This window comes from Ochotona princeps, chromosome 26 (genome assembly GCF_030435755.1).
Source record: "Ochotona princeps isolate mOchPri1 chromosome 26, mOchPri1.hap1, whole genome shotgun sequence".
Taxonomy (NCBI): Eukaryota; Metazoa; Chordata; class Mammalia; order Lagomorpha; family Ochotonidae; genus Ochotona; species Ochotona princeps.
Window position 1 is genome coordinate 8,360,087 of NC_080857.1, and position 458,974 is coordinate 8,819,060.

At 46.1% G+C, this 458,974-nt stretch overlaps 6 protein-coding genes across 10 annotated transcripts; 2 read left to right on the plus strand and 4 right to left on the minus strand.

The window, feature by feature from the left end:
• Positions 1–16,088: 16,088 nt before the first annotated feature.
• On the plus strand, positions 16,089–49,617 carry NRDE2 (NRDE-2, necessary for RNA interference, domain containing). Of its 2 annotated transcripts, none has more exons than XM_004584564.2 (14): positions 16,089–16,245; positions 23,947–24,055; positions 26,131–26,355; positions 29,036–29,185; positions 31,701–32,151; positions 32,882–33,287; positions 34,722–34,855; positions 38,479–38,599; positions 41,129–41,304; positions 43,280–43,666; positions 44,279–45,213; positions 46,407–46,545; positions 48,990–49,061; positions 49,343–49,617. In XM_004584564.2, exons 1-14 carry the CDS (start codon positions 16,182–16,184, stop codon positions 49,466–49,468), a joined length of 3,495 nt encoding a protein of 1,164 aa, XP_004584621.2. In that variant the 5' UTR covers positions 16,089–16,181; the 3' UTR covers positions 49,469–49,617. The 2 variants fall into 2 exon arrangements, with proteins under 2 accessions (XP_004584621.2, XP_058511172.1); XM_058655189.1 differs by lacking the exon at positions 16,089–16,245 and adding an exon at positions 19,701–19,882.
• A 247-nt stretch (positions 49,618–49,864) lies between these two features.
• PSMC1 (proteasome 26S subunit, ATPase 1) lies at positions 49,865–62,179 on the minus strand. Its single transcript, XM_012926734.2, has 11 exons — positions 62,087–62,179; positions 59,700–59,753; positions 56,783–56,879; positions 55,451–55,575; positions 55,116–55,301; positions 54,730–54,858; positions 53,639–53,735; positions 52,159–52,348; positions 51,269–51,420; positions 50,743–50,897; positions 49,865–50,017 (listed from the first exon to the last, which is right to left on the minus strand). The coding sequence occupies exons 1-11, from the start codon at positions 62,087–62,089 to the stop codon at positions 49,883–49,885; spliced, it is 1,323 nt and encodes a 440-aa protein (XP_012782188.1). The 5' UTR covers positions 62,090–62,179; the 3' UTR covers positions 49,865–49,882.
• An 8,500-nt stretch (positions 62,180–70,679) lies between these two features.
• Positions 70,680–126,321, minus strand: KCNK13 (potassium two pore domain channel subfamily K member 13). Its single transcript, XM_004584343.2, has 2 exons — positions 125,947–126,321; positions 70,680–72,114 (listed from the first exon to the last, which is right to left on the minus strand). Exons 1-2 carry the CDS (start codon positions 126,278–126,280, stop codon positions 71,222–71,224), a joined length of 1,227 nt encoding a protein of 408 aa, XP_004584400.2. The 5' UTR covers positions 126,281–126,321; the 3' UTR covers positions 70,680–71,221.
• Positions 126,322–126,361: 40 nt separating this feature from the next.
• On the minus strand, positions 126,362–130,539 carry LOC131478068 (uncharacterized). Its single transcript, XM_058655650.1, has 3 exons — positions 130,527–130,539; positions 127,397–127,845; positions 126,362–127,000 (listed from the first exon to the last, which is right to left on the minus strand). Exons 1-3 carry the CDS (start codon positions 130,537–130,539, stop codon positions 126,779–126,781), a joined length of 684 nt encoding a protein of 227 aa, XP_058511633.1. The 3' UTR covers positions 126,362–126,778.
• Positions 130,540–132,274: 1,735 nt separating this feature from the next.
• TDP1 (tyrosyl-DNA phosphodiesterase 1) lies at positions 132,275–197,301 on the minus strand. The gene is made up of 15 exons (XM_004584345.3): positions 196,753–197,301; positions 195,913–195,956; positions 194,748–194,803; positions 192,233–192,329; positions 184,433–184,467; positions 182,448–182,540; positions 177,198–177,365; positions 176,714–176,792; positions 172,981–173,166; positions 169,745–169,793; positions 167,257–167,323; positions 165,883–165,990; positions 143,402–143,504; positions 134,527–134,635; positions 132,275–133,129 (listed from the first exon to the last, which is right to left on the minus strand). Exons 1-15 carry the CDS (start codon positions 197,294–197,296, stop codon positions 133,056–133,058), a joined length of 1,812 nt encoding a protein of 603 aa, XP_004584402.2. The 5' UTR covers positions 197,297–197,301; the 3' UTR covers positions 132,275–133,055.
• Positions 197,302–202,613: 5,312 nt separating this feature from the next.
• Positions 202,614–361,560, plus strand: EFCAB11 (EF-hand calcium binding domain 11). 4 transcript variants are annotated; one of them, XM_058655214.1, is made up of 7 exons: positions 202,614–202,876; positions 203,378–203,473; positions 206,859–206,904; positions 217,233–217,334; positions 218,604–218,694; positions 325,869–325,997; positions 361,545–361,560. In XM_058655214.1, exons 1-6 carry the CDS (start codon positions 202,802–202,804, stop codon positions 325,948–325,950), a joined length of 492 nt encoding a protein of 163 aa, XP_058511197.1. In that variant the 5' UTR covers positions 202,614–202,801; the 3' UTR covers positions 325,951–325,997; positions 361,545–361,560. The 4 variants fall into 4 exon arrangements, with proteins under 4 accessions (XP_058511197.1, XP_004584403.2, XP_058511198.1 ...); XM_004584346.3 differs by lacking the exon at positions 361,545–361,560 and having other exon boundaries at positions 325,869–326,397; XM_058655215.1 differs by lacking the exons at positions 325,869–325,997; positions 361,545–361,560 and adding an exon at positions 231,065–231,256.
• Positions 361,561–458,974: the final 97,414 nt, after the last annotated feature.

Sequence of the window (458,974 nt, forward strand, 5' to 3'; positions counted from 1 at the left end):
ACCCATATGGGATCCCGGGGCTTTCAAGGCGAGGACTTTAGCTGCTAGGCCACAAAAGGCTTCTCTCCATCACCCTCAATCAGCTAAACAACTTCTTTATTCTGCCCCTGCCTTCCAGGGGCCTGCACAACACCACACCCCAATTTGAGAAACACATTTTCTAGGCCCTGGAAGTTTGGACCCAAATCAGTGAGCAAATGCCGTAGGAGTTCCTCTCCCTTTTCCCTCTGCTGCGGTAGCAACAACAGGGCCTGTCTCCACTTGGTGGAGCCATGAGACAGCAACAGCCCCAATCCTTGGATACTCCCGCTTGGCACTTCCCCAGAGCACTTGTGGACCAACGGAGATTTTGCAGGAGAGATACATAAGCTTAATGTCTCCCCTTTGGGCCTGCAGCAGAGCCCAGCCATTCTGGATCACACAGCCTGCCTTCCATGTGACCCAGGAGCCAGCTTCTCACCCTGGCACTGCTGGTGATTCTGGTGCAGTGGCCTGCTCCCTATAGTTGGTGACCTGTTGCCAGATAGTTTTCTGAGGACAGTACAGGTGTCATAGGTATCTTAGAAACTGTCTCGGTATCTGGAAAGTTAAGTCTGCCCCAAAGGAGGTTTGACTGGCAAATGGTGTGTCCTTTACTCAGGAATGTTAGGGATGTAAACCCTTCAAAGAAACAAAATCTTTCATGTGTTGGTCACAGATTGCAGAACATTTGTGGTGGCTGGGTTCAAGTTCCAACTTTGGCTCCTGACTTGGGCTTCCTTCTAAGGAAGACCTTGGGAGGCAACAGAGGTGGCTCAGGTAGCCATATTCCTGCCATCCGTGTTGGAGAACTGACTCCCAACCAGGTACAGCTGTTACAAGTGTGGGGAGTGAACAACAAGTCAGCTTCACATGGCTCAGTACCGAGTGCCTCATGTACACTGTCTCCCCATCTCTGCCTTATAGGTGAGGGGCACAGGTTGGCAGTGGCAAAGTGATTTGAGTCAGTTCTCTCTCTCTCTCTCTCTCTCTCTCTCTCTCTCTGTTTTCAGACTTGTACTTACATAGTCTCAATTTGCAAACTACTCTGATATTTTAAGATTGGTGGCCCAAGGTTGAGGGTGACTTCATTTCCCCTGTAGGAATGACTCACAAAGGTGTTGGGAATGCTAAGGATCATGTAAGTTTAAACACTAGAAAGTCCCCAGAAGCCTCCTACCAGCTATCAGTGAAGCTTTCTCCAGGCTTAGGGGGCCAGCCCTCCAGCACACTTTCCATTTTCCTAACAGGAAGAAAAGATTTTTGATATGTGTCACAATTCCTTCCACAAGGGTCTCTGAGTTTGTGCATCAGCAAACCAAATTGATGGCACAGCTTACTTGTAGCGACATTGCTGCACAAGTTCTAGGCATTGATCATGTCCAGAAGTCTAAGGTCTACTGCCCAAACCAAGGGTCTTTCTGGGTCATTCTCTCTTCTTAACAACTCAGTGTCCTCATCTGCTTAAAAGCAGATCGAGGGTTGGGAGTTTGGCCTCATGGTTAAGATGCAGGTTAGGATGTCCACATTCACCATCAGAATTCGTCTGCTGACTCCAGCTACTAACTCCAGCATCTCATCCTTGCAGATACTGGGAGGCAGCAAGTGATGGCTCAAGTACTTAAGTCCTGTCATCCATAGGAGAAACCTGGATTGAGTTCCTTCCTCCTGGCGTTTGCTGTGCCCAGTCCCGGGCTGGTTCTGACTGCTGTTGGCGTTTTGGAAATTAACCAGCAGATGGGAACTCTGTATGTCTTTCTACCTCTCAAAACAAAAACACGTGGGGCTGGTGCAGTGGCATTGCAGGCTAATTCATATGCTGTGTTGGCATTCCATATGAGTGCCAGTTCATGTCCCAGCTGTTCTACTTCTGGTCCAGCTCTGTATTTATGACCTAGTAAAGCAGCAGAGGATGGCCCATGGTCTTGGGCCCCTGCACTCACATGGGAGACATGAAAGAAGTTCCTGGCGTTGGATCAGCTCAGCTCCAGCTGTTGCAGCCATTTTGAGAGTGAACTAAAATGGTGGCAGAACAGGTGGCAGGTGGCTTGCCAGGCCACGTGGGCAGGCAGCGTTTTTTGATAGTTCCTGGCTGTCAAGGGTGGGGAACCTTTTTCCTGCCAAGGATCATTTGAATATAACACTATTCACAGGCCATCCAAAATTACCGACTTAAACATTAGCCTGCTCTAGATAGATATGTTGAGTTTTGAGTTGGCAGGGCCTTACTGAGCCTGGGGCCAGATGTTCTTTACCTGCCAGTAGACTCTTGTCTCCAGGCAAGAAAGAATTCAAGGAAGGAAGAAACACGAATAAAGGTGATCAGGGAAACAAGATTCATTCAAAGCAAAATTACATACTTAGGGGCCATGCAAGATGATATAGCAAGTTAATCCTCCACTTATGTCACTGGCATCCTCTATGATTACTGGTTTGACTCCAACTGCTCCATTTTCAATTCAGTTCGCTGCTAATACCTGGAAAGGCAGCAGAGAATTTCCCAAGACCTTGGTCCCCTGTACCCATGTGGGAAACTTGGAAAAAGTTCCTGGCTGGGTCTAATGTGATAGCCTAGTGGCTGACATCCTTGCCTTGAATATGCCAGAATCCCATATGGGTGTCAGTTCTAATCCTGGCAGCTCCACTTCCCTTCCAGCTCTCTGCATGTGGCCTGGGAAAGCTGTCGAGGACGGCCCAAAGCCTTGGGACCCTGCACCCACGTGGGAGAGCCAGAAGGGGGTCCTGGCTCATAGCTTCAGATCGGCGCAGCTCCGGCCATTCCGGTCATTTTGGGAATGAATCAGTGGACAGAAGATTTTCCTCTCTATTTCCTCCTCTGTGTATATCTGACTTTCCAATAAAATAAATCTTTAAAAAAATTAAAAGAAGAAGCTCCTGGCTCCCAGTTTTGGACTGGCACAGCTCTGGCCATTGTGGCCATTTGAGAAGTGAATCAGTGGATGGATGATCTGTTTCTGTGTCTCTGCCTCTCTCTGTAACTCTAAGTTTAAGCAAAATAAATTCTTTCTTACTACTAATAAAAGCACACCCTCAAGGAACGAGTGTATGTAAGCTGAAGAGAGAATGTGCTGTAATCAACAAGGTTCAAGTCTTTCTTTAGGATCTGGAGGCATAGCAGGTGGTGTGTGTGGGGGCTTATTACAATATTCAAAAGGGGTGGAGTTTGGAATGGGACTTAAGTACTGCCCATGTCTGTGCTCTTTTTGGAAATTTCCAAAATGTCATAGCATAATGGCTGTGGCCATTTCTGTGGTTATTTCTGGTTGGCACTGCCTGTAACTTGCAGCATTCTGACACTGAGGTTTTTCCACTAAACAAAGGGAAGGGAGATTTAGGCAGTGTGTGGAAGATTTGGATGGTGCAGCATGGGCTGTCCCACATGGTCCCACCAGATGTGTCAGGTGAGGCAGGGTAGCTCCCCTTGGCTCCTACCTCCAGAGAAACAGCTGTGACCCACTCAAAGCCAGACTGGGCACTTGAGGAGGTGGGACTGCCTGTTACCCTGGTCTGAGCATTCCACGCTGTGTGTGTACATATTGAAGTGTCATTCTGTAGCCCATCAACATGTGCAATTATAGGTCACTTTTAAAAACTAGCAGATGGCCTGTGAGTGTGGGAATGTGCAAGCAACCACAAAAGCCTCAGCAAGAAAAACCATAGACCCACAGACTGCAACTTTAAATGGAAACGTGAAAAACAACTGATACATTTATTAAATAATAGCAGACTGAAAGGGTCAAATGTTGAGGAGCATTCAAAAGAGGTTATTGCAAAAAAAAAAAAAAAAAGATCTACCTTATACAGCGATTGGTGATCCTAGGTCTCTTGCATTTACTCTGTCCTTATGATGTTCCCGTCACACCTTGGTGGTGCACAGGGAGGGCTTACTATGGGATGCCATGACTGGGAAACTGATTTTCCCTTGCTATTGCTAAGAAGGTTGGTTGGCGGATGTCATTTAATGCCAACACTCAGAGCAGCTGAACATTCTAGAGTAGTTCTGTGTAAGCCAGCAAGATATCCCCAAGCGTGATTTGCTCAGGTGCGACAAAGAAGCATAGAAGGAAAACTCCCGTGTAGAAAGCTAGCCCCTTGCACGTTGTGAGGAGTCAGGGTGGAAGGAATTTACCTCGGGTGAAAGTCCGCTGAACACATTATGCTGACTGGAAATTACTTGTTTCCAAAGCCCTGCCGAAGTCAATAATTCTAATAGCGTGGCTTAGGGAGCAGTTGCCTACATGCACTGGAAAGTATTGACATCTGGTGTGGGGGGGGGGTGGGGCGCTGGGAGGATTCTGAGTAAATGGGGTCTCTTCTGCAGGAGTAATTACTCCTAAACCAGTCGGCTCAGCCCAATGCCTATGCACCTGTGCATTCGTTGTTGATGAATTGGTGCAAATGACCAAACCAGTGAGGAAGGCTGGGAAAGGGTGGGGGAGATTTCACTGCAGAGCAAGGGGAGCTACCCAGAGTTATGCAAAGATGCAGGTCCAAGTTTTGGCCACTGGCTGCATCATAAAACCTCCACACCTTGAGGCTTCCTCTGCCTTCTCTGTCAGTTCTCACTAAACTTGCATTGGAGACTAAGCCCACAATTGGATCACAGTGGAGAGACATCAAAGCAGCCTTCTTTGGCTACTTTGTGTATTTGAAAGGTAGAGTTACAGGGACAGAGAGATTCTGAATGTCTATGGTGTACTGCTTGAATGGCTGCAATGGTTGGACTGAGCCAGGTTGAAGCCAAGAGCCAGGAACTTCCTGTGGGTGCAGGTGTATTAGCAGATGTATTAGCAGGGAACTAGATTCAATGGGGAGCAGCTGCGGATGCGGTGCGATAGCCTAGTAGCTTACTTGGGGAGTGAACCAGGGGACAGAAGAACTTTGTGTCTCCTTTTCTCTGTATATCTGCCTTCCCAATACAAATAAATAAGTGAAAGAAATAAAGAAAGAAAAAGAGAGAGAAAGAAAGGGAGAAAAGAGAAAAGAAAGAGAAAGGAAGGAAGGAAGCAAGCAAGCAAGCAAGCTGGGAACCAGTGTTCATCTGGGATGCTGGCCCCAAAGTAGCCCACTTTCAAAGCACAAGAATGACAAAAGTTTGGCAAGGGTGAAAAATCAACTTACCTATGGGGAAAGCTCTAGTTTACTGGGACAATGACTTCCCAACCACAGTCCAAAGCATCAGCGTACTCCTGAAAGTACATGACTCGCATTTCCTACTTTGGTACCCAGGGTCCTGGCTCATCTGAAACCCTTGAGGCTAGGTGCCCTCTGCAGTAGAGTTGTATTGAGACATTACAGGTGCTAGTTAGAAAAGGACCAGGAACTTGGACAATTCCTACAGCTTCCAGAAGCAAGGCTAGAGGGCAGTTGGAAAGGCACCCATGAGAACTAGAGCTAAGAGCATGTTTGTAACAAGATGTGAGGAAAGGAGAGGATAAGAGGTTCACATTGACTCTAAATAGGCCAAGAGATGTGACAGGTGGGCTCCCCAGGAGGAGGGCAGGCCACAAGGAAAAGTCCTGGCTGCCTCTGGGGGCAGTTGTCTCCTGCAAAATGAGAGCAGCAATGATCTGTGGTCACCCAGGGCGCTTCCAATTTAAAATCCTCTTCTGGGCCCAGTATGATAGCCTAGTGGTTAAATTCTTACTTTGCAAGCACCAGGATCCCATATGAGCACAGGTTTATGTCCTAGCTGCTCCATTTCCCATCCAGCTCCCTGCCTGTGGCCTGGAAAGAAGCACTGGAGGACGGCCCAAAGTCTTGGGATGCTGCACCCGCGTGGGAGACTCAAAAGAAACTCCTCCTGGCTTTGGATGGGCTCAACTCCAGCCATTGCAGCTACTTGGGGAGTGAACGAGCAGATGGAAGATCTTTCTGTCTTTCCTTCTCTCTGGAAATCTGCCTTTCCAATAAAAAAAAAGTAAATCTTTAAAAAAGAAAATCCTCCCCTAGCTTTGGGGAATAGTTGGATTGGGTCGTTTGCATGCTGCAGAATGCTGCGCGGGGACCCCTGTTGGAATAAGGGTTTGGAGGAGGTCTCCAGGGATCTCTTTTTGGAGCTTTTGGGAGCTGAATTGGAAGGTTTTTACACAGACTGTGTATGGCAAGCTAACGGTCATGGCTGAACCTCTGGACTTACTGCAGATTAGCGAGAAGGAGCTTGAGTCTGTGCTAGATGGCTGCCTGGAGCCTTCCCGGGCCTTAGGGATTGCAAAATCGACTGCGAGCACATTTGCTGGAACCTTCTCTCACTGAGCATTATGGGCATGAAGAACCAACTGTCTGCTGGGACACCTGCTTCCTGGTGGGTCTTCCAATTCAGGAGCAGCTGGTTTGGCAGTTCAGAATCACCACATAAATAAATAAGAGGAATAGAATGGTCATGTAGCCGTGCATGGGCCCTGCTGTGTGTGCTCTGTTCAGCCCTAATTATTAATTCAACATCTATTTTCTTTCTTTCCACTTTAGGTTTACTTTGTAATCATTTCTGTGAAAAATGTCAACAGAGAGATGTGTATGTAACGTACCCCTGTGCAAGAGGTCACCTGACTCGTTGCATTGCTGCCCGCAGCTTAGTGACCACAAAGCTTTCCTAAATAGCAATTTTTGATGTAAGGACTAGGGCAGTGACTCATCAAATGGTGACCACAAGAAACTCAGTGAATGAAGACTTGAGGTTGACTGTACCTGCCAGTGGACACTAGGAGGGCTGCGTCAGCCTTGGATTGGTGAAATCGACAGCATTTCAGAACTATCCAGACCACCTGGGCAGAACCTTAGGAACATGCGTATGTTGGGACCCTGGGTTGCTATCAGGTGGCTGTTCCCATCCATGGGTACTGGGACATTTGGAAAATCCTGTGTGGCTTGCCCTTTACTTCTCCCCTTCCCCCAGAAACAAGAATAGTGAATTTGGAAAAAATGAGTTCACCCACTTTTCCCAAAGCCTCAATCCTTCCCACCCGATCAACCATGTAGTCGTTGCAAAAATAAAATAATTATCTAAAAAAGAAAAATTAAAATTAACTAGAACACTCCAAATAAATCTTTGAAAAAAAAAATAATAAAAAGGGACCCGGCACAATAGCGTAGTGGTAAAAGTCCTTGCCTTGCACGGGCCAGGATCCCATGTGGGCGCCGGTTCTAATCCCGGCAGCCCCGCTTCCCATCCAGCTTCCTGCTTGTGACCTAGGAAAGCAGTTGATGATGGCCCAAAGCCTTGGGACCCTGCGTGCACATGGAAGACCAAGAAAAACTCTTGGCTCCTGGCTTTGGATCGGCTCAGCTCCAGCCATTGTGGCCATTTGAGGAGTGAACCAGCAGATGAAGGATCTTTCTGTCTCTCCTCCTCTCTGTAAATCTGATCTCTTTCCAATAAAAATAAATAACAAAATCTTAGTTGAAGTAAGATCATAGGCATTAGTATAGTATAGCCATTAAATCACTGCTTGAAATTCCTGCCCTCCCGTATCAGAATGCCTGGTTCAAATCCCGGCTTCTCTACTTCTGATCTGGCTTCTTGCTCATGTATACACTGTAAGGCACCTGTGAAGGTTTAATTCCTTGGGTCCCTGCCACCCGTAGGAGAAACCCAAATTGGGTTCCTGGCTTTTGGCTTGAGGCTAGCTCAGCCCTGGCTCTTAGAAGCCTTTGGGGGAACTGCCAGGTGAGGCCTCCTCGAACCTTTTCCTGCTCAGCCTCACCCACTTGGCTCTTTGATGGCAGGTTTCATTGGCTGCCTGGAGTATCATGTTCTAGCTGGGGCACCTCTCCTGGCAATGACCTGAGGTTTCCAGGGGATTGAAAAGTCCCCTGGGGGGATGTCATCTTTGTGTGAAGTGCTCTCAAACCATCTCAGAGCAGAGCTAGGAACCAGAGAGTGCTTAATAAACAGTGGAAGAAATCAAAGGCATAGCCCTTTAGGTGCATTTGACGCAAAGCATGACAGCCACCCCTGGCAGCTGTGAAAGCTTGCAGGACGATGTCTCCGTTAGTGCTGTCAGAAGCCCAGTGGCGTGGAGCCCAGGGTGGCCTGTCACATGTACTGAAGTGGTCTTTCATTTTCAGTATATAATCCCACTTGCAGAAACATCTCCCCAGCACTGCTCATCTGATTACTCAAGATGTCATCCACAACTTAGAAAATTTTACAGTAATTGAAAAAAGTAACACCCACGACAGCGAAGAAATCACCAAGTTCATTAACACACAGCCCCAAATGCCAATTAGAAAGCTATGTAACATAACATTACATGACAGTGTGAGAAAGGGAAAGTGGGGATTACTTTTAATTTTTAATGCACTTTTGGCTGCTCAGGAGATATTAAACATTAACATAATTTAATATGTATGCTGGCATTTATTGAACGACTGATTTGTGAGCACAATAAGCGACATGTATTTTTTTTAAACACTAAACATTCAGTAATGGTAATTAACTTGAAGTTCAAGGAGGAAGCTGTTAATAGCAGCATATTCTACAGAATCCCCCATAGATTATGCAACCCATATGCTGAGAAGTTGCCTTCCAGTGTTTGCCAGTCGGCTAGACATTTGAGACTAACGAGAAAATCAGGAGATGAATTTCCCACTGTTGACCCCCGCCTTGCCATCTCTTTTGCTTTGGCCAGTCAAGCTGCATGGTGCAGCTTCTGTCTACGGTGGAGACATCGCCAGTGATGCAGGTGGCCAGAACTCCACAGGTGGAATTGCTTCACCTGGATGACCCCACCTGGTGGCTTTCATTCCTGAGGTTTTTGAATTTGAATGCCTTAATTTGAATATTGGTGATTTTTTTTCAATACTTGTTTATTAGCAGAGAGGAAGGGAGATCTGTGACTGCAGCTTGCTCTCCTGGGACCTGGACTTCACAGTCTGTCTCCCTCGACCGTCTGGTTTCTCCTTTGCTGTCTAGTGAGCTCCTCCTCCTTTGTCAAGACCTGAGCAAGTAGGTCCGTCTCTTGGAGATGTAGAAGGGCCAAGTTCATCCTGCCCTCCAAGTTCAGCGTCCCAGTGCTGCTGGTAGTCCTGTGTTTATGGATATGTGTTCAATTAAAAGCTGCAGGAGGCCGTGGTTAGGGACTAAGCTCTTGTACCAGGTCCCCACAGACCAAACTAAAAATCAAAATGCTGAAGTTTCACGTCAGCAAACAAAAACTGAGGAACCTTCCGAGAAACCAGGAGAGAGAGAACAGACCCATTTCCCTTGACATGATAATAAGGTTCCCTTTGTTTTAAGCTTTTTGGAAAAGCTAACCTAAAGTAACCTGATGTTAATCAGTCTGTTGTTTTTCTATTGTTCTGTCTCCCTGTTCCCCTCTTACAGGGAGAGTCATCTTGACATGACTGATGGAATTATTTGTTTCTGCTTTCTTAAGCCCTTTTCTGTCCACACAACTGAATTCTAGGCCCCAGCTCGTTAGAACACTTAGCACTATCATATGAAATGAAGTGTTGCCCTATACCAGAATGACAGAGCCAACTGACGTCTCTGCATTTGCTGTCTTTTGACACATATGACTTTTGCACTTGACTCTTCGGGATGGCTGGTTGGAATCCATGTGTGTGACATTGGCATGTGGTGTCTGACCTAGGCTGAATCAGTGTGTCTTGGGGATTTGCTTTTACTCTTGGTAGTTGTGTTGTCTTTCTTTCTTTTTAGATTTATTTAGTTTTATTGGAAAGGCTGATCAGGTTTACGGAAAGAAGAGACAGAAAGATCATTCCTCTGCTGATTCACTCCCTAAATGGCTGCAATGGCCAGAGCTGAGCTGATCTGAAGCCAGGAGCTCCTTCTGGGTGTCCCATGCAGGTTCAGGGTCCCAAAGGTTTGGGCCACCCTCTACTGCTTTCCCAGCCCAGAAGCTGTCATCCCAATGAAAGCTGCACCTTCAGATGACTTGGGAAGCAGTGCTAGTTAACGAGCGAGCTGCCCAAGAAGACGCAGGTCACCTTTGAAACCTTCCCCCTTGGGCCCGGCAGCGTGGCCTAGCACAGTGGCCTAGCGGCTAAAGTCCTTGCCTTGAAAGCCCCGGGATCCCATATGGACGCCGGTTCTAATCCTGGCAGCTCCACTTCCCATCCAGCTCCCTGCTTGTGGCCTGGGAAAGTAGTTGAGGACGGCCCAGTGCATTAGGACACTGCACCCGTGTGGGAGACCCAGAAGAGGTTCCAGGTTCCCGGCTTCGGATCAGCACGCACCGGCCCGTTGTGGCTCACTTGGAGAGTGAATCATCGGACGGAAGATCTTCCCTTCTGTCTCTCCTCCTCTGTGTATATCTGGCTGTAATAAAAATGAATAAATCTTTAAAAAAAAATAATGAAACCTTTCCCCACTTCCATCCCAGGCTTAGCCTTGAGCACAAAGGGCTCCTTTTGTTACCAGCCAGTGCCCAGGAACTCGCATCTTTTCTTGGACTCATTCCCACCTTGAGACCCTGAACCTTCCAAAGCACTCAGTGTTCTCTCAGGTTGTTTTTCAGGTTTTTAGTTATGGTCTGCGGACGGAGGCAGCCACCAGCCACCCTGAACCGGTCCAGACCCTGCACAGGTGTGAGTGAGCGTGCAGGGCAGTGTCCTTCCCTTTGTTTTACTGCTGAGATCTCTGCCCCAGGAGGTGGGTAGGCCTCATTCCTGTACCATGAAACCTATGTTGGTGAATGTTTCGGAACTTACATCTGCAAGAACTTGTGCCCACCTCTGCGTAGAACAAGAACTTCCCCATTTGTATGTTCATTTCCCCTAAAAGAAAAGGTGCTCATCCCCTTCCACTGCTTTGGAAATGATTCTCCTGATTTGCAGCAAATTAAGTTGGCAATAAATGATGACTCCTTCTGGAATTTTCTTTTTTAAATGTTTATTTTTCACCTGCTTGAAAGGCAGAGTGATAGAAAGTGGAGGGGAGAGAGAGAGAGAGGGAAAAAGTGTCTCCCACCCACTGGTTCACTCCCAAAGAGTGAGTGGGCCAGGCTGAAGCCGAGAGCCAAAAGCTTCATCTCTCTTGCCTTTCAATGAATACATAAATAAAAATGAATCTTAAAAAAATATTAAGGGGCTGGCACCATGGCTGAATAGGCAAATCCTTCATCCTGTGGCGTCAGTGTCCCGTATGGGTGCTAGTTCATGTCCTGAATGTTCCACTTCCAATCCAGCTCTCTGATTATTCCTGGAAAACATAGAGGACAGCCCAAAGCCATGGGACCCGGCATCAATCTGGGAGACCCAGAAGAAGCTCCTGGCTCCTGGTTTCAGATCAGCTCAGCTCTGGCTGTTGCGGCCATTTGGGGAGTTATCCAGTGGATGGAAGACCTTCCCCATCTTTCCTTCTCTCTGTAAGTCTACATTTCAGATGAAAATAAATCTTTAAAAATAAAAAAAGATTTTTTTTTTAAGTCAGAGTTACAAAGATAGAGAGAGAGAGAGGTTTCCCATCTACTGGCTCCCCAAATGACCAGAGGAGTGGGTCCTGCATCAGGCCAAAGACAGGAGCTCAGAGCCTCTCCTGGATCTCCCACGCAGTAGCAGGGACCAGAGCACTTGGGCCATCCTCTGCTTCTTCTGCAGGCCCTTAACAGGGAGCAGGACCAGAAGTGCAGCAGCTGGGGCAGGAACCAGCCCCCATGTGGGATGCCAGCATTGCAGGTGGTGGCATTATCCATGATGCCATTATGTTGGCCCTGACTTATATTTCATTTTCTAATTTTCTTAAAAAAGGCTCTCTGCCTACTTCAGTTCTCAAAGGGATGGACTATTCCATTTAAGCATGTCCTCAGTTCATTGAAAAACACATCAACCATGGAACAAACCTTTGGCAGGAGAGACTTTTTCTCTCTGTCTCTCTCTCTCTCTCTGTTTATTTTTATTTGAAAGACAGACATTAAAGAGAGAAGGGACAAAGATCTTTCATTTAGGGGTTCACTCTCCAAATGAGCGCAATAGCTGGAGGTGCCTTAACCAGAAGCCAGGAGTCAGGAGTTGCTTCCAGGTCTCCTATGTGGATTCAAGGTCCCAAGGCTTTAGCCATTCTCTGCTGCTTTCCCAGACCACAAGCAGGAAACTGGGTGGGAAGTGGAGCAGCTAGGACACCAATCAGTGTCCTTGTGGGATCCTGGCATTTGCAAGGGGAGGGTTAGCTCATTGAACCTGAATTTTAAATTTCAAACTGTGTCCACATATTGGCGTATCAATCAGTGGACGACCTCATCGAGCGAAACTGGCAGCGATTCATAACCGGAGAACTATTAACACCACTCGAGCACATATCTCAGAGCATGCCCCACATCCGGGACTCGGGGAGGGCGGGAAACCGGGTGGGGCTTCCCCCTCGATATCCCCCTTTACCTCAGATACAAGATGGAAACAATGGGGACATAATAGTATTACCCACTTCCCTATCCCCCTGAACCTTTTTTTTTTCTTTTTCTTTCTTTAACTGTAATTAACTATGTAAAGATTGTCAACAACACAATAAAATAGAAGAAAAAAAAAAAAAAAAAAAAAAAACGGGATTATTAGATGCTTGTCAGGAGGCTTCTTTTTTTTTTAAAAGATTTATTTATTTTAATTGGAATGTCAGATACACATAGAGGAGGAGAGACAGAGAGGAAGATCCTCCATCCGATGATTCACTCCCCAAGAGACCGCAACGGGCCGGTGCTGAGCCAATCTGAAGCCAGGAGCCAGAAACCTCTTTCCAGGTCTCCCACACGGGTGCAGGGTCCCAAGGCTTTGGGCCGTCCTTGACTGCTGGATGGGAATGGAGCTGCCGGGATTAGAACCGATGCCCATATGGGATCCCGGTGGTTCAGGGAGAGGACTTTCCCACCGCTAGGCCACTGCGCCGGGCCCAAATATTGGGATATTCCTAATGCAATCTTGTCCTCTCTTTCTCCACACACACTAAGCACAAAACAGAAAGTAGACTGAGTCAGAAAATTGCCTGAGGCTCATGCTGGTATCTTGGGTTTTCCCAGGACCCATTTCCTTTGTTCTGCTTCACAGGGGCATCCCAGAAAATTCCTCCAGGTTGAAGGAGTGGTAGACTCTCTTCTCCACTTTGCCAGAAATAGTAATAAGGGCAGAGTCTTTTCCCTCTTCAGATGAAAGTTGCTTAATTTTAAATGTTAGGTGCAGACCAGTTTAAAAGCTTCACTCATTATTCAGACTAACTGGGACATCCGCAGGCCCCGAGATGGTGTCACTGGCAGTGCAGATGGCCTCTTATGCCTTCATTCACTCATTCATTCTGTTATTTAGAACTCTTGATTACAAATGACAGAAAGGCAACCTAAATTAATTTACAGAAAAGGAAAATGTGTTGTAGTCCTGTGGGGTTGTGTCCTAGAACCCAGGACTGAGAACAAGGCTGAACTCCAGGAACAAGTTGGCGTTGAGTTCCAGAACTTCTGGAACCCTCCCCTAAACTCACATCTAGTGTTAAAACTAAACTCTTGTGTTGTGGTTTAGGTTTGAGCCAAATGTTTAATTCCTAGGTTTTTGCCTCTTACTTAAAAAGCATTTTAAGCACAGGCACCAACATGACGTAAAAAAGTAATAAGGTTTATTCAGAGACTATGGAACACAGACACAGGTGTGTCATGTTCAGGGAGAGTGAGCCAGGAAGTGAAAGGCTAAGGGAGTGAGACTGCTGCCTCTGATCTTGGAGTCCGTCCGTGGGAAGGAAGAGAACAAGTGGGTATGTGAGAAGCCAAGAGCCCGAGCGATGAGGCATGTGGCAAAGCACAAGTCCATCCACCCCAGCATGCACCTCAAGGGGCTTGGGAGGGAAGTGGTTATACAACCATCTCCCCAGCCACCGCCCCTCAGGTTCCAGGTAATGACACTTGAGTGGTCATTCGACTCACAAATGGGCAGAAAGGATCGCATAGGCCGGGGAGCTGTGGCTTTCAAACTCCTGACCCTGAACTAGCTGCCAGCACTGTATCATTTGGACAGCATTTTTGATGCTAGATACTACCAGGTCCCAGTCTACTGATCCTTCTGTAGGCTTAATGTTTCCTTGTCATGGCTCCCCTTTCTCTCCTTCTTTGTAAATCTGTCTTTCAAATGAAAATAAGTCTTAAGTCTATATAGTTAAAATGTGTCTTTTCTTTTTAAATACATTTATTCATTTTTTTCCCCACCCACCTGAAGGATAGAGGGAGAGAGAGGTCTTAATTTCTCTGGTTCATTCTCCAAATGCTGCTGACACTCAGGGCTGAGCCAGGAGGAAGCCAGGGACCAGAACCTCTGCCCTCCTCTGCCCTGTGTGTGGCAGGAACCAAGCATTTGGGCCATTGCCTGCTGCCCCTGAGCACACACACATTAGCATTGAGCTGGACCAAAAGCACAGGTGCTTGAACTGAAACTAGCACTCTGACATGGGATGCAGGTGTAAAGGCAAGGACCTAGCCTTGGTGCCTCAATGCTGCCCCTAAAAAATATATGTAAAAAACTTATTTGGGTCTGTGTTGAGCAGGTTATGCTTCTGCCTACAGCAACAGCATCCCAGCATGGATGCCAGTTCAAGTCCCAGCTGCTCCATTGCTGATCCAGCTCCCTGCTTCTGACCTGGGAAGACAGCAGAGGGTGGCCCAAGTCCTTGTTACCCTACTTTCATATGAAAGACCCAGAAGAAGCTCCTGGCTACTGGCTTCAGATCAGCTCGGCTCCTGCCAGTGCAGCCATTTTGGGGGAGTGAGCCAGTGGGTGGAAAACTTCTCTGTCTTTCCTCTCTGTTGTATGTAAGTCTGCCTTTCAAATGAAAATAAATAAATCTTTAATATGTATATTTACTTATTTGCTTGTGAAGGAACTAGAGGAAGAGAGAGAGAGAGAGGGCACTCTTGTGTGCTGTCTCATGCCCCAAATGTCCACAGTGCCTGGGTGTGAGCCAAGCCCAGTTCCTGAGCCATCACCTGCTGCCTCCCGCATATGTATCAGTTAAGGAGCTGAGACTGGGGGCAGAGATGGGCACTCCAATATGGATGTGCTCATCCCAAGCGATGTCGTAGCTGAGCCAAAGCCTGCCCATCAATCCCTCATTTAAAAGGTTAGCATTCGATTTATTCATAAGTACCATTTATTGTTAAGCTTAAAAAAAAAAATCAGTTTGCAACCTCCGTGCCTTTAATGCTAACAGAGTTAACAAGAAGCACCTAACAGCACAGTGGGGTAAGCTACGAGCTGAAGCAGTCACACCGCATGTGGGCGCTGGGGTGAGTCTCGCTGCTCCTCTTCCCCTGCAGCCCCTTGCTAAGACGCCTGGGAAAGCAGCAGAAGGTGGCCCAAGTACTTGGGACACTAAGGTGGAGTTCCTGGCTGACTTAACCCAGTTTCCGCCGCTGCAGCCATGTGTAGAGTGAGCCAGCGGATGGAAAATCAGTCAGTCTGTATCTCTCTCTTCCTTTCAAATTACATCTTAAACACAAAGAATCACAGTGGGCTGTTGGTTTGACTTCGGTTTGCGTTTGTCTTGTACTCTCACTGTCACTGAATTTCTCAGAGAAACTTGGTGATTGGCGTTCTGTAATTTTCTGCATTCTGATTTTGGCTGACTGCTGCCATGGGGCATGGCAATGGCACGTTGTTCAGCTCCTGTATTTCTGGTAGAAGGCTTTGCCCAGGTTTCGCTTACAGACAAGCAGAGGTGTGCTCTGAAAGAGACCTTGGGACCCCCTAAGGTCTCGCAGGCTCCCGTCTCTCTGGGGTGTCTGAGCCGCTAACCCGTTTGGTGTAGGTCTCTTGCGTGGCTTGAAGTTGAACTTGCTGTTACAACAAACACAATCGCTGGCCTGAAATGTCAAGAAAGCCACCCTTCCAGGCCCGGCCCCTCCGCGGACCCCGCCCCGCCCCGCGGCCCCGCCCCCGTGGGCCCCGCCCAGGCACGTCCCGCTGCCCTGCCCCGACCCCGCCCTTCCGCAGGTCCGGCCCCGCCCCTCCTCAGGTCCGGTGCAACCGCGGGCCCCGCCCCGGCCCCGCCCCCTCGCGGGCTCCGCCCCGGCCCCGGCCCAAGCTCTCCGCCCCCCCATAGGGCCCTGGCCAATCACGTTTCCCAGCATGCACCGCGACGGCGGAGCCTTCAAACCGGCGTTTGGTTGCCGCCGCCATTTCTGAATCGGGGGACTGCTGTGCCAGCTGGAGCGATGGCGCTGTTCCCGGCGTTTGCGGGCGTGAGGGAGGCCGCCGAGGGTGGGAGCGCCAGGAAAGGTAAGAACGCAGGATCTCGGTGGGCTCGAGAGACCGTTTCACGGGCCCGGGTTTGGGCTTGTCCGGACATTGTATCCCAGAGTTCTCCGCGGCGCAGCACAGCCTTCTGGGAGGGGCCGCAGGTTTCAGGGTTCCGGGTTGCAGGCCGGAGGGTCTCTGTTGGGGTGCAGGTAGCGCAGCGGGTGGTAGAAGGGTGAGGAGGACGGGGGAGAGGCCTGGGAGCCGGGACCAGGTGGTCCCGGAGTGGTGGAGGCCTGAGGCGCTCTGTCTTTAAAGGGGAGACGCCTGTCAGCTCCCGATGGACATGTCGTGACGACCGCGGGTACTTGAGCAAGTCTGGAGAGGCTTGTTTCGGGGCAGAAGGAGATCCGTGCCTGCCCGTGGGGGTCTTCACAAAGGCCGTGGGTAGGGCTTATCGCTGCACAGGTTTCCAAGGTTTTTTTTTTTTAGTCTCCCAGATACTTGTCGTCTTAGTTGTCTGTGAAGTTTTTGCAAGTGCTCTCCCTCTAATTTATCCCTTTCCTGTTGCGCTTCTGAACTCCTTATCCTGTCTCCTGGTCGAGCCTCGAGCAGCGCTGTAGGGCTCCAGGTGGAGGTGTTCCTGACAGCCCAGGAGCGCTGCTGGTAAAACTGAAGCCACTTGGGGACAGCTGACGTAGAGAGCCCAGCTGGCCTTTATTCTAGACTTGCACGGTCCTCAGAACCAGAGCCGGGTCAGGGAGTTCAGGAGCCGAGACCTGCAGGTGGAAGGGCCGTGGGAAGTGGTCCTAATGGGCCAGGGTCCCTGCTTCCTTCAAGCTGGCTCTGCCAGTTCTTGAAGTGCAGCAGCCATGTCTGATGGAGGCTCAGCTGTCAGGCCCCAAAGATGCATGCTGTACCGGTCGGCTTTCCGTGAATGGACGCCCCCTACCTGGGTGGTGTTGGACCTGGGAGGGTGCAAGTTCCAGAGGCGTCCTCAGGCCTCAGTTCGACCTAAGCTGCGTCAGTGTGCTCTCCTAGTTCTTAGACTCGCCTGTTGGTGACACTTCTAGCCCTGAATAATTTCCTTCGAGAGAGCATGGTGTGGCTTTCCTTGCCTGGATTCATTGTTGCATGCTTAGTTAAAATGTAGTAGGTGTTCAGTAAATATTTGTAGGTGAACAGGCCAATAGTTGGCCTTTTTTTTTTTTTTTAATTGGAAAGGCAGATTTACAGAGGGAAGAGAGAGAAAGGTTTTCAATCTACCAGGCAGGTGCAGGGTCCCAAGGCTTTGGGCCGTCCTTTGCTGCTTTCCCTGGGCAGCAGGGAGCTGGATGGGAAGTGGAGCAGCCAGGACATGAACCGGCGCCCATATGGGATCCTGGTGCGTTCAAGGCGAGGACTTTAGGGACTTTAGCTGCTAGGCCACCGCGCCGGGCCCAGTTTATTTTATTTTTTAATGGAAAGGCAGATTTACAGAGAGAAGGAGAGTCGGATCCTGCATCTGTGGGTTCACTCCTCACGTAGCCACTCCTCACTAGCCAGAGCTGAACTGATCCAAAGCCTGGAGCCAGGAGCCAGGAGCCAGGAGCTTCTTCTAGGTTTCCCATGCAGGTTCATGATGCCAAGGCTTTGTACCATTCTCTAATGTTTTCCCAGGCCATGAGCAGGGAGCTGGATGCGAAATAGATCATCTGGGACTCGAACCGGTGTCCATAAGGGATCCCAGTGCTTATGAGGGAGGATTAGCCATTTAAGCCGTCACAACGGGCCCCCTTGTTCTTAAATGCCTACCATTCTGTCTCTACCCTCAGTCTAGACATCACTCTGACAGAAGAGTACTGAATCTGGCTGTTTTTATGTATTTCTCTATTTTTGTTAGTGCCCAGAACTCCATTGTATGGATGTCACATACTTTATTTAGCCATTGGTCTCCTACCAAGGACATTTGGACCATTTCCACTCTTGTGCTATTGTAAATAGAAACATTGTGCTTTCTTCTCACACTGTAACATGTTCCTGAAAAGTGTAAGATAGTGTTAGTGTTGGTGGGTGCAGAGTTTGGACTCAGGAGAGGTTAAACTCCTGGACAGGAAGTCAGGGAACAGGCGGAGGGAGCGAGGGGCTCTGCTCTGCACTGTTGGAGCTGGGCCAAGGCTGAAGGGGCAGCACCTTGGGGAAGGAGTCTGTGCAGGGCTACTGGTTCAGCACTGAAAGCTTGTCCTTGACTTGTGGGCTCAATGGACAGGCACACCGTGCACCTGTTATGGCCAAAGCAGCAGCCCCCAGGCTGTGAGCTCCTCAGTGCTGGAATGTTTTACTTTACTCTGTTTTTTTTTTTTAAGTTGAAAAAATTTTATTTATTTGAAAGAATTAAATAGGGAAATACAGAGGTAGAGAGGTCTGCCATCTGCTGGTTCACTCCCCAAACGGCTGCAACGGCTGCTGGGCCTGGACCAGTCCAAAGCCAGAACTTCCTCCTGGTCTCCCATGTGGGTGCAGGGCTTGAGCACTTGGCGCATCCTCCACTGCCTCCCAGGTGCGTTAGCAGGGAGCTGGATCAGAAGTGAAGCAGTTGGAACACCAACAGGCGCCTGTCTGGAGTGCTGGCACTGCAGGTGACAGCTTCATGTGCTGTGCCATGGCACAGGCTTGCTGGAACTTTTTTCCTTTTTTCTTGTTCAGAATGTTTATTAGGATTGTGTACCTAGAAGAGTGTTACTTGGGAATCAGATGTTTGGACAGGGTTGGGATGGAAGATGGCCTATCAGCTGTTAGTGATAACATGAAGCAGGTGACTTAGCTATATTTGGGGTTGAAAATTTAACCTGACCCTGACCCTGCTTGCTCTTCTCTGTACATCAGAAAATGGCACCACTCTTCAACTGATCCAGTGCCTGGGCACGTGCCCTGCCTCCTGGGCCTGCTCTGAGCCCTAACGCGCAGCTCTGAGGTTCTTTAGTTTCTGCTCCAGACCCACCCTGATACTACAGCAGCCTCCTGAACTCCCCATTTTTATGCCTATCTTTTTTTTTTTTTTGAGATTTTTTTTTTATTGAAAAGTCAGATTTATAAAGAGGAGAGACAAGGAGAAAGATCTTCCGTCTGCTGGGCTCACTCACCAAGTGCTCTGCAATGGCCGTAGCTGAGCCGATCAGAAGCTAGGAGCCTACTCCAGGTCTCCCATGGGTACAGGGTAGCAAGGCTTTGAGTCGTCCTCTGCTGTTTTCCCAGGCCACAAGCAGGGAGCTGGAAGGGAAGTGGAGCAGCTGGGACACGAATTGGTGCCAATATGGGATCCCAGTGCAAGCAAGACTTCAGCCACTAGGCTACTGCACTGGGCCCTGTTCCTACCTTCATTTCTTGAAGCCTCACCACAACATAGCAACAGTTTTTTTTTTGTAAGTTTTTTTTTTTTTTTTTTTTGGAAAGGCTGATATACAGAGAGAAGATCTTCTGTCTGCTGGTTCACTCCCCAAATGGCCACAAAGGCTGGATGGAACTGAGCTGATACGAAGCCAGGAGTCAGGAGCCTCCTCCCAGTATCCCATGTGGGTGCAGGGTCCCAATGCGTTCGCCATCCTCCAGTGTTTTTCCAGGCTACAAATAGGGAGCTGGACGGGAAGTGGAGCAGCCAGGGTATGAACTGGCACATTAATGGGATCCTGGTGCTTGCAAGGTGAGGATGCAGCCACTAGGCTATCACACCAGGCCCCACAGCAACAGTTTTAAGGGTGTGGGGGGAAGGGGAAGGGTGACATTGTGGACTAGCTGCTAAAGCCTCCACCTGCAGCACCAGGATGCCCTAGGGGTGCCAGTTTGTGTTCTGGCTGGTTCACCTGCTTCGGCTCCCCGATAGTGAGCCTAGGAAGGCAGCAAAGCATGACCCAGGGGCTTGTGCTGTAGCACTCACGTGGCAGACAAGGCCCAAGTTCTCGGCTTCCGCCTGGCCGAGCTCTGGCGTTGCAGTAGTTTGGGGAGTGAATCTGTGGGTGGAAGATCTCTCTCCTTCTGTCTGCCTCTTTCTCTAATCTTTTGAATAAAGAAGACTAACAATTTGTGTGCCACTCACTGGGCTACATGCTTTTTGAATTGTAATTCACTGGGTCTTTGTCACAGTTGAATGATGTTAGGGTTCTGTTATTTGCCTTTTTCTTGAAGAGGACAGGGAGGTGCGGAGCACGGAAGGTGTTTACTCAGGCTCAAGTGATTGGATCTTAAGTCATAGAGCCATGAGTGGTCTGGTTTCAAAGTCCGTGAAAACTTTTCTTTATTACTGATGTTTTGAACGTGGTGTCTGATGTTGTTCTTGTTCAGAACTCTTGGACCAACCATCCTTTGTTTTCAGGGCAAGCCTCAAGTCTCTGAGCAGTTTTGTTTTTTTTTAAGATTTATTTATTTTTATTTGAAAGGCAGATTTCCTGAGAGAAGGAGACAGATCTGCCATCTGCTGGTTCACTCCCCAAGTGGCCATGTGGGTGCAGGGTGCCAAGGCTTTGGGCCGTCCTCGACTGCTCTCCTGGGCCACAGGCAGGGAGCTGGATGGGAAGTGAGTCTGCTGGGACACAAACCAGCACCCATAAGGGAGTCCCAGTGCTAGCAAGGTGAGGATTTAGCCAGCAGGCTACTTGCTGGGTCCTGAGCAGTGGTTTTTTTTGTTTGTTTGTTTTTTTTTTTTTTTTTTTTTTTAAGATTTTATTATTGTTGGAAAGCCGGATATACAGAGAGGAGGAGAGACAGAGAGGAAGATCTTCCATCCGATGTTTCACTCCCCAAGTGAGCCGCAACGGGCCGGTGCGCGCCAATCCGATGCCGGGAACCTGGAACCTCTTCCGGGTCTCCCACGCGGATGCAGGGTCCCAATGCATTGGGCCGTCCTCGACTGCTTTCCCAGGCCACAAGCAGGGAGCTGGATGGGAAGTGGAGCTGCGGGGATTAGAACCGGCGCCCACATGGGATCCCGGGGCTTTCAAGGCGAGGACTTTAGCCGCTAAACCACGCCGCCGGGCCCGTGAGCAGTGTTTTTAAGGCTCCATCTCTCCAGCTTCGTTTGACCCCACTGCCCCTCAGCCACCATCGCCTGGTTTCCCCAGAGCGTCAGCCTTCCCCGTTGGGACTTTGGAGTAGGTCGTTCCCTCTGCTTGTGCTCATCTTAGCAGCACTTGCTGGCCTCCACGTCCTTACATTTTAGGTGAGTTGTTCTCCCCACAGCCTTGTTTGAGTTAGGGAACCCAGTCCCGGTTCACTGTGCTGTGGGTTTGTTCTTTAGCTTGTTGCTGCCATATTGTGTACAGCAGTGTCTCAGCTCTGTAGCATGAGGCTGCGTCTGTCTGGTTCTCATGTGTTCCCGGCACCTAGAACAGGACCTGTCACTTTCTGGAAAGATACAGAAGCGGAGAAAAAGTGTTTTGTTCGGAGTTGGACAACTAATTTGAACTCAGGTTCTTCTGGCAACAGGGTTTTTGTTAGAACCATTCTGTGTTATTTCAGTGAAGCTGTTGGAATGCTTAGCTTTCCAGACCCAGGAAGGCTGGACTTCACTCACTGTGTTAAATGTGGTTGTCAGCTATTTCTGCTGGGGATTTTCACAAATGAATTTGTGTTCTCAGATTCTTTGTCAGAAAATAGGGCTTTGATCAAGATAAGAGGTTGCCTTATTTTTAAAGGAACAAATATTTTCTCTAATGCTAATGTTAATTTACTTACACAGTTGTACCTGGGAATGTTTTTTTTTTTTTAAGATTTATTCATTTTATTACAAAGTCAGATATACAGAGAGGAGGAGAGACAGAGAGGACGATCTTCTGTCCGATGATTCACTCCCCAAGTGAGCCGCAACGGGCTGGTGCTCACCGATCTGAAGCCGGGAACCTGGAACCTCTTCCGGGTCTCCCACATGGGTGCAGTGTCCCAATGCATTGGGCCGTCCTCGACTGCTTTCCCAGGCCACAAGCAGGGAGCTGGATGGAAAGTGGAGCTGCTGGGATTAGAACCGGCGCCCGTATGGGATCCCGGGGCTTTCAAGTCCATATAGGACTTTAGCCGCTAGGCCATGCCGCCGGGCCCCCTGGGAATGTTTTAAAATAGCGGAGAGGCACTCACCTCTGAGTCCCTTTAAACCAGTCATCAGTGACATTTTATCACCGCAGAATGGGAGGCAGTAAATTTGCATAGTTTACTCAGGTGTAACTTGGAATTTATTTTTAACAGGTAAGGCTATTCATAGAAATTCTTTCCTGTATTCAGGGTAGAACTGAAGTGCTGTCTAGTGAGGGAGAGGGAGAGTTATATGGTGATTTCACTGTGTTTTGTTCTGTTGTTTCTTGGAAAGATTTTACCTGCTGGTGCTGGAGTGATGGCTCAGTTGGCCAACCCTCAACCTACATGGGCACCAGTTCATGTCTCAGCTATTCCACTTCCCATCAGGCTCTCTGCTTAGAGCCTGGGAAAGCAGTAGAGGATAGCTCAAATCCTTGGGTTCCTGCAATCACGTGGGAGACCCATAGGAAGCTCCTGACTCCCATGGGCTCAGCTCCAGCCATTATGGCCATCTGGGGAGTGAACCAGCAGATGGAAGATCTTTTGTCTCCCTCCCTTTTTCCCTCGGTGTAAATCTGCCTTTCCCATAAGAATAAATAGGTTAAAAGATTTTACCTGCTGCGGCTATGCCAGGTACGCGCTTTCCTTGCGTGGTGGTCGTGAGGTGACTTCTCTGCCGATGCTTGCATCTGTCCTCCTCTTCCAGAGGTGTGTGGGGGTGGGGGCAGAGTGCAGGGCTCCAGGGGAGTGCCAGCTGTGGCCTGCTTGCTGGCTCACAGGAACCAGAGGTCTGTCGGGGTCAGGTCCTCTCTTAAACCCTAGGCATGCCCTGTCTTGGTGGCCTGCTTTGTAGTGTGCTGCATTCTGCTCACTGCTGGCACAGTTGTCTCTGGTTTCTGTCAATCACGGTACATTTTCTAAGGATGAAGTAACTTTTGAAAAGGACTTTGCAATCTAATTAATGAAGCATCTTTAATCTCAGACAACTCGAACCCAGTGCTCCTGGTTGTGGCTAACCCACTGGGCCCTGGGATGATGTTTCAAAGATAGTTATCTTATGTCATAGCGAGTTTTTATGCGTGCTTTGATGTTTTTCACTTTTAGGGGTTGTTTCAATCAGAGTCGAAGTCCTTAGAACAGAACAGAGTGTTTTGATGCGCTTGTGCTCATGAGACTGTGCAAGGGGTCAGTGTGAAGCCTTGTTGCCTTTCAGGCCACACTTGTAACGATGACTTCTGCTTAAGCTGCAAGATGAGTTCACTCTTAAATGTTTTAGAGTGTGTTAAAACAGGCCATGCCCTGTGAAATGCAGGTGTCGTGGATTGCACTGGGCTTCTGAGGCTGTTTGAGTATCTGCTGGGGCGATGCTAGTGTCGCATGGCGGAACACCTGGTTTAGAACCTGACGTTGGCTTCCAACTCCAGCTTCTTGGTGAAGCAGAAGCCGTGGTGGTGGCTAAAGTAACTGGGTTCCTGCCACCCACATTGGGTAGATGGATTAAGTTTGCCACTGTGGCCTGGCACCAGCCCAGCCCTGGCCGTTGTGGCTGTGAGCCAGCAGGTGGGAGTGCGCTAGTGCATGCACTCGCTCGCAGGTCTGATAGTGACCTTGAATTAGGACGTCACTTTGTAAGATGGACGGATTTCTTGCTCTAGAGATCACATTGAGGCAATTCATTGATCTTTTATCCCTTTGCATGTGCAGAATTAGACTGGCTGAGCAACCCAAGCTTTTGTGTTGAAAGCCTGACATCGCTGACGCACCAGACTGAGAAGCCGGCAGCTGTGGTTGGCAGCGGGGTCCCACTGACAAGGTAACTTTCTTTTTTCTTTTTTTTTTTAATGGAGAACCCCCCAAAATTGATTGGAGTCCTGGGGTGAGAGGCTAGTGCAGTTATAATGTGGATAATTTTTTTTTAAGATTTATGTATTTTTATTACAAAGTCAGATATGCAGGGAGGAGGAGAGATAGAGAGGAAAATCTTCCGTCCGATGAATCGCTCCCCAAGTGAGCACAATGGCTGGTGCTGTGCCGATCCGGAGCCAGGACCCAGGAGCCAGGAACTTCCTCCAGGTCCCCACATGGGTGCAGGATCCCAAAGCATTGGGCTGTCCTCAACTGCTTTCCCAGGCCACAAGCAGGGAGCTGGATGGGAAGTGGAGCTGCTGGGATTAGAACTGGCGCCCATATGGGATCTCGGTGCGTTCAAGGCAAGGACTTTAGCCACTAGGCCACGGTGCCAGGCCCAAGGTAACTTTCTCACCTGGGTTTTGGTCTTTGTCCGTTCCCTCTCTGCAGCTTGGCTAAGATGAGGCTCTGCTGTAGTGGAGCTCGTCAGCTCGCCATCTGACTTGCAGAGTGATCCTGGGGCCCTTCCCCTTGACCCCCCTTGTACCCATCACTCATGGCTCCCTTTGCATTGCCCTGGTGAGGACCTGCCACAGTTAGTGCCTGTACAGGAGCTGGGAGGGAGCTGGATCACTGTGCTGTTAAATGCCTTGGCTGACCTCACTGGTGGCCCGTAGGATATTTATTGTGGTTCGGGTATTTCTCTAGTTGACATTTTTAACTTTCCCGTAGAAATAAGAGGAGCTTATAAGTATGGGATGAAATTATGTTTTCATCAGGGTAAGCAGAATATATCCAGCTGTGAAAGGTTTTATTGAAGATCATGGAATTAAAAAATGTACTGCCTCACAAATAGAGACTAGATATGCTGTGGTTATGTTACTCTAGTGAAATCCTACAAAACCCCGTCCTCGGCATGTGTGTGGAGCCTTTGGAAATGGAGACTAGTTGATGCCCAAGAGGCTGTTTGCAGGAGGTTTAGTGAGGGGGAAAGAGTTCATTGCTGACTTCCAAGACAAGGACCATAACCAAGCCTTTGCTTTGCAGTAAGGACGTGTTAACATGATACATGACAAAGGACATGTTAACATGATACATGACACAGAGCATAAATCTTTTATGAGGTTGCTATAAAAATACTGTGTTTGAGGGGCCAGTATTGTGGTACACTAGGTTAAGCCATCATCTGCGACATGGCACCAGCATCCCATGTGAGCATCGTTTGAATCCCAGCTGGTCCACTTCCAATCCAGCTCCATTACTTATGGGCCTGGGACAGCCGTGGATCCTTGTAGCCATATGGGAGGCCCAGATGGGATTCCACGCTGTTGGCTTTGGCCTGGCCCGGCCCCTGCTCTTCTGTTCATTTGGGGGAGTGAATCAGCAGAGGAAAGATTTCCCCCACCCCACCCCACCCCATAACTCTACCTTTCAAATAAATTGATTTTTTAATAGTTGTTTCTAAAAATACTATATTTGATAAAGTAAATAGCAAGTTGCTTTCACTTAAAGATGAAGATCTGTTGAAAGTTCATGAAAGTGTGTTGTTGATTTCAGGAATACATGTAGGTTTTGTGTATTTATTTGGAAGGCAGAGTCACAGGGCTGGCTGGGCCCAGGGCCAGGAGTGCCTTCTGGGTCTCGGCTGCAGAGGCCTGAGGCCGTGGGCCATCTGCTTTCCTAGGCGCATTACCAGGGAGCTGGAGTGAAAGCAGGAGACCTGGATTCCAATGGGCACTCTGATGGGAAATGTGGGCCCTAATGCTTGCCTAGAACTTAGGTTTTAGTTCTGTTTTTACGGACTTCTGAATTATCCTCATTTACATGCAAAATGTGTATTTAGAAACTACTAAACTTAGAATTTCTTCATTTGTTTTTGTCTAGATCTAATTGTTAAGTCTTTATTTAAATCGTAATTCAGGTAGATGCTGTATCAAATAGGCAAACAGTATTTTTGGAGTTCCTTATTGCCTGTTTACTGATTTGCATATTATTTTCCCAGTGTCTCTTGAAAATTCTAAAGCCAGTTTTCCCAAATAGGGATTCTCTGAAATCAGAGAGTACCGATGAGCGTGGCAGCGATCAAAAGCCCACACAAGCGAGTAGAAAGAAGAGGAAGGAGAGAAGGAAGAAAAGGAAGCATGGGCATGGCGAGAAGCCCAAGAGGAAGCACGGGCGGTCGGGCAGCAGCGGGTCGGCCTCGGGCTCGGATTCCGAGCAGGACGGGTCCTCCCGAGGCAGCAGGAGGGGCTCTGGGAAGCCCAGGTAGGGTGCACTCTCGGGGGCTGCGGCTCCTGAGATCCCGGGGTGTGCCCTTGGTTGTGGCCCCACGTTAGGCACCGAGCCACAAGGGAGCTGTACCTCCAGAGGAACTTAAGAAAAGGAAAAGTAGTATAAAAAAAAAAAGCCATGGACGTGACCTCGAGTAATGTTGACTAAACAGAATAGTAGTTATATTGGCGTCTGATTGAGAGCAAGAGTCTGGGGGGTGGGGTGGTTCTTCAAAGGAGGGAGCCGGGCTTGCTGATGTGTGGCGGGGTCAGGGCCTTACCCGCTTCAAGGCTTCCACCTGTGACGACCGCTGGCTTTCGCTTGGTCAAGGTAAGACAAACGCCTTGTTTCCCCTCCAGGGACTCCTTGCTGGGGAGTTGCTGGGCACTTGCCTCCATCCTTGGTTTAGGAGCGCCGTGCTGAAGGTGTAAAACAGCTCCTGACCGCAGTCTTGGGCTCCTTCTCCTGGTGGGCTGCGTCTCCCCAACATTTCACTCTGCCCTGCTGAGCGTGCTGAGGCTGTTAGAGTGGTCACAGCCTAGGTGCCAGCCGGCTTCTCCCTCTGCCTGCTGAGCGTGCTGAGGCTGTTAGAGTGGTCACAGCCTAGGTGCCAGCCAGGTTCTCCCTCTGCCTGCTGTCGATCCCCTCCATGGGCAGTGCCTTGCTTACCAGTCAGCTGAGCGATATGTGCTGAATTCCCTGAGTTACTGATAATTTAACATATTGTTTATTAGTAGTTTACAAGAGTAAACTTAAGTGCATTTTCAGGGAAAACTTTACAAAAAAAAAAAAGCACGTTGTTGAGATGTTTGTAACTCTTCTGAGATTGTTTCCTTTGTCCTGTGTGTGGTGGTCTTCTGGGATCCGCAGTGGGCAGTGGGATGCAGGCCTCTGTGGCTCCGGGAAGCCTGGAGTTCGTACCCGTGCATCCCGTGGGTGTTGTCCTGCAACCCAAGGTTCCCCTTAGGAAGGAGTGAGGGAGTGAGGGTGGTTGTGAATTGGCCAGAATCGTGCCTTGTGGCGCCAGCACTCAGCCGGCCTGCTGCAGAGACATCCTGTGGGTTCAGCGGAAGCATGATTATAAATCATCTTTTTAGTGAGACTTCAGAAGATACAATTAAAATAGCTTGAAAACTCACCTTCTAGTGACTTATCCTTTTCTGTAGCTGAGGACGAGGATTTTAAAAGATGTCCCCAAACCACACAGGAAGTGCGATTAGAACTTGAAGCCAATTCCTACCAGCTGGTGTTTCACCCGCAGAGTGAGAAGCCTCCTGCTGGTTTATGATGCAGATAGCACGTTTCAGCCTGGTGGTTCACTGAAGTTCGTTCTTGTCCTTTTCTTCTTGTTACCTTTTCCGGGAAGGGGCAGGAAGGGGGTTGCTTCTCCAGCCAGGGCCTGTGGTATCAGTTAGCTGAGAGGCTTCCGTGTTGTCAGGGCAAGTGGGTGCAGCAGGAGGGCACGACCAGGTGACGGCTCCGCCAGAGGCGAGGCAGCTGTACCTTTCCTGGCCTGAGTGTGTGTGCACCTTGGGTGGAGCAGACTTTGGTCGCACAAACCTAGTGTGTTCTGCTTGCTGATCTCTGCTCCGGGAGGGAGGGTTCAGGGTTTGCTGACTCCACACAGGTGCTCTGCAGCTGCCCTTCTTTGGTTTTCCTTCTCAGTTGCCTTTCCAGTTCTTTCCAGAATGCATTATTGTGTTTCTGGGCAACTCTCCCTCCTGCCTTTCATGGGCCATTTTGGTTCTTGTAGACAGAAAACCCCTCATGTTTGTTGTGGGGTAAGTGTGTTGAAATTATGGTGTTTTAACATGAAGCTCTTTACTGCTTTGTGTTCCTGCAATGCCACTGCCCTATATTTGCTGCCAAGAATGATTTAGAAGCTTCGGGAATCTTTCTTTGAATCTGGGCAGAGCTAAGAAGCAAGGGTTGAACAACAGCAATGGGTGTTGAGATAGTCTGGGTGGCTTCTTGCAGCAGCAGTGTTGGAAAATGAATTTCTTTAGAGGAAGAGAGATGGAGGTGCCAGCAAACCCTCCCTGCCTCACGTGACTCCCAGCGAGGCGGTTCTGCATGTGTGAGTGGGCTGGATCTCAACCTGCAGTGGACTCACAGGACTGTTCCCTTCCTGCAGGCTGTCAGGATGTGGGCACGACGCCACACACAGAGGCTGAACCAGTCGGGACAGTGGCCGTTTGGTGTTTGGAGCTGGAGTACAGTGCACACTTTGGGATGGGTTGGGTGGAGGGAAGACAGCATCCTCCCCAACACACCTGAGCATTGCTGGTTTTCCTCTGAAGGTGGGCCACTCCCTCCACTTAGGTTTTTGCTGTGCCCCTGGGCACAAGTGTTTCCTGCAGAAACCCTTGGCATATAGATCTGTTTGACCGTCAAGTTAGAATCATTTGAATGAATATTAAAAAAAAAAAAAAAATCCCGTGACCTTAGGTTTATTTCTGGGAAAAGGGGACTCGTTGGTGAAGTGTCATTTTGTGGTGAGCGCCTGTTTTGGAGAGCTTTCCCTCTCGATGGCAGGTGTACATTTCTGTGGACTAGGGAGTTCACTGCGTGTGCGGTGGGAATGTTTAGCCTGCGTGTATCTGAATATGCCAGATATGTCACAGAGTTCTGAAGTGCCTCTCCCTTTCCCTTCGTCCCCCTCCTGCATCCATAGCCCAGGAAGTGACGCTGCTGCTGACCCTGGACTTCGCCTTGTTTGGCTTGAGGATGTTCAGGCTCTGACTGGAGAGACCTTCAGGACAGACAAGAAGCCTGATCCTGCCAACTGGGAGTACAAGTCGCTCTACCGAGGCGACATAGCAAGGTAGCCATTGTGTTTTCCCTGGTTGTCGCTGGTGGGAAGTGACATGTTCCTTTATGGTGGTCTGGCTGGGTTCTGCTGGGTGTTAGGGATGACCACGTGTGGAGACACAGACTTCATCTCACACTTGATCTTAGCTAAAAAAGGCCAGGAAGCGATGAGGTTCCATCTCAGGTCCTGAAGAGAGAGCTTCGGCCTGAGGCCAGTGGAGCCTCTGCCTACTCCTGGTGCTTGGCTTTCAGTGCCTGACATGGTACAGTGTTTGTTGACTGAGTGAATCCAAGAATACCTTGTGATTAATTTTGGTGGGAGTGTCCAAAAATCACTTGGTCTAATCTGTGTGGTGTTTTACAAAGTAACGAGTGATGGGACCTTTTATTTATCTGCATTCCATGTGTGTCCTTAAAAAGACTTAACTGCTAATGATTTTTTTTTTTAAGTTTACAGCACACACCACAATATAATGATAAAATAGGTGAGGGTATTTACTTCAGTAATGTGTTTGAACTTTCTGATCCATCAATCAAAAATAAAAATACATGAGGGGCAGTTATTTGACATAGTGGTTAAGATGCTTGGAATGCCCACATACCATATTACAGTGTGGTGGTAGTGTGCTGGCTGCACTCCCATCCCAGCCTCCTGCTGTGGGTACCTTGGGAGGCCGTGTGTCCAGCCTCCTCCTGTGGGTGCCTTGCGAGGCTGCGTGTGATGACTGAGTGGCTGGGTGTATGCCATCCACCTTGGAGGCTTGGGTTGAGTTCCTGTGCAGCCTGCCCCCCTGCCCTGGCCGTCATGGGTGTTTGGGGAGTGAGCCAGTGCCTGGGGAGTTCTCTCAGTTGCTCTCTTAGACACTCTGTGTGTCCCCCAGCTTTCTACCTTTGAGCTAACTGAGTTTTAAAATAACTCATTGAAGAATAATGCTTGCACTTACTCACTCCTTTAGATATTGAGTACTAGGCAAGAAACTAGTGAACCTGAAGACAGCTGCTCGCAGTCCCTGTTCCCAGGTAGTCTTCAGGTCTTGAAAGCACCGAGTCATGGAATGGGAGGCCAAAGAAGACTTTTTTTTTTAAGATTTATTTTTATTGGGAAGGCAGACTTACAGAGAGAAGGAGAGACAGGAAGATCTTGCATCTATTGGTTCACTGCCCAAATGACCGCGACAACCAGAGTTGAGCTGATCCGAATCCTGCCATGGCCCTCAATGAAGTTTGCACCAGGGCAGGCTTTTCTCACACACACACACGTTACTGCTCTCTCCACTCCTGTCTAGCCTCACACCCAGCTCTTCCCAGGATGCCTCATCATTATCAGATTCCATTGCTCAAGTCAAAACCTTAACTGAACTCCAGATAGATACGGCTGTCAAGTTTCAGCTTGCAACAAAGCTGGTTTTTCTCTCCTTAATTAACACCATTTCAGTAGTCCTAACTCATTAATATCACTAAAAAGGTACAGGATCAGGGCTGGTGCCCAAGGACAGTGGAGCAGCCGGGAGGCTGTGGCTGCTGGCGTGAAGGGAGGCAGGGTTTTCTGGGAGCTGACAAGATGGAGGCAGCATTCCTCAGCCTCTTCTCACCCCAGCATTTTATTCTAGAACTTGTAAATATACAGCAGAAACCGGGACAGTTTTGTGTGAACACTCAGTACCCACCCTGTGTTCCACCATTGACGTGTTATTGAACTGACTTTATCACATAGCGTGCATCTGTTTTCCCTGACACATTTGGAAGTGAACTGTAGACAGCTGCCCCACGAGTCCCTGTGTCGCAGGATCTCTGCATCCTCCCTTAGAAACAGTGTGGCACTAGGGAGGGTGACCTCAGCCTTGCCTGTCGCGGACAGCTGTGCCGGTCAGACGACACGATGCGTGTACTGGCAGTGGCACCTTAGTTGTAGACCTCCAGAAGAGTTTCTGTGACGTCCTGGAGACTGGCTTGGTTTTCAGTTCATGAGATGTTAGGAGTGGAATGCTAGAGGAAGAAGTGAATCCAGGCAGCTACTCCTCGTGTGGGTCTGAATAGACCGGTGTGAAGGGAAGGCAGATTCGTCTGCCTGCAGTTAGCTCACTTTCACATTAAGGTTTGGGTCTAGGAAGAGTCAAGATGGCGGAATGGGGGAGGTAGAGTAACTGAAATGGAGACTAACATCAGATACTGCATTGTGAGGATACAGTGCAGTATGCATCTCTACTTCCAGGCTAAAGATGGACCCCCAATGAAACTGTTTACTGTATGACAATAGGATGACGGGCTCTGCCATTGTCCATGCCCATAATAATGGACATATGACTGTGTATGAAGAACTATACTTAGAAATGATATAGGGAAACTCAGTGGGGAAGAGGGGGAATATGGGAAGGGATAAGGGAAATCCCAGGAGCCTATGGAACTGTATCATAAAATGATAATAATGATAATAAATAAAAGATTTAAAAAAAGGTTTGGGTCTAATGAGCTTTTGCACATCATGAGGCATGTGCCTGCATTCTGAGTAACTCTTTTTCTAACACAAGGTACAAGAGGAAAGGAGACTCCTGCCTTGGCATCAACCCAAAGAAGCAGTGTATATCTTGGGAAGGGGCTTCCACAGAAAAGAAGCGTTCCCACAAACAGGTTGAGCGCTATTTCACAAAGAAAAATGTGGGCTTGATGAACTTGGACGGTGTCGCCATTACCAGTAAGACTCTACCCCCCTCCACTGAGCCCGACTTGTTTATCCCGGTGAAGGACGCGGGTGACGTGGCTCCTCCTGTTGCAAGCTGGCTGAATCCTCTGGGGATTTATGATCAGTCAACCACGCAGTGGTTACACGGACAGGGTCCCTCAGAGCCAGAGTCGAAGCAGCCCGACTCACAGGCGGACAGAGAGAGCTCTGCTCTCAAGGCCAAGGTTGAGGAGTTCAACAGGAAAATTCGGGAGAACCCCCGGGATATTCAGCTGTGGATGGCTTTTGTTGCTTTCCAGGTGAGTGTGGACATCCTGGTTCCTGTCTCTCAGGGTGCCATTCCTGCTTTGGGACAGCACCTCTCGAGCTGAGGAACCCTGGCCCTGGGCAGAGATGATTAGGGTACAGCCCTGAGCTTGCTCACAGTCCCATGAAGAAACCTCTTGTAAGGACTGAACTTAACCTGGGTAGTCAGTGATACTGTGTATGATTGGGAACAGACTGAGCGAGTGGCTCACCACTTGGAGGGAGGAGGGGGCTGCTAGGAGCAGGAGACATTGGAACAGAATCTAGGGAGAGGACCAGACGCACCAGGCAGGGAGGAGGGCTGCTCAGGAGGTGGCCTGGGTGGAGCTGGGCACCCCCTTCCTGCAGTACCCCACCGAGTTGTCCTCGACCCTCCTGTGGAGCCATACACAGCACTAATTACCCTACCTTTGTCATTTTGTTGGTAAGGTTGGCCCTTCAGGAAAGCTTTCCGAAGATTATATGCCAATTATTGATACATAAATCCAGGTTTAAAATATCAGCAAGTAGGTGGGCAAATAGGTGAAGGAGGCACAGGATCAAATAAGCCGGGTGACATGGGCACCTTGGGAACCAGCCTTTCACTTGTTAAGTGGTTATGGAGAAGGTCTGAGTTGGTTCATTTGAGGGGTGGAAGAGCCATTGGGGCTGTGCGTAAGTCTGTGAAGGCGTTGTTGAATAAGAATCCGCGGTTGCATTGACACCACGTTTTTGCTTATTGAGGATGAGGTAATCAGGAGTCCCGGCCTGTATGCCATCGAGGAAGGCGAGCAGGAGAAGCGGAGAAAGTCCCTGAAGCTGCTCCTGGAGAAGAAGCTGGCTGTCCTGGAGCGGGCCATCGAGAGCAACCCGAGCAGTGTGGAGCTCAAGCTGGCAAAGCTGCAGCTCTGTGCCGAGTTCTGGGAGCCCCCTGCTCTGGTCAAAGAGTGGCAGAAGCTCATCTTCTTACACCCCAATAACGCAGCCCTTTGGCAGAAGTACCTTCTGTTTTGCCAGAGCCAGTTCAGCACCTTTTCGGTGTCGAAGATTCACAGTCTTTATGGAAAGTGCCTGAGTACTTTGTCTGCCGTGAAGGACGGCAGTGTCTTGTCTCACCCGGCGTTGCCTGGCACGGAAGAGGCCATGTTCGGTAAGGAGATGACCAGATCCTGTGTCCTGGGGGATGTTCTTTTGACTCCATTGAAAGTGAAAACTTATTTGTGGTGCATGTTTGCAAAATCTCAATCAGCTGGTGTAACTGATTTTTAAAAAGAAGCACTATAACCTTGATGCTGATGGATTGCCTCCCTTTCCCCAGCTCCCCTGGTGTGTAGGGGCCATCAGAGCCAGTATGGTGAGGGGAATTCACTGACAACACATTCCGGTTTTCCTTTTTGACCAAGAAACTACAGTCAAACCTCTCGCCGCATTGGCTATTGATGGCATCCTCTGCTGACACTGCTGTGCGTGTGTCACTCAGTTCCAGAGTGTCAGATGGGAATGTACTCACTAGAGTCCCACTTGACTGGAGCCATCATTGCATAGGTACACATTATTGATGTAATCTATTAACACATGTGGCTGTCTCAAAGGAACCTAGAATAACATTTTGTGCATCTGCTGGTTCACTTTCCAAATGGCCACAGTGGCTACAGCTGAGCTGGCCTGAGAGCATGAGCCAGGAGCTTTTTCCAGATCTCCCATGTGTGTACCCGGTCCCAAAGCTTTGGGCCATTCTCTACTGTTATCCGAGGGCGTAAGCAGGGAGCTGGATTAGAAGTAGAGCAGCTGGGACACAAACTAATGCCCACATGAACACCAGGAGGTGTTTAGTTCAGTTATTGCACTGGGCCCGGTGCTGTTTATCATTTTTTTAATGTTTTTGTTAGAGTCCTCTCTGCTGGTTCATTCCTGAAATGCTTGAGATAGCTGGGGCTGAACCAAGGCTAAAGCCAGGAGCAGGGAACTGGATCCACACGCCCCACTGGGTGTCAGGATCCCAGTTCCTTGAGCCACCGGCACTGCCTCCCCGGATCTGCATTGGTAGGAAGCTGGAGCCCGGAGTGGAGCCAGGACTTGAACCCTGGCATTCTTACGTGAGCTATGGGCATCTTAACCACAGATTAACGTCCACTCCATCTTCATGCTATTTAGTAAATGGAATTGTGCTGCAAGAAGATGAACCCAGAGTCGCACACCCAGAACCTGTCAATGGAGCTGGTGTGTGATGTCGTCTGGTGATGCACTGAGTGAGAGCTTTGTTCCCTGGTGGAAATCTATGATGTCATTGAATTTCTGTAACTTTGTTGGAAATAGTGGGCTTTGAGAATGTGATAGCCGGCGTTCTGACCATTCCTTGACCAGTTGTATTTTCTCTGTGTGATTTGTTTGTATCTCTGATGGTTTCAGACCTTCAATACTTCTGCTTGTGACCCCTTTGACCTCAGGACATGTATGCATCGCAGCTTTGAAGACAGAGCAGTCACATCAGGCCAGAGATGTTGCTGTGCCGTTGTGTGCGTGAGCAGTTGGGGTCTCTGGCCGTGGGACCAACCGCACTCTTCCTGTGTTCTCTTGGTTACAGCACTCTTTGTTCAGCAGTGCCACTTCCTGCGGCAGGCTGGCCACTCGGAGAAGGCCACCTCTTTGTTTCAGGCCATGATCGACTTCACCTTCTTCAAACCTGACAGTGTGCGAGACGTGCCCACCAAAGTGCAGGTACCATGTCTGCTTACACGATACCTGCCTCTCTCATTCCCTCTCGTTGTCTGTCAACATTTTTAGAATCACATACCATTTTCCAGTACTGAGGATGATTTCTCAGAGGTACTCCAATGATCCAAGGAAAGTTACATAGTGAAAGTACTGAGATCTGGATTAGGTAAAAGGAGATTCATCCTCCCTTCATAAATGTAGGCTCGCTGAGGTCTCTTGCATTCTTACTTTGACTGTAGTTTAAATGCTAGCTGCTGCTAATAGGATGACAGTTGTGACGCTTCACTGACTGAGTTTATTTGGAAGGCACAAAGAAAAGGAGAGCTTCCACCTGCTGGTTCATCCCCAGATCTGGGAATAGCCAAGCCTGGGTCAGGCTGAAGCCAGGAGCCGAGAGTGGCATCTGGGTCTCTGTGGGTGGCAGGGGCCTAAGTCCTTGGGCCATCTTCTGCTTTCTTCAAGCACACGAGCAGGGAGCCAGATTGGAAGCGGAACAGCTGGGACTTGAGCCAGCACTCTGATACAATATGCCAGCAGCGCGGCGTGACTTAACCTGCTGTGACCTTTTTCTAAAAGATGTATTGGTATTACTTTTTAATTTGAAAGGCTGATTTACAGAGAGAAGGATAGACACAGAGAGATCTCCCGTCATCATGGTCACATGATGGCCAGAGCGGAGCTGATCCAGAGCCAGGAACCAGGAGCATCTTTCTGGTCTCCCACAGGGTTGCAGCGGCCCAAGGACTTGAACCATCCTCCACTGTTTTCCAAGTCCATAAACAGGGAGCTGGATTGAAAGGAGAGCAGCCAGGACTGTAACTGGCACCCATATGTGATGCCAGTGCTGCAGGCTGAGGAATAGCCTGTTGAACCCCACTATGCCAGCCCCTGTTGTGACATTTTAAACTACAGGTTACTATGTTGGGCCTGTGTCATTTCTCCCAGTTGACCCTTCCGTTACTGAAGAGTGTTGCTGGAGTTGGAAATGAATTATGTATAGGTGCACTGTCAGTGCCCGTCTCAGTGGAGAGAGTTAGTCTTTTAGATAAGCCAACATTGCTCATTGTAGGACTGTGCACATTAGAAACCTGTCCCTGCTCTTTTCCACTGAAGAAATCTCAGCTTCTAACTTTGCAAAGTTCTGCTGGAAGACGACGTGTGTGAAGCGTGGCAAATCTGGCAAGATGCGGCTGAGCTCTTCTTTCTGTGGAATTTTCACGAGTTGTCAGCTCATGATTTATTATGATGTGCCTCTAGACAAAGTTGTGTCAGAAAATTGTATCTGTTAATGTTGATTTAATTGATTATTAGTAAGTCAGATCAAGTAATTTAAAGACATGTGGTGATGTGGGTTAAAGAGGCTCTCTGTGATCCTGGCACCCCTGACGGGCGTTGGTTTGAGTCCTGGCTGTTCCACTTCTAAACAGGTTTCCTGCTAATGTGCCTGGGAAAGCAGTGGAGGATGGCCAGGTCCCTTAGCCCTCGCATCCTCACAGGAGGCCCAGATAAAGCTTCTGGCTTTGGCCTGGCCAAGGACATTTTGGCCTTTTGGAGAGCGAATCAGAGTATGTAGATCTTTCTCCCTCTCTGCAATTCTGCTTTACAAATAAGTAAAATAGATTTTTTGAAAGGTGTGCTTTGATATTTTAAAAATATAATGTGCTGTGGAAGCGATACTCAGCTGAGTGAGGAGCAGCGTGCCTCAGGATCCAGGTGCCACATAACCCACCCCTTTCCTGAGACATGCTCTCTGGTTGCGAGGACACTGCCTGCAACTTGGCACATGGAAGACCACAGCTCTAAAGGTCCCCGAGCCGTGATCCTTGGTCCGCTATTCACCTGACGAGTGCGGACACTTGCTCCTTACAGAGCAGAGTTCCTGTCGCTTTAATAGCTGAGTGGCATTGCTGTTATAAGCTTAGTAGCGCAGCATCAATAACAGCCTGATACTGCTGGTCTGTACTTTTGTAGAATAAACCAGTTGGTTATAAGCACTTAGCACATGATTAAACAAAAATGGAGTTCTCTTTCTTGAGGGCGTTCGTTTTCTTCCATCACTCTTCCGAGAGCCAGATGTAGGAGGAGTGGCTGTGGTCTGTCCAGGACCCCTTCCTGAGGCCTCCACCTGCACCTGCAGTCAGACCCACCATGCTGGACATTCACACCCTACCCTGTAGGTGGCGCTCTCCTCGGAGCAGGTGATTCCTAGACTTGGGCTGGAATTACTTGTGCTTCATAGTCTATGGTGCAGCTGTTGGAACCTGCTTATTTTCTTCCGAAGATTTCTTACAGTCTTGGGTGGAGTGGGCCATTGGCTCATGTTGGGAGTCCTGCTGTCAGTTGGTGACATGATCCTGTCCTTGTTCACTGCTCTGCCTGTGTTCTCTCCTGTGGGCAGTTGGGGATTGCCGGCAAATGGCCACCACATGCTGCAGACCCCGTGTCCAAGCAAATGAAGGAGGAGCTTGCTGGGCAGCCTTGAAAATACAGAGCATTGGGCCCGGCGGCGTGGCCTAGCGGCTAAAGTCCTCGCCTTGAAAGCCCCGGGATCCCATATGGGCGCCGGTTCTAATCCCGGCAGCTCCACTTCCCATCCAGCTCCCTGCTTGTGGCCTGGGAAAGCAGTCGAGGACAACCCAAAGCTTTGGGACACTGCACCCGCGTGGGAGACCCAGAGGAGGTTCCTGGTTCCCGGCATCAGATCGGCACGCACCGGCCTTTGTGGTCACTTGGGGAGTGAAACATCGGATGGAAGATCTTCCTCTCTGTCTCTCCTCCTCTCTGTATATCTGGCTTTCCAATAACAATAAAATCTTAAAAAAAAAAAAAAAAGAAAAAGAAAATACAGAGCATTGTACTCACTGGGTATCTCCCTTTTAGAACTGCATGGAGCTCTGGGCTATTTGCTAGGAAGGCAGTGACCTGATAGGCGGGCCCAGTGAGCTTCCATCCTCTTTCTGTCATCAATGTGTGGAAGCCACCGGACTGCAGTCACTGGTCAGGGGCCTCAGGGACCAGGGCGGCAGGCAGTGCTGCCATCTCTGGGTAGATGGCCTGACAGGATTAAAACTAGGCAACCGCTGCCCCTCTCCTCCCACCACCCCCCTTCAGGTTTGCTCGTTTGAAAGAGTTCACTCCTCAGATAGCCACAGTGGCTGGAGCTGAGCAAGACGTAAGCCAGGAAGCTGGATCAGAAGTGGAGCAGCTGGGACACACAAAGTGCCACCCACCTGGGATGCCTTTGTTGCAGGCAGCAGCTTAGGCCACAAGGCTACCCCAGGAGCTCTCCTTCCTCCCCAGCTGCAGACACTTCTTGCTGCTCCATGGCTGGTTGTGTAATCTCTCGGCAGCATCGGGTCCATCGTGGTGACCATGTTGTGTCAGGCTCAGTAGGTCCAGCCCACACTTGTGTGTGAATGCCGTCATGCAGGGAGGGTGATTTTCTTGGCGTTGCCCACCCCACCAGATGTTTTTTTGTTTTGGGGGGTGTCATGGATCTGTTTTGAAGACTCACGGCTGACATTTCAGGAGCCTTCAGCCCCACATATGCCCACCAGCACTGATTGCCCAGTGACAGACGGTTTTGTACAAGGTAGGCCTAACTGCTGCTTTCTGCACTTGAACAGGTGGAATTCTTCGAGCCGTTCTGGGATAGCGGCGAGCCCCGAGCTGGGGAGAAGGGAGCCCGGGGCTGGAGGGCGTGGATGCACCAGCAGGAGCGCGGTGGCTGGGTGGTCATCAGCCCAGGTGAGGCACTCTCCGTGAAGGTGGATGTGGCTTTCTCTTGTGGGATTTGTTTTTACTGCTTCCTGATGGTTTGTAAACTGCTAGTGGCTTAAGAACTTTGTGCAAACCACAAAATGTCAACTGGGAGAATCGGCGGCCGTGTCCCTCCCCGCAGTACTCTGCCTCTGGGGATTGGGGTCTCTAGAGAAGTCATTTTTCGCAAGGATGGAAACATGCAGCCTTCAGACTGTAAACCATGAAATCATTTGGTATGACCCTGTGAATGCAGCTGCAGGCAGGACTCAAAATCCAGGGAACCCATAGCAGGCTCTTTTAAAAAAATTTTTATGATCTTTACGTACTTAATTGGGGTGCAAAGGGTCAAGTACTGCAGGAAAGTGGGTAAGAACATTGTTTCCACATTCTAGTCTTTCATTCCTGTATCTGGAGGAAGAGGGGAGATAAAGGGAGAAGCTACACCTCCCGACCATCCCAGGGTCCCCGATGTGGGCATTCTCTGAGGGCACTGCTCAAGTGGTTTTGATAGTCCAACAGTTCTGAATTACTGCCAGTCTCACCACTGCTAGCACGATGAATTCTCTCCAGAGTCCACTGGCTGACATAGTCCACCTTAGTGTCTCCATTTGCCCAGTTACTGCCAACACTTGCCTGGGGTAGTTGATATTTGTTCTGTCCTCCATCCTCTGTTATGGTACCAGGTGTCCTCTGCAAGCTCCAATGTTCGTGTTGTATCCTCCATGTGCAACTGGCTGTGCTGTCCACTGTTTTGTCTAAGGCACTGAGGAAGCCCAGCTCTGACTAATGCACTCCACGGTTGGGCCATGGACCCTGCAATTCCATGGTTGGAGTTCTGAGTCCAGTGGTTCAATTGGGGGATCCCCCAAAGAAACCTTACCTGAGGTGATCCCAGACCTGATTTTTGTGTGTGCTTGCCAGTACGTGGTCCAGCACAGTCTCACCCCAATCAGCTTGCAATTGCTGGGTCAGTTCTGTCTCCAGTCTGTCCTCTACACAAACCCATGGGTGTAGTAATTATAAGTGCATGTTTAATTTTATATGGGCCCTGTTATGTATCTCACTGGTTTGTTGCTTAATATTACACTTTACAGATGACTCAGCCTGCATTCTGCAAAGTATATCCCGATGTGACTTTTTTTAAAAAGGTTCATTTTATTTATTTGAAAGGCAAAGCTAAAGAGAGAGAAGGATGGAGAGAGGGGAGAGGAACAGAGGAAGGAGAGGGAGAGAGAGGGAATTTGTGTCTGCCGGCTCAGTGCCCTGGGTCAGGCCAGAGCCAGGGGCCTACACTTCAGGTCTCCTGCATGAGTGGCACAGGCCCAGGGACTTGGGCCCTCTAACCCCGTTTCCACCCCTGCACAGTAGCAGGGGTCTGGATCAGAAACAGAGCAGCCAGGATTTGAGCCACTGCTCATAAAGGATGTTGGCATCTTAATGCGCTTAGTGCTATAGGGCCAGCCTCTTATTTTTAAATTTGTTAATGATTCATTTTATTTATTTTAAAGTTAGAGGGAGGGATAATTTTTGTTGGTTTTTTTTTAAATTTTTTTTTTTAAAGATTTATTTTATTTTTATTACAAAGTCAGATATACTGAGAGGGGGAGAGACAGAGAGGAAGTGGAGCTGCCGGGATTAGAACCAGTGGCCATATGGGATCAAGGTGAGGACCTTAGCCACTAGGCCACGCTGCTGAGCCCTGTTGTTGTTTTTTTTAATGAGTTCTAGTGAACAATTAACTGTAAGGCCACTAGCTAAAAATTCTGATGTTTTAAGAAAATCTTGGGCCAGTGTTGTGGTGTTGCAGGCTAAATGTCTGCTTGTGGTGGGGCATCCCATGTGGGTGCCAGTTCTTGTTCTGGCTGCTCCACTTCTGATCCAGCTCCCTGCTAATGTGCCTGGGAAAACAGCCGAGGTAGCACCCATGTGGGAGACTCAGATCAAATTCCTAGCACTGGACCCCGCTCTGGTGGTCGTGGCCATCAGGGAGGCAGACCAGTGGGGGTAGATCTGTATGTCTTGTCTCTTTGTAACTTTGTTTTTCAAAGCAGTCTTAGATATCTTCCCCATGCTGAGCTCTTCAGTGTCATTTAGCATTCTGAATGTTTTGGTACTTCTAGCCATATATGATTATTTAAAATAAAATTTTACAAAGTTCAGCTCCTTTATTAATTAAATTTAAAGTACCCAAAAGGTCAGCTGATGGCCGTGCCACTGTAGAAAAACCTCGCAGTGCAGTGGGGGCTGTCTAATTTCATTTCTATCATAATTCTGTGATAGCACTACAAGCTGTCTGATGGCATCTGCTTATCTGCCTGTTCCTCCTGGGACCCCAACTCGTTGGAGGAGAGTCCCTTAGTGCCAGCCAGTGCCCTGGAATGCTGTGGTTTAGACTCGGTTGGCCCTCCAGCTGCCCGCGCAGTTCTTGGCCCAGCAGGCAGATTGGGTAGCGAAGGTGGGTTTTGTTTTGTTTTTTTGCCCCTTAGGTGAACTAGAAGTTTCCTTCTTGTCTAGATGAGGATGATGATGAACCAGAAGAGGATGACCAGGAGATACGAGATAAGACTCTGCCCAGGTGGCAGATCTGGCTTGCTGCTGAGCGCACCCGAGAGCAGAGGCATTGGCAGCCCTGGCACCCTGATAAGACCAAGAAGCAAACGGAGGAAGACTGTGAGGACCCTGAGAGGCAGGCACGTATGCAGACTCATGGTCTGAGTGAGGGGGCTCCCCAAACTTGTGTGGGCTTGGGAAAGGCCAACCTGCTTGAGTTCATGTCCACAGGGAGTCTGATGGGCCCTGCTGAGGAGCCTGCCAGCACTGGCCGTGACAGTCGCTGACCACCAGGGGGCGCGCAGTCGCCTGCTGGAGAGCACTGGGCAGGCTGTGAATTTTTAACCTGGAAACCTGTGGGCTCAGGTTCTGAAAACAGGAATCATTGTCCCAGATCTTCCACTGTGTCGGCTTTCCCACTCCCTACTCTGGCTCTGGAAAGACGTGACTCTAAATTTGACTCCAGAAGACTCGGGACAGGATGTGGAGTCCGTTTTGGAACAGTCAGACTTGGCCTGATATGCGGAAGGGTAGCTGGTGTTCATGAAACACCTGTTGAAAAAACAGACAAAAACGAAACAAAACTTGTTGTGTGCCAGGCCTGGAGCCCGTGGCCCGAGCGGTCTGCTGGTTGTTCCGCGATCCTGTGTTTAGTGGCCAGCAACTCTGGAGTTTCTGTGTTCATGTGAAGGACGAAGTGATATTTTGTTACCTTGAACGGATACAATTTCACAAGACAGGGACAGTTCCAGAGCACATGACATGTTATACGTAGGACACATAGGAATCCAGAGGCTTTTGAAATCTTTTTTAAAGATTTAGTGATTTTTACTGAAAAGCCAGATTTATGGAGAAGAGAGAGAGAAAGATCTGAATCCGCTGGCTCACCTCCCAAACAGCCCAGCAGCAGGAGCTGAGTCCGGAGCCAGGACCTTCCTGCAGGTCTCCCCTGCGGGTGCAGGGTCCAGGGCTCTGGACCGTCCTCCTTTGCTTTCCCAGGCCACAAGCAGGAACTAGGTAAGAAGTGGAGCAGCTGGGACATGAGCCAGTGCCATCTGAGATGCTGGCAGGTGGAGGATTAGCCAGTTGAGCCACCACACTGGCCTCACATCTCCAGGCTTTTGTAGCAGCAGGCTGTGTGCAGGTAGGGAGCTTCGGTGCCTGCGGTGGTGCTGGGAACAGTGCTTGTCCCGGTGACATTCTTGTGCGATCCGGGAGCATCTATATAACATGTGAGCAAGGGTGAAGCCCCATGGGAGGAGTTGGGATGGGACAGCGGGGCTGCACGGAGCCCACAGAGAAGAGTGGGACCTGAAAGCGGGCTGTGTGGCAGGAAGAGGGCGACTTCAGGGAAACCCCGCACAGTGAAGCATCTCCGTGGGAGTCCCCTTTGCTAGCTGAAGCTGAGGGTTTAAGGAAAAGTGGGATCTCAGTGGTGTGGGGGATTTCACGGAGTTCCTAGGCATCCTCAGGGAGCTGGTCTCTGGAGCCAGCTGCCGCCGTGGGGAGTTGTGGTCATTGGTCAGATCCAAGGCAGAGGTGGAGAACCTGCAGGTCACTGAGTTCAGTCCAGGCAGTCCATTCTTCATTCTCATGTTCTTTGCTGAGCGCCAGGAAGGCCACTGTGCTAGGCAATGCCTGGAGACCCAGGGTGGTCTCCCCGGCCTCACGGTAGAGCTGGGAACGTCTGCCAGCTGCTCTTAGGGGAGGTCTGTTGCTGCTGTGGCTGGCTGACTTCCCTCGCGCCTGCTTCCCTGCTTGAGCCCATCTCTCATTTCCTGAAACCATCTTGTACCCAAAAGCTGTCAATTATGGCATTCTCATCTTCCCTTCCATAGTTGTAGTGGTTCAGAGCAAGCTCAGAGGGGGACGGGTGCTTTGGGGAGCGATCCAGCGAGGCCCAGAGGGCTGTTGGCTTAGCATGCTGCAGCCGTGCCTCTGCCACAGCGCGCCCCGGGGCAGAGCCACGTCCCCTCTGGCTTTTTCTTGGATTTTGCAGACAACTTAATTTCTGCTGATCTAAAACACCATGACATTGAGTTATTAACACCCGCACATTGAACTGCAAGCTTTGCTTGGCTCAGTGGGTCACTCGGCGTTTCCGCTTCCTGGCAGGTGTTGTTTGATGATATTGGACAGTCCCTGATCAGACTTTGCAGTCCCGATCTTCAGTTCCGGCTCATCGAGGCCTTTCTCCAGTTCCTGGGCGTACCCTCTGGCTTCGTGCCTCCTGCCTCCTGCCTTTACCTGGCTATGGATGAGAACAGCATCTTTGACCATGGACTTCATGATGCAAAGCCCTTGACGTTCCTCAGCTCTCCGTTTTCCGGCGTCAGCTGTGTTGGCCACATGGACCCGCTGGGTGGCCGTCGATGGACCCGTGGTCACAGTCGTGACGGGGAGGACTTTATCCGCAACATCTTCCACCTCGTGCTGCCCTTGTTTTCAGGCAAGGAGAAGTCTGAGCTGTGTAGCTCCTGGCTGCAGTACGAGACTGCCAAGGTAACCCAGCAGCTCCCTCTGCAGCGGCCTGTGGGTGTCTGTCAGGGAGGTCAGAGAGCTCTCCCTGTCTGCTTTAGGCCCCTGGGACGACCCAGGCAGCAAGGTGGGGCTGGTCCAGCTCCTCAGGGACTCTGGGCTAAGTTGTGTTGAGTCTGGTGTTAACAGATGCCTGTGATTATCTGAGCAGTTAGTGTTAAGCCTAAACAGGGTTAGAGGATTTAGGGGCTTATTAGCATAGATAAAATAAGCTACTTGTCTCTCACTGTCTGGGCTGGAAATTGTTCTGTTGTGCCCTCTGCTGGTCACCATTGGTATTGACTCTTAGATGCCCGATACTGCCAAGCTTTGCTTAAACACACAGGTCTGATAACATGGTCACCACGTGTGTTCAGAGAGCATTGTTTATGGAGATTTCAGATGGAAACCCTGGGGTGTCGGCCTGGGTGCCCCGTGGAAGTCCTCATTTCTTTCCTTGCTCAGAGCATCAGTTCAAACACACGAGGAGGAAATGCCGTTGCCTTTTCGGCTGCCAGGGCTTTCTGGGTAGCATAGGGGCTTGCTTCACAGCTACCCCAGCCTTGGAGGCATTGTTTTTTTTTCTTTGGCTTACAGGTCATTTGGTGCCTGCACACCAAAAATAAGAAGAGATTGAAATCACAGGGAAGGAACTGCAAAAAACTAGCCAAGAATCTACTTAAGGAGCCAGAGAACCGCAACAACTTTTGCCTCTGGAAGCAGTACGCACATCTGGAGTGGCTGCTTGGCAACACGGAGGATGCCAGAAAAGTTTTTGATACAGCCCTGAGCCTGGTGGGAAGCAGAGAGCTGAGGAACCATGAACTCTGCGAGCTTAGTCTGCTGTACGCCCAACTGGAGGTGGAGGCAGAGCTCTCGGCTGAGTCGCGCGGGTCCGCCGCGGCCCGGGCTGTGCACGTGCTAACCCGCCTGACTGAGAGCAGTCCCTACAGCCCCTACGGCGGGCAGGTCTTGGCCGTGCACATCCTGAAGGCTCGGAAGGCTTACGCGCATGCTCTGGAGGACAGTCTGGGGGAGGTGTGTGCCTCCACTCCAGCTGCTGCCGCTTCCTTCGCCTGCCTCGTCAGCGTGGCCAGATGCTTTATGCTCTTCCAGTACCTGACTGTAGGGATCGAGGCTGCTGTGCGGATCTATGAGCAGGTGCTTGTCAAACTGAAGGGCTCTGTGTTTCCAGAAGGCTCTGGCCTGGAGGACAGGGCGGGCCTCCCGGGACCGAGCAGAGTTCTTGAAGCCGTCACGCTGATGCACACGGGTCTGCTGCGATTCCACATGCGAGTCAGTGTGTACCCCCTGGCGCCCCTGCGAGAGGCCCTCGTGGAGGCCCTCACGCTGTATCCCGGCAACGAGGTGCTTTGGAGGTCATTCGTGCAGATTCAGAATAAGTCCCACAGCGCCAGCAAGACCAGAAGATTCTTTGCTGCCATCACCAGGTCGGCCAAGCCCTTGGAGCCTTGGCTGTTCGCAATTGAAGCTGAGCAAATGAGGCGGAAGCTGGTGGAGACTGTGCATAGGTAATCACAGACCGTCCCGCAAACCTGCCTGGAACCCCCCGAGCGCCTCCCAAGGTCTTAGGACCACAGCTGTGGAGGCACGGGGCCTGGACCCGCGGTGCTCTGGGTATTGGAAGATGGAGATGTGTACAAGGTAGCAGCATCTCTCGTTAGGTGGCTGTCTGCCTGGGCTGCACCCTCAGGACTCCTGGGGGAACATGTGTGTGCCGGGGAATGGCCCCGAGCACCCAAGAGGCTGCCGTGAGCGCTACCTGGTGAGGAGCATGGGCCCTGGGTGTCGGTGCTCTGGAGTCCAGGGCTAGCCCTTCCACCTGCTGCTCAGCAACCTTGGGCAGGTCCCCTCACTTCTCTCCCAGGTTCCTCTTCTGTCGTTGAGCGACACAGGGAGAGTTCATAGTGCTTCTGACCGCTGCCTGTCATTGCTGGTGACAGTGGCATGGTTCAATGCCCGCTTATTTTCATCTACTTGGAAGGCAGTGACAGATGATTTCCATCCACTGAGTCCCCAAATGCCTGCCAATAGCCAGGCCTGAACCTTGGTGCCTAACACATGCATAGCAGGGGCCCAGGCACTGGAGCCATCAGCAGCTGTGTCCCAGGATGCCTTGGCAGGAAGCTGGCGCTGCAGTGCCCTTCCAAGGCGGGCATCTGAAATGGCAGCTTCCCCAGTGCTGCGGGGTAACGCTGCCTGCACTTAACCCAGTGGTGGTTATCCGTGAGTTAGAGTCTCAGGAGCCTGCAAGCTTAGGCTTCATGATTCTCCCTGGAATCTTTGCTGTGGCTTTACCCCGACCTTATAAATGAGACAGAAATGCCTTGTTAGCAGTGTTTCATTTGATGGGCTTTTTTCTTCCCTCCATGTGAGTCTTCATCCGCCTTAAATTTCCTTCCTGTAAAGTAGAATTAGGTCCTGTGAATTAAAGGGTAGGTGTCTTTAGAAAACTGGGAGGCAAAGTGTGTGTGTGAGAGAGAAAGCGAGCGAGAGCTATTTAGTCGGGCGGGTCATGGGATAGCGGCCTTCACGTGGCCACGGAGCAGACCTGTCACACCTGCCCCTGCTGCGCTCCTGCGGGGCAGGACGTGCCCTGGTGCTGTCTGCTGCAGCAACTGCTGCTTGCTGTTCCAGAAGCATCTCTGGCTGCTGTGCTGCCGCAGGGGTGTTGTGCTTCTGTGACGCAAACCTTGTCTTACAGGGTGGATGGCAGGGAGGTCCATGCCACGATTCCCGAAACGGGCCTGACACACCGGCTCACTGCCCTGTTCGAGAACGCACTGCGGCGGGACGATGGCAGCCAGTGTCCCCTGCTGTGGAGGATGTATTTGAGTTTTTTGGTAAGCAAATATTTAGTGCTCACTTCGGCAGCACATGTACTTAAATTGGTAAGCAAATATTTATACTATATTTTTGTGCTGAGCCCTGCTTGTTTCTTCATGCATGGGAAGGTGTGGGTGTTCAATAAGAATGCTGGGAAGGGCCTCATTTTAACTGTTAGCCCTTACAGGACCCTGGGGGACTTAAGTCAGATCTCCGAGGTCTTGGAATGGGCCCGTGATCTGCGTGTTTACTCCAGACACTTGCTGGAAGAAAACTCAACAGTAATTTTTGGGCTCTTTTCTGAAACAGAACTTAATGTGTGTTCATTAAGTCAGTGATTTGGCAAATAAGCTAAGAAGCCTGGTATGAAAGAGACAAAATGTTTTGCCATTTCACTTTAAAGAATTTCTGGGTTCTTATGAAAAAAAACAATTGCAATTGAGCCTGGAATGTAAGAAGACATTTCCAAGGCAGCGTTGTGTACTTAGAAGCCCGCGCGTAAACCAAGCTTTGTGGTCTGAATTGCCTTGGCTTTGAGTCGGGTACCTGGCAGTGTAGTGGACCCCACTTACTGTGATACATCCATTGCCAAGAAGTGTACTGTTTAGTTTTAGAGAATTTTAAAAGTAAGATTTATTCACTTATTTGAAATGCAGTGAGGCAGAGATAACTTTCATCCATTGCTTCACTTCCCAGTAGCCACATGGCAGGAGTCTGGAACGCCCTGAGGCCTCCCCCACAGGCAACCGGCGTGACATGGGCCACCCCTGGGGCTTTTGTTAGGGAACTGCATTCCAAGTTGAGCAGCTAGGAGTTGAAGTGGCACACACGTGGGGTGGTAGTGTTGGAGGGGTTTCAGCTTACGCTGCTGTGCCTCAGCACCACCCCGGTGTTTTCGGAACAGTCGTGTGGGCCTCTTGCGTGTTTAGGGTGGCTCTGTCACGTGTGGGTGACCTTTAGTGCGTAGCAACTTGTCAGGAACCAACAGTGGCGGCTGTTGTGTACAAGTCTAATGTATGTATCTCATATTTCTCTAAGATAAATTCTCACGAGCCTTTCCATTTGAAATGACAATGCTAGGATGTAAAAAGATGAAGAGACCCTCAAAGACTGAATGGTAGATCAAGACCTTGGTAGTGGAGCAGCGGAAATCAAGCCAGAGTTTAGAACTTCAGTACTTCTGTTTAAACTTAAGGACATGTGATACTGTGAGGAAATGGAGAATGTGGTTGGATTAGCGATGGAGTGTTGTCATCACTTGTCTAACTCTTGTGTATTGGTCTAAAAACTAAACATTACAGCTGTGCAGTGCTGCTTGCTAGGCATTCTTTTCAAAAAATTAAGGCAGATTTACTGAGAGAAGGAGATAGAAAGATTGATCTGCTGGTTCACTCCCCAAGTGGCCACAGCGGCCACAGCTGAGCTGATCTGAAGCCAGGAGCGTGTGAGCCGTGAGCAGTTGAACAGCCAGGGAGGCCATCCTGGCAGGTGGCTCTGTTGTCTAGGTTTCTGGAGGCACTGGGGTCCCCTGCCCGTGTCTCAGCAGAGCGCCCACAGAACTGGTGCGGTGGGAGTAGCATGTCAGACCTCAGCGACCTGAGGCCCCAGGCAGCTCCCTGGAGGGCTTGGCAGAGGGCCCTGACCGCCTCTCCTGCGTCAGCCTGGGGAGTGGAGAGTAAGGGCTCTTAAAGACTAAGCCCTACTGGGCCCAGCGGCGTGGCCTAGTGGCTAAAGCCCTCACCGGGATCCCACATGGGCACCGGTTCTAGTCCCGACAGCTCCACTTCCCATCCAGCTCCCTGCTTGTGGCCTGGGAAAGCAGTCGAGGACGGCCCATAAGCTTTGGGACCCTGCACCCACGTGGGAGACCTGGAGGAGGTTCCTGGTTCCCGGCTTCGGACCAGCATAGTACCGGCCTTTGTGGTCACTTGGGGAGTGAATCATTGGACAGAAGATCTTCCTCTCTGTCTCTCCTCCTCTCTCTGTCTCCTCCTCTCTGACTTTGTAATAAAAATAATAGTTTGGGGTGGGGGGAGAGAATCCCAGTACCTATGAAACTGTGTCACGTAATACAATGTAATTAATAATTATCAAAAAAATTAAAAAAAATAAATTGACCTTGCAGAATTGGTTAAGAAAACAAAATAAATCTTAAAGACAGAAGCCCTGCTGAGCTGAGGCCTTTTGGGAGGTCATGGCCAAGTGGTAAAGCACATGTGGGTTTTTACTGCACCGAAACAGCCCTGTGTTTTCATTCTGCTTCTCTGTGAGCTTCCTGAGGCCCTCTGTGGGGGGGGAGCCTCGCCCCAGGACACACAGCCTTGCTCCCAGCCCCTGAGGCTGCAGTGTGGTGGCCTGGAGGAGGGGAGGAAACCACAACGGGGTGTCCGGGAACCGCAGTATCTGCTGTCACCTCCCTGTGTTTCTGCTACTTACTGTGTATCTTTGTTCCTCACCCCAGGTTTCCTTGGGAAATAAAGACCGAAGCAAAGGTGTGTTCTACAAAGCGCTTCAGAAGTGCCCGTGGGCCAAGGTGAGTGGCAGACCGTGGCATTGTCAGATACCCCTGGCCTGCCTGCCAGGCCTCAGTATAGCCGCTGTCAGTGCCGTGGGGGCCCTCAGCTGCTGTGGCCCTGCGTCCTGCCTTGCTGGGCGCCGCAGAGCCCACTGTACAGCTGGGTGTGTGAGCATAGGAATTGTGAGGGTGTCTTCCCCAAGAGCCCAGGGCAGGCTCAGCAGGTGCCTGCTCCCTTCCCAGGCTCTCCTGTTGCCTGTCTGGAGTGGCCACTGGCTGACATGGCCTGTCTCTACTAGGCCCTGTACCTGGACGCTGTGGAGTACTTCCCCGATGCCCTGCAGGAGGTGCTGGACCTCATGACGGAGAAGGAGCTGCGTGTGCGCCTGCCGCTGGAAGAACTCGAGCTCCTGCTGGAGGGTTAGGACCTGGGCAGGGCGGGGGCCAGGTGCTGGGTGCCTGGGTCGGGGCCTCACGTTTCGGAAGGCTGGGGTTTACATATCATATATGTGACACTGTATTTATATGTATGAAAAACCAGGCCTATGGCCATTAAATCTGTCCTGCATGAGAAGGTGTAGTGTGTTCCTTCTACTTGTCCCAGCCCTTCTGTCCCAAGTCCCCCGGAAGCTAGGCTCACCTCTCAGTGCTGGTCAGACTCCGCAGAGCGTGAGCTGTATGGGAAAGAGCACACTTTATTGGGCAGCACAGCGAGCGAGCAAAGGACCCTCACACTCGAAGACACACAGGGTGTCTAATAGGAACCAGCTGGGGCCCGGCTTCCCGGGCGGCCCTGTCTGTACCTCCCTTAGAGGCGGGACGAGGGCGGCTGCGGGGCACTAGAGATACAGCCCCTCGGGCGTGCCTTCCTGCTTCTTATAGAGGACGTTCTCCTTGGATTTCTTGAAGTCTTCATTCGTGACTTTCATCCTGCGTTCCCGCAGGGCCATCAGCCCAGCTTCCGTGCAGATGGCCTGTTGGTACAACAGCAGCTTCAGAAGGCCGAAGCCCTTTACTCTAACAAGCCATTCAAATAAGGTGTACATGTTTCTAATTAAGCCACCTTAGAATCTTTGGAAAATAAGCCAGGAGTAAATACAACGAAGGGAATGAAATCAAAGCCGTGGCTCCCCTCATTTCTCAAAAGGGCATGCTGTTCTTAGGAAATGGGAAATGACAGCCCGAAACTTAAGGCAACGATTTACTTCAAAAAGTTCATGAAAATGCAGATTATGCAAAAATGATTTGAGAGTTTTTCTAACCACAATAGACATTCTCAATTCCATGTCCTAAGAACTTTTTGAAACAATCCTTGTATGGCCATTTCATTCAACCCTAAGAACGTGTGTATCCCCAGTAAAGTCACACACTCAGCTCTCCTGGCAGCAGGCTGGGGGCCATGCCTTCTGAGTTCCAGTGACGCTGTCGGGCTCTGCTGGAGTGCTGCTCCCTGGAAGCACTGTCCTACCCGTGATAAAAGCAGGCGGTGCGGGACTAGCAGTGTCAGTAGTGCTGCTTCCCAGCCTGGGCCCGCAGCAGGCACTCTGCCCGACCTGGGCCCAGATAGCTGAGCCGGCCATCCTGGGCTGGATGGACATTGCCTCATCTCTGTGGTTATCAGGAATGTCCTCCAATAAAAAGCCATCGATTTTGGGATGTGATGCAAACCTGTGTGGCCACCTGCCCGTCCGGCCCTCACCTTGATGTCTGCTCCGGAGAGGTCATCTTTCGCCATGATCAAGTCGTCCAGGGTGACGTCATCAGCTAGCGTCATCCTGCTCGTGTGAATCTGGAAGATGCGCTTCTTGGTCTTCTCGTCAGGCAGGGGGAACTCGATCTTCCTGTCGATGCGGCCTGTGGGCACAGTGGCTCGTCAGCGTGGCCGGGCGGCGAGTGTCCAACACTTCTCACCTTCATCTCTCAAAGTTCCTCAATTATGTATTCCATGAAAAAAGAGCACTTAACCTTACAGAAGACCAAACTAACTTTTTCTAGTGCTACCAGGATGTAAATAAAATCACTTTTTTGGTCTTCTATGGAAAAGTTGCAACTTCTTTGGCCTGAAAGAGGGAGACGAATTCAGAGGGGAGGGCTGCACTGCACAACGCTCCCAGGAACCTGTTTTTGGTCAACTGCAGCATTTGCCTAATACATGTCCTTCCAGACCCCTCTCCTCTGCCCTCCCAGCACTTTAAAACACTGCACAAAATACAAGCAAATGTCACCTGGTCTGATAAGTGCTGGATCCAAAGTTTCTATTCGGTTTGTGGCCATAATCACCTTCACGTCTCCTCTCGAGTCAAACCCATCCAGCTGGTTGAGCAGCTCCAGCATTGTGCGCTGGATTTCTCTCTCCCCACCAGAATTTGAGTCGTATCTTTGGAAAGAAGGGAAGGAATGAAAAGCCAAGCGACCTGCTATAGCGTGAGCACAGCCAAGAGCCCATCACGACAGAGTCCCTCAACATTCTTAGGCCTCATGTGACATCCTCGTTTCTACGGAACCTCCATGGCTTGCACCCCCCATCCCACGGGGCCTTGGCAAGGACTCTGCCTGTCGCCCCGTGGGGCCTTGGCAAGGACTCTGCTTGTCACCCTGCGGGGCCTTGGCAAGGACTCTACCTGTCAAGAGGGCGCGGGGAAGGACCGGTCCTCCCTACTCTGCTGCCACTACAGGGTCATCACGCTGGCGGCACGACAGCTCTGAGCAGCCACCTCAGCCAGGGCCTGCCTTGTCTCTTGCACTTAACTGTCTCCAGAGCTGTGGGAAATTTCTGTTCCTACAAGTCTTTGCTATTTTCTTAGAGCAGCACAAATAAACTAGGGTTAGTGGAAACTAAATTAGAGATCACATTTCTTTGCAGCAGTTTCTGTACTTGAAATGGCACCACTTACTCTGTCTCCACGCTTGGTGTCTGGTCCCACATCCCGACTGGGCATGTGGTCCAGGCTCAGAGCATGCATTCAAGACCCAGGTCATGTCCACTTCTTCGCAGCCCCAGGCAGGTGGCACTTAGGGATCCCAAGGAGGCCACTATGAGAGCTGCGGCCAGAGGAAAGGCCACACGTGCTACGTGATTTGCCTTTAAACACAAAGCTGGCAGAAGAAAACCCACCTTTTTGTCCCAATAGCATCAATTTCATCAATAAATACGATGGATGGTGCGTGTTCTTCAGCAACACGAAACAGCTCCCGCACGAGTTTGGGCCCGTCGCCGAGGTACTTCTGGATAAGTTCAGAGCCGACCACTCTCAAGAAAGTAGCTGAGGTTTGGTTTGCCACTGCTTTTGCCAACAGGGTTTTACCTATTTGGAAAACAAAGACAAAAATAAATCAAGTGACCTGTTACCTGGAAAATTATCATTCCTGCCGTGTGGTTAGCACTCATGGCTGGACCCCAGAGATGGAAGGTTTGTTGCCACTGATGTGTCTGGATAGCTAAAAGACAATTTAGAAAAATCTTTTTAAGTTCATCATGATAATGCAAAAAAATCCAAACAACACTTTTTACTTGGCTGTAAGCCTACACTCAGAGGTTCCCACTGAAGAACGGTAAACTGGGGGCTGTTTCATGGTACAGTGGGTAAAGCTGCTGCCCCAGATGCTGGCATCCCATGGGCTCCATCCTGCCTGCTTCACTGGGAAAGCACTGGTACGCAGCCCAAGTGTCGGCCCCTGCAGCCCCAAAGCAGCTCCCAGCGTCAGCCGTGCACAGCCGTGGCTGTGGTCATCTGGGGAGCGAACCAGCATATGGAAGATCCATCTTTTCATAGTTCTTTTGAGTATGAACTGTGGCTTACCTTTAGGGAGACTTCCTACCTATTCGAACTACTCCAGTGAGGGCCTCTTCACAGTTGTATATAATGAGCTAGCCAGTCCCTGGATAACCAGAACCTCACTCCCACAAAACTAAGGGTGGAGACCCCTAGAGACTCCTGAGGCAGAGGAGCGCTGGGAAAATCCGGAAGGCTCGGCCCACCTGGTGGCAAGCCCTTCTGGGGAGAGGCAGTGTCCTCGACCTCATGGGAGGTCTCGCGTGTTTCCAGTACTGCTTTGGTCCCTGCTCCTCAGACCCAGACAAGAGCTGGCAGAGAGCACCCACTTCGAGAACTGTAGGACTGGCAGACCTTGGCCTCTGGCGGTAAGAATGTGGGCAGTGGCAGGGCAGGTGCCATGGGGCAGAACTGTCCACCACGAGCCTGAAGAAGAGGTGGTTGGCTAGGGACTGGCAGGAAGAACCTACACAATGACAGGAACAATGGCAGAGACGTTCCCTGAACCAAGTGCATGAATGCACTCCAAAAATGTAGAGCGAAAAACAAAGGCTTAATACAAACTTTCTGCAAACTTTCAAGCACCCCATATATATTTCTATGTTAATTTAGCCAGTATGCTCAGGATCATTTGGGCCAGGAAAAAGAACACCATGGAATAGTCTCTGAGCTGCAGCTCTGCCTGCTGCCAGGCTCGGCCACACTTGAGATGAATACATGAGCTTCGGGATGGACTCGGACATCAGGGTTTTTATTATCACTAGTTAGTGCTACTATTCCAGACAGGACACCTGCAAAAGGAGCAGCAAACCCAGGGCATACCTGTGCCAGGTGGACCGTAGAGAATGACCCCCTTGGGGGGCTTGATTCCCATCTCTTCATAATATTCTGGATGGGTCAGCGGAAGCTCCACAGATTCCTAAGAAAACAGTCAGGTAAAAATGCCTTACAATCACTGGTATTAACAGAGTATCTTGCTTCCAATAAAGAGAAGTAAAAATAAATTTAAAAGGGCCTGGTGCGGTAGCCTAGCAGCTTAAGTCCTCTCCTTGCACACGCCAGGATCCATATGGGAGCCAGTTCTAATCCCAGCAGCCCTGCTTCCCATCCAACTCCCTACTTGTGGCCTGGGAAAGCAGTCGAGGACGACTGAAGGTTGGCACCCTGCACCCACGTGGGAGACCCAGAAGAGGGACTGTTTGGGCTCCTGTTTTAGATTGGCTCAGCTCTGGCCATTGTGGCCACTTGGGGAGTGAATCAATGGACAGAAGATCTTCCTCTCTGTCTCTTCCTCTCTGTATATCTGACTTTCCAATTAAAATAAATAAATCTTTATATATATTATATTATATGATGCAATAGTATCAAAAATAAATAAGTAAAGCTGGTGCAGCGCTGAGGGGCAGCCGCCATCCTGGCTCAGCTCCCAGCCCTGCCCTCATCTCACCTGCGCGGCTTCCCTTCTTGCCCGGGGCCGGCCAGCCTTGAGCAAGGGACTCCACAGCCAAAGTTCCCTCTTCTCAGGTAAATGATGCGAGATTTCCGCTGCTCCCACCCAGGGACATTGCCCAGCTGAGAGGGTCCCAGTGCAGCGGAGTGCTGGCTCGCACGGAGGCGGAGACCCGGCCCACGGCCTTCCCAGGTGCCCCCGCCCGTGCCCGCAAGGGCCGCAGACCCAGGCGGCAGGAGGAGCGGTGCAGCCAGTGCGCTGACACTGGCCTGTGATGAGCGGCTCTGCACAGCTCCCGCAGAGACGGGCCTAGGGACCCCACGCGAACAGCACTGCCCTGCTGCGGGGACTGTCAGTCAATCTGTTGTCGGACAGAGCAATGAACAAACGTGCCAGATCCCCGGTTCCCTGGGAAGGACAGCAGAGAACAAGGCTAAAAACCGAGCCCGGCCTGCACACCCACCTTAATTTCCTGGATCTGGTTGTCCAGCCCCCCAATGTCGGCGTAGGTCTCCTGAGGGGCCTTTTCCACCTTCATCACCGTGACCAGGGGATCTGTGTCATCCATCAGCACTCCTATCACAGCGTGCACCTAACACAACAGCACGTGTTACCACGGCAACACGGGGTCCAACGCAGGGCCTCCACGGGACAGGTGTTACCATGGCAACACGGGTCCAACGCAGGGCCTCCACGGGACAGGTACTACCACAGCACCACAGGGTTCAATGCAGTGCCTCCACGGGACAGGTGTTGCCACAGCAACACGGGGTCCAACACAATGCCTCCGTCGGACAGGCGGACAGGTCAGCGGGGAGGTGGCAGCCTCCTGGGAGGCCGCCGGCTCACCTTGTGGTTGAGCAGGACGGAGCAGCCGGGTTCCAGCAGGTCCTTGTCCACAAAGGACAGGATGCTGACGTAGTGCTCCGAGCCCACGGATGTTGACACAATAGCGTGGTTGTCATCGATGATTTCCTCTAAGGTTCCTACTGACATCGGGGTCCCTCTCAGGTCATCCACCTTAGACCTTTCCTCCTGGGTAAGAAAACACACAGAACAGCCAAACTGTGATCTTCAAAGTCAAGAAAAATCTACCCCGTAGGTGGATGCTTGAAAAAGAAGCCTCAGCAGATTCAACTGAAGTTTTACTCGTAAAACTCAAACTAGAGCGCCCTTCAACTTACCTCCTGCTTTTCTTCTAACGGCTTCATCTGCTCCTGATTTCTGATGAATTCTTCCTCCATGAGTAGATAGTCTTTAATTCTCTCTAGCTTCAATAATTTTAGCCGGCACTGAGTGTGAGGTGTCACTGTAATTACAAACTTTCATTACACTTGGCTTGAAGTCTGTGATTAACGGGAAAAAAAATCAAGCTCTTAAAAATCAGCTCCTTTTGGTTAGTTTCTGAAAAGTTCAAACCCTGGTAATCGTCCAAGAAACTAGGCACCTGAGTGGAAGGGAAGTGAGGTCAGGAACAGGCCGGTCCGGGGCCTAGCAGCCAGCGCGCAGGACCTGACCACAGCCTGGCTGATGAAGGGAAACTGAGATGATCAGGTACGTAACAAAAACGATCCTGCATCTGTGAGATGCTGAAGCATCAGGGATTTTAACTGTCCCATAAATGGCAGGTATTTTCTGCACTTCCTTTGTTTCAGTTTTGTTTTGAATTTCAGGTAACAGGGAATTTGTCACAAAGAAGCCTGTGAACCACTTTTAAGGGTTTCTGGGTTTCCTGACTTGAGTTTATTCTGCCCTAAGGTTGAACCGAGTTCTGAATTTCCATTCTCTCTCTCACACACACACCCCTAGAGGAACTGCCTATTTAGAGGAGTAATGGGATTCCCTAAGGAGAGACACTCTTTCAGATCCCTCTATTTCTACGTGCCAAATAAAATAAATCATAAGAACAAATGTGACTTCCATGCTAACTCAGCAGATTGTCACATGCAAGCAATGGGCAAGGAGAGACTTCCTCTGGACAGAAAATGAGCATTTTATACACTAATTCCCATGAACCGAAATGGCACCTTTACCATCTGACTCCATTTTTTCAAAAATTTTTTTTAGTTTTAGTGCAACAACTGTGGTTGGTCCGCCTCATGAGTCCACATGCACAGTGGGACCCACGGACACAGCCACCGCTCCAGGGTGCACATGAGCAGGAAGGCACTGAAAGGTTCAGAGCGTGGGCATGGTGCGCGTGCCCACACACAGCATGGCATCTCGGGCAGGATGCACGCTGAGGAGTCTCAGGCTCAGCCGACGGAGCTAGCCACGTCCTGCGGTTCATAATTCAAAGCCCTCCTACTAACACAGTAGGGATGCTGCTATGTATACTTCTAAAATAAAGCAGAATCTTCTATGTCCTAGCCAGAGGAATGTCCTTATGAGTCAGGTAGGATGGGGCTGGGATCGCAGGGCCAGGGCGTCCCTGCCCCGTCTCCCGTCTCTGAAGAGGCTCTAGGCCGCGCACACATGCGCCCCGTGGAGCGGGCCGGAGGGCATCGCTCTGTTACCCAGTGGCAGCTTGCTGGCAGCATCTGGTCCCTTTGTTTTCTTCTTCTTTTTCCCCACTCTGGTTGGCACAGGCGGTTCATATTTCTTTTTCTTGTCCTTGAGTGTTAACATATCAGGGAAAACATCACAAAGAAATCATATTAAAACACAACGTATTCTGACCACCACACCACCATCTATTTCCTCGTAATCTTTTAAGGATCCTATTTAAAAACTGTTCTTGGGCCAATGCTGTGGCACAGTGGGTAAAGCTGCCGCTTGCAGTGCCAGCTTCTCATACTGGCACCTTGCTAATGTGCTTGGGAAAGCAGCTGAAGATGGCCTGCACCCACGTGGGAAACCCGCAGGCAGCTCTGGGCTCCTAGCTTTGGCCTGTCCCACCCCTTGCCATTTTGCCATCTGGCGAGTCAATGTGACTGTAAGATCTCTCTAACCCTGCCTCAAGCAAACACTCTGATGTTAAAATGGGCAAATGACTTGGGCAGACAGTTCTCACAGGCTGAATATGAGTAGCCAACAAGTACATGAAAAAACGTTCAACACTAATCATGAGGGAAAGGCAAGTCAAAGCAGCAGGAGTGATCACCCTGGCACGGTGGCCGCTCGGACAGTGAAGGCAGCCCAGACGTGGAGCAGGCGGCCGCCTGCTGGAAGGGCTGTCAGTGCAGCTGTGTGGAAGCAGACCCCTCACTGCTAGGTGTGTAACCCAAGGCTCTGAGACCAGCCTGCCATGTCACGGAGGCAGCTGCACTCAGTTATTCACAACAGACAAGACACGGCACGCAGGTGCCCACCATGGACAGATCAAGACAATGTGGCACATCCACACTCTGGAATGTCACTGTCATCAAATGCATCCTGTCGTTTGCAGAACTGACTTGAGACCTTCATGCTCTCATTTACATGAGGAGGCTAAGCAGGCTCACCTGACCTCACAGAAGCACTGATTCCAACAGCGGTTACCAGAACTGAGGAAGGGTGGGGACTAGGGAGTGCAGACGACAGCTAACTGGCACAGGCGGGCAGGAGGGCAACAGGAATAACAACAAAAAGTGTATCTGAAAAATACTCCCTCCGCTGGCTCACTCCTTCCACGCCCATTGCAGCTGGAAAGAGGCAAAGGCAGGAGTCCGGAAGTCTCCCTGCTGCCCCCAGCTGCCCTCCCCGCCATCCCAAGGGAGGGCTTGACAGCTGCTCCCACTGTCTGCTCAAGGAGCAACCTGTCATGTTCTGTGCTACCACCAACAGCTGTTAACTGTCAATTTCAGAACTGCCAGAAAACACCGTTTCCTAAACAACAACAAAGGTCTGAGGCGATGGATCTGTCCGTTACCCTGCTGTGTTGTTACACCACATCCCGTAATTATCTACAACTACTGTTTTCAAGAGCTGTGCCTGCAATTTCATCTGTAAATTTGAAAAAAAACAAATAGTTTCTTGAAAGGATGGAATGGGAGGGAGAGGCAGACCGATCTTTCACCTGCTGGCTGATGAATGGGCCGGCCACGGCCAAGAGCTCAGAACCGGACGTGGCGGCCGTGTCCCGACACCTGGACCACCAACCAGGACTCTACCACAGGATGCTGGAGTTGTAAGCACTGCACGCAGTGCCGGTCCCTACTGATAGTTCTCTTTGTCCGAAAGGCAGAGAAAGAGATCTTCCACTTGCTAGCTTACTTTCCAAATGCCTGCAACAGACAGGGCTGCTCCCGGCCAAGGACAGTGGCCCCAAGCTCAGGTGGTCAGTGCGGGCAGAGGGACCTGAGTATTGAGTTCTGCTGTCACTGATGCCTCCAGCGTGCCCTGTCAGGAACAGGCTGCAATCAGAAGTGGAGCTGGGTTTCTAACCCAGGGACTCCAATACGGGATGTGACCTCTTAGCCACCACTCCAGACACCCACCCCATCCTGGTAATTTTAAATACAATGTTATTGGCACTGGCATGGTGGTCTAACAGGCTAATCTTCAGCCTGCAGTGTTGGCGCCTATATGAGTGTTAGTTTGTGTCCTGGCAGGTCTACTTCTGATCTAGCTCCCTGCTTACGACCTGGGAAAACAGCACAGGATGGCTCAAGCTCTTCGGCCCCCACATCCACGTGGGAAACCAAAGGAGGCTCCGGGCTTTGGATCAGCTCAGCGGTGGCCACTGTGGCCATTTAGGGAGTGAGCCAGTGGAAGGAAGATCTCTCTCCTTCCCCTTGTAAGTCTACCTTTCAAAAACAAAAACAAACCAAACCACATAAATGTTATCACAATGAGGGAACAGAGTGTGCTGGTCTAGGCCTCTGCCTGACGCCCCGGCATCCCATATGGGCGCTGGTTCAAGTTCCGGCTGCTCCACTTCTGACCCAGCTGCTTGCTTATGGCCTGGGAGAGCAGTGGAGGATGGCCCAAGTCCCTGGGCCCCTGTGCCCAAGTGGGAGACCTGAAGGAAGCTCCCGACTTTCGATCGGCTCAGCTCCAGCTTTTGTGGCCATTTGGGGAGTGAACCAACAGATGGAAGATCTGTCCTCTCCCTGTAACCATGCCTTTCAAATAAAAATCTAAAAAACTTCTAAAAAGCACATTATTTTAAGTAGCTAATCTTTTTACAGTATACATACATCAATGACAGAATACTCCAGTAAGGTATAGAGAGGTCAAGTGAATTATGTTACAAGTTTCTGAAGCAATTCTTCACATCTCAGGATATTAAATGCTAAACTGAATTATGGGCAATTTAATAGTCTATAAGGTTACTGCTCTTACACATCCAAAATCATGAACAGTGTGTGTCTGCAGGCAGGCTGGTTAAACAACTACTGAACTCTGCCTTGTTAATATTCACAAATCCCCCGGCCCTGAACCGCTGGCCGGGACCTGGGAGCTGCCCCAGTTTCCCGATGACGCGTACACGGCGGGCTGCTGGTCACTTACCTTGTCGTCCTTCTTGCCTCCTCCAGGCCCATGGCCACCACTCTGACTTTGACCCTGACAGGAAAAAATATCACAGGTAAAAATTCAAACTATGATCGCTGCAAAGCAGCATCCTCCCTGCTGGCTTGCCATTCTACATGACACGCCTGCTTGCTTTCTATGTTGCTAAACACAAGATGTAGCAAGGGGCCATAAGCATTTAGTACGGCAGAACTTTCTGTTGCCCGAAAGGTTCTGTAGCCAGAGGCCTGACTGCCACTGACCAGCAGGCACAGTTCCCAGGCCAAGGTGCCCAATTAGCCCTCCTCCGGGGGAAGGCGTGGCGCTAAACGAGCTTACACCCGATCACAGAGACCCAGACCGCTGCTTTCAACAGCAACTTGCCTCCCATCTGCCAAGCCTCGAAATCCAGTGAGCTCGCTGACTTCTGGTGCCGATAAGTGAAGCTTAGCCAGGCTCTGAGATTTTTGGTTAAAACAGTTACGAGACAAACCCAAACAGAGAGAGAAAGTCTGAGATGCGGCGGCCTTTTAAACATGCTTAATAATGAATTTACAGACGAAAGAGGTCACCCATCTCCCACCAATCAGCTCCACGAAGGTACCTCTTAATAGTTTCAAAGCCAGTGGGTACCACAGTTCCCCATCAGGTACTACTGAATGCATTCCCTGCTACAGCCAACATTTTTTTTTTTTTAAAGATTTATTCATTTTATTACAGCCAGATATACAGAGAGGAGGAGAGACAGAGAGGAAGATCTTCCATCCGACGATTCACTCCCCAAGTGAGCCGCAACGGGCCGGTGCTGTGCCGATCCGAAGCCGGGAACCAGGAACCTCTTCCGGGTCTCCCACGCGGGTGCAGTGTCCCAATGCATTGGGCCGTCCTCGACTGCTTTCCCAGGCCACAAGCAGGGAGCTGGATGGGAAGTGGAGCTGCCGGGATTAGAACCGGCGCCCATATGGGATCCCGGGGCTTTCAAGGCGAGGACTTTAGCCGCTAGGCCACGCCGCCGGGCCCACAGCCAACATTTCTAAAAACGCTACACTCAGAACTGGTTACACCGAAACAGACCCTCCAAGCTGCCATGCCCCGGCTGTGCAGCCAACACGGTGGGCACTGCACATGTGCCCACCTCTGCCCCCATTTTCCTTGTGTAGTGCATTAATTCCACACTCCTCCAGGGCGGGTTAGTGAGCCACCTGACAGATCAAGCTGAAGATCCAGGCCTGCCTCCCAGCTGGGACACTGGTGGGCTGCGTGACCCAGGTGAGTCAGGTCACCTCAGGCGAGCCCGTGTCTGACTGCAGGACAAGGCAGGTAATACTCTACTTATTCTAAGACAGGGCCGGGTGAGACTTTTAATGGTCGGCGCGGTTGACACACCGCCCGGGGAACAAGCCGAACCCCCGTGGCCCAGTGCTGTCAGCTCTGCGCTCCACCCGCTTCCTCGGGGTCACCCTCTCTTAATTGGGCAGTGGAGAATCCTGGTCTGTCCTGGTTATTCCAATTACCAATCAATTCAAGTTTACCTTCTACGACAAACAGCTGTCCCTGAATTCGCCTGAAAGGTTTCACAGGCTTCCTAGCGCTGTAGGGTTATGGTCCAAACCCCTCGGCTGGGCTAGCCCTCCCACATGGCCCTGTTTGCAGGTGTGTCTCCTTTCGTAAGCTCTGGCCAGCCTGTCCCAGAGGCGGCCGTTCTCCTCCGTGGGCATCTCCGGGGTCACCGCTGTTCAGCTTGAGGACCACGGAGGGACAGGCCGGGGCGCTGGCCAGCACCCTCGGAGGGAGGAGGGCTGCTCCAATCCCCCCAAGCGCTGGGGGATGGTCACTACCAGGAACCAAGGTCCGGGGCGCCCAACTGACCACCTGCGGTCACCAGCCAGGAGTCCCGCTGAGGCTCTGGGGACACCCAGCCCGGGGCACACCCACAGAACATCAGGCCGGCAGCCCCGCCAGACACCCCCAAGCCCCTCTCCCTTGTTCCGGGGTTCCCTCGCGGTCCGCCTGGGTCACCCCCTCAAGACCAGGCCTCGGTGGACAGGCGCCCCTCGCCTTGCCCTGCACGGCAGTCACGGGGCCGTGGCCCTCGGTCCGCTCACCCTCTGCACCACCAGGGCCGGGGACAGGGATGGGGGACGAGCCCCGGGAGAGGGGAACGAGCCCAGGGGTCGGCGCTGACCGTCCACGCCACCGCCAAGGCCCACGGGCGCCGTCCCTCCGGGCTGCCCGGCTGAGCAGCGTCCGACCCTTGGCGCCGAACCGCGGCTCCGGCGCCTGGGGACCCTCGCCCACCGAGCTGGACGTGGCAGGGCAGGAGCAGGGTCGAGGGCAGCCTTCCCGGCCCACCGGCCGCCCGCCCCTCGAAGCCCTGAGTCACTCACCATCTTGACTCTGCAGCTCAACCACCGCTGCCGGAAGCGTCTCTGCCCCTACGGCCCGTCGGAAGCGGAAGTTACGAGACACGCTACGGAAGCCGAGGGGGATCGTTTGCCGCGCAGATCAAATGGCGTATAAAGGGATGGGGCGGGCGGAGTTTTTTTTTATTTTAATCCTAGCAGAACCTTATCACTGTTTTACCTGGAAAATAAGGGGGGAGGGGCGGCTTTTTGGAGAGCTGTAATGAGGCTCCTGCATGGTCAAGAAGCTAGGACAGTTGTGAAAGTAGCAAGTATTTAAATGAGGCAGAAAGTAGCACCAGACAGAGAACCGCGTGGCCGCGAGGACCGGCTTCCCTCTTTCTTCAGTTTTATCTACATTTTCTCTATTTCCCGAGTTCCCTGAGAGAGGAGGGCCCGGGGACTGATGGGGGTGAGGGCTGGGGAGGAGCTAGATGGATATTCTGACAGTATCTTTAGTTTGCTCATTTGCCTGACCTCAAGACCCTGTTGACCCCGTGTGCTCGTGAAAGTGTCGAGGTGCACACGCCTGTCCACTTTGTCCCCCCTCGCGTGTGGATGCGGTCACCCACCCCCGAAGGACGCCGTGTCCCTAGCAGACCCTCTATGGGATGGGGGTCCCGCGTGACTGCACCGTGCTGGGATGCAGCATCCTAGTGTGCGAGCGTGCTGTCGGCACATCACCGAAGGATGTGCTCCTCAGAACACCCATCATGAAGTGAGCCTGAATGTCTTCCAGGGAACCACAGCTGAACCCAGCCCCCTCACCCAGGACCTGCTCTCCCTAAGGCTCCCCTCGCAGACCCCAGCCAGCCGCCTCCCCGACCCGTCACCCTCCTGCAGACACAGTCCCCATACCACCGCTGCATCCCTCCCAGCCTTAGACCCCTTAACCTGGCAGCCCCGGATTCTACCGGAAACACCTGCTAAGTGCTCACTGTCTCCAGGAGAGATGCAGGCACACCCAAGGAGGACGAAGGCGGGTGGGCTAGCCAGCGCAAAGGCCCCAGGGGCGAGCTGGGGGTTGGGGGGCTGGAGACACCAAGCAGTGAAGAGACTTGTGCTCTGTGAAATAAGATACCCTTAAAAATTTCAACTAGGCGTGGGGCAGGCACCATAGCCTAGTGACTAAAGTCCTGGCCTTGCATGTGCCAACATCCTGTGTGGGCACTGGTTTGTATCCGGGTTGCCCCACTTCCCTTCCAGCTCCCTGCTTGTGGCATGGGAAAGCAGTCGAAGACAGCCCAAAGCCTTGGGAGCCTGCACCCATGTGGGAGACCCAGAAGAGGCTCCTGGTTCCTGGCTCCTGGCTGAGATTGTCTTGGCTGCAGCTGCTGTGGCCAATTGGGGAGTGAACCTACATGCAGAACATCTTTATGCATATCTGCCTCTCCAATAAAAAATAAATGAATCTTAACAATTAAAAGCAATGGTGAAGAGAAGAACCGGTTTGGTTTCAGACTCCCTGGGCCAGAATCTGGACTCCGGCCCCTACTGGCTGGCTTGGTTTCCTCTCACAGCTACAAGCAGGGTCCATACGGCTGGGCAGCGGGCCCAGCAGTTAAAACACGGGTTGGGAGCCAGCCTCCAGCTCTCAACTACAGCTTCCTCTTAAGGTGGACCCCGGGAGGAAGCAGGCGATGTTGGAGTGCTGGGTTCCCTCCTCCCATGTTGGAGACCTGGTTCTGATTCAGACCGTCCCCCACCCCCATCCCCACTCCAGGCTTTGCTGGCGTTTAGCGAGTGACTCTGTGGAAGGGAGTTATCTCTGTTTCTCTCTGCTGCCTCCCCGTTGAAGGCTCCTGTAATGACACCGGCCCACCCAGACTGTCTAGAAGTGGCCCCCTAGGCTGCCTGATGCACATCTGTAGTCTCCCCTGTGACCTCGGGGGAAGAGGGCGTCAGGCTGCTAGTATTTCAACAGGCAACCCACCTCCTCCTCTGAACCCCAGTTTCCTCTTATGTACAAAAGTATCCCAAATGCAAATAACATAAGGAATACACACACACACACACACACACACACACACACACTCAAATCTGTCATGATAGCTTTATATCTGACATCACCCATTTACAAATGACACTCTTGTTTTACGATTGAAATGCTTGCTTCTCTTCTCCCCTTGATTTCAGTATTTCCATCCCACCTGCCAGGTCTACGCATCCTTATGTCACACATTTTTTAATGCTTGAATTCAGTTTATTGATCACCTTCTTACACAGTTCTACACATATTCTATAAAGGTCAGGATTTTAAGGTATTTCCTGCACCTCGAGCTGTTACCAGTTATGAAGAGCACACACTGCTCCACAGAGCTGGGCTGTATCGCTGTGTGTGATCGACTTGTTCTCAAGCACTGAGAAGAACGTTTACTGGAGACACATTCTGTAACGAATGGTGGGCACCTGCTCCCTCCCCTCACCCACGTGTGGATGAGCGTGACATTGGCCTTCTGCGCCACTTCTGTGGCTGCTTGTTCCTATTTCAGATGTTGGAGTAAGAAGGCTGGCCCACATAATGGGAAAGGAAAGGATGCCGAAATGAAAATGTTACTCAGTCATCCAAGTCCTTCTGTGTCCTAAGCACATATGTCACTGAGTGAGGGCTCTGCAGCTCTGTTATTCACGACAACATGAGTGACGGCTGCCGTGCACCTGAAGAAGGAAACTCGCCACGTGTGAGACCATTCACTCGCCTGCCTGGGAGCACTGCCGGGCACCCCACCGTATCTGTCACCCCTTCACTCACAGTCTACATTTGGGATATTTTAAAATCATAATTTCAATCATACCTTCAAAAATAACCATTGTTTTCAGAAGACAAACTTTCATTTAACCTCATTCAAATAGATTTCTGTCAAAATCATGGCATTGCAGAGTTCTAGGATGTTCTATTCTGCTCAATTTCATCTCGTTGAACCAAATCAGATTGATTTCTTATGAGAAAAAAAAGCCACCTAACTTCATTTTTCAATTACATAAACTGCTTAGCTTGTAATTAATAAGAGATATTTTTTATGTGTGACTGAAAAACATTGTGGAATGCATTTTGCAAGACAAATGACCAAAAACAGTTAAAATTAAATCATGCATCCATTTTACAAATTATAAAACAAGATAAATTAATATTTGCTTTTCTTTATCTAATTTGCAATGATGTAATATAATCAGTAAAAACATGAGTTAGCCATAAATCAACAACTTTAAAAAAGTACAGTATTGGGCCCAGCATGGTGGCCTAGCAGCTAAAGTCTTCACCTTGAACATGCCGGGATCCCATATGGGCGCCGGTTCCAATTCTGGCAGCTCTACTTCCCATCCAGTTCCCTGCTTGTGGCCTGGAAAAGTAGTCGAGGATGGCCCAAAGCTTTGGGACCCTGCACCCGCGTGGGAGACCTGGAGGGGGTCCCTGGCTCCTGGCTCTGGATCGGCTCAGCTCCAGCTATTGCAGCCATTTGGGGAGTGAACCATCGGATGGAAGATCTTCCTCTCTGTCTCTCCTCTCTGTATATCTGACTTTGCAATAAAAAAAAAATAAATGTTTAAAAATGTGCAGTATTCTTGGACAAATATATGTATATGTGCATTTTTGAATTCTACTTTTTGGTCTTTATGGACAATTTGGAATCAAGAGTAAGAAAAAATCAAAAAGAAAAAAAAGAAAAAATCAAACAGTTACATTAATTTTTCAAGACCAAAGGCTTAAATGCTGTGGAAGAACAGAAATACATAGGCTAGTTTAACTTTTCTGACACATAAATTTCCAAAATAGGAAATAAAAAATAAAACATATTGAAAGAGAAAATGAGGGGGCTGGCAGTGTGGCACACCTAAGCCACTACCTGCATCTCATATAGGTACCAGTTCTAGTCCCAGCTGCTCCACTCTTGATCCAACTCCCTAATAATGGTCTAGAGAGGCAGCGAAGGACGGCCCAAGTACTTGGACCTCTGCTCACATGTGGGAGAGCTGGAAGAAGCTCCTGGCTGTGGCCTCAGTCTTACTTACCTGGGCTGTTGTAGCCACCTGGAGAGTGAACTGGCAGATGGAAGATTTCTCTCTCTCTCTCTCTCTCTTTCCCCTTCTCTATGCAATTCTGACTTTCTAATACATAAGTAAATCCTAGGGTCAGTATGATGGCTCAACTGGCTAATCCTCATCCTAGAAACAATGGCATCCCATATAGGTGTTGGTTCATGTCCTGGCTGCACCACTTCTGATCCAGCTTCCTGCTTGTGGCCTGGAAAAGCCATGTAAGATTGACCAAGTTCTTGGGCCCCAATACCCACAAGGGAGACCTGGAGGAGGCTCCTGGCTCTTGGCTTTGGATGAATGGCCCAGCTCTGGCTGTTGTGCCACTTGGGGAGTGAACCAGCAGGTAGAAGATGTCCTGTGTCCTATCAGGCTGTGATGTGAGCGTGTGCCTCATAGCGGAGCATCGCCATGGAGCAGAGGTGAGAGATACCGACACTGGAAACAGCTTTTTCAAAAAGCATGTCAACACCAGTGTTCCCCCCGCCCGCCACCGCCTCTTCTCACTACTCACCCTGGGACCAAACTCAGGTGAGCAGAGCGGAAGCAATGATGGTTGTTGACCCTCTTTTGTGCATCACCACCACATCCCCTAGGGCTGCCCAAAGTTGAAAGGTGCTTCAGGACAAACCCAGGGATGAGCCATAACTCAATGAGGCAAAACCCGTGGGTTAAACCCTAACTTGATTTCCTTGCAATTCAGGATGTACTGTTCTTTTTAAAAAAATTATTTATTTATGATTTTAAAGGTAAGGTTACAGAGAGAGTAGGAGAGACACATATAGGAGCATCTTCCACCTGCTTTTGGTTACTGTCCGTGTGTGTCCTTTGCTTAGGAAGGAAAGAAGGGCCTAGATGGATGCTTGTGGTACTCATTCATGGGCGTGTGACAGGTGCATGCACTCTGGACACAGACCAGCAGAGGGCGCCTCAGAACCACGTATAGCACAATCGCAGCGGCCAGCCCTGGGGCCGGGGCGCTGTCACTGGCTCCTCCCAGGCTGGCCACTCTTTCCCTTGCTTCCTTTGGTCGAGAAACCTGGTTTGGGGATTCTTCCCTGTTCAAACTCTGGCCCGCAGGCCTGGCTTCTGGGATGTCCTGGCTGCCACCTGTTCCCTCTCTCTGTTCACTTCCACCTGGCTGGAAGATCCCACCTCCTCCAGTCCCCTACGCAACACCCAGAGACTGGTCCTGCCTGCAGGCTCTGGAGCCAGACCCTGCCCTCCCCTCTGCACCTTGCTCCTCCCCTCCCTGCTCCCTCATCTTCTTCTTCACGTCTGTCCTGGGCTATTGGGTCCCAAGATTAATTATGACTAGATGCATTTCCAAGTGCCTAGATGCTGCTGCTGGTGGTTTTGGAACATCCTTAAACCACCTGTTGGTGGGTAACACAGCATCTGTGTCAGCTCCAGTGAGGGTGGGACTGTCTGAGCACTGTTCACAAAGTCTCTATGCTTTTAACGTTTAGCATTGAGATAATTTTAGACCTACATAAAGTTGTAAAAATAGGATGGAGAGTTCCATTTCCGCTTTATCCAACTTTGCCTCATGCTAACATCTTACATAACCATGGAACGCTTATCAAAACTCACTTTAACCTTGTCACAATTCTATTAGCTACTTCATAAAATTTATTGGATCTCATTCCAGTTTTCACATTTTCCCTTTTTGTGCTCCCAGATCCCAACCCAACATCCCATGTAGCATTAAGTTGTTGTGCTTCCTTGAGGTTCGCCAACTCATAACAGCTCATTGACCTTTGTCTTTCATGACTTTTGAAGAGCATCGGTCAGTTATTTGATAGACTCTCAGCTGGGGTTGGTGTGACACTTTCTTATAATTAGACTGAAACAGTGTTATTGTAAGGGACATCGATACATGGTGTCTCTCTCAATGGCTTATATCAGGAGGCAACAGATGTTTTAGCCAGTACTAAGGGTGATGCTAGCTTGGGTCACTTGGTTGATATCTTTTCTGTCATGATTTTCCTCTGCAAAGCTACTGGTTTGAAAGGCAGAATCACACAGAAAAAAAAGAGATCTCCCATCCAGCATTTCACTTCCTAAATAGTCTCATCGTGGCCTGGCCGGGTGAGGCCAGGCCAAAGCTAGCAGCCAGGAACTCCATCTGGGCCTTCCCATGTGGAGGAGGGATCCAAGTATTTGGGGCATCTTCTTCTACTTTCCCAAGAGCTTCAGCAGGGAGCTGGATGGGAAGTAGGACAGCCAGGATTGAACTAGCACTCCGATATAGGACACCATATTGGAAGTGGTGCCTGAGCTACCGTGCCATAATGGTGGGCCCTTTGCTTAAACTTTTATGTCACTAATTTTAACATACATGAGTGAATCTTACCTGGAGTAATTCTTACTTCAGTGTTGCATGCGTATACAGACACACATGCACACACGTGTTTACTCTAAGAATATCGTATTCAAACTGCAGAAAACAAAAGACAATGAGAAAGTCTTGAAGATAACTAGAGTAGAGAAAAAATACAGAAAAATCATAGCACAAGCATCTGAACTGTGGTGTGGCATCTTGAGAGCGCTGCATTTTCTCTGTAAAAATCCGATCAATCCTGTAACCATCCAAGGTATCTTTCACACATGGAGTAACAGGTGTTCTCAGATAAGCAAAAACCAAGAGAAGATGTTTCCAGGAAACATGAATGGCAAGAAATGTGGAGGAAACCTCCCAACATGTTCAAAACAATGGAAAGAAAGGAAAAACCCTTCCACACAGATGAATTTCAGTTAATAATGACCAAGAAGGGGCTGGAGCTGTGGTGTGGCAGAATAAGCCTCAACTACGGTTCTTGTACCCCATCTGGGTTTTCTGGTTTGCGTCCTGACTGTTCCACTTCCCATCCAGCTCCCTGCTTGTGGCCTGAGAAAGCAGTGAAGAATGGCCAAAGCCTTGGGACCCTGCACCAGCGTGGGAGACCCTGAAGAAGCTCCTGGCTCCTGGCTTCGGATCGGCGCAGCTTCCACTATTGCAACCTTTTGGAGAGTGAATTAGTAGAGGTTAAATCTTTCAAATAAATCAATCAGGAAAAGGGAGAAGTAGCATTTGACACTATAGTCAATAACAATTGACTTACTCTTGAGCTGTCAGCTTGAATCCCAGTTAATTCCCATGTAAACCAGAATCACACTGTCTCCCTTTACTTTCAAAAAGATCAAAGGCAGTTTGGAGACAAGTGTCCCGCCTGCTTCATACTGTGGTTATTACATTTATGAATGTGTGAGCCTTAAAAAAAATCACACCATGCTGGCAAGATTCAAGCTACTGGTGCAACTTATCCGGGATATTTTACTATGCCCACCGGCTCAGTCGCCTCAGCTCACATTGACATGCAAAGACCCACAGGAACAGTGATAAAGGCCTTAGGATTGCTCTGGGATAAAACCATCACCAAGTGTGATTCCATTTAATAAGTAAGAGCAGTCATGGAATTACAGCGGGCAACAGTTGGGGAGCAGGAACAAATGTCGCAAGTTGCACCTAGGTCTTCCTCTCTCATCCCACCCAGCCTGTGGGCCATCAGCACGCACAGCCTGGCTCGTCTCTAGGGCCCCCGAGGCCTCCTCTGATCTTTCTATACCTTTGCGAGGGGGCCGACTCTGGTGTTTCCACACCAGGGAGGCAGTGGACTGGGCACAGAGAAATGGACAGACTTTTCCAGACTGTCCCGCCCTGGAACTCTCTGGATGGGGATTCAGACCAAGGTTTTGGTGCTAAAAACTGTCGTCCATTATTGGTCTGAACACGGAGATTGTGCTGTGGCTTTTTAACTTTTCTGCTGCTGCCTGCTCAGCGTGGCAGTGTCACCAGGCATAGGATTGGAGCTCCAGGTGCCTTAGCAGGGCTGTCTCTTGGGATCCTCTCCAAAAGGGCTGGACACATCACTTGATCTTTAATCCCAGCTCTCAGTCCACACCACATACTGCTGTCATACCCTCTGGAGGCACTCTATTGCATATATGAGGAAGGTCAACAGCCTTAGCTTCCAGCTCAGATGGCTTGACTGCCCTACACATCAATAGAACTGGCCCCATCACAGCCCTGGGATGCAACTGAGCTACAGAACTGAGCTGGATCAGCCAAGACAAGCCCAAGGCCATGACCTGGCCTAGAGTGCTTCTCCTGCCAGGCCTCCAAGTGACGCTCACACCCCGAAGGACTGCTTCCTGTTGCCTTTTTCTCCGAGTGCAGCCAATGTCAGTTTAATAACGGGCTTTCCCTCCGTTGTCTACAATGAGTACTTGTCAAATCTTAGTTAATAAAAACAATGATTTATTAAATTTCCAGTACTGATAAATAGTCACTACCATTGCAACCACCTCAAGCCCTGGTACAAATGAACTGGTGAAAGCAAACTGCAAGCTGTGCCCATCAGCGACCAAGTGCCCCGACTCCCTCTCCTGGACCTGGCACCACTACCTCGCAACGTCTGAAAGATCTGAGGCTGGATTTAGTTTTCTTTCCACACTGAGGCCTCACAGCCACCCTCGCCTAGGTCTTAACAGAGGAAAAAGGGTGAGACAACAGAAGCAAGAATCTAGAACAGGTTTGCCTCTATGAGTAGGACCACTGACAAATCTGTCCAGTGCCAAGAACGTTCCCATGCCCCCAATTTTGAGAGGGTGGGGTGAGGCAGGGAATTCAGGTATTTAGAGTTCCAGGGGAAAATGAGAGTCTTTAGGCTTTCAATTCCAGACGGAGAACAGAGAAATCAAATAAATGCTACCTCCAGCCAGCAGCTGAGCCTCCAGAGGAAGCAAGAAGAGAAACAATGTCACATCTTATGTGGCTTTTGTGACCATCTTGAAAAGACTGAATTTAGACCTCAAGAATAAAGATAAGGAGAAGGCATTGAGGCATCAGGTTCCCATGGCCCTGGCAGGTGGCTGCTGCTGCCTGGGCCAAAGTCAGATTTGTATAGTGAGGCTGGAGGAGGCTGAGGAACCACTCCCTGATGGACAGAGCAGAGGCACGTGATTGAGTCTGTTATTTCGATGATTGTTCTTCCCCTTCCATTTCTCCCCTAGGCCTCCAAAGTCAGAGACCTTGTTGTATTTCTACCTGTCCCCACTTGTCTCTGCCAACCTGTTGTTCATGATTGCTAGGGCTCCCACCCCCCCTGAGAATTCATTTTCCCTGGGCTGCATGCTGGCCTGGTGTGGATAGCCATTGGCTGCTTCGGACAGCTGGTTCTGGAGTGCAGCCACTGACACCTTGTTGGCTGCCAAGAAGTCCTTCATTGAGATTATCTCCCCCGAGAGTCGCCGCCCATCTGTGTCACTCTCCATCACCCCGTCAGTGTCAATGGAGGTGTTGCAGCGATTCTGCGTGTTGCCCGGCATCACTACGTTCCTCCGTGACCGTAAGAGTCTTCTTTGGCACTGCTGGAAGCACCTGCCATCCAGTTTTCGCAGAATCCAGTTCACAGACTGTTTGATGAGGATGGAGATGACATTGAATAAGGAGTAGATGCAGCAGACACCCAACAGGATGAAGACAAAGTTGGCGAAGCGGTAGAGTCCTTGGCTATCATATTGGGCATTCTGGCTGCTCACCAGATCCCCAAAGCCGATGGTGCTGAAAGCTACAAAGCAGAAGTAGAGCGAGTCGAAGTAGCTCCAGCCCTCCATGGGGGTGTACAGAGCCGATGCACAGCAGGAAAGGAGCACAGAGGCTGTGCACAGGATCAGCATGACATAGTACACGGAGGGCTTCCAGCCAGCCATGCTGTCCACCTTACATTTGCCTGGGTCCTTTAGGCTGTCCTGGGGCAGGGTCCCTTGCCTCCGCAGCTGCCGCTGGTAGCAGGACTTCATGATGTAGGCAATGACAGTGATCAGGCGCTCCAGGAACAGGTTGAAGAACAAGATGGTGCTGGCACATCCAATGAGGCCATAAAAAATGAGAAAGATTTTCCCGCCTACTGTTGCTGGTGTTGTCATCCCAAACCCTGCGGGGGACAAAAATTGGAGGAGAGTGAGAGAAATCTTTAATGCAAATGGGGGTCCCAGTCTTGGCTTTGGTGGTTGGCAATAAGCCTAAAGAATCAATTCCATATCATTCAGTCCTCATGAGAGAATTCTCTCCTGAGCACACTCAGTATTGCAGGGAGCACGGAGCAGAGCTACTGACAGCTCACGTGGTGCTATTGAGCAACGCAGCAAGTGGTACCTCTTCCTAGGGTGGATTCAGCTGTAAAGTGTGACTTGGTGATGAAAATGTGGGCCGAATCTAGCCTGCCCTCTCCTCGATATTCTACACAGTGCACAACTGCAGCAATCAGGCTTGTTCAGAGAGATAAGCAAAGGCTCACGCACAGGGAAGGATAAGATGTATTTATCCGAATTCACTTCTTCTACCATCCTTGTTGAGTTGGCGAGAGATCTGCTGAAAAGTCAGACCTGGTCCCTGCCTTCCTGAAGTTCAGTGAGATGATTATACTTGGTATAAGGGTTGTGCAGGAGGAAGTACAGGGTTCTACAGGGAGTGCTAAGAAGGGAAGGCAGCCTAGACTAGGATTCTTTGATTACTTGGGGATACACAAAAGCCAAAGAGACGTCGGGCAGGTAGGGAAAGGGCTCAGGTGAGCAGCCATGACGGGGTTGCTGCAGCAGACACCAGTATCCGCAGACATCTGCCTCAGAAGTTCTCATCTTTTAGACAAATTCCTCTGGGAGATACTGAATGTTATCGTTTGAGAAAACATACGATGCCTCTCGGCTCTGTCTCTGACTCAGTCGTTTCTACCTTGCTCACTCTCCCGCCCGTGCACATGAGCATCCTGCCGCACACCAACACTGCAGGACTCTGACATCAGCAGGAAGATCAGCGACAGAGGAGGCAGTAGTGACACACGGGATCCTTCTCACCACGGCACAGTGGTGGGCAGCTCGTGGCCCCTGGAGAGACATGGGCTCCTTCCAAACAAATGAGTCAGGAAACATGAAGAACATGAAGCGCCAATAGGGCCTGGCTCCCTCTGAGTACAAACACCAGTAACAAGTGAACACTGGGCACGCCTCCCTGGATTGAGTCTCTTACCCAAACCAAACCCCTTCCTGGAGATCACAGAGACTTACTCCTTGTCCTCTTCTCTGATTATGCCCACCCGCCCTGTACCAGTACTTGTCTCTGCTGGCACAGCTCAGCCAGGGGCTGCCTCTCAGTCCTCTGCATCAATAGGGAATGAATCATACTTGGAGAAGTGAGGGCTTCCGACCTCCTGGGTTCCTCAGCTTTAGCCAAGAGGCCACCTTTCCAAACACCCAGGGGTGTGCACTGTGTGACCATTTAGTTTTCCACTCACAGCATTCAAGTTGCACTTGAGTAGGGAATTCACATCCTGTAACCCATAGATGAGAGGAAGATATTGGCTTTCACATGAGTTAGCTGGGCTTGAATGCAACAGGTGTGCTGATCTGATTTTTTTTTAAGATTTATTTATTTTTTATTACAAAGTCAGATATACAGAGAGGAGGAGAGGCAGAGAGGAAGATCTTCCGTCCGATGATTCACTCCCCAAGTGAGCCGCAACGGTCGGTCGGTGCTATGCCGATCTGAAGCCGGGAACCAGGAACCTCTTCCGGGTCTCCCACGCGGGTGCAGGGTCCCAAAGCTTTGGGCCGTCCTCGACTGCTTTCCCAGGCCACAAGCAGGGAGCTGGATGGGAAGTGGAGCAGCTGGGATTAGAACCGGCGCCCATATGGGATTCCGGCGCATTCAAGGCGAGGACTTTAGCCGCTAGGCTACGCCGCCGGGCCCATAGTGTGTGTGTGTGTCTTTTAATAAATGATGCAATTAAATCAGCCCAGGAAACCTGAAACCCCAGGTACTGCCATCTCCTTTTATTTCTTCTTCTTCTTCTTTTTTCATCTCCCTTTGTTTCATAAGCACACAAACTAAACTCCTGGTCTTAGGCAGTGCTTTTCAACCAGCTACTGGTTAAACCTGAAGCTGACTGACTTCTGTTCGAACCCTGAGGCTGGGAGCAGCTGAGTTGCTCAAAGCCCTGAGCACACGAGATTGGCTTAGAAGCCAGTGGAGCTTGTAGTCTATTTTGGTCTCATTCCCTTAATCCATGTTAGACCTGTGTGCATGGGACTGTTACCTTGGGGGCAGACTCTGGAGCCAAACCAGGCTCACTGTTGCCTGGGTGCTTGGTAGGGAGCTGGCAGGAACTGCACGGTCCCAGTCAACCCACCACATGGAGCCCCTCACTGAGACCATGGGGAGAAGAGGGAGAGAAAAGGAGGTAGATGTGGGGGCAGAGAGTGCAAGCAAGCTGCACACTCCCAGTCTTTTATGCATTCTTTGTCAAGACTCAGTCAAGGTAGCAAATGTTAGAAGCTTTGTGTTACAATGTTTTCCAGAGAGGAGGACAAAAATACAGCAGAAACTCTCTTTCAGGTTTCAGCAACCTGCCACATCTTGGCAAAGTGTTTCTCCTTTTTCACCATACCCTTCTTTGCTAGAGTATCTTATTTATTTTAAAAGATTTATTTATTTTTCCTGAAAGATAGATTTACAGAGAGAAGGAGAGACACAGAGAGAGAGATCTTCCATCTGCTGGTTCACTCCCTAAACAGTCACAACGGTGGGAGCTGAGCATATCCAAAGCCAGGAGCTTCTTCCAGGTCTCCCACATGGGTAGAGTGTCCCAAGGCTTTGACCCATCCTCCACTGCTTCCCCAGACCACAAGCAGGGAGCTGGATGGGAAGCAGAGCAGACGGGACACAAACCAGTGCCCATACTGGATGCCAGCACTTGAAGGCGGAGGATAAGTCAATTAAGCCAATGTACTGGCCTCTGCTAGAACACTAATTCATTAACATCACATGATGCCCAGTCCACGCTGATGTCTCACAGACCCTCTGCATGGAGTGGACCCCTCACAAGGTGTGCCCGTCGAGGGAGTCTCTGTCTCTGCTGTCTCATTAACAATCTACTCTCCCACTGTTGGTCCAAAAACACCTTGCAGACTTCAATCCAATTATTTTTTCTAGAAATAATTGAGGATGGGGAAAAACATGTAGGAGAGTCCCATTCAATGCAAGGGCAACTCTGAAAAGCTGCGTGGGGACATCAAGATGGGAGAAGCTGTGTGGAAAGCAGTGGGGACCAAGCCATGTGGCAGATGCCTTAAAAATACCCACATTTGGTGTTGTTTTTTCCCCCTCTGAAAGACATCCTCCAAATGATGAGAAGTGTGACTAATCCTACACAAGCATGCTCATCATGCCTTCACTTCTAATCATGACAATCCTTAGCAACCTAAATGTCAGATAATAGGGAAATGACTAAATAAAGTGGTCATAAAAATTGTATATCCAAAGAGTTCTCAACCACAGAACAAAATGTTAAGTGCTAAAAAGGCAGAGCTGGAGGGTGGTCTGCAGGATGCTCAAGCCTGGCATGCTTGTTAAATATTTGTTGGATGAAGGAATAAACTTTATAATATATATATATATATATATATATATGTATGTATGTACATGCTGTAGTTAATGCTTTTGGCAGCCAGTGAAAGAAAACCATAAATAGAAGCGGCTTGAACATGAAGAGGATATTTTATCCCAGGGAACAGGAAGTTTAGAGAACAGGCAGCTTTAGTTATGGTTAATTTGGTGGCTTTGAACCTGATATAAACCAAGAGCCACTCACCTCCGGTTTGGTTGTGCCAGCTTGTTAGCTAACTCCCCGCATGCCCACAGCAGGCTCCCAGGGACTGGGGCCAGAAAATGTTGATTTCATACTTTGTGGATGAGAGAGCAAGAAACTGCTATCTTTTAGTACACTTTCCAAATGCTCATATTGGGGTGCTCACTTCGGCAGCACGTATAGCAAATGCTCATGTTGTGGTGAGAAGTCTGGAACTCTACCCATGCCCCCATGCGGTGGCAGCAACCCAGTTAGTTGAGCCACTGTGGCTGCCCCCTGGGGTTTGCTGTAGCAGGAAGCTGGAATTGGGAACTGCCACCCGGACTCAAATTCAGACACCCCGATATTGGATGTGGACATCTATTTTTAAGAACATTTATTTAAGTTGAAAGAGTTATATATAGAGAGGGGGAGACAGAGAGAAGTCTTTGATCCTCTGGTTCACTCCCCAAATGGCTGCAATAGCTGGAGCTGAGCTAAACCAAAGCCAGGAGCCAGGATCTTCCTCCAGGGCTCTCATGTGGGTGGGGGGTCTAAACGACTTGGGCCATCCTTCACTGTTTTCCCAAACCATAAGCAAAGAGCTGGATTGGGTAATGAGCAGACAGGACTTGAACTGATGTCCATATGGGATGCTGGCACTGCAACTGGAGGAGTAGCCTGCTACGGCACCATGCCAACTCTGGACATGAACATGTTAACTGCTACAGATTTTTTTTTTATCATTGATCCTGGGTAACATCTTCTCAGCCTTGACACTGCTTTGAAGGGGGGTAGTATGGCAGGTGCATTTACGGTGTCATAGGCACAAGGACCGCAAATGTCATACAGTCTCTGTGGCCAACCTTTCATCTTGTCCAGCAAGTTCCTCTGAGAATTATCTGCAACAATTTTGACTCCAGTCAATACACTCTATGGTGTCAACTCTATTTACAGTGATTAGCAGTCACTGCACGAGAATGATTTCCAAATAGACCCTCCACCGATGCAGCTTCTAGGTCCAAACCAGAAGGTATCTTACACCAACACACATTTGTCTGTTTCTAGTGAATTTTCTTTTCTAGTTTTACAGTAAGTGATCACTCAGATAGTACACCACCACCTGGAAACACTCACGTGAACACCTGTCAGGATTTAAATTTGACAAACCAGAGTCTGAGCTCTCTCCAAGGAAGGCACAGTGGCACAGGGCTGACACGCTCTGCAGGGAACGAACCATTTCCATTCACAACAAGTCAACTATGCAGGTACACCTATATATCTAAGCTGGAGATTCAAATCCTTTTCCAAGTCCTTCAAAAAAACTTTTTGAGTGCCTGTTTCCCCAGCACTAGATCAACTGGGCTTTGCAAGATAAAATTATGCCAAGAAGCAGAACACAGGCATTGTGTATGTGCTGTATTTTCCTGATACACATTGACCAACCAATCCCAGAGTAGGCACTCAGTGTAGCAGTGAACATGCCCTCACCCCACATGGGGGTGCCAGGTTCAATCACTTCCAGTGGGCACCTGCCAATGCAGACCCTGGAAGGCAGCCGTGATGGCTCAAGTAGAGCTTCCTGCCACCCACATGGGGCACTTGGCTTGCATTCTCATTTCTTAGCTCCAGGTCCAGGCTCACCCCAGCTGCTGCAAACATTCGTAGAGTGAGTCAGAGGATGGGAGCTCATTTGGTCAGCCTGTCTATTGCTTGTCTCTCTGCTCTTCTAATATAAATAAGCAGGCCCTATGGATTATTAGAATTGAGCTCAGAAACAGTTCTTTCTTAACCAATCCCACCAGAAAGTTCCTGGGAAGAAACAAGGGGATTTGAGGTCAGCTTTCCCCAGCATCTTCTTCGTCATCAAGGTCAACATGCTGTGTGTGTAACATATCAGGTTCAGTGAGCACAGCCTGGGTTTTGCAGAGCAGAGCTGTCCAGAGTGGGGGGTGGCACAACAGGGCATCATGTCCATCCATGAGAGGAGTCAGTTGTCTCCTCTCTCACCTCAATGGAAATGAGGGGAGGTGCAGGTGCCACGATGGGACGAGGGAACGGATACTGACTGGATGGTCACAGGGGTACAACCACGTCTGTGTACCTTAGGTTCAATATTTAGAACACTGGACTCTGCCACTCCAGAAAAAGAAAACACAGCATGATGCTGGAAATTCACACACACACACACACACACACACACACACACACTTGGGAGTGTCAAGAGGAGAGGAGTATTTCTTAAAGAAGACAGGTACTTTAGGACCCATGTGTCAGGTCTAGGTTAGACAGGAAAGGCATATGATGAGGGCCTTGAAGGCCAAATCCATTTGTTTTGCGTTGTTTCTGTTTCTGTCTTACTGGTGGAGGGCATCACTTTTTTCCCCCTGACTAGACACTAACTACCTTGTTCCTTCTATGTACCATTGATCCATTATGAAAAATATTAAATACTCCTCTACTTTACACCCCCTCATCAATCAAAAGCAGTCACTCAAACAGATGTTCATCTAGACCCCATGTTTATCGTTCACAGCACCTAAAGGTGGGAACAAGCCACGCCCATCCCATGTGTAAATAGTCTCACAGACGGATTCAGTCCTGACATGGAAATTTGAAAACACGCTCTGTGAGAGCGGCTGGACACACAGGGGCGCTGGGGCTGGATTCCACGTGCACCTAGCACACAGAAGAGGTAGCCTCCTGGGGGACAGAGAGGGGCTGGGGAGGGGCTGGGAGTGGTTATCGCTGCATGCGTGGAGGAGTGTTGTCTGGGATGCTGAGAAATTAGTGGAAGTGTTGGGATATACAGTGCTGAGAATGCGCTCTAAGCCAGAGGATTGTGACCTTACAGTAAAATGGCTGAAATGCTGGGTTTTCTGTTGGTGTTTATCTTACTACAATTAAAAAAAAAAAAAAAAACAATTCGCGCCTGGCGCGGTGGCCTAGCTGTTAAAGTCCTTGCCTTGAATGCCCCGGGATCCCATATGGGCACCGGTTCTAATCCTGGCAGCTCCACTTCCCATCCAGCTCCCTGCTTGTGGCCTGGGAAAGCAGTCAAGTATGGCCCAAAGCCTTGGAACCTGCACCTGTGTGGGAGACCTGGTGGAAGTTCCTGGCTCCTGGCTTCAGATCGGCGTAGCAACGGCCGTTGCGCTCACTTGGGGAGTGAATCATCGGACAGAAGATCTTCCTCTCTGTCTCTCCTCCTCTATACATATACATATCTGACTTTGTAAATAAAAAATAAATCTTTAAAAATAAAAAATAAAATAAAATAAACAATCCTCAGATTTGGAGTTTGACAAATTACCCCAAAGGAGAGTGGGGCGGAGGAGAGATCCCCTCCCTGTCATCTGCCAACGCTGAGGATCAGAGTGACGGGAACCGCGCAGCACTCACTGGCAGAAACTGCCCTTTTCTCCAAAGGTCTGCTTTGAAAAGAAGTCCATAATGTGTGCACTGTGTTCCTGGTGGAAGAGTTCAGTTTGGCCAGGATGTCATTTCTTGAGTCTCTAACTAGAAGGCAACCCCAAACAAAATCCAGAGATTGTCTCTGGAACTTAGCCAAATGATTCTAAAACTCATCAGGAAAATTGCACATGAAATAAGCAAGGATGGTTTTGAAAATCGTCAGGGAAAGGAGGAGGATGGAGAGAAAGCTCTTCCTATGTGTTAAATAAACAAAACGGAAACTGTTCCCATTCTGGGTGCTAGCCCTAGCGTAGGGCTCACTGGATCAGTGGAACAAAATGCAAATACAGGAGTAACCGAGTGGAAGAATTGACCTCTGATAGAAACCACATTCCAAGCAAAGAATGGAAATAGTTGAAAGATGTGCCCAGGAGCCCCCACGTGTGGCAAACTTGTGCAGAACTAAACACACACACACGAAGACCAGTCGTTTCAGGAAATGGCAGTAAGGCCAGTGTCAGCATGCTGGTTGTGATGGTGGGTAGAGTTCCACCAAATGTCACTATTGAAGGGGCAGCTCCACCTGCCTGCCTGTGTCCTCCTCCCAGCTCCACTTGCAGCTCATGCCCTGCTAACGAGAACCCTGGGAGGCAACAAGTGATGGCTCACAGCTAAGGGGCCCCGTCACCCTGTGGGAGACCTGGATTGAGTTCCAGGCTCCTGAATTCAGCCTGGTCCAGCCCTATTTGTTGCAGATGTTTATGGAGTGAATGAGTTCTCTCTCTCTCTCTCCCCACACACACCTTGATTAAGAACACTAGGTCTGGAGTCCAGTTCTCTGGATATGATTATTTCAGCCTCCACCACTTACACAAGGGCATCCACAGATGGGAAGAGATATGAGGGAATTTGAACCTGAGCAGGTTGGATAATTAGGTTAATGATCACATGTTAATTACATTAACTCCTCTGTGCCTCAGTTGCTTCATCTATCAAATGAGACAGTAACAGAGCCAGCCTCGTAGGACTTCTGTGAGGGCTGAATGATCCAGGAGGGTGTGGAAGGTGCCTCAGCCTCCCGAGGTAGGCCTTCTGGGAACGGAGGGTGCTGACAACGGCCGTGCCAAGTGCACAGCTTGTTAAGTTTGAGTGTCTTGGGAACTGCACTTCCCACGGTGCACCTTGGAGGATTTCTTGCTCAGTCACACCCTTGCCCTCCTGCTTGTTTGTATCTGACGGAGCCACTTACACCAGTGACGGATAGGACTGCTCTGCAGGGACCAACTTGCCTACTGCACGGGCTGTACTCATGGCCTGGGGACTGGGAAGGAGTGGCTCCTAGAAAGAGAGGCGGTGTAGCCCTGGGTTATGGACCCCACTTCTGACTTCTCAGCAAGGAGTGGTGGGGTGGGTGGAGAGGGGATGAGGGAGCAGTGGGTGGGGCGGGGATGAGGGAGCAGTGGGTGGAGAGGGGATGAGGGAGCAGGGTGGAGTGGGGATGAGGGAGCAGTGGGTGGAGAGGGGATGAGGGAGCAGTGGGTGGAGAGGGGATGAGGGAGCAGTGGGTGGAGAGGGGATGAGGGAGCAGTGGGTGGAGAGGGGATGAGGGAACAGTGGGTGGAGCGGGGATGAGGGAGCAGTGGGTGGAGTGGGGATGAGGGAGCAGTGGGTGGAGCGGGGATGAGGGAGCAGTGGGTGGAGCGGGGATGAGGGAACAGTGGGTGGAGTGGGGATGAGGGAACAGTGGGTGGAGTGGGGATGAGGGAGCAGTGGGTGGAGAGGGGATGAGGGAGCAGTGGCTGTGCTGGGTGAGAGCCCCCAGAATGCCACGACGATGCACACTGGTCAGGGGTCTGGCAATTATGGAACCCCTAGGGCCCAGCGCGATAGTGTAGTGGTTAAAGTCCTTGTCCTGCACACTCCGGGATACCAGCGGCCCTGCTTCCCATCCAACTCCCTGTTTGTGGCTTGGGAGAGCAGTCAAAGATGGCGCAAGGCTTTGGGATCCTGCACCCATGTGGGAGACCTAGAAGAAGCTCCTGGCTTCGGATTGGCTCAGCTCCAGCCATTGCGGCCGCTTGGGGAGTGAACCATCAGACAGAAGATCTTCCTCTGTCTCTCCTCCTCTCTCTATATATGTATCTTACTTTGCAATAAAAATACATAAATCTTTCTAAAAAAAGAATGATCGCTACTTTAAAAATTACTAATAATTCTGAAGAATATTAAAAAAAAAAAAAAAGGAAAAGCCAACCACTGCATGGCTGCGGCAGCTCGATGTCTCCTTGGTGTTCCCCCACCTCTTCTGGGCTGTGAATGTCAAGTAGACCCAGCTGAGAATCTGGCCAGTCAGCTCCCCGGTCTTCTCCAAAACCTGCATCACCTGGAATTAAAGCAACTCATTGGAGAAAATAGTAACACGGTGAGCCTGCTTTATGTATGTCTAGAGAACTCTGGTTGGGGCCATAGAAAACTCTTCATAGCAGTCATTCTATATTTGCATGGGATTTTTTTTTTCACTTGTTCTCTTTCAGAATTGTTGAATTTTCTTTACCATGAGCACTTATTATCACTCGTATAAACAAAAAATAACAAGAAAGCAATTTTTGAGAGTCCAAAATAGCACGGAATAAAAATCTGTAAAGAAAAAAAGTCAAGAGTGGTTTTGAATGTCAGGATTTTTATACATCACAGTTAACCACCTGTTATAGATGCCAGGAAGCTGGGAAATGACCCCTAATGGCCCAGGTCAGAGAGGCTGCCCTAGGCCAAGGAGTGGCTAGAATATCTAACTCCGCAGCGGACGGGGATGGCAACTGCGTGAGGCAGAACAGGTCCTGTGTCCACGCTGACAGCTCAACCGTTTGCCAGACTCCGGGTGGAACCACCCTGTCATTAGACAGAGTTCCGGGCTTCTTAACAGCACAGTTGTGTAGCTCATTACTACCCAGATACACCACTGAGCGCGAAAATGAATTCTGACGCTGGCAGTTCTAATGTGATCACACACAGCTGGGAGTCAATTACATGGTTCACGTTTTTTTACAAGTCGCTTTATCCCCTCCATTTTGAGCAAGAGCCGCATCACCAATAGTCTTCCGCTCACTGTGCCCAATGTGTCATTTCTAAACAAGAGGAGGAGTGGTGGCCACAGGGCAGAAAAACTAAAAAAGAAGGCAGCTGCTAGTTCAGGGCCAACCGCATCTCCAAGCAGGAAACAAGCACAGCGCAGCAGCTGGGGTCCCCGGCGCGACCAGGAGAGAGGGAGCAAGGCGGCCAGGGCAGGGAGAGTCTGGCCACCTTTCTTGTGTGTTGGTTATGGTTCTCTCTAAATGAGCACAAACATAAAGCTAGAAAAAGTAATCAGCTAGCTGCGCGTCCTGTGGGTAAGCCCTCTAAGCTGTGCTTTCTGGGTCTAGCTTACATTTGCAACCCTATTTTGGTTTTGCTTTTCACTTTTGCCACCCCTTTCAGCCAGAGAAAGGCACTTTGTAGACGCTAATGAAATTCCCCTGGAATTTGAAAAACCTAACTGGGGTGGGGTGGCCCTTCACCATTCCCCAACGGACTGGGCCAGTGGATACAGTCTGTTCAGCCTGGATGAGCGAGGGGAATGGAGCACCCCTCTTTCTCTCCAGGCTCTCCCCTCTCCATGTGTCCACCTTGGAGACGCATTCTATGTCCATTGCAGCCGGCCACTGAGGACAAGGCACTGAGCAGCCCTCATCCCCAGAGCTCAGTGCTCTTGGTGACCTTTGAGTAAGGAACCAGCTTAACACACCGAGCCATGGGCTGCGTCCGTGACAGTGACTGCCCTGGGGGCTGACGGTGTTATTCTCAGTAAAACCTTGAGTAGTTCAGGTTTAGCTAAAATTTTAAGAAATCCTCCTACTCCAAGTTAATTAGCTTTTATCCCTGCTCCAGGTGTCAGCCTGTTAGGCCCTCTGTTGAGGCCCCTCTCACTTGGCTTTGGGATTTATTTGCCCACTGTCTCAGATGTCCAGCCCCCAGAAGCCCTACTTTAATCAGCAGCCACCTGCTCCCAGTGGCCTGTTCCCCTTTGGAAGTGGCCAGGGCGGGATAAGGGGAGACCTCCACAGTAGATTAGGGAATGAGGGGACAGCAGGCTGGAGGCATGAAGCTTGCACACCAAAGGGTATTCTGCCATTGTTGTGCCAGTTCGTCCGTTCTCAGCCACATCCTGGTCACTCTCCATGACTCACAGATCACCCTGCCTCCTGGGTCACCTCCTTTGCTTTCTGGAGCCATCTGTTTGGCAGTGCACAGCACGGCTGCTATGCCTTTGACCCGCCAGGCCGTGGCAGAGTGTCTTGCGGATGGCATGAGAGGATGGCAGCTGGCCTGAGATGTGCTGTGGTGCTTCTAGCCCCTGCTTCAGGCACTTTGAAGAATTTCTTCTTCTTTAAATATGTATTTGTTTTTATTGCAAAGTTAGATATACAGAGAGGAAGATCTTCTGTCCTTTGACTCACTCCCCAAACGGCCTCAACTGCTGGAGCTGTGCCAATCCAAAGCCAGGAACCCACAGCCTCTTCCGGGTCTCCCATACAGGTGCAGAGTCCCAAGACTTTGGGCCATCCTTGACTGCTTTCCCAGGCCACAGCAGGGAACTGGATGGGAAGCAGGGCTGCCAGGATTAGAACTGGCTTCCATGTGGGATCCTGGCACATTCAAGGTGAGGACTTTAGTCACTAGGCTACTGCGTACCGGGCCCAATAATTTCTTCTTTTTATACCTTATACCCCAGCCCTGGCTCAGCTCTAGTTCTTACTCAGGCTGCCTGCCGCATGCGCATGCCCATAGGAGGAGGCAGCAGTGCCTGCTTGCCCGAAAGCTTCTTTTACACCCCACAGACAATGCCAGGTCCTTACAAGCAGTCAGAAATAAAACCTGAAGGGAGGACTTTTGCCCTCATGTCAAACAGCTTGCTGGTTGGGATGGCCACATCTCATATCAAGGTGCCTGGGTTCAAGTCCCAGCTCCACTCCTGATTCTAACTTTTCTTTATTATTATTTTAAAAGATTTATGTATTTTACTTAAAAGCCAGAGTTACAGAGGAGGCCAGGGGAGATATAGAGAGCTCTTCTATCTGCTGGTTCACTTCCAAAATGGTTCAGGAGTTTCATCTGGGTCTCCCACATGGGTGCAGGGCCAAAGGCTTTGGGCCTCCTTTGCTGATCTCCCAGGCCACAAGCAGGGGGCTGGATCAGAAGTGGAGCAGTCAGGACATGAACTAGTGCCCATATGGGATGCAAGAGCTGCAGATGGAGGATTAACTGACTATGCCACCATGATGGTCCCTCTAGCTTTGATGCATATCCAGGGAGGCAGCAGATAATGGCTCAAGTACTTGGGTCCCTGTCACCTGTGGGACCCCCAAATTGAGTTCATGGTTCCTGGCTTCAGCCTGGCCCTGCCTCACTTATTGCAGGCAGGTGGGAGGATAACTTAGTGGACAGCAGCTCTCTTTGTCTCTCTGCCTCTCAAATAAATAGTAAACACTGGGAGACAAATTAAAACATGGAGTGAAAATTTTCTTTTTCTAGAAGCAGCTACAGTACAACTTAAAGCTGAAAATCATGCCAAATGCCCCTGACCTGTGCGCTCAAGCCCAGAGCCTGCTCAGGCCCAGCCTTGCTGGTGGAGGTCACATCCTCCTGCAACATTACAGGTCAGCTTCTTCCTTGTGCCCGTCTGGGGCTCCACAAAAGTCACCTCCCTGTGTGGGAGGAAGACCTCTCAAGGCCTGCCGGCTGGGGGCAGTAGCCGCCAAACACCCAGCAATGGAACCTCAATATCATGACATTTTGGAAATCTGGAATAGGCATTCTGAGCACCCTGCATTAGCCCTGAAGCCTTGCACCATGTCAGGGAACCCCGGCACCTCCCTTCCCTTGGCTCTGCCGGGGGTGAGGGGACAGCCTCTGACCTCTTGCCAGGGCAGCTAAAGGAGGCCCAAGGAGCACATTTCCACTTTCCTTTGCCAATAAGTCGTCAAGGGTAGTTTTCCTTCATGCAACCCACTCCACTCTTTGTTTTTTTCAAATGAGTCCCAAGGCGGAGGCGAGGGGATTCAGGGCAGGTCTCTGTTTTTATTACAAAGACCTAGGAGTGGGTGTGGAGGCGTGACCCCATCTCCCAGAGGAGGCAGCAGGCTGGGTTCCCCGGTGACTTGCAGGTGGGGCGGAGTAAGCTGCAGATGCCCTAGCTAGCCTCAGGGAGTGGGACCATACCCACCTCCAAGGGGCTAGCTCACGTGCCCCAGGGGCAGCCCCAACAGCTGGGAAAGTGAAAGCTGCTTCCTGTGGCTTGCTTCTCACACAGTTTGTGCATAATCACACTTAGTACCTGGAACCCAGGGTAACATACACTCGCTGTAGGGCAATCAGCAAAGGCAGAAAAGCAGAGGAAGAGGAATGCCCATAATCCCAGGGCCCACAAAGGGGGCTGAAGTTCAGGTTCACCATCAGCAGCAGGGGAGACAAGACAAAAGCACGTGGGGCCTTCCACACTTCCATGATAAGTGCATGTTATGCGAACACGAAGCATGGGTTTCAGGGGCCTCTTTTTTTTTCACCAAAATAAGCTTATTTTAAAATTTCATTCTTCCACATGCTCACAGGAGGATTAAGCAAGAGTATCATGTAGATTGCATTAGCAGCTGATAACAGTTGTCCTTGTGTATGTATACATGTGTGTTTACAAACATCACTTCATAAACTTTGGATTTTTCTTAAGGACAAATTTTTCTTAAAATTCCTTACCCATGTCCAATTTTAGTTGGCCTCTGATGAATCGACTAAGTTGGCCTCTGATAATCAACTATGTTCTGTAAACTATGAAGGAAGGAGAGATGGGTGGTTAAACATTAAGAGGAGTTCAGAAGTGTTACAGGGAAATGATGCTGAACCCCTGCTGCTCTCGGACATAAACTTGCATGTTTTTCTAGAGGCACTAACATGTTTTTCTCCAATCACACCCACTCACTCTTCCCTACCCACTCAGCTTATCAAACACGTGGGCTTGATAAGACAGCTGCCTGGGGTGAAGGCTCAATTGCAATCACAGAAAAGAAAGCAGGCCCCTTGACCTGCGTCTGGAGACCGAGGCCTCGGAGGCCTCATCAGCGTGAAGAGCCCATCAGCCAAGCTCATCAGACCCGATGCTGTACGGAAACAACCCACAAAGGGGTCACTGCCCACGCGAGTCTCCTTTGATGCTGGTGTTCTGTGGGAAGACACAGCCTGTGGCTCCTGATGTCAGTCACAGCAGGAGGACTTAACACACCCACGTGGTGCCTGTCACAGGCAAGACACTGGGGATATGGGTCTAGGGTGGGAAGAACCCAATCTCACTTTTCTGGAATTATCCATGCTGACACTGGGAGTTGAGCAGGTAACTCAACCCCCACTGTTCAAAGGGAACTGTTTAGGAGAGCAGGCTCCCCAGGTGAGGGACTGTGAAGGCTGCCTGGAGAGCAGAGTTGAGCTGCAAAGGCCAAGTGGAGCAGTAGAGGCCTCCCAGGCAGACAAAAGGGAGACAGAAACCTGGGTGTACAGATTCTGAACTCAACGTGCCTGCTTAGAAGCTCCCATGCTTGCTAGTTCTGTCACTTGAACAAATTCCTTAACTTTCTTCTGCACCCTTTCTTTTTGTCTTAAAAGCAGCTTTTTGGAGATAATAATTTGCACATCGTGTGATTTGGTTATTTAGAGGCACAATTCAATACTGTTTAGGATATTCTAGGAGATAGACAGCTGTCTCCACAGAAGACATTTCTATCACTCCCGAAGGAAGTCCCCTCTCACCCGGCTCACATACGACAGCCACATGACACTTACGGAGTGCCTGTCCCAATCTCTTTTCTGTTGCTATAACAGAATACTTGAGATTGGCTAAATCAGGAAGAAAAGAGCTACATCTTGTTCTAGAGGTGGGAGGCTGGGAGGTTCCACACTGGTGACAGCATTTGGAGAAAGCCTCCTGCTGCTTCGGTCCACGGTAGAAAGTGGACCAGCCAGTTAGGTATAAGGGAAAGAGACCAGGACACAAGGAGCAGGCTTGCTTTCCAACACTCTGCACTCAGGGTCACTAACTCTGTCCCACGTGGGTAAGAACTCACCCACTCCTGTGAGAGGAAATTAATCCCTTCACGGGGGATGGGGAGGGTCATTCACGACCCAAGTGCCTGTTAATGGTCCCCCCCCCCCCCCCCCCCCCCGTGTCCACACCATCATACTGGGGATAAAGCATAGCAGAGCCCTCCCAGGAGCTGGGAGCTTTTCCTTGGCAAACCCCAAGGAGTCCCGCCAGGGAAACAGGAGGGATTCTAATGCAAACATGAGGAAATGGAGATTCAGGAAAGACTAAGCCACACTCAGTTCTCACAGCAGAGCTGGGGAAAGCTGACACATGCTCCGCCATGCTCCAGTCTGCAGTCCTGGGAGTGAAGCACTTGTGCCACTTCCCACACACAACAACCTGCTTCCCATCTTTACTTCATGTTCTGGCACGTGATACCTCCATCCATGATCAGTGTCTCAGCCTGCTTTGTGCTGCTCTGATGGAACGTCAAAGGCAAGACGATATTTCCAGAATTGAGTCATTTTTTACTGTTCCGTGAAAGGGAAGTACAAGGCCAAGAGGCTCCAGCTGGCGAGGGACTTTGTGCTAGGTTATCCCATGGCAAAAGACAGAAGGGCAAGAAAACTACCAGGGGGCCAAACCTGCTTCTCTAAAAACTCATTCTTGTGGGATGACACAGCTCTAACAGTCCCACTTCTCAGCCCTGTGACATTGGGACTTAGGTTTCCAACACATGACCTTTGACAGAGGAGAGAAAGACACATTAAAACCACCGCAATCGCTGGAGCTGTCACACTCTTGGGAAACGTCAGTCACATCTCCTTTGAGTTTGTATTTTCTCAAAATGAAGCAGGTGCTGACTGAGCAACGATCTGCACTCTGATGAAAGAACAGACAAAGATAACTCTGCTGACGGCTTCAGCTACCTCGCTACAGGCATCCCAGTTGGTTATGGTGACTTGAAATGAACCTAGGTGACTGCACCAGCAGGCACCCTTCCTGATTCTGGCAAAAACAAGTTCTGTTAAATTTATAGGGATTATATTTGTGGCTTACTTTTCCTTAAAAAAATCTTTAGTCAATTTTTCTGCTTACTAATCTCCAGAAGACATGTCCAAGCCACGTAAAGTTTCCATCTTTACATCAAGGATGTAAAGCATCCTTGTCTAGCATGCAAGACCTTCTTTTCCATTCTATTTCAGTCACACAGGAGATGAATAATACCCGGGTTGGTGACAATGTGGTTGCCTATCATCCTGAGAAAATAAATGATTACAACTACACAGGCGATAATGGCCACTGTCTTATAACGCGGAACAGTGCACAATGTAACCTAGTCATCCCAGTCCTCGAGGGTGACCCGGGCAATGTTTTCCCAAGTGGGTTCCCAGCCAGCAGCAGCTGGAAACATCAAAAAATGCAGCTCTGGGACAGGGCCCAGCACTCTGCATTCTCTCCAGGGAGCCGGGGTGCAGGTCCACATCATGGCAGCCTACTGCACTCGTTCATTATACCATGGAGACCTCCACCCACAACACTAAACACGGGGTTGACTGTAATGGACCCTCACTAAACACAGTGTTCGACTGTTATAGACCCAACCTGGAAAAAAAACCACCCAGCTCAGGAAATCCAATAAGGAAATTGTCCAATAGTCACACAATCCCAAACTATCTGAGAGCAAGACAAAAGAACTCTGGCCACACACAGCATAGATGAATCTTAGGAACCTCATACTGGGGCTAAGAGGAAAGTTACTGTTGACTATGTTCTGTATGATGCTTCTTTTGTCAACTTCAAAGCCCAAAATGGAAGAATATGTTCCTCAGGGCTACATTCTTGTGTGTTAAGAGTACACATTTCCAAAGGCCAGAGAGGGCCAGGATAACCACACAGTGCTGTTTCTTCATTTCTGATACAATCCCTCATTTGGGTCATTCCCCCACTGGACATGTGCAAGCCCACCAGCACTGCACAGCATCAAGTCCACCATGGTAATGGGCAGAAAGGCAGAGTGGAGTCCAGGAGAGGAGTTGATCTGGGGGACTCAGGCTTGGTTAAGGAAATCCTGAAGCAGCTAGGTGTTGCTAGTATTTCAGAGTCTCTTAAAAACCCCAGCTGAATCCTACCTAGGGCTGAAAGTAAATTGCTGTTTGGAAAATTGTACATTTTCCCCTGAAGCAGCAATCAATCTTCATTGGAAAACAAGATACTTCCAAAGTCCAACCATGAGATACGTGGTTCCCATTGGTCTTGGCTGGACTAGAGGGTTAGGTGTCTGCTTTCAGCTCCAGGGGCGGACAATGTCACTCTGCTATGTAGTACTCATGTGGAAAGCTCTTCTGAGTGCTCACTCCTGCCACGGGCCAGAGTTGGACTAACACAGCTCCCTGCTGGAACCGGGTCGGCATTCTACTTTGGACAACTACTGATGCTCCAGCTGCTTTCTGTGATGGAGCCTATTTTTTTCTCCTATGCCCCCCAAATGAACTTAGAATGGTTACAGAACGTACTCTGGCAAATGAAGCATGTTCTTCGGACAATAAATAGCTTTGGTATACAGGATGAGTGGATTGCCTGTTACAGGTTAGCAGAGAAACCATTGTGCAAGCCAAATGAAAGATGCCGAGTGCTTTTGCTTTTAAACCACCTGCAGGACCAAGGGCCCCTTCCCTAGGCAGGACTGCTCTGGGGGCTGGCCGGATCCTAGGGCCTGTATTGCCTCCAGAAAATGCAGGCAGAGGCCTACTACTTGGTAGAACAGATCTCTTCCATAGAAGAAACACTGATAAGGCACATATGATTGTGCTTATTTTAAAAAATAAGCTGTAATGATAACTTTGGAGTCACAGCAAATTCACAGGAAGAGCACAAGGAGTTCCCATATCAGACCTTGCACCACTCTCCCTACTATTCATCTGTTATTATTAAATTCCACACTTTGTTACTTTCCCTTGTTTCCTCTACTGTCCTTTGACCCATCCACGGCACATCCCATGGTCAAGCCTTCTCTATGACTGTGATACTTCTCCAGGCTTTTCTTGCTCATGAGGACCTTAACACTCTTGGAGTGCACTGCTTAGGGATTTTGGGGAGACTTCTCTGTTTTCATGAATAGACTAGAGTTGGGCTTTTGGGAGGAAGACCAGAGACGAGGTGCTAATCTCCTCAAGCCATATTAAAGGTGCACTTATCAGCACGATGTCACTGATTTTGCTAGAACTCTGGTCACCTGGCTGAGGAAGGGTTTGTAGGTGTCTTCTCCGTAAAAGGTACCCTGACCCCTACCTGTCCCCCCACACGGTAGTACACCCTGTGAGAAGTCACCCCCTCATTGTTCATTGCTGGTTTATGAAAGGAGGTTAAGCAGGGAGCCAGGATTCCTCCTCCCCGAGCGTTGAACATCTATGTCCTGGTAACAGTTACATGTTGACATGTAATCCCCAATGTGTTGTTATGACAAGGCGGGGCTGTGGTGGCTGATGAGATCTTGGGCTCAGAGCCCCGGTGAATGGGATTAGTGGGAGTCTCTTTCCCCCTTGTTTGCTCTTACACCATATGTGCACATAGGGACTCAGGCCTTTACCAGACATCTGCAGGACCAGTGCCTTGGTCTTGAACTTCCTGGATTCCAGAGCTGTGAGGAATAAGGCACTGATGCTAAATCTCCAGGGTTTGCATTAGCCACCCGATTCTTCAGGGGAGATTTGTTCGAGCCCCGTTTATTGATTAAATCAATTGCGAGCATCAAGATGGGATCAAAGCTATTTGACTTTTCATGTGCATTATTTCCCAATACAATTTGAAGTTGTTATTCAAATTATCCCAGTTCTGCTACTAGGGACTTCTTCAGTTGGCTTGGACAACTGTCCCTTAGACAAAACTACAGAATTGTGGGGTTCTAAAGTGCTTCCTCACTTCATCAGGTCATGGCACAGTGGGTTAAGCTGCAACTCATGCTGCTGTCATCTTGCATGAACACTTGCTCCAGCCCCAGCTGCTCTGCTTCCCACCCAGCATCTGGAAAAGCAGTGGATGTTGGCTCAAGTACTTAGACCTGAAGACAAGAGGGAGTTCCTTGTTCTTTTATCAAAGGCAGTGCTGGGGGTTGTGTTTGGCCTAGGAATAAGCCACTGGTTGGGACTCCTACATCCCATACTGAGATGCCTGAGTCCTGGCTCTGTTCTCAATCCTAGCTTTCTTGGAGACAGCAGGTGATGGCTCAAATACCTGTGTGCCTGTCACCCATCCAGGAGACCTGATAGGGTTCCTGGCTCCTGACTCTAGCCTGGCCCAACTCTGCATGTTATAGGGGTTTGAGGAGTGAACCGGCAGGTGGAGGCACTCTTTTTGTCTCTCCCTTTCTTTCTCTTACAAAATAATTTAAATCTACATTGTGTAGCAGTGGCAGGTGGAGAACACATATCATGCTTCAAACTGCCATCTTCTGTCACACTTCTCTAACCTCTGCTGGGAAGGAGCCTGTGCTGTTAACACCTGGTGGGATTCACCTGAGGCCATCTGGATTCTGCAGGATAATCGTTCTAGGTTCAAGTTCTGGTGAATGAGCCAGAGGGAGTGTGGGTATTATTCACCCTATCAGCCCAGCACAGTGTCCAGTAGATCCTTGGCATTCAATTAGTAACTAAGCAATGAATTAAACAAGCAGAAGAATCTTGTAAGCTGAGTGCCCATGAATGAAGACACGCGATTCAGTTGCTACTTTCCTAAAATGCCTATTAGGAGAAACTTCATGGTTAAAAAAAAAAATCATCATTTGCTGGGCAGAAGGCGTGATAGTTCAGGATAATGAAAGTCTTATCAGGCCCGTCTGTAGTTTTTGGTTAAAAAAAGGTTCTTGGTTATGGAGCATGTTAGAATCACCAAGGAGGTTGGAAAAATGTCTGTCAAGGCCCTCCACTGACCAATTACATTAGAATTTCTGGGTCACTGCAATTTGGTACAAGTCCAAGGTGACTTGCAAGTGCCACTAGGGATAAGCAGCATTGGCTTCTAATTGGCCAGATTTCACAACTGAAAATTTGCAACTTAAAAAAAAATTTTTTGATGATGTCTAATTGATCAGGGTGGGAAGGATCAAGGGTCACGGGAAAGTGAATTGGACCACTGATTCCAAAATTTCTTTTTCTTCCTCCTGAGTCTGGGAGGAAGGGCGGAAATAAGGGGAGAAGCCGCACCCAGTCTCCCAGCAGCCTCAGTACACGCGCTTGGGGAACAGCCATCCAGTATCATCCCAGGGTCCCCAGTGTGGAGCATGCTCTGAGGATTCTGTCCAAGTGGTTTCCATAGTTCTGAAATGCTGTTGATCTTGCTGATCCAAGGATGAGGAAATCCTTCCAAGGTTGGTTGGCTGAGATAGTCCACCTTTAGAGTCTTCATTTGCCCAGATATTTGCTGTCAACACTTGGCTGGGAAAGTCATCCAATTTTTCTGCCCTTTTCCTCTGCTATGACCAGATGTCTTCTGCAGGCCCACATGGGCTGCCATTTCCTCCATGTGTATCTGGGCATGCCGTCCACTGCTCCATCTGACCCACTGAGGAGGCCTAGTTCTGACACATGCACTGTATGGTCAGTCCACCAATCCTGTAATTTTCCCCATGGTTGGAGTTCTGAGTCCAGTGGTTCAGTTGGAGAGCTCCCCAAAGATACCTTGTCTGAGGTGATCCCAGACTTGACTCTTGTGTGTGCTTGCCAGTACAGGGTCTGGCTCAGTCCGTCACTCTCAACAACCTACATACACACTGGTAATTGCAATTGCTGGGTCACTTCTGCCTCCAGCCCCATCTCTTATGTTAACCAATAAATACTGTGGTCCAGATCAACCCAGCCCACTACACATCTGGCCCTCATGTACACCAATGGGAACTGCAGTTTAGTCAGAGTGACCCCCAATAACCCCCGCCAGACCCACCTCAGCCCTGGTTCCTGTGCTTGTCAGTATGCGCAACAGATTGTTCCAGTTTGTCCCACATCCCATTTAACTAACTCAACCCAACCAACCCCACTATCCAGCTCACACTCATGCCAGCAGGTGCCCCCGCCTATCTAGCCAGACCTACCACCAGCCTTGGTTTTTATGCTCACCTATGGGATTGTAGCCCAACAGGAGAGGTGTCCACAGCTACCCTACTGGGTTCACTCACACTCCCAGATCTTGCACTCTCCAGGTGGCTCTTCAGTCTATCTTGACAGGATTTGCTTCCAGTCCCAGCACTTGCTAGCTGATACTGCAGCAAAGTCCAACCAGTCTGCACCTACTCTGGCTCATGCATGCACCAATGGGTACCATCAGTTAGCCTAGCCTGGCTCTCCCCCAACCCAGTTTACATGCAGATCAACAGATGTTCCCCTGCCCACCCTGGTCTGTCCTTAGTTCTGGTTCTCATGCTCACTAGTGAGAGCAGTAGCCCAGCAGGGTAGCCCTCACTGCCCCCTATCATGCTCATACCACGCCCCCTTAGTCTCCCATGTTGAGGTGAATTCTACAGTCCAGTCTGGCATGGCCTGCCTCACCTCAACGTTGATTAACGGGTGCTGTGACATGGTTAGGCTCAGTCTGCACCTAATTCAAGTTCATATTAGTCGGTGCTGCACCTACCCCAGGCCATCCAGCCCCTAGTCCTAGCTGTAATGTGAACTGGCTGCTGTTGCGGCCCAGCCTGTCCTGATTTTTCCATCCACTGGTTCAGTCCCAAACAGTCACAATGGCCAGAGCTAAGCTGATCCAAAGCTGGGAGCCAGGAGTTTCCTCCTGATTCCCCACATGGGGACAGAATCCCAACAAATTGGGCCATCTGTAGCTGCTTTCCCAGGTCATAAGCAGAGAGCTGGATCAGAAATGTAGCAGCCAGGACACAAACCAGTGTCCATATGGGATGCTGGCACCACCAGGTGGAGGATTAGCCTGTTGAACAATGACACTGGCACCAAATTTGCAACTTTTTTTGATTCTGTTACCTTCTGTCATGGGCTGGACAGTATTCCCTCCCAATTCACGTGTTTAAGTTCAACTTCTCTCCCCAGGATCTGCAAACATGGATATATTTGGAGATGGGGACTTTAATCAAATGACTGAGTTAAAGGGCCAGGTGAGGGAGCTTGAATCCAACACGACTTGTGTCCTTATTAGAAGAGATGGAAATGTATTCAGGCACAGAGGGAGACCATGTGGGATACAGCAGGCAGGTGGCCACACACAAGCCAAGGAGCAAGACCTCTGCTGGAGCCAGCCCTGCCGACACCCAGACTTTGGGCCTCCACAAAGGAAAGCAAGGGCGTATCTGTGGTTCAAGCCACCCAGATTGTGTCACAACCACCCTGGCACTCAGCTTCAGATGAAAAGTGCCCCAACCTCATGAGACCCCCGAGGTGGGATGAAGACCCTGCGTGGAGGGAGATCTGCGGAGAGCTTCCACACTCGGCCCGATTCCCATGCAGAGGGGAGAGCTCCACTGGGCACGGGCTAAACGCACAAAGCCGCACAGCAAATCCACGAGGCCTTATGAGTCTCTAAGTTCAGCTGCAGGTATTTTAAAAACCAGTTCTAACATCAAATCTCTAAGATGCAGCTTCTCCCTCATCACTGTTTCTGTAGAGAGCACACATCAGATTCATCATGGGAAGGAATAAGATCGAGTTCACATGAAGCAATCCACAGTGAGCAACCGAATTATTCTGCTGAGACACGTAGCTACCCCCATACAACGCACACAGATGACCCCCCCCGGCACTCTGGGGGACTCGGCTCTGGCACAGTCAGGTCCCTGCCCTGATGGCTTTCCGGGTGTGGGGTAAGGCACATCCTAAGGAAGTCACAGTGCTTAACACGAGGTAAAGGCCACGCTGCCAAGTGCTGCCTCAGCAACTTCCCTCCCATCCCCTCAAACAAAACAGTCTCTTAATTAACGTAACAGAAACTTGTCAATGAAAGTCAATATTTACCTAGACCTGTAGTTCTGATAAGGCCCATGGGTAACTCCTGCATGCCGCACGAGGTTCTGCATGGCAGTCCCTGTGCTATCATGAGCCAGAAGCTTCGCATCCATTGGTTGCCACCCTCAGTCACATGTGGCTCTTTAAGTCCTATTGGCATGGGTTCCTGGGTCATCCTAAAGTCAGTCCATTTCTGGCCATGACCAAGACCACCATTGTCCCCCTCCACAACTGCTAGACCTTGAAAGCCCATAGTAACAGAACCTCCCAGAACTTGGTGCACTCATACAGTCCCTTTGATAAAACAAGATTCCGCCCCCTCCCCTCCAGTTTACTTGCAATTAGGAGATGCCAGATAATTGAAAGTGGAGACCTGGCACCTTCTGGATTACTTGTGCCCTCCTCTGATGCCATCCCCTACAAAGATGGGATTCAGGGAGGGCACAGCTTCCAGTGTGTGTGTGTGTGTGTGTGATAATTTGTTACAGTGGTAATGGGAAGCTAGTATGATGTCCTATCTGCTGACAACACAAATATATCCTCTCTGTAAGGAAAGAATTGGAAAGCACAGGAGAGCTGCTGATCAGAAGGGGCAGATGCCAGCTGGCCAGAAGGAAGAGGTGCTGAGGTCTACCTTACCCCATGGTGACGACAGCCACTCATAAGGGAGATCGGATCAGCACATGACCCAGCAAATCTACTGTGAGATATTGTGTACTCCATGCTACAAAACGGGTGCTCAAGAGAACCCCTGCATGTTCACGGTAGCACTCCTTCTAACCACTCAAAGGGGGAACATCCAAATGCCCACCCACCACTGACCATGCTGTGCTGTGGAAAGCAGCAAAGGAAGCGAATACAAGGCCACACAGGATAGTGTCTAAGTCCTTCTGAAAGAACCATCTAGAAACAAAATCCAGATGGGCAGGTGCCAGGGGTGAGCGGAGCTACGAGCTGGGAGGACCAGGGTTCCCTTGGGGTGATAAGCAGGCTTTGGAAGGAGCTAGAGTACTTGCACAGTGCTGTGGATGTGCCAAGCATCGCTCGATGGTGGACCCTCCAATGGTTCATCTGTGTGTGTATAGCATTACAAGATTTAAACTCTTTTTTTTTTAATTGGAAAATCAGATTTACAGAGAGAGAAGGATAGACAGAGAGAAGCAGAGACAGAGAAAGATCCTCTATCTTCTGGTTCACTCCCCAAGTGGATGCAATGGTAAGAGCTGAGCCGATCCAAAGCCAGGAGCCAGGAGCCAAGAGCTTATTCCAGGTCTTCCATGTGGGTGCAGGGTCCCGAGACTTTGGGCCATCCTCCACTGCTTTCCCAGACCACAAACAAGGAGGTGGAAGGTTAGTGGAGCAGCTGGAACAGGAACCAACACCCATATGGGATCCAGGCACACAGAAGGCAAGGACTTTAGCCACTAGACTAACATTCCTGGCCCTGCAAGACTTAAAAATATTCTCCACAGTAGAAGAAATGCTCCCAGGCTGGAGTCTCCCTGAGCTTGAGGCTCCTAGGTCGTGACACAGACCTAGGGGGCTGCAGCATCACCAGGCCTGGCTGTGCGGGGCTCAGGATGTGGGGGACAGGGGCACCCACCCAGGCCTGCAGCACATGCTGCAATAAACTGTCCAAATCCACCCGGGCTTGGTTCCTTTGCAGCAAAACCTATGTAGTGCAGGGAGCCGTTCTAGCGGAGACCTGCTGCTTAGGGGCTTCTGTTGCTGTCCCCTGGTGTACATTGGCCTACAGCCAGGTGCCACTTCTTTCCAAGGGTGCCCTGTGTCACAGCAACAAGTGCATGGTAAAAAAAAAATCTGAGTCACATCCTGGGCTCCCTTCTGCCCCCAAATGCCAAGGAATATTTGTGAAAAAGCAAGCTGTTGGGCCTTTGGTGACTTGGTGACATTTATTCTGAAAGAAAACTGATTCAAAAGCAGGTTCCAGAACACTCCAAGGGGCTTTCGACAGGGAAGAGGAGCGAGGGTTCCTCCAAGTACGCCCGTTTGGATATGAGCAGTGGCTGCATGGATACCAGACCTGAGGAGAAGAGGGCAAAAGGTAAACACAACACTTCAGCAGGTAAACACTGAAGACCTGTAAGGTGCCCAGCTTATGTGTCTTGGAGGGAAGCAAAAGAGGTGGAGTTCCAGGCTTTAACCTGGCCAAGTCCTGGCTGTTTGTTGTGGCCATGTGGGGAGTGAACCAGCACAGGAAACAGCTCTCTTTCTCTCTTGCTTGCTTTCTATTGCTCTGCATTTCAAGAAATAAACTTTAAAAAGTTTTTTTCTCGAGCCCGGCACCGTGGCCTAGTGGCTAAAGTCCTCGCCTTGAATGCGCCAGGATCCCATATGGGCACTGGTTCTAATCCAAGCAGCCCCACTTCCCATCCAGCTCCCTGCTTGTGGCCTGGGAAAGCAGTCAAGGACGGCCCAAAGCCTTGGGACCCCGCACCCGTGTGGGAGACCTGGAAAAGCTCCTGGCTCCTGGCTTCAGATAGGTGCAGCTCTGGCCATTGTGGCCACTTGGGGAGTGAATCATCAGATCAAGTTCTTCCTCTCTGTCTCTCCATATCTCTCTATATATCTGATTTTGCAATAAAAATTAAAAAATCTTAAAGTTTTTTCAACAGGATTTCTTTTCCAACAACAAAAAACTTATTAAAATATATGATTCATTAATTGCTTTTTGTCTCTAGGTATGCTGGCCAATCATATATTGATCATCTGAATTTTCTTGAGTGATTACATTGTTATCAAAATCATTTTCCCTGGATCAGTTTTGGCATATCTAGAATTTTGCCCCCCAAAATCATTTTGATGTTTCTGTTCAGGTTTTAAACATTAATCTATGTGCCCCTTTTCTCTTTCTGTTGCTTTTACTTTTGTGGTTTTTTTTTTTAACTGTTCCCAGTCCAACTGTTGCAATTTCCCAACTGACAGAGCTTCTTTCATTTCTCAGTTGAGATACATTTTATCAGGAATGGTATTAACTGTTGCCAGTTTAATTCTGCACCAATTGTTTCTACCAGTGGCCTCTGCAATGGCTTGTCTAAGGGATGGCTAATCCATTTCTGATTCAGTTAAGCCATGGCGGAATGGAATATTTGCTCTCAGAGTTTCCCAGATGCTGTGTGATCCAGGATTATGCTATGGCATTGCTCCTCTGCTGCCTCCAATTGCTTGTGCTCACTTCATATGGCATACATTGATACAGAAAGAACAAATGCTGGGTCAAATGAGTCAAGTGACCGTCTTCATTTTAAAATAAACAAACACTTCAGGTGTTTTTAATGCCTGCAGGTCAGCTGCATGCCCTTGGAGTACAGGTCAATGGCAACCTTGGCGTTGCACAAGATTGCAGCCCGCTCTGCACCCAATGTGTGCAGATGACCAATGGGGTAGGAAGAGCAAAGTGGAGCCAGCAAAGCGATGTCAGGCCACAGAATGGGCACACACAGGCTCCAGAAACATAGCTCAGGCAAACAAGTAACTATACATGTGAGAGGTCTTCAAATGTGCATGAAAATTCATGCTATGATGACTCTATGAATGGATTTCAAGAACTTTCTTACACCAAATACAAACTTCTCATTTAGGTCTATGGTCCCCCCAACTTCTTGTGGTACCCTCATTCTCCGCAGTGGCCAAGTGCTTGTGCAGAGGGAAGGGGCTGAGTGCCACTTGGGGCTTCCGCATCCAGAGACAGGTACTGGATGTGCCCCAACAATTTTTTCTAAGGAAGGGCAGTTCAGTATCTTTGCATATTGTCTCAGGACTAGAAAAGGGAAGATATCGCTGTGTTTTCCACAGGCTCCTCCTCATCCCCAGATCTGTATAAATAAAGCCAACAGAAAGGGCACAGCTGGGAGAATACAAGGCCCCTGGGCTAGAGTAGCAAATAGCAATTCCTCCAACTCTTTCCCTGGGCTAATCGGCCACATCTAGCAAAGCCACCATCAAGAGCTTGCGCTCACACTCTCTCTCTGCAGGTGAAAGGTAACATACTCATGCATTTGGAAGAAAAGGAATAAATGCACGAAAGGCTTGAGTATTACTATAACCATCACCCAGGTAAGAACAAAGGCTTCCAGCACCTTGGATGAGCAGTGGATTGTTTCATCCTGCTAGACATCCCAGGACAGTTTGCAGCACACAGCCTGAGATGGGCTCAGAGAAGCAGAGTTTTGGTTCTGTGAGTTCTTCAAGATCCAGAAACACCTAGACACACCCCTGAGGCTTCCCAGCTTTGGTAGTGAGAAAGCAACACGCAGATAGGTACATGCTGAGATGCAGGTGCAGCGAGTTCCTCATGAGGGGGTCCAGAGATATACCCTTGGACCTGTGTAGCTTTGATCTGGCAGCAGCAGATTATTCTCAGAGATGCTCCTTTAGATAAACACATCCTGAACTCACGGATATTTAATGCTGGAAGTACTGTGTAGATCCCAAAGTGTGGTACCAGGCTGGCAGTAGCAACATCACCTGGATTGCAAAATCTTGGGTCCTCCTCCCACCCCCAATCCTCAGAGCTTCTATGTCATCTATGTCATCTGCACGTTCATTAACCAAAGTTGGAGCAGCACACCCTGGGGTTTATTCAAAAGCGTTCTCATTGCCCCATGGGCAGTCAGGAATTTGTGACTGACATGGAATTTGGTATTGAGTAGGCAGCACACTACAGAATTACCCTGCAGGCTATGTGGTTTCTACATGTCTCGTTGGGCATTCGCGAATATGGAAAACCTGCCTGCACTTAGTGGAGCCTGGAATCTGATCCTTGTTTTACAGATGGACAATTTTTGCACAATTACTAAAATTTCCAGGAATGTAACTGCCGTGTCAATGGAGGGAAGAGTCAGAATTTGCCGTCAACTTTCCATATCCTTAATATAGTCACAGATTCAACCAATTATGGTTGGGAAATATTTTAAAATAGGTAGTGGGCAGGTATGGTAGAGCAGTGGGTTAAACTGCTGTTTGGGATATCCATATCCCACACGGGAGTGTCTGGGGTGGAGCCTTGGCTCTGCTTTCTGATTCAGCTCCAGCTAACGCATCTGGGAAAGAACCCACAGTGGCTCACGGGCCTGGGCTCCTGACGTCCACATGGGAGACCTGACTGCAGCCCCTTGCTCCTGGTTTTAGCTTAGCCCACCGCTGGCTGTTGCAGCCGTTTGAGGAATAAATTAGTGGATGGAAGATCTCTCTCTTTTTTCTGCCTCTCTGCCTCCCTCCCTCCCTCCCTGGCTCTGAACATGTGCAGACATCTTTCCTTGTCATTATTACCTAGAGGACACAATGTAGCCACTCCTTACACAGTGTTAACCTTGAAGTATAAATAATCCAGGGGTGACTTAGAGGGTATAGGAGCTTGTGCACTGTTACATGGAAACACTGTGTCATTTTATGCAAGGGACTCGAGCATCCTTGGATTTTTGCATCCATGGGAGGACTTGGAACTGACCCTCCTCACATACTAATGGATGTCTACATTTTATTTGGAGCATAAGAAAGACTTGTTCTGGGCCCAGCGCCATGGCCTAACGAGTAGGGTCCTCACCTTGAACGCACTGGGATCCAATATGAGCACCAGTTCTTATCCCGGCGGCTCCACTTCCCATCCAGCTCCCTGCTTGTGGCCTGGGAAAGCAGTCGAGGACAGTCCAAGGTCTTGGGACCCCGCACCTTCGTGGGAGACCTGGAAGCGGTTCCTGGCTCCTGGCTTTGGATCGGCGCAGCACCGGCCATTGTGGCCGCTTGGGGAGTGAATCATCGGACGGAAGATCTTCCTCTCTGTCTCTCCTCCTCTATGTATATCTGACTTTCCAAATAATCTTTAAAAAAAAAAAAAAAAAGAAAGACTTGTTCTTAAGAGCAGGTAATTTCAGCCACAGGCAGTAATGCAGTAATGTGTACAACAGTGCCTGTGTGCTACTCCATCTGTGGGTTTAGGCACCTAATATGTCCTTCATGATAGCTGTGCATTAGAATACTAAATTTTACTAAAAAACACTTTCTACTGTGTTTTCTTTATATTACAATTAGGGCAATCTGTTGCCCTTTTCCCATTATTTGTATAGATGGTTGGTCTATAAAATTCATTTTAAGACAGTAATTGAGTATTTCCTGTATAAAATTTCATTACAGGGTCAACAGAAACACTTGATATCAAGGGGAGGTTGTACAGTACGACAGGAGCTGAGAATCACTTGGATTCCAAATCCAAGCTCTGAAGACCCAGGAGTGCAGTGCCCAAGGGCTCAGGAGAGTAATCAGCAGTCCCCGAGTCCAGCCCTCTTAGCCCCTATTCCTGCCAAGACCTAGAAAAGACGTGTGGCATTACACAGCATCACACAATCAGCCCCAAATCTTACTTGACTGTTGATTAGTATTATTTCTTCACGTATCTCACTGGAGACACATACATCCAAGATGACAAAACAAAGGACCCTTGTTTCTGGATATCTTTGGGCATAAATGGCTTCTTGGAGGAAGCAGCCAGAAGACATTGTCGCCCTTTACCCCTACAGAAATAGGATGTAGGATTTCAAGAGGAGGGGTCTGAGACCATCCAGGCCTGCTGAGGTCTTGGCCACACCTTCAGGTGGGCAGCACCAGCCTTGCCCACCCATTTCCTAACTAATTAAGAGACCAACAGTGGGGAACATCTTACCTGTGGGTTCACCGCCCAACAAGGAGGGGGTCAGGGAATGCTTAAAATTCCAAGACCCTTCCTCAAACTTTTGGTGGCTCTCTCTCCCTCCCCTTTAGACAGGCACCCTGCCTCCCGGCTTTCTCTCTGGAGGTGCTTTCCCCTTCCTCTCCCTTCCCTGCTCACCTGGTCCCTTCGCAAATAAACTTTTCTGTCTGCAATAACATAACATAACATAACATAACATAACATAACATAACATAACATAACATAACATAACATAACATAAAATGCTGCTTGGCCCTGTCCATTCAGAGTGTGATTTAAGAGCAGCCAAGAGAAGCCCTAGGATAACTTGGTTGAATCTGGAAGATAAGATATTGGTAAAAAGGCCTGGGATTCTAACCTAGTTGTACACTGCCGCCCGGGGCTGCAGGGCACATGCATTAGCTTTGTCTACACAGACTGTTCTCACCAATGAGCTAAGAGTATCTGTTGCTCAGCCATCAGTTCAGTTGTCTTTTGCTTTCTTACGACCATGAACATTACGGGACCCCTCTGGCCTCTATATCCGCACTTTCAGGGAAGGGCTTCTGAGAGGACCAGGCAGATGGGTGGCTGAAGGACTGTGATTTGGTGTCATACAGAGCTGAGAGGACAGGGTCTTCAGCAGGAAGGAGCTGGAGTGAAGGAGACCATGGTGAATGAGGGGAGTGGCATGCTGAATGCCTTGGATGTGCAAACAGATTCAAACTCAAAACCAAGCATGCAAATAATAAAGTAGGTTGGATGGCAGGTGGCCCCCAAGTTCAAGGCAATATTTTGCCAGGAAGGTGGCTCCCACTCTTATTGCCAAACCTGGGTAAGGCACAGCCCACCCTGGCTGCAGCATCACCTTCTATGAAGGGGGTCCAGGAGAGGAGCAGGAATGGCAGCTCATCCTCATGAGGCATTCTGGCAGGACTCCTGAAGTGATCATATAAAGGCTTGGAAGAAATTTGGAAAAGACAAAATTATCAAGCAAATCACAAGAGTCCCCAAACATGGTTAGGCATGTTTTGACAAGGACAATGTGTCTTGTCACCATCTGGTTGCTTGCTGTGCTGAAACAGATAAACACCTTCAGAGAACTTGTGTTTTTCAAAGATCTTTCCAGAAACTCATGGTGGCTTGCATAATGATGGATGTACAGTTATAAAAAGATGATGTGTGCCATTGCTTTAAGGGAGAAAAGGGTTGAGAAAGAGACAGAGCGAGTCCAGGAATGACTTGATTCCAGACACCCAAAAAGAAAGTAAGGCGTATCCAACTGACATGCAAGGAAGGTTGCCCAAGGCTTTAAGTTGAGGTGACCTTCCAGGCTGGAGGACTGTCTTGGCCACCAGGCATCTCACTGCCTGGAAAAGTCTTCCTCTGCCCTTGTAAGTTTCAATGTTCATGTCCATGAAAGAAGATGCTTCATTCAAGGGAAATGCTGACTATATGATTGTCACTGCTTCCAGTTCTATCTCACAGCTACCTATCTCTCCAAGAGAGTCGCTGTGCACCTGCAGAACCACAGGAGTCCTTGGCCACAGTGTGTGTGGGGGGGTGCACCCTGAACATGACACACTGGCCTCTTGTCTAAGTGCTGCTTTTGCTCTTTGGGGATAAGGCCCTGTTCCAGGATAAGGCATCAAGGGAGTAGACAGGCTGGTACTTCTGAGATTTCAGAAAATCAGAATCTCCTGTTCACTTGTATTGGGAGAGATTTGAGAGAGAGAGAAGAGCATCTAAAACGTGTTGAGTATCCCTACCAAGCATCCACGATTCTGAGTGCCATGCCTCTTCCAACCAGCCTGCTCCTTGGGACAACCCTGTAACCTCTGTGCAACAGGTGGGGATACTGACGCATGGGGGAGTGAAGCACCTTGCAAGTGGTCATTCCATCTACTAGGGAACCTCAAAAAATTCATGAAAAATGGAACTAAAAGATATACACATTCTGGTGCAAAACACTGAAATCCATGTAGCTTTTTTTAGAACACATACTTTGCAGGAAGTTTTTGAAGGCCTCGCCAATGCATAGATTTCAAAATATTTTTGGACTCAAATAGGGTTATCTTTTCATTCCGTTTCTCATGTACTTTTGGAAGCATGCTCAGCTACGGCACACGTTGTTCAGCTATAAAGAATATGGAGGCACTCATTTAAGCCAAGCATCTAATGCATAGATGTAAAGTCTAATGCTGAGATGCTCTTTCGGAGACCATTCAAAGTCATTTTGCCATTTCAGGGGCCCCATCAGAGCTATGGGAACAATCAGGAACGACCTGTTCTCCTTCGCTCCATCCACCCCTTCTCGTCTGGAGGCTGTCAAGCCTGCACCTTTCACTGGAGAAGCAATTCGCTCTCTGGTCAAGAGAAAGAGGCTTACGGCTTTGGAGCTCACCAGCACCTGCCAGAGAGTGGCTTAGGACTGTCAACTCATCCCACAGAACCAATTTCCAGGTTAGATTTCATGAGGGCCAGCACTGCTGAGGTTTAACAACTGGCCAATGACAAAATAGGTCATAAAAATGCAGCCACTGCCTCTGCTATGGAATGTCTTGGGTGGAAAAGTAGACTTACATGCCGGCCTCAGGGCCCCCATAAGAAGCACTTTCAAGGTTTGCTTAGTCAGTTTGGTCGATGTGAAAGGCACAGAAAGACACACACATACATACACACACACACACACACACACACACACACACACACACAGTACTCCCATCTACTGCTAGGTCACCCCCTCATGCCTGCAATAGCTGAGGCTGGACCTGACACAAGGGAGGTGTCTGGGAACCCATTCAGGCTGCCCATGGTTGTTCCTTTGGGTGGCAGGAACCGCTTTCCTGGAGCCATCATGGCTGGGTCCCCACAGGCAGGAAGTTGGAGTCAGGAGCCAGAACCAGAAATTAAACCCGGGTACATAAGGTGGGTCAGGACTGTCTTAACTGCTAGGCTGCATGCGTGCCTCCATTTTTACCATGGCCCCAACTGTCCAGGCGCACATTACTGATGCTATGAATTCTAATGTGACATTGAAGAAAGTTGATTCTGGCCCTTAGATAAATACATCCTAACATAGAAAATCCAAGTTCATTCTACTGAGTAGCCAAGGGAGGGCCAGGGAAACCTGAGCCTCAGGTAATGGGCCACCAGAACAGTGGTGAGAGAAGATTCCAGTACACCCTGGAACTGTCCCCCAGGGAAGGAAATGCACATTATGTAGCTATGCCATGGCCAGACAGGCACAATGGTGGGGCTATCTTACACGCATGCCCTGCTGGAAGGGAAAACTGAGTTAATTTGGCAAAAGAAAGGGTGGGATTCTGGAGCTTTCTCCCTCAATCAGATGTTCCTAGCCCTTCTGAGTAATTCTGTGAGTGTCTCTTACTGGCCAGTTAGCGCCACGTGGTCAGTTCTAGCTCCAGCCCTGCTGCCTCGTTCATGGCACTTAGTATTGGTGGTGACTCTCACCCTGAGTCCTACACACCTGTCCCAACACTCAGCAAGCTCTCCCAAACTGTCTCAAACAAGACCAACTGTTGAGTCAGAAACATCTCCCTGCTAACACACTGTGTAGATAAGACCAAAAATCTTGGAGCCCAACTAGTAGACATCATCATGTTCTTGGCATGAGCCATATACTCGAGCTTTAGGAAAAGGGGACCATGAATGAGAAACGGGCATCAGAATTTTGTTTGCAACGTTGGTTATATATTCCATCTGTATAGAAATACTGGCTATATACTCCATCTGTATAAAATACAGATGGAGAAATACTCCATCTGTATAGCTCAAGCATTTGGGTCCCTGCCCACTCACGTAGCAGACTCAGAGTTTGAGGCTCCTGACTTGTGTCTGGCCTAGCCTCAACTGTGGCAGGCATTTGGAGAATAAAGAACCAGGCAACCTGGAGGAGGGACCCCTGGTCTCCAGGTGCGTCCTGTGCTAAGGCCAGAGCCGTCAGCACTTACTGTGGTTGGGCACACTGCAGCAACCTTCAGATTCAGACTCAGCTTTGTCCGAAGGCATGAGAACTGAGCAACTCCAGGGCTTCTTGCGTGTGTGTGCCATTTCAGTAAATATAAATGACAATGAACTTCCATAAGACGTACCATGTGCTACCTGAAGTTATGTGTTACTCTCAATGTACCAGGGGAGCTGCATTCATACTTCAAAGTCCCTGAGGGGCCCACAGCTCGTCTAGGCACAGGAGAGGTACAGCCAGAAGGTGCAGAGGGCTGGAGAGAGATGAGAGCCACCGCCCAGGCCGCCCTTTGTGTGCTTCGGCTCTGGGATACAGGGAGAGGCTAGATCTGGGGATGAATTCTCCTTGCCAACAGAAGTTAGTGTGAGTGGGTTGCAATGGCTGCCTTTCATGGATCCCTCTTCAACTTCTGCCCTTCAGGATGTAGTGGATTGTTTTCAACCGCAGTGGACGTTGCAAACACCTGCCCTTGGTCTTTCTGTTTACTGTTACTGCTTCTATGTTCAAATAAGCATGCATTACAAAGCTTTTCTTCTCTTTTTAGATTATTTACATTAATTTAAAAGGCAGATTTAAGAAAGAAGGATAGCAAGGTCTTCCATCCACTGGTTCATTTCCCAATTGGCCATAACAGCAGAGCAAAGATGATCTGAAGCCAGGAGCCAGGAGCTTCTTCTGGGCCTCTCACACAGGTACCAGGGTCCAGGGATTTGGACATTTTTCCATTGCTTTCCCAGTCCACAAGCAGAAAGCTGGATTGGAAGTGGAGCGGCTGGGACACAAACCGGCACCATATGGGATGTCAGTACCACAGAGTGGAGGATTAGCCTGCTGAGCCATGACACTGGCTCAAGCCCCTCTCTTAATTGGAGGAAGGATCTGAATGCATGTGGGTGGGTCAGCAGTGGGTTTCTATCTTGCTTCCAGCCAGTGGGAGAGAGATTTGCAGAGGAGCCATTGCAAATGTTTTGCTCAGACAATAGTTCATACTAGAGTGTTACAGGAGAGGAATCAGAGGCTTCCCACATGCAGAAAAGACAGGAGTGGGCACTTACCCTAGCAACTAAGATGCTCATGTCAAATGGGAACACCTGGGTTCAGTCCCTGGCTGTGACTCCTGACTACAGCTTCCTGCTCATGTGCACCCCAGGAGGCAGAGCAGGTGATTTCAAATTTCCTGCCACCTCTGCGGGAGACCAAGACTGAGTTCCCAGTGGACGCTTCAGCCGGGCCCTGCTCAATGTGGAAATTTAGGGGTGTGAACCAGCTGATGAGAGCCAACTCTCTGTCTCTCAAGTATATAAATAGAAATAAAACATAACAATAAGGAAAAGAAAATGATACCTCATAAGATCAGTTTATGCTACATGTATGTGCTGAAATATCTTATAAAATAGACATGTATTATATGTTAATAAAATAAAATAAAGGAAATATTTTGCTCAGTTGAAATTCACAGAAAGTCTTAGAGCTGGGGCACTATTTTTTTTTAAGATTCAGTTATTTTTATTTGAAGGACGGAATTACAGAGGGAAAGAGAGATTTTCCATCTGCTAGTTCATTCCTCAAGTGGCTGCAACAGCTGGAGCTGAGTTGATCTGAAGTCAGGAGCTAGGAGCTTCTATTGGGTCTCCCATGTGGGTGCAGAGTCCCAAGGCTTTGGGCCATCCTTTGCTGCTTTCCCAGGCAGAGCAGCCAGGACATGAATCAGTGTTTATATGGGATGCTAGCGTTTCCAGGTGGAGGTTTAGCCTGTTGAGCCATGCACCTGCCCCTGTTGCGGGTGTTCGGTGCAGCAGTCAACAAGCCTCTTGGGAGTCCTGCATCCCCCGTCAAAGTGCCTAGGTTTGAGTCCTGGCTATGCTACCAAATTCTCTTCCTGCTCATTTGCACCCTGGGAGGCAGCAGGTGATGGCTTAAGTGTTTAGGTTTCTGCCACCCATGGGGGGTGGGGTGGAGATCGAGTTCCGGCTCCTGACTCTAGCCTGGTCCAGCCCTAGCTGTTGCAAGTGTTTGGGGAGTGAGCCAGTGGATGGCAGATCTCTCTTTCCCTTTCAAATAAATCCACACAAAAAAAATTAAAAACAAATGTAACTTCCATGGAGCGGGCATTTGACTAACTTTTCAGATACCCATGTTCCCTGTCAGAGTGCCTGGGTTCATCTCCTGGCTTTGGCTCCTGGCTCCAGGTTCCTGCCAATGCAAGCTGTGAGGGGTGATGGCGATAACTCAGGCAGTTGGATTCCTGCCATTGACATGGAAAACCTGGTTAGTGGTCTGCGGGAAGCCGTGCAGTTGGGTCGCATGGCATGGGTCTGTGATGAGCACTGCTCTTTGGTTAGCAAGGCTACGATGAGTTTCTGGCTCCGTGGCAAGGCCCAGCAGAATGTCTCTGGTCACCTCATTGCTGCCTCACCTCACTGTCTGGACACTCAGTCACCTCTCTGATGTTTCATAGAATTCTCCTGAGGGTGTTGTTGTTTTTCTGCAAACGTGAAATGATTCCTGTTACTGGTATAACACCTCAGACTGATCAATCATGTTATGATAAAAACATCTTTAGCAACGTAAGGCAATGACACACAACCAAAAGCATACAATAGTATAATTGAGCCCACAATCTCTCCAAACATCCTGTTATGTGCCCACCTTTGTCTTGAAGCTTGCCCTAATATAAGTAATGTTTCCTTATGAAATGGCTTGATAATATCTTGGAACAGATGGCAATCATGGAGGTACAAAAAGTTTGTTTACCATGCGCCTCGAACTGCTACAACACATGAAATGACGCATTTTGGTTTCTCACCATGGAAAGCAGAAAGTATATGGGGCATCTTCTAAAGGGAGACAAATGTGAACCCCCCTAAATAGCTTAAAACTTTTACCTTATATTGCCTCTTATATTTAGGGAAAGAAAACAGTTTATAAAGATAAAAGGAAGTTTCCTGTAAAGGCCCCCTGTAGAATGGCTGAGCTGCCTTGATCCCTTTCACTGCCCTTTAACAAAAGAACAAAAAACAATTAAATCAGCACTAAGCACAAAAAGCAATTGAATCAGTACTAGGTGAAGGTGATGGTAATTAATGTATGATTGATTATAAGATTTAATAAATAATCTGATATATGCCTTTATAAATTCCTTTCATGTATGAGCTTTTCTTTTGATTCTGTACTCTTGATATTTTAAGTATTATTAGTTGGTTTGTTTAGTGAAAATTGATTTTGGATATAAGTAAACCACTTGTCACTATGTAACTGCATGTGCTGCCAACTGTGGAGTTCCTGGCTTCAGCCTGGTCACTGCAGGTTTGAATGAATAACAGCTTACTGAAAATATTTTCTCTGAAGTAAAATACTTTTTTTAGGATTGATTCTGTAATCATTCTTTTATAATGAAGTAAAAATGAAAGAATTGGATGTTGTGCAAAAGCTTGTGATGATTTATGTATCAATAAAAAAGGCAACTTTTCTGAGTTCTCCATTATGAGCATCATGCCGTAATGGTCCACATCTTGTCTCTCTTCTCGCCGATCCACGCTTCCTTTGCAAGCTCTCGAGTCAGCCGAGGCTGGTCTCGGTAGTGGTCTTGATTCCTTGCTTTGGCTCCAGCCTGGCCGTGGCCACATGGGAGCACATGGGAGCTCCATCTCAAACATAATCAACTACAGGTCGTTAAGCAGCCACCTGCAATGCTGGCATTCCACGTGGGTGCTAGTTGGATACTGGTCATTCCACTTCCTATCCAGCTCCCTGCTAATGCACCTGGCAAAGCAATGGAGGATAACCCACGTCCTAGGACTCCTGTGTCCACATGGGAAACATAGAAGAAGTTCCTGGCTCCTGGTTTTGGACTGGCCCAGCTCTGGACATTGTAACCACTTGGGAAGTGAAGGAGCAGATGGAAGATCTCTCTCTGGCTGTTTGCAATAGCCAGAATTGGTTCAGACTGTAGCCAGGAGCTTCTTAAGGGTCTCCCACATGAATGCAGGGCCCAAATACTTGGTTCATCCACTGCTGTGTTTCCCAGTCACTAGCAGGGAGCTGGATCACAAGTGGAGCAGCCAGGAATCAAACTGACTCCCATACAGAACGCTGGCACTGCAGGCAGCGGTTTTACCCACTATGTTACAATGCTGCTCCATACTGTAGTTCCTAACGCATGTACTTCAGCTTCTCTGTCTGACCCTCCCTTCTATCCTACCAATGCCAGTAGCTCCAACTCTTACCCCCTAGTCACATTTGCAATCCTACCCTCCTTCCTAAGTCACTCCCCACCAAGAAACAAAGTTATTCAGATATCTGATAAGATGCGTGGCTCCCTCACTGCTTATAAATAATGAGGCATTTGCCATGGAATCACTCTGGTGTGTCACGGGTGTTTGACATTATTGGTTTCACAGAAGTCTTTCCCTCCAGACATTTTGAGTATTATCCAAAAGCAACATGGACCATATCCAACCAGACCGCAGGGGCACTGTTTGTCTCTGCTGTGTCAGCTACCTACTGTACGGACTTGATATATCTTTAATTACTCACTGTACCAAGCTTCCTCTGAACTTAACACATCCCATCATTTCCGGTTAGCAGGTCTTTAATTCCCCATAGGAAAACTTTAGCTTGACACACAGTTCATGTTTTTTCTGGCCGTTTCTCACTCATTCAATATCCTAAGCAGAAAAGCTCTTTTGCTGACTGATTTGGGATGACCAGGAGGAAATCAAGAAGAATAGGATGAAATCTCCATGTACACTGCTAGGATAGACTCGAGAGCCCCACAATTAAACCAGGAGCTATGTAATAATCAGCATCCGACAGGAACCCTGCTCTGCAGCTCTGTCTCAAGTTTCTGGTAAAAAGTAGGTGTGAGATTGCATGGCTCTTAGACCCAAACCAGGGGACAGAAAAGAAGCCCCAGGGATGAGTGGCAGGTGTCCTTCAGCCTGTAGGGAGCTGGGACCAGGTGAGTCCGCAACCCTAGCTCCTCTCCAGTGAACGGTGGGTGGGTAGGAAGTGAGTCCAGTTCAGCTGGATTTTCTATTCTCCCAAGAGAGAGTAGAAATCCAGATTTGTACTGGGAAATCACACTTTTAAAACTCAACTGGCTTGGTGCGCTTTACATTGCTGCCACCAAAAATTATAGACTGGGTAGTTTGCCAAGGGGCAGGATTGATTTCTCATGGTTCTGGAGATGGGAAAGTCCGAGAGCGTGCCACTGGTTTCTGCCAAGGGCACAGCAAGATGCTATGCCATCACTGGCAGAAGACAGCAGACAGGTGGGCATATGTGATTAAGGGCAAGTCCACATGGGCACAGAAAAGCTCACTTTCATCACAAAGCCACTTTGCCCACGCTGAACAACCCTCCTCTGCAATCATAGCGCAGACACATTCATGAGGTGGAGCCTTCCACAAGCCTTCTCTCAACAGCACATTGTTGGCATTTCATCTCCACCATGAGTTTTTGGGGCAACTTCCCACCATGGCAAGAGGGAATTCAAATGCTCTGAAACACGCGGTGGTTCTGGCTGCCCATGCAGATCTTGCCCTGGCCTTGTGCTTTGCGTCTCTCAGATTCAGCCACGGTGGAAATATCTGCATCATCTAAACAGCTTGAAGCTATGAATTAGAACTTCTGCTTTTCTTTCTGAGTGGACATTAGACGTTTAGACATTGAGATGTTGATCAACTCATCGCCACCTGCAGGCCAAATAAAACCTTTCTCCTTCAGCCCAAAGCTGTGAGATACAACTTCTCATTTAAACATTAAAGAAAGAATTAGGGGTCAATAACCACGAAGGATACTATCTTATGGAAGAACTGTCGATGAACCTATTCCAAGGTTAATGTTGATGAAGGGAGAAAAGGCTGTTAGGTGGAGGGCATGTGGTGGGCTAGGAGGTGGGGGATGCCATTCCCTGCTAAGAACGACCCCCAGCGGAAGGGGAGGGAGTGCTGCCCCAAGTCTCTCGGCTGTGGAAGAGAGCTCTATAAATAGACATTTCCAAATGCTTGCTTCTTCCCCAATTTACACTCTGGGTGATGACCCTCAAGATGTCGCAACAGCCGGAAACGGTTGAATCACCAGGAAAAAAATGAGATTTTTGCAGAAATGAGGCAACAGAAGCATCTCAAGTTTATTTTCAAGCAGCTAACACATGGATGCATGCTCCCCAGAAACCCACACGGAGTGGTGACAGCAGCAGATGCAGCTTTCCTTTGCCTCCTGAGTCTCAGTCAGCAAGCCCCAAGTCCGGTTCTAAGTTTCTGTTTACTGTGCCAAGGAGTCTTTGGTCATATGGTGGGGAAGATTATGGGTCCTTTCTTAGAAGGTGGTGTTTTTTTTAAATGAATGAAAAAATATGCATCGGTTCACAAAAGCAGTTGTACCTACATAACCATGAAGCTTTGAAATAAACGCGTATTGATACATGTGCTTTGCTGTGAAGTCATTTCAAGATCAAGTTTGCTGGCTGCTGTGATAATGCAGTCCTGTCATGACTGCAGTGAAAGGGAAATAAGTCCTTGGTTTCCAATAGTGACCAACTACAGAGCTGCTCCTCCCACTGTTGAGTTGTCATTGACATTCGTTATTGAAGGAGCTGCTAGAGAGGAGTCCATCAGAGCTGGCTGGAAGTCAGTCAACACAAAAATGGAATTATTTTCCATGCCAATGTAGGTGCCTTGAATTCTCTGCACCTGGGCCTGCATGAAATGCTCTTGTGGTGAAGTAGAGCTTGTCATTAAGACTCCCTAAAATTGGGCCCGGCATGGTGGCCTAGCGGCTAAAGTCCTTGCCTTGAATGCGCCGGGATCCCATATGGACACCAGTTCTAATCCCAGCTGCTCCACTTCCCATTCAGCTCCCTGCTTGTGGCCTGGGAAAGCAGTCAAGGACGGCCCAAAGCTTTGGGACCCTGCACCTGCGTGGGAGACCTGGAAGAGGTTCCTGGCTCCCGGCTTTGGATCAGCGCAGCACCGGCCATTGCGGCTCACTTGAGGAGTGAATCATCGGACAGAAGATCTTCCTCTCTGTCTCTCCTCCTCTCTGTATATCTGACTTTATAATAAAAAAAAGACTCTGTAAAGTCTAACTGAACCAATGCACTTGAGGTTTGGCATGGGATGAAGGCAGAGAGAGAGAAAGAAATAGAGAGATATCTTCTATCTGCTGATTTTCTCCCTACATACCTGCAAAAGCCAGGTATGGGCCTGACTGAAGCTGGGAGCTTGGAACTCAGTCTGAGTCTCCCACATGAATGCCAGGGCTGCAAGCATTTGTGTCATCTGCTGTATCCACACATGAACATTAGCAGAAAGTTGCATTGGAAGTGGAGTAGGTAGGATTTAAATTCAGAGTTCCAGTATGTCACGTGACTATCCCAAGTATCACTGCAACCCCTGCCCTAAATGCTCACCTCATGTGCTAAGAATTATTTAAAAAACAGCTTCTGTGTCCTATAACGAGAGGAACATTCAGGCTGTTGAGTGTCACACCAAGGTTTTATATCCTCGGGCAACCTCAGAAAGATACAAGTAATTAATGAACACTTTCCAGCTCATTCTATAGTGTTATAGTATTACTCTGAAAGTAAAACAACACAAAGACATCACAAGAAAAAAAAAACAGGCGAATATTTCCTTTGAATACAGATATGAAAATTCTCAACAAAATACTGGCATAGTGAACGCAGCAACATGGAGCATACATACATGCATATATCATGATGAAGGCGGATTTTTACCAGGAATCTGAGATTGGTAAGATATCTAAAAGTCAATTAATTAATACAATATACTACATTTATAGTAGAAAGATTAAAAGTACATGACCATCTCAACAGATGCATAACAAGAATCTGGCACAAATCCAACACCCCTTTAAGACAAAAGTACTCAATAAAGCAGAACAGAAAGGAAACTGCTCTACCTGAAAAAGGTCATGTATAAAACAAATTTCACCTTCAATGGAGAAGGACTGAACCGTTCCCCCTAGGATCAGGAGTAAGGTAAGAATTTCCACTTGGGCCACTTCCATTCAACACTATACTGAAGGTTCTAACCATGCAACAAATAAAAGAAGTAAAAGAAACCTAGGTTGCAAAGCAAGAATTCAATCTCTGTTCAGACACCATGTTCCCATATAAGAAAACCCTAAATAATCTGCTGTAAAAATTATTACAGCTAGTGTTGTAGCAAGGTCATAGGATACAAGATCAATATAAAAAAATGAATTCCATTTGCATGTACTTGTAACAAACAATCCAAAGGAAAAATTTTTAAATTTCATTTACAATAGCACCTTAAAAATTTGAGTACATCAGAAATGTAGCAACCGAAGTGCACACCTTTAAACTCTGAAAACTTCAAAACATAAGTAGTGATGAAAGGATCAAAATGAATGGCTAACATCCCATGGTCACAGATGGAAACTTACTACTGTTCATGTGGTGTGATGGCTTCAGGGTGTGTTTCCTTCCACCCCCGAGAAAGTTCAGGTGTTGCCAACTTATCCCCAATGCCACAGCATTGAGAGGCAGGCCTTAGGGCATGACGAGGTCACAAGGGCTCTGCTCTCGTGAGTAGGTTAATGCCAGGATCACAGGAGTGGGCTCCGGATGACAAGATGAGTCTGGCCCTTCCCTCTCCATCACGCTCTCCTGCCCCTCTGCCCCCTACCATACAACGACGCAGAAAGAGGCTCTTGCAAAGCACAGTGCTGTCTCCTGGGCTTGCCAGCACTGGGAGCTGTCCCAAGCAGTCTGCTCTTTGTGCACGGCCCAGTCACAGGTGTTCCATTAGGCGGCGCAAACCAAAGACATGGCAACACTCCCAGCCTGATCTTTACAGAAACTGACATGTTCATCTTAAAATTGACATGGAAGCTCAAGGGACTCAGAATGGAAAAAGAAAGAACTATGTTGGAGGATCATTACTTCCAGATTTTCAGATTTACTGCTAAGCCACAGTGATCAAGGTATGGCATAGATCATTGAGATCAATGGAAGAGAAGTGACGGTCCAGAATCAACCCTCCTGTTTATGGTCAGCTGGCTTTTTTACAAGGATGTGGAAATACTTCAATGGAGGAAGAACATTCTTTACAACAAATGATGCTGGAGCACCGCTTATCTACATGCAAGAGAATTCAGCTAGACCCATATCCCACACCCTGTACAAAACCGATCTCAAAGTGGATTGGCAACTTAAATGTAAGAAAGAGGAAAACATGGGTATAAATCTTCATGACCTTGGCTTAATGGATTTTTATGCAATGATACTAAAATCATAAGCAACAATTATTAAGAAAACACCCGGTATACTGGACTTCAGCAAAATTAAAACTTTGGTGCTTCAAAGGATGCCAACTAAAAGCTAATGTGTAGAAGAAATATATGTGTGCAAATTACAGGTATGCTAAAGTAATGATGAAAAACCTAACTGAACAATGGGAAGGGATATGAATAGCCATGTATATCAAGATGATATATAAATATTACACACATATAAATATCACAAATAAATAAACAAGACGGTCAACGTCACTTTTCACCAGAGACTGAAACCAAAGCCACACTGAGACAACACGTCCTCTGGCATCAAAAAGACACATAACGAAACTGTCGGTGAGAATGTGGAGAAACTGGAGGCTTTGCACATTGTTGACGGGAAGGTAAAATGGCACAGCTACTCCGGGACATGGTTGGTTCTTCCAAAAGTGAAGAGTGGAGTTACTATATGACCCAGCCATGCCTAAGTATAGAGAAGTGAAACATGTACTAGTTTCACTAGTTCTAGCACACTAGTGAAAACTAGTACATTAACTCAACATTGTATAGCATTATTCAGAAAAACTAAAATGCTTACCAGCTAAGTGGCAGGTAAAATATTGTATATCAATATACCAACTATATTGATTGGCAATAAAAACAAATAGGGGTGGGCATTTGGCCCCAGGTCACTTAGGGATGCTGGGTTTAATGCACGGCCCTGGTGCTCCGTTTCCTTTTTCTGCCAATGCTGAACCCACGCAGCAGCAGGTGCTAGCTCAAGAAATTCAGTTCCCGGATCCAGGCCCTGGCTTCAGTCAGGCCCAGTCCTGTCATCTGTCTCTTACATAAATTTTTTAAAATTTATTAAAAAAAATAAGTGAAACAGAACATGTCACACCATGGAATGCTTGAAAACATGCTATGCAGGTCCGGCGCAGTAGCATTGTGGCTAAGGTCCTCACCCTGTGTGTACTGGGATCCCATATGGGCACTGGTTTGTGTCCCAGCGGCCCCACTTCCCATCCAGCTCCCTGCTTATTGTCTGGGAAAGCAGTTGGGGATGGCCCAAAGCCTTGGGACCCTGCACCCGTGTGAGAGACCAAGAAGAAGCTCCTGGCTCCTGGCTTCGGATTGGCTCAGCTCCGGCCGTTACAGCCACTTAGGGAGTGAATCACTGGAGAAAAGATCTTCCTCTCTGTCTCTCCTTCTCTGTATATCTGACTTTCCAATAAGAAAATACATAAATTTAAAAAAAAATACCATGCTATGCAAAAGGAGTCAGGCACAAAAGGCCAAAGAATGTTTGATCCCATTTGTATCATTCCATTCCCATGAAATGTCTAGAACATGCAAATCCACAGACAGAAGGTAGACTGGTGATTGCCTAAGGCTGGAGGGGATGGGGCGCATGTCAAAGTTTATGCATTCCTTTTTTTATTTCATTTTTTTGGTATGATGAAATGTTTTAAGGTTGAAAAATTCTGTGAATAAGCAACCACTGAATTTATATAATTCATTATTTTTTTACTCATTAAAGTCAGAGAGAAGATCCATCCACTAATTCAACCCCCAAGTGCTGCAACAGTGAAGGCCTCCTAGCTGGGAATGACCACGTGGGTAGGATGAGGTGACAAGGTTCTGGTCACAGTGCAAGGCTAAGTGTCCATACTTCCCAGTTCTTCTCACGGATGCCAAGTCTCACTCGGACTCTGCTCCCCAGCTGTGGCCTGCTGCCTGGTCAATCCATCTCCTAGCCCGGGCTGGCTCTGCTAGGCCTCTCATCCTGGTCACAGGCTATGACTGGCAGGTCTACGTCTCCAGGTGGGACACGGGACAGGTCTAAGATGTGTGGATGCTCCATGTCTCCACTAATCTCCCTTGGTCTGGCTTTTCCCATCTCTCCTCATAGTCAAGCTTACAAAAGCTTTAAAACAGCCATCTTGGAAAATAACACTAACAATGAGTTAAAGAATAGAGTTGATGAAAAATGATAGGAAAAATATACTAGTCAGCATGAGGGTTTGAATGCATATTTAAAGCACTATGTGAAAGTCTTTCTACACACACAGACACAAACTTATGTCAACAAAAAGTTAGCCAAGTAGCATAACTATTGTAGAGATTACACACATAAACCTTATAAGGGTACTTCCAAAGTTAGTAGAAATGGATTAAAAATAATTTTGATACAATCTGCATAATTTTTTCACACTAGGCATACCCATGTACTTTCTGAATGCCTCCCGCACACAGGGACTTCACAACAGTTGGAGGCATTCCCTTGGCCTTTGAGGCAGTGCCCAGGATGCCACAGAGAACCCTAGGGGCCCCTGGGAGCCCAGTTTGAAAACCAATGCACTGTGATCTTTATCAGCTGCTTACTACAAGGGAAGACGAACAACACAGATGATCCTAGTGCCAATACCAAGAGCTATCAGGTTAAACTCAGCAAGTAACTTGGAGGATCCAATCTGTCTTATCTGGGGATGACAGCCCTGTGGACAAGCAGCCGGAGTTGCCATGGCAATGTGCAGATGATTCGGCTGCGACAGATGTTGAGAAGTTCCGGCAGATAGGCAGATTCAACCCAAACCTTGCACCTGTGGCAGTGTAACTACTGTGTGCCACAAACCACTCCTGAGTCTGCAAGCCAGACCATCTCTGTCCCACTGTACTACCCCTAGTCACAGCTGAGAAAAAGGGGCCATCCTCTCTTTACCCGGAAACTCTCTTCTCATCAGGGATTCCAGAAGGAAGGGAAAGAAGTGGTGGCCCAATGTGTGAACCGACTCCAAGACACTTCCTCGGTGACTGCAGCAGACACGTGCAAGCGCCCTGAGCCTCCATCCGAGGAGCCTCAGATTCAGAATCCCAACCCTTTGCCCTTTGCGCACTGCTGACTGCAATCTATGCTGCTTTTGTAACTTCTGCTTTTCCTGTGATCTCCTGGGTCTAGCATCCTGCTTATGACATGTCATGATGACAGAGCATTCCTCAAGCAAACACCCCCGGTGTGCCTTTTAGATAAGACTTGCTCATTCAAAGTGTGTCCCCATAACCATTGCCTCTATGCAAATAAGGTCGTGAAAGATTAATAGTGACCAATAGTATGTTTCAGAGATAAGGCTTTTTGTAAATGAGGTTGTGAAAAACTGTAATTCTGATTGGCTGGTTAACTGTATAAAAACCCTACAATTATCTGCCTCTGGAACCCTAGCTAGCTCAAATAAACGGCCCTTGTGCGTTTGTTTTGACGTTCGACACCTGGTGATTCATTTGGGGAGCTCTGGACAGCTAAGCATGGTGGCTCGCTGTACCCGGAGCCACGTCGGCTCACGACGACCAAGGCCCTTTGTTTTTTTTTTTTTTTTTTTAAAGATTTATTCATTTTATTACAGCCAGATATACACAGAGGAGGAGAGACAGAGAGGAAGATCTTCCACCTGATGATTCACTCCCCAAGTGAGCCGCAACGGGCCAGTGCGCGCCGATCCGATGCCGGGAACCAGGAACCTCCTCCGGGTCTCCCACATGGGTGCAGTGTCCCAATGCATTGGGCCGTCCTCAACTGCTTTCCCAAGCCACAAGCAGGGAGCTGGATGGGAAGTGGAGCTGCCGGGATTAGAACCGGCGGCCATATGGGATCCCGGGGCTTTCAAGGCGAGGACTTTAGCCGCTAGGCCACGCCGCCGGGCCCGACCAAGGCCCTTTGTAACGCTGCCTCGTGGGCCAGAGCCTTAGCTGCGATGCTGCAACAGTAACTGCCGCTGTCCCAGTGCTGGTCCAGGCACAACACATCACTGTCTGCAACTGCAGAACGCAGCAGGTCCCTACTCAAAGGGGTTGTCATCAGACACAGGGATATGTATGTGTCTCACCCACGGTGAACACTCAGCAAGTTTCATCACAAATTTTATTATACAATAATTTTTAAAATATATAACCCCAAATGCAACTAAGGATAAATATTCGACATTAATAAAAAATACATGGAATTCTTGAAGCAAGAAAAAAAGAGTAGCATCCTCTATAAATACAAGCATGGATTTCTCAAGCAATAGGACGAGGTGAATGTGTGTCAGCCCAGGGCAGGTGTCTAGCCCAGTAGTTAAGTTACATGCCATAGCAGAGTGTCCAGGATGCACTAACCTGGGCAGACACTCTGCTTCTGGTCCAGATTCCTGCTGATGAGCCTTCCGGAAGGCAGCCAACGTGGTTCAAGTACTGGGCTCACTCTCTCCCACATGGGAGAAACTTGGCTTGAGTTGTGGGCTCCGAGCTTCGGCCTGGCCCAGCCCTGTCTACTTCAGGTATTTGGGGAGTGAATTCTTCAATCAAAGATACTTCTCTCCCTCTTCCTTTCCAATGGAAACAAATTTCTATAAATTAATTAGCATATGTAATTCCTGGAATGCTGGTTAGTGGAGGGTATGGATTTTATCTTGTGATATAACTATAATTAAAGATTCAAGTAGAAATATATTAAACAAACACAGCATCTTAAGAGTGAAAAATCTGACTTCCTCATGACATTTTCAAGGCGAATCTCAAGAGAGGTGGCCTCTCACCCCACCTGCATAGGATGCAAGCTCTTAGTCTCCAATCCATTTCCTTATTGCTCACAACCATGCAATGTTTCTAAAATGCACCTGCTATTGTTCATAGGAAAAAATACATTAGAATGTCTTTAAAACTACTGTTATGCTTGGAGTAGAGTAGCTGGAAAAATATTGAGTGAAAAAAATTCACTCTTATGAGATTTGGGTGGGAAAAGATTTTTCTAAGTACAAAGACAATGGAAGGAAGCTCAAGGAAATATGAAACTGTGAAAAATGAAAAAACACATCTCTGGCTGATGTTTTACATAATGTGTTAAGCTGCCACGTGCTAACTATAGCACTGGTACCCCACATCACAGGGCTGGTTCAGGTCCTAGCTGCTCTGTGTCCAGCCCAGCCTGCTGCCCATGCCATTGAGAAAGCAACAGCAGAAAGCCTAAGTGCTTGGGCCCCTCTGCCCACCTCGGAAATGAGGCTGGAGCTCCAGACCCCGGGCTTAGCCCAGACCCCAGCCTCTTGAACCATGCAGGAAATGAATCAGTGGAACAGGTTCTGTCTCTACCCCTCTTTCTATTGTCATGCCTTTCAAACAAATAAATCTTAAAAAAGAAAGACAGAAAAATATTTCTCTGTCTAAACAATAAATACAGACACTGAGCAGCAAACAAAGAATAGAAAGCACGACACTAATGTTTCACCTTTAGGCCAAAGGTTGACAGCCTCAAATAGAAGACTAAGCACACTTACACACTAACACAGCATCTCCCTGCTCACAGCAGAAAAACAAGGCAGAACTAGCTAGCTGATTCAGAGAAGATGAATTCAAGCACTCTCAATATGTATTTAGAATAATCAACTCTAGTATAAACCAAAGTAATTTTAACTCTAATGACAGTCATTGTTCCCTAATTACAATAATACCCTCGTGGTGCTAAGGAAAGTAATGAGATGCAAAATATGATGTATTTTAGTCACTTGAAGACACATCTCTTCTCATTGTGGGGTGTGTGTGTGTTTCAGAGATGGAAGCCAGAGAGGGGGTGGGGAGGGGAGGGAAAGAGAAGGAGGGAAAGAAGTGGGGAAGAGAGAGAGATTAGATAGATAGAGAGAGAGAGAGAGAGAGAGAGGTCTCACATGCTTGTTCATCTCCAGATGCCCACAGTGGTCAGGGAAGCATCGCGTGGGAACTGGGAACCCCGTCTGGGCCTCCTACTTGGGTAGGAGGAACCAATTACGGGAAGCATACTATAGCTTCCCAGTGTCTGTGAGAGCAGAGTGCTGGAGCCAGGAGCCAGCACTGGCTAGCAAGACCACACCTTAACTGCTAGGCCCAATCCCCACCTCCTCTCACCCCAACACGCTGATAATCTGAGGTTGGGATGCACCTCACAACTGCTAGCATAGCCGACTCGAACAGGCAGCTCTTTATTTTTATAATGGTACCTAAAATGTATTCTATATAATACAGTGTAATAGTGATACATCTTAGACTTAATAAAAGAATATTTTAGCTTCAATACAGCATCAGGCAGAGCAAATTAACAGCTATTCTTGTTGGATGGTGTAATTAAGGTGACTCCTAGTTTTTACATTTCACTGTACATTTCTAGCCTTCTTTAAAAAAATTATTTTTAGTGGAAAATTAGATATACAGAGAGGAAGCTCTTCTGTTGGATGATTCACTCCCTAAGCTGCTGCAAGGCCAGAGCTAAGGTGATCCGAAGCCAGGAACCAGTAGCCTCTTTTGGGTCTCCACGCGGGTGCAGGTCCCAAGGCTTTGGGCTGTCCTCGACTGCTTTCCCAGGCCATAAGCAAGGAACTGGATGGGAGTGGAGCAGCTGGTACATGAACCTGTGCCCATATAGGATCCCAGAGTGGAGAGGTGAAGGATTGTGCCAGCTCCCTCCCTAATATTTTAAATGCCCCAGGGCTCATTGCTGGGGAAGGTTAGACGTGCATGGTTTGGGGACACCAGCACCAAGCTGCAGCTCTGCTGGACTCATGGCAGGATCGCGATCCCTTGACCCCTTGAAACAGGGGACTCGAGTGAGTGAAAGCGACTCTTTCACAGGGGACTCTTGCTGGTGCTCAGCCCTCTGGTCATCTCTCCACCCTCCTGGGTAATGTGGAAGGACATGGTCATGCAGAGGAGCCCCAGAAAACAGCACCCTGGAGCAGCAAGGCAAGCCTGGGAGGCTGCTGGAGCAGCAAGGCAAGCCTGGGAGGCTGCTGGAGCACATGCTGGACTCCTGGGGAGGAAGAAGCCAACGGTAAACAAAACAAACACACAAACAAACCTGGCATTGAAGCTGCCACTTATGCTAGCCACATCCCATAGGGGAGTGCAGTTCAGGACCTGGCCACTCCACTTCTGGTCCAGCTCCTGCAAAGGCAGTGGAAGACAGCCCAAGTCCTTGGGTCCCCTCACTATCCCGGGTTTCTGAATGAAGTTCCTGGCTTCTGGCTTCAACCTGGTTTAGCCCCACACACTGTGGCTACTTGAGGAGTAAATCAGAATCTGTGGATGGAAGACTCTCTCTCTCTCTCTCTCTCTCTCTCTCTCTCACTCTCACACACACACACACACACACACACACACGAAGTCTTTCAAACAAATAAAATAAGTTTTTATTTTTTAAAGTTGTCTCTTTGGCCTGGTGCAGTAGCCTAGTGGCTAAATCCTTGTCTTGCATGTGCTGGGATCCCATAGGGGTGCCAGTTCTAATTCTTGCTGCTCTACTTCCCTCTGAGCTCCCTGCGGCCTGGGAAAGCAGTGGAGGACGGTCCAAAGCCTTGGGACCCTGCACCCACATGGGAGACCCAAAAGAGGCTTCTGCCTCCTGGCTTTGGGTTGGTTCAGCTCTGGCCATTGTGGCCATTTGGGGAGTGAGCCAGTGGACAAAAGATATTTCTCTGTATTTCCTTCTCTTTGTATGTCTGCCTTTCCAATAAAAATAAATAAATCTTTTAAAAAGCTGCCTGTTCCAGGTACCCCTGTCAGTGCAGTCACACAGTGTTCGCTGTGTCTGGCGTGTTGGGTTAAGTACAAGTATTGTTAGGGCTCATGCTTGTTGTAGCATAGATCCATGTCTCACTCCTTTTCGTGATGGAGTATCGGCCCACTGTGTGGATACAAGTTTGTTTATCCATGCATGTGTGGATGGACACTTTGCTTGTTGCCGCTTTTGGCTGTATAAATATCACTGCTGTAAACACTAGCATAGAAATATGCTGGAGTTCTTCCGTTCAGGTTTTTGGGCTATACCTGTAGGAGTGGAATGCTGGGTCATATTGCTATTCTATGTTTAACCTTCTGAGAAATGGCTTTCCACTCCGTTTTGACTTTTAAATCAAATCAAGGATTTCAATGAGACACCTGTTGCACGGAATTCCCCGTTCACATTCCAGACAACGTTCTCTCATGCAACGGCTCCTGCCATAATTATGGGGAAATGCTTCAGAGACTCAGGCCCTGGGAAGCGGCCTGGGCTTCCTGTTCTGGGAGAGCAGGTGCTCTAGCATGGGGCATGAATCCAGCTGGCATGAAGCTTGCCCTCACAGCTGAAGCCCTGGTATTCTGCCTACATCCATATGGTCTCTTTCGTGAGCAGTCTAAGAACAATTGCCCGAGCCTGCGTCTGTGTCAGTAGGCTGACCACAAAAACTACAGCCCAGCATACCCAGGAATCGGCGCCCCACACAGCTTTTCACCAGGCATGACAGGTGGGGGTGTGTAAATACCTCCACTGAGTTAGGAGTTCTGTGCCGGGCTGTTGCTCTGAGAGCAGCCACAGGCTGTGACGTCACTCCTCTGCCTGTCCTGTGTGGACATCCCATCCTCACCACCCTGTACTCCTTGTGCCTCCCAGGAAACTTTCTGTGCTCAGCTTCTTGGCCCTTTGTCAGCTTCTCGGGAACCCAAGCTCCAGTTGCACTTGCAGGCTTTATTTTTGTTCTTGTTTCCCTGGTTCAGTTCTCTTTCTTAGGTTCAGTGACTCTTACTGTGTGCTTTCTTGCCTGCTACCTCAAAGCCTTCGCAGGACAGGATAAAGCCTGGGGGGAATTCATTTTGGAGAAAATGCTATCACGTACTACTATAAAAACATGAGGTACAAAGAGCTGATAGAATTTCATTCTAACTTTCAGAGAACTTGTATGTGTATGCACAGAGAGAGAGGGTAGCAAGAAACGCACCAGGAAGCTAGTCACAGTTAATTTGGGTGACATCAATTTAGGTGGTATAATTTTTTCTTCTTCATTTTATAAAGTACATGAAGCTATAGCTGTCGCCTCCATTAGTGGGTTTAATTCTACCTGCCTTACGGAGTTGTGTTGACTAAAGCGAAGTTTCAATTTCAGGCAGTAAGAAGCTGCCTCTCAGACCCTTCTCCAAGTCCCCCACAGCTGTGGGTTCAGGCCATCAAAACAGCACACTGATTTCTCCCTGGATCCTCAGCTGGTGTGGCACTATCATGGCCCGTCCACTGATGGGCAGTCCATTCCCTCGGGCTGGCATGGGGCTGGTGAGCCAGGGCATTTAGCACTAAGCACTTGGGGTCCTGCCTGTGTGTTCCTGGTGGTACTGGCCCGTGCTGCCCCACCTCCTACTCGCCAGCTGCAGCCGGGTCTTCTCGATTGCCCCTGGAAGTCTGAATTGACTGATCCGGTCTGAGCCTGATGTGTGCTCTCCATGGTGCTCCTTCTCTGGGCAGAACACCTGTTACCACCACCATGTGTGGGCGCCCTGGGCACCTACCACACTGGCAGGCTTGGGGCACTCACGTCCAGTGCAGTTGCCACCAGGAGCCCCATCATTGCTCCTGAGGACCTGGCCACTCGCTGTGAGGCAACTGGGCAACAGCCGCTGCCTTTCTCTGCCTGGCCTTTCAAAGCCTTCTCCTGCCAAGCTCGCCTCTCTTCTCAGCAGGCTTAAGTATCCTCACCAAACCCATTATCCTTGCATTATGCTTCAAGACTGATGGGTCTTTAAGGGGTGTAGTACAAAGACACCCATCCCACTCCCCCAACGCCTTTTGCTGGAAAGTAAAGACCTAACAGAACAAAGCCACACCACACCTTTGCTCAAACTCTCCTCTCCCAAGTGCCTCCAGGCCAGCTCTAGTACCTCCCTCTGGCAGTTAAGGCCCCCTGCACTCCCTCCGGCAGTCCACGTGTCTAGCCCTCCCTCTACCGCTGGGACGGAATCAGCCAGCTCACAGCTGCTGAATGCCAATTCTTGCCTGTTCCAGAGGCAACGCACTTCATCCTTAAATCCAAAGCACGCTGAACCCTCACTGGCCGTGTTTTCCCCAGCTCTTCCTACCGGAAATACTTCCCACCTTGCAGTACTGCCAAGCTGGTACTCTGACTTGCCCTCTACAAATCTGAAGTCAAGGATGGAGTCCTTTGAAAATCGGGCTTTGGGGCTGGGCCTTACGGTGCAAGGGGTTAAGCGCCTACCTGGGATGCAGGACCCAGGCCTGCTTTTGATCCAGCTAGCTCCCTGCTAAGGCATCTCGGGAGGCAGCGGTCACAGTTCCAGGCAGCTTGGCTTGGGCCCTGCCCAGAGTTGGCTGTTGCCAGCATCTGGGGGAGTGAATCAGCAGGTGGGAGAGCTCTCTCTCACTCTGTGTGCCCCCTCTCAAAGAAACAAACATTAAAAAAAATCGGGCTTTTCATTGACTAGCAGCTGGTGCACAGCATAAAGTCGATAAATGTCCATCTAGTCCTGTCCCTGTTTGTAAGTGTTCGCTGAAGAGTCCCGCGTGCTAATTCCACTCTGGCAGCCTGGGGAAAGGCCCAAGGCTGCATGTCTTTGTACTTTGAAAAAACCTTCATGGGGGGGCGGGGCAGAAAAGGAGGGAGAAGAGAAAGCAGACGGATTCCTTCCCCAGTTACTCCCCAAGTGCTTTTGGTGGAGCCAGAAACTCCGCGTGCAGAAACTCGATTACCTGAGCCATTATCTGCTGCCTCCCAGGGTCTACCTGGACAGGAAGCTGGGGCCAGAGTCAGACAGGAACCCGGGCGCTCCGAGGTGCAGTGCAGGCCAGCTCTCTGGCCGAGCCTGCGTTGGCCAGCAGCTCTCGGCTAAGGCGAATGCCAAAGCGCTGAGGAGCCGGGAGGCAGCCTCAGCACCTGTTGATCCCGAGCCGCGCTGGTAAACCACTCACCTATGGTGGACACCACCGTACCCACGAAGTAGAAGGCGCCGGTGAAGTCCCAGCGCGGGCGCACGTGGTCCACGCGGATGCCGGCCCGGGTGGCCTCCTCATAGTGGCGGAGAAAGCCGCGCAACTCGTCACGGCTCAGGTTGTGGCCACGGCTGAAGTTGGCCAGGCGCTCCTCCCAGCGCTGCTTGGCCTGGCGCTCGTGCGCCCGCTCCAGCGCCGAGAAGACGGCTGCGCCGCCCAGCAGGTAGAGCGCGATGAGCGCCGCGAGCAGCAGGAAGCGCGCGTTGTCCTCATTCAAGTGGCCCAGGCCGCAGCTGCAAGCGCGGCCGGCCATGGCCCGGCCCCCGGGGACAGTGTCGCGCCGGACGGCCGTGGGTGCCGTGACTCACGCCCCGGGGAGGCAGCGCCTTCAGGCGCTCAGCCCGCTCCGGGGCACCGGGCGGCCGGTTCGCCCATGACTACCACGCGCTGCCCTCGGCCGTGCGGCTCCCCCGAGCACAGCTTCGGCCGCTGCAACCGAGCCAGCTCTCCCACGTCCGTCCTGAGTCCTGGTTTCGAATCCTCTTTATCTTTGCCACTGCCCCCTCCCGCCCTGGAGTCCTTGACGCCCTAAAGCGGCGGGACCGGCTCAGAGTCGCTTCTGCTTGGCCAGCGGATGCGACGCCGGTTTCCACCCCGTTCCGTTGGGGAGGGGGCGTGGCGCGGCTTCAGGGCCGGCTCCGGCTGAATGGGATCTCCCCCCAGTTCCAGGCCAGGCTTTTCTGGGGGTCGGCGGGTAAACGCTGCGCCGATGAGTGCCCCCCGCTGACCATTGCTTCTCAGCCGCTGACGGCTAGGACGCGTGATCTGCAGGGTGGCCGGGACAGGGAAGACCCCTCTGGGTTCTAGTCGTGATGTCCTCCCGCTGGCCTCTAGAATTGCCGACCCGGCTACAGGAGCTTAGCGGCTGGAACTGGTCCAGGCGACGGGACTGCCGAACTGTGTGGAGCGGGGGCCGCGCATTCGGACCTCCTTCCTGGCCCCCACGTTGCTCGGCATCCGGCTGGCGGAGGAGCTGGAGAAAGATCAGAAAGGGAGGTTGAAACGAGGGCGTGAAGAAAGTTGGAGGCCTCTCCCCCAGGCAGGCGACCTTGGCCTCCAAGTCCTCCGTGGGGGTGTCGTCTGTCCCCGAGGCTCGGCCTGGCCCCGACGGAGTGCGCCCTGGGTAGCCGGCTCAGCGCAGCAAGAGGCATCCAAGGACTGAACTCGGGGTGGAGGCCGGGTGCAGCCCACCGTGCCCTCCACCCCTCTCCGGAGACTTCCATCTCTCCCGCAAGGGTGTTCAGCGCAGTGTGCCCTCCGCTTTCACCCCGACACTCCCGCGGTGAGCTCACCAACAAACCGGGGAGCCCCTCCCCGAGACCCCGCCTTGCAGGGGCTCCAGCACCGCGGGCCGGCGCTCAGCCCTCACCTTCCCGGGAACACCGTCTCCGGGCCGCTCCGCTGGGACTGTCCCCCGGGTCCCTCGCCGCTGCTGCACTGCCCTCGCGACCGGCGCGGGAGGCAGAGATCCACGCCGAGCTCTGCCTTGGTAGGCAGGCGCGCACCGACGCTGCAACAGGTGGAGCTGCGCCGCGGCCGGCGCCGGCGACTCCACCCCACCGCCCGCCTCCAGCGCCCGGAGGGCCACCTCCCGCTCCGGCCTCAGCCTGCTGGGCCCCGGCCAGCCAACCTTGGGGTTGCAGCGCTCGCCCCTGGGGCGCGCCTTCACAGGAGGCCTGCGCGGGCCGGTCGGGGTCCAGGAGAGGGCGCTCCGCCCCCTTGGGACACTTGTCTCCCACCCGAGAACAGATGGAAGCCCCGGGCGTCCCGGAACAGGGTAGGATTTCCCTGGGTGTAGAGGTTCCTCGGCGCCCCACCCTCAGGATCACCTACGAGCACCACCCGCAGAGGCGCAAAGGTTCGCAAAATGGAATGGTGTTGAATCAAGTCCCGCACTGAGGGCGCGAAGAAGCCCCACCGCCTCTTCCTCCTTGCTACTATTTCACTATTTCTTGGAGCCTGTTGTGGGGTAGCAGACACAGGGACGGGTCTACTCACCCCAGGTGAGTACTGCCGTTCTCCTTGTGTCCGTTTTATCAGAACAACTTTCAAATAAAAGTTGTGTCAATTTAATGGTGACCGCTCACCTACCCACCACCCCCACTGCAATCAGCCTGATTGCTTGCACCTGCTTGCCTGTGTGGGTCCTTCTGCCTTCAGCACATCTAATTAGGAACCAAAACTGTTGTAGGTGTTAGTACACTTACGCCCTGCCGCCAGCGCTCTTGCCTGCCTCTCATTACTTAGATTTCGATATATTTTTTTAAAGATTTATTTATTCTGGGCCCGGCGTGGTAGCCTAGTGGCTAAAGTCCTCGCCTTGAAAGCCCCGGGATCCAATATGGGCGCCTGCTTCCCATCCAGTTGCCTGCTTGTGGCCTGGGAAAGCAGTCGAGGACAGTCCAAAGCCTTGGGACCCTGCACCTGCAAGGGAGACCCAGAAGAGGCTCCTGGGGTCGACTCAGCTCTGGCCGCAACGGCCGCTTGGGGAGTGAATCATCGGGGGAAGATCTTCCTGTCTCTCTTCCTCTCTGTGTAACTGACTTTGCAATAAAAAGCATTTTTTTTTTAAGATGTGTTTATTCTTATTGGAAAGTCAGATTTACAGAGAGATCTTCCATCCACTGGTGTACTCCCCAGGTGGCCATAACAGCTGGGTGGCTGGTTTGGGCTATCCTCTACTACTTTCCCAGTCCACAATCAGGGAGCTGGATGAGAAGTGGAGCAGTGGGGACACAAACCTGTGCCCACACGGGATTTTGATGCTTCCGAGGTAAGGATTTAGCCACCGAGCCATCACGCCAGACCCAGGACAAAGGATTTCAAAGGAGTCCCATCTTCTCTTATAGTAAAGCCACATGATGAAGTGAGGAAATACTTTAGAACCCCACAATTCTGTAGGTTCCAAGGCTTTTGGTCATCCTCCACTGCTTTCCCAGGCCACAACAGGGAGCTGGATGGAAAATGGAGCAGCCAGGATATGAACCAGCGGTGCCCATATGGTATCCTGGCACATGCAAGGCGAGGACTTCAGTCACTAGGCTACTGCACCAGGCCCTATATTTCAATATTTTTATTGCAATATTTTCTTCTTTTGAGGTATGGATTTCAGGCAATAAAATGTACATTCTTTTTTTTTTTAAAGATTTATTTATTTTTATTACAAAGTCAGATATACAGAGAGGAGGAGAGATAGAGAGGAAGATCTTCCGTCCAATGATTCACTCCCCAAGTGAGTGCAACGGCCGGTGCTGTACCGATCTGGAGCCAGGAGCCAGGAACCTCTCCCAGGTCTCCCACACAGGTGCAGGGTCCCAAGGCTTTGGGCTGTCCTCAACTGCTTTCCCAGTGTCCATATGGGATCCTGGCGCGTTCAAGGCAAGGACTTTAGCACTAGGCCACGCCGCCGGGCCCTAAAATGTATATTCTTCAATGAATCCTTCAAGGACTCCTGACGAAAGCCTATGCCTCTGAGTGCCAAACCCTGCCTATCCAGCTGCCAATCACATAGACCCGCAGGCGGAAGTCCTGTTGCCTCTCCCAGGAAGTTCCCGCCCACATTTTGCCAGTGGGGACCCATGTTGTGATTTTTTTTTTCTAACTTTGGCCTTCATTACATTTAGTCTTACTTCTGTGTCGTGATGCAGCTAGGGTCTCTTATGTTGATATTTAGCCCTGCTTAGGATTGCGTCTGTGCCTTAGTGACTTCTTCCTATTGCAGGATTTTCACGGTTTGGTTACTGTCATTTGCTTACTGATTCTAGCTGGAGGAAGCAGGGTTTCTAGGAGCTTGTGGCTATCCAGAGTGAACGCGTCAGGAATCCTCTAGGGCAACTGTGTGCAGGCAGCATGCAGAATGCTTTCAAAAAGTTCATGAAAGATACAGCCCTCCCATGTTTCTGGCACACAGGAGTGGGGTTTCTGGGCTCTAGGGTGGATGTGGATTTAGTTTTCTTAGAAACTGCTGGACATTGTTCCCAAGTGGTTGTATGAACCAAGCAGGCACAGCAGGTGTCCGTGCCCCATGCCCTTGTGAGCATTCGGCAATCTCATTTATAGTGGTGACCTCCTGGACCTCTAATGTGGCCATTTGCAGAAACCCCTGTTAGATCTCTTGCTGAAGTATTTTTGCCCATTAAAAACCTTGTTTCTCAATTATTACAGGGATTCTTTATACCAGTTCTTCAGAAAATTCATGAAGGGGCTGGTATCATAGCACAGTGGGTGAGGTCACTGCCTAAAACTGGCATCATGTATGAGTGGCGGTTCCAGCCCTGGCTGCTCCACTTCTGACCCATTTCCTTGAAGATGCCCCAAGTGCTTAGGCCACTGCCATCCAACTAAGAGACCAGATGGTGTTCCAGGCTCCTGGTGTTCTCCTGGCGCAGCCCTCCCATTGTGGCCATTTGGGGAGCGAAGCAGCAGATGGAACATTCTCTCTCTCTCTCTGTATTTTTCCCTTTCTGTCTGTAACTAAGTGCATGGAAAATAAACCTTACCTTTTAACTCCATTTGTTCCACATCTTTTGAAGCCCCTGATTTATTCAGGCCATTAGTCCTCTCTCACATTCAAGGTGACTTCCAAAAGCTTTTGGAAACCTGAATTCAAAAATATGCAAAATCTTTTTGAATTCATGCACACAGGGAGTTTTCAAAGAGTTCATGGAAGATACATATTCTGAAAGAACTGCATGAATGCAGTAAAGTCATCTCATGCACACTTTGGGGATGTTTGTTCTGGCTTGTCCACTTATTTTCTTAAATGTTTTTTGATAGATGTAGGTTTTTTTGTTTTTAAGATTTATTTTATTTTTATTACAAAGTCAGATATACTGAGAGGAGGAGAGACAGAGAGGAAGTGGAGCTGCCAGGATTAGAACCAGCGGCCATATGGGATCACACTGCCGAGCCCGATAGATGTAGGTTTTAAATCTTGGTGAAATCCAAAGATCAGTCTTTTATATTCAGATTGCACAAATTTTCTGTCTCTTGCTCCCCCAGGAATGCATGGTTTGACCTTTCATTTGGATCTGTAGTCTATTTTATTTCTGTATGGTGTGAAGTAAAAGGTTGATTTTGTCAATAAAGCTATTCACTTTTTCCAGTGCTATGTGTTGAAACCAAAATCATGCATGAATTCCTATATTTTGTTCATTATCTATTTTCCCACTCTTCTATGCTAACACCACAGGATTTCAGTGACTTGCAGTTTTATAGTGGATCTTAAAGTCAGAAAGAGTCTTCTAATTTTGCTCTTCATTTTCAAGATTTTTTTTGGATCATAAAACCATTCCATTTCCGTAAGAAATCATAGAATCGGCATATTAGTTTCATCAGAGTCAACCTTGTGGGGTCTCAACAGGGATTGAGTTAAGCCTGTTTGGGGCAAGAACTGGCATCCTTCATGAGCAAGGTGTCTGTCTTGCGTCTCCATTATTTTAGTCTTTGTAGCAAGCTTTTGTGAGGAGATCTTGCTCATCTTACGTAAATTCATGCTAAGGTATTCTAGGTTCTTTTGCTATTATTGTAACTGAATTCCAATTGCTGTTGTAGTTACAAACACAAGTGAGTTTTGCAGGTTGGCTGGTAGCCTGCAGCTTTCCGCAGTGCAGCGTGTTCTGTGGAGTCCCTCAGGAGAGCCTGGGAACATGATCATGTCTCCAGTGCAATGGGGTTCCTCCTTCCTGGCTGCTCTGTTACTCTAGTCTTACTGCTGTGGTCTGGGCTCAGTTCATTACTGAAGAGAAAGGCTGGCCCTGCCTTCCCATATTAGGATCTGGAATCACTATACAAGGCCTGGACAGGTGACTCGAGCTGGCCAATCAGGTGTGTGCTGAGTTGTCCTCTGGGAAGAAGGGCAGATGGCAGGCAGGGTTGCCTTCTCTCTATTCACGTGTCCTAAAGATGATGGTGGTGGTGGGTCGGCCCAGAGGCCTTCATAATCAGTAAAGCTGGGGTTGCAGAGACATGCACCACCATCTTGCGGCAGGCTGTGGTTCAAGCAGATCTGCCTGTGACCTAGAAACTCGTGCAGTTCCAAAGCAGTCGCTGGTTTCGGCCGGGAATTTTGTAAAGTACATAAACCGACTGTTCCAAGACTTGGGATACCTTGGCTCCCTTGGTCTCCCACTACTGCCCGAGGAGTCTTCATGTTCTCTCACCCAGCACTCCATCTCCTGGACTGCCTCTGCAGTCCCTGTCTCTCTCCAGCACCCTGCATGGTGCCTCCTCTCCCCGTGTCCGGCCTGATTCCTCTTGCCTTAGGCTTCGGATGCAGCAAGGCCACAGAATTGGTGGGTTCCAGTCCGGGAACTGAACAGAACCTGCAGAACAGCGCAGTTCTCAAGCCTCTGACACTGTCACTTGAAAGGAGCCTGCTCCATTGGCAATGAAGTCTGGCCTCTGTAACTCATGGGCTCAGGCCTGCTTGCTAACATCAGGGTCGGTGGGAGCGTCTGGGCTGCTGGCTGCTCTGTCAGGCCAGCTGTGATTTGCGGCTGGAGTGGGAGAGAGTTCACAGTCACTTGTCACGTACCTAGCGCCTGCTCCCGGCAGGAGCTGGGGAGCATCTGCCAGACTATGGTGGCCCGTGCAGGTGTGCATCCAGATCCGTAGGAGATCCTCTTAGGAAAGGGAAGAGGGTGGGGCTGACAACACCCACAATCCTTCACATGCCCCCTCTGCCAAGGGCCAGGTGAGCAGAGGGAGCCTTTCAAGATAGGGGAGGAAGAACACAAGACAAAGGGAAACCACGTGGCCAGGGCCATTGCGGGTCCCACGTCGCTGCAAGGACAACTTTAATAACGTCTCCATGTATGTGTTTAATACTGTGAATTTTACTGGGCTTCTTTTCAAAGCATATAAAAGTAATTTACAAAGAAACAATTTTTTCCTTCTTAGCTTGTTGATAAAGACTATTAAATATACATCCACGTACACAAGAGTGACCTTTGCATAAAGTCTTGCATGGTGGAGCAGCCAGAGCAAAGGCAAATGCTTGGTAATGGAGTTTCAGTGCTCGGGGAAGCTCAGGAGGGCACCCACATGTTCCCATGGGTATCTGGAGCTTTGACATAAGGGATGTTCCAAATCCACGGCCGATCTGGGGGAGGAAGCACAGTACACAGACAGCATTTACTTGAACTGGGTCACGGAAGAACCATCAGAGGGACAGAAGGATGTATGTGTTCCATTCTCCCAACTGTGAAAAAAGTTAGGGGGATCTCATGGAAGAAACAGAAGATGCAAAGTAATCTTCTAGCCCTTCTTTTAAATTTTCTAGCTCATCTTTTAAATTTTTAAAAAGATTATTTATTTATTTATTATTTGAAAGACAGAATGAGAGAGAGAGAGAGAGAGAGAGAGAGAGAGAGAGAGAGAGAGAGAGAGAGAGATGACTGCTTCCAAAGGAGTGGTGACATCTGAATCACTGATATTCTTTCTCTATGCTACTGGGGCAGTGAGGAAGAGAGGATTTTCCACAGAAGATTTCTAAGAAACTGCTTGGACAAATATTGGAAGGCAATCTACTTGCTAGCCAAATAAAAGAGTTATCATTTCACAGTCCAAGACATAATCCAGTTGTAAACCTATGCTTTTTCTTGGGAAGGGACAGGACTTTGAAAAGTAAAAAAAAAAAAAAAAAAAAAAACCAAAAAACCACCATATTTTGAGAGGCTCAGGCACAGCATGTACACGTATGTTCCTACCTGCTGGCTCACCTCCCCAAAGCCCACATGGTAGGACCTCAGCCAGGCCAAAGCCAAGTTCTGGGATCTTAGCCCTTGTTTCCTATGTGGGTGGCAGGGACTTAACCACTGCAGCACTCACTGCTGTCTCCCCGGCTCTGCCTTAGCAGGAAGCTGGAACGGAGTAGAGTCAGGACGCGAACCTAGGCACAACTGGATAAGCAATGTGGGCATTCCAACTGACGGCTTAAACTGCTCTGCTTGGAACATCTTTAAGCCTCTTCTATTCTGGTTTTTATAGTTCTATGAAAATTAGGAGCAGGAAGAGAGTTGCAGTTGAGGTCAGGTTCTGGGCTTGGGCTTGGATTACAAGGCTAAGGGCTGCGAGGTAAAGCATAGAGCAGTCATGGGCAAAGAAAGAAATGAGCTATCCAGTGCCATGGAGTAGGGTGCAAACCTTGTGCACCGCCGCAGCTAGGTCTGAGGGTTAGGTGGGGTGGTCCCAGATGCCCTCAAGTTCTGATTTGGCACCTTCCTAGTGTAGCAGGAGTGTGCATGAACAGGACTCTACAGAACATGTCTGATTATAAAAGAATGCCATGTGAAACTGAACATCGTACGAACACAAACGATTCCAGAGTTACAAAGTCACCTTTCAGAGGTGGGTATGGCCCAGGGCCAGCACAGCAGGAGAGACCAGAGGAACCTCGGCAGGCAGGTCAGCACAGCCCGGGAAGTGTGGCTCCAAACAGGGAGAGGCACCTCTGAGCTTCCAGAGGTTTCCATAAGCTAGGATCCCTCTTGGTCTCACCTTTACTTCCATACAGTTCAGGGGGCAGATCATACGGAACAGGGAAGGGAGCCGTCAGCTCCTGGTGGCTGGAGAAGAATTTCCGTTTCACGTTGAAGCTGTCCAGGCCCTGTTGACACACAGAGTGCATTTACGACTGCAACCACTTTCTGAGAAAACAAGCACCCAACAAACAACCACCAGCATCCTCGAAGGCCTTCGTGGTGTCCCTAATACCATTCTGACCACTCAGAGATGCTGTCCATGTTCATGAGCAAATACACTTACAAGCCCCTCCAAGTTACCTGCTTTCCTAACAATTTGAGAGGTTTAATATTCTGGAATTCAACTATGGCAAAGTTTGTGGAAGTTTAATAACGGATATAAAGCAACGATCTGGGGTGTCACAGCTCATTTCTACCAGGCGTTGCGTATTGTCTGCAGGGACTTTGTAGAGCTCACTGCATAAAAATACCTCTACTTGCTTCCACTATTGCTATAGAAACGGGCTCCCTGCTCTGGAGTAAGAAGTAAAAGTTGTTTTCATGGATAATGAAATTGTTCCAATATAACGTGATGGGAATATAAACTGAAAATGAAAGACCCATTAAGATGCCTAGCTTATCCCAAGAATTCAAGAACAAGGTGTTAATTTTAGACCTCAATCAGGGTAGAAGCTAAGGCTCTCTCTCCAGCAATGTTTAGCACATCAGTACGCTCCACTCCCCACCCCATGCCTGCCTGCATCAGTCACTTCCACCTCCCTCTCAGACTATCCTGACAGCCTGCCGTTTGTCTGTCTGTCTGGGATTCCTCCTGTCTACCCATCCAAACACACACGCATCCTCCATATTCTAAAATCCTACAGCTCCAACAGAGCTTGTGTCCTGGGGGTCTACATGCAGGGGGACAGAGGTCCTAGGTCTCCATGACTGTGGCTCAGGAAGTGGGGGATGGGGAGTGGTCACAGGCACAGCACAGGGTGCCATGAATGAAGTAGTCCTGACCAAGGCCTCAGGCAAGCCGAGTCCTGCATCTGCTGTTACCCATTGAGTGGTGGAGACAGCCCATGCTCTGACTTACTCAACACGTTTTGGTTTGCGTCTTTTCTTGGTCATGCATGGGGACATATGGCTGATGGGGAGATCGTAACAAATACATCTTTAACAGTGAGACAATTACAACTGGTGGTCAGTGTTGCAAAAAATGGTCCAGGAGTGCTGGCAGGGGATGGGGGCCTCAGACTGCACCAAAGGCACCACTGGAGGAAAACATCCTTAAAATAGGTGAGAGTGGAGTTGGTCAGGCAGGAGCAGAAAGAACTGTGTTCCAGGCTGAGAGAACAACATCCGTTGAAGACTCAGAGGTGGCAAAGAGCTTGGCATGCTTCAGAGCAGCTGATGGCCGGCCGACAGTGGGGTGCTTGTCTGCAGTGCCTGCGGCCTACCACATGTGTGTTTCTAACTTCAGTACTGAGCACAAATCGAGGCCAGGTTCTGGGCGCGTGGCAGGAGCTCCAGGAAGAAGGAGCTCCAGGAAACAAATGGCAGCACCTCCCCTGCTTACTTCACAGAAGAGGCAAGTGTAATGAAGCCCAGGCAAAGACTTCAGGAAGTCCTGAGATGGGTATGAGCAGTCCAGGGAAACACAGGTGATGCCTGGTGCATATTTCCTGTGATAGAGCACAATGGCTTAGTGGCTTAAATCCTCACGCTGAAACCCTTGGAATCCCATAAGTGGCTGCTCCACTTCCCATCTAGCTCCCTGCTTATGGCCTGAGAAAGCAGTAGAGGATAGCCCCAAGCCTTGGGACTGTGCATGCATGGGAGACGCAGAAGAAGCTCCTGGTTTCTGGCTTTGGATCAGCTCAGTTCTGGCTGTTGTGGCCACTTGGGGTGTGAATCAGCAGATGGAAGATGTTTTTTTCCTCTCTGTAAATCTGCCTTCCAATAAAAATAAATAAATCTTAAAACCATTTTTGTGGGGTTCTGCAAATGTAATAGAATTCTAGTCAACAGAGAGATAATTGAGAACATTAGTGGAGGAACCAGCTTCCTGTGGGTGGGCAGAGCTGGCACACTGGGCACAGCAAGTGTGAAGATGCAGAGGCTGGGCAGGGACATGCAGACAAAGCTTGAGCCAGACTGGCATGGTGTGTCCCTGGGGCATGGCTTGGTGCCCCGGCCATCAGGACTTGGGGGTGCTGAAAAGGCCTCATCTTGCTACGGTTTTTATGTCTCTTAGAAAAAATAAACCCTGAACATGTGGCCAAGACCTCAGACTCAGCTCTGCCTGAAGCTCCGGGCTCACCGCCATGTTCACCTTGTCACTCTCTTTTGGAAAGGAGCGTGGCTCTCACTTCAACAGACAGTGAGGAGCTGCAGAATGGATGGGGGCCGAGAAACCAAGAGCTGCTGCACCACGAACGGGAAGGGGGTCAGAGGGTGGTGTCGGGTCCAGCAAGGACGCAGCCTATTATCACTGAGGTTCAGACACACAGGGAGGGCAACTCGGGATGAGAATGCAGTCAGTGACCATGAAAGACCAAGATGTGAAGGAAAAGAAAGCTCAGGGACAGGGAAGGAAGGGCACAGGGACACCGAGGCCTCTAGCAGGCTATGAGCTGGGTGACAGAAAGGACCCACATGGCCTGCTTATTCCCCACGCTCCACTGGGGACCCTCCTCATGCCTGAGCTCCGATGCATTCTGGAGCTGAGGAAGCCCTTTGTACCCTCTTGCTGTGTGGCTGCAGGTAAGCTTCTGCAGCCTTCTTGGACCTGGTTTCCTCATCCTTTAAATATGACCATAGCACCTAACCCTAAGGCTGTTGTGAGGACATACAAGTTGTTCAGAATAACCACTGGTCCATGCCAAGGACCCCAGCAAGCGAACTCGGAGAACCAAGTGCACTGAGCGAGTTCTGTCTAGCAGAGGAGGCAAATCCACAGGTTCAGTCACTTTTAATAACTTGTGGTTATTAAAAGTGGCAAGCAGGCAGATGTATGGCACAGCACTTAACATGGCAGTTTGAGACACCCCAAACTGAACTGGAGTGCCTGCGTTCAAGGCCAAGGTGAGAGGCCTGGATTGTATCCTCCCCCCCCAAAAAAAAAAAAAAAGGGAAAGAAATAGGGTGTCAAGGCCAGAGCTCTCTTTCTGATTCCTGGTCCAATGTTCCTCCCGCTAAGCAAACAGGCTCGAAGTCATGCCATGAACCATGATAAAGGGAGAATGGCTTGAGAATTTAAAGAGTATCAAGGCAGGCAGAGATAGGATGAACCAAATTCTAGAAACCTTATCATTGGGACATTTTTAAAAATAAAAAGGCTAGAGGTTGGAACTGATGCCAATTTTATTATTAAATACTTTTATGAGGACTGAGGCAAAAAAAAAAAAAAAAAAAGAAAGAAACCCAAGTACTTCCACTTTCCTAGCTTCTAGCTTAATTTTGTTTTTTTCTTCCCCTGCTGTTCATATCACGAGTGGCAAAGGGTCTTTGTGCTGGAGACCCAGGTCTGACACTACAGGTTCTGGCCCAGCATGTCACTCTGTGAGCCATTCACATCTGACGGGGACCAGAGTGCCTTTTCCCTGAATGTCATTTCTGATCCAAATTCTAGGGAATTATGGATGAGAAAAAGTACTACTTTTCCCTTCAATCTGGATGTCAAATAATTTGAGGCTGTCTTCTAATTATCATTATTTATATATCACCATGGTATCACTTGGCAATTTACCCAACAGAGGAAGGCACCCACCAGGCACCTACTCCTCCCAGAGAATTCCGACAATAGGGTTATCAAACACCAGGTGAGAGGGTAGGCGTGCAGTGCTCACCAGAAATTGCTGGCTTGGCCCTTGATCAGCTCTGCGGTAGCAGCTTAGCTCCATCACGGAGACGAGGGGACACACGCCAGCGTTAGAGATGCTTCTTCTTTGGTTGCATCTCTGATCAGCAGCCTCAAGTGTGAAATAAACACCCAAAGAACAAGATTTCAAGAAACATTTGCACACACAGAGACCTCAGGGTGGGCGGCACTGCTATTGATCTGTGAAATCATTCCCTCTCTCCTGAGGTGGGACTTTCCAGAGATAACACACCCCCAGCAATAGGACTACAGGGGGACACGAGACAGCCGATACATCATTAGACCTTGAAATCATGTTTCTGATTTATTAGACACCTAGCATGCACCACACATCACAAAGTGTACACAAAGTCAAATCTATCTTGATATCAACCTCCAAAGCTCTTGAAAGTATCTCTAATCAAAGGGAAAGCTACTGGGGTGGGTGTTTGGCATTGGAGTCAACCTGATGCTTGCGATACCCCCATCCCATGCTGGAGTGTCTGGTTGCAGTCCAGGCTACCCCATTTCCAATCCCATTTCCTGCTAAGGCACAATTCTGAGAGGCAACAGATGATGGCTCAAGGACCTGAGCTCCTGCCACCCACGTGAGACACAGGACAGAGCTCGGGCTCCCTGCTTCTACTTGGCCTAGCCCTGCTTGTTGTGGGCATTTGGGGAATAAACCAGCAGATGGGAGCTCTCTGGCTTTCAAATAAAATGTAAATTAAAAAAAAGTTATAAAAGGAAAGCTCTAAGTGGCAGGTTGATCTTAGGCTGATCTTAAAGGGTTTATAGACCCATCCAAATAAAATACACAGAAAATAAAAAAATGGAAACAGTAATTACCAGGAACTTTTAACTTGCAGATCAACCACAAATGTCATCTCTGTTATGAACGGGCCATGCTGGCTCACCAGTCACTATAGCTTGGAGGTACAGAAGTGTCACGTCACAGAGCCACTTGGAGGCTGAGTGCCAGGTCCTACCTACTTAGGGCGATGAGAAAGCAGAGACCCACAGGGTTCCTGGGAGGTGACGGACACCAGGCCATGCCCAAGCATTCGCAACACTGGTTTCCAGTCAGCACTCAGAACACAGCGATCGACATGGCCTAATGGTGAAGGACAAAAACAGCAACTCCAGGTGCTGATAACTCAGAAATGTGGGCAGTGTGGACAGGGAGCTCTGCCTGGGAGGTGTAGATGGGGGCTAATCCAGAGAAACTCGATCCCGGGTGATGCCCAACCAGAGGGACACCAGCAAAATGCTACACAGTGAGCTGGCCTGCAAATGCCTAAGTATGGACATTCCAGGGCATGAGCAGCTGGTCCTAAGAGGGAAACCTGAAAAACAGACAAACAAACAAACAAACAAACAAACAAACAAAAAACCACAGACAGCCAGACAGCGCTCTTGCCAGTAAGCATCTCTGTGATTCTAACACAGAAGTTTTTAAGACACTGGTTCACGGCTATCGAGGACTGGCATTTTTAAGTACTGCAATAGATTAATGGTGGGGAGGGGAAGGGAGAGATTTCTTCGCAGCAAGATAGCGGCAGGTGAGCTAGTTCAAGGTGCAGGTTGTTACAACATGACCTGCAGACATAGTTAAACACCTACTGCAAGCACCATACAAGGAGGAAAATCACAGCTCTGCAGCCACTGTGGTGCACACGGCTCCTCCTCCAGCAGCCCAGGCCCGTGCAGGCCTGGTCTAGGAGGGTAAAGGAAGCAACACCCACCAGCAGGCATTTCCTACGAGCTCTGGGTGTGAGAACTTTCCCTCCTTCTTCAGGAGATGCATGAGTCACCGACTCCAACAGCGGGACATGAGAGCAACCCCAAGTTTCAGAAGGTTGTGAGAAGCAGAGGAGGTCCCTTTCAAAGAGCTCCCCACCCTCTTGTGGCCCGGGCCCCCACCCAGCCCATTCCAGACTCGGTGACGGTTCTTCCCCACACACAGTGTGCGTCATCATCTCTGCCAGGGGGCCTAGCTTCTGAGACTTGCTTGCCAAGACCCAGGTGAACCTCACCTCCTCACCTTTCCCAAATGCCCTGGCCAGTTCTGTGCTCCCTCCTTTCAGAGCCCTTGTAATCTGAACATCCAAATCAGTGTAAAAATCTGGGTCAGCTTCCTCAACTTGGCAGGACCTCCCTGAGCCCATGCCACCCTTCACTCTCTTCCCAGAACATGCCAGGATCCACAGGGTGCTTGGGAAGCTGCAGGGACACCGAGAAGGTCACCCCCAGGCTGTGGGACAATAGTTATGAACCCAAGATATGTGTGACGCAGAATCCACTGCCTTACTGTGCATGGCCTCCTAGCCTGTTCTGGGGCTCGCAGCACCTCAGCAACATGACAGACTGCTTGCTGGCACTGACTGGTGGGCTGCTCTTAAAGTCACACCCACTGGTGTCACTTCTGGGAAGTCCACGTGGAGCTCTAGTTCTCGTCCAGTGGCTTCATGGCATGCCACACAACACAGACCAAGTCAACACATCAAAGCCATGATGAGAGTTTTGCAGACTGTTTGACAGACACGCACCTGCTGTTACTCGTGGGTGGACTCCTGGGGCTGGCAACCTCTCAGCAGCCTCCTGTGGCTGTTAACAGGTCTGCTGTTGCAGCAGAAGACCAGGTGACAGAAGTTAGCTTGAGGAGTTTCCAGCAAGGCAGATTGGCCAGCACCTGGGCTGCCACCCAGAGGCAAGGCTGCTGCTGAGGCCTCCAGACCTGGCCAGGCCCCACCCTCCCACGGCACTCCTGTTCAACAACTCCTGAAGCATGACATGCCCCCAGCAACCTTTCAATAACCTGTCTCTGTCCATGGATTCGGTCGAACTGAGACCAGAACAACACTGAAGTCTGCTTCAGCTTCTGGGCTCTGCCCACTCAGGCTCGTACCCACTATCCACTGCAAATGCACTGCCCATCTGACTCTTTGGACACCTTGCCCAGCTTGACTTTAGACTCCTTGGGAGGACAAAGTCAGAACACGGCTGTGTTCTGCTGTGCCAAACGTCAAGTACCTTGTCCACCTCACAGACAGTTGGACTGAACAGGGATAAGGCTGGTGACGCAACAGCAGCAGTGTGCGGGTCCTTGCCGGAGTTAGCAAAGAACTCTGCACCCCAAATGCTTGCAGGAGCTGAGCCCTGAAATGCCAGGCTGTTGGGGAGCCTGTTGCCTTTTAGGCAGTCTGCTAGTTGCACGGGCACCTGGGTTAGGGCCTGCCTGCTGGCACAGCACAGGCGGGGGTAGACTCCATTTTTGATATTCCTGTCTGATGGTCTTTCTGAATATAGGAATCCCTATCTCACTTGAACGCACCGCCGGGAGTCTCTTTCTTTCCCAGAGTACTGAAATGAGAATCTAAGACAAAATCAGTTTGAGCATTTTGAACGACCATCCCCAGTCTTTTTCTCAACACAGAGTAGCTGAAGGAAAAATAAGTGGCTCAGAGGACAGAGGGCCTGGAAGAGCAGGGTGTCTCTTCTGCTACCTTCTTAGCCACCATGCATGACGTCAGGACACCGCTTCCCACAGCAGCAGCCACAGCAGCCCAAGAAAGCAGGGGCATGGGGAAAGACCAGCGGGTCAGACCCCTTGGGCTGTGCAAGGTCACCCTTGTCTATGGGACAGGCTAACAGCGCAGTGGGAGCGCAGTCTTTACTGTCAGCGGCACAGGGTTCTGCTAGCTTTCCTCTGTAGAAGGAAACAAAATGTGCTGGAATCTTAGGGCACGTTGTTCAAACAGCCACACCCAGGGTTCTGCAGTGAGAGCCTCGAAGATGGAGAGGAGAAAAGGGGAGGTGAAGGAAAGGCAGGATACAGCTGGACCTGTGCATGGTAGGAGGGCTGTGGGGCAGCCTGAGGCGGGCAGCTTTAGGGCTGACCCTCGTTGTGGCAAGTGTCTCAAGTCTGATGAAAAATATCCAGTACCCCAAGCAAAAGTTTCTGGTCAGGATCTGGTGCAGTAAACTAGTAGCTGAGGTCCTCATCTTGCATGCGCCGGGATCTTATATGAGTGTTGGTTTGTGTCGTGGCTGCTCCACTTCCCATTCAGCTCCCTGCTGTGGCCTGGGAAAGTATGGCCGAAAGCCTTAGGACCCTACACCCGCGTGGGAGACCTGGAAGAAATTCCTGACTCCTGGCTTTGGATCAACTCAGTTCTAGCCATTGAGGCCAGTTGGAGAGTGAATCAGTGGACGTAAAATCTTTCTCTGTCTCTCCACCTCTCCTCTCTGTATATCTGCCTTTCCAATAAAAATAAAGCTTAAAAAAAACCTTCTGGTCCAACAGACATGTGCAATGAGTGTTTACTGTAAATTCAAATACAGCACAGAATAAGATAAAGGGAAAAAACAGGAACCAGCTCACAGTGCAGGCAGTTCCAACTGCTCCACCTGTACATGCGTGTCTAGAGTGAGTGCCAGGAAATGGCGGGGTGATCTTGGGGCTGGTCCCCACCCACATCCAGCCACTTCTTGAGATGCCACGTATCTGCAGACAAGCAGGTTATGCTCAACGTGAGAGAGGCAGGATCTTCCAACATGGTGCCTTGGCAGGGGACTCACTGGATAGGGCACACGTGTCCCTGGTGACTCCCTGAACTCTAGATGACATGAGCATCCGAACCTCCCTGTATCCAAATCCTACACTCCCCTCAGGGCCTCTGCCCAGGCTCTTGGCCTCCCAGCTGCATCTGCTCATTGGCTCAGACTGAGGTGTCTTGGGTTGGGCTAGGCTGCTCCTTCGGTGACCTGTCATTCAGTCCCCTGTGCCATGAGAAAGCTTCATACCACGCATCACCAGATCCACTTAAGCACTGCCATAATGCCCTGTGCGCAGCACCACCAGCCATGGGTGGCCCTGTGCCCTGAGGCCAGGGGTCTGGCTACATCCAGGAGGAGCCAGTCGGTGCAGCCAGGGGTGAAGAGCTCAGCTCTGGGTTGGGCTCAATTCTGCTTCTGGACAGGTGCCTGCGACAATGCAGCCTGTTTCTCACATGAGCAAAGAGGGTAGCAGGGAGTACGAACTTACAAAGGCGGTGGGGAGGAAGAGAACTCCGAGCTCGTAGGAGCGGATCATCAGCTGCGTGCCGTTCTTCTCCAGAGCGCCCCAGGCGGCCTTGGATAGGTTGGCGCTGTGGAGACAGGACACAGAGGGCTGGCTCAGGGAGGAGGCGCTGGGAGGGCCACACTCTCACAGCAGCAGGAGTTCCAGTCAGAGCCGATACAGGTGCAGTCATGGCGGAGTGCAGCAGGATTCAGAAGGGCGTATCTGTCCTGCCACGCAGCCATGCTCAAGCTCAGTACGTACCCAGTCGCTGATCCAGGACAGCTTCGCCCACACTGTGTTTCCCCGAGGCGGCTATTATCATGACTATCCTGCCTCTGTTACTTCCTCCGGTCCAAAGTCCCTTTTCCTTTTCATGACTTTAGTGTAGCTAGAAATTCTGGTTTTGTTGTACATAAAAGTAGCATTTAATGAAAAACCATGTCAGTGTTACTTTAAGTTTGTATCTTGTATCTTAAGTTTCATAGTTCTTTTTTTTTCATAAGTTTTTAATGTAAAGAAAATAGCTGTAAGGACATGTGACTGATATTTGTATCTAGAAAGAAATGGTGTGTCTAGAATCAGGCACTGCATGGACAAGAAGGCGCGGATATACTCAAAAGATCCTAAGAGGAACCAGCATTGTGGCAGAGTGGGTTAAGCTATTGCCCATAGTGCTAACATTCTGTATAGGTGTCTGTTTGAGAGTCCTGACTGTTTCACTTCCAATCCAGCTTCCTGTTATGGCACCTGGGAAAAGCAGCAAAGGCTGGCCCAAGTGCTCATCTGAAAAGGCACTCACAGGGCCTCAGTGGCTTCGGAAATGAGGCACGGGTGCCACTGCTGAGATGGGCCACATGTAAACTGCAGGGCACGTGAACTGATTCTGGGAAAAATGTTCTCTTTTTTTTTTTTAAATATTTTCTTTATTTTTAATTGGAAAGTCAGCTATAGAGAGGAAAATCTTCCATCTGATGATTGACTCCCCATGTGGCCGCAGTGGCTATAGTTAAGCCAATCTGAAGCCAGGAGCCTGGAGCCTCTTCCAGGTCTCCCATGCAGGTGCAGGGTCCCAAGGCTTTGGGCCGTCCTCGACTGCTTTCCAGACCACAAGCAGGGAGCTGGAAGGGAAATGAGGCTACCGGGACACAAAGCGGCACTCATATGGGATCCCGGTGCACACAAGACGAGGGCTTTAGCCACTAGGCTGCTGTGACAGCCCAAATGTTCTTTTTTTTTTTTTTTAAAAAAGATTTATTTATTTTATTACAAAGTCAGATATACAGAGAGGAGGAGAGACAGAGAGGAAGATCTTCCGTCCGATGATTCACCCCCCAAGTGAGCCGCAACGGGCCGATGCGCGCCGATCCGAAGCTGGGAACCTGGAACCTCTTCCGGGTCTCCCACGCGGGTGCAGGGTCCCAAGGCTTTGGGCTGTCCTCGACTGCTTTCCCAGGCCACAAGCAGGGAGCTGGATGGGAAGTGGAGCTGCCGGGATTAGAACCGGCGCCCATATGGGATCCCGGCGCTTTCAAGGTGAGGACTTTAGCTGCTAGGCCACACTGCCGGGCCCCCAAATGTTCTTTTTTAAAAGTCCAAGCAGCAACTTACTTTCATATCTCTCATTTGTTAGTAAAACAAAGAAAAGCGGAGAAAAAAACCAAACGCTGAAAATCAAAAACCACCACCAAACACAAAAGAGCCAGGCAGTGAGTGTGAGGTGGAGGCGACTTTCTGCATCTCAAGTGATCACCTCTGGGCAGCTCCCCTGTGGCTCCACGTCGTGTGCCACAGGTCAGAGGCACCTTCCAGGAGGCTTCTCATCCTGCTGCCCTGCTGTGTCTTCTCTGCATTCCAAGACTCGGAGGCAGACTCTACAGTGAAGCCTACGGGAAAGCACGAGGAGCCCCTGTCAGGTGGTGGCCTCCAATCCCTCCCATGCTTTCGGCTTCCAGCAGAAGTCCAGGCATCCAGAACCTCAGCTCTAGCAGGAGAAATGAGAGGCAGAGTCCTGGTGGGCTGTGCAGGTGGTAACTCAATAAGCCTTGAAATGTCACCTTGAGTGCTTGGTTTTATACTGAGTAATCCTCTGAGTCATAGGTGCCTGGGCAGCCAGGAAGACTGGGGGCACATTTCCAAACACTAACCCTGCCTGCGGCATGGATGAGAACATACCAGGGTGAGAGCAGAAACCCCAGCACCTTCCACAAGCCATGGAATACTGCAGGGCAGCTTGCAAAGCTAAGCCTGTTCCCATTACCCCACGGGACTTCTAGTTCCTGCGGACCCCACTCAGGATCCACCGTCCTGTACGTCCCAGCTTCTGTGGAGGGTTCCTTTCTGCCATACTGTTCCCTGGGCTCTTGTTCTTCCACTCTCTCCTGTCTCCGTCTAGACTGGGCTGCTATCTGTCCCCACAGCTCGTGCTGTGGCTTACGTGCGACTGCTGTCAGATGTTGAAGGCTTCTACATCTCTAAGGAGGCGATGTGTCTAACTGACCTTGGATTATCTGACACAGGAAGCGACTGCACAAGACGGAGACTTAAACGGGATGGGACTTGACGTCCTGTGCTCTGAGCCCCCACCGGAAACTTGGGCCAAGCCACTCACAAAGTAAAACTGCATTAATAGGGGTGTGTCAGCTGGGGCCTAATCACCAGCCAATGAAACACAAGTATGGGCTGATACAGTTTATATATGTGTATTTATGTATCTGTGGCAGCTGGTTAGTCTTGGCAGAGCTGATGTCTCAGCCTCAGCGCTGCACACGAAGTCCATAGGACAGAGGATAGATATGACCTGGAGAGCAGCTAGCTGGAACCACGAGCTGAAGCTGCAGCCCCTGAGGACACAAGCCTGCGTCAGTTTCTGCTGCCTCTGGCACTGAGGTGTTGCAGAAGCCAGGGGCCCTCCTCACAGAGCTAACCAGACAAATCTAGGGAGGTCCAGGGCTTATCGGAGCTGGAGGGTACAACTCAGGGAAGCAGCATACAGTGGCCATGGGTATGAGAAACAGAGAGAGAGAGAGAACATGAGCGAGCATTTCTGCTTGTCAAATATCCTAATTGAAAATAGGGAAGAAACGGAATTCTGGAAAACGAAGTCCAGCCTAGCCACACTGACCCATTACCACATGTTATGGACTAAGTGTTGGGTCCCCCGTGAATCCCCATGTTGAAATCCTGGCCTTCAGTGGGACAGTACCAGACGCAGGGCCTCTAGAAGGTAATGACGTCCTGTGGGTGGGGCTCCTGTAAATGAGGCTTGTGCTCTTGCTGTCCCCAGGAGACCGTGACGAGTTGGCAGCCTCTGCAGCCTTGACAGACGGCCTGCAGCGGCAGTTGGAACTGTAGCCTCTAGTGCTACCAGAACGAGTTTCTGTGGCTTCTGCGTGCCTCCCGGACTGTGGCCCTTGGCGCCACAGCCTGGCCTGACATACAACACGTGGCTGCTCACTGATGAGGCTGATCCCCTGCACGATAGCAGCGATCTGTCCCACTATGGACATTCTTCACAGTAAACTTCGTGTTTAGTAAACAATGATAAAGCAACCCCTAAAAGAAATCTCAGGAGAACTTGGAGTGACATGTAACAGACATGAAAGAGAAAGAAAAGAAAGCAAAGGCTGGCAGAAGGGCCCCGGACCCAGTTTGGCAGTGGAGGTTTTGGTCCTGGCCTCTCAACTCTGGATTCCCAAACCACATTGCTTTGTTTGGGCTTCAGGTTCCCGCCTCTAGAATGACAGTTCTTAGCTCAGGAGAACAAAGCTGTAAGATAAGGGGCAGCCATGCTCACACAGGCCACATCTGTCTATGTCCTCTACCCTCAAACAGAAGGTTTCCGGTTTCTCCACGGATCTTCTGTCCAAGGACAGTTGATGGAAACGTTTGTGATGGTATACTTGGAAAGTGGCTGCACAGAGAGGAGAGGGGGCTGCCCAGACAGTCTCTGGACTACATCCTGTTGCACGTGTTTTCCCAAGTCTCAATCTTGGTAATAGTAGCAGGTGCCAGTGCCAGTGTTGGCTTGGGTAGTGTTAGGGCGGCAGACTGGGCTGGCTTCGAGGTTTTTGTTAGAAGCTGTATGAATCTCAAGAGATGACTGCTGTTACAGGAACATGTGTCTATTGAGAAAACATCTCATCATCATTTAGAGTCTGGACAGTAGTTGCACAGTGGCGGCTGACAGGTCCAGATTCTGGCCATTGCATTTCTAGATGACTGGGGCAGGTGGCACAGAAGGTTCACAGTGGGTTCTGCAGCGAATGTAGAGGGCCGACACCCCTAGCCACTGCTGGTCTAAGCCCCTGTCCTAAAATCACACAGCTGCACACAGGCCACCGATGAACACAGAAATAAGCTGCCTTTGGTTTTGCATTTATTGAGGGTTTTCTTGCAATGCCCTTGGACTGTTTCTTCTGACAAATAGTAACGTTTCCACACATGGTAGGGAAAAGATATTCTTGTTGCAAAAGAATCTAGTTGTTTGTATGCTTGTGTAAGAATTAATTTGCGGGGCCCAGCGGCGTGGCCTAGCGGCTAAAGTCCTCGCCTTGAACGCGCCGGGATCCCATATGGGCGCCAGTTCTAATCCCAGCAGCTCTACTTCCCATCCAGCTCCCTGCTTGTGGCCTGGGAAAGCAGTCAAGGACGGCCCAAAGCTTTGGGAACCTGCACCCGCGTGGGAGACCCGGAAGAGGTTCCAGGTTCCCGGCTTCGGATCGGCGCGCACCGGCCCGTTGCGGCTCACTTGGGGAGTGAATCATTGGACGGAAGATCTTCCTCTCTGTCTCTCCTCCTCTCTGTATATCTGACTTTGTAATAAAATAAATAAATCTTTAAAAAAAATTTAAAAAAGAATTAATTTGCGAATAAGTAAATCTTTTTTAAAAATAAAGGGCAGAAATAAGGGCAGTTTTGGACAGCAAATCGGAGAACTCAGTGCCAATAAGAGGGTTTCAATTAAGTAATTACAGAGGAAATAAGCTCGAGCTGTTTCAAAGTTCAGGCTATCAGAGAAAAGAGGAAACAAAGCTATCACTAAGCTTGTCATCACAATTCAAAACGGACTTAAAATGATAATGATAATGTGGCAAGTCTACAATCTGACCCATTCCTTACATGTAAGCTAAAAAACAATCATAAATGGGTCAGAGATCTACATGTAAACAGTAAAACTGTATAAGAATTAGAAGCACTGATGAACTTCCTTATAACAGAGAGAAAATTTGTCCTAGTGGTTCAAAGTCCAGACTCAGTGAGGTAAACATGAAGAAAACAGAGAAAAGATAAGTTGAGAAAAGAGCATTTAAAATTTCCATCACAAAGTGACAACCACAAAGGTCTTCAGGGAAAACATACATGATGAAGAAAACTTATGGGCTTCAAAAATCCATCCACCAAAATAAACTTCACTTTGATTTTTCCACAAACTTTTTGTAGTGTGCTTGTGTATGAAATATATTGAACTAGTAAAATTTGAAGTGCTGCTAAAACTGCAAAGAAAATGATCACCAAGTGCAGAATTGGGTGACAGATGCATTTTCACATCCAATTCTCACAAGATCTGCAGATGGGGGGTCCATCACTTTAGGTCCTGAAACCTAAAGTCCCACTGCAGGAGCTCCCAGGGCAGGCCTGGTGCCCACATCCTGCGTGTTGGCCTTATCCTGCCTTGGCTGGACTCCCTGCTGCACACCCAGGGTGGACAGGGCAGCCCAAAAATCACGCCCCTAGCACTGCCAGCCCTGGTACCGTGCCTGACCCCATGGGTTCCAGGCCTGGATGTACCCTTAAATGAGAGGTGAGGCTGGGAACTTCTCTGGTCCATTCTTCACCTTTCCAGAATGTCTCAAAATTTTATCCACTGACTAGCAGCTTGTTCCTTATGGAGGATTCTGAGTACAGGTAAGCAAGGCAAACATTCTCAGTCTATCATTCACATCTGCTGCTCGTCATTATTTTACAGCTAGTCCCTTTCTTCCCCATGGCACACCAGGGCTATGTCATCTGCTTCTCAGACACCATCACTGCAGTCCCCTAACATCACCAACTCCGATGCTAGGAACCTCACCCATGGTCAGTCAGATCTGCTTTAAATAGGTTTAAACTGAGTGGTTGTTCTATGCATGCTTGTCTAAACAGAGGCCTCTGGAACTTGGAAGGGTATGTACTGGACAGTCCATTTTTTTTAATGTGTCAGACTAATACACTATTCTTAAGTAAGAATTAGTAGCAGTGTCTACACTTCTTAATTTTTTTTTTGTCCCCTAAAACATAGTTTTCCAAAGACTTCTAGCTGCTTAGGCACTAGCATTACAATCTGAAAAGCAACATGCTCGGAGTGAGAATACCTGAGGTGGCCTGAGGCTGGCCTTGCCCTCCGCATTTCTGCAGAGGTGCTGTCCACACCCTGGCTTCCTTCCCTCTCCTCTCTCTTTCTGTCCCCATTCCGCTCTCAACTCAAATAATAATCACACCCACCAAGACTGTCTCTTTATAGAACGTACTCCTCTTGGCCAGTGGTTCTCAATTAGGGATGAATTTTTCTCTGAGTGACATTTGGCAATGTCTGGAGATATTTCTAGTGGTTAGAAGTGGAGATGGTCAACTTCTAGATACAGGCCAGGGACGCTGTCAGACAGCCAACAACGCAAGGAACAGTGCCCTAAGAAGGAGCTGTCCAGCCCCACATGGCAATAGGGCCATGGCTGACAAAGCCTTGTGTTGTCCGTCTTTTCCAGCCCCTCTTTCTTGGCTTTTCTGGTTCTCTCCTAGCTCTCAGATGCAGCTTCTCTTTCAGCTGCTGCCCTCCCCAACCTGAATCCTATAGGTTTATGCTCTACCCCTGGCTGAGTCTATCATTCTCTCCTTTGGGACTTTTCCACTGAAGAACCACAACTGTTACTTGATAAGGCTGTGTCCTGGTTGCCTCTGGTTTTGATCCATGACCAAATATCCAAATTGGCACCCCCAATCACAAGTTGGATCTCTCCATCTGTATGTTCCAATTGTACCCCAAACCTGACACTCTAAAAACCAGAATGTATTCATGGGCTTTCTCCTCTGAAAACCAGCTCTCCCCTGAATTCTCTTCTGTCTACAGCATCGTTCGGTCAGCATCAAAACCTCAGACACTTTGGACTTGTTTATGGCATAGGCAACTGTGTACAGTCTGTTATCCATGCTGTTCACCCATGTAACGGCCTCTGTTTCCAGGGAGATCCCACTCATTTGGGCCTTTTCTACCCTAGAACCAGTAAGGTTTGCCTGTCTCAGGTTCCTCATTCTGCACCTTCCTCTCATGGTTCTTAGAAAGCATCAATGTGATCATCCTCCTTGAGCACAGGGTAAACACCACATCTGACCAAACCCCCTCCTGACTTCTCCTGCAGCGACTTACTATCTGTTTACTCACTGTCTTGTTTACCACTGCCTCCACAGCTCTGCAAACATCACTTCCTTGTCCAGGACGCCTTCTACACCATATCTTTGGCTGGCTGAGCTGTCCTCCATGGCCTTCAGGAAGCTGGCTTCGGCTATTCCAGCCCCTGTGCTCCCAGCACAGGAGCCTTGCAGGTGTTAGGGAGGCAAGAAAGGAGGCTAATATACAATGGTTTAGAAGATACAACTTATTAAAACCATTTTGTTCACTGTGATTAGAGAATTTGTTTAAAATCAAAGCTTAAAGTCAGATTATGGACAACTACAAAACGCAGGCACAGTAAGGTAGTGAGTGAGTGCAGGATTTGAACTTAAATGCATTTTGATCTCAATTAGTGCTGATCTTCAGGTTCCTAGCCTATGAGTAAATATGGTAATAAACTTGACTCATCAAATGAGTATGAGGCTTAAGCCCAATGTGTAAGGTTCTTGGCACACAAATAATGTTTAATGAAAGTTGTTTATTGCCATTACCAACACACTGCTAAATTTAAAGGAAGGCAAGTGGTGTGCCATATCAGAGTACTAATTCCAGCCCCGACGATTCTGCTTTTGATCTGGCCGGCTCTCTGCTAATGCACCTGAAGACAGCAGAAGACGGCCCAGGCGCCCATGTGGGACACAACAAGACAGCTTCTGGCTTTTGGCTTTGCCATGGAGCAGAACTGGGTGTTGTGACCATTTGGAGAGTGAACCAGTGAATGGAAAGATCTCTCTCTCTTGATTATTCTTTCAAATAACCAAATAAATACCTTTCGCAAATAGAAAAAAATTTATGGAAGATTTTAGTCCTTCTCTGCTGTGACTCACTGACAGAATTCTCTGGAAGGTAGATAGATTAGGCCTCCTAGTCCTACAAAATTTTCGAGGTAGGTGAATCTAAAATTACTTTCCAGATTGCAATACAGATTTCATAATTCTTACAAGTCCCCAAGGCAGAAATACAGTGAGCCTCTATTTTATTCAGTAAGTGAATTCAAAGGGATTTCCTGGCAATAAATATAAAGACTTGAAAAGAGCAACAGATTTAGAGGATTTTGAGTTTTGGTTTTTGCTGGGTCTGCTGCCTTGTGGTATATACTCTGGTCTCCAATTTCTTCACTTACACAGATTTAACACCATCTGCTCATTGTATTGAGTTATAATGAGAAATGAAATGAAACAGTCTAGGTAAAAGTGCTTAATAAATTGTAAAGCGCATCATAAGATAAGGTTATTGAAAATGTTGAAAAATTTCATTTGAAAAGGAGAAGGAAGGCAAAAGAGGGAAAGAAAAAGCAAGAATGAGGAAGGGGTAAAGGGAGGAGAAAGGGAAAGACGGGGAGGCGGGGGGTGTGGAGGGAGAAAGATCCCCTATTTGCTGGCTCCCTCCACTACTGGGACGAAGAGAGGCCAAAGCCAGACACATTGAAAGCAACTCAACTGAGGCCTCCTACACGAGGGGCAGGGCCCCAGTTACCTGCTGCTGCTTACCCAGTTACACCTGCTGCTTTCCAGGGTGTACAGTTACCAGGAATCGGGCAGTGGAAACAAGTCAGGACCCAAACCCAAGAACTCTGCTAAGAGACGGGCATTCCAAGTGGTGTCTTAATAGTGCCGCCAAATGCCTATTCCAAGTATTACACTTTTAGAGAATTAAGCAATATTAGAATGGGCCCAGAGAAATGATTTTCATAACGGTTAAATTTTTATTTAACTTGAAGAATGCTTTGTTCAAAGAAATCATGTAAAGCAAACTAAAGACTGGAGACTTATGGGTGCCGGTTATAGATCGGGCTGTTCTACTTCCGATCCAGGGCCTTCTCATATGCCTGGGAAATCAGGGCGAAGACAGGGGGCCTGGCTCAGCAGAAGCAGCTGACAGTGTGTGCAGTGAGGAGGTTAGACTGGGCACGTTTTGCTTTAGGAAGCTGGGCTGCAGTGAAGATTCTGATCCATGTGTTCTCCCTAGAGCCTTACATAGCGGTGCTAGCCCCAAAGCAGAGGGACAAGAGGGATACACTGACTGCAGTGTGAGCTCCCCAGGAGAGGCAACACACCAGCCTTATTCACCAACCATAACCAAATGCTAGGCCAGAAACACACCAGACTACTGGGGCTTGCCTCTCAGCTTTCCTGCTTGCCAACAGGGTCACTGGGAGTACGCTGCTCAAGCTCTCTACACTTGAGCTTTCCAATCTCTACAAGGGAGGATGACATGGCTTAGTATAATGAAGGACTTGACCAGCACACAGTAAACACCATACCACAATCTGCTATTATTCACTGGCGTGGGGGTGGTGTCTTTAGAGGCAAGTCCCTGGTGGGAGACATTCCAACAGCACCTCCTCCCCAGCCTCAGGGGCACCGCATGACCAGTGCTGCTGAGCAGCCAAGGGTCTGGGGGCCCAGCTCGGTGCTCCTAGGCCTTTCCTCATCAGGGATGATGTTTCATGAGAATTACTAAGGCTGGTGGTAAAGGGCATGCTGGTACCAGAAAGCAAGACAGCAAGGGAGGAGCTATGACCTTGAATTATCTGGAACACCAAGGAAATCTGTAGATTTTTCAGAATGACAACTATTATTTGTAACAAAGCACATGAGGCATACCAAGAAATCTCAGTATCCTGGAGCCACAGCAGTGCCAGGCAACCAAGCCTACCCTGTCACATCTGTGTGTGTGTGTGTGTGTGTGAGAGAGAGAGAGAGAGAGAGAGAGAGAGAGAGAGAGAGAGAGAGTGAGAGAGAGAGAGAGAGAGAAAGAGATCCAATTTAGTGTTCACCCAAAAAACTCAGACAAAGGATGTTTTGAAAAAAGTAAAAGATGGTTACAAAGTGAAAGGCGCAGACATTAAAGAAGTGCTGTACAGGCACACAGAAAAGCGGAGGACGGAATGGCTTTTATGCTTCTCCAAAAAGGCCATGGCGATTCTGTAGTTGAGCACTTGTCTCGTTTTCTCCTGGAGTGGCAGCACCAACATTTCTGCTCATCCCCGACAATCCCGCACTGCTCCTAGTTGCTAGGCAACTATAACAGCACTCCAGCACACGTCAGCATCCGCCTTGCTTCCTGCCCTCCCACGAGGCACAGCCTTCCTAACTGCTCTCCTCCCGTCAGCCAGTTAAATCAGGGCACAATCTTTTTAGCCAAGGTTGCTTCTGAAGCTCATCTTGCCTGTGGTAAAATTTAAATGCTGTTATTTGTCAACATGGCCCAATAATTTCTAGAACAACAGGTTGCCCATCAAAAATGGGATGATTTTGTTGTTGCATCAAGATAAATGGGAGGAAAAATCTTATTAAATCCAAAAATAGCCCTCCATAAAAGCCAGCAGTCAGACATAGGAGAAAACTGCCAGCCGATGTAATATTATACAAGTGCAAGCTAAACTGCTAGTTTCAAGTTTCCTTTGGATGGGTGCATCTGCTTAGCTGTACTTGTCTTGAGTAAATGCAGTAATTTGGAACCAGTTTTAAACCTAACATATACAGGGTTTAGGCAGAGATGTACATATATATGGACAAGTCTTTAGGCTACATATTACACAAGAATGTGCTACATGTGCAACACAGGTAAAGGTTTGTAGGCTGTTTGCTTAAATCCCAAGGTCTAACAAGTGGACCACAAAAAAATCAAGCAGTAACTCTTCAGATATCACTGATAGATTGGATCTTCCACTATCTTCTGAGCATTCTATACGTGAATAGAAGCACAGATTGTAAAGGTCTATGTGGCAAGGAAATCCCAAATTAGGCCTTGGCTCTTTGGCCCCTTTCTCAGATTATCTGCTCCACACTTTGCTGCTTGACGCACCTGCAGATCCTGCATCTGAAAATTCTGATGGGTAGGGCTAGTGCACTAGCTCAACAACCAGGTCCTCCACCTGCAGCACTGGCAGGCCATTTGAGTGTCAGTTCTAGTCGTGGCTGTTCCACCTCTGCTCCAGCTCCCTGCTATAGCATGGGAACGCAGTGAAGGAAGACCCAAGTCCTTGGGCCCCTGTGTCCACAGGGAGATGTGGAAAAAGCACCTGGCTCCCAGCTTCAGACTCACTCAGCTCCACCCATTGTGCAATTTGGGGAATGAAACAGCAGATGGAAGATGGCTCTCTCTCTCTCTCTGTAAATCTGCCTTTGAATTAATAAATAAATAAATCTAAAAAAAAAAAAAAAAAAAAAAAAAAGAAAAGAAAAAGAGAGAAGAAAAGGCCAAGGGGGCTAAAAGCTGTTTGACTCACACACCCAGTGGCAGTGGTTACAAGCTGGGGAGCATGGCAGTGGAGGACAGGGAAGACACATGGAACTTCCTTTATATCCCTTTTTAATATTGTGCTTCTATAAAAAAACACGTAAAAAATTATGGAAAGTGGAATTAGAAAGATAAAAGCTTATTTTGGTGTCAAAAACCTTGAAATCCATGCTGCAGTTATTTCTATGAAGCATATTTTGCTGTGACCATTTCCAAGTAACCTTTGTATTACCTATTTCAAGAAAATAAAAATTTCACATCAGAGCTCTAAATCAAGTATTCATTGGCCTCCAACACGTGTCAGAGGCCAAGGACACAAACAGGCCCACAAAGAAACTACAGGGAAGGTGTGAAAAAGGATCAAGCAATGGGACTGGCTCCGTGGCATAGTAGGCTAATCTGCTTATGGTGCTGGCACCCCCTTTGGACGCTGGTTTGTGTCCCAGCTGCTTCATTTCTGATCTAGCTTCTGCTTATAGTCTGGGAAGGCAGTGGAGGATGGCTCAAGTGCTGGGGTCCCTGAATTCTTGTGGGGGACCTGGAAGAAGTTCTGAGCTCCTGGCTTTTGGCTTCAGATAGGCTCAGCTCTGGCTGTTCCAGCCATTTGGGGAATGAGCGAGTGGTTGGAGGAGCTCTCTCTCTCTCTCCTTTTCTCTGTATAACTGTCTTTCAAATAAAAATCTTTCTTTCTCCCCCCAAACGATCAAGCAAAAAGTGTCCTGGAAACACAGAGGAAAAAAAAATCAATCATGTTTTCTAAGCTAGAAAAATTTCACTCCAATGGGAACACCTGCCATAGATCTTGAGGGAGAAGTGTAATTGTTCTAGAGGGAAACTGACAATCTGAGAGGCAGACTAGAAAGGAAGAGTGGTCAGGCTGAGGGGAACTCCTTACTTTTTCAAAGTCTTCCCGGCCTCTACCCCCAGCCCAGCACCAGGATGACAGCCTGGCAGGTGACACCAACTCTGAGCAATCACTAAGTCTGTGAGTGCTCCGGTGGGAGGCAAAGCCTGGTGATCACCAGCTCATTTTATCGCTGAGTAGAACAAAAACTCCAAATGCACAGAGTCCATTAAACACAAACTTCATCGAAAATGGGTTCAGGGCCAATTTTACAATGCTCAGTGATGTGGTAACTATGGCAACTATATAGTAAAACATGACCTGGGATCTGTGACAAGCGATTTCAGGCAGGGCCTCAATCCCAGCGTATAATGAAGGAGAGGAGATGAGAATGGTGGTGTATTTTTGTTGAAAGGAGTAAGTAAAATGGAAGATGAAAACTATTAAAGGCTGCCTCTTTCTAAGATTCCAATCCATGACCTTTAGTAGTCAGTTTTTACACTGATACAATGTCAGTGGATGAAAACAGTCTCCTTGATTAGGAAGTCGTATGTCTGTCACTCATGAGGGGTAGGGAACAAGGGTAACCAGGTATTATGCACATACCATAGCAACTGAATAAGGCATAGCCCTAAGGTGACAAGCTGTTTTAGATTCAGAGATCTCATCTTTCAGGAGTCCATTCATCTTGTGAGACCTTATCTCCAACAACACTGCACACCCTAGAGACATGGCTCTCTGAAGGGGTTGTGTGGTGGGGTCATTTCTCCACTCTCACGGTTTCCTCTTCTGGCCTCACCTAAGTGTAGAACTTCCTGCTTACACTTGTCCTTGGAGTACAAGAGGCAGGTTTTTTTTTTTTTTTTTTTAAAGATTTATTTTATTTTTTTATTACAAAGTCAGATATACTGAGAGGAGGAGAGATAGAGAGGAAGTGGAGCTGCCGGGATTAGAACCAGCGGCCATATGGGATCAAGGCGAGGGCCTTAGCCATTAGGCCACGCTGCCGAGCCCCAAGAGGCAGTTTTTAAAGGATATATTCAAGAATAGTTTTATCTATCTGTGAGAATTAAACCTCAGTTTTGCAAACAGTGAGCAGCTATTTCAAGCCAAGGTTGGGGAATTCAATGGTTGAAACAAACTGAGTCATAAACACCCATAGCAGCAGTAGAATAAAGCTGGAGGACGGCCCTGAAGCTCCGGTGCTCAGGCCCGGCACAATCCCCTGAGCAGTGAATCTCATAGAACCAGCCGCAAGCAGCTGACTTCAAATTAACCAAAAGGGAAATGATTGTGGAAGGGCCTGGATCCTTGCTGAGGGGACTCTCCTGACGGACTGAAGCAGCACACAAAGATGCAAGTGCTATGGGCACCCTGGGGCTGCCAGGGACAGACAGGAAGCAAGTGGGCACCTCGGGCCCACTGCCACAGTAAGTCCCACTGTGCCAGCCACCATAAACAGTGCCCTGAGCAGAGGAGCCAGCTCACTGTGCACAGACTTTTGGTCCAGAGAAACCACGGGATGGTAAAGCTGTGGCCTCTGCAGCCCCTTAGTTAGCAGCAATGTGTGACACAGAAAGCCAAGCAACAAAGTATCCAAAATCAAAGGCCATCTGTTAGGAAACCACATTTATCTGTTAAACGTGCCACATCAACTTACTCTGAAGGGGATCTTGCAAAGATATGAGCAATGGCAATAGTTTTGGTCAAGGTTTCAAAAGAACAGTAATTTCTTGGATATGCAGATATAGATTATTAAAACAAAAAGTACCTTGTTAAGTTACAGTCAGAACTCATAGGTTGATAGCTTTTGATATATTTCCCTTCCTGATTGAAATCCAAGTCTTAAAACTTAACATTTCTGCAATTTTGCTGATGCAGTATTAGATTTGTCTGACATGGCTCTTTCATTTGGATTAGAACACCTGAGGCTCAATACAACCCCACCTCCCTGCTTCAGAGGTGGGAAAAGATGTGAAATGAAGGGACAGTACCACTCACATACAAGTTGTTCACAAAGCTCTGCAGTTATTGGCAAGGATAACGAGAACATCCCCTGGAACCACCTAAGGAGTATTTAAAAACACACAGGACATCCTCCTCAACCCCACTTTTTTAACTTTCACTGAGCTAGCAGTTAACACATGAAGGCCAGGTTACCAAATATCCTAGAACACATGAGATGATCTTGCGCAATTATTTTGAACAAAATGCAAATGTTGAGAAACACACAGAGGATAAACTAAAAAAGTCAGCTCTATCAGAACCATGCCTTGGTCTAGACCGTCTCATGGAACAGGCATCTAAAAAACACCACCAGCACCGGGCACTTGGCATAGTGGTTGACCGGGCCACATCCCATATCAGAGTTGCATTCAGCACCCCAGAAGGCAGCAGGTGATGGCTCAAGCACTTGGGTCCCTGCTACCTACATGGGAGACATGGATTGAATCCTAAGCTCCTGACAACATCAAGCTACAGCCAGCATTTGAGGAATGGAGCTATGCTTCTCTCTTTCAAATGAATGAAAATACATACATAAAACATTTTATTATTCCAATTCATTTAGAATGTAAAATTCATAGATACAGGCAGACTGCTTTCCATAAAGCCATGACAAATAAAGCCTCAGAAAGCCTGGCAGACCTCACAGGCTTCAAGGCAAGGGTAAGTGAGCCACTAAAGCAGGTGAAGGCAGCCCAGCCACCTGCTCCCTGTGGTAGTGCTTTGCTGCTCAGTAAGCACGCTATACACTTGTGCCCCTGCCACCCCAGCACTCTCTCCCTCTGCTCTGTGAGCACAGGGCTCCCCTTCCTCCTTTGCCTCTTCCGGGTGTCTGTTGAAGTCACTGTATCAGCAATGCCCTCCTTGGGACTCCTGGAGAATGAGTGGCCTCCAGCCTGACCTGGGTGCTCGAGGCCCTGCTGCATGGTGTCTGCGGGTGTGGACACTGGAGCCCAGTCTGCCTGCCTTCTCCAGCAACCTGTGTCCCCACTCTGTGCTTGAGTTTCTCCACCTGGAAAGAGGACTGAGGACTGACACAAACACTGTGATACCGTTGTGAGGAACCTGGGAGGTATTATACCAAAAACGTGCTTAGACTGTGCTGAATCGACACTGAGCTCTCAATATTTACAAACAACAGCCAGAACCAACTTCAAAATGAAACTTTCATTGAACTTTTTTCACAGTAAAACCTGACCTAATTCAGTGGGTGGCAAGAGGTGGGCCTAAGAGTCCTTAAGGTTATTTGTTGTCTTTGCTTCTAAAATGTCTGTTTTATGACAGAGAGCTGGGGACGCTGACAGAGTATACACATTGTCTTACCTTTCTAACATGTCCCAAGGACACACACACAAAGGAACTGTACCAAAAGCATCACTTTACTTCGCTTTTCCTCGGTAAGATTTTTTTTTTTTTTTGCCATTTGCCATTATCTCAATAGACTTGTTCCTTTGGGTGTGCAACAGAACAAAGTCAACAGTTGTATTTCATGATCACGTATTCCCAGCATGTAGAAAAGTGCTGGCTACATAGATAGCAGGTGTTCAACACACACAAGTTGAATTCATGGTTAAACATGATGCCTACAACAGAAGGCATACAACTTTGTATGTCGAGTCTGGACTGTCATGTCATGGTGACCAGTAGTTCTTCAACCTGAGAGGGCTGACTTGTACCCAACTTCTCCACTGAGTAAACATGAAAAGCCCACCTAGCACATATCCCATATATCCCATATCCCCTATAGGTTCCTTGGTGCCCAGGAATCAATAGGCAATATCCTCCCCTTGAAGAGTCACAAAGGTTTATGATGCCTACAATCAGTGCAAAGAACACCCAATATATTTCATGGACACCAGACTTCAGACAAGCAGATCCACTTGAAGTGTCTGTCACAAATCAATCTGCTCCCACATTAGCGATCCTCTGGCCTAAACTAGGTCCATTTCATGACCTCCACGCTGTGCTGATGTCTGTGATCGATCCATGGCTCCCTAGCAGTCATGCCCCAACTAAAGAATCAGCCCTTAGGGTCCTTCCCGTTCAGTTCCCACAAAGTCTATGTAGTGCTCTCACTGCCACCCTGTCAACCTTCCCTGATCTCCTCATGAACAAATCCGCATGGAGTACCTCTGACATGCCAGGAACCCAGCCAGGCCCTGGGGGCTGCTAAATAAGACACATGAGGCTTGACCTCATGGAATCAGACCAGTGACCATGCTGAACAGGAAAGCCAGGGTGCCACAGAAACCACGGGGACACAGGAGGCAAGAAAGGCTCTCAGAGGAAGGGATGTTGAAAAGGAGAACTAGAAAGGCCGGAAGTGAAGGTGTTACTGGGAGGAGTGTCCATGTATGCTGAACAGCTGGAGAAACACCACTCCTGCAATTAGCGTATAGTGAACTGTCTGGTCAATCTCTCAGCCCAGCACGAAGTACACAGGAGCAGGAACCTCATCTTGGTTCTCACTCTAGCCCTGTAGTACCATGGTGGGTGATACTTCTCAGCAGTGTAACTGCTGGAGCTTTCTGAAGCCTGCAGCCTCAATGCTCACCTCGAGGAGCGGACACCAGTACCTCTCGAGGTCATCTGGTGATGACTGAGGAGATAATGCAGACAAGCACTGCTGCCACATGGTAGCTGCCTGAGGAGAAGGGCGATTCTCTCTGCAGAGCAGGAAGGACAATTTTCTCCTATATGTTGGCAAGGGCCTGACATTATGACAGAGCTCCCCTGGGTGACCAAGAATCAGAACCAAAGCACCAGTCCAAAGGACTGATGGCAGATCCTGATATAATGAGCTCCTGTAGGTGCATACTCTGAATTTCCAGGTTGGGCTCCACTGGAAGGAATTACTACCCTACACTTTTTAGAGAGGTTGTCTCATATGCTTTCAACAGAATGCCTAATTTATTGTTGAGTACCATCGCCCAGAAATCATTGGTAATATTCAGAATTAAGCTTCTGTAAGCAGGCTCAAGAGGTGTCATTCACTGAGCATCTTCCACTGCTTGGTGTTTAAGAGCTCTGTACCACTTCTCTAAAACCTCTCGCCAAAACTTACAGTGTGACACTCACATGCTACTTTCATACATATGGAAACTGGGACTTGGGTCCACCTAACCCAAACCCACGCTCTTCCCGCCATTCAACCGCCTTCCCTTGAGAGGGCCTTCTGGGGTCCACTCTGTTGCTGCAGCCTGAGTCTCCCAGCTCCTCTCCATGAGCACGGCCGCATGTGCACACTCTTACTCCTCTCAGAGATCCTTCTCCATCCTGCAGCCTGAACTGTCTTCAAAGGCACCACTCAGTCACCATACACCACGTCCTGAGCTTCTCAGGGTACTCCCAGGGCCCCTGAGTAGACTGGAATCTGTGTCCTATTTAATTCTGGATTCAATGCTCTTCAAAAAAAATTGTGGAAAATGGGATTAGATGATCTATATAGAGGCTGGTTATTGTGGCATAGTGAGCAAAGCCACCTCCCGAGAGGCCAGCATCTCTCAGGGGCACCAGCTTGTGTTCCAGCTGCTCTACTTCTGATCCAGCTCCCTACTAATGTGTCTGGAAAGGCAGCAGAAGGCTCAAGTGACTGCATCTGTGCACCCACATGGGCGTTGTGGAGAAGTCCCTAACTTTGGTCTGGCTCATCACTGGCATTAGTGGCCACCTAAGGAGAGAACCAGCGGATAGAAGCTCTCTCCCTTCCTCTAACTCTGACATTCAAATAACTAATCTCTCTTTTAAATATTTATTTATTTTTATTACAAAGTCAGATATACAGAGAGGAGACGAGATAGAGAGGAAGATCTTCCATCCGATGATTCACTCCCCAAGTGACCGCAATGGCCAGTGCTGTGCCTATCCGGAGCCAGGAGCCAGGAGCCAGGAACCTCCTCCAGGTCTCCCACATGGGTGCAGGATCCCAAAGCATTGGGCCATCCTCCACTGCTTTCCCAGGCCACAAGCAGGGAGCTGGATGGGAAGTGGAGCTGCCAGGATTAGAACTGGCGTCTATATGGGATCCTGCCATGTTCAAGGCGAGGACTTTAGCCGCTAGGCCACACTGCCGGGCCCTCTCTCTTTTTTAAAGATACATTTATTTTAGTGAATTCTGAAATCCATGTATAACTTTTTAAAAAAGGTTTACATTTATTGGAAAAGCAGATTTAGAGACACGAAGAAACATAAGCATCTTCCATCTGCTGGTTCACTCCCCAAGAGATTGCAATGGCCGGAACTGAGCCAATCTGATGAGATTGGGTATGTTCAGGTTGGTATGACCATAGACAACTGAGCCAATCTGAAGTCAGGAGCTTCTTCAGGTCTCCCATTGTGAGTGCGGGGTCTCAAGGTTTTGGACCATCATCCACTGGAATAACTGGGGCATGAACCAGTGCCCACAGCAATCCCAGCACTTACAAGGGGAGGATTTAGCAAATTCAGCCACTGGGCCAAGCCCATAGTTTTTTATGATAGGCCCTTTCCCGGAACTTTGTGAAGGCCTGTTATAAAACTTGCATCCTGGCCTCATGAGACTTTCTTGAATGAAGAGATGCTAGCATTGTTTTGTCATGCTGTGCCCTGCTGCCCAGTACAGATAAATACTGGTACTAACAGGTGAAGACTCTGGCAATGAAAGCTTTGCAACTCGACTGTGAAAACATGTGGTGCTTAGTTTTAGAAAAGCTGCCCTGTGGGCATCTGAGCCTTCTTTACCTATACAGAGTCACTCAACTTGCCCCTGAAAATCCATGTGCTCAGCCAACTCTGTGGCCTCTGTCCACACCAGTTCCCTTGCTCGAGCCTGCTTCCAAACCCCTGGCTAACCCTCAGGCGCATGTCTCAGGCCACCCTGAAACATCACTTCCTTCCTTAGCCTCAGCTGAGCTCTCACTGAGCTGTCTCTGCCCCAAATGGGCTAGAACTTTCTAACAAAGCTTATGATCGTCACACAGGTATGGAATCACAGGGATGGAATCACACGTGTCGAAGGACTCACACCCCCTTCCTGCTCCCAGGGATGAGCACAGGCTGTTCCTGAACTGAACAATAAAAACTTTAGAAAATGACTACTCACAGGGCTGCTTTCATCTTAACCCTGTCAGTGACTTTGAAGCAGCATCAGGATGTGCTTTCTGGGAAGCACATTCACCTTTCTGTTGCACTTTGAGGGGAAGCAAACCTCTCAGAAACCTGAAATTCAACTATCCCCTTAAAGTGAGAGCCTCCCAGAATGTACTGCAGAGCCTACCCACTCTCCAGGTTATGGGCCTCTCCAGGGATTCTGGACTTCTGCACAGCTGTGGGAGCCAGTTCCCCCACACCTATGGCCCTCCCTCTCCTTTGCACATATTCAGTCTTACACAGAGTGACTTTTTTCTATAGGTACACACACCCCGTTTGCTGCTTCTCCAGAGAACCCAGAATCTTCCCTGTGTCTCAGACACGACATTTCCATTTGTGTTTTAGAAGCCAGGCCTTTTGAACAGCCTCTGCTCTTTGTCCCGGTTCCCAGCACCAGGTTTTCCATCTCCAACAAACCCAAAGACTCAGATACCATTCACATCTGGAGAAGCATCTTTCCAACAGCAGGAGAAACACAAACCCTACTTTCGGCTACTCCCTCTGTGGGGACAAAACTCACGCTGCGTGGACATGAATGTTTTACTTCACCTCCATGTTTTTCAGCTTTCCCAGCAGGAAAAAATAAGGAGGCCACACAAAGGCACTTGCTTATCAAAAAACTGATATTTCTTTTCCTGCCTTTTGAGGAAAATCAGAAAGCAAAGGGAACAGTTAAGAGAATTATAACCAAAGCTGGCACTGCACTCTCCAAATTCAATGCAATTTTTATGTAAAGTGCAGGATATTAGTAAGAGACTTGACCAGCATTGCAAAAAAAGGAAAAAAACGGGTTGAATCTTATGACTCAACTTTGGTACACTGATTGAGGAAAATGATGCACCATTTAAGTTACTGAAAACAACATAACAACTGGGTCTTTAAACGAAGCGGTCCTTGGGCTAGAGGAGACTCTGCTTTGAGAAAATGTTTCCAATCACAGCGTTTTAGACTTGCAGTCAGGTTATTTTCTCCAGTGCTCTCAATTTGCCACCAGAGTATACAGTTAACGAGGACAATATGCAGACCACTGCAGGGCAGATCAGTATTAAAGGCCCGTTTTTAAAACGTACAACACAGTCCCTTGCCTTTACTAAACAGTCAGGTGAGTGGCCACTGCGATGCAGTCTCTCTCAACACCCAGGCCCCTCAGGTTCTTACTAGCTTTATAGAAACCTGCACAGCATTCAGACCTAACTGTCAACATTTTCACTTGGGAATATTTTAATAACTTAGCTTTATCAAGCTTATTGGGTGAGAGGATTAGCAATGTCCTCACGTTCCCCGCTCCATGCAGTTCTGGGCACTAGTTGAGCAAACAGCGGCCCCTTGGGCCGTACACACTTGGACCCCCTTGCCCTACACTGCCGATTCAGCTGAGGACTTCCCCACCAGGGACTGTCGTTTGTGTCTTCCTACTTAGGAGATCTACCTCTTCAGAAACAGAGCGTTCCTCTGTGTAAAGGTGCATGGCAGAGAAAAGCAGGCTGTACAGTCGCAGAGGGGAAGCTGAACAGGGCGAGCCCAGCTGCCACGCACCAGGGCCTGAGCCACTCCAGCCACGGAGCTGCAGCATCTCACCCATCTCTAGCCCCTTGCCCCCACCAAGCAGGAGCAGCCAGCTCCTAAGGGCAGCCACCAGGCCCCCCCTTTTAATAGAATGTTTACCATAAATCTACCGCCTGCAGCTCCACTGTTAGTCAGTGACAGGACAGTGGCATTGGGACTCTTGTGGCCAGGACCCCAAAGAGTGTTTTTCAATGAATTGTGCTGCCAGGAAGCCACTCTTGCATCTGACCCACACCCCACCCTCGTTCTCAGCCAGGGTGAAACGTCTAGCTGCTGCTCACCACAAACCAGGAAAGCACTTGGTTTTCAGTTCTAAGTGGCTCTTCTGTTTAAGAATTTGTTCATGGGAACTGCCTCATTCTTACAGAAATACTTCTACTCTGAAATACTGTAATTAGTCACTGTTGACACCAATTACATTACTGAATCATAAAGAGTGAGTTCAGACTCGCGTCAGGAACCACAGTTCTATTTTCGTAAGGCACAGTTCATCTTCCTTTTATAAAAGCAGATGTAAAAATATCAATGGGTAAGGATTTTATCAGGGCAGAGGAAACATTCTAAAATCAGATGACAGTGTGGTACACATACTTTAAACTGTAAATTTCAAGTTGGTCAATTCTAATGTGTGTGAATTATATTTTAATAAATATAAAAAAAACATAAGAGATATGATTGGGCCCAGTGTGATGGCTCCATGGCTAAATCCTCTCTTGCAAATGTTCCTCACTTCAGATCGGCTCAGCTCCGCCCACTGCAGCCTTTTGGGGTGTGAACCAGTGGATGGCAGATCTTTCACTCTGTCTTTCCTTCTCTCTGTAAATCTGATCTTTCCAATAAAAACAAAAATAAAATCTTAAAGAGATTTGATTGCCTATTTTAATTACCTAAATAGGAAGAACTAAAGGAAAAACTACTAATTTTTAACATTTCATTTCTTCTATATTACCCCAAATGTCTGTTAATGATCTCTCACTGAAATATCGAATTAACTGAAGAGCAAACTTCAACCCTTACAAACATGTAATCCTTACAAATAAATTCAAGTGATGGTCCCACTAACTACAGAGGGATTAGCCATGGGCCTACTTTAAATACAGTGTGCACATGTGCACGTGTGTGTACACACACACACACGCTAAATAAATGACAATCAATGCACAAATAATTCTTGGTAACCCAATCAATATCCAGAGCAGGGATTACAAACACATTTTGAAAATCTCTCCCCTCAGGAGCATGAGGACTGTTTACCTTGTGACAAGGAACCACGCAATTCTGCAGAAGTCTGGAGAGGGCCTCATGTAGGTCTTAATATGCGGCATGGCGTTGCTGCGGCCAGACGTCTCGGCGGACCATTTGCTAGGGACAGGGCAGAGGAGGTCATTAGTAAGACAAGTCAGTCCTGATCCCAATACTTGGACACTACATGATCGGACAGATGGTGAGTACCCAGCTCTGTGACCTGACAGGCTAGTAAACTCTGTTCAGACAATGGGACAAATGCAAATGCATTTTAGAGTGCAAGCATGAAGAAAACTGACCACTACCCACACAAAATCCACAATACCCTTAGAGCATACAGCCTTCCTCTTTGTCACAGGCACGCACACATGTGCATGTATGTTATTTCTGTTGGGCTTTAACCCCTAGCTGGACTGTGAGTTCCTAAAAGGCTCAGCAGAGTCTAGGCCAAAATGCAAGCCAGGCAAATAGAAAACAGTGGGTCAGGAACCAATGTTGAAATGCAAGGGGAAAAAATCTAGCAATGTTTACACCAAATGCTGATAATTGTTGTATGTAAGTTTTGGTTCCAAGTTTCCAACATTGTGGAACTAAGGTTCCATGGGAATGAATGGCCTGTAGCACATGGCAATGATTCTTTCTTAGGACCCTTTACCATCACAATGCAAGAAGAGCAGGGCCATGGCCAAATTGAGTAAGTCAGCAGCAAGGCACAGAAAGGAACTCAACACAGAGAAATATTATCAAGAAGCATCAGAGGTGCCAGAACGACCTGCTGAATTATGACTGCCTTCTCCGGGAATGTGATCCTGCTTTAATGTCCGGCGAAGTAGACTGATGAACACCTGTGGGAGTAGCCATGGAGCTGAGCCTGGCCTAGACCAATTAGGATGCCCAGTGCTGTCGCTGGGGAAGAAGCGGATGTTTCTTTCACTAATCCAGCTCACCAACCACTCCCTAAACTCATGCCATTGTGGCTACTGTCCTGGGCCACCCGCTGAGTGGCCTCTGCCCCAGGCAAGCTGGAGGCACAGGTCATGCGGTGCTACAGACACAAGGATTCTGCTTGATGTTTTGGAAAAATGAGCTAAAATGCTGCTTCTGTAAATGATAACGCACCCAGCGTGATCTTTTATTTATCTTTTCTCTGAATGCCAATGTTTAAATAGAAACCTTACCAAGACAAATTTAACTCCCTGGTATTAAAAACCTATTCCAAGAACATTTCAAAACCTTGTTTTACATTATTTCTATCACTAGCATATGCAGACCAAAGAATATAGCTATATTACATAAAGTTCTTAAAAAAATCCTACCAGACTGACATAAATAACATTCGTATTACTAAAGAAGCAACAGCAGCATTCTGAACCAATTACTTACTGAAAATAGGAATGCAGCCAGTTCTGTTTCTCGGCTGTCTGGATGCTATAGGGAAGAGAGCCCCCAGCTTTTAAAAGAAAAACAAAACAAAACAATAAAGAATGAAGAAATGCAATTTGAAACTTTCTCACCTGGAAGAAAATCTGTAATCAACAACATGCTAGAAGAGAAAATAAACAAAATACTACTGCCATTATTTCATCTTATGGAATGGTTTTCTGAAAAAAAGGTCTATATTTGCATTTGGTGTGTACTTTTAATGGGGTCTCTCTTTTCTCAGCAGTGATAAACATTTAACAACAGATGTTTCCTATTCAATAACAACAGTAATAATAAAAAGCAAAACTTGATCACGTGGCAGTGGTAATTTACCAGCTGTAGCAGAATACACTGGAAATATCGAAGAGATCCTGGGGACCTGGGGAGAGGGTTGTGGCTCACAATAACCCCCAGAGGCACAAGGAGGATCCCAGGAGGGGGCCTGTGTCCACCAGGACCACAACCTTTGTGGGGACAGCTCAGGATGCCGGCTCAGTTGTCTGCTTCACCTGCACACACTGTTGTACCCAATAGACTCTCACTTAGTGGAACAGATTCTTAGAGAATGAAAGGATTGAAAACTAAATTAAAATGTTCAGTGAATAGTTCAGTTTTAGAAAAAGGAATTCTAAAAGCCTTGTTCTTGCAAAGAGAATAAAGACACAAGTGGAAATACAAATTAGAAGCCAATTTCTGTTCATCTTTAAAAGGAAGAAAATTCCCATTGTAGATTCATCAGTGATTTTTCCAGACATGTTCTGGAACGTCTCCACAGTAATCTACACCCAGAGGCGGCTTTCACCAACTCCAGTATATCAAATGAAGCATGTCCTATCTCCTCCCACAAAAGACTATAAACATTCTGTTTTAGAACCGGTTATAAAATAGCTTTATTGGTAAATGCCATGAGTTTCCCTTTCAAGGGTACACTTGAATGGATCTAGCCTATTAGAGGTACAGGAAGAAGATAAAAGAAAAAGTACCAGAGTCTGAGTAAAACAATTTTATATTTATTAAAAGGCAGCAAATGAGCTAATATTTTCAAACACGACTGAGATCTTTCTGGCAGGGCCACATGGAGTTTGGTAAGTAGTAAGTGAACTAAATTAATCTAAGGCCATTTGGCTTTCAGGTGACGTCAGCTCACACTGCTCTCTCCAGAGGTACATAACCATTTGGGCTTTTAGTTAATTCATCCTGACTGCACAATCTAGGGTGCTGCGGAATTCCAGACACAAGTTTAGTGCTTAGTACTGCCATGAAGGAAATGGAGGGCAGGGTTGACAAATGTCTGCGAAACCCCAGTATCTGCAGATGATGGCCTGGACACGGGGGATCCAAGGACTAGCTGGACCAAAGGAAATACTATGTGTAAGTTCTGGAACTTAAATGGATAGGGTGCTTTGGAATGTTCATGGTAAAATGGAACTAATAGGTCAATTAGGGGCCTGGCACAGTGGCCTAGTACTTGAGGTCTTCGCCCTGCATGTGCCAGGATCCCAATGGCGCTGATTTATCTGGCTCCCTGTTTCTGGTCTGGGAAGGCAGTTGAGGACAGCTCAAAGCCTTGAGGCCCTGCACCCATGTGGGAGACCCAGAGGAGGCTCCTGGCTCCGAATTGGCTCAGGTCTAGCCATTGAAGCCACTTGGGGAGTGAATCATCAGACGGATCTTCCTCTCTCTCTTCCTCTCTGCAGATCTGGTTTTCCAACAAAAATAAAAATAAGCTTTTTTTTTTTTTTTTTTTTTTTTTTTTTTAAAGAAAAGGTCAATATAGGGGCTGGCATTGTGGCACAGTGGGTTAAGCCCATGCCCATGAATTGCCAGCATCCCATGAGTGCTGGTTCAATTCCTGGCTGTCTCATTTTCGATCCAGCTCTCTTAGTGCACCTGGGAAAGCAGTGGAAAATGGCACAGGCAGGCAGACTCAGTGCTACTCAGCTGGAGTCCCAGGCTGCTGTGCCATTGGGGAGTGAATGTAGGAATAGAAAATCTTTCTCTCTGTCTCTCTCTCACCTTCTTTCAAATAAATAAATAAATCTTTTTTTTTTTTAAGGTAAGGCAATTTTTCACTTCATATATAGGGTATCAGCAATTTAAATGTGAAAGAACCTCATGGTATCTCAGACTCAGGCAGGGAGGATGTCGGCAGAGATGAGACAAAGGTAGTTAGAAATGCTCTGAAGAGGTGTGGAACAGCAGGGAGAATCAACGGTATCTGGACAACCAGGTTGCTGCTTACCCGATTAGTGACAGTAAGAGAACTACGCACAGGGTGAGGTGCTGTGAGGATTATGTACAGCCTCAGACTGCCTGTCCAAAACACGGCAGAGATCACAGCATCAGAGGACCTTCTGCAAATTTCTAATCAATACCAGTAAAAAATCTGCCAGGGCATTTACGGCACACACACACAGAACACAAATGAGACAGTCTCCCTGACAATTACCAGGGTATCCTTCTAAGCTGGTCCGCACGTTTTCCACAGAAGGATAGATCTAAAAATAAAAAGGGGGAAAAGTAAAGTTGGAGTGTATCAAACTGAAGGAATGATAGCAGCTTTTAAGAAACTCTTGGTCAAGGATGTTTGTGTTGGGTTGGGCATGTGGCCCGATGGCCAGCACGCAGCGCACATGCAGAAGTGGTGCCTGTGTCCCACTGCAGGGCTGGGGCTTCCTGCCTGGCCCTGGTTCCCGGTTAGCTTCATGCTAACAGCACCCTCAGAGGGAGCAGGGCAGACTCGATGTGGGGGACCTGGGATGTGCTCCTGGTTCCTAACTCAGGCCCCAAGCCTCTGTGGGAATTTGTAGACTGAGCCTTTGTCTGGTTCTTGAGTAAATAATAACAATCTAAAAAAAAATTGATATTTGGTTTAGAAACTTGGAAAATAAGCCTTGGGGTCAGCACTGTTGTATAACAGTAGACTAAGCCTGCCATGCTGGAATCCCAAAGGGATGCCAATTCATGTCCTGGCTGCCTCACTTCTGATCCAGCTCCCAGCATATGGCATGGGAAGGCACTGAAGACGGCTCTAGTTCTTGGGCCCCTGAACCTGCATGGAGGACCTGGAATAAGCTCCTGTCTTCTGGCTATGGACTGGCTCACACTCTGGCCATGGGGAGGGAACCAGTGATGGAAGACCTGTCTCTCTGTCCTTCCTTCTGTCTGTAAAATTGGCCTTTCAAATAAAAATAATAAATCTTTTAAAAAAAAGGGACAGATTGAACTAAATTTGGAATAAACAAATAAATGAATCTTAAAAAAAAATAACCCAGCCTTAAATTTCTAAACATTCCCATCTTATTGAAGAAACTTAACTTCTAGTAATTAAACCACAGGAAGGTGCCAGCTGCAGGCACCTGCCCAGGTTATAGTATACCTAGGCAAGTGTTACACCACTGGCAGAAAAGCAGCCAACAGCTCGTGGGCATTACGGGCCTGGTTAATGCCAAATTTGTATTAACCATACCAGTGTGCCAGAAGAGTTGCCTACTCTTTTTTTTTTTTTTTAAAGATATTTGAGGGGAAAATGCCAGCACATCAGCAAAATGTTCTAGGGACCCATACCCGAGGTATGTGGGGCCAGGGTTGTGGGCAGGACCCCAGAGTGGCAAGATACACCACCGGATCTGCGTGCTTGCATGCACTGGGAGCTGTGGATAGATCAGGGGAGGGGTCTGGGATGTGTGGGAGCAAGGACTGCTGAGGCAGAACGTGAAGGAGTGACTTCTGGGGGACTTCCACCAACATGGCTGCTGCACATGCAGGTACATGAGGGGGCTGAGACCAGGTAGGCTGGAGGAGGGAAACCAGAGTAACTTTCAGGACCAGACCAACACACCCACCCATGTGGCAGTCCTGAACTGGGCTTGTTGGTATCAACTACCTTCCATCAGGGCACATGAAAGATAAGGTTGGGGGTTCTGCCTGTCAGGGCTCGACCACAGTATCCACCAGTGTGTCTCAGGATGAGGGTAGATCATGTCAGGCTGGGCCATGACACTAGCCAGTGGGCTAGAGAGCCAAGACTGGGAACAGATTCTGTAAGGGATTTGTGGACTCACTCCTGTGGGACTATCATTCTAGTTGGTTTGCTTGAGGGCTGGGAGTGATGATGGGTTGAGCTAGGCATGACCGTGGAACACTAACGCTCATGGGTACTGGGGTTGGAAACAGGCCAGGCAGGTCCAGGCTGTAGCACTTGCAGTTGCACCCAAAAATTGGGTATGGGGTGGACTGGTCTGCAACATCCACCAGTACACAAAAAGGCTGACACTGGGAGGCAGACTGTGCCAGGTAAGGGCCTAGTATCTGCCGGCATGCATGAGATCTGAGTCTGGGAGTTCCCTGGTGGGGGAACTTGCGGAACTCCCCTGGTGTGCTATAGCTCCCACTGGTGAGCATGTGAGTTGGCTGGGTGTTGGTCAGGCTGGGCAGGACTTCTTCACTTGTTGGCAGGTGTGTAGGTTGGCTCTGTGGGGGCACACTGGGCAGGGCTAGGCCAAAATTTAGGAACTGGCATGCACAGGAACCAGGATGGAAGTGTGGGCCATGCTGGGCTAGGCTAGGCCAGGTTATCACACTTGCCAGTTTGTATGAAAGCCAGGGATGGGGCAGGCTGGGCAGGGAGGGCTAGCCTGCAGCAATCACTAGTGAAAGGTGGGATTGGGGGTGGGCCAGGCCAGGTCAGGCTGTAGCATCCATGGCAAAGGCCAAGATGGGTGATGGGTTATGCTGGTGAAGAAAACCATCAGCATGCCCAAGATCTGTGGCTGAGAGCAAGCTTGGTAGAGCAGCTAAGCAGATGCCCTGGTTGGACTATGAATTGCACTAGTGAGTGCCAGAGCCAGAATGGGGGCAGCAAACTGGGCTGGTCATGGCTGAAGCATCCTTGGCATGAGCGTGAACTAGGTCTGCAGTATGCTGGGCTAGGCTAGGCTCCAGGACCCACTGGTGCTCACAAGAACCAGAGTGGGTGTAGGATAGGTTGGACTAGGTCTTGGCACCCACTGAACCACATGAGAGCTGGGACTGGGGTGAGTTAGGCAGGGCTGTCCTGTAGCATCCAACAGGAAAAGCTGGAATGGGTGTGGGCTCCCTGGGCAAGGCCATTGTATCTTCCAGAACAGGAGGTGGGCCAAGTCAGCTGTCCCATCCACTTTCCCTCATTCCTTGATCCTCTCCAGCCTAATTGGTGGTCCACATGGGCATGTATTCTTCTTAACTATGTAAATATCATCAAAAATAAAGTTTTTTTTATTAGGAAAAAATTACTAGAAGCATAATTGTATTATACTTTGGTACAACTTTTTTCTTCTAAAAGGTCAAATTTGCATTGAATTAAATGCAAAATTATTAATTGACAGGCATTTTAAATAATTAATAGTGCTTACAAATCTACTGGCCATGTTATATCAAATATCTTGTCCCTTGGTTTGACAACCCTAGGAAAAGAATGGGAAAATCATAGGCTGGTGTGTGGCTCTGGGTTGGGGAGCTGATGGGGACTCCCACACAAACAACTGGTGCTCAGTGTGGCATCACAGGATGGCCAGGGGGATTCTGACGCCCCGCTCTTCCCACCCACACAGCACAGCACAGCCATCTCCTCTCCACCACAAGCTGCCCCGAGGCTCAGAGTCTCTGCAACAGCAGTGAACTAGCTGGAAGGGCAAGAGAACTCACCAGATGCAGAGGAGCGGCACTGGTTCCTGTGGGTTGTCTGGGTGACCCCAGGCCCAGCAAGCTCTCCTTAAACTCGGAGCAGAGCCACTTGGACTCGTCGGCCCCCAGGGAGCCGATGCTGGAAAACTGGCCCACCACCGGCCAGGACTCAGCCTGGGGGATGGATGAGGCATGTTCTTTCAGGAGCTGTGGCAGAAAAAAGATTAATGTCACAATTACCCAGACAACGCAACAAAAACATGGCTACCTAAACAGATTCCTGCCCTTGGGACGCCTACTCAACAAGGAAACAGGGAAAGTATCAGTAATCAACCTCACACCCACATGAACATTTTCTTCTTTGGAAGATATTTCTGAAATACAGTGGAGGTAGCAGTTTGCCTTTCCAAAATTCTTCGATTTGCATTAAGAGCAAAAACAGGTGAATTTCCTGAAAGACTCATTTTAGCAAAACTCTCAGATAAACAACTGACTTGTGATATCAAGTTGGATTTCCCTCTGGAAATCGTAATTGCTTAATATAACCCAGTCAATTCCTAGAAGGTTAAAAACCACCGCATCCTTTGTCTCCTATTTCTTGAAAGAAGTTTGACACCCCCGGTTAACATTCTGGTTCCGAATGCCTGTAATGAGCTAACAGAAGGGAACCAATTCACTTTCAGATCCATACAACCCAGGGGAGTTCATAATGTGATGGCTGTTTTATTCAATGTGCATTATTTTCACCAACACAGCCCAGGCATGAACATTTACACACATGTTTACTGCAGAGCCCAAGGTGTTCAACCTCTGCCTGCGGGCAGCATAGTGCAGGAGGCAGAACTCAACAGCCCATTTCCACAGAACATGAGCAGGGCTCCCACGCAAGCCCTGCACGGTGATGTGTGTGTCTGGAAAAGAGGCGCCGAGCATCCACCCACCTTCCTTAGCAAGCAGCTGGATGCTTCATCACCTACTGGGTGGGAAAGCTGTTCTGAAAACTCCAAGATGCTGTTTAGCTTTCATTGCGACTGCAATGGCGCAGAATCCACACAGGCGCTACTGCCAAGACTAGCCATCAGTCCACAAATAACCACCCATGCTGACAGACCATTCACTACGTGCTTACTTCCACTGTTTAATTTAATCCTTACACAGTCCCGGAGGGGAGTCCCATTATCATGCTCATTTTAATAACTTTAATTATATTTGAAAGCCAAAGAGACAAGAAAGCAACTGCCTCAAATGCCTGCAACAGCCATGGCTGAGCCAGGAGCCGGGGACACAGTCTGGATCTACCACAGCGTGTCATGACCCATTCCCTCCCCAGCATGCACTGGCTGGAAGACCGATCGATCACAAATGCAGGAACAGAAGTTGCAAAAGGCATTTCAATATGGGCCATGGGTGCCCCAAACACCTACCTCATACACCCATTTTTACAGATGGTAAGAGAGACAGTTAAGCTACAAGTAAAGGCCACGTGGCTCACAGATGACAGACACTTGAACCCAGGAGTGGGTGTGTACCTCCCACTACCCACGGACACGGTGTTCTCCTACTTCCGACATAAGTCAAGGCACAAAGATGTTGCTGTTGAGGTCTTGCCTGATTTGCAATAGTGTTGCGTTAAAAAGCAAATTAAAATGAAAAACTCATTAATCAAGGGAGATTCTTATTCTTATATTACACGCATTATTTACGGAAGAAAATGTAAGGTTTTAAGATTTACTTATTCATTTATTTATTTACTAGAAAGTCAGAGTGACAGAGAGGGAGTAACAAGTAGAGGCAGAGGTAGAGGAAGAGATAGAGAGACCTCCTCTTTTACCCTCTGCTTCACTCCCCAAATGCTTGCCACTGCCAGGGCCAGGGCAGGCTGAAGCCAGGAGTCCCATCTGAGTCTCCCATGAGGGCAGCAGGGATCCATACATTGGGCTATCGCCCACTGCTTTCCGAGGTGCATAAATGGGAAGCCGGAAGACAAGAGCAGCAGCAGACCGGAACCAGCACTCCAACAAGAGATCCTGGCATTACAGGCAGTGGCTTAACCTGCTGGATCATCCAATCCCAGTCAAGCACAAGGATTTTAAGCAAGCTACTTCATGGGATTTGTTATGGTGGGTAAACTGTCCACAGAAATGAAGAAAAGTTTAATCTTGAAATTGTTGGTTGCTCTATCTTGTTAAAGACTCTTCTGCACTTACTTCCATACTAGCAGCAAGTGCCATTTTCGTAATTGATTTAATATACAAAACACATTATAGTTCATTTATAGCCTCAACACCATTTCTGTGTTGAACCTGTATGTTAAGAATCTTCTATATGCCACACAATCCAAAGTTATGAGAGAATACTTTCAGGAAAGAATTATTTGGGTTCCTAAATATACTTATATTTGTTTTTTAATTTTTAATTAATTTATTTTTAACAGAAAGTCAGATTTACAGTGAGAAGGGGAGAAAGACCTTCCATCTGCTGGTTCACTCCTCAAGTGGCTGCAATGGCCAGAGCTGAGCCAATCTGAAGCCAATCTGAAGCCAGGAGCCAGGAGCTGAGCCAATCTGAAGCCAATCTGAAGCCAGGAGCCAGGAGCTTCTTCTAGTGCAGGGCCCCAAGGCTTTGGGCTGTTCTCCAGTGCTTTCCATAAGCACTGGGGCTGGAAGGGAAGTGGAATAGCCAGGACATGAACTGGTGCCCATATGGGATGCTGGCACATCCAAGGTTAGGATGTTAGCCAGTAGGCTATTGTGCCATGCCCAGTATCCTTATATTTGTATGAATGGGAAGTCTCCAATCATCTTTATTGCAAAACAAAAACAAAAACAAAACAAAAAACAAAACAAAAAGAGATACAAAAACCAAAATAAAAAAAATCCGTACACTTCTGTGATTTGAAATCCTCCCAGGGGCTGGTGTGGTAGTATACAGAGCCAATCCTCTGCTTGCAGTGCCAGCACCTCATAGGGGTGCCAGTTCAGGCCCTAGCTGCTTCACTTTCTGACCAGTTCTCTGTTTATGGTCTGAGAGGGCAGCCGAGGATGGTCAAGTTCTTAGCCCCCTGTACCCACGTGGGAGACCCAAAAGAAGCTTCTGGCTCTTGGCTTTAGATCAGTTCAGCTTTGGCTATTTGGGGTCACTTGGGGAAGGGGACAAACAGATGGAAGATCTGTCTCTCTACCCTCACCCCTGTAACTCTGACATTCAGGTTAAATAACTGAATCTTAACAACAACAACAAATGAATCTAAAAAAGGAAGGTAAAACGAAATAATACAAAGCAGGTAATTGGGCGTGCAAACATGTAGTGGGTTAAGCTGCTACTTCGGATGGCTGTGGCCCATGAGTGAGCGTCTGGGATGGAGTTCTGCCTCCACCTGCAATCCAGCTTCCCAATTCTCCTGGAAGGCAGCAGATGCCAGGCAAAGCACCTGTGGTCCTGCCAACCGTGTGGGAGACCTGGATGAAGGTCCTGGATTCTTGGTCAGCCTCGTGAGGCCCTGGCTGTGTGGGCATTCAGGGAGTGCATCAGCAGATCAATTCAGCCCTTGCTCTCGCTCTCTCTCCTCTTATCACTCTACGTTTTCAAATAAATACGTAAATAAATATTTTTTAAAAAACCTAATTATTGAAAACTATAATATCAAGTGCCTAGGATTCTCCAGAGATTATGTAGCTGCCAACAAATTCATAATTATAAATAAGATAGAAAAATACATTTTTAAACAATGTTAAAATAATTAAAGTTCTATTACCTTTCTAAGCCTAAAATGTCCCCAATTATCTTTCTGACTTCCTTGAAAGCGTCCCGGGGTTGAACCAATAAGGTAAACGCTAAAAGAGAATACAAAATATGAGTTACAGAACACCAGGATGCATTTGCTCACCTGAAACAGACAGACAGACACACCCACTACTACGATCACGAACTGTCCGGGGCACCTCGTGACGCCTCCCTAAGAGGAGTGACTGACACTCGCTTCAGTTTCAGGCAGACTGGCCCTACGCTCACGGGGTAAGCGACCGAGCAAAGACCTCCCAACTCACGAGGGCTTCGGTGGGTGGCTTGTGGGAAGCAGCGAGAGCCCTCCTGGCTGATGAGATGCAGACACACAGAACCTGTGCTCCTCCCCAACCCCAGTGCCAGCACACTGCCCTGCGGGCCCCACGGCCCAGCTGTCCCAGGCCTGGAAGCAGAAACTGTCCCGAGCAGCTCGACCAGGGGGCTCTGACACGCACTTGGTTTCAGACAGGTCATGCTCACGGATGCTGTCTATCCACTCCTGCAGCGGAGGAGCGTTGTAAGCCTTCAAGTAGCTGATGAGGTCCGCTTTGAAATGTGTCGGTGATTCTCCCGTTCTGTGGGTTCCAGGGATAAGCCGTGGGTACAAGGGGCTCAACCACATCCTGGAATGTAAAAGACACCACCACCACATCTTTAACAATCAGGAGCACAACTGGTCACAAGGATGGTTCTGTATTGACTATACATCCACCGTAAGAAACAGGTGAATTTTCTGTGTATCTTTGCATGGAAGTCAAGCAAGTCTTAGGAAATACAGAGCAATCTGGGACAGATGTAGGTTAAGCTTCTGCTTGGATACCTGCACCCCATTTTCCAGTGCCTGGAGTCAAGTCCCATCTCTATCTTTTTTCTTTCTTTTTATTGGAAAGGCGGATATACAGAGAGGAGGAGAGACGGAGAGGATGATCTTCCTTCCAACGATTCACTCCCCAACCAGCCAAAACGGCTGAAACTGAGCCAGTCTGAAGCCAGGAGCTTCTTCCGGGTCTCCCTCGAGGGTGCAGGTTCCCGAGGGTGCAGGTTCCCGAGGCTTTGGGCTGTTCTTGACTACTTTCCCAGGCCACAGGCAGGAAGCTGGATGGGAAGCAGGGCTGCCGGGATTAGAACTGGTGCCCATATGGGATCCTGGCACATTCAAGGTGAGGACTTTAACTGCTAGGCTATTGCATTGGGCCCTACCTTTTTTTTTTTTTTTAAGATTTATTTGTTTTTATTGGAAAGTCAGATATACAGAAAGGAGGAAAGAGAGATAGGGGAAGAGTTTTCATCTCCTGAGCCAATCCGAAGTCAGGATGCAGAAGCCCCCTTGGTCTTCCACGTGGGCGCAAGGCCCCAGGTCCCTGGGCCATCCTTGACTGCTTTCCCAGGCCGCAAGCAGGAAGTCAGAGGGAAGTGTAGCAGCCAGGACATGAACATGGGATCCTGGCGCATTCAAGGCAAGGACTTCAGCCACTAGGCCACCGTGCTGGGCACACAGCCTTTACTTTTGACCCAGGTTTCTGCTAACGTGCCTGGGAGGCAACAAAAGATGACATAAGGACTTGGGTTCCTGCTGCCCACTTGGGACCCAAACGGTCCAGGCTCTGCTTAGGTCTGCCCTGGCATCTGGAAGAGGGAAATGTTCCGTGGAAGATCTGTCTCTCCCCTCATGCTTCCAAATAAACACATAAATATCTTTAAAAAGATTTTTGATGATCATACTACTCCAATGTTGGCGGGGTCATTTCCTCGCCTTGAATCTTTCTAAGACCCAGTAGGACCTGGCCTCTGTCTGCCTTTTCCAGCTCTCACCCCTCCCCTCCCCCACTCCCAACCTTCCCTTACTCTGGTCACCCCCACACCTCCAGGCTGCTGAGCTGTGACGAAAGCAGATTCTACTCCGAATCCACCCCATGTGTCGGAAGCCCAGAGAATTCACTCAAGTCTATGTCTTGTAGCTCTTGAACCAAATGAGAAATTAGAATCAAAAGTTCCCCACACTAAGAATGCACGAGTAAGTCTTTTCAATAGACCAACTCCTTTTCTTAAAGCATGCTTCAAATCACCTTGAGATAGTTTCTTCTCCTAGACCTTCTGCTTTCTGAGTATACACTGCATTTAATGAAACGATATTAACACTAATCTCAAATGTTCAAACGCTTAATTCAATAGCACAATATTACAGACATCTTTGATTTCTGAATTATTTTTCCTCAAAGGAAAACAAGGCATGTAGCCAAACCATTTCCATTTACACAGATGGGAAACCAGTCCAAGGAAGATTTCACAAAAGGGTGGCCTCAAGGCTTGGGTGCTTCAGGTTCCTCAACTGCAAATCATGCCGACAGCCGAGCCTTCGAGCACTGCTGCAGGTGTGCATGCGAGGCACTGCAGAGCGTGCAACTAGCACATGCACTGAGTACCCGCTACTACTGCTTTCCTTGCTCCTGCGAGTTTCACCGCAGTTCTAACCACCACCCCAAAACAGAAACTGTCCAATTCCCCTTGCACCTGTAGCCTTGAAATAGACTGGTGAGAGGGTGACCGCTAGGCAAGGAAGCATCAGACAAACAGGAATGCTGGCTATGCGGCCTTAGGATGCTGAATGCTTCCAACAGTGGCACTGTCTGCTCTCCCCAACTTGGAGACCCCTAGCACGGGAGATCACGTGATGTGGTAGGGCTGGAGGCCGGGCTTTGGGCCTACACCTGCCTCTGGCTACCTGGGTCATTGGGGCAGGCTCAGTGATTGCTCCAGAGCTTTGCTTCTTTGGTTCAGGGAGTATAACATGACTGGGTTGGGCTCCTCCTGGATTATAGATTCATGCATGGGACCATTCCACATCATGGGACACCTGATGAGTTTTCTACACTAGGATGCTGAGACACAAGGTGTTTTTAACATTTCATAAAGTCAAATGAGAGTGGGCCAAATGATTTATCAAGTGAGAAATTACCAGGTCAACCTAGAAGCAGTGGTGAAGGCAAAGTGGAACAACCTGGTTCAATAGAAAGAACCAGCAGGGCCGTGGTTGACCAGGATGAAGACTATGCTTCTAAATGTTGATGTCATTTTTACCATGACTGCCTACAGGACACTGCAAAGTGCCCTAAAGAGAAGAGAACAAACTAAGTGTGAAATGACAGCGTGCCTCACGGGGGGGGGGGGGGGGGGAATGGGAGAGGCTGGGAGATCCGAGTTGGAGGGAGATTTCATACTCTTGGCACTTTAAGTTTTGAATCACTTTAAGCAACTACGTAGTCAATAAAACAAATCCTCGTTTTGGGTGGGCATTTGGTACACTGGCTAAGACATCTCTAGGGACAGGCACATCCCACAGCAGGGTGCGCCCGGGTTTCATGTTGTTTATCAACTCCTGAACCCAGCTTCCTGCAGGGCAGATGCTGGGAGGCAGCAGGGCTCAGCTCAGGTCCCTGCCACCCACAGGTAGATCTCTATTGACCTCCTGGCTCGCACCTTTGGCCTGGCCCAGCCCTCGCTGTTGCTGCCATTTGAGGAGCAAATCAGCAGGTGGGAGATCTTCCTGCCTTTCAAGTAAGTATATAAACAATTTTTTAAAAATTAAAGATCTTTCTCTTTACAACACCAAAGCCCTTACCTTTAGTTTCTCTCTCACTGTAAGCCTAAGCAAGCACTATCACCCGCCAGCTCAAGCTCAGTACCCTGGAGTGAACTGGAGCCTGGTGTGGGGTTCTGGGAGCCTGATCAACTTTCTTTTGATGCAGCTACAAATGAGTCCTCAAATGCAACCTGGCAGCTCAGGGGATACTGACTTTGAGCCTTTGAGGTAGCAAAGGTGCAGCCAACTCCAAAGTCAGTCAAGAGAGTCCTGTCCTGGAGACTTTCCTAGATAAAGTGGAGTTCGCCTTGACCCTGCCCCAGCCAGAATCGGGCTTCATTCGGAGAAGCGCATTTTCCTGATCATCCATGAGAAAACCATCAGGGATAAGGAATGAGGCCTCAAGGCACAGGCTGCACAAGAGGAGGGAAGAGAGATGCATGGCTCAGAGAAAGAACCATCTTTCAGAACCCAAAGGCCCCAAAAACATCCCCCAGGGAGAAGCTTATCATGACTGAGAGCAACAGCTAGCTGAAATCTGAGCTAATTCCCAACAACCCTTTTTAAGAAGCAAACACCTAATAAAATAGTAGAGAAAAAGAAAACAAAATAACAAAGCAACAAAAAAACAGAAGCAAACACGTGGGGCTGGCAGGGTGGCACAGCATGCTAATCCTCTGCCCTATGGTGCCAGCATCCCATATGGTTGCTAGTTTATGTTGTGACTGCTCCACTTCCCATCCAGCTCTCTGCTAATGGCCTGAGAAACCAGCAGAGGCTAGCCCAGGGCCCTGGGAACCTACACCCATGTGGGAGACCGGGAAGAAGTTCTTAGCTCCCAGCTTTAGATCAGCTCGTTTCTTGTCATTGCAGCCATTTGGGGAGTGAAGCAGCAGAGAGGAGACCTTCTCTGTATCACCACTCTGAAAATCTGCCTTACAAATAAAAATAAATCTTAAAACAAAACAAAGCAAATACCTGTATAAGAAGGAGTCAAGTGGCATTTTTGGCCCAGTGGTTAAGACTCCTACATGCCGAGCTGGAACCACTGAATTCAATGTGGCCCCAGCTTCCAAGTGTAGCTTCCTGCTAGAGCAGAGACCCTGGGAGAGAGTGCTGATGGCTCAAGTGACTGGATCCCTGTCAACCTGTGAGTTCCTGTGTTCCCACTTCAGCTCAGCTCAACTGTCGGTATCTGAGGCTTCAATCAGCAGGTAGGAGTTCCGCCTTTCTCTCTCTGCTTCTCAAATACATTTCAAAAGAATAAAAAACTAGATCTGGTGTATGTGTACTAAAGGCAAAGCATTCTTAACTAAAAAAAAAAAAACTTGGAAAAACTTTCTCTTTCAAATCTTCGAGGTTAACAATCATATGAATGTATTAAATGTTCCAAAGACAAACTGGTTTAGATTTATTTCATGGGGAAATAACTGGGGAAGTGAGAACATTTTACCACACCATTCACTTCGCCCTGCGCCACCTCTGCTTGGGAAGTGAAAACAAGAGCACGCAGCAACCAGGAGAGCCATCAGCGGGTCCTCCTGGACTGCGGGTAAAAACAAGAGCACGCAGCAACCAGGAGAGCCATCAGCGGGTCCTCCTGGACTGCGGGCTTCAGGCCTACAATTGTGCAGGCCCATTCCGGTCCCTCTGCTTTGCGGGATGATCCCATTTCTGTAAAATCCAGGGTTGGGCGGGGGAACTCACCCTAGGTATGTAATATTAGAGACCTTCAAAAGGCTTATGGAAAATGCTTATTATAAAAACTACATGATCTCAAGGCTTTTTTGTTTTGTTTTGTTTTGCAACAAAATAAACTTATCTTGCAATCCTACTTTTCCGGGAACTTTTAAAAACATACTTGTATTCATGTTTTATGTTTTCAACAGAGACAGCTGCATACGATTATGCACCAGACTGATACTCTGGGTACATCAAGACGGTGGGACGGGGATGGGGGATAGTGCAAGAATATTACCTCTGCACTTGTCTCTTCTATGCCACATGTGGGTTATTTTTGTAACTAAAACTAAACAAATAAAAAGAATAAAAGCAATGCTCTGCGTTTGGACTTCCTCAGCCTCCCCAGCGACCACCACGAGGCTGGTGCCAGGCCCCTACGCACCCCTGAGTTTTCTGGTGCCAGTCCTCCCGGATGAGGTTGGATGTGTGGATGACAACCCGGAGGCCCTCCTCATAGCGCAGCAGCATCATTTTCCTACAGGACCAGGAAAGGGACCAAAAGCATTAACACTACTTTAAAAGCATGCAACACCTCTCTCCTAAAAATGTGACAAACAGCTACTTCTGCATCATACAAACTTACAACACTTGTAGTTTTCCATATTAGAGTGCTTCAGCGGCAGGTGGATAGAGCCGCAGGCAGCAGGCTGCCCCAGCCAGCGGACGTGGCCAGCCTGGCCCCTGACTGTTCACACAGCATCACCTGCTTCCACCCTAGAGAATGGGACTCTTCTTGTCTGCTGTTTTCAAAGTCTGCTCACATCCTCCTGCTGTGTCGCGGCAAGCATTCTTTAAACATGTCAAACAGTGCGAGCACACTGCTGGGTGTGAGTACCGGAAACTGCTGTACGCCCAGGGAGGCACGTGTGGTTGAGGTGGCCGCTCTCAACAACTTGCGCTGCTTCATTCCCGTTGGACTTTGTTTCGTATTGCCCTGTCACCTGTGTTCATGTGTGCTTCAGGTAGAGTCCCCCTCCCTCCTCATTTCTCATCAGTCTTGGTTGAGTTCCTCTCTTCCTCCACAGGGCTTCCAGACGCCTCCAGTCACTGAGTATTTCTCCTATTTTATTTCCAGCAAGAAGGAAGGACTGGGATAGGTGAGTGCATGGGGGCTTTCCTTGATCCCATATGGCCGCTGGTTCTGGTCCCGGCGGCTCCGCTTCCTCTCTGTCTCTCCTCCTCTCAGTATGTCTGACTTTGCAGTGAAAATAAAATAAATCTTAAAAAAAAAAAAAAAAGATCGCAGGTTCCCCAGGGATGGACAAGGGTGAGTGGTACAGGCTTTCTGAACACTGACTCGCTCCATGACCTGGTAAGCTCTGCACCACAGGGGCGACACTTCTCAGATGTGAAGCTGCCTTGGCAGGGGGCAAGGCATTCACCCAGACTCTAGTGCATGCCATCATGCTGAGTCCTCACAGCCAGTCAGGAGAGGAGGAGGAGGAGTCCCTCATGTCACAGCTGCAGTCGGTGGCCATGAGAGCTAACGAGGGTTTCCCAGGTCACAAAGTGAGCCAGTGGGCGTGCATGCTGGGGTCACAAGTGCCATCACTCGCTGGCTTCCACGGGGTTGGTGGTGGAGACCCACGCTGCAGGGACAGGAGCGGTGAGGTGGGGGACTCAGGTGAGGGTGGTGGAGGCCTGGCTACAGAGGTGAGTGATGAGAGGCGTGGCCACTCACCCTGCCACCTGTTTCTGGTTCAGCTTAGGTGGCAGTGGAGCCATAGCTGGAGAGAGGCCTGACATGTCTCTCCACACAGAAGTGCAGAGAAGAAGGTAGGGAGGCACAGGCCACCCAGCGTAGGTTACACAGCACAGCAAGGCACTGAAGGAGTTATGACAAGGTGGACCTGGGCGGGATTTCCCTTCGGCAGCCAGAATCTTGGTGCTCTGAGTACACTGCTGGCTAACAGTGGCCCAGAACCCACTGCGGAGGGCTTGATTCCTGCCCGTTAGTCCTTCCAAGGCTGCTTCCTGCACATGTCCCTCCCTGAGAAAATCACAGGCTTGGGAGAACAGCGACAAAAGGTCAACTAGGACTAAGTCACAGTTACACAGTGCCAAGAAGTCCAGGGTTTCATACTGGATCATAAAGGGACTATAGTTAGCACAGTGCTGCACATTCCTTATAGTAAAAAAAAAATAATAATAAAAAATAAAAAAAAAATCAAAGAAAGGATTCTGAATGTTTGCATGTTAAAGAAATGTTAAGTGTTCTCTCTGTAAGGTAGATTTAGCCTGAGCTGAACATTACAGAATACATACAGGTATCAGCGTATCCCATAAACACGGGCAGTTCTACGTATCAGTTAAAAAGAAAAAGTGAATTAAAATAATTTTTCCCACATTTCACAAGGTGTTACTTACGTGTGATGTGTTCCAAATGCAATATCTAACTTTGCCTAGGATGAGAAAAAAAGACAACCGTTACTTTTTCAAGAATTCAATAGTTGAGCAAGAAGGGGATCAGGTCAACCTAAATCCATTTTTACTGCCCTCTGTTGGACAAGCCCCTGTATAACAAGGCAGCTTGCTATGGAGGACCCAGGGCAGCTCAGTGTGTGTGCAGGCATGTGCAAGAGCGCACACACACCATTTGTTATCCAGAATGATTCACTGTATATGGCATTTTTAATTACAGTGATTGGGAATGAGAACCTAATTTTTTTAGCTGTCGAAAAACTAACAAAACAAATGAAGTTTCACACAGAATTTTTAAATTAGGTATTTACTCTTTAGCTATTAATGAAGTTTCCAGAGCATATTTAAAGACACAGAGTATGGTAACAACACAGTTATATTAGAATGCTTACTATGTAAATCCTTTGTATTGCAAACATATTAATAACTTCAAAAAGATAATACACTAAATCTATTTTTGTGTTAAAAACTGACCTTTACTAAGCAATGGTGGGCATGTGGAAAAGTAAAACTTTCTTTAAAAAAGATTTATTTATTTTTGTTGTAAAGTGAGATTTACAGAGAAGGAAGACAAAGAGAAAGGTCTTCCATCTGCTGGTTTACTCTCCAAGTGGCTGCAATGGCTACAGCCAGGAGCCCAGAGCCCCCTCAGGGTCTCCCATGCAGGTGCAGCTCCCAAGGCTTTGGGTAGTCCTTGATTGCTTTCGCAGGCCACAAGCAGAGAGCTGAAAGGGAAGTGGGGCAGGTGGGATATAAACCGGTGCCCATATGGAACCCCGGAGCATGTAAGGTGAGGACTTTAGCCACTAGGCTATTGAGCTAGTCCTGGAAAAGTAAAACTTCATGCAACATCCTGGTCAAGCAGAAAATGCCACTAGATGTGTTAAGGAAAAGTTAAAGGTCACAGGAAAAGCTACACAACCAGAAATGGCTTGGAAAATACTCATGTCTCTAGGTCTTGGTCTTTTCTTTTTAAAAACGGTCAGCGTGGATTCACATATACCTTACTAGGTAGGACACAGAGATTAGATAAATACTCCTCACGAGGGAATGGAAGATCTCTCTGCACACCCCTCATAAAATAGTTCTACACCTCAACAGTTGACATGTGCCTTGCTAGAGTTATAAGCCAGTTTAGACTATCCTAAAATCTGCTAGGTTCAGCAGAATTATGCCTCAACGCTATGGACTGCTAAATATGCTGGACTCTTTGCTTGGTATATGCTTGCAATGAAAGACTCTCAACTGAATTTGATCTGTAATACTGCAACAAGGTGGAGGAATCCACCATGGGGGGAGGGGAGGGGGAATCCCAGAGCCTATGAAACTGTGTCACATAATACAATGTAATTAAAAAAAAATTCAACATAAAAAAAAACACGGGGTATTGCTAATGAGTTTCACAGATGTTAGAATCAATTAGAAAATGCATATGTAATGCTTATTAGCAAAATGAAGGCTGAAGGGGATGTAGGTAGTAAGCCCTAAACAAATGCTACTATCACTTGCCCTACCTCTTCTTCAGATGTGTGACAGACAGCTGGGGGCCGCTACAGGGGTGGGATGCGCCCGCTCTGGGGGTGCTCACTGACAGCACAGTATTTACCCATCTGCAGGAAATACCTTCTAAGACCTGAACTGGTGGGAGTCCCAGACTCCATGCACTTCATTGTGCTCCTACACACACGAGCCGAGGATAAAGCTCAGGCATAAATCAGGCAGCATCTTACTTCTTCACAACTGCACAGAGAGAACATCTGTTCCACCCACAGATCACAGCAACCTCAGCGTACAGCGGTTTTATTAAGAACCGAATTCCCACCTTCTCACTTACAGCTGGCATTTCCAGCTTCTTTTTGGCAGATTCAAATGACCAGCATCCTCACTCAGATACTTGGAGCCATTCTCAAGTAAAACAAGGGACACAAGCACTGCTGTGCCATGACAGGTGGTCTGATAGCTGGGACAGTGTCCCACGTGCAGGAAGCTCAGGGGGCGATTCAAGTCCTAGCCAGGATGGAGCTTTGGTTTCACTACTCAGGAGCGTGTGCAAACTTACCAATGGTCTATTTCTGGAGGCCCCTACTTCCTATTTCTAGACCACAGCTGACTGCAGATAAACGACACCAGGAAAGAGACGCTGTGTCTGGGGGCAGCCACTGCACTGCTGCACATGTACGTGGGGAGGCTCATGGAGCAGCACACAGCTGTGCGCTCCGCCAGCAGGAGACATGGCAGACGACTGTAATACATGTCCCCGACAGGAAAATGCCATTTTGTAAACTGGTTGTCTTTCAGGAAGCATATCAGTCAAGAGATTTCACTTTTTGTTTTTTCAAAGGAAAAAACCAACGAAAACATTTCATCTATTTTTACTGAAAAGTCAGAAGTAGAGAGAGAAATCTTCCAACCGTGTTGGTTCACTCCCCAGATGGCTGCCATGGCCAGAGCTGGGCCTCCTGGGTCTCCCATGAGGATGAAGGAGCCTAAAGACTTGAGCTTTCCCAGGTTGTAAACAGGGAGCTGGATCAGAAATGGAGCAACTGGTGCCACAAGTGGAGGATTAGTCTGATACACCAGCCATGCCACCCCCGAGAGATTTGGCTTTTAAACTTAGTTCTGCTTCATGCTTCAAGTTTCAGGGCAGAGGTCTGGCTCGGTGGCCTAGCGGCTGAAGTCCTTGCCTTGAACGTGCTGGGATCCCATATTAGAACCGGGCACCGGTTCCAATCCCGACAGCCATGCTTCCCATCCAGCTCCCTGCTTGTGGCCTGGGAAAGCAGTCAAGGACAGTCCAAAAGCCTTGGGACCTTGCATCCATGTGGGAGATCTGGAGGAGGTTCCAGGTTCCTGGCTTTGGACTGGTGCAGCACCGGCCATTATGATCACTTGGGGAGTAAACCATTGAATGGAAGATCTTCCTCTCTGTCTCTCCTCCTCTCTGTGTATCTGACTTTTCAATAAAAATAAAATGAATCCTAAAAAAAAAAAAAGTTTCAGGGCAAGTCTGTGCACAAAATACATGGGAAACAAACATTTCCAGATGAATGCTGGTTTGAGTTCCAGCTGTTTCACTTCTGATCCAGTTCCCTACTAACGCGCCTGGGAGAGCAGCAGAGGATGGCAAGTGCCTGGGCCCCTGTACCCACGTGGGAGACCAGGGCAGGGTTCCAGGTCCCTGACTTCAGCCTTGCCTGGTCCCAGCCACTGAGGCTGTTTGGGGAGTGAACCAGCCAATGGGAGATCTCCCCATCCTTCCTCCTCTTTCTAACCCTGCCTTTCAAAAATAAAGTCTTTAGGGAAAAAAAATCTTATGTAATCCTCACTTCATCTCTTAGCAGTTTCCGTTGCCTTGATGTCCTTGACATGCTCATGGATCATTATAACACATGCATGTAATGCCCATAGTTTTCAAAGAATTTACTTAATCTTTGAAGAACATCCGTAACTTAGGTTGCCACACCTGATGATATACATGATCAATTCATTTTACTTTTTTCCTCCCTAGAAACTGGTGCTTGTTTTCTGCCAATCTCATTTTCATGTTGATTTGGAGACTGAATGGCAGCTGAAGACCAGCAGGTGTTCGCATCCACTCGTGGGCCTGGGCAGTGAGAGCTGCAGCCCGGACTCCAGGAAGGAAATGCTGACCGGGCATGACAGGGGGGCACCTGCTCACATTTCAGAGCAGTGTGGCCCACAGGCTGGTGTAGCGGGAAACTCTGGCACAGGTGCATTCTGTTCACACTCCGGGTTCCAGCAGTGACCTGTTCTTTTTTAGTCTCTTCACGATCTATGCAGAAGCAGCAATCACGCATGACCTCCCATGGGTGCTCTTGGGTGATGGGACCATGAATGCACACAACCTCCCGGTCCAGCACCGACTGCCATCAGAGCTGTCGGGTGGGCTCCTGTGTTGTTGCAGGAGATGGCGGCATCCACAAAGCATGGTGGATGGCCTGTGTCCCAGAGAGCAGCAGCAGGCAGGTCCACACGAGACGCCACCGCCAGGAGACACAGCTCCCAGGAGACTGCCTGGGTCTTGTCAGCCAGAGTCTCAAGTACCAAGTGACGCTCCAGTGGCAGCATTGAACTTCAGCAAGGCCCTCAGGTCAGTGTTGCTGAGTGACATCACACTGACGTCAGCAGGGTTTCCAATGGCAACAGTACCAGAGCCGCCAGCAGAAGCTTTTCCCAGGTCGTCTTCAGACTAATGACGCAGACAGTTGAGGCTGCTGCTAGCGAGGTGGGCTCTGTTGTGGACGTTTGAGGACCCCCTCCTCTTTTGCTTGCAGGTCATCAATGGCTGCAGATACTGTGGCAGCAACCCTGGGTTAGGCTGTGAATCAGGAACAGCTCTGGGTGGCTCCTTTGCCGGGAAGCAGGAAAAGATAACCAGTCTCAAACATGATGCAATTTGGCTTCAACCGGCAGGCTGCAGTGACAGCTCAGAATGCAGTAAACCTGAGCGCCTCCCCCACATGTTACACGTGGAAGGTCAGCCCCAGCTTGACTGTGTTTGGACACGGAACACACAGGGGCAACGGAGCTTAGAAGAGATCAGCGGGACTGCTCCCAGACCCAAGAGGACTAATGTCCCTTACAGAGACAGCAGTGAGAGGACTAATGTCCCTTACAGAGACAGCAGTGAGAGGACTAATGTCCCTTACAGAGACAGCAGTGAGGCTGGATGGTCTCCATCTGTCACGTGAGAACGTGGTGACAAGGTGGTCTTCCACAAGCCAGGAGGATGCCTTCATCTTAGACTTCTCAGTACCTGGGCATTTTGTCAGTAGGTACAGACTCACACACTCAGGGAGGGCTGGCCCAGAACCCACAGCATGCAGTCCCTGGCCCCTCCTGATTTCCAGCTCATCTCTGGCCTCAGGTTACTTCTCTGCAAAGTGGGAGAAGTACTAGTATCCACTGGTTCTTTACTTGCATGCCTCATCTTGAAAGAAGGGTTGGCAGAAAAAGCCAAGAATTAATCTGATAGACAAGGCACTAAATGTACTTCATTAGGCAGGGATGAGGTCTCAATCCTCTGGGATTTCAGCCCATAACCAGGAACTCGCTCGCTCCTTGCACAAGGTTTGGAAGAAGTGGTTCATGACGCCCTCTGGTGGCCAGCCTATCCCTTATCATCTGATGAAAACTACCCTACTTCTATTGCCAGAAATACATGGAAAACAATGGAAATGTAGGCTGGGCAGAAGCCACACTACATAAGGCACAGTGGGGTAAGCCACAGAAATGTGAGGTGTGTTTAGAACCTGACTGAGTGTTTGCACTGTTTTAATCTTCAAAGAAGTACACAGAGGTATCTGGTAGCCGCAAGGGTACCTGGCAGACACAATGTTGAATTGGGATTCTTGTATTTTGTGTGGACGTGGAAGGAGGCACAGCTGGCAGAAAATAGCACAGCAAGGGAACCTGGGCAGCCTGCAGTGCAACGTAGAATCTACTCCAAGAGCAGAACTCATGGACCAGTTTGATTAAACTACGGGCAAGGGAAGAGAGAAAGCTACACAAGTAACATTCACCATGTTTTCTCATCTTTGCATGAGAAGGAAGTCCTAAGCAAAGCGAATTCTTTTGAATCCTGGCTTTTCTTGCTCAGAATTTAAATGTACTTAAAAATCCTTTCCAGGGATTGGTGTGTGGCATGTTGGGTAAAGCCACTGATTGCAACGCGAGCCCCGAGTTCTGGCTGTTCTGTTTCTGGTCCAGCTCCTTGCTAACGCACCTGGGAAAGCTGTGGAAGATGACGCCGTGCTCGGGCCTCTGCATCCGTGTGGGAGACTTGCAGGGAGTGCTGGTCTCCTGGCTCCAACCTGCTTCAGCTTTAGCTGCTGTGGCCATTTAGGGGATGAACCAGCATATGGAAGCTCAATCTCTGCTTCTAACTCTGCCTTTGAAATAAATAAATAAGCTATCGAAAACAATCAAACTTAAAAATTCTTCCAGAGATTTACTTTAATTCAATGGGTTCTAATTTAAGAATCAACAGCCTCATTGTATTTTGAGTATAAAGCATTAGGACTAAGTTACAGTCGCATCCAACAAACTGTAACGGCTTTTTAGGCCTCTCTTCCGCCTTGCTTTGAGAAATGGTGTACCTGTGATGAGTCTGCCTCCTGGCCTCATTGGGCTCACACCACATGACTCACAGGGAGCTTCCTGACAGACTTCTATCTTTGGGTCTCCCCAGCACAGACTTTAAGTACTTATTTTCTTTCTTTTTTTCTTTTTTTAAAGATTTGCTTAAAAGAAAAACAGAATTAGAGAGAAAAGAGAGACAGAGGTCTTGCATCAATTGGTTTACTTCTCAACTGGCTGCAACGGCCAGGGTTGTGCCAGGCCAGAGCTAGGAGTTTCATCTGGGTCTCCAACATGGGTGCAGGTGTGCAAGGAGTTGGGCCATCTCCCACTGCTTTCCCAGGCGCATCTGCTGGCAGCTGGATAGGAACTGGAGCAGCTGAGGCTCGAACCAGCAACCATACATGATGCTGGCATCACAGGTGATGGCTTTCTCAGCTATGCTACAATGCTGTATCCTCACCTCCTCCCTACAGAGCAGACTTGAGATACAGCAGTGTGAAAAAGTAGTTAACGTAAGTCAGACAAGGTGTCATATGACAGTTTTAAGCTCTACTCACAGGATACACACAAAAAGAAACCTATGGCCACAGAACTGCAGTTAGAGACTCCTTGGGTGCTGAAATGCAGGTTTTAAGAGGTCCACTGACCTACTAAATGCAACAGGGGAACTAGAAGAAAGTTGGAGAAAGAAATGGAATTTACGGCACACTGGAACAAGATAGGAAAATGAATGCTCCAATTTGTAAAAGAAATAGGAAGAATGAATAGATCAACTGCATGAAACACTAATGTTTGCCTGGGGAAGATTTCTCCTATGTGATTCCAGGAGGAATTGGGACTGATGGGTGGAAGTAAAAAAGGATCAACACTTCAAATAACGAAAAACCTTTCCAGGGTCAGTGCTGTCACACAGCATGGTATGCTACTGTTTACAAAGCTGGTATCCTATCCTGCAGTGTTAGTTCAAGTCCTCACTTCTCTGATCCTGACCTAGTCCCAGGTTAATGTACAGTGCAGAAGGGTGTAAGTGCTTGGGCTCCTGCCCCTCCCGTGGGAGACATGGATGGAGCTCCAGGCTCCTGGCCCTTGCCTGGCTCAGGGCTGGCCCTTGGGGGAATCTGCGGGAGTGAAACAAAACATGAAAAACCCCTTCTCCTGCCTTTCAAATAAAGGTTCACTCCTCAAGTGGTGAAAATGGCTGGAGCTGAGCTGATCTGAAGTCTGGAGCCGGGAGCTTCTTCCAGGTCTCCCACGTGGGTGCACGGTCCCAAGGCTTTGGGCCATCCTCGACTGCTTTCCCAGGCCACAAGCAGGGAGCTGGATGGGAAGTGGAGCAGCCGGGATACAAACTGGCACTCATATGGCACCCAGAGAATGCAAGCTGAGGATTTCAGTCACTAGGCTGCCGCACTGGGTCTCTTTTAAACAAGCAAATACTTTTACAGAAACATTTCCAGTCATGAGGATAGCCAGAAACGGGAGGGGCTATATCCCTGGAAGCACTGAGCTGAGGCCACCCGTTTCTGCTGGTGGTGCTGGAGACATGGTGTCCGCACAGCTGCGAGAACCAGCCAAGGGCCTGTGTTCCCCCACCCTCCCCACGCTCAGCCCGAGCACTGTTTCCAACAGCAGTGGGGCGCTCACCTGACAGAGAGTAACATTTTCATACGGCTTGGCCTGCGCATGTAAGTGAGCCTTGGCTTCTCGCTTATCGCCATGTACCAGCAGGATCGGTTTCCTCCTGAAATCAGATCAGAAGCAATAAAGGCTCATCCCTCACGACGCTGGGCTCCTGCCCATCAGGGAATGCCAGCTTCTGTACCACCCAGCCTTTCCCTGCACAGAGCAGTGATTAGCTATTGTGCGTTCCCCAGTTACACCACTAAAGAGGGGCAGTGTGGCCTGATTGTGACGATTGGTTATGTCACAGAGGGGCCGTGACTCTACAAAGTCATCGACAAGTACCTTCTTTGGTCCCAAAGGGTTCACAGGTAGTTCTGTGTCAATACAGTTGAGTTCAAATGGATTAAAGACCACTGCTGCTTCACAATATGATGCTTTTTCTTTTTCTCTCTTTTGGACTAAGAAAAATAGACTTGACACTGCGCCTGAATTCACTAAGCTCAAGCTTTCTGCTACAGACCTGTATACTGCGTTAGACCCCAGACACAACAGTGAGCAGGCTCACGGCTTGATATGGATTCATTAATGGGCCGCTGGACTCAAATGCAACAGAGCTCCATATGCACTGAAGATGCTGTGCTTTCAAACGCCAAGGAATAGGAAACATTCCTCAAAGATGGACTAAGGGTGGCCAGGGACCCTCCATCTTCTTAAGCTAACACAAAGTGAGAAAATTCCTTAGAAATCCATTTATTTTTACAGGCTCCCCTAACACAACAAATACTGGATTTTTCTCCAGCAAGCAGTTGAGTAAGAGAAGATAAACTACCGCCACATTTCATACTCCATCAATCATGCTGCACGGTGACCCTTCAGCAAGCAGGAAGGCAGCCAGAGCGAAATGACAGGAGACACACGTCCACCTCTGACATCTAACTATGTCACTGCTCCCCTCTGGGACCAGGCGTGCTCCAGAGTCTGGTACTCTGTACACACTTTAACGGACATTGCTCCAGTATCAGAATAGTTTTGTGGTCATGCAGGTACTTACAACTTCCCGATTTTGAAAGTTCTAGAATTTTAGGACTCCCATCATTGGTGGATTAGAGCCCACCCTGCCGACTTCATTTCACCCGATTACTGCTGCACAGTCCTCATCTCCAAATGAGATCACTCTCTGAGGTATGGGGGTTCAGGACCCTCAACATGTCTTTTTGGGGTGAGACAATTTAACCTGTGACAGATACTAAAAATCCCACCCAGGTGCTGGAGGGGTCGCAATTGGTGTCAAAGTCTCTGAGAAGCAAAGGGATGAGACGAGAAAGTGCCAGGGACACTCAGTGCTGACAGGAGCCCACGGCAGAGGCCACTCATCACCTCCAGTTGCCCGTTCTCCTCTCTTCTTTCTTCATCCCCAGCTGATGAAGACACTCCCAGGCCCTGCTATGCAGCTGAGCTCTGCTCAATGACAGAGAGTGACAGAGAGGACTTTCTAGAAGGCTGTTCCATGAGGCACAGCGGGCACACAGACCCTGGCATACTTTTCCTTCTCTCCCCTTCCTGCTACCTGAAACACACAGGAGAAAGCTAGAGCCTTAGCTGCCACCCTAGACCACAGGGAGACCCCAAAGACTGAAGTGACCCACCAGGACACAAAGAGTTGGGTAAGTTCCAGACCACAACAGCACTCCCAATTCAGAGCACAAATGCCTACCATCTGCGCCTCTCAGGCTGAAAAAATTAATTTGCCTTGTTTAAGCCACTGTCATTTCTAGTTTTCTGTTACAGGCAGCTAAAATTAATCCTTTATGTTACGGGTCAAATAACAGCCCTTCAGTGCCAAAGCTGCTTGGGCAATTGCCACATTTTATCCTCTGTGAGTGACAAAGATTTGCACCATCTGATGCCCCAAATACACCAAGGATTTTGTGTGTATTCCTCTGTCCTGCCTGCTGGCAGAGGATTCTGCCACACGGAAGTGTTAGAGACGGGGTGGGCAATGTGGTGCAGGGCAGGGCTATCTGCATTTGGTCTGTGTTGCCCTACACAAGTCTGGCAAACTGTGGAAGAGAACTGCTTTTCAGTGCAATGTGTACATAGCCTGGGTACAGAGAGCCCACTGACCTGACTCCAGAACTACAGGAACAATCATGTGAGAGACACAGAGCTCCTGCACACAGAACAGTGTGCAGGTACATGTGACTCATGCATACCACATGCTAGACGTTGGGAAAGCATAAGGACGTGATCTCTTCTTCCATTCTGACACTGGATGGGAAGTTCTGCTGAGTTGGAATTTATTTTTCTCTACCTCTGGACAAAGCACACAGGCAAATACTAACCTTTGCAGAAACAATCAGTGATTAGATGGGCAAGATGACAGCAATAAACACGCTGCCCCCCTTATCTGCCAGATTTAAATGGCTTCTAAAGAAATATTCAAAAAGAGGGCTGGCTTTTTGCCCATGAAGCACAGATCTTACATTTCCAAGTTCCATTATGGCTCATGGTGCCCTCGGTCACCCACGGAACTCACCTGAACTCTGGAGGGTACTGTCTGATGAGCCAGTCCACGTCGAAGCAGTAGTTAAACTATTCGGGGAAAAGAAGAGCAACTAAGCCACCAGCCACACAGCTAAGCTTAGTGCCTAAACGGAAAGAGACTGTAAAATGATGATGCACGACACACATTATTTATAATCCTGGTGGCCTCGCTGCAGTACCCCACACTTAAAAAACTGAACTTGCAGGAATACATGGTAAAAAGAACCAAGTAAGTTGGGCCAGATGCACAAGAAAAGGGGTTCTAAGGGAATCACCCCTGCATACCTTGGCAGCACTCGTACCTGTCAATGTTGTATTACTGCAGTTCTTCTAACAGGCCTGAGATTAATTTAAATCATAGGCCTATAAATGTGTCCCCTTCTGCCCAGGTGATTATGTCCCCAGGACGGGAAGAAAGCAACCTCTCCTTGCAGCTTGACTCACTAGATAGCTTAGTCCCAGGGGTCAGGGACCGCACAGTCACAAGCTGGGCAGCCTGAACACAAGTTCTGCACTGGTCTGCCTGTGGGGAGTCCTGCTCATGCTGGGGTAACCCCACAAGGGGTTGCTCTAAACAGAGGAATTCAATGTGGCTGAGAACAGCCCACCTTCCACTGGAGACCAGGACTCTGCAGGTTATTCCCTCATGAAACACAGAGAGTACTTGGCTTTCTTCGGGAACACGGCCCTTCTTCCTACTCATCTGTAAGCCTGGAGCATCAGTGTAATGATGTACCAGTACAAAGGGAGTGCTGTGGCCAGGCAAAACACACATGCACACGCACCCATGTTCAAGACTCCTCCCTTCTTGGCAGGGCCAGGAGTTCTACATGTTTCTAGATTACACCTACACACAGTTTCCCACAGGGTTGCTCTGAGTCCCATGAGATGATCTGTGTCCACAAAAGCCTTGAGGCTGGAACATCCATAATGCCTTCTTGGCCAGCCCTCACAGCCTAATCCAGAGTCAGAGGTTCTGCAGTCGTTGGGATCCATGTTCTATGCTGACAGCCACAAGTCCCATGACACTGGCACGAGGTACATGACCCTCAAGGACGCTGCCCAGGGCTGGGGCACAGGTCCCACCACTCAAGCTTCTCTGAGAAGTTAGTTGTTTGTTTTCACCCAAAGAAAAAATGGTTTAGCTCTAAACTCACCTGAGCTGAAGAGACAAGTGTCCCAAACAGAGGAGATAAAATATCTAAGACAAAACATAAAAACCAAATTCACTCTCTGATAAAAGTCCTCCAGTCACAATAATCACATCCCACTAATAGTCACTGATAACCAAGATTTAGTTAAGAAAACACTAAGCTGAAAAGTGATCACAAAGCTAGGCTTTAAGGTTTTATAAAATTCAAGAAAGAATTTCTCAAGGCTACTTAATATTTATTATACACTGTTTATGCAAGACAGTGCAAAACCAAAATCTTTCTCAGTACTGATCAATTTCAGAAACTGGCAGCACAACAAGATGTAGGCTCCTCTTCCTGGGGCTCCAAACTTTTACTCCCGTCAAGTACCAATCCGAGTTCCTCTCTAGGAAGCTCTCTGCCTTGGGACACACCAGGCGCTCTCCTTGGAGATCTGCATGCTCTTGCTTCCTGTAAACCCAAGATCAGGGGTATTCTTGGCTCCAGGTGATGTTGCTGCTACTGGTCCCGGCACCAAGGAAGACTAAGGCATGTGCATGTCTGCTATGTCACCCACAGGGTTTCTGGTCAAGTTTATCCTTGGACTTCAGCAACTATACACATGGTGCTAAATGCTACAAAAGGCTGAGTAACAAGGTTTCAAGAAACACCCTGGGTTGCCTGTCCCAAGCAGGCCTGCTCTCAGACTAAAGCACTAGTTACGAGACTTTTTTTTCCCTTTCTGAGAATATCTAGATCCCAAGGAAAGATTTTAGAGGCACACATCAGGCTGCCCTGATCTTCTGACCCATGGTCCACTCTCAAGGGTAACTGGAGGACACCCCATCCACAGCTTCCTCTTACCCTTGATGTGGAGGGCTCCAGAGTTGTACTTGGCCTTGATTCCCGAGACTCTAGTGAGGTAAAACTGGAAGGGGTTCCCTTTATCCAACATGTCCCAAATGTCCTGGCCTTCCCCGGACGTCTCATCCCTGTCTTGTGCCTCCTCTTTGAGCCTGTGACTTGCAGCTGTCTGGGCAGTGCCATCTTGGGGAGAGAGGCTGGTTCTGTCCTCGCAGCCCACGTCTTTCTTGGCCTGCTTCGGATGGGACTCTGGTGGGACCTCGTCATCGCTGCTGGAGAGACACCAGCCCAGGTCCTCCTGAGAAGCGCTTCTCTGCACTTTGGGAGGATGACCCGAACCAGGGTCGCTGTATCTCACGGGGGATGCTTGTCTCCTGAGCGCGGCTCTGCGAGCCTCAGAACAGGTGTACTTTGGCTCACTGACCGTGCTTTGTGCAGCAGCAGGGACAGCAGACGAGGATGGCTTGTCCAGTTTCGGCTTTTCGTCCTCACTCTCATCGCTGCTGGATATTGTCCACCTCCCGTAACTGCACTCCTGAGACATTATACTTCTGGAAACAAGAGATAGAAATAGTATAAGGGCCACTGGCAAAGTCACTCTACTGTTCTTAAGTTCTTGGCTAGATGAGTTTCTGCACACACCCTGTGCCTCTGACATTCATCGGGGCGGCGCCACGTAACTGTTATTTTGTGGCTGTTCTCAGGCACAGTACCAGATCTGCCACAAGAATCTGCCAAAGTAACAAAAATTCTCCTCGCCTTCCCTTCTTGGCTCTTTGTCTTTCAAACTAGTAGACACCCTGGGGAGGGGGCCAGAGCCAAATTCCAAAACAAAACAGCAGAAATTATTCTTGACCCTGGAGCTTCCAACAGACAGGCACTCGGGATTAAGGCCAATTTAAAAAACAATTCTGCTCCAAATTTTAAGATTGAATTGGAATTTATAAATCTATCCTCCACCCAAGCACAGGCACCCACAGCACTTAAAGTAGGTATATCTGATCGCCCTGAAAGCCACATTTTACAAAAAAGTTCTCAAAAAGAATGCCAAATGGTCACTTCTGCACGTTATTTAAGAAGTAATTATGCTGCTGTCCATTTCATAAATCACATGTTCAAACCTGCAAAGAAGGAGTTCAGGTAAGACTTTTCCTTTCCAAACCACAAATCTCAGCTTTGTTCTTGGAAGGTGAAATACCTGAAACAGATACTTCCAGTTTTACCTGCAAAATGCCAACTCAATGCTAACGGGATTACTCAGGCAGATTTCCAGACATATCATACTTATAAATGTTCCATTAATTAAGTATAAGACTCAGAAAAAAGTTGTAAAACTCAAGAGTATGTTCAGATTGACAGAGTATCTTTACATTTTTACTGAGAAGGCCCAAGAGGATGCCCAGCATAGACTAAACCAAGGCAGCCCACAGTGTTCTTTTCATACGACCAACAACTCTTAGAAACTAAAAGCAGGGGCAGGCCTTTGGGGCGGTGGTTAAGACTGTGCTGGGGACACCCTCAATTCCTAAGGAGGGCCTAGAGTTAGTCCTGGATCCACTTGCTCCTGATGCATTCCCTGCTAGGCAAGCAGCTGGTCCCTAGAGACCCCTAGTTCTGGGCTTCTGCCTCCAGCCTGACCGAGCCCTGGCTTTTGCTTTTCCCCAGCAAAAAGACCCAAGCAGAGCCCAGCGGTGTGGCCTAGCAGCTAAAGTCCTCGCCTTGAACGCCTCAGGATCCCATATGGGCGCCGGTTCTAATGCCGGCTGCTCCACTTCCCATCCAGCTCCCTGCTTGTGGCCTGGGAAAGCAGTTGAGGACGGCTCAAGGCTTTGGGACCCTGCACCCGTGTGGGAGACCCGGAAGAGGTTCCTGGCTCCTGGCTCCTGGCTCCGGATTGGCGCAGCACCAGCCGTTGTGGTCACTTGGGGAGTGAATCATTGGACGGAAGATCTTGCTCTCTGTCTCTCCTCTCTGTAGATCTGACTTTGTAATAAAAATAAATAAATCTTAGGAAAAAAAAGATCCAGGCAGATTGACACTTAAAACCTACTTAAGCAGCTCAGTGGGCTAGAAAAAGAAAAAAAAAATCAACCCCAAACCCAAAAGAACAAGTTACGTAGGTTTCCAAAGTTTCCAGACTCTAGAGGTTGGCCACTGGGGGTACTAAATGTCACAGTTTCCTTTGAAAGAACCACCATGTTAGTGGCTACAATCTTGCAACTTAAAAATTACTTCAGAACAAAGGAAGCACCTTAAAAAGTATTTTTCCAGTTTCCTTTCCCCTCCACAACAGATCTGAAGCAAGATAGTTAGCAACAGACTGTTCCCTCAGGGGTCTTCAGGTTGCTGGGTCTGGGTTTCTTCCCCATTTGTAAAGCAAACAATAGGTAAGAGATAGAACGGTAAAGGGCTCCATTTCCAGGACAATCGGAGTCACTTGCAGAATAATTTTAACAAGCCGGGGGTGGCTGGGCTTGAGCAAGGCTCAACAAGCTAACCCTCGGTCTGCAAGTGCCAGCATGCCAGCATGCCATCTGGGTACCAGTTTGTGTTCTGGCTGCTCCACTTCCCATCTGGCTTTCTTCTCACGGCCTGCGAAAACTGGAGGATGGCTCAAGCCCGTGGGACCCTGCACCCACCTAGAAGAGGATCCTGGGTTCGGGTCGGCTCAGCTCTGAACATCTGGGGAGTGAGCCAGTGGATGAAGATCTTTCTCTCTCTCCTTTCTTCTGTGAATCTGTCTTTCCAATAAAAATAAATAAATCTTTTTTTCTTTGTGCAAGGGCTTATGTTCTTGTGCATGCTACTTGTGTAATGAAGAGGTAACCATCGTATCTTCTCCAGGACAGGAACACACAATGTAGTCTGTTACATACAAATAGACACTGAGAACTCAGGAGAACTCATCAGCAACTCCATACTGATTATAAGATTTCTGAAGTTCTCAGTTTTATCACTAGCTACAGAGGACTGACTGTGGCCAAGGAAGCAAGCTAAGTTGGTAAAAATAAAAGCTTTAACAAAATTCCTAGAGAACAAAGCCCCTTCCCCATTTTAAAATTTTGGTCCTGTGTAATATGTAATTTAAGTTTTAGACCTACTGATATTAAAAAATATGCCCCAGCCTTGTTTACCAAGGAAAGGCAAATAACCCTTACAATCTAGCAAGCAGTGTTTCCGTGAATTGATGCCCTCAGTGGCCAAGGAGAAGCGGGCACTAAAGGCAGGGTCCACCAGCAGCCAATGCGCGAGAGCTGGATGTGCCTGCCAGGACCCCTTTCACCTCTCTTCAGCAGTCCACCCAAGGGGTCCAGCACCCACAACTGCTAGGCAGTGGCCCGTCCAGCCTAGGTCTGAAGTCATACAGTCAGTAAGAATTAGAGAAATGACAGCAGTTTGCCCACACTGGGGGTGACTGGGACTCGATGCTAATGGACATTATCAAAGTAGCCACTTCCTCCCTGGTGACTAGAGGGACCAAGTCTCCGAGTCCGGTAGGCTCTGGGGGTGTAGGCGTGCGCCACTGACACTTTCCCATCAAGGGAAGTGCTACTGCATTTACAACAAGAAAAAGCTGACTGTTTAAAAAGAGTGTGTTTAAATGAGAGGATTCAGATAAAAAGATGAATACATAAGGAACACTTGGGGAGGCAGCTGAGTGATCGAAATTGGGCAATATCACAGTGAAAGAGTGAAAACCGAGACAGTCTGCCTCCACATGCCAACTGGGAGCACGGTCAGCACTTCCATGGGCAGCGGGAAGATACTGCACTTGGAGCTGGTAGTGCACCCTCCACCCCACAACTCCAAGTGCACCTGGGACATATCCTGTCACACCTCCAGCTGCTTCCTCTAGAACTTGAAGTCCCTGAGGCGGTCTGGAAGCTGGGCTGTCTTGCTCAGGCCCTGGGTGGCCAGCTGGGGTCCCCAAGTTCAAACTCAGCCATTTCCGGGCAGTACCTGGGTACCTGTGCAGGTGCATGACGCTCTGGGCTTTAGTTTTCTCTCGCCTGGGTGTTGGGCACTGCTGCCACTCAGCACTCACTGAGCAGTTATTCAGTACCAAGCAAGGGAATAAATACAGTTGCCCCAGAAGACAGTCATCAACCCAAAAACATTTTCAAGAGTCAAGATAGGAAAAACCCAGCGGTGAGCCAGAAAAATGGGGATGCCCCAACTTTGGGTCATGCTGAGGGGGACCTGGAGCTGTGGTGGACGAAAAGGCAGCAGTAGGCCACAGGATGGGGAGAAAAGCTTGGCAGGCACCTGGCATCTAGAGGAATTAGATGAGCTGCAAGAGCAGAAACGAGGTACCTTAAAGGCACAGGACTTGGGGGGGTGGGTTTTGCACTGCCGGGGACCCCACCATGCCACACACAGTGACTCATTCGAGCCCAGGCTCCTGATGCCAGCTCCCGGCTAAGGGGCACCCAGGGCAGCAGCAGGCAATGGCAAGTGAGTCCCTCCCAGTTGGGAGACCCAGATTTGAGTTTGGGGCTCTGAGCTTCACCTTGCTCACCAAGCTGCTAAGAGCATTTGGGGAGTGAATCGCAACGGACATTTGCTTCAAATTCATAAATAACATAAAAACACTACTTTTTGTCATGACTAAGAAATCCAGTCCGTTATGTTACAAAGTGAGAGATGTGGGACAGAAAAGCCTGGAGTTAAGGAACAATTCACAAAGTAGTACCGGGTTCCTTCTGACTTTCTTAGAAAGTCACTGTCTCGGAGAAAAGTTGGAAGGAGGGCAAAGTGTGGCGGAGGCTTCTGGGCTGGGGACAACGAGGGCCCATCTGGGGGACGCCTGGCAGCGGCGAGCGCCGCTCCTCTTCCTGCACACCTGTGACAACTCCACGCCGTGCTCCACCATCGCCCCAGGCACAGGGCAGCCGAGCTCGGCGGCGGCTCCCGCAGTCACCACGGCCCGAGGGCGCCCCACGACTCCCTGCCCTGGGCCAAAGCCGGAAAAGGAAGGAGCAGCGCCCCGACAGGTGCAGCGGTGCTGGGGTGCAGGGGGAGCCCGGGTCCGGCCCCCGGAGAACCCGCGGCTGTGCGGCAGTGCTTCTCCCGCCCGGCCCCGGACGCGGGACCCGCCCGGCCCGCGAGAGTTCGCCTCCGCCTGCCCACGTACCTGCGCCCCGCACTGTCCGCCCCGACGCCGCGTGCACGGTGCGCCTGCGCGCGGTTCAAACCCCTGGGCCGCGGCGCGCGCCCCTAGGCCCAGCCCCCTCCCGGAAGTGCTCCGCCGGGTCCTAAGACCTCGGCTCGCCAAGTCGGGGTGCTCTCGGTCCCCCGTGCCCCGCTCTCCCTCGGCCCCTTCTCCTAGCGGCGTCGGTCACAGGGAGAGGGAGGTTCGCCGGCTCCTCTTCTAGCTCGTTAGCCAGGCTCGCCCCTCCCCGCGACGGTGACGGGGGAGACCCGCGCGAGCGCACACGAGTGGGCTCTCGTGGGCTGCCGAGGGTAGCTCAGTGCGTCCGAGCCCAGCTGGAGAGCCGGAATGTCCGGTTCTCCTAAGAAACAGGGGCTTGTGCTTGTTCCTCTCGGCGAGCGGCCAGAGGAACCAGGGCTCTGAGGTAAACTCGGTCGCCTCTCAGAACGTCCTCCGTGGCGTCCCGGGCCTCGTGCGAGGGAGTCTTCCCTGAGGGTCCCGATAATGCCTTAGATGGAAACCACCCCAAGTACTGTACGCGCGTGAGGGGGAGCGCATGAAAAGCACGCGTAATCCTGACACACCGACACCAAACGCGGAGGCGTCGCCGTGCGCCGCGGCGCGCAGGGGGTTAAGGCGGGCCTCGGGATGGGGGCGGAGTCTGGTGTTAGGAGCGGGTCCGGAAGCCGCCCCGCCCCCAGCCGGTCCGAGGAAACGTTGTCAAACAAAGCGTCTGGCCAATAGCACGCAAGGATCGATGCCAGTGGCTCGCGGGCCGCCCAATGGGCGGCGACGTTGAGTCGCACGGCCAATAGGAGCTCCCGTCGCCGCGGCGGGCGTCCGGCCGCCGGTGTTCGAGCTCGGGCGTGAGGCGGTGCTGGTGGTCGCCGCGGCGCTATGTTTCTTTCTGAGTTGCTGACCAGGCAGAGGACCTGGGAACCCAGCCCCTCGGAACGCAGGCAGTGGGTGGAAGTAGGTGTCCGAAGAAGCGACCTTGGGGCTTCGCGCTGGGTCTCCTCTGGTGGTGCAGAGCCGACTGGGGCGCCCTTCTCAGGGCTCAGAGGTCCTGACTGACCCCGCAGCTGCAGCGCCTGGCTCCCGGTCGGCTGTTGGGGTGTGTTTAAATGCCATTCCTCCACACCCCGCAGTACCCCGCTAGTACTGACTTCCAGTCTGCGTCTCCTCCCCAGTTAGAGTTTAACCTAAAAGTTTCAAGTAGTTAATCTGCATTAGCTTCAGGTTAAGTCCCAGCCACATTTTAATTTTTTATTTATTTATCCTCTCCCTTTTTTGTGGGGGAGTAGATTTGTTGTCCTTCCTAAACATCTCTTGGAGACTGACATTAGCCAGATGAGACACACGTTTCCAGGCGCTGCCTCTGGGTTGGGTCTCCGACTTTTAAGGTCCGTGATCATAGAGGCAACAGAGCACGTGGGTTCTGTCTCAGTAACTTCAGGCCTTTATGTCCCTTAGGTGTTTAAAACTTGCGATGAAGACCGCAAGGGCTACCTGAGCCGGGAGGACTTTAAAGTGGCTGTGGTGATGCTGTTTGGGTACAAGCCCTGCAAGGTAGAGCTGGCGTTGTGTACTCGGGGCTGGGGGCGGCAGCGGGGCGGGGGAGGCGCTGTGAACCGGGGCTGTGTGGGCCACTTCCAAGGCTGCAGCCAGCTCTGCGCTTGCCCAGCTCAGGGCAGTTTCGTTGGAGACCAGGAGGCCTGTCTCTCCCCCAGGGCTGCTGGTTTTGAGGAGAAATATGAGGTGCTGCCAAGGTGGAGGAGGCAAAGCTGGGAGGAGGGTGTTGGTATGCAGTGTTTTTCTTTTACACTTATTTTTTGCTGTTTCTAAAAATTCTAAAAGAAATACATTCCCGTAATAATAATAATAATAATAATCCCCTCCCTTCCTACTGGAGATCCCATTTGCCAGGGGTTACCATGAATGGTTTATCGGGTTATGTTCCAAAATTTCCTGTCTGACTGACATGCATAGGCCCACACCTCCCCTCGTTTTACTTTTCTTATTTAATAGGTCAGCTGAAAAGAACGATGACCACTATGTTGGAAAAAACATGGTTTTGTGGTATTCAACTGGTTGTCTGGGTTTCGCTGTTTTTTTTTTTCCCTTACTACTACTGCCATGAGCACCTTTTGCAGCTCGCTGTATACACACAGGTGTGTGTGTGTGTGTGTGTGTGTGTTCCTGCGGACGTCATTGTGGGATGTTTGTAGCGCTGTAAAGCTAGGTCCCTCTGGGCAGTGGGCTGTGTATCTCTAGCGTGGTCTTGGCTTTTGCTCTGCAGAAAAGAGGTGCTGACGCATGGGTGGGGGAGAGAGGTGCCCAGGGCTTTCTTGATCTCCTCCTGGAGGAGCACCTATGTCCCTCCTACCCCGGCTGGCCCACTCGGGCTGTCCTAGAGATGGAGCCCTCGCAGGAAGTCGCTGAACTGAAACTGACCAAGCTCAGATACTGTCCAGAGGCAGGATACCTGAGCACAGCTGCCGAGTAGCTGGAGCACTCCGTCATGCTGTCACGTCTGGATACACATTTCTTGCCAGTGGACACGTCTTTGCCTTTCACACCAGGTTGAAGGATTGAATTTTATTTTTTAAGCAAATGGGATATTTCCTGAGGCAGGACGGTAAACGTTGATGTGCTAGTAGACCAAATCACGTAACGGTCATGTATACAATTGACTTTTATGACTGTGTATTTTCCATCAAAGTTTTGTTAGGGATTTATTTATTTGAAAGACAACATGACAGAGAGAAAGAGAGAAAGATCTTCCATCCACTGGTCCACTCTGCAGTAGCCAGGGCTGGGCCAGGTGGGAGGTCAGGAAGCAGGGACCCCCCTCTGGGTCTTCTGTGGGAGTGGCAGGAACCAGTGCCCTGAGCTGTCTGGGGAAAGAGCGGGAAGCTGGCTTCAAGGCAGATGAGGTGGGACTGGAGCCAGGCAATGCTGTACCGGATGTGGGTGTCCCAAGCAGAGCATCGCCTGCTGTGCCACAAATCCCCATCCCCCTCCAAGAAATTTAATAGATTTGAATTTTTACAGTAGATTGAGGTTTAAACTTTATTTTTGGAATATTGTTTTTGAACAAATGGGATATTGATAAGTCTATACATAAGAATGTATACAATTGTCATCAAAAATGTTTATTTGAAAATATTATTCTAAGTAACCATGGTATAACAGTAAAATGTTATTCCATGAAAGAAGAGCTTATGTCATACATGACATTATGCTCTCACGCGTTATTCACACCATGAAATTTATTGTGTTCCAACTTAATAAAAGGAATTCTTGGGTAGTTGCTAGAGGGTTAAAGATGAACTAGACACGGTGCCGATGGGGAAGCAGTTCTGCTTGGGGTGCCAGACGTTGGGAGGCTCCGGCGAGAAACACCAAGATGGGATTTAGGAGCAGTGTGAAGGGAGTAAAGACAACCGCAGTTGTGGCAGTAACAAGAGGAGCCTGACTCATCGAGACGAGACGAGATAAGCTAGACGAATTTGACAGGAAATGTGTGGGTACATGTGTGGGCATTGAGACAAGTCAGGCAATGGACACCGATGGGCTCTCGTGTTAGTAAGAGAGCAGCATGACCACCAGGGTGCTACTCAGTAAGGGAACTCTAAGAGGAGCACGTGAAAGGGAGGTCAGTGCAGATCCGGTGCTCCAGATGCAGCCACCTGCTAAGAGCTATGGGAGTATGGAGGCCACAATGGTGTTAATCGCTTGGGAATCAGAGAGAGGTAAGGGCTGGAGCTCGATTTGAGCACCTCAAGTTACAGTTGGGTGCTCAAGACTTGAGACCAAGTGGTGCCACTCAAGACAACATGCTGGCTCTGAAGAGCAGGTGTCTCGGCACAGAACCTGAGGGAAGCCAACATACAGTGGTGTTCAAGGGCCTTCATCAAGAAGACAGAGTGGGACCTGTTAGGGAGGGGCATGAGGAACCAAGGAAGTACAGGGAAGTGAAGACTGTTCAAGATGAAGCTGAAGATGTGTCAGAATCTCTAATCCAAGGTTCTCATTCCTGATGAAACAATTTGAGAAAAGGCTTAGATTTTCATATTTAGTGAACACGTGAGTCTGCAGACTATCTAGAGTGTGTCCTCAAGTGCATTTTAAAATGCTGGTTGGCAGACATTTGGCCTGCTGGTCAAGGTGCCCCCGGCCCGTGTTGAAGTGTTCGGGTGTGGTTCCTGGCTCTTGCTCTTACTTCCTGCTGCTGCAGACTTTGGGAAGCAGCGGTGATGGCTCAAAGAACTCGGTTCCTGTTGCCACCATGGGAGTCCTGGGTTGAGTTTCCACCTCCTGGCTTCAGCTGTGGCCTAGCCCCAGCCAGCCCTTGGGGACTGTTGGGGAGTGTGTCAGTGGATGGCAGTGAGCTCTGGGTATCTGCTTTCTCTGTCTCCCTGTTTCTCTCTCTGCATGTGTCTGCTTCTCAAAAAACAACATTTTAAAAACACAGGAAAGAAAAACTAGAACAAACTATTTGTAGCAGTTTTTACCTGTGTGGCTAGTTTTTAAATTTCCTCCTCATTTTTTAAATAAAATTTTCTGTTCTTTTTTGTATCGTGTTACTTTTATAATCAGGAGAACAAGTAAAAGGTAAAACCATGGAGCTCGTTGTAAGAATTACTTGTGTTTGTCCAAAGCACAAAGTTACCTTTTTGATTGTGTTACATATTGGACATCTAAGATGGTTTTATGTACTTAACCTGTTTTGGTCAATGAAACAGTTTTGGAGACATTGGAGTATAGAGCAGATGTGTATTTGGTGCCTTACAGGTATTAATGTAAAAGTAAAAGGACTGTTCTCCTGAGTGGAATTATTTCTCTGCTGGATTCAATTGGTTTCTCATGAAATACACCCCATCTCCTGCCCCAGAAATTAAGAACTTGTACTGTGAAAACTATATGTTCTGTTTTGTTTCTTCTTTTCTAGGTAGAAGTGGATTCTGTGATGTCTTCAGTAAATCCAAACACTTCTGGTAATATGAAAGTTACTGTTCATTTTTAGATTTTCACAAAAACTAAATGTAAGAACAAACGTAAAGATCATAAAGTGTTAAGTTGAAGTCCACTTTTGTTTCTCATTATTTAAAGGAAAGCTTTTGGTTCTTTTAATTTTATTAATTATTCCTAAATGTGATTTATTAGGGAAAATTTTCGAACCACTGGGGAAAAAATGTGCAATGTGGCTTATGATTGCAGCAGCCCAGGATGTTTCTGGATTTTCTGTCTTGAGCAGCTGGGTGAATGAGATGGTACTGATGGAAATGGGAAGGCTGCAGGAGAGTGGGGTTGGGAAAGGATAGGTTGGGCCGGAAGTAGGTCCTAAGGTTGGCAGTCTGCTGCCTCTCCCAGGTCTCATGCACTTCCGTGATTTCAACAACCTGGTGCATGCTCAGAACTCCCAAAACCGTCCCTTGAATTTCATATCACACAGCCTCACTGTTCAGATAGAGTGGATGGAAACTTCTTTACTTTCCTTTAAATAATTCATGTTTAAATGTATTTTAGAAGGCTATCAGGTTAGTTAGTCATCTTAGAAATTCAGGGGAACTATCAGGGGAAGGATACATTCAGAGAAATGAGATCTAAATGTAGGTGCTTGGTGCCTTGTTGAAAACTAGCTGTCAAATAACCATCATGTGGTCTGCAAGTGTCCAGGCCTTTCCTTTGTTACAGTTTTGATTGCAACACCAAATTAGCTTTCTGAAGGCATCCTTTTGTTCAGGATTAAAGGAACAAACTTACAACCAAGACACTAACTCTCCAACCACCTTCAATTCACAGCCTCAAGAGGCTAAAGATCACCGAAGAAAGTAAAATATTCGAACAGGAAATCCCGATGAAACTCCAGTTACTGCTAATGCAAAGGTCTTCTGTTAGAGCTGTTTAATACTGAACCAGTTTCAGACCTTGGAGCCCACTTTATCTCTCTGTTATTGACTGAGTCCTATTTTCATGGTGTTTCTCTTAAGATGGTTCATGCAGAGATTGTTTTTCCAAATATATTATCTCTCTTCTTAACATTTTGATCTGGAAGGAGTGAAATGTTGATTCTACTTCTTGGGAACTGTTGGTTCAAGTCGCTCACTTTTCCATGTTCTGGGTAGCTGCGACTTTGGGATTCTCTTTCTTACCATAATTGTTCTTACTTCAAGGCAAGATGATGCCAGGTCACCAGCACGCCTCTTCTTAGGGCATCCTGTGGAGGGAGGGCCCTGTTTTTGCGCAGCATGCTGGGTGAGGCCCAACTCATTTCCAGGGTTGCCTTTGATCCGGCTGCCATAAGGAAGGCCCCAATCCTCAAAAGGTACTCACTTTACTTTGGAATTGGGGTAATTCCCCTACCTGGATGCCCAGGTCCTGCTTTCTAAGAAATTGTAGTCCTCTTGAAAGACAGATGGTTGCTGTAGAGCTTTCTTGTGAAAATTAAGAAGAATGAAGTAAGTAAGAATTACTGGAAAGAAGAGTAGAAGAGCTGGAAGAAACGTACAAGCTGGGAGAATTTCAGGGCAGCCAGCATGAGTGACAGAAAGGTGCTAGCAATGTCTTTTATTGTCGATTACCTAACAAGCCGGCTGATAAAAGTAGAAGCTTAGGTAGCCAGGACTGAGGAAACTTAGTAGCGTGAGAAAAAAACTCTAGCCACTTGTTTGAGGGAGCAGTGAGTCAGTGGTGAGGTTGGTTCCAGTGTTCAATAGTGGTACCTTTTTCTGGGGATTTATTGTAGCTCAAGTTTCTCCCTTACAATGCATGACTTACCAAGTACACAAACCAAAGAACTGCACATGAAAGTCTAGAAGAGTCTGTCCCCATTAGACCATTAGATTCAGAAGAGAATAATAATAAAATAATAAAATTGGGTGATTCTTTATAAGGTAACCTTTACACGTAGTAGAGCATTTTAAAATTATTATAGTGACTGCAGTCATTTTGTAAACAATTTCCTGGTGCAGATGTGTGATAAACACTAGGCATTGATTATTATATTTAATACAACTCTTACTGATAGCGAAATGCAACTGAGAGTCCAAGTGGTCGTTATTCTGTTGACTCCATGTTACTGTCCCTCCGTTACCACCCTATAATCTCATAACACTCACCCAGCGCAGAAGCCAGGGCAGGAACCCTGTGTCTTTTGTTTCCACTGAGTGTTTAGACTGAGTTGCTTTTTTTCCCTCCCTTGTTTGCTTAAAACATTGCCCTTTTGAAATAATGGAGATATTTTCCTTTAATACTTGAAAAAGCTTTCCAGGAACTTACTTTTTACCTTCATCTTTGAATGATGGAAAAATCAAAGAGATTGATTCATCCTACCAGTGATTGTGGGCTATTTGACTCAGGTATGCCATCCAGTGTGAGTTCAATTGAAAAATGATTTCTGATTAGGCTAATGACCAGTTGGCTTGTATGCTTTTATCTTTTGTTGTGTTGTCTGACTTGCTTTAAGCCAGACCATTGACTATTAAACATACTATTTTCCTGAATTAAATTTCTCATTTTTCTAAGTCTTTTAGGTTCTGCTATAAAATACTTGCTGTTGTCTGTTTCGTTGCTTTTCATTCCTGCCTACAGAAGAAAGGCCAAGGTGTAGTAGAGATGAAGGTTTTATTTGTTTAATTTCAGATTTCAGGGCCCGGCGGCGTGGCCTACTGGCTAAAGTCCTCGCCTTGAACGTGCCGGGATCCTATATTAGAACCGGTGCCAGCTGCTCCACTTCCCATCCAGCTCCCTGCTTGTGGCCTGGGAAAGCAGTTGAGGACAGCCCAAGGCCTTGGGACCCTGCACCCGTGTGGGAGACCAGGAAGAAGTTCCTGGCTCCTGGCTTTGGATCGGCATGGTACCGGCCATTATGGTCACTTGGGGAGTGAACCATTGGACGGAGGATCTTCCTCTCTGTCTCTCCTCCTCTCTGTGTATCTGCCTTTCCAATAAAAATAAAATAAATCTTTTAAAAAAATTAAAAATTAAAAAAATTTTCAGATTTCAGCTGGCCTCTTAGTTTTTTCCATAATTAAGAAATAGCGTAGAAGTTAAGATTATTAGTTTATCTGAATTGGTAATTATGATATTACCCACAGAGAGTCACTTAGCAGATGGGAATGAATTAGGAGATGGACGCTGACCTAATGACATTCCTGGTGCACATCTTATGGTTTACGAAGGTCAAAGAAGTCCTGTTCCTTGCTTCAGATGTTACATCAATATATTCTATAGACAAGAAGATGCTGAGGAGTTTTAAAGGAATGTGGCCTTTCTTTTTTGGACAAAAATGTGGATTGGCCTGACGCTCAGTGTTGCAGGATGGATGGGATTTGAAGAGGTGGCAGGTGAATGCAGAGCCAACATGAGCTGCATGCAGTCTCCCGCTCCCACGACAGTCTTGCGCTCTGCTGGGTCTGCCTCAGTGCAGAACTCGGCATGGATTCAGGCTTGTCCCATGCTCAAAAAAACCCCACCACAAAAGCACTGGATAGTGTGTAGACTTGCTGGTCACTGGGCAGAGGGGCTTTTCAGGGTGGAGCTGAACTAGGCAGCTTTAGCAGTGTCTCCTGAAGGGGTCTTCCTGTACACCACCCTTGGGGCGTTTCTCTCCTAGACTCTCTGTTCTGTGGGCTCCATCCTCGATGCCCAACAGCTCTTCCCCCTGGATCTACCTCTGTACCACTTCTTCCCTGCACCCCTCCCTTCCCCTCTGAGATCCACAGACCAAGATCCATCAGCCTTCGTACTATTAATACAAAGTCATCCCTTCCATAGAATCCACTATCCTTGAAATATTTTCTCTTCCTACACCAGCAGGGAGGCTAGCACAGGCCGGACACTGAATCATGTGCAGCTGAGCAAGCTGTGCTGATGGGAGTTGAGAGGGCAAGGGGGTTCAGGAGTACTCTACCTCCAAGGAAGGAGGAGGCTTTCAATTCCAGAGGACTGCCAGGACTTTGGGCTATTAACACCCAGGAACCTTAGAAGCTTTATGAGCAAGAGACGTGGAAAATAAATAAGGCAGAGATAGAAATCAGGTTTTGTTGGCTCAGCCTCCTTTAGTCTACTGCAACCTGTTTTGACTCATTCTTCCTACCAGTGATGTAGTAAAATTTGATTTCTTCCACTCAGGAATATTCTTTTCTCTCTATTTCTTGTTCTTCTGCAAGAAGCTGGAAGAAAATATTAGTCCTTTGAATTTACTTATCTGTCTTGCTGTGACTACTCAACATTGTTGATGTCACTTTCACCTGTATTTGCAGTCTTTTTATGCAAACACATCATATCCTGCTCCCTATTCCCAAAAGTCATAATCTGAATTTCATCTCTCAAATGAGATGGGGTTTGCATTACACATTAGAAAGACTATTTAATTCTCATATTTGGCATTTTCAGTCCATGGAAAAAACGAATCTATGGCACAGTGAGCATCAACCCTCTCTTTTCTAGTAAATCTAACACCAGGCTGCCAGCCCAAATAACTTGGCATTTTTATTGTTTTCTCCTTCACACTCCCTAGGTGTATTGCAGTTTCTAATTTGAGTCTACTATGATAGCCAGACAGCAGGCTACTTCATTTGTAAGAGAATTTCTTTGTGTATATTGACCTTGAAGCTCAGAACTGTGAACCACTGTGTGTGTGTGTGTGTGTGTGTTTGCGTGCGCGCACATTCATACAGATCTCAGGGAAATAATTGTATAGTTTTATTGGACTTTTTGAATGTATATGTCTCTGTGGTGAAAGATGATTGTTCTGGGAAATGGCTTAAAAAGCAAAAAAATCAAAACGGGGTGGGGGAGGGGGAAGAAGGGAAGGAAGGAAGGAAGGAAGGAAGGAAGGAAGGAAGAAAGGAAAGAAGGCAGACAGACCACTGTATGTTTCTCCGTATGACTTAGCCATATCACATGCATTAAGTGATTTGCAGGGTAAAAGACTCATTTTCAGTTGTTCAAATTTGCAGTCAGGAAGGATTTTTACAGATCCTTGGCCTTGTGATCTTCAAGCTGTAACCCCTAATGCTGGGTTCTGAGGGGAGACTTTAGAAATGGCTAAATCCTTGCCTTGCAGCTGCCAGAATCCAATATGGATGTTGGTTCATGTCCTGGCTGCTCCACTTCCCATCCAGCTCCCTGCGTCTGGCCTGGGAAAGCAGTGGAGGATGGCCCAAGGCCTTGGGACCCCGCACCCGTGTGGGAGACCAGGAAGAATCTCCTCCTGGCTCTTGGCTTTGGATTGGCTCAGTTCCGGCTATTGCAACCACTTGGGGAGTGAACCAGTGGACGGAAGATCTTTGTCTCTGTGTCTGTAAATCTGGCTTCCCAATAGAAATAAATTAAAAAATCTTTTTTTTTTTTTTTTGAGAAGGTTTATTTGAAAGTCAGAATGACAGAGAAAGCAGAAATCATGTATCTGCTGGTTCGCTCTCCAAATGGCTTCAAGGGCCAAGGCTGCAACAGGCTGATAACATTAGCCTGTGGGTCTAACATTAACATGTGGGTCTCCCACGTTTGCAGCTGCTTTCTCAGACACATTAGTTGGGAGCTGGATCAGAAGGGGCACAGCCAGGGCTTGAATTGGTGCTCCAGTATGGGATGCCAACACCAAAAGAGGTGACTTCACCCCTGTGCCATGGTGCTGGCCCCAGGTTTTCATGTGTATAAAGAAGAACCTTTCCTAATAACTGAAAGAGAGAGAGTGAGAGAGTGAGCGAGCGAGCTGCATACTGTTTAGACTGAACTCCCCTAGACATGTTCGTGATATGTGCAGGTAAACAGACTTATATGGTTCTTGATGTCATTGTGGTCGTAATTTGTAACCACAATAAAGTGTGGGAAGTAACTGTTACTAACGGAATGGCATACATACAAAGTGAACCCAGCTTTGTTTTTTAAAATTAGAGTTTTCTGAACATATACTTTCACTTTGGGGTGGGGCAGGTAAGGCATTTCTCATTGAGCCGGAAATCTGATGCCAGTAAAATCATATGAAAGTCTTTGTGAAGTGGTAATCTGGGGCTCGATTGTTGTGACAGCAGGTGGAGCTAGTGGTGGGCACTCTGTAGTCCATTCAGAAAGCAGCAAGGTGTATAAAACATTAATGTGTTTGTATTATAAGGCTTCAGGAAATGCATATGGTTACATATTGGCTTTGGGAAGCAGTCGTGTTAGTACAGCATGAGAATCAAGCTGACTGAAATGTTTTCTGAAAAGGGCTTGCATTTGGACATGTGTTAGCTTGGAAGAACATGGCAAGTTAAAGATATGGTAGGGAGGGATGTATTTGCAGTCTAATAACTTGATCTGTTTGATCCCTGCAGAATGTACTTTAATGAATATTGTGTGAAAGAACTTGATTATACATGCAGTTATTTGTGTTATTAGATTGTTTCTTTAAACAATCTGAACTGTTTATTAAATAATACAGTTTGTGTCTGCATACATTTTCACCTAGTAAAAGCTGAGCAACATTTTCTTTTTACATATAAGATAGTTTAAAAAAGAACCTGAAAATATCTCTGAATTCCAATGTATTATCTGAACATATAATTTAAAAGACATCACAGCACACAGATGCCTTGGAATTCTGCCTTTTATTCCTTTATCATTTCTCAAAGTCAGATGCAGTGATGAGGAAAGTAATTATGTGCTTCCATTTCCTTTCTGAAATTTATTTGGTTTACTGGATTATTATGTATTAATAAATTGGAGTTTCTAAAGTCGTGTGTGTTTTTGCTGGTTAAATGTATTATGATTGGCCCATTGGGGGCAGTAGTTTGCAAAGTTGTAAAATTATTTTAAACATACAATGTAATGCTTTGCACTGCAAACTACAAACAACATATTTTAAGTTACTATTTGTTTTTCTGTTTACTTATTTGGGAATAAGCTACATGTAGGAATCATGCTAAACACTAAGGGTAAAATTTTGAATAACATGGCACTGCTTTCCTTCAACATGTCTGAGGCAGACATGTGGCCAAATGATTACCATATCTCAAAGAATTACAGAAAAGGGATTCAGCAGAGAAACCAGAGAAGCCTTCATAGAAGAGTGAAGGCTTTAGTTCCATCTGGAAAGAGATATAAAAATTCACTAGAAAGACAAACGGAGAAAGTGTGCGATGCAGGCAGTGGTGCGAGTTGCCCTGTGGAGGGAGGAGCACCGGGAACTTGCGGAGGGAGCTAATGAGGTGGGCTGGGTAAGGTCACAGGGGCCTCTCGGAAGTGCCATGTATACCTGGCGGTACTGCCTCTTGATGTCCCAAACTCAGAAACCTCTTATTATGCTTCCCCATTTTTTTCCCCTGGAAGTTTTCCCCCATCTTACGTTTTACCCATGTGTTTTTAATTCTTGCTAAGGAGAAATATTCAGAACAGCTCTTTGCGAGCTTGGTTCCAAGCCCCCATCAGAACTCACCTCACTACTGACCGCTCCTACCCAATTCTTAAAGCTTCCTGAGGACCCCTGATCAGAAGGCAGATTTAAACACGGTTCTTTGACTCTTTGCTTAGCCACCTCGTAGTAAATCATCTCTCCGCAAAAACCTTGATTTTGACGTTTGGTCTTCTGATACATGTGCGCAAATGGATTCATTTTGGTTCAAGCACACCATTACCACTAAATAAACTATTCAAGGACTTCACTCAGTCTGGATGGTGTTTGATTGATTAGCGCTTGGCGTCCATGAAACTGGTGTGACCGACTCTTGGGAGAGCATGGCACGATCAGACTTCAGTGGGACCCTCACCTGGCAGCTTTCAGCCTGAAGGATCTTCAGAAAGTGCATAGAAGATTATGTTGTGGGGAAAAAAAAAGATACACGGAATTTCAGGGTTGGTTTGGTGGCGATTTTTGTTGTCATTTTTGTCTTTTTTTTTGCACTTAAAGACTCTAGTCCAATTTTCACAAGAGATTTTTAAAGTTGTCAGTTGTGTCCTCTCATCACAGGGTGATTAGATGGGAATGAAGCTATTTTAATTCCTGTAACTTTTTCTGTTGCTAGGGAGAAAAAGTGCTCCTTGTGATGGGAGGTCGTTGCAGTGTCTGCAGTCCATCCTTTGTGGTGTCTGTGGATCCAATCAACTGGGTCAAAAATATTTTGAAAAGAAAAGTTGTACTAAAGTTGTACACAGTTCTTTTTCTCACTATTATTCCCTGAGCAATAGAGCACTGACTATGTCACACTGACGTTGCGTTAGGTGTTAGAAGTCATCTGGAGATGATTTAAGGTGTCCTGCAGAATACCCACAAGCTTTACGCAAATACTACACCGTTTTATAGAAGAGGTTTGAGCGTCTGTGGGTTTTGGTACCTGGAGGAGTTTCTGGAAGCAGTAACGTGCTGATAAAGATTTATTGAATGCCTGACAGATGCTCTCCTGGGTGTGGGAGATATGTCCTGTGCCTTCTTAGCTTCTCCTCTTTGGTTGAACGTTTGACACATCCAAGTTGGAACCAGTTGCCTCACCTTATCACCCTGCTCCTTCCCTTTAAATGACTGCCTGAACCACCAAGTTATCAAGCCAGCATCTTGGGATTATTCTTGACATTTGCCTTCTCAGTAACTATGCCTGATTCCCCATCAAGTTGTGTCATTTCTGCTCTAACACATAACTGGAAAACTGCTGCTGTTCCCTTCATTCCCTTCGCCAGCACCCTAGCAAATGCCTCTCTTGCCAAACGTTTCTTGTCTGGTTTCCACGTTTATATTTTGGCTTTCACCATAATTTTTTTTTCCTTCTCAAGGCAATAGCCAGAAAAATCTACAAATCTGAATTGGGTCCTGTCACTTCTCCTTTGGATCCTTCCATCTTCTTCCTAAAAGAAACCCAAATTATTTGCTGTGTTCCGTAAGGACCTGTGATTTCTTGTTGTGGCCGCCCTCATCAACCTCGTCTTCTGTTTTTTGTCTCTGCTTACCTTGGCCTCTTTCCATTCCCTGCTTTGCCACCCCACAGCCTAGCGCATGCTGTTCCTATTGCCTGGAATGCTGTTCTTCACATTAGCCAGTTGGTATCATCTCCTGGCTTGGGTCTTAGCTTAAATGCCCCCCACTCAGAGCACTAGACTTCACCAGAGTATGCCATTTGAAAGGATTCCCAGGACATCCTTCCGACAACCTTCTCTTTTCCTCGTCACTGCACATGGCTCAAATTGCAGCTTCAGACACGGTGGGCTGTTGAACTGGTGGTCTGATCCACTAGTCAAGTGGCTCCCTTAGCACAGGATTCACAGATGTTCTATTTTCTTCTCCATTTCCAGAACTTACTCCAGGGGTTGGCACACAGTAGGTCCTAAAACGTTGTCAAAGAATCATTTGAAAACAAAAAGGTGGATTTTGTAAAAAAAAAAAAAAAAAGTATAAATCTTTAGTTATTATTGCAGAAACCATGGTGAATTAAGAAAAATATTTCTGCTTCTTTTTTTAACAATCAATTATTTTAGGAAAGAAAGTTTGATATTATATCACCAAAAGGAAAAGGACACGTAGAGTTAATCTGTGGTTTGAGGTTATTTTTCAGACATTGATGACTTCTTTTAATGGAAATCCTGAATTACAAAATGAACTGCTCTTTTTACATATTTAGTACTCACTTCACTAAAATGTTTAAGTTCTTGGCTCCACTCTTTAAGCCTACTACAAAGATCACATTAGAATTCATTTTCCTAGGCATTGTAAGCACAGTATCCAATCTCATATTATCGTGCTGGGCTCCTTTATTATAACAGTCGCAGGGAGCCGAGCCCGAGGCTGCTGAACACATCGTGGGGTGGATCCAGGGCTGGGGCTGGTGCCAGCTCTATTGTTTATGTCATATTCCCTCCACCTTTATGCGTGGTGTGCCATTGATAGCGCCTTTACAGAAACTGCTTCTCTGACCTGAGCTCTCAGTTGGAGAAAACAAAAATCCAACCCTGCCACAGTGACATCTGGCTGGGAAAAGGATGAAAGGAGCTTGAGGAAAGCACCATTATGAGATCTTTAATAAGTAGTTTCGAGCCTGTCTGTTACCTCTAGTAAAGGGAAGAGCAATAAGCGCTTCAAGGTCACTATACCCCCTGAGAAAGCTCATGAACCCCAAGCATATCCATCATATTCACCACTGATGGTGAGATTTCAGGTGTTGGATCTACCTACCAAGCACTTAGCAAGCTATCATTTTGACTTTATAGACATTTTGGAGTGAATGCTGTTCTCTGAAATTAAGATGAATTCTGATCATTTGTGGTATTTATTACTTTTCATTTCTGTTTTGATTTTTTTCTTAAAAGAGAAAAAAGACTCATCTCTGGCAAATTTCTCCCACCCCCAAACTTCTAGGTATATTACTTGAAGAGTTTCTAAAGATTATAAAGAAAAAAAAGGAGGCCCAACTGTATCAGAATGAAAGAAGACACATCTTCACGGCTTTTGATGTTCGCTGTAAGTGTTTTAAGAGTACTAAGTGTTAATTGCAAAGGGGGGGAAGAGTACTAAGTGTTTGGAAAATGGCTACTAAGGAACTGCGAGTGGAAATGTAGACTCAGGAAATCAGATATACAATATATCTGCTTTCAGGTTCATTTTGCTGTATTCATTATTAACTTTAGGTGTTGGTGTAAATTACCTATATCATTATGTAATGGTATAATCTTAAATTACATATACCATTAATCAAATACTACTTATGTAGATAATGTATATTTAATTTTTCTTTGCTTATTTAGTTGAAAGGCAGAGAGAGAGACAGAAACAGAAAGAATGATCTTCCAGCCACCTGTTTATACCCTACATGCCCACAACAGGTGTAGCTGGGTCAGCTGAAAGCCAAGTTGGGACCCTAATCTGGGTAGCCGGCACCTGAAGGCTTTAGCCCATCACCAGCTGTCTACGAAAGTGTGCACGGGCAGGAAGCTGGAATCAAACCAGGAGCAGTGCTAGTATTGAACTCAGGTACTCTGATGTGGTAATTGGGCATCTCAAGCAACATCTTAACCACTGTGCCCAATGCCTGCCCCAAATAACAATGGCATTTATAGAAGAATCTTGGCATTTATATATTGGACCTCCATATTTATGTAGTATAGCTGTATTGTAATGGACAGTGGAAGACTGGCCCTGTTGGGGATATAGACCACAAGCCACCTATGAAAGTTGGGAGCCACGTGACCTGCCCTTGGGGCTCAGCCTCCCCTCACATGTGATTGGATGAATTGTTTCACCACACTGAGTGTGACTGAGGGAGGTGCCTTCAGACGCCTGTGCCACGCACGTGGGACAAAGGCCTCAGGAGACCAAGCTCAGTGTCTTGACTTCCATATAATGTCTCCCTAGACAGTAATATACCATAATTCTAACACCAAACAAGAAACAAGAAAACTACATGAATTTTGAAGACTGAATTGTTTTGGCAACTCATATAGACCGTTATGACAGTGTATATTTCCAGGTAGTCCTTTCTGTGAACAAATGGTAGGATTGAAAGTGATTGTCAGGGTCACCCAGGAGTGCACAAAGGAGAGTGTTACTCCATTCACAAATTCGTCTACCTTGGAGTCCACCTTGGATTGCCATGTATGTCAAGTCAGCGATACATTACTGCCTTTCTCTCAGGACTGAAAGCAAAGGATCGCACACATATTATGGCTACAGCAGCAATGCACTGAAGTTGTGGAAGTAAAAAAAAAAGTTTCATATTTTATTTTCTAATAGATCGTGGATTTTTGACTTTTGAAGATTTCAAAAGAGCCTTTCAGGAGGTGGCTCCCAGGTTACCCGAGAGGACTGTCCTTGAGGTCTTCAGGTAAGGCAACAGCATCTTTAGTTGCGTCTATGCTTTGACTTACCATTTGTGTTTATAAGATTTATAGTTATTTATGCCAACTTTTCACTTGCAGACATTTTCCTCTCATAGCACAGGGTCATAATCTGGACGAGGACTCAAAAGTTATCTGTGAGTCTATCCATACATTTAGTGCTTATATCCCAGGCAGGCGCATGAAAACATGTTGGTGAGAGTAAGACAGGAGCAGGAAGAAAGCAGGACTTTGTATGTTTGTGCAGTGAACAACAAAGAAAAATGGGGATTCGAATGTTGTGCCCTAGTCTGTATTTTAGTCAAGGCCTCACATGCTTCTTGGGATTATGTGGAGAGGAAAATGGGCATCAGCTAATGGTGACCCTTGTTCATTTGCTTTCGGGGCTGCACAGGTTCAGTACACACTGAACCAACTTAAAAAGTATGTAAGGATTTGTGGGTAGAGGAGTGGCAGGTGTCTGGCCTTAGTGGTTAAGATGCCAGTCAGAACATGTGGGTTTCGTGCCCAGCTTCAGCTCCCATCTCCAGCCTGCTGCTGCTGCTGACCCTGGGAGGCAGCAGTGATGGCTTACGTGGTTGGAGCTGCACAACCCACGTGGGAGACTGAATGGAATTCTTGGCTTTTGGGTCTAGTCTTGGCTGTCACATTTAGAGAGAGAACAAGTAGACAGGAGTGCTCTCTCTGTCTCTCAAATAGATAATATAGTTGTTTATTAAAAGATTATATTATATGGTTTTCTGAAGCAGTTCTGACAGAGTGGCCAAGTGGCTCAAAAGCAGCTTCTGCTAGGAGACTGCAGCCCAGGCAGTCAGTATACACACAGGCGCTGATGTGAGAAAGTGGCAGAGCTGTCGCCCCACTCTGAGCATGAGCCTTCATCAGCTCTGGTACCAGGTGTGTCAGTCAGGGTTCAGTACACCAAGGAGAGCTGGAAAACTCCAAATAACAGAAGAAAGGTGGAAAATGTGTTTCTTGCCCATGCATAGGCAAGTAGAGCTGGATTACAATATGGGGAGGCTGTGCAGCCCCCAGCCCCACCTCCCCCACTTTATTGTTGCTCTGGCTGTTTCAACACCTGGGTTCCCCTTCTTGCCTCCAGATGGTTGCTTGGGTTGCAGCCCTCCAATATGAATTCTAGCCTGTGAAAAGGAGAGTAAGCAGAAGATATAACCTGCCTGTTAAGGCCATAGATCTTTCTCCTTATATCCTAGGGACCATATCTTGGTGCCAAGGCCATGTGTTACTACAGGGATAAGGGAGCTTGGAAAATGGAATCTTGGTTCCGGGAAGCAGTCATATGCCCCTTAATGGAGGTGCTGATGCTCAGGAGGAAGGAGAGAATGGGGACATGTGGGACATGTTCTCATTTGGGATAAAAGCAGTTAATGAAATCTGACCAGCAGCCTCCCTGCTCAGAAGTTCTCAAGCAGGTGATCTGAATAAGGATTTGCCCTTATTGTCATTGACCTATCAAAGCCATTGAGTCCTCTGTTGAAGAAGATCAAAAATGTTGAACCCAGACATGTATGAAGTGCTATAGGATAGTGGATTCTGTGAAAGTTAAGTCCTCTAAAATACAGTGACATATTTGTTTATACTTGGTAGTGAGATGTATGCTTACCACACAGAGGTTAATGTGCAACAAAGGAGCTAAACATTGCCCCCTCTTTTCCTTCTACAAAAAAGACAAACAAAAGTTTGCAGAGGTTTATGTGTTAAATGGTTTTAGTAGATGCTACCTTATAGAGATACTTATAGAGTATATATTTTTGAACAATATACTGAAGTATTACCATTCAAGTTAAAAACCATGTTTTAGCTACAAATGAGAAAGTGAATGGTACTTGAATAAAACCTGTTCTACAGAGAGAACTTTTGCTTAAAAGGATGTTTAGAAATGTGATTTTGCTTTAAAAAATGAGGTGTATCACCTGTTAAAACTCTTCCTATCTCTGTTCAAGAACTTAATTTGGAAACTTAAAAACTTCATACATTTTCACTGGCTTTAGGGCATAATTTTTTAAATATATAAATTCAGTAGCTTTAATACATCTTTAAAAACAACTAATCCCTATTGGGACAGATGAGCGTTTATTAGTTGAGTTTTAGTTAGCAAGAAAACAATAATTAAGAAGCAAAAAAACCAAAAGAAAACTGAATAACGTCTAACCTTCCACAGCATCAGAGAATAGATTTTCTATCATGCCATGATACCCTTTTCTTCTTCAGATAGACATATTTTCTGGAAGTGTCTATGACAACTATTATGACTAAATATTTCAATAAATTGAACTTTAAATTGCTCAGTCACAAGAGAAAGGTTAAGTCAAGATGCTCAGAAATGATACATTGAATTGTAATATTCTTATTTAACATTAATAATTTTTAATAATGTTATTTGCTGGCATTAATAGCATCAAATTATTGAGAAATTTCTATATTAAGTGCACATATTAATATTCTAGCCTCTTACATATAATGTATAAATGCATATATTTTATTGTGGATTGTATGCCCACTAACTTTATGCTACTTAGTAGGGTTGTGTGATCCAAATTTTGGAGGCCACTGCAATAGCAGAACCCATACAAGTCATTTGAGTTGATTGGACATACACTGTTTAAGCTCTCAATGATATTTTAAAAATAATTCAGCAATCCCTAAATCAGAACAGATAATAGATAGAAAGTATTAAATGAAGTTGTGAGCCCAGAAAGGAGAATTTCCTCTTTGTGCAGATGTGATTCGAATTACTGCAGAAGTTTTCATAGAGTTTTCTAGATTCTTCCAAAGGAACTTTCTCAAGATCAGGAGTAGTCTCTTTAGCTAGTATTTGCTCACATTGTGCCTTCATTTTACAAACCTAATCAAATGACAGTAGAAACAACTGGTGGAACAATCATAGTCCACAGAGATTGGAACACAAGGTTTCACAGAGTTGTTGGACTCCGACTTGATACAAGCACTGGTGTCCCCGTCTTCAACCCCAAGAAGCTCCAAGAAGCAACGCAGAAGGTTTTATAAGGTTGTGGTTTTTTTTACCTACCTATGTTTAGTGACTTAATCATGAATAAAAGTAATGTGGTCGGTAAGAGAATGCTCAGGGATCATGGTGTGTCACATTTCTGGTCAGCGCAGGGCTAGCATCTTTCCTTCCAGTCTCAGGGTTATGAGGAAATGTGGTCCAAGCTCCCTTGTGAGCCTCCTGCCGTTATTTCTAAGGAGCTGAAGCTCCTCCCTTAGTAGAGATGGGAGTCTTCCATGGTGTCTTTCACATTCAGAACTGTTTATTGGGGTCACTGTACTTGAATAAAAACACATAATGTCTTGAAGGCCAGTTTGTTTTTCTTTGAGAAAGTTAGTTTTGGTGGAAGTCCTTTTATATTTTTGTTAATGCTGATTTCAAAATTGCTTGCTTTGTTCATTGTCTTTCAGTATATTTTCTACTATCCTCTGTGCTAGTTCCAAGTGACTTTTTTTTTCTGTTTTGGGTTTTTCTTCTTAAATTTCTTTCTTGAGCTGTATCTATAGATGCCTTGAGTGTGGGCTTTTTTTTTTTTTGCTCCTGTATCTTGTTACTTATAGTATCTCCTTTAAGCCTTTTATATCAGAGTTCAGCTCTTTCTTTAGAGAGGTGTTGACTTCATTGGGTGATTGAATGGGACATGCTAACTATAACTTCTTTGCATAAATTAATGAAAGTGAATTTTCTACTGAGGTAAGGGTTATGAGGAACAGATTTCTTCCTTAAGCCACAGAATATCTCATGTTAAATGCGAAATTGAAACTTGATATTATTGTTTTAGTCTATGAAAGTATCATAAAATGCATAATATTTGACCTTTTATGTTCCTTTCAGTGTTTGAAATGTGCAGTTTCAGTTTCTTGAAGTTAACAGCTGTGATTTGTCTATTTGTGTACTAACGTGAGCCGAGGCTGTATCAAAGATGATGTTTCATTACTATGCAGAGGTTCTTAGGAAGTTGTTTTCTTGAAGACTTTTTCCCCCTTCTCTCTATACTCTCTGGAAATAGCAGAGTTCGAGAAATATAGAGCTTTAGAGGACTATTTGGATTGTGAGAATAATATTAATTTAATTAGACTTTCTAGCATCAAAAGATTAAAATAGGAACTAACTTCTCTCTGTAGCACTAATAGAACTTGTTGAAAACTTTGTGATGCTGTTGTTGATATTCAGAAATTGCTAGTGACTCTGGAGGGTCAAGTTAACCTGGCTTCTTGGCATCTGATGCCTTTCCAGCATCTGGTTCCCTTTCCAAACTCATCCTTCATTAGTCCCAAATCCCTGTGTTTCCCTTGGTGTATCCCTGTGGTTGGGCGATACACACGTTCACTTCTGCTTTCCTTTCCTGGCTGTTCCCTTTTCTCCTACCTACAAATGCAAATTTGAATTTTAAGATCTTACTTGGAAACGCTCCCCCCCCCCCATCTTTCTGCCTTAAACAGCTTATCTCCTTTCTTTACATGTTGACAGTATTTACAATGTGTGTTTTCAATCACTTGGTAAACAAAAATACAGTGTTTATCATCGCCTGCATAACATACCTCAAGCCCTCTGCATTTATGGACCCACCTGTAATCTCCACAGCACCGGCCTGCTGCCTTATGCATTGTAGTAGTTAATATATAATTATTGGTTTATTGTCACTTAGACTGAATACCAAAGGACATGAAATTCCTGCTTACAGTTTTCTTCATGGTTTAATTTATTTCTTATAAACTGGTAAAGAGTACTTTAAACTACAGTCAGAAGCTTTATGACCACATGTGGCTTTGTTTTCCATTTTCTCCTTCTCCATGTGATTTTCATGAATTGCTCTCTGACGTCCTTTTTCTGCTGTATTTTTGGGAGCACTTTCATTTCATGATTTAGCCTCAGCTGTCATCAGAGAACTAGCTTCATGTTCTTTCTTGACTCTGGCCGCCATCAGCCCCCTGTGGTACTTCTGGCTGGTGTTTTGCTCTGCCTCAGTCTCTTGACTTATCCATGCCTTGGAGCCTTTGCCATCTCACCGTCAGCACTGAGGTTTGTACATTCCCACCACCTGTCAGTTGGCAAAAGGCTTTGGGAACTTTCCTTTGCCTCCTAACTATGAATTGAAATGTGGGCACGCACAAGGCCTGTACCCTGACCCAGTGCCCAAGATTCTGCGTTCATGAGCCAGTTACCAGGAACTAAAGTAAAATGAGAATATTGAGATGCCAAAAATGTGCGCCAGTCACAGCTGAAGACATTGAAAGCTATATCCTGGTATTTTGGTGTATGAATCCCTTTCTTTGTATTTATGGAGGAAGGTCAGAGTACATGGAACATCTTACTCCTTTCTGGGTGTTAAAAATTGGTTCCAAATAAGAGAATCGTGACTTGCTGAATGAAATACGTTCAATGTCAGTGTGTTAGTGGGGGGTAGGGACTTAGGAATCCAATTGTACAAGGGAGTGATGGATAGTCTCTCAAATGCCTCCTGTCACAGCCATTATAGAGGGAAGGATTGTCTTGAGCTTGAGTAAACCAAGAAATGCTGTATGCAAGACACTCTCACAGGACCTAAGGGAAGAGATTTAAAGTAGCATTTATTTTTGTCGGATCATTTGCATCTCTTTTGAAATGCTGCTCCTCACTGTGTTTTTCAGCCTCCTGAAATTCCTTTCTGCCAGCAGCAGACTTGTTGCATATTATTTTCTGGGACAAGTCTAACAAGAGAAGATTTCCAGTCATCATTTGCGACATCAGAGTGATTCCTCTTTAAGTGGAGTCTTGTGACTGCAGTAAAATTGCAGTTATTATCATGAGTACCTACTCCAGGGAATATTGTTATTGATCTGTAGTATCTGCAGGCTTCTGTGTGTAGTAAAGCATGGAGAAGACTAGATATCAAATCTGTTTCTTTGTAGCCATATGTTGATAGCAGTCACCAGCTATATCTGCAGAGTCATGGCCCAAGCAGTGGACTTCCTGAATTTTCCATTTTGATTTTCATTAATATGTTTGTTTCAAAGTTCTACTGTCAGGTTTCCCTGTCTGACTAGCCCCTTGTATGTACTTCCTGGAATGGGGAGTGGGAGCATGGACTTCGGAAGATGACGTCAAAATTTACGCTCTGAGGGACTCTTAGGACTTTCACATATCATATATTGAATAAAACTGTTTATCAGAAATCCTGCTAGAAAACAATAAATGCTGGAGGAGATAGATATACCTATTACTCTGATCGTTACACATTATATATACATATTGAAATATCACAGTGTGCTACATAAATACATATAATTACATGTCAGTTAAAAATTTTAAGTCTAGCTATAGAACCATGGTCTAATAATTTTAAAATGCCAGCTTTTCATTGATTTTTCCTCATGAACAAAAATTATTTCCTTGCCTTTGAGGATACTTCTTTTACCAGCATGAGATTTACAGTTGGTAATACAGGAATTGTGGCTCAGCAACTGGACCAGCCAATAGCTAGACAAGAATATGAGTTTATCCCATAGTTGTTTAAATAGAAGGTGTTGCTTTGATTTCTTCAGCTAAGCTACTGTAGTTTGTGTTATCATGGATGTGTTAGTGATTGGAAGGGATATGTAATCTCCTTGACATTTAACATGTCCTGATTTTGTATTTTTCTCGTGTGAAACCCATCCAGGTGCAAATTCTTCTCATCCTCCCCGGCCCAGCTGTTAAGCCGTTCCTTAAAAGCTGACTTAATATAACCTGCATGCTACCCACCCACCCTCCAACATCCAAAAAGGAAATTGTCTTTTCCTTCTGTTCTAAACGAAACCTGTTGTAAATGTCTTTCTCCTCCATGCATTTACTTGATACTTTCCATCCATTTGTTATTTCCAGCCTTAGAATGCAAGCTTTATGTGAGCAGGCATGGTGGAGAGTGCCCTCCCACTCCAGCAGCTCATAGCACAGTTTGTAGATCATGATGGGATGGCTACATTCTATGTAAATGAATGACTTCTGTAGAAAATAGGCTTATTACCCTATTTTTTGTTTTACTCTCCAGATACCATGTTGGCACCACAGAAGGGTCTTGGTTTCCAGTTCAGTCTCCAGCTGGTAATCAGGACACTTGAATTTTAGTCCCAAGTTCAAGTCCACTGTGGTCTGGTCTTTCCATGAGTGCCCAACCCTCTCCTCATCTTAATTGAGGGGATTGTGGTAAATGATCTGACAGACTTCTTGGAACTCTGGAGTTCACTGGTGGGGTGATTTATCACGGAGAGTAGCATGGCAGTCCCGTTTATTTTCTCTGCATTCCACAGATATTATTCAGAATCCACTGCAGCTAGAATACAGATGTGGTCTGTCGTTGTGACCAGGGCTGTTCCCCAGAGGAAATGGCTGGGTCTGACAGCTCTCCAGCCCCAGGTTTCGTTTTCAAGATGTCACTATAACAAGTGTTGTGGCCCAACGCGTCTCATTCCTCATCTGCATATACAGTTGAAGCTGCTGTTCATGCTGTAATAGCACGAAGGCCATTTTTTTCTTAATTCAACTGTCACATAAGAAACTGCTGCTGCGTTTTCTTTCTGTGACCAAGTGTTGCTAACCCTTTCAGTCATCCTTGAAGTTATTAATAGCTGCACATCATGAATGTATTCATGCCATTTTCCTTTATAGAAAAAGGAATCAATTTCTTGTGTGTTTCTTTTTGTAGTAGAAAGCTAACTTCTAGTGGAGATTTTGGTAATATTGCATATTATATTTATAAAAGAGAAACGTAGTTTGAACATTTTACATTTATTTATGAGAGAAACGTCTTCTATGTACTGGTTCACTCCCCAGATGCTTTTAACAGTTCTGGAGTGAGGCTGGGCCAAAGCTGGGAGCCTAGAACTCAGCCCAAAGCTCCCAGGGTTGACAGGGACCCAGCATTCGAACTAGCACTAGGTCCCCTGGACAGCACCAGGGTGTACATTAGCAGGAAGACAGAACCCCAAAGTGGAGTCAGGACTTGAATGGAGGTACTCTGATAATGGGGATGTTGACACCCCTCCAAGTGTTGACTTAACTGCTGCCTGAGTTACTCATAAGCATATTAAAGTTTGGAAAAATCACTGGTATGTTCTAGCTAAATTTAGGATAACAATAGTAAATTGTATTAAATGTTGTCTCTGACTTCAGTAGCTTTGCATTGCTGACCATATGTTGTCTAGGTTCCTTAACCTCACATGCAAAACCTACACAAAAACTTGGATTTTTTTTTTTGGTATGTCTTCTGCATTTCCTAGATGAAACATTCTACTCCACCATTCTGCCCTGCTTGTCTCATCACGCTACTAGCATTTTTGTCCAAGCCAGGTGCACTGTTCTTTCTATTTCTCTTCCTCCTGCTCCCCCACCCATATGTGTAAATTAATCTCCTACTTTGTCCCATATCATGCTAACATAACTTACAAGGTACCTTGCCTCTTTCTTAGGACTTAAGTAGCACCTTCCACATCAGTGTATTTAATGGCAGTGAGAGTAGCACCCCCTGGCAGCTGACATTTCCTGAGTATTTATTGTGCCCCATGCACTAGGCTAAATGAGTCCTCACAGGAGCCTCATCTATCCCCATCGGGGAGAACTTGGAGAGGCAAACGACTTGCTCAGGGCCACCCACTGCCTGGTCGTGTCCTGGCTGCTCCAGTTCTGATCCAGCTGTCTGCTTATGGCCTGGGAAAGCAGGTGGTTCAAAACCTTGGGACCTTGTACTGGTGTGGGAAACCCAGAGGAAGCTCCTGGCTCCTGGATTCAGATTGGCTCAGCTCTGGCCTTTGTAACCATTTGGGGAGTGAACCTGCTGATGGAAGATCTTTCTCTCTGTTTTTCCTTCTCTCTGTAAATCTGCCTTTCAAGTAAGAATAAATTGAAGAAATATGTGAAGTTGATGATCCATTTGTATGTATAGAGACATAGACCATAACCACAGTGATTACTGCAGTAGTTTTAGAGACTCTTAGAAAGCCTTTGACAGTATCTTGCCAACAGAAATAAATTTGATTCTTTGGATAGCACCTTCTTTTTCTTTGTCTCTTGCACATTATCTGGTGGGGAAGTTTCTACAAGTGATTGTCACAGCACCTGTGCCATTCATTCTGTAGGTTGCAGATTTGTCATGACAACAGGTGACTCGCTGTGCTTTTCATAGAAAACTGATACCCACAAATTGGTTGCTCTGGAGGGAAAATTGGACTTAGTCCTTGAGGGATCCTGATTTTCACAGATTGACTCATTGTGCAAGATCAGAGTCGAACCCCAAGGGTCCAGTTGGGCTGTCTGTATCCTGGTACCCTCTGCGAGGTGTTGGTTCCATTCACAGGAAGGAAAGAAACATGACGGTGTGTCTGCACTCGTCAGATGGCCATATCCATCTTTGAGATGGCAGTCTGGATGGGAAGAGCTCCAAATGTCTTAAAATGTGGAATTACCTCCTCAGTCACTTTTATTTCCAATTTAATTCACATCTGATACAAACAGTGTAGGTTAGCCAGCCCAGAATTTGACACCACTGAGCTTGCTTTCTGTTTTGGCTTTTCATTTTCATTGTGGTTCCCCATCCCTTGCTTTTTGAGTACGAGTTTATGAGAGAATAAATCAAATTAACTTTGGTGGTTAGTTTTAGTTTTCTCTAAAGACTTTTGCTAACCAAAATATACCTTTTTTCTTATGTGAAAAAGCCAGAGTAGATTGTTATTTATTTGACTGACAAAAGGCATTTGTAATCTTATTTAGAGATGGAAATAAATTACATAACTGTAAATTACATGTGTAATAAATGTATGATCTTTCTCAGTGAGCAAAACAGATGGAGATCCATACACACTTGTAGTAGATGTCTTTAGCCAGTTGGTGGTGCTGAAAACTCTGATTAAGAAGCTAATTGGAGGGAGATGAGGTAAACCTGGAGCCTTGCTTAATGTATGTTGTTAACAATTTTTCAATTTTTGAAAAATTAAGGCTAAAACTATGTACCCAAATCATTGCATTTTCTAGGATTGGAAATAAACCAGATCTCTCTTAGGGGTGGTGGAATATATTTCTAGTAAGCTTAACTATGGCTGTCCCTTGCGAATGAGCACATATTGGAAACTGAATGGCTGTGGGACATGACTCCATCCTAGATAAGACTTTAGCAGGCTCACCTAGAGGTCGATGGCTGCTGATCCTCTCCTGCTGAATTTAAGAACTATACAAATACTGATGTGTTACTGCTGCTACAGGTTTTTTGTGTTTACTATTAATGTATTCCAGTAACAGTAAGAACATTGTTTTTTAGGAGCCGTTGGTTTGTTACAATCCCCTATGTTTTTTGAGAGAGGGAAGGAAGGGGAGAGTTAGAATGAGTATAATGAACTTGACGCCGCCATCCAGCAATTGACTCCCTAAATACTCTAAACAGCCAGGGCTGGGCCAGGCTCAAGCTGAAGCCAGGAACCCAGTCCTGGCTTCCCGAGTGGATGAGCAGGGACCCAGTTACCTGAGCTGTCACTTGCTGCCTCCCCGGGTCTGCATTCACAGGAAGCTGGAATCAGGATCTAGAGCCTGGACTTGAACTGAAGCAGAGTGGTATGGGATGTGGACATTTTCACTGACCTCTCTTCTCTTGGCTGAAGTTTTTTTGTTTGTTTGTTTCTTAAAATTTTTCAAAAAGATTTACTAATTTTTATTGGAAAGTCAGATCTACAGAGAGAAGGAGAAGCAGAAAGATCTTCCATTTGCTGGTTCACTCTGCAAGTGTCCGTAACAGTGAGAGCTGAGCAAATCCAAAGCCAGGAGCCAGAAGCCTCCACTGGGTCTCCCATGTGGGCGCAGAGTCCCAAGGCTTTGCACCATTCTTGACTACTTTATCAGGCTGCAAGCAAGGAATTGGATGGGAAGTGGAACAGCTGTGACACGAACCAGTGCTCATATGGGATGCTGGCAAAGCAAAGCAAGGACTTTAGCAGCTAGGTTACTGGGCCCTTTTTTAAAGATTTATCCATTTATTTGAAGGGCAGAGTTACAGAGATAGAGGGAGAGGAAGAGAGAGGAAGAGGGAAAGAGAGCTCTTCTATCCATTGGTTCACTCCCCAAATGTCTATGACAGCTGGAGCTGGGCCTGTTCAAATCCAGGAACTTCTTCCAGGTCTCCCAAGTGGGTACAGGGGCCTAGGTACTTGGGCCATCTTCTGCTGCTTTTGTGAGTGCATTAGCAAGAAGCTAGACAGAAATAAAGCGTCCAGGACTCAAACCTGCACCCACATGGCATTCCCTCTACACCATAGTTATGGTCCCTGTTGAACCCTTTTGAGCCGTTTGATTGGTAGTCCTGAAGAGGTCCAAATGGAACAGCAGTCTTGCTTAATCATATCCTCAGATAGTAAAAAGAGCCCAGACTTTTTTTGGAACCAAAGACACAAAGTTTTGAGTTTCTCATACCTATAAGTAACTATTCTTTATTTACGTACATTTTAGTTACTTACATGTTCTTTAGAATTCAGTTTCCCCAGCATATGAAGTGGAAATAGTAAAGCCCATCCCCCCGAGCTGGCCATCAGCATTTGCTGAGCTGATGGATGAGGTGCTCCACGGGTGCTGTGTAATCTGTGAATACTCCCCTGGTTTGAAGCAGAGACTCGATTCCTCTTGAGCATCTACCATAACCCTTTGGAGTTTGGGAATGAGGTCCTCCCTTCTCCCCAGTTCCACTAATGAAACGATACCCCAAAGTTGTAAACTTCTCCAGGGGTTTTTGCAGACTCAAAAAGAAGGAAATGCTCTGTGGTTAGCTCTGGTGTCAGGTATCTGCCTCTGGTTCTGGAGGATGGCTGTGTCAGTCTGGTATATCTAAATGGAGACGTTTGAAGAAGGGAAGTCAGGGTTGCTGAAAAGGGGAGCAGAGGTGTTGTTGAGAGCTTACCCAGCATCCCTGCATCTGTCCCACAAGCCTTCAGTGAACATTACCCTTCCTGGGTCTCAGGCATACAGAGATGGACTGTGGGAGGGCCCCCATCGTGTCTCTGAGAACCATGACCTTCTAGAAGCAGGATGCTCCGAGCTAGGTGGACGTTAATTGGAAACCCTGAGTAACCAGTGCTAGGAGACTCACTGACATCTAAATATTCTTTATAGTATTATAAACTCAGCTGTAAGGTGGTGTGTAAAATGGTTTAAAAAACTTAAAAAATTCTGATAGTTCTATTCAGTTTTTCACAGCAGCCTCTGTGTTTGAAAGGCTGTGATACAAGTAAGGAGAATCCAGTGTGATACTGAAATCAGAAATCATTAGGAATGTTCGCCAGAATAGAGTGCAAAAACAGAACTGTATAAAGTGGGTTTTTGTTTGCTTGCTTGTTTAGAAATTATACAACTGGGGCTGGCGCAGTGTTGTGTTGGCTTCCCATGTCCCAGCTGCTCCACTTCTGATCTAGGTTGCTGCTTGTGGCCTGGGAAAGCAGCAGAAGATGTCTCAAGTCCTTGGGACCCTGCACCTGCATGGGAGACCTAGAAGAAGTTCCCAGCTTCGGCCTAGCTCACCTCTGGCTATTGCAACTATTTGGAGGAATGGACCAACAGATAGAAGGCCTGTCTCTATTTCTCCTTCTTTCTCTCTCTGTAAAAATCTGCCTTTCAAATAAAAATAAATAAATCTTTAAAAAAAGAGAAGGAAATAGCATAACTCACATCTTTGGTTAGATCTGATTGGTGTAGTTAGACCTTTGAGATTTACAGATAATGGAATCACAGATTGGAAGATGGCAGAAACTCTAAGATTTGCATATACCATCTCTTGATTTTCTATCCAAGAAAATGGAGGCCAGATGAACTTCAATGGTTTTCCAAAGGTTTCATAGACCTGGATCAAAACTCAAGTTTCCTGTGTTCTAGTCCCATGCCACTGTATTGCTTTGCATCCTAACTGTATACGTTGAGCCATTTTCAGTAAATAAAAACAAGCATACACTTTCTCTACTTTGATAAACTTTCATACTAAATATGGGATATTGTTTCTGCCCTCCTGTCAGAATGAGAACTTTGTACCTGAGGTAGCTCGTGAAGGTGTTCTCAACGCCCATGTCAGAGCAGGCAGGTCACAGCAGGCCTGTATTGTGACTGGAGCCCATGCATGGCTAGCGTGGTCCCCCACCCACACAGCAGGGTGTTTGCCTGCTTCTCCTTCCGTGCTGCTCATTTCATGCTGGACGAATGGCATCGGCTGCCGCAGGTGTACTAGTAATTCCTGAGTTTGTTCCCCCACTAAAAATGACCTCATTGTTTTGTGCTGCTTTTTCCATAATTATACAGTAACAGGAAAATAAACCGGCTTTGAGTACAGCCCACAGCAGAAATCTTGTGCTCTTTATGCAAGTTTGATTTATAGACGTGTACTGCAGAGCGGAGTGACTATGAAACATTCATCTTCCCATTGCTAGTTGCCATGGAAACCAAGTACACAGAGCAGTGTCATTCCAGTCCTGGTGATGCCTGCAGTAGTTTATCCCTTTGTTGTTCCCGTTTCTTAAGCAACTGCCTTGCATTCTTTCATCGTTACAATTAATCATGCACACAAGTTTTCATCTTCCATTGCACACAGAAAGTACGAAAAATGTCTAACAAGACTAGGGAGGCTTTAAATATCCATGTGGCTTTAAATATGCATTTGTGATTTCTACCCCCCTCAATCCCATTGGAAAAATAGGTCATGTATAAAAGAAAAGCACATGTTAATACATAGAAATTTCAATGAAGACAGCAGTATGGAAACATGAGCACAAAGCAATACTAAGCTAAGGAAACCTGAAGGAACTTGAGATGTTGAGACCCCTGTGTGTCTGGATTGATATAAGCCTGCATTTTGGACTTATTTCCAACCAAAAAAAAGTCCTTGAGTTGTATATAATCAGTTCTCCTTTTGTTTGATTTTGTTAATCTTCTTAATGGTTTGAATTGCCCTGGTAGATATTAAAAAGTAGCAATCTTTCTTCTTTGAAAGCTAATAAGACTGATGTTTTTTCTTTTCTTTTAAAATATAGAATAAGTTAAAGGAATTCTATTTATTCTTCCTTACTTTAAAGAATAATTTCTAGATTTAAAAAATGGAGCCCTATACTCCAGTTTTATCCTACATAGTTCATGATGCTTACTGTGCCAGTGGTTAGTAACTGCTTGTTCATTATGGACTGCCTTCTGTTGTTGGACTCTGGCCATTGTTCCCGGTGAAGAGGGCATTTTTTTGAGGCTGGCATCATGGCACAGCAGTTAGGCTCCTACCTGTGATGCTGACCTCCCATATGAGCACCAGGTTGAGTCCTAGCTGTTCGATTTTCAGTCCAGGCCTCTGCCATGACACATGGGAAATCAGAGGAAAATGGCCTGAGTGCTTGGGTCCATGCCTCCCTTCCGGGAGACCCGGGCTTCTGGTTTTGACCTAGACCAGCTCTGTCCTGTGGTGGCCACCTGAGGACTGGACCAGTGGATGGAAGATCTTTGTCTTTGGCTTTCTTTCTCTCGCTATCATTTACCTTTCACGACAGTTAATATATCTTTTTTTTTTTTTTTTTTTTTAAGAAAAGAGGGTGTGTTCTGGAATAATTACCTCAGTGTAAATTGTTTACACTGCTCTATTGTTTATAAACTGTGAGACATGTGAACAGTATCTCAGTTTGCTTAGTTTTCTCATCTGTAGAATGAGAAGCTACAAAATTAAAACCATCATGGGTTGTTGAGAGGCTCAGTGGGAGTAGTGCATGCAAAAGGCCTTGCTCTGAACCTGGCACAAGTTAAATGCTTGGTCAGTGGGGACTGTTGTCATGTGGCAGTGGCTACTCTTACTGTGACTGTCACAGGTTAGAACTGAGAACTTCACCCTCATCCTGGGATGAAGTGGGTGGGGAGGGGTTCAGTTGGTCTGTACCATTTCCAGCCCCAAAGCTCAGGGTTCAGGTTCACCAGATTGCCTGCCAAGTGCATTGTTTGACTTGGGCTTCATGGCCTTGTTTCGTCAGGACACCTTGGACCCTAGCATGGTAGCCAGCAGGCATTTGCTGTGGTCTCTCCATCAGCAGATCGAAGACAGCCGCAGGTGCTCCTGGATGATGCAGTTTCTTTATCTCTGACCTGGATGCAGTTTTTACAAGGGACTGTGTATGGAGCACATTGGGAGGGTGTGAGCTGCCTGAATGTGTCTTGGAGAAGGTTCTTGTGTTTGTCTGCAGAGCCTGAAATAAGGTCTGATCCACTGCTTCTCTATTTCTATTCTTCCTTTGTCATTCAACAGTGGCTGCAGTGTTCCTTGGAATTGAAGTTTTCCAAACTGGTGGCAGAAGCATTCTTTGTTGAAATTCACTCTCTTTGGCAGTCCTCCAGGACACACGGCAGTGCCTATTTATTTGATTTAGCTTTTGTTTGGTTAGCCTTGTATTTTGTCTGTTTTGCTTTGTGAAGCTTTTTTCCCCCCAAATTTTCATGTTTAAACCCCTTGGACTTCATTTCTATTTATTTTGCTGGCTTGCTTCATAGTATTTCTAAAAGTTGTTTGCTTTAAGCTATCACAAAAAGAGCAGGCTTGGATTATTCTCTCCCTTCCCATCCCCAAGTCTGATCCATAGCAGGTGTACTAGGTGTGCCTTTGTTAATGATTAAAGTAAAATAGCCTTTTATAGTTTGTCCTTTGCCACATTCTAATAATATACCACAGTGTCCCTGGGTTTCTTTATTTAGCTCTTGGTTTCCCTCTGTCCTCTAATCAGAATGCTCTTGTCAGTTCTAAAAAGATAGAAGGAGTTTAACTTTTCTGAATCCTTTAATTCCCCCTCCTCCATCCTTCTCTGTGCCAGATATAAAGGAGTCAGACTGCCACGTCTTCCAAGTGGACCTCAGCACTCACTCTTAGAGGCACCCATTTTCTGGGGACTGCATAAATCAGTGGCTGAAGGCACCGCCTAAAGACCTTTGCAGATTCCTCCCACCCCAGAGTCCTGTCTGCAAATGTGGTCTTCCTCTCACACTGTGACCAAGCTGCATCCCCATCTGCTCTTTGCTTCTCAGTCTTGGGGGGATATCTGAGCCATAGGCTCTTCCAGCAGACTGGCGCTGTTTTGCCCTCCAGGGCTTATGTAGATGGCTAGCTAGAAACAGGTAGCTGAAGTCCAAGGTGGCTAATCCTAAAAGATGACTGCCAAGAACTGTGGGTGGGCAAGATGCATCATGCAGACTAAGAGTGGGCACCAAGGCTGACTGCAGAAGTGATGATGACACGAAAGTGAAAGGATGGTGGACAGGGGAGTGAATCTGCAGAGTTCAGCAGGAGAGCATGCCTAAAGGGCAGTTCAGGGCAGCTAGTCTGCTGCGGAACACACTTGCTTTGTTTGGGTGGAAGGGTCAGTGGGACCAGAAAGATGAATGCAGTGATGAGACTGGGGAGGGACCATTCATGAAGAGCTTGGTAAGACCTGCTGAGAGGTTCGAGCTTCATGCCAAGGATACTGGAAAATGACTGACATAATCAGGCTTGTGGTTTACATTATCTTCCCCATTACAGGGTTGAGAACGGATTAAAATGTGGTAAGTGTAGCTTCTATCAGGATAGTTTCCAGGGAACACCTTCCTAAACTCAACTCTGGAATGTATGTCTAGCTCGCATTGTCAAATTTCTTGCATTCTGCTGATTAGCATCAGGGCTTGTCCCAAGGTCTAGCTGCCTTTCCTAGCATCCTGCCTTGGAGGCCAGAACCCTGTCTGTCTGCTCCCAAGCTGTGGGCTAGTTTGGCTCTACTGTGAGTGTGTCATCTGGAATACTCACTGGTTCTCCATTCTACCACTACTGAAAGGGCCCATTATTCTGCTAACAACATGGCTAGCCTGAGTTCAGTGATGTCCTTTGCCCTCTGATACTCATTGTGGTTTACATCATGGTTTCTTCTTGCTCAGCTAGTTCTGCACTGGAGGTACTTCCCTTTGCTCTTTTTTCCCTACCTGCAGCTGTTCATCTCAGAAACTTTACAGCTGATCCTCAGGGCACACCCGTAAGACAGTATAGCTGCATTTGAGAAGCTATAAGAAGGAAGTTGAACTGATAGGTTTCAAGCATGGTACTCTTTCTTTGTCTTGCTTTCTCATGCATGGAGTTGTTTGGAGGAGAGGACTCAGAAGAACACTATGCCTGGCCACTAAGAAGCACTCACTTATTTCTTGTGGGTTTTTTTTTTTTTAATGAACCAATCACTTTATCAGAGAAAAGTGTCAGGAGAACATAAAATTCCTGAATGTGGGAATACTTGATTACAGCCAAATTGATATTAATCTACTCTTTCCTCTTCACTATGAATAATTAACACATCATGGTGATATCATACTCTACCCAGCTGGAAGGCTTTTGAGGTGAGTAAGTAGATGGGAAAGGGTGATAAACGATAGCTAACACGTAACTGTGTGTCCAGTTCTCAAGGCTTCCCTTGCGTCGACTTGTTTGAGCCTCACCCTGTGAAGTAGCTTACTGTGATGACTTCTGTTTTTACAGATGTAGGAACTGAGGTCCAGGGAGGACCTGGATGAGGTCACATTAACTGATGGAATTTGTCTGTGAGCCAGATATTCTGACTTGGGATCAGAACACAGATGAGTCCCCCAAGACAGAATCTGTGTCTTTGCTGCTTTTGCCACTCTTCTAGTGTACCCTTGAAAGGGGTTTTAGAATCACTTTATCAATCAATTACTGACTACAGATTTTGATGGAATCATTTTATTTAAGAGCCTTTTCCAGTTCAATTTTAATAGAATAAAGACCTGGACAGCATATAAATTTTCTTAGTGAAAAATAGAGCTGTTATAATCTATGGCCATAATTCTTTTCATAGACCTAAGGTTGTAGCTATATGAAAACACTTCAACTGAATTATGTGTCCTTTTTATAAAATTCCCTGATTTCTGGCAAATTGATCATAAAACCTTTTGATAAAAATATCCAAAAGCTCATACCGCAATACTGTAAAATCTGACTGTGTTAATGACTAAAAAATTCTGTATATTTAGACAGTCATGAACTGTTTAAATCTTATAATGGGAAACATTTATGTCTTGACTTATTGAAGTCCGTGCTGCTCAGATCTATGTACTCATTTCATGCTTTTGTTAAACCCTCAAACAAACCAGAGTCGACTGGCTTGTGTCTATGCTCTCTTCCCCAGCACCAGATGCCGCACTGGGCCTTGGGTGGTCAGTTCTTGCAGGCCTGGGTCCTGCAACTTAGGCAAGTCGGCCTACACTCTGCAACTCCATTTCCTCTTCTAAAGGACTGCCCACTTGAAAATATCTTGGTTCTCTGTCTCTCTGCTGTTTGTTGACTTACTTTTTTTTCCTTTAAGTTTATTTATTTTATTATTTGATGATACAGTTCCATAGGCTTTGAGATTTCCCTTCCCCTCTTGCCAAATTGTCCCACTCCCATTGATTTCCATCATTTTGCTATTTAAGTGTACCCTAACATTGTAGGTATGGGCAGAAGCAGAGAGTCCAGACTCTTATTCAAAAGATAATCCATTGTTGACTTAGAAGTAGAGATGCATGGGCCTGGCACGGTAGCCTAGTGGGTAAAATCCTCGCCTTGCATGCACTGGGATCTGGTATGAGCGCCAGTTCATATCCCGGCAGCCCTGCTTCTCATCCAGCCTGGGAAAGCAGTCAAGGATGGCCCAAAGCCTTGGGACCCTGCACCCACATGGAAGATCTGGAAGAAGCTCCTGGCTCCTGGCTTCAGATGGGCGCAGCTCAGGCCATTGCAGCCACTCGGAGTGAATCAACAGATGGAAGATCTTCCTCTCTGTCTCTCCTCCTCTCTGTGTATCTGACTTTGCAACAAATAAATCTTTAAATCTTTAAAAAAAGAAGAAGTAGAGATGTATACTGCACTGTATCTTCACATCTGGATATGATAGTCTGTTGTTTACTTATTTTACTCTTTAAAGAATGTTATAATTAATAGCTCAGTGAATGATCTAATGGTAAGAAATGAAGATGAGAAGAAAAATGTAAGTTTATGAACAAGTTTTTTAAAACACCTTCTGTGCAGAAGATGCGTGCTTGCTTCTCTGTTCAGTATTACCAGTAATCTTAACGTTATGTTCTCAGGCGTACTTGGGCTTGGACTTTCCTCATTGCTTGTGTCAGATCAACTTTCCTTCATTGTTGATGTTTCTTTCAGGGCCACGGTTTTGCCATAAAATTTGATGTTTTTAAATTATTCCCTGTACTCCAAGCAAAGCAAAATCTTTCAAAGAAATTCTTAGATGCTGCAAATCGTTATCAAATTATGCAATTTTTTTTCTTTCCAGTTTTTTCAACATAAACTCTGTCTTTAAGCTTCCTGGATTATGCCTCTTAGCAAATAAGGGAGTTTGTTCCCTTTATGTAAGTAATATTTTAAAAAAAGGGAAAACCCACAGGCATCAGATGTTTGCTTGTAACCCAGACAGGTCAGCTGACACACTTGTTTTAATGAGTTACAGTAATGAATTTGTCATAGAATTGGAGCATTCTCTAGGTTATAAATTATCCAGAGCCCAAAGCTGTAGAAAATTTACAAGGACTGCCATTAGAATAGAGTGATTTAAAGTATCTCTGTTGTATTGAAGTCAAACAAATCCTGATAAAAGGAATATCAGGTAGTCATGTGCTAATGTGACAGAGAAGAGTTATTGAGCTATTTGTCAAATGATGAACTGGGTAATGATAGTGGTGGGAGGTCTGTGTTGTCGTTAAGTGCTTGGCGTATCAGGCTCTGTCATTATTTCATGTAGTCCTCACAGTAACCTGATGAGTGTACATACTGTGTTTCCTATTTTACAGGTCTAAAAACTGAGTTCAGATGTGTTCTCAGAGTCACACACTCAGACTTTTTATTTTAAGTTTATTTTTGAGACAGGGATAGTGATGGGGACACAAGGAGGAGAGAGAGGGAGGGAAGGGGAGAAGGAGAGAGAGAAAGGGAAAGAGAGAGAGAGAGAGAGAAAGAGAGTAGGGGCTTCTATTCATTCTCCAAAAGACTGCAACAGCCGGGATTGTGCCAGTCCAAAATTGCAAATCAGGAACATCTGAATCTCCTATGTGGGTGACAGGAACCCAGTTGTTGGAATCATCTCTCTTGATTCACCTCTCCCTCCAACCCAGGGACTCATTAAACAGAAGCTGCTATTAGGAACCAGAGCCAGATATTTAACCCCGGGACCCAGATGCAGAATTCAGATGTCTTAACCAGCATCTTAACTGCTAGATCAAGTGCCTGCCCCAGTCACACACTTTGAGTTTTTGCATCTGCAATGAAGTATTTGTCACCTGCTTGGTTTTGATGTCCCGTTCTTTATGTATAAGATCTCTCTTAGTGGTAGTCAGTGTTGGGGACTGTCTTTCTCTGTTGCTTCTGGAACATTGTTGTTTCCTACATGTGTGCCATTGTATCTGCCTCCATGTGTATATGCACACTTAGGGTAACTGTACTAGCTTTAGGGGTACTATCATGTATCTCTGTCATATTGAGCTCATGTTTCAGTCAAATATTGTCACACATTTGTCAGTAATTTCAGTAATGAAATCTCCTGTTGCTTCCTCAAGCCTTAATTATTCAGAAAGTTAGGAAAATGTACGAAAATGTAGTCACAAAGTAACAGAAAATCTAAATAAACCTATATTGGAGGCAGAGATCGAAGCAGTAATTAAAGCACTCAGAACAAAGAAAAGCCCAGAAGCAAACTAAATGCTTATCAACAGAGGACTGGATAAAGACACTGTGGTTAATCTATTCTGTGGAGTACTACTCAGCTATTAAAAAAATGAAATATACTTCTTTGTGGCCAAATGGGCCCAACTGAAGACCTTTATGTTAAGGGAAATGAGCCAGTCCCCAAAGGTCAGATATCATATGTTTGCCTTAATATAAGATAATATAATGTTAAATCTAAAAAGTGATCTTATTGCACTTCTTAGTACCACATGTAATAAGATCTTGTGATGTAACCTATTAAGCAGTAATTCATGAGAGACCAATTGCTTGCGATCACTTACGAGTGTTAATGCCCCTTTTATCACTTATTACTATTACTCATGGGTAACAATGATCACACACTAGCATTTATTTCTACAGGAAGATGTTGGACACTCTTTTGCACCAGCCTAGTGTTACACTGATACCTTTATTACAAGTTCAATAACACCATGCAGATGAAGATCCACTTTTTTTCCCTCTCAGCCTGTGGTGGACTGAACTTAAGGGCATGTATAATGGAAACATAGCAGGAAGAAGTATGTATATAGGTAGAAACAGAGCTGTGTGTCCCTGTGCAGGCCCTCTCCCCACCCAAATGTCCCATCCCAGACCTTTCTTCCATTGGCTCCTAACTTTTGACCCACCAGGTTCACGTACTGAGTGTGGTCTGAGAAGCTTGTTTTAACTACAGTTGTAGGACAGGTTAGAATTCTGTGCTTCTCTCAAAGTGGGCTCTAAGCTGGCCAGCAAATGGTGACGGTTCACATGCCCTTTTACCAAACTTCAATTTTGTCTCTTACAGTTTCTTAAGCATAATCTGAACCTAATTTTGATTTTAAAAGGCAAATATATTCAAAATTCTAAGCTTTAAAAACTGTATTTTTATATTCTCAACTTATAAACACCTGGAGTTGCCTCCCTGTCCTCCTCCTCTTTGACCAAATATATGGAAGCAAATTGTGTATTTGCCAAATTGCAAAGTAGCCTTTACTTAACAATGTATATTTATTTCACTTTCATGCTAAAGCTGTATTCCAGTAACATTTCTTTCATGGAAAATGACCATTTCTGTCCAAGAGTTATATAATTTTTTTCCAGTTGCATTGCCTTAAAAATGAAACTTTGTATCAGGCAGAATGATCTTTGGTTTTATAATGATGGAATAGTATTTATAATTCTGTGGCTATTTATTATTTTAAAATCTATTAGTTACAACTAGTTAGCTTGAAAAATGAGGAAGTTTAAATTTAACTGAGACAGAATACCCTGCTATGGTTAGATTCTGAAACCACGCCAGTAAAATTGTGTTTGGAGGATTGTTGAGTTTGTTTTTCAGGGACGTGCTTTCTGCTTTAGGTGTGCATTCAGTAAGACAGTTTTTCAGATCCTGGAGATGTGTACCAGAGCTGGATTCACGCAGAACTCAGATGGGGCGTTGTTCGCGGGGCTTTCCACTCCCCGTGACTAACCTGATGTGTTGTGTTGCCTTTTTCTGGCTGAAAGGAGTCCCACTTTATAAGCGTTTTATTCAGTAATATGTTCACATTGTGTTTCACTTCTTACTGTCTCTCATGCTGCAAGAATACTTGTGAATAATGACATAACTAATATCAGTGCTAGAAAAGTACAAGGCAATTTGGGTAGGAAATAATGTAGTAGCTTTACTAACAATATAATTAAATTAGTGACTACTGCAAAAATCGTGACAAGATTTATTTTTAATTTTTAATGGATCAGATCAGAGTGATTAAAATACATAAATTAAATAGCAGCGTTCACTTCAGCAGTCTTAGTGGTACCAATCCTGAGTAGTATGTAATGTTAAGTAGTATGTAATGTTAATAACTTTATCTAATTTTGTTATTCCTTTTTCATCTACCCTTCCTCATTTTTTATGTAACCCAATATTTGATTTTTAAAATCTGATAAAATTGGCAATATACTTGTTACATTCCTCCAAGCTTTGAGATGAAGGGATTTTAAACTGGCCGGACATATATGTTCATGAATCCTTGTGGAATGCGGTCATTGAGCGACCTACTGTCAGGTTCATGTCTGGGCTCTGGGGCTGGAGCTCCAAAAGAGCAAAGCAGTTCTCTGCTGTCTGTGGGCTCACAGTTCCCTTAGAAGAAGACAGGCGGTGACCAACATGGTTAGAGAGAAAATGCCCTGGTGAAAGTAAAACAGAATAAATGACAAAGACTGAGTATGAGGGGGTTGCTTTCAATTATTGAAGTTTGGTTTCATCTCATTTGGAAAGCAGAGAGATAGATACAGAAAGAAATCTTTTTTAAAATTTTATTTTTATTGCAAAGTCATATATACAGAGAGGAGGAGAGAAAGAGAGGAAGATCTTCCATCCATTGATTCAGTCCCCAATTGGCTGCAACAGCTGGAGCTGCACCAATCCAAAGCCAGTAGCCAGGAGCTTCTTCTGGGTCTCCCACGTGGGTGCAGGGTCCCATAGCTTTGGACCATCTTCAACTGCTTTCCCAGGCCAGAAGCTGGGAGCTGGATGGGAAGTGGGGTCACCAGGATTAGAACTGGCACCCGTATGGGATCCCAGTGCATGCAAAGCAAGGACTTTAGCCACTAGGCTACCACACCGGGTCCCGAGAGAAATTTTTAATCTGCTGATTCGCTCCCCAGATGCCCAGTCAGGACCTGGCCATTTTGAAGTCAGGATTCTGGAACTGAATCCAGGTCTCCCCTGAGGGTGGCAGGGGCCCAGCCATTTCCCAGAAAACATAGTATCAGGAAGTTGAATCACAACTAGAGTTACGCACTCTGGCGTGGGAAGCTGACATCCCAAGCTGTGCAACAATAGCCGTACCAGTGCCCCCACAGAAGGTTGTTTTTATAAGATTTATTTATTGATTATGTAAAGGCATATTAACAGAGAGAAGGAGGTAGAAAGATCTTTCATCCACTGGTTCACTCCCCAGGTGGCCCAACGACTGGAGCTGAGCCAGTCCAAAGCCAGGAGCCAGGAGCTTCCTCCAGGCCTACCACATGTATATAGGGTCCCAAGGCCTTGGGCCGTCCTCCACTGCCTTCCCAGGCCAGAAGCAGGGAGCCAGATGGGAAGTGGAGCAGCCGGGACATGAACTGACACTCACATGGGATGGATCCTGGTGTGCAGGGCGATGGTTTTAGTTACTGAGCCGTCACATCTGGCCTAGAATTGTTTTGGCTAGAGAAGTCAGGGAATGCCATTTTGAGGCCTAACACTGAATTGAGACCCAAGGAGGAAAAGCTGCTTGCTAGCATGGAGAAGAGCTGTTCAACAGGATCAACAAAGGCTGAGAAGGTTCGGAAATACCTGGCAGGCTTAAGAGAAAACCATACTGCTTGGATTACAGTTTGCAGTAGACAGCAAGACTGAGTGAGAATTGAGACAGGGACAAGATGATGAATGCTCTTTTTATTTTAGGTTATTCTTATATTCTGATTGTATTCCCTCATAATATGTCATATTCTATCCGCTATCATATTGGGTGCTCTTATATATTGGCATTGTATATTGATGTTTGTATGTTGACAGCAGGCAGATGAAGGGTTTTTTTTCCCTTCCCAGCATTGATACTGGTAGGTTGTAGTGTCTTGGCTTGGCTGCCCATCACCTTCTCATGTTTCTTTCTTGTCTTCCTTAAGTTCAGCTCAACAAATACTTGCTGGTTGCATGCTGGACACGAGACACTGATATGCTCACTGCAGCAAAAATTGTGATAAGTTTTCATTATGAAGCAGCTTTTCCTAAATTATAGTTACTGTTTCTGTCAGTGAGCACCGGCCTCTTTTGCCATCTTAAGAATCCCTGGGTTATAAATAGTAAAACAAGGCCAGTGTTATGGGGTAGTAGGCTAAGGCACCACCTGTGGCATCAGCATCCCATAGGTGTCCTGCTTTGTGTCCTAGCTGCTCGACTTCTGACCCACATCCTTGCTGTGGTCTGGGAGAGCAACAGATGATGGCTCAAGTACTTGATTCCCTGACACCATGCGGGAGACCTGGAAGAATCTCCTGACTCCTGGCTATTGGCTCGTGGCTTTGGATCGGCTCAGCTCCAGTCACTGAGGTCATCTGGAAAATGAACCAAAGGATAGAAGACCTTTGTCTGTGTTTCTCCTTCGGTCTGTACCTCTCTCTGTCTTTCAAAAAAAAAAAAATACATCTTTTTTAAAAAAATCATAGAACCATAATAAGAGCCAAGTAGCAAACCTAAGGTCAGGGGTCTATAGTGTTTAGCATACCGTTCATTTGTTCCTTTGCACCGCAGGCATGGGACGTGAGAAAATTTCTTGAGGACTGTGAACCCAGCAGACCGAAGTGTGTTTGCAACTGAATAGATCTTTTGAGAGAAATAAGGAATTTTAAAATGTTAGCAATTTAACATATGAAAATTTCAAATATATGATTTCTTTAAACCGAAGTGAGGCAGGTTTGTGGACTGCTGTCATGCCCGCTGCGATTCAGGACATCTGGTTTAGGTGAGGGATCAGAAAGCAATAATGACTGTTTCCTCTGTGAGGCTTCTGACCATGTGTAGTTGTAATATACCGACTTAAGATTTCCACTCAGTTAAACTTTCCAGTGATTTATAAGACATTGAAAGGCATTGCCAAGAGCAGTTATTGAATCCTTTTTCAGGCATAATTAACAAAAGACTTTATTAAAAAAGAGAAAGAGAGGAAAAAAAGACAATAGTTGAGGTTTCATTAGGACAAAAGTTCCAGAATCCTTCCAATGACTTGCTGACAACAATTCCACTCCTTGGATGTTTGCTTTTCTTGTTTTTCCCTGTTTCTGATTCTTTGGTTTGATAGGTTTTCCTGCTCTTTAGTGTGGCCAGTGCCTCTTCCCACTGGCTGTGCTGCAGAGGGTTCTGAAAAAGAGCTGGCGAAGCCAGAATGTGACAGAGCAGGACATTCTAGGCAGTTGCCCCCAGCCTTTCCAGCTCTGCCCTTGTTTTCTCCTAGATGCTTGGGTGGTGTGGATGTATGTTTGAGACAGAGGAAGAACATGTGTGCTCACTCCCCGGGTTAAGCAGAACATCCCACTCCTATGTGGTTGGATCCCTCTGCATAACTCTCCCTGGCTGCATCTCCCTTCTTCTGCCCCAGAGATGATCATTTTCCTGAAGTTTCTAAATCATTCATGTATATCTTTATTTCTTATGCTACAGTTTTACATATTTTAAATAATACATGTTACTGTTCTGCTTATTTTAAAACCACACACAAATGCAAATGACTTTTATCTCTCACCATTGTGCTTTTAGGATTTATCTGCATTGGGACAGGCTTCCTTCATGGAGAGAACAATCTCCCTGATGTGTAGGATTCTGTCGTGACCCTCTTTTTCCATCTGCAGTCTGAAACAGACTCCAGTGTGAGACTAGTTGATAGAAATAGCAGCTTTCTTAGTGAGATAGCTCTGTTGGAGGGATGGACTTGCTGACATGCAGTCCAGATTAAGCAGGTTTAACCTTCCAGAACCACCCTGGGTGGCTTTCCTAGAACCCCCTCTCCTCTGTGGAAATGGGGAATAGAACAGTGTGCATGTCCCCCGCATTCAGGTGGCTCTCACAGAGAAGAGGAAGATGGGGGCACCCAATGGACAGGTCACTTTTCTAGGAAGAACGAGAGACTGGAACGTTGGTCCCTCTGCTTGGAAATGCATAAACCGGAGAAGGGCACATTTTCCTCAGATTCCTTTGCCCGTCACGTCCTTCTGCCTATGGATGGGCTTCATTTTTACCACCAATGATGCTGCAGTGAACGTTTTTGTCTTTCGTGTCCACAGGTGGGAGGCGTCTGTAGAGAGCCTGCCGGTGATGTTGTAGCATACACACGTCAGCGGCTTGACTTGCTTTCCTCATGGATGTGTAGGATCGTTCTCTTACCAACAGCACATCAGGATTCCCTTGTTTCTATGCCATCAGCAACACTTGCTATCAAATTCTTGTTTTTGCCAGTTGAGGGTTGTGAGATGGCATCTTATATTTTAATTTCCCCGATTACTAGTAAAGCTCACCATCACTTGGGTTTTCTGTCATATCTGTTCCTGTTCGTGTTACTGGCCCAATAAAGGGTATTTTCTATATTCTGAGTTCTAATTCTTTCTCATTTGTAAGTCACTGAAATCTTCCCTGTTTGTGGTTTGACTTTTCTTTGGTAAGGGGGAGTGTTTTGTATTTGTCCAGGACATGAACTTTCCCAGAGGCTTTGGGAAACTTACAGAAGGTGAAAGTTTAAGACTCTTTGGCATGTCCCTTGTGGAGAGTTACATAGAGGATAACCCCTGTAGGGTCACTTGAGCATCCTGAGGATTTTCTGCCCATTACAGTCGTTGGCTTTTCTTGGAGCACTTACTAACCTTTCTTTCCTGTATTACCCAGTTTAGCAATCATTTTCTAAGATTTACATCACTTTTCAAACCTATAGAATTTAACATTTAGTGCTTAAACTGTGATTTTTTTGTCTCAATATAATTGTGTGAAAAGGCTGTACCAAAAAACACCTCCAATGTCCCAAAAAGCACATTTTCTACCTCTTTGGCAACTTTCCGTGTGCGACATAGCCTTTCTGTTTTAATGAGTTTCACTACACATTACCGTGTTAATGTCATATTAGTACATCATTGTTTCCCAGAGTTTGTGGACATTGCTATCTTCCAAAGGTTTTTGAGTACTAAACTGCATGTGGTGATAATTATATTAGGAAAATACTTCCTGGTTTTGCTAATTCTTCATTAGTATAGTTTTAGAGAAGGGCCAGACTTTTCCAATGCATAGAAAGAGCAGTCTCTTGTTTCACATGCAGTATATACCTCAGTGGCCTAGAGCAGAATTAGGACCTAGGCCCCTCAGCCGCTGCCTAGTCTGTTTGCCATTGCAGTGAATTATAGAAATATGGAGTTATTCTCTGTTTGGATAACGCTGGTGTGGATTTCTAAGGTAGATTTCATTGACTGATAGGTTTCGGTGATTTGGCTTTTGCTGATTGAATTGTTTGGGTTTCTTAGTACTGAAGGAATTTCTCAGCGTAGCTCCTTAAATTGGCTTTATGGAAATAATGTATACTGTTTTCCTTCCTTATTTTAAACTGTGTTTATGTGCTAGTCTTCCCAGTAGGTTGCATAAATAAGTTAAATGTTATGGTAAATTATTCCAAGATGGCATATTAACAGTTTGCATAAATTAAAACTATAGTGCAATGCTTTGAATCAGATTGTAACTAGATATACATTTGTAAATGTGTGTAGTTATTTTTAAGCATAATTTTACATGCATAACTACCTTTATTTTATTTGTTAGCATGTTGAATAATAGAAGTAATATATTCCACCCAATAACTACAGTATAACCACTTACTTAAATATACCCAGGCATTCTTCTTAACATCTCCCTAACATTTAATCTCTTCATCCTGAAACTTTATAACAGGAAAATGTTACATATATCAATAATTCTTCTAATAGTTATTCTTACTTTATGTGTAATTATAATTCATTCATTTAAAATGTGTGTAGAATCCTGTGGTATAGATTAACCATGATTTATCTGTTTTCTCATTGATGGTTATTTACTGTTTTTCTCCCAATTATATTTGTTGCTGTTAATAACTAATAATGTCAGGAAACTTGCTTGTGTCTTACTTACTTTAAACTTACTTCTGGGTCTTAAGGTTTGCAGCTGATTGCTGAGATGGTATATAATGACTTGTAATAGTAAAGCCACATGGTCCTTCCACTCTGTCCATCTGCATGTCCAGCAGCTGGCTATGAGAGCGCCTGTTGCTCTGCGTCCTGGTCAGCTCTTAGGATCTTCACGTCAGGCTTCTCAGTATTTTCCAGTCCAGTGTTTGGAATCTCGTGATGGGCATGATTTGTATTTCTCTGGTGAGTAATGAGTTATCTATCATCTCTCATGTTTATTTGTTTCTTCTGTGGTATATTCATGCATGGCTTTCATCCATTTTTTAAATTGCAGCTTTTATTCCTCTAAAGGTATTCTTGATGTATGTTCCTGTACATGTGTATTTTCTCAGCAAATATCTTACCCAATTTGTGGCTTGTCCATTCACTTTTTTTTAGGTATCTTTAGGTAGCTAAGTAAAAATTGTTGGGATGAAATTGTGATTTTTTAAAATTAAAGTGATTGTATTTTAGCCAGGTTCGGAGAGCTATTACCTATATTTGCCTCAACGTTCTGCTGTTGACAGTTAAATCCTTGAGTCTTCTAGAATCAATTTTTGAGTGTAACAGGGCATATGGGAACCCAGTTTCCCTTGGTTTTGTGCAAGTAACGGCTCTCTCCAACTCTCAGTTTGGCTCTTTCCTCTGCTGCTGTGTGCTGCTGTCTCTCTTCCTGTGTGTTCTGTTCTGTTCTATGGGCACCTTAATCTGTCCCTGTGCCAATATTGCATAATCCTCAGATCTGTAGAGCTAGTTTCTTTCCTTAAGCTTTCTGCTTCATCAGTTTATTGATTATTCCCAACTCTATGATTGTCCATATAAATTATAGAACTAGTTTGTAAAGATCCTAAAACTCTGGGGCAGACATTTGGCACAGTGTGTTAGATTTCACTAGAGGGTGTCTTCTTAGGCCTGCCTGGGTTTGTATCCTAACTCCACTCCCAATTCCAGCTTCCTGCTAATGCACACCCTAGGGAGGCAGCGTGCTATTGGCTCCAGTACTTGTGGTTCCTGCCACATGCCTTGGGGTCCCAGATTAAGATCCATGATTCTGGCTTCAGTTGGGCTGCTCAGCCATGGTTCTTGTAAGAGTTGCCAGGGTGAACCTGCAGATAGGTGATTTCTGTCTGCCTCTCTTTTTCTCTCTGCCTTTCAAAGAAAATGCAGAAATAAAAAATTTTTAAAAGAAAAATCTAAAACCTTGTTCACATCTTAATTAATATTGCATTGAATTTACAGAGCGATTTCTGGAAAGATGATGTCTTAATGATGCTGTCTTCTATTCTTAAGTACAGTATAAATTCCATTCTTTAAAACCTTTCAGAAAATGTTTATACTTCTCTGTACCATCACACCCCCCACGGTCCCCATCATAAACATAATGATTTTCACTTATACATTTCCTGTGTGCCAGGCCTCATTCTGCTCCTTAATATTCAGTCTTCACTACAATGTTATGAGGCGGATCTTATTAGTATGAGATAGCACACATAGGAAACTGAGGTGCAGAGAGGTTAATTGACTCGCTGGAGATCACACAGCCATAAACAGCAGAGACAGGATCCTGACCCAAGGTGCCTGTTCCTGTCTTTAATCACTATTCTGTATTGCAGACAAGTGTTTCTCTTATTTTGTTGAACTTATTCTTACATATTTTATGATTGCTTTTGCTATTATAAATCATAGAATGTTAAAACTATAAAGATGTATAATCAGAAACCTCTTGCTTTTGAAAATGCCTTGTTTTAGGGGCTGATGTTTGTGGTACAATGAGTTAAGCTGCTGGTTACAGTGCCAGCATCCCACATGGGCACTAGGGTAAGACCTTGCTGCTCCACTTCCTGTTCACCTCCCTGTTAATGTGCTTGGGCAGACAGCAAAATATGGCTCAAGTGCTTTGGCCTCTGAAACCATGTGGGAGACTTGGAAAAAGCTCCTGGTTCCTGGCTTTGGCCTGGCATCATCCTGATCATTGTGGATATTTGGGGAGTGAACCTATAGACAGAAGCTTTCTCTTTCTTTCTCTCTGTCTCTGTGCCTCTCTCTCCTCTCTCTCTCACTCTCTGTGTTTGTGTGTGTGTCTTAACTCTGCCTTTTAAATAAAGAAAAAGACTTTTTCTGAAAAATATTTTTTTGAAAAATTCTTGTTTCTACCAAGGTATCCCAAATTATAAGCACTGTAAATCAATTAAAAGTACAAAGATATTAAAAGACTATAACAAGATATTAACTGAAGTTACCTGTGTCAAAATTTATAGTTCCCTATACCCTACAGACTTACTAGGTTATTTCTTTTTAAACAGAAGAACTAGTTAAAAATGATGACTTATTTGCTTCTAAGCTTGTATGTGACTTTTGGGACTCACTGACCTTGAAAAATAATTTGCAAGCATCCCAGGGGCTCAGGATGAAGGACTCTTCCTCAGAGTAGCTTGTCCATGTATGCAAGGCTCCCAGGAGCAGTAGTAGCACAGGTTATGTTCAAGTAGTTTCACAGGTGGGCACTTCAGTAGTCACTCAAAGGTGCGCTTCGATCCACAGTTCTGCTCTACCAGGACCAGTTAACAGTCCAGACCCATCAGAAATGGCTTATCTTATCTTTTTTTTTCTTTTCCTTTTTTTTTTTTTCAACAGGGACTCTTTCACAAAGCTTGTTGGGTTTCAGCTTCATGTGAGGAAATTGTCCTGTAAGTAGACCTAGCCTCATCAAGCTCTAGATCTTAACTTCTGTCTTCTTCCCCAACAAAGCTGTGAAACCAAAACTCAAGTGAACATCACAGGCGAGTGCCTTAAAGACAAAGTATATTTGGGATGCCAACTTTTCACTCACCTCTGAGTTTGACCTACTCCAAGAGTTTGGCCTGCAGTTCTCCATTATCACTTTAACTCCTCACTAATTTTAAAAGTTTTGTTCTGGTGTTTCCTCCAGACTAAGTGGGTTTGTTTTTTTTTCAGTGGGAGAAGCTGGTCTGAACTTCCCCAAACATGAAGTTGCCAGAATTTCTTCTTTTTATCCAGAATCTTTCTTTCTGAATTCTATTTTCCTAATATTGATTTATTGGCTATGTAATTAGATTCATTGAGTGTTGTTGGGAAAGGCTATTCGTTTGTAAAGAGGCGTAGAACATGTATAAAATCAGCAATGCATTTCTAAGGTGTAGCAATGCTGACATGTTAATTATGCCATATGTTTGGTTGTTTTTTGGAGATGAACCTAGGGCCTTCTCAAGTTTTCCCTTCCAGCTGTGTCCTCACAAAGTGGAAGGGGAAGACTGGCCATTCAACCTTATAAGGACACTAATCCCATTCGTGAGTACTCATAACCCACTTGCCACCAAAGGCTCCCATCTCTATTACCAAGCCAGCAGTGATAAGGGTTAACATGCATGTTCCATCACACTGACGGCATCTTCTACTTTCTTACTTCCTTGGTATGCTCCTGACTGCTTTGGCCATATTGTCGGTTTCAGCGTATTGGACCATGACCAGGGGGTTGTCTTCAACTGCTCCTGGAAGCACATCTGGGTTATAGCTTGTGCTTAAGAGCTTGCCTCTCCTCAAGTGCGCTTCAGATTATGTTTTTATGATTGAAATGAAAGAATTCGCTGTTTGCCATATCCATTCCCAAGAAAATACGTGATAACTTCAAGAAAGGCTTGATTGTTAACACATGTGCTGAAATATGATACAGATGTTTAATGTCTTGCTGTAATATTATTTTACTGTTCAGAGTCACCTGCTTTTCTGATTCCTGTCTGAGCTAGTTTCTTTATTCCTTAGCACCTGTTCCAAGGAATATATTTACAGTCTGTTTTCTTTTCAAAATGGTTGGTACGCATGCTGGAAAAATGTTGATTTTGTAGTAGTGTCTTTCCATAAATACCTTACGGTTTCTTTGTTTTTTTATTTTCAGTTTTATTTTATTTTGGTGTAATATCAATACTGTTTTTTACTTATATACCACATAGAAAGAGATGCTGTATGACTGAGATATTATACTTACTAAAGCACTCATATATAGGAAGAAAGTTATTTCTAGTTTTAACTTTTTAAAGGAGAATTCAAACTATGATATAACTTGAAAGGCCCTGTATTTCCTCAGGCTTAGAAAACTTGTGTCTAATCCATTGTTCTTCTGTGTGGTTTTGTGCATCTAGTTGCTGGAGACCTTTGCTGTCTTTTTTAAAATAAAATTTAGGGGCTGGCATTGTGGCATTGTAGGCTAAGCCTCCAACTGCAGTGTCAGCATCTCATGTGAGCACCAGCTCAAAGCCCAGCTGCTCTACTTCCACTCCAGCTCTGTGCTAATGTGCATGAGAAAACAGCAGGTGGCTTAAGCTTTAGGCCCCTGCTCCATGTGGGAGACCTAAAGAAGCTCCTGGCCTCTACCTGGTCCTCCCTGGCTGTTGCAACCATTTAGGAGTGAGCCAGTGGGTGGAAGAGTTCTCTTTCATATGTTAGATGTGATATTTGGTTTGTATTACATTATTATTATTATTATTACTTTGAGTTATGTAGGAGTTGAAGAGAATATCCATATTAACCTTTGGTGTAGGTGCCAGTAATTAGGTAATTAAAAAGTCAACACTGGATATATTTAATCTCTCAGCTTGGTTAAAATTTCTGATTCTCTAGGCTATGTCTGAGGATTGTGTATCTGCTATAAGTCATCAAAATTACAATCAAGTGAAACTCCTGCCAAATTTGAAGGTACTAATTATATACCCCAATCTGATGGTGCTATCTGGAAGTATTTTCAACAGTAAAATGTGCAAATTTTGTCATGTCTTAATATTTGCCATAATTCTATCATAATTTTAATATTAGACATAGAGCTGAAAACGTTTATGCCTTCTTCCTAGGCTGCTCGTTCGCTCATTCTTTCTCTCTCCATCCAGAGAACCATGATCCATATTTTTATATTCATTCATCTATGCACGTTTTAATGTAGCTGCATAGATACTTATTAACAAACAATACATTATCTTGTTTTGTATGTTTTCAAGTGTGAGAAGGAGGTATCAACAGGCTAATGGAAAATGCATATTAGGAAGAAGCTATGCATGGATTTCAGTTTTTTTTTTTTTTAAAGATTTATTATTGGAAAGCCAGATATACAGAGAGGAGGAGAGACAGAGAGGAAGATCTTCCATCCAATGTTTCACTCCCCAAGTGAGCCGCAACGGGCCAGTACACGCCAATCCGATGCTGGGACCAGGAACTTCTTCCGGGTCTCCCATGTGGGTGCAGTGTCCCAAAGCTTTGGGCCGTCCTCGACTGCTTTCCCAGGCCACAAGCAGGGAGCTGGATGGGAAGTGGAGCTGCCGGGATTAGAACCGGCGCCCGTATGGGATCCCGGGGCTTTCAAGGCGAGGACTTTAGCCGCTAGGCCATGCCGCTGGGCCCTTCAGATTTTTTTTTCATCAAAATCACCTTTTAGCTCCAATTTTTCTCAAAAATTTTCAAGTACCCTCATACGTGGTATGGCACTGTACAGAATCAAGCACTCAGCATTAAGCTTTTGAGATTTGTCCAGTAAAGATATATGAGTTCATTCATTTTCATTGTCACAGAAAATTTCACTAAAGGGTGATGCTGTGTTTTGCTTATCTCTCTCCTGTGTAAGTCAAATAGGTAACTTTGGGTTTTTCCTTCTTTAACTGATGCCTTTGTGGACCTTTCTGCTCAGGTGCATGTATGAGGATTGCTGTAGCACAGCCCCACACAGCCTTGACACTTGGGGCCCTCACAGCTGATGAGGGCGTTTCTGAGCATCCCTGGGTAGAAAAGGCTGCTTTGGCTGAAAGGAAGTTGCCCTGCCTCTCTGCCCTAGGAACCTGGGGGCAGACTGTATCTTGCCACATCTGGAAACCAGCTGTGCAAAATTTGGGGAAATTATGCATACAGCTGTGGTCTTTGTATTTCCCTGGAAGGATTCTTAAAAGTTAGGTACCTCCACATGCAAGCTTAGGTTGAAGGCAGAAACTTTTCAAAGTTTAGATTCTGTCAAAGTGTGTAATTTCCAGTGTGTTCTAGATGTTGACTTTTTTTTTTTTAAAGATTTGCTTATTTTTATTGGGAGGGCAGATTTACAGAGAGAAGCAGAGACAGACAAAGACCTTCCATCCGCTGGTTCATTCCCCAAGCAGCCGCAATAGCTGGACATGAGCTGACCTGAGCCAGAAGCTTCTTTCCAGGTCTTCCACATGGTTGCAGGGTCCCAGGGCTTTGGGCCGTCCTCTACTGCTTTCCCAGGCCACAAGCAGGGAGTTGAATGGGAAGTGGAACAGCTGGGACGTGAACTGGTACCCATATGGAATTCTGACACTCACAAAAAGATAATTTAGCTACTGAGCCATTGTACCAACCCCACGGAACCAACACTTAAAAATGAAATACCCCTCTTAAATCTATCTGTGGGATTTCATGTAATAGTGATTTTTCTTTAAAATTGTAGAAACAGCATTTAAAATTATGTGAAGATTTTTGAATAAGTTAGAAATTTTACGTTTAAAAAAAACACATTTATCCATTATTTTTCCCCAACACTAGATGTTATTCTGATGTAATTTTTCCATCTCTGTTTACTTTTCATTGATAACATGTTTGAATTCACTTTATAGAGGCACAATTTACATATTGTAGAACTCCCTAATAGGTTCCAAGTTATGTGAGTTTTGATAAACTGACACAGCTGTGTAACTGTATTTGGCTTCTCTAATATTTCTGCCATTTTCTTTTTTTTTTTTTAAAGATTTATTCATTTTATTACAGCCAGATATACACAGAGGAGGAGAGACAGGAAGATCTTCCGTCTTATGATTCACTCCCCAAGTGAGCCGCAACAGGCCGATGCTCGCTGATCCAAAGCTGGGAACCTGGAACCTCTTCCGGGTCTCCCACGCGGGTGCAGTGTCCCAATGCATTGGGCCGTCCTCAGCTGCTTTCCCAGGCCACAAGCAGGGAGTTGGATAGGAAGTGGAGCTGCCGGGATTAGAACCGGCGCCCATATGGGATCCCGGGGCTTTCAAGGCGAGGACTTTAGCTGCTAGGCCACGCCGCTGGGCCCTATTTCTGCCATTTTCAATTTTTTCTCTACTACTGGTTTCTGGTATTACTGATGTGAGTTTTGTTGCCCTTTCGTAAGTGTCATACAATTGTTGTCAGATGTTACCAGATGTAATTTTTTGTATCAAGCCTCCTTCACTTTTCAGAATGTTTGAAAGTCATATTTATCATTGCCTGTGTCAGTGGTTTTGGTTCCCCAGTGGCATTCTGTTGTATGGACTTACCACAGTTTATGGATGGGTTTTTTGATGAGCATTTGAGCTATTTTCAGTTTGGGACACTTATGAATGATCTTTCTGCAAACCCTTGGGTTCAGTTCTTTGTGTAGGTATTTCTTTTCTTTTGGGTGAATGAGTAGGATTCTGAGTTTATATGGTAGATACATGCTTTTTTTTTTTAAAGATTTATTCATTTTATTACAGTCAGATATACAGAGAGGAGGAGAGACAGAGAGGAAGATCTTCCGTCCGATGATTCACTCCCCAACTGAGCCACAACGGGCCGGTGCTGTGCCGATCCGAAGCCGGGAACCAGGAACCTCTTCCGGGTCTCCCACGCGGGTGCAGGGTCCCATTGCATTGGGCTGTTCTCAACCGCTTTCCCAGGCCACAAGCAGGGAGCTGGATGGGAAGTGGAGCTGCCGGGATTAGAACCGGCGCCCATATGGGATCCCGGGGCTTTCAAAGTGAGGACTTTAGCTGCTAGGCCACGCCGCCGGGCCCGATACATGCTTTTTTAAAGAAAGATTTATTTATTTTTATTAGAAAGGCAGATCAGCTTTATAGAGAGAAGGAGGGACAAACAGAAAGATCCTCCATCTACTGGTTCATTTCCCAAATTCCCACAACAACTGGAACTGAGGTGATCCAAAGCCGGGAGCTTCTTCCTGGTTTCCCTCATGGATGCAGTGTTCCAAGACTTTGACCCATCCTCTACTTGCTTTCCTGGCCATAGACAGGGAGCTGGTTGGGAAGTGAAGCAGCCGGGACACAAACTGACACCCGTATGAGATCCCAGAACTTGGATGTAGGAGGATTAGCCAGTTCAGCCTATCTCTCTGCCCTGCAGCCTGGCTATCTTAGTGCACTCGGTGCAGTAACAAAACACTATTGATTAAGTGGCTTAAGCAATGAGATCCATTCTCATAATTCTGGCGGTAGACCCTCTCTGGTCAGGATGCCAGCATGTTGTGGTTGTAGTTGCTCCTGGATTGCCAATGACAGACTTTTTGCTGTGGGATCTTTCCTTAGTCGAGTGGTGGGGGTAGGGGTAGAGGGATAGATTTCTTCCTCTTCCTGTTTTGAGGGCTTCACCCTCGTGACCTGTTATCTCCCAGAGACCCCATCTTCAAATACTATTACGACAAAAGTGTATCTTCATTACAGAATTTAGGAGAAGACACAAACATTCAGTACATAACACTAAAGTAAGTGTTAATTCTGATAGTTTATCTTTCAATAGATATTTTCTTGGCAAACAGTTCTGTCATCTTCAAGTACTACTGGCTTCTTTGTTTCTTCTGTCTTAATGTCATTTCTTTCTTTTTCCTGTTGGGTGGCCTGAGGCTCCTGTGCAGTGGTGAGTAAGATTAGGTTGGCAAATATCACAGGAGTCCTCATTCCTTTGTTGGCAGGGAGGGAGGCTTTACTCTTTCACGTTACACAGGATGTTTATAGTAGCCTTTTGTTGTTGGTTTTTTGTTTTAGGGGAGTAAATAACTTTTATTAGGTTAAAGGACCTCCAACTTTGCTAAGAAGGTTCATTGGTAGATGTTTTTATCAAATGCTTTTTCTGTTTATGTGAACATGATCATGTGACTTTTTTATAGACATAATGGAAGGTAGTTAAAATAGAAAGTGCCTTACACCACTAGGAAGACATTAAAAATGTATAATCATATAATGATCTCCTTGATACTGTTGAGGGCATTATAATGGTACAATCTACCATGTTAAATTTATCAACACCTGACTGGTGTTTGGTAGGAACAAGTAGAGGAACAGAGGAATGGTTCGGGGGCAGTAGGGAGGAACTGGCACTGTGGCATGGAGGGTTGAGTTGCAGCTTGCGAAGCAGGCATCCCATCTGGGAACCAGTTTGAGTCTCAGCTACTCCGGTTCTGATCCAATTTACTGCTAATGCACCTTGGAAAGCAATGGAAGATGGCCCAAGCACTGGAGGCCCTCCACCCACACTGAAGATGAGGATGGAGTTCTGGCTGTTGGCCTCCATCTGGCCAAGCTCCAGCTGTTGCAGCTATCTGGGGGGTGAGCCAGTGACTAGATCTCTGTCTCTTTCCTCTGCAGCTCTCTGCTTTTCAAAAAAAAAAAAGAAAAAGAAAAAGAAAAAAAAAGGCAGCAACAACAAGTAACTCAAGATTATTGTGTCTAAATAGAAGATAATCCACTATTTGTATTTCTAACAACCTTTCTCCAAACACCAATGAAAATATTTCTCTGTAAGTCTGAACCAATTTTCAAAAAACTGTGAAACATTCTTGATATCAGTTCCTTTAATTTAAAGGTGTACTGACTATTATCATATTAAGGTACCCATAGAACTTTTACCTTTGCCTTTATTTAGTTAAGCATTCTATGTAACTAAGCCACAGACTGAGAAGTGAATGAACAATTCACCAAGCCTTTTTCCAATTGCTAAGAATCATAATTCAAACAAGGCATATTTTGTTGCAGATTGGTATTTCTACCATCTCTTACATATTTCTTGAATGACTAAGTTTTTGAAGTTATTTATTTGAAAGAGTTATTGAAGGAGGGAGAGAGACAGAAAGAGGAAGGGAGGAGGAGAGGTAGAGATCAGTCTTCCATCTGTAGGTTCATTGCCTGAATGCCTGCAATATCCAGGGCTAAGCCAGATGCAATCCAGGATCCAGGAGCCCATGGACCGCTCATATGGTGGCAGGACCCCAAGGGCTGGGGCTATGATCCATTGCTTGCAGGCTCATTAGGAGGAAGCTGGATCTGAAGTGCGGAGTAGCCGCGTCTTGAGACACATACCCTCTGATGGGGGATGTGAGCATCCCCAAACCAACTTAACGTGCTGTACCACAACATCCCCCCTCCGCCCCAGGTAACCTAATTAGATGGATAGAGAGAAAGAGGTATTTGGAACATACTATTAGTTTTTCACCCGTGTAAGTAAACCATCACAGATAGGGTGTTGGGTTTTTTGTTGTTTTTGTTCTTAACAGTCTCTTTGGCTTGTTCTCATAGCTTTTTTTGTTCCTCTGGCATTACATTCTTTGGCAAAGACTGGAGAGAGAAAGTCAAAGTCACTATACAAGAATCATCACAACATACTTGAACTCATATCTCTCAGCACCTGTGCAAACACATTTCGCATTGTGCTTCATCCTTCATAGGAACAAACAATGAGGTGTGATAGTATTTGACCCTCTCAGCTATGAGTTTAAAATAGATTGGATAAGTATGTGGTGTTGTAGGGTTTTGTCATAGTTAATATTCTAATCACTAAGATAAATGAGAGGTGATGAGGGATGGAAAGGAACCAACATCTGGAAAAGCAAAAAATAATAAAAGGAAAATAAGAGGCATTGACCTACATTTCATAAAAGTAGAAGTATTTTTTTTTCTATTTGTAAATACAGAAAAAAAGAAATAAGGAGAAAAGTAGTCATATTATGTAACATTTTGCTCAACAGAGCTTAACAAAAATAGTACAGAACAGAAAAAAACCAGGGCTAAATATTGCTATTGAGTAAAGATCAAGGGAAAGAAAAGGAGAAATTCATTTTGGCAAAAGAAAGGTTTAAAAAAAGGCAGAAAATACTGTTTGAATGAATTCAAATAAGATATAGTAGAAAAAGGTAACAGCAGGTAAACCATATTCAAAGATAATGAATGTATAGCCTAATGGTATGCACATTGCTTAGCAACAAGTACTTTTTAAAAAAGAACAAAAAGCAATTAAATGAAGAAAGAGACATATGCCTTGTAAAGTAATCAGACACAAGGTGAAAATTAGAAGAGTCAAGATGGAAAGTGAATTTAGTTCTCAAAGAAGTTTAAGATAAATGATCACATTCACTATTGTCTTTTAGAACGCTTTTGAAAAGTTAGACACTGAATCATAATAATCGTTAAAGTAACTGCCCAAAGTAGAGATACAGATAGCTATATAACATGTACCCTGTACCTTTTTCATAGGACAGTAAAAATAATGCTTGAATTCATATGATTTCATATTTGAAGAAAACATTTAATGCAGTGTTACGAGAACAAATCTGAGGAAAATTATCAAAATGTGAGCCTTTAACAATGATTTTTACCTTTCACTTTCTGATTTCAGATATGAGTTTGGATGTATTGAGTACTTTATTTTCAGTGTTTGGGCTGAGGTTCGCGTTCAACATTTCTGTAAAGTTCAAAGGATTTTTTTTATAAATAATAGCTCCTGAAGTCCAGTAGCCATTTAAAAATAAGCATATAGGTTAACACCTCCCATCCTCAACAGTAAAATAGAATCGATTTCCAATAGATGGATTTGGATTTGACCTTGTAAAAACTAAAAGCAATACCAACCTCACCTATCATCTAATGAAGGATTCCTCAGAACCATCTTTTGGTAGGATGCATCTGCAAACTGAAGTTCTCTCCTGGTGACCTCGTGTTTTGGAACAAGCGAGTCTTAACTCCCTCCACCTCCCCCAAGTGATCAACATTCCATAGTGGTAGAAAAAAGGGCACAAACTTAATAACAGAAACAATTGAACAAAAGTGGTAATGCTCAGACTCTTCTTGAATTTTGGAAGTTAAATGTCATTCATCATCATGTACCATAATAGTGATTTCTATCAAAGAGAGAATTTACTGATTAATCTTTTGAGATTGACAGTGGTAATTTAAAATGCGCCACTGCCTCAAAATAGTCTTCCCGTGTCTTACCATGTGCAAGGATGTCTTTTGAGATACTCTGTTTTGCCTATCACTAAACCCAAATGCTTTTAATTAAAGCAGCCGATCAGAACAGCTGCCACATTCTTTGTTGGAGTAAAACTCTTTGTTTTACTAAGTCTGAGACACCATTGATTCTCAGAGCACCATCACACCAGGCACTGCTAGTGATGGAATACGTTCTGCCCATTGAATTGTGATGCACCACTAAGGTACCCACGACGGTAAGGTACATCCCACGTTTAGAGATTTTACATCATGGAAAAAGGTAATGTGCGCCCAAACCACCTAGCACTGAATTCTGTTCAGATTTTATACACCAAGTACCGATTCCATGCATGCAGCCTGCATTATTCTGCCTTTTCAAAGCCTTTTCTTGTCCCCTTTACCCCCCTGTTCCCCACTGAAAATTACTCTTAATCTTCCAGCATGAGGATTGCTCAACTGACTATCTTAGTTAAACCACTCTCCTTGGCCTACTCTGGCCTTTTTTTTTTTTCAAGATTTATTTATTTTTATTTGAAAGGCAGATTTTACAGAGAAAAAGAGACACAAAGAGAAAGAGCTTCCATTTGCTGGTTTACTCTCCAAATGTTCACAGTGGTCGAAGCTGAGTTGATCCAATGCCAGGGGTCAGGAGCTTCTTCCAGGACTCCCACATGAGCAGAGCTTAGGACTTGGACCTTCTTCTTCTGTTTTCCCAGTCCATAAGTAGGGAGCTAGATGAGACAAGTGGAGCAGCTGAGACAGGAATTGACACCCATATGGGATGTTGGTTGCTTGGAGGAGGAGTATTCTGTTGAGCCATGGTGCCCGCCCTCTACGTTACCTTTTTAGATAATGTCAGTCTGCGGTGTAGACATGTAGTGGTCTCCTGCATGCCTTAGATGTAGACATGTAGTGGTCTCCTGCATGCCTTAGATGTAGACATGTAGTGGTCTCCCTCATGCCTTAGATGTAGACATGTAGTGGTCTCCTGCATGCCTTAGATGTAGACATGTAGTGGTCTCCTGCATGCCTTAGATGTAGACATGTAGTGGTCTCCTACATGCCTTAGATGTAGACATGTAGTGGTCTCCTGCATGCCTTAGATGTAGACATGCAGTGGTCTCCCTCGTGCCTTAGATGTAGACATGCAGTGGTCTCCCTCGTGCCTTAGATGTAGACATGCAGTGGTCTCCCTCGTGCCTTAGATGTAGACATGCAGTGGTCTCCCTCGTGCCTTAGATGTAGACATGCAGTGGTCTCCCTCGTGCCTTAGATGTAGACATGCAGTGGTCTCCCTCGTGCCTTAGATGTAGACATGTAGTGGTCTCCCTCGTGCCTTAGATGTAGACATGTAGTGGTCTCCCTCATGCCTTAGATGTAGACATGTAGTGGTCTCCTGCATGCCTTAAATGCAGGATCTGGACATCAGGGCATGAAAACCTGCTTCTAGCACCATGATCTCTACACAGCCACATAGAGCTGCTGTTTGGTATTGGTTGCACTGCTGCTAGGTGCCTGACGTTGTGTGGGTGCTCTGGGTTACAGCAATAAATAAGACATGTCTCTGCAGGCGAGAGACTTACGGTCTGTGTTAGAATAGATTTGTGGAAGCAGGAACTGTAATGTACTTGACTTTAGCCAGGAGGTAGTGCTGTCAGGAGCTGAAGCTCCTTTTCACCTCCTTTTTGATGTGCTGTATCCTCCTTTTTCCTTAACCCCCCCCCCTTAGCCCTTTGTAATACTGAATTAATAGAATCCAGTTTACATTGTTTTAGAAGCCTCAATAATTGTCCCCCAAATTGGCTATATAAACTTCTGTCCATACTTTGAACAGGATTGCTCTATTCCTGATGAGCCACCCCAAATCAGGACAGAAACCACTCATGAAGGTGGCATTGGACTATGTGTTGGAGATACTGTGTCCAAGAGCTTCATTTTTCTCTCACTTTAGGTAACTCCTAGAATGGCATCCTTTTCCATTCCTCCTCCTCTTCCTCCTCCACCTTACTGAGAAAAGGTTCAAAATAAGTTGGTTAGTTTCCTCTGAGGCCAGTCTCCTTGGTATAGATGTCACCTTCTCCCCATGTCTTCCTTCTGTGTCTGTTTTTTAACACCTCCTTTTCTCTCTCTTGAAGATTTATTTATTTTAATTGAAAGTCAGAGTTATACGGGGAAAGATTTGGTTCCCTCCCCACATGCCCACGATGTCCAGAGCTCGGCTACAAACCAGGAGTTTCTTTTAGGTCTCTCACGTGCCATAACCCAAGGCCTTGAGCCATCCTCTCCTGATTTTCCAAACCATTAGCAGGGACCTGCAGCAGAGGCATTTACTAACACCTGTCTGGGATGTTGGTGCTGCTGGCAGAGGATTAGGCTGTTACACCACTGTACCAGCTCCTAACTGCTCCTTATCAGGACACCACTCCTGTTGGATTAGACTCCACCATATGACCTTATTTTAAATTAATAACTTCATTAAAGGCCCCAGCTCTCTAAATACTGTGAAATTGTGAAATCCTGGAGATTAGGACTTTGATATATGAATTTGAGGGTAACACAGTCCAGCCCATGGTGCATGCACTTCACTTGCTATCCTGATGATTGAGTGTGTGATCTCCTAATTTGTTTTACTATCTCCAGTCTCCTAGTAAGGAGCCATTATGATGCGTCCTCCATAGTCACCATCTTAGAGATTGTTCTGATTGCTTCAAAATCTTTAGTGACTGCAAGCAAAGTGGCATGTTGCATGCACATGCCTTGAAGCAGCATATCCCAATGAGGACTGCGGCTACCTTGTAGCTCATGCCGTGCTCCCACCTTTATGAAAGATTTAAAGTTTCTTCACAGTTTCATTCCTGGGACCTGTGTGTCTTTGCACATGTAGCTTTCTGCACCCAGTAACACTACCTCCCTCTGTCTCCCCAACTCCCACTCATTTAAAGGGAGCCCATGCTGCAAGAAGTGATACCTGTTAATGGTCAGGAGGAAATATTTCTAAGAAGCAACAGTATGGAGGCTGGCACCGACATTCGATGTTGGCACTGTTTCCAGTCCCAGCTGCTCCACTTCTGATCCGGCCCGGCTAATGCACCTAATGGGAAAGTAGTGGAGAATGACCCAGGCACCTGGGCCTCCGCAGCCATGTGGGAGACCCAGATGAAGTTCCTGACTTCACCTGGGTCAGCTCTGGCTGTTGCTGCAGCTTTGGGAATGAGGCAGTGCTATCAAGAGCTGAAACTTCTTTTCACCTCCCCTTTGATTTGCCTTATCCCTCTTCTTTTCCTCTGACCCCCAGTTTAGCCCTTTGTAATACTGAATTAATATAATCCAACTTATATTGTACAAGAGTCTAACAGGTCGAAGATCTCATGAACTCTCTCACTCTTTCCCCTTTTGGTCTCAAAACCTTCCAAATAAATAACATTTTTAAAAATTTATTTTTATTGCAAAGTCAGCTATACAGAGAGGAGAAGAGACTGAGAGGAAGATCTTTTGTCCGATGATTCACTCCCCAAGTGACCATAATGGCTGGTACTGCGCCAATCCAAAGGCAGGAGCCAGGAGCCAGGAACTTCCTGCAGGTCTCCCATGTGGGTGCAGGGTCCCAAGGCCTTTGGGCCGTCTTCAACTGCTTTCCCAGGCCACAAGCAGGGAGCTGGACGGGAAGTGGAGCTGCCGGGATTAGAAGCGGCGCCCATATGGGATCCCGGGGCTTTCAAGGCGAGGACTTTAGCCGCTAGGACACCATGCTGGGCCCAATAAAAATTTTTAAAAACAGAAACAACAGTACAAATTGAAATAAGCTATTAAATTAACTTATGAAACTTCATCTATATCATAAGAATGCTATAGAAGAGAATAAGGTAATATGAGTTAAGCTGGTTGATACGGATCTTTCTCATTCTCTGGAACCCCCAGAAGTTTCCTTAAAGGGACAGATTAGAAATTCACCTCTTCTTTTTTTTTTTTTTTTTTATCATTTATGTGGCTGTCCACTCCTGGCCCATCTGTTCATTTCTGATCACTTCCTAGCTCCTTCCAAAGGCCAGAGCCACTTTCTGGGCTATGGTGGCAGTCACTGCCTTTGCCCACGTCAGTCTCTGGTTTTTAGTTCTAGGCACACAACAACCATGAAGTTTTTCTTTTAAAAAAATGAGTACAAATTGCAAAAAATGCAGTTCAAATTGTGGGCTGTCAGTGCATTAGGAGGGACATGGGACATCCGGATGGAGTCGGGTGCAAATTGCAGGATAATATGCAGGCAGGGTCAGTGTGTTAGTGATGTAGGGCATGTGATGGACTTAAAGAAAAGGAATAAATTGCAGTGTAATCTGCTGTCGAGGTTAGTGCATTAGTAACATGAGGAAACTGACCGTTTGGGAAGAAAGGGTGCAAATTGTAGGATAATGTGAGGTAGGGACTTCACAGTGAAAAGTGTGCCCACCTCATTCCAGAAAGGCTTGCAGTCAATGCACGAGCTGGGTGTGACTCTCAGTATCTCTGAGCTGCTCTCTCGCAGCAGGTCTCCAAGCTTTTGCAATTATTAATCATATTTTCAGGTAATATTGTAGAACAGCCAAATTACTGTTTTTATGTAATAGAGGAGAATGCTGAGTCAGAAAGATTTTTCAGCTCCTCTGAATGTCCAGCCCTGTCAAACACATGTGTGTCACCTGATAAGCATGCATCTTTTGGGAAATCCTGCGCCACGCACAGACACATTCCTCCAGAAGGCTCTGTAAAAATGACTTTGTGCTCAGGGCAGAATTCCAAAGTCATACAATAGAAAATTTCTTTAACAAAATGTGGTTTTGAAGTAGAACATGATAGAAGACTGTTCTGTAGAGGCCTCTCTTGTTTTCTGTGTGACTTGTGACTGACTGCTGTGTGTTCCTAAATATCTTAGCATAACAGATAGCCTTGTGTGAGGGAAACGTTGTCTCCCTGCACAGCAGAGGGCAAACATACCTACTAGCCATTTACAAAGGTCCAGGTTTGCATGTGCATGCATCTGTCTGTGCTCATCTGGGTCACCCCGTACAGTCTGGGAGCAAGGAAGACTGATGTGAACATGTTAAGACTCTCACTGCTTATGGCACTATGGATCATGCTTTTTTTGTCTTACTAATAGGCCTGGGTCTTCTGCCCACAAGTGTGCCTGTGGATGGGGTAGCCTACAGGAAGACTAAATTCCTGATCACAGTTGTTAGCAATTCCTTTCAACACATTTTTTTCCTTTCTTAATAACTAGGATGTGGCTTTCTGGAAGAAGAATGACAAAATCATAATCCTTAGCAGAGTTTGAGGGAAATTTGGCCAACTGTGTGATCAGTCAGGCAGTAATGGTCCTCTGCTTATTATTCATGGGGAAGCTGGTTACATCAGATTCACAGACAACTACCCAAACACCCAAGTGGCTGTGACTCCACTCCAGGAAGTACTGCTCACCTGCATGGTGGTCAGTCTCAAGTCCACCCCAGTGAACCAGCAGACTCATCCCAGGTGGACAGATATTTTTACTCCCTTTCAGACAACATAGGTGCAGACAAATGCCTATTTTAAATGAGAATCAAGGTAAATTCCTTATTTCTCTAGACAGAAACCAAAAGAAGAACTAGAGCTTTGGTTCTCTTGGAAGAATGATGGAGGGGGGTGGTAATGTAATACTTGTTAAGAAGTATGGGGACACCATCATAGCTTGGCCCTTGCTGTTTGCACTTTGTCAGACCAACCTTGGATCCATCTCATAGTTCCTTGTAGTAGTTAGCTAAACTAAACAATATGCACTTAAGAAGCCATGTTAAGATGGACCGTATTTTGAAAAGCATGAGAATGATAAATTTAAGAGAGTGAGTACTTCCGAAGATAAGGCACAGAGCTAAAATGATAAAGGAGCAGAGAGATAGCTACAGTAAGAGTTCTGCATTCCCTGGGCTTTAGTTGGGCATAGGCTTACAATTCTGGAGTTTATGCTCGTGCTCCATAATGTACCTGTTAGTTACACGTACTCTTTTGTATGTCAACTATTACACAATTAATTTTTGTGATCAGTTTAGGGAAGTAGTTTATAATCTGAATTATTGTAATTATATAATAACATTTGTTAGATTTTTACATATGTTTCAGTAGACAGTAGTATTTTCTTAAGAACCATATGATATCCAATTAGAATACTCACTACTGACTTATGTAGTACATAGAGTTAACTTTTATAATTTCTGAAAGCAAACTCTAAGCACCTACATTGATCATGCTGAGGGGACATTACTAGGACTTCGAGATATTTGGGGGAATATTATGTGAACTCCACCAACTTCTCTGTGCACAAGGAGTGGGGCAGCCCATCTTATTTCCCTTACTAGTTCCGTATCTATAGGCAGGGGAGAGGAGGACTCAGCATGGCTTCTCAGGTGGCCCGACTCTAGGCAGAAGTTTGTGCTTCCTATGTCCCCTGAGAATATCTGCAGTTCCTTGCTACTGGTATTTTTGGCCAAAATAAGGCACTTGTCAACCCTTATCAAATGGGGAAGATAGCTGGCTACTTGGTCTGGCTGACTTTGGGAGTTAAGACACTAGATTCTTTATGAGGTCTCTTAGGGTGTTATTGTCATCATAAATAACACTAGATAAATGCTTTTGTCACTCACTTAGATCAAACATTTTCCATGTCTTTTTTCATTTACTTTTTATAGCAACCCCAAACTGGCTGCTGTCACCACCCCAATTTATATTGAGGAAGCAGGGGCTTAGAGAGCAATGAAATAATTTCTCATGATGTTCTGGCCAGAATGCAAACTCACTTCTGTGGCTTCTAAAACCCATGCTTTTAACATTGCCAGATCTTTTGTCAGGTAATCCTTTAATTCCAATAATATAGAGGAGTGCATTGAATTTTAATTTTTCCCCCATTTTAAACATTCATTTGGCAGAGTGGCTCTCCACTTATTTACTCTCCAGATGTCCACAGTAGCTGAGGCTGGGCTAGGACTGAAGCTGGGAACTGGAAACTCAAGCTAGATCTCCCACATGGGGACAAGAACCAAACTACTTATGCCATCACCTGCTCCCTCAGGGTGCACATTAGCGAGGAGTTGGAGTCAGGAGCTGAGCTGAGACACCCAGCTACTGGGCTACTGTGCCAGATGCCTACCCTCGAGTGTTTGCTTTAATCTCATGGAAATCAGAATGTTCCACAGTTGTGGTGGTGAAATGAATGGTAAGTGGGGCAAGCTCTGCGACCTCCAAGCAGGAGGGAGACTACTTTGGGGTCACTGTGATGCCTCTGATTACCCCCTTTTCAGACACATTTCATACTTTTTTTTGTCCCAGCAAATACTGTGCTGTTGATACTTTGATAACTAATGTGTTTGGTAAGCTCAATTGAACATTTCTAAAATATGAGAGGGTGGGAGTAGCATTTTAGAGATCTTATTTTTTGTTATTTCATTAAACGTACACATGTTTCTTTACCGTATTAGGATGAGACCTAGTGTGTGCACGTATTTATTTCTGTGGGGAAGTAGGCGGGGCATGTGCGGTGTTTGATCTCTGGTATGCACAACTGCCATTTTCCTGCTGATTTCATAATTGGTCCCCATGAGGAAACTCCGTTACTTAATGTGAAATGGGCTTCAAAGACAGTGTAGAGTTTCTTTATCCTTAGCTTGCAGATTTGTCTTTATTCAGCGACAAAGAAAAAAAAACCACTTTAATCTGCCTTGGAGGGCACTTGAAACAACGAACTCCATGTTAAAGGCAGCAGAAGGAGCCTCCCCCAGAGTAGGACAGGCTAGCAGCATCTCTGAGCACCATGCAGGTGAGTACCGTGCAAGAGACACCTGGGACCCCCTGTTGGGACGTTTTCATGAGAGTGTTGTACAGAGGATGGTTGCTTCTTCACTTGAAGGAGGATTTCATCTTAATGTATACAGATGCCTCACTGTGGTGCGATTTGATACAGAATCAAAATAGCTTCTCTTTTAATAGGAATGTTTTGTTATCACCATACCCCTTTTTGGGGGACCACATAGTCCTAGGCATGATAATACATTAGACACCATATGCATAGTAATGTTTGAAATATAATGAGTAATTGGAAATGCAGACCCATGCAACATGCAGACTTTACCAGGGATTTGGAAGATGGTCACGAGAGACCTTTGTTTTACTTTAGTCCTCGTCTCAGTGGGTTTCTCTTCAGGGACTATAGGTCTCAGTTTGGGGATGAGACTGAACACTTATTGCTCTGTCCAACAGCCATTTTATTGCAAAGGAAGTACGGTCCCTAATGAAGAGTGGATTGGGGACTGGTATTGTAGCTCAGCAGGTAAAGCCTGTGATGCTGGAATTACATATGGGTGCTGTTTCAATCCGGCTGTTCTGCTTCCAATCCAGCCCCCTGCTAATGTGTCTTATAAGGCAGTGGGAGATTCAGAAGAAGCTGCTGGCTCCTGGTTTTGGACCAGCCTAGTTCTGACCATTATGGCATGGCCGTTTAAAGAATTAACCAACAGGTGGGAGATCTCTCTCTGTGTGTATTTCTGCCTAAGTAACTAAATAATTTTTTAAAAGAAAAGAATGGATTGGCTTGCATGATTGGGAAGTTGAATCTAGAATCTGGCCTGAAATGCCAAGTGATGCAGTAAAATGATGCTTAGCTTCCCAGGCTAGTCTGTGAGACATCTCTAACTCCTGCTATGACTCCTCCATACCCTAAAGCCTGGAGCTTCAGTTAGTGTTAAAGCATAGAAAGGAAAGAAGGGAGAGCCCTTCTCTTGCCTTCCTGGGCTCCAAGATAACTCTGTCCTCATTGCCTACCTGCCCTGTTTTACATTCTCCTCTCCAAAGTCACCAGTAGCTTCTTCCCCTTTTCTTAACTTAACATTTCCCCAGCATAGTATTTTTTTTAAAGATTTATTCATTTTATTACAGCCAGATATACACAGAGGAGGAGAGACAGAGAGGAAGATCTTCCATCCAATGTTTCACTCCCCAAGTGAGCCGCAACGGGCCGATGCGCGCCGATCCGAAGCCGGGAACCAGGAACCTCCTCCGGGTCTCCCACGTGGGTGCAGGGTCCCAATGCATTGGGCCGTCCTCAACTGCTTTCCCAGGCCACAAGCAGGGAGCTGGATGGGAAGTGGAGCTGCCGGGATTAGAACCGGTGCCCATATGGGATCCCGGGGCATTCAAGGTGAGGACTTTAGCCGCTAGGCCACGCCGCCGGGCCCGCCAGCATAGTATTTTGATGTACCTAGTTCATACTACCATGTGTATAGCTAATGGTTCCTTAATCTACCAAGAGCCATTTGTGGTAGATATCTTATTGAATGTTGGCATTGCAGGTTAAAGTTTTACCCACAGCACCACAATGCTGGCCTGATTTCTCTTATTCTATATGTAGAATAATTTATGCTTGCTTGACTTAAGCATCCAGTAACTATTTTATTTTAATACTACATGGGAGACTCAGGTGGAGTTCTAGGCTCCTGTCTTTGGCCTAACCCAGCTCTGATCATTGCACCATTTGGGGAGTGAGCCAGCTGATGAAAGATAACTCTTTCTTGGGCCTGGTGCAATAGCCTAGTAGCTAAATCCTTGCCTTGCACGCACTGGGATCCCATATGGGTACTGGTTTATACCCCAGCTGCTCCATGTCCCATCCATCTCCCTGCATCCACGTGGGTGGCCCAGGAGAAGTTTCTGGATCCTGGCTTCAGATCTGCTCAGCTCCGGCCGTTGTGGCCATTTGGGGTATGAACCAGTGATGGAAGATCTTTCTGTCTCTCCTTTTCTCTGTAAATCTGCCTTTCCAATAAAAATAACATCTTTAAAAAAAGATGTCTTGTTATTTATTAAGTCTGCCTTTCAAATAAACAGGTAAATCTTAAAATAAATAAATAAATAATAAAGTGAAATCAAAGCTTAAGACCAAGCAAAGGGAGCTGTGTTGGAAGTGTAGAGTTACTATGGAGACAGACCAGCTCAAAGTAAAGTTTACACCCTGGGGGTAGCTCCCCTAAGTCAGTCCTGCTTTCATCACTTCCTTCCTTGTATTCTTTCTATACTTCTAGGCACTGAAAGGTCATTTGTTAGCACAGTGATAAGGTGGATGCTCCACTGGTTGAGGTGAGGTTTGGGAGGGGGTAAATGTCCTCGTTTGACCTTCACTGACTTAGGTCAGCAATGAACTGATTTTAGGTCAGAGATTTATATATAAGCCACAGAGTAATAAAGTTAAAAGATGCCAGTGTAAGGACCAGCGACCTGAGAAGAGAGACCATGGTATCACAGACAACAGAGACCTAAAATCATGCATCAGGTCCACTAAACTGAAGATGAACAAGTAGATCTGACTTCTGGCTTCACTCGCAGTTTTAAAGTCAGGACAGGTAAATGAACTGTCAGCAAACAATTGCTAAAAGCTAGATTATTACCAGTTTCTCTACCTGCCATTCTAGAAGAGCAGAGGACATTATGACCAGTGACAATGGAGCCCTAATGGAGCTGGACCCAGGACGGCCTCTGAGTGAGACATGTTGACACAGGGACCTGGGGATCAAGCAAACAAGAAGGAAATTGATTTTTAGGGTAGTCAGTGAGGCCATTCAGGAGACCCTGAAATGTATGATGCCCACCCTAGACTTGCCCTAGACTCTTGTTCGTAGGCCACTAGCAGGCATGGCACAGTTGTCCACTGTGACAAGAACTCCTGTTCAAAGAGAGAGCATTTGAACTGAAGAATTTTGAACATTTAAAATGAACTAAATGAGTGCATCAGAGTCTAGACTTCAGTTAAGATATAGATCCTGTCCCGGCATGATAGTCAACTGGCTAGTCTACCTACGAGCACCAGCATCCCATGCAGGCGCTGGTTCACGTCCCAGTTTCTCCACTTCCCATCCAGCTCTCTGCTTGTGGCCCGAGAAAGCAATAGAGGATGACCCAAACCCTCGGGACCCTGCATGTATATGACAGACCCAGAAGAAGCTCCTGGCTCCTAATTTCAGATTGGCTCAGCTTAACCATTGAGACTATTTGGGGAGTGGACCAGCAAAGGAAGATCTTTCTCTCTCTCTCTCTTTCCTCTCTGAAATCTACTTTTTCAATAAAAATAAATAAATCTTTAAAAAAGATGCAGATCACACTTCTTTGGGAGCATATTAAAAGTCATTTAAAATTTAAATAAAACTTATCTATACTTAAGCAGGAATGGGTGTTTGGTGTAGTGGTTAAGACACTGCTTAGTTCAGTTATGTAAACATGATCAAAACTAAAATGTATTTATTATTTTTAAGGTTTATTTATTTTTATTGGAAAGTCAGATATACAGAGAGGAAGATCTTCCTCTGTTATTTTGCTCCCTAAGTATTCACAATGGCTGGAGCTGCAATGAATGGCAATCCAGAGCCAGGAGCCAGAAGCACCTTCCAGGGCTCCCATGTGGGTACAGGATCCCAAGGCTTTGGGCCGTCCTCGACTGCTTTCCCAGGCCACAAGCAGGGAGCTGGATGGGAAGCAGGGCCTCTGGAATTAGAACTGGCTCCCATATGGGATCCCATTGTGTCCAAGGCGAGGATTACAGCTGCTAGGCTATTGTGCTGGGCCCTATTATTATTATTATTTCTTAAAGACATTGCTTGATGGGGAGAGTGTCTAAGGAATTGCATCATGAAAAATAAAAATAAAAAAAGCAAAGCAAAGCATGAGTTCAGGCCTGACTTTCCTGTCACCAAATAGAGCACAGGGAAGAAGAGAGAATTCTGTTTATACTTCCCCAGTTGCTTGAGAAACAGTCTTCCTAATGAATGCAGAAGTAAAATGTCTTTTGTAATTTCTCTTAATGGATCAGTGAGCATAGACGGAATGTTAACATTTCTTTTCTCAGGTAAATATACATCTCATTGTGATTTTCTTAAAAGAGAGAGAGAGCGAGAGAAAGCGAGAGGGAGAGAGAGAGAGAGAGAGAGAGAGATTGCTTGGATGCCTGCATCCTTTATCAGAATATCTGGGGTGGAGTCCTGACTCCGCTTCCAGTTCCAGCTTCCTGCTGATGGGAACCCTGGATGAGACAGGTGGTGACTCGGGTGCTCGTGTCCCTGACACCCACGTATGGGGTCCAAAGGGACCTCCAGGCTCCTGCGTTCTTCTGGCCCAGCCCTGGCTGTTGCGGGGAGTAAATCAGAGGGTGGAAGACTCTCTCTGTATCTCTCTCTTTCTCCCCTATCTCTCACTCTGTGTTTTCCAAATAAATAAAATTATTTATTTTCAAATAAATAAATAAATAGAATAAATAATTTTAAAAGTATTAGAAAACTCAATATTGTTCCTCATTGGCAAGAGGGGAAGAACATGCAAATAAGGGCTATTTGTTCATGAGAGGTTGGATGATCTTTTTTTCTCTATATATCTCATCTGAGTTCAAAGGTTTTAAAATTCAGAATAAATTATTTTTTTCTAGAAATTTTATTTCTTAGTTTTTACTTATCTAAATAATACAAGGTCATTTGACTTCTTCAGAAATATTTCCAAATCGGGCAAAATATATGGCATTTAGAAATTTTAAGCCTAGGTCCTTCTCAGCCAGCCATGTTCATTAATATTTTCAGAAATATTAGCATACAGTTACCATACAGTTGGTTCTTCCTCACCCAACATGCACCATTTGCAGAAGGCTTCCTTGGTTGTTGGGGACAGAGAGGAATACAAAGCCTACTTTGTTCGCTCAGGGAACAGCTTCTCATCCATCTGGCAAGAAAAGGCAAACACGTAGAACGTGGGGAATGGCAGCCCATTCTCTGCCTGGTGCCAGCAGTGGAGGTGGTAAGAGGGAGCTCCGAAGGGGAAGCAGCTAGAGGTGAGAGAGGAGGGCTGCGGAGGCTGGGAGAGGCTCGGATGCTGCCGAGGAATAGAGCATGCCAGCTGACCGAGCGAGTTTGCTTTTGCAAGTGCTTCTTATTCAGTTTTCCCTAAAATTATTATCACAGCCTGTTGCTTGTTTCCACAGTCGTCTGTATTATGTAATGTTTCCTGTAGAGTTGTTAAGAGTTGTTCACACAGATCCCTTACTGATCATGCTTGCAGCTTCCAGAATTTCTGTAGTGATTTTCTGTTATTTTTTCAGGATTCTTTTGTAATGTAGTAACTTCTATGATATAGTAATTAATATCATTCTGAATTTTGTTTGTAATATTGAAGAAAATGTTGCCAAAAAGCAAATGAGAAAAATAAAAATACCAACAGGGTTTCCGAAGGAGTGCATGTTGTGACGGAGGCTGTTTCAGCTACAGAGTCACGGTGCTGCAGCATCTTCGCACACTCAGGACTTGGCACTCACTGTCGTCATTTGGCTCGACACATTCGGACGTGACAGTTTCAGAAAACTGAATCAGATCAAATTGGCAAAGTGCTTAGCTGCATTTACTTAACACTGAATGAGTGGGTCCCGGTCTTAATTTAGGAAATTAAAGCTTAAAAATTAAACTGAGGGCCAGTGTTGTGGTGCAGTAGGTTCACCTGCCTCCCATCATGCCAGCAGCCCATACTAGAGTGCCAGTTTGAGTTCCAGTAGAGCTCCGCAGACAGTCCAGCTGCCTGCTGATGCACCTGGGAAAGCAGCAACAGATGACCCAAGTGCTTGGACCCCTGCAGTTCACATGCAGTGGAGTCCTAGACTCTGGCTTTGACCTGGCTCAAGCTTGGCTGTTGTGGCTATTTGGTAGTGAGCCAGTGAATGAAAAATACTCGGTGTCCTAAATGGGAGACATATAGTCAGTCTCTCTCACACACACATTTTATCTTTCACATAAATAAAAATCTTACAAAAAATTAGATGAAATGGAAAATTTCCAATTTGTGCCTTTCTTTTTTTTTTTTTTTTAATTAATTCCTGTCTTAAATTTCATTTTCCCCCTACCAAGTCTGTGATCTCTCCTACTTGGCTGTTAATTCTGCTTGAACATGAATTGCTGACCCCCCTAGAGCTTTAGACAGTGCCCTGGACACAAAGGATGTTCAGTAAGTGCTCCATGCATCGGTGAAAACAGTTCACATGCTAATAGAGAGAAATAATGCAGAAGCAACTGGACACAGCACACAATGTGGTTTAATTTTCACACGTGATGTTGAACAATGTGTCTTGCTAGGGGAACTTGCAGATAATTTCACCCAGCCTGGAGTTCACCTTAATGTAAACAGGGAGGGAAGACTGATCACCTCGAACCATGACACCTTAACGTGTTTGATGATGTGGATCCCTCTTCTGCATAATGAGAGTCTTTTCAGAAGCATGTGTGTATTGCAGATTCCACATGTGTATTTCAGAATAGTTAACAGAACTAAAAATCGGATCCTGATGAGTAGTGTTGCAAAGCCTTCATTCACTTCACTGCAGACAGCTTCCTGTCAGAATTCATTTCCCATTTTGAAAATATCTCCCTGACCCAGGGTTTTCTGAACATGATTCATCCTTCACGTGCTGGCGGCTGCCCCTTGTCATGAATCCTTCCTTCCTCAGATGCTGAAAGACTTCCCTTTATATTCAGAGTTACAAGATCCATCTAAGTAACAGGGCGGAGAAAACAAGAATGTGTAAAAGATTTTATTCCAATCATTTTTCTAATTTAAAAAAAAATGTTGTCTGTTCCTGTTATTACATGAGGAAGTAAAATAATAGCTATGGAAGTTGAAACAAGATGAGCCTCTTCTCTTTCCCCTCAATCCTTACATAATTAAACTGGCAGAACTACGGTATAATTCAGTCCAATGTAGCGGCCTTCTGTGGGCCCCACCCTTTGGAGGTCTCTTCAGGAGCTGCTTGCAGTTTCTCCAGTGTAAGAGCGTGCAGTTCCAACCTGCCTACTAGTAAAATTTGGTTTCTGGTTGGGAAAGTCACATCCAAGGAGGAATTTCATGTTGGATCTTAGCGAACATACAGGGAGCAAAGGGAAATGACCCTGGAGGTGGAATCAGCAGAGTTGTCCACTGATTCTTGAGCTAGAAACACCTGATGAGAAATGTCTTCCTGCATCTGGCTGTAAACTGCAGGAGGTGCCAGAGAATGAGGAAGCTGGCCCATGGTAGCCATGGTAACTGCCCAGGCCTTAATTGATGAGGTCTTGTTTGTGTGGGAAAAAGAGATGGACAGGAGAGAGAAGGTCACATCTTAGAAAGGTTAATGCAGAAGCAATCAGCTTCAATAACTGTTTGGATACAGTGAAACAACACAAAGAATTACCAGAGTTGTTTCCAAAGTAGGGGAGCCTGGGAAAGCAGAAGAATCAGGATGCCCAGGTCAGTGGGATGGAGAAGCCAACAGGCAGGGCCTGTAGAGGTCATCAGTGGTGAGGAGGGAAGACAGACAAGGCGTGGCCACGGGCGAGCCAGTTTCATGGATACAGGATGACAGTGTTTCCAGACAACAGGGCAAACAGATACATCAATAATTAAGAGATCTGAGATTGGTTTTGTGTAGGAGGAAGACAAAATGTTAACCTTTGAGTTTACCATCTGGGACCATTCTGAAAAGGGAGAGGACTTGGTTCTGTTGGTGAGCCTGGAACACACAGTCCTGAGTCACATCCAATCACAAACCTTGTGGAAGGAATTTACTCCTCAGTTGACTACCATTGTGTAACAAGATGCCAGCATATTATTAATACCTGCAGATCTTAAAATGTAGCTTTTACCGCATTGTAACCCAAAAGCATTATTTTTACAAGCCATTTGGAAATAACATTTTGATTTTTCTTTGATTCCATTCTTTCAAAATTTCACTTATCCCTCTCTGAGATTTATTTCTAGGTCATTGATTCAGACTCTAAAACTCGTGTTTTCCATGAGCTTATTTTATGCCTATTAGAGTTCAAATCCAGACAGTTTCCAGCAGTCAAAACTGAAATAGCTTCAAAGACATTTTTCACATCTACCTTCCTTTTTCTGTCTCAATTATATCTTTTCAAAAAGTCCCATTTGGATGGCACCCAAGATGGCATGCCTGTGGTAACAACACAAGTTTTTTAGACTTAATTGAGAAATATATTTTGGCCTTGCTCTGGTTCTTGAAGACACATTTTAGTTTTAAGAGGACGCAGTCAAAGAAAAAGGTAAATTAGAGCTGGGTTCTCCTCCCTTCTTTGCTGCATGAATTTGGGACGGTCAGCTTCTAACAGTTCTCAGCCATGAAATGAGCAGATGACCTTATGAAATCTGTTAGGGTCACTTTCCAGTCAAAGCTCAGAGCGGCTGAGCCTGCTGTCTCATTCTGGCATTGACTCATCAGGCCTGCCACATGGTGGGATTCCACATCTGGACAGTCGTGGACCTGTTCTCGAACACTCTCACCTGGCTGTCCTTGGTTTGTCGGGCTCTCATTCTTTTAGCTTCAGGTTACCTCCTTTTTTTTTTTTTAACTTTTTTTGCACACGGTGGTCTACCCAATACCAAGCCTCCCCCAGGTGAGTAGTTGATGAAGAAGTGGATTGTATTGTGTTATCATGCACCTTTGCCACACTGAACAAGCATCAGAATCGATGATGATTCTAGCAACAGGGGAACCCTCTGCTCGGACTGCTCCACCTTTCATATTTGCGTTTCTCTAAGTGGGCCCCTGCATCTGCATCTGGGTATATCCCCAAGGCCATGCTCCTGTACGAATCACTAATCTAGCTTTTGTGAGATCCTGGAGGACCAGCCTATAGTTCCATCATTTTATTCCCAGGCTCTTGGGTAGCTTCTGGCAGAAATCAGATATACAGGAAATATTTATGAATCAATGAATCTAACTTTTGAGGAAAGTAATAAATAGCAGATGAGATTAAGGTGCCCTTTCTTCTGTTTATACATCTAATGCCTTGGACCTTTAAACACTAATTCACACTGCCCTTACAAAACTATGTTTTTAAATACATGAAATAAATTATTTAAGTGCCCAGACCATCAGTTCTAGCAAAATTCAGAGATCATTGTTGGCTAACAAAAATAGCTGAAACTGCTTTGCTTTATTTGCCTGGATTTTATAGTTTTTTGATATTGTGTGTTTACATTACTACTGCCTCTCCATATACTTTATTTTAAAATCTTTAAAATTTTTTAATTTATTTTCTTTGTAAGGGTAAATTTGACAGAGAGGAAAATCTTTCATCTGATGGTTTACTCCCCAAATGGCTGAATGGCTGGAGCTAAGCCAATCCGAAGGCAACAGCCAGGAGTTTCTTTGTGTCTTGCACATGGGTGCAGGGGCCCAAGAACTTAGGCCACTCTCTGCTGATTTCCTAGGCCACAAGCAGGGAGCTAAATGGGAAGTGGAGTAGCCAGGGCACAAACTCATACCCATATGGGATGCTGGCACTTAGAAGTGGAAGATTAACCATTGAGCCATTCCACCAGCCCCTAAATTATTTCCTAAGAATCCCCAACTCATCCATCTTTTTTTCAGTCTTGTAATTCTAGTGTCTTAAGCTGTAGTTTGTTTCCATGAGGTGAGCAGTGTGGAGTGGCAGAGTGAGGTAGAACCAGCATTAACTCTACCTTCACAGCCCACAACTATGTGCATCAGATATAAAGGCTCCAGAGAAAAATGAAGGGAATTGTGTTTCAACAAAGGAAATTATGCGGTCCTAGGAACAAAGATCCCACCACTAATATCCTATTGGTCTGTGACCAATATCCTATTGGTCTTAATGATCATTTCAGATTGCCAACTAATCCTGACATTTAGCTGTTTCCAGCAGTTAAATGGAGTGTCTCCCTGGTGTGTTTGGGAGTGGCTGAGACTGGTTTATGACCCCTCCTGCAGTCACACTCAAGGCACTGCTCCTTGGAAGTCTTGGTTAGCACTGGAGTATTGACTTCTGGGCTGGCTTACACTTGGTGAGCTGGTATATGTTGCCTGCGGAGGTCTTGCCATATGGCTGCTGGCACAGGGCAACTGGAATGTCTCCAGGACATGGCCCTAGGGGTGGGTCCTGAAAGTGAAGCCCCAGGGCCCTGGTTTTAGGGGAGAGCTTCTAGAGTTCATTTTTGAAGTGGGGAACACCAAAGATTTCCCCACATTTAAAATATGCGGACATGTCTTAAAAACACTGTAGCCCGTAATACAAAACACTGTTTGCTGTGTTAAGTGCTTTGTCCAGAGCCCCAAAGCAGCTGTGATCCAAGATCCTTATTTAGTTTCTTATCCTTGAATAGAAATCTGACATCAGAATTTCTAGTTTCCACTTTACATTTTTTTCTCATGTCTGTTTCACTCTATTCTCTTGTATAAGATAATGAGGTACAGAGTCAAAAGTATCATGAAATATTACCATCAAAAATGCCATTTTCTCTCTGCATTTCAGACTACAAACTTTTCTTGTCTAGAGTACAATTCAGAATGTATCCTCTCTGATAAGCCCTCTTAATGAAGGTGGGAAGAGAGGAAGCAAGCTGCCCGACTGCTGAGTGAGCCAGAGAGCAGCAATCACAGAGCATTCATGTGTGATTAGAAACGTTGATGTCAGAGATAGTAGACCTCCAGAGGAGAGAGCTGCTGCGGACTGAAACCAGGCCCCATCAGGTATTATATCAATCCCATAAAATATGAATTTGTAGGAAGACCAGGTTTCTAACACCCATAAGCTCACACGGAGGGATTTTGACAAAATCAGTCCAAAAGACATTTATTCTGCAATGCCAGACATGAGACATCAGGCATCATGTTGTTAAATAATCATCTCAGCTTGAGAAAATTCTCTTTTGGTTCTTTCCCTCAGTCCCAGTCAGTCATTCCTGCTTTGGGAGTCTTAATTATAGCACTTGTCATGTAGTGTTCCAATTTTTGGTCTGTGTCTGTCCCGCTGGACTGGGAGTGCCTAAAGGCCAGAGCTGTGGCTTGCAGCTTTGATTCCCAGGTATGTAAGACAGCACCTGGCCCTCAGTAGATCTTTATTGTTTGTTGTGGAATTTAGCGGCTTCGTCATAAATAGTTACCTTCTTTTTCCCTGCAAGAAAGCTGGCACTCAGGGAACGGGCTGACATGATGGCAGCCCTGCAGTTCACTTACCGCCAGTGGCAGGCTCTGGGATGCAAAGCCAGGTTTATGTTTTCTGCTTCAACTCAGATGCTCCCAGCTAGATTGTAGAAGGGAACTCTCGGGAGGCCCTGGCAGCATCCTTGCATGTCTCAGCCAGGACAGATGACTCAGGACAGTGAAACAGGAGCGCTCGTGTGCCCAGCGTCAGTCACTGCAGTGCAAGACACTGCCGGAAGGAAGTGCTGTTGCATGGAGACAAGGATCTTGGAAGTAAGCTGGGCTTCGCAAACCTTGTAGCTATGGAAGGACTAACATCCAAAATGTGTAACAGATTCATACAGCTCAATGGTAGGAAAACAAAAAATGAATAACCCAATTGAAATGTGGACAAAGAACCTGAACGTCACATTTCTGCAAGGAAGCCATCAAATGTCCAACAGCTGTGTGAAAAGGTGTTCAGCATCACTAATCAGCAAGGAAGTGCAAATGGAAACCACTGTGAGACACTACCTCACACCTTAGGATGGAAATTATCAAAAAGTCAAAAGGTAACAAATGCTGGCCAGAGGAGAGGAAAGGGAACCCCTGTATGTTGTTGGTATTGTGTATATAATGCTGGTCCTGTGTACATCCCCAAAGGAGATGAACTCACCTTATAGTAAGGCTATCTACAACATGGTTACTGTAGCCAGAATATGGAAACAACTGTGAAGGAATAGATGAAGACACCGTTGTGTGTGTGAAATGGAGAGTGAAATGGTGATTACCAAGGCTAGGGGCTGGGAGGAAGAAATGGAAAGATGTAGGGCAGAGTATGTGATGCTGCAGATACATAGGGTGAAGAAGTCCAGAAGTGCACTACAGAACATTGTTCTGATTTATAATCAGAAGGAGAGATTGAGAAAGAGAGAGCTCTTTTAACCACTGGTTCACTCCCTAAATGGCTGCAGTGGCCAGAGCTGAGCCAATCTTAAGCCAGGAGCCTCTGACATTAGTGCAGAGCCCCAAGCACTTAAGCCATCCTTTCCCTTCACAGGCCATAAGCAGGGAGCTGGGGGCGGGTGGGAGACTGGGTGGGGCTTCTCCTTTAAATCCCCTTTGAGCTCAGATATATGAAGGAAACAATATGGAACTAATTGTCTTACCCATTTTCCTGTAGCGTCTGAACTTTTTTTACCCTAATTATGTAAAGATTGTAGAAAGGAAGGAAGGAAGGAAGGAAGGAAGGAAGGAAGGAAGGAAGGAAGAAAAAAAGACAACAAAAAAGCAAGGAGCTTGATCAAAAGTAGAGCAGCCAGGACATGAACCTATACCTATATAGGATGCTAGTACCACAGGTCGAGGATTAGCCTGTTGAGCCACCACACTGGCCCCTGTTTATTTTCTTTAGTATATAACTTTTTGCCATGTACAAATGTTATATACCTTAAATTAACACACTAGCAGTTACTGAAAAGGAAAGAAGCTGGCCTGTTGTATTCAGACTACAGATGAATTTTTGGCAGCACCTGGTATTCTTCATTCTCTTAAGTGGCACACTAAAAATCCCTCACACTGAAGTGCAAAGGAAAAGTCTCCTTTTGACTCTCCACTTGGTCACAAGTTTCCACACTGGTTGAAGGAAGAATTAAACATTTAAGTGAGAAGGTGGAGCTCAGTAAATGAGGATACTGTGTATTGTAGTATGTCTTGGACAAACTACTAAGACCCTTTTGACCTCTGTGAAGAAATCTTATTCTAAGAATCCAGCCCCTGAATGGAGGTCATGATAGAAAAACAAGATGTTTTCCAATGGTGTTTTATACCTAAATCTGCAGAGACCTGGCAACATTCACTAAGACAGGGGCCTAGCAGGACAAGCAAGTGCAAGGTTGACAATGATGTCAGTTTTGAATTTGCATTAAAGTATTTAGATGTCTATAGGTCAACCAGAAGAAGTGACCCATCTGGGTCTAAGATGTCTGGTAGAGCTTGGGTTTTAGGTACATGTCTGGTTCACTGATGGTTGGTGTGAAAAGGAGCTGGGCGGTACAGACCGTCTTTCTGGGCCGTGTGCAGGATCACTGCAGCCATCCTTATGTGGCAGCCTCCTGGAGGAGGAGGGGAGCGGTGTGGGACCTTTGTTACCCTGTTGTCTCTTGGGATGAGGGCCCTTCTGGCTGTCCCAGTCTCCTCATGGTTTTTATGTGGAGCTGGCTTCTCATTGTGATGTAGGGATCTGAATGCCTCTTTAAAAACAAACTTACAAACAAAAAACCTGTTGTTTGTGTTGGTTTTCAGCTATCATTCATGTTTGTTTTTAATAGGTAATCACAAATTTATGCTTTCTTTTCTTGGGAAAACACCTCCAAGGAGTGCTGGCACAAATGGCTAGAATGAGACCTCTTAGAGGGTCACCTGCTGCCTGACTCTCAAGTGTTTTAGGTGTATTGGCTAGCTCACTCATTCTTTCTATCCCTCCTTCCATCTCCATAGCTCAAAGGATTATCTAGACTTACACATTTAGTTTTTATTATGGTCTATAAACTTCCCACTTATTCATTTTCAGCTTACCCTCTGTGTGTGTGCTAATCTGAGAGCATAATTAAGATGTCTGACTTCATTCAGTTCTTTTCTTGCAAATATTGCTTAACTCCCTGTCTTTAACTGAAATATTCCTATGTAAACAATGAACAATTATAGATCATGCTACCTACCATCTTTTCTTGTGAGGATATAAATGCATACCTTGTTTGTTAAATGATAGCCTTTTATGAATAATTAGATATGATGCATTTTGCCATTGTGTGTCTTGCCAACAGTAAACAGAGTCATTTCTGTGTGTTTGTTCCTGTTACACCTTGTAGTCGATGTTCATTATAAGAGGTAATGTGGCAGGTAAGGTGAGGGCACTGAGCTTTGGAGACAGTTGATTCAACCCTGTCACTTTGTAGTGGTGCAACTTTGAGTAAATTGCCAGAGTGCTTTGCTGTGCCTTGGCTTCTTTGTATGTGAAGTGAGGGTGGTGACAGTACTTGCCTCACAGGATTATGGGTATGGAGTGGTGTAACATAAATGAACTGCTAACAATATCTATTTACCTATTATATACACACCCCTCTGAGCCAATTCATCAGAGTGAAGGAAGCCTCCAAGTCCTCCAGGCCCAGCAGCCCCAGGTACCTGGTAAACACCTGTAGCTGTGAACTTCTCGTCACATGGCTTGGCTCTTCTACACCAGCCAACCATCGTGTCTGTTCCCAAACCTGTTTGTATCGTTTATTCCCAGATGTATTCATGCCAGCTGAGCTTGTTATTGTAATTATGTAATTTAATTAAATATTAGGCAAACAGATGGAATAAGTACAAAACGACAGCTGCTTTTTCTATAAAAATTAACTTTGAAGGCTTTGGAAAGACTTGGTAAAGCTGAGACACTGAGATACTCTGAGTGACTGACTCCACCCAGAAAGGAGGATGGGGTTGTCAGTGGCTGGAAGCAGAGTGGAAATGGGAGTGGTTGTTTAGAGGGGACAGTTTGTTTTACAAGATGAAAAGAGTTCTGGAAATGGATGACGGTCCTGATTGCACAGTAAGAGTGTCCTTAGTACAGTGGACTGTCCACTTAAAAATTGCTAAGATGATGGACTTTATACTGCATGCGTTTTATCAGTGTTTAAATTTCTTAAAAATCTATCTCATTAGCTGTTAGAGTTGTAGAATGGGAGATTTTAGAAAAATGAAATCTAGATTGTTTTCCAATGGTCTTTAAGTTTTCATGCTTCCAGAAACCAAAACAGAAAATCATAGGCAATGGATTTTAGGTGTAATTTTCAACAGGTATAGATAATCAATAGAGCAGTTTTAAAAGATGAAGTCTGTGGCATAAGTCAGAATATCAGGAAGCAAGCACATTTTTTTTTTTAATTTAAAATTGAACATTGACCTGATGTGTATCAGACTGGACTCCCAGGAGACACAGGATCTGAAATGTAGACTGAAGCCATTTGTCCTTGTTGTCCTGTGCTGACCAGATACAGGCTGGGGCTATCCCTCAGGGAGGGTCCATCACCCTGAGAAAAGCACCTCTTAGCTGAGGGTGTTGCAGGAGGTTCTCAGCTGTGAGCTGCCAGCGATACCCTCCTGACACTTTACGGGTCATCCACACACTTTGCAGCTGGTTTTGTGTGTGTGATTTCCCCATTTGCATGGACTTTTTGAAGTTCACTGAGTGACTCTTGGTCCAGATTGCTGCAGAGCAGAAGCTCTTCAGGGTTTACCCCTGATTTTCTGATAGGCTGCCTTTGTTTCTCCAGCTTTGCCTGTAACAGTTTTCCTGTTTGTGACAGAGCAAGCTTGTGAATACATGAGATGTTGGAAGCTTGGCTGATGTGGGGCCACAGTCCACTTCCACAGACTTTGCAGTTTACATTTAAGAATCGTGGAGCGAAGCTCAGACTTTTGCTTCTCAGATTTTGTAATGACCTTTTGGATTTGATGGTGTGCTTAGGCAGATTCTCCATCCTCTTTGTCTTGTGCCTTCGAACATGAAGGTCTCCAGCTCCATGGGGCTTGGGTATCTCACACCTGCTGCAAGCACCTGCCAACTTTCTTTTGTGTCAGCCTCTTCCTTCAGACCTGCATCTCTTTATCCCAACTCCCAGACCTTCAGCTTGAGTGGTGGCCCAATTCCAGATGCCCAAATATCACATTTAGATGAATCTTTCCACCCTTGAAGTAGGTGTCTGTTTACATGGTTGTTTTTATGTATTATTAAGTGCACATTTATTTTCATTTCCATCAGATGTTTTTTTCCTTACTCAAAATTATAAATGCTAAAGGGAAGTCTGAACCCCCCGCAACTGTAACTATAACTGTAGCACAAAGATACTGTGATTACTATACAGTATCTGTTTTCTCTGCCACTTTAGCCTGTGTTGACCTTTTAGTGGGAACACTATTCAGTCTCATTAATATGTAGCCTTGCATGTAGCCAAGTCTTGTTTCCTTGGTTGCAAATTTTATCTCTTTATGCAAACTGGGAACAGAAGCCTTTCATTTGACTTGTGATCTTGTACATTCTGGAAGCTCATACATGTAATCGTGGAACAAATAAAGCAGCTGCAAGAAATTGTTCCTGAACAAAACCCAAGTGGGACATTTGGGTGCCAGCCAACATTTCAGCAGCTACAGAAGGAGATGTAAAAGCCTGCCTATATATTGCAGTACCAACAAATCACCTCTGCCCCAATGAAATGTTCATTAGGTAATGGCCAGATAGAGGCTAGGGACCTTTATACATTTAACTGGCCACAGAATAAAGTGCTTGCTGTAACCTTCCAAAATTTATGCACCAAATTAAGTTCAAAGAGTGACCTGACTCAGTGGGCCAAGTCCAGACTAAATACAGAGTTTGTTGAATGCCTGTTCAATTGCTTTGTGGTCCTAGGTAAGAGACAGAATGTTTAACTTCCATCCAAAATTAGGAGTAATAACATAGATTAAGCTTAAGGAGTCAGGAGAAGTTACGAAACAGCAAACCAATAAGAGATTGGGTGGGTATTAGGCCTGGAAATGAGGGGATCAGTTGCAATGCCCATTTCACACGTCAAAGTGCCTGGGTTAAGATCCAAGCATTGTTCTCAGTTCTAGTTTCTTATTGGTGCAGACCCAGGAAGGCAGCAAGTGACAGCTTAGATATTTGGGTCCCTGCTGCCACACTGGAGATCTGGGTTGGATTTTCCACTCCTGTGTGGCCTAGCCTCAGCTGTTGTGTGCATTTGGGACATGGACTGGCGGCTGTGGGCTCTCTTTCCCTTCTTGTCACTCTTCCTTAATCCATCTGATGCCTCTCAAACAAATTTTAAATGAATTTTAAAATAAAGCCCTATAGAATGAAATCCCATGTTAACTTTGTTCATATTTTAAGAGGAGAAAGTTAAATGTTTTGTGATAAAAAAAATTAAATTTTCAATAGACATTTTGATCAGGTTGATTATTTTATATATATTATATATATATATATGTGACTCATATGCACATAATTGTATATTTACATGTGCAAAAGCTTGGAATGGAGGTAAGTTTTAAAAAAATAAAAAGTGTGCCAAGTGTTTAGTCATTTATTGGTTCATTCAGGTAGCAAAGGTCAGTTCTTCTAAGCCTTAAGTACACAGGATTTTAAAAACAGTGATTGCACTGATTTTAAACCATCCTCCCTGAGTCCCTTCCTTAGAGTTCCTGATTCAATACATTTTATGGTGGAACCTGAACTTGCGCATCAAACCCTCAACAATGAACAGATTGCACTTTGGGTAGCACAGAATATTGACATTCAAAATGCCAAGGCAAAGAATATCATGTGTGTGTTTAAAGATTTGTTTGTTTTTATTGGAAAGGCAGATTTACAGAGAAAAACAGAGAGAAAAATCTTCTCCCCGAGTGATTGCAGTGGCTAGAGCTGAGCCGAATCTGAAGCCACGAGCTTCTTCTAGCAAGTTTTTTGCTCCAGTGATGCAAAATCCATATCTCTGAAGGTGTCATGTAGCTTCAGTTCTATAAGGCTTTGCTTTGCTATGTTCTTTGAATTATCTTACACACACGCATGCACGCCAAGCACTATGGCTCCTTTGCACACACCAGAATCCCATATGGGTTTTCTGGTTTGTGTCCCGGCTGCTCCACTTCCCATCCAGCTCCCTGCTTGTGGCCTGGGAAAGTAGTCGAGGACGGCCCAAAGCCTTGGGGACCCTGCACCTATGTGGGAGAACCTGAGTGGGGCTCCTGGTTCCTAGCTCCTGGCTCCTGGCTCCTGGTTCCTAGCTCCTGGCTCCTGGCTTTGGATTGGCTCGGCTCTGGCAATTGTGGCTACCTGGGGAGTGAACCAGCAGACAGAAGATCTTTCTTTTGTCTCTGCTTCTCTCTGTAAATCTGACTTTCCAATAAAAATAGATAAATATTTTTTTAAAAAAAGAGACAAAAAGGCAAATAAAAAGGAGAAAAATCTCAACAATCCATTACTAAATAATAGTCCTTTTCAAGCAGATTTTTTTTTAACACATTGTAATTGTCAGTGACTTGATTTGGGCTAAGTAGTTTTTGGCAAATGGCTTTGAGTCAAATGATCAGGGCCCAGATTCACAGTGTTGGGGGTCTGACAGTTCCTTGTGGTGTGCTGGAGCCAGCTCATGCCTGCTGCTAAGCCAGTTCTGCCCAACTTTTATTGATTGATTGTAAGGAGCCACTTCTCTGGCATACACTAGATGGGAGGAATCCAAAATAAGTGTTCTGGTGACTTAGGTATTGAACACCACATCATATATCATGGAAGGCAGCATGAACATTGGACTGAGGACGACCTGGCTTTGGAAATGGCCATTTCCCTGCCCTTCCTGGCAGAGTGGTGAACTTCTGTGAGCCTCCTTTTACTCCTGTGAAATAGTGCCACTAAAAGGAACCTATGGAAGGCTGTGGAAGTGAATTCTTGAGGGAGAGAGGCTACTAGACTGATTACTACAGTGAAGACGGGAGAGGTGAGCATTAAATTAATTGTGTTAGACTCTGGGAGGTTTAAGCCACTTTGAGAGATTTAGGTAGAGGATCCAGTATCAACAGTAGTTAAGAGATTGTGTTAGCTACATGCATCAGCATGCTTATTGTAATGATTCCTTGAAACAATTGTATAGGTAGATTTTAGAGATAAAATTGTCCCTATTCTAATAGCTTAGGTTGAAGTTCTTTCCTCATAGATAACTGTGAAACACAGTGACTGGATTTGGAAGCTAAGTTTGTAGAATCAAAGTCCATATTTCTATCCAGTTTGCCTGTGGGGTCTACACTTAGTAGAGATATCTGCGATAGATGATGTGGATTTATGAAGCTTATTAGGGGTTGAGGCTTAGGTTTGTTGGGGTCCCTACTGAATGGGTTTATTGAATGAGGAGCCTATAGGGCAAGGATGCAGCCCTTGGTATTACCACTGACCTCACCAGAAGAGAGACAAGTTTACAGAAGGAAGAAGTGACCAACAGGTTCAGAGGCCAGGAGGAAATTGTGAAACTTAAAAATTGAAAAAGGATTCATTGGATTTGACAATATGTAAAACATTGACAGTTCACAAACAGTTTGGAAAAGATAATGGGGGCAGAGATTGCTTTATGTTAAGGAGTGGATGATGATGAGAAAGTATACAGAACTCATGGACATTGCTTTTGAAGGATTGTCCAGAAGATACTTCAGGATGTCTGTCTGTTGGGAAGAATGGAATCCAAAGCCGGTGGAAGATATGTGACTGCATTAGTTTGGAGTTGGGTTCTATAGGTTGAATGTGATGGAAAAACAAGAAGACAAGTAGCAAAACACAGATGATGGCCAGTGTGACAAAGGCCTGGCATTATGGGCCTCAGACCAGTGGAGAAAAAAAATGATGTGGAGTGGTCAGGATCCTGGGCGGGACTCTCAAAGATGTTGAAAGAAGCGCTAAATCAATTAAAGTAGGGGAGTGAGAGTAGGGAATCATGCGTAGTAATCTGACATTGGGTAGTTGACACAAAGTCCCTCGTCCAGCCATCAGTGGTCTGTTTTGAAACACTAAGAAGGTAAAGATCATCAGGACTGAGATAACCATATTCTTTTTTTTATTAAAAGATCTTATTCATTTTTATCTGAGAGGCAGATGAGATTTACAGAGAAGTGGAGACAGGGAAAAATATCTTCCATCTCCTGGTCCACTCCACAAGTGGCCACAACTGTTGGAGCTGAACCAGTATAAAACCAGGAGCCCATTCAGGGTTTCCCATGTAGGTACAGGATCCCAAAGCTTTGGGCCATCCTCTACTGCTTTCCCAGGCTGCAAGCAGGGAGCTAGATGGGAAATGGAACAGCTGAGACACGAGCTGGCACCCACATAGGATCCTGGTGCTTGCAAAGTGTGGACTCAGCCATTGAGCCATAACGCCAGGCCCAGAGACCATAATTTTAAGCAAAGAATTGTATTTGAGACCTCCACCAGGTGTCCTTTTTGAGTCCCTATCTAACAAGATTACATGTTTTTAGAACAGTTGGTTGCTAATCCACATTTGGGGTCAGAATTGTGGCGCAGCTGGTTAAGTTGCTGCCTGCAGTGCTGGCATCCCATATGCGAATCAGTTCAAGTCCCAGCTGCTCCATTTCCAATCTAGCTCCATGTTAATGTTCCTGGGAAAGCAGTGGACATGGCCCAAGTCCCTGGGCTTCTACATCCATAGCAAAAACTTGATTGGATTTTCAGACTCCTGGTTTTGGCTTGGCCCAGCCTGGCTGTTACAGCCATTTGAGGAGTGAACCAGTGAGGTGGAAAGAGATTTCTTCCAGTTTTGGTGGAAATGTTTCTTTGTACTGAATTACTTAATTAATGCCCCCCAAAATCTGATACCATGCTCAGCTTTTTGTTATAATCCTCTTCCTGGGATTGGTAGAAGAAGAATACAAAAGCCTTATGCCATTTCTTCTCCTTCCAGGAGATGTAGAACTATGCTTTCAGAAAAATAATGCTGATAATAGTCATAGATGTCATTTGTCAAGTTCTCACTGAAATGCCAGCCAATGTGCTATGCACTTCATATCGATCATCTCTCATAACCTTAAATTAATTTCATGAGATGGGTTCACTTTCTGTCTCTATTTTGTGGATAAGGCTTCTAATGATTAGGCTAAGTCCCTTGCCTAGAGTCACTCTTGGAACCAACACTCAAAACCAGGCAGTTTTCCTATGCTACTCAAGATCCAAACTATGACTGTCTCTCCCTGGCTGACCTAGATTATCCCCATGTTCAAAGGTTGTGAAGGAGTGGATGGTACCCACCCCAAGGATCCCTTGTCTTGAAACTTCCACTGAAATGCTCTGGGGTTCCTAACTGCATCTCTCTCTCCCATTGCTCATTCCCTGCTCGCATCTCCCTTAGGATACAGACTCAGTATACCTCCCAAGCACTCTGTCTCCTACACAGTACTGTTTTCCCAAGATGGTATTTGTCACTGTCAGGGCCAGAATGAGGCATCTTCCCAGCACTCCAAGAAGTTAAACCTCTGGGTTCCATTTGCAAGAGAGCTAAGCAGTGGCATGAAGGCATTTCATTCTGTCCCTGACTCTTGGAAATATGAGAAGATTGTTTCACACAGCTGTTCCTGCAATGTTGCTTGTCTGTTCTGAATATAAAGATGTGCAGCTGATGTGAAAACCTTAGTTCAAGCATGCCCAGAAAAGTAAGCTGTGCTTGGGGGGTGGGGGAAGCATATTCTTGTAATGATAAGTGAATTACTCCATAGGAAAAGACCTCCTTGAAAATCATAATAATTTATTTCTAAATTATTGGCTTTTTTCAAAAAATGATACCTGTCTGATGCATTTCTCTTTACACCTTTCACATTTAAATGATGCATTGGCCAAAGTCTCATATTTTGATGAACTCCTAATGGTATCCTGAAAGTATTAGAGTAAGAACAGTGGATGAGTACTCATGTCCAAAACTCTAGCAGGAGTGGGCATTGTAGGCATAGTGAGCTTACACTTAGAATGCCCACATCTCATGTCAGGATTCTAGTTTGAATCCCAGCTACTCCACTTCTGAGCCAGCTTTGTCCCTGATGCATTATGGGAGATAGTGGGTGATACTCAAGAACTTGGGTGTCTGCCACTCATGTGGGAAACCCAGATGGAGTTCCTGACTCCAGCTTAGGCCTACACAGCCCTGGCTTTGGAGTTATTTCTGGAGTGGACCCACAGATGTAAGATTCATATTCTCTCTTCGCCCACCCCCACACTGCTTGCGCGCGCTCTCTCTCTCTCTCGCTCTCTCTCTCTCTTCATTTGTCTCTCTGCTTTTCAAATAGATAAAAATATGTTTTAAAACAATTGTAACATTTGAATATTTCTTCTGATTTAAGACTATTGATCAGATGAAGACTTTTTAAAAGTATTTATTTGATTTACATGAAAGGCAGAGAGAGAGAGATTGAGAAAGAGATCAGTCTCCCATCCACTGGTTCACTCCCTAAGCTCTTGTCATAGGTAGGGCCAGAACAAAGCCAGGGGTGCCATCTGGGTATCCCACGTGGTTAGTGGGGAGCCAGATACTTAAGCTCTTGCCTGCTGACTCCAGACTACACGTTAGCAGGAAGCTGGCATTGGAAGCAGAGCTGGGGCTGAAGCCAGGCACTCTGATATGGGATGAAAGTATCTCAGGTGGCGTCTGACCTGCTATGCCGAACTCCAAACCTAAGACTTTTTTTTAACCCTTATCCTCCAGACTTTATTTTACAATGTATTAAACAACAAAACAGTTTCTTTTTTTTTTTTTTTAACTTTCCAAGTCAGGTATAATCCTAAACATTTTCAGTTTGTACCAAGCCCGTAGTTTTTATAACTCCTGTCCCCCCGTGTCTTTTCCATCCCCTGTGTGTAAGACACAGAGCTAACTAATGGGAGGCCTACTAATGGGAGCTGATGGCAGAGCATTTAAGAGTGGCCCAGAAAAAAATACTGTGAAAATTTAACTTAGTGATTCCCTGACCCAGCAGTCAGGGACTTTGAGGCCAAGGGGCTAATACCCAATCAGATCACAGAAATGAGTACGGGGGGGGGGGATTTATTTCCAATTAAGACTTTGTTAAGGCCTAGAGGTTACACCCAAAGGTTAAGCCAAAACCAAGGTTTGGAGAAGTGGTGGGAGGAAGCAGATGGGAGGTCTGTGTGTGGAAAAACAGGTGGGTTAGCCATGTACAAGATGCTCAGATGGGTTTCAGAATGATTCAAACTGCATAGTCACAGGCACCCAAGCTGGGTTGTGATGGCCTCCTACTATTTATTTATCTGCTCAGAAGTTCTCCACACATAATGCATGGGCCCAGGACACAGTGAGATCAAAGCTATTCTCACAATATTAAGGCATTGTTTTCCTTATTTCCATTCTGTTGATATTTGTACTCAGTGGTGAAAGTAAATGAATTAGTTTACTTAATTTTCACTGACTCAATACAGTGGCTCTGAAATGTTTAGTAAGCATTAATATTACTTACCACCTTGACCTCACAGTTAACTAAAATCTTATCAGTCTCATTTAAGAATATCCTTGATGAAGCATGGAAAAAAGTTGTTAATTGTATTAAGTCTCATTCCTCAGATGCACATCTTTTCAATGTTCAGTGTAATATCCAAGCCACACTTCTGTTAAGCCCCACAAGTGTCTCCAGCAAGAACATGTGCATGATTGCTGAGATCTGAACTGGACACTGTTTTAAAGGAACACAACTTTTTATTTGAAAGAATGACTGAGGGACATATTACTATTATTCAGACTTGAGCATTGGTCAACATTTACTCAAGAGCTTGTCATTTCAATAAAAATTACTGACTTATTTTTTACCAGAGCTAAAATTCGAGCTTTCCAGTGAAAGTTACAGTTCAGTTATAACAGTTTCTACTATTGTGAACTTGACATTTTCTCAATTCTTAGAGATTTTTCTGATTAGTTCAGTACTGATGTTCATTAGTGTGATTTTTAATATTAGATAATGAAATGTGTCCACATTGAAAAGATCCCTTATTATTAGCCAATGGGTTAATACTTTCTGATGAGCACTGTATGATATTACAAAAATAATGCATCATGCTTGGGTGAAGATCCATTAGTAATACAAAGTTACCAGTGTAATTTAATAAAGATGAAAAGTTAGCTGAAATGGCTTCAAGTTCTACATTGTAGTGTACCTTTAAGAAAATAACACTGAGTTGCAGTAATAATATTTTAGAAGTAACATCTCTCATCATATGACAAAAAAAACCATTACAGTTCTCTCCTTGTCAACTGCATATCTTTTTAAGGTCATATTTTTCTGTATATGACACAATCGCTTCTCCACAAAGGGAATTCAGGAACAGATATGAGAACCTAGCTATAATTTATTAATCCATATTTTCAAGGACTTGTGAAAAGGTAAAATCATGACACCCTTCTATTTTTTGTTTAAAATTAGTTTTAATAAAAATGTGATATCAAAATGCAATGGAATTAATAACATTACTTTTAAATGATATTTTAGATTTTTCTCAATGTTCATTTCTAGTATGGTAAATATTGTAGATACAGATCACCTAACAGAAATGCTTGAAGGAGTCTCGGTGGTTAACAGTGCCAAGAAACCCTGAAGCCAACAAATGTGAGAGGGGTGGGTATTTGGCAGAGATTTGGATGACACTTTACACACCCATATTCCATACTGGAGTGCCCGAGTTCAAGTCCAAGCTCCCTGATAATGCACATTCCACGAGGCAACGGGTGTGGGAGACCTGGATCCAGTTCCCAGCTCCTGAGTGCATTCTGGCCCAGCCCTAGCCATTGTAAACATTTGGATAGTGAACCAATAAAATAGAGCTATCTTTCTTTTTTACACCTCCCCCCTGCATCCTTCTCTCCCTCACTGTCTCCCTCCCTCTTTCAAATAAAAAAATAAATAAATAATTTAAAGTTTTCCAGTCTTTGATTTAAAGACAAGTTTGAAAGCTTCTGCTGTACATGCAGAGATCCTACCACATATTGGGCCAGTGTAGGGACATCATGGAGTACTGGAAAGATGTGGGTCTTGCCCGTGACACTAATAGTAATCTAAAATTAAACAGAAAGTTCCCACAGAGTGTGAAGTGCTGGGATGGGAGAAGAACAAGTGATGTGGAAGCACATTGCCAGTGCCCTGGACCTGTTCAGGGATAACTTCCAGGGGGAATTCATGTCCCTGCTAACTCCTGGACAAAGAACAACAGTCAGATATGCAAGTTAAAAGGATAATGACAGTCAGTGTGTGGGAAAACAAGTCCAAGTGTCTACATACAAGAACTTGTGACTTCACTGTAGAAACGGAGGTTCAAGGACAGCAGCCAGATCAGAAGGGCTTGGGATATAAGGAATGGAGACCTCCCAGGAGAAATGGGGGACACTGGGGACATCGGATTGCATTTTAGAGCCCTCTGGCTGTTTAGATGCAGGGAAACCTAGTAGGGGTTAGAGTAGCCATCAAATAGCCAGACCAAAATATGACTGATGGAGTGGAGAGATGTGAGCAGATTTCACAGATCTGTGTGGTGACATTTACCAATCTAAGTGTGTATTTTTTGTGTGATTAAAGGGAGAGGGGCAGGCATCAAGACTGAACCCAGTTTCAGGTTTAGCACCTGGGGGTGCTGATGAAGTTCTCTGACAGAAAGCACAAGCATGCAGGTTTAGAAAGGAGGAGGGAGTTCCATGAGGACCACCTGTTGGGTGTCCAGAAGGAGATTCCCACTTGGTACTTGGCCATGTGTTTCTCAAACTGAGAACAAAGATCTGGGCTAGAGATGCTTTTGAGAATCCTCATCGTAGAGAGCAAAACAATCTATGGGTTGAGTAAGATCCCTCCCCAAGAGGACTAGGATTTTAACCAGAAGAGAGGGCTGCCCAGAATTTACAGGATCACCAAAACCAAGGAGAGTGGACAGTGGTGGTTACAAAGAGTGAAGAGGATCCAAAGACTTTGTAGTCATTTGGATCAAGGGAATAGAGTTTCCAGAAGGAAGGAAGGAGAGGAGTTGACAGTGCCCAGGTTCCCCTTGAGGCAATCAGGAGTTAGTTCAGCATCAGCTATTTCAGAATGCTGTCCTTTGAGAGGTGGGACCAGGCATGTTAAAGAATGAGCAAGAGGAGGAGGTAGGAGGTAGAGGAGGTGGAGAGAATGGGAAATTGGAGGCTGGGTAGGAGAGGAAGATAATAAACATGACTGTACTGCTTTCTTTGGAAAGGAAGCAGTAAAAAGAAAAGGCTGAAGGTACGAGAGACAAGGTTAAGTCGTTAGAATGAAATGTTCCACAAGAGGCAGGAGGAGAAGGAATTTGGGAAAACATGGAGGGAACCATGTCTCCAACAAAGAACCACTTTCCAGTCTAGAGATGAATTGAAATAAGCATTGCCTGGTGCAATTGAGGATGTCAGACAGTTTAGTTAAAGTTGTCACTGGAAACGTTTGGGAGGGGGGCAGTATTGGGGATTTGGATCAGAGGAATGAAAACCCAGAGGTGCACAAGGATGCTCCGGGAGGTGGAAGGCCAGAGGTAGACAGAGTGAGCTAGCATGGCAGTGTCAGGAGGAGCCAGAGCTGGAGCTCAGCGCAGATGCTGGTGATTTAATTCCAGAAGCTTCTCTTTTTGCACAATGTCGCATTTACATTACCACCTAAAATGTATTCTCTTTAAAACAAAAACAAAAAAAGAGAGAGAGAAACTGAAAGATCATATTCTGGCTAATGCAAATTGTCCTTATGTGTTTCTGTTGTTTATTTTTATGCTCACCAGGTTAAATCTTCAGTTATGCCACTGCCTTGGAGAGTTCCCTACATAGAAAAATCTATTCATTATGAGCACATTTATTGCTTCATTGAGTTACCTATTTAAAATGCAGAGAACCTCAAATTAAATGTAGTGCTTTTCCATTTTGAAAAAAGCCAGTGAATGGGTTACTATTTTCTTGGATACATCATGTTTGTCTTACATAATTAATAGTCCAGATTTATAGGCAAGCAGGTGCTGGTCTTTGCATGTTTTGATGTTTGTTTCTCAGTGGTCATTACTGATAGAGAAGCCCTGTAAGACTTGATCACACCATGCTCTGCATCAGGGGAAGCAATCGGGCGGATGCAAAGGAGATGATTGCCACTGGGGGACAGTTAAGTAGTCTCCAAAATCTGTTCTCTGAGGTTAATTATGCAAAATATGAAGCAGTTGAAATTATAAAAATGCCTCATGTAGTTTTGGTATATTTACCCATTAAATACTTGTAGATTCAAAAGTCTGTAGCCTCATACTAAATATTTATTGTATTTAAAGATTTGGTGTTTATTTCAGACACCTGGCTGAATCTCTAGCTTTCTAACATCGATCATGTGAATGTACCTGTGTTGACTGTGAGTCAGTATAGACAGACGCTTAGTGCATAGGCACCATGAAGTGACAGATCTGCAGGTCATGCTCAGTAGATCTAAGCTGTGGGTCAGACTTCATCTTGTTACTCCATTGGCTGAGCCACAGGCCACTTGAGCTGCTACCAGAGCCACCTTCCGGCATGTCCAAGGCGAGGGCTTTGGCCGCTAGGCCATCACGCCAGGCCCGCAAACTTTTTTTTTTTGAATATACGTTTCCAAACACAAATGAGATATGTCTGACTTCACTGGAATCTATCTCAGTAAGAGATGGGGAACCCATATCACTATATGGGCATTTGTTAGCAGCAGAAATAATGTAGCCATCTTACTAAAAACACAATAAGGAGATTACTTATCTCATTACTTATTTCCACAATGTCATTTCATTTTGCTGTGTACCTGATGTAGTAATAAAGAAATACCTGTAATACATTATTACTCATTTGCTTTTTAGAATCATTTGATAACTGTTTCAACACAACTGGTTTCATTTCATGCAATTAAAAGCAGAATCTTAGACGGCCACAATGGTCTTTGGTATAAGAACAGGAAGTAGCTGTATTGGAGTAAGTTAGCAACAGAGGTGTGTTCTGTCAAATGTAAGTTCCCTGAAATGTAAATACCAGAATGAGAAGTACAATGATAGTCACAGTGATTCATCCATTGAATATTTATCAAGTTTTTCTGAACACAGAGCGCTGTGCAGGGTATTTTACGGAAACAAAGGTGAGGATGTAGTCCCTGATTTAGCTCACTGGGATATTTCCAGCGTGCCACATCAAGGATGCACATGAGACTTAGGTGCCCCACAAGCCCTCCCTGCCTTTGCTCTCCCCCGCTCCTCTGATCTCCACTTGATGAGCCTTGCCTTCCCTACAGCCCTTATTTTCTCCCTTGGTGGTTTCATACAGAGTTGTGACATGTAAACAGTTACACCTTTGGACCTGAGTGCTCTCCCCACATCGCAGACCCATCCACACTTATCACCTCCACTCAGGTGACTACTACACATCCAACTGTATTTCTCCATCAGATTCAGCAGGTGGCATCACCATGTGCAGATTGACTCAAGCTAGAAACTGCTGAGGCTCTGCCTTTGAATCCTGTCTTCCTTCTATGCACCCCTGCATGCTCCGTCTCGAATGTGATCTACTGGCGGATGCTGTTGATTTTAGAGGCAGCCTTTTACCATAGCAGTTAAGATACTCATTAAGACACCCACATACCATATAGAAATATGAATACCTGGGTTTGGTAACCAGCTGTTTCCTGACTCCACCTTTGTGCTAATGTGGAGCTTTGGGAGGCAGGTGTGATGTCTCAAGTAACTGGGTTTCACTCACCTGTCTATACGGGAGACCTGGATTGCATTCTTGGCTCTTAGCTTCAGCCCCAGCCCAGGCCCAGTCTTTGTGGATATTGTGAGGAATGAACCAGTATACAGAATCATACTGTTTCTTAAACACTTGACTAACTAAATAAAATTTTTGGAAAAAAAAAAACTTTAAAAAGTGCTGTTGATTCTTTACCTGTGATATTTCATGACACTACTTGCAGTGTGGTCATTTGGTCTGGTCTGTGAACTGTTTGTTGCTAGGTTACGACAAGTTAGGTTAGAAATCGGTAGTAAATGTTGGAAGCTGTATAGCAATTTGGTATTGTGACGAGAGCAGACAAATGCACACGCATGTTGGCAGGTTCCAGTGTGAACCACACAAAGTGCCTTCAAAAGTTTGTCACACTGCATGCTGGGCAAAAAAATAAACTTCTCCTTCCGCTCCATGGTTCCACGAGCTTTAGAAGTACATTCACATGTGGTATACGGCAATAAACATACAGTAGAACCTTAGAGCTGTGACATTTTACCCTTGGTTTGTAAACTGTACTACCCTAAGAGGCATAAAAATCTGTGACAAACTTAAGTGTTTGACTTTTTTAAAGCTTATTTTTACCAGTTTTCATTTTTAATCAGAAATTTTCTTCTCCTGGTTTACCCTTATTAGCTAATTAGAGAAATAAGGTTTCTATTTGTTATTTTCTCCTTCCTTTTACTGAAGGTAAGAAGCTTCCCTGGCCCTTTTATGATGAGAAAATACTTATTCTCAGTGTAGCTGGAAGTGATTCTGAAGACGCCAGGAGTTTATCTGGTTTTTCCTTAGAACTTGTGATACCAGACATACCAAGTTCCACTTTAGCTGTAATTGATGTTGACATGTTAAAAGCATAGTGCTCGGTTTTTTGTTAAGATATATTAGCTAGGAAGGAATGAAGCGATTAAAACTTAGAGTGTTTATTTACAAAAATTAAGTTTAAAAAACACAAGAATTTGGGCTCGGCAGCATGGCCTAGTGGCTACGGTCCTCGCCTTGATCCCATATGGCTGCTGGTTCTAATCCCGGCAGCTCCACTTCCTCTCTATCTCTCCTGCTCTCAGTATATCTGACTTTGTAATAAAAGTAAAATAAATCTTTAAAAAAAAAACACAAGAATTTTTGAAAACAAGAATATTGGATTAAAAGGCTGATTGAAGGGCCCAGTGTAGTAGCCTAGTAGCTGAAGTCCTTGCACGTGCAGGGATCCCATATGAGCACCTGTTCTAATTCCAGCAGCCCCGCTTCCTGTCCAGCTCCCTGCTATTAGCCTGGGAAAGCAGTCGAGGATGGCCAAAGTGTTGGGACCCTGCACCCACATGGGAGACCTGGAAGAGGCTCCTGGCTCCTGGCTTTGGATTGGCTCAGTTCCACCTGTTGCCACCACTTGGGGAGTGAATTAGCGTACAGGTCTTCCCCTCTATCTCTCTTCCTCTCTGTATAGCTGACTTTCCAATACAAAATAAATAAATAAGTCTTTTTTAAAAAAGCTGACTGAAGTAGATGTTCGATATTTTGTATATAAACATTGGGACTTTACAGACTTCTTAATAAAGCTGATTTCAGCTTGCCAGGAATACAATCCATGTACAGTGCCTGAGACATTAGCAGAGGACTGTGCCGAAGGTACTGGGTGGAGCTGCAGCCAGAAGGTGGCTGGACTCCTGCTCTCCAGGCTCAGCATGACTCAGCATATTCTAGGACTAGCTGATGACAGAGAAGATGAACTCGTAGAGCAATTAAACCTGCCGCATCTTTTGATTATACCACGATTGCTTCACTCACATCCCTGTTTATGTGCAATTCGAACATGGTAATGATATGAAAAGCAAATTCATTTTTTAAAAAATTTTCCAACTTGGTTGCTAATACACAAAATTAAACCTGAACTGTATACAGCAGTGGAGGATGACACTGTCAACAAATGTGGCTTGGAGCTTCAGTGCTGTGTACGAGTATGATCTGACAGTGCAAAACAGGTCCTGGAGCAGTTCTTCTGATTGAGGAGCCTGTACTGCAGTATACATTGTGCTTTCTCACTTGAGAAAGTCCTGCTATGAAAAAGAAATGTTGGTGGAAGTAACACTTAGCTCAGTGTTGCAGTACACTTCATGAATGAGATAAGGACAGGTGTGTTCCATTCACAATAATTCTGTTGTGTTGTACGATACCCTGGGAGCAGATCATAAGGAGATGCTGTTGTGTGTTGGGTTTGGTGGGAATCAGGAGGCAAAGTGGCTAAGGAGGTTTATACTGCAGAACAACTCCTGAAGTCTCTGCAAAATAAGAAGATAGTTTGGTCCCAACCTGCTGATGATAACAGAGTGAAGAAAGAAAGAAAAAAACCAAACAAACAGAATTGCTTATGCACCTGATACTTCCAGTATTTTTTAATGATCTTAACACTTCTCTGTAAGGAAGAAATGCAGCATATTTTTCAGTGACAGGTAATATCAGAGGACAAAAATGAAAGTTAAAGGCTTGAAAGAGTGGTTTCTAAAGATCATTGTGACGCGTACTCTACCATAAAGCGACTGTCAGTGACATCGGTGATACTGCAGATTCCGCCTGTCTGTGAAGAGCTGACACCAACACCTGGAAGATTGATAAAAGCATTTTGAATTTTATTTCCCGTCATAGGAAAATCTATATCTAAAGGTAATTTCATAGATCCAGAATCCACTTTTCTCATCAAATGATAATTTAAACTTCAGTGTAGCTTACAGGCCACATCGCTGGAATTGACATGTGTTGAAAGCTTGAAGGTCTTTGAAGCATGCTAGCGCTTGTTCTGTTTTACAGAAAATTTCAGGAGTGGGTTGAGTTCATCAAAGCTGCTCTAAAATGTCCTCTAACATTTTATTCTGTGGGAATGAGCCCTTTATTAAAATAAAACCTAGAAACAGTTTAGAGATAGATTATTCCCTGCAAGAAGCCTACTTTACTGGCAGTTTTAAGTAGATTAGAAAAATTCTCAAACAAGAAGTGACACAGTGCCACATTAAAGCTTTAAATTTTCCTGTATACTGAGTTCACTCAAAGTATACATAAAGATATTTAAAAATACAAGTGTACTATTGAGCCTATGTTTTAATTACCTGGATGTACAATTTCAGTCAGCAATAATGTTTATATTGATTTTCCTGTTTAATTCAATATAATTTCTTGTTTGTTGAACTAGTAACATAAAATTGCAACTTTTATTTGGTGGATTTTCTTAAATATCATTTTTCTAGCAAATTACTTTTCTTGATTTTTATAAAGTTATCAGCTTGCAAGGGATTAGAAATTTGTTAAAAATGATCACTTTCTACAGTAAATTTAAAACATTGTTTTGTTAGGTGGAGCTTTTCTTTAAAACATTACCCTCTGGGGCCCGGCGGCGTGGCCTAGTGGCTAAAGTCCTTGCCTTGAACGCCCTGGGATCCCATATGGGCGCCGGTTCTAATCCCGGCAGCTCCACTTCCCATGCAACTCCCTGCTTGTGGCCTGGGAAAGCAGTCGAGGATGGCCCAATGCATTGGGACACTGCACCCATGTGGGAGACCCGGAAGAGGCTCCAGGTTCCCGGCATCGGATCGGCGTGCACCGACCCGTTGCAGCTCAGTTGGGGAGTGAATCATCGGACGGAAGATCTTCCTCTCTGTCTCTCCTCCTCTCTGTATATCTGGCTGTAATAAAATGAATAAATCTTTAAAAAAAGAAAAAAAAACATTGCCCTCTGAATAAGTTATTTTACAAATTATCTCCTGCTCCCAGACATGTTCTCAGTGTCTTTATTTTGAATAAGAAAATTGCGGTTGGACCTGGACCAGCTTCAGTATCAAATTTGATGCTTATAAGGGTCATCTGGTGAAATGTTTAAAAAAAAAAAAGTGGGGGGTGAGGGACAAGGTTGATACATTTAACACCTATGTAATTCTTATGCCTAGCACCATAAACTTGGAGTTACAACCATTGACTATGATTGTAAGCCAGTCTCTAAAAATCAGAAAGCAAAATAGTAAGTGGTTACGTATTGGTTGGGTGATAAAAACCCACTCAGGGATCTTACGGGCTTTTATTCATCCAAAAGCAGAGGTGAGCAGCAGACGGAAGGATCTGCCAGCCTGTGGTTCACTCCACGTGTCCTGGATCTGGGTCAAGGCCATAGTCAAGAGAACCAGGAATTCAGTGTGGGGTCCTCCTCATGGATGCTGCTGACCCAGCTGCTTGAACCCCCATTTGTCTCCCGGAAGTCCAAATTCGCAGAGACCCAGAATTGAGAAAGTTGAAATCAGACCCAGGCACTTTCAGTACAAGAGGTGGCTATCCCAAGTAGCATGTCACTGTTTCCAATCCGCACCTCAACCCACACTTACCATGATGTTCAGAACGTTATGAGTGACTTTCTTAGTGTGTCTTGTGTTGGGTCATAGTTTTGAAAGGTGTGAAGTTTTAAGTTCAAGCAGCCACATGACATCACATGATGTGAGGCCATGCAAAGGCTGAACACACAAAGGTGGCCTCACCTTATAACAGCATCTGAGCCTCCCCCATCCTCTGCAAGCCTTGCTTTTTCCTTAGTCGATGAACAGGATAGCAGACTTTGGAGTCCCAAGAACTCAGTGAGGATGGCGTGGGGCTTTTAAGGAATGCAGGAGGGGATTAGGCTCCTGGGTCAGGTGCAGAAGCCAATTGTGGGTCTGAGAAAAGGGTATTTCGAAGGTCAGCTTGCTTGGATGGCTCGACTCTTATCAAGGGGAAGACAGGATGATCTGCACAACTAAGCAGCTGCAAAATGTTATTTGGCTGGGATCTGAAAGAGGCAAAGGATTGTATTAAGAGCTGCCAGCCTCACGTTTACCAGGATGAAACCTGCTCAGCCTAGAACCCACGCTCCAGTGCCCTTAGGTACTTGTTCCCCTTCTCATTCTGTTACGATGAATCCAAACCTCTGGCTGTGCTGACCCAGGAGGACCAGATCACTTTGGAACTTCAGCTGGCTTCCTCAAGGCCAGCTCCTGGAATTTGAAAGCAAGACAGACATTCCAGTTAGTTTGAATGGACATTCCAGTTAGTCATAGGCTCACAGTAGTCATCAGAAAATGAAAATGAGAAAAATGTATTTGGTCCAGTTACCAGATTTTAGTTTTCACAAATTTGGGCAGACTGCCATCATTCTGTTGAATGTTTTCTCTCTGTCCTGCATTCCCAGTCATGCATGCGTCACACCCATCCATGCTGTCCCTCAAGTCACTGACGCCGCTTCTCTTTCCGACTTCTCTCAGAGCCAGTTTGGAGAGGTCCTGTGTCTTTGTCTTCACCCTCATAGTGTTTTTTCTTTATCGCGTAGTGTCCAATGGGATATCGATCCCATCCCTCAAATTTGTCCACTTTGTGTAGTATACTTTTCATTTCCAGATGTACCGCTGGGATCCAGGTCTGTCTGTATTATGTGCATGTTCTTTAAATTCTTGGGCACATTCAGTGCAAGTCCTTCTGTTGCCATTGATTGACTGTTAGTGATTTCTGGTCTGTCTGTGGACCACGTTTTCCATCTTAGCATGTGTAGTCATGTTTTCATTGTATTGTAAGTATCATTGGATTCATTCTTCATGCATGACAAATTACCACAAAACTGACAAATTACCTGGTTCTGAATGCCGGAACAGTCTGGTGGAGGTGCTGTTTCTGCTTAAGGCCTCAGGAGGTCAGAATCAAGATGCTGGTGCGGTCAGGCTCTTATCTGAAAGTTCATGGGAAGAATCTGCTTCCGAGCACATTTGGGATTTTGGTGGGTCCCAGTTTCTTGCAGCCTACTGTCTAAGATCCTCATTTACATGTTTGTTGTCACCAGGGTCTGCTCTCTGGTCCTAGTGGACACACCCCTGCCTTCTCAGGTGATCATCTCCATCTTTACAGTAGCACTGGTGTGTCACATCCTTTCTCTGCTTAGAATCTCTCATTCTCCTTTGGTTACCAGCTAGAAAAAGTTCTTATGTGATTAAGTTAGGCCCACCTGAGTGCAGTGCCTGCCTAATGTAATGATCACAGCAATGATGTCCTAAAACCTTCATATATACTGAGTAGATGAGGATATAAAATCTTAGGGATTATTCCAGAAGTCCTGCTACCACAGTTAAGAATGTTGAGTACCAGGATTTTCATATTTTCTTTTAAAGAGTATTGAGATTTGTTACGACACATTTTAAAAAATTTACCTGTAAATCAATCTGCAATTGTCTCAACTTGTTTATAAGCTTTGTTGGGATAGTTCTAGAGTACTCTTTGCTCTGTGGGTAATCTAGCCATGCTTCTGAGGGTTGACCTTCCTGCTGTGTGTTCAGTAGCCTGAGTATTCCACAAGTCTCTCTACTCTGACCAGTTGGAGCCCCAGCACATGCTTCCCCCGTGTAATGTCCCATGACTGTGCAGCTGAGCCATTCCTGGAAGTTTTTTGTCTAAATGCGTGATTCCCATCCTCTGCTCATACATAGCCTATATAGCCGAACTCAGGTGAAACCCAGGCAAATTTCTTGGAAGCTTTCTCTGCCTTACTCCTTCGCCCCCAGTGTTGTGCCCCAGAAAAGCCAGACCCCAACGTGGTACCCCAAGATTAGGTCTGGGGGAGCAGTCTATCTACTGAAAATATGGGGATGTCTGCCTGAAGAGAACTTTTAGACAATTAGGAAAGTTAGCAGAAGTCTTTTTTTAAGTTACCACCATTTCTGGAAGTCTGGGAAATCAGTGATATACCCCCACAGGGAGAGAAGCGGGAAGCTTTTGCTGGCGCATGTTTCAGAACAATTGCTCAGGTTCCTTTTGAGTTTTAGTGAATGCGCATGTGAAACTGAAGTTGCACATTTTTATTTCAGAATTGAAAGAAACAGCAGCATGTGCTCATTTTGAGACTATGTTGATGACAGTTTACACTCATGGGAACTGGCTTCAGGCTCAGTTTGTGCTGACAATTCCTGAGTTTCAGCAATGGACTTCGTATTACTAGGGGATGCGCAGGGGTTGCAAAGATAAAGAAAGAGTTTGTATTCGTAAATTCTGTCATCTTACACAACCAGTTGTGAGTTTTAAATTGTGCTTCAAGTGTGAAATAATGCAACAGTGAGAACTGATGTGTGGTGTTTATGCTCGTTAAGTGTGAATTTCAGTTTACACCTGAACTGCTGTGCTAAATTTGAGTATTTTGTAAAGTGTTTCTACATTGTTAATAATTTCTTTGAAAGCCAGAGGAAAGATCAAGAAAATAATGGTTTTGGGCCCGGCGGCGTGGCCTAGCGGCTAAAGTCCTTGCCTTGAACGCCCCGGGATCCCATATGGGTGCCGGTTCTAGTCCCGGAAGCTCCACTTCCCATCCAGCTCCCTGCTTGTGGCCTGGGAAGGCAGTCGAGGACGGCCCAAACCTTTGGGACCCTGCACCCATGTGGGAGACCCGGAAGAGGTTCCAGATTCCCAGCTTCGGATCGGCACGCACCGGCCCGTTGTGGCTCACTTGGGGAGTGAATCATCCGACGGAAGATCTTCCTCTCTGTCTCTCCTCCTCTCTGTATATCTGACTTCGTAATAAATAAATAAATCTTTAAAAAAAAAAAGAAGAATGGTTTTTTCTATGTTTCATGATTATTGCTGCAAATGATTTTGTTATATAGAAGAAGAGGTATGGGCCCGGCGGCGTGGCCTAGTGGCTAAAGTCCTTGCCTTGAACGCCCCGGGATCCCATATGGGCGCCGGTTCTAATCCCGGCAGCTCCACTTCCCATCCAGCTCCCTGCTTGTGGCCTGGGAAAGCAGCTGAGGACGGCCCAATGCATTGGGACCCTGCACCCGTGTGGGAGACCCGGAAGAGGTTCCAGGTTCCCGGCATCGGATCGGCATGCACCGGCCCGTTGCGGCTCAGTTGGGGAGTGAATCATCGGACGGAAGATCTTCCTCTCTGTCTCTCCTCCTCTGTGTATATCTGACTTTGTAATAAAATAAATAAATCTTTTTTATGGGATCCTGGGGCGTTCAAGGCGAGGACTTTAGCCGCTAGGCCACGCCACTGGGCCCAAAATAAATAAATCTTTTAAAAAAAAAAAAAAAGAAGAAGAAGAGGTATGTTAAAGGGTAGGTGATGTGAGCGTTTGATACAGTGGGTAAGGTGCTGCTAGGATGCACAAATGTGGTTTCAGAGAACTGGGGTTGGAGTCTGTATCTGTTCCCATTCCAGCATCCTGCAGATGCCTACCTGAGAGGTGGCCACTGATGCCTCAGGTATGGGGGATCCTGCCACTCAGATGGGATGTGTGGACTGGATTCCTGACTCCTGACTGCCCAAGCCCAGCCCCACCTGCTGCAAGGCATTTTGGAAGTGAACCAGTGGATGAAATCAATCAATTAATCTATCTCTTTCTCTATATATCTCTCTGCCTTTCAAATAAAATGTGTTGATTTTTTGAAAAGAGGATTTTTAAAGAGACCTTTAGCCTGCAGTTAGGGTACAGGTTAGGATGCTTGTGTTCTACATGGCAGTACCCAGTTCCTTTCCAGCTCCTGATTCCAGCTTCCTGCCAGTGCAGACGACAGGAGGCAGCTCAAGTGTAGGGTCCCTGCTACCTAAATGACTGAGTTCCAGGCTCCAGCTTCAGCCTTGGCCATTAAGAGCATAGAAGGAGTAAAACTGCAAGTGGAAGCCTTCTCTCACCCAATTTGAAAGGAAGAGAAAGAAAAAGAGAGAGAGAGCCATCATGTGAAATGTGTAGGTACTGTGAGCTGCCAGTCCTGATCCCTGTGTCTCAGCTCACTGAGACCACTCCTTTTGCTGGGTTCCCTTCCGTGTGCCTGCAGTGGTCAGAACGCCAAGCTCATCCCAGTACTTGCTTCATTAGTTTTTCCTTTTAGGCATCACAGGCCTTGTTCTCTGTTGTCCAATCTATGACAGCCTTTTTTAAATATGTATTTCCTTGTACATGGTAGAATCACTAGTGTGACATCCTCTAAATTGGGTTTAATTACTTGTTTATATTCCTGTTCCTTTGGCTTGCCTGGAAGTTCCATAAAATGCAGAAGTCAGAAGGTATTCGGGTTCTCCAGAAAAATAGAATGAATGGGACATGTGTGTGTATGTGTACACATGGTGAGAAAAATTAATTGTAAGGAATTGGCTAGCATGATTTTGGGGCTGGGAAGTCTACAGGCTACAGGAAAGACTTCAGGCTGGTGGCTTGAGAGAAAGTCAGGTTGCAGAGTCAGTGTTGTGATGTAATGGGTTAAGTGGCCACCTGCAATGCCAGCATCCCATATGGGTGCTGGTTTGAGAACCAGTTTCTCTGGATGGTGGCTCCTTGCAGATGACCAGGAAAAAGCAGCAGAGGATGGCCCCAGTGCATAGGCTCCCACACCCATGTGGGAGACCCAGAGAGACTCCTGCCTACCGGCTGCTAGCGACAGCCTGGCTCAGCCCTGGACAGTTCAAGTCATTTGGTAAGTAGTGAACCTACAGATGGAAGACCACTCCTTCTGTCTCTCCCACTCTCTCTCTGTAACTCTGCCTTGCAAACAAAATAAATTGTTTTAAAAAATAGAAAAAAGAGAGAGAGAGAAAGGCAGTGCTACAATCCTGGGACCGAAGTGCTACCTAAAGCATTTTTAACATTCTTATTTCAGTATAATAGACATGCAATAAACTTCCCATATTTAAAGTGTACAATTTAATAAATGTGGTACACCTAGAAAATAAAGACTACAGTCAATTATCAAAGGTAATATTAGTCCTTTGTGTCTTACTGTAACAAAATGCCAGGTGTTAGTAGTAAATGAAGACAAGGGATGGCTGGAAAGTTGGAGCCAACATCTGGCAGTGACCTCTTGGCAGAGAAGTGGGGAGAGACCCAGGCATGTGCAGAAGGGGTCAGGCACATGGAGCGACTTCACCTTAGAACAACCTGCTGTTGTGGTGACTAATCTATCACTACTAGACTTTACCTGCTATCAGAGATGGATATTAATCCCTTCTGAAGGTGGCTGCATGATCTAACTCCCCGTAGGCTCCACTTCCCAAAGCCTCCAACCTGCAGGTCATGAAACTGCAGGGGAGACGTTGTGTCCAAACCACAGCAGGGTCCGTCACCAGCAAAACTTCCCTCTCTCTGCAATTGCTCCCACCCCATGCCCCTTGCATACTCCCTACTCACGCCACAGTTAGCAACCAACTTGCCTTCTGACATTGCAAATTAGCTTGCGTTTTCTAGAATATCATATCAATATGTACTCCTTTTTTGTCTGATTTCCATGAGTCAGAGTAAGTATTTTGAGATGTTTCCAGTTTCCATGTGATGACATGTATCGATAATTCATTTCTCTATCACTGCTAAGTAATTTTCTACTGTATTAGGGTTCTGCATTCTGGTGCGTGGTTGGATTATTTCTAATTTGGGCTCTTGCAAGTAAGGCAACTGAGAGCATTCCTTAGGATTGAAAGCTGGAATGTCTGTGTGCTTTCTTTTCCCTTAGATAAATAACTAGGAGCAGAATGGCTGGAACACACTGTAGATGTGTGTTTAATGTTTTAAGATACTGCCAAATTTTCCAAAGTGACTGTGCCTGTTTTAAAAGTGAAAGAAATGTCTATTTGCTGTGCCTCCCAATGGATGCTTGCTGTTTGTACATTTAGTGGTTGTTTATGTGTCGCTGTAATTTTAGTCAGTATTTTCCTAATGACTAATGATGTTGACTCTCTTTTCTTGTACTTACTTTTCCATCCATATGTCTTCTTGATTGCAATGTCTGTTCAAATCTTTAACCTACTTTGTACTGTATGTTTGCTTTACAGTAGAGCTTTGAGAGTTGTGTGTGTGTGTGTGTGTGTGTGTGTGGTGGGTGGGGAGAGTATTGCTTTCTCTGATATTTACTTTGCAAAGATTTCTATTTAGTCCTTTTCATTACCTTAACAGGGCCTTTTGAAAAATATTTGTAAACATTTAAACAATTTTGTTTTCATTTTATTTGAAAAGGGGAGAGATAAAGAGGCAGAAACAGAATTTCTCACTGCCAAAATGCCTGCAACAGCCCAGACAGGTTGAACCAGGAAGTTAAAACTAGATCTGAGTCTCCCGAATGGGTGGACTCAGCTGTTGGCACCGTCAGCTCTTCCTTCATAGGGTGTGTGTTAGCAGCTGGATCAGAGCTGTTGTTCCAACCAGACATTGCAGGCATCTGAAGCAGCGTCTTAACCACTGCGCCAAACACCTGATCCCAAAAGGTTCTCTACCCTCACCCACCAGAGAGAAAGGGACAGAGACAGGCATTTTCCATCCATTGGTTAACTCCCCAGATGACCACAAAGGCCGCAGTTGAGCCAGGTCAAAGCTAAGAGCCAGGAGCTTCTTCTGGGTCTCTTACATGGGTGCAGGGTCCCGAGGACTTGAGCCGTCCTCCGCTGCTTGCCAGATCATTAGTAGGGAGTTGGATTAGGAGTGGAGTCGCCAGGGCATAAACTGATGCCCATATCGATTGCCAGTGCCTTAAGCAGAAATTTAACTGGCTATGCCACAGCACCACCCCTACCCCCCAAAAGGTTTTAAAAATGTGTTTTCTTTGGGGCCAGCCTATTGCAGGCATCTGGGGAGTAACGAGTGGATGAGAGATCTATCTCTCTTTCTTTTTCTGATTTTCAAATAAATAAATGAGTATTTTTTTTAAAAAATATTTTCTTTGAATACATTTCTTAAAAATAGGATTAATGATGAAAAGCATGATATTTTCCATCTCTGCCTCATACTTGCTCTCTCTGGTTCTGTCTGCCAAAGAGTTTGGAAGCACTGTCGTTGATGATAAGGTGCTCCTTGGAGACTGGCTGACTCTGCTTCTTCTCACTTGTCTTAACTACTTTGGTGACTGTAAAATATTGCATTACGGTTTTAGTTTACCTCATTTACCTGGGAAGTTGAATACTTACTTAAATTCGGTGTATTTTAAATTTTCTTCATGGTAACTTTTGACCATCTGGTCTTGAAAAAGTTACTGTAGATTTACAAGAGCTTTTTTAAATGTTAAATATCAGGCCTGGTGCAGTAGCTAGCCTAGTAGCTAAAGTCCTTGCTTTGCATGCACTGGGATCCCATATAGCATCTGATTGTGTCCCTGATGGCCCCACTTCCCATCCAGCTTCCTGTTTTGTGACCTGGGAAAGCAGTCGAGGATGGCCCAAAGCTTTGGGACCCTGCACCCGTGTGGGAGACCTGGAAGAAGCTCCTGGCTCCTGGCTTTGGATCAGCTCAGCTCTGGCTGTTGGAGCCACTTGGGAAATGAATCAACAGATGGAAGATCTTCCACTGTCTCTCTTCCTTCTCTGTATATCTGACTTTGCAGTAAAAATAAATAAGCATTTTAAAAGAATGTTAAACATCAAAAGTGACAAAATTTGTATCACAAATATTTTTGTATCAGCATTTGTTTTTAATATTAGGCTTCCCTTGCTTAATATATAATTTATTTTTAATTTCTTCCATGTATTAAGTACTAAATCCAAATGCTCATTTGGGAAAATATCCTGTTATCTCCTAAATCTGAGAAATTTATATTAAATTTTTCCCTTTATGATGTTATTATATTTGAGATATGAAGTAAGAATCTAGGTTTCTATTTTTTAAGATTTCTAAAGTGGGGCCAGCGTTGTGGCACAGCAAGTTAAGCTATTGCCTCCAATGCTGTATGCTAAATGGGCACTATTTGGAATCCTGGCTGCTCCACTTCCTGTCCAGATCCCTAATAAGCACCTGGGAAAGCAGCAGAAGATGGCCTATATACTCTGCGTCCATGCCACCCATATGGGAGGTCCAGATGCAGTGAATCCCATGCTCCTGGCCTCACCTGGTCCAGGCCTAGCTGTTACAGCCTTTTGCGGGAGTGAATGAGCAGATATGTGTGTGTGTGTGTGTTCCTCTCTGTAAGTAATTCTACCTTTCAAATAAATAACTAAATCTGTTTTAAAGTTACTATTTGTAAAGATTTTCATTTAAAAGATTTCTCATCTGTTATGTCTGCAGCCTGGGGATTGTTGTCTCTTTGGCTGTCTCACAGCCTCGGTCCTGTTTCTGATGCCCTAGGGTCGGGATTTCTACACTCAGTTCAGGTACCTTTGATGTGGTTGCTGTGGACACCTGATGTCTCGTTAGGCAAGTTCCGTTTCACCATCCATATTAATCTCTGATATGGATTTTAGAATTTCTGTGTAATAAAATAACATTTTATTTGAAAGTCCATTAAATCTATAAATTAGCTTGAAGTATTTCCCTGATTATAATATGTTAATTTCTCCTATAAAATATATATAGTTTTATTTCTGTTGGACTGACCTATCCCTCCTTAGATTAGTTAACAAATTAGATACACAATAAATGTATATTAAATGCGGCTGTGTTTTGTCCTGGTTATAAAGGAAATCTAATTTTGAAAGAACAAAATTGCTGTTATCATTTAAGCAGGAATGCTATTATTTTTAGAATTGCTTTATATAATAATCCTGTATTAGTTTATTTCTGAACTTATTTGTCGATTCCTTTAAATTCTGTTCCTCGGTTTTTTTTTTTCCTACTTTATCACCATGGCAAGACGGTCTCAGAATCTTTAAAGGAAATGGATAGAAAACATTCCATAGATGTATTTCTCTCCATTGAGAACAATCTTAGCTTTCTATTTCACGAGTTTAGTTTGGTGTGTTTTTCAGAAAATGAAAAACAGAATATATGTTTTATCAAATTCCCTTCTAAACTCCCTAATACAAAAATATGAATGCCAGCATTCACTGTATTGTGAGCATATATTTCCTTTTTCCTTTTGACTTACAAATGTTTTCATCTTCTGCTCAAGAGACTTAGTCGCCCCTGCCTCAGCCCAGCGCTCCTGTGGTATTCGGATCTCCGTCTTCTTGGTTCTGGCTCTAATCTGCTCATTCTGCTTTCTGCTTTTCTACTTCTTAGTTTTTATTCCTCAAATTAAAACATCAAATCAGTCAAAACTCTATAATTTTTGGGTTTCTGGGCATACTCACTCACTAATGGTTTATTTCCTTGCTGTTGCTCAAAACTCCAATTTACAGTTATCTATGCAGTGTTAATTCAAAAAGATTTAATATTGAAATTCTCTCATTATGATACCAATGCTTCTATTAAGAGCAAATTTGGCTGAGGGCTCTTTTCTTAAACACTGCCTAGTTTCTGTGGGGAAGGAGGGGAGGACAATTAAGAGCTTTAATGGAAATATTTCAAATGTGCTACATAATTTTGAAGCACTCACACTTGAAATGTTTTTCTGCCTCCTGGATTATTGGAATGCATGCTGTCTTGGTGGGAGCTCTGGGGAGGACGTTCAATGTGAGGTCGTGATTGCTGAATACATTTCAGGATCCATAAAACTCCATCAGCCTAGCATTGAAAAGCTTGGGATCAGGGTGGTATTGTGGGAACGTGGGTAAATCCATTGTCTGGGATATCCCATATGAGTGCCAATTGAAATCCCAACAGTTCCACTTCTGGTCTAGCTCCCTGCGAGTGTGCCTTGGAAAGCAGCAGAGAATGGCCCAAATGCCCAAATCTCTCTCTTCTCCTCTCTCTCTCTCTCTCTCTCTCTCTCTCTCTCTCTCTCTCTCTCTCTCTCTCTCTCTCTCTCTCTCTCCTTTCCATAGCTCTGACTTTAAATTAAATGAATCTTAAAAGAAGAAGAAAGAAAAGCTTGGGGCTAGCTACACAGCAGAGGGATTGTAATCTTGGTGTTTTTCCATACTCCCATTAGGTAAAAATGGCAACTGGTTGGAGACAAGGAGTCCCAGCTTTTTCTTGGCGCTTATAGTTGTGTGCAGTTTTAGATGGCAGCAGGTTTCTAACACTCGAGTAGCCCCTCAGCGTCGAAGGGGACCCTCGTGGGTTGTTGACACAGGCCCGCATCTCTCAGAAAACCGCAAGTTGTTGTGCAGTTAGCACGGGGCATGCCATGTGTGAATCGACATCAGACTCTGTTCTGGTTGGGAAGATGCTTTATGCCAGTGAGCCCCGGTTTCCTCCGCGCATGATAGAAAGAGGGGGTTCGCTGATTTTTTAAAAAAGATTTACTTATTTAAAAGGAAGAGTAAGAGTTCTTGTCCCCACCCCACACCCCAGAGCTATTCACCGTAAAATTTGCATTTGGGGTTGTATTTATTACTGAGGAGCATCAGGTGAGTCAGTCAGCCTGTGCAATTGATCACCGCAAGCACCTGGAGCACAGCGGTGTGTGCAGACACAGCGGCTCCTTCCACCCTGGCGGTCCAGTGCTGCTGCTCCTTGGTGAGTCCCACACACTCCTAACATCCTTTTCTTCTTTCCTTCGCCGTAAACTCACCTTACGGTCGCCTAGTAATGCTAAGTGTTTTTGCTTTGTTGGCCGCCCCTTTCAAGATGATTTTATCACACGTGAATTCTCCCCAGCTATGGAGGACCTACAGTGGGCAGCTGGCAAAACAGAGAAGAGTGATGGGGATCAGAGGGCAGGAGGGAAAAGCAGATTAAAATTATAAATGATCCTCAGAGACTATTTTGGAAACAGGGAAAGGTGTGAAAATAAAGTAAAAACTGACTCTACCTGAGCAACTGAGAAAATCCCTGTTACTGCTTTGCTCTCTATTCTTTCCTGTTTCTCTCCGTGTCTTTTTTTTTTTTTTTTTGTCATTAAGATAAGTTAAGGTTTTATATACCATGCATTTCAATCGTTTTATCATTTTCACCTCATAAATAACAACAACTAACCTACTCCCTTTCTGGGGCAGAAGTTCCCAAGTGTCACGATATCCTAGTGGAGGGTGTGGACCCAGTTCATTGTTGTGGTTCCTAATCCTTCTGGCTAAGGTGCTTGATTAACCAACTGCACTCCTCTTAGCGCACGGATCTCTCTTACCATGTTCTCAGCAGAGACTGTTATTTATTGTTCAAATCCATGCTAACCTAATTAGATGAAAAGTGTATTTCTGTTTTATTTCACTGTTTGCTAGTAATATTGAATACTTTCTTCTTTAAAAAGAGGTTTTATTTATTTCAACTGGTGAAATTAGTAACTGCACCTTTATTACAAAAAAGAATATTTAGGTATTTGGAAGGCAGAATCGTGGAGAAAAAAGAGACAGACACAGAGGAACATTTTCCATGCACTGGTTCATTTCCCCAAATAACTGCATCAGCCAGAGCTGGGCCAGGCCAAAGCCAGGAGCCAGCAGTTCCATCTTGGTGTCCAGTGTGAGTGGCAAGGGTCCAAGCACTTGGACCATTCTGCTGTTCTCGCAAGTGCGTTAGCAGGATTGGAAGTGGAGCAGCTGGATTGAAACCGGCACCAGTGTGGGATGCTGGCTTTGCAGGTGGCAGGTTAATCCTCTGTGCCACAATACTGGCCCTAAACATTTTCATGTTTATTAACTATTCCTATTCTCCGTTCAGTGAAATGACTATACATTGTCATTTGTCCATTTTTTTTCTCTGTGGTGACAAAATCTCCATGTTTATATTTTTGTAACAGTTCCTTTTTTAGGGTTTGTTTTCTTTTGATATTTATAATGAATTTTTATGTGCAGAGATTTTAAGTTTTCATGTATACAAGCCTGTGATCTTGCCCTTCACAATTTCTTCGATTACCTTTATACTTAAATTTTCCGCCTCTAGAGACAAGGTCAACACCAACTTCCATTGTCTTTATTTAAGCCCAGCACCTTCATCTAGTTGGAATTTATTTCAGTGCATGGCGTGAGATCATCCTGCTAGCTTTTCTATTCTCATTTGTTTAGTGCTGCTGTACTATGGAGAATGCCTTCATTACCATATCTTGTAGCGAGTTTTCTCCTGTGAGAAACCTTGAAAGGCTGGCCATTGTTTCCTTGTTCTCTTTACTGGCACTTTAGAGACACTCTGCCCCCCCATTCCTGACTTATGATATGTCCTAAAACCTGGTCTTCTCTTATTTTTCAAATTGTTCTTGGCGTTTCTTGCCTGTTTCTTTTCCAAGATGAATGGAAGAATCAGGTTTGTGAAATTCCCGAAATCTTCCTATTGGGTTTTGGGGAAAACTGTATTCAGCCTATGGATTTATTAATAAGAAGCTGGCTTCGTTACAGCGCTTGGGCTTCCCTTCCAGGAAGACTCGTACGGCATGTTCCGCCACGTTTTCAAATATCCCTTTAGATGTCTCTATGGGATTTTGTAGTTTTCTTTACATAAATTCAGCACATTAAGATACTTCCAGATTATTGTGTATTTTGGGTACTTTTTAAAAATGGAATCTTTTTCTCCTTCAATTCACTACTTTTAATATCACTTTTTCCCTGATGATTGCCAAATACTGACAGGAGTCTCAGTGAAAAGTATATTTGTTCTTTTCCAGGATTATAAATTCAGAGAGTTGGAACTGGAAGCAACCTGAAATATGTTCTCTTTTTATATATGCTTACACTGATGTTATGAAAAGTCAAATACTTTATCAAGAGATCCTGCCACTTGTTGGAGAAGTGCCTGTAGATGATCACATCCTCTGTCAAGGGCCCACAAAAGGTGCAGAATAGCCAAGGCAACTCGCAGCCTTCTTCCTACAACTGATCACAAATTACCACACACTTAGTGGAGTTACAGAACATGCACAGAGTCACCCCCTACAGTTCTGGAGGCCCAGCATCCAAATTGGTTCTCCCTGAGCTGATGCTGAGGAGGCAGCGTCTGTGTCCTCCCCCTCCAGCCTCTGGAGGTTCCTGCCTCCTTCCTCAGAATTGAAATCTGGCAGCCCCAAGTCTCTCTCTCTCTTATATTCTACTCCCACACCTCCATGACTTGCACTCTTATTCCTAACTTCCCTTTTACAGTTTTAAAGCCCCTTAAAATTACAGTATTCTTCAAATCATCCAGAATGATCTCTCTGTTTTGAGGTCAGCAGTTTCCATTCCAAGTGTAAACCTTAGCATCCTTTTGCCATGTAGTGTAACATCCTCACAGGTTCCAAGTAATCAGGTTGCACTGATATCTTTGGGGTGAGTATGCTCTGTTATTCAACCTACCACAGCCGGGGTGAACTTGCAAAATCTCCAAGTGTGACAGCCTCCTCCTCAAATCACTTTGATGACTGCGCATTGCTCTTTGGATTATGACAAGAGCCCTTGATAACTGGGTGCTAAGTGTGTTATCCTGCCTGCTTTCCAACCTCATTTGTCTGCACGTTCATTCTGAGCTGTGGTCATCATCTGGCCATCCTTTCATTCCTTGAATGCACCTTGCTGTCTCTGCCCCAAGGCCCTTGCACAGGCTACTGAACCCTTCTAGAAAGCTCTTCCCCTATCTACGCCTCCCTGATGAACCCAGCTCCCTCCTCATCCTTCAGATTTCAGCCCAAGACCCCTTCTTCAGGGATTGGTGCCCTGACATTCACTCAGTTCTAATCCTTTATCCCACCTGCTCATAGCACCTTCTGTTGCTCTTCAGGGCACTTGGCTCATGGATAATCTTGCTTTGCTGGTAGGACTATTTCTGTCCTTGGCTAGACTAAGAATGTGAGTGGACTCCTTGTCTTTCCTGCTCAGCTCTGCTGCTTGAGAATTGAATGTGTCTGGTCCAGAGTGGGCTCTGAGTGTGTGTCTGGTAAAGGAGTGGATCAACCTAGAAATAGCTTTATAAGAAAAAAAAATTATTAGTGAATGTGTTATAGACACATTCTTGAAAATGAAAAGATGGGGTAATTCACAAGTCCAACAATACGTAAATTATTGTAAATCCACTTGAAAAATTGTTTTGAGCCATCAAAAATTAAAATTATGCACAATATCACAATCGTGAAAACCTTTTGCCTTCCACTTAACACAGGATCCATAAGTCCCTATGCTGATCAAAAGGAACAGTGACAAAATGACCACACAGTTGATGCATATATTCAGTGCATAAATTACCTTGGTTTCATCTTACACTCATGGACTCGGTCACTGTACCTCTGTACTTGAGCATAACGTAAATACTTAATTTGTTTAATAAATATCCTGAAATAAATAGCCTGTTGGAACTGTTACTAGGAGGGCATGAACTTGTAAGTCACTTAGCCAGCACAGATCAATGCAGGCCTTTAATGATGAGCTGATCTTTTTTAGTGGTTAGCAGTGCTCTGTAATCAGTGACGTGGTCCTGCCTGCAGGCAGGAGGAAGTGGACAATAGGCAAAAAGTGTCATGCTGGATTGGGCCAGTACTTTGAATCCTTGAAATCTGCTTGAGTGTGGCAGTTTACAGGAGAGCAGCTTCCCCCCAAGGTAGGAATAGCCCCCCCCCCAAATCTTTGTTGCCCCTCAGTGACTGGCACTTGGTGGATACCCCTCAAGAGGTGCCGTCTTTACTCCCCAGGGCCCCGAGGGCCCATGTCCTCTGGAATCATCCCGCTACAGAAGTGGTGCTGGGCAGGAGAGGACAGGCCTGGCCCCTGGCAGTCTGACCAGGCGCACAAAGGGGTGTGTTCCTTGTCTCCCCGTTCCCACAAGCAGGATGAGGAGCTGAAATCAGTTCTTCTCTGTTGCTCTACAAGGCAGCGTGTCCAGGTTTCACTTGGCCGACGTCCCCGTTGCACTCACACACCGAGTCGCCTGGCTTCCTCCTAGGATTTGATTGATGGGGTCGCATTCAGCTCCTGTGTGCTTTCTGTAATTTCCTAAATGTTCGCAGATGCCCTCTGAACCTTCGTCTCGTCAGGCTGAAGTCCTCTTGTTAAAGGTCCTTACGGTCACCCCATTTGGTGTGACTTTTTGATTATAGGTGGACTTTATTAGTGGAGTGCTTCTGATAATTTGAGGAAGTTGTTTCACGATGACATATTACTTGTTTTTTTAATCTTTTTTATTATCATCTGCAGACCCAAGGGCATTAAATGCTGGGAGCATGCTATAAATGAAAACATAAATAATTTATTGTAATTATGTTAAACGAAGGCTAAATTTTCTATTGGCTCAGTGAAGCACATCAGTGAGAAATGGGCTGAGATGTAAAAATGTTAGTTTCCCAAGTGGATTACTTAAAACTAAACCGCAAACTGTTTAAAATCCTGATTTATATGAATCCCTGCATTCTCAGCTCATGGGGAAAAAATAACTGTAGAATATTAAAATAATTGTCATCTAATAATAGGAGAATATAGGAAGGAAGGAGGGGGTAGAGAGGATTAATCCCCTATGTTTATAAGTCTGTATTGTGGGAAAAAAATAAATCTAAAAATGTTACCATAAAGCCAGGGATGAGAGTGTACTTCAAAAACTTCATGGAGAGAGTAGAATTAAAAAATAAATTTATCTGATACAAAAAAAGTTTCAATCCATGCCTAGTCTTTCCATGTTACACATTTTTCTGTAACTTTTTGAATGGCTTGTATTTAGAGTGAATCACCTGAGTTACTATCAAATCTTTGCCAGCAGAATTATAAGAAGAGCTTTTGACATTTAGCCATGTTCCAGCCCCTCGGGTGAGTAGAAGTTTCTTCAGGCTCCCTGCTTGTGTCCTGGGAGGGCAATGGAGGACGGCCAAGGCCTTGGGACCCTGCACCCACCTGGGAGACCTGGAGGAGCTCCTGGCTCCTGGCTTCAGATCAGCTCAGCTCCAGCCATTGTGGCCACTTGGGGAGTGAACAGTGGATGGAAGATGTTTTCTCTGTCTCTTCTCCTTTGTATATCTGACTTTCCAATAAAAATAAATCTTTAAAAAAAGAAAGATATCTCAGCAAATGCTATCAGAAAGGAAGGAGAGGGCAGCGTTTAGTGTCAAGGCCTGAGCTCAGAGGCTAAGGACAGCTGCCCCATGAAGGCCTCTGTCTCCAGGGCAGCCATTGCACGCTCGCTTCTTCCTCTTGGTTTTCCTCTAAGCCTTTCCTGCTCGTCTTCTCTTGTCATTTCTTCAGGGTTCACGTGCCTCCTGGGAGTGTTGCCTGGCTAAGTCACCTCCTCCGAGGTTTCCTTTCTGCCTCCTGGCCTAGGCATTCTTGGCAAGGGTCTGAATTTCCCCTGCCTCCTGAGTCCCTCCTCCTGAGGGGTGGGCTGGCGCAGCCACCAGCAGGTCGTGTGACCTTCCTTCACTTTCTGCACAAGACTTTTGCATGTTGAGATTTTTGTATTATTTCCTTTGAACAAAATGCTGAAAGAACCAGAGGTACTTCTCCAGATACAGGAAATAGACGCTGTTTTTGTTCAGTGATCCCTGAATCCTGGTGACATTGTTTTAATTACTGAAGTCTTATGTATTTTTTATATTACTATTTTTTAAAATTCTGAATCTTATGGCATATTTATTTTTCAGATCAGCTTTTGATTTAATTTATCAAGTAAAAATTTATTGCAGCACAGGTAAATGAACAAAAAAGACTCTGAAATTTCACCATAACATACTATATTCCACTTAAAAACACTTAACTAGGTGCTGGCTTTGGAGTATAGGGGATAAGCCACCACTTGTATCAGTGGAACCTCATGGGTTCTGGTTCAAATTCCAGTTGTTCCACTTCTGATAAAGCTTCCTGCTATTCATCTGGAAAAAGCAGCAAAAATAGCCCAACCATTTGGGTCCCTGCACCCACTTGAGAAGCGTTAATGAAGTTCCTGGCTCTTGGTTTTGAACTGGCCCAATCCTGCCATTGTAGTCATTTGGGCAGTGAACCAGTTTTTGAAACATTCCCTCTGTTTCTCTCCCTCTTTCTCACTCTCCCTCCCTCTCAACCCCCAACCCCATCTGTAACACAGCCTTTCAAATAAATAAAATTTAAAATAATAGTACTCTAGGAAATAAACATTATGTGATGATTGGTGTTTATCTGGCTCCAAGGAAGTGTGCTTTTTAAAAAGCAAGCTTCCATCCCAACAGTAGCTAACAGTGTTATTAGCAGGGCACTTCCAAATGCTTTGATGTTCAGAGTTCACATTTCAACTTCAGCTCTATTTGTTGCATTAACAAAATGAAGCTCATTAAGCCGCATTCTTCCAGTGCATCGCTCCAAGCCTTGGGACCCACTAAGGCTCGGCTTTCAGGTCTGGAAAGCGTGTCTTTCTTTTCTGTGTTACACTTGAAAGTTCAGCAGGTTCCTAAGGCTCCAGTCAAGGATGTGAACTTGTTGCTTTCAGAGGAATGGCACCTATGCACTGAGCCATTATGCCATCTGTTAAAGTGAGCACAGTTCATGTTATTGCCTCTTTTGTGGAAGGACTTGTACTGTCAAAGGGGGTGTTATTGAAAGCATAATTTGCCTCATCATTATGCGTTGCTACTAGCCAGATCATAACCTGCTAGAAATCTATTTAGCATAGGATAAGAACCTCTTCAGAATAGCTGTTCATAGGAGATTAGATGATTGCCATCTCTGTCCATTTCCTTTATCTCATAATCAAGTTCAAGAAGAGACTGGAGATCTCCATTGAGGTGATTATATACTTGAAATAGAAATGGCTGTATCTGCATTCTTATGTCACACAGTTGAAGGCAGCATCTTTTTTCTTTCTATTTCTGTCTATGTATATGTGTGTGCACATATATGCACATGCACATGTGTGTTTGTGCGTGTGTATGTCTGTGTGTTGATGGCTCCTTGTAACTGTCTTCGGGGTCAAAGGTTCCAACTCTTCTTTCTAGAAAGGCTAAAGATGGCTCCCAGCAGCTGGGTTGCATTTTTCAAGTTTCTGGTTGTGTAACTCCAATCCCATTACTGTTCATCAAAATGTAGAGCTGGATCAAGTCCCAACCATCATCTGGAGCAACCATTCAACCTGACAGATGAAATGCATCACAGCTAAGACTTGCCCAAGGCCACAAAGCTGGAGCAGCCTCTGGGAGCCCAGCACACCCCTGGGGCATTCCCGCTGGGCCCAGCTGCCTGACTGCCACAGTGGAATGACACACTGCCGGATGGACAGCCTGCTAGCCCGAAAGCAGAGGAAGCACATTTTTTTTTTAAAGATTTATTCATTTTATTACAAAGTCAGATATACACAGAGGAGGAGAGACAGAGAGGAAGATCTTCCGTCCGATGTTTCACTCCCCAAGTGAGCCGCAACGGGCCGATGCGCGCCAATCCGAAGCCGGGAACCAGGAACCTCTTCCAGGTCTCCCACGCGGGTGCAGTGTCCCAATGCATTGGGCCGTCCTCGACTGCTTTCCCAGGCCACAAGCTGGGAGCTGGATGGGAAGTGGAGCTGCCGGGATTAGAACTGGCGTCCATATGGGATCCCGGCGTGTTCAAGGCTAGGACTTTAGCCGCTAGGCCACGCCGCCAGGCCCAGGAAGCACATTTTTATAATTTTTACAAAGATGGCCACTCTGCCTTTTGTTCTTTATCCTTAAGGCTGTCTGATCTGTGCTATTTTCTTGCATTGTAATCTCTCTTCCAGAGAGAAAAAGATCACTTCACCATTTATTAGCAGCTCTGCTAAAATACTTGATACAAAAGTATCAGCCTACTTGCTGGAAATGAGATGTGGGACCATCTGAAGGCTACACTCACCCACATGTCCACAAGCAGTCAATAATAAGACATTTTCAAATTGCATTCTTTCCTCTGTTTAAAACATGTCTGGCTTCAAATTAGACTCTTCATTTTTAAAACTTAGCAAATGGGAAAAAGTTATTATTTATACTTAATCACTTTTGCCAGCTGTGATTGCATTTCACATCCATTTTTTTGTTTTTGTGTTGGACTGGATAATCTATTTTGTTATTCTTTAGGGGAAAAACTGTATTGGGTCAGGGAGTAAGAGTCTTGACCCAGGGTAGACATCTAGCATAGTTTGAAGGGGCTCTGCCTCCCTGTGCTGTTCAATCTGCTTCTTCCCCTTACTGTTTAGAGCTCTGTTATGCTGACAATTCCCTAGGAGGAACAGGTATTTAGCATAGTGTTGAAGATGTCAGGTAAAGGTGTCTGAATTCCATGTCAGAATATCTGGCTCCAATACCAGTCTCCAGCTCCTGAATACAGCTTCCTGCTCATGAAGATTCTGGGAAACAGTGGGGATGGCTCAGTAATTGGGTTCTTGCCACCCGTGTGGAAGTGGGATTGAGTTCTTAGTTTCTGGATTTGAATCAGCCCAGTCCTGGCCTTCGTTGGCATTTGGGGAGTGACCCAGCAGATAGGAGTCTCTCTCCCTCTCCTCCACCCTCTCCTTCTCTTTCTAGTTCTCTCTGTGTGTAGGGGTGTGTATGCCTGTCACATATAAGCAAATATTTTTAAAGCATTGAGCACAAATCATTAGATCAGTACACCTCTGTGGTATCAAACTCTTGCAGGAATTGTATCCTAGTGGTAGAAAAGGCTATTGCATTACTAAGCATCACCTCTGCGGCCCAGGAGTCCATCCTGAGAGTTTGAAGGTTCTCAACTTGAAAACAAAATCCCCAGGCTTGGTGATGTCAGGCACAACTCTTTACCAGTCAATAGAGGCCAGGGGAGGAATGCCATCTACCAGTTGGCGTAAGCCATTCCGTTTTGGAACCAGTCCCTGTGGTGAGGAGGGTGGGATCCCACTGCATGGCTGAGGCTGTACAGGTCATATTTCTGGAGCTTGGAGTGAGCATCCATTCCAAGCAAATCACGCAGCTGCTGCGGGCCGCAGAGCACGGGCATGGGAGCTGGGGAGGTGACCAGCAGCTTCCGCTGCATTGGCCTTGTGAGCCAAACCTAGTGCTAAAGTAACTGACGTTACTTTAAACTGGCATTTGTGTTACTCTATTCCTGGCATGGTCTTGACATCATTTTATTGTTCACAAGTTTACTACCTTTGTACCCAAACAGTGGGCTAAGCTGCCAGTTGTGACATCCAGATGGAGTGCTGGCTCAAGTTCTGTCTAGTCTGTGCTTCTGATTCAGTTTGCTGGTGGTGTGCCAGGGAAAGCAGTGGATGGTGACCCACCCCTGCTGCCCATGTGGGAGTCCCAGATGGTGCCTGGCTCCTGGAGTCAGCCTGGCTCAGACCTGGTTGTGTGGCCGCTGGGATGGTGAACCAACAGATGGAAGATCGCTCTCTTTCTCGCTGATACACTTGCCTTTCAAATAAATTTAAAATTTTTTTTCAAAAATGTCACTTTTATCACCTGTATGTCATTTAACCCAGATTATTCCATTGTTTTAATGCAGTGAAATCTATTAAACCATTTCCTCTATTTTTTCATTCATTTTACATATATGTGTGTATGTGTGTTTGTGTACATATATGTATTTATTTTTACCCACTATGTATATGGGGGGGGGGTGTGTAACAAGTATTCCAGTCTCAGTCCAGCTTTTTAAGATGTCAGGATATCTTTTTATTTGACCAGATAAGGAACCTATTGGAATCCAGTTTAATGGGTGTGGTCAGGTCCTGTCTGAAATATTCAGTGTTGTCAGCCCAGAGCTGCCTGCACTTGAGAGGCAAGGAACTATTGCCTAGATCACCCGTTTCTCACTTGGGGAATTATAAAACTCTTCCCAAGAGACTTGCACACTTCTGGAAGGTGGGTGGCTCATCTTACTATTCCCCCACCTGACTTTCTAGCCCCCTCTTGCACCTGCTATGATAGAACTCATCTAACTCAGTCTGCAGCCCTGATTCAACCCTGATGCCCCCAGACTCACTGTCCCCTTTACAGGCCTGGCACACACCTCAATCAAGGACGTCAGAAGCTATGCAAGCAACTTTGAAGTGCTTAATACACGCAGTTCGAGAACTCCTGACAGGTGCACCACTGGGGGTTTTCTTGGCAGTCTTCCTCCTCTTGCAGCCCTCCTCCCATACCCTCTCATGCCTCCCCTTCCTCCATTTCCTCATCACCGGTTCTAAATTGTTCCTATGGAATTATGTAGAGCAGTGGAGGCCTCTTGAGTGCCTATGCCCATAATCAGTTCCTGTTTTCCCTTGGGTTTGTAAACTAGACCAACCAAAAAAGTCTTTATTCCACGGGATCTACATTTCTAGAAAATTGTTGTTGTTGACAGTGGTTCACTAGGTCTCATGCACCTCTAAAGCTTTAATTCCTTTAAAAAGCCGGTTCTGAAATTCAGGATTGAATCTATGTCCTCAGCCACATGTCTGGACAGAGTAGCTTCTTTTCTGAACTGAAGTGCTTGGCCTTGGACTCCAGGGCAACAGAAACTCTTACATATCCACTTTCTGCTTTGTTCACTTTCCTGCTCTTTATTTCGGACGTTCAGGGGACCCCTTCTTTCCATTGTCCCATTACTGCTGCCTCATTCCCCAACATTGTCTGTCATTTTTTCTCTCTTGTAGAATGTGGTTGAGGGACCAATGCAGAGACCCTGGGTCCCTGGGTGATGGTCCCGGAGTGATATTTCTACATGTTTTATTTCCCTGGTTAGTTTTTGGAGTCTGTACAGCGATGACAGAGTCATGTTCTTTTTTTTTTTTTTTTAATTATTTATTATTTAACTTCATTAATTACATTGTATTATGTGACACAGTTACATAGATACTTGGGTTCTCCCCACCCCTCCCCAAACCCTCCCACCATGGTGGATTCCTCCACCTTGTTGCATAACCACAGCTCAAGTTCAGTTGAGATTCCCCCATTACGAGTCATGTTCTTTAATCTACTACATCCTGGGAGAGAATGGCTGGCTGCTCCCTAAAGTGATCAACTGCTGCCCCTGATTCATTTTTCTGTATATTCATTCACTCCACAGACATTCCCTGATTGCTGTGGGCTGAGCAGGGCGCTGGAGCTGGCACTGCCATGCAGCAGGTTGTACTGCATCTGATATGAGTGCCAGCTGACAATTCCAGCTGTTCTCATTCCAGTGCAGCTCCCTGCTGATGTGCCTGGGAAAGCAGCAAAACATGAGACTGTGATACCCCTGTAGGAGATCCAGGCGGAGTCTGCACTCCGGGCTTCAGCCTGATCCAGTGCTGGCCATCATGGCCATTTGAGGAGGACTCAGCAGATGGTCTAGTGCTGTCTCACTCTCCCCAACGCTGCCTTTCAGAAAAAGAAGTACATCTTTTAAACAAATTACAACATGGCAGAATTTTTATTTTATTCCAATATATAGGTGACACAAAACAACAGGTTCTGGCTTCAGAACTAGAGTAGACTCTTCCCAGGGTTGAATGAACAGAAATCACAGCATTTTCTGCTGTTTTCTCAATGCCGTTTTCTCTGGCTCGTTGGTACCTTGTCTGCTGCCCACAAGCCACATCTGATCTTCCATCCCATGGTGACATGGATGTGGGTGCTATGGAATCTTCCTTCTTCAGAATAATTCTGTTTGCAGCGAAACAACATAGATTTTTAGGTTTTAAAATTGTAACTTCAAAACTTGAATTTCCTCTTCACTCTCATTGAGATGAAACAGATCTGCTCATATATAGGGGATGGGGAAGAAAAGTCAGAAAGCATAAAGTGTTTTACCACGGCTCATTCCAAATACAAACACATCACCCCTGCTTTCCTTGTATGAATGGCGCATAAACTTTCCCATGGTAACATTTCTGGGCTACCCTGTGTCCACTGGCGAGGAAAGTGAGAAAAAACTGGAAGTTGACACAGTGACAGTGAAGGTTCTTTATTGAGGAAACCAGGCAAGTGGAGTTCCTTCTGTGTAAACATGTGTTATCTCAGTAAGTGAATAGAAACACGCATGCGTGCTCTCACGCACGCACACACACACACACACAGTAGCTTATTCTAAACATTATCCTCTAGGTTATTCACTTCCCCCACTCTCTGAGATTTATAGTTCAACTATACCAGTTCAGACTGGAAAGAAAAAAGGCCATTTATCTAATCCAATTCCTTGGGAAAAAAAATACTTAGGCAATATTAAGAATCTTCAATTACCTAATTTAATAAAAGGAGTGATTTATATTCTGTAGTCAGCAACGTGTGGTACTGATTATTTCTAATCCCTTAGAAGAGATCTGACATTATGCTTTTGGTCCTGTATAGCATGAAATTGTCATGTATATTTTACCAAAAGAAGGAGCAAGAATAATGGCCTGTGCGCCTGCAATCATTTTATATGAACACAGTGCAACATGGATTTGCCCTGGAGCAGAGAAGCACAAATTTTTCTCTACTTCAAAAGAATGAAAAATTATCACTCTATCCAAAACCATTATAGACTTCAGAGACTTTGGCATGAAATATTCAGAAAGTTTATCTTAGAATTCAATATTTTAAAAGCCTGCTTTAAAACTATTACAGTGATTAGTGGCTCTCTTGCATAGGCCAGTCTTGGCTTCATAAAGCCCCGTGTTGTGGGAGACATCCTTTGTTTCAACCAAGTGTCATCTGCATCAACCATCAGCTACGGAAGCTGCATGCCAGTAGTGCAGGGCATGGTTTCAGAAAGCCCCACCTAGAGGAATTGTGGTGGCTGCTCAGCATGCATCCTTTCAAGCCCGCTTCTTAATGCCCACGGCTTTTGCTGCTAATGAATGGAATGTGTTGCTTACGCTGCAGTTCTGTCCCTCTGACCTTTGATGTCTTGGCGGCTGGATTGGGTGCCACTTCTCTGCTCCCCGCCCAGGGATGAAAGCCCCTGCCTCAGCAGTTCCAGGGACACAAAGGGACAACCCAGCTGGGGCCAGACGCTCACATCTTCATTACTCTTCCGAGGAGTCAGAAAAGCTTATCAGGTGTTTATGGGGATTTAACAGAGCTTCTGAGGCCTTGAATGAAACCAGCGGAAACTTCTGGAACCAGAGTTGTCCATGTGGAAACTGCAATATAATCACTTCTCTCAAGAGTGTCTTGTTTGTGCAGGGAGGCAATGTGGAATAGAAAAAGAAGCTCTACTTCAGATTTAACAGTCCTGGGGCTGGTGTGGTACTGCGTCAGGTTAAACTGCTTCAGCTTGTGATGCAAGCATCCCACGTGAGCACAGATTCCAGCCCCAGTGCTCTATTTCTGAATCATTGCGCTGCTATGTGCCTGGGAAAGCAGACGAACACAGCCCAGTTGCTTGGGACACCAGAGGTAGCTCTGGCTTCAGACTGGCTCAGCTCTGGCCATTACAATCATTTGGGCTGGCAGTGGACTTTGAATAAGTTTCATAGCAATCGGAACGGTGAGATTGGCAGCAATCCAGAACTGTTGAACTATCAAAACTGCTTGAGCAGGACCCTCGGAGTGCACCTCACATTGGGGATCTGGGATGGGTGGGAGGCTGGGTGGGGCTTTTCCCGTTGTTTCTCCCCTGACCCCAGATACAGGGGAAAAAATGATAATATTAGTATGGAAACAATGGTATTACCCATTTCCACTCTGTAGTCCTTGACCCTTTGTACCCTAATCAACTAAGATTATTAAAAATAATTTTAAAAACAAAAGCAATCATTTGTGCTGGGTATGAACCCGCAGATGGAAGATCTAAGGTTCAGTGTCTATCTGTGAAATGGGTCCACTGGTACCAACATGCAATGAGTTATGGAATAAAAAGCCTAATCATGCCAGAAGCAGTCATTTTTTTCCCTTCTCATCTGCTCCTACATTTCTGTCACAGATAAATTTTTTAAGATTTTTTTTATTGAAAAGGCAGATTTATAGAGAGAAGGAGGGTCAGATCTCCCATCCGCTGGTTCATTCCCCAAGTGATCACAATAGCCAGAACTGAGCCAATCTGAACCCAGGAGCCAGGAACTTTGTTCAGGTCTCCCATGCAGATATAGGGTCCCAAGGCTTTGGGCCATCCTCCACTGCAGGGAGCTGGAAGGGAGGTGGAGCACCTGGGACATGAATCAGTGCCCATATGGGATCCCAGCGGCTGCAAGGAGAAGATTTAGCCGGACCCGCATAATGAATATTCAGTCAACTCTCTAGAGTGGCAGGTTCCATAGCCACAAAGTCAACTGTCCATCAGAAATATCTGAGAGAAAAAGCTGCACCTGTGCCAAACGTGTACTGAGTGTTTACATGGCTTTTACAGTATACTAGGTGTTGTGAGGAACCTAGAGAGGATTTAAAATATGTGGTAGGATGTACATAGCATATCACAGATGCGATCCCATTTTATAAAAGGGACTGAGCAGGATGGATTCTGGCATCTGTAGCAGTATACAGGCAACTATGTATTTTTTGATGTATCTTGTGGAAAGATAGATACAGGATATAACCAGAAAAACATTCTTTCCTCCTTTTTTTAATATAACCTGTGCATTCGGCTTTCCTCCTTGAAATATGCTAAACATATTATTTCTGCTGGTTTTTGAAATAAATACCTTTATATTCTTCCCCACTGTTGGTGTTATCAACATAAGAAAAAATACAGAGACATCGATCCCAACCTTCAAGTCACTAAACTGGGCTCCTCTCTCACACAGACAGGCATGGAGTTAAATATGTGATGTGCTCACGATGTGTAGGCACTGTCAACAACTGAGTGAAAATGAGGTTTTGTTTCATCTTCCAGGGAAGTGGATCAAGACTCTGATGGTCATGTCAGCTTTAGAGACTTTGAATATGCCATGAAGCATGGAAAAAATGAAGCCTGACCATCACTGAAGACCTATGGTGGCAACTCTGGAGAGATCGTAAGAGGGTCCTCTATCTGAACGGCACACAGTCTCCACTCTTGATGATGGAATGCTACAGACTTGTGACTAAATTCTGGAAGTAGAACTTTCTGGAAGTTGAGGTGTCCTTGCATCTCAGAATCCTTGGAGGCAGTTTGGGCCTGGTGGATGCTCCCCTGCGTCAGGCTGTGGCTGCTGGCACTGCCTCCTGGTGTTGCTTCCTCCTGTCTGCCCTGGCCACACGGAGAACTGGGGTGCTGCACTCACTGACCTCTCTCACTCTCCACCCCTTTCCCCACCCCGCTGAGTCCCTGGTCCCTGACTTGTCTAGGCTTCTGAAGTCTGGGGAAGGGCAGCTTTTTCCTACCAATGGTGCCCGTGGCCTTCATTTATTCAACCTGAATTAAACAAATCATGTTTAACTCACCCAGTACCGAGTGCTTACTGTGTTTCAAGCAAGGAGCAATATATTGCTGGGAAAATGAAGACATAAGACTTCTCCACAATAATGGACTCAGAGTCCAAGTGCTCATGGCAAAGTAGCCCCAGGACACTCATCGTACAGCAGAGGAAACCAGGTTGGCCTAATGCAGATGATCCCTCGCTGGCTGCACACAGAGGGAGGACAGTGTACGGCAGGCGAGAGACCTACTTGCAGCACCCTCACAGCAGCCTGAGTCTGCCATTCCCAGCACGGAGAAGCAAATCCTCCGCTGCCCAGCCCTCCTCGGCTTGGGACCATCCCAGCTGCACCGTGTGGCATGCTCTCCGTGCCTTGCATTTGTTTAAAATAATTCCAATAGAATTGTATCGATACTAAGATTTTATGTATGAACGTCTGGGATTCATAGCATTACCAGCATCTGTAAAACACTATTTCCTATAATTCGTATTTTCAATCTTTTTAAACATTTAGAGGTCAAGGAGAAATGTCATTTGGGAAAATAGAAACATGACACAAGCATCATTCTCATGCGAAGTAGTAGCAGGTAATAAAAATCAAGTCTTAAACTGTCAGAAATAGGAGTCCTTCGAGAGACATGAAAACTAAAGGCATTGTGGTTTTCTGGATGGAACCACCAAATGAAAAGAAGGCAGGAATGGACTTGAGCTGATCATAATGTACCGACATAGGCCCATTAGCTGTGACAGATTTTCAGAACTCAACTGCAGGTTAATCATTGGAGAAACAGGATGGTGGGGTGTACGTGGGGACTCCTTCCACAGTTTTCCTGGAAATCTCGAACTGTTCCAGAATTAAGTTTCCTAAAAAATAAATTCTTACTTAAAAATAAGTGAAGCTTGATCCAACAGGAAGAAAGCATCAAAAACTAGAAGGGTGAACGAACGAAGTGTTTTTTTGTAAAGCGAAGCAGGTCAATACAGCCTGTGTGTTTTGTGTGTTTTTGTGCCAGTTAATGGAAAGCCCTATCTGATTTTGGGAAAAATTTTGTTCAGCGAACATTTTCGTCAGAAATAGAATAATTAAATAAGTGATCCTGATCTCAAAACATATATGATGCAGATTTTACTTTTTTTTTTTTTTTTTTTTTAATTTTTTTTATTAATTATTATGCATTATGTGACAGTTTCATATGCTCTGGGAATCCCCCCACCCCTCCCCACACCCCTCCCCCCTGGTGGATTCCTCCACCTTGATGCAGTATTACAGTTCAAATTCCATCAAGATTCTTTCCTTGCAAACATATACCCAGCATAGAGTCCAGCTACTCATTGTCCAGATGGGTTGAACAGTTTGTTGGGGAGACCATTTCTGGTCCAAAGTCAGAGCTGGTAGCATATCATCCCAGTCAATTAAGACTCTCAATATAACATTAACAGCAATTTGTAACAGTATGGAATTGACAAGGTTTTGCGTAACCAGTATGTTAAAAAAAAACAAAATAAAACAAAACAAACAAAAAAAAAAAAAAAAAAAAAAAAAGAAGCAAGTTCTTAACCACAACCTATGATTATCTCATTGACATTTCAATTTTAGTTCATACACAGGACCAGCTGCTATATACCTTAAAATGGCTATAAGGTACCATTCAGCTGTCTCGTGTCTATTTCATTTTAGTATTTAGCCATTTGTTGTGTTGAAGTATAATTTTGCTGATCTTGGCAGATTTTAGGATAATCTAGACTGGCTTGTAACTCTAACAAGACATTTGTCAGCAGTTAAGGTGCAGAACATTTTTTTTGGGGGGGGGGTGTGCAGGAAAGTCCCCAACACCATGGTAAGGAGTGACTAATCTTTGTGTCCTACCCAGCGAGGCATTAGCCAATCCATGCCAGCTCTTTCCTGTCAGATTTCAAGCTCTACTTTTTGTTGTTTGTCTATTTATTTTAGGTTTTTTTAGTTTGTATGATTGTTTGCTATGAGGGGTTTTCAGAGCGATCCCAATGGTCATTGCGAGGGAGGGTGGGGGTCCAGAGGTGGAGCCAGGCTCGAACCAGAGAAAGCTCTCCTCCCTGGTCCAGAAGGACGTTTATTGTTCTTCTGTTTCTGCGGACCGCTCAGGGCTTCTGGTTGTCTTTCCGATGACGTTGGTTTCTGCGCGGTAGTGTTTGGACTTCTTCCATCCCCTGCGGGAGCTCCGGTTAGGGGTGGGTGACCTCAGAGTACTCGGCCTCCGAGGGCATCCAATTCCCTGTGGCCTCCTTGGCAGTTGGGATATAGTCCTTGTTGCTCGTATTAACAGTTTGTGGTGAAGGTCTGGGAGTCTTCATGGTTGGGATCCAGGCTTTCTCCTTGCCATCTGCTCTACCCTGGAGTGCCCCCCTGCTCCACGCACATGACCTCCTGTTAAGAGGTTGTCAGGATCGCACCCGATTCCCCCCTCATGCATTGGTATAGTAGTTTTACTATTGTTTAGTGCTGCTTTGAGTCTGTTGTCTATGAATTACCAGACTTGATCATGATAGGCTATATTATACTTTTTCCTCACTCTTTTTATGGTCCTGAAAGATTTCCCTGCACTCCCCCCCATTACGGATTAACATAACGTATTGAGGGTATAGTAGGTTTTACAGTTTTTCGATGTATATCTTAAGTATTCTGACATTAATTGTTGGTTTATAGATTATATCGCATTATCTTATTGTATTGGATACAGGTTGTTAGAGATTGCAATAATATTACAATATACAGGTACTATCAGGTTGTCATCTTTTCATCTCAGATTAAGGCAAACATGTGGTATTTAACCTTTTGGGATTGGTTCATTTCTCTTAGCATGATGGATTCCAGTCGGGCCCATTTGTCCACAAAGAACTGCATTTCGTTTTTTTTAATAGCTGAGTAGTATTCCATAGAGTAGATGAACCATAGCTTCCTTATCCAGTCCTCTATTGATGGGCATTTTGGCTGCTTCCAGGTTTTTGCGATTGTAGATTGTGCTGCTATGAACATTGACGTACATGTTGGTTTCTTGAGTAGGAGATGTTTTGGATATATCCCTAGGAGTGCTATTGCTGGATCATATGGCATGTTGATTTTCAGTTGTTTGAGTATTCGCCAAACTGATTCCCATAGAGGCTGTACCAATCTGCAGTCCCACCAGCAGTGGAGAAGGGTTCCCTTTTCCCCACATCCTCGCCAACAAGTGTTGGTGGTATTACGTATGTGTGCCATCCTTACTGGAGTTAGGTGGTACCTCAAGGTTGTCTTCATTTGGATTTCCCTTATTGCCAGGGAGCTTGAGCATTTTTTCATATGCTTGTTTGCCATTTGGGTTTGTTCCTTTGTGAAATGTCTGCCCATTTCCTGTGCCCATTTCTTGAGTGGTTTGTTTGTTTTGACATTTTGGTTGTTTTGTAGTTCTTTGTATATTCTGGAAATTAGCCCTCTGTCACCTATGTCGTGCGCAAAGATCTTCTCCCATTCTGTGGGTTGCTTTTTTACTTTGTTGATTGTTTCTCTAGCTGTACAGAAGCTTCTTAGTTTGATGAGGTCCCATTTGTTTATTTTGGTCTCGATTTCTACTGCATTTGGAGTCTTTTTTAGGAAGTGAGGGCCTACTCCTAAGTGTTGCAGTGTGTTTCCAACATTTTCTTCCAACAGTTTCAAGGTTTCTGGATGTAGGTTTAGGTCTTTTATCCATTTAGATTTGATCTTAGTGTATGGTGAGAGATGTGGGTCTATCTTTTTGTTTCTGCAGGCTATCAACCAGTTGTCCCAACAGCATTTATTGAACAGACCTTCCCATTTGCTTGGATTGTTGTCTGTCTTTTTGTCAAAGATTAATTGACTGTATCTATGTGGATTACTGTCTGGTGATTCTATTCTGCTCCATTGATCTTCCTCTCTATCTTTGTGCCAGTACCACGCTGTTTTGATAACCACTGCCCTATAGTATGTCCAGAGGTCTGGAACTGTGATTCCCCCTGCTAACTTCCTGTTCTTCAGGATGGTTCTGGCTATTCGTGGTTTTTTGTGCTTCCAGATGAACTTTTGGATCATTGTTTCCAGTTCCATGAAGAATGTTTTGGGCAGTTTGATTGGAATTGCGTTGAATGTATATATCGCCTTTGGCAATATAGACATTTTAATGATATTGATTTTACCTATCCAGGAGCATGGGATGTTACTCCATCTTTTGAGGTCTTCTTCAATTTCTTTTTTAAGTGGTTTGTAGTTTTCCTCAAATAGGTCTCCTACATTTTTGGTTAGGTTAATTCCCAGATACTTCATACTTTTCTCTGTTATTTTGAATGGTATTTTGCTGCTTAGATCTTTTTCCAACTTGGGGTTGTTTGCATACACTATGGCTGTTGATTTCTGTTCATTAATTTTGTACCCTGCCACACTACCAAACTCTCGTATAAGTTCTAGGAGTCTCTGTGTTGAGCCTCTTGGCTCTTCTATGTAAAGAATCATGTCATCTGCGTATAGTGAAAGTTTGACTTCTTCATTTCCAATTTGGATTCCTTTGATTTCTTTTTCTTGTCTTATGGCCTCAGCAAGTACCTCTAGGACTATGTTGAATAGCAGTGGAGAAAGTGGACATCCCTGTCTTGTTCCAGGTGTGTGATTTTAAATCACACACCAACTCACAGCAGCAAAACGTTGAATTGTGGTCGCTGTTTAGGCCTCACTGGGAAGCGTGACAAGGGGTAAGGGAGACTCTTCCTGTGGTTGATGTGGGAGGCAAGAGGCCAGGTTGGGAACAGCTATTGGAAAACTCCCTTGATCAGTTGAGTCTGTTTCGGCTCAGTGACAAAAATCCACCCATACTCACTGAGACTGCCCAGGAATTTATGGAAAAACACTGGGATGCCTTATGGAACCCAGCAGAGGAAGGGCAGAGGCACAGCTGACTTCAGAATAGCTAGAGCCAGCAGCATTAGCACTTGTGAGTAGACTCCACCTTCCCTCCCGTAGTCACTGACAGCCTTGGAATATCCCAAGTAGCCCCTGATCCAACCCGAAGATCAGGGAGCCCAAAAAGAAGCTCTGGGTGCCCCCCACAACCAAGGCATCAACTCTGGTTCACCCAGAGGGGACTGTGGGCCTGGCTATAGGGGACTCACTTGGGTATCGTTTTATTATTATTATTATTATTTATTGGAAAGTCAGATTTACAGAGAGAGAAGGAGATACACAGAGAAAGATCTTCCGTCTACTGGTTCACTTCCCCACTGCCTACAGTAGCCAAAACTGAGCTAATCTGAATCCAGGAGCCAGAAACTTCTTCTGATCTCCCATACGGGTGCAGGGTCCCAAAGCTTTGGGCCATCCTCTTCTGCTTTCCCAGGCCACAAGCAGAAGCTGGGTGGGAAGTGCAGCAGCCGGGACATGAACTGGCACCCGTATGGGATCACGATCCTTGCAAGGTGAGGACTTGGCCACTAGGCCATCATGCTGGGCCCTCACCCAGGTGTTTTGAGGACTGGTTGCAGAGAGAGGAAGCATTAAGATCTGGAAAGCTGTTCCAGCTCCTTTTTTAGAAGATGACAGTGTGGCTAAGGGGGAGAGCACTGCTAGGGTTGGCTCTTAGGAGTTTCAAGAGAAAAAAAAACGGGGAGATGAAAAGCAATTTGCATTACCTTCCCTTTTCGGTCTTTAGCCAGAGACGCGACCACATCCATCTGTAAGCTTTGTCTTCCCCTCCTCACTGCTGGATCCCAGTGCCTAGCCTTGTCCCCTGTCCATGTGATGGTGTATGTGCAGCTTGACCTTGCTGGCCTGGTTCTAGTGAAATGGCCCCAGGCTGGGTAACTGGAGCGAGGCCAGCAGCAACCCTCTCAGTGACCCTGTGAGGGCCGTGATTCAGGAGTGGGTGACAGGCATGTTTTTTGCCACGTGGCTTGGAAAACAGTCAGCTGCTTTGTGATGACAGCAGAGGAAGAGGAAAAAAAGATTTCAAAGGCACCCAGAGGGGAGCAAGAAAAGAGGCAACAAAGGCCCCCAGTGCTTGGTTTCTAGCGGAGGCCCTTGGTCCTGTGAGGTAACTGTATCCTTCCAATAAATCTTTCGGCTCCAGCCAGCTGGAGTGGCTTTCTGTTATTTGAAACCAAGAGAGCCTTCACTGTGCAAGCGCCGAGCCAAGGACAGAGTCCTAGATGACAGGAACATGTTTAGGGGCAGCAGAGAAATGTCCTCCGGAGGGATCAGATCTCCCCGACCCTCCCCCAGGCCCGCATGCTTCTCTTTGATGAACCCAACTCTGATCTTCTGTGTTGCAACAATTCTCAGAGGTCACCCGTGAGCTACTGAGAGCCAAGATCATCTGCCCCTCCAAGACCTCGTCTTGCTGCTCCGCTCTTCCTGGCTCTACACCTCTGAATCTTCTCATCGCCACAGCTTCCCTCTCTCCCCATCACAACACGGGTCTCTCATGATGTTCTATTGCCCCCATTTCCCACCCATGCTGCTCACCCCCTACAACCATCCCACAAGTGTCAGTATTCCCCCAAGGCTCTGGAAACGGCCAATCTTCTTGATCAACACATTCTCCAAGGATGATTTCATCCACTGCCCAGATTTCAGCCATGGCCTTTATGGGAATGACTCCGCAAACAAATCTTTATCTTCGATCTTGACCTCTGCTCAGCTCAAGGCCTGTGTTTTCATTTGCTTATCCCATATTTCTGCCTCCCTGCTAACTGCCTGAGCTAAAATCAGACTCATTGTTTCTCTAATTTTCAAAATCGGTTTCCCGCTCTGTTTTCTGTCTGTTATTAGCAACTTCTCTACCCTATGCCCCAGCCATCATCTAAGCCAGCTGCCTCAGAGTTCTTTCCAGATCTCGCCACCCAGCCAGCCACTGGATACCTTTGAGGCAATCTCTGTAGAACATTCATGACGATTTTCTCCCATGCCACCATGGTCTCTTTGCCCCAGTCGTATGCCCCTCCCAGCCCTTCCTTCCAGTTCCTTGTATCAACAGCCCTCTTTGCTAGATGACGTCTAAACCTGTGAGGTGCCTCTCAACACCTTCTGGAACGTGGAACCAAGTTACATTTTTACTTGCGTTGTTCACAGCTCCCTCTGCTATCCACCCCACAGCTGATGAAATGGTGCATACACATGGTAGTCCCTTCACCAAAGTGGGGGACTTTTTTCCTACCCCAAACAAAAAAGTTACAAATAATCCATGAATTGGTATCTGATAGATACACTGATAGTAAATGCAGCCATGAAAAGTAAAACTTATTTTGGGGGGCCAACAATGTGGCACAGCAAATTAAGCCACCACTTGTGACCCCAGCATCCCAGATTATACTGACAGTTCAAATCTGGCTCCTCCAAAATGTCCTCCAACTCCCTGCTAGGACACCTGGGAAGCCTGCAGATGGTGGCCGAAGTCCTTGGACCTGCCACCCACATGGGAGACCTGGATGGAGTTCCTGACCTCAGCCTGCCCCATACCTGGCTATTACGGCCATGGGAAGTGAACCATTTGGGGAGATTCTCTGTCTCTCTCCGTCCCTCCCTCCTGCCTCCCTGCTTCACTGCCTTCTGCTGTTCTGCCTTTCAAATGTATAGATAAAAATTTCTAAAAACTTCCTTTTAAAGAAAGCAGTATTTTCCTTCACAGTTGCCATCCTGGAAAGAGAGAACAGGAGATGATCACACTGTGTATTTTGTATAGCTGCTCCCGAATCTAGAGAAAAATACATCCCCAAATTTCCAGTGGTTACCTGTAACCGTGGATAATACTGAATCCAACATATATCCTATGTTATTCCTTATGCCTACATACCAACGACAGAGTTTAATTTATAAACTAGGCAGAGTAACAGGTTAACAGTAATAACTAAGAATGGAACAATTCTGAAAAGAGAGTATTTAAAACTTAGGAATGATTTATATCTGGAATTTTATACTTCATATTTCAAACCCAAGTCAAATACAGAGAGAGAGAGACAGAGAGAGACAGAGAGAGAAAGGAAGAAAGACCTTCCAGTAAGAGAGGATGACTTTTTTTTTATTTTATTTTATTTTTGTTTTATTTATTTTATTCCTGACTCTACTGAGGTCGGCCTGAGCCTTTTGCACAGGTGAGGAGGCCCTGTCCATGTGGTAATGAGGATGCTGAAAAGTGGTCAGATGGTGACTCAAAACTTCCAGCAGACTGAAAGGAGACCTCTCCTCTGTACCATGCGGGCACTTCTGAGAGTGCATGGGACAAACTGGACTCAAAAGATAAGTTTATGTGGGCCCAGCGGCGTGGCCTAGCAGCTAAAGTCCTCGCCTTGAAAGTCCCGGGATGCCATATGGGCGCCGGTTCTAATCCCAGCAGCTCCACTTCCCATCCAGCTCCCTGCTTGTGGCCTGGGAAAGCAGTCGAGGACGGCCCAATGCATTGGGACACTGCACCCACGTGGGAGACCCGAAAGAGATTCCAGGTTCCCGACTTCACATCGGCGCACATCGGCCCATTGCGGCTCAGTTGGGGAGTGAATCATCGGACGGAAGATCTTCCTCTCTGTCTCTCCTCCTCTGTGTATATCTGGCTGTAATAAAATGAATAAATCTTTTTTTAAATAAAAGATAAGTTTATTTTTGTGCAAAAAGTTTTGAGATCAATGCATAGTTTTTTTCAAAGAATACACTGAAGACAATGTATAGATTCTATTTTTTTTAAGTTTGTACCAAAATCAACTTAGCTTTAATTACATTTTCCACAAAGTTTTAATTAGAACCATTACAACTTCCCACAGAGGGAGAATCATTCATGATATTGGTCCATCTTCTGTAGCTGCACTTTGGATTTGTTTGCTCAAGGTTTATGTATGTAGCAGGTTTATGTATTTAACAGGCAGAGTTAGAGAGAGCAAAGACAGAGATATCTTTCATCTGCTGGTTTACCCATTGGATGTTCCACAGCAGCCAGGACTGGGCCAGGCCAAGCCAGGATCCCAGAGCTCCACGCAGTTCTTCATGGCTCACAGAGGCAGCAGCGCATGGGCCATCTTTTGCTGACTTGCCAGGCACTCTATCAGGAAGCTAGATTGGAAACGGAGAGGCCAGAACTTTAACTGGTGCTCTCTTCTGGGATGCCAGGAACTTTGGTCACGATTGAACCCGCTGAGCCACGAAGGCAGCCCCCTATATTCTGACACAAAACAAGCTTCTCCAGACTCATTTTCCAAGCCAAGTCCAACATCTCACACACAGGATTCAGAATTACCTTCCGTCTTCTGAATCACCAAGCGAAACCGAAATTATACCAAGTTATTAAATTAACCCACTTTCAGTGTGCTGCAGACTCTCAAGGCACTATTCAAAGGGGAGTTCTAGAAATGATCTGAACAATGGAAACATTCTGGAAATAGGTAAGCATTTCCTCTTGGGCAACCCCCACCAGTGTGTGTAGAGATGCTGAATAGAATATTTCCCCAGGGACTCTGGCTTGCTGCTCATACTTCACTTACACAATTATGATGTAGGGTTAATGAAAACAAACTGCTGTTTCCTTTCCTTTTTCTTTGTTTGTAACTTCTGAGAAATCTGTTTGGAACTGCAAAATCAAGCAGCTCAAAATTTAACCTGCATGTATCGATATACACAGAGATTTAAATTCAGTGACCCTGGGTATAGCAGCTCACAAAGTGACCTTTCTTACAAAACAGATTTGAATGGTGTTAGCAATGTGGTTTGAAAGGTAGCTTCAGCAATTTAGCATGATAAAATATAGAGTGGCCAATCAACATCTCTTAGTTTATTAGACTGACAAAATACTCAGAAATGTGGATGGAAAATAATGTTATTCTAACTTCAGAGAAATGCAGATTAATTTGTATGAAAACACAAACTGAAATTCAAATCAACTCTATTTTATGGGTTACTGATCCTTGGGGTGGGGGTGGGGGACCCAGAGGAGAGCAAAACAGTTAAGTTGGCTGAATTACAGGAAGAGTATTTCCAACAATATTGAATTTATAGAAAAAAATTGACCAAGGGACTGGAAATATCACGTGTATTGTCATAGCAACAGTTATTGTAAGGTAGAAATGAGGTTTGAGCTATTTTTTTTATTTCAAATAAGGAAACCAAGCTTGATTCTAAATGACTTTTCTAAGGTCAAATGTGTCAGAGGTAGTGCTTGAACCAATTTCTTTACCAGGCTTTGCCTGCTGCTACTGTTGCATTGGACTGCTCATGGAAAGCTGTGTTCATTTTCTTCTTTCTGCTCCCTCAGCTTCCCTTCCCTCATTCCCCGTCCTTTCATTTCCTTTTCTTCCATTTCATTTCCTTTCCCCTTCCTTCTTTTCCTTCTTTTCTTCCTCTCCCTATCATCACCCCCTCATTCCTCCTTTGCTTTTTTCCTTATTACATCCGTTAATTCTGTTACACACACTGAGCCATTTAGGCTCAATGGGACTTCTTGTCAGTTGATGTCCAAATGTGCATTCAGCAGAGTTTTCCCCATTTACTGCAAATGGAAATGAAAGTTCCAGGGTACTCTGTGTCTTTCGCCAAAAATGGGAAGTTCTTGGCCACTATCTTGTCATATACCTCTTGCACCACATTTGTAAAGAGAATGTTCTGCTCAGACTTACGCACACTTCATATCCGGATGCCACCTCACCTGCTTGCCTCTCGGTCGCTGCCTCCTCCGTGCCCTTTCTCCCTCCTCTCTGTCTGCTTTAGAAGACAATTCAGCAGTTTCTTAAAAAGATGGTCTTACAATGTGATCTAGTAGTTAAGCTTCTAGATGTTTACTCAGTTGGTCTGAAAACACAATATCTATACAAAGACTTACATATAAAGGTTTATAGTAATTCATTATTATCAAAAACTGGAAGTAACTAAGATACATTCTTTAAAAAGAAAATGAACAGTAGCTCAGTAGGCTAATCCTCCACCTACAAGCACCATCATACCGTATAAGTGCTGGATCATGAGCCATCTGCTCCACTTCCAGTTGAGCTCCCTGCATATGGCCTGGAAAAGCACTGGAGGATGACTCAGGTCCTTGGGCCCCTGCACCCATGTGGGAGACCTGGAAGAATCTCCTGCCTCCTGGCCTCAGATTAGCTCCACTCCAAGAGTTAAGATCACTTAGGGAGTAAACCTGTGGATGGCAAATGTCTCTGTCTCTCCTCTCTGTAAATTTGCTTTTTTTTTTTTTAAGTGAGTAGGTAGTCTGGGACATACACACTCAATCCTCCTCAAAACTGTTAAGGTCATCAAAACAAGGACAGAAAAAGGACAGATTAAAACCCCGCAAATCTAAATAAAGTATGGAATTCAGTTAATAACATTTTACTAATATTAGTTCATTAATTGTTTCAAATATTCCATTCGGATATAAGATGTCAGTAATTGATACAACTGGATACCTGGGATTTAGGAATTCTCTTCCTTCTGCTTACAGTTTTTCTGTAAATTTAAAATGATTTTCAAATAAAAAGTATTTTTTTTAAATTTCAGATCTGAATATATGGTGGAAATTCTAGTCCTGATACTATTTAAATTTTTAATACAACTTCAGTTAAAAATGTGCAGCAAAGGGATTACTTAATTTTTTCAATTATGTTATGGTACACATCGACAAAAAGCAAAACAAAACCTGTTGCAGCTCACCACTGAGTGACACCCTGACTCTGGTCAGAACCTGAACACTGGCTCACCGGGCTGTGTCCCTCACTACAGGAGTCCTGCAGATTTCTGACAGAGAAGAGATCTAAGGATTTCAAGCACCTGTTTTTTTGAATTACTTTTCAAAGTATTCAAAAAAAAAAAAAGACCAAGAAGAAAATCCTCAGTTTTCTATTATGCTGCTTGCAATATACATTTCAAGGGAAAGAAATCCCTCTGCTTTGGATCTATTGAAAAGAAAGCCCATTAGGCTTCCTGTGGACTTGATGATTCCTGATGACCGAGAGCACTGTAGGCTGCCATCCACTGGTAACCTGTAGTTCCTAGATCCTCACTTGGCTGCTTGCAGCCTCTCGATGGGCAGAGTGAACTAGCAGGCCAGGACACACTCACCCTGCTCAGCCTTGCCATGGCACGTGCGTGATCATGGCAAGATCACCCAGGGATGAGTTCAGATTTACAAAGTTAATGCTTTATTTATGGAAGTTACAGTCATTAAAAAGGCTAGTTCCTCGGGCCCGGCGGCGTGGCCTAGCAGCTAAAGTCCTCGCCTTGAAAGTCCCGGGATCCCATATGGGCGCCGGTTCTAATCCCGGCAGCTCCACTTCCCATCCAGCTCCCTGCTTGTGGCCTGTGAAAGCAGTTGAGGACGGCTCAATGCATTGGGACCCTGCACCCGCGTGGGAGACCCGGAAGAGGTTCCTGGTTCCCGGCTTCGGATCGGCACAGCACCGGCCCGTTGTGGCTCAGTTGGGGAGTGAATCATCGGACAGAAGATCTTCCTCTCTGTCTCTCCTCCTCTCTGTATATCTGGCTGTAATAAAAATGAATAAATCTTTAAAAAAAAAAGGCTAGTTCCTCAAGATTTTCCTTCTCATAATGCTAATTTATAAATCCAGAAAAATATATTATTCATTCCAAGGTGCCTTTTACGTTTTCACCAAAAATATAACTGCAAATATGAAAAAAGATATGAAGTTACATTTTTATAATTATGTCTAAATATATTTGGTTTATTTACTTGAGAACCATCTGTGGGTTCACTGCCTTAATCACATCAAGGCTGGGCCTTGGCCAAGCTGAAGCTGCAAGCGGGGAACTCAGTCCAGGTCTTGCAAGTGGGTGGCACAACTTCAACTCCTTGAACCATCATCTTCTGCCTCCCGTGGCTTGCGTTCGCAGGAAGCTGGAAAAAGAAGCAGAGCCAGAACTCAAACCCTGGGCACTCCACTATGGGCATCTCTGAAATATTCAGAGAGGGAAAATCTTCTATCTGCTGGTCCGCTCCTCAACGGGCCACGACAGCCAGGGCAAGGCCAGGCATTCTCACGAGCTAGAACTCTGTCTGCGTCTCCCATGTGTGTGTAGTAGAGATGCAAGCACTTGGCCATCCTCCACTGTTTTCCCAGTCACGTCAGCAGGGAGATGGATGGGATGTGATGTAGCTGAGACTCAAACTGGCATCCATATGGGATACTGTCATCACAGACTGCAGCTTAACCCTCTGCACCACAGGGCTAGCCTCCCAGCTAGTGTCTTAACTGACACTGGATTTGTCTTCCTAAGAGCTTATTGATTTTATTAATATTCTCAAAGCCTAAACTTGTAGGTATGTTGCTGTATTTTGTTTGCTTCTATCTCATTATTTCTGCCCTTATCATCATCATTATTATTTATTCATTCACAATTGCTCTTTTGTTCTAGATTCTTGAGAGGCAAAGATCACTGACTTTTAGCTTTTTTATTTTCTGAAATATTTATCTAAGACTATGAATATTCACTAAGCAGTGCTTTAGCTGCATCTTACAAATTCTAGTATGTCTTCTCTTCATTATCATTCTCTGCAGGGTATTTTCTAATTTCTGCTATAATTTCTTTTGACACATGAGCTATTCAGAAATCAATTGTAAGTTTTCAAAAGTTATGAGTGTTCTAGTTTTCTTAATTGATTTCTAGTTAACTCCATTGTGGTTGGAGGACTTACTCAGAATATTCTCAAATCCTTAAATTAGTTCTCTTTGAGTCCTTCATTCTCTAATGAACATCTTCCCATGTATTTCAACAAATGTTTCAGAATAATAAAATTAAATTATTTAATTTGTTAAATCTTCACTTGCTTGAATATTCCAATGTTTTTTTATAATTTTAAATTTCAGCTGTAATCATAAATCTAAACTGAGTTGCATTTTAAATTGGAACTACCAAGTCAGTCTGTTCATCAGTGTGAAACTGCTGTCCAGCTTCATAGCCACCTACACACAAGGGGAATTAAATTCAATTTTTAACAGACTAAGATGAAACAAAGATTATGAGTCAGTCCTTCACCGGCTAGCCTTGTGCAGTAGCCACATAGCAAGTGTCTAGTAGCTGGACTCATATTGAAAAGCACCAAACAGCGTACTCTCACCCCATCGTGGCACGTTGCATTGGAAAGCATCCCCTAACACTTATTTATTTACTTATTTTAAAAATCTATTTTAGTTTTTTTTTGTTGTTTGTTTGTTTTGAGATTTTGAGAGGCAGAGTTACAAAGAGGTGGAAAGACAGAGAGAAAGCTCTTCCATCTGCTGGTTCACTTCCCAAATGATTGCAATGGCCAGGGCTGGTCCAGGCTAAAGCTAAGAACTTTTTCTGAATCTCCCACATGGGTGTCAGGGTCCCAAGAATTGAGCCATCTTCTGTTGCTTTCCAGGCACATTAGCAGGAACCAGGATTGGAAGTGGAGCAGCCAAGACTCAAATGGGTGCCCATTTGGGATGCAAGCACTAAAGGCATCTGCTTAGCCCGTAACACCACAATTCCTATACCTATCAGATACCCCTGTAGGGTGCCGGCGAGCCTTTTGGTTGGCTGCTCTGAGGTTAGACCAGTCTTGGCATCATCTACTGACAAAGTTCCATGGCTTTGCAACTTGTAGGATAGTTTATATAAATAGTACCCCCATAGAAAGGAATGGGATTGTGGGAGCTCCTTAGGAAAGGATTTTGGGGGAAATAACATTGTGCAGGATACTGCCTGGCAAGTGCCTGGTCACCCTTTGTGTTTGTGCTGCTCTAACAAAGTGCCCGAGACCTGGTAAAGGAGAAACAACACTTCTCCAGGCCGGAAGTCAATAGATCAAGGGGTTGGCATCTGTTGCAAGCCTCTGTGATGTGTTGATCTATGGTGGAGGGTAAGAGGGTGGGAAAGGGAAGGAAAGAGGCTGAGTTTGTCCTTTCATAACAAATGTACTTCCACGACAACTGTGTGAGTCCATGCAGAAGGGTGGAACCCTGGTAGTCTAATCACCTCTCTTGATACTATTACCTTGGGAACTAAGTTCAACAGGAGTGTTGGAGGCGACATTCAAGCCCTGGGCTTCTTGAAGGCCACACAACTGCACCAAACTGTCTTAATTTGGGCCCGACATGATGGTTCAGTGGCTAGATCCTTGCCTTGCATGTGCCAGGATCTCATATGAGTGCCAGTGTCCTGGCTCCACTTCCCATCCAGCTCCCTGCTTGTGGCCTGGGAAAGCAGTAGAGGACGGCTCAAAGACTTAGGACCCTGCACCTCTGTAGGATACCCAGAAGAAACTCCTGGCTCCAGGTTTCAGATTGAGTCAACTCTGGTTGTTGTGGCCACTTGGGGAGTGAACCTGTGGATGGAAGATCTTTCTGTCTTTGCTTCTTTCTATAGGTCTGACTTTCCAATAAAAAACAAATCAATCTAAAAACAAAACAACAAAACAAAATCTGTCATAACTCGTGCAGAGGGTTGTCATTCTCTTCCTGGACTTACCAATGTTTTGTCAGAGCGCTACCCTTGTTAAAGCATGGTTGAAATTGTTCTGTTTCTGTCTCCAACTCGTTATTTTTAAAACCTTTAAAATTTTTTTATTGATTGATTATCATTTTATTTGAAAAGCAGAGTGCTTGATGGGTGAAAGAGCTTTCCTTCTTTTATTTAGAGGTAAATTTCAATGAGGAGATTGACTTATATAAATTGCTCCTTGCTCATTTGTCATAATCTGTTGCTGTAACGAAAATGCCCTAGGGGCAGGCATTCTGCCTAACAGGTTTTTTTTTTCCTTCTTTTATTTTCATATTATTTTCTTATCAAAGAAATGGCTTAATATTAGAAATCAGCCCCTGAAATCTTGTGCCCATTGATTGCTTTTTATTGCTACTGTTTCATTAATTTAGAAAATTATTGACCATTTTATTGCACTGTGATTAGTGAGTATGTTCTATTTAGTGTTTTAAAAATATTTTATCATATAGCACATAATCAAACCACTTTTGAATTATGTATTTCAAAAACATTTTAATTCTGTTTAAAAACAAAAGAAGCCCACATTCCACATCAAAGTTCCTGGTTTGACTCCCAGCTTCAGCTTCTGCCTCCAGTTTCCTGCCATCACAGGCCCTTGGAGAAAATAAGTGAAAACCAAAGAGGTCGGATCCTTGCCAGCATGTGCAGAGGTAGACAGCATTCCTGGCTGCTGACTTTGACCTTGAGCAGCCCTAGCCATTGTTGATGAGGTAGCAGAGGGAAGAGCTCTCATTCACTGCTGCTGCCTTTCAAATACACACACACACACACCTGACATACATGCACACACACACATGTGCACACAAGTTGGGTGGCTAAAACAACAAACACTTATTTCTCAAAGGAGACTGAAGAGTCCAAAGTCAAGGCACAAAGGATTCAGCATCTGAGGAGTCATCTAGTGCCTGCATCCTGGCTCTTAGATGGCCTTGTCACCGTATTGACCCAGAGTGGAAGGACCAAGAGAGTCCTCTGGGGTCCCATTTTCAAGGGCAGCAAGCTTAATCCTGAGTGCTTCACTCTCATGACCCAAAGAACCCCCTACAGTCCCCTCTTCCTAGACAGGGCGTTAGATTCTAACTCGTGTGGTCTGAGGAGACACAGTCAACTGATAAGAGCAAAGGGTGTCAGAGCCAACAAAAGTGGGGAAACACATGGTAAATTGTTATCAGTGCTTATTTTTTAGTTGTGCAGGTTTGTGGAACCTTTAAAATGTTTTGAGCCCATTATGGCATTCCAGTAAATGGATGGATTGAGCAGAATTCCTTAGATTCACTTGCTGCACCAGGAAACCATGTCTGTTGTAAATAGAGTCATCAAAAAGAACTAATGTTCCATGGATCGTAGCTTGGGAAATGGTCAGTTAGCTGAGCTCTAAGGACTCTTCCAGCTGCAGGTGTATTTTATGAAGATGGGTCCTGAGCCTTATGACCTGTAGTAGCGCTGGAGCCACAAACACATAGTGCTGAACACCTGCTCTGCAGTCCCTGCTTCCGCTTTCCACCCCACCAAGAGTGACCCTGCTTTCTAGAGGGAAGGGGCTTGGATGCCTGTAATCTAACTTTGACGTCTGAGAGTGAAGCGTGGTCAGCACTCTTTGAAAAGAGAAGCTGCATGGAAAAAAATCAAAGCAGAAGTCAGAGCGATTTTATGTTAATTCAAAATCGATTTTTTTTCCAGTTGTTGTACCATGTTTCTTTTATGGTATCATGGGTGTCACTGTTTAATACATCTAATTTGAGCCCCAACTTAATCTACTGGGCTTTCCTTCGCATGAATTCTTAAAGCAGCAACAGATTATGCTAGTAAGAAAGAAATAATGAAATATACAGAGCCCTTGTTCCATGTATTATTAATGAATATCTTGTCTGTTATTGGTGGGTCTGATACTTTACAGTGTGATTGCCCAACAGATCAGAAAATGATTTTGCCTTTTCTGCAGAGAGGCCCAAATTAGGCCACGTGACTAGAAACTGCAACAGGTAACAGGTAATGGAAATAGCCATGAAGCGTTGTGGGGTAAAGGATGATGAAGTTACCTTAATCTGAGGTGCCATTCTTGTTGCTAGAGAGTAAAATAAGTAATTCTACTTTTAAAATAAAAAAACAGATAGAAGAGCATTTCTGCCAAGCTTAGTCCTGTGTTGTGCTGAATGGTCACGTGGGAATTTCCTAACCGTCGTACTGAAAACCTAGATTTATCGTTTGCTTGCGCTTGGTCTAGAACTGTTCTCAGTGCGCTGCATGCATTACTGCATTTCGTGCTTGTTGGCAACTCTAAGAGAGTGATGCAGTCTTTACACTCAGCAGAAGGAATGAGGGCATGGGGTGGCAGTGAATCTGGCCAGCTGGCCCTGGAGCCCATCCTCAGACCCCAACACTGAGAATGGAAAGACCTGGGCTTTCAGGTCAGAGCTCCGGGCTTTGGGGAAACTGCAGGTCTCTGTCTGATCCCCAGGAACTTCAAGCACCATCATGAATGGAATCACTGACTTGATCATCACTACCAGAGGTAGCCACCATCACACATTGTGCAAAGCCACTTTGTATTTCATGAGGCTAATGCCATCCTCAGATGGGACACCTGTAAGCAATTACAGCCCTATCTCACAGGCATCCTATGGTCAGCTTTTCAATGCCCACGGTCACTGGGGTGCTATTTGCACCCTGAGTGTTTCTTTTTTTACTGTTTATTTTTATTGGAAAGGCAGATTTAGAGAGGAGAAACTAAGATCTTCCATCTGCTGCTTCACTCTTCGAATGGCCACAACTGCCAGAACTGAGCTTATGTGAAGCCAGGAGCTTCTTTTGGGTCTCCCATGCAGGTGCAGGGTCCCAAGGCTTTTGAGCTGCATGGGATGTGGAGCAGCCAAGACATTAACTGACACCCATATGGAATCCCAGTGCTTGCAAGAGGAGGATTAGCCAATTGCATCACCCCCTTCCCATTTCTTGTAAGAGACTTACCTCCTTGGCTATGGCTGAAGACCTGTGCTGGATCACACTTTGTTCAAAGAGCTCAGGATGCCCAGTCATGGTCGGTGAGATGCATCTGCCTTCCTCTGCTCTGAGATCAGTAAGATCTAGGAAGAGGTTGTGTAATCCAAGGATTCCAAGCCCCTAACAATAATGTCATGTCGCCTCCTGGCTCTTCCTAGCCTCCTGTCCCTGGGCATTGCTTAGTGCATCAAAGGCTTGAAAAGCAAAAAGCCATTTTCTTCTAACATTTGATTTAGGAAATGGGAGAACAGTAGGTATAAAGCTGACCTAGCGCTCTATGTGTGCATATGCAAAGTTCAACATAGCTGTAGTTTCAAACCCCAATGATGTTTTGGTTTTAGGTTAAAGGGTTTTTGTTTCTTTCTTTGCAGAAGCAAGCAGGGAGAGTGACTAGAAGCTTATTCATTTGCAGGGTTTTTTCCTTTAGAAATGAAAATGCTGGCATAATTTTAATTGGACTTTAATTGTTGTTTTAATTCTCACAGTGATGGCTTGGCTGTGTCTTTTGGGATTGCAGAGGGAAACTGGCATCTGGTGTCTGAGGATTCTGGGGATTCTGGGGATTTGCACCATATTTATGTGTAATAACTATACAGTAAATAAACAGAATGAATAATTAAGTGAATAATGAGTTTGTTGGAAAGGAGGCCTCCTCTGAAGACTTGGGTCTGCAGTCTCTCGTGGGTTCCACCTGCCGCCTGCGTGACAAGTCCACACTGCTCTTGCTGAATCTTGCCCCTGTGAAAGAAAACAAGAGTATTTTCAAGGCTGAAATCCAGTGTGCCATTAATCATCAGCATGGCGACAGAGAAATGAGATCATTTTGCTCACATTTGTATTTTTGTCCAAGGATGTTGGAATTAGACTTCCTAGAATCTTGTGTGTGTGTGTGTGCCTCTTTAAAAATAAGATCTGTGAGATAAACAATTTCATTGTTTAATGTTTTTCCAAGTGACTGAAAAAAATCTTAAAATTCCAGGAACTTGCTGTATCTAGTGACATTGCATATATGCATGCTCTAACACTCATTCTGGCTAGTAAAATGTACCCTTGCTTCTAGATGCCATGGAGAAATAAAACCCACTTGTTTGTTTCATGGGTGTCCATCCATTTACTTGACAGGAGAGTACCTCAAAAGGTTCATGGAAAAATGGAATTTAAAAAAGATGCATTTTAGTGGTAAAAGAAAAAAAGTTTTGAAATCCATGCATAGTTTTTGCATAATATGCATTCTGCATGAACTTTTTGAAGACTCTTCATGTGTTTGAGCAGCTGCTACATGGAAGCTACTATGCCAGGCTCTAGAGATTCCTGGGTGAGTGAAAGCAGACCCAATTCCTGTCCTCACAGCACTGGTGTTTTCATCAGGGAGGTGGCAACCAGATAATAAATCAGATTGCAGAGGGAGGTTGTATGGAGCAAGCATTAGCCCTGGCTGCCAAGACCAAATGCAGACCAAGTGACTTAACCAATGGAAGCTGAGTTTCCATGATTTTAGAGACCAGAAGGCCACGATGAATGGTTGGGTTCTTCTGAGGTCTCTCCTATTGCTTGTAGACGGCCGCCTTTTGTGGCCTCCTCATATGGTCTTTCCTCTGTGTGGACACATCCCTGACATCTCTTTTTGGATCCAAATGTCTTGTTTGTAAAAGGACATCAAGTAGATTGGGTTAGAGCCCATTCCTCCAAACAGGGACCAGCGCTTCAGCGTGAATTTGGAGCTTCCACAGTGAGGTATTTTGACAGATTTTAATAGGAAGACATGTGAGATAGCCCAAGAGGGACAAAGTAGGAGTTCCCCCGAGGATGCAGTGGGGATCTAAGCATGAGGAGGTAGAAATTGTACAAGGAGGAGAGAGTGTAGTTCCAGGGAAAGGGAAGAGCATTTGCCAAACTCCTCCAGTGAGAGGGCAGGGCCCATAGGAGAGACCAGAAAGAAATAGGTCTGGTGCTGGGAGTGTGGGGTCTAGGATGAAACTGAGTTTACAGGTGGAGGCTAAGCGCTGCAGAACCTGTGTCTCCAGAGCAAGGAAGGATCATCCAAGGTTTCCAGTAGAAGTGGCTGCAGCAGATTTATGTTTTGGATGTTATCAGTCTGACAGTTGAATGGAGTGCACACTTACAAGGGCCTGGAGCATGTTCTAGTAGAGACCGAGATACAAGAGAATGTTGCAGGCATCCAAGCCAAATGTGAAAATGGTTTAGCTTCAAGAGATGGGCTGGGATTGGCAAGAAAGGACTTGAATTGCTAGATCTGTGGAGAAACTGAATAGACACATTTGGTCATTGGGCGATAGGAGTTGGAGACAGATCAGTGATGTCGGATGCTGGGAAAGAGAGATGACAAGGTTATCTCCTGGATTCTGATTTCCAGACAGGGGTAAGTGTAAGTGTAAGTCTACACAATGCTGTGCTGGGCCTATCTCCCAAGCCAATTCCGACCCTGCTGACACTGGTAAGCCCAAAAGGCTCTGTGGCCACTTTATGCTGCTCAGAACAGGTGGCTCTTTGCCCTGCATGTGCCATTCTTAGTGACCGTCCTGTGAAACCCATGCTCTTTACGTCAATTCAAGGACTGCCAGCTGGGAAGTCTTCCCAACTGCCTCAGACTGAGCTTGGTGTCTGTTTCCACGTGCACCCTGTACTGTCCTCGAAAGCAGTCATTACACTTAAAATTATATAGTTGATTGTTTAAGTTCCACTGCAGTGTAAGCTATGACAGCTGTTATATGTAAGTTTAATTAGTACAGCCGACTGGTGGTCCTGGAACCAGATGCTCTGGGTTCAAGTCTTTGGGTGTCTGTTTTTGAGGTTCAAGTCTTGATTCTCCTATTTTCTAATGATATCATCTTGGACTAGATATTTATTTAGTTTTGCTATGCTTCAGTTGCTTTATATGTAAAATATGGATTATAATAATACTTCCCTCATAGAATTTGGGGAACTGTTAAGTGAGCCAATTAGCATAAAGTCTTTTTAACAGTCCTTGGTATATAATAAGGATTCAGTACATGTTCACGGTGATTATTCTCACCGGACCCGTATGTACTTGATACATAGATGATCAGATGGATGGATGGGCCAATGGATGAGTTGACAAGTGGGAGGATAGGTTAAAGGGGCAAGAAATAAAGCATAATCTTTAGCAAGCTACATGGAATGGGCACAGTGGAAAGGCAAGGAAGCCCAGGTGGGAAGAACGGATGGCTGACACTTCATGACCTGGCTAAATTCCAAGATGCTGAGTCCCATTCAGGTCAACTTTTCCTCCCAAGCAGCATCTTAAGGAATCCACACCAGAACTTGTGTGCTAAAATCACAGTACTTGTGTCTTGATATCAGTGGAAGCAGACAGACCATAAGTAACCACTCCCTTTTTAATTAAAGTGACTATATTGTTCCCAAATGCATGGTGGATTTTGAAAGTGTAACCCAAAGATAAGCTTAATTAGATATGAACAATACATTTTTCTTATTGATCTATCCTATAGTATGTCCCTCACTCAAACATTTCTGGAATTCCTACTGTGTGTCAGGTATTGCGTGGTTACATGGTCCAGTAAGATGTTTCTGATGACCTCAAAGAACGTACCAGTCTTCACATTGTTTATAAATAGACTAAGTAAATACTTAGGTTACAGCAACATGATCAAAACCAAAGTAAAAACTGTTTCCTACCCAGGAGGCACAGACTAATAAGTAGGTCTCACCTATTCTGGTACCACTCTGCCCTGGCATCCCTGGTGAAGCCACTGTGTGGCAAAGCTGGAGAGGCTTGGCCCCAGTTGGAAGGTATTTTTGTCACTGTCACTTTGTTTATGAAAGCAACTCATGTCTGGTATCTTCTTTTGGCCCACAGGATCCTCTTCTTTTTTTTTTTTTACATAATTTATTATATAATTCATTCCATAATTTATTTTGTAATTTATTACAAAGTTCAAGGGCCATTTCATTAGAGAGACATATTCCCTATCATTATTATAACAATTCTCCCTATTTCTGTTCCATTCCTGAACTGACAATCTAAAAGGCTATTTTTAGCTCAGTCATTTGAGATTATTTGTTTCCTTATTATGAGAAGTTTTTCCTTCGGACTAGTTAACATGATTTTTATGCTCACTTATTATGTCACATGCTTCAATTCAATTTATTTTAAAGTGGATTCTTTGGGGAAAACTGTAAAGCTAATTTGAATTGATTCTTTAGAAATTCCATTTTAAATGAAGTGCTATAAAAATTGGCAGACAAAGTGAAAAAATGAAATTGAATTTTCTTCCTTAGCTACTCCCTGGATTCAGAAAGCTTGCTCCTTGACACTGCCAAGGGTTTTGATATAATGTTTTATGTGATTTTCGCAACATTTATCTTAAACTCCTTTGCCTTTGGTTTGGTCGTTCAACTGCACAATGGCTACTTGATATTGTTTGAAAAAAGAAAAGGTGTGGGGGGAGTTCTTGCTAAAGAAGGGATTGAATACAAACTTTCTACCTCCACAATAGTGCCGTGTGATTAAACACCTGGTGTGAAGCAGGTGGTTTTATTCTGCAGTGGATATCCAGCATTTGAGAACTGATTTGTTGAAGCGGGGGAATGTGTTACACAACTGCATCTCCAGCTTCCTTCTGCTTTGCCCAGTTTATGTTTCTCCCTCTCATATTTGATGGATTTACAGCTTGAAGCAAGTATGAGAATAATAGGCAAGATGCCTGGTGGCTAATTTCCTGTCCCCCACAGACCAGGAGAGGTGCTCCTTGTCCCCCAGAACTGGGAGCTTCAGGCTAATCAGAAACAGCCAGCACCGGAGGGAGACAGGGCCTGAGGGTGGTCCAACTGATACTGCTCACTGATTTACATCCTGTTACTAACAATCTAATGGAAAACCCATTGAAAGCATTTGTCTGGCGTTTCGTTTTGAGACATACTTGCTTTCTTTGATGTGTTTTTGAAACTTTGATGTGTTTTCCTACTTGTCTTTCCCCCTGAATGCCCTATATGCTGTCTTAGTCTGTTTGCTGCTACAACAACAGAATACCACACTGGGTCCCTAATAAGCAGTAGAAGTCTGGCTCATGGGTCTAGAGGGGAAAAAAAAGTCCAAGACTGCTGGGCAGACAGCATCTTCTTGCTGCGTCATCAACACGGTGGAAGTATCCCGTGATGAGATTGAGGCCGTGGAGCTGAGCTTACCTGTTTAATCAGGAGCTCACTTCCCTGATAACTCATCGCCAAGAGAACAGCCTGAGTGCATTGGTGAGTGCAGCGCCGTTGTGAGCTAAGCCCTGCTGAGAGGCCCTTGGTCTCGGCTCTGCCACAATCGCTGCTCCATTCCAACCTCAGTTGTGAAGGGGACAGTCACCCACAACAGCAGCCAGGAGTCCCAGTCAACTCAGAGAGAGGCTCAGTCCCCATCGAGCACAGCATCAGGTGAACAGAGTTCTTTTCCTCCACTCCAGTTGGCTGTACAACAGGCATGCCATGTGTATGTGCTTTTGCTCTGATTATAAAGAAGTTGCCTGTGAAAAGTGAGTACATGTGTTACCCAGGCTGCTGGCTGACTTCCCCCAGGAGACACACACCATGATGCCAGCCCATGAGGCCACACAAGTGTTCCTCTTAATATCTTTTCTAGGAGAAACATGAGTATAAGACTGATTGCATAACAATTTGTTGAACCCAGACAATATTTTTTATGAGAGATTATAAAATGAAAATATTTTTTAAAGATGTATTTATTTTAAAGGCAGAGGGAAAGACAGAAAGGCAGAAAGACCTTCCACCTTCCACCTGCTGGTTCACTCTGCAAATGGGTGCAATGGCTGGAGATCAGCAGATCTGAAGCCAGGAGCCATGTGTCTCCCATGTGGGTCTCCCATGTGAGTCAGGTGTCTAAGGCTCTGGGCTATCCTCCACTGCTTTCCCAGGCCACAGGCAGGGAACTGGATAGGAAGTGGAGTAGCAGGAAAACAAACTGATGTCCTCATGGGTTCCTGGTACTTGCAGCAGGAGGATTAGCCAACTGAGCCATCATGCCTGGCCTAATTCTTAACAGTTTTTATTAGTGGCAGGGAGGGGTCCATGAACGCCTTGGTCCACAGAAGCCAAACCTCATCCTGTGCACAATGGCTCTGAGTAACATGCCATGGGGTTGTACTGTAGCAGTTGCTTCTGTAATTGTGGGAGCTGGGCTCAGGTCTTAGCAAGACTGCATATACTTCAGCATCATGGGCAGGCCAGCAGGAAAAGTTGGATGTAACATCAGCAGTGGTCAACCTTGGACAATTTTGTCCCCCCAGAAGTCATCTGGCAACATCTAGAAACAGCATTGTCATGACTTGAGCAACTACTAGCATCTGGTAGGCAGAGGCCTAGGGTGCTGCTTACAATTCTCACATCTGCAGGGCAGTCCCCATGACAAAGAACATTCTATGTCAAACAGTTCGGAGTTCTGACTCTTAGGTAAAGAAAGTGGCCAGCCCTGGAGCTCATGTCTGTCTTTCATCTCCCCCATCCTCCGTGACCGGGGCCACCTGAGAAGGAGTTGGGTGCTTTGTCACAGGACTACATTTGCACCTGGCTGAGGAGAGAATGAAGCTGATGGAGCCGACTGGAGGCAGTTGCTTAGAGTTCTCAGGCCTGGCTGTTGCCCTCATGGGTAGATGGGCCCACAGATGGGGGCAAGACATGCAAGCTGAAGTAAGGATGCAGTAATGATGACAATCTGCCCTGGACTCCTTTTTTTAAAAAAAAAAAGATTTATTTATTTTTATTACACAGCCAGATATACAGAGAGGAAGATCCTCCTTCCGATGATTCACTCCCCAAGTGAGCCTCAATGGCCGGTGCTGCGCCAATCCGAAGCCGGGAACCTGGAACCTCTTCCGGGTCTCCCACGCGGTTGCAGGGTCCCAAATCCCTGGGCCATCCTTGACTGCCTTCCCAGGCCACAAGCAGGGAGCTGGATGGGAAGTGGAGCTGCCGGGACCAGAACTGGCGCCCTTATGGGATCCTGGGGCGTTCAAGGCGAGGACTTTAGCCGCTAGGCCATGCCGCCGGGTGCTGCCCTGGACTCCTAACATCAAGGCCGCTGCCTCATTTCCTCCTCTGAGCATCATGCTAATTTTTCTTTTGGTCAAGCCTAACTGGAAACTCTAGAATATATTGGCTACAGTGATATAACATAAGACCACCCTAATAGTCCTTCTACTAGGGGAAGCTCTGCTCACTTGCACTTCTCTCAGCCTTGTGTGCACTAATGGTGGGCTTGGTCTTTCAGTTGTTTTAATCTGCAAATGCCTGGAGCAACTTACGTGACCAGTTAAGCATCAGCACCTGATGTTTCTTTCAAAAATAGAGTTATGCTGCACACACGGCTGTCTGGACAGATGGCATGTCCCAGCTTGCCAAGTTGTTCAGTGTGGCACTACCACTGACCAGTCAGAACACGCATGGGAGGACAAGGGTTCACGCCAGCTCTGGTGCTGCGCCTTTGGACATAGCTGTCGCTCTTCCCACCAAGCTTGGAGGCAGCCAAGCATTAGCATACAATTTCAAGAGCAGAGAAGCAAGATGGAAGAGATGCTGGTTATTGCTGCAGTCCCAAGAACTTACGACTAGGTGTTGTTTTTCTTACCGAGCTCTAAGTGAGCATACCAGTCCTTCACACTGCAGATGAAAAAAAAAACAGCTCAAATCCACCTGTGCAGAAAAGGGATGCCCTCTATTTTGCCCCCATAGTGGCAGGTTTAGGATAAGGGCTCCAGGCATAGCTGGATCCAAGTATATAAGCGATGTTGTTCAAGCTCTCTGTGTCTCAGCTCTGGCCTGGTTTAGGAGTCCAGGGAAGACAGCCTTGAAAATGTCCAGGCTTACAATTTCCTTCAAGTTCATGAGCCGAAAGAGGATAGGAGCTTCTGTCTCATGCCTTGTGTTTAACCACACAGAGCAATGCTGAGTGGTCCTGCAGCAGTCACAGACTGACTCCCTGCACCACTCCGGGGTTAGCATGAACCTGTAACACCTGTGGCTGTTCTGGTCCACTTGATGAGTTAACCAACCTGGTGAGGCAACCCAGACAGAGCTTGTGAGGGGCCAAACTCAGGAAATCACCCTTGGCCCTCAGGAGGGAAGGTAGCCCATTCTCAACCTGGATGATTAGCCATAGCTTCCCAGCAGGGTGGTATTTGAGCCTGGGAGCTGAAAGTCCAAGAGTTTAAAAATGGCTAGAGAAAGGACCGGCACACACTGGGATCCCACATGGATGCTGGTTCTAATCCCGGCAGCCCTGCTTCCCATCCAGCTCTCTGTGTCCTGGGAAAGCAGTTGAGGATGGCCCAAAGTCATGGGAACCTGCACCTGCGTGGGAACCCAGAAGAGGCTCCTGGCTCCTGGCTTCAGATTGGCGCAGCTCCAGCCGTTGTGGCCAGTTGGGGAGTGAATCAACAGATGGAAGATCTTCCTTTCTTTCTCTCTCCTCACTGTATATCCAACTTTCCAATAAAAATAAATCTTTTTTTAAAAATAACTAGAGAAGAAAACACTCTGCTTTCTTTGCCAGCCCTTCTCCAAGGCCCGTGCAGTTTCCATAGCCCACTGGGGTGTAAAGAATCACGCTGATGGTTCGGGACCCAGAGTGTCAGCGTTTGAGAACCAAGTCCTTCCAGAGCCCAACAAAAATGCATCGGGCACAGGCAAGTCTCCAGCACCAACAATCAGTGGCAGACACAAAAATGCTGCACTTCTTGTCTTGGGGAAAGGTTGCTGAGCGTAACTGGCAGTTCCCTTGGTCCAGAAAGCCCTGTTATGTAAATGACTAACTCAAACAGGAGGTGACTTCCCTTGGGAAACTTACACTACCCTCTTTTCATTTTTCATGTCCCTAGAAGGGTTTCTTTCGGTGGAGGAGCTTAAAATTTTAATATATGCCTTATAATACATTTATTACATATAGAATATGCATTTATTAATTCTTAACATTGTCCAATGTGGAGACTTTAGGAACACATCAGGATTTTAAATAGATTCGTGATTTTCCCATCAGCCAGGCTGCCAGATCCTGTGGCTCAGCTCTTCCTACAGAGCTCCAGCCATCTGTGGAAATGCCAGCTCAGGTTGACCAGGCCAGTGTGCTTGCTCTTGGCTGGGCTTAGAGTTATGATGGTTGTTTCATCTCTCACAGGTTGGCTGTGTCAGTACTGCAGCAACTATTAATGTTACAGGTGATGCAGAGAAGGATATCAACTCCATCCTGCCTCATTCTCAGGGCACTGTTGCCTGTTTCCTAAAGAATCAAGGTTGTTGATAGCAGTAAGAGCATTCAGGGATCTCTTGCTTCCCAGTTGTCTGGTAGTGAAACGAGTTCGTTTGGGCACAAAGCTCTTCTCGTTGGCCAGCAGCAAGTCTATACCCTGATGCAGGGAGTAGAGGACATGCACTTACGTTTGCTTCAAGCTGTGTCTCTCTGGACTCCTCTGTCCTTAGCTAAAGCACAGGGGAAGCAGTTCAGCATCTGTCATCTGTTTAAGAGTGGGAGACCTAACACATCCACAAGGTCCACAGTGAATCCCCCCAGGGGAGTCTTCACCTCAGGTGGGCCGAGGCAGACAGCCAGTGTGATCACTTCACTGAATCATGTTGATCGGGGTGGTCCATTGTATTGTTGCTCCAATCATTTACTATATCCCCTATATCAATTCCTGTTGCCTATTGGACTTGTGACTTACAGGGTCTCTTATGGCAAAAGTACTCTTCCAGATATTGACACAACTTTGAGGTTGACACCAAGACTTGCTGTGGCCAATGAGTTGTAAGCAATAGGCTCTATGAGCAGGGGGCAGAGGCTGTACGCGGCTTCACTCTTACCCTCTCTTGCCCATTTGTTCATGCAGTCTACCAGGGGAATACCCCCTCAACTCTCACTTGTGAAAGGAGCAGGAAATGCATGTTCTCTCAAACCAGGGAGACAGTAAGGTCATTTATTACAATGTCATAACATAGTGAAGGGCAGGGTAGAGAAAGCTGACAGATGCAAATGGCCACTAACTGTTCTGAACATTTCAGTGAAAAATGGCCACACTCTACATGCGTGTGGGTAGAGACAGATCTCTCCAGGAAAAACCAAGCCTAAAGAGAAGACAATGTGGAAACCACAATAAACTTAAACCAGTCATAATAAGGTGTCAGTTTTGCACATGCAATTTGTAAAGTTATAAAAAATCATGGGACTGGACAGATTATATGAGCAATAGCCATTGCTAGACATTTGCTAATTGGGATTGAAATTAGAACAGCAGGGCCCCGGCATGATGACTCAGTGGTTAAATCTTACCCTTTCAAGTGCCAGCATCCCATATGGACACTGGTTCATATCCTGGCTGCCCCACTTCCTATCCAACTGCCTGCTTGTAGCCTGGGAAAGCAGTCGAGGATGGCCTAAAGCCTTGGGACCCTGCACCCGTGTGGGAGACCAGAAAGAAGTTTCTGGCTCCTGGTTTCGGATTGGCTCACCTCTGGCTGTTGTGGCCACTTGGAGAGTGAACCAGCAGCTGGAAGATCTTTGTCTCTGTCTCTCCTTGTCTCCGTAAATCTAATCTGGCTTTCCAATTAAAAAACAATGGAACAGCAGCCGTGGAATGGAATTCAGAATAAATACTATTAAGAACAACAGATAGCATATTTAGAGAGTACCTTTGTCTGCCAGACCCTGCTTTTTCAATTTTTATGAACCTTACCTGAATTAAATTGATTTATGTCTACTAGCTTGCTTAATCCTTGTAACAATCTTATAGGGAGATAGTATTATTAAAAATTTATATTTCAAACACATCAAAACTTGTATGTGCCATCAGAACAACATCTGTGAGTTTATCCTAGGGTAACCACTGAAGACAGCATGTGAAGTTTTATGAGTAGCACGGTTTGTACTGGTATGTTGGTTCACAAATTGCAAAACTCAGAAACAACGTAGTCAAACTGAAAACAGGGATCTTTCAAATGGATTAAATCACTTAAAAGTGATATGAAGGCATTGGGCTTTGTGGTTAAGCTGCTCATTGGAATGCTAACATCCCATATGGCAGTACCTACCTTGATTCAAATTCCAGCTCCTCCCACAATTGCAGTTGTTGTGTGGCTTGCAAAGTCTAAAAGAAGTGTGAGGGTGTTTGGTCCAGCAGTTCAGATGACTGCTTTCCACACTGGGGTGTCTGGTTCTGATTCCTAGCTCTAGCTCCTGATTCTAGTTTCCTGCTAATACAGATCCTAGTGAACAGCCAGTGATGATTTGTATAGCTGGGACACACGTACACATGTACACACGTACACACACACACACACACACACACATACACGAAATCTAGATTGAGGTCCCAGTTCCTGGCTTCAGTCTGGCTTAACACTGTGCACTACAGGTCTTTGAAGAGTGAACCAACAGTTGGGAGCACTGTCTGTCTGTGCCTTTGTCTGGTCCTCTCTGTCTCTTTAATAAAACAAAAAAGTTATATAAAAATGTGTGGGGAGGGGGCAGCACAGCAGGCTAATCCTGCAACAACAGAATCCTATATGAGTGCCATGTCCTGGTGGCTACTCTACTTTTTTTTTTAAATACATGATTAACAGTATTAAGTTATTTAATTATACAGGAAAACAATATGCTTTCTTTTGCTTTTTTAATTTTTATTGTAAGTTTGGTTTACATTGTTGGGAGGAATGCATGCACATGTGAGTCTCTGATTAAGGTAGGGAAGGTTGAGCAAGAAAGGTGGGTGGGACAAATGTTTCAATCTTTTTTTCCTCCTGTGTCCACTGGGAGGAAAAGGGAGGGGGTCACTCCTTGCTGTCAAATTACATTAGCACCCAGGGATGGAGAATAGTCATTTTTTTAAAAAAAATTATTTATTTTTATTGGAAAGTCAGATTTACAGAGAGGAGAAACAGAGAGAAAGATCTTACATCCACTGGTTCACTTCCCCGGTAGCCACAATGGCTGGAGCTGAGCCAATCCAAAGCCAGGAGCCAGGAGCTTCTTCCAGGTCTTCCATGCAGGTGCAGGGTCCCAAGGCGTTGGGCATTTCTTCTACTGCTCTCTCAGGCCACAAGCAGGGAGCTGGATGGGAAGTGGGGCAGCTGAGACGCAAACTGGCCCCATATGGGCTCCTGGTGGTTGCAAAGCAAGGATTTAACCACTAGGCTACTACACCAGTCCCAGGAATAGTCATTTAATAATATATTAGAGACCCCAATGCAGAGAATAGTATTCCAAGGGTGTTGAGTGTTTTTGATATTTGTGAGACACCATCAGGTTTGTTGCACCAGGGTTTAGAAAATCTTTCCAAGGTCTGTTGACTGACCAAGTCTACTTCAGTGCATCCACAGACCCAGGAACATGTGGCAAAGCTTGGCCTGGAGAGTGATCCAACCTGTTCCATTTTCCATCCTCTGACAAGGCACTCATTGTCTTCTACTGGCCTAAGTGAGCTGGCTATCAGACATCAGCAACTGAAGAGACCCTGTCCCAGCACATGCACCCAAACGTCAGACCACATATATTGTGATTTTTCCTCTGTCCAAGGTTGGAGTCTAGTTGGTGAGTCCCTTAAGAAACCTCTCTTGAAGTGACTCCAGACTTGACTCCTGTGTGCACCAGCCAGTGCAAGATCAAGTTCAGTCCATCACCAATGCACATACCAGTGGACTGACTGCTCCACTTTTGATCAAGCTTCTTGCTTATGGCCTGGGAAAACAATGGAAGATGGTCCAAGGCCTTGGGCTCCTATACCCCCACATGGAAACCTAGAAGAAGCTCCTGGCTCCTGGCTTTGGATCAGTTCAGCTCTGGCTGTTGCAAACATTCGAGGAGTGAACCAGCAGGTGGAAGATCTTCTCTTTCTTTGTCTTCTGCCCTGCCCCTCTCTTTCTCTCTCTCTGTAATTCTGACTTTCAAGTAAGAATAGTAATTTAAAAATCTTTAAAAATTGTACAGTTGGGGCTGGTATTGTGGTAAAGTGGGTAAGGCCATCTCCTAGGTCACCAGTATCCCATATAGGTGCTGACTCCGATTTCAATCCAGCTCCCTGCTAATGGCCTAGGAAAAGCAGTAAAAGACCACCCATGTACTTGGGCCCCTGACACCCATGTGGGAAATCCAGATGAAGTAACTGGTCCTTAGTTTCTACCTGGCCTAACCCCAGGCATTGCAGCCATCTGAAGAATGAACCAGCAGATGGAAGAGCTCTCTTTCTCTGTCACTGTCTTTAACTCTGACTTTCAAGTGGATACATTTGCTTGTTGTTTTAAATGCACAGTGAACATGAAAGGACTTATGTTTATATTGCCTGGAAAAAAATCAGCTTATAATAGTGTAGACCTACATTTTCCAATTCAGTAGCCACTTGATGCGTGAGCACTTGAAACATTGTCAATCTGAACTGAGATGTGCTGTGAGTGAACAATTGGTATGGGAAAGAATATAAAATATTTCACTAATAATGTCTACTAATTGTAAGGATGAAGTAATATTTCAGACATAGTATACTGAAAGTAATTTCCTCAGCTTTTTAGCATTCCAGTTGTGATTCAAATTTATTTTATTTAAAATTGTGATTTATTTGAGAGGCAGAGAGATAAAGAGCTCCCATCTTTGGTTGTTTGCTACTGCTCAGATACCCCTGATGTCCAGAGGTAGGCCAAGACTAGGCCATGGCTGATGCTGGGAGCCGGAAATGCAACCCAAGTCTCGTGTGTGGGTAACAGGAACCCAGCCACTTGAGCCTCACGGGTGCCTCCCAAGAGTTGTATGAAGAGAAGACAGAACCAGGAACTAGGGCCAAGAATCAAACAGAAGCACCCCAATGTGGATCATGATTACAGCATCTGAACAGCTAGGCCAGATATTCACCTCCACATTTATTTTAGATTTTGCAGGCCTCACCGCTGTAACAACAGCTCAGCTTCCTTGTAAGGCAAAAGCATCTCTAGACAGCTTATAAATCAATGAGCATCACCATGTTCCAATAAAACTACTTACAAAAACAGGCAACCCAGCAACCACAGTTGTGGTTTGTTGAACCCTGGCTTAGACCTGTTTCCTAACCTTGGTCCCTTGAACTTCTGCGTAGCTAATGTTTGGAAGGCCTGGGCAGGAGGTTGTGCTGTAGACTATCCATCAGCATCTCTGGCCTCTACCACTAGATGCCAGTAGCACCTCCATCCCCATTTTGACATCTCCAAACTGCACTCAATGTCAGGTGTCCTCTGTGGTGACACAGTCACCCTGATTGAGAACCACCATTGTTGCTCGTGATTTTATTTCCATGGAAACAAAAATCTTGTAAATGTATAGACATTATGGAAGTGTACACTCCAAGGTGGAGGCGTTGCTTGCTTGTTTTTCCCCCCTCCCTGCTTCTCTGTATCTTTAAAATGAACCAGATGTTCCTTATTGAAGATGTAAAAAGGAATAATTGTGTAGGAAAAGAAAAAAGGACTCAAATAAGATGAGACAGCAGAAAGAAATCCATATGTGGGAAGGAAAAGGTGAGGGGACAGTGGCACGTCAGCCCCAGAGGACAAGCTCTCTACTTGGCCAGGCCCTCAAGTGGCACCAGCAAGATGAACAACATAGGGCAATGCATGTGGGCTGGGCCAGGACAAAGGTCTGTGAGTTGATGAGTTGGGAAAATGCATCAACCATGCTAGGAGTAGCAGGCTCTTGCATTTGCCACAGGAACCAGATGTGACCTCCTCAGTGCAAGGCATGCTGGGACCTCCTCAGTTAGAGTCCACAAGAGAAGGGGTGAAGCCAGGAATTAGACAAAACTTCAGAATGAAAAATCAGAAGCTGACTCTATCTGACTGCTTCTCACAAAGGCCCAGGCAGTAGCATTTTAATAACTAAAACACCAGTGCCAATCTTCCCATAGTTACAATTCAATAATAATAACTGTTGCTCTGGGGTGAATGCAAAACCCTCAGACCAAGAGGTAGACGCAGCAGCTGGGCAGAGCCTGAGCCCCTGCTGATTGATAAGCAACCAGGCACAGCCCCTGCACTGTTCAGACTTCCACACATGGTTTATATTGAGAAATGCATTTCTGTGTCATTAGATTTATTGTTATTGATAACATTATTTTGTGCTTCTGGTCTGGGCAGTGTGCCAGTGGTTTTATGTGATCACTTCATTTTAAAACAAGATTTATTTATTCATAATTATGTGTGAAACACAGAAAAGGAGAGGCAGAGAGAGAGAGAGAGGAAGAGATCTTGCATCTACTGGCTCATTCCCGAAATGACCACACTGGACTGGGCTGCTCCAGGCTGAAGCTGAGAGCCAGGAACTGCATACTGCCGGGAGCACAAGCGCTTGAGCCATCTTTTGCTGCCTTCCCAGGTGCATTAGCAGGTGCCTGGATTGGAAGATGGGCAGCCAGGCTGGGAACTGGTGCTTCAAGATGGAATGCCAGTGTTTAAGGCCGCAGCTTAACTGGCAGGGCCGTAACCCATTGGCCCTGATAATTTCATCTCATATTCCTCAATCTCCTATCACCTCTGAAGGTGGGGTGCTACCCTTAGAATAGTTTTTCAGACGAGGGAGATAAGGGTGAGAGACAGTAAGTTACAAGCCCAGGTCACACCATTGGCAAAAGAACACAGAGACTGCTGTACACCCTTCTCAAAGCCAGTGATCTAACTGCAAAGGCATGCATGTCTCTCAGTCATTTTTTTTAAGATTAATTATTTTTATTGGAAAGTCAGATATACAGAGAGAAGAGATACAGAAAGAATTTCCATCCACTGTTTCACTCTCCAAGAGGCCACAGAGGCCAGAGCTGAGCTAATCCAAAGCCAGGAGCTTCTTCAGGGTCTGCCATGCAGGTGCAGGATTCCAAGACTTTGGGCCATCCTCGACTGCTTTTCCAGGCCACAAGCAGGGAGCTGGATGGTAAGTGGAGCAGCCAGGATTAGAACTGGCACTTATATGGGATTCCAATGCATGCAAGGCAAGAACTTTAGCCACTAGCCTGCAGTGCTGGACCCCCTCAGTCATTTTTGAAAGAAAAAATACATAGAGGTCCTCAAGTTGAGTTTTGGAATGACTCCTTGGAGGACAAAAATATTATTTTACTCAGGCTAGTGGAAAGCTGCTATGCTTTCATGGGGAGGTGGAGATGAGGGCGATGGAGAAGTGAGGCAAAGTGCCAGGCCGGAAGTGATCCTGGAAGCCCCGGGTCCATTTACAGGTCAGTCCACCCCAGCATCTGGAAAGATGGGAGGCATGTCAGAGAGACAGTGGTCTCCTGAGAGTGCCCTGGCAAGATGCTGACAGACTGCCATTGAGGATGAGGCATGCAGGGAGGGACGCTGAGCCAGACGTGTCAGGGGACTGCCTGCAGCAGAAGCATGGATACTTATCCCAGAGTAGAGTCAAGTTGGCAGATGGGGATGGGCACTGGTTTCTCAAAGAGTTGGACAGGAGCAGGCAAGTGTGATGAAACTTCTGGTAGCCCCCAGTGCCTGTTCTTCCTTCTATTAGAACCTCAAGTTCTAGCCAGCCACATGGACACCGTTTCTGTTGAAGCTCAGTGTGGCAATGCCCTTCTTCCTCTTTGGAGAATGCAAAGGCTGCATCTCCAGGAGCCATCTGAGAGCCTGAAGTGGACATCCTTGCTGGAAAGAGCATAGACTGGGTTCCTGATGGTCACAAAGCCACCAGCACAGTCTCCACTCTGCTGACTTGTATACTTCGTTTATATTAGAAAAATACTTGCCTAATTGATAATTCCTTGGCACTTTCTATCATTTGGTTTAAGCTGAATTTACTTTTAACAAATCAGTAATGCTGGCCTCAAAACTGGCTTCTTCTCCCAGATTCTTTTCTATAGCACAGATTCTACATAAACTAATTGGAATTGGAGTCAAGAAGAACTTGAAATTACTCAAGGCGATCAGTAGCAAACACCTCTGTCAGTCTGATTAGCCCAAAATATGTTGTCAGTGCCATTGTCGGCGTTCCGCCCCAACCACTGTCCCCTGTTCTCTAGATTCATGTACAATAGAGGAGAAGTAAATGTAGCATTTTCTCCAAATGTTAGACTCATTGCCATCATTAGCCTTCCTCAACCTCACACCACATCCTAACATGTACAGTCATTACCTGCACCTCCTTCTATCCTCCGCTCCTGGCTTTCGTTGTGCACCCTGGTCCTGTCTCCTGGTTCCCTGGATTGCAGTTCTTCCTGCCCATCCTAAAACTGTCCACTATAGGTGCTATGGGAAAGTCCTGGAAAAACTCAGAAAAGTACAGAAAATTCACGGTCCAAACAAAGACAGGCTAAAATGGACTATGATTTCAAATATTTGCTGGAATATAATAAAAGAGAACAGATTTGGCCATGCTACTGGGAACAGTGTTCTTTGAGTCACCAAGCGAGGTCCCAGTACAGACTTCCACCCTCCAGGGAACAACAGCTGCCTACTCACAATAACCTAAATGCCATTTCTTGAGTTTTACTTCCCAAATGCCTGAGACATCAGGGCTGGGTCAGACCAAAGCCTAGTGGGCTCAATGCACATCTCCCCTGTGGGTAGCAGAGATCCACCACCTGAGTTATCGCTGCTGCCTGCCTGAGTGCACATTTGTAAGAAGCAAGGAAAGAGGACGGGGCCAAGGTGTGAACCCCAGACACCCTGATATGGGATGGGATGTGTGCATCTTAGCCACAGTATCAAACACCTGGCTCAAAGCTTAATTATAATTAGCAAGGTGGATGGCAAGTGTAGACCAAGAGTGATTTGGGGGACAGCTCTCCTGGTTCTGGGAAAGCTTGGTGAAGTTATGCTATTGAGTTTATGGACAGCACATCTTCCCTTGCCAGCTCTCTCCACTGCCATTTCAGGGCTTATCTCTACTGAAAGGAACCATGTCCACACAGACACATTTTCTCAGTATTCTATTTCCTTTGTGTCCCAACAGGGTGGAGAGAACTGACTGTCATCTGACATCTCCTGTGGTAACCTGATTCAATCTTGTGTTGCTGAAAATAACTGGGATAATGGTCTCCCACTGAGGCTACACATTTGACCATATTGCTAAGCTTTAAAATATATCCTTTCCCAGGTCCCACCCTAGGTCAATTAAATCTGTGGTGTAGGCTTTGTTTTCTTTTTTTTAAATAAAAATCTCCAGGTGATTCTGTTCTGCAGTAGCATTTTAGAATTGCTGGTCTGGCCATCCTGTGTGTCATTCCTTAGAGTGTTGCAACAGGTGCACCTCTAGGTTAGATCACAGTTTCCTCATTATCACAGTGCTTGGATGAGTCGTCATCCTTCAAGTGTCTCCACTCCCATGGCCATTTTTGACCCTTGCTCTGGCATGTGGCTCCCCCAGCCCATGTCCCTGGAAGACCTTTCATCATTATCCCCCAGTGAACTGCCACTTGCCTTATTTAGTGGGCTCCCTAGTGCTTGAGTTTCTTCTCTGCATAGCATTCCATCCTGCTGATAATTTCATCTACTTCATGGGGCTCTTTCTTTGCCTGCTTGGGACATTCTCCCAGGCTGGGTGGGAGACTATACTCGGCTACATGAGGGTGACTTTAGGCTCCTCACCCACCTCCCAGATCTAAGTCCTAGGGAGCCAATGACCAATTGGAACTTTGAACAAAACCTTCCCTGAAATGAAACTCAGCTTGTTACTGTTGGTCTTTTCTCTCCTCTTCCTTGCTCTATTGGAAGAGACCCATTGTCCACCCTATGCAATCACACAATCCCCAACTCCAGGAATCCCATGGCTATATCTCTTTACCCTACACCAGTTGACTCCATCTTGGTTGGCCTCTTTGCCTCATCCTCACTGCCTGTTTTCAGATCAGCGAGGACAGCCATAGTGATCTGCCTGGTCTCCCTGCACTTAGTCAGGTCACCTTTCAATATTTCCTTTGACCAGAGTGATTGTGCATAACACATATATGACTGTGTCAATCTCCTGCTTAAAAGCCTTCCACCATATCCCCATGGACTTTCAAGTTCAAACTTAGAAAGGTCCAACAGGCAATAATAACTCTCTTCTCCTGCCTCTCCAGTTTCAGCACCTGCTATAGCCAACAGATGCCTCGTGTGTGTCTCAACGCACTGAGCCCTCAGTTCCTTTCTGCTAGACTCCCTCTCCACCATTCTCCAGCCAACCTCTGGGTCTGGGAGCCCTCCCTGACTTTTGGTTGTCCCAAGCCACTTATACTCCAAACTTGTGCTCAGACCTCACTACTTCTCAGTCATTTTCTCCTCCTTGATGCCTATCCCAGGGCCTGGAAACCAGAGGTGCTGAAGGAATGTTTACAGGAAAGTGAATACCATGTGTCATGAATTCCAGGATAGAGTATAATATCATGCGTGAAGAAAGTACAAAGAATTATTAAAACTTATCCCTGACTCACAGATGCATTGACTGTAAGGAAGGTCTTCAGTGTGAATGCTGGGGGACAGGGAGTAGATCCCATAAGACCCCCTAAGAGACCCCTGTTGTTTCCCCCAATATTAGCACAAAGATTTTCATCTTGCATGTTGGTCTTCTAAGAAAGACTCATGGTGCATAAAGTATTTTGTGGCTAAGAAATATTTGGAGAACGGTGTTCTAAATCATTCAGACAATTGGAGTACAGGATAATCAATCTCTAGGTGAACCTTCCAAACCCCAAATTCTCATCTCTCTGTTCCTTTTTTAAGCAAAATAACACGGGGATCCACCCCACCCCAGTCTTACTTGATGTCTTAGTGACATACTGAGATTTAAGAAAAATAATCTTTTGTGCTTTAAAAATTACATATTACTTTACATCACAAGACTGAAAGAAAAGGAATTCAATGGAAAACGAGCCCTCCACAAACACCTCCCTAAACCCATCCTCAGAGACAACACCGCAGCTGACTTTAGCACATCATTCCAGAGTTTTCTGTGCAAGGGCTGCTGTTCTGATGGACAGGCAGCACATTCCCTTGGCAGGGACAATGGAAGGACAAGACTTCTAAATGCCACTGATGTGGTTGAATCATCACAAACTCGGAGTGGCTCCCAGGGCACCTGGCCCTGCTATCCAATAACGGTCAGGAAGAAGGGCTTAGCATCCACTCTGCTCATACCCAAACCGCCTTTTGGCAGACAACGGCCAGCATTTGTTTGGCTCGTGTTCAAATATCCAGTCAGTCCCACTTGTTTACTTAACTAGGGGAATACTTCTCTGCTAATATTTTAGACAGGATTTAACAGGAAATTATACTCCTTAAAATGAGACTGACGGCAAGTGCTTCCCCAAATTTCTAAAAATTTGAGTATTTGAGGTTTTAGCTTGTGGTATTGGGACAGTTCACTCTGAGACATTTCGGCCTCACTCCATCACAGGGATAAGTTAAAGATACACTCAACATCTGAACATGGGAGGAATACTTTACAACCATTACAATAAATAATCAGAGAACACCTTCATGGATCTTAGCGAGAAAACATCTTTAAGATAGTACCAAACATCCAAACATATAAACTATAACTAGAGATACATCTGATTATATCTAATGTAAAAAAGCTCTGGTCAAAAGCACGTCATGAACAAGATTAAAAGATAACTAGTAGCCTGGAAGAGGGTGTTTGCCAAATATCTGACAGAGAGAGGATCATTATAAAATGAGTATAACTCAGGTAGCATAACTCAGGTAGTATAAACTCAGAGTATAAATCAGGTAGATACCATACACAATCTAAAGGAAAAACAGGCAAATGACACAGATGATGAATTTCAGTAGAAGAGAAAATAAGAAGAGGCAGTGTGTGTATTTAAAAAACAAACCCTCAGCTTCGTCCATAATTAGAGAAATGTGGTTCAAACCACAATCAGGTTATTTATTTGTTTATTTATTTATTTGCCATTCATGTTGGCAGAACTGTTTAAGTTTGAGAATCTCAAATGTCAGCGAGACTATAAAGGAGCTGACACTGTCAGTCACTGCTGAGAGCATCGACTGGTACAGACACATCAGAGAGAAATTGGGCTGCATCTTGCAAATTTAGCAATGTGCATCCCCTGGAGTATGGTGATTTCAGCGCTAGGGGAACATTCACACATGGGTGCAGAAGGAGCCATGTGAAAGGTTATGTGTTTGTGCTTTCTGTTTAAACATTCACCAAAGGGAATGGCTGAACAACACTGTGCGGTTGGGATTCTGTGGGGTTTTTTGTTGGCTGTTTTGGCATGGCAGGGTTGCCATAGCAAAGGAATATTGACAAGGTAACTGAAACAATAACCATTGATTTTCTCATAGTTCCGTTGTCTAGAAGTACAAGATGAAAGTGTCAGTAGGGTTGGTCTCTTCTGAGGGTTGATCTCTGTCCAGGGGCTGTTTATAACCCCTTTTGGCTTATAAACGACCACATACTCCCTGTGTCTTCACATGTTGGTGTCTGTGTTATCTTGGAATAGGACCTGCCCTGGTGACCCCATTCTAACCTAACATGTGACAGTCTGAGGTCCTAGGGGTTAGGATTTCAATGTAAAAGTTCAGGACAGGGTATCATTTTGCCTACAATGCAGCCCCTACAGGAAATGTGTGAGACCCATGTATAGCAATAAGTCTCCAGCTCAGAAAACCATGTGGAGTAGAGAGAGCAGGGCCCATCATGGAACACAGGATTGATATCAAATCCAGGCATAAAACATCCACACAAACCTGCCCAAGTATCTCCTGTAGGGGTACTTCAAAAAGTTGATGAAAAAACTGGCATTCAAAGCTAAGTTTGGTGCAAAAAAAATTGAAATCCATGCATAATGTTTTTCATAATATGCATTTTTACTTTTACTTTTGGAAGACTCCCCTCCTATATAAACCTTTAGATGCTCTGAAAGGATCAACAACTCAAAGCATGCCTCCATGTTGTTTAGTTCAACAGTCTTTGACTGTGATGTTTGGTTTCTTCAGAAAGTATTGAAAGGAACTGAAAGGTGCAATGTGATCATTTTCTAATTTCTCTGTATGTTGTCCTCTTAAAAAACTTTAAAAATCAAAAGAATAGCCAACTCGTGCCTTTCTGGAGATACTTTGAGTTTACTTTTTTGTAAAGATAATAAAAAAGCTACTAGGAGGGAGATTATTTCATCTCGGCTTGCCTGGAGGAAATACTTCTCCTTCTCGCTGTATTTTGGCTCCACGCAACTGTGGGGATTCAGAGGCCATCCCTATTGCCCCCCTTGATTGTCTAGAACAATTTTTTTTTGAGAGAGACAGAGAGCCCTTGTCCATTGGTTCACTTCCCCAAATGCCAGCAAAAGCTCCAGGGCAGGCTGGGAGCTGAAGATGTATGCAGGGAACTCCATCCAGGTCTCTGTGTGCCTGGCAGGAGCCCAGTCCTGTAGCCCACCAGGTCTGCACTAACAGGAAGGTGGAGTCAGGAGAGGAAGTGGGTGTTGAACCAAGGCTTACTTGCAAAGGACGTGGGCCTCTCGGCCAGGGCTTCAATGGCAAGTGCAAACGCCTGTAAAGGCCCCTTTGCATGTATTACAGGGACATGGTCCATGTTCATGTCTGCTGCCTCACACTAATCTCTCCCTTGCCAGGGCTAATTTGTTTGGGAGATGTATTTTTTTATGAGATGACTCAAAACCTTTCAGAATGAGGAGAAGCATAAATCAATACATGAGCATACTGCCAAATGTAGTAACCACTCCTGTGCTGTGGATAACAGGGTCATAACCTGAGAAGGAGAGTAACTTATACTGAACTCCCGCCATGTGCCAGGCCCTCTTCCAGAGACTTTAAATGACTGTCTTTGGAGTTTTTAATTTCACAACCTTAGAAAGCAGATTATGAGGAACCATGAGTTTAAGTAATTTGTCCAGTCACATAATAAACAACTGGACAAGGATAACTTAAACAATAAAAGGTGTCTAGGGGGCAGACATTGTGATGCAACAGGTTAAACCACTGCGTGGGATGCCAGCATCCCATATGGGAGCGGTGGATCGAGTCTCAGCTGTTGATCTTTCAACACAGCTCCCTACGAATGCACCTGGGAAGGGACCAGAAAACAGCTCAAGCACTTGGGTCACTGCCACCCTGAGAGACGTGTGTGTGTGTGTGTGTGTGTGTGTGTGTGAGAGAGAGAGAGAGAGAGAGACAGAGAGAGACAGAGACAGAGAGAGACTCTTGTTCAAGTAAATAAATCTTTTTAAGTAACAGCACAGGAGCCATAGTATTTTATGATTTTACGAGACACAGAAGAGAGAAGGGGGGGAGTTTGTGCTGATTTGTTGAGAATCTACTTCCAATGTCATAATACTGTGAACCAATTATTTTTCATCCCAATTTAGAAATGAGGAAACTAAAGCTCTGAGAGGAGTTTAAAAAAAATTGTTTGCCAGGGATGACACATAAACGAATCTACTAGGGAACTCTATTTCTAGAACAAGCGGAAACGTCCAAGAAAGGACTTCCGTGGAAAGCTCGACATATGTTGGTGCTACTGTGTTTCCTTTGCGGAGTGTGCTCGCTTGGGCTGCTATGATTGCACTGCAGACAGGGCAGCTTAAATGACAGAAAGTTATTTTCTCACAATTCTGAGGGCTGGAGGTCCAAGGTGTGCCTTCTTCTGAAGCCTAGCTCCCTGGCCGGTAGCCAGCTGTCTGCTTCTGGGGTCTTCCCCTGACATTTCCCACGCTTATGTCTGTTTGCTTGTTTCTTCATGTCTCAAAGCATCAGTCATACTGGAGTAGGACCTTGCCTAATAGCCTTATTTTATTTTATTTTTTAAAGATTTGTTTTTATTGGAAAGGCAGATTTACAAAGAGAAGTAGAGACACAGAGAAAGATCTTCCATCCACTGGTTTACTCCCCAAATGCCACAATGGCCAGAGCTGAGATGATCCAAAAGCAGGAGTTAGGAGTTTCTTGCAAGTCTCCCATGTGGTTGCAGGGTCCCAAGGCTCTGGGCTATCCTCTGCTATTTTTTCAGGCCATAAGCAGGGAACTGGGAGGGAAGTGGAGCAGGCAGGACACAAACCAGAACCCATGTGGGATACCAGCACTTGAAAGTGGAGGATTAGCCAGTTGAGCCATTGCACCAGCCACGAATAACTCCACTTCAAACTATCTCTTTCAGAACTCTCCCAGTACAGCCACACACTGAGGTACAGGGGATGTCAATATTTCCACTGAACTCGATTCAGTTCCTAACACCTGTCATGCATGTTTCGACCCACTCCATGCCCAGCCCTACTACTGAAGAGCATGTTTTTTTTTTTTTAAGTAGGTTCGCTCTCTAGAAATACATCTGATTGTCAAAAATAGAAAGAATCCAAAGTTACAAATGTAGAGGGACACTTAGGGCCACAGCTGCCCTTCTTATGAAGAATCATGCCTTAGGGGCTAGCCTCTATTTTGTGTGATTCAAGTCACATCTTCCTTAAGTTTTCCTTGAGTTGTCCCACTGCTCAAATGTTCAGGCACAGTTGAGGAAATAAAATCTGTTTCTTCCCTATGTGGACGCAACCATCAAGCATCCATATAAAAGCACCTTGTGTTTTCTGCCTGGATTTAATACCAGACTTGAAAATGACATTGGCTTGTCAGCTTGAGTGGGGGATTGTCTTACTCAAGCCATGTATTTGGAGAGGAGTGGTGCTTTCTCCATCTAAATGGAATGACTTACCTCCTTGGAGCACAAGTCTTACAGCAAAGCCCTCTGCATGGCATGACCTGATTTGATGACCATCTCCAGAAGTGTCTAGTCTGCCTTGCAGGTGATTGCTATTTTTGAAATGATGCCTCAAGAAAGAAAATCTCACCCAACCACATTAAATATAAATAAACAAATCTCAATCGCAGAAGTAACACGTGGCTTTGGACAGTGTTCTCCATTTTTATTGACTTTGCCTCTTGGCGCGTCTGGAGTCTCACAGTGTTAATCATCACTTCTCTACAGATGATCTCCTAATTGACACTTCATTTCTAGCCCTTTCAGATGATGTCAGCCCTCGCCTCATCCCAAATTTGGCTCGCATCTTCAACTTGCCTTGGATAAGCCACAATCATTTCTGATTGAATATGGATGAGATAGAGGCTGGATGGTTTAGTTGTTAGTAAATCCTAAAGGCACTGGAGTTTATTTGCCCCATTGAGACACTGCCCCCTCCAGTTGAGAGCCAGGGTGCCTAGTGACTGCTACTGATTTTCTTCCATTCTGCAGAGATGCCTCACCAAAGGATTAATCACCACACAATACCAAAGACATTTCACAACTTCACTTCTGAGATTGGCCAGAATTTCAGGTTACCACACAGTAAGTTCTGGCACAGTCTTTGCAGAAGGACTCCAACAGCCCCAGTTTGAGTTCCACTTGGTCTGTTGCTGCCCCTTGGTCTTGTACTGTGCGCCCTGTCCCAGGGCACACTTTCCTCTAGACAGCTGTGCAAGTCTCTTGTACATCAAACAAAATGGACTTGGTTGACATCTTGGCCAAATTTGTCTGCCTTCACATCAGCTAGTTTTTGGAATGACGTAAAGCAACAGTGTCTCCATTTCAAGAATCATTTATTGGTCTGTCTTGTCATGTAATAGAAGGTGTAGTGCTTCATAGTATCCCAGTACCCGTGGAACATGTGATCTTAAACAAAAATGTGCATTTTGAAACACTGGGATGATTCAATCACGGGTGTTAGCCCATGAGAGCCTGGCACTTAATAAGCAGTAAGCACTCCATAAATACTTGTTGGAATAAAAAGGCTGAGAAAATGAATCTGTAATCTTTTGACCCATTTGCGGTTTTTGCTGCTGTTGTTGTTTGTAATATATTTTTATCTACCTCTTAGGTTATTATGTAACTGTGTTTGGGTAATTATTATTTCAGCTAGAACATATTGGAAATCTCCATTAACATAACTGAAGGATATAAAATAGAATGTTTGGAGTTGTCAATTAGCCGATTTGTCTTGTGTTGCTTTTCTTCATTATTTCACTGCAGCCTACGGTTCATTCAGCACATTTTAATTAAAAACAAACATATGTGGGTCTGCTAAGAATCCTAGTGTCTAATAGTGTATTTAGACGGGATAGCAAATATTTCTAGCAGTGGCCATATGATATCTTCCATTCATCTCAGCAATAATCCTCCAAATCTAATTACTGGGAGGATGGCAGCTGCACTTGGTTAAGCTTTCCTTCATCTTTACAGAGATGTGGAGTTTTTTCTTCAGCCCATTATACAGTACAACATCAGCTGCTGCTGGGGTCCTTCCAAGGCTGAATCCCAGTGTTTGTGGGACTTTTTCCCAGTTGTTTCCCATTTATCCATGTCCCATTTGTTCCTGTTCATGTGCTTCTGAAGATACACCCAGGACATCTTCTGGCGAGATCTTGTTCTCTCTTTCTGCAAGTGTGTTCTGTGTGTTTTTGTGACTTGAAGGTGTACCATGCAGCAGGTGGCCCTCAGGAAGCTTTGTTGGTGGGGGAGGCTTTGCTGCAAAGAGGCCTGCTGTGTTGGGGTTTGGCCCTCAGTTTTGCAAACACAGATGCATGACTCTGTCATTGTCAAGAGAGAAGCCCAGACTCTTGCTGACAACACAGAGGGAAATGGATCCATTTAAAATAGGAAATGTGACTGCCCCTGACCCCAGGTGCAGTCATTGAGTCTGTGGAGGCTGCATGCAGATTTGGAGGTGGGAGGGGGTTACAACTCATTTCTGCTGCCAACTACCTGTGTGCTTTAGAGCACATGATCTAATGCCATGAAATGTGGCTGACAAAGGTTGAACTGGCCACTTCCCTGTATTCAAACCTTGGTTTGTTTCTAAGCAATGGCGAGCAGGCAGGAAGAGCCAAGGGATGCCCATGATTATGGAAAAGCACAGAACTCAGTTTGGTAATTTCTCTCTCTCACTCTCTCCCAGTCCTGCTCCCCCTCATTATATTGTGTGCCTTTGGAGCTCTGAGTTGCCATGTAGGAGGAGTCCAGCTACACTGCAGCAGTCACTCGGCACCCTGGCTCTCAACTGGAACAAACACATAGATAAAACTGAGGTGCTCGAGGAGTCTCCTCACTGCCAGCTCCAGTCCTCCAACTACTGGGATTTCTCAGTCCAGGCCCTAAGCGTGTGTGTGAAGAGGCCTTCAGAATGATTCTAGCTCCACTCACATGTTGACCACAACTGTGGAAAGACCACAAGTGAGACACATGTAGCTCTGTTGATTTCTAGAAATGTAAGAAACAAGAAGAATGGCTCACTGATGTAAACCAGTTTTGAGATAGCTTATTATGTAGCAGTGGAAACTAGGAAAATACATACATTCTGTATACATCTATTCTGTTATACACACACATAGTCACATGGGCTTAGTACCCAGAGACGGCAGTGATGTTGTCATTTTTACTTATTATGTTGCAGACACTTCTCTATGGTCAGTGTGAATGGTTTTGATTATTTACAAGTGCCAGACTTATAATACACAGTGTTTTATATTTTGGTAGCCTTGAATTTGAGCTGCCGGCCTGAGCCAGACAGTCCCACACAGCCACTGCCCTCTGTCTTCAGAGGAGGTGCCTCGCAGTCCTGGCTCTGCTGTCCATCTTGGTGCTGGCCAATCTTGGGGTAGGGCTAGGTTTCTCAGCTAGTGAGGGATTCTAGCTGGCTACCAGCATAAACAGTGTCTTGTTTTCTACTAGTACAGGGGAGCTCCAAAGAGTTCATGACAAATGGAATAAAAAAATAGGTACAAGAAATTTGGAATCTGTATTTTTTCTATAATACACATTTCCTATGAACTGTAGAGGCACCTTATATGCATGGATTTTGAAATATTTTTGCACCAAGCTGAACTTTAGAAAAAAATTATATTCATTTATGAGAAAGCGAAAGAGGGATGGAGGAGTGAAAAGTAAGGGAGAAAGAGAAAGAGTTCTTGCACTGCTGGTTCTTTCCACAAATGCCCGCAAGAGCCAGGGCTGGTCCCCAGCTGAAGCGGGAAACCCAGGCTTCCATCAAGGGTGACAGGAATCCAATGACTTGTGCCTTCACCACTACTTCCCAGCTTCTTCAGCAGCAGGGAGATGGAATCTAACCCAGGTGCTCTGAGATTTCAGCTGGAGCTGTTTCACTGCTAGTCTACACTTGACTCTACCTTCTCTATACCCTGTCAAGTTAAGGAGGTTGAAATAAAATGAAAGGGAAGTTAGACTTTACAGAAACATTCACACATGGGCATATGATAATTTCAGAATAATACAATTTAAACTGCCTGCCTTTTAAAAAATAAATAAATAAATGAACCCAATTCCTGGGAAATGGTGCACATGAAAGCTTTCCATGCCCCCCCCCCCACCCCGCTCTTTCTGGCTGGCTGGAGTGGAGCTGCAGGTGACCTTGACAGCTAAACCTCACAGGTGTCAGAGCCTCCAGCAGCCTGGGTCCCTGAATAACTGTGTGGAAGAAGCCACCTGGCCACAAGGTTGGCTCCTACCAAACTGTTAAATGTGTAAAAAGCTCTGATTAGGGTTGGCTTTAATAGGTGAAGTCTGTTTATTTCAGCTTCTCAGATGCTTTGTGTAATTTTAACTCATATGTCAGTTAATATGAAGAAATAAGAAAAAGCTATCTTGGTTGGACCCAAAATAGGCATTCTCTACTGCGCTGCTAAGGACTAACAAGGTAGTCCTCATCGGGAGTATGGATCCTGGCACCAGCCTGCAGAATTTATAGCCAGTCCTACCTTTTACTGACCATGCAACCTTAGGCAAGTGTGCAACACAGAGATGCTCAGCCAATAAGAGAGAAAGGAGACGGGATGGGGGTGTGAGAGGGAGAATTTAAGCAGTTGACTTATGTAATTGTGGGAACTGATCAAGTCCAAATCTGATGAGAGAGACTGGCAAGCTAGACAGAGACCCAGGGATGAGATGTAGTTCAAGTCCAAAGGCATTCTGCTGGTCAACCAGGAAGAGCTGTTGGTGCAGGTGCAGTCTGCTGGCAGAATTTTCTGTTGCTCAGGAGAACACCATCCTTTTATTCTTTTGAAGCCTTCAGCTAATAGGATGAGGCTCACCCACGGCTTGGAGGACAACCTGGTTGACTTAAGATCCACTGATTTAAATGTGAATCTCCTCCAGACCTTCATAGAAAATAACTAAAACATCTAGGCGTCTGGCCCAGCCATGTTGACACATCAAAATAATTCTCATAAGAAGTTACTCAGTCCATTCATGCCTTTGGACCCTTATGGAGTGGGGTAGTAACAGAAGCTATGCTCTTGGTTGAACATGAGGATTGGTTGAACATGAGGCCTGTGTTGAGAGTAGTGCCTGCACCCACTGGCTCAGGGTTTTCTCCTGATTGTTACAATCACAGACTTGGGCTGTATGCTGCACCCCCAGCAAGAGGCTGTAAAGAACTTCCAGCAGGTGCGCCAAGTGCAGCAGGGGTATTTGACGAGAGACTTCACACTTAGAACTACTGTAGTATAGCAAATGAAGACCTGCCTACTAGTGTTTGCAGGCTATAGTGGACCAGTGCTCCATCAGTCAGCTGCTGGTTTTTGCTTGTTATTCCATGAGTTCATTTTCATACATTTCCATTTCCCCCTATAAACTGTGTATTTACTGCTCATATTAATGCGATATGGCGAAACCATTTACATACCTGGAATGTTTTGCAGCCTAGGAAAGCATTTCTCTTGCTTGGCTTTCCTCTCATATCTTGCAAGAAAATTCATTTCTGCTCTCCATGTTTTGGAATGAATAGGCATTTCCCAGGAATAGAACATCAACATTCATCAAGAAGCAGAGTGCTTGGGAGTCTAACAGAATCTGCTGTCACCGGGCGGGAATCGGGCTTTTCCACAGCACAGTTATTGTGAGGATGGAACAGAGAGCTTCTTAATACCTGTGTGGGACTTGGGAAGCACTGGGTGGGTGAGAGCTGAGATGCCGTATTTCCCGGTGATTCCCTAAATGGTTGTTTCAGTGCTCTTGCTTGCTCTGGGGAGGTGCAGCTGCTGGATCCCTGAATGACTGTGTGGAAGTCAGCATGTAGCAACGGGGATCCTCCTTCTCAAATTGGTACATAAATAAGAATTAAAATTCCATCGTTGTTAGCTTGTTTAAATTTCAGGTTTGTTTCTTCTACCAGCTAGCTTCTTAAGGCACTTTGCAAAGGTTTAACCAACTTAGATAATATTGCCGGAAGGTCATTGGCCGTTCTTGATATCTGCTCCATTTCACAGATATGAAAGACCTTGATGTTTTGTAGAAAGTGTCTGCTCCCCCGCTGATTTCTCTAGAGCATCTACTAGCCAATGTCCGATCTCCTATACTCATGAAACTGCCCTGCCTCCCCAGTTAGACAATATCACCGGCATTGATTTCAAGGTGCAAAAAAAATCTATTCATTGAACTACTTTCCTGAGTTCCCATGCCACCAAGATAATAGAAAGAGAATTTTGGTTAAGTTGGAAGTTTCTTGTGTTTTTATATTTGAACCTAAACGCTGAGTTGTGGGGTGGGCAACTGTTCTACAAAATGAACATCTGATGGAGACGTCCTTATTTCCACTTGCTCTTCGTTTCATTATCAGTTGACTGGATGACATCAGGTGGCCATTTCCCTGGGTATTGATGTGGTTGGACTGCTGGAAGTGGCCCTCTGCCCATCTCTCCCCACTTTTCTCAGATATAGGGAGAAAAAAGGAGATTGGACACAGTTGTCTCATTCATGTTGCCCCAATCCTCAACCCTACCCACCTTAACCAGTGGTGATCTACACAGCTATTCATTCCTCTCAACTATGTAAACACCATCCAAAATAAAATGAATTATTTAAAAAAAGGAAAAGAAACCAAGTCACTGGTATTACATTTATTTGTTCAATAGCTATTAGTGGGTCACTATCCACAGGACATGCGAGGTGAGTCATTATCATAACACCAGTTAGCCATCCACCAAGGCTTCATCCAGTAGGTTTGCTGGACTGTGCCAGTCACATGAAGCTTTTGCATATAACATGGGGTTTCCATATAACACCACAGACAGAGTTTCACATAGTGATAGGTAGCCCACATATATTTGCTAATTTAGTATGGGATAGTAGAGACTCACTTTTCCCTATCATCATCTTTTTTTTTTTTTTTTTTGAACAATAGATTTACAGAAAGAAGGAGAGACAGAGAAAGATTTGCTGGTTCATTTCCAAATGGCCGCACTGGCCAGAGCTGAGCTGATCTGAAGCCAGGAGCCAAGAGTGACTTCTGGGTTTCCCATGTGGGTGCAGCGTCCCGAGGCTTTGGCCCATTCGCAACTGCTTTCCCAGACCAGAAGCAGGGAGCTGGATGGAAAGTAGAGCAGCCGGGACATGAACTGGCACCCATATGGGATCCCAGTGTGTGCAAAGTGAGGATTTAGCCACTAAGCTATCGCACTGGGCTCTCATCTTTCCCTATCATTAACTTTCCTGTTTACTCCTACACTAATCAGATCGTGAGTAGATGGACACAACCAGCTTTATTTCCAAGAGCAATGATGTCACACTCTCCCTTGCAGATGCTGAAAACAAATTATTTGCTACGGGAACCCACGTTTATTAGGCATGGCGTTAAATGAGTGTGGGAATGAGAAGTCTCGCCACTGCCTTTCTTCCCTTTCTGTATTTTTGCTACCTTTGATCTGGAATTTTAATCGTGTTTGGTTAAATTATTTCTAGTGAGGTGTTCAAAGACTTTCAAGTGTCTCTGCTTTTTGAATGTTAGCTTCTTTGTGGTGTATTTTTTCCTAATTATTCCAAATATAGTATAATGGCCATGAAAGCAGAAAAAGAAATCATTTTATGTTCTTGAATTTGATTTCATATTCACAGCTTCCACTTAGTACCTCTCTAGTTATTAGGTTCATTTCAATGTCATTTACGAGGTGGCTGCTAGGATTATAGTCATTTCAACACAAGTTGCTATACAGCTAGGGAATAAGTCGGTTCATTTGATTTAAACACAGGACGTCAGTATCTGTGTACATACACCATGCTCAAGCCTCCGGGCTAGAAATGGGCTATGGAACAGTATTTCATAAAAAAATCAGAATTAATTAATTGAATATTTGTTGAATACATAGTCTAAGTCAGGTGGTATTTGAGAGTAGTAGAGACAACAAAGTTCCTGCTCTCAAGGACCTATCATTATAGTGGACAAGAAAGATGACAAATGAACTGATAAAAGGTATGTACTGTCACATGTTGTAAAGAGATGTAGGATAAGACAGGAAGTAGAGTCAGGGGAGGGACTCTTCGGGTGGGACTCTTTGGCGTGCCCGTTAGGGCTGTCATAGCTGAAAACACACGAATCTACTGTCTCACGGCTCTGGAGCCCAAAAGTAATGACCAAGGTGTTAGGAAGCTTGGCTTCTCCCAAGATCTCCCTCCTCGACACAAGGCTGCCTTCTCTGTGTTTGAGCACCTGTTTGATCTCCCCATCTCTTCCTCCTCTTCTCCTTTTCTTAGGCAGATGCCAATCATACTGGGTTAGAGTACATGCTGATGAAGCCACTTTAGCTTTATTGCCTCTCTAAATGTGCACTCTCCAGACACAGTCATATTATGAGTTATAGGGTGGTGAGGCTTCAACATATGAATCTGGGTTGGACCTAGAGGGTTAAACAATTTTTTCTAAAAGACTTTAAACTATATATTTATTTGAGGAGCAGACAGACCAATAAATATAGACAGCTCCCATGCGCTGGTTTACTCCCCAAATACCTGCAACAGCTGGGGCTGGGGCTGGAGCTGGGCCTGGCCTGAGGCTGAGAACTGGGAACTTAGTCCAGGTTTCTCACATGGGTAGCAGGAACACAGTCACTTGAGCCATCACTTCTATCTCCCAAAACCTGCCTCAGCAAGAATCTAGAAGCAGGAATTGAACTCAGGTATTCCAGTACGAGATCCAAGCACCTCAACCACGAGGCCACATACTCCCAAGTAAAGGAACAAGTATTGGCTGCGAGGAAAATCACCAGGGATAACAGCACTCCCAGCAGAGGACAGTGAGTACATGGGCTCCTTCTGGACCAGGAGCAGGAGGCCATGGAGGCCAACCCTGTAAGGAAAGAGGATGAGGACAGCACATACCACGGCAGAAGCCGGCTCCTGAGAACCATGGGAGTGTGGCAAGGGCTGAGTTCTCTCTTGGAACGTCTGGAGAAATCATTGAGATGTGTTGGAGATGTTAGGGACATGATCTCATGCAGATTTTTTTTTCCACACGGATTTTTGAAGGACACTTTTTAAGTTTACAACAGCCCTTCTGTAGACTTCCAAGAAGACATTAGGCAAGCTCATATTGGTTATGAAACTCAAAGTTTTCTTGGAATAGTGAAGATGTTCACCCTATTGGTTACTCTCTACTGATTTTCTAAGAATCCCTTCCCTTGAGGTTTAAGGTATTAACTACTGATTATCCAGGATATTGGATCATTCTAAAATTTGTCCTGCATCATTTGATGAGGTTGTGTTTATGAGAAAAGAAGTTCATGATTCTGTTCTCATCTACAGAGGAACACTTTTCTTGAAGAAAAGCTTTGATATTTTGACTTGGCCCATAGTTATTTCTTAGGAATGATGTTAAAGTGGCAGCACTCAGGACAATTTGGCTCAGAGCAAACTTTGAAGTGCCTTACCTTTGACAAGTACAATTGTCTATATTTCTATGATGTAATTAGAGGATGAATAACAATTACAAACTTTAGACATTTTGAGCAATTTGTTGTCAAAAGATCTCCACATAGCAGTTCATATGCATTACACTTTAACCCTACTCTGAACCCCAAAGCTCCGTGCAGAGGAAGTCTTTGTGATACTGGATCAGATATCACAAGCCACTAAGATACTAAAATTGGGCGCAGTGCATTGGCTCAGTTGGCTAAAATCCTCCCCTTGGAAGAACTAGCATCCCATATGGGTGCCAGTACTTGTCCCAACTGCTCCACTTCCAATCCAGCTCCATGCTTTTATAGCCTGGGAAAGCAGTAGAGGATGACCCAAAACCTTGGGATCCTGCACCCGCATGGGAGACCTGAAAGAAGCTCCTGGCTTCTAGCTTGGGATCAGCTCAGCTCTAGCTGTTGTAACCATTTGAGAATGAACCAGCAGATGGAAGATATTCCTGTCTCTCCTTCTCTCCATAAATCTGATCTGCCTTTTTTAAAAGACACTAAAATTTTTTTAATGGTTATGCCATTTAAAAATGTTTGTATCTATTTTCATCTTATTTGAGAGACACAGAGAGAGAAACAGAGATCTTTTTGCTAATTCACTCCCTAAATGTCTGCAATGCAAGGCTGGGCCAGGCTGAAGCCAGGAGTCTGGAATTCCATCTGGGTCTCCCTCTGGGTGGCGTGGATCCAGCTACCTCCCAGGGGCACACATTACCAAGAAGCTGTGTCAGAGTAAAGGAAGCAGGATCTACACAGGCACTCCAACATGGGTGTGGCCATCCCAGAGGCAACTTAAGTAATGAGTCAATTCGGTTGTGTCCACTTTTTATATTATGTCCAGATACAAGCACCATGTCCAACAGAAAACATTTTCATTGAATGGATTGGTAGGCATTTTCATGGGAATGTATAAGTGCAATCAATTTTCCCTTGTGTGTCACCATTAAACTTTTTCTATCTGTGACACTGGGCTGCTTTCCAGGATCTATAAAAACTTCATCATATAGAAGGGTATAATAATATTAGAAAGAGAGAAGCTTCAACTGTGATACCCTAATTAGAATAAGTAAAATTTGGGGTTTTTTTCCTGGGGACTTTCCCTTCCTTGGAACCCCGTCCTGCTATAATGGCAGAAGCCCCTTTTCCTAAATAAATCCTGTTTCTCAAACCAAAAAAAAAAAAAAAAGTAAAATATGAAGGAAAATGAGTAAAAATCCGGGATATCAAGAGAGAACATTTTAGCCTTAGAAGCACAGTATCTGTGTTTTTATGAATGGGATGTGGTATATAGAAAACATATATGAGTTAGTATCATTTGGAAGCCATCAGAAACAACTTTAATATGAATGTAAAAGCTTACCTTGCCATACCCTCCCGGGAAAGAAAAAGGACTACCTTATTCTGGCCAAGTAAGGAGAATTATGTATGTGCAAATGAAGTCCTTGGAAAAAAGCATCTCGCACGCAGTGTGTGTATCTGCATGTAAAGCAGGCCAAGGAGCTTCCTTGGAAGAGCTTCTTGAGCAGCTCAAGGCCCCAAATGCTCAACAACTGCAGCCTTTTTCCACGGTCTTGGCACTGAAGAACGGCAAGAAAACAGAATCCAGAATGGTTTTTTGAGGCTACGCTTGGTGGCTGAATTAAAAGGCTAGGGCTGTGTGAAAGTGCTGTGGCTGCATATCCTTTAATAAGTCAAGTTAGAGATGAGTTACGACCAGACAGTCAGCGGCAGAGCACGCTCGTGCACATTCCGAGAACACGAGGCCTCGCTCTGCGTCGCACGATTAAGGCCTTGCTGGGAAGGGGTGGCAAGTGTTATTAAGTTGTTAGATTAGCCAGGTTCTACTGCATTTTCGCTTTAAGCCAGAGTACTTTCACAGCTGAGCTGCAGTGTTCTGAAAATGTCTACATAACGAGAGCCAGACGTGGAGTTGAATCCCAAATGGTATGCGGCCCGTGGCATTTAGACGCTATTATCCGGCTGAAACTGTAAAAAGTCAGCGCGTCTGCAAAGGCCCGACAGCACCCAAGCGCTTTCAAATAATAACAGACTCGTAAGGGGTGGGAAGTTTTGTTTTCACTGAATGTGAACTCCAATCCAGGTAGGAAGAATGAACCTAAATTTTCCTACTGATGAGTTTGTTATATTTAACTCCTGGAGCCCATGCTTGGAACAGAGCTTAAAGGAATCCCATGTAGTCGGCATGTGGCATACTTCAGTAAGCACTAAGCTTCCTAATAAACTACTTTTCTTAGGAACCTGAAATACTAAAAATCTGAAGTTCAGGAAAACTTGAATTTCTCAGGGAATTAGGAGAAGGGATCAAGTTACAGAACAATCAAGTTGGAAAGAAAAGCCAAGTGCTCCAAGGGCAGCCAGCTAAAGGAGTTCTAGAAATTGCATTTCAGAAAATCACATTTCAGTTGCCAATTCAGGCTCTAGTTTGCAAAGGTATCGGGACCCAGGAAAAGAGCAAATCTTGTACAAACTTCTTCACCTGGCTTGATTCAAAGTCACCTGGGATTTTCATTTCCCATGCGATTGATGAATTTGACAGGTGTGACTCCGGCCCAGTGCCGAGCCCCTCAGAGGAACAAGGAAGTACAAATGCTGGCCTTGAGCTCGGGGATGGGAGATGCAAGGAGTACAAATGTACAAGCAGCAAAGTGGGCCATGCTGAGTCAGGTGCTAGGACACGAGGGCTTAGTGATTTGTGACCTGAAACAGAGGTCATTGTTTTTCTTTTGTGTGGTTTATTTAGGGTAAACTATCAGAAGTATTTGTGCCTGGACCAGTGGCACAAATGCATTCTTGAACTGCAATACCAAGAATACATGATGTACAAAGATGAATGGAATCTGTCTGTTTGGCAGCATCCAAAGCACAGTTTCCAGGGAGGTTGAAAGATCGTAAGTTGTAATTGGGGTCTATGTTATGATGTTTGCGAGTTACACTGTCTCCTGCAACACTGGCATCCCATATAACCTCCAGTTCATGTCCTACCTGCTCCACTTCCAGTCCAGCTCGCTGATAATAACCTGGGAAAAACAACAGAGGATTGCCCAAGTGTTTGGGCCCTGCCACCCACATGGAAGATTGAGATGACAGTTCTGGCTCCTGGCTTTTGCCTGGCCCACCCATGGCTCTTATAATCATTTGGGGAGTAAACCAGCAGATGGAAAACCTCTTTCTCTCTCTCTCTCTCTCTCTCTCTCTCTCTCTCTCTCTCTACATATATATATATATATATATATATATCTATATATATATGCATATATATTTGTCTCTTCAGTAACTCTGACTTTCAGATACATACATACATCTTTAAAAATAATTCGTAATCTAGATACACAAAACTAGTTTCTGACTGTGTTATCACATCATCTAGGAAGGAGTGGGTGGATCTCCACTGTCTTGGATTGCACATCTGGAGTTAAAACATGGAAATAAAATACGGACTCAGTAACTAGGTTTGCAATGTGGGCTGAGTGGGCATGGCTGCCAAGGAGGACATGTTACCTATGGGTGACCACAGATCAGGTTCTCAGAAACAGGTCTGGACAGGATCACCCCTGGGCAAGGAGTTGTGGAGAAAATGACCCTGGGGAAATCAGCCTTGGATAAGGAGGAAAAGAGAGCAGAGAAGTAGGAGGGGAAAGAAACTAAGCCAGGAAGCCACAGCCAGACAAGTGATGGCTGTAAGCCGAATCCATGAACAGTAACAGCATCTAAGTTCCTGCAAGAAGGACATCCAGAATAGAATGGTAAGGGTCTGGTGCCGGCCCCCCAGGAAGATTCCCTACATGGAATAAGACCTGTGGGCAGCTCAGACAGGGCTGTTTCAGATCCGAGAACAGCATTTCATAGAGAGACCCTTGGACCACAGGAGGTGGTTGACATCTGTGCTGCTTTTCACAGTGGTGGCTCTGTGTGGCTGGGAGCGGTGGGGATTTGCACAGGCACAACCACTACTTAGCCAGGGGTGCTGACTTCCTTGGGTCGGGCTGGGAGGCCAGCATGGGCGTGATCGTGGGTGCCTGCTCCGCTCCACGTGGTCCTCTGTCGCTGCTGCTGGTGGAGGAGCGAATGGTGCAGGGCTGTTGTGCCTAAAACAAGGAACAAGGCTCTTAATGAGCCAAGGTTGTGCTGGACCTTTTTCCTCTGTTGACCAGTGCCTGGAGAGACCGGGACAGGGCTCTCATCAAGCAGACTATAACATCAAGGGCTGAATCGTGTGCTACAAATACATTACATCCCTGATGGGGGAGCTAATCAGGACTGGAGGAGCTGTGTGAGGCTTTTTTGGCCTTGAAAACCAGCAAAATTGGGATAGGTGGTGGAAAAGAGAAAAAAGGCCATCAAGGTGGAGAGGAGCAGTTAGGCAGCCTTGTGTCACAAATGTAAGGTTGGCTTAGCAGAGGTGAAGGGGAGCTCCAGTGCCATAGCCTAGTGGCTAGAGTCCTCACCTCGCAACTGCCAAGGCTCCCCTATGGGCAACTTGTTCATATCCCGGCTCTACTTCCCTTCAAGCTCCCTTTTTGTGGCCTGGGAAAGCAATCGAAGATGGCCCAAAGCCTTGGGACCCTGCACCTGTATCAAAGACCCAGCAGAAGCTCCTGGCTTCTGACTTCAGATCAGCTCAGCTCCAGCCATTGTGGCCACTTGGGGAATGAACCAGTAGACAGAAAATCTTTTTCTTTGTCTTTCCTTCTCTCCATAAATCTGAATTTCCAATAAAAATTTTAAAAATAGTCTTTAAAAAAGAAGAAGTAGTAGTGCAGGATCTGGCTGGTTGGTGGGGTCTAAAAACTGGGTCATGGTCTGATTGACTCCCCTCACGCCTGCTTGCTCCAGCTTGTTTGAGTCTCTCTGCCCAATTCCCCACTCAGATTTGCTTTCCATCAAGCTGTGCCATACGCTGGACCAACCTCCTAATTAATACGTGCCAGGTCCCCTGAGCTGACAAGCTTTCAATACAAAGAAACAAATGATACCAGCCTGGATGAAAAGCAGAAGGAAACAAAGATAGCAGGGGGTGTTTTGAGTGAACAGCATCATGGAGGAGGCAAATTTCAGACTTTTTTGGAAAAGGAGAAACCTGATGTGTTAATTAGGAGTCTATTTCCATAATAAGACTGCTCCGAGGAAGGTAATAAAAGAAACAAAAGAGGCAGTGGAGGCGACCCAGGAGGAAGAAAGGAAGTTGGGGTGTAAGGAGCCAGGGAGGGGCTGTTATTCTCTCTTGTTCATGCAAGTCTGTGGTCTGCTGGCTCGGTAAGACTGGGACTGTCCCTTTTGTGTCTTGTAAAGCACCCTGAATTAGGAGCTTCTGGTATAAATAACATGTGGTTTCTACTCTCCCCACCTCCCACCCATTCAACAGGAAATACTGCAGCCTGACCAGCTCCAGCTGCGGGTGGGTTTTAGCTTTTCGGAGTAGTTTCTTTTCAGAGAAACTTTCTGCTGCTGAGATGGGCCAACCAAGGGGTCCACAACAAGAGGAAGTGCAGTGAGGAGGCAAGGCCCCAGAACAGCCACAACCAAGAAGGGGAGCTGGTGGGGCCCAAGGCGGCAGGGCGCCAGGCTTGCAGGTTGTGAACTGGGTGCTGGAAGCTGACAGTCAGGGTTTGAATCCCAGTTCTGCCACTCGCTGGCTCTGGGGTCAGCTGGGCTAGGCACGGATAGCCTATCTCCTACACCAACGCCAATTGATTTTTCCAAAGTGCAGCTTTGGCCTTGACCTTCTGGTGCTTGAAGCTGGCCATGGCTCTGAGCTGCTGAGCAGAAGCAGTCCAATCTTGGTGGAGCTCTGGGATTGGGGAAAGGCTGTGGTGTTTCTGTCGTTCCCACTTTGAATGCATGTGGGACTTTAAACCCCAAAGCCAGAAGTAATAAGAGGATGGATGGCAAAATCCAGTTGCCATGATTCAAAGTGGGTCCTGGAAGGAGATGGTCATTGTAAATACCTGAGCTCGGGCCCTCTATGCTTCTCTCTCTGCTTTCTGGCTTATCACATGATCTTTCCTCTGCCTGATGCCCCACCACTGCCACCTGCCACCAGCCTTCATCAGGAGGCATATCAATAGGGTCAACCAATCTGGACTTGAGCCTCCAGCTCTGTGAAGTTAGGCCGTCTCGGGTATTTTGTAGCCGTGATGAGAAGCTGATGAACACAGGGACACAGAATGAACTAGTTAAATCTCACTTCCTTCTATATGGAGTGTTGGTAAGAGTAGCTACTGCATTGTGGGGCTGGTGTGAAACCCAAAGGAGATATTCCAGAAAAAGCCCTAGGGACCAGAATTGACATTAACAGAGCACCTATTATTAGGTCAAAAACTAGGTCATGGTCAATAGGTCATTAGGTCAACAATAAGTGCTCGGTGAATGTCAATTCTTGTTAGCTCTTTACATGGCTTAATTTTCCTAAGTTTCAGAGGCTCAGAATGGACTTGTTGAGACAAGGAGGTGTCTTGATAAATCCAAAATACCTGGTGCTCCATAAATGTGAGTTTTATGATACTCACTGCCATCATCAACACCTCCACCACCACCACCATCACCATTTGGATCTAGGAGAAAAGGAATATAACCCAGGAATCGGATTGTTGAATGGAGGCCCTGGGTTGCTCTGGGAGTCTAGGACTGGGAGCAGGAACTCAACACTTTCCTATCTCCTCTCCACAGAGACTTCCAGAAGGGCCTGGTGGGCAGGGAGTGAACCAGTTGATGGAAAATCTAGATTTCTCTGTCTCTCTGTAAGTCTGCCTTTCAAACAATCTTTTAAGATGGTAATATGATTTTTTTAAGAAAAAAAATGAGTACCTGAGACTCCAACTGGCTCTTCCACATGGGATACAGGTGTCCCGAGGGGTGGCTTAACCCACTGTACCTCAGTACATACTGCAGCAGGAGGGAGTCTGACCTAGATGAATCTCTCACTGTGATGGGTTAAATCAAGACCAAGGCCAGGGTTCCTGTGAAGTGCTCTTGTTTGGAAATATGGTCCTTGCAAGTGTAGGCACAAGTTCTCCTGAATGTAGGGGATTTTCTAAATCCAGTGTCAGGCACCTGAATGGAGAGGGAGATCAGAGAGCTGGAGAGGAGCACACCATGGGAGGGGAAGGCTATGAGAAGACAGGGCGAGAGCTTGGAGAGAGGCATTTGCAAGAGTTTCCAATGTGAAGGATGCCTGACAACCACGAGAAGTCCAAACGACTTTCCAGAACTATGAGCAAACGGGCTTCTGCTGTCTGTACCACCAAGATGTGGTCATCTGTCCCGGCATCCCTTGGCAGCAAACAGCCCTCTTCATGCTGTGCTTTCTTCTTCCTTTTGTTCTTATGGCCTGACTCTCCTACGGAATATCTTCGCAGGAGAACTAAGAACTTACCTGTCCCCAGAAATTCAAAACAAGGAAGCCCAGTTTGACGTGGTAAGCAAGACCCCCAATAGCAGTGTCTAGTTCATCAGAAACTGAAAGAAAAGATGAATTCATGACTTTGCCAAGCCTTACTGCCCATGCTACAGCCTGCTGCCTGCAGAAGGGCAGTGGGGTCCAACTGGAATGCCTCGATTCTTCAGGTCTTGTTTGTCTTTGTTTTACCCGTGTCACTGCTGTTGATCCTAGCTGGGGAGTTTCCAAAGGCAACCGTGTGCCCTGTGCAGCAAGTTTTGTTCTAAATTAAATCAGCGTTGATCATAAAACAAAATTTTGGAAGAGTTCTTCAGAATGCAGGATTGTCTGGCCTGTTCTTGCCGCCTGAAGCACCGTCTTATGGTGTTTATCATTCTGTTCACTAAACGGGGAAAAAGTCCACACATGTAGCCCCATTCCAAGGAGGGTTACCAGGGAGGTTAGGGCTGGCTGACCAAGGGAGGCTTTCCATACCTCTGAGGTCTGTGAGAACCAAACCCAGGTCAACGGCAAGGCAGGACCAGCATCTGATAGTCAAGGATGAGACTTTCAAATTTGTACCTTCAATAAGAGCAACAAGTTTCATGTGGTTTGCATTGCAAAACGTTAATTTTCTTTTCAAGATAGTTTCTATTGTGCCAACAGCTTTTGTTTTACTTAAACTGTCATTCATTTGGAATGAAATTTACTACTTACACAAACTTTGGGGAGTTGAGATTTGTGCAAGAAGAGAGACAAAAATTACAAACAAGTAAGCACAGCATTCATTCAACAAAAATTGTTCTCTTCCCTTTTTTGTCAATTTCTTCTATGAACCAGGTCCCTGTGCTGGCTGCCAGGACACCAGACAGATGACACAGAGTCCTGGCCCTCTGGGAATTCCTGGCCTTCTGGCCCACTTGGAGGTCAGCTTTGGTGACTGTGTTGGCACCATGTTGGGTTAGGCACCCAGAGCCACTGGGCCCCAGCAGTGGGCCTGTGACCTCAGCCTAGTGATGCTGCTGGGGCATTAACCTCTTAACAGGAATCCAGGGTCAATGAGGGCAGGGCAGTGGACAAGAAAAACAAGAAAGAATCCCACAGGCAAAGACCCAGTGCCCTGGAAATCATGCAGCATTTGAGAACTAAAATAAAACAGAAGGTTGGTGGCTGCAGAACGGGGAACCTCTGAGAGGTGAGGGCGGAGACTGGACCGCAAGACCTTGGGGATCGGGACCAAGGAATGTGCTTGTTTGTCTTTAGGGATCTGAGGAAGGCAGCCAAAGGTTTGCTTTTCATGTTTATTTATTCCAAAGGCAGAGTAACAGGGAAGGAGAGAGAGCTAGGGACAGAACATAAACAGAGGCAGAGGAGACCGTCTATCCACTGGTTCACTCCTCAAATGATTACAGCAGCCAAGGCTGGGCCAGTTCAAAGCCAGAAGCCAGGAATGCCATCTGGGTCTCCCACATAGGTGACAGGGGCCCAAGCTTTCATGCCATGTTCTGCTACTTTCCCAGGCTCATTGGCAAAGAGCTGGATCAGAAATGGAGTATGGCATCCCAGGCAGTGTCTTCACCTGTCATGCCACCACACCTCCACTGGTCTTGTAATGGAAAGTTTCAACCAGAGATATGACCAGCATTGAGTGTCACAGCTATCCAGTTCATTTTGCATTATTGTGATGAAATACCTAAAGCAAACTACTACTACTACTACTACTACTACTACTAAAGGCTGATTTAGCTTGCAGGTTGGGAGGCTAAAAGTCCAAGCAACCCTATGCGGGCCCTTGTAGGCCTTTGGGTGGTTGGCAGGAGTGTTGGAAAGAGGGAGAGGAGGTGTCAGAGACCAGACCCAGGTCCTTCTACCAACTCACTCTCACCTCAGCCCCAGGGGAAACGATGTTAAATCCCTTCGAAGGGCACAGAGTCAACTTGCCTAAGGATTTCCCATCAGACCCCAACTCTCAAACGGCACCTCCCAACATCACCACACTCCAGTCTGAGCTCCCAGCATGCACACTGGGAAGACAAACCACAATCAAGCAATAGCAGCTGGAAGGGACAGTAAGAGGGAGGAGTGAGGGGCTAGCAAGTGTAAGAAAATAAAGGTTATTTGCCTAGTCCCCCTAGAAGCAAACCTCACTCCCCAAAATGGCCGAGTACACTTTTATTAAAGAAAGGATGACTGTTTTGCTAGTGGAATTCTAGTAAACATATTGGGCCTGTAGAAATAAACCTAAACAATCTCATCATAAAAACTGTTCATAGATCACATTGTCTTGCCTGACTCCAGCACCTGCAGCAGGAATGAAAGACTAGCATGAGCTGTATTTCAAGCTTCTTCCCTTCTTCTGGAACCATGTGTGACTGAGGGACTTGGCACCAAAATGAATCCTCTTTCATTGCTCCGTGCTTGTAGTAGGCAAGCCTAATGAGGGATGATGTTTGAACATTTCAAACCGAATTCCCTCCATTTAGGGTGTTAAGCAACTTGTTATTTTAAGCAATTTAGACAGATATTTGCATATATAAGCAAGCTCATTCTTTGAACCAGCCCATTATATAACCTCACTTATCCCTGCAGGTAATAAACTACTATAAATGCAGAATGAGCTCAACCCAGGGTTCTTGGAGCGCGCACTGTGTATGCAGACCAGTGAGAAACAGACCCTCTTGTTAGGGACGATGACTGCCTTCTGCTTCACTGGCCTCTTATGAATTATTTCTGCTCTCAATTCCAAATCAAGAAAAAACACGTCTTTTCCTCTAACTCATGCTAAGATGAGTACCAGGAGAGCTAACCCCAGTCGCACCTGTCCATCAACGTGTGGGGGGTGACTACGTGACCCTGCAGCTCTAATATCTAGAAATAGAAAACTCAACATGCTCCTCTTTTTTTTTTTTAAAGATTTATTTATTTTATTACAAAGTCAGATATACAGAGAGGAGGAGAGACAGATAGGAAGATCTTCCGTCCGATGATTCACTCCCCAACTGAGCCGCAACGGCCGGTGTGCCCCGATCCGATGCTGGGTACCTGGAACCTCTTCCGGGTCTCCCACGCGGGTGCAGTGTCCCAAATCTTTGGGCCGTCCTCAACTGCTTTCCCAGGCCACAAGCAGGGAGCTAGCTGGATGGGAAGTGGAGCTGCTGGGATTAGAAGCGGCGCCCATATGGGATCCCGGGGCTTTCAAGGCGAGGACTTTAGCCGCTAGGCCACGCCGCCGGGCCCAACATGCTCCTCTTTAACTTCAATCCCACATCCTGCTCCTGGACTCTCATTCACTCACTGAATCAACTTATTAAGGGTTCCATTACATCCATGTTTTGATGGGCTTTCATGTCAGTTGCAGTATGACTTGCCCTCCTGTGGCTGGCATGTGGCTAAGAAGCTGAAATGCCTGAGGATTGGAGCAGGTATTTAATATTAGAGTGTCTGGGATGAGCGTCCTGCTCATGTGCAGGGAGACATCAGGTGATGGCTTACGTATTTGATCCCTGACCCCGTGTGGCAGATCTACTTTGGATTTCCTCTTCCTGGTTTCAGCCTGGCCCAGCTGCAGCCATTGTGGCCATCTGGGGAATGAACCTGCAGGTGGAAGACTGATATTCTTTCTCTCTCCCTCTCTCTTTCTCGCTCTTCCTCTCCCTCCATTTTTCTTGTTCCTTGATGTGCCTTTCAAACAAATACAAAACAAAACTTTTTTAAACAGCAGGATTTTTCTACACCCATCACTGGTTGTGGCATTATGCTTGTCTCATTGCACTTACTGGCACAACCACTGTTGGTGAGTTTTGCTGAGATTCCGATGGAAGGGAACACACCGTCTTTGTTCTGGCAGAAGAAATAGAAAACCATAAGCAGCATGGGGTTGGGTAAGGTTGGGTTTGCCAGGCTTCGGGCATATAAGGAAGCTGTACAGTATGGGAGCCTGGAGCCTCGCTCCACAGACCAATGCATCTCCATCTGCTCACACCCATGGCTTTCCAGGGAGTCCCTTAAGGCCAGGAAATAACCCAGGTTTGATCCACAAGTGAGTTAGCTCAGCACATCGGTATAATGGAAAATGGACAGCTACTTGTCCTGCAGCCCCACACAGATGTCACTGAAGACTCCAATGAGACTAAAACATTGTGACAGGGAGGTCTCCAGGTGTGCACCTGGTCATCCGCTGGGTACGGAGAGACAGGAGGTTCAGGTAGGGATATAGAGATTCATGGGCAGCGGCAGATGATGCCATGGATTGGTCACAAAGCTGGAAGGATTGAAAGATGAGAGAAAGGAGAGTTGGAGGAAATGACCTATGAGCATAGGAACATGTAAGAGAACATCTGTATTGCCCTTGAATACCTGCCAGGACACCCTCCAAGGAAGAGGCATGAAGCACTCAGGTGGGCAGGGTGACCCGCACAGGAGACATCAGCCAGACGGCCTTTAGCCACCCAGGTCCTTGCCCCATAGGCCCGTGATTGGAGGAGCTCCAGTAACAGAAATGGAGGCCATGCATGCATTCAAAGGCTCCTTCCCACCAAAGCTAACTAGCCACTGCCCCAGCAGAAATGCTTGAGTGACCAGCTAACTTGAGCCCACGTCCCCAGAAGCGCCACTCCTTGAGGAGGCCCGCCACAGCGTTGGTGACCATCACACACTTCCCCTTTTTTACCTTGGAAAGGGAAGCGTTTTATTCTGAGTGGGTGTGAGGCAAATTCTGGATGAGTTTGCTTTGCCCACCTGCCTCCGCTATTTCAGAACTCACAAAGTCCCACAAAACATTTATGACCCAATGTTTGGCAAATGAGGTATGTGACTGTGCAAACTACTTGTCCTTCACCCACATCGTTCAGAAGTTTCTGGCCCGAAATACCCTTAACCACCTTTGCAAGGCATGATGCTCTGACTTCAGGGCACAGTCCACGCCTTGAACCAACAGCCTTCCTTCTGGGCTCTTATCTCCAGGGTGTCGGACACATGTATCTGGGAACTAAAGCTTGGAAACAGGAGGAGCCTGGCACCCGATCATGCTGCTCAGGGCTCCTCTTGGAGGATGTGTGATGTGCACCTTCCCAACTCCTGGCACATTGATCTAGAGATTCTAGTTCCCAAAGGAGAAATGTCTGCACTGTACCGAACTTACAGGTATATAGTTCTGGACCTATGTTTTGGGGCTCCCTGGAGGTGAAGCGAGTCATTATCATCTCCTTAGGAGGCGGGGCTGCTGCCATGTAATGTAACAGGGAAGAACGTGCTGGCTCATGCCCTCATGCCCTGTTCTTACTATGTATAAGCAGGCAGTCGTAGCAAGCACCACCCAACAAACACATGGAGATGAGTTCAGATCCCTCAAGGGTTGTTGTGGGCTAAGGAGTTTGTTAGCACTCCTAAGCTGAGCACTATAGGCAATGGGCTTGGGGCTGAAAGCACCTGGTCTAATGGAACTCAGCTGTATCCAATATTGAGAGTGTGGGCTAAAGCATAAACAAGAACTAGGTGAGAGGTCAAGAGTGGAGGCAATAAAAGCAGGCCTCGAGAGAGGCTGGAGAGAGATATTTCCACCATCTCTGGTCCATGTGTCGGTGTCTCATCCCCAGATCCTTCTTTGTGCCATGTTACCAGCCTAGCCGGCCTCAACAAAGGGTGACGTTCTGGGTTCCCAGCCCAGGAGAAGGGGGAGAGGGGCTGATGAAGGAGGGCTGATGAAGGAGGGCTGATGCTCCAGAGAAGGCCAGCCCGTGGTTTGTCGCACTAGACCTGTGACCAACTTGAATCTCGGCTGAGCTGCTAACAAGAGGAAGTGGACATCCCATGAGAGGTATGTGGGTCTGAGCACTGCGGATGGATTTGGCTTGCCTGCTTGTAGGTGCTGTTAGTGCCTGCCCAGATCTGTTCAGACTCCCTGAGGTGGGAAGCCCCAGATGATGTGGTGGGGCTGGAAATCCCCCAGCTAGGCTTCCTTCGGCTGGTTTTTGTATGGGGTAGGGAGAGGTACTCAAGGCGGGGCCTGAATGAAGAGCCCAGGGACTAGAGTGGGGCTGCGGCACAGGTGGTGGTCTCCAGGAGGGTGTCCTGGTATCCGGTGGAAAGTGCGGCTTAGCTGCACAATGTGCGTGCGTCTCCAGCCTTGTGGAGTCACGGTGAGAGATGATGGGATGTGGGTGGTGCGCGTGGCTTGGGTGTGGGCAGTACTCGGCTCCCCACATCACCCAAACCAGCTCAGGCACCCCTCTCGTGGCTTTCTGGCTGCTGATCCCTTTAGCCCCAGGAGCCACTTCACTCAGACTCGTCCCAGGACCAGCCATTCTGAGTCCTTGCGTCCCAAACTGGCTCCAGTAGGGACTGGGATGGTCGGTGACCGGTGCCCGGCTCCCTGATACAGATGGGATAGATTCGCTGTGTGATTTCTGCCGCAGAGCGGCCTCGGGATGCAGCCGCAGCTGGAACTCCACCTGAATTGCTCCCTCTCTTGGCTTGCCTTGCCTGCCCCAGTCTGCCTCCCTTTCTGCCTTCCTAGGTCCTCCTGGAAGCGCTTCCTTAAATCACTTGTTAACACATCCGTGGCAACCCGAAGACAGCTCCCTAGTAGAAAATAAACTCACTGTGGACACAGATGCCCTTTGGAAGCAAAATAATTTAGAATCTAGCCCAGCGGGGGACACTTAGCAGGAAGTGGCTTTACAGCCTTCAGTAAGAATTCTAAGATCCCAGGGGGGTGATTCAGCCTGCGACATCCACACAGGCTCACTCAATGAAACATTAGCGTAAACGGCGGGTGCGCAGATCTTTTGGGTTTCCTTGCTTTCGGGTTTTCAATAGGTGCAGCCGGGTTGGCGTGGGTGTTGTGTATTTGGACTGCAGAAAGGACTAATGAGCTAGCCAAGAGGTAGCTGGGGACAGGAAGCTTGAGCACTGCGAAAAAAGAAAAAAAAAAAAAAAAGGACCTTGCAGTTAAGGCGGAACCGCAAATCCTGTCTCCACCCCAGCCCGCCGTGTAAAACCCTGGCCACACTTCATTCACGTGCAAAAAAAATTTTTTTTTACTAGTGACTAGCTCACAGAATTGAGAACGTGAAAATGGCACCGCTGACAGATGATGGCCAAGACCCCCGCGGACCAGCGCCTGGGGTGGACAGGCAGGCGACCATGCCGCGCCAGTCGGTCCTGCGGTCCAGGCGTTGAGCGGGGTGCTCCCGCTTGGACACACGCCAGCACACTCCCCGCCCCGGAAGGGACGGGACGCAGAGCAGGAGGCACCCCGAGATCCCCGTCCACCATGTGGCTTCTCCACCCCTGTGCCCCTACTCCGCTAGCTCCATCTCGGCAGGGCAGAAGTAGGTGAAGGGTGGAAGCTTGCAGACCGCGCCGCGGAGGCGGACGCCCGCCGCCGGTTTCCTAGCAACGCCCGCCCCGCCCCGCGTGGCGCGCCGACGCCGGGAAGCGGGGAGTGGGGGGAGAGACAGGCCGCCGTTGCCATGGCAGCGCGTCCGCCGTACGCCGACGCCGGCTGGTCTGCAGGAAGCCGGAGCCCTGGGGCCCGGGTGGATGAGCGAGAGGCGTGCACGTCTGGTTCGGTCTCTGCAAGGGCCCCAGCCTTGCCTTGGCCTGTGGCCACGCGGAGGCACCGAGTCGCCAGGGTGCTTGGCCTGGTCGGCCTGCTTCCCGCCGACTGGGGCCAGCTAAGGGCTTGGAAACCTTCAGAAACCCGTCAGTCGGCTTCCCCACCCATGGGGGGCTGTGCAGACCCTCATGTCTGCGGCCTAGCCGTCTTGTCCACCTGGCGTGTCTTTCGTCTTGTGAAAACAAGATTGCAGAGAACTGAGATCCTTCCAACATGTGCCTTCCCTAAAACCACCGTGACAATGAGGATCACGTTTCTCCAGGGTCGTTGGAAGCTGAAAACGGCCGGGTCTGGATTCAGGACTCAGATTTGCATTCTTGTGATTTCGCAAAGATCCGCGTTTGCAGCATTGGGAGGCAGACCTTGCCTCTAAACCAATACCTCTCCACCACCTAGCTTAGGGACAGCGGTGCCAGGACAGAGGCACGGCCTCCCAGTCGCTGTCCGCCCTAAGAGTATTTCTGAGGCCGAGGTAGTCAAGTATTCGTGATTGCAATCAAACTGTCAAGGGCCGTGAGCGAGCAAAACCTGCCGTCTAACTCCAAGACAACATTAGGTACCTAGAGAGGCATTCTCTTTTGGCGTTTATTTAAATCAGAGCTTTTCAGCTGGGCTCTTCTGCCTATGTCTTGTCTTTTCTTTTTTTTTTTATTTTTTTTTTTACTTCAATAGCCGCAACTGGGAAAATTTCAATCAAAACTCTGGTTCTTCGCCTTCATTTTTATGGTAAACGCGCTTGTGAGTGCGTCTGGGCGGAGAGGCTGCATTTTCTTGATCAGCAATGCCGCGTGCCGCAATCAATACGAGCCGAGCACCTTGCTGATTGAGCGGCGCTTGAACCTGGAGACAAGAAAAATCTTCCTCCTAAAAAGAGCATCTTCCGTGGTTGTGTTTGAGAAGCAGCTTCCCAGCTAACAGCCCCCCCCCCCCCAAGGCTCATTCCCTTGGCACGTGGCGACTTTCATTTTGCCAGAGCATTTAATCTTTTTGCAAACCCGCGTTCACACGCTTCGCTGTGTAGTTTAAGAACATGATTGTGGTTGGGCTGGCGATCATACAAAAGTTTTTGATGGAGAAATATCCTTCTAGATGAGTTTTCAAAATAAAACCCTTAATTTGCATGGTGGAGAGTAGAAGATAAACCTGAAAACTAAGCACGGAGCCTCAACTTAAGAGTTATGTGTAGCGCTGTTGAAAACAAAACAAAACAAAAAACCTTTTACACTGTATTCTTGGTGGCTGTTTTGCACAAAGGGCACATCCACAGGTGAGCTTACGATTCGCTGGGTGAAGTGTTCCAACAGCAGAGGCCAGAACAACTTGGTCATAAAATCATAGCATTTGCAAACATTAGTTCCTACTTGGTAATGTTCCAAAACTCTAATTGTTCATTCGTTATTCTAAAAGCTCTTTTTCACAGAAGTTCTTCATCCGTTTGAGCTCAGCACAACGTAACTGCAGGATGTTAGAAAGGAGCCACCCATGATTGGCAATGGGAACTGCCCAGGCCAGCTCTGGAGCCGCTGGGTGGTTCTCTGTAGTTACAAGTTCAGTGGCGACGGGGAAGCCTGGCTCTCGTCCCTTGTCCTCTGTCCTCCGTTGCCCGCTTCTGAGCGGTAGACAGGAGAGGAGTGGTCTTCTGCGGGGTTGCCTGACGTCGTTAGTAGCTGGTACTACAGGGATGTCTCCCTGGTTTTCCTGCGTAGTTTCTCACATGAGGGTGATGTTCATAAGGCTCTCTCACAGCGCGTTTCCTGCCTTACAGGGTTCTGTCTTACCGCTGAGGGTTACTGTTACCTTGGGAACCTAATATTTATCAAACATGAGACCCATTTTCTAGATTTGCCTTCCCTCTTTCTTTTTTTTCCCACAAATCAGCAGTGCCTTTAGGCTTGAAAGATCTTACCCTTAGTGCAGCCAGCCAGCGTTTGCTCCTCAGCCTGTATTAAACTCCATTTATAGCATTATTGATGCTAAGTCAATCTCTGAGGCTTATCATAATATGGACTCTCCTGAAATTTATTTATTGTAAGAATAAACTAATCTTTGTTTTTCCTAATTTCTCTCTACTTTTTCTCATTCACCTATAGGCGTTTATCCTTCTTTAAATATTTGTGTTTCCTACTTTCATTTCTTATATAGTACAGTGAAAAAGGCCAACGTGCTTATCTTGTTGCCACAGAAATGGTAGTGGTACACAAAGTGTGTTATCTTCTTGCTTAGCTCTTAATGTTTTCTCTCTAGTGCTCCTGATCTCAGTAAAAGGCAGTGTTTGGAGCTGGCATGGTGTCTTGGTTAACCCACTTTTTGCAAGCCAGAATCCCATGTAGGTTCTGATTTGCGTCTTGGTTGCTCCATTTCGATCCAACTTGTTGTTATGTTCCTTGGAAAGCAGCAGAAAATGGATCTAGTGCATGGTCCCCTGTACCCAACTGGAAGACCTAGAAGAAGCTTTTCGTTCCTGGCTTTGACCTGACTCACGCCTAGCCATTGCAGCCATTTGGTGAAGGAGCCAGTGGATAGACGATAGTTCTGTGTCGTGTCCTCTGTGTGTGAGTGTAACTCTGCCTGTCTATCTTAGTGTATCTAGTGCTGGAAGCCTCTGCCAATGTGAAATCTGAAATGCTTTTTTCTCATCAAGCACCAAGGCCACCGAAGCTGCTCAAGTCATTCCTTTGCTTATGAAGAGAGCGCAAAACCACAGTGTGGTAGTTAAGAGATTGTGTTCTGAACTCAGACCTGGATTTGAGTCTCCGTTCTAAGACTTCATGGATTTTATGACATTGATCACATTTTTAAATTACTTTTAGGCCCCAGGTTCCTGATCTGTGATATGGAGTTAATCGTACTTGATTCATTAGGCTTGGGGATTTTTCAGGATTAAATGACATAATTCTTGGAAAGCATATGACATGCAGTCAACACCCGCTGAATGTCAGTATTGTCTATCATTATTTTTTTAAGATTTATTTATTTTTTACTATAAACTGCTAAATATTAAAATGATACAGCTGAATAGTACCCTATAGCCATTCTAAGATGTATAGCAGCCGGTTGTGTATAAACTAATTGAAAAGTCAACGAAGTAGTCACAGGATGTGGTTAAGAACTTGCATTTTCTAATATATTGGTCACTCAATACCATGTCAATTAACTCCATAATGTTGTAAACTGTTGTTGATGTTATGTTATGGCTTTTCATTGGGCGGGATGATATTCTGCCAGCTCTACTTTCAGACCAGGGATGGTCTCCCCAAGAAACTGTTGAATTTATCTGGACAATAAAATGCTGGACTCTATCCATGGTACATGCTCGCAATGAAGAAATCATGACTGGATATGAACTGTACTGCTGCAACAATGTGGAGGAATCCACCATGGGGGGAGGGCATGGGGAGGGGTTGGGGGAATCCCAGAGCCTATGAAACTGTGTCATGAAACGAAATTAAATTTTAAAAAGATTTATTTATTTTTATTGGAAAGTCATATCTACAGAGAGAAGGAGAGAGAGGAAGATCTTCCGTATGATGGTTCACTCCCCAAGTGGCCGCAATGGCTGGAGCTGAGCCAATCTGAAGCCAGGAGCCAGGAGCTTCTTCTGGGTCTCCCACATGGGTGCAGAGTTCCAAAGCTTTGGGCCATCCTCAACTGCTTTTCCAGGCCACAGACAGGGAGCAGGATGAGAAGTGGAGCTGCCAGGACTAGAACCGACGCCCATATGGGATCCTGGTGCATTCAAGGTGAGGACTTTAGCCGCTAGGCTATCGCACTGGGCCCCTATCATCATTATTATTATTGATATTTAAACATTTTTTCCACGATTACCAATTAACCTATCCTGAAGTGATTTATTATTTTCAATTATCTGCTGAGGAACAAGATTCTGACAGGACACAAAGCAGTTGTTTAGGTTAAACAGAAAGATACAAGGAGACACAGGAAGTATGGAATGTGGACCAGCATCAATGGGGAAGGCTAAAGTCTGGTCCTAGTCCCAGGGGATATGAAAGATAAAGGAAAATGAAAAATGGAGCTCAAGGTAGAATAATGTGAAATCATTCATGGCATGGCCAGACAAAGCCATGAGAAATGCACTGTTTGAGTGCATGTATGGTTGTGAGACCTGCCATAAAGGAGAAATAGGAAACGATGGAGGCTTCAGATGAATTGAGAAATCCTGAAGACACAGATGAGAAGGTGTTTTGGATCAGTTGAGTGCTCTGGCTAGGACCAGAAACCACTCAGCCACTTGGCTTGAGTGGTAAATGACTTGCAGGTTGGGGGACACCCTGTAGGTTGAACTTAAGGAATGCCTATCCCAACCACCGTGTGTAACTGGGTCGCCACAGGATCCGCTGTGTTCTCTGCACCAGCAAGCCACCAAGTTGTGATGTTGCCACTGCAGCTGCTGGCTTGGGAGCCACCCAACCGCAGCCAAGGCCTCCCTGTAGACTCCACTGCAGGTGCCAGTTCCAGGGCCCTGAAGTTTATACCAGAAAGATGGATGCTGACAGCTCTCCTTTGACCCCCACTAGGCCAGTGACTATACACTGAGACCTTGGTTGACCTTGTTGAAGAAACTCAAAGATCTCTTATCCTCACTTGCCAGTCGAAACCTCAGAAGCAACACAGGTGAAGCTGGGACCCAGCTCAGGCGTTGTGAGAACCTGCGTAATACTCAGAACTTTGCTTCAAGGAAGTCTGAGGAGTAACTGTGTGGTGTTCCAGCTTGCAGTAGAGGAAGGCACACCAACAGGACGTTGGAACAAGCGCTGAGCACTAAGCCACCTTGTGCACTCCAGATCATGCCTTTGGCTGTGAGGCACTCGCTTGGCGTACTTTGTCCAGAATTTAAGCTTCTGAGTCATAGCATCAGCAACAAGTTGTCACTCACCTCCCAGGGCACGTGCCCACTCCCCAGAGACCAACACTCGTCTGTGTCCATCTCTAGATTAATACTCATTTTTCCCCTTAGCTCAATCACAGCAGTTTTGATGTCCCCACTACCTGTGGACTGAATGACTTAGTAAGTTGTTGTGACCCTAGGTAGCTAGTTCAGGGTCATGAGCTTGGAAGCCAATCCCACCTATTTGGTACTTTCTGCCCACCTGTGATGCCAACCTGAGAGGGGCAGTATTGCACTGTTGCAAAACCACTCCCCTTGCACCCCCTGTAAAGGCCCCATGATAGGGAGGAGGTCACTCCCTTGGTGGCATGCGTCCATCGCTCTGGCACTCCCACTCCAGTACCTGCTTGCTCTCTGGCTTCTGGCAGGGTCGGACAGACTCTGAGGACAGGTAGCCCCTGAGCATGGACTTGTATGTCTATATTCTTCATCCCCTGTTCACTGCTTGGGTGAGAAGGGAAGATACTAATGCAAATGCTAAGATGCTTTGTATTTCTAATTTGTGTGCTTTTAAGAGTTCCAGGAGAGGAGAGGCCTAGCAGTGATGGAATGTGGGCAGAGAAGCCAGGGAAAGGTGAATGTCTGCAGCTTTATAAGTGTGTCCAGGTTGCTCACAGCAAGTCTTTTGGGATAACCTAAATTGCTGGGGAAGCTGGAACATAGGTCTTCAGTTTAACGGATAGACTCAGGGTAATGACCATCTGTTCCTCTCAGAGTTTCAGTTCAGACTGAATTGCTACATGGGCTTGTCATTTGCTAATTTCTAGTGGGTCCTGTTATCACCAAGCTTGGTTAATAAAGACAGTACATTTTAGACTTGTCTGGCGTGATCTGTCTCGCACCCGGCAAGTCATGACTAGAATCCTTTGGGAAAGCATCAGGGGCAAGAGGGAAGAAACTGAAAGGAGAGTGATTGAGTAATAGAAGTGAATTCCATTGTAAGAAAAAAATAGAAGTGGCTAACTGCAGTCTTTGTGTTTGCTCTTGGTCACAGGTCATGGGCCACACCTTAACTTCCTTTTTAAATCCTGCTCACTCCATGACATCACTGCTCCCAGGTCAATTGCTTAAAGGGCTGGACTTCTTGACTGGGTTACATGACGTAAAATGCCATTGCTGAGGCAGCCAAGTTTTAGAGTTGCTGCTGGATATGACAGTCCCAAGAGATGCTCCAGAGACTGTATGGCTCTCGATGTGTAGCTGCAACTATCCCAGATATTTGGGAGTAAACATGAGGAACGCCATACCCAGCTGGCAGCCTCAACCCAGCAGCCTAGTGGAACCTTAAGTTCCCATTGAGAATGTGTTTCCCTTGAGTTCCCAAATTTCTAGAGCAACCTGAAGGTGATTGATTTTTAAGACTGGAACCACAGAAGATCAATTCTCTAACATATCTAATGTTAAGAAGCAATCTTCATATCTGTTAGTTGCAGTTTAATATGACTCTTGGATAAAGAAGTCAGTCTTGTGACTCTAAAAATGATACCTGGCTTCACTTTATGATTTCTAAATTGGACTCTTTTCACAATGATACAAAGTATTGGAATACTTAAGAGAGGACTTGATGTAATGAAGAAATTATAGCTGTGTTTATAAATTATATAGATAGTTACAAGATTAATACACACGCTCAGGGGGTTTTCTGTTTGTTAAGATTTACACTTGAGTTACATGAAAAGGAAATTGAATGCTCCAGATATGTGCATGTGCTTGGAAATGTTTAAAGGAGGAGTAGGGTGTTTAGCCCCACAGTTCAGGTGCCCACATCCCATGCCAGAACACCTAGGTTTAAAGCCTGCCTCCAGCTCCTAGCCCCAGCTTCCTGCCGGTACAGACCACAGAAGGTAGCGCTGATTGCCCAAGTGTTTGGGATGTACGGAGCACCCAAGTGAGAATCATAGATTGTTCCTAGCTCCTAGATTTAGTCCAGCTGACGCTAGACCTTGTCCCTGTGAGCATCTGGGAAGTGGATCAGCAGATACAATTCTGTTTCCTTCAGCAGTCTCTTTGTCTCTTTAAAAAAAAAAGCAATTTTAATTGGATTTAAACAGCCCTTTTACAGGAAATTGTAAATATTTTATGATGCTGTGGACCCTGTTGCAACTGCTCAGCTTGGCCATTCTAGCACCAAAACAAAGATGATATGTAGGGCCCAGCACAACAGCCTAGTGGCTAAATCCTTGCCTTGCACACCACTGGGATCCTGTAGGACACCAGTTCATGTTCCGGCTGCTCCAGTTCCCATCCAGCTCCCTACTTGTGGCCTGAGAAAGCAGTCGAGGATGGCCCAAAGCCTTGGGACCCTGTACCCGTGTGAGAGACCAAGAAGAAGCTCCTGGCTCCTGGCTTCAGATTGATCCAGCTCCAGCCATTGTGGCCACTTGGGGAATGAACCAGAGGATGGAAGCTCTTTTTCTGTCTCCTTCTCTATGAATATCTACCTTTCCAATAAAAATAAGTCTTTAAAAAATAAATAATTTTAAAAATTAGTATGTAAATTAACAGGTGTGGCTTTATTGCACTAAAACTCTTTACAAAAATAGGCAGACAAGATTTGGCCCATATATGGTAGCTTGCCAGCCTCTTGTCCACAAGATCAAATATTTTTAAATGTGTACACTTAAAAAATTATAACCTTAATAAATCAAACATTAACTACAAAAGCAAATAGAACCACCCCAAAGGCATTACTGTGCACACAGGCCACACTCAGTGGTCTCTGAAGATCATGTGTTGTTGCAGCAAGAGGATGGCCTTTGGAGTTTGGAGACGTGCTTTCCAGACCTAGTTTTCAAACTCAAGTAACTTCAGTTTTGGGGGGAGAATCGTTTAGGCTGTGATTTTATTTTATTTTTTTTAATTTTATGGTGCAATTCCACAGGGCCTGGGATTTCTCTATCCCCTCCCCCAAACTCCTCCCCCGACTGACTTCCCCCATATTATCACAGTAGCACAGTCTTTCACATTAGTCATTAGTCCGTCATTCTGTTATTTCAGTGTACCCTGACATTGCTGGTTTAGACAATGGCAGACAGTCCAGCATCCCATTGTCAAGACTTATCCAACAGTCCCTTTGGGAGTTGGTCCCTGACCTGAAAGTAGAGCTGTGATCCTTATAAAGAAAAGACACAATAACAGCTATGCATATCCATTAGTTATGATTTTCAGATGGAACAGTATGTAAAAATACGCTAGACAGAATCTTTCCGAAAACAGTGCTCCTCTCGCAGGTGCGAATGCCCTCGCGCAGATTGCTGGTCCACAGAATGGAACAAGAGTAATTTCTTGGCTTGTACATCACTTGAATAATTTAAAGCTTGCTTACGACTGATGTACAGGGTTCTGGTGATCAGAATTTGTATATAATCCTCAGAAACTTGTCTCTTCAACATCAAAAACATTAGCATACATGTTTCATTGCAACAAATCTATGTTAGGTTGTTAATAAAACCAACTCATTTCCCAGGAAAAGCGTGATGTTTAAAATGCAATTCATCTTTCTGTGCCATCCTTTGCCATGCCACTGTAGAGGAGCAGGACTTTTAGGATTCATTTTATTCCTGCATGTCTACAAATGATGAGGTGAGGATTTGCTAGGTGAAGTGACTTTCCCGAGAGAACATTCTTAGGCGCACATTTATGACTTAGCCATGTTATAAATTATAGCACAAAAACGGCAGTAATGAACTCTGCCTTCATAGGACCTGCTTGGTGTGTGTCTGTTGTAGACCTGGCACAAATATGTCTCAAGCAGAAAGATGATTTAAGTGATTTGCAGCTTTAAATGCCTACTGCAGTGTTTTCAAAGCCTATTCAAGTGGACAATGTGAAATCATATGTGAGGAAAACATGGTGAGTCATTCTCTGGGGCTCTCTAGTTTTTCTTTTACCTTAATCCCTCGATAGGTTTCTGAAGAGATGTTGAAGGAAGAAAATAGAAGGCGAGTCAACTCTTACATTATTTTTGCAGTATTAGTCCGAAGAGTCCTTACTTCTGTTTTATTTATTTATTTATTGTACCCTAATCAGCTTCCTCTAAGAACTAAAATGGACGGAGATTGCCTAAGTTCCATGGTCCCTACTGGCTTCAAGAAGCATTCCTAGAAATTAAATACAGAAACCCCAACATGCTGAGATCAATTTACCACTGTAAAATATGATTTCCTTTCAGGACCTTTCAAACTTGGGAGATGGTGAATGGCTCATTAAGTTTAAATATTTATATCATTTTGGTAGTATCAGAAAAAGGAGCTTATTTCCCTTCTTTTATTGTCTGATTACAGACTGTACAACACAATCCATTAACTTGATGTTTCTCAGTTCAGAGAGAGGGGCTGCCACAATGGGTTGTGTGGCTGGTACAGATTCACACGAGGAGCCCTTTACTTCCCACAAAACCGTCACACAGAATTTCCTTATGTCTAGAACATACACGTGCACATGACTTTTATTATAATATTGGCATTATGCTGATACATTGTTGTGTAGCCTGCTTTTGTCACTTGCTATGGATGTTTTCTCAGATGATGAAATGCTCTTTTGCAACACAATGTATCTAATGGCCACATGGTATTCCATCAACAAGATGAACCATCATTTATTTACCTTCTCTCTTGTTGGGCATTCATGTTTACAGTTTTTCACTATTGTAAATAATGTTGTGATGAATATCCATCGACATCAATCTTAGAGATTATTCCTAGACATGAAGCTGCTGGGTCCACAAACGTGAATGCTTTTAAAACTTTTTGCTTATAATGATCATGCTAAGGCCACTTACTGGACTTTGGATTACTCATGGTACTAACACTTTGCGGATATAGTCTCCTGTGGTCCTCCCAGCAATTCTGTGAGAGAAGTACTAATTTTATTTTTAAGAGGACACTGAAGCTTTCACTTAGAAAATGGTTAAGTCACAGCAGCTGTCAAACCTTGCACTTAACTTGAGTCTGTGTACCTTCAGGGCGGACATTCTTAATCGCTAATAGCCTACTCTTACTTCGCAATGTCAAAATATCTTCCAAAAAAGATTCTTGCAGTTGAGATTTCTTTCAGCCCCATGTGAATATGTTTGTTTCCCTGTACAGTCGGAAGACTGATTACAAGTGAGGCTGAACCATTTTTACCCCACATCCCTAGGACATTTGTACTTCCTGTGTGGGTTGTATATTCATGTCCCTTGCAGGAAATACCTATCAGAAATGTTTCGTTTTGAGATGATCAGGTGATCTGAATTCTAATCACAGCTCTGTCCCTAACTGGCTATGCAAAGGAAAAAAAAAAATCACTGAGAATCCTGAATCTTCACTTCCTCTCATGGAAAATGAGATGAGCAATTTACAGCCCATCTCAAATATTTGTGATTCTGTCCTTGGATCACACCACCCCTTGTCATCCTTTCTGTTGGATGATGTGGGGGAGAAAGAAGTGGCCCCCTACACATTGAATCTCCATTTATGCTCAAGGAGAGGCCTCTACTCCCAAACGCCTTTCCCAGTCCTTCACTCTGAGTCAGTTGTTCCTGCTGGCAGGTGTCTTCTTAGCTTCAGTAGAATCCCTTGCTTAGGGCTCACCCCTACACAGATTTCTCTTTCCCCTTTCCCTTAAAACATTGAGTTTCCCCAGATTTATCCTTGACACGTTGCTCTTGTAGCACTTCAAACCAACCATGGTTCTCTTGTCTGTGTCCTTCTGCCTAAGATGCTTTTCTTCCCATTTTTTCTCTTTTCCAAAGACTTATTTATATATTTGAAAGTTAGAGAGAGAGATCCTGTACCTGCTGGTTGTCTCCCAAGATGTTACAACGGCCAGGGCTGGGCCAGACTGAAGCTAAGAGGAGCCTGCTCCAGGTATCACATGCAAGTGACTGGGGGCCAAGCATTTGGGCCATCCTTTGCTGCTTTTCCAAGCCCTCAGCAAGGATTTGGATCCAAAGAGGAGTGGCTGGGACCAGAATCAACACACACAAGGGATGCTGGCATCTCGGGTGGTCCCTGGCCAAGTTCTAGTGTGTCTACTTCTAGACACAGGAAAGCAGGCTGGCTAAAATATGACACATGGATTTAGAACCAGGCAGTTAGGATTCATGCCCAGATTTTGCTGTGTATAACTTATGGTAAGTTATGCATCTCTGCTTTGCCACCCCAACTTCCGTTTCCTCATCTGTGTAATGGGGGCAATGATATAATCTACCTCTTGAGAAGGAAATGAAATCATGCACACAAAACTCATTTAAAAGAAAAGACCTTGTTTTTTGCACTACAAGCCTATATCTGTTATAGCATTCATATCCTGTATTCTGAGCATTCATTGCCTCGTCTCTGCAGCTGGTGCCAAAGGCACTGAGAAGCCAGTTGTGGAGGGGATAAATAAGTCACATTGCCAGTGCCTTCAGGAAACTTTGCTCTGTGCTGGTGGGTCTGTTTTTTTTTTTTTTTTCCTTCTTTATTTGTGCCCTCTCAGGATTCTTATTCTAACCTTGACATGATAGGAACAAAGTGAATTCCCTGAAATGATTAGCTTTTCAGGGTTGGGGAACAAAAACTCCTAACCAAACAAGACAGAATGACACCCAGCAGTGACATGAGAATGGGTTGCGAACAAGCTTTAGCTCTTTGTGCTTCACTCTGGACATACTTTTAAAATTTATGTATCAGGGCAAACATTCTAGTATAGTGGATAGAGCCATAGCTTGCAATGCTGGCATCCTCTATGGGCACTCGTTCAAGTTCTGGCTGCTCTGCCTCGGATCCAGCTCCCTGTTATCGCGCCTGGGAAAGCCCTGCAGGATGGCCCAAGTACTTGGACCTCTGCACTCTTGTGGAAGACCCAGATGAAGTTCCAGGTTCCAGATTTTGGTCTGGCCCAGCATTAGCCTTTTGGCCATCTAGAGAGTAAACTAATGGCTGGAAAATTTCTCTCTGTGTCTTCCTCTCTCTGTGTGTGTATCTATGTTTTTCAAATACAGTTTAAAGGTCTTTAAAAATTATTTTGGAGGAGGGCCTGGCAGCTAAAATCCTCACTTAGAATGCACCAGTATCCCATATGGGTGCCGGTTCTAATCCCAGCAACCCTGCTTCCCATCCAGCTCTTTGCTTGTAACCTGGGAAAGCAGTCGAGGATGGCCCAAAGCCTTGGGACCCTACACCTGCATGGGAGATCCGAATGAAGCTCTGGGCTCCTGGCTTTGGATTGATTCAGCTCCAGCTGTTGCGGAAACTTAGGGAATGAGCCATCAGATGGAAGATCTTCCTCTCTGTCTCTCCTTCTCTCTGTATATCTGCCTTTCCAATAAATAAATAAACAAATAAATCTTTAGAAATATTTTTTAAATTTTTGAAAAGCAGAAAGAGAGACAGAGATCTCCCAACTTCTGGTTCACGCCCCACGTGCCCACAACAGCCAGGGTTGGATTTGGCCAAAGCCAGAAGCCTCAAATCCCATCCTGGTCTCCCGCACAGGTGGCAGGAAGCCCAGTACTTGAGCCCTCACCTGCTGCTTCCCATGTTGTACATCAACAGGGAATGAAAACAGAGAGTGGAGCAGAGCCTCAAACCCAGGCACTCTGGTGTGGAATGTGGGCATCTGAGATGAGGGATTAGCCTTCTGCACCAAGGACCAGCCCCTCGCTGTAGAGACTCTAAAACATGTCCCAGGGCAGCACTGGATGCAGTGGGTGGAGCTGCTATCTACAGCATCCCAGCTCTGAGTGTCAGTTTGAGTTCTGCTGCTCCACTTGTGATCCAGCTTCCTGCTTCTGTGCCTGGGAAAGCAGCAAAACATAGCTCAGATGACTCATATGGGGTTCCTAGCTCCTGGCTTCAGCATGGCCAAGCCCTGGCTGTTGCAAGTGCTTGGGGAGTGGGCTAGCAGATGGAATATCTTCTGTCTTTCTGCCCGTCCCTTCCCTCTTTCTCAGATGCACTGTATTTCAAATAATTTAATTTGTCAAAAATAGATGTGATGACTTCCCTTCCAACCTTTCTTTTTCTTCCTTCATTTCCTTTTTTTTCCTTCCTTCCCCCATGTTCATCATGCTGAGTAGGTTCAGCTCTATCCGTGAGTGGAGATGCCCATCATCCCCTTACTCCTGACTATTTCCAGCACAGCTCCCAGAGCTGCAGAGCAATAAAAATATCTTAAACTGGGCATTGTCACTAAACTTAAAAAAAAAAAAAACAACAACAGTAGTTGGAAAATAGATTGCCTGGGAAGATGGCCAGAGGCGAGAGTTAGCAGAGAAAAGGAGATGAATGTATGGAAAGAGGGAAGCCCCAAGGCTTATTGAAAACTGAGCTGTCCTTAGGGGGAAAAATCAATATGGGCTATGAATCTCTTAGTATAGACTAAGGGTGAAAAACATCACGATAATTGTGTTTTTAAAACGTTTTAAAATAATTATCATATACAGTAGCTGGTGTTTCTTTAATGAATAAACATCATAGGTACTTAATTTCATGAGGATTTTTAAACTAATAAAATGGACTCACATAGGCAAATCAATGTCTGGCCACTCCCCGCAGAGCTGCCTGGTTGATCATCAGTTCTGAAAGTCACAGACAAGGTTCTCAAGACTCGTGTGGGACTTGCAGACAGTAAACACCTGATCAGTTCTTAAAACAATATCTACATGCTGTCTATACTGCATATGTCACCCCACATCCAACTGATCTTCCTAATGCCTAAAGAGTATATATGGGGCCTGGCGTGGTAGCCTAGTGGCTACAGTACTCACCTTGCATGCACTGGGATCCCAGAGGGACACCGGTTCTAATCCCGGCAACCTTGCTTCCCATCCAGCTCCCTGCTTGTGATCTGGGAAATCAGTTGAGGATGGCCCAAGGCTTTAGGACCCTGAACCCCACATGGGAGACCCAGAAGAGGCTCCTGGCTTCGGATTGGCACAGCTCCAGCCATTGCGGCCGCTTGGGGAGTGAACCATTGGGTGGAAGATCTTCTTCTCCATCTCTCCGTCCTCTCTGTATATCTAACTTTCCAATAAAAATAATCTTTTTTTTAAAAAAAGAGAATATGTTATTGAGTTGTGCTCTACAAATGTAATCCCCGTTATTATCTCCTCATTGGCGTCCCTGAGGTCTGTGCATAGCAGCACACTGAATGGTAACTCGAGAGATTCATGGGCGGTGAAGAACAGACTGACAGAAGCAACTGCCTGGCTGTGCCTGGCGGTCTCCATGTGCAGACTGAGGAGTCAAACCTGGAGCAAGGCTAGGCACACTCAAGATACAGAAAGACACAGCCGATGCTTCTGCGTCCGTCCATTCTTCATGAGTTACATATTCTTGAGACATTGAACAAAAGCATTTCTAAAGTATTTCCTCCCTCTGTCCACTTGGGTTGACTCTTTTTTTGAAAAGGGGAATAGAACTGCTGAAAGGGTAAGTGGCTGAAAGGCATGAGAGGAAAGGTACCTGCTGGCTTCTGCTCAGAGCCCCCTCTACTTGATGTTTCAAAGGTCCACTCCTCCTTCGGGCCCAGCTCAATGGCCAGCTTCCCTGTGAACTGGCCCCTGACTCCTCTGAGCTCCTGCAGTCCCCCGCCATGGCTCCATCACAGTTCTGAATGGCAGTCATTGGTCCTTCCTGTCCTTATCTGCTCCAGAGCCCCTGGTCGGCAGCACACCTCAACCAGCATTGCTAAGTGGGCAGCTGAAGGGACGAAGGGAGGAATGAAATGGATACTCAAGCAAGAAAAGGGAAAAGGTGGCAGGGAAGAAGAAAGTGAGAGGATAGAAGAGCCAACAGTCTTCCAAGCATGGTGCACAGGGAGAAGACTTGAAGTGACATCTGTTTTGCAGCGTTCACTCTGGTCTGCAACATGGACGCTTGGCCAAAGTGCAAGGGCTCTCCAGAAAGTTCATGGGAGATGGGCATTGTGAGCAAACTACCTTACAGAATTTCAAAAAATCTCTCGGACTAACACATTTTTACCTGGTTTTAAAAGGTGTATTTATTTTTATGGAATGTCAGATATACAAAGAGAAGGAGAGACAAGCAGATATTCCATCCACTGGTTCACTCCCCAAGTTTCCACAGTGGCCAGAGCTGAACTGATCTGAAGCCAGGAGCCAGGAGCTGCTTCTTGGTCTCCCATGTGGGTGCAGGGTCCCAAGGCTTTGGGCTGTCCTTGACTGCTCTCCTAGACCACAGCAGGGAGCTGGATGGGAAGTGGAACAGCCAGGACCTGAACCAGTGTCTATATGGGATCCCAGTGCATGAAAGGTGGGGATTTTAGGCACTTGGCTACTGCACTGGCCTCTGCAACATTTTTTTATTCCATTTTTTCCCCACACGTTTTCAAGTCCACTGGTGCATGTCAACGCTCAGTGGATCAGAGTCCTGGTTAACACTGTGACAGGTAGAAGGGCTGAGAGCTGCAAACAAGCACACAGTTCTGGCAGCTTGATTTAAATGGAGTAGGTGCTGTGTTTTCCTGAATTCTACCACAGAAAATATTCTAGGAAAAAGATATGTCTCTCACTTAAATTTTTAAAATCTTTATTTTGTTTAGTGGACCAGAGAGAGAGGAGACGAGGAGAAACCTATGCTCCCCATTAGTGGTTCACTCTCCAAATATCTGGACAGCTGAGGCTGACCAGGCTGCAGCCAGACTCCGGAACTTCTTCCAGGCCTTCCTCCAGGCTTTCCACGTGTGCGACGTGGGTGAAAAGAACCCGATCACTGAGCCACCACTGCTTGCTCCCAGAGCCTGTGCTAGCAAGAGGAACCTGGATGGAAAGTCAGGACCCAAACCCAGATACTGCAGGGGCTGGTGCTGTGGCCCAGCCGTTTAACTCTATACCTGCAATGCCAGTATCCTATGGGTGCTGTTTCCAATCCCAGTTGCTGCACCTCTGATCCAGGTCCCTACTAAAGGGCCTGGGAAAGCAGCAAAAACAGTTGAAGCCCTTGGACCCCTGTACCCACCTGGAAAAACTAGATAGAGTTCCAGACTTTTTTAAAATATATAAATTCTTTTTATTGCAAAGTCAGATTTACAGAGAAGAGGAAAGACACAAAGATCTTGCATCTGCTGGTTCACTCCCCAGATGGCCACAATGGCTGGAGCAAGCTGATCTGAAGCCAGGAGCCAGGAGCTTCTTCTAGGTCTCCCACGGGGGGTGCAGGGTCCCAAGACTTTAGACCATCTTCTACTGCTTTCCCAGGTCACAAGCAGAGAGCTGAATGGGAAGTGGAGCAGCCGGGACATGAACTGGTGCCCACATGGGATCCTGCAGGAAACAAGGTGAGGATTTAGACACTAAGTTATCATGCCAGGTTGAGTTCCAGACTCTCAACTTTGGCCTGGCCCAGTTCCAACAGTTGTGGCTGGCCGTTTTGGGAGTGAACCAGCAGATGGAAGATCTCTTTTGCTCTCTGTCCCTCTCTCTAACTTTCTTTCAAATAAATAAACAAATACATCTTTAGAGGGGAAACAAAAAAGTAGTCTGGTGTGGGACAGGAGTTCGTTAACTAGCATCTTAACCACCAAGCTAAATGTCTGCCTGTTCCCAATGTTTTTAAATGCAAGTCTGTGTATGAACACACTCCTACTGCGGCACGCACCTCTGGGTGTGCTGCAGTGGAAAAGACTTGTGTGCCTATTGTACCATAAGTTTTCCTTCTCCAAAATAGTTCTTCCTGTCTGTCCTAGAACTTGAAATAATCTCCATTGGAAGGCTAGGGTTTTAGAGGGTTGCCATTGCATTTCTAGGAACAATTTGACTCAAGTGAAGTTCAGTGGAAACCTGTATTAGTTACTGGGAAAAGGCTCTAAGACATCCATTATGGTTTCTTATACCCTGTTCTAGAAGGCACTTTGATAACGGACTCAAGGAGAATAGGTACATTGTGATGAGGCACACGAAGGATCTGATCCTTCCTTCACAGTGACATTGGGATTCTTCTAGAATATAGGTCTGATTCCATCACCTCCCCTAGGCACATGCTTTGGTTGCCTCTTTATCTCCTGCAGAATACTGAGTTCCTTGATGGAAAGGATGTTTATCTGGCGTATCCAAGCAAGAATGTCTCTCATCCTACCTTACCTCATCTCAGGAGACAAGAGGATTGAGACCACACTGATTGATTGGACATCTTTTTCTTTTAAAATCTGAAAGACTTCACTGGATCAGAACCATGATAAAAAGGGATTAATGTTAAATTTCTAGAAATGCAATGGCGAGGTCTCCATACATGGGAACAGTTTAACAGCACCATTGGAACGAGACCTGCCACTTTGGAGATCTGTGGGTACAGAGTCCCTCTGGTGTCTCCTCGCCCACCTGTCTTCAGTCGGTGCTGGCAGCATTCTCAGCCATCATGGAACATGGGGTAACCTCTGGATCCTCTATTTACATAGCCTTGGTCCTGGCTTTGTGTCATACAATTATGACACATGACACACTTTTTATGACAGCCTCCATATATATTTGTCTAAAATTTTAAGGTCCTTTAGAAAGTTCTGTGTCTTTCTCTCTTGCTATGGCCTGCATCCACAGCATCCGGGCCTTGTTCAATACCAGCCACTTAATAAAATACCTGTTACATGCTTCAGGGAATTAGCAGCTGAGTAGTTATTAAGGAAGAAGAGTGTCATCTGAGACCCACAGAGTTCATGTGGGACCTTAGGGGGGGACCTGGGGAATGGGAATGTGCAAGGAACAGAGGAAGGAAGGAAGAGGGAGGGTTGCCTCTTACAAGATTTTTGCAAAAATCAGTACTTTTGATTTTAAAAGCATCACCCTTCCATTTTTGGATGGAGAAAAGTGAGTGGAAAAAAGTAACCTGAGGTTTACAGCTGGGCAGGGCCTCCTGTGAATCAACCAGATTGGTTGGCCAGAGTTTTAGACCCACAGAAGGGCTCAAGGGCTTTAACTGCACGTTTTTTCTTTTAGACTTGAATAGCTTTTTTTTTTTACATAAATTTGCCTGGCATGGTGGCCATCCTTTGAGTTTTATGCTCGCGCACACAGTCACCCTGTCCCAGGAGACGCGGTTTACCACCATTGTGCAATACAACTATCACTTCTTCTGAAACCCAGCATTTATTTCTGCAGTGAACGCTCAGGTCCCAGAAGGAGGGCGCAGTGAGAGTGTGGATTTGCATGCCAGTCACACCACCTCTCAGGGTGCTTTCTTTTTCTGGGTTTTGCAGGTAACATAGGTGATGGAAACTTCTTTTCTCACTGAGGTTTGATCTGAGTTTTCTAATTAGAACACAACCTTTGCCTCCCAAAGCTGGAGGATGCTAAGAAGGTGGGTGGTGAACAGTGGGCAGTGGGCAGCTTGAAGGTGTGGATTTCTATATGGTTAAAAAAAAATTCTCCCTCATTTCCTTTTTAAAGTATTCAAATCAAATTTCTCTTTGTGTTCCCCACCCCCCCCAACCATGAGATGTTTTCAATGATGTATTCAGGTGTCGGGTCTTTGTTCAACCTTCAGTATATTTGAATTGCTGTGTGGTTCTTCTTAACTTGCTTGAGCAATGGAAAGCTTGAAATTAAAAAATACTGAAACCCATGGCCTGGATGGCCATTGCCCTCCTGATGGACGGGGTTGCTGTGCCTCGTGTGCCTTAGAGCTCTCCCTCTGAAAAAGCTGCTGCGGTTCCGGGGCGGTAGTGGTCAGACATAAACTGTCGAGCACAGCAATGCTGTTTTTCTTGCTGGCGCTAGAAATAAAATACACAAATATATTGGAAACAGGATTGAAAAATTTTTTTTTGATCCTAATTTCTCAAAGAATTCCATGGAAACTTCTCAGTGATTCCTCAGGGGAAACACAGAAGATCCCTTAGATGCGATGCACTGCTCCTGGCTTGACCTCTCTCATGAGCGTCGTTCTGTCTCACCCTGACCTGGCCCGGCAGGTCATTACACCTTTGTCAGGCACTCTAACCGCCAATATGAAAAAGGAGGTTGTATTACCAAAATGACTGTCTTCTGAGGCCTGCAGAGTTGACCTGTGTCTGTGCCTTGCTCTGGCGTTCCTGATACTCTTCTCCCTGCTCTATCGCCAGATCCAGAAGTGTGTGAATTAGCTCGGTCGCGTCGATGAAAAGAGACCATGTGGGTCACATACGTTATTTTAAATTTCAGTAGCCCCTTTAACAATAGTCAAGGGAGGCCAGCTTTGTGGTGCAATGGGTCAAGTTAGTGCTTGGCATCCCATGTCAGAACGCTGCCTTGAGTGCTGATTGCTGCATTTCCGATCCAGCTGCCTGTGAATGCGCCTGGCCAGGCAGCAGGCAATGATCCAGGTGTTTGGACCTCTGGTCTCCTACATGGGTGCAGGGTCCCAAGGCTTTCAGTCGTCCTCAACTGCTTTCCCAGACCACAAGCAGGGACCTGGATGGGAAGCAGAGCTGCCGGTATTAGAACCGGCACCCATATGGAATCCTAGTGCATGCAAAGCGAGGACTTTAGCTGCTATGCTATTGCGCCGGGTCCCCAATTGAGTTCTTTTTACACAACTAATTGCTTGCATCTTTTTCGAAGGCACAACATCCCTGGCATCATAGCTTCCACTTGTTGTCAGGCACGCTGACACAGCAGTGAAACTGTCTGTTTGACCACTGTGTATGTGTGCTTGCTGCCACTACCCTGTATACTATGCATGGGCAGCGTCCTCCCTTTTCAGAGATCTTAGGGCACCTCTGTGGTCTTGGTGAGTCCCACAGCACTGTGGCTCTGAAAGCTCTCACGTCTCAGCCACGTCAGAGCTTGCTGCGGACATTTCGGGACTGTATTCACACTGCAGTGATTCGTGTCAATCAAGATGAGTGAAATTAACAGATCGCCCAGCCACATGGTTGTCCAGGTCCTTCATTACAAACGTCCTGGGCTCAAGACTTCTATTCTAAAATGTATCTGCCACTGCAGCAGTATAACTCACGTACTCCATCAAGCATCAGAAAGATATGATCAGAAATTTAAATGAATGCATTTTGCATATAATATTTTGTTTCTTAGTATTGAGCTCAGTAAATAGGTTGAAATCTGCATATAAATCACTTATATTTGCCTTGTTGTCACTATGGGCTTGCTGCAATGGTGCTCCAAAAATCACGTGAAATTTGTAAGAGATTGCAGGGCAGCGGAGAGAATATGGAATTATTTTTGTTTAAAAAAATAGTAGGAACTAGGAAACAGGACTTTCTTTAGAGTTGATGTGGCTCATATAATTTCAACCAGATGAAATGTTGTCAACAATTTGCATTTAAAATATAATTAATTATGTTAGTTGGCCTGCTAGCGTACTAGGAAATTAAGATACCATACATGTTTATAATAGGAAATTTCTCAATTGTCTTTTTTAATCCATGATAAAACTGCACATTTATTTTCACCAGAGGAAAGAAAAACATATTATGCTGCTAAAGTGATTCCAGTGTTTTCTAGGATTAGGAGTCAGTGGAAGGTTTGTGGGATTTATGATTTATCTTCTCAGATGAGAACCAGATGGGCTAAACTAACAGCATCAACAGTTAGGGGGGAAAGCTGGCAGGGTAAGTCGTACTTGGTGATTAAATTTGTTGGTACACCTCCTCTTATTTAATGAGCTAGTCAGAAACTTGGTTTGCAAGATAATGTAACTCTTGAGCTCTGGTTTAACCTAGTAACAGTTCAGATTTTATTTTGTTCTTGAATAATTAGGTAACAATAGATAACCAAGTGAGTCTTTTTTATTAGAACTGGAAAATTCTTAACCCCCAAAAAATGTAGACATAATCAGTCCACATATTAATGTATACAATGCTAAAAAGTTAAAAAATACTTGAAGAGAAGTATTTATAAATGTATAAATGTGCAAGATACATTTAATATATTGCCCTGATTATAAATGGATTAGCAATGACTACGGAATCACTAACTGCACTGTTTTAGTAACAGTATTTTAACATAAATTCAAAGAACTAATTTCCATCTGCTCAATGAACCAGAGAACAGATAGAAGCAGGTTAACCACTCAGTGTCTGGGGGACATGATACAGAAGAAGTCATCTGGGTGACTATTCTGAAATCCTGGATTCACTGAATTGTACGTTCATCTGCATTCCATGAGAGCAGGCTCTGTGCTTGGCTCTTGGCAAGCACCATCTCTTCATTGTCTCTGCTTTCCAGAGAGGCACCCTGAGGCTCTGAGAGGCTAAGGGTTGCCTTGGTTTGCATAGCCAGGATGCTGCAGAGCCGGGTGTGAACTTGAACATCCTGAGGCAGGGCTGCTCTAAAGTTCCTGCCCTGGGAGCCAGGCACACAAAGATGGATCGGATGCTGGTGGTGAGGTGCAGGAGTCCGTGCTCCCTTCACATAGAATCCAGATATAGAGTTGGAAGACACCATGGAGATTACTTGGCCCAACTCCCTTTTATTCTAGAGAAGCAAATAATGACCTATGGAGCCCCGTGCCTTGTCTTTGGGAGTGTATAGATTAAAATGATGACAGGCAAGTGCTAAGAATTTGACTATATACTCACATCCATCATTAAGTGTGATAACTATGGCTAAAATAGAGATGAAGAACATAACACTGCAGTTCTGCTTTGTTCAGTTCAACAAATGTGAACTGGATGCTCGTGTGCTGGACACAGAGATCGTGCTGTCCGCAGAGTGACGCACACAGCTCTGCCTGTGTGAGACAGACTGGTAATTAACCCATCTTGGATATAGGATAACACAGTTTCCTCACTGTATTGCTGGCACATGCACAAGGACTCCCTTTCCCAGGAAAGGGTGCTTTGGATTAGAGTATTGGGGGGAAATCAGGAAGGGCAAAGGTGACCCAGAGAGAAGGAAGTGTGTGTGCCATGCCCCTGAACCCAGAGGTACCTGGATCTGTTTAAGCAGCCTGAGCCAGATGCTACGATTGGCTCCTCTGGCGCTGTCCTCCCCACCCTCCCCTGCCTCATGGGCACTCCAGCAGGCAATGTGGAAGGAGGGAGGTGAGGTGTCCACACATAGCGGTTTCTGGATGGATGGCTGTGCTCTGGGGCACCTGTCCACCCAATTGTGTCTCACAGGGTCCTCTCATCTGTTCCCACCCTTAAGCACCATGTAGTCCTGTGGTGCCCTATGCCACAGCCAGCTCTTTGCCTCTGGTCCCTTTTCAAACCTTCATTGAGTGATCCCGGCAGTGATCTCTGAAGGGGAAGAAGATGGCGGGGGAAGGAAGGCTTTTGTTGAAAGTATGTAAGGTGGGCAGGCATATTTAGGGATTCGAGTTTGGAAGATAGCCTAAGGATAACTGACCCGGTCAAGGAGAATCTTGGAGGCGCTCGGAGACTTCAGGTTTTACTCTTCAAGGACTCCAAGGGTCTTCAGGATGGTGACTGACAAGATCTGCTTTATGTATTGCAAAGCTCACTCTGGCTGGGTGCAGTCCACACAGGATATTATCTTTTCCCAGATCTGAAACTGGGTAAGGGCCTGAGAAGTGGTCAGATATCAAATCTGCTTTGAAGGTCCTGCTGGCAGGATGCCCTTTCAGATTAGACATGCTGGGATGCGACACCTAAAATGCCATATCCACTGATGTCTCTGATAAAGGAATTTTTCCCCTAAGCAATTTGTTAAAATTTGTCACCTGCTGTCTTTGCTATTACCAGCTTCCCAATTCCTCCGCAGGAGTGTGTCTCTGTCCTCCATCTTAGCTGCAACTGCACAGTTTGGAATTGAGGTCTTCACATTTTTTCTCCTACCTGCAGTAATTTCTGATCTTGAGAGAAAATGTGAGGCAGATGCAATGGAGGATAGACAGCTGAGAAGTTGAGGGTATTCTCAGTCTGAAATGAGAACCAGAGACAGAAAGGTTTTCATTGGGTTCCTGGGTGCTGTATGAACCCCAATACAATGCAAATTTCCCATCTCAGATATACCACGGCCTTGAGTGGGAATCTTTAAAAAGCCACTCACACGAGTGGGTGCTCTCCTCATTGCTTTGCCTTCATCACCCAGAAGAACACATTGCTGGCTTTATATTCTCATAGTGGTAAACTGTGGCATCAGTTAAAAAGGGAAAAAAAAAACCACAACAGATTTAGCAAGCATGAATGGAAAAGTGACCTTCCAATTACAAGGCGAGATTGTTAAGAATAAACCCTTTCAAAATACCTTAAGAAGCAATAAAACAAGCCATTGTGTCATGGAATTAGCCAATAGTAAATAGCTACTTTTGGCATAGGATACAATTTTCAAAGTCGTTATTAGATAGAGATTTCAAAATTGCTGTATCTTTCTTTTTTAGACTTAATTCTTTGAAAGGCAGACTTATACAGAGAGAGTGACAGCAAGAGAGGGAGAAAAAATCTTCCATGCACTGGTTTAGTCCTCAAATGGGTGCAATGGGCAGGAGAGGACCAGGCCAAAACTGGAGTCAGAAGCTTCTTTCAGGTCTCCACGTGGGTAGCAGGGATTTAAGTACTTGGGGCATCTCCCGCTGTTTTCCCAGGCTATTAGCAGGTTGCTGGATTAGAGCATTCAAACCCGTGCCTATATGGGATGCCAGCATTGTAGGTGGCAGCTTCAGCCAAGGTGCCTCGACACTGGGCCCAAGTGCTGGATCTTAAACACCTTTAATAAAAGGATGTATTCAATAAATTTTGTTACTTTAATGAAATATGGCAAACTACTTCATAAAGAAAGAGACCACTTGGGCTCATCTTTTTTTTTTTAAAGATTTATTCATTTTATTACAGCCAGATATACACAGAGGAGGAGAGACAGAGAGGAAGATCTTCCGTCCGATGATTCACTCCCCAAGTGAGCCGCAACGGCCGATGCGCGCCGATCCGAAGCCGGGAACCTGGAACCTCTTCCAGGTCTCCCACGCGGGTGCAGGGTCCCAATGCATTGGGCCGTCCTCGACTGCTTTCCCAGGCCACAAGCAGGGAGCTGGATGGGAAGTGGAGCTGCTGGGATTAGAACTGGCGCCCATATAGGATCCCGGGGTGTTCAAGGCGAGGACTTTAGCCGCTAGGCCACGCCGCCGAGCCCAGAGACCCCTTGGGCTCATCTTGTAGTGGCAGCACAGAGCCTCACACAACAAGACGGCGAGTGCACGTGTGTTTGTCCTCCGGAAGGCAGCAGGTCTCAACCATAAGGCTACACCCTACCAAGCCAAACCAAGCTGGTGACTCCTCCAAGGCCCCACCTCTCGGCGCGGTAGCTGGATGAAGTTTCCCCTCCTCATACTATCAAATCTTAAAGCTTTGGAGATTACCTTCTGCGTGAGTCTGAGACCAAACCAGATTCAAATCATAGCCGATGATGTGTTCTTAACACTTTGAACAACTGAAGAAGTGACTACTGAGGACAGCAGATAACATAAAGCTTATGAAGCCTGGACAAAATGAGGGCTGGCCTTGTGGCATAGTAGGAAGGGCTGCCACCTGAGACGCTAGTATCCCATACATTTACCAGTTCATGTCTTTGCTGTTCACATGTTTTTTAAAGTTTTATTTTAAAGCCAGGAATGTTTTCTGGGTCTGCTGTGTAGGTGCAGCGACCCAAGCATTCCAGTCATCTTCTGCCGCTTCCCCAGGAGCGTTAGCAGAGAACTTATTTGCAGGTAAAAGCGCCGGGACTTGAACAGTGCCTGTATGGGAGATACCAGCATTGTTGGTAATGGCTTTATCCCCTCTCTGTCATGATGTCAGCTCCCATTACTCTGTTTATGATCCAATTCTCTGCTAATGCACCTGGGAAAGCAGTAGGAGATGGCCCAAATTGGGCACCTACCAACTCATCTGGGAGACCCAGGTAAAGATCCTGGCTTCTGACTTCAGCCTGGTCCTTCACTGGCTATTGCAGCCATGTGGATAGAAGAGAGCTCTCTCTTTCTCTCTCTCTCCCTCTCTCTCTCCCTCCATTTTTCTCTGTAATTCTTTCAAAATAAATACCTCTTTGAAAAAAATAAAAAAGACTGGAGAAAATTGTTGCAAGATGGAACAGGCATTTGGCATATGGAAGTGCTGGACTGAAGTGCTGGCTCCATTCCTGAGTCCAGCTTCCTGCTAGTACACACCCTGAAAGGCAGCAGGCCATGGCTCAGTGCTTGGGTCCCCCCCACCCATGTGGAAGACCAGGGTCGTGTTCCCAATTGTGATGGATGGAGGATCTCTTCCTCTCTGTATATGTCTGTCCCTTTCTCTCCATAACTCTGACTTTCGAATCAATAAATCAGTCTTTAAAAACCTCCTTATCTTAAGGCTTTTTAGGCCTTTCATAAACCATCATGTGGACTGGGAAATGTACATGGGGTTCTATAGACATGGATTGCCACCTGTTAGTGAAGCAAGGAAAGAGGTGGGCTCTTCATGCCACCGGTACCCTGCAGGCCAGCCCGAGTGCTGCTGTCTCACTCAGTGCAGTGGGTGATGAGCAATGTGCTCTGCCACCTGGCCAGGCTTTAATGGGGATGCTATGTGGCACCTGTCTGGATTCTCCTTTGAAACTGAAGGATGCTTTTCCTGGGAAAGCTCCCAGGAAGGATGCTGGCTGACAACTCTCAGTTGTCAATCCTTTTGAGCAGTAGTGGGGGCTAAGGAGGGTTACTCCTCCCTTGGCCATTATCGCTTCTCCTGGGCAGCCCACAACCTGTGACTGGACATCCTTGTCTGTGTTCCAGTTCAGGACAACTGCAGAGGGGGTCCTTTTGGGGCCAACTGAGGCCTCACAGTGGCTACAGCACGGCTCAATTTCTACTCCTCCTGGTTCTCCATCCTTCCCTTCCTCTCCCAGGTGTTCATCACAAATAAATCTCTCGCATGCCAATTTCCACCTCAAAGGAATCATTGGCCCAATTACAATTTAGATGAATCTCTTGAAAAACAACTCACCCATAATCACAAAATTCACCATGTTCTAAACAGCCAAAAAAAGTTTCTTATGGATTTTTAAATTCAAAGAAACACTGAAGTAGACAGTTTGCTAGAAAAGAAGAGATGACCATGGCCTGGCTGGGAATGAACTTGAAGAATTTAAGTTGCTGAGTAAAGAATAGTGTTCTAGATCATGTAAAACAAGGACAGTCGTGTGTCACTTAAGGGGATGCATTCTGAGAAATAGATCATCAAATGATTTTGGTGAGCGGACATCAGAGAATGTAGTTACACCAGTAGAGACAGCTACAACGTCTCCTGGGACCGTCATCACATATGCCATCTGTTGTTGATCGAAACGTTGTTAGGTGATACATGACTCTATGACCATGGAGGTGGACGAATGACTATTGGAACTGGATTGTGACAAAAAAAAGAGTGAGGCAAGACATTTAGAAAGGCTATTCACCTGGGAACTAAAGACCCTTTAAACAGCTCTGAAACTTATGACGAGGAGGGGGCGGGAAGGATAAGCCATGCTTGACAAATGCGGGAAATGAGCTGGAGCTGTGTTGATTATTTCATGAATTCCTCCACCCCTTCTGAAGAATGTCCATCATGCCTGAGTCTGGTACAGCAGACAGTGAGTGACCTGGGCATTGCTAAGCGGTGGCCCCGTTGCATAGCAGTTGGTTCAAAGAGGAAGAGAGGACCACCAAAGACGGAGAAGTGACTGACTGGTGGCTGCAAGGAGAATCTAAGTGAATGCTGAGCTCGTCTTACCCTCACCCCCCTCCAGCTCCCGGCTTGAGAGTTCTCCAAAGAGCACCCGTGTCCTGGAGGGGGAGCAGAGGCTGTGATTAGGAGCTGAGGGACATGTTTTGTAAAGCACTGAGGGACATTGGGAAATTTGCTTAGCACTTAATGAGGATGCTAGGGGATGGGATGAAGGGTTTGGGAGGCAAAAATATGCCCATGAAATGCTTCCATGCCATTTGAAGAGTGTGATGAAGAAGTTAGGGCTGTGATACTCTAGCCATCAACATTGTGACCAACGATGTTTATTCATGACAGTGTGGAGAGTAAACTGAAAAAGGATTGCTGACAGCGCAGCCTCCTTCAGAAAACTGAGAGCCAAAGAGGCCAGAAGATGGACCTAACCCAATTAAGGAAATGAAGAACAGAAAGCCGGCATAGGTTTTATAAATTACCAGCATCGATAAGAATAGCTTAAAGTAAAAGAGTTTACATACTCATCTTAAATTGCTGTAAGAATAATGCCTTAAATAAAACAACAACATTGTCACATTCAGCATGGTACAATGCTGTGGTGTTACAAGACACCTATATTGAAGTTACAGTGTTCAAATAATTCAGAACTCCAGTGGCCGAATGGATGACATTTCCGTGTCTGGAAAGTAGCAGGAAAAACAAGAAAGAACAAGACTAGGGCAACGTTATAAGAAGGATTTAAAAAAAAAAAAAAAAACTACATCTCCCATGTTGGTGGCAGAGGCCCAAACCCTTGAACCTTTACCTGCTACCTCCTGGCATGCCTTGGCAGGAAACTGGTTGGGAAGTGAAGTAACAGGGATGCAAACTGGCACTCTGACATGGGATGCAGGAGTCTTACGCAGCAGCTGCACCATAGCCCTACTCCTCAAAACACAATGCTTAAACTGTAGCCTGGAGCAAGAGGCATGTTAGGAGAAAGTGATCATTTTTTAGGAGGTTGCAGGTGAATACGGTACTATTTACAGAGACATTCCCAGGTGCAATGGTTTGTTAGATTGTTCCCCCCATCCAAGTGTTGGAAACTTATTCTCTAGGGTAGTGAAATTTACAGGTGAGAGGCAATTGGGTCATTAGGGCTCTGGTTAATTCACTCACGGACTAATAGTTCAGTGGTTTGTCTCGGGAGATGGCAGGCTGGCTCTGTCCTGCTAGGTGAGGTTCCGATGCAGCTCCAGGCTGCGGCTAGCCTGCCTAGCAGGTGCCGGCACCAAGCATTCGGACTGCACAGCCTCCGGAAGTGGGAGTCCACTAACTCTTCTCTCCTTGTAAATCACCCGGTTGTAGGCATGCTCCTTCAGCAAGAGAAAATGATGGAAACATCAGACTTGAGGCGATTCCTTTGCTTTGAGGAGCCAGTAGCTCAAATGGTATTTTTAGAATGTGTGATACACAAGTGTAAGGCACTGGTACATCTCCACCCTAGCTTTCTAGCTCAGCCAATTAGGCATTTTCATGATACTAAGTTCATTGTGCTCAACAGCGAGCACAGAGTGGGCATGGAAAGGCTTTTTTAAATAACATTTTTAAATTATTTATTTATTTATTTTAGTTTGAAAGGCAGAGTTACAAAGAGAAGGAGAGACACAGAAATCTTCTATCTATTGTTTCACTACCCAAATGACCACAACGCCAGGGTTAGTCTGAAGCTGAGAGCCAGGAGCTTCTGGGCCTCCCATGTAGGGTGCACGGGCCCAGGCTTCTTCTGGGCTGCCCGTGTAGGGTGCGCTTGGGCCATTCTCTGCTGCTTTCCCAGGCCACAAGCAGAATGCTAGATGAGAAGTAGAGCAGCCAGGACTCAATCTTGGGCCCAAAAGGGATGCCAGCATTGCAGTTGGAGACTTAGCTTGTTATTCCACAACAACAGCAAGGCTTTCTTGCTAACATTTTACAACTAGCCTATTCTCTCTGATTTTAATTTCTAAGATTTTTTTTCCATGCAAGTTATCTTTAAATAACAAAATCCTTTTTCTTCCCAGTATGCGATGCCTGTAATGACTTCCATGAAACATTTAGGTCGTTTGGAGCACAGGACTGTTTTGTGATGCACATCATTACGAAATATGTCCCATTAAGATGATACACAGGCTGAACTGAAGTTAATGAACCTGCCTTCCTGCAGGATAATTCAAACTTTAAGGGTGCTATTAACTTAAATAAAATAAGGAAGGGAAGAAAAATCAGGTTCATTGCACACCAGAGATCATGATCTTTATCCTCTCGGTTGGTGAAAGCATTTCTACCACTCAGTTGCTCTCACAGCATTATTAGAGTGCTTGCAGAACACACAGATGTATGTAATTGAGTACCCCTCTGTGCCCATTAAAAGACTGCATGTGTTTCTACAGGGACCTCGTGTGGGACTTGATTCACAAGCCCACAAGAGAGTCTCAGTACCTTTAACCTTTATGGCATGCTGCATGGAAATGTATGCCCCCTGCCCACTGACGTTTAAAGCAAAGGTGGGCAAACTGTGACCTGTGTCCAAATCCGGCACCCTCTTATTTATCTACCGACTGTGCCTTGTTTTGCCTAGAACAGAAGAACTTGCAACAATGTGCCTGGTTTGCAGACTCTAAATTATTGACTTGCTGGCTGTTTAAAGAAAAGGTTTTGAATCCCTTGGACCAAAGAGGAAAATCACCCTTTGGTTCCATACCTGTTGACCTCACACAACAGTGAAATGAGCCAAGGCTGTGTGAAACTAACCAAGTAGCATTCCAGAGCACCTGTCTAGCTCACGTATCCCAGCGACAGGGGTCTAAGAGCCACTTGACCTACTTAGGAGAGTAAGTAATTTTGGAAAGTCCTACAGTGATCATCTCAAGCTCATCTTCCGTTGTCAAGAAATTCAATAAGAGAATAAATAAAAACAATAGCCACGAGTTTTGTCAACCCTGCCGACACACAATGTCTCGTGTTCCCCTTCTGGCTCCGTGTGGCAGCTGTTGACTACCAAATGCTATTTCTAGAACTGTGCTGACATCAGCCGATGATCATCCACAGAGCTGTTTGGCATGACACACACTGTGCGAGTCAAGGCTGTTAAAACGAAACAGTCCTGTTAAAATTACCTTTTTTCACATCATAAGGAAAATATCTGTTTGGCAAATCAATTCCTTCCTATAGCATGGGGAAGAACCATTTTCCAATTTCCAAAAAAAAAAAAAAGAAGAAGAAGTGATTCAGACACAGAAGAGAGAGAAGAAATCCCTTCCAAAATTAAAATGATAAAACAAAAATTTGCTTGACAGCAAAAGTACTTCCAAATGGATGAAATTGAATCCAAAACTGAGCCTGCAACAAATTTATCTGACAGGAAAGTCTGCATAATGGGCTTAGTTTTATTATTAATGCTAATATGAGTACGGTTTTATTCTGTTGTGTTGATGGTGAGAGGATAAATGCCCACCAAAGGCATTAAAATATCTCCACTCCATTGAAATGCTGATGGTGATTAGAATGCAAACACTTATTCTTCACTTGTAAGAAAAAAAAGTTTATTTTTCTTAAGGAGTGTTACTCAAGGAGTCCATTTCAGAATCAGGTAGAGCATGAAACAGCATTTAAGGGAGAAAAAAAGCATTCAATGCAATATTTAAAAACCAGTATTTTTGTGAAATTTAAAATTATGTTGATATGAATTTATCAAAGTGAGGAATGTCAGTGGACACCTCTTTAATAATGAGCCTCTCAAAGTTGAAGTTTACACATTTAGGGCAAGCAAGTCAAATGCAAGTCAAATTTCCTCCCAGCTTGCCTCTCTCTGAAACTCAGTACTTGGGGCCTCTCCTCCCCTAACCCCAAGTGACAGCGGGAGAAAGACGGCAGCCAACAGGGATTGCAGAGACATGGAGGCTGGACCCCAGTGTGCCTGGCTGTTTGCAGGCTTCAGAGCCAAGGATTGAAACTCCATAGTTGTTGGTAGTCAGGAGGGCCAAAGCTGTGGAAGCCAGGGCATGTGAAGCCAGCAAACCAGTTAATCTGAGAAGCAGCAGTTTGGTTTTGGAGATCAAGGCCAACATAAGGTCAGAAACTCCAGGTCAGGGCCAGCAAGGAGACTGCATACAGGAATGCCTGACCTTAAGGCAGCAATTCCTCTGTGTTCACATGCCGAGCAGAGGTTTGAGTTACCCTGAAAGGGACGCTGCCACAGATAAACCTTGATCATGACAAAAACACTTGGCCAGGCCCTAGTCTTGTCAAGATAAATTGAGTGGCACCCCAGAGTTCTCAACATGCATGAATCATTCCAAATTTTCCCACCACTTTTACTGAGCTTTTTTGCTACATTCTGGATCAGTGCTGCTTATGGTGCAGGGAATTTCATGATAACCTTCAAGATGGCCCATGTGTCATTCTTTCCCCACTGCGTGTGCATGGGACCAGGTAATGCAATTGGGTAGCATGCCCAAGACTGGGTTGCTGTCAGCCTTCTCTGAGGGAATCAGAAGCGAATTCATCCTGGGTGAGCCTGATGTCATCAGGCAAGTACTTTAAAAAAAAAAAGGTGAAAGTCTGAGACAAAATGGCCTGCTGGCCTCCAGGGACCAGAAACAAACTACTGTGCTAGAAGAGTACAGTGACATATAGCAAAGACCTAAGGGTGACCTCAAGAAGCTGCAGGCCAGACCTGGCTCCTGTAGCTGCGAGAAAATAGACTGATGGCCAGAGAGCTTGGAGGAGTGTCCTAAGCCTCGGAGGAGACCCCAGGCTGCACCTTGCCTTCAGCTTGATGAGCAGGGGGCCCCACTGTGAGAGAAGTTTATGTCGTGGTAATTAGTTAGGAGCAATCCAAAGCTAGTGTTTCAAAGTTTTCTGTGTTAGTAACAATGTGTCCGCCAGTTTTCTGTGTTAATGGAGTGCGCTGTGTTGGCTTTGACTGTGAGGCAGCCACTGGCTATGTGGGGCTGTTGAGGCTATTGCAGTTGAGTAGCTGATCTCTTAATTTTAATTGTAACTCATTGAAACTTAGGGGAGTCACAAGCCATACACAGTTCCCTGTACGTATATGCGCAGCTTTGGACTAATGATGAAGACAGTCACCTTATTTTCATATTATTGGTTGTGAATTGCTGTCAGCTGGCTCTCAGACTGCATGAGGACCTGTGCATGACCTAGCGCGCTCTCCGCCTCTAGCTGCAGGTCACTCTTCTCCAAACCAGTTTCTTACAGTCATTTGAACATATCAAGCTATTCACCAACTGAGGTTTTTCATCTGTGCCTTTTCCTCCCACCAAGACAGTCTTCCCTCCCTTCTGTAGTCTTGTAGTTCCTCCTCAATATTTAGGTCTTGACCCAAGAGTGATTTTCTTGGAGAAGTTGCCTGATGCTATGCATCAAGAAGCTGCGACTGAGTAACCAACTGCCAAAACTCAGTGACCATAACTCGGTAATGTGTATTATTGGAGCCTGTGCCTCAGTGGGCCAGCTGGTGTAAACCTGGCACACACATGTCACTGGGGAGGGGACTGGAAGCTCTGCTTCACCCTGGAATTCACTATACTCCCTTATCAGGGACAGGTGGACTTTTGGGACTCCTACGGGTCAGATCACGTCACAAGGCCAAAGCCAGAGTGAATGGGTGGGAAAGCATAACCCCACACTTCTGTGGGAGGGACTCCAGCAAAGGGCAAAGAAGAATTTGGCTCAGTGATGGAATCTTCCCTGTCATCTTCATTTAGATTAGAGTCCCAGATTGTTACTATCTTATGAGAAGCCTTTTCTTTCAGGAGATTTGTACTTAATACTGAGGTGTTTGGTAAATTCCTTGCTTGATAACTGTTTCCTGCACACATGCGAGGCTGTAAGCTTGATGGGGTCAGGAATTCTTTTTGTTTTATTTTTTATTGGAAAGTGAGATTTATAAATAGAGAAGGAGAGACAGAAAGAACTTCCACCCATTGTTTCACTCCCTAAGTGGTTACAATGGCCAGAGCAGAGCCAATCCAAAGTCAGGAGCTTCTTCTGGGTCTTCCACGTGGGTGCAGGGATCCAAGGCTTTAGGCCATCCTCTGCTGCTTTCCTAAGCCACAAGCAGGGAACTGGAAGGGAAGTGCAGCAGCCAGGTCACTAACCGGCACCACATGGGATTCTGGCACATGCAAAATGAGGATTTAGCTACTAGGCTATCGTGCCAGGCCCAGGGTCAGGAACACTAATGATTGCTTTGACTGCTGTGTTGCAAGCACTTATTGAGTAAGTGAATGAGTAAGACTGAAGAACACTTTAAAAAGCTGAATATGTTCTGATGAGCAAGGGTGTGCTTATCAAAGGTTGAGCAAAGTTTGGTAGCCATTATCAGCATGAGGAATCTGTCATTGAGTAAACAAATTTGTGAAAGTCAAGAGAAGTAACCAAATGGAGGATGTGCATATGTGTGTGTACATACAGAAACAAATGTGCATTAAGCCATGAAAGCATAGATGGATGTCAGGAGGAAGGAAGGAAGAAGCAAGGGGAAGGAGGACAGAAGGGAAGGGAGGAGAGAAATTAACAGGTTATGCAAGTTACAGACAGGTGTCTTCAGCCAGATCCTTGACAATATAAATATAAAAACCCCCTAACAGTCCATGTGTAATCAACCAGAATGCACGTCACATAGGTACCAGGCATGGAATGATGGACTCTGACTCAGTGGACACAATGTTGACGGCTGAAGATGCTTCTCTAGTGTGTAGGCACTGCTCCAGAGGTGACTGTAACACACAGTCCTAGGACCCAGTAAACATTTTCTGTTCAAGAGATAGAGAGACAAAGAAACAGATGTGTGTGTATCCTGTTCTTAGGTTCACACCTCACATTCCCACAGAAGCCAAGACTGAGCCAGGCGGAAAAACACAACGCAGATCTCCCGTGAGGGTGGCAGGATCACAGCTGCTTGAATCGTCCCTACTGCTTCCCTTGGGGTGCAGTTGCAGGAAGCTGGAATTGAGGCTGAGCCAGGACTCGAACCCAGAGACTCTAATAGGGCACATGGGACTCCCTAAGAGTGGCTTAACCACTATTAGTGGCCTCAGCAGCTGTTCTTATGATCTGTTATCTCATGGACTATGCAAAATCTACAAACTTTGAAAAGCTCCTCCATCTTATCTTGCCACACTCCTGCTGAGTTATTTAGAGCCTCTTGGCAGTGTTTGTGAACGGTGAAGGAAAGGAAAATTGAACTGCTGTTCAATTGAACTTTGAAAGTTCAAATTGAACTTTGTTTTGGTGCTGTGTTACTGATGTGGATGTGGAAGCACCTCTGATGTCCACTGAGGAACATGGCGATTCAGAGACACTCGGCACGCAGCTGGCACAGAGGCGAAGAGGCGAAGGCGTCACCTGCACTGGAGAGCCTGATGCGAGTTTTGGCTCTTCCACCTCTGATCCAGCCTCCTGCTGCAGGAGATGGCACAAGTACGTGGGTCCCTACCACCCACATAGGAGACCTGGATTAATTTCCTGGCTCCTGGCTTCAGCTTGGACCAGCCTTGGGCATTGTGAGTGTTTGGACAGTAGAACAACAACTGGAAGATCTCTCTCTGTCTCTCTTATAGTTTCTCAAATAGAATTTGAGCAAACTCAGACTAACGTGAATTTTGCTTTTGTTGTCAGTCTAGTTGGTCTTATAGCCTGCCAGATACTTTGTACATTTCTTATTTTTATTTGCACGTGTGACACATGTGTATAGATATCCTTTGTAAGCAGGATCCCAAGTAGCTGAAGGGTGTGGAAAACAAGCCACTTTCCTTGTTGTAGGCAGTCTCTTGAGCTCTGTGTCACTGACTTAGCCTGAGGGAGGAGAGCGGACAGGGTGGCCGGTTCTCACTGCCTTAGAGACAGAACCTTTACAAGGATGTATAGGCATTTAGCACAGCAGGTGAAGATGCCCGTCTTCTACATCAGACTGTCCAGGTTCAATTCCTGGCTGTGGCTCTTGACACCAACTTCCTGTTAATCTAGACCCTGCCAGGCAGCAGTAAGTAGTCCCTGGTACTCCGACGAGAGACGTGTACTGAGTCCTAGCTCCTGGCCTCTGCCTAGCCCAGCTCTGGCTGTTGCATCCATTTGGTTAGTGAAGTAGCAGAGGTAAGCACTCTCCCTCTCTGCTTCTCAAATTTAAAAAAAATAGTCTAAATTTGTGATCATTATGATTTGATGTTTATGCTAATCCCAATGCATACAGAGGTGCTTGTTGAGCACCTGCTATACTGTAGTTCTGGAAACAACAAGGGGCAGGACCTGATTCCTGGCTTCATGGCACACAATCTGCTGGGTGAGACAGACCTATATACCTAGAAGTTCCTCTACAGAAGTAATGCTGAGTCCATGGAAGCATGAACGCTGAACTGATTAATTCTGCCTATTGGGTACTCTTAAGTTAAGGATGAGCAGGCACTTGACAAGTAGGTAAAGGAAGGTGATGGTCAAACCAGACAGGAGACAAAAAACTTAAGAAATGTCAGAATCCAGACTGGAAAAGACCTACTTTGTTCCTCTAAGAGGTCTGTGTTACAGCTCCAGGACAGTGGTTCTCAAAGTGGGGTCCCTGGGCCAGCATCATCACTATGAACTACAAACCTGTGGAAAGATAAGCCGTGAGTCTCTGTCCCAGACAGCGTCAGAAACTGTAGCCGTGGAGGCATTTTATCATCTCCTGCCCAGGAACCTGAGGCCTGCCCACCTGTGGATGTGTTCAGCTAAGGATATCGCTTGATTAGACCTAAGGTTTTGGAAAGATAACCCTACCATGATGCAGTGGATGCATTAGAATTGAGACATGGTTGAATAAAATAAATATTTTTTGGAAGAAAGAATTGGGAGTTGTCGTAGGGGTGATAGAGGCAGTGAGCGTAACAGGTAGCTACCATGAGCAGCTGTGGGAACCACTGATAAGTAACCAAGGAGTACGAAGAGCAGGTCTTGTATTGGTAATAAATTGCAGAATACCCAGAGATTGTTGAGGAGCTCCCGATCCATTAAGCCAGATCTGAGGGCACAGTGCGGTAGCATAGCAGCTAATGTTCTCACCTTGCATGCCCTGGGATCTCATATGAATGCCAGTTCTAATCCCTCCAGCCCCACTTCCCATCCAGCTCCCTGCATGTTGCCTGGGAAAGCAGTCGAGGATGGCCCAAAGCTTGGGACCCTCCATCTGCATGGGACACCCAGAGGAGGCTCCTGGCTCCTGGCTTGGGATTGGCTCAGCTCCAGCCATTGCAGTTGCTTGGGGAGTGAATCATTGATGGAAGATGTTCCTCTCTGTTTCTCCTCCTCACAGTATGTCTGATTTACTAATAAAAACAATAAAATAAATCATAAAAATAAAATAAATCTGAACCTGGAACAGCTTGAGACTATGAGAGAATTATGGCAAGAGGCTCATGAGTTCATGCTTCCTAATTAATACCTGCACAGTGCTAATTGTGGAACCCACCTGTAAGTGTTCTCCTGTTTTCAACAGACTTCGTTCTTTGTGAGCAACAGTGGATGTCTCCATTTAGAATAGCTTCCCAAGTCTAAGTAACTTCTTGTATTAAATGTTCATTATTTGAGAGACTTAGAGAGAGAAATCAATGGAGAGAGATGGAGCTCCCATCTATTGGGTCACTTCCCAAACGGCTGGGGGTTGGTTTAGGCCCAGGCTGGGAGCCAGGAACTCAATCTATGTCTCCCACGTGGGCAGCAGGGATCCAGTCACTTGTGCCATTACTGCTGCTCTCAAGATCTGGCATCAGTCAAACACTGGAGGCAGCCTGGAGCCAGTGCCAGGGTTGGAATCTTTCAAATGGGACAAGGTTATGTTAAATACCAGGTCAAACATCTGTTCTCTCTCGTTCAGGAATTTTAGGCTAGCCCAGAAATTTTGAAAATATTCTAAAAGACTCCTCATACTCAAGGTTGGAAACCCTTGATTTTGTGCCTCAAATGCCACTTTGTGATGGTGAGCATTGTTGACACTTGGTAGTGTCAGGGATCTCAGAACTGTGTCTGAAGGCGGCATAGATGCGCTAACTGTAGCATTGCTTTGGTTCTCTGATATTTCTCTCCCTGTCTGGGGTTAGGCTTTAAATGTAGCAGTGGAGATCATTCCAGTTCTCTTGGTACTTTGCGTATGGTTAGGGCAATGGCCAGCAACAGTCATGATTCTCACATAGAGCTTCGCAATCTAAAAAACCCACATCTCCCAAAGGTATGATTAGCTGAAAGATTAATTTATTTTACAACCTAATTATAATTTCTTTCACAAAGGAGAGAGATCTCTATTAAAACAGATAACAAACATTAAAAGCAAAGATAGCCCCCACAGAGCAAATTACTAAGGAAAATAGATACCTAAGTACACGGGCTACACTTCTCATTAATCCTTAAGTCTTATCAATCATTGTTTAATCTTTATTTTATTCTTAAAGCTTTGTAGAAATCTCTTTCTTTTCCCATCATTGGAAGCTTCATTTTTCCCATCAGAGATCCTAGCTGCTCTCAAGCCAGCACTGCAACTTTTCCCCAAAATCCTGGCCTTCCATTTGCTCATAAGGCTGATAGGTTAATTAAAGAAATGGACTTCCCAGTGTGAAAGCCTCTCTCATCTCACTGATCCATGGCAAGGTTGGGCCATTCGAGTCCATCTCTCACTTCATTTGAAAACCTGAGCCCCATCCTGCACCTCCTGGAGGGGATGGGAGGACCCTGACTGCTCCCTCTCTGTTCACCTGCAGCTGCACTGGCTCCCAGGCCTGGAGTGTTACTCTCTTCTTTTCCATGTAACAATGACATAAAGAGAACACGAGGGAGATTTTAAACCACCAGCTCAAGACCAAAGCCCAGAAGGAGCTGATGTTGTAATTGTGTCTAAAAGTAATCTGAAGGTAAATCCCCCCTTTCTTTGGAGAACCTCAGTTTAAAAAATATTTCAGAGATAGAGACAACTTCCCCCAAATATTCATAGTAGCCAGGGCTAGACGAGGACAGAGCTGAAAGCTGGGAACAGGACCAGGTCCCCCATGATGACAGCAGGATCCTAAGGACCTAAACCATCCTCTGCTGTTTCCCAGGCTGCGCATCAGCAGGCAGCTGGAGTCAGGGCTGGAGCTGGCTGTCAGGCCCAGGGCTTGTGATATGGGACATGGCAAACCTTCACCCCAATCCTTTTGGAAGATAGACATTTATTTTTTAGGGTAGCTTTTGATTCACAGCAGAAGTAGCGAAGAGCACAGCGTTTCCTGCCTATCCCCTTCCCCTGCTTGTGCCTAGCCTCTGCCGTTTCCACCATGCTTACCCTCAGTGAGTGGCAGATTCATCAGTCAGTTCTGCAATCGACATTAGAGTTGTACATTCCAAGGGTCCGGACACATGTATAATAACATGCATCCACCATTACTGTGTCATGCAGAATGTTTGCCCTGAAAGTCCTCATTTGTGCCTTTTCATCCCCGTTCCCTCCCCAGTTTAGGGACTTTACTGTCTCCAAAGTTTTGACCTTTTTCAAAAAGTTGCACCATTACAGTATTTTCAGTCTGCTTCTATTACTTAGAAATAAGCATTTAAGACTCCCCCCACCCATCTTTCCAGGACTTGATAGCTCATTTCCTTTTTGTGGTAAATGCCACCCTGTTGCCTGAGTGCGCCTTCGCGTCTGTTTCTTCTAAGGTGAGTTGTCATCTGATCATCTGAGGCCTGACCATGTCTGCTATATTCCAAACCTATAAATTCACATGCGAATCTCATTGGAAAAGTACTTTCAGAGCAGCAGCTAAAGGGGAACTTGATCAAATATCTGAGTGCAATGGCCTAGGAAAGTTGACACATAAAATGATGCATGAGAGTCTACCCCTTGTCAATTGGGCATCCATGCAGAGTGAGAGAGAGACACAGAGATCTACCTCTGGTACACTTTCCAAGTTGGGGCTGGTCCAAGACAAAGCAGGAAACCTAGGGCTCATGTGGGTGTCCCAAGTGGGAATAAAATAGATTTGGTGTGATCTCTATATACATGCATATGTATACACATAAATATTCATTACAAAATATGGAAGAAATTCTTATGACAGTCTACTTCGGTAACTGGTTACATGGTCATAGCTGGTACTTATAAGCATCTTCTACTTTCGGTCCTAATTTCTTGTTCCCCTGGCAAGCATGTCTACTGGTTATAGTTCTATATCTGGTGGAGTTTCCCTAGCTGTTATTCATATATATTCCGGGCTATTAGCAGTTATGCCTGAATTGGGTTACTAACTTTAATCCAAAGCATGGTCATTTTCTTCCTTGCCTCCATTGTGGAGCAGTGGTTCAATATCCCCTTGGTTGTCAGGATCCAACATCACAGTCAGCACAGTAGGCCCTTTGCCCACTATTCAGAAGAAATGAGAGTCCCAGAGACCAGGCAGCTGTCTTAATCTACAGTTCTTTCCTAGTGGAAGCATCTTTCCTTCAAACTTAAGTGTTCTAAACCAGAATAATATAAGGATGCAGAGAAAGTAAGCAGCTGGTCTACCAGTGGGTCACTAGTAACAGTGCATGGTGCCATTTCTAAGTTCCTGGGCCCCAGGATTCTGGCTGTGAAAGAAGCAGCTCATGCACATGTGGGTGTTGAATCAGAGCATATCAAACAGCTTCCTGGGGAATCTTACCTGCCCTGCAGGTCAGGCAGCTGGAGCTAAAACTGAGTCTTTACAAGGCCACTTCACTACTCTATCAAACCAGATGCTTCAGGATGATGAGGGATCTGGCAAGACCTAGTCCAGCAAAATCAACCTGCCATATGGTAACTGGCTGATCATCCTGGGAGATGGAACCATGCCAGGGACTTGGTGTTGATCCCTGCTGTTGGGAGGCTAAACACCCAGCAATGACTGTGGCCAGATCAGTCTTGATGAGTGGAAGTTGGTGTTAATGAGGCCACGCCAAACTTCCAACCTGCTATCAGACTTTATGAGCCCATTGGGTGATAATGACTAGGTTAGAAAGAGTCCAATTCATATATACACAGTAGGTCATTTTTTCCCCTAACTTCGTTATTGAAACCCTATAGTCCCATCTTTGCGTTAAGTTTCACACAAAACACAAGTCTCATCATAGTTTCACCCTTGAGAGGTCTACGCATATCCTTCCTCCTCAAACGTACTTGTCACCAAGTTTCCAACCACATTCCTTCTAAATCTCTGGCCATCAAGACAAAACACTGTTGACGGGGCAGAAGTCAGCAGACGGTCACACGTTTGTTGTCCCTCAAGCAAAGGAACAGGCCGGGGCAGTGCTCACCATGCTGCACCCCAGGGGCAGTGCCCTTCCCCACCAACCTCCAGGATGCCCTGAGAAAGCTATCCATCTGCAGCTGCTGCCTGCATATCACCTAGGACTCAAGTCTTCAGGTTCTCCAAGTGATCACAGTTCCTACCCATGAGATTGTGGGTGCAGGCTGCAGAGAGAAGGCAGTGTGGCCCAACTGGGGACTCAAGGAAGAGCTGAGACTGCACTTTGACCCATGGACAGTCTGCAGGTGAATCCCCTCTGGGACCAAGGTTAATCTCTATTGAGGCCCTCACTGATGGAATTACACCCTCTCCCCCCCCACACACACATGCATTAGGGAAAGTCACTGCTGTAAATGTTAATTTCCTTCACAGGAACACCTAGAATAATGTTTAAGCAAACAGTCGGGTCTGGGGTCTAGCCAAGTTGAGCCTGTATTTAACCATCATGCTATTCTTCTCTCGCTGGTGGAGACCTCTCCTTCCCTTTGTCCTTCCCGCCCTTCACCCTCCTTCTTCCTTTCTTCCCTTCCTTCAACAAATGTTTGCTGAGAGCCCACTAGATTCTGGGTCCTAGAAGCCTGGTGATGAAGCTAGCGGTCTCCTTGGTAACCATTGCTAACCCAGAATGGAACACGAACTGCGTTCAGAAGCCGAACATCCTCTTGAAAGGGTTCCTATATACCTTTCCAGTTTTAAACCCTAACTTATAAGAACACAATCTTACTACTTCCCTTAAGCAAAGACATAGCAGGTTCACACAGACGTTAATGACAGATTCTGCTGTGTAACCAGTGGGTCTGTCGATGGTGCTGATTTAAAACTTGCCATGATTTGGTGGTCTGAGATGGTCTCACAGATTGCTTTTTTAAAAATTTATGAGTCTGTATTCTTTTTTTCTTTTAAGATTTATTTATTTTAACTGGAAAGGCAGATATACAAAGAGAGAAGGAAATACAAAGAAAAAGATCTCCCATCTGCTGATTCACTCCCTAAGCAGCCTCAAACAGCTGGAGCTGAGCCAATCCAAAGCTAGGAAATAAGTGCTTCTTCTGGGTCTCCTACATGGGTGCAGGGTCCTAAGGCTTTGGGTCATCCTCTACTGTTTTCCCACACCACAAGCAGGGAGTCAGATGGGAAGCGGGGCTGCTGGAATATGAACCAATGCCCATATGGGATCCTGATTCGTTCAAAGCAAGGACTTTAGCCACTAAGCCACCACAAGGCCTGGGACATGCTTTAACAAATGTATTTTAAAATAAAGAATAATATGTACTGTAGATGTTATTTGTCTATTATATGTCTATTTTTAAATATATTACATATTTGATTCATGATATAAATGAAATATCTTGAAATTTATTTTCTAGGCCCCGGCACAGTAGCCTAGTGGCTAACGTTCTCGCCTTGTACGTACTGGAATCCCATATGGGCATTGGTTTTTGTCTAGGCTGCCCTGCTTCCCATCCAGCTCCCTGGTTGTGGCCTAGGAAAGCAGTCAAGGATGGCCCAAAGCCTGGGGACCCTGCACCCATGTGGGAGACCAATAAGAAGCTCCTGGCTCCTGGCTTCGGATTGGCTCAGCTCTAGCCATTGCAGCTGCTTGGGGAGTGAACCAGTGAATGGAAGATCTTTCTCTCTGTCTCTCCTTGTCTCTGTATATCTGTCTTTCCAATAAAAAAATTTAAATAATTAAAAAAAATTTAAAGAGCTTGTTTAACCATGTATTTATAGAAAGGAGACCACTACTGTAAGAGCTTGATAAAACCCAACCAGGTGGGACTGTGTGTCCAGCTTCACATATGGCTATGTGGTTGATCTCATGTCCACCTCCAAATACCCAAAAGGGACATTACAGTTTCCCCTTTCTGGTGGAGAGGTGCCCCTCATGCTCTACACAGCTTCAGAGTATCTGTATCCATCTCAAACACCTGCTGGTTTTCACTCTTTGCTTCCTCAGCCATGTCCATGCAGATACCTCAAGCTATCGCAAACTTAAGGTTACTAGTGCCCTTGGAACAGTCTTAATACATGTACGCTTTTGTCCACTATTGAAAGCTCAGGGACAGATGTTTGGCCTAGCAGTTAAGACACCAATTAGGACACTTGCTATCATATCAGAGAACCTGGGTTCAAATCCCAACTCCAGTGCCAACTCTAGCTTCCTGCTAACACTGACTCTAAGAGGCAATAGATGATGGCCTTAGTACTCGGTCCCTGCCATCCATGTGGGAGACCTAGACTGAGTTCCTCGCTGCTACCTTCAGTTGGGTCCAACCCAAGCCAATGTGGACGTTCTCAAAGTAATTAGTATTTTCAGAGCAGTTTCAAAAACAAATGATCACAACTCTTAACTAAAATACATAATAAGGACTGAAAAGTGTGTACATCACTAAATATATGTTATAAATCCCACTTAAGAAGACAGTGGAGTCCATTGTCTGAGGGTGAATGTGTAGTAGAATAGCAGTACTCTTTGGATGAGAACGTGAAGAGCAGTTGCGTGTATTTTCTCATTCTTTGAGAGCACATGATCTCCCAGTGTGGAAAAAAAATGGCTAGACTGTAAGGGATCATGAACGTAAATGTATGTTTTGTGTAAAAGCTGTGAATATTAAACAATTTCACATACAAATAGCTTTGTAACAAACGGTACATTTACTTTAAATTTGTTTTGAACTAAAATCCATCCTATTTAATGGCAGGCTTTTCGTAATTTCAGTTCCAACATTGCTTATGTCTAATCATCCAACAGTAGGACAACATGTATTTTTGAAGAAGAGTTGACCACTGTGTAGAATGTTCTTGTTTTATGCAGTATTTTTGTCATATCTGTAATTGTGCACTTAGAAAATACTAGTAGCTGATTACATGGATGTCTCATGCTTATAAATAAAGTTTTTTCTAGAGCACAGTCCTGCTCTTAGGTCTTGGTGATGGCTGCATTCACATGAGGATAACAGAGTTGAATAGTGTGACAGAAACCATCTCAGCCTCAGAATTTAAAATAGAAGGGTACTTCAAAAAGTTCACGGTCAAATGGGATGAAAAGATAAAATGGCTTTGGTGCAAAAAACATGAAATCTATATATATGTGTACTATGAGAAAATTTTGCAAGGATTTCAAAAATACCTTATACCATAGTAAATTTATTTTTTAATTTCATTTTTCCACAAATGTTTTGAAGTACACTCATAATATTTATTTCTCTAGAGAAAAAATAACCTATGATTCTCCATACCATATAATTTTGTTGTATAGAAAAGGATTTTTCTGAATTCAAAGCATGACTTGACATAAACTGCTTATTTCTGTCTTTGTGAATCTCCCAAAATAGATTATACCACCATCCATCTTGAATGCTTTAAGGAAAGAATTACCTGGAGAACTCTATTCTATATAAATATAATATGAGCCACTTAGGCAGTTTTAAATAATACAGTAGGCACACTAAAAAATTAAACATAAACAGGTGAGATTAATTTAAGATATATTTTATTTAACCCAACATATCCAAAATACTATCATTTCAACATGCAATCAATAGACAATTAGTAATGGAATATTTTATGTTCTTTTTTTGTTTTGAGCCTTCAAAGCCAGACTGTAGGAGCAGGTGTTCGGCCTAGTGCTATGACATGGATTATTACATACACATCTCCTATCTGAGTGTCTGGCTATGATTCCTGCCTCCAGATACTGATTCCAGCTTCTGGCTGTTGTGTGTTTTGGGTAGCTGCAGGTGATGGCTGAGGTAGTTGAGTCTCTTCCACCAGCTTGGGAGAACTGCACTGAGCTCCCAACTCTAGCATTTGGTCCCAGCCAGAGGCGAATGTGGGCATTTGAGGAGTGAACCAGCGGATAAGAAATCTCTTGTCCTCATTCTCTCAGTGTCGATCTTTCTCTCTCTTTCTCTCCTCCCTCCTTCTCCTGTCTTCCTTCCGTCCCTGTTTCTTTCTTTCTGTCTGGTCTTAAATTTAAAACACCCAAAAAACAAAGAACAACAACAAAAAAAACTACACACTCCAGAGTATATCTTGTACATAGAACAGACTTCAGCTCAGAGTAGCCATGTTTGCAATGTTCAAACGTCTCATGTATTTAGCAGCTGCTCTATCAGAACATACCTAGAGGCTAGACCAAGCAGATGACCTTTATACCCTTGTAAATTTGTTTTCATTTCAACTCTCATTCTACTTTAAAAATTGTGGAAGTCAGCAGCGATAAGACAGACACCATTCTGAAGAAGTTCCAGTTAAATGCTTCTGTCATTATTTTGCACTTTTCTGAGTATTCCAAGGAATATTCTGCTAAACTGGGGGAACTTCATTCACCAGAACACACACAAGGTCATGGGCAGGACCACCAAAACAGATAGGGAGAGATGTCAAACGTAAAACAGCTGTTATATGCATGTACTTTTTAGTGTATTTAAATTTGTATATATCTGTGTATCAACAAACATACGCATATTATTTATTGTTAAACAAGTTTTAAAAATTGATTTGAAAGGCAGAGTTACAGAGAGACAGAGAGGAATCCTTCATCTGTTGGTTCACTCCCCAGATGGCCGCATTGGCCAGGGCTGTGCCAGGCAAATCCAGGAATCTGAAGCTTCTTTCGGGTCTCCCGGGGGATGCAGGGGCCCAAGCACTTATACCATCTTCTATTATTTTCCCAGGTGCACTAGCAAGAAGCTACTTTGGAAATGGAGCAGCCAGATCTCAAACTGCTGCCCAAATAGGATGCCAGCATTTCAGGTTAGCAGCTTAGCTGCTATGCCATAATAGCAGCCCCTATTTTTATACATTTGAAAGGAGAGAGAGAGAGATCCTTTATCTGCCGATTGACTCTGTAATTTTTTTCTGTGTGAGCTGGGCCTGGGCCAGGTTGTCAGGATCCAGGAACTGGGCACTCCATCTAAGTCTCCCATATGGGGGGCAGGGACCTAAGTACTCGGACTATAATGGTCTCCCTCCCAGGATACACGTTAGCAGGAAGCTGGGATGGGAAGCAGAGCTGGGACACTTGAATCCAAAGGCTTTGCTATGGGATGTGGGTACCCCAAGTGGCATCATACTCACTCCACCCTGAAAGAGTGACCATCCACTGAGTAGTCACTGCCCACAAACAGGGCAGGTCTACGGAGGCACCCAGCTAAATTGATCAGCAGCTTCCTGGAGCAGGGGCCCAGCAATCCTTCAATGACTGAATATCTGAGTGTAACATTCTCCCTCCTCCCTCCACAAAGCATCCTCCTTTCCACTTCTTCAAATGTTCCTTCAAGTGTCTGGAATTATGTGGACAACTTGTTACTCTGCCATGAATTACAAGATTTCCTGTCAATCTGTGTTGCAGTCTTTATAATTCTATATTATCTGCCTTAAACGTGCTATCCTTAATTTCTTAAGACTTTTTTATTTGTATTTGAAAGGCAGATTTACAGAGAAAAGAAGAGAGAGAGAGAGAGAGAGGTCTTCCATCTGCTGGTTCGTTCCCCAAATAGCCACAACTGCCAGAGAGGAGCTAATCCAAGACCAGTAGTCTGCTGCCAGTGTCCCACATGGGTTCAGGAACCCAAGGACCTGGGCCGCTATCCTTCTGTTTGCACATAGATGATTATCCTGTTGAGCTGCGGTGCCAGCACCTCTCGTCAGTTTTTATACATGCATTCAAAAGTCTAAGATTCTTACTATATCAGGTTAGGTTGAGAAATGGAGAATGTCTTCATTAACATAGAGCCATATACATGTCTTGATTGCATTGAAAGTATGTTTGGTTAATCCTTCATCTCCAAACTCAGGATCCTATGTGGGCACCGGTTCTAATCTGACCACCCCACTTTCCATGCAGCTCCCTGCTTGTGGCCTGGGAAAGCAGTCGAGGACGGCCCAAGGCCTTGGGACCCTGCACCCATGTGGGAGACCCAGAGGAAGCTCCTGGCTCCTGTTTTCAGATTAGCTCAGTTCCAGTCCTTGCGGCCATTTGGGGAGTGAACCTGCAGATTGAAAACCTTTCTGTCTGTAAAATCTGTCTCTCTAATAAAAACAAATAAATCTTAGAAACAAAGTATGCTTGTGTTATGTGTCTTCAAATACCTTAAATCATTCCCCCAATTGATATAATCCACCTACCAGTCAGCCAACAAGCAAACCCATAGTCATTTCCTATTCTTCACATACAGAAACAAAAGCCTTGGATGTTCCACAGCCAAGTATTAGAGCTAACTATTCTTCCTAATAAACAAAGTCTAATGCCAAAGAAAGACATACAGCAGGACCAGGCCCTCTTGGTTCACTGGAGACAGGACTTGGCAGAGGGAAGGCAAGCTCTTACATGCATATTTCTGACATCTCTCTTGTCTGTGGCAGCCATCCTTGACGGGCAACCATATTGCTTCTGCTAAACATAAGTGTGAGCTCAGAACTTTCTAAGCATAAATCTCTAGAAAGGCACTGCCGCCACCCAAGATAAAACCAGCTGACCGTCTCTGGTGGACCAAGAAGAACTTAGAGTCCGAGCTAGGAGCTGAAGGAGAAGAAAGTGCTACCCCTTCTCGGTAAGTCCTTCTAGACGCCTGCCTGAAGAGTGCCCTATGTGGCTCCAAAGGGCAAGGTGGAGGAGATGAATTTGTCATGAGGCTGGTGAAGAATGGGCAGCATTAAAACCCGATCAAAGCCATTAAATCTTTATTGAACAATTATCAAGAGTATAAAGATCTAAGACTTAGGACTCTTTTTTTCCCCCATTTTCCCATTCAGTGCTCTAAATATTTTACCACCATTTTCCAGTTTCCAGTTCCTTACTATGTTTTGCAAAATTTTACAGTAATTGAATGTGTTTAGAGCAGTACCTCCTCTTCCTCCTGCTCCCCATTAATGAGCTATTGACATCTCGTGGACACAGTTTACAAATCTATTTATACGTTGCTTTGTTCCCCTACCCATGTAGTCCTTCTAGACACTGCATCTCCTGCCATGGCTTTATTTTGCTCAGGCATTGTTTGTTAATTACAAAGGACATCTAAATGAATATTGGCCCTGCCGCTGTCAAGTTCATTTGCTGCTTATTGACTTTTTAGTGTTATAAGCAAAACAACATTTATTTTCCTATCAACTTACTGTTCATGTAACGTGACTCACTTCAGGTCATCATTCCTGGAATATATTGCTCCCCCTTGCTTTTTAAATTGTTGGGGTTTTTGTTTGCTTATTTTTAAACAAGGAATCTATTCTGTAAGGAAAACGGTGCAGTTTTTGCTGCCATGCTTACTCATCATAAAGGAAGTAACTGCTTACTGCGGCAATAATGCACCTACTCAGAGCTCAGCTGCCCAATAGTCTCAGTCGGAGAGGACTCAGCTCAGAGACTGTCATACAAAAGTTAAAATCAACACCATAGAACCAAGTCACTAAGGTCACTGACTCTGTTTTTATTTCTTTGTAAGATTTATTTTTTTATTTGAAAGGCAGGTTATAGAGAGAGAGCCAGAGAGAAAGATCTTCCATCTACTGGTTCACTCCCCAAATGACTATATCAGCCAGACCTAAGCTGATCAGAAGCTGGGAGCTAGGAGCCTCTTCCAGGTCTCCCATGTGGGTGCAGGGGCCCAAGGGCTTGAGCCATCCTCCACTGCTTCCCCAGTCCCCACGTAGGATGCCATAAACGGAGCAGCAGGGATCTGCTGCCCATTTGGGAAGCGGGCACCAAAGCAGATGTGGATATAACAGAAGATTAGCCTGTTATACCACCTAACCAGCCGCTTTTTCATTTGAATTCAAATTGACAGTGAAATATTTTTTAAGCAATATGTTTGTGACCTTATTCTGTCTTTCAAACTTTTCTGACCATTTAAAATTTAGTATTACACAGAGTGTAATTATCTCTTTCACTAAATATGAACCAAAACTTTGAAGCTAAATTACACTATTTTATAAACAGAAGATACAGGCAAGTTCCTGATCCAAGTAAGGAAATTGTAGGTTCTGATGGGCTACTTGAGTAAGAAGAAAGCGCTGTGTCTCAGCAGGACTGAATCTCCCTATTTACAGAGGAGTAGAACTGGGGTCAGTGTTGTGGCACAGTAGGTTAATTCACCACTAGTGACAGTGGTATTCCAAATGAGTGCAAGTTCTGTTGGAAAACAGACCTTGAGATCATGAAAATATCTCAAGTACTAGAGCAGAGCTGGTACAAATGGGATCTCAAATATATATGGCATGAATGTTAAATGAAAGAAATTTCAACAGAGCCCAAAGAATCCCAGATGGTGTAAGTCAGATAGAAATGTTTGTTCCCTTAGGTATTTGTGTGTAGGTGGATATCTTTGTGATGGGGGGGAAGGCAGCTTCTTTCCTCTCTACATGTTATAAACATCTGGATATCTCATAAAGATTTATGTAAGAGGGTGGGTCTCACAAAATGATACGTGATTCCAAGCCCTATAGAAAGAGGGATTACATGAATGAAAACCAAGAGAAGACATGGACAATAGAAACAGGCCTAGAGGTAGTCCTGTCCTTGAAAATATCATACCAGTTCTTTAAAATCACTATGATGAACATATTTAAGAAAAATAGAAGGTCCTAGCACTGTGACTCCTATAGCCTTGCATGCGCCAGGGTTCCATATAGGTGCTGGTTCGTGTCCCAGCTGCTCTGCTTCCCATCCAGCTCCCTGCCTGTGACTTGGGAAAGCAGCAGGGGACAGCCCATGGCCTTGGGACCCTGTACCCATGTGGGAGTCCCAGAAGAGGCCCCTGGCTCCTGGCTTCGGATAGGCTCAGCTCTGACCGTTGCAGCCACTTGAGGAGTGAACCAGCGAATGGAAGCTCTTTCTGTCTGTCTCTCCTGCTCTCTATAAATCTGCCTTTCCAAGAAAAATAAATAAATCTTTATATAAAAAAACAGAAAAATAGAAAGCATGCATGATTTTGCCCAAGACCTGGAATCTATTTTTAAAAAGAATAAATTAGAAATTCTAGAAGGAGAAAAACTCGCTGTTTTGATAGTAAGAGCCTGTTGTACGGGTTTGATAGCAGACATGACAGCAGAATACAGGATTGAAAAACAGGTTCATAGAAAATGCTCGAAGCACACATAAAACAATAGAAAAAAGGAAGAAAGCGAAAGAAGCATAAGGCAGTGAAATTCAACACAAGTAACTGATGATTTTTTTTTAAAGATTTATTTATTTTATTACAAAGTCAGATATACAGAGAGGAGGAGAGACAGAGAGGAAGATCTTCTGTTTGTCCGATGTTTCACTCCCCAAGTGAGCCGCAACGGGCCGGTGCGCGCCGATCCGAAGCCGGGAACCAGGAACCTCTTCCGGGTCTCCCACGCGGGTGCAGGGTCCCAATGCATTGGACCGTCCTCGACTGCTTTCCCAGGCCACAAGCAGGGAGCTGGATGGGAAGTGGAGCTGCCGGGAGTAGAACCGGCGTCCAAATGGGATCCCGGGGTGTTCAAGGCGAGGACTTTAGCCACTGGGCCACGCTGCCGGGCCCAGTAACTGATGATTTAAGAAGAGAGACTAGGATGGATGGAAGATTTGAGGAACAATAGCCAAGTGTTTTCCAAAACTAGCGAAAAGCATCAACCTACAGATTCACGAAGTTCAATGAACCCTTAGGAAGGCTCATATAACTGCTAGGAAGTCCCAACCTGAGACAAAGAGTGGAAGAATGTTGAAGGTTGGCAGAGCTACAAGTCGGTCGAGGAGCTGGGAAGGACCCGCACAGCCCAGACCCTGGGAGCTTGTCCCTGGATGCCTGGAAGACAGCGCGAAGCGGCTAGAGCTGTGACGGTGCTTGGGTTCAAGGCTGGTTACATGCGTGCTCACTCAGGTCACTCTGCCAGTGTTTCACCAGGACCATGTCAGAAGGCAGATTCCACTGCCCCTCCCCTGTCTCCTTTTCATCCATCTTTTCCCTGACCCTTCATGATCATCAGCTTTAGGGGCAGAGTCACACAGTACGCAGCTTTTTCTGATTGGCTGCTTTCACTAGGTCACATACATTGAAGGTGGGTGTCTCGGTGCCTTTTCATGGAAGATCCTTACCTGTGGCACTGAACACATGAAGCCATGCTTATGAAGAACATAAGCATGAAGGGCAGCTTGATGGTTCGCATGTGTGGACCATTCTGAATGAAGCCTCTGGGAATACTTGCACGTAGGTGTTTCCTGGAGACATACTTCAATTCCCTTTGGACACACACCAAGGAGTGTAATTAAAGGACTACAGGGTAGGAGTAGGTTTAGTGTTGTAAGAAACTGTCAAACTGTCTTTCAAAGTGACTGCATCACCACTAGCAATAAATGAGTGACGGTTGATCCACACCCTCAACAGCATTGCCGGTTCTGGGTGGGTGTTGGTCATTCTGGCAGGTCCATGGTCACATTGCATCGCTGCTTTTCATGTGTGTTTTTTCCTGATGACAAATGATGTGCAACATCTTTTCATTTGCTTGTTCTACATCTGTGCAACTTCTCTGATGGAGTGTCTGGTGAGGTTTTTGGCTCATTTATTAATTGGATTATTCTTTCTGCTCTTCTGATTGAGCTTTAAGAGTTTTCATGTATTTTGGATAGTAGTCCTTTTATCAGATATGTCCTTTGCTAATATTTTCTTCCAGTCCAAGGTTTATCTTTTTGTTTTTCCTTGATGTAATTTGACTTCACAAAAATATATTGAATATTACATATTGTCACATGGCAGATTCAACATTGTTACCTGATATTCCCCAACATCTTTTTTCATCCATTCGTTCACCCACATGTTCAATCATCCTTGCAGACACTTATCGAGAGCCTTCCATGTGAGAACCCTATATTATGTTCCTGGATACAGTAGAAACACAAGAGGCATGCATTTGGTGCAGTGACTAGGCCTCGGTGTGGACAGCCTTCGTAACTGAATCCCTGGGTTTGAGTTCTAGCTCCACTTCTGCTTCTGGCTTCCTGCTGATGTGTATCCTGGAAGGCAGCCATGATGGGTCAGTTGCTTGGCTTCCAGCCACCTGTGTGGGAGACCTAGAACTGGGTTCCCAGCTCCTGACCCAGTCCCAAAGATATGTTCATTGGGAGAGTGAGCCAGCAGATGGAAGAGCTCTCGCTAAGTCTGTCTGTCAATCTCTGTGTGTGTGTGTGTTTTCTTCCCTCTATAGATCTGCCTTTCACATAAAAGTAAATAAATCTTTTTTTAAAAAGATAAACTTATGATCTTCATGCTCCAGGAAGTTTTCTTGGCCTTACCTCTCCCAAAGAACTTCTCAATTATACCACATGCTTTAGCTGCAATTTCATGTTGTGTGAAGCAATCGCTACACCTAATTATGTATCTGCTGCTGAACAGGACTGTTAAGTTCCATCTACTTGAACTTCTGGATTAATTTTGAGCCAGAAGGAAGGAAAATTATTTTGAAGACCCCAACAAAGGTATTTTTAAGCTGAGGTCCACAGAGTCCACCATTTCCCTTAGTTGCTTCAGCTTGTGTGTCTTCCTGTGGATGTGTGTATCTTCCTCTGTGTGTGTGTGTGTCCTGTGGGTATGTTTGTCTTCCTTTTTGTGTATCCTGGTATGTGTGCCTTCCTGTGGATGTGTGTGCATGCATCCTGAGGATTTGTGTGTCTTCTTGTAGGTGTGCGTGCATGTATCCTGTGGGTGTATCTTCCTATGTGTGTTTCCCTGTAGTGGGTGTGTGTGTCTGCCTGTGTGTGTGCCTTCCTCTGCCTGTGTGTGTGCCTTCCTCTGCCTGTGTGTGTGTCTCCCTCTGCCTGTGTGTGTGCCTTCCTCTGCCTGTGTGTGTGCCTTCCTCTGCCTGTGTGTGTGTCTCCCTCTGCCTGTGTGTGTGTCTCCCTCTGCCTGTGTGTGTGTCTCCCTCTGCCTGTGTGTGTGCCTTCCTCTGCCTGTGTGTGTGTCTCCCTCTGCCTGTGTGTGTGCCTTCCTCTGCCTGTGTGTGTGTCTCCCTCTGCCTGTGTGTGTGCCTTCCTCTGCCTGTGTGTGTGTCTCCCTCTGCCTGTGTGTGTGTCTCCCTCTGCCTGTGTGTGTGTCTCCCTCTGCCTGTGTGTGTGCCTTCCTCTGCCTGTGTGTGTGTCTCCCTCTGCCTGTGTGTGTGCCTTCCTCTGCCTGTATGTGTGCCTTCCTCTGCCTGTGTGTGTGCCTCCCTCTGCCTGTGTGTCTCCCTCTGCCTGTGTGTCTCCCTCTGCCTGTGTGTGTGCCTTCCTCTGCCTGTGTGTGTGTCTCCCTCTGCCTGTGTGTGTGCCTTCCTCTGCCTGTGTGTGTGTCTCCCTCTGCCTGTGTGTGTGCCTTCCTCTGCCTGTGTGTGTGCCTTCCTCTGCCTGTGTGTGTGCCTTCCTCTGCCTGTGTGTGTGTCTCCCTCTGCCTGTGTGTGTGCCTTCCTCTGCCTGTGTGTGTGTCTCCCTCTGCCTGTGTGTGTGCCTTCCTCTGCCTGTGTGTGTGTCTCCCTCTGCCTGTGTGTGTGCCTTCCTCTGCCTGTGTGTGTGTCTCCCTCTGCCTGTGTGTGTGTCTCCCTCTGCCTGTGTATGTGCCTTCCTCTGCCTGTGTGTGTGCCTTCCTCTGCCTGTGTGTGTGTCTCCCTCTGCCTGTGTGTGTGTCTCCCTCTGCCTGTGTGTGTGCCTTCCTCTGCCTGTGTGTTGTCTCAGATTCCCAGAGGAGAAGGTGCTTCTCGCAGTTGGAGTCATGTTCAAAGCCAACATGGCGCTGCCTTCCTTCCTTCTCCGGCTCTCTCTGCTCCACACCTTCCTTTTCATCCAGAAATATGAGGATTGACATTTTATCAGGCGTCACAGGTCACTGCCCCCTTGACACTCAGCCAGAGTCCTGGCAGAAAAAAGTTGTCTTTCTCATTCTGGGACAACGACAACAACGAAGTGCTGTCCTAGTCATTCCAAGGCAATCATGAGAAGTAAGACACGCACCACCACGTTTCTGACAGGCTTTTACAATCTAGTTTTAGTCTTGTAGGCTTATGAAAAATGCTAATCCCCAGAGAGGAAGAAAGGAAAGTCTCGGCACGAATTCTTTAGCACAGACATCTTAAAGGAAATGGGAAGTAATCCTAAGCCGGTATAATTGTAAAGACACAGTTGGAGAGGAATGGCCACTGAGCAGGGGAGCAACTAGGGAAAGTGGCTTCAGAAAGTTCAGTGCTGGGGTCCAGCACGGTAGCCTAGTGGCTGAAGTCCTCACCTTGCATGTGCTGGCAGCTCTGCTTCCCATCCAGCTCCCTGCTTGTGGCCTAAGAGGGCAGTCAAGGTTGGCCCAGGGCCTTGGGTCCCTGCACCCACGTTGAAGACCCAGAAGTCCCTGGCTCCTGGCCCCAGATTGGCTGAGCTCCGACTTTTGCTTCTACTTGGGGAGAGAACAAATGATGAAAGATCTTTCCCTTCTGCTCTCCTTCACTTTGTGAAAATCTGACTTTCCAATAAAAATACATAAATTTTAAAAATAATTGTTGTTTTGGGCAGTATCAATGGCTTTGACCCAGGAATTATATTCTAGATGTCGAAAGAATCCTAGCTCATATTCATGGAGTAGACATGGAGAATGGAAATTCTCACTTCCATTAAACTCTTGTAAAAAAGTAATCTAGCCACTGTGCTTCCCACCTCATTTCCCTGTCTGACATACCTGATATTCTGAAGATGTATATGATGTGTACACAGTGACCAAGTCTACATTTCAGACAGTATGAACTTGGACATGAGTGTCGATGCTTTTTGTGTAGTACAGAAGGGTTCCATTGTTGAGGCAGTGGTTGGTCTTAGAACCCAGGCAAGTACCCGGGGGCTGCTTGTGTTCCTTCCTGGGGTTCTTCAGGAATGAAGGTTGAAGCTGTGAAGAGGTGAGATGCAGAATCTGGGAAACCAGCTCCTCCTCCCACCGTCCTGAGAACAGAAAACGCATTGAAAAGAAAAGGAAGAGAGCATGAATTCTAGGTTAATCCATGCGCATTCCTCTTCCAATAGCATTGGGGTTCACTGTCTGGGCTCCGTGTGCTGCTGTGCCCCAGGAAACATGACTGTGGAAGATGAGACAACCAGTGACCCAGGACACTTAATATCACAGGAAGGGTCATGTTCGCGTGCACAGAGTGAGCCTCATCCACCTCATTGGGCTTCATAATTCCTGTGCAGTAGCAGCAGCATATTCTAAGGTCCTGTGGCCTCTCCAGGGAGGCACGGCCATGCCCAGCACCCTGCCAAGGCTGCAAGGGAGGGGAAGAGGAAAGTACACCATCCTTCCAATGGCACCTTCCCCAAACATTCCCTAGCCTGCCGTGGGTGCAGCCTTAGCATCCCTGAGATGCAGGTGCATGGTCCATGCAGCAGGTACGCAACCATCAACTACTGACATTTGAGGGTTTGGGCCTGTTGGGTTGTGGTGACTGCAAGGAAATATCTGGTATTCTGTCTTAAGTTGAGAAAACAATAACTATTTTTGCAGCATGTTTCCAAGAGTGACCAATGATCATCTGTATTAGAAACACTAAGAGGTATATTAAAAATCGTTCATCTAGGCCCAACCCCAGACTTAATGGATTCATTCTCTGGAAGCAAAACCTTGGAAATGTGAAATGCAAAAGTACCCCAAATGAATCTATGAACAACCAAGTTGAGGTCCACAGCCTTGGAGATTAAGGTTCCTCTTAAGAGACTTCTTAAAAGATGCTATTGGGACATCTCTATCTCTGCTTCTCAAACAGTGGCGCCGTTCCGGAATGTAGCACATCATTCTGCAAAGTCCTTTGCCCACTGGGTGAGCTGCTCCTCATGGGAGGGGATTTAGTCTTCTTGGCTGGAGTTGACTTGGCCCCACGTTGACTGTCGAGAACAAACAAAAGCTCCCACAGGAGCTGAACAAACAGGTTTGAGGAATTACAAGTCAGGAGTCTAGGAAGAGAAATAGAGCGGGGAAATTGCAGAGGTTAGAAATTCAAGGGCAATGGTTAAGCATGGAAGAGGAGGCAAGTCAATGTAGGTGGGTAAGTAGAGAAAGATTACAGAGCAAAATTGAAAGCTGAAAGGGTCCTGCAGTACTTGGTGGGAGATGCGAAGAATGCTGCGTGGACTCCATGGGTAATGAGGTGTCTGCAAGGGCTGGGGCGTGAGACATGAGGGTAAAAAAGTGATTACATGGCCACAGGCAGCTTCCCCAGGAGTAGGAAGCAGTAGAGGAGAGGCAGGCGCCCATGCACAAGTCTGCGGAGTAGCCGAGGCCTCGCTTGGCCGGGATTGGAGGCAGCACTGACTGAGACCCCTGAAGCCACAGAATTGCAGGAGGAAGGGAGAGTTTAGCCTAGTGGATGGGAGGCCGCCTGTGTTCTACCCACTGGAGTACATGAGTTTGGCTTTGGCTCCTGACTCCAGCTTTCTGCTCATGCAGTGAGTGGGAGGCAGAGATGATGACTCCAGCGATTCCTCCTGCCCACGTGAGAGATGTGGATTGAGCGCCTGACTGTGGCCCCAGTCCAAGCCTGGCCATCACAGGTATCTGGGGAGTAAGTCATCAGATAGAAGTGAGTTCATTAGAGAGAAGGACTTGGTACTTGGGCGTCATATGTGTGCTAGTTGTGGGTTACTCGTGTCACTGGTAGCCCTGTCAGTGACTGTGATTTCCAAGACAAACCATATGGAAGAAAAAGGAGAAAAGAACCAGTGACAGAAGCATTAAGGAGTGGGTGGAAGACTAGAAGGAGACAGGAAGAAAACAAAAGGACTGAACCGGAAAGGCAGAAAGAAAATAGGAAGACGTACTCAGTCTTCATTGAGTACTTGAATTATTCAATATCTCAATTCATTGAGAAACTGAAAACAGCCACGTGTCAGACCAGTAAGATGGCACATAGGCTAATCCTCTGCCTGTGGTGCCGGCATTCCGTATGGGTGCTGGTTCGAACCCTGACTGCTCTGCTTCCCAACCAGCTTCCTGCCTGTGGCCTGGAGAAGCAGTGGAAGATGGCCCAAAGCTTTGAGCTCCTTGCACCCACATGGGAGACCTGGAAGAGGCTCCTAGATCTCAGCTTTGGACTGACCGAGCAGATGGAAAATCTTTCTCTGTGAAATAAATAAATCTTTAAAAAGAAAGAAGAAAAGAAATAGCTGCTTGTCGCTACCTAGAGAGTTGGTTGGATTAAGCTGCTGGGAATTCACTAACATATTAGAGCAATTTCAGTGGGTGCCAGGTTGACAAGGAAGGTCATGGGAGGGCAGGAGATGGAAACCATGGCACTGCTCCTTCCCATGCAGGTGCAGAAAGGGCCGCAGTCTCCACGGTGCCTCTGGACAACTGAAGACAAAAGACTGAGAAATAACACAGCCGAGGGCCTGCGTGGTGCTCTCCACCCCGCTCTCTCCAATCAACTCTGCTTCATTTAGTAGTGTGAGCATTTGCTCCAGGCCTTATCTTCAGGGCTGCTAAAAGTAGTGTGATTCAAAGGACAAATGCTATCTCTGCCTTCTTATTTTGTCAGAAATTATTCCACTTCCATTTTTAACTTGTTAAGAGAGTGTAAAAACCAGCAGCCCCGGCTTTTATCAATGGAAGTTCATGTTTTCTTAATCTCCTAAGGAATCAGTTCTTTGCTCTTTGAAGCAAGATGATACATTTCACATTCCAAGCTTCTTATTGTGAAGTTCAATATCATCAAGAAGTGTCAATGGATGAATTATAAGAATCACCCACGATGGAATTGCTACAAGATAAAGAGAGAAACTTGAATAAAGATGAACTGGATGTTGAAACTATCTTCTTGTTTGAAGGAAACAGCAAAAATAATGTTTTGTCTTGTAACTACGTGTAGCCATGCAGAGTTTTGGATCTGTGTGTGTGTGTGTGTGTGTGTGTGTGTTGTCATTTGTTGTCTCTCTTCCAGTCAACACTCTAGTAAATTACTTTTGCAGATCAGACACTACCCTGCCTGTGGTACACAAGTATACAACACATGCCACATTTTACCCATACAGAAAAGCATAAGAGATTATGTTTGCTTATTTGTTTTTATTGGAAAGGCAGATCATATTTACAGAGAGAAGGAGAGAGAGAAAGATCCTCCATGTGCTGTTTCACTCCCAAAATGGCTGCAATGGCCAGAGCTGAGCTAATCTAAAGTCAGGAGCCAGGAGCTTCCTCTGGGTCTCCCATGCAGGTATAGGGGCCCAAGGCTTTGAGCTGTCCTCTACTACTTTACCAGGCCACAAGCAGGGAGCTGGGTGAGAAGTGGAGCAGCCAGGACATGAACCAGCAACCATATGGGGTCCCAGTGCTTGCAAGGTGAGGATTTAGCCATTGAGCCATCATGCCAGGCCCACATTTGCTTAGATTTCTGATGAATTCACTCAACAACAGCAGCCAGGGTAACTAGTGAAAGCTTATCCATGGCCACAGACAGCTCCCTGTGTATACTGTTATGACAATGACTCTGGTACAAGAGGCACGAGGTGGAGGAGGGTTCAGTGTGAACCCAACACTATTGCACAGAAAGCAATGGTTAGATGGTGCAACTGGTACCCAAGACAGAGACCGTGTACCAAGCTCTTGCACCAGTGGCCAGAGGCTGTGTTTGGCTGATCTAAGTAGAGACCATATCTGCCTAGGAGATGATGGGTAGCTCACAAGGCTTCTCAAGAGAGATGGGCGTCATGCTCCAATTGGCCTTGCTTTGGGCAATGCTGCACTCCCACGACTGCTGGAGTAGGAAATCCAATGTTAAAATAATGGACTAGTCGTCACTTGGTGACCCTGGGTTCCATCCCTTACTGCCAACTGCAAGAGAGCCTGAAATGGTGTCTCCGACATTACCAGTCTTTAGTGGCAGCTGACTAGGCCCACTAAGATTGGGCCCTCCCCTGGTATAAGACGGGTCAGTCACATCCTGGGTGATGAAATTGAATGGCACATGCTATTCTGACACCTGAGAACTGAAACTCTCTCTAGGCTAAGTGTCCTGCCGGCAGTAGGTCCCATCCACACTTTTGCATCTGAATGTTCTGCCGGCACACTCTTGGGCTACACCCCATGGCTTAGTATTCACCTGGAGAGCTGAGTCCCTTGTTGAGTTTCTGTTTTGCTGTGGGATTTTTCTGTACGTGTCCTAATGCAATCGTACTGCATCCCCATTCTTTACAGCATCTACGAGTTCTTATATGTTGAAACTCCTAATGAAACCACCTTAGTGAGAGTATATCATGATTTGCACAAAATTTAAAAAAAATAAAGCAGTGAAAGCATTCAAGTCCTCCAGTCTCGATTAATTTAGAGAGAGAAAAACAGCTGAGATGTTTGACAATGAGCATCTCAAGAATGGAGTTACTGTGGCAGGTGACCTAACCCATGGTGCCATTTGACAGGACCGTTTCTTCTGCTTGCTACACACGGAAAACAAGAGCATGGAACAGATGCACAGAAAGCCGTCCGAACCTGTGAGATCAGGAAGAGCACTGTGGGTTCAAACGGTAAGGCTATCGAATATCTTACATTCAAACAGCTACCTTAACATGACTTCCACGTTGGCCATAGTTCTCTTCTGATGGCAGTGTTGGCTGTTTTAACATAAAGCATGGTACCTCAAAGGCACTGGAAACCCCTGGTTTTCCTGGTGGCGATAAGTGTGGGCGGTGGAAGGAATGCTCTAGAGGGTTTTAATACAGTGCTGTAAAACTGTAGGTGGAGTTCAGACTGTGAAGACATTACTGATGAAGGTGATGCATTTTAAGATTATTGAGCAGAATTTCAGTATCCCATTTACCTAACTTCTTGGAATGTTAACATTTCAAATCACCAAGTTGCACTTGCCAAAGACTGAGCAAGTAACCGTGGTGCAAACTATGAACTAAAGTTTAGACTTCATCTGGACTTCCCCGCTATCCCTTGTTGGTGGGAGACCTCAGCACCAATTTGAGCCTCAGAGTCCCAAACAGCAACAGCACAACTTCCTTAGCTCAGACTGTTTGGGGTTCGCTAGAGAGAATGGCTCAGACAGACTCTATCAGGGTCACCTGGTGTGCCAGATACAAAGGCCAAGTATTTGGTATGCAAGATCTGATACCATTCTCCCCCTGAAACCTAGGGAGTCAAGGCAGTGGTGGGAGCCATCACATCTACTGTACAGGTAAAACAGTGACACTGAGGCTACCAGTCATGCACGGGGAAGTCTCTCTGGTTCTGAAACCCATGGCTGTGAGCAGGACAGAGATGACACAGAGGGGTGGGACCAACACTGCTTCTCCCCGTCCTTGCTCTGGGGCCCCTTTCTCCCAAGGCTCACTTGGACCTACCATGGCGGGTGACCCCAGCGTTAGCCCATAACAATGACGCACCCCTCGAGGCCTTGGGGATGGACTTGTCTGTGACCTATGGAATGAGTTTTGGCCCTCCTCACCTGCCACAAGCCTGCATCCCATCTCCAGCAGACTCCCACCCCAACCTCCTCCCTGGGGATGCGGGGTGTGTGTGAGTGGAGCTGGTGCCGCCGGCAGCTGGCCTGCTCTCCAAACAGGGCAAATAGCCTCACGTGCCTCTGGCTTTGCTTTCCGGAGTGGTCTAAGGCTTCATTACCGTGTGTAAAGCGATCTGAAATTCGGGAGTAAAAAGAGCTGGGGAACCGCAGTGTGGAGGATGACCTGTGGCGAGACGGCTGAGACAGAGAGGCCCAGCGAAACAAAGCAGGGGCTGAAGGGCTCCGAGAGCCTGTGGCGCGGCAGCCAGCTGCTTGGCGGAGCGCCAGATCCTGCGCTTTTTGGGCCCAGCTCCCGGCCCACGCCTTCTTCTCCAGGCCTTACGGCAGCGTTGCTTGGCGCGTGCCCCAATCAGACCTCAAGATAAATAACTCCTAAAAGGCTAGGGCTCAGAGAAGGCGATGAGCTGCCAGCCACCCTGCAGGGGGACAACGCCGGGCCACCTGCAGATCATCAGAGCTGGTCCCCTCCAGAGGAATGAATGCGAGCCAGTACGCAGGCACTCGCTGTGGTGGTTTAGCCCTGTCACCTATGGGAGGCAATACGTCTCTTAGAAAACATGTCGACTCATGACATCACAGCATTAGGAGGAGGTGATGCTACAGGTTTCCAGGAGGCAGTGAAGGCTTTTGAGACTTCATAGATGGAAGCAGGTGGCATTTTGCTAAGACTTGAAACCTACCAAGAAGCAGGAAGTCCTCATCTCAGTACAAGCTGACAGTCCTTGCACGCGGAAGGTCGGAGCAGGAAGGGACTGTAGCGAGCCGAGAGGTATAAAATTACCCACTGAAATGTGGGTCTCCGAATGTGTACAGGCTGCTGTAAACTGTTTATGGTGATGGAGGGCAAGAAGGTTTGTTTGGATGATTCAGAGTTTCTGTTGGGCTTTTATCCTGCCTGGGCTAATTGTTGGGTCGTTAGCAGTCTCTTGAGCTGAGGGTGTGGCTGCTGGCAGCCACAGGGAACTGCACAGCCAACGGGACAGGACTCACGTTCCCTCCCTTCAGTTTAGCGAGTCCAGAGTTGCTGCTTGGTCTGGCGTGGAAACCAGCACCCACCCAGGAGCCAGTGCTATGTTCACCCTCGGAGATGCCAGCCTTTATGGACACCAGAACCATCAGGAGGAGTGAGGATTCTCCTGATGGAGAGCCAGGTGGGGCGCTCATGGAGCTGATTCCACCCAAGTGGTCAGATCCTCTAGGGGCCGCCCGAAGGGCATTTTTGGCATTTCCTTTGCCCCTCCCTGGACTTGGCTCTTTGGAAATGTGTCCCTGTGGTGCCCCCAATGTGTGTCACATCCCTTATCCATGGCCTATGAAGGGCTAGTGTGACAGTAACACCATCCAGGTAGGCCAGCCTCCTTTCTTCCTTTCCTTTCCTTTCCTTTCCTTTCCTTTCCTTTCCTTTCCTTTCCTTTCCTTTCCTTTCCTTTCCTTTCCTTTCCTTTCCTTTCCTTTCCTTCCTTCCTTCCTTCCTTCCTTCCTTCCTTCCTTCCTTCCTTCCTTCTTTCCTTCTTTTCTTCCTTTACTTCTTTTTTAAAACATGTATTTTCACTGGAAAGACAGATTTACAAAGAGAAGGAAAGACAGAGAAAAAAATCTTCCATCCACTTGTGGTTCTTTCCCCAAATGGGAACAGCTAGAGCTGAGCCGATCCAAAGCCAGGAGCTAGGAGCATCTTCTGAGTCTCCCACGCAGGGTCCCACGGCTCTGAACCATCCTCTACTGCCCTCCCAGGCCACAAACAAGGAGCTAGATGGGAAGTGGAACAGTGGGGACAGGAACTGGCACCTATATAGGATCCTTGTGCTTGAAGAGGGGGGGATTTGCTGAGCCTCCTAAGCTACAACAGACCTAAGTCATCTTCCGTGCAGTTCCTAGAATGATCCTTGTGGGACACGGACTCTGTTGTAACACATTGGTGGCTTGCTTCCTTTGCCAGCTTGAATGGGCCACGGGGTGAGTACTTGTTCCTATTCTGAGTGTGTCTGCTGGGGAGTTTTTGGATGTGATCCACTTTGTGCCTGTGAGCTGGGTACGGCAACTTGCGCTCCCTGATGCGAGTGGTCCTTATCCAGTCAACTGAAGGCGCTTGTGGAACTACTGCCATGAGCTGTCACTCTTCCTCAGCTTCAGCCTAGAACAGGAACCTCCCTTCTCCTAGGTCTTGAGCCTGCCGGCCTTCCTGCAGGAATCTGCTTTGCCTGGCTGCCACCTTGCTGATGGCACAACTGAGGACTTGACAGGCTCTACCACTGCGTGAGTCACATCCCTGTTGCCAATCTTTCTCACCACCAAATACACTCTAAGGCTTTGGTGTGTCTGAGAACCCTAATACAAATAGTTTGTTATTGACCAGCCTCATTGATGCATTTTAACCTTTGTTAGACTTTCACATGTACGTGTAAGGCACTTCTAGATTCTTACATCTTATCACTGAAGACAGCGGGGCCAGGTAAGGTGTCTCAATTAGTTAATATTCTCCTTGCAAAGTGCCAGGATCCCATATGGGTGCTGTTTCAAATCTCACTTCTCGATTTCCCATCCAACTCCCTGCTTGTGGCTTGGAAAAGCAGTCGAGGATGGCCCAAAGCCTTGGGACCCTACACTCACATGGGAGACCCAGAAGAAGCTCCTGGCTTTGGATCGGCTCGGCTCTGGCTGTTGGGGTCAGTTGGGGAATGAAACAGTGGATAGAAGGTCTTTCTCTTCCTGTCTCTCCTTCTCTCTGTAAATCTACCTTCCCAATCAAAATAATAAATAGATCTTTTAAAAAAAATTACATCAGGGGAGCAAAGATTCTTGGTCTCGTCAAGTTTCAATCTTTTGTTTGGATTTGGCTTTCTGTTTTTGTTTTTCTTAATTTGAGATGCAGGCAAACATGGAGGAGGGAAGGAGAGAGAGAGAGAGAGAGAGAGATAGACTGACTTCCCAACTGCCCATAGGAGTCAGGGCTAGACTGGAGCAGCTCTGGGAACTGGTCTCCCCCATGGGAGGCAGGAGCCCAATTGCTTGAACCATCGCTACCTCTTCCCAGGGTTTGCATTGTCAAGAGGCTGGAGGCCAAAGTCAAAGCTGACGATCAAATCCAGACACTCTGATGTGGGGCACAGGCACCTTAACCAGGAACTTATTTGCCCCAAATGACTGTTCCTAGAATTTCTGTTGGTGTATGCGTGTGCAGGCGGTTGGGTTAGGGAGGTGAGGGGATAGATACAATAAAAGCCACAATCATGAGTACAATGATGATATGCTGTACGTTGTAAGTGCAAAGGAAGAAAGAGAAGTACAACAGGATCAGGAAAATTAGAATCATGGAGAAGGGGTCAGTTGAACCCAGACTTACAGGATGGGGATCTTGCCATGTGTAGGTCAGGGTCAAACTCAAGCCCCAGTGGACACGGGCCCATGGGATCCTTTGAAAGCTCATTTTCACCACACAGCTTTCCATGAACACTTTGCCAGTCTTGCTTTTCCATCCATCCATGCCACTGTCCATGCCTTGAGTGTGCCCTTCGGGGTGGGGGACTTTCTTCTCCCTACTCTTGTGTACACCTTAATGAAGTTACCTGGAGACTAATTCCAGTGTTAGCACGAAGTGGACATTTCATTTGAGCCCGGGATCACCCTTTAGATACCTCATGCAGATGCTGCCAGGGCTGGAGGGAGGTGAAGCATCCTCTGGCCTCTCTCTTCTTGGCATCCTCTGCCCTCATTCTACGGTCCCCATGGACTATCTTCAGCCCTCAACCAGCTCAACCAGGAGTCTGAATGAGAGGCAGCTCCCAGCGATGCAGGGCAAAGAGCATGGCTACAGAGAGCTCAGAATGCATTTAGCCCAGATGAGCGACAATGGGCACTTGAACTGAGGGTATCAGAGGCAGAACTTAACTACAGGACTACAACACTTTGCTTACCTGTCCATGCACTCCATAAAACAGATATTTCAAGGATATTGCTTTTCGTACCCATGACCTAGGATAGTGCTTCACTCAACACCTGAAATATACACAATTAGATGGATGGATGGATGGATGGATGGATGGATAGATGGATGATGACTGGTACCTCTTCTAGTGTGACCAGTACCTCTTCTAGCCCTAGCTTGAAGGAATTGCTGACTACCAACATTTCTTTTCAGTGTCTCATCACCTCCTCTTGGTGCTAAGATTACTTTGAGCCAAGCATTTGCAACATTTGAAGGCCATATGGATGGTGTGACTATAAAGTAATTAGACCAGTTTTCAACAAAGGGATCAAATGAAGTCATCAAGTGAGTTTGGCGTTAATCCCATGGAAGGCTGGCTGCCCTCATCTTTCAATGGTCTTGCTTTGCCCAGCCCCTTCCTTACAAACTGCACAAGGAAAGCAATGAATCGTTTTTTTCAGAATAATTTTTCTTCAGTCATGTGCTCCCCAGTCCCTCACCTGACTGGTATATTGGTGGGTTGGGAAGCATCTGGAGAATGAGAAGTTTCTCTTTGGCAGAGGGGAGGTGGAAGTGGCCTGCTACCGACAGAACTAATCGGTGACTTGCCCATGGGTACAGGAGAGTTGAAGTGTGGCTGCCTGGAGAGACTCTGGGGGGTCACCAGGTCTGGATCTGCATGCTTAGAACTCCCCAATAGGCCACCTGACATCTGAAACACCTCCAATTTCCAGGGCCTGGGAACCTCTTCAGTGCTGGCAAATGGGAAAAAAAGACCCACGATCCATGTGAGAAAACCTCATTTCTCCATGTGTGGGGTGTCCTGGGAGCAGGGCTTTGCTGAGCCCCAGCATTCCCAGCAGCCTAGGTCTGAGCAGCCCTCTTTCCTGCTTAGCAGAGCCTGAACTATTTTCGTCCGGGTTCCTTATTCCCTTGCGGGTAAATCCCTGCTTTGACCAGGTAAGAAATGATGACTACAGAACTCTGTGGTTTGAGTGTTCTACAGTACTGTCAAAGCATGCTTCAAAACAGTCATGGAAAAATAGGAATTTTTTAAAAAAGTTTATTTTGGCACAAAGAATTTTTAAAACGTATGCCTCTGAGGGAGTCTTGGAAAAGTCCATGGGGAGTACCTATCAGGGGAAAAAAAAAACAAAAACCTATGGATGGGTTTTCGATTTGGAGGGGGGAGCTCCAAAATGAATTTTTCAGTTCATGTCATTTCCTGTGAACTTCCTGAAGCACCCTCGAAGAGAGAAACAGGCGGTGCACTGGGACACGCAGGCCTGTTTAAAGCTTGGGTGGGGATTCCAACTGGAGAGCGCTCCAGCTGTGTGCATCTGGACCCTCCACATCCTCATCTGAAAATTGGGGATTTTATCATCTGCTGACTTGCGAGGCGTGGGCCAGATCCCACACGAGTGCACAAGCTTCACCATGGAAGGTGGCAGCTGAGGGCGCTTTTGAAAACTTTCATGAGATTGCTGGAGCTCTAATTGGAGAGGGAGAGGCAACAGAGGACTTTCCAGAGGGACTTTTTTTTTTCTGATCCAAAAATAGAATTCAGAAAGCACATCTTGGCATTTCGTTTTCCTTCTCGTTGGAAACCACAGCAACCATCGCTGGTAGCAGTCTTACCAAATTGTGACCTTCTGACTTGGTGGCATCAAACTTGAGCACTTCTCTTTGTAATGAAGGGTTCCTAATCTCCCCTCTTAAATGAGCTTTGAGAAGATTCAAAGTTGCTTTGGGGGAGGGGCGGGGGGCGGTCAGTTCAGGAGCCTGGAGGTTACCGCAAGCTCTTTGGGCGTGGGGATGAAGGTGGGGGGGCACAGGATTTCTTGTAACAAACCCTCAGCGTCCCATGCTGAAAGAGAAACCTACAATGTGCAGCCTTTCTAATTGCACTGTGAGTCGATTTGCGCAGCATCCAGGACCATAATTTACTTTCAGTTTACGGATTTTGTGAGTTTTCGCATTTGTTTTAATTTGTAATTAAGTTTTCTCTAGGCGGCACACCATATGCCACCATTAATTCTTTCTCGTTGATTTCTGGGAAGATACATGACTGCATATTCTGATGCAATTTTTGAGGTCTTTTGAAAATCAAATGACGACGTGGTTCGCCATATGGGGCTTTGTTATTTAAAAGAGCGCATTCGAAAGTACAAGAGTGCAAACTGAAAATTGGACCTGTTAGCTACGGGGGTGGGGGGCTTGGAGGGTATGCGT

Bases quoted from the DNA above. Each gene is read 5' to 3' on its own strand.
- LOC131478068 (XM_058655650.1), bottom strand. The intron at 127,001-127,396 runs GTGAGGGCTGAG...ATCTTTCTCCAG, and splicing joins GAGACGGTGTTCCCGGGAAG to CTCCTCCGCCAGCCGGATGC.
- EFCAB11 (XM_058655214.1), top strand. From the start codon at position 202,802: ATGTTTCTTTCTGAGTTGCTGACCAGGCAGAGGACCTGGGAACCCAGC. The intron at 202,877-203,377 runs GTAGGTGTCCGA...TATGTCCCTTAG, and splicing joins AACGCAGGCAGTGGGTGGAA to GTGTTTAAAACTTGCGATGA. The intron at 218,695-325,868 runs GTAAGGCAACAG...TTCATCTTCCAG, and splicing joins ACTGTCCTTGAGGTCTTCAG to GGAAGTGGATCAAGACTCTG.
- KCNK13 (XM_004584343.2), bottom strand. From the start codon at position 126,280: ATGGCCGGCCGCGCTTGCAGCTGCGGCCTGGGCCACTTGAATGAGGAC. The intron at 72,115-125,946 runs GTGAGTGGTTTA...TGTCCCCCGCAG, and splicing joins TACGGTGGTGTCCACCATAG to GGTTTGGGATGACAACACCA.
- TDP1 (XM_004584345.3), bottom strand. From the start codon at position 197,296: ATGTCTCAGGAGTGCAGTTACGGGAGGTGGACAATATCCAGCAGCGAT. The intron at 195,957-196,752 runs GTAAGAGGAAGC...GTTTTGTCTTAG, and splicing joins TGGAGCCCTCCACATCAAGG to ATATTTTATCTCCTCTGTTT. The intron at 143,505-165,882 runs GTAAACAGTCCT...CTGTCTCCACAG, and splicing joins GCGTGGTTCCTTGTCACAAG to CGCCAACCTATCCAAGGCCG.
- NRDE2 (XM_004584564.2), top strand. From the start codon at position 16,182: ATGGCGCTGTTCCCGGCGTTTGCGGGCGTGAGGGAGGCCGCCGAGGGT. The intron at 24,056-26,130 runs GTAACTTTCTTT...TTTCCCAAATAG, and splicing joins AGCGGGGTCCCACTGACAAG to GGATTCTCTGAAATCAGAGA. The intron at 33,288-34,721 runs GTAAGGAGATGA...TCTTGGTTACAG, and splicing joins CACGGAAGAGGCCATGTTCG to CACTCTTTGTTCAGCAGTGC.
- PSMC1 (XM_012926734.2), bottom strand. The intron at 53,736-54,729 runs GTGGGTGTGCAG...CTGTTTTCTTAG, and splicing joins ACCAGATCCAGGAAATTAAG to GAATCTGTGGAGCTTCCGCT. The intron at 50,898-51,268 runs GTGACATTTGCT...CTGTGCCCACAG, and splicing joins TCCAGCACTTATCAGACCAG to GCCGCATCGACAGGAAGATC.